At 39.0% G+C, this 576,716-nt stretch overlaps 6 protein-coding genes across 23 annotated transcripts; 2 read left to right on the plus strand and 4 right to left on the minus strand.

Moving 5' to 3' along the window:
* Positions 1–299: 299 nt before the first annotated feature.
* apmapl (adipocyte plasma membrane associated protein LIKE) lies at positions 300–15,437 on the minus strand. Of its 3 annotated transcripts, none has more exons than XM_031898918.1 (10): positions 15,369–15,437; positions 15,102–15,278; positions 8,191–8,280; positions 6,528–6,649; positions 5,620–5,718; positions 4,801–4,950; positions 3,824–3,936; positions 2,763–2,923; positions 1,994–2,189; positions 300–716 (listed from the first exon to the last, which is right to left on the minus strand). In XM_031898918.1, the coding sequence occupies exons 1-10, from the start codon at positions 15,398–15,400 to the stop codon at positions 510–512; spliced, it is 1,347 nt and encodes a 448-aa protein (XP_031754778.1). In that variant the 5' UTR covers positions 15,401–15,437; the 3' UTR covers positions 300–509. The 3 variants fall into 3 exon arrangements, with proteins under 3 accessions (XP_031754778.1, XP_031754777.1, XP_031754779.1); XM_031898917.1 differs by having other exon boundaries at positions 15,102–15,290; XM_031898919.1 differs by lacking the exon at positions 8,191–8,280 and having other exon boundaries at positions 15,102–15,290.
* Positions 15,438–20,893: 5,456 nt separating this feature from the next.
* On the minus strand, positions 20,894–126,211 carry rassf3 (Ras association (RalGDS/AF-6) domain family member 3). Of its 3 annotated transcripts, none has more exons than XM_012958805.3 (6): positions 125,847–126,211; positions 79,802–79,926; positions 31,780–31,887; positions 28,095–28,359; positions 23,947–24,062; positions 20,894–23,814 (listed from the first exon to the last, which is right to left on the minus strand). In XM_012958805.3, exons 1-6 carry the CDS (start codon positions 126,124–126,126, stop codon positions 23,665–23,667), a joined length of 1,044 nt encoding a protein of 347 aa, XP_012814259.2. In that variant the 5' UTR covers positions 126,127–126,211; the 3' UTR covers positions 20,894–23,664. The 3 variants fall into 3 exon arrangements, with proteins under 3 accessions (XP_012814259.2, XP_012814260.1, NP_001005644.1); XM_012958806.2 differs by lacking the exon at positions 125,847–126,211 and adding an exon at positions 105,319–105,601; NM_001005644.1 differs by lacking the exons at positions 79,802–79,926; positions 125,847–126,211 and adding an exon at positions 54,936–55,348 and having other exon boundaries at positions 20,896–23,814.
* Positions 126,212–130,739: 4,528 nt separating this feature from the next.
* On the minus strand, positions 130,740–168,897 carry tbk1 (TANK binding kinase 1). Of its 5 annotated transcripts, none has more exon segments than NM_001142180.1 (22): positions 130,740–133,613; positions 135,385–135,456; positions 135,623–135,729; positions 137,010–137,106; positions 137,187–137,288; positions 138,873–138,912; positions 142,165–142,241; positions 142,318–142,439; positions 143,163–143,229; positions 146,227–146,328; positions 146,766–146,857; positions 148,568–148,626; positions 148,765–148,961; positions 150,690–150,869; positions 152,506–152,616; positions 153,337–153,497; positions 154,461–154,642; positions 157,118–157,247; positions 163,114–163,254; positions 164,718–164,833; positions 167,013–167,194; positions 168,794–168,843. In NM_001142180.1, coding segments are annotated over 20 exon segments (2,178 nt in total). In that variant the 5' UTR covers positions 164,805–164,833; positions 167,013–167,194; positions 168,794–168,843; the 3' UTR covers positions 130,740–133,561.
* A 2,174-nt stretch (positions 168,898–171,071) lies between these two features.
* helb (helicase (DNA) B) lies at positions 171,072–192,064 on the plus strand. 2 transcript variants are annotated; one of them, XM_002937539.5, is made up of 14 exons: positions 171,072–171,361; positions 172,597–172,923; positions 175,402–175,601; positions 176,808–177,668; positions 179,750–179,921; positions 180,215–180,356; positions 181,064–181,188; positions 182,495–182,579; positions 182,912–182,971; positions 186,590–186,673; positions 188,876–189,050; positions 189,292–189,426; positions 189,778–190,302; positions 191,047–192,064. In XM_002937539.5, exons 1-14 carry the CDS (start codon positions 171,130–171,132, stop codon positions 191,128–191,130), a joined length of 3,207 nt encoding a protein of 1,068 aa, XP_002937585.3. In that variant the 5' UTR covers positions 171,072–171,129; the 3' UTR covers positions 191,131–192,064. The 2 variants fall into 2 exon arrangements, with proteins under 2 accessions (XP_002937585.3, XP_012815358.2); XM_012959904.3 differs by lacking the exon at positions 172,597–172,923.
* Positions 192,065–193,074: 1,010 nt separating this feature from the next.
* Positions 193,075–478,693, minus strand: grip1 (glutamate receptor interacting protein 1). 9 transcript variants are annotated; one of them, XM_031898920.1, is made up of 25 exons: positions 388,503–388,956; positions 303,748–303,828; positions 289,492–289,627; positions 285,787–285,932; positions 273,108–273,191; positions 266,627–266,702; positions 265,302–265,447; positions 240,085–240,232; positions 238,844–239,013; positions 234,347–234,508; positions 231,437–231,589; positions 217,579–217,765; positions 213,275–213,420; positions 213,085–213,165; positions 211,192–211,261; positions 209,511–209,656; positions 208,173–208,317; positions 207,471–207,610; positions 206,112–206,291; positions 202,643–202,799; positions 200,039–200,150; positions 199,940–199,957; positions 197,692–197,925; positions 195,454–195,600; positions 193,075–194,101 (listed from the first exon to the last, which is right to left on the minus strand). In XM_031898920.1, exons 1-25 carry the CDS (start codon positions 388,633–388,635, stop codon positions 193,868–193,870), a joined length of 3,432 nt encoding a protein of 1,143 aa, XP_031754780.1. In that variant the 5' UTR covers positions 388,636–388,956; the 3' UTR covers positions 193,075–193,867. The 9 variants fall into 9 exon arrangements, with proteins under 9 accessions (XP_031754780.1, XP_017947739.1, XP_012815363.1 ...); XM_031898921.1 differs by lacking the exon at positions 388,503–388,956 and adding an exon at positions 478,368–478,693 and having other exon boundaries at positions 193,551–194,101; XM_031898922.1 differs by lacking the exon at positions 388,503–388,956 and adding an exon at positions 324,852–325,212 and having other exon boundaries at positions 193,551–194,101.
* Positions 478,694–521,797: 43,104 nt separating this feature from the next.
* Positions 521,798–544,305, plus strand: cand1 (cullin-associated and neddylation-dissociated 1). Its single transcript, NM_001195773.1, is given in 15 exon segments — positions 521,798–522,178; positions 527,891–528,034; positions 529,686–529,840; positions 530,665–530,788; positions 530,991–531,247; positions 531,331–531,436; positions 531,890–532,035; positions 533,928–534,220; positions 535,430–535,571; positions 535,666–537,159; positions 538,332–538,427; positions 540,069–540,238; positions 540,317–540,481; positions 540,865–540,972; positions 542,612–544,305. Coding segments are annotated over 15 exon segments (3,693 nt in total). The 5' UTR covers positions 521,798–522,110; the 3' UTR covers positions 542,837–544,305.
* Positions 544,306–576,716: the final 32,411 nt, after the last annotated feature.

Raw genomic sequence — 576,716 nt, forward strand, 5'->3', positions numbered from 1 at the left:
ACCCAGGAAGTAGAATTTCAACTGAAATGTTTCCTTTTCTAAAGAAGTTGCAACGTCTGGTTCGTGCAGTCATTTTGTAGCACTGGTCATTAAGTGCACAGGAGATAATTGTTTAACTTGTCATTTAATTGTTTAGTGTCAATTTCAAGGGAAAAAGTAGAAAAATTTGTAAAATACTTACACCTAAGGTGTATTTCCCATTATTTGCACTGGAGTTAATTCTCTGCACCTCAACAATGTATCTTCTTTGTTAAGGTTACTCATGTATATTAGTCAACAGAACATTGCAAAGCCCCAAGCAAGGGTTACAGTATCAATTTATTTTTAAAAAAGTTCAATTTTCTGCCCTTCACACAAGGTTGTAACAGAGAAACACAAGAAATATGTAAACAGGTAATAGGTAAACAACAGAATGTGCCTTTCAGCACTGCTTCAGCAAAACACATTAAACCTGAAACATTAAAGATTTGAAATAAGGAGAGTATATAGTACCGTACCACACACATGTGTTATTCCAGCTGAGGTAAAACCACTAAGAAGGGCAGGTCAGTATTGCCTATATAGAGGTTCTCTTTGTGTTCAAAAACATCACTGATCGCCCAGGTCACACTACCATCAGGGTCATGGTAACTTGCTAGAACCTCGCCATCTTCACCCACTTCCAAAAACAAGCCATGCTTCCTCAGGAGAATGCTGTACAGCGACAGCGGGGTAACCTGTAAAAGCAGCAGATTACAATGTAGTTTAATTAGAAGGCACACATCTTAAATAGCAGAAGTGCAACAAGAAGAGTTGCCATGGATCTCCCAGCTTGTACCTATAACACTCCTGCTCCCAGCCATCATCTGCTTCTCAAGCCCAGCCCTATACCAACTCATATCCTTTATTCCCTGCTTTCATTGGTCCCTATGGCGAATGATCTATTATTTGTACCCAACATCCAGCTCATTTTTTTATTGTATGTAAAAGTATGTAAACAAAAGTATGTAAGCACCTTTTAAGGCAAGTGCATCAAAGACATGCTTATCAATGTCTGGCTCTTAAAGGAACAGTAACACCAAAAAATGAAAGTGTATGAAAGTAATAACAATATAATGTACTGTTGCCCTGCATTGCTACAACTGGTGTGTTTGCCTCAGAAAGACTTCTATAGTTTATATAAGTAAGCTGCTGTGTAGTCATGGGGGCAGCCATTCAAAGGAGAAAAGGCACAGGTTACTTAGCAGATAACATTATATGGGGCTTATCTACTAGTTATCTGCTATGTAACCTGTGCCTTTTTTCCAGCTTGAATGGCTGCCCCCATGGCTACACAGCAGCTTATTTATATCGTAGCTTTTCTGTAGCAAAAACACCATTTTTTTTGCAGAGCAACAGCACATAATATTTTAATTACTTTAAAACGCTTTAATTTGTTGATGTTACTGTTCCTTTAAAGGAGAAGTAAAGGTAAACGCTAAGTAAGCTTTATCAGAAAGGTCTATGTAAATACAGTCGTAAGCACTCAAAGAAACACTGCACTGTGTCCTCTATCAAAAGATGTAAACGTGTTCTTCGGTATCAGACTTCCTCTCCTTTTGGGCTCCTTCAGGTTTGGGGCACAATCCTGCGCAGATATCTCCTCTCCCCCCTCCCACAAGAATTCATAAGAATTCACACCCCTTCCCATAATGTGTGATCTGAGCTACCAAGGGCTAGAGCTACAGCAGGAAGCTACAAAGACCAAGCTAAAATGGCAGCTGCTATCTTAAACAAATGGAGGAGGCTTCTAAGGCTGTTTACTCAGGTATGGCAGAGCTATCTGCAGAATAAATATAGCGTTCTAGGTGACACTAATGTGGCTATCTATTGGCAGTAAAATGCCAAGATGCCTTTCTTTCTCCTTTAAATTACTGCTTAATTACAATTCTATGCATATCTTGCAACAATGTTATTGGAAAACAATAAGAATTAAGTTTCTGGTACCATGATCAGTGAGGGGCCCATTAATTACCTTTACAATTAGTCTTTTCAACACAGGATAAGGCGCAATGGCATCTAGAAATGGGGTAAAGTGCCCAGGGAACCGTGTAGTAGACATGCCAACTCTGTAAGTGCCCACAGATGAAAGCCTGATGTTATCTGGATAGCCCGGCAAATTGTCCACAAACACTTCTTTCATACCTGCCTTAGTGCCAGTTAACCAGTACCTGTGTGAGAAGGGCAACATTAACTGAAAGCATAAAGTTACTATAAAATGTTACAACTGTCCCAGTTTTGACTAGGCATCATTGTGTGTGCTGCTTTCACTCTTTACTTATGCTCTGTTAAGACAGCCACACAGGATCCAATCCTGAATTTCTACTGTCCTGGTTGTTTGTGCAAAATTATATTATAATATAAGATACATATATAATATAGCTATATTATATTAAAATAGTTTATATTATAATTAAAATATAAGCTATACATAGCTAAATAAGCTAGACTGTGATATCAAAACATCCCTCTGTGGCTCTGTAAAACAATTTAAGAACAAGAAAAGGAAAGGGCTATTGGAGGGTTGTTTCAGGGACGCCATGCTATAGATGATTACTGCAAAATCATATAAAATGTATATATCTAGAATTCAATAAACCACAGTGCATCTGTGCTTTACTGTGCCAAAACTAATTCCATTGCAGTCATAATTATTAGCAAGCCATTAGAAGCCTTTTAAAATTTCTATTAAGAAAAAAATCAACTTGATCAAATGATAGTTCATGATAAAGGTTTCCATGTACCGTACAATTCTGCAGATGCTGGTCTCAGCTACTAAGATAAAATCCTCCTCTGGAGAAAGTGCTATCCCATTAGCCATGTAGAGTTTGTCCAGGAGACTCTTTGCTTTCTGTGTCACAGGATCATATTGTAGGAGTCGGCCCAGGTGATTGGTTTCTAATACCTGATAAAACAGACTGTCAATAAGGGAACTATAATACTATTTCTATAATGAAACAAATCATTGGAAACAGTAATGCTCAAATGCTTAGCAAATTACACCCAGGCAGCTGCTTTATAAAAATGTATAAGGTACCCTGTAGTGTAAATTAGGTATTTTTAATTGTGTTCCCTAGTAGTAGTATATGCCGGTATTTTCTGCCAAAGGAAATACTTAAGGCAGCTCCATGTTTTGCTGCATAAGGGACCCCTGCCTATGTATGGATGGGTGGAAGCTGGTCAGTCAACCCCCCACTGGAGGAAGATTAAACCTGGTTGAAACAAGACTAGAGGAGGTTCCTCCTAATGATTGAGGCCTAGCAAGTGTTAACTGGAAGTAGGTACAATAGACAGCTGTAGCTCCATCAAATTCTGGTAGTGGAGTTTTTAAAAGTATATATATGCCCAACAATGCAGACTATTGTATTGCATGACAAGGAAGTATGCCTACTGTAATATTAATTTGCAGGGGGCCACAGTAGAAAAATAATGAAAGCAGCAGGTTTGGCCTCACTAAACACTGATGGTTTTTAATATATGCAAAATGTCTGTGCCCAGGAGTATACACATTTCAGAAATGCACATTACTTCTTTTCATTAGCTGTGAAATCGGCTATTTATTTAGTACCAGGTCCCTCGCATTAATGTTACTACTTATCATATCTCTAAAAGCTGGAATGTATGTTGTGCTCCACACAAACCTCTATCCTGCCATTTTTTTCAGGTGAACAACAAGTATTGCTGAACAGATGCATAACCTCATTAATGCATTGCAAGGCCTTATTTATGCAGGCTATTCTGTCAGCATCTCTGTAGTTAGCTGTATTTTCCAGCTAAAACACCCTTCCGAAAACTGTTTTATTACCTCATATCTATGATGGCGTCTACCCCATTTACTGCTTGAGTCTGTGAAATAGATGGTGCCATTCTTGGAGACTTCTAGTCCATTCAAAAATCTAAAAGGAATCTGATCAAGTCCTGTTTGGAAATAATCATGAATCAATCTTAATTGTCTCGGCCTGGCCCAAAATGTTTTCAGCATTAGAATAAAGTAAAGCTGCATGATAACATAAAAGTGATGTGGTCTGGCCTATAAACACAGGACTTTGTACTGGTTTAATGGAAATTAGCATGAGAGAACCATAATTGTGTGAGATTTGTTTATAAAGAAGCAGTTCTGGGATGCATTATTGGTAAAACACTTCTGTTAGGCCATTACAGAAAAGTACCATGTGCAAAGAAGCATAGTAGAAATTTGGAACAGAGGACATGCTATTCATCTAGATAGCTAATGGCTATTTTACAGCCAGAAGTTTCTACCAAAGACTTGAAAAAAAGATATTTAATATTCAAAATAGTTACACAGTATACAGAGTAATAACACACGCTAGAAGTATGCAAATAGAACTCAGCTGCACCACAAAAACGTGGATCCAATAGTCCACTTACTATGAGGCGCATATATGAAAAGTCTACTTTGTAAGTAGAATACTGTAAGCTGCTCTGTGCTGGTTTTGATTTTACTACACTATTGTGTGTTTTTTCCATTTTAGTTATAGAGTGTTGCTGTGGCGTGGAGGAGTTGTCTACAATAAGCGCACCTGAGGGGAACTTTTATAACACAGAGAAACACAGTTGATATAAATCAACTTTCTGATGTCTGTAAAGCTTGCATGTTATCTGAAAAACATGGCTTTGTCACCAAATCAATTTCTAGTTTTTTGGTGGTGGGTGACACACACAGAAATTCCCCGATTCATTTAAGATGGCAATTGCTTGGACATGAATCGAAAAAATATTTCTCCATTTACAGGGTGCGATGCCAAGAATTTTGTATTTTACCTGCTTCGTTTGAAATCAGAAGGCTTTTCTCTCCAGTATGTGGTTGTACTCTATACAACCCAAAATAGGAATCTGCCACAATTAGGTAACCGTCAGGAGCCATTCTAATCCCATGAGGCCGCCCACAGATAGGTTCATATTCTGGGGTGCCTGTAAAACAAAATGCAAGATAAGCGTCACCTGTGAAATGTACTCTCTAACTGCTCCTCAAGTGCAATGTCATTATGGTACAGCTCTCAGGACAAAACATGATGTTTTCTTTAAAGCAACAACACCATTTTCTTAGGCTTTTTTCCTAGTATAATAAGAAACATGGGTGATCAGCTGAAGCCGAGTATTAAAAATACTGTGCTGCTGTACTGGTAACCAGATCACAAACAAAATGGCAATTCCCACTAAGACATATAAAAGGCAATAGTTAATGAAAAGAAAACTACTGTAGTGCTGTAGTCATAGTTACTCCTTTTTATTCAGTTTGGTTTCTTATGATGATTTGGGTTGGGGGTCGTTTTAGTATTTATCCTGTTCTGTAATCCTGGGACAAAATAAGAACTTAATGCTTTTGCTGACTGTGCTGACAAAGGTGGGAAGAATTTTTTTAGGTTGGGTACATGGATGAACCCGACACCGAACCCAGAAATACCCTTAGGGCAGTGGCACACGGGGAGATTTCATCTTTTCAGCATTTAATATATACCTTTATTGGAATAGTTGAGCTATAAGATTGCTGCCCATCTCAAGTGACTCATATATTTTTTTTGTAGAATGTAAAAAATGTATCAAAAAGGCACATTTTCCCAGTAGCTGAGCAGCACCTACCACACTCCGGCACATTCTGGCCCATCTGTGTTATGAAAAATAGCTGTTCTCCTCGGATCACCCACAGCTTTCCATCCACAGTACCAGTGTAAAGGTTTCCTAGGGAAAAATCATTGCATATAATATATGGTACACTTTTAATCTGCTCCACCTAAAGACATAATGGGGGAGGGGACTGTTATGTAAGTTAGGATTTGAGAACCCTTTAAACAACAATAGTACTTTAATAAATATCTGTCATAGCATCCATAAAGCCATGTGAAAATGTACAGTCCGGTTTAGTTTCTCAACTGGTGTCATTCATTTTAAAACACACAACTTGGGAAGAAATTAAGAATTTATAAACAGCATAAAGCACAAGGGATACAAGATGACTGGCAATGCATGCAGCATGGTTTCAGCTGTCAGGGAAAGTAGAAGCCAGTTTGGACATTCCATCTATACTGGCACCTCACGAGAGCAACAGCTGCCAGACAATCTCTGTTGCACTGATGAAAGATAATAAGCGCTGGTTTATAAAACAATTCTGTCTGTAAGTCTTGTGTACATCCCTTGACAATACACCCTTCTGTGTAAACTGCGTCAGAAGCAAATATTACAACAAACAAAACAACAGTGTGCTCACTTTTAAAGGAAAACTATACAGCCAAAAAATAAAAATATAAAAAATATAAAAATATACTGCATAAACAAGCTCATATGTAAAACCATTTAGTAAAAAGCTTTATTGGACAAAGTCATGTAATTAACCTCAGTGATTAAATAAAAGCATCTATGTAGGGCAGATAACTCCCACCACCTGCTCAGTGCTCCATATTTATCAAGATAAATATTTAAAGGATTAGCATTAAAGTGCCTTTTATTAACCTTAGTTATTATAACAGTAGCCACTAAACGTGAGGCGGTACCTTCAGTGTCCGTGGTAAATGATTCTGGGCCCTTCAGCTGCCCATAAAATATCCTTCTTCCTTGTTGAAGTTTTCTGTTTATTGCCAGGGACCCCACTAGTGTAGGAGGTGGTTTGTCAAACCTGTACAAATGAAATATCTATAAAATTTCCTTCCCTCAGACACTTGTATCACCTGTTTGTTATCATAATCAACATAAAAGTAGTTAACAGGACAATGTTCTGCATCTCTAGGTTGTTTCTAAAGTTACATACTGAAAATTGTAAGGAAGTGGCACAACCCTGCTAGAACACCACCATTTGCTACAGTACAAGGGGAGGGATGTAACAGCGTAAGCAGTACTGCATATTTACCCACACATCCATTAAAGCAAAAGTAACACCAAGAAATGAAAATGTATCAGAGTAATTAAAATACAGTATAATATATTGTTTCCCTGCACTTGTAAAAGTTCTGTGTTTGTATATAGTTTATATAAATAAGCTGATGTGAAAAAAATTGAAAATAACAGATAAACACCATTGTATGATACAGGACTTATCTGATATCTGCTATGAAACCTGTGCACTGAACTTACTGCGCCAGTCTTAGGGCTCTGGCACACGGGGAGACTAATCTCCCCGAAATGCCATCCCACTGGCGAGAATGAAAATCTTTATTGTTAGGAGTGTCAGTAACACTGTACATACTCTGTGTGCTCAATACAGCTATCTAATCTAAGCTTAGTGCTGATTATCAAATTCTGACACTAACTGCACTGGCGACAAAGCTGCCATAAATAAAAATCTTGATTATGAATTAATCAGCTTTGTATTTTGACTTTACATATGCCGTATATAGTGAATAGGTCCCTAAAATCAAGTGCTAAAACATCCCTAAATAAATTGAGGTTCCTAAACTCAGGTAAGTGATAGCAGCACAGAGCAGAATCAGCAGAAAAGAAGACGGGGAACTACTGGAACATACGGGTATGGGATCCATTATCCGGAAACCCATTATCCAGAAAGCTCAGAATTACGAAAAACCTGTCTCCCATAGACTCCATTTGAATTAAATAATTCAGATTTTTAAAATTGATTTCCTTTTTCTCTGTATTAATAAAACAGTACCTTGTAACTGATCCCAACTAAGATATAATTAATCCTTATTGGAGGCAAAACAATCCTATTGGGTTAAATTAATGGTTTATTGATTTTTTAGTAGACTTAAGTTATGGAGAGCCATATTACGGAAAGACCCCTTATCTGGAATACCCTTGGTCCCAAGCATTCTGGATAACAGGTCCTATACCTGTATTTAGAGGCACAGATCTTTACAGCTAAAGGGCTCTGGTTGACTTTAGCTGAACCAAAAAACATAATGTGCATCATTTGTATGTTATTTCTTTTCTAAAAGTTCTCTTTTAAATGTAAGTGCCACCCTAAGTATTCTAATACTGGTTGGCTGGCAGAATACATTCTATTAATGGATGTGCCCTCCTAGCAAGTCCTACACCTCAGGGGGCAGTGCATTCAGTGCACTTATTTCAAGACTACAATCATTTCCAATTGTCAGTGTAACAATGGGGCTACTATTAGCAGTACTACCATTGCCTAGTGCCTTCCTTTCTGCAGTTTGTATAAAGGCACAAAATCAATATGCTCCAGGGACAACAGACACTCACGTGAAAGGCTCTGGATCAATAGGGGATGGCAACAAATAAACGCCCACAGCGACTGCAAGCAGAGCAATGTAAAATCCACATTTAAGATACCTGAAATTGACAAGTCTTACATTATGGAGAGAAAATCAGATATTACAGGCAGATAATTGTCAGCAGTAGCCAGAGATGTATGTTAAGCTAATAACCAACGTGCAAATAATGGAATATTTTCATTTAACTGTGTCTTTTGGCAAGAACAATTACATCTCCCCCCCTATTTTAAGCTCTGGTTTTGTGAAAGAGTCAATAGAAAGAACAGTTATATTTGTCTAAACACTTGGTGTCATTGTAACCACAGTTATTAAAGCTTCTTCTGTGCCTTATAATGAATATATACATTATACATTGCCTCTGTGCCGCACTGTGGAATATACTGCTTTTTTTAATACAATGATAATAAAGCAAATTGTAATAAGGCTAAACAGAAATAGCATTCATCCATCAGGATGAATATATCAGTGTTTTTTTTTAATCATCCTGGTGCATTAGTACAGAAAAGGTCTAGGCCTATAGCACATTTCAGGTGTTTTGCCCGCTGAATGGTCAGTGCATAGAAACTTCCCCAACTACCCCAGTGCTATCATCCATAGAGTTAAAATGACATTTTTTTTTTTTTTTTTTTTTTTAAAGTGCTGGCAATGTCATATTCTGGCAATTGCCCTTTAAAAAGCCCCTTGGTGTAACAGAAAGTAGGCATTGCTTCACTGAACTCCAAGGATGAGGTTGATTTTCTAATGCTTCCATAGTAACATAGTAAGTTAGGTTAAGAAAAGACGCACGTCCATCTGTCTCAAACTTTTATGCCTATATATAACCTGCCTACCTTCTAGTTGATCCAGAGGAAGGCAAAAAAAAAACATCTGAAGCCAGAGGGTGGAAAAATTCCTTCCTGACTCCAAGATGGCAATCGGACCAGTCCCTGGATCAACTTGTACTAAGAGCTATCTCCCATAACCCTGTATTCCCTCACCTGCTAAAAACCATCTAGCCCCTTCTTAAAGCTATATAATGTATCAGCCAGTACGACTGGTTCAGGGAGGGAATTCCAAAGCGTTGCAGCTTTCACAATAAAAAACCCTTTCCGAATAATTAGATGGAACCTCCTTTGTTTTAATCAGAATGGGTGACTTTGTGTCCATTAAAAGGACCTACTGGTAAAGAAAACACGAGAGATTATTATATGATCCCCTCATATATTTTAACAGTTATCAAATCACCCCTTAAGAGCCTTTTTCTCCAGAATAACAAACCCAACTTGGCCAGTCTTTCTTCATAACTGAGACTTTCCATACCCTTTATCAGCTTAGTTGCCTTTCTCCGGACCCTCTCTAACTTACCAGCGCTCTGTAAAGTGGAAGAATAACCCCTCCTCCCGCAAATCTATGCCTTTTTAAATACAGCACAAATCCTTGTTTGGGGGTCATGGCAGGGGGTCCCTTTGGGGGTGTGGGGCCCCTGGGGCAGCAGACCCAGTGGGCCCTGCAGCCCCCCAGTCCCACCCTGAGCTTGTGAATGGATGAGTGCCGAGTTTTTACTGTTGCCAGATATCGGCTGAGTGAGCCTGCAACCAGGCGGATTCAATTCTTACAAGTTGCAGGTGCAACTAGAAGATTTTTCAAGCATATAGGTGGATTATCAGCCTGCGCGAAGGCTGACAATCCACACTGAGCTACTAGTAGCAACTACTTTTTCACAGCTACTAAACACCAGAAAATACCCTGCCATAAACCATACTGAGAACCTCTGCTAAAACACATGTAAAGACAATTACAGGTATGGGACCTGTTATCCAGAATGCTCGGGACCTGGGGTTTTCCGGGTAGAGGATCTTTCCGTAATTTGGATCTCCATAACTTAAGTCTGCTAAAAATCATTTAAATATTGAATAAACCAAATAGGCTTGTTTTGCCTCCAATAAGGACTAATTATGTCTTAGTTTGAAACAAGTACAAGGTGCTATTTTATAATTACAGAGAAAATAATTTTCCGTAATTTGGAACTTTCTGGATAACTGGTTTCTGGATAAGGGATCCCATACCTGTATCAGTAAATGATCAGCATTGTCTGTTTTAGTAGCCACGACAAGTAACTGCTACTAGTAGCTCTGTGTGTCTTAGCCCTTAGGGCAGTGGCACACGGGGAGGTTAGTCGCCCGCAATAGCGAAGATTTATCGTGGGCCACTAATCACCCCATGTGTCATTGCCCTTTGAGTCATCTCCAGTTAATCTGGTTAGCACCCAGAGATTAGAGAGAGAGAGGTTGCTAAGTACCGCCCACCCTGATTAAACCTTCTGATGATTTACTGGGATGGGTGGAACAGAGATGAAATTATACTTGGGATTTGGCAGTTTTGTTGTTTTAGAAATTATGCAGTCCATTTTTGTGGATCGCTGTGGAACTAAATGTAATAGAAAGATAGACACTGTTTCTGTTATGCCTTTAACACTTAGGAAGGATAAAAGAAGTGATCTAATATAGTAGGGATTTTTAAAGGTCCAGGCAGACAACAACAAGATTGGGCAGTACTGACCATTCTGGCAAGTGTGGGACCCTAGTGAGTTGACAGACTGTATTATGATTCTGACCTGCCTCCCATCAGTACATGTATAAGGCACTGACTATGGCACACCAGAAGGGTCAGTGGCTGTATATCTCTGCCTTTCATTCATTTAGACCAGTGCTGTCCAACTGGCGGCCCGCGGGCCGGCCCCCCACCTGTCTGGCTGCTTTGATGGCTTACCTTTGAGTAAGCATTAAATGGTATCAATACTGAGATTAACTGGCCCCCTGCATGGTTCTCACCTCAGATTCAGGCTGTAATCCCTCTGTATTGTTTAAAAATGTAATCCCCTGTGTTTTTCACACCTTTTAATACCTGCATTGTTCACCCCTGCAGTGTTCACACCTCAGGCTCAGACTGTAATCACTCCCATTGTTCACTTCTTCACACCTCAGACATAGGTACTGAAGGCAGAGTATGGCACATACAGCCAGCATAGGGCAGGGAGGGTATGGCACACACAGGCAGCATACGTCAGGGAGGGTATGGCACACACAGGAAGGGTAGGGCAGGCAGAGTATGGCACACACAGTCAGGGTAGGGCAGGCAGAGTATGGCACACACAGGCAGGGTAGGACAGGCAGAGTATGGCACACACAGTCAGGGTAGGACAGGCAGAGTATGGCACACACAGACAGCATAGGACAGGCAGAGTGCTGCCTGTGTGTGCCATACTCTGCCTGCCCTATGCTGCTTGTGGGAGGTGAACCTGGCAGGGGTTTGTTGTGGGAGTTTGTTAGCAGTTGGAAATAGCCATTAAATGGTCCCAAAGGTGTGTAATTATGTACTGGGGGTTGCTCTGCTATCCACAGGGGAGGAGGAGGCATATGGAATTTAAGGGTATATCTTAATATGACATAATTCTTTCACATATGAATGATGGTTGATATCCCCACAGTAAGGACCAAGCATTTGGGATTTTGCTGTGCTACCACCATTGTGATAAAATAGGTGTGGTTTGAAGTGGGTGTGGTTTCAAAAAGGGGAGTGGTCAAAACTGGCTTCCATTAGCGGCCCTCCACCATGTATGCTAGAGAAATTCCGGCCCTCGGCACCGTAGAAGTTGGACAGCACTGATTTAGACCAATAGCCAGTTGAGAGGATCAGTACTGTTTGGCCAATTATGTGAATAAGCCAGTCTTTGGCCATGCATTGCTACTTTAATCTTTTTAGGGAATCTTGTAATACATTGACTTTCCTCTGATCATACAGAGCTTTGTGTCATGGCTGTCAATACTTAGCACAAACCTTAGTGTTATATTGTTTACTTTAGAAAAACAGAAGAAACACATGGTTTACATCTGTACATAGCCTGTGGATTTTTTTCCAGGAGAGAGAAAAACCTGAAGGGTAAGGGGATGTAACCCCTCACTACATCCACCAGAGCACTGACAACAGACACATTAGTGCCAAAAAGCTGCAGTTGTTCTCCTGTTGGAAGGCTGTTTTAAAACACAGTATAACATTGACAGGGTTTCAGAATTTAAAATGTAGTGTTTTGTATGAAAACAATAAGGAGCAGGTAGTCTGAGCCATTAGACAAGGTTCATGGTTTGCATAATATGGTATATATATGGTACATATACAGTATAAATGATATATCAAATTGGAGACAGAAGTCTAGTTTCCATGTACCATTATACACTACAGTTCTTTAAGTCCTATGTGTTTAAATTTACAGTTTATTCTACACAGTACATAACAAGTGAGAATTTAATCAGCAGAACTCAATTCTAAATCCTGCTGAAACTCATAGCACAATAAGTTTCCATTGCCTGAAGGGTTTTGGGCTCGGCAAACAGCTGAAGGCGTCTCCAAACTATTGTTTTTTGCCTGTACTTTGATCATTAGCACTGCCTATATTTATTGTATTTTATGGCATTCTATATAGTTGCTGTCTAATTTCCATGGAAATATTGTATAATTAAAACTGGCTATCTACACAGAAGTGATTTTGTGTTGCTCTGACCAGAAAAATATAGTTTAAAGAAAACTATAGAGATGATCATTATACATGGGCTGATATACAGGTAAGCTGCCAATTTGGCTCCTCCAGGCAGCATGTGTATAAGGGACTCCCAATGGAGGTCCATACTCAGTAGGTCTCTGTAGGCCCACAATATGATATGATCCACAAAATTTGTCCCAGTATTTGGGTGGCCATAATTTGCAGAGATCTGCATGGTTTGCAACCTTGCCAAACAAGCAGATTTAAAAATGTAAGGCAAATATCTGGTTATTCTGGCCCTGCTAACTGACCACAAGACAATATTTGTCTGTATAGCTATAAACCTGATTAAGGACTCATGCTTTCTTATGCTATGCTACTATAGTTACATATTCCATACTTATATTGCCCCCTGCTGGCTACCTGTTGTGAGAGGTGGAGTAGAAGATTGAGACCAGACAACTAGTACTTAATGATTCAGTAACTATTTCATAGATGCTAAAGCAAGAGGAAACTAATTATACAGTATATTCACCTGTTCCATTAGTCAAATGGAAAAACAAACACTGAGGGTATGACTGCCCCTTTTAAAGGGCTGTAGAGCTTTTCCCACAGCAGGCGCATTATGATCTAATGTAGAACATATGTCAGATACCCAATCTTTGCCACAGCTGCAAACATTTGCTGGCCAGATCTATGCACACTGGATGTGGCACTTAAACAAATACAAAGAGATGGTGGAAAACGTTGTTTTATTTAAAGGGAAACTCCACATTCATTTTTTTGTTTGTTTGTTTGTTTGTTTGCATAATTAAAGAAAAATGTAATTCTCAGCCACTTTTCAGAATACATTAAACCTGATCTAACACATACTGCAAGGAATGGCTACCAGTCATGTTACCCACAGCAACCATCATCATTGCTGGTAATTTACAGTCAGCTGTTTGAAAGCCATTGATATGTGTGACTAGACCTGTGCAAATGTTGCTCCTATTATTGTTACCATACTTATTATCCAATAATAAACATGGCCATAAACATGCAGATTTAAACTGTCCATTCAGCCCCTTCAGTCCATGTGGTTCTTGTCTGAAGGGTCACCAAAGCAGTTACCCATAGCAACCAATCAGTGATTAGCTTTTTTTTCAGCCAGCTGCAGATAAAATAATAAAAGCAAAGTTGCATTTGTTTGCCATGGGTTACTACCCAGGTGCAAACTTACCCAGTTTTAATAAACACCAATGTATATTGGAAATTATCTTAGAATTTCATTAATAACACATGTTCAAAGATTTTAACGTTATTGGTAAATATAGTTTCTACATATCTGTCTGTTTCGTGTTATTGTCTGCTATCACTGCTGGTTCTGACTATTACAACAATGAGCACAACAGAGGCTTATTCCGCACACCCTAGCTCTCCAAATCAGAACGCCCGGTGCACACTGCCAGAGGGATCGGCACCCTCCCAGAATCCAGTAGAACAGCAAAAAGCAAATGGCACTCAGGGCTTAGAGGGAAAATTCCTTTTTAAAAAAGATTTTATTTGCGAAACAATGCAATGTTTCGAGGCAAAAATAGCCCCTTTATCAAGCTTGATAAAGGGGCTATTTTTGCCTCGAAACGTTGCATTGTTTCGCAAATAAAATCTTTTTTAAAAAGGAATTTTCCCTCTAAGCCCTGAGTGCCATTTGCTTTTTGCTGTATTACAACAATGAGGCCAGAGCCAGCTCTCCTGTAGCCAAGACTCCATTTTCTGCAATGCTGTGCATGTTTCTTTACAAGTTTGTTGTCAGCTGATGTCTCCTATATTATTTAATAGGGAAAACCACCAGTACAAAAATAGCACTGATATAGCTTGAAAAAGAGCCATGTAGGCTTAAAATGTTGCTTTCTGTGCCCTAACTACTTATTAAAGGCACTTTTATTATCATATATATTGGAGTGCTGCCATCTGGATTTTTTGAAAGACTAAATGGACCAGACAGACATTGCTTTTAATAATATTACTTCAATTGACTTGACGTTTGTGCCCCGCCTTATGGGGGATCACGTGACTAGGCTGCAGGTGAGGGGAGGACACAATGTGCCTGTTCTGGCTGCCTCATTGCTATTAAGCTATGATGCATTATGTGAGTGTGCCGGTTACTGTAGCGTGTGTCCTCCCCTGCCCCGCCAGCGGCTCTCTGCACTAAAAACACAAAGCTCTGCACTACTATGGCTCTGTTACATTATAACGATCAGCACTAAGCACCTCTGCTAAACAGGAGACCGCCCCTGTCTAGGACTGTAGCTGCTGAACTACAAGTCTCATAGCTGTTCATGTTGTTTCCCCTGAGCCTAAAGCGCTGCGCCTCCTCTTACATGGATCCTGGGCGGTGGGAGGATTTCGGAACGGATAAGCTGGATTGGGTGCGATCACTCGGGATGGAGTCTGGATGTATTAGAAAAGATTGTGCTGGAAACGCCGTGCTGGGGCTACAGAGGAGGAGCGAGTGCGGCTGTACGGAGGGGTCACTCAGAGTGCATGGTTCCAGCTCCCTGTGGGCAAAGCTTAAATACACACAATAAGCACAAACACAATTTCCTTACTCCTCCTCAGGCAGTTCTCTCCCATTCATTCCCACACACCTGATTTTCTCCCAGAGTTCTACAGGCAACATAACACTCTAATATCGCCACTGCTTGATAACAGCAGCTGCTTACTGTGGGGCAGGGGCCTGTGCCTCTATATGAGCGTTTTAGGGTGGCTGCTGGGTACAAATCAAATACAAAAAAGAGAGAATTTTTTTGTGCTATGCCTTAAAACGTAACCTTTATTAGTATATTTCATAGATCTAAAAACAAAACCCAAATTCATTACACACCAATTTCATAAAATTAAACTAAAATCAATGAATTAATCCCGGTTATCTGATTTTCTTAATTAATCTCTTTCATAATTCATCATACAATAATTAATAGTTCCAAATTAAGCCAAAACCGGAATGTTAGGGTTAAGTAGGGGGGGGGCAAGTCATTCATATAATACACTATATACAGAATATACAGCAGAATAGTGTCCCCACACAAAAGGTACAAGTACTCCTGACCAAAGTGGGAATGACAAACAGTGACAATAAGGTGATCCTGCCGACTGTTTCACAGCCTGGTCTCTGCACGCCCATTAGCTGAACAACAGCCAGATGAGCCACTCACAGGCTGTGTATCATGGGTGGTAAATGGCGCATCACATATTATATAACCACACTGGTAACGTATCTTTAGTGGAACTGAAGTTTATAACAGACAACTGCAAAATACAATGAGCATTATTCACCCCCAAAGCCCATGTGTTTAGTCAAAGTAAAGATGGTTCGTATCAAAAACCACTACGCGAGTTCCACATAATAGCACCCTTATCCCCGTGTCCCAGGCTCCGACACTAATATAGCGAAGGCGCAGTAGCGGAGGGATACACCCATCGCTATACGTTGGAGCACTAGCGGCTATCAGAAGCCGCACTAATAAGCAGGTTCCGATGCAGACCTCACTAATCCCTCCTGACCATCACCCACCCGAACTCCAGCACCCCACCTCAACTCGCAGCTATCAGGAGCCGTGCCCAAAGTCTGGACAGATCAGTCCTGTCTACTAGTGTCCATGAGAGACCTCCCCCTGTGTCCCACATCCTACGAGTTTTGTCACACTACCCGTGACTTCTTCATTGGTTGGATTTCGAATACCTCTGTCTATAAATATCCTGCTACTGATGATGCCAACTGTTCAAGGTATTCCTGATTCAAATTCGCAGTGCCCCCTGCAGATAAAGGGATCATTTAGACGCCTAATTGATATTTAGTCAGTGCCACTCGGGTAATTGGAGATAAAGGTAAAAGAAAGAAAAAATATAATGTAATATAGATATGGATACTCAATAAAGATGATAATATATGCATACATGTTCACATGAATTATTACTCAACGGTGGAAAAATTATTAGTTGTAAAATGTCCTAGTTCCTAACTATAAATGGGATGAATGTGAATCCTTCATTCAAACCCCATGGAGATTTAGTCTTCAGTCTATATATCCACTGACATTCTTTTTTCAACAGTATATTTTCAATATCTCCTTTTCTGGTTCCAAGTTTTACTTTTTCAATCCCAAATAGAGATTGCTCTCACATCTGAATTGTGAAAATCACAAATATGTCTCGCTAGAGGAGTGTCTTTATTGTTAATGATGGTCCCAATGTGCTCTAAAACCCTTTTAAGTAGTTCTCTAAAGGTTTTGCCCACATATATCAATGGGCATTTACACATCCCAACATAAATCACCCCTGCCGTGCGGCAATTGATAAATTGTCTAATTTCAAATGTATACGAAGAACCAGATCTTTGAAAGTATTTCCTAGGTTCCATATACTGGCAGGCCTCACATCTGTGACATTTGTAAGAGCCAACGGTCGGGGTATGTGTTGGTGAATTGTGTTTCTCCTGAAAGTGGCTATGGACTAGCATATCTGCCAGACTTACAGATCTCCTGGCCACTATTGATAGTTTATTAGGTAGTACCTTTTGTAAATTCTGATCTCCTTTCAATACATTCCAATATTTGCCCATAATGGACTTAATACTCGACCATTGGTTGTTATAAATACCAGTGCATCTAATTTCAGTAGGAGGTTGATCACTACCCCCATCTTGGGAACCATACAGGAGTGTTTGCCGATCTGAGTTTAGTGCCCTTTGATAGGCCCTCTTTAGACAATGTCTCGGGTACTCCCGTTGTTAAAATCTATTGCGTAAGTCAAAGCTTTAATTTTAAAGTCATCTATATCCGAACAGTTTCTTCTAAGTCTCAAGTAGTGTCCCAGTGGTATACCCTTCTTCAGGGATGTCGATGAAAGCTTGTATAGTTCAAGAGGCTATTAGTAGCGGTGGGTTTCTGATAAATCCTTGTCACAATTGAACCAGTTGCAGCACTCTCTAACAACAGATCTAAGAATGGTAGTTTGCCCTCTCCAAATTCACTCGTAAAGTGTAAGCCTGCAGCATTATTATTAAGGTGAGAGATCATGCTATGAAACTCATCTTTACCCCCCTCGCCGCCATATTATCAGTATATCATCGATAGATATCTCTAAATTACTTTAGAAAGATAGGGATTTTTTGAAGAGCCTAAAGCAATTTCTTGTTCCCACCAACCCAGAAAAAGATTGGCATAACTGGGGGCACAGGAACTGCCCATGGCGGTTCCCTTGGTCTGATGGTAAATCTTACCACCAAATAGAAAGTAGCCCAATCAGGAAGGCAGCTTACTCATCACCATAATTCTTAGTGAGAAAAGTCTAGCGGCTTGAAGTCCCTTATTATGCGGAATGCTTGTGTATAGTTTACCTTCTTCCAAAAGAACCCTATCAGTTCTTATCAGTTAGGAGATCAAGTGCCATCCTTTTATAGTCTAACTTATTCATTAGAACCACATTGCTGCCCTTATCTGCTGGTTTTATTTCAATATAATCACAATTCCTTAATTCCTCTATCGACACTGTTTGATAACAGCACCTACGGCCTCCAATAGCTGCTCACTGTGGGGCTGGGGCCTGTGCCTCTATATGAGCATTTTAGTATGGCTGCTGGGTACAAATTGGTCTCATTTTTTGTTTTTCTTGTAGCTGTGTATTATTACCACTAAAGGTAGCCATACACGTAGCACTTTCAATCTTTTGTGCAACCAAATCGTTCCCACCCTCCACCGACGTTCAGGGCTGAATCGTCAGATATGGAGGTAGAAACAATAGAAATTTTACCTCCACCTGGCGATTCAGCTCTGAACGTAGATTTTGCTCGGACGCTCAAAATCTTTTAGCCTGGCCAATTGACGAGTCCACTGATATCCGCAGCCTTTTGCGATATCAGTCACTTCGTTGAGCCTCCATACACGCACTGAATATTGTACAAAACGAGGTTTCATGCGATATCATTGATGCGTGTATGGCCAGCTTTAGAGGGTGCATTCCTTGAATTGGCATCAATTCAGTCTAGTTTCCCCAGGGTCACAGTGGCATAACTGGAAATTACTGGTGGTTCTATTGTAGTATAAATGTCACTGATACTGTTTGTTTATTACTGTGTCTTTCTGTGCTCTGACTCTTCCAGCAACATAACAGGAATCAGGACTACTCCTGCAGGTGTACCGCCAGATGCTTCTGCTAAAACACAATTCTTAGTATCTAACCCCTTTCAGCCCACTACCATCTTGTTATATTGATGGTACAGCAGCAATTCAGCACAAGCCAAATGTCCAAAATCACCCAGATGAGCTCCTAAAGACACTAAAGGCACATTTCCTAACTGAAAACATTACACTATTTCAGGTGAGAAAAATTTTAAGTGCTTGAACAAACATTTTGGAGAATTCTGATTTCGCAACTGATGATATCCCCCAGTTGCGAATATCAGACTTCTCCAAAATGTTTGTTAGGGGCATTCGGGCACCACGTGTAGGATACCAAACAGTCGGCAACATATCACATATACCCTATAATTGTATGAGATTTGCAAATACCTGTCCCAAGTCTTAGCCTAACAAATATGTAGAAAGGAAGAACTGAACCAATCAGTTTTTTACTTTCATTTTCTAATGACTTTTTTTTTATAATAGACTGATAAAAAAAAACTAACTGCTGAATGGTTGCTATGGGCAGCTGCACTTAAGCAATTTAGCACCAATGTTCGTAAATGAGCCCTTGTGTGTATAGGGCACTAGGCAGAAACCTGTTCCAGGGGCACATGTGAGGAGGTGTGCCTGTCACCTGTGTGGCAGAAGGGACACTTCTCATTATAAACATTAGAATCGGAGGGACAAATTGGCATTTCAGCTGCTGCTGATTTCTGCCAGACTGTAAAATTGGTCCAAATGCCCTATGTGCCATTAGCATTAACAATATTTAAGATAATTTTTTAGTACTTGTCCCTTTCTTAGCCTTTATATTTTTTATTTTAATTGTCCTACTCTTTTGCCTATTTCCATCTTTTAAATTGGAGTCACTGACCCCAGAAGGAAAAAAAAAAAAATTTGTTGGTAGGTTTTATTTTTTTTTTTAAGTCCCTCTCCTACTCATCTTCTAGTCTCTTATTCAGACCACTGTCTAGTTGCTAGGGTAAACTGGATCCTAGCAACCATATAGCTGCTGAAATGCCAGATTGGAGAAATGCTGAACAAAAAACTAAATTCAAAAACCACAAAAGTTGAAAAAAAGACCAATTTCAAACCGTCTCCAAATATCACTATCTACATCATACTAAATGTTAATTTAAGGGTGAATTGCACTTTTAACATCATAGCCAGATGCATCCAAGTCATTTCAGAAAGTAAATTCTTTCAAGAGACTATCCAAAAGTTGTGCTTTAGAAGGTTATTGATTGATGCCTTGGTGGCCAATTGAGGAATGATGTTGACTCTGATGGGATGTTTTGTTTTTTTTTTTGAGCAAATCTTCAGGTAGAATTCTTGATTAAAATGTAACTTTATTGTAGTACTATAATCGCCTTACGCAAGGTTTATTCACAGACATTTAATCATCTCGCTATTATTCAAAGTGCCTGTAAAGACAAAACGCATAAGGCAATTATGGTACAGGTATAGTACCTATTATCCAGAATGCTTGGGACCTGGGGTTTTCTGGATAAAGGATCTTTCTGTAATTTGGATCTCCACAATTTAAGTCTGCTAAAAATCATTTAAATATTGAATAAACCCAATAGGTTTTATTATTACAGAGAAAAAGGAAATCATTTTTAAAAATGTGAATTATTTGATTAAAATAGAGTCTATGGGAGATGGCCTTTCTGTAATTCGGAACTTTCTGAATAATGGGTTTGCGGATAAAGGATCCCATACCTGTACTTCAATAAAGTTACTTTTTAATCAAGAAGTCTGCCTGAAGATTTGCTCAGTGAGTGCCCGCTCTTCAAAATAAACAGTGATATCTGCTAGCCTAGCTGAAGGTTCAGGGCGGTGTGGTCAGTTGTATGACATATTATATAATCTCTGATGTAATGTGAGCTAGACTGGAACCTGACCCTGATGAATGCTCAGAGTACTGAAAAGAATTTACCTCATTTCCAATGCACCTTAGAAAAAGATCATAAGAAAAAAATAAGACAGTATGCAGATTTCAGTCTTTATTTCATTGAACACATGACAGTTCTTTTGAGTGGAACCAGATGAAAGACAACTATTTCTGGAACAGAAATTATATTGATCATGAACATTACATTGTCAAAATATACGAACAGTACTGTCAACTGCAAATGTAATAATAACTGAGCCGAGACTTACTCTGGGAAATCAATTCCCTATAAAAAATAAAATTTTAAACTTCTTTAAAATTATAAATATTATAACTATTAAAACTGCGCTTTAAATGCACCCCAAAATCTTACTTCTCTTTCTTCTCCTGTACCATCAAATAGTATATATTAGAAATAATATTGCATCACAATTTTTATTTCAGTATTTAAGACCTTAATTGCAGCTGAGAATGCTGGCTAATTATTCCCAATGCCCGAATCCATTTGTGTTGCCAATATTACCAGTGTGTTCAATCTTATCGCTTGTGCAGAGTAAGTTAATTTCCAGTGCGAATTTCTGCTGCATAGATCATCTCACATAGTGAAGCACACTGGCATTGCAGAGGACCATGGGTAAGACATTCAGTTAATGTGGGGCACTATAAAAATGGCTTTGTCTCATTAAAGGTAAAACCAGGACTGTGTACATGAACAGGTCAATACAGTACTTTGCCCCTATCCGATGACATGTAGTGCATAGAATGAGCTTTATGATGAATTATCCAATATGCCATAGTCAACTTCAAGTAAAAAAAATAAAATAAAATTTCACAGTTGATATTTCTATAAAATATAGGTTGTAGCAACAGTCTGCTTAGCCTGCTTAAGAAATGAACTCCTGGATTAGGCATGCAAATAAACCATAATATCCTTCCCTCCCTGAGCCAATTTTTCTTTAGCAAAGCGATATTCTTTCACTGCCACGGCAGCTTCATGTGCAGAATAGTGAGCATAAACGATAAATGGTGGAGAGCTTTGTCTGTCATTCACATGGCCAAGCAGTGTATATTTAGCTAAAGGCAAGCAGCATATGATTATTGATCTTTTTCCAGAAGATAATAAAACCTGCTGGCACCCTGGGAAGCTGCTTAAGTAGAGTCTATCAAAGACCAGAGCTGTATCATAGATCTGTGTTTTAACTGCTTGGGCAAAGGCAGAGGAAGAGTTAGATTAGCAATAGGAAATGCAGTTCTTAGCCATGGCATAACCCAGTGGACTTGCTAGTTTTTGTAAATGCACACAAGCATGATAATGTGCCAAAACAGCTGTGCCCAGCATGCAGTCCTCCAGATTGTGCAGCATTCTTCAGCAGCTGTCAGCTGAGAGCTGTAGGTCAACAACAGCTGGAGAGTTGGCCGATCGAGTTTTAGAAAACAAAATAGTTATAAATAAAAACTAAAATGCATGAATGGACCCCTACAGTACATGAAGACTTTTTTTCTATAAAAATAAACACGCATAAACCTGCCCACTTCCCTGTAGCATTAATGCCAAATAATCTGTAATAAAATGTTTAGAGATGAAGGCACCACTGACCCTCTGCTTCAAAACAAAACAAAAAAAATAAAACAGCTTGGCCACCAGGGGTCAGACACAATACACAGTTCAACAGTAATTGTATATGCCTCAAATGTGCTGTAAAAAAGGTAAACTTTGAACTACCCCCTTTTACAGTGGAATTTTTCTAACAAACATGAAAAACATAAAAAATGTAATTTAGCAAAATAAATCATATGTTGATGGGGGAAAAAAACCCTTCATTGCGGATTCACATATGCTCATTCTTTGGTTTTGCTCCCAGCATGCATGTTTTCATGCAATAATTTCTAATGTTTGCTCAGTCCTTGAACTCATGCTGATATATATACGCCCAACTGATTCTGCCATCGCTTGCCCAATGACACAATGGTAGTAGTAATATAGCCCACTCCTCTCAAGAAACTTACCAAGTCTATCCACTTTAGCACTGCTACCCTACAACCACAGACTGTGGCTCCTTCCCTTTCAACAAACACAGTGCCTTCTCCTCACTACATGCTAAACCCAGAAACTCAATTACCCAGACAGGGACAGCATTTGTCCTTTTTGCACATTGTCCTTCTGTACTCAACTGCAAAAGGTCTGCAATACAGTGTTCCCTCCCTTACATCGTCCTGCATCTAACATTTAAGCATTCACTGCACTGTTGTCTTAGCAGTTGAACAGGCAGAAAATAACCTGTCATAGCATTTTGCCTACACTGCATAGATACATATCTGCACAGTCCTCTGTCTTAATCCATCTTAAAATGAGACTTCCCAGCACCAATCCAAAATATTTTACTATGCTTTCTGCCTCACATCTCAGCATATGAACATACCAGATACCACTGAACTATTCCCGCTTCATAACCTTCATGAATTCTTACGAATCTTCAGGTTCCTTGCTTACCTGACAGCATGACCAAATTCACGTAGGCAACATCACAAAAACATTCTCTTTAGAAACATGAATTTATATAAATACCAGTTTCTGACTTTGTAACAAAGTCTTAAGAAACCTTAGCAGACTTAAAGCTGTAATAATTTACATGAAAATTAAAAAATAAAAACATGTAAAAATGATTTCGGTTTTTAGATTGTCTATTGCACCACCTAAGTAGTGGTCATTTGCAGTGTCCTGATGAGTGTTGGTATACACCTTATAGATCCGCCTTCTCTAAAGGGACGAGTCCCCAGTAAGAGTCTGTTGAACAGAGCTGCACACCTTTGTCCCTGTTGCTGAATACTGTAACAGAAGACCACATTAGAAGCTCCATTGCCTAGGTTTTAGCCAGGATTGTGCACTCCACTCAAAGCCTCTTCTAACTTTGCCCTGTATGATGTGTAACGTCTTTTTAAACTCTGCAACTGCTCGTCTTCTTCTTTGTCTAATATGCGCAAGAAGTTCTGCAGCTCGGGTAGTGTGAAGGCTTCCCACTAAGGAAAGAAACCATTGGTGAAAAATGGATATAAAAGTAAAGGAAACATGACAAAAAAAGAAGAGCATTCTTATATACATACACACAGTTCTTAGACATTAATACATACATACACACTTTAAATACTAACCATAACATCTCCGGTTTCATGCTCACGCAAAACAAAGCTGAGAGCTTCGAGGCTGGGCCCAGCTACCAGTCTGAGATACAGAGGGTGTTCCCTGTCAGATAACTTACACATGTAAACTGCAAATGAAACAAAAAAAAAAAAAGTTTTCTTCAGTAATAAAATGCAGAACATTCCCTACGGTGAGGAGACTGGGTTCTCATTCAGGCAGGATCTATTTATATGCCCAATATTTAGGTTTAACTTGGAGTTTTCCATAGCCTGATGGAATATGGATCATTCATTTCCATTCACTTGAAAGAAAAATTATGACCCATCAGTACTGTTGAAATTACATTTTGTCTATCGTTTTAATGTTCACTGAACTCACCTTCCTTTATAAACAGGGCAGTTTGTTCAGAGCTCCCCCTATCTACCTTAGTTTTATTAGGTCCTTTTATATTTGATGGATCAAGGAACTGACAGGAATTACTAAAGTGAAACTAGCTCCATATTCAGTGCCAGAAAAAACAGGAACCATAGATTATTACTTAATTAAAACAATAGGCAAAATGTATGTAAGTCCTATTCACTGAGGTCATGCTGAAAAGGGGTGTTCACCATCTCCTTGAAACAGACAGTACTGTCACTGTCAGGCTATTGTTATTCAAGCAAATGGGTGTTTGCAGGGGCAGTTATGGATGCTACTCCACTGGTTGAAAAAAAAAAAAATGCCCAATGACTATACATCTGTTATTCAGTGCGGGGGTATACTTTATTACCATGCCAGTGAGCAGTAGATATAATCTATTTGGATTTTGCCAAAGCATTTGATACTGTTCCCCACAAACAACTGCTTTCCAAACTAAGGTCTTTTGGTCGTTTGCACATGGATAGAAAACTGGCTACAGGATCGGGTACAGAGGATGATTGTTAATGATACATTCTCTACTTGGAGTAAGGTTCTCAGTGGGGTCCCTCAGGGTTCTGTACTGGGTCCACTTTTGTTTAACTTGTTCATAAATGTGGGAGGGTATTATAAGTAATGTATCAGTGTTTGCAGATGACACAAAACTCTGCAGAACAGTCATTTCTATCCAGGATGTGGCATCCTTGCAACAGGATCTTGACCAACTGGCAATCTGGGCGGCTAAGTGGCAGATGAGATTTAATGTGGATAAATGTAAGGTCATGCACCTGGGATGTAAAAATACGCAAGCCACTTTTACCCTTAATGGGACTGCACTAGGCAAATCCATAATGGAGAAGGACCTTGGAGTCCTTGTAGATAATAAACTTGGCTGTAGCAAGCAATGCCAGGCAGCAGCAAAGAAGGTTTTGAGCTGTATTAAAAAGGGGTATAGATTCACAGTAGGAGGGGGGTTATTCTTCCCCTTTACAGAGCGCTGGTAATTCCCCATCTAGAATATGCTGTTCAGTTTTGGTCTCCAGTGCTCAAACGGGACATTATTGAGGGTCTAGAGAAGGGCAACTAAGCTGGTATGGGTATGAAAAGTCTGTTATGAAGAAAGACTGGCCAAGTTGGGTCTGTTTACACTGCAGAAGAGGTGCTTAAGAGGTGACATGATAACTATGTATAAATATATAAGGGGATTATACAATACCCTCTCTAATGCTTTATTTACCAGTAGGTCCTTCCAACGGACACGAGGGCACCCACTCCGTTTAGAAGAAGGGAGGTTCCGTTTAAATATTCTGAAAGGTTTTTTTCTTACAGTGAGAGCTGTGAAGTTCTGGAATTCCCTCCCCAAATCAGTCATACTGGCTGATACATTATATAGCTTTAAGAAGGGGCTGGATGGATTCTTAGCAAGTGAGGGAATACAGGGTTATGGGAGATAGGTCTTAGTACAAGTTGATCCAGGGACTGGTCTGATTGCCATCTTGGAGTCAGGAAGGAATTTTTCCCCTCTGAGGCTTCAGATGGGGTTTTTTTCCTTCCTAGAAGTTAGGCAGGTTATACTGTATATAGGCATTATGGTTGAACGTGATGGATGTACAACTTTTTTCAACCTAACTTACTATGTAATACTATGTAAGAACACCAAGGATACAGGTGGGGGGGCTGGGTGGGAGGTTAAAGTCACAAGTGAGAAATAAAAGTGCTAACCACAAAGTGGGTACGGAGAGGCAGGGAAGAAAAGTTAACAAGTGCACTGAGGAGAGTAATTACAACTTGGCACTTGGGCACTGTCAGTGAACACCTTTGCAATTTGTTTTTGTAAACACTGGTACAAAAAAATAGAAAGAAACAAATTGAATATATTGACTGAATGTACTGTTACTGAACAGCACTGTATAAAAAAACAGTGCTATAGAAATTATAATTTTTGGAAATATTTGTGTGTTTTATACTGCCAATACCAGGCTTTCACTATAACAGCCATCATTCAGGGCATTTTTCAGTAGCATTATTATTAATCAACTACTGCATCTCCAATAGACACAGCTTTGCGCACTGCTGTGTTCAATTTGAATTAAAGCTGCAATAGCTGAAGGAAGCAGTTGGCCCTCCAGGCTAGAACTTTGTGTCTCCCACACTATAAATGAGCTAATGTCAGCAATCTGACATGGACCCAATGGGCTTACTCATTTTGCTAAAAATAAATAAATAAAATAAATAAATAAATGCTTTCGTACCCTGTAAATAAGCCCAAGGCAGTGATGCAGAACATATGAGAAACAACTGCCATCCAATGCCTTTCAGCTGAGACAATTATTGGCTCAATGGTTTAATTTATAACTTCTGCACCAATAAAAGTCTCCTTCAGTTTTTCTTATTGTGTTTTGTAATACAGCTAAATTTAAAAGACAGACTATTTTAACCCAGACGCACAGTTCACACTGTTATAACACCTGGTGGAACATCTCATCAAATGACAACAGATCAGTAACATAATTGTGTATTAGAAGAGCATATCCCAGGGAGGATATCACTCTGTGATACACTGGGCGGGTAAATATTACAGCAATTTAAGAATAATGTTCCTCAATATAAAATTGCAAAGAATTGCGGAAATGTATCATTTACAGCAGTGATCCCCAACCAATGGCTCATGAGCAACATGTTGCTCCCCAACCCTTTGGATGTTGCTCCCAGTGGCCTCAAAGCAGGTGCTTATTTTTGAATTCCTGGTTAGGAGGCAAGTTTTGATTGCATAAAAACTCAGTGTAATTGGCAAACAGAGCCTTCTGTAGGCTGCCAGTCCACATGGGGGCTACCAAATAGCCAATTATAGCTCTCAGTGGCACCTCCAGGAAGTTTTTTCATGCTTGTGTTGCTCTCCAAAACTTTTTCTATTTGAATGTGTCTCATGGGTATAAAAGGTTGGGGGGATCCCTGATTTACAGTAAAAAATATAATTTAAGCATTCAGTGAATTTGCTGTACACAAGGGACAAGGATGAATGTCAATATTAATTGGCTGTGATCTTTGGGCCCTCAGATGGCGCTGCTCTAAGGCTAATGTCCCACAGAATGAGTAAGTCACCCACAATAGATCTCTGCTGCCGCGACTATCTGCTCTGAAGTGCCTTTCTACAGGCAACAACAGGAGTTGGCAGTGGAAAGGCCTACACATCGATTCAGCTTTCTAAAGTCGTGCACAGATACCACTGAAATCTACAGAGCTTATCGGTTATCTGCTATGTACCTTGTGCCTTTTCTCCTTTTTTCCAGCTTGAATGGCTACCCATGTGGCTTTGTTTATATAAACTACAGTAGGGTTCCTGAAGCAAAAACACAACTTTTACCAGTGCAGGGCAACAGTGCAAACTCTGTATTTTTTTTTTACGTTAATGCTCATTTAAGACTATATTCAAACATTCTTCCTTAGATCTGGTTATTTATATAAATACATTGTACACTGCTTTTAAATTGCACTGAATGCGGTCTATTTTTGTTTGTTGAAATACCTGATGTATATTGTTGATTTTCATAAGTTCTAAATATTGTATAATCTCACTGCATTTTTGTATATAGTTGAGATGACAAAACCTGACTTGTACTAGTACTATAGAGTTACTAGGAAGATTAACAAAACTGTTTTGAGGTTGTAAAATTCACATTACTGGCAAAGCAAATAGTAACTTTTCTCTCTAGAGATACATGAATAGAAGGCTGGATAGTATAAATAAAGCCAGCTTGTATACCTTGATCTTCCTTCTGACAACGTTTGTAAAGTGCAAATTTGGCAGGATTGTCAGCAATCAGGAACTTTTTTAGCAAGGCCTCGATGACTTCTCGCACAGTGTTTGTACTACTGATGTGCAGTATGTTTAGGCTGCCCTTGGGCAAGTAAAAGGCAGTTTCATTGCCATTGCTATGAGCATGGCTGTGTGCACGTCCCCGTACAGTGATTGGTCGCCGGAGCTCCATTTGCACTTTGATGAAGCCTGTGTAAATTCCACTGGAATTCTATACAAAAAAAAAAAAAATGCAATATTATTAAATTATGTAGAAATAAAAATGCAGCATTATTAAGTAACATGAAATTACTCCAGGAAGTTCCAAATTAAGGAAAGGTCTCCCATAGACTCCATTATAAGCAAAGAATTCTAATTTTTTTTTTTTTTTTAAATGATTTTTATTTGGTTTAATTTTTACAGAAATGGATATCAAAATAACACATATTTGTATTGAGTATCTTATATCCTGGAAAAAAAAAGGAGAGGAGAAGAAAGAAGAGAAAGAGGTGGTCCCGTCTTAACAAACGAGGGGGCCAAAAAGTGAGAAAAGAGAAGGCGGCATGATATGTTTAAAGTAACAAAACAATAAACAATAAATTTGACGGTTGACTTGATCCTTATATCTACTTGTCTTTACCTGTAGGTACCTTTAAGGTCCCTTATTATGAAAGTAGACAAAAACCCTTCAAAGTGGTTCACGACTATAAAAGTTTGTTTCAAAAAGTAATCTAAATAAACTTTCCTTAGTTTTTGTACTTCCTGCGTGTTGTTTCATTATTTGGTTCAGACTGTAAGTGAAAATAAATTATTTGAATTCGGAAATGAGTATCTATACCATGGTTCCCAGGTCTTTATGAACTTATCATGTTTATCTGCAAGAACACTAGTTAATCGTTCATTAACCATGACCCAATTCATTTTGCTTTTGAAATGGGAAATGGGAATTTGTTGGGGGGTTGTTTTCCAGAATTTAGCGATAGTTATCTTGGCTGTCAGGAAGATAAAAGTTATTAGTGATCTAGTATGGTCATTTATGTATTCTTACATTCAATAAAGCAGTTTGAAGGTCTTTCTTCAAATTTACTTGTGTTACCGAATATATGATATTGTATATTCTAGACCAAAATCTTCGAACAATTGGACAGTCCCACCAGATATGTATAATTGAATCTAATTTTTTTTTATTTCATTTTTCTCTATAATAATAATAATAAAACAGAACCTTGTACTTCATCCCAGCTAAAGATATAATTAATCCTTATTGGTGGCAAAACAAGGTTATTGGGTTTATTCAATATTTCAATTATTTTTAGTAGACTTATGCTAAATGGAGATCCAAATTACGGAAAGATCCCTTATCCGGAAAACCCTAGGTCCCGAGCATTCTGGATAACAGATCCCATACCTGTACTAAAAGTTACCTAAGATTTTAAAATACACATTAATCAACATTTCTTTATAAATCATGTGGTACTAGTAGCCATACATTGTATGTCCACCTATCTATTTTTCTACACTCTTAATCTGCTTCTTTACCAGCTTCCGTAAAGCATCAGCAGATTAACTTTTTAGGGCTCTGGCACACGGAGGAGATTAGTCGCCCGCGATAAAACTCCCTGTTCGCGGGCGACTAATCTCCCCGAGTTGCCTACCCCTGCCATCCCACCGGCGAACATGTAAGTCGCCGGCGGGATGGCAGACGCGGCGGGGCGATTTCCGGAAATCGCGAGTCTTTTTCGGCGATTTGCGCGAAATCGCGCCGCCGCGTCTGCCATCCCGCCGGCGACTTACATGTTCGCCGGTGGGATGGCAGGGGTAGGCAACTCGGGGAGATTAGTCGCCCGCGAACAGGGAGTTAATCGCGGGCGACTAATCTCCCCCGTGTGCCAGAGCCCTTAAACCTGTCAAATTGACAAACTGATCGCTATCCATGGTACATAAATATCAGTCAGGATTGTCCAGCCAGCATACAATAAACATTTCTTATAATTTTAAGAGTATGTGTATGGCCACATTAAAGTAAAGCTACAGTTCTCTAAATCTGCAGGTATTTACAACATTATTTTAGCTGTTGTATTGTAAGGGTTTTGTGCATTGCCTTACTGATTGTTCACTAAAGGAAAACTATACCCCCAAACAATGTAGGTCTCTATCAAAATATATTGCATAAACCAGCTCATTTGTAAAACCCTGCTTCATCTAAATAAACCATTTTCATACAAATATACTATTTTAGTAGAATATGCTATTGGGTACACCTAAATAGAAAATTGCCATTTTAAGAATTTAGGGCCGCCCCCTGGGATCACAGGGAGCACTTACATATAGATCTCAATAAAAATTTAAAAAAAAAAAAAAAAGAAACAAAGATGTTAATAACAGGAATATAATGGTTAAACATAATTCAATTTAAGAAACCCCTGACTACTACTTCATTAAGCAGATAAAAGGTAAGTAGGTCGAGTCCATCCAAATCTATAGCCATGGTTGCCATATTTTAAGGAATAATGGGTATTTATTTAGTGCAATACTTACAGCTTTTCATTTTATGAATATGCAATCAATTTTGGGCTTAAGTAGGTTGTAATTTATAGAAGGGGACTTCCAAGATCTTGCTAAAAATATCGGGTTAATTAATCTCCTTTGTATGTTTGTTATGCCTTGCGCTGGTGCTCCCATTAAAGGAGAAGGAAAGGCTAATAAAGAGTTAATCTCAAGCTGCAGGCATACCTTCAGTTCTCTCAATAGTGCCCTTAAGTCTCCCCATAATTCTCCAGTTCAGGTGATCAGAAGCCTCATAGGGAAAAAAAAAAACCGCTGAGCTCTTACATAGACCTTTCCGATAAAGCTTACTTAGTTTTTATCTTTCCTTCTCCTTTAATGCAACATATGGATCTCTATGTAAGTTAGCGTTTAAGACTGCAGTTATCAAGTTGTATACCCGTATCCAGTATGTGGTTGCTTGTGGACAAGTCCACCATATATGGGCCTTAACCCCCGATGTAGAACATCCCCTATCACATCTCTTGCTAGCATTTTGATAGATATGTGATAATCTGTTTGGTGTAAGATACCATTGAAAGAGTACTTTATAGCCTGCTTCAAGTAAGATGGTAATGTTTGAGCTTTTCCGTACATTTTCCCATAATTTCTTTCAGAGTCTGTGTTTTACCTAGTTCCTTATCCCAAGATTTAATATACTGGAGATCTAATAATTGTTTTGGGGAGTTAATGTGTTGGTATAGAATTGTGATCGCTTTCAGGGGAGTAATTCCATCTGTACACCATTTCTCAAAATAAGTCTGATTTGTAGATAGGGGTATATATTGCTTCCAGCATTGTGCTACAAAGTGAAGTAATTGGGAGTTGCTCTCCCCAAATATGTGCCTACAAAATGGCAGAGAATTGCACAACAAGAACCAACACTTGAAAGGGATCCTAATTGTGAGCAATGGAGATCAACATTACAGCATGATAATAATAAGGTAATGGGGTTAGAGTAATTTTTTTCCTTAATTTTTTGAGTAGAGTTTGGTGCAGTTTGTCCATTGCAATAAGTTGTGCACAACTGACACTCAAATGCGCTGAAAATCTTTGGTGCAGTCATCTTTGTGCAACCACAGTTAAAATAAGCCCTGAAGTCTCTTACCAAGGTCATCTTCAATTTGTCAGTAACCGCTGCATTGTAAAGCTGGATCTTGTCTTTGGTTTCTTCCTTACTGAGGTATGACAGGGAATCTTTTTCCTTTTCAATATCCTAAAGAAAAAAATAAGATGCGTTTTAGGTACTGGTGTGATAATACTGCACTCAAGTTAGTTTCAAGGATAACCTCTTAAGGTGCCCATACACCTTGGTGTATGGCAGAAGCCTTACGCATTTCATACCATAGGCAGCCTATGATTAAGTACCCTGTTTGGTACGAAACGCATAAGGCTTCTGTTTTATATATGGATTAAATAAACTTTATATACTTTTTTATTGAAAACATGACTGCTTTTTGATACACTTTTTCTGGGGAATCGGAGTGCCTGCCTACACTATTTATCCATGTGATTTATCTCCATTATGGCTCCCTAAGTTGAAGGTCTGGGGCATGAGCACCCAGACCCACCATTACCACCGGTACAATTCCTATACAATCTGCTAAGACTGTGATCACCTTCTTCTTGATGTTTTGGGTGGGTGCTATTAGGCTGATCAAATTATTTGGCCCAAGGGTTCACTTACATACGATTGTTGTCTACCAATTATTCTATGTTCAGAAAATCCTCCAATTTGTTATTTTTAAGACTTTATCATAAAATTTAAATCTGAATGTAAGTTTTAGATTATTGCATTTAAACATACAATTGATATCCAAACATTTGTCAGAAGTCTAAAATCTGAACATGTATGGCCAGCTTAAATCAGTACGGTAGATGGGGAAAATGAACAGTGCAGAGAAAAAAGTCCACACAGCCTCAGAGTGTGTGTGCTTCATCTGAGAGCTCGGAGGATCCTGTCCTGATTTGTGAAGTTAGAAATGTGTATACGGACTGGTGATGCACGAAACAAGGCTGCCATCAGAAATTACTGGGGCAGTAAACCCTCCCCAACTAAGGAGAATACAGCCCAAATTGAGGAAAAATGGCACCTCTTTAGCACACGACATGTTTAAACTTTGCCCTTTCCCAGGTCCCACTTTTAATCTGCAACACAAATCTGTGCCATTCCTTTTTGCCACCTGGCACTGAATCCATGATATTTGTTATATTTAAAAAAAAAAAAAAGTTTGCTAGTTTCATTATTTTTTTTCTATATATCTATGTACTAAAGCTGGCCAGAATGCCAAACTACACAACTTGATGGCACTATATAAATAATGATGTAGGTCCTGTTTAATAGTGCAAAGCTCAATTCCCACTGATCAGAAAGTAAGGGACCCAAAATGCCTGCCCAGGCAGGCAACCGAGTTTGTTACAAATGGAAACCACCATTATACTGTAACCAAATAAATGTACAAGCAGTCTGCGTATGTCAATTTAAACAATGAAATTAAAGAAAAGGCAAATCACACCTAGGTGTATTAAAAAAGGGCCAATAATTCTATACTTTTGATTCTGAATAAAAAAAAATTAATAGATTTGAAAAACATGTAGAAAAGACTTGCTTGCTGGCTTTTCTGCAGCCACTTTCATGCTTAGCTTCACAGTAAAATATAACAAACTCACTGCTGAGCTGGATGGCTTCCAAAGTAACGTTTGTTCTGACTGCAACAACTCAAGCAAACCAGTGTTATAAATATAACCAGCACAGAGCCACAAGTACCCAAGGCCCATATATAGTATTGCATATTGAGCTGTTCCCCCCCGCAGCTGTGAACTTGCTGGATTTCAGGCATGTTTGTGCAAGCAAGGCTATCCTGGTAGTTATAGGAGACTGGTAAAATACTAGCTGTTGGGAGGGAAGAGTGTCTGTTTCGACTTAACTCATTAAATACGTATTTCTCTTTATTCATCATGAGATTTACTTTTGGGGCAATAAAAGTGGTTAAAAATAGAACTAAACTCTAAAAAGGACTTTAGCTAGAAATGGCATAATTTAGATATTGAACTTATTGCACTAGCCTAAAGGTTTAGCACCTCTATAAAAGTAATGATCCAGGCCTTGAAAGTAGTCACAGGAGCTCCCCATCTTGGATTCTGTTAGAAGTTTCAGTGACACTCACATGCTCCGTGTGCAGCTCACTGGGCAGCTGTTGCGAAGCGAAGCTTAGGGTTTGTTGCAAATTATCAACAAATAATCTGATGGTACAAGGATGATTATTAAATTCTGATGCTAACTGCACTGGTTTATGTACAACATTTCTGCCCTACTTATTTAGGTAAACTTTAGTTCTCCTTTAATGGCACAGGGAGCTTTCAAACACTGGCTAATAAAAATGCTGACTTGGCCCCTGCAGACCGAGTTGATGAAGCTAGGTTAACATAAGACATACAGAAAGATTACTTAGAAATAGAGAAGCAGGATTAAGCTTGATTAAAAATACCACGTGAATGCAAAATCTAAATAAGGAGGGAGTGGTCAGCTGTATCAAATGCAGATGATAGGTCAAGGAGGATTAAGGTGGCCATACATGGTACAATTCGCTCATTTAGTGAGGTTGCCAAACATTGGACCCGAATCGCCAGATTTAAATTGGAGACGTGACCTTTGGCTTTTGCAACCTGAAGATCATTTGTAACTCACATGGCAGTTTTAGTACGAAGGACGAAAGCCAGACTGTCTCAGAGATTATGAGGGTTGGAAAGTTATTAATGGTATAACACAATACATTTCAGGATTTTAGAAGGGAGACAGGACATCTTTGCAAAAGGTTATGTTCAAACTTGCTAAAATGTGGCACTGAGATTTTCATATGTACGTAGAGTTAAGCTGGCTGACCGCAAATGATAAAATGTACAAAATGAAGTACTACAGATATCAGTAAGCTTATTTATTGAGCATGTTTGGAAGGTTGCAATCTGCTGAAGCACATCGGCCAGCAGTGCACGGTGCATTGGCCGAGGAAGTGGAGATGAGCTGCACTGTTGGCCCAAGCCAAAGGAACAGTTGAGATGTGGCAATACCAGCAGGTTGATCAGCTGGATACCGTAGATGTCCGACGTCCCTCTCTAAGGTCCCCTTTATTTTAAAGTTGTATCAGCCCAAGTTCCGGGACTATTGTGTTCACCCAAAATATCCCTCTAAAGCCAGTCGTACACAAATAGATCCACTTGTTTGGCAAAGTCAACAAACATATGGCTCTTTGCTCGATTGAACGAGCCTTCCTTCTGTATAGGAAGGAGTCAGGCTAGGCTTGATAAATCAATCGTCTCATAATGGATGCTACTCCTTCCTTTGCCGTATCGCCTTATTTAAAATGACCGGAAGCCAAGTTTTAGCAGGTATTTTCTAATAAAGCATTCAAAATACTAAATGGTTTGCAGGATAGGGCAATTATTTGAGCAGGGTAAAATAGATTTTTTTACTTAAAAAATTTTAGTGTTACTTTTCCTTTAAGTGGAACCTAGAGAGACCAATTAAAGAAGAGTGCATCAAAACACTGATGCGACCCTCATTCAACAGGATTCTCTAACTTACCTAATAGATATCTTACTACATATTGGTCGGACAGGCCATAGGGAGGCTGTAAGGCTGATGCCACACGAGGCGTAGGGCTGAAATTTTTGGCAAGCGGAAAAACGCTTGGCGAAAATTCAGCCCTACGCCTGCTACTTGTGCCTGCACCCGAATGAATGGAATACGCTCGGGTGCAGGCACATGTAGCCGATATACGTATGAAAATGCGAGAGAATGCAAAGTCTTAAGCCCTATGCCTCGTGTGGCATCAGCCTAACACATGCTATAATAAACTGCTGACATGGTTGAGAGAGGCCTAGTTGCCAGCTTTTATCATGTGTGTCCACCTTAAAAGGCCAGTAACACCTAAATTAACCCACCTTCACATATATTAAACATACCCAATTATCACCCATAAATGGTGCTACATATGGATTTACATCAGTATAGGGGTAAGAAGAAACTTTGCTGTCTTTTGTGAAACCCCCCATCATTGGAGTCATATTTACATGTCCAGTACCCCCTCTATCTCCAACATGCACCCTAATGTCCATCAGTTCCATTTTTTCTTTCTTACCAATGCATGAAGTATTCAGTTCAGCCTGCATTAAATCTTTAAGACACATCTTATTTCTGTTTTCAGAACTAAAGAAAACAGCAATAAAATGCAATTCATAGGCAGCGAGGGGCTTCACTCTGATCACAGTGCACAACTCTGCCAGCCATAAATTACTCAGCTGAAGACTTCCGGTTAAGGGATTCTGTCATGATTTTTGTATTGTATTTTTTATTTCAAAATTAAGCTGTTTACATTGCAAATAATTCACTCTACCATTAAAAATGTTATTCTTTAACCAATAAATATATTTTTTTAGTTACAATATTGGTGTGTAGGCAGCCATCTCAGTGCATTTTGCCCGAGTCTGAGATTTCAGAAAGAGCCAGCGCTACTTAAAACTGCTTTCAAGCAGTTATTCAAACAAGCTATTGTTTCTCCTGCTCACTGTAAAGGTGCCCATACACGGTGTCGCCAAGCGAGCGGATCTTCACCCGATATCCCCACCTACGGGTGGGCGATATTGGGTAGAAAGTAACTTAAAAAAAAATTATCCGATTGGATTACATTTGTGGTTATGGGGCAGTCGGTTCGGGGACCGCATCAACGAGCCGATGCGGTCCCCGATCCGACCAGGCCAGATATCGGTCGGCCAGGCCGCTCTGTTCTGCCCATACACAGGCCGATTAGCTGCCGAATTGGTCCAAGGGACCGATATCGGCAGCTATAGTCGGCCCGTGTATGGGGACCTTAACTGTCATTAACAGGACTTGGATTTCTTCCTATTGAGTGCTATTCTGATATCTACTGGGAGCTGCTATCTTGCTGCCTTCCCATTGTCCTGCTGATCGGCTGCTGGGAGGAGGGTCATATCACTCCAACTTGCAGTAGTAGTAAAGTGTGACTTAAGTTTATCAGAGCACATTTCACATGACTGTGGGCACCTGGGAAATGGAGAAAATGGCTAGCCCCATGTGAAAATTCAAGATTAAATATAAAAAAAAATCTGTTCACGCTTTTAAAAAAAGGATTTCAATGCAGGATTTGGCTGGAGAAGCTCTATTAACTGATATATTTTGAAAAAACAAAAACAAAACATGTTTTCCCATGATCGTATTCCTTTTAGGACATGAGTGTGCAGAGTTCTGCAGAAAGAATGTCGCCCTATTGCCTTTTTTTGTAATGCATTAAAGGAGAATGCAAGTCAAAATTTAAAAAGCATACTGCCCAATAGTCCTCCTATTGTTTAGTAAAAACGCCACACTTTTGGCTCACCTAATCAAATATTTACTCAGTCACACTTACTTCACATTTTCTAGAACAGGCAGCCATCTGTAAGGGCTCTGGCACACGGGGAGATTAGTCGCCCGTGACAAGGGAGATTTGTCGCGGCGGCGCGAATTCCCGAAATCGCCGAAAAAGCCTCGCGAGTCTTTTTCGGTGATTTCGAAAATCGCGCCGTCGCGTGTGCCATCCCGCCGGCGACTTACATGTTCGCTGGTGGGATGGCGGGTCATGACAACTCTGTGAGATTAGTTGCCCGCGAACATGGAGTTTTGTCGCGGGCGACTAATTTCCCCGTGTGCCAGAGCCCTAAAAAGGTACTCTCCCTTCCTTTCCCTCCTTGCTTCATACTGCACATGTGTTTCATTCCCTCCCCCCCCTCTCACCTCGGCCAGATCAGCTTCTGATTGGCTGGTGGGCACGTGTAGCTCAGAACAGCAGACAGGATCAAGCTACACACATGCTCAGAGAATAGGAAGGCTGCCGCTGGCAGCCTACAGGAAGGACAGAGAGATTTCAGTGATGTCACTGTAGTCTTCACACTGCTGTAGGCTGCCAGCACCATATCTCAGAGAAGCAAGCAGGGATCTGGGAATTTAGATATGCAGTAAGTACTTAAAAAGAATGCCTTTAGACTTACTTTTAATTTATATTAACCTTTCATTGTCCTTTAAAGAGCCACAAGACTCAGTTTCTGATGGTATTTTTGATGTAGCATTCCAAATAAAGTTAAGAACATGTTTTACAACAGAGAAAGAATAGTTATTTTTAAGGCTTATTTTTAAATAATTACAAGCTTAAATCTTACACAAAAAGCAGAAACTCCTACTTATATACATGGGCATTATGATTTGTCGGCTTGCCAGGACGAGTTGACCTGCCTAGCCTGTGGGGCTTTCACACACATTACAGAGTACTAGTTTCTGCTGTCTAGGACAATTAAATGCTTTAATATTTTTGTTCATGCTGAGTGTACCAGCTTGGTTTGTTTACTAGATTGTGTCACTGACCGGTTACAATTTACCCACCTTCATACCCTATTAGTACAGTGGGTTTGTTTTAGTTGTTCTATTATAGAACAGTAGAACTGTTCTTTTATATTATGTTCTGTTAATCCACCAAAAATATTAGAGGTTATCTGCTATGTAACCTGGGTCTTTTTTTTTTGCAGCTTGAATGGCTGCCACCATTTCTACAGAGCAGCTTATTTATATAAACTATGGTAGAGTTACTGTAGCAAACACACAACTTTTACCAGTGCAGGGCAACAGTACATTATATTTTAAATACTTTGAAAAAAACTTTCATTTTTTGGTGTTACTGTTCCTTTAATGCCTCCAAGTCCATAATGACTTCACCTTTTACAGTCCTTATTGCCAAGTGTACTGTACCCTTTAAGCTTAGATTTATTACTTGGGACTATGCCAATGCTAATACAGACAATTATTGTTACAAGAAGCAGCAGTAACTTAATCAAATGATAACACTTGGGGCTATGTCTCGAATGTTGGTAAATGAGGGAACATTACTGTTTCCATCTACCAGAAGCTTTAGAACACATTGATCTAAACAATGTAAATAGCATTTACAGTTTGATCAGACCTCCAAATGTTCTTAATTTAGTTACTGCATGCTCCTTCAAGTCCCAACTATTACAGTAAAAGTTTTTATAGGACAAGGAGCATAGGGTACCTCTATCTTCTGTAGGCATACACCTAATACAATATTTTTGTTTTGGTCAAATCTAGAATGTTTGACCTACAACTCTGCAGTAAATAATTGTCAAAACAGGACATTTTTAAAGGAACAGTAACACCAAAAAATGAAAGTGTATAAAAATAATTAATATATTATGTACTATTGCCCTGCACTGGTAAAAGTTGTGTGTTTGCTTCTTAAACACTACTACAGTTTTCATAAATACCCTGCTGTGTATCCATGGGGGCAGCCATTTAAATTGAAAAAAGGAGAAAAGGCACAGGTTACTAAGCAGATAACAGATAAGTAGCAGATTCCCATTGTATTCTACACAGTTATCTGTTATCTTCTTATGTAACCTGTGCCTTTTCTCCTTTTTTCAATTTAAATGGCTGCCCCCATGGCTACACAACAGCTATTTCTATTAACTACAGTAGTCTTTCTGAAGCAAACACACAACTTTTACCAGTGCAGGGCAACAGTACATTATATTTTAATTATTTTAAAACATTTTTATTTTTTAGTGTTACTGTTCCTTTAAACTGGACATTACCTAAAAGACAACTATGACCAGTTTACCTGTTGCACTGCAGAAATACACTATGAAAAGAAAACTTTGACCTTACCCTATGTTTACACTCTTATCTACAATAGAGATATGGCAAGCTGCAAGGACATGCTCTGACCGAGGTTTCAGGACATCTGTACTTTACACCTTGCCATGTTGCATTAATGTTTATGTTCAAATGGGTGTACAGTGTATATGTTCCAATAATTACCACACAATGATTTTCTTAGAAAAAGGATAATAATCCCAACATATTGGACTTTACATCCTTTATCAAGGGGAATTTTGGCATGGTATAAACGTACACCATCTTGGCATCTGTTGTAATTTCCTGTGGGGCAAAAAAATTGTGCCATTCAATGGTGTTATCTCACATCATTGAGATGTGGCATTACTGTAGCAGAGTTCAAAAGTCCCATTGTGCTGTTTTTTATGTGTATGTGCTATTACATGCCAATTCCCTACTTCAAAAGTAAACAAAGCACAAATCATCCAATACCTACATTCAGTAATATTTCATTCCAGCCATGAAATCACATATCGCATCGGCTAAAAATAAGTTTTATACTGTGCTCTTCTGTCCTCATACCTAGTAGAGAGCAATGTACAGGCTTTCCTCTATTTCTTAATATTCAATACTGCCCAAAATGCATTCCACTGTAGCACTGATATGAGAATTACTTATAGATCTCTGCAGATTGATCTTCCATCCTGCGTCCAGCATTATGGGTATTTTTATTTTTTACTTTACTTGGGAGCATCCCATTTTTTTCTGATATATATAGCATAACTATTTTCAGTCAAAATCCTCTTATTCTTCATGAGATGGAAATAAGAGGCCATTTGATCTATATAAAGTCTCAAGTGGAGTGATGATTAAACGATCAGCTGAACCGTGTTGTTCAGCTCCCCCGGAGAGATGACTCAATCCCCTGTGCTAAGATTCAGAGGCACAGAACAATACAATACAAAGCCCAAACATTCCTAAGGCTTTTCCCTTCCAATGAATATGTAGGAAGTCCTACTCCGCCTTTCCTTTATCCAGTTAAATTTCTTGAGGGAAGTGGGGTTCTTTGTGGCGCTGATCTTTGTTCTGAGGAAATAGGCGTACTTGCGTCTGTACACTAACCACTTCCTGGTACTAATCTTCACAAATACTACTTTTATAGAGCTCTGTGAGTATTACTGGACTCCATCAACAAGTCAACAGGATACATAGGTAAGAATGTATTCATGGAAATGGTGTTCCCCTGAATTCTGCATAGGTTTCTGCAGTCTCTACCCACAGTCCAAAAATAGAGAAGGCAGGTTAAGTGGCTCATGGTGAAACTGAATCTTGTGTGCTGTGTCAATGTAATAGAGACCCCAGCTTGTAAGCTGCACAGGGCAGACTGTTGTAACTGGTCAACAATCTCTGCAAAGTATTTTCTAAAAGTGTTGGTACTATATGGAAAAATTAAAAAAAGTTTCTTGGCAATAGAACATAACTAGAAATCAGTGCCAAAAATTAAAGCACTTAGTATCAACACCTTATTAAAACATAGCATGGCAGGAATAAGAAAATGTTTTCTTACTGTGCTATCAACATGCCAGAAATTAAGGAACTTAATCTTCAAAACAGATTATATATTGCTTCTGCAGGCTAAAACATGCAAAATTAATACAGAAAGCATTGCACAAAATTTACAGGCAGAAACAGCTACTTGAGATATAAATGTGGTGCAAAATCTATTCACCACTGTAAACCTAGTAAATAAAGTACGCATAACAGCATCAATGTAAAGTTGATCTCTTTAAATTAGGCCATGGGCACACAGAGTGTTTTACATGCACCCATGGCCTAAAGGTGGGGCATCTACAAGCAGATTTCAGCTGCCGATTCGGGGCCTTCACACCAATTCAGACCTAAAGTTGGCCAGATCTCAATTGGGCAGGTTTGATTTTTCTGTTGGATCAAGGAGCCCATATGCCCACCCTAAAGCCAAACGATTAAATTAGCCTAATATCGTCCAACAAACAAGCAGATCTTACTATGTATGGCCACCTTATGCCTCTGGCGATAAACCTATAAATACATTGCCTGTTTTAGCACTATAATGAAAAAGCCTGAAAAAACGTAAACAGCTTCAAGCTTTACAAGAATTAGAATATCTGGCAAGGATGAGTCAACACTACAAATAGAGTATAAAAAAATACAGTTATAGTATACACTTCTGATCTAGAATGTATATTTTTAGACAAATACACTTCAGTATTTCTCAAACCAACAATTATTGTTTTCTCTTCAGTTAAAACACAACTTAAGAGTGCAGTTAAGCTTCAAATTATATCCCTGCTTTAAGATTTCAAGTGGAAACCCTTCAGCAAACAAAGTCAGACTGTTCTCTGTGTTCCAAAATACAAAGAAAAGCCCACATTTAAACAAAACCTAAAAACAACCTTTTATCAGTGTGATATTTTACATGGAGCAGACCATTTTTTTGTCTATGTTCCACTGAGGAACAAAGTACAAATATAGGATCTATTATCCAAAATGCTTGGGACCCGTGGTCTATTAGATAAAGGGTATTTTTATAAAAATCATTAAAACAGGAATAGGGATTTTTTTTTTTATATATATGAATTATTTACTTAGATGGCCTTCCCATATTTTGGAGCTTTTTGAAAAACACGTTTCTGTATAAACGATCCCATACATCAATTTAAAATGATAATACAGGTATGGGACCTGGGGTTTTCCGGATAAGGGGTTCTTCCGTAATTTGGAACTCCATAGCTCAGATATTAGCCTCAAGTCACGAGAGGAATTACAGCCCACGCGACACCAAATGATCAAAATTTGCTGCTAAAATTAAACTTGGGTTTGCTTTAAGGCAGCATGGAAACGCCAGGCATTTTTTTTTTAAAGATTTTAATTCTACCAAGCAATGAGGCACTAGAAAAAAATATCACAAAACAAGTCATTTATAAAATATAACTAGTTAAATTCTACAGTAAGTCAGATATGTATATTCTTTTATTATGCCCTCTTAGAGGAATGTCCAATATGAATTATCAGCATCAATGAGTACTAAATATTGTCAAAATATTCATATCCACACTTTGCCACCATACACCTGAGATAAAATTATATCAAAGAAGTATGAAAAATGAGGGTAGGAAATATACATGAAAACATTATCCAGTCTTTGGAACTACAGGAGTAGGGGCAATAGTAAATGATACTGCACTGTTCCCAAACACCCTGCATTATTCACAAACTCTTCATTCCAACAAAAGAATTGATAATGCAGTTCTAGGCACATGAGTTTACCCATAGGAGAAGGGACTTAACAAAAGCATACTTCCTGATCCTTTAAGTTTTTTTTCCTATGTACATCAGTCAGTTTAGAGAAATGGCTATCGTAATATTCACACAGGAGAAAAGGCTGGGTGCAGACACAGAGAGCAGATTTATTTGTAAAAATGTACACAGGTGTTTTAGCTCCAAAATCTGCTGTGTGTCTTGCACCCAGACTGACGCGGTGACTCTGGTATAGACACAAGAGAGCAGATGCCCAAAAACTGGCTGATTCTAGGACTGTGTTTATATGTAGGTTGAGAATCAGCCATATGTCGCATTAGCCTAAATGTAATTTTTTCATACAAGAAGTTATTTGTTTTGCAAACTCCAGTTGGGAAGCCTAGGTGTGGCATATGGCAATCAGGCAGCTCAGACACAGGCCATATTATTTACCATGTACACAAATCATATTAGCCTCAAACACATAAGAAACAACTGGATTAAAGACCATGTGTATGGTAAATTTTTTACAAATGGAAGACAATTAATGGAAAAATCTTTAAGGAAACATGCTATAAATTGACCAAATTACAGCTATTTTTCTGTGGCAGAGTATTTATATTGGTGATTCTCTGCACATGTGGCACATCTTGTGCTACAGCGGCAGATGGCACTAAGATGCCTGTCAAATTTTCCTCTGGGCTGGGTGTTCAGTTACAAGACATAAGGTTTTCCTTTTCACAAACTGCCCTTTAATCTAGGAAACATGTTGGAATTACCTTGACAGCTGCAAAAGGGAAGAAAAAACATCAAGGCTAACATGCTATACATGGTTACAGAGTTGCTAGTATTTCCAAGGGAAAGGGAGCTGGCTCAACAGTAATGAAGGACATGCTTATATCTTCAAAAAAAAAAATGGGTAGGGTGAGCAAAATTTTGGTTGCTTACCATATGAAAAAGTCATAGGCTGGCTATTTATTTGTGCAATAAAATACACACCTTATGTTTACTTTTCTGTTTATTTTTTTTTTTTACTATATCATAGAATGTTCTGGCCTAAAGGTGGCCATACACGAGCAGATCCGCTCGCTTGGCGATGTCGCCAAGCGAGCGGATCTTCCCCCGATATCCCCACCTACGGGTGGGCGATATCGGGGACCATTTAGGTAAAAAAAATAATAATCCGATCGTTTGGCCCTGGGGCCAAACGATCGGATTATGTGGGCGGCAATGGGGCAGTCGGATCGGGGACCGCATCAACGAGCCGATGCGGTCCCCGATCCGACCAGATTTTCTAACCTGGCCGATCGAGATCTGGCCAATTTCAGGCCAGATTTCGGTCGGCCAGGCCGCTCTGCTCTCCCCATACACGGGCCGATTAGCTGCCGAATCGGTCCAACGGACCGATATCGGCAGCTATAGTCGGCCCGTGTATGGCCACCTTTAGATATCCTATTAAATTGTATTCTCTCTGCCCTGACATGAAGAATACAAATACAAATTCTGTAATTCTAGCTATATCATTCTGCAGTTGAAAGATCAAATCTGGGCCCACCACATACTGATGTCAAACTGGCTAATAACCCATTCCTATTGCGGTCAGGCAGAAATGGTGGATCTGCAACATATTGATCTATAAAAATGATTTAGTGATAACTTTATTGGCAATGAATGCCCAAAGCCTTTTTTAAGTAGTATATGTTGGAATGCTTGAGTACATTCCTTCTCCTACCATTACACGTCCTTTAAAACTTTGTTCAAATTAAAATATTTCTTTACTGACATAGTCTCAGGTGTTTACTTAATGGTGTTTTAGCTGCACAGTTCTGCCCAGGCAACATTTCAATAAGAGCAAATAAGGAGGGAGAGTGGGCTGAATTAATGTCTTTATTCTAAACTCTATTCTATGCAACTTTGGATAACATTCAAACATCAGGTCCCCTAAATCATGTACAAAACTATAGATTTTTATTGCTGTAAGAACCTTTCATATGCACTTCTATTATTAGCGTAGTAGAACTAGCACATTACCTAAAACTTCCGGAATACATACAAATGCCATTTAACAGACTCCTAGTTATACAAATAATTCTTATTTTATGACTATACAAGAGCACATTGGGTTAAAACAATTCTATTAGGGCTTGCATCACACAAGGCATTTTCACTGACAACGTAAATACGCCAGGGGAGAAAACACTTGTCAGCTTCTCTGCATCCTGACTTTAGTGAGCATTGACAGGCACGGCATCTGCTAGTCAGGGTGCACATAAGGCACACAGGCACTTTGTGCATTAACAGGTGAACGCTGTCAATACATACTAAGGGCAGTGGCAGACGGGGAGATTAGTCGTAACGCGACAAATCTTCGTTGCCGCGGGCAACTAATCTGCCCACAATGTCATCCCACCGACAAGAATGTAAAACACCGGTGGGATGGCATACACGTTGCTATGAATTCCCAAAGTTAACTTGAGAGGAAACTTCAGGAAATCATAGCCAAGCATACGCTGTCCCACCGGCGATTTACATTCTTGCCAGTAGGATGGCACTGCAGGGATTAGTTGCCCGCGCCAAAGATGATTTGTCGCGGGGAGACTCATCTCCCTGTCTGCCACTGCCCTTAGGGGTGTATTTATTAACACTGGAGACAAACATCACCGGTGATGTTGGCAATACCAACAACTTGTAGGCAACTGGTCAAATTTAATTGCTGATATTTTCCAATATTAAAAAATGTCAGACGGAGTTGATCAACAGTTTTTCTGCCAGTGTATTTTCACTGGTAGAGAAAACTGTGTGTGTGTGACAATAGCATCATTTTTATACTACTTACTGACATATTCCATATCTGTACAAGAAAATGACTAACAAAACTAGAATGTGAATTACATAAAATATCTTGTTGAGGCAAAGACACAACATTGCAGAGCATATTGAATGGCAAGCATTAGTAACAGCTGAATATGACTTTCAAATTAGCACTCTATTCTGCATCCTTTCACTTCCAGCAAAAAGATAATCCCCTCAACATTTAAATCATCTGCAGGTTGCAAACAATGTTTAATACTTGGGCTGACCCAACAATATTTTATTTTAAGGCTCTGTCAGCACATTCCACTTTCCAAAAAAGGCAACTGGGGAGGCTACAGAAGAAATAAAATCCTTGCAAAGTAACCTGAAGAACTCACATGCTTGATATATTTGGTTTATAAAATATTTTTCATTGCAAAACCAAATGGGAAGGAGGCACGCACTATTAGAGGTATCTAAGTTAATCACAGAGCACTTGTTGATATGTATGGAATTCTGAGGGCTCAGCTTTCTCAGAAAACCTTTTACTTTTTCTATTTTTTTTTAATCTAGAATGGTGTATTTATTTTAATGATCTATGTGAATACTGTAAAAATATGTCTATAAAAGGGTGTTTATAATTGTACATGTGCAGTTTACCACCCATTTGACAGTATGTATCATATATATACCACACATACAAAGTGTGAGCAGCTCTGTTGCAGATTTTAGTTTAGTCTGCACTGTAAACAGCCATTGTTGGGTGTCGCACTAAAGTATGTAAAGGCCATTTGTACCATTATATATTGAGACTGTGTTTCCCTTAACAGCAGCAATGAATCTACACCAGTACCAAAGGATAAACTGACAAAAACTTTTTAAAATGTGGCAGCAACTTGCATTCAACAATACTGCATTGTTAAATAATACTGCAAAGTGCTGTGTAACTTGCTGGTGCAACAGAAATTCATAAATGCTGACGATTTATATAATACAGACCAATTTCACCCTAAAATGGTGAAAGAAACTAAGTATATGTGAAACAAACACATGAAATAATGAAGTGTGGTGCAACTAGCTGTGAAAAGGCAAAATCTGTACTATCAGCAACACTGAGGCTGACAGAAACAGGAAACATCGGGAACAACACATAATGGCTGAGGTTCAATGCTTTAAAGAAGTGAAAGCAATGTGCAGGAAATACACAATTCTATCGCCTGCGAATGTGTGTTGCTTGACAAGTAAAATCTCTATGAATCCTACTCATCTTTCAGGGAGGAAGAGATAAGGCAGGCCATGCTTAGGAATGGGAATGATGTATATATGGGTTTCAGCTTTGAGAAATCCAGAAACATAATAGAGTTTTAAAGAGTAAGTTCACCTTAAAATAAACATTTAGTAACCTGACCTAAAATAAATAAAATAAATTAAGGTGGTTGATGCTCTCCTGATCATTAAAAAGACCTCTGTGCAGGCACAGTCAGAGCGGACCAGAGAGAATGCATTTTCACTACAATATCTGCTGCACACAGGCCAACACTGCTGTCAGAGGCTTCTCATTTTAGTGTATAATTCTGACAAGCAACAAAAAAAGTATAAGTGCTTTACCGTCTAATATTGCAGGGAAAATTAAATTATACTGCAAACACTTTCAATGCACAAAAAGAGGCTTTGAGAGGGTCTGATTTGGCTATCTATAGTGAAGAGTGCCGTTAAAAATCTTACAACAGTTATAGTATCTCACAATTATTATTTCAGTAACATTTGTAGTTACTTCGCCTATTCAGTGGGTAAAGAAAGAAAGTAACTAATGGAGGTCATGCCATGTCAACTTCATAGTAATGGACTAAATTGCTGCAGGCCATTTTGCAGCATTTTAGTACAGCTTACTTTATAACACATTAACCTCCTTGTCACACAACGTATGACGTATGAGCCGCTAGCACAGTCAGGGAAATACCACACGTGCCACAGGGGTTGTTTCACAGGGGTTTATTACAACCAAATGTAGATAAACAGGGAAAGGGCAATGCGCATGGAAGGTCCACAAGTCCCAATCACATCAAATACTCCTTCAGGAAGTCTTCAGGGCAACCCCCCTCTGCACAGTCTCCAGGGAACAAAGGCAGAGTCTCCTAGCCCAACCCCAAATACACAAAGGTTTCCCACCCAGACAGTCACAATTACCTGGGTAGCCTCCCCAGGCAGTTCCAATGGGAATAAACAAAGTTCCTTTTTGGGTAGTTCCACAGAAACACACTACCTTGGTTCAGGGGCAAACAGTCCTTCCGCAGGGGTTAGGGTAATCCAGTTGGAGGGAATCTTCCTGCCAGAGCTAGGGTGGATCACAAGGAATCGCAGGGGAGGGTGTCCTGCCGCAGCGAGGTTACACCCAGATGAACAAAAGCTCCTTCTCCACCCACAACCTCTGGTTTTTCTACCCTGCTTCTGGTACCTCCCCTCTTTTCCACACCCCCTAGGATTGATTGGTTAGGAGGCTGACCCTGCTTCTGCTTAACCCAACCCTAGCAGGTCCAATTGGCAGGGTCCCCTGCAGCATCATTAGGGGAGGGGTTTAACCTAGGAGGGACTTGCCCAGCTCCTCTGGAGGGGACTTCTGGGAGCTTCTTTGTTTAGGGCTCTGGCACACGGGGAGATAGTCGCCCGCGGCAAAACTCCCTGTTCGCGGGCGACTAATCTCCCCGAGTTGCCTACCCCTGCCATCCCACCGGCGAACATGTAAGTCGCCGGCGGGATGGCAGACGCGGCGGCGCAATTTTGCGCAAATCGCCTGAAATCCTGAAATCGCCCCGCCGCCCTTAAAACCCTTTCGGCGGGAAGACAGAACAACAATGGGCTGCCACCATCTTGGCTAGATCATGCACTGGCTAAACATGGGGCCAGTATAAGGGTTTTTGGTCACACTCCTAAATGGGAAAAGCACAAAAAAAAATGCTTTTAAAATCACATTTTCTGATTTAATATGGGATTAAGAGATGTGCACTGGTTCATGTGTTTATTACTGCAGAAAACAGAAAAATAAAAGATTATAAAATAATAAACATGTTACCCATTCAAAGAATTGGGTGTATGAAAAGCCGGTAAACTGGGCCATAAGGGAAAACTGGTGTTTACCCTGGGAGGTGGATTTCATCCTAAAACAGCATTCTGTGTTGTTTTGCAAACAAGGAGAAAAACTCCATTCCTGACTTTCATACTGTATCACTAGTGATGGACAAATTGTATAAGACAAAGTTCAAAAATAAAAAATGTGTCCATCATAATTATAACCATGTTATAACACGAAAAATGTTCCTTGTGTCACAAATAGTGGCTTTGATTCAAGGATGCCAACTTAAATATTTACAAAATATGTAAATGGTTTTACATTTACTTATAAATTAACTGAATTTGACAGCACCATTTGTATTTTGAAATATTTAATTACATATAATGATATTTACATTTAACGGTATAACCAGCTTCTGCAAAAAAAATGTTTAGCAACAGTTATGTGAAAGATTTTCAGCGTATAGGTAAAGAGAGAAAATAATTTTGTTTTGACCTGCCAGTTACAAAGCTTCGTATAGTTTTAGTGTCCCACAGAAAATAAGCAGATAGGTTTTACTGGCCTCTGTATTTTCTCTTAAGTACTAAAACTATTGTATTACAAACAGTTTATCTTTTATCTGCAATTTATCTGTACTTCTACTAAAACCTGTATGTCCGCCCCTTTAAACACAGAGTAGATAATAGGATTAGCCAACGTTTTTATTCACATAGTTTACTTGAGATGAGTTCAGGAAAGGGTGTGGGCTGATAAAGTAATAACTACAACAACAAATGATCTCATTCTGTACACACCTACAACTGCAACCTGTCAGGTATTCAGTGAGTGCAGGCCTGCAGAAACACAAATTATATATTATATATATGTACAATAGGGCCTTGGGGAGTTTATTATATATGTTTAGCATTTTAGTCTCTTTCTACAGGCAGTGCAGCATCAAGTTAATTGGAAAGCTTGCATTCTAATATAAAGCCTATTAGCCTGCTTACCCACCATAAGGTCAGTCTGAGGGATACAAATGTTTCAGACCCATGTGCTTTGGACACTGTGTCAACGATATACATAATAATTTACTCTATAGCTAGATTTTAATGGTGTAATATAAAATAAACCAACCATAGCAACCAAGCATTTGCTTTCAAACAAATGATGTGTAAATGCTACATGCTGACTGGATGATATGAGTTACAAGATAAACTGTTATTACATTACCTTACCCCTCTCACCATACAGCTTGAGCTCTGTACAGTCCTAATGTCCCCTAGCAACCAATAAGCAGACAGCATGTACTGGTCTAAAATGTTCAAGCAAACAGGAGAGTAGTAGTTATAGTAGTTATAGCTTCTTAGGCCCGAAGCAGCCTTTATACTGGTTATTAAATGGTAATTTACAGTGACCTCTCTGCTGAATGCAGTTTGATGAAATGTGAAAAAACGCCTTTTTTCTGCAACCAAAGGAGGAGTATGTCCCACTGAAGTCATAGCACAATTCAGCCCCGAGGAAGGCTATTAAAAGCTGCTGTCCACATGTGATTTGGGAAAGCAGTTAGCAGATGAAAGCCATGGGCGCTGGTTCAACTCAGCACTTCTATCTTACCAACAAAATTTGCCTTTGTATGGTAAATGGAAAATGCCTGCTAACAGCCTGCAAGCTTTCAATGCCTGGCACTCCAATCATAAGGTTAAAAAGCGCCCTAAGCAAGCATGTATTGTACACACAAAAAAAAGGAAATACTCTAGTATGACATAAAAGTGCAATTAGAAGGCTTTTATGTTCATCTTATGGCACCTTCAGTAACACACACTATCTGTAACAATATATACACCATATTTCAGAAAAAAATACACTTTTAATCTTGCCTTAGTCAGGGCAAGCGGCATAGCAGGTCTCACCCCTTTATGTATATGCAGACGAGTTTACTATATACACTGAAAACCATCAGGCGAATAGTATTCTACTAATATAAATCAGCCGCAGCAAAAACATTTACACCATGTTGGAACTTTAATATAAATCCAATTTACTAAATGCCTGTATAATAATCTGATTCGACAATATAGTGTTGCAGTTAGAAGATTATGTGCAAACACAACAATATACTTGCATACATGCAAACTACCATAGGAATAACAAAGAACTACAGGAAATTTCAGAACATAGTATACTATATTATCATATAAGCCATTCAAGTTTCCAGTGACAGATCAAAAGAGTTAAAGACAGGCTAGAAAAAAGTATTCATTCTTTCATTGGATTCTGCAATCATCCTGCAAAGCAAAGTCATTTTCCATGTCGATTAAATGCCAAGGAAGTGCATGGAGCGAGGTCAGCAGCTCACAGCAAGCATTTAAGTCAGTTACAGCACATGTATGTGTAACGTTGGCAGCAGCTAAATGATTCATGGGCCATATTAGCAGACTTGAGGATTTCTCACTTAATAAATGAGCCTTTTTGGAGTAGCAATAAAGAGAGCTCAGCTGGTGCTATTCAGGTCATTCTGCCACCTTTGAACAGCCTGGCCATGGCATGATTTCCCCACTGGGAGTTTTATTTTTGCAAAAGCAGAAAAGCTCTGCGTCAATATGAAGCAAAGCCAACGATGTTCATGAAGCTGTTCCATGGAAAAAGTTATAGAAAAGCCTCACAGTCCCAGTACATACTGTACACACAACAGGCTCAGATCATCAGATGTTTCCCATAGTTCTGATCAACTTTGTATGGGCCCCAGAATGACCTCACATAGAAGTCACTTAAGGTTTAAATTTCAAAATTTTCATTTTGTCTAAAATGACCAAATGTTATCGATTGTCTCCTCTTAGTAGACAGGAAAGAGATCTCTCACATACAAGACAAAGCAATGGGCTAAAACCTGTAGCTGTGTAACCAAATTACAATAAGTATGTCTGCCACACAGATCCTGGGAGGTGACAGCAGGTCCAATAAACATTCCTGCTCCAGGCATTACACATAATGCAACTGTATTTTATATATTTTTATTATGATTAACAACATTTAGAGCAGAGTGAAACAGACAATTCAGCACATTATGCTCCCCAACAAACCACAAGAAATCTCCTGTACATGCCGGCATGCTTGTATCATGTGGCTGAATAAAGACTAGTGACGGCCATTCAGAAACGATGATAAACACACAGCCCTCATTCGGGGGAAAGTATATAGCAGCACAAAAAAATCATACATGCAGCAATGTCTGCTTATGCATAGCTTCTACACTCTTTAATTTAGCTCTTTAATTAATTTCAGACCCTGACCTGCTTTGCGCTATCAGTTTTAAGTGGCACAAAAGGTCTTGCTTTATTTAAAATTAAAATTATTTTGTGCTTTTAGAAAGCAGCAATTATTTATAACATAGCTACTATACATTTATACAATGCTTCTCTATTGTCATACAAACTTTTAAAATATGCCATGTAAATATATAAGCCATCTAACATGTCAGTCCATCATTCTAAAGTACAAAGTCTTATATTTTTCCATAAGAAACAAAAAAACAATATCAATATTCCTGTTAGTGAAGTGTGGGTCTGTGCGTTCCTTGGGTTCCAAGAAAGGAATAGGAAGACTGGAGCATAGGAGGAGTGTACATCCCTAATCTGACATGCACCTAACCTAAACCTGTAATGATTGCCCACATTTCATTCAGCCCTAACCCACCTTGGCCTAAGGGTTTGGCCAGGGCAAACTCTGGATTACTAGTGATATTTCTTTCACTGTATACCCTTGGCACTGCTCTCAAGCCAGAGAGAAAACACAGAAAGTCAGTACTTCTTTACAGCTGGAAACCTGCATAAATATTAATTCCTATTCACACAGGCAAAAAGGAAATAGTGTGCAATGTGCATATTATATATATCTATATATCTATATATATATATATATCTATATATATATATATATATTAAGTTTGTACAAGATGGGCCTTTGAAGGAAAAACCTATACTGCCATTTAGGCAAGAAAGCACAGGAATACATTTCTTGAAATATGAAAAAGGGAAATCAATGTATATTACATATATACATTTTTACTAGCAACTGTTAAGCTGGACAAAAACAAACATATCCTTTCATGGCACACAGTTAAACTACTGCTTCACAATCCTTCACTTGGCATACTGCAGTCAGGCTTTCCTTGTATAGAGATTGGGCGGACTAAACTGTCAACATTATTACAGCAAAGTGATCAGAAAGTGTACAGAAGGATTATAAGAGGTACAGAAATAGAGTTTTAAAAAGGCATATTTCTTGGCCTTCCATGTCTATATATCACTAATGCTGTGGTACCATGGTCCATCCAAAGAAGCATATCAATACAAAAATAATGTGATTATAAAATGTGACTTGGCACATTTCCTCTGGGTATTCGGTTTCCTCCCATACTCCAAAAATATAGAGGCAGGTTAACTGGCTCCACATAAAATTGACCACTGCGTGTGCATGTTTGTACATTAGGGCACTTTAGATTGCATGCTTAGCTGGGGCAAGAATTGATACGAATGAAGAATAACCTCTTTAAACCACAGTGAAAAGTATCTGTACTATATAAACACTATGCAACAGGTACTGTAATCTTTAACACATAATCAGCTTTTGTGCAATATGAATGATGAAAACAAAGACTTACTGGTTACTGTGGGATACTAGACTGCCAAAACCTTGCCTATGGTTACTATATAGCACTGGCAAGCCTTCACCTGAAGTACAATACTCAAAAACACAAAAATACAAAATGTTAATGAGTCCAGCAAAGAGTTTTGAAACTGGCCATACAAGGGCCGATTAAGTTAATTAAGTCAATTTTTCATGTGTGAATAGTGAGCTAACTTCCCCATCAAAATCTGCTAAAGAAGTGCCAAGGGAGTTTCCTCTTCCAGAATCTAAAGGGATTTTTTTTGTTTTACAGGAAGTCAGGTGAAGTGGTAGAATCCTGTACATAAAAGAGCTATAGAGGCAGATACAATAAAATAGGAACTTGTAACCTTATGCTTACAATAAGATGAACGTTCTACTCACAATAGTAAACACTAATTTCCCAAGATGCATAACTGGTTTTAAACTAGAGACTGAAATCAACACACTGCACGGTCACAAATGATGTAATGGTATGTTGGCAAGGAAACACATTTAAATGGGTTGAATTTGCTTATTACTTAATATATGGGTGTGTTTTGGGATTTTTAAATGGCCCAGTATAAGTAGAGGAAAATCTGTAGAGCTTGCTCTGAGCCAGATGATTCACTAATCTATGTATTCTGGTGACCTGCAATTAACCTTTAAGGGTCCTCCAACCAATAAGCTGATTATACATATTGAAAGAAAATATAATTCTAAGCAACTTTCAAATATACATTCATTTCAAACGCACCAGTGGGTTAAAATGTACTCGCAAATGTAGTGGTTAATGAAAGGAGTATTTGTCTATTCCTTTCTATTCCCTCTTGTAATAGAAGTCAGTTGTCTTCAGGTCTGTTAATCAGCTGGCTTCTGCTGGAATTTTAGGAGTCAGAACCAGCACTGCAGAGAATATAAGCAGACAGTTGCTGCTTTTAACAGCAATTACATTTATAATAGCCTTAAAACAGTAAGCATTTGACATGAAGGTATATTGAAAAGTTGCTTAGAAATGCAATTTCTTTCAATATGGAAAAAAACAGTTTTTGGGTAGAGTTAGGACTATAAAGAATACTGGCACAGTACTGGCTTTAAAACAGACAGATGTACCTTGGGAAATACCCACTGAATGCAGAAAGGCTGTAATGAAACTGCAGAGGAGCCAACCTGTATGCCAATAAGTTTGTTCTGAAACAACTGGCCTGGGGCTGCCATTAATGCATTCTTTACTAATTCCACAGGCCTCATGAACCATCCCAAGAAAGATCAGGAACAGAACTGCTGCTGATAGAATATATGTATGTAATAAGTATAAACCACAAGGGCACAATTAGGTTTCCTTTCTGGCTGACAGATTACCATAAAGATACACCTGTAACTTTCTACCTATTTAAACAGTAAATAGAGTTGGCAGGTGAAACAGAATCCTAGCAGCACTAGTGTGTAGTCAAACAATCTATTGGAAGTGGTAACTGATCCCCTTTCCTACGGAGCCCACTATGAGGAGCAGTTATGGGGCCATGAAGTGCTGGGGTGAGATAAAAATTCACTTGCTGGGAGTTTCTCATGGCAAATGGGTACAAAGTGTTAAAGCTGGCAAAGTCCAGCCACTGCCCATCAAGCACGCCCTACTGGGAGTTGTAGTACAAGGGCACTATAAGGTCGCAGCTATGACATTCCAGCTGGCACAATAGGTGTATTGAGAAGGTATGTTGGGGATACACGGGGAAATCTGTTGCTGTTAGGCGCTAGCACACGGAGATATGACAGAAAGAGAACTTCAGCCAAGGGACGGAGCCCAGGCGCTACACGGGTAACTCACATGTTGCCCCCGGACTGCCCTCCCTGAGGGTTTCTTGAAGAAGGAGGTCCTGGCGGTAAAGTAAAACTCCTCCGAGTCCTCCTCCAGGCTGCTGTATCCGCTACTCATGTTGCTACTCCACGTCATCTGCCCAGTCCCTGGCGTTAGTAACGTACCCCGTACGGCTCACCGGTACATGCTCACCCACCCGGCCGGGCTGCTCCCAGCTCCAGACAAGCCCTCACATGGCACGCCGAGCCTATACAGCACGCCGGGCCTGAGCAATGAGAAGAGGGGCCAAGCTGGCGGCTGCGGCAGAGTGTGCGGTGTAAGCTTGTCCCGGCCGGGTGCGTACAGAGATCCGGGGATAAGGCGACTTACAGCGCAACTCTCTGCGAGACCAACCGTGTCTCCGTGAGAAGTGTATTTCCTGCTGTACAGCTTCACTGGCTGCGGCTCCTCCTGGTGTTGCCGGGATAGTACTGCTCCGGCCCGCCCCCTACCCTGGGAGCCAGGTGATTGCACTGCTCCAAATCCCTATAGGACATTAAAGCCCGCTCACTGCACACTCCCCTGCTCAACTGTGTAGTCGGACAGACGCCACAAACACCCTTACTGATAGGGGGGAAAAATATTGAACATTAATAAATCGACACATAAGCGTTGTGATTGTCAGTACAGGCACTACTAAGCGCTGCAAAATAACAGCAGGTCATGTGCGTGCCATGTCATTTTTCCATAATGCACTGTTTTGTTTTGCAAAACAATTCTGGTTACTACAAATTCAGGAATATTTTAGACTGAACGCAGTGCATGCAATGACTCCCAGAGCAAAATGGGCACGAATCAGGCAATACATCAACTGCTCACAGGAGTCACAGCTTTCGGGGGGCATGTATTTTACCTCAGGTGACTAGCAGGATTAGAGCAGAAAGCGCACTTGTTGCACCTCCGCAGGCAGCGCCTTGCACCCAACCTAGGAGCAGCTGTTTTTACTTTGCCGTTTTACAAACACACAAACGTCCCATATTTTTACACGTTGAATTAGCGTCTATATTAGTAAATGAGGCAAACACTCCTACACAAATATATGGTACATTTGGAGAAGCAGCGTGATTACATAAAGGAGCCAGTTCCAAACAAAAGGTTTTGGTTTGTTTTTTTTTACCGTGAATTAAAATTATATGAACTCTATGGGGCACATTTATCAATGTTGATTGAGTTCGAATAAATCTTTTGTAAGTTTTAGAACTGTGCATGTTTTCTGCAATTTTTTTCGTTAATTTGTGTAACTTTTTTGTACTTTGCGACAATTTGTGCGTCAAAATCTTATTTGTCGCAACGAGTACGAGAGTTTCAGAATTCATTCAAGCTTAGGTATCGTGACTTTCCTTAGGCCAGGTTGGAGCTGCAGAGTGCCATTGAGCCCTATGGGAGACTTTCCTTGGGCCGGGTTGGAGCTGCAGAGTGCCATTGAGCCCTATGGGAGACTTTCCTTGGGCCGGGTTGGAGCTGCAGAGTGCCATTGAGCCCTATGGGAGACTTTCCTTGGGCCAGGTTGGAGCTGCAGAGTGCCATTGAGCCCTATGGGAGACTTTCCTTGGGCCAGGTTGGAGCTGCAGAGTGCCATTGAGCCCTATGGGAGACTTTCCTTGGGCCAGGTTGGAGCTGCAGAGTGCCATTGAGTCCTATGGGAGGCTTCCAAAATCATGCACTGAATTTGGAAGCCTCCCAAAATCATGCACTCTAGAAAGGTTTTTGCGCCGTTTTCGATCGTTCGGATACAAAAATTTCGCACGTTTTGGATCGTACCACGATATTTTCGTATAAGCACAATGCAACTTTTCACAAACTTAACGCACATCAGAAATTATCGTATTTAGTGCGAATTGTCGCAAATCATACTCGTAATTCAAACTTTAATGAATCTGCCCCTAAGTGCAACTACCCACAATCTGTGCTAAGAACCACTCATTCCAATTATTATTATTATTATTATTTTCCAATATGAAAATAATACATTTGACCTGACATACTATTTCTCTCTATAGTGTTTATGTAAGAAATGTAGTAAGAAAGAAACCTAATTATTATTGCAGCGTGTTTGCTCTCAGGCTGCTGTGTTCAGCCATCTTTTTACCTGTTGTCTGAAAAAATTCCAACCCAGTTTGATGTGTGCACTGGAACCTTTACCAAGGTAAACTTATCACCATTCTGTGTGTATTCAGCTGGGTGATAGTCATTAAGCAGTATAAGGGCTCTGGCACACGGGGAGATTAGTCGCCCGCGACAAATCTCCCTTGTCACGGGCGACTAATCTCCCCGAACTACCATCCCACCGGCGAACATGTAAGTCGCAGGGGTAGGGAACCTATGGCTCGGGAGCCATATGTGGCTCTTTTGATGGCTGCATCTGGCTCGCTGCCAAATCTTTAATAAAAAAATAACGGGGGTGTGGCCTGCACACGGCATAAAGAAGACGTGTTCTAAGCCTTAGAACACGCAGGGGCGCTTCTGCCATTAGGCGAGTTGAGAAACTCGCCTCAGGCGGCAGAAGCGCCCCAGTTACCAGGGGCGGCAAAAAGCCGCTCCTGGTAACTTAAAGAGACAAATTTCCGGTTTTTAAACCAGAAATTCGGCTCTTCTAGTGCAGAGAGCGCAATTGCGCTCTCTGCACTAGCGATCTCACCGCCCTCGGACCCGCTCCTGCGCTCAGAAGGTAAGCGCAGGCCAGAATCGCCCCAGAGAATACGTCTTCTATCCGCCGAGCGCAGGCCATGCCCTCCTCTGCATCCGGCATCCTTGGCACCTACCCTACCTTGCCCTGCCGCATCCGTGGGCAAACATATAGTATGGCTCTCACGGAATTACATTTTAAAATATGTGGTGTTTATGGCTCTCTCAGCCAAAAAGGTTCCCGACCCCTGCTCTACTGGTTACTGTGTCTAATGTTGCTCTCTGCCAGAAAGAGCCAATTCTGTGCCTTGTGCAACACAGAACTTCAAAACACAACTAACTGTAAGATTTACAGCACTGCGTATCCTTGTAGCACTTTATAAATAAAGTTATACATACATATACATACATCATGCAAATAATTAGCTTATCTACGGCATTGTGACCTCACTGCTACAAACACGAAGAGACAGGATTAACTTGTTACAAGTCAGATCCACATTAAGAACTGTTGCCTAAACATGACATCATGGTGGGTTTGCTACCCTAAAGTATTATAGGCAAATGTACAATAAATACCTTCTTAAATATACATTGTTTAACAGCAGGGTTTATTATATATTTATTTTCCCTTAAATGGACTGTAAAGTGAGAAAACAACGCTTTTATTGGATAAAACATTCCTTCTCTGCTTTTTTGCAAAAAGCTATATAAAGGTCGCATTTACATGGAAAGTGCAATGTGCAAAATCTGCCATTTTTTTTTTACCCAAAAATTAAGTGTTATTTCAGAGCCTTCCTGAAAAGCATTACAGATAGCTAGCATTGGACAAGGTTATAAAACTAATATTGGAAAAAAAGATCATATAAAATTAAATTATCTTGAGGATGTCTTAGCTATGTTATGCATAAAACAATACAGATATACACTGCATATCACACCCATGGAATGGCAAAAGCAATATTCAGAATTCTGTCACCCTTAGTCATCTGTTACTTGTGCAACCATGCATACGTCTGAGGAGTTTTTAATGGTCTGAAACTAAACAAGACCTCCTACAGTTTCCCACCTGTCCTCCCAAACAAGGATGTCAACTCCCAACCCTCGAGCTGTTAGGGTGAAGACACACAGAGCTACTAGTAGCAACTACTTGTCATGGCTACAGAAATAGACAGTGCTGATCATTTACTGATAATTGTCTCTACATATGTTTTAGCAGAGGCATTTCTCAGTATTGTCTATTGTTGCTGGTTTAAAGCCATTTCGGAGCAGAGATCTATCATGGGCGATTGAACCGCTCCATAAGGCTTGGAGTCTAATATTCATGATACAAAAGTATTTTCTTGTATACACAAACAAGATACTGGGAGGAATTCCCCTTTTTCTCTGTTGCTTCTATCGGATAAACCTGTTGTTACATGTGGGCGAGTGTTAAACTAATTGTTGATGTGAGTGTTTGTAAGAAATTACCCCCCATGTAGGCAATAGTGTCACTGGTTTTCTCCACAATACCTACAGTGTAAGCCTCCCTTTTTTTTTTTTTTTTTTAAATATGACTATAGTATGACAGAGTGCCCAAAAATCTTTTTAATCCAGAACAATGGGATTCCATATATAGAAATAGATGTCACACTGGATAATTAATAGGGTAGTGATATACAATAATTCCTGAAAAGGTGGGAGGTGCTGAGCCACTGGCAGAGATGGGGACTAATAACCTAGAATATTCTGATCACAGTAGTTGGGGACATGTTCTTTTATACTGGTTAATGAGCAAGCTATTGGTAAAGTTATATATATATATATATATATATATATATATATATATATATATATATATATATATATATATATATATATATATATATATATATATATATATACATACAGTCTTGCTAAGGCCAAAACTACTCATTTTTCTTTTACAACAATTTTTATTGTTTAGCATTTATGCTTGTCATTATGAAAACCTTTGGGTGATATTCTAATTTTACAGTATTCCTTTCTATTGTACAGCATAAAACCAGTTGTAGGCATTCAGTGAACATGGTGATGGAATCCAGTCTGTATATACACAGCTGTCCAATTCCAGGAATCCAATCGACTGACTTGTTCTTTGTACATAACTTTCAAATTTAGCGTTTCTTAGGCGGCTGGGAATTCTAAAATAAATGGTGAGTGGAAAGGACCTGACAAGGATAGCAAACAAGTCAGAAATGGTGAGGAGGAAGGGACCAACTTGTGAAAGAGCAAATGGTATATTGATGTGTGATACCACTACCACAAAAAGGCAGACTTTATTCCCCAAATGCTTCCCTACTTGGAAGCAAGACACAAATGTAGATATTAGCTTTATAGGAAAATTTAAAAAAAACCCTACATTCTGAACATGCCTTTCATTTTGTTAATTCAATTTCATTCAGAGAATGATATGAAGTTGCTATGTGCCCACACCAGCTCTCTGCCATGCTCGGATTTTCTTACCCCTCTGTTTCCTGATAGCCTTAATAATTTACTCCCCTACCACCCTGGCAAATATGGCTGTTAGGATAATGGCTGCCACAGCAGTGTTGGAACAATGATAGTTTTGACAGTGGCTTTGGTATCTGGCTACCCTCTTACTATAACTATACAGTGCCCTCCATAAGTAGTACTTTATTGCATATCCCTTGAATGGAATGATTGCTTGAAGTCTGCAATTCATAGACATCACCAGGTGCTGAGTATCTTCTCTGGTGATGCTCTACCAAGCCTCTACTGCAGACACCTTCAACTCCTGCTTGTTCCAGGGGCTTGTCCCTTTAAGTTCCCTCTTCAATATATGGAAGGAATGCTCAGTTGGATTAAAATCGGGTAACTGGCTAGGTCATTCAATAATTTTCCATTTTTTAGCTTTGAGAAACTCCAGTGTTGCCTTGACTATGTTTAGGATCATTATCTTGCTGCAGGATGAAGCACCATCCAATGAGTTTGGAGGCATTTACTGGAACTATACACCTCAGAATTCATTGTGCAACTGCACTCAGCAGTTACATCATCAGTGAAGATAAATGTACCAGTACTTGTGGCAGCCATACATGCCGTATCTCTATAGAATTTAATAGGAGTTGTCCTAGCCAAATTTGAAAAATTCTAGGTTTCCAAGTTTTTATTTGAACAAGTTTTACTTATTAATAAATAAGCAAGCATTTTAGATGTGAGTTTATTCGATTTAGAAAAACAAATTTGAATTCACAAAACTGATTTAAACCTATATGTGTGTAGTGCAGCCCACAATGATTTAATAATTATCAACAAATCTTAATTGAAAATAAATAGAATACAATAAATATACACAAATATATAATTTGTTATACCATTTTTAAGTGGATGGCACACAAGGCACACAAATTCACCACCAGCATGTTTAGCCAGCTCTAAATGATGTTCTTCTAGAGAGGCATACTTCAAACCTTATAACGTGAATCCAAGTGTCTTCTGGTCAAAATCTATCTGTTGCAGCTAATGACATGCAGATTCCATTCAAGTGAATGACAGGTCGACAGCCATGTTTGGGCAATCCTCTGACAGCTGAAAACTGCTATCAGAGAAAAATATTTAGAATTTAATATAATAGTTTAAAGGTGGCCATACACTATAAGATCTGCTCATTTGGCAAGGTTGCCAAACAAGGGGATGTTTCTCCCAAAATGCCCACCTAGGGCTAAATGATCAAATTGGGTGAAATACATTCTTGCATTCAGGGGCGATTCTGGACATATCGCCGCTCCTGGATGCCGCCCCCCCCCCCCCCCCCGCTCCCCAGCGCTTACCTTCTGAGCGCAGGAGCGGGTCCGGGGTGGTGAGATCGCTAGCGCAGAGAGCGCAATTGTGCTCTCTGCACTAGAAGAGCCGAATTTCCGGTTTAAAAACCGGAAATTTGGCTCTTAAAGTTACCAGGAGCGGCTTTTAGCCGCCCCTGGTAACTGGGGCGCTTCTGCCACCTGAGGCGAGTTTCTCAACTCGCCTAATGGCAGAAGCGCCCCTGCTTGCATTGTGCCTTAATGCAACTATGTTAGCAGAAATTACCTTTTCATTTAACATCACTTTTGGTCCAGCTCTGCAAACTGTAAAATGCTGAGCTAGGGCTATGCACACTGTACTGAGAAGAAAATACAAGTTATTTATATATTTAAAATAGTATGTTGTATCCTTCACAGAACTAATGTAAAACAGTTCAAATATCTGATACATCAAATGGGCTTTTCAACAGGCTGACAGAATGTGTTTCTCTTGGCCTTATCTCTATCAACCATGCCTTTATTTTATATCATAGATGAAATATCTCAAGTTAAGGTGGCCATACACGGGCAGATTTAAGCTGCGATTGATATCTGGGTGAAAATCAGTCAGGTGTCGATCAAGCAGGTTTGATTTCCCATCGGATAGGGGACCACGTCGGGTTCAATCGCCCACAATAGATCTCTGCTGTCCTGCATGGGTCCTTACCCTTAAGTTTTGTATGTTCTTGTTAGGAGAAAACTGCAGGGGCTGGAGTGTATGCAACAAAGCAATCCTCTTCCTTTTCTGGAGTGAAAACTCTAACTTTAACAAAAAAGCCTACTTTTCGCTCAACTGTGTATGCGTGGGCCTGGGATCTTGTCAAAAGGAGAAGGGAGAGGATTGCTTGCCTGCATTAACCCCTGGCCAGTGCAGTTTTCTCCGAACAGGAGCCACCAGGGCGGGGTTTCAGGTAAGTGATTACAATCTGTACACTAGAAAATGGTAAAAGGTATTACATATATTAAGGTAAAAAGATGATACAGAAAATAATAATTCCCATTATATCAGTGGTTAAAGTGATACTTTTTTACACCTGCTGTTGTGTTTTAATTTGTATCAGGGTAATGATAGGGTATGGTACCTTCCTGGCTTGGTACGTATTGAAGTCCAGTTGTGCATGTCTCTACAAGACTGTGAATTTTTCTTTGATTCATCTGGCTTCCCCTTTTCAAACACAGATATTTTTGTATCATTACATTCTTCAGAAGTGACACATCTACATTCTTGTCATGCACAGTACCTTTTTGCTAAAGCCATACTTTTTCTCATGTTATCTCTTCAGAACAAACCATTGATATATCTGAAACAGTAGAATCACCTTTGTTCTACAATACACCTTTGTGTCAATGTTATATTTAGGACAAGTAAACAACACAGGAATCTGGAACATAAAAACACTGATTAAGTGAGGGAGTGTAACTTTTCAGCACAGTGGTTCAGTGGGTAGCACTTCCTTGCAGCGCATGGGTTATGGGGTTGATTCCAGCCTAGGCGATACCTGCGGAGAGTATGTATGTTCTCCCCATGCCTGTGTGTGTTTCCTCTAGGTCATATATGTCAAACACAAGGCCCGGGGGCCAAATCTGGCCCACGTGGCTGTTTTATGTGGCCCTTGGTGAGTGTGTCTGACCATCCAGACTGATCAGTTTCCATTTTCCTCAAATAGTAACTAAGACTAAGGGGTATATTTATCATGCTGTGTGGCGTGAAGCATTACCAGTAATGTTGCCCAAGGCATCCAATCAGTAATCAGATTTCAACAGTAGCAAAGCATCTATTGGCTGTTATGAGCAACATCACCGGTAATGTTTTACTCCACTTTTTACACATTGTGATAAATATACCCCTTACTAAGTATATTAATAAAAAATTTGGCCCGCAACTTAGCCTGTGTTTTAGATTTCAGCCCCCTTATGTGATTGAGTTTGACACCCCTGCTCTAGGTACTCAGGTTTCCTCCATACTCCAAAATATACTTGCATTTAATTGGCTCCTGAGAATATTGGCCCTGTGTAAATCTGATACAGATTTAGGGACTTGTGTGAATGTTGAACAGTCTCTGTAAAGCACTGGGTAAAATGTCTCAGCACTTAATAATCATAATAATGATTAATTATATTAAATAATAATATAATATTAAATAATTATTTAATATTATGACTTAAACAGCCTGCCTGCTTTCCATATGAAGCCTTGCTAACAGAGGCTGTTGCAGAGGCCACAGATTAATGTTGCAGAGGCCACAGATTAGTTATGCCTGTTTTAGAGGCTTTCTATGGATAACCCTGCTGTAAAGTTGTGTTTGGTTCCTTTGATGCACTGTATTGCAGCTGCCCCAGCCAATTGGGGCAGTGCTTAAGCTTGGCGTGCTGCCTACTACAAAGAAGTGCAACCAAATACTAATTCACAATTTCTGTAACATTGTTGTGACCAAAAATCTGGTACCATCTGCAAAAATGATGCATACTAACTGCCCACTGCAGAATACTGGATTGAAAAGTGCTGCTCCTTTATCTCCAACAAATATAACACGACATTAAAAAGTATAATAAATAAAAGTATGCCAGCTGTTATATTCCATCATCAATCACAAACAGAAACCAGTAAGGAGGATGAGAATGTTAGAGAATGTGCTAGCCTACAGTATCACAACAAAGAAAGGTGCAGGGTAATGATCACCTATGATGTATATAGACAGCCTCGCCTCGAAAGGTTTGTCTCAGCTATAATTATAACTGGCAGACAATGTACAGCTGTTATCACGGAAACAACTCTTTTGTTCTAGACTAGGTTCAAAGCCAACTTTAATTCTATGGCATTAACCTGCAAAAGGTAGCTCCTTTTTTAAAATGTCAGTGAGAAAAACTGTGCACGTAATCACATATTGCAAGGGCCGTTGTACATATACTTTGTAAACTGAAGGTTGGTGGCAAGACACTCCTTTCGGTCAAGTTGTCATAACAAAAGCATAATAACTTACCAACTCACCCACTGCAAAATACTAGCTTAATTAATAATCGTTTCAGGACATGATTCAATCCCCAGCCTTCTTAGTAATTTAGCATGACCGTCCAAATCACAGCACTTCAACTGTAAACCATCGCATTCACTCATCTGTAAAAATGTTCAAGGCAATTTGGCCATATTTATATATCATTTTATTAATTAGAAGATATAATGTTACCCTTTGGGAATGGTGGCCAGAATATGTAGGATACTGAGGTCACGCTACAGTTTTTAAATCAATATTACATATTATTATTTAGGCTCCTAAAACAGAGGTGGCCAATACTGTTGTATCACATTTAAAGCATTCAAGTTAGCTGGAACAGTAGAATCTTTCATCAGGTACAAGGAAGCAAATAAAGCAGCAAAAAAGCTATCAGGCAAGCTAAAATAGAGATGGAAAGGGATATTGCAGCTAAGAGTAAAATAATCCAAAATTAGTTTTGTAAATATATAAATAGTAAAAAAAATGAAGCAAGAAGGGGTGGGAACCATATTATCACAGGGGGGTCAGTTGGTTCATGTGAACAGGGAAAAAGCAGAAATTTTGAACTCTTATTTTTCATCTGTCTATACATCTGAGGAGCCAGCTAATGAAGGCTTCCCTTTTAATATACTCGCAAAAAAACAAAATTTCTGTGTTTGTGCCTTTTATTAAAAAGTTAAATTTTAATTGGTATAATTAAAAATATAGTTACATAACACCTACTTTATACTAAATAAATACTTAAAAAACCACATGGCAATCATCGGCCATAGTGGAACAATACATTGCACACCACTAGTGCGAAAGGAAAAAATCAGCAAAAGTATTTAAGCTCTTATAGTAATCACAAAAACAGAGCATATTCTTAAACGCTGAGATTTCCAGAGAGGAGGTGAAGAGATTGGGAAAAACGGGGGAAGGGAGAGAGACCGTGGTGGGGAGAGGAATTAGCCCAGGAGCATTTGTTAATTCCTGAAAAATCCCAAATACAGTTTCATTAGAGATTAATCGATTCTTATCAATCTGCTCCATATGCTAGTTGCTTCTATCACTACTGGGTTAATCTGCACTCAGAGCAAAATATAGTTACAAAGTATCAGGAACATGTTAATACTCGCACTCAGCTGTGGACATAGCAACATCAGCTACAAATTGTATCAGAGGCTCCGCTGCCGTCTGCTGAGGCTTTGAAAAACTGATACTATGCAGGGTCGCGCTCGTTACAAATCATGCGCTTGTCGGCCAGCTCCCAGTTAACATCAATCATAGCTTGAGGGTCCGTGCTGATACCCGCCCGCTCTGCAGAATGCCGTGTGCTGAGACTGAGCGTTCCCTTTGATTACGGGACATACGTTCTCTGCCTCGCACCCCCCACACCCAGACTGTTAAAAGAACAGACCTCCCCCAACCCTCACGGTGCGGCTAGCGCTCGCCGCAAAACCCCCCGGACAGATCAATCCTGTCCCTGAGGAGAAGCTCTCTCCGTGTCCCCCGCCTCCCAATCACCCACCAGTACCCGCCCAACGCGTTTCGTCACGTGACCCGTGACTTCTTCAGGGGCAATCAATGAATAACTGTCTCGCTATCAGTGGTATATATACATAGTGTACTAGCGCCATCTATTGGCCATAATATAGAATCTTTAATAGTTTTTTCCAGACCTGCTACTGACATCTAGGTGCACAGTAGCTCTCAAAAGGGGGGGGGGAGGGGGGGGGAAAGGAGGGGGGAACAGACTCATCTTTTCTGTATAAAGGGGGTAAACGTAAATCCCTCATTTAGACCCATCGGTGCTCTTGATTTAAGTCGGTAAATCCATTCGCATTCTTTTTTTAGCAACAGATTATTAATATCTCCCTTCCTTGGTCCTAGTTTAACTTTTTCAATCCCGAAGAAAGATATCGCAGTTACATCTGAACGATGAAAGTCTCTTATATGTCTAGCAATGGGAGTTTCCTTATTATTAATGATGGTACCTATATGCTCAAGGACTCTCTTACGGAGTTCCCTAAAGGTTTTTCCAACATATAACATGGGACAGCTGCACATACCTACATATATAACTCCTGTGGTGCGACAGTTGATAAATTGTCTAATTTGGAAGATGTGAGAGGAACCGGGTTGCTGAAAGCTTTTCATCGGTGCCATGTATTGGCAAGCCTCACATCTGTGACACTTGTAGGAGCCCACCGTAGGAGTGAGAAAATGTGCCGGTGATTCTTTGAATTCACTATAATGACTATGTACAAGTAGATCCCCTAAACTGGTGGATCTCCTTGCCACCAGATTTGGCCCTTGGGGCAGAATTGGGCCCAAATCTCGATCTCCTTTTAAGACACTCCAATGTCTCTGCAAAATGGATTTGATGCTAGGCCATTGATTATTGTACGTGCCTATGCATCTAATATCTGGTTTTGACTCTATATTGGAGTCCTTATTTGCAAACAAAAGAGTTTGCCGGTCCGAATCAAGTGCCCTCTTATATGCCCTTTTCAACCAACGTTTGGGATAGCCCCTTTGGATAAATCTATCCCTCAGGTCAGCGGCCTTGATCTTAAAGTCATCCAAATCCGTACAATTTCTACGTAATCTTAAATATTGTCCCACCGGTATCCCCCTCTTCAGGGGTGTGGGATGAAAACTTGAAAAATGTAGCAAACTGTTAGTGGAAGTTGGTTTACGATATATTGTAGTAGAGATTGTACCTTGTGGGGTAACTGCTAAACCAAGGTCCAAAAAGGGCAGATATTTACTTCCAAAATCACTGGTGAAAAATAAACCAAGCTCATTCTCATTGAGAACGGCAAGCATGTTTTCAAACTCCTCTTTATTACCCTGCCACACAATCATAATATCGTCCATATATCTTTTCCATAGCTTAATCCTATGGAGGAAGGGATTTCTGCCTGGGTGAAGTGCACAACTCTCTTCCCACCAGCCTAGGTATAAATTCGCATAGCTGGGGGCACAGGAACTCCCCATCGCGGTTCCCCTGGTCTGATGGTAAAACCTACCATCAAAAAGAAAGTAGTTATGCGTAAGTACAAACTGTAGAAGGTCACTTAGGAAGTTTATTTTCTCTTCATCGTACTTCTTCATAAGGAAATGTTTACTGGCAACAAGACCCAAATCATGTGGGATACTCGTATATAACGCCTCCACATCGATACTTACCAAATGGCAGGTGGGGTCTAATTTAACCCCTTGCAACTTCTGAATAATATCCTTCGTATCCCTCAAATATGAGGGTAAATCCAGAACAAACGGTGCCAGGTATGTATCTATGAACTTGCTCACATTCTCTGTAAGAGAACCATTTCCCGAAACAATAGGGCGGCCTTTTAATTTAGCCGTTTGTTTGTGCACTTTGGGTAGACAATAGAAGGTCGCGATGAGGGGATATTGATGAAACATAAAGACAAAGTCCTTATTAGAGATAAGTCCTACACTTTTGCCTTTTTCTAGTAAGGTCTTTAGGGTAACAAGATATGTGGCTGTGGGGTCACTACTCAGGACTTCATAGCTATTTTTATCTGTAAGCAAATCAAGGGCCATATTTTTATAATCTGATTTTTCCATCACTACCACATTTCCCCCTTTATCTGCAGGTTTGATCTCAATATGATCACATTTCTTTAGCTCCTCCAAAGCCACAATAAGGTCTGGGGAGAGATTACCTGTACCCCTTGTAATTCTCAATTTCTCGATTTCAGAGGTGACCAAGTTGACAAACGTGTCGATATGTGAATATAATGCAATGTTGGGCGTAAACTCGCTTTGCTTTTTATGATGACTTGATACCCCTCTCACCTCAACTTCGTTCTCATACTGTAGTGCTTCTAATACCCTTAAAGTCGGTAAATCATCACTGGTGAGGCCTAATTTCCGCATTTCCTTGTCGTCTTTATTCTTAAAATACTTAAATAATGCTAGTTTCCTAGCGAAAAGATTTATGTCCTTTATCCACTCAAATTTATTCATATCCTTATTAGGGACAAAGTTAAGGCCTCTCTGCAGAAGTTTAATATGATTAAGACTCAATTCAAAGGAAGAAAGATTCACTACTTGTGTCTGTTGAAAGGACTGTGTTTCAGGGGCAGGGTGATCGGATGGGGTGACAGTAATCACCTGCCCCTCCGACCCCTCGATCGACGATACCCCCAAGTATTTCTGTCTCGTAACTTGGGGGTGGGTTGTTCTCCTGGGGTCCCATCTATAGCCTCCCCTAAAAAAGAAACCTCTTTTCGTCTGGGTTTACCCCTATCTATTTTGAGGATGGGTCTTATGTTAACATCTTCACTGTCACTTGTTCTATACCTTTCATCATCTGATGAGGAATCGAGATCAGAGGCCGGGCCACGATATTTGTGGCTCATGTTTTTTACAGACCTCTTATACACGTTTCCCTTTTCATAATCGCCCCTGTCTCTCATGAATTTTTTGTGTTTCCGGTCTCGGATATACTTCCGAAAACTATCAATTGAGGATTTTAGTTTAAGCTCCAATGAATTGAAGCTAGGGTTATCCCTTAGTTCCTGTGCTTCTTTAATCGCACTATCAAGCTTCAAATTGGAGATCTCTAGATTTTCTGTTTCATGTTCTAGGAGTAACCCCATCAGATCGAGGGAGCACTTTGTAAGAATGCCCTCCCATCGTTCACGAAAGGATTCTGAGGTTATATGTGAGGCCGGGGCCACCTGTAACCTTAGGCCTCTTGGAATCATATCGTGTTCCAAGTACTTTTTGAGGCTTGTTACCTCCCACCATTTTCTGATTTGTTGCTTATAGATTTTTGTAAGTTTATAAAATAGCCCCTTTACATCTGCAGTATCATGGTCTGAAAAAGATGGATCGGCTTGAAAAGCCCCATCAGCCTCTTTTTGCCAATCTTCCAAGTTAATTGGCGTGGAGAGGAAACCAGCCATATTGAAAAGTCTAATTTGAAATTCACTATTTCTCAATAAAAGAGACTATAGGGTATGAATGACTATATTTTTATACAGTCAACACCGTATTCATACTCAATTCTACATACATTATCTTTCTATACCTATGATCTCACAAATGCACACCTTCTTGGAATTGAATCCATAATAATCATGTACCAAAAGCAAAAAGGAAAAATAGAAGACCTGTGTGCTTAATAGTTACCTAATATCCAACAATTCGGCTTCCACATGGTGTTTGCCACCTTAATTACTAGACTCGCAAAAAAACAAAATTTCTGTGTTTGTGCCTTTTATTAAAAAGTTAAATTTTAATTGGTATAATTAAAAATATAGTTACATAACACCTACTTTATACTAAATAAATACTTAATATGCTTAATATGCCCAGTTCTAGTTATATAACTACTGACGCATGGGTCTCAATTCAAAAGAGGGTAAACAAAGGTCCAGGACCAGATGGTATTCATCCCAGGGTATTCTGTGGTCCAGGGTAGCTCTGTGATTGCCAAATCTCTCTACTTAATTTTTCAGGATTCACTGAGGTCTGACATGGTGCAGAGAGACTGGCGAATTGCTAATGTGGTGCCGTTATTTAAAAAGGGATTCCGTTCTCAGCCTGAAAACTATAGGCCTGTTAGCTTTTGGAAGGGGTAATAAGGGACAGGGTACTTGAATACATTGTAAATTACAATACTTTATGTTTGTGCCAGCATGGTTTTATGCTTATGGTTTATGCATGGGTTTTATGATCTTGCCAGACTAATTTAGTTGCCTTTTATGAGGAAGTGAGCAAGAACCTTGATGCTGGAATGGCAATGGATGTCATCTACTTAGATTTTGCTAAAGTGTTTGATACAGTAACTCACAGTAAGTTAATGATAAAATTGAGGAATATTGTCCTGGAACATAATATTTGTACTTAGATGGAAAACTGGCTGAAGGATATATTACAAAGAGTGGTGATAAATGGATTATTTTCTAATTGGGTCAGTGTTGTTAGTGGAGTACCGCAGGGGTCAGTCCTTGGTCCTTTGCTTTTTAACTTGTTTATTAATGACCTGGAGGAGGGCATAGAAAGTACTGTTTCTATTTTTGCTGATGATACTAAATTGTGCAAAACTATAGATTCCATGCAGGATGCTGCCACTTTGCAGAGTGATTTGATAAAATTGGATAACTAGGCAGCAAAGTGCTGTCTTGTATAAAAAAAGGGCATTGACTCAAGGAATGAAAACATAATTTTTCTCTCTTTATAGGTGTCTAGTAAGGCCTCGCCATGAGTATGCAGTGCAGTTTTGGGCTCCAGTCCTTAAGAAGGATATTAATGAGCTGGAGAGAGTGCAGAGACATGTCACTAAACTGGTTAAGGGGATGGAAGATTTAAACTATGAGGTGAGACTGTCGAGGTTGGGCTTGTTTTTTTGGAAAAAAAGGCTCTTGCGAGGGGACATGATTACTCTGTACAAGTACATTAGAGGGGATTATAGGCAGATAGGGTATTTTTTTCCCATAAAAAGGATCAGCACACCAGAGGCCACCCCTTTAGATTAGAGGAACAAAACTTTAATTTGAAGCAGTGAGGTTGTGGAATGCACTTCCTAGTGATGTTGTGATGCAGGATTCTGTTATTGTCTTTAAGAGGGGCCTGGATGAGTTGTTGAACAAGCATAGTATCCAAGGCTATTGTGATACTAATATCTGCAGTTAGTATTGATGTATATATAGTTTATGTATGTGAGTGTATAGATAGGTCAGTATAGGTTTGTGTGTGCTGGGTTTACTTGGAAGGGTTGAACTTGATGGACTCTGGTCTTTTTTCAACCCTATGTAACTATGTAACTAACATTCAAAAATAAATTGAGGAGGGGAGAAATATGGCAGAATGGATGAGTCAAATAAATCGTAACACAAGTTGCGTTCTCCCAGGTGCAGGCACACAAAGCGGATTATGTAGTGTAAACTCTTGAGTATGCATTTTGCCACAGAATTCCGCTCCATATGTCTGCACCTGGGCCAGCACAGTCTCTCAGGGTGCAGGCACATCAGAAAGGAGTTAGGAGTATAAGGGTGAATTCTTGGCCTGCGGATAAACGCAGGCTGAGAATCTGCCTGGTGTGGCACTAGCCCTATATATTGCGCCTCATCATTCACCTATGGTAGAACGAAACACAAGTTTAGATTAGAATTTAACCTTGTCACTGTTTAAAGTTATAACCTTGAATTTAAAATCAAGGTTAAGGAGGGATACCAGTATATGGCAATTAACAACTAAAGGTGCCCATACACCTTAAGATTTTGCCAAGTGAGCGGATCTTCTGCCAATATCGGGAGAATCCAGGCTAATTCGATCGTTTGGGCCTGGGGCCAAACGATGGAATTATAATGGCGGGTATAGGCAAAGTCGGTCCGGGGACCACATCGGCTCGTTGATGCGGTCCCCGGACTGACTTTGCCTATACCTGCCATTATAATTCGACTAGATTTTCTAACCTGCCCGATCAAGATCTGGCCGATTTCAGGCCAGATATCGGTCGGGCAGGCCCGTCGGTAGTCCCCATACACAGGCCGATTAGCTGCCAAATCAGTCTAAGGGACCGATATCGGCAGCTACAATTGGCCCGTGTATGGGGACCTTAAAGCTGGCCATTCACGCACCGATAATATCGTACGAAACCTCGTCGGCGAGTCGACCAATATCGCAGGAAGCTGCGCCAATCGGAACAGTTAAAAGATTTTGATCGGGCACCATAGAAGGCCCCGGACCAAAATCTGCCTTCAGCACTGAATCGGCAGAAGGAGGTAGAAATCCTATTGTTTCTACCTACTTATCTGCCATTTCAGCCCTGAACGGTTTGTGGCTGATTGTATGATCGCAAATCGCCACGTGTGTGGCCACCTTAAGTGATACCATTCAGATTATACAGCACACAGACCAGTGATTACTTAATTACAAAGTGAAAACACTGCACATGCATATCTGCAAAGTGTTTGCATTTAGCCCACAGAAACATAATGGAAGGAAGGAAATTCTTAGAAGATCTAAAGTCTGGCATTGTTCTGGAAAAAAAAGAAACATGAATTCCAAATCCATTTGTGTGTTTGTGTTGTGTGTGCACACTTTGTGACTGGCTTTGAACAGTTGTTCCAGAAAAATATAATAAAGTGGCTCAGCATTTCACGACAGAATCTAGAAATTCATGACACAGTGGCTCCTGCATTTCAAGATACATAATCCAATGACCACAGCATTTTATTGCACAGTGGCCACAGCAATATATGATACCACAAATAAGGTCTGCACTGGGATCCAAAATAAGCCCTGGTATTTTAAGTACACAGAGGCCCAAACAGCCCCCCACCAGCCCACTAAATAGTGACTGTCTATGGCATCTTACAGCAGCTCCTCAGAATCCACAGATTGCCAGCCTGGACCTGCCATGAACCCAGCATTTTGAGACACAGTGGCTTCAGCAATTCATGACACAGTGGCCCATCAATATTTGATACAGAGACCTAAACCTTTTATGGCACAGTAGCCCCAGCATTTCATGATACAGCACCCATAGCATTTTCTGACACACTGGCTGCAGCGTTTCATGGCACAGTGACAGCAGCAGTGGCCCTAGAATTTTATCATACAGAGGCTCCTAGAGTGACCTCAGCTCTTGCTTCACCTGCCTTTAAGCACAAGCAGTGACCCAAGCTTTTTGCCACAGACACTCCAGCTGTGACTTTGACATACCTCTACTCCCTTATGTGCACCCTTGCACTCTTTAGTCCATCCAATGTGGGTGCACAGAGAGACATCAACATTGGTTAAGCTGTGGTGACATGATGCTAAAACCATATAAATGTTCATAAACATTGAATAAACCATCCCAAATACCTATACAGCAGTTGCCAATATATTCAGGGATCCCAGTCAGCCAATATTCTGATAAGTAATTGTGCTTACTCTGTGTTGGTTGGGGCAATATCAGCTTACACAGTTCCACACAAAGTGCACAAAAACGCTGATGCATGGGTCTACCATCCAAGGGGCAAGGAGGATTAAAGCAGCACAGATGGGTGAGGAAACCTCATTGTTTCTTTTTTTTCGATCAGTATTGTTTAACAGAATATGCAATACTTCCCAGCATGCTCACTGCATTTATTTGCTGTTGTTATTCCCTTTCCGTGACTTTTAAGATTACCCTTTTAAACAAACCTTGTGGCATTAAAGCTTGTTCTCTGTGTAGCTGACACTGAAAGAGTTCTGCTTAGTATTCTCACTGAACTTCTATTCCCAGCATGGAGGTTAAAATCAGACAGGGCATTCTGTGAGGTCTTGCAACAGATGGATAACAAAAGGTGGAAGATTACTGGTTACTGATACTAAACATGTATCCTTATTAGGATAACTAGGTTATTTGCCAGTGTATTTAACCCCTTTACCCTGAATTAATATGTTGTGCTAGTGATCACAAATTTACTTTATGAATATAAAAAAATAGATCTAATCATATTAAAGAATAATTCAGCTAGGCAGTAAGCTTAGTTGTAACATGTTTTACAGACTATTACTTGGTTTCAAACAATCCATACTTAATAGCCTTGCAGCAGATTCCATTTTCTAGCAACCTGGACAGATTACTACTGCCCAGAAATCTCATTACACGTCACTAATCCAATCTCCTGCACTCCTGGAGTTCAGACTGCTTGCTAATAAGATTAATAACCAATGTCACGTGTATTGTTAGATTTTTTTTATTCAGAAAATAGAGGAAACTTTCCATGACCTCAAAGGTTTCATGTAGGAGGCTTTTTTGACCTTTGAGGATAAAATATTTTTATTAAATTCTGCTGTATGATAAGGCGCTGACCAATCATTCCAGTTCTACATTTACTAATGCACTAAATGAGTAGTAGAAATGAAATGAATACACAGCTATGTATTCTGGCAGATCAGCTAGGGCCCTGCAAATGAGCCAACCGGTATCCTGCAGTACTTGCTGTAAAACGATTTACCTCAAAGGTATCATCACCTTCCTCTAAGTAATCCTTTTCTCTTAAAAAAAAGAATGATTATATTACAGGTTACAAAAAAAAAAATAGTGTTGCTGGAAAATTTACTGCTCCTAGAAAAATGGCTGTTTGATAAGGCTTACTGTTGTCAAAACAAAAAGAATTTACTTCTACCTGAAAACAAGTATTTCCGGATACTCCTGTTTCTACTTCTATTTATGGTTAAAAAAAAATAGCAGTCTTCCCTTTATGTCAGGCCCTTTCTACACACAGTACAATCAGAGCACTTGGAAGACAATGTACCTGACAGTATCACTTGGCCTTTAGCTCAAGCAACATGCATATATGCCACAGAACATTGTGACATTACAGCTCGATCACATCTTTATTTCACCTCACTCAAACCTACAGCTCACAAGTTGGACTCACAACTATAAGAGCAATGCATCATCACTGGTCATAAGCAGTTTGTAGTTAAGTAGGAGCTGCCATGTTGTATGCCCCATAAAAGTTAATTCTATTCTGTAAACAATATCAGCACCACAAACAAGTGTCATTAAAAGCTGTGGCTGTGGTTACTTTAGTTGTATGTGTGCACAAATGCAAATACAAAGGGAATAGATGGAAGATTAACCTTTATAATAAGACGACTATTTTCCTTTAAATATAAATGTTCTTGCAGAGCTCAATAAAAAAAAAGAAATGGAAAATGTGCTGATAATCTTGTTCAATCTGCTTACTGTGAACACCAAGGCTTTCCTCCAGTCTAATGAACTGGGCAACTGACAGACAAATAATTACTGGAAGTGCACAGGAAACCGAGGCCAAGCCCAGCAAACCAACCCCTGCTAAAGCTTTGCTTTTATTAACAAGGGCCAGCCAAAGTCCACAGGTGTATCCACATAGAGTAAAAGATGTTAAATGGCCTGGAAATGTACTGGTGCATGATATGCAAAGTACCTGGCACTGAAAAAGACATGGCAAATCTGGTGCCTTGAAAGAATTACTGGTTAGCAGAATGTACAGCAGCAGTTCAGCTCACACAATGACAGGTTAGTGTTGCTGTTGTCTAGCATACACTGTCTAGTTATCATTATTATTGGATATAATGATTTTAGTTTTTCCCACGAGTACATGTACACTATAATATGAGCCCGTTTTATGTGACATTCAGAATAAGTAAGCAGCCTTACCCCAGCCCAGCCTTGCCCAAGAATGAATGAAAGGGTTAAAGCTGGTTTAGTGCTTGCAGATACAGTGTGTGGGAGAAGTGCATGCCCTCCTTTTAAGTGCTCTCTGTAGATGGGCGTTAGGCCTATGAATGAATTCTTGTTTCAGGGTTTGGCCCCACTGTGGGAACATACATTATCATGTGAAGAGGGACATTTTGATGTACTAGACCTTATCTGGTTCATAAATCAATTGTCTCTAAATAATATAAAAGTAAAAGCATATGTAAAGCATCACATAGCAGTATTGTGTCGACCCCTTTGGGACCAATGTAAGGCTGGCAGGCAGGTTCAGCAGAAAGCTATCCAAAACACAACATACAGAGCTAACGTTCTTTTCAACATCTCGTTCTTGTTATTCTTAATTCTTACAATGCAGTTATATTTCTGGGAAACTAGAGGCCCCTGGATAATAGAAAGTGGTGTGTAGTATGCAGGCTTCCTTTATAGCAATTACCTGTTTATTTCTGTGGCTATTGATCCCTTTGAAGTAAGAATTGCTAATGACCAGTGATGATGCACTACTCCTATTTTCTGCTTGAATACTCTCAAGGTCTTTGGTACCACTGAAATCCTTCTGCACTGCTGACCCAGCATGAAACTGAGTTAATGCATTGTTTTATATTGCTCTTTCTTGTGGGGAATACAAATAAGAAGCAAAGTTCTTTCATTTCTGGAAACATATATAAATGTTTTACACTGTTTTATGCAGTTCAGCCATCTAGAGGTACAATAACTCAAGTTATAATGTTATGTTCTCATTTTTCTTCCATAATTAGAGTAAAACAATTGGAGTAAACTGCTATAAATAATAAAATTGTGTTTGTATTCTATAAATGGACAAAATAACAATTTTTACATGCATTTCTAAATGCATTTTATGAATATGAGTCCATACATAAAAAATTGATACATTAACGATTTGGCAGAGAATGCTGTGTGTAGCACTATTCTATTATGTGCCACATGTAAAACATATTTAGCCCTTAGTGCCAGGTAAAACAATAGAGGAATAAATGAGGGCCAACAAGTAGTTGTGAGTGAATCTGTCTCGTTTCGTTTCGCCATAAAATTCCCGAAACGGCAAGAAAATTTGCGAAACGGCAAAAACTTTGCGAAACAAATTTGTTGCACAATTTTTTTTTGTCGCCAACATCTATTTTTGTCGCACGTGAATTTTTGACATGACCACACCCAATTTGATGCAACCATGCCCTTTTTTGACATGACCACGCCCTTTTTGACGCAACCATGCCCTTTTTTGACATGACCACGGCCTTTTTGACGCGACTGCGCCCAATTTGACGTGCAACAAAAAAAAATTCCACGTGACGAATTTTTCCGCGGCAAATTTTAGCTGAAGTTTCACGAAACAATTCGCCAATTACAAAATGCGGAAATTCGTTGTGAATCCATGCCTGGCGAAAAAATTCACTCATCACTACCCACAAGGGGGTCACAGGTCACCAGCAATTTTTTGTGGGAGGTTACAACCCTGGGTACAATGCATGAAAATAATTTTACAGCTCTATAGTTGTACATGCTATTGTCAGATACCATATTTATTTGAGGGTGAGCCCCAAACTCATACTCTATATTATTGCAAATTTGTTCCTGAGGAGTAACTCACATCATATTGTTTTGACTGATTGTGTGTAAAAAGAATAATGAAAGCCAACAACTGATTTCTATTGTCGCTGAATTTGGGAAGATGTTTAAACCTTGTTAACATATGTAGGTTCCCTATTCTAATTACATTAATTAATGAAGTGAACAGGTGTTTATTTAATAAGTCTTGATTTTTCTGTTGGATCGAGGACCGCATCCGCTCATTAACGCAGTCCTCACACTGATTCATATTCCCTTCACTGTAATGCGATCGTTTGGTCCTAGGGCACGTTATCACCTACCCAATGTAAGCATATCAGGGGATACTGTGTATGGCCACTTTAAGCATTCTAGGGATAAATCTGGGACCTTTAAGAACAGTTTATTCTTAAGGAAAGCACCAGAAAGCATAGAAGAAAAGGCACTGGCTTGTTGGCCAAGGAACAGTTACATGTCTTGTAAACAAGAATATCCTGGGCCTATTTCCCCCCTTTACTCCATATTTGTATGTTTAAAGTTAGATGCAATGCATTAAAAGCCCACATTACTGTGCCTATGGCCCTTTTTGTGCTATATTTATTTAATCTCAGACCATGTTCACATAATTAAACTTTTGCCAGATGAATTTCATATTATATAGTATCTATGATAGGGGCATTCACACTGCTGTACAGCTGCCAGCATCCCAAAATAAACTAATGAGAACAAGGCCTTATTGTTATCTTTAGAAAAGACACTGCATGCTGCACTGGGGGAGCTTTTCAGACAAAGGATTACTATACAATGCCATGGAACTCTGCGTTAATCTATCTGATGAAGGGATGAAAAAAGAAATACAGGAATAAAGGCGAAGACACACGGGGTGATTAGTCGCCACAACTTTTAAGTAAGTCAGTAGCGGCAACTAATCATGGTGACTTTTCTGCCATACAGTAGAAGTTGCCACGACTAATCGCTCGCCAGTTTTCACTACGCAGATTAGTTGCCACGTCTTTTTAAAAAAACGTGGCAATTAATAGCCCCATGTGTCTTTGCCCTGCTCGATCGGGCAGGTTTGAAAATCAGTCGGATCGGAGACCGCATCGGCTTGTTGATGAGGCCCCTGAACCGATGGGCATCTATACCCGTCATTCTAATTTTGCCAAACTACCAAATTAGCCCGATATCAACAACCCGTAGGTGGGGATATCGGGAGAAGATACGCTTGCTTGGTGACCTCGCTAAGCGAGCGGATCTTAGCGTGTATGGCCACCTTTATTTGTGGCACCACTGCCAGGGCTGAACTGCATTGTAGCTGGCGGAGCTGCTATTTCATTTCCTGTGAACAAAAGTATTGCCATTGGCCAAAAGAATGGTACTGCAAGCCTCAAAGCCAACAAACTCACTTTTCAGCTGCACCATTTTTTAGTGAACTATCTGACAAAAATGACAGACCCCATTTTAATAAGCGCTACAACAGTTTGTGTTTAAAGGGTAGAAAAATAAGCTTGAGACAACCAGGTACAGTATGCAGGTCTCCAGCAGAACATTTTAAAATATATCCCTGAGAAGCAAAGGTACAGCACTGGGTATTCTGCAGCAATCAAGTAAGTTTTTTGTCTGGAGAGAATTATTTTGCACAGAAAAAAAAGTACATGTTGCGCAAATTAATCATTTAATACAATTTTACCATTTTTAAATGACTTGTAGTTCATTTCTTAATTTATACAACATCTAGAATTAAATAGGAACCGGCTATGTGATCCATACTTTCATCCATCATATAAAATGATTACATTTTCAAAAGTTGTGAGAGTTCTAGTGAAGTTTTGATACCTATCTTGGCTGTACTAAAAGTGCACTTGCTGAGCTTATTATTATCACTCTTTATGGTAATACTTCTCTCAGAATAGCTAAGTATAAATTTATGTCAGTGAATAAGACTCTTGCTGAATATTCTTTGCATATGCACACACATCACCGGCAGAGGGAAGGCATTTTGGTAGTTGCTCGCAGTAGCTAATATTTAGGGCAGTGGCACATGGGGAGATTAGTCGCCCACAATAAATCTTTGCTATTGCGGGTGATTAATCTCCCCAACATGCCATCCCACCAGCAAGAATGTAAATACCTTGCAAGGAAACTTCCGGCAACTTCGGAAAACCAAAGCGATGTGTATGCCATCCCACTGGCGATTTACTTTCTTGCCAGTGGGATGGCATGTCGGGGAGATTAGTCGCCCACAATAACAAAGGCTTATCCTGCCCAACTAATCTCCCATGTGCCACTGCCATTAACCATGGGCGACTAATCTTCCCATGGGCCATGGACCTTAGGGAGCTTAGAAAAAAAGCATTTTACCTACACACGTTTGACAGTGCAGCAGTAAAGAAAGACCATAGCTTGTTAGAGCACAACTCATAAGTTTAAAGGCACTTGGAAAAGTAAGAAAATCTGTTTGCTCTTTTGGAAAACATATTTCATTAAAGGATTTGACTTTCGGAGCTCTGTTAACTGCTGTATTTTGAAAAAAAAACAACAAAAACATTCTCTTATGACAGTATACCTTTAAAACAGAGATGAAGCTGTTTAAAAGCAATGTACTCTATTGAAAATTCAACATGCTACCTTCTCATTGTTGTTAGAGCGGTCCAGCGTTTCATTTGCAGGGATACATTCCATTAACTTCCCATTCGGTTCACAGCTCAGATGCACGCGGTCCTTGCAGTGGGAGTGACATGTGTATTTGCAGTCTGAAAGCAGGAAAAAAAACAAACAATAGATTACAATCAATATAGTTGTGTATATTTATAGCTTCTATTATCTATGGTTAAGAAAAGTCCTTCAAGTTCAACTTACATAAGTCTAGTTTTTGCACACAAAGGAGCAGAGACCTGAGGCTCCATTTGCTAATACAGCGCTGACTGCAATAGTCAGCGCTGTATTAGTGAGGGATGGGCGGGCAGGCATGGGGAGCCCGAGGTACCTGCAGCGAACTCTTCCTTCTTCCGTGTTCGCTCTGCCGGCAAAATCCCTGGGCCGGTGCATGCGCATTAGGGTGCGCAAGCACGAGTAAGGAAGAGGAAGCATTTGCTGCAAGTACCCCGGGCTGGTGTGGTTCTCTCCGAACAGGGGTACCAGCCCGGGGTACAAGGTAAGCGATTAAAGTCACTTGGGGGTGCCTAACATTTTGGCACCCCTTAAGTGACTTAGCCTTTTCTTCTCCTTTAAAGAAAAGAGACTACAGGAATAAAGAGGTTAAATGAGGAGTAAAACTTGTTTGGAGAGTGAGCAAAGGGTTGTCACCTTTTCTGTAAAAATATACAAGCTTTCTATATCTTTAGCTTTTTATCCCTATTAACACTGGCATCAATCATCATTTTTACCTGTCAGGCAGTTAAAATACTGGACAGGTGGCAAACATAAGTGGGCCCCTGGCATCCAGTCCAACACTGTTGGGAAGTATGTAAATGGATGGCATAGGCAACATTTGTGCTTAGGTACTTAGCTGAAATTGGTAATAAAAAAGGGTAGAAAATATGAAGAAGAAAGTTTATAAATGACACCTCACTACAAAAGTAAATACACATTAATGCCATAAGGGAAGGCATGTCCAATCTGCTGAAATATGTAGTTCAACAAGAGGCAATGAACAACAGGACATGTATAATATGTATGTGAAGAGCAGATATCTTTGTTTTGTAAGTTTATTTATGGCCCAAAAAGGCTTAGAGCAGCATCGCCCAGTGGCATGGTCAAGGCCAAAGCACTGAGCGCACAGTTCGTCCTTCTGCTGAAATAAAGGAACTCATCTTCCAGACAGCACTGTTATTTTTCTCATTTATTATTCATTTAATCCATGCCTTGTTGCATCCAACAACTGAGTAAGAGAATACAAAATGTGTAGATGGAAGACAGTGATGATTAAGCATATTCCTATCTCACATTGATATATGATCAATGATATATGATTTCTTCATTTGCACTGTGGCAAACCTGCAGACAACAAACCATTATTGTTCACTATGGTACAACATATTATACCAGCTGGTTGCATGGGTTACACTGGGAATGCCCACCATCCCAAATACAGGGGGTCACTACCAAGGCTGGTGCCTAAAATGTGAATGCAGTGCAGTAGGCTGTTGGAGTCTTTTTTGCCCAATAACCTTAACAATCTAGAAGAAGATTTCTAGCATAATACTGTGCAGCAAGCAAATGATAATGACCAATATAGAATTATGTTTCCAGCCAACTGCCTCTGGACACAGTTACTGCATTTTTCACATTGTAATAATATTTACAGCAGGAGACACATTGCCATTATAACATCCTGTATATAAAGAATGGTCCATAAGACTGCATTTAACCCCTGTATGATGTGAGCGTCCCATTCTAACTTATTAATCAGTACATGATTAATGTATAATATTTTTGAAGAGCATTCAGTTATCATGATGATTAACTGCTCAGGAAAAGTGGCAGGCATAATGAATCACATAGCTCTGGACTATGAAAAAAACATAATGCATACATGAATAAAGATCCATACCTGCAGTTTTGGTTTTCTTGACCTGAAATTTGATTTTGTTGGAGAGCTTATATATTGCTGTTCCCATCCCAGAGAAGGTGCTGAGCTGTACTGCAGAGAAGCGATTCTGCTCATGTAAGAGTGACACTGCTAGCTGAATGCACAGTCCGTCTGAGCAGGCAAACCACTCATACTTAAGGGCTCCAAAACTGTCTCACACTCCAGTCTGTCTCAGCCAAGACCATTGGAAAGTCATCTATCCCTGCCTATCCCTCCACCATTAAATGTCTCTCACAGACAGCTGCATTATGCAGACAGAGGCGGAAGCAGGATTGTTCCAGTGTAACGCTGACACGTTCTATCACAGACGTGTATATTTTATATATGAGGTTCTTCAGTAATAAAACACCGCAAGTCATGAAATAAGATACCATTACTTTATCCTGCCATAATGAGCAGCTACTGAACGGCCCTTTACTGAAAAGAGGAGCTGTGCACATTTTTAATGCCTACAACAAATGCAACCTAATCCTAGGAACTTATGGCACAAACTGAGCAGCTAATTGTCCTCCCTTGTGTCTGACCAGCAAACTGTAAGAACAACTCACTGGGTTCTCTCATATCTGGGGGGCATATTTACTAATGGGTCAAATTTGGTCAATTTTAACCAAAAATTAAAATTTCACACAACATCGTCAATGCACTAAAAGAGGAGTCAAGGATGTCAAGTTTAGGTGAATTCACTTTATACTGACATTTACATATTTTGAAAACTCTCCAGTGAATAGTCGCCAATTTACAAAGAGAACAAGAACAAGGTGTCATGTAATATGCAAACAATTACAGGCACAGCTTATATATGGTGATCTGTTACTTTGCTTTCAAAACCTTTTATACCAGGTCAGTAGGATCTAACACCCAGAATAAATGTAAGGAAGAATTTAGGTGGGCACTTGATTCATCTGTCAGCTGGCAGGCTTCTAGATATGTTTACAGATTGGAATGATCTTAAATAGAAAAAAATAGGGTTCCAAGACAAGAGATTTTTCAGCAATATACTATCAACAAAGTGTACTTACTCAGAAAATGATATGTTAGCAAGTTCCCCTTCCATTTCTGCCACATCAGCTACATTCACTTCTTTCTTGCTGTAGTGTTAATAGCTACTGTAAAAGATAAGCTTGTTCTACTTATGTTGATACAGGCACGACACCTGTTATCCAGAGTGCTTGGGACCAAAGGTTTTCAGAATGCATCAGTTAATAGAGCTTCTCCAGCAGAATCCTGCATGAAATCCGTTTTTCAAAAATACAGATTTTTTTTTATATTTAGTTTTAAAAATTTCACATGGGGCTAGCCATATTCTTCATTTCCCAGGGTGCTACAGCCATGTGACCTGTGCTCTAATAAACTTCAGTCACACTTTACGGCTGAGCGAAAAGTTAGAGTGATATCTCCCCCCTCACAGCTGATCAGCAGAACAATGGGAAGGGAGCACGATAGCAGCTCAAGTCTAACTAAAATAATTTAAACACTAATTAAACCCAACAGGATTGTTTTGCCTCCAATAAGGATTAATTATATCATTATTATTACAGAGAAAAATGAAAATGTTTTTAAAAGCTGGAATTATTTGATTAAAATGGAGTCTCTGGGAGATGGCCTTTCCGTAAGGAGCTTTCTGGATAACAGGTTTCTAGATAGGGGGTCAATTAATCCCTAAGGCAGATACACTACAAATATCATTATTTACACAATGTGGCCCTTTGCTAAATCTGGTACTATATATATATTTCATAAAAAGTTCACAAAAACAATTGTTTTACTGCAAATCACTGACAATAGAAAATGTGACTATCACATTTTGGGGTAAGTGAAGGAATGGCTTGAGTCTTTTAGAGCTCCACCCAACCCAGGGTCAAAGATTTGGTCTTGCCTACCTACCTGATCACAAGTTATGAAACATAATATTAAAACATATTTTTTAATCAGTCAGACTGCTAAAGGCCAGGAATAGAGTGACTACATCTAAACCTTAACTGCCCTTTGAGCTGGGCTTTCAGGAATGTTTAGGACAGGTAATAAACATTCACCCCAAATATCAATCTAAGTGCCTCCTACATGAGCATCCCCATTCACTCTAGATTCCATCCCCAAAAATTTAAATGCTATGCTTTAGGGGGTACTCAATAAGAGGGGCCCTTGCCTAAGGAAATTGCATGCCCACTGCAATAATGCCTTCAATAAAGCCCAGTTTTGTCTTCTGTGTATTTATTACCTATGCTCTTACCAATTTCTGTCTCTGCTATATCCCTGTCTATGACTGGGGATCCTGATTTGCTTACAAGTGAATGTCACTACATATCTCTTATAGACAGAAACAAGAGGTCTCTGCGCTCACCCAGTATAGATAGGACATTAAGATATTATGTGCATTAGGCTACCAAGAAATGCCCTCCCCTTTAAACAACACAGGGATTGTTTGTCCATATATTGCAAAATACTTCAAGCTGGCCAACTGTGTTAAAGTCCCCAGTCCTACACTCATGTCCATCTGATTCATTAAGAATTCTACTGCTTCATTACACATTTTACAAAGGAACCAGGTTTTACCTGCAGCATGCTTGCTTTTAAGGTTAAAACTCCCATATGGTTGCCTTATTGGCCTCTACTAGGATTACCAGACTGTAGCTGGGATGCCGGCGGGATGGCAGACGCGGCGGCGCGATTTCGCGCAAATCGCCGAAAAAGACTCGCGAGTCTTTTTCGGCGATTCCCTGAAATTGCCCCGCCGCGTCTGCCATCCCGCCGGCGACTTACATGTTCGCCGGTGGGATGGCAGGGGTAGGCAACTCGGGGAGATTAGTCGCCCGCGAACAGGGAGTTTTATCGCGGGCGACTAATCTCCCCCGTGTGCCAGAGCCCTAACTAAACAGTCAGGAAGAGGTGCAACCCGGTAATAACAATACTGTATCAAAAAAGAATCCTGCAAAAAGAGTCTATGCACACTCCAATCTATACACAATATACAACAACATACAATAAAAAAGATATTGTTTGGATAGCCTGGAGGGTGCATAGATGTTTCCCAGCCTGTTCAAGGCCACCAAAGATTTTTTTTTTTTTTTAATTATAACCTTGGCTATGAACATGTGGTACGCCTGATATCTGGCTCACTACACAAAAGAAGTTACACAACATCTAGCCTTTTCTAAATAAAAAAAATCGGGCTGAATCTCTTTAATAGTGGTTTACAGAGAGAGAGATTGAAGTGTTTGTTATTCTAAAAATGTATTTATGAATACTGCACCTGAAAATGCTGTTTCTGGATATTTTTAGACATCTCATTAATGTATTAATAAAATTGAACTCCATTGCCTTGCACTAGTAACTTACCTTCCAAAAACTGTAATCTCCTTCTGATGAAAAACCCAGTTTTGGGTTACCAACATTAAGGGCAATGGCATATGGGGTGCTCTGTGAAAATACCTTGCCTGAATATAAATGGCCACAGGTATGTCACTGTTAAGGCTAAGTTGTTCGTTGGTGAGGAATGAGTTAATAAACTTTGTTAATCAGCTTATCAATGATTGACACTGTTTTGTTTTTTTTTTTGTTTTTTTAAACCAAATTAAACACTCTACTTGCCAGTACAATTTGGTTTCAGAGTATAGTTGGCCATACAGAGCAATCTACGTCAGAGACTTCCCATTCCCAAGTACCATTGTTATTAAAGTACTGGAGTTACTTTGAATCAGCAAGCTGCTTTACTTGCACTGCTGAAACTCTAAGCCAGCACTGGAACAATGTTGCAAATATATTTTGTTGGCTTGGAATACAGTTTAATTGTAAACGTAGCACAGATATCTCTTTGGCTCTTCTAATATTGATATTCCTTTTGTTACAAAACGGAGCAAGTGACGCACAATCTTGCCTGTAACTAGAATATCCATTGTGGATGTTCATTATAATATAACCTTTTGCAAGAATACGGTAAGGCATCCCATAAGTTAATATTTAATTGATACTACTAGCTCTCTAGATGTTATGTCTGTTTCTGAGCTCAGTTGTTTATTACAAATATTTGCTGCTAGTAAGTATAGTTTAAATAATGGTAGAATTGCTGTGGCGATCTAGATAAATTATGGGCAAGCGAAGGCCCACTGAAGTTGTTGAAGTACTAATCCAAGGCCACATTTCTGAAAGCCATATGCGGCTTTCCAAAATGACAGATGCGTTCCATAAGGGTAAGGGCAAACTCTGATTTGGGCCTTACCAGTTAATAATAAAGGCACTTTATCACTGAGTGGCTGCTACTACTGTATTGTAGATTCAAGCTCACCTATGCTAAAGGCTCAAGGTATAAACTAAGGTCTGTTGGTCTTAGTGAAGTAGTTTGCACTTGGGTAGGAAACTGGTTACAGGATTGGGTACAGAGGGTGGTTGTTAATGGTACATTCTCTACTTGGAATAAGGTTCTCAATGGGGTCCCTCAGGGTTCTGTACTGGGTCCACTTTTGTTTAACTTGTTTGATAAATATTAGTGTTTGCAGATGACACAAAACTTTGCAGCCCAATTAATTCCATCCAGGATGTGGCATCCTTGTAACGGGATCTTGGCAAACTGGCAATCTGGGCGGCAGATGCAAATTTAATGTTGATATATGTAACGTCATGCACCTGGGATGTAAAAATATGCAAGGACTGCACTAGGCAAATCCATAATGGAGAAGGACCTTGGAGTCCTTGTAGATAATAAATTTGGCTGTAGCAAGCAATACCAGGCAGCAGCTGCAAGGGCAAACAAGGTTTTGAGCTGTATTAAAAGGGGTATAGATTCACGGGAGGAGGGGGTTATTCTTCCCCTTTACAGAGTGCTGGTAAGGCCCCATCTAGAATATGCCGTGCAGTTCTGGTCTCCAGTGTCCAAACGGGAAATTATTAAGTTAGAGAGGGTCCAGAGAACGGCAACTAAGCTGGTAAAGGGTATGGACCAAGGGTATGGCCAAGTTGGGATAACTGGGATTGTGATATGAAAACTATGTTTAAATATATAAGGGCTTTATATAATAATCTATTTAATGCTTTACTTACAATTCAGACACAAAAGCACCCATTCTGATTAGAAGAAAAGAGGTTCCATCTGAATAATCGGAAAGGGTTTTTTACAGTGAGAGCTGTGAGGTTGTGGAATTCAGTCGTGCTGGTTGATACATTATATAGCTTCAATAAGGGGCTGGATGGATTCTTAGCAAGTGAGGGAATACAGGGGTATGGGAGATAGCTCTCAGTACAAGTGAGGGAATACAGGGGTAGGGGAGATAGCTCTCAGTACAAGTGAGGGAATACAGGGGTAGGGGAGATAGCTCTCAGTACAAGTGAGGGAATACAGGGGTATGGGAGATAGCTCTCAGTACAAGTGAGGGAATACAGGGGTAGGGGAGATAGCTCTCAGTACAAGTGAGGGAATACAGGGGTAGGGGAGATAGCTCTCAGTACAAGTGAGGGAATACAGGGGTAGGGGAGATAGCTCTCAGTACAAGTGAGGGAATACAGGGGTAGGGGAGATAGCTCTCAGTACAAGTGAGGGAATACAGGGGTAGGGGAGATAGCTCTCAGTACAAGTGAGGGAATACAGGGGTATGGGAGATAGCTCTCAGTACAAGTGAGGGAATACAGGGGTAGGGGAGATAGCTCTCAGTACAAGTGAGGGAATACAGGGGTAGGGGAGATAGCTCTCAGTACAAGTGAGGGAATACAGGGGTAGGGGAGATAGCTCTCAGTACAAGTGAGGGAATACAGGGGTATGGGAGATAGCTCTCAGTACAAGTGAGGGAATACAGGGGTAGGGGAGATAGCTCTCAGTACAAGTGAGGGAATACAGGGGTAAGGGAGATAGCTCTCAGTACAAGTGAGGGAATACAGGGGTAGGGGAGATAGCTCTCAGTACAAGTGAGGGAATACAGGGGTAGGGGAGATAGCTCTCAGTACAAGTGAGGGAATACAGGGGTAGGGGAGATAGCTCTCAGTACAAGTGAGGGAATACAGGGGTATGGGAGATAGCTCTCAGTACAAGTGAGGGAATACAGGGTTATGGGAGATAGCTCTTAGTACAAGTTGATTAAGGGACTGGTCCGATTGCCATCTTGGTGTCAAGAAGCAATCTTTTTCTCCTCTGTGGCAAATTAGAGAGGCTTCAGATGGGTTTTTGGATTAACTAGCAGTTAGGCAGGTTATAGATATGCATAAAAGGTTGAACTTGATGGACATGTCTTTTTTTAACCTTACTTACTAAGTTACTATGTTACTATATACACCTGAGCCCTACCTTACCTATTATTTAGCCTCAAGTGTATATAGACACTAAAGGTCCTCTATTCATATTCCATTTTATTATTTAAACCACTGCCTTGTTGCTAGAATACATAAGATCCTAGCAACCAGATAGCAGTTGAAATACAAAAACTGGAGAACCGCTGAACAAAAAGCGAAATAACTGGAAAGCCATAAAAAATGAAGACCAGTTCCAAATTGTCAACATTATGCCTACATTATACTAAAAGTTAAAGGAATACTGTCATGAGAAAACATGTTTTTTTCAAAACACATCAGTTAATGGAGCTTCTCCAACAGAATCCTGTATTGAAATCCTTTTTAAAAGTGCAAACGGATTTTTCAATTTAATTTTGAAATTTCATGGGGCTAGTCCTATTTTTTATTTCCCAGGGTACCACAGTCATTTGACTTGTGTTCTAATAAACTTCAGTCACACTTTACTGCTTCACTGCAAGTTGGAGTGATATCACCCCCCTCCCAGCAGCCGAGCAGCAGAACAATGGGAAGGTAGCAAGATAGCAGCTCCCAGTAGATATCAGAATAGCACTCAATAGTAAGAAATCCAAGTCTGGCTTGGGACTCCTCCAGTTACATGGGAGTAGGAGAAACAATAGGTTACCCGAAAGCAGTTCTAATGTGTAGCGCTGGCTCCTTCTGAAAGCTCAGACTCCGGCACAATACACTGAGATGGCTGCCTACACACCAATATTACAACTAAAAAAAAATTTTTGGTTCAAGAATAAAATTTTAAATGGTAGAGTGAATTATTTGCAATGTAAACTGGGTAATTTAGAAATAAAAAGTATACCATAAAAATCATGACAGTATCCCTTGAACTTAAAGATGAACAACCCCTTTAATATACATTCAGCTATGAAGAAATATAGTTTTTTTTATCACTGCACTGCATTAAGATAAGCTGTGCAAATTAATAATCATAGTCTGTTGAAGGTATAAAGAAAAATAAACTGGAATACAGTGAATGTAAACCCTAATTACCAATATGGTACAGATTCCCCAAATATACAGACACTAATATTGATCAGAGCTGACACATACAGAATATTCAAAGATCAGCAAACTAACCTCTTCCATTGCACTAAAACTTAATCTAATATTAAATCAGTGCAATCTATATGTGATGTATTATTGTTATTATTAACCAATAAATTCAGATGTAGGCAAGTCTTGGGCAGTAGCAGGAAAGCAGCCGGGCTAATCAGCTGTTACTGAGCCACCACAGATTAAAGGACATTAACGATAATAGTAGACATTTAATGGCATTGAAGCAGGGTGTATTGTTGGGCCTTGTACACAACTTTACAAATGGTGTTTGTTCCACTGACCTCCGGTGGTAGCTACACTGTACTGCACACCAGCTCACCTGCAACTCATTTCCCAAGCAATATTATTAACCTTGTTATTCATTATATGTATTTATGAAATGACAACATATTATATTAAAATGTATGGTTGTATAATGAATCATTAATATATTTGATGTATTTTGTATATAATTTACATGCTCAGAATTTTTTTAAACAGTAATAACACCTCAAAATACCAAGCCCAAAAACCATGTTCACTTTGTTTAATAATTCTGCACCTGCTCTACAAAACAAAATATTTTTGTGGTTAGGCTTTTGGAGGCACATCATGAATACATATTATCTAATCAAACATAACAGGTCAGGCTGTGTTAAAAAATGGCTGAACACAGCAAAGCCGGTAGCAAAAAGCAGGCCTTCAATTTTAGGAGAAAATGTATGTTATAAAAACTGATCTGACGCTGATCCTTGTGTGCCAATTCCAGAAGCAGCTGAACTATAATGTCAGTAAAGGTTCATGTAATTGCACTAAGGGCACTAATGTTCATGACTTTATTAAAACTGCTTCTACACCTAACCTGTCTACATGAGTTTCAATAAATGGGAGCAACTGCCCCACGTTAGAGTTCATGTTTCAATTTACCTTTAATGGGCAGCTAGTCTGTGGATGAATATATCTCTGCATCAACTTGTGTGACGGGATTGAACTTGATAAACTTACTTTTCAATCTCTTATACAATGGAAGTATGTAACTTTACTATGTACTTTATTTCCTGCATTGTACAATGATGATCTATTGGTTCTGTTATTAGTTTAGAGTTAAAGTGACAGATTATACACTGTGATGCTTGGTAGGTTTTACAGTATAAGGTTTTCCTACAGTCCATATCTTGCCTAAAAATAAGCTCCCCTCAAGAATATAAGCAAAAGAAGGGAGGGTTTTTTTGGCCACTGGGGTCATGCTGCAACTGACCACTAGAGGGAGTCTAAGAACATGATTTCTTATTGCAAATAGTCCATATAGCAGTAGTCTGCAAAAAAAATGATATATATCTCCAAACCCTGTGTATATTGGGCAAATGATTCATTTGCCTTTACATATGAATATGTGCTCACCCAAAACCAATCCCCTCCTACATTCTGAAGATAATTGATTTTTTGAGGAAAAGAGAGGCTATTTGAAAAAAATATAGATTTGTACATAAAGATTTGAGTCTAAAACAAAATAAATCAGAAACAGGGCAAAATTTAAGTCATGCAAAGTAATTTTGAAAAGTCATATTCCCTTTTCCCATAGAAGTGTATGTCCAATAGTCATGAGCAGCTTGGACTCCAGGACTTAAATTCAGAGCATAGAGCACGGCAGGTTTACAGTAACCTGTTACACTTGAAGCTACCACTAGATGTCCCTGTAAGATCATTTATTTACATTACTACGCAATTGCAGACTGTGTACTGTAGTATGCGGGTTGAATTGTGAAGAACATTTAACAGTATGTAATAAAGTAGATTACTGATTATACAATTATAGGTTTTATTATTTCCCACAGTAGATCTCAGGGCAAAACATGTAAAAGCCCTAATGGCATACATTTGGCTACCTTCTAGTCATGTAGGGTTTCAGATGTCCTTCAAAGAGACATATACCATCCTATATAACATCATGTAAAATTATTTTTTATTCTTTATGTAAGGAACCCCAAAATTGGGCCCCTTAGGATGGGTTCCCCTAGAAAAGGTCCATAGGGTGGCACTGTAGTATTGGGAAACCTAAGGTGGTCTGACAGGTTATTAGTTAAAAGGGAGTTCCCCTGTAGTTCAGTCAGCAGCCACTAGGTGGTGCATTAGCATATAAAAGGGAATGTTGCCATGTGCTGTTAGGTTTTCAGCCTGGGACCTCCCTCTTGGAAAGAGGCTTACAACAGGCGTTTAGATAGTAAGCTGTGGTAATAGATCACTCTAGGAGTGATAGGTAGGGTAATTAGCCGGGCAGATATAGCCCCAGCAGGAGCAAGTGGGATTAAGATCCCCCAGCACTAAATCGCTGGAGTCAGGGGGTATAGTGGTCAGTATTAGGAGATTCCTAATCCAGTGGGTGCTCGGGCGTGAGTACCGGGTGAGGTCTCAAGGGGGTGTCCGCTTGGCGGGAGTACCGGGGAGAGCCCTAGAGAGAGTCTTCTGGCGAGAGTACCGGAAAGAACCCAAAGGAGGATCACCTGGCGGGAATACCGTGGGTAGCCCCAAGGAGAGAGGTTCTCCAATGAGAAGTGTGTACCCTGGCTGATAAGTGTGCTTCTGGAATACCCTGCCTGTCTGTCTGCAATAAATAAGTTCATCTGGTTCAACATCATACCAGTGTCCTGGTCTCTTACTGAAAGAGAGGATCCTCAGCTGCCTGGTAAGCAGCTACCCCAAAGAGAGGGGCAAGGTACCGGAAGTTGCAGGGAGTCCCCACCAGAGGGAGGACAGTACAGAGTTTCCCAGGGAGGGGAGTCACAGTTCAACCTGTCCCTGCCCTGGGCGGAGGCACGCCAAGTAACAGCAAAGTATACCTGTTCCCCCACATTAAGCGGGGACTCAGGGCTCCTGTTGCACCAACAGCATAAGCAGTAGCAGCACTGTCACAAAAGTGGGCTACATTTAGATACAGTGACATTAGTGGTTTTTACCCTGCTATGAATACATAACCAGAGTACTCCCTGCTGTTCTTTCTGGACAAGGACTGAGCAGAAAGGCAAAAGATTTAGTTAATGATGAGCTCATGATAATGCTCAGTTTTATCTCTCCTGTCACACTGCAGCAGAAGTGATTGTCTTATTCAGGATATTCCTTATTTCTGCTTAATCCTGCAATTTACCAACTAATGATGATTAGGCTGATGGCATATGTGAAGCTTTTCACTTGGCTTTATGCTGCTCTTCATTAATTTCAGTGCTTGAAACTTCCAAAAAGAAGCTTGGGACCACAAAAAAGTCAGTGTGTGTGGCACTGTTAAAGGAGAAGGAAAGTTAAAAACTAGGTAATGCTGTTCTAAGTCCCCTATCAAAAGAAAGACAGGATTTCTTGTCTCTTCTTTTGTAAACATGATGTTCCAGTGTCTGACTTTCTCTCTCAGAAACATCCTTAATTCCCATGGCCAGAGTCTGGGCAGTTCCCTTCTCTCTCCCCTCTCCCGCTCCCCCTGCCACCAGAATGCTAAAAATAGATAGATAGCCCCATATCAGCCCAAACTGGGCAGAACATTGCATTGCAACCAGAGCTCAATTTACAGAATAATCAGAGCAAAAATGAATTTCTACCTAAATTCTACTACAACATGTTGAGGTTAAATGTAAATGAATGATTGTATACCTAAAGAGGACATTAGCGTTTTTAACTGTAAATGTTTTCTGATGTTCCTGCTCACTGAGAATTTAGTTTTAATTTATGAAGGAGCAGCAATGTTTTCTCTCTCTTATTAAAGAATCAGAAAGAGAACAGAGAGGCCTATCCTATGCCCTTTCACTAGTGACAGATGCCACACTTACTTTGCTCCCATTTATTTGTACAGAGACAGACCACTTTTGGTGACAGATTAAGGATTTGGCCAATGTGTCCCGTAAGAATCACCCCTTAAACTCTTTGCACCCTGAATGCCTACTGGTCCCATATGCTTCCTGCTTTCACCCTTCTCCTTGCCTCATTTACTCTCAATCTTGCTTCACATCTGCTCTGCCTCCTCTGTACCCCTCAGCAGATTCTAGACTTGCCCATTCATATAATATAAATGCCAACTGATGTGTGGGTTTTATAGAAAGTGTAAATAAGAAGGTTAATCCTGCAGACATCTTGCATTTCTGAGAATCTATTAAAATCTCTCTAGAATGGCAGAGCAGCATGTTCCCACTAGTTCTACTGACTTCATAACTACAAATTGCTATTTGTACAGGTTCCACTGGCTGCTCATGCAGTAATGGCACTGATTATACCAACCCAACCTTATAAGATTGCTCCCTGCCTGCAGGGCATACAGTTTAACATATCAACAAACAACTCATAATTAATGTCACTAATATGAACCTTTACATTTCTCAAAGTCACTTAGGTGAACGGGGAGCTGTGTTTTAGCATTAAATTTTATATTGAATATTTTTAACAGGTGTCAGTAATGTATACACAACTGATACTTACCTAATATATATATATTTATGGGTTTAATAAACTTAAGTTGGTTTAAACTTTAATAGGGGAACTGTCCACTAAACTGTAGTGAATGCTTAACAAATTTTTCTCACATCATTCATATATTCTTATAGTTTTTCAGATATAAATAGTTTATTAGTTCCACAACCAACCATATTTTCCCAGCTGCAAACAACCCAACCATGCAGCAGTAGCAAACTAAAGGTCTACATGTCAGAATCAGCTAGCTAAGAAAATTAAATCTGTCAGTAGGTGGTCATTTATCAACAATGGGCAAATTGCTAATTGGTTGCTACAGGTTACTGCCCATGGTCAAATTTGTTTAGTGTTGATAATGAGCCCTAGTGATTCACATCACGTATGTTGGTTGCAAACTCACAATGAAATAGATAAAGAACTGTAAAATAATGGAAGGCAGTGAGTTATGTCACTCAAGTTACATCACTGAGCAACTATTATAACTAATGAATTTACTAAGCACTGTTTATATATATTACAGGTTATTTCATGGCTCTTGAGCATTATAAAAATATACAACTATACACCTTGCAGTGTCGGTACACTGTGTCCAAGGGTGAAAATGTTCAGTTCTAAGTACAGATTAATTTTACACGTAAGACAACTTTTTAAAATACAATAAATTTGGAATTAGGGGCAAACTTTACAGTAAGTCAAATGATACAGGGTCCCTGGCATGAACAAATGTTTCAGGGCTCTCCAACTGGAATTCTGTTAATCTCATGTTTCCCACCAATAATTTCTTTACAGACCTCATCCTGTGGTTAAATGCAGGCCTAAAATCAGCCTATACACTGGCATCAGGCTATCCCTGTGCCTGCTCCTGGAGCCATTGCACTGACCCAGGTGTAGGCAACAGAGCAAAATTCAGCCCCAAACCATGAGTTTGAATTTTGGAGCCTGCACCCAGGTCTGATGCCAGGATGGGGGCTGATTCTCTGGTTGCAGACACAGGGAAATATTCCTTGTCGCAGGCGACTAATCTCCCCGAAATGCCATCCCACCGGCTAGAATGTAAATCGCCAGTGGGATGGCATACGTGGCGCCGCGTTTTGCCGAAGTTGCCTTGAGCAGAAACTAAGTTTTGTAGATTTATCCTGAGTGTCCTTATTGTTTCAACAGGAGCCATCCAATTCAGGAGTCAAAGATAATCTTTTTGGAATGCACATGCCCAAAGCCAAAATGCTGGAGAGGCATTAGACAGTAAAAGATAAGAGATAAGAAAAGATATATATGCCCATCCTTTATACAGGATATTAGATTAATTTAGCAGGTTTGTGATTGTACTAGAAACTATATCATCAGATATCGGGACAACTATTTATTCTTCTCCATCTCCCCCAAAACACAAATTTATATTGTATTTAATCAGTTTCTTTTATAGGGTACATGACTGTATAGCTAAAGACTGGATTCTTTTAACTGTGAGTTAAGCTTTAGAGAACTATTTCTGAGAATTTTTTGCTTAAAATGGACTTTATGGGATATGGCTGTCCCATAATTCTGAGCTTTCTGGATAATGGATACAGTACAACATAAACATACGGTATAAGAAAGTTACACACAAGTTTGCTCACCCACAATCCAGATTAAAGGACAATTTCTACTGCAAAAGCTTGTCCTAAAGCAGGGATCCCCAACCTTTCTTATTCGTGAGCCACAGTGAAGTGTAAAAAGACTTGGAGAGCAACACAAGCATCATAAAGTTCATGGAGGAGCCAAATAAGGGCTAAGATTGGCTATTAGGCAGCCTCTATGCACACTATCAGTTTACAGGGGCTTTATTTGGTAGTAAATCTTGTTTTTATTCAACCAAAACTTGCCGCCAAGTGAGGAATTCAAAAATAACTCCCTGGTTTGGGGGCACGGAGAGCAACATCCAAGGGGTTGGTGAGCAACATGTTGCCCCCGAGCCAATGGTTGGGGATCACTGCCCTAAAGGCTCTGCACATAGCTTACTGCAAACACTGCATAGCAAAAACTATATGATATATAAAAAATATTGAGGTCTGTTTAATGTCAGCATAGAAAAAATAATACTAACCAATGCATCCTTTCACTGAGACAGCTTTATACCAAGAAATGACAGATGCTGAAAATAATAAGCATTTTCTATGGCTTTGCTTGCTGAGTACAACATGGACGTTCCCATTACTAAGGCGTTACAGCCTGATGAAGCCCAGCAGTCATGCTTCCTTTGAGGGTACAAATAATGTTTCATTTTACAAGCAGAAGACCAAAATATTCATTCAACATTTTTTTTTACCTAAATACAGATTAAAAAATAAAGTGAAACAATGACACTTCAGCTTTAAGTTTTTGTAATTCACTGTAAAGTTCTTTATTTCCTGTAAAAAGTAAATCATCAGTAAATCATAAGTCCAGTACTTTCCCTTCAGTTTAGAAAAACTGAACTGAGAACTGAAATACACTGTAAAATAAAGCGTATTAAGCAAGACGAGCACTTAGTGGGGATTTCCTGCCCTGTGGTCTTGCCCACACCGGAGTCCCCCCGCAGAAGTTCCCATGTCTCACATTGCTGCATTTGCTTCTTTCCCAGATAAATCAGCCTGCCCTTATTCTTTCACACTGCCCACCATACGCTACAAATGCACATCAATTATCTTAAAAAATAACACAAGCAATACATTTTAAAAAAAGTCCTAACAAGCAGGCGAGATTTTCTGCCACCAACTGTGAAAACCAAACACAGACAGTGGGAAGCCAGCATGTACTGTGAGTCCATCCTGTGTGAATGGCTGAAGGTGCTGCTCAGGTATCCCAGACAGACACCTGCTTAGATTCCTTACTGGCTGTCATGCAATTCCCTTATGACAACACACATACAAGGGTAATGAATTGGGATGCCTATGATAGGGATTCTTCCCTACAGCACCCCAATTGGATCCCAAGGTTGCATAAAAGTCTGTGTAAGACTGTTCCCTATATTAAAGGGTGTGTTACACAGAACAACAGGGGCAGATATTCTGATTTGGGTCTGATATTCAATTTGGGTTTCAAGGGAGGGTGCAATTAGTACTGGTCAGGTAGGTCCTGCTAAATACAAAAGGAGGCTGCAATGCTGACAGTGCAAGGAGCCTTACTGGGGGTACTTGATCACAATTTCAAATCCAATGGAATACAGCTGGGGAACTAGACTGTGTTTGCTCAGCCTGCACTTCCTGCCTCTCCCTTAGCATAGATTGCATGTCTAAGGCATGGGGGTATCCTTGTTTCACTTAACAAATAAAAAGACCTTAGGTTTTCTAAATTAGCAACATGCAGATATTTCAAGCAATAGATTTCCAGCATATAACGAGACTAAAGAAAATGTATTATAAGAACTATTCAATCTTGTGTATGAGTAGACTATATTTCAGTTTTAGTGCCTGTGGCTTATAGAAGCATTTTTCTAAATCATTTTGGTTAAAAGGAAATGTTCTGCGGTCATGTCTAAGCCCATTGCCATATATATATCACCAGACTGCCGCTTTATAATCATCTAACGATGAGATGTAACAACTGCAGGGGGATGCTCGATTATCTGTGCCTTGTCTCTTCAGAACTAGCTGACTCTGAAAATGGCTTCTGCTGCAATGCCTTAGAATAAAATAAGATTTAATACATTCTTACACTGTCACATGAAGACAAAAGAGGAGCAGATAAGTGTCAGGCGAGACCTGATACAAACATGGAGAGATACTGCAGCAATCAGTGTATCTGGAATTTATTGTTGTTGATTTTAAGTAACAAGAGTATTTATTTTGCTAATAAACTGCATGCCCCAGAGAAAAGAGTCGGCAAAATGGCCCATAATAAAACAACTCAGCAGAACGTGTTTCACCTACTGTTTGTGCTTCAGTACTTTCTAGCTACAGGCAGTAAGGAACACTAACAAAGCAAAATAACACCAAAAAAATACTTGAAAAAAAAATTAAAAATAAGCTGCTGTGTAGCCATGGGACCATCCATTCAAGCTGGAAAAAGGGAGAAAGGGCACAGGTTACATAGCAGATAACAAATCAGCTCTGTAAAATACAATGATGTTGTATGGAGCTTAGCTGCTTTTTGCTTAGCTGTGTATTTATTAACATTGGAGACAAACATCACTGGTGATGTTGCCCATAGCAACCAATCAGATCTTTGCTTTTGTTTTCTAACTTGTAGGTTCAAATCAAATTACTGATTGGTTGCTATGGGCAACATCGCCGGTGATGTTTTTCGCTAACATTGGAGACAAACATCCAATGTCATGTTTTTCCCTAGCATTGGAGACAAGCATCACTGGTGATGTTGCCCATAGCAACCAATCAGATCTTTGCTTTTGTTTTCTAACTTGTAGGTTCAAATCTAATTGCTGATTGGTTGCTATGGGCAACATCGCAGGTAATTTTTTTCCCTAACTCTAGTGCAGAAAAATGGACGTATCATAAAAACAAAAACTGGAGCACCAAATCACAAATTAAAAAGGGGTACAAAATTAACCACAAACACATCAAATAAGTCATAACTAGAGACATAAAATAAATAAACAAGGGCGTGTCAAATCTCTCTGACAGGATAGTACATGCAGTGAGTTTGTCTTACAGCTGTCACATATATTCTCAGTGTAGCTAAGGAGTGTGCAATCTGTTGCTGAACTACATTTCCCATCATCCTCTAATTCCACTAAAGGCATATGCAGTGCTAGAATTCATTTGCTGGACGTCATAAACCAAATACTTATTACTTAAATTATGCCGGAGCAATGTCCCGAGGAAATCACTGCTCAGACAAGGTTTCACATGTTTTTTTACACACAATACAGCATTTTTCCATTTTTTTCCCCAGTGTAATTGTGGGCACGACATAACTACAGTAAAATAAGGACAATTGCGTGTGCACTAGTTGCAAATCAAATGCGTTTCCAGGAAAAATCTACTGTGTTTAGATGCCACTAAGGTGCAGATTTACTAAAACTCATCATTTCAAATTTTTTTTCTTTTAAAATTAGAATAAACTCGGTTCTACTAATGTCTGGCAATTATTAAAAAATCTGAAATAACAAAGTCCATATGGGAAATACCGCTGAAAAATGTCCTGAAAATTCTGACTTTTTCAAATTGTTTCACAAAAATCCAACAAATCTCCCCTGTTGCGGGCGACTAAACTCCTCGATATGACATCCCACCGGCGAAAAGGTAAATCGCAGGTGGGATGGCATACGCGGCAGCGCAATTTGCGGAAATCGTCGAAGTTGCCTCGAGAGATTTACATTTTCGCCGGTGGGATGTCATATCGGGCCCGCAACAAGGGAGTTTTGTCGTGGGCAACTAATCTCCCCGTGTACCAGAGCCCTTAGCCATTTTGCCAAATAGTAAATCTCTGAAAAGTCACAACTTTTTTTATGCAACTTTTAGCGCTAAAAATCCAACAGTTGGGGGCCCATTCATTAAAGCACAATTGATATGATAATATCCACAATAATTTCGTTAAAATTTCATGATTTTTTGTGGTACGTTTGTTATTCCACAAAAAAAGTTGTGCTTTAATGAATGGTCCCCCTAGTATCAAAATATAATCTGTTCCCAATTCTTAAGGCACAAGTTTGCTGCTTCTATTGATGCAGGGCACTGTGGGAACCCTGTAGGGTCAGGAATTCCCCTGTGACAATAGGCATGCTGCGCGTGATTTACAAGAGCAGGCAAGGCAGAAGTAGTGGTGCCACTACAAGGAAGAGCAAGAAGTGACAAGTACCTTGAAAAAATGGATTTGATTTATACAACAAGTAAAGTTGTGTGACTGCAACTGCACTTGTAATGTCAAAAGTGGTGCACTAAGGGTACAAAATATATATGCCAGGTGCTATCATAAAGGTGATACAGTCTAAATAATAAATAAAACACTCTGGCTTTGTAAGATTTCATTTCAGCCAAAATGTTATTGAATGTTTCAGTCCCCCTAAAGGACCCATTGCAAGACATTATATATAAGAAATGCAACATATATATATATATATATATATATATATATAATTATGATAATATTACGATATGCAGTGTGTAATATTATCAGGGACATGTGCTGGACAAGTGGTCCACTCTAAAACTGGTGTGAATGGTTAATTCCCTCAATGCCCTAGATTAATACGCAATCTAGGCCACATAACGTATGCAGCTTCATGAGCTAGCACAGTTCATTTTAGCAAAGAGAGAGCAAGCTGAACTAGATTTCAGGACTGTTTATGCACACCATAGTTATATAGGCCAATATGATTACTGTCTGTAAGGGGATTCAGGAGAATAGCATCCAGAAAATGACATCCACTGAATCACACACATACAGATCCAAGAACAGATCAGGTCAGATAAAAAAAAATCCACAGAATGCTATGTCTAAAGTAAAGTTAGGTGACCTCTGGTGCAATTTTCCCCAGCATCCCTTGTTGGTCTACAATTGATGGAGTCTCACAGTCCTTACGCAGAATTCCATAGATCAGCAGGTAGGGGTTAGAAGGCCATTTTGGGAGTTAATCAGAGCTAATATCATTATGTAGGTCAGTAGTTATAGAAAGCCAACTGCCTTCCAGAGGTTGCTAAAGCTACTATTGCCTGCATGCCCCAGGAGACAAAGGCTCCAGTTGCAGGCTTTAGTTACCCATGCCTGATGTATATTTTACTTGGCAGATACAACTACATGGAAGCGGGAAAACATACTGAGGTGGCCTTTTAAAACACCTAGAGCTTAATTTAACAAAATGGTAAATCTGTTTGTTGTTAATGGTTACTAGTCCTGCCACAAATTTACTGACATTTACTACAATATCCCCTGACTGTAGAAAACAACTCAACACGACTTAATTATTGAGAGTAGGCTGGTTTTTACTTTGGGAATGCAAATAAAAGCCTTTATTCTCCTTCTGGAGTTTATTCACTTCACTCCTCTAATGGTGAAGTATCTCTGGGAACAAAGAGCAGTTAATTACAACTATTGTGGGCAAATTACAACGTGGCAAACTTTCTGAAGGGTGTTGTTTTCCCATCCAACAAGAGCATTCTCATTAACACAGCAGTCAGTGCAAGAGTTGCAATGCTTCTAAAGTGTGGGTGTCCAACCCATAGCCCTTCAGCTTTAGCTGAAATACGCCTTGCAGCAGTGGCATAACCGAGGTACTAGTTCTGAGAGCAGCATTTTTATAGCTACTGCCCTCCGCAAACACTGGGGAAAATCTATTTTTATATTGAATATTTAGAATCAGTTAAGACCTTTCTAGATCCCCCAGCAATCCTGGGTCTGTTTCCATTTTTATACACACTGCCTTTCAGCCCTACCAGACAGCCAGAGTTTCCATTACATCTGTGATGAAGCAAGAGGCTAATGAGGTATTTGGCCATAAACAGTAAGAAATTGTTATTTGAACCCAATGATTTGCTCTGTTCTTTAATGATCTGCCAGACATAGTAAACAGTCTAGTTCTACAGATTATTCCATCTGACCTGTTGATACCCTGTTGTGTGACAATGCTGTGCTTCTAGGTTTAATGGCAATGAGTATTATACATATTTTATTATTTTATATATAACATTTATATATAACATTTTCCAGAGAAAATCAGCAGTAATAAACCACTCTGGATGCCTAAAGCAAACACAACCTTCACCTGGAATGAGAAATTGACCAAGAATCCCTCAGACATATGTTTGTCTTAAAATTTACTACGCTAGTTTACAAAAGATAATGAAGTGATGATACTGTAAGAGGGAAGCCTTAGCAACACTGTCAGCTACAGTGGCCACCTGGCCTGTATATCAGTAGCATAGCTTGTAAAAGGCCAGAGCCATTACTACAAGTTCAAGTTTATAGGCACTTGCTGGTAAATCTGTAATCCCCTGTTGTTGCATCCCCTGCTCACTCCAATACCTTCTCCCCCTCTTCATTCTACACTTCCCATAAAATCCCTTCCCAATACACTCATTTATGTCGTTGTCCTGGCCTCCTCAGCAACGCTGACATCATTGACCCATTCCTCTTTACCACCAGGCTGAAATATTTTTTTAGTAAATTAGAATAAAGGGGTAGTTCTCCTTTAAGTTAACTTTTAATATTTTGTATGTTTCTAAACAACTTTTCAATTGGTCTTCATTTTTTAATTACTATAGTTTTTGAATTATTTGCCTTCTTCTTCTGCCTCCTTCCAGCTTTCAAATTGGGGGTCACAAAAAGCAATTGCTCTATAAAGCTACAATGTTATCATTATTTTTTATTACTTATATTTCTATTCAGCCCCTCAACTATTTGTATACCAGTCAATTTCTAAAACCACTCCCTGGTTACTAAGGTAAAGTGGACCCTAGGAAACAGATAACTGCAGAAATAGCTCATGCAAAAAACAATATGCTGGCCAAGTGTGCCAAATTGTGCTGCCGTTTTTCACACCGCATAAATAAATCTGCCCCTAAGTGGGTAATGTAATCAAAGGTGATAAGTTTGTTACTTGTCTGTTAACCCATTGCAACCAATTAGCAGGCAGCTAACATCATTTATTTCATTACCCTGTATGTTTGTTAGGGAGAACTAACCTATAGCAGATATAATTTATGGTCACCTGTTTGAAAGCAAAGATCTTATTGGTGGCTATGGGTTGTTGCTGCACCTGGAGAAACATAAGCCTTTTATCACATATAGAAAATGCTCTCTTTTTCTATCTATGCTAGACAACAGTGGTTTAACTAAAAGTCACCTTCAGGCCCAGACTGAGATGCCAGGGACTGAATGCCCTGGCATTTCTAGGACATAGCGGCCCAAACAGCCTCCTACCAGCCCACTAAATAGTGACTGTCTATGGCATCTTACAGCAGCCCCTCTGGCATTTGCCAGATTCCACAGATTGCCAGTCCAGGCCTGAGGACCTTTGAAACTGTTTATCAGCCAGTACCCCCACCCTGTGCCAGTTGCGGGGTCTGTTTAGTTATGCCCCTATTATACTGGTCTATATTTGATAATAAAAGACTGTATTTTTTCATATTGTCAAAGTAATGTTCTGTATAAAAGTATAACTATAAGAACTAAGCATACAAACCAAAGCAAAAAAACAGCTGTTACTGCAAAAGTTTACAGCAGCGCTGTCCAACAATACAACCCACAGCCACTCCTGTGTGGCCCCCCACCTGTCTGGCTGCCGTGACTGCTTACCTTTGTCCTGAGATTAACTGACCTATTCCCACCTGTAAGACCCTGTATAGTTCACATCTTTGAGACCCTGCATTGTTCACTTGCAGTATAAATGTTCAAAACCTGTATGGCAATAAACATAAATGAGTGTACTGGGAAGGGGTGTGATAGGAAGTGTAGGGTGAAGAGGGGGAGAAGGTATTGGAGTGGGCAGGGGTTGCAACAACAGGGGATTACGATTTACCAGCAAGTGCCTATAAACTTTTTGCCAGTTCTAAGTGTCCTCCCCTGCATCTTCACCCAAAATAGCAAATGTATGTGTGTTAACATTTACAACAGGCAAAATGTATTAAATTTTATTAAAAAAATAAACCAAAACAAATCTAATTACCATGAAACTCCTTTAGCCTATTATGGATGCATGCAGGGGGTCACCATTTTTAAAAGCCATACTACCTAAGTTTACTTTCCCCACATGAAGGGATTGTGGGAAATGTTAGTATGCCAGTTAAGTAAAAGCAGGAACTCTACATATTTTCTGTATGGACATTTAATTCATTAGGCAGGTGATCTCAGAAAAGAGAAATATTGAGCATAACATTATGAACATAATAAGCCAAATTATACTTTATTATTAATCATACCTTATAAAATAAAAAATTAAAGAGCCCAAAAAAGCTACTGAACTTATTAATTAATGGCTAATTATAATATGTGACATATTAGTATTCATTTAAAGCCCCTTTCTCCCCATATAAATTTGAATTACACTGCCGGTAACAGTGGATTCCTATCCACTAGCCAGCTCTGAAAATCTAATTAATAACATTTTGCTGAAAATAAATCTGCACAGTCTGTTGGAAATAACTGGAGCTTGATAATATACAGGTGTAGGACCCATTATCGAGAATGCTCGGGGCCAAGGTTATTCTGGATAAGGGGTCTTTCCGTAATTTGGATCTCCATACCTTACGTCTACTAATCAATAAAACTAAATAAACCCAATAGGATTGTTTTGCATCCAGTAAGGATTATTTATATCTAAGATGGGATCAATTTTCAGGTACTGTTTTATTACTACAGAGAAAAAGGAAATCAATTTTAAAATTCTGAATTAATTGATTAAAAGGGAGTCTATAGGGGACGGGCTTTCCGTAATTCGGAGCTTTCTGGATAACGGGTTTCCGGATAAGGGATCCCATACCAGTACAACACTCATGGTATAAAACTGCCACAGGGCCCTCTATCAAAGTTTATACAGATTACTCCCTGACAATGCTTTTTTATGGTTTTTAGCAGTGGAGTCATTGGTGTCCCCTTTTCAATTTATACGTAATTCCAGGCAAAGCAACTCTATATTTATTGTCATTATTATTATGTCAACATAAAAATACTTCTAATGTGAATAGGTTAAACATCTGATAATAGAGTATCCCACAGAGTATTTTAGTTACAGTGTCTTGATCTGGAGAGCTTGCAATCTGATTTATGGTGCAGTATTTGCAGGACAGCATAACAGCATGAACAAGGTCATGGGCTTCCTTCATCTCATTTCTCAGTGCCTAAGACCAATGCATAAGTTTTTCCAGTAACTAAAGCAAAGCACACGTTTGGCTCCCAACAGGCTACTGGATCTTCCTATTTCATGTATGAATTAGTGCAGGGGTTTGTACAGCTTGGAATTCATGACCTAGGGACATCAATAGAGCTCACCAGAGCAGATAATCAATAAGTGCAAGAGAAGCATGTCCGTATCCTTCCAGGCTTCCTTTTCTCCTGATGCCAAGTGCTGAATACTTATTTTTAGGGCAAATGCTACATTCTAACATAGAAAAATATTTTAGCAGTAATGTTCAGGTATTTTGTTTTATTCAATACCAAAATCCCTATTCCAAATAACATCATTTTCAGTATTTTGCTGCAGTGTATGTGACCAGCATGTACAATATGGAATAGATGGGAAAGAACTGATTTTAATTAAATACCACCAAAAAAAAAAACACACACACAAAAAAAAAAAATACAGCACCTTTCTATAGATCATCTTGTTCAATGCTGACATACATTGACAAATAGTAATAAATCCAAATAATAACTGTTTCACAGTGCAGGCTCAGCAGCGTTACACACAATGCCAAATATAATTAGCATTATGCATCAAGCCATAATAGTCACCTTGCATTTTGCAAATATGTCCTTATTAAACGTGTGAAATATTACATACCTAATGCAGACAAGCCATTTCCATGATTCACGAGCACAGCGCACTGCATTGCTGATCCATCTGCATCAATGGCATAAGTGACACAGAAAGCAGAACAGACAGTGCTTATTGCTGGCTGCTAGCAGTGCTGCAGTGCCCCAGCAGCAGCCTGAATGGAATATATTCCATCTAAACAGCAAGAAGCCTGTGCAGAAAGCTCACCTCCATTGTGTGCAAGACTATGTAATGCACTGCAGGCACACTGCTGCAACCACTGGCTTAGCCCCTTCCCTAACCATGCAGGAAAACATTGCTATTGCCCACAATGCAGCATGCACACCACGCATAGCAAAACGCAAATAGAATGTAGCAACCTGATGCATGCCAGGTTCTTACCAGTAGTCCTCCACAGTAGCTTCAGTTTCCTCCCCCTGGTGATGCTCAGCGTCTTTGGGAACCAGAAGAAGAGACGTGCAATTCTCCTTATTGTCTTCCCAAGCTCATGCCTCACTGCCATGGCTGGCTGTTGCTACGGGCACACTGAGCTGGTGTCAGAACTCACATGAATATGCAGGCAGCAGGAAGGCGCAGACCTCTGCTCATCAGTGTGTGACATGTTTGCTCTGAGCAGTGCCTCAACCAGCATGTCTCAAGACCACCTGTTGTCCGACATCCTCCTCCCCCTCTGCCAGTCAGCTGGTTCATCCCAGACCTCCCTTCTTTTGTAGCCAGCTAATGTATTAATAGAGTGCTCAAGAACTGCCGACATGCTATTGAAATACTAATCCTGGGACCCCTTCCCTCTTATGTCCCAGTGGCATTTGCTAGATATAGAATGAATACATAAATATGTACACAAGTCAGAAAGCATGAGTCTAAGCCTGGCTTCATTACCCAAGCCTTTAAACTACTAATATGGTTAGTCATTCTCATCGGCACCTGCTGCCCATAGGTCAATGGCTCAGACCATTCACAGCCAGTGTTATCGACCTTTTATTTTAAGTTATTTGGGCAATGTCCTTGTCTAACACCATGGAGTAAAAATATTTATTTAACCTTTGCACTTTTTTGAATTGAGAGCCACCAGAAACATAGAAATAGTAAATGTGTAGTAGTTTCTTACCAAAACAAAATTTCATATTATGCACATTTCCAAATTGTGTACATATAATACTTCATAGTCAAACTGTACCTAATATAAAATGCCCCTACTAACTACTGACACAGGGACATAAAAGCCCTTGGGTAGACTGGGGGGGCTTAAAAATCTACTGGGGTCCACATTTGGCAGGAAAACATCTAGGTAATTTCTACAACAACAAAAAAAAATAATTTCTTCTGTTAGCTTGTTTAATTTAATATTTTCGATAACTGCAGAGTTGTCTCAGGGCAGCTGCATACCCACAATGAGAATGAAGAGATCTGTCTCCTGTTACCTACTGGCTGAAATCAGGCCTCTGGAAGCAAACTGACAGTTTTAGCACATCATTCTCTAAGCTAAACAGAAAAGGGGACAAAATGTCATTTCATGTACAAATTAGATTTCTGCTCTCTTTCTCTCTCCTTCAGGTTACATCAGGTTTAGGTCAGCAAGATCTGTACAGCAGCTTAAACAAAAATACAGATGTCTCATGATTATAGAAGCTGTTTTGCAATTCCACACTATCTTTATACACTCCTTTGGAGATTTCATGCATTAAACCAGATTAGGTTTGAGGAGAAAAATGTACAATTTATCTTATATAAAGTAGTCTTCTTGGGAAATGTGCACATTTTTCTTACAAAACAAGATCTGACCCAATATTTATATAAAATAAATTACAGTGCTCCATCAGTGTTTAGCAGGCAGAACAAAGCTAATTTTGAGCAGATGACAAAGACAAGGGCCAGAAGTCGCAATAACGCAATATGCCATCCAAGGATGTGGGGAAGTTATTACAATTAACGTTAATTATAAATTTCATTTACGATCACAAGCAAAGTGCAAAGCACTATTTGGGAGGCACAGTTGAAGGACTTGTGGGTACAAATGAAACTTTTAGTGAGCACCGATGAGTCTCTTTATCCTGCTCTGATGAATTTAATATTTTCTGAAAGACAGCACTTTCAGTTGCAGGCTGGAAATATCCATAAAGGCATATAGCAAAGACCACATTTAAAATTGAGTAGTATAATATAGTAAATGTTAATATAAAGGTGACCAACTTCTTTAAAGAAAAGCAAAATGGCATAGTTTAAACAAATAAGACTGTGAGATAAAAAGTTGATGGATTACCTAGCCTTTTTATGGTCTTAGGGTCAGACTGGACAGTACTACAGTATATAGAATTATTGTGCAGGTGCAACTGGAGTATAATTCTGGCTCTGCAAGAGAAGAACAGGGTTGGTTTTACCTGGTACTTACTTATATGGGGACCAGCATAGGGCAGAATATTAGACAATAATAAACTTGTTACATGGCCCAGTTCCGGTGTTATTACAATTATAGTTATTAATGAGACTTATTAATATAGCTGAAAGTTTTTCTGCTGTACAGTGCTCATATACTGTACTGTATTTGTACTGATTAAATAAAAAAAAGCAAAAAATCAATCGTTATAACTAAAACTAAACTTAAATTGCATTTGAGACAACAATACTGCTGTAAGTGAAACCTTTGAAACAGTGCTATAGAGGTAACAGATACTTGGGGAACAGGGGGCCTGCAAGAAGGGGTAGCAGGTGATTTGTGATTTACACACAACCTGTGATGCATGCAAAGTTGTGGGTAACTAGAAATTTTGCATGAAGCATCGCTCCCCCCCCCCCCCTTCATGCCTTATCTCAGTTTAGCAATATTATAAGACAGAAGTTTTCTTGTATGTCTCTGTAAAGAAATGGGAGTGTGATACTGTTACCCTTTTAAACACCTGAAGGTTGCCCTACATAAAGACAATTTCCAATTACACAGCCACACTACCCTCTCCTTATAAGAGGAATTTTCAATGTTACATAGTTACATAGGGTTGAAAAAAGAGTCCATAAGTTCAACCCTTCCAAGTAAACCCAGCACCCACAAACCTATACTGACCTATCTATACACTCAACTATCACAACCTCACTGCCCTTACCATGAAAACCCACCTACGCTGCTTCAACTGTTTTGTTCCTCTAATCCATATGTGTCAAACTCAAGGCCCGCGTGTAATCAAGATCATTTTCTATATTATTGGTTGTGATTAGCACGCCAAGAAGAAGTGGTCTGAATAGGGATCCGTACAAGCAGGAAGCACTGCAGTAGTGACGCCGCCGAACAAACGGCGTGAGCTAGTGGCACGGAACCCGTGTTTCTTTCCACTTCTATTTCAAGTAAGTTCCCGACCGGGACTTTAGTTTCATATTGTGTAGCTCCCCTGAGGGCTCTATTCGCACGAGCAAAGTAGCGACAGAGAGCGTTTTGCACTATTGCACTTTGGAGGATCATCCCTTCTTTCTAGTAGTCTCCTCTCACCCAGACCCTATTAATATACTTGAGTCTAATATCATTAAGAGATCTATATAACTATGGGCAGTGGTGTATATATATATTACATATTATTGCATATTATTGCTGAAAAGCACAAAGTTTTAAAAGTTTAGTTTTAGTGTGTTCAATAAATGCTTACACCTAAAGTGTGTTTTGGATTTTGGCCCCCTGTGCAATTGAGTTTGACACCCCTGCTCTAATCTAAAGGGGGGGCCTCTGTTTTGCTGGTCATTTTATGGGAAAAAAGAAAATCCCCTATATGCCTATAATCCCCTCTAATGTACTTGTACAGAGTAATCATATTCCCTTGTAATTGCCTTTTTTCCCAGATAAAACAACCCCAACCATGACAGTCTAACCTTATAGTTTAAATCTTCCATCCCCTTTACCAGTTTAGTTGCACGTCTCTGCACTCTCTCCAGCTCATTAATATCCTTCTTAAGGACTGGAGCCCAAAACTGCACTGTATACTCAAGGTGAGGCCTTACCAGAGACCTAAAAAGAGGCAAAATTATGTTTTCATCCCTTGAGTCAATGCCCTTTTTTATACAAGACAGCACTTTATTTGCTTTAGTAGCCACAGAATGACATTGCCTGGAATTAGACAACTTGTTATCCACAAAAATCCCCAGATCCTTCTCAATCAAGGATACCCACAACACACTACCATTTAGTGTATAACTTGTGTTTATATTATTTCTACCAAAGTGCTTAACTTTGCACTTGTCAACACTGAATCTCATTTTGCTGCCCAGTTTTCCAATTTTGTCAAATCACTCTGCAAAGTGGCAGCATCCTGCATGGAACTTATAGCTTTGCACAAGTTAGTATCGTTGTAGTATTGTATCGTACTTTCTATGCCCACATCCAGGTCATTAATAAACAAGTTAAAAAGCAAAGGACCAAGGACTGACCCCTGCGGTACTCCACTAGCAACAGTGGGCCAATTAGAAAATGTTCCATTTATCACCACTTTTTGTAATCTATCCTTCAGCCAGTTTTCTATCCAAGTACAAATAATATGTTCTAGGCCAATATTCCTCAATTTTATCATTAACTTACTGTGAGTTATTGTATCATATACTTTATCTATCTACGTAGATTATATCCACTGCCATTCCAGCATCGAGCTTCCTGCTCATCTCCTTATAAAAGGCAATTAAATTAGTCTGGCAAGATCGGTTACACATAAAACCATGCTGGCACAAACTTATTGTTTTATTGTAATATTGTTAGTATTGTGATTTGCAATGTATTCAAGTATCCTATCCCTTATTACCTCTTCCAAAAGCTTTCCTACTACTGATGTAGTAATATGCTGCTTTACAGGGCACACCTTGGCTTACAATAGGTATAAACCTGTGTAACGTATGTAGCATGTAACTATGATATGAATATATTATATGGGGATCTTTGGATTTAGTTCATTTATCAAAAACAGCTTAAGTGAGGTAATGGTCAAATGATAGATTTAATATCATTAGACTTGTGCTATGAAAGCAAATTACATTGCCAGGAAATGCACTGCTTAACTGCATAATGAGCAATGCCTGCTAAGAGGTTAGCAGGGCCCTATGCCTAAGACCAGGAATGTGTGTTTGCCATTCTGCTTTTGGTGTTTATTCTGGATATAGACAACAGCAGGCAAAAAGTAGGTTCAGTACATGCCCTATTCATCACATTCTTGTTAAACAATGGGATATACTGACCCATTAAAATACATGTTTTATTATTAAGTAAATTATTAAGTATTTGGTGTTAAGTACAGGTATGGGACCCATTATTCAGAATGCTCAGGATCTTTCCGTAATTCGGATCTCCTTGCTTAAGTCTGCTAAAAATATTATTTAAACATTGAACAAACCCAATAGGATTGTTTTGACTCTGATAAGGATAAATTATGTCTTAGCTGGGATCAAGTACACGGTACTGTTTTATTATTACAAAGAAAAATAAAAACATTTTTTTAAAATGTGAATGGCCATTCCATAATTTGGAACTTTCTGGATGATGGGTTTCCGGATAAGGGGTCTGATACCTGTGCATTTTGTAGTTTTTACAAAAGTTAAATTAGGATACACAATTTAGTAAGTATGCTCTTCCTGGCCAAGCCCCCCTAAGGTCAAAATCTGACCAGGGCCCTGACAACCATCCACCCTTTACTATTGTGATGGCAGCCATGTGGAGCACTATTATTACATACTGACCGAGAGTCAAAAGGCTCATGTAATAAAGGATATAAAGGTTGCTGCGAGCTAGCAAACCATACAAGCCAATCATCCACTAGCTTTGAATGGTCTAGTACAGCTGGAGTGCTAAACATGAAAAATATCTGATTTGCGGCCCTGGGATAGTTTATGGACATATTTTGAACAGATATATTTTTTACTTAAGCAACTTGTGACAGAGGGCCCTTTAGCCTACACTTCTTACATTCATCTGTCAAAATGACAATCTGATTTTTGCCGTTTGTACCTCAGGCAAATGGGAATAAAGCCAGTTTACTGGCACTTAAGTGTCCTACCCAGAAATGCCTTTATTAATTGTCTTCCACTTCCTGGACATTGAATCCTTGTCTGTAATGCAGCTAAACAAGCATATCTTGCTAAGCACAGCATGGATCACTACTTGTTCTGCCTACTTTTTCATTTTAAAAGCTTTGGAAACACTTACCTATAATCTCAAGCATTATTTTACATGCCACAAGTAAATTAAAGAATTACACATAATACTGAAATTGAAAAGTCTTCTTAATAAATGTATGCCTTGATTCCAAAACTGAGTGGCATGCTATGGGTTACTGTACATGGGCAACTTACATCTATTGAAATACAAGGAATTGTTCTGTGCGCATAGCAACAATTTTCTGGAACCAGTTCTACCATTTCAAGGGCAAATGTAAAAATGTTACCTGCAACAAAATAACATTTATGTTTCACTGTTCAGGTTCACTTGTAACTGTGCTGCATAAACTCTTGTTTAAAAGCTTGTATGGTTTTGCTTGCACTCAGCTAATAAAACGTGTAGGGCTCTGTTTGGCAAACCAAGAGGAATTGTGCTCCTTTGTCCTTTTCATGCTGTAGTGACTTGGAGAGGATTTTGGGTGTGGTAAGCACTACTGCTTCATGGCAAATGTTACAGACTGCAAGAAAGTATTATACTGCGCTCAAACAGCCCTAGACAGATGCAGATAAAAAGCTGTGGGTCTCTAATTAGAAATTGAATATAGCCAATATTACAACTGCACATTTTATCTAAGGAGGTTTTCATTTCCCAGCAAAATGGGTTTCTGCAAAATTAAACAGCACTCTTCATTCCACACTGGGCAATCATTAACCCATAGGCATACCAGTGTGACAGGGGCAGGAATGATTTCCCTAAAGCAGTCCAGCAATGACAAATTTTGTTTTATGTTGGATTCTGTATGTTATATCATATATGCGGTATAACTGAACAGCTTTAATGCAACAGAATGAACTACCCATAAACATTATCCTGTCATTCATTTCCAGGGCACTGATATAGTGACATGTTAACAAAAATACATTAGAGACAATCCACTAATCTTAGCTAACATTGGCTGGCTCCATAAATCAGGATATGACACAAAAACATGACATCTGGAACTATGTTGAGCCTTATGAAATGGCATTCTGAACCAGTGGTATTAGTGAACTATAGATTGCTCACATTTTACCTTGCAGAGCTTTGCTCACTGCCACCAAAGTCCCCTAAGTCTATGTATATAGTACAATACCTGCAAAGAAAAAATTATTACTGTTTCTGCCAAAGAAAAGCTAGCTGTATTCAGTCTACTGTACTCAGAAAAACATCCCGTCAAAGTCTATCCCTCTTGTTCTGCCCTTACCTGTATAGACTTTAATGTTTAAAGAACAAGTTGAAATCAGAATTGACTTTTTTATTTTATTTGCTGAACCACTTCCCACAGTCAGAGACCCTATGCTACTTATGTGAGAGTTATTAGGCATTTACCCCAACATCATAAGGGGCAGAAAGTAGAAGAAAGTAACTAAAGCTTAAACTGCGGCCCTCAACCCAAACCGTGTACCAACTGACCCAGTCACCAGCACCCATGCCCAGATTTGCAACTGCTACCCACAACTAAAATATCTGCATTCTACCTGGGAGTAAAGATTCTAACGGAAGGGCAGTAAAGAGAGCAAAAGATGTGTCAAAAGGAGAAGGAAAAGTCTGTGGAAAAAAACAGGACTTTTACAGGGGGGATTCTACAGCTGCATTTCACCAGTGTTCATATTCTCAGAACACACATAATCTACAAATATGTCATCCACATACTAAGCTTTTTTTGCCCTGAGGAAGACTGTAAATCATAGTTTTGCAAGGAAGTGTAAGTGCAATGTGTTTCTTTACTTCTAGAAATACCAGTTTAACAACTTTATATTTATATTTTGAATATTTTACATTTCTGGTCTGGAGTTGGGACCCAAACACCTGCCACCCCTCCTTAGTTGCCTATGATAATAATGATAAGGACAGGGAGATGGTCATGACAGTATACTGAAGTTAACCAAATATTGAATAACAATAAACTACTGGCAGCCTTGGACTGATTTGGGATTATCTGGCTGATCTAACCACAGTCAAAACAGTTGGATACTGTCATGTTTGATAATACAAAAAATGGAATCAAAGGGAAAACAAGAGAGAGCATGAGATCAGCACATGATAGGTAAAACGACAGCATGTCAGTGTATTGCATCTCCAGACTAAGTAGTTACACTTCCATAATTATAATGGACTTATGAAATAAGCACATGCTGTAAGCAATGACACTGTTAAGCAGATGCATCAATGTTTTCATGTGTTTCACTTAACAGTGAAGAAACAAATGTTCTGTGTGCTGCATTAAAAGTTTTTTCTTAGTATAAAGAACCCCCTACCACTATTTATAGCTTGCATTACCGTAATGCTTTTACATAAAATGGCTTCTGATTATGATAGTTTAGAGAAAAGATTTTATTTATTCCTTTTACTATGGTAAACCTTTTTTTATATAAATTGAGAAGTACATACTTCTCAGACCTATTATAATTATTACAGTGTAGTTTATAGTTAGCCCATATCTGCTCTATGAGCACAATGAAGTCTATAGTTATTTCATGTATGCTCTATGGTTACAACACAGTCTGTGGATGGGTACAACCCAGTTTGTGGATGGGTACAATGAAACTGTCAGTTTGCCATGGCCGTTCTGTGGGAACAATAACGTTTCATTTAGTCCATATTTTCTATGTGCAACCCTCACACCATTGCTATGGGGAAAAACTCAAACAGGATTTGCCCAGACTCAGCAGCCAGGATGGAGCAATATGTCTGCATTCCTGATCAAAATGGTGTTGCTTCAGAAACTTTAAGACATCCCATTCCCCATCAAGTGCAGATGAGCAAGACCTCCCACCAGTGCCTACACTGGGTGATCTAATGAATGGGATTATAAACTGCCAGACCATCCTGACCTCCCCTTTAAAGGTAGAGAAACTCAAGGTAGAACTTTCTCTAATCTGGAAAACATCTGTGAAACATTACTGTGCTGAAGGAGAGGGATGGTGGCTAAGAGGACCAGCCTGCACCAATTCCAGCTGAGATAAAGCAGCTGAAACAATCCTTAAAAACTGTCACTGACCAGGTAGATGATTTAGAAAACTGAAGCAGACAGAGTATTGTACGGGTGGTAGGCCTACCAGAGCGCAGAATCATGGCTAAAAGAGATGTTGAGCATGCACATTTAAATACCTGGGTATTAAGATCCAGAAGTAACTAAATCCTTTCATCCCACAAAACCTAGACCCCACTCTTAAAGCCACTAAGGAGAATTTGATGATGTGGGCTAAACTTCCCTTATCCATTTGGGGAAGAATTAATTTACTAAAGAGGATATTTTTCTCCAAATTTCTCTATATCTTCCACAACTCGCCAATCATTATTCCACAGAAATTCTTTTTCTCTCTAGATAAAGCACAGGCTGCCTTCTTGTGGGCCAATAATTCTCCTAGATTTGCTAGAGCTAAGCTTAGAGCATCAGTTGCAGAGTGGGGCCTAGGTCTACCACACTGGCTATTTTATTCCCTAGCCGCACACGTCTACTATGTCCAATGGTGGTTCTGTCCCAATCCCACACTACAAGCAACCTTAGCTAGTTCAATGGAGTCACTGAAATACATCCTGTTACGTAAGCTATCGGACATTCTAACTGACAACCCAATCATTGGCATATGCATGTTGGGAAATGTGACCAACACTGGTGCCCTGTTATCTAGAGACGAGATCAGACACACAGAAACCAGATAGTTTCTCCCCTGGTTTTCATACCTACAATTCAACAGGTCTTCCAGCAGCTAATCCAAAGAACCATAGTGCCCTTTGTGCTTACCAACATTGAAACCCCTCCTCTAAAAAGATGATCACTATACTATACTACATACATCTCTCTACCATCCAGCCTCCTTCTTCTCTTTCTCTGTACACTCTTTGACAATTCTTGTGCTTTTTTCATTTTTGTTGTAATTCAATTTATTTGGAAAACTTTAAATACATTTTTTTTTAATTTTGATGAGAAAATCAATTTTCTCTTGAACACCTTTCCAAAGAAAAACTCTTGCTCAGCCTAATTCCCCAGGAATGAACTTGAATAAAACAAAAGGGAAACCTATCAAGCTCTCAGTATTACTGTTAAGTGACTCATGCTCATACTGCTCTGCACTGTAACACAAAGCACTGGCCACAAATCAAATAGGAACTAAATATAATTTAGGAAGGATAATTACATATTCAATATACTGATTTATTGGTTTGTTTGCTTTCTGTAACTCTACATTCTGAAAAGTAGTACAGGAAAATACATTATTCCACAAAAAACTGATTAAAAAATGTTTCCTGTAATCAAATCCCTTTTGCAAGTCTTAAATTAGCAGTTATTTGTGGCAAGACTCAGTAAAAAACAATATAAATCATTCTGATTTATTTGAATGCTAAAAGAGTCAAATTATTTAAATGAACAAATAACAGTCCAAATTACAGTCCAAAGCAGATGGTTTTACTAAGTCAAGTGTGCAGGCTAGACCTCAACTCTCCAGCTATTGTAATGCTAAATGCTCTCTTTCCTGTTAAAGATGGCAAGTTAAGGATGCTGGAAATTAGTAAGGCACATACGTATGACACGCTTTAGTTCAGGTAGTTTTCTAATTTAAGTGGTATCATGCCAAGTTTGATTTAAATGCCTGTTGGCCAGTGGTTATTCCTTCCATTACCTCAAAATAATAATTTTGTAACTCAAATACAGGAGCAGTGAGCATATTCATATAGGGAAATCATTTAACTGCCTGGGGACACATTTCACCATCAAACAATTACTAGCCAAATACTCACTATATTGCCCAATCTTTCTTAAGAAAATCTTTTGCTATGAAAGTTAGTGGCATGTTATCTATGTCATGATTTTGTTTTGCCTTTATATTAAGAAAGAGCCCTGGGTTGTTGTTTTATTTGCTCCTAGGGGTTTGAAGTTATAAAAGTTTAAACATTATGCTTTCGTTTTCTACTCCAGATCCAGTAGAATAAACCAGAACTTCCAGTATATTGTTTTGCTTTTGAAGTTGGATGATTACATCTACCAAACATACTGCCTGGACCGGTTTTATGTAAACATGCCTTCATCTAAGGCTACAAACAATAACTGCTAGGGTGCACAACTTCTGTCATCTGAAGTGTTAAACAGACCATAAATTATCATCCCATTGCACTTCTACCGGATATATCTATGTTTTGTCTCAAAAGTGCACACTTATGTTTTAATCTAATCATCTAGCAGTTGCTAAAATAAAAAATGTTACTTAAGGTGGCCATAAACTGGCCAATTGTAGCTGCCGCAGCTTATCGCCCCGTGTAGGGGAAACAACGACTGGCCCGCCTGACCGTTATCTGGCCTGAAATTAGGCAGATATCGAACGGCCAGGTTAAAAAATTCAGTCGGATCGGGGACCACATTGGCTCGTTGATGCAGTCCCCAAACCGACCGAATTAGCCTAAATTCTCTCTATATCACCCACCCATCAGTGGGGATTTCGGGAGAAGATCCGCTCACTTGGCGACCTCGCCAGGCGAGCAGACCTTTATGTGTATAGCCACCTTTACTTAAAGGGTTTGTTTACCTTTCAGTTAACTTTTAGTATGACTGGAGTTATAACAGCTATCTGGTTGTTAGGGTCCAAATTACCTTAGCAACCAGGTAGTGGCTTGAATGAGAGATACAGAGATATGAACAGATATATGAATAAGAGAGGGACTGAATAGAAAAAAAGTTATAAAAAGTAACAATAACAATAAAACTGTAGGCTCACACAGCAGTAGTTTTTTGCTGCTTCTGTCAGTGACCCCCATTTGAAAAATACAAAGATTTTGAAGAAAAGGGCAAATATTTCAAAAACTATAAGAAATAAATAATGAAGAGCAAATGAAAAGTTGCTTAGAATTGTGCATTCTATAACATATTAAAAGCTCAATTAAAGGTGAACCACCCCTTTAAGACATTAACCCAAATCACTTTTTTAATATTTTCACTATTTAAATACTCTTTACTGCTCTGTCAATTTAGAATACATACTTTAAACAGGAATTAAGACAAACTCATAATTACACTACAGGAACCACAACCCTTCTTCCACAGTTAATCTGCTGAACATTATGCCCATATTCATGTAAACTTCTATAGTGGTTATATAAAGGGTTGCCATCTTTTCTGGAAAAAAAACATACCTTTACATATTTTATCTTTCTTCTCTATTAATAACATTGGTATAAAGCATCATTTGTACCAGCCAGGTGGAAATCCTTGCCGTAAAGCATCACCCAAGAGGCAGTTTTGAAATTTGAGATTTGGAGATTAATGGTGGCATTAAACCTTTAGGAGACTATCAGTTCTATTCTACACTGTTCGGTGGGGGGCATAGTTAAACTAGAATTTGACTAAAAATGAATGTATATAACACAATTTTAAAAAATTTTGCTTATTTATTACTTTATTTCTACATACACTTTCCTGGTTGTACTGCAACAACTTCCCTTAGCTACTTTTGTATGGGATCTTCATGACAAACAGACCTTTGCACATAGATTTCCAGTGGCCTTACATGTAATAGATATGCAGGGACCTCACACATGTAAAATGAATTCCCCTGGCATCAGCTACATAAATAGCATATTTGATGATGGCAATGGTTCGGATAATTGTTTCTTCTTTTCCACTTGCCTGAATTATATTTACAATCATAGTTGCTGAGGCTGGAAGGGGCAGTGGTTATGAGATTCAATCAATTTTTCAAATAAATTCTGCCTATCTTTTACCCAATCAAGAAGGTCAAAAAACTTCTCTCAGGGGTACATTTTCAAGTTGCACAAAAAAGAGGAAAAAAAATCTTTCCTGACTTCAAAATGGCCAACACACAAGTGGTCTTGTATTTTCATATAAACACATTTTGTGTTTGTTCCAAGGTGAGAACTCCACAACTTCACAATTATCTCAGTACAATATATTCTATCTAGTCTCAGTGACTGGAGCAAGAAATCCCTTTTGAATGCTGACTTAAGATAAAGCAGTTTGCCTTTGGGAAGCAACTGATAGCAGGCTGCACATTTCTATCACATTTCTATTTGTGGTTAAGTATGTTCTCTGTTGCAAATGCTTGATTATCTGACCAAATGTTCATTAGCAAAATTATTTGGAATACCCTCTTGGAGGGTTGCATTTAGATTCTAGACCACCATAATTAATAAGACAGCATTCATCTGATTTCATGCTAATTCTGTTCTCTAATGCTTTTCAAAAATTTGAAGATATTAAGAAAATAAAAATTAGCTAAAGCTGATAACTAGAAACTGAAAAACCAAGGCAAGCTTTTCATTCTTCTTATATATTTCATCATTTTTAATTACACCTCATATAAATCTGGATGAGTTCCCAAACACAGTGCAACTATATACAATTACATAACTGAACTAAAGGAAGCATTTTAGGAAAAAGGAAGTACAGAAGCTATGCTTCAGCTAGAAGATGAATCAGGGGAAAACACAATAAGCTTTTTTTATGAAGGTGATTCCTCTAATACAGGAAAGGCCCTCACCACAATGTTTGGCCTGCTTACTTGATGCTATGGTTTCTAAATTGGATGGATATTTTAATTTTTATGCTAAAACGAAGAAATCACATAACAGCTGTGTAATATTGAATACAGCTATTTTGAATATGACATTTTATTTGACATTATAAAACTGTATTACAAATTTGTACATATATATATGTGAATATTAAGGACCCTTTACATAAGTTCATATTTTCTGTTTAGGCCCAATGAGAAGAAGAGAAAAGCAAAGAGTAAAGCTGGCCATACACGCACCGATAATATCATATGAAACCTCGTTTCGTACGATATTCGGTGCATGTATGACAAGTCGGCGAGACGACCGGTATCGCAGGAGGTTGCTGATAGAAGGTGCCTGAGCGAAATCTGCCGTCAGGGCTGAATCGGCAGAAGGAGGTAGAAATCCTATTGTTTCTACCTCCTTATCTGCCGTTTCAGCCCTGAAGGTTAGTGGCAGGTCTGAAGATCGCAGATCGCCACGTGTGTGGCCACCTTAACAGACTACAGAAACTTTAATTGTATTTAGGATCTGCCAGTCACTCTATATGGCAGTCTTTATAACATAATCTTTATAGAAATGAAGAAACATTTGTGTGATGTAAAAGTGAGAACTATCCAAATCCAGAGTGAATATTAGAGGGGTCTTGTACACAGGGCTGTGGAGTCGGAGTCGAGGAGTCGGAGGCAATTTTGGGTACCTGGAGTCAGAGTCGGCAAAAAATGAACCAACTCCGACTCCGAATCCTTCTAAATTTAAATGGGAATTAGAAAAAAAAATAAAGCAAGTTTAAATGTCCCAATTCACAAACAGTCATAATTAATTACTTCTCTGCTATAAGAATAAAGCCTAATGCATGCAGTGCATAAACGTTGAGTGACCATGAAGCATGCTTTTCATTGACTGTATGCTTCACTAAATACATTAGCATATTAAAAACAGAGGAGTCGGAGTCCTGGAGTCGGAGTCGGAAGTATCAGAAACTGAGGAGTCGGAGTCAGAGAATTTATCTACCGACTCCACAGCCCTGCTTGTACAAGTGTGCAATCTACTGCCATTAGCTCCAATGACTACATTTCCCCATTGGTTTTAAATCTGCATACCTGTACCTGTGTCGCACCAGGCCTGTACTGGGAATCTAAACAGGCCCTGGCATTTCATGCACACAGAGGCCCAAATAGCTCTCCACCAGCCCTATAAGTCATATAAAAATATCAGGCTTTCAATACTATAGTTAGAATCAGAAAATAAAACTAATCTCTTAAGAAAACAGGTACCAATATGTTTCTGGGTTTGACCAAACTGCCAAAGTCTGAGAAAGTACTAGAAAACTAAAGGCAAAGCTTTGAATGACAGGCATGGTTTGAACTGAGCCATTTTATATGCATTATACATTAGCAAGATAAACCGTAATTAAAATATGCCCTTCATATGCACTTCCTGTTGATAACATACATTGGCATGTCCTAGATGACTTTGGCAAGGTCTTAACACCAACCCTGAGTGACCTCTTTAAGCTGATTGAAGAGGACATTCCAAAGCCATTTAAGAGAGAACACCATAAAAGTGTGGGGGAGGAATATACAAATGTTAATGACTATGAAATCTAGCATTGTGGTATTTCAATGATCCATAAGCTAGGTATTTCCTTTTAGAAAAGTGTGTCATTTTTGTACATGTGGGGTGTTACATAATAATATAATAACACAATACATAATAATTTTATAGGAACATTTCCCGCATGTCCGTTTCATGATGCTTTTCTCTGGAAGTTGCAATAAAACACGCAATTAAACAGTACCTATGAAACATCCTTAAAAGATTTTGCACCTCATTTGCATCAACCCTAATTTGGAATAATGGGTGCTAGTCTTCATCCATCAGAACACCCAACAGAAAATATCTGCTACAAGCCATTGTTCCGTCAGTTGTAGTGCCTCAGCCATAATGACAGCTACTGGGCTTCAGACCCAAGGCACAATGCAGTAGGCCAGTGCTGTCCAACTTCTGTGGTACCGAGGGCCGATAATGGAAGCTAGTTTTGACCACTCCCCTTTTTAAAACCACACCCACTTGAAACCACACCCATGTTATTGCATGACCATAGCCTGCTGCCTGTGTGTGCCATACTCGGCCTGCCCTACCCTGCCAGTGTGTGCCATACTCTGCCTGCCCTATGCTGCCTGTGTGTGCCATACTCTGCCTTCCCTACCCTGCCTGTGTTTGCCATACTGTGCCTGCCCTACCCTGCCTGTGTTTGCCATACTCTGCCTGCCCTACCCTACTTGTGTGTGCCATACTCTGCCTGCCCTACCCTACCTGTGTGTGCCATACTCTGCCTGCCCTACCCTGCCTGTGTGTGCCATACTCTGCCTGCCCTACCCTACCTGTGTGTGCCATACTCTGCCTTCCCTACCCTACCTGTGTGTGCCATACTCTGCCTGCCCTACCCTACCTGTGTGTGCCATACTCTGCCTTCCCTACCCTGCCTGTGTGTGCCATACTCTGCCTTCCCTACCCTGCCAGTGTGTGCCATACTCTGCCTTCCCTACCCTGCCTGTGTGTGCCATACTCTGCCTGCCCTACCCTGCCTGTGTGTGCCATACTCTGCCTTCCCTACCCTGCCTGTGTGTGCCATACGCTGCTTTCCCTACCCTACCTGTGTGTGCCATACTCTGCCTTCCCTACCCTGCCTGTGTGCCATACTCTGCCTTCCCTACCCTGCCTGTGTGTGCCATACTCTGCCTTCCCTACCCTGCCTGTGTGTGCCATACTCTGCCTTCCCTACCCTGCCTGTGTGTGCCATACTCTGCCTGCCCTATGCTGCCTGTGTGTGCCATACTCTGCCTGCCCTACCCTGCCTGTGTGTGGCATACTCTGCCTGCCCTATGCTGCCTGTGTGTGCCATACTCTGCCTGCCCTATGCTGCCTGTGTGTGCCATACTCTGCCTGCCCTATGCTGCCTGTGTGTGCCATACTCTGCCTGCCCTACCCTGCCTGTGTGTGCCATACTCTGCCTTCCCTACCCTGCCTGTGTGTGCCATACTCTGCCTGTCCTATGCTGCCTGTGTGTATGGCACATACAGGCAGCATAGGGCAGGCAGAATGTGGCACATACAGGCAGCATAGGGCAGGCAGAATGTGGCACACACAGGCAGCCTACAGTGACACAATGCTGGCACTGCTCCTACAGTCTGCACAATAACTATATATTAAAACACTTTTTAATTGCAGTACCACCACAGTATATGTTCTTTTTAAAGTGTGTAGGGCTTATTTATGGGTTTCTACTGTTCCTACAGTCTGAGGTATGAACAGGTGAACAATGTGGGTGATTACAGCCTGAGCCTGAGGTGTGAACACTGCAGGGGGTGAACAATGCAGGGATTAAAAAGTGTGAACAACACAGGGGATTACATTTTTTAAACAATAGGGGGATTACAGTCTGAATCTGAGGTGTTAACCATGCAGGGGGCCAGTATGGACACATTTAGACATGCATTTCTTTATTCATGTACAGAAGGTGTACAGCTGGTAACAGTTCAAGGGCAGTCCATAGAGTAAACCTCAATGCAAACTTTAGCTGCTTCTAGGGGGGGAAGTGGTCCTTGTTTATACACTGCAGTTCAAAATGTGTTTACTGCCATAAAGCAACATGTGTCCTGTTCCTGACATGTTAAAGGAGACATATTGGATAAATAAAAAAACCCTAATTTTGTAGACAATTATGAATAATATACGGTGCTGGTTTCACTTCGAGCTAAAATTGAATACTGTCTGCAAAAATGGCCCCTTTATTGGAGCTCCCTATAGATCCTATCCCTTCTCCGACCATGTTTGAAATGAAGCGTGGGTGTGTCAAACGGTCTCTGCCAGAAGCACAGCAGGAGGGGGAGAGCCAATCACAGCCTTGCAGTCACACAAGCACAGACAGGCTTCAGTTCCCTATCAGGTCAGTCTAGCTGCTGATTGGTTCCTATCCTACAGAGCAGTGTGCTGGGTGCCGCCAGCCCCCCTGCACATCCTGGGAAAGGAGGCAGCAGGAAGTTGAACAGATGGGCAGGACTAGTGGGGTTTTTGGAGAAATTTTCAAAAAAACAGTCCACAACACAACTTTTTAAAGCACAATCCTTCTATGCTTAGAGGAGTTACATTCTTAATTTTTACATGATATCTCTCCTTTAAGACAAATTTATTTTGCAGCTCATACATGTAAAAACCTAGTCCAAGTAAACATTGCCTTAAAGGGGAACAATTAGGAAAATTAAAATTTAATACGAGCTTTGTCTAATGAAAATATTTCCTAAATATAATCAATTAAAATGTTTGCCCTTTTTTTAGTAATATTTAAGTTACTAATCACTATTCCCCTCCCAGTATTCTGTTTGAAGGACACCTATAGCACACTGCCCAGGTAAAGGGAGCACACCAATGTATGTATGTTGTCCATTACAATCTGACTTTTACTGCGGCATGCAGAGAGACATATTGCCAAGGAGGGGATAGTGAAGAGGAACTTAATTCTTTCAGTATTGCTAGTCATGCAGTACCACATGGCACTGACATTTAATATACTGATGTACAGAATGACTGTGGCTGATTTAACAGCGAGAGATAAGGAGGATTAAGAAGGCCAATCCTGTACAGAATCTGCCAATCTGACCTCAGGCCGAAATGACAGATACTGTAAGAGGGGCATACATGATATGGCTGTCAGCACGTAGTGCATAGAAAATAGTCAGGATACAATGTATGGTGTATGGCCAGCTTTAGCTGAGAAAAAGCAAACAGATGCAAAGGTACAAACCATAAAAATATATGAAATATGAACCTCTAATGGGGAAAAAAAAGAACACTAATAAAACTTGTGTAAAAACATTAATTATATAATTAATGAGGTTCATTATATGATGCCAGGGAACATTTCTGTTCCTCACACTGCTTCTGCTGCACAATCACACACTGTGCGTGTGTGTATATATAGTCAATTTTGTTTGCAGGGATTAGTCCACCCCCCCCCCCCTTAAGATCACAGAGTAATGCAACCCCATCTCCTTGTTCCATTGCAAAATTATAGACTTTGTGAAGTCTCTCTGCTTTCCTGAGAATCTGTGCACCCCCATTATGGAAAGCAGAGGGACTTTAAAAGGACAAGTTAACCCAAAATATAATATTTGGCCTAATAAAAGAAACCAAAATTCTAAGCAACTATGCAATGTACATTGATTACAAATTTGTAATGGTTTTTGAGTTATTTGTATATTTAATTGCTATTAAAAGCAGTGTTTGCCTGTTCTTTATTTTTATTCTCTGCCCTGATGGCTCAGACTGTTGAAACAATGTAACACAAGCTGACAGACCTGCCTTGCTGGAGGAGACTGACCTTTGCAACATTGTTTAAAAAGTAAGTCTTTACTTAATCAGGAGTTCAGCAAATTCGGCTTTCAATAGCAATTACATTTACAAATTACTTTTAAAGCACAAACATTGTTTAATGCTTTCATACTGAAAGTTGCTTAGAATTATGTTATATTATGTTTTCTTTTATTAGGCAAAACATTATTGTTAGGGTTGACGTGTCCTTCAAGTTCCAAAATACTCCACTACACAATAGAACAAGGTGAGGAAGGGTTGCTTTACACTGTGAGCCTAGGAGGTTGGGAAATGGTTCTTAAGAGTATCATTGTTTCTTTTCAATCTGTGGAATCAGGTATGTCTGTAAAAAATACATTTATTTTTGGAAGTCCATATAGTATTTATGCACTTTTTTCATATAAGCCCAACTGAATAAGAATTATACAAATGAACTCCAGTAACTCTAACTTCTGGGCTGAACTCACCAGAAACAACAGTAAGGGGTCCAGGTGCACATGCCTTAAACCTTTAGCATATAGGGCATTTTGAAAATATTATTTTATGGTGGAAACTGCTGGCAGGACAAGTTTGTGCCAGCTTTTACACCATGAAATATTTTAAAAATTTCCCAAATGAATAAGCGCATGTCAAGAATGGAAGGGGGTATCAATTCCCTTTAAGTATATCATTATAAAGGTCCAATGCAATCAATAAGGTCCTAATTGAACTGTATATTTACACATCACAATAATGTATGCTCCACAAGATGCTAGTAATACAAATACAACTGGTTTAGTTTAAATCATGCAGTCCATCATGCAGTCTGAATCTGAGGTATTTATATATTTAGCCATCATGCCTCCACCTCATATCTTTCCTTAAATCACTGCAGACAACAGCACACAGGGTGCATCTTGGCACACTTAAGAGGAGTTAATATACATGTGAGCTACATCTAACAAGAGCCTCTGACTAGCCAGTTCTTGGCCAACCAAGTTTTAACCCATTCATGTACATGTAATAAAAGATTGTATGTGTGATGACCTATACATAGTAACACACTAGTAAATATAAATCAGAGGAGACAATCTTATGTGCATAGTGGTGTTGAACCTTTGTTAGACCCCGTAATTGAAACAGAACCAGCCCCCCCACAACAACATCAATGGGTTTATGTAATGAAAGGCACTAAGTTTGCGCAGGTGCAGTAACCACTAGCAATCAATCAGCAGGTAGCATTTACTGGTCACCTGTTTATTGGCTGCCATGGGTTACTGCTCCTGGGCAAACTTAGTGCTTTTATTTCATATGGGGGTTAGTCTCTTTGGCCCCAAAAACTGCAAAGACTCTGTACTTTATAGTACTAAAGTTGACTGGGCCCTCTAGGGGTGCTCCACCTGTAGCCCTCTGATGGCTTCCCTAATTATTTCCTGTGCAGCAGGTTTGTTTGCCCTGAGCATCACTCAACATGACATTACATGTGCATCAGTGTAAATGGGATCAATGCTTGTTCCAAGGGCATCATGGTATATGGGGCTATCATTTATGCTATTGAAAGGATGGATTAGAATTTGCTCCACGAGCATTACTATGGATATAATCAGATCTATTTTAACCACCAAACTAATATGAACATGGTGGCACATCAATAGGATTAGTGTATAAGACACACCAGTCACTATGTGATCTACTCACAGTTCAGCATCAGAATGTGACATGTGCAGTACATACAGCATTTATATATAGGATTAACTCCCATGCCAGCGGAGTCTGCAGGATAAAACCAGGGGTATAGCATTTCGGCACTCTGACCCCACAGAAAGCAAAATGACCCAAGTGCCTACTTACAGGGGTTCTCCCTGGCACTTATCCCACCCATGTGCCCACTCACCCGAGCAACGCAGGGCCCCGGAGAAGATAAAGCGAACGCAAAAGTCACACCAGGCGTTCACAGCGGCCTCGGCCTGGAACTTGTGCGCAACCCACGGCTGCTGCTGCTGCTCCTGTTGCTGGAAGATGTAGCGGACATCAGGTGGCGGACGGTGCGACCGGACCCTACTGCGCCGGACTCCTGGAAGGTTCCCGGGCACACCGTAAGCATAGGGGGGCGGCTCTGCGCGATGGCCAAGCCGGGGGGGCATAGGCCGAGGAGTCCGGGCTAGGGCAGACATGGGCGCCGGTAATAGCGTAATACAGTAGCTAACAGCCCGATCTGACAGCAAAATGACAGCAATAAGACAGCCAAGTGGGACTGGGAAACAACCCCCTATAGCTCCTCCCTAATACCCTCCCACTAAAAGCAATTTCCCGCCCTCTACCTGCCCCTTTACAGCTTAATATTAGCAGTGAGTGCGCCGCAGCTTTCCTTATGCCCGCCCCTATCCGCCTTCCAGCTCCCCGTCACCTCCCACTAACAACTTCCAGCAGCACCCCCGTCCCACATACCTGCACCGCTCTGCGCCTTGGGAACCCTCCGAGTGCTGACAGGGAGGCAATACTGTACAGCCGATCCATGTGTTCACTTTCTATTAGCCTAGATGTCTTGTGTACATCATACAAGCGGGTTATAGATAGCAGAAACACACGCATAGCAATAACATATTAACGTTTTAAACAAGTTATCTTGCACATGCAATATTTGTTCAGTAAATATTATTTTTTAAAGACAGTGGAAGTGACCTTTTCCGTTTAAGACCCCTTTGGAGGTTCATCCTCCGCCTACAGCGGCGTAATGTTTGGGAGCTGGATCCCCCAGCTCTGCTGATTGCTAGTTACCCCACACCCAGCTAAAAGCTCACCTGCACAGTTTGGGACCCATCAACAGCTCCACTAGATCACCCTACTGGGCAGTTTCCATTCAGATTGATAAAATATTGCTTTAGTGATGTAGTTAATTTCTGAACACTTTATGATTTATTTTAGTGTAATAATGTCTGGGGAATTTGAACACTTGAGATATGTGATTTGGCTTGTTTTGGGAGCAGCACAAAAAGGACACTGAGAATGGCACACAAATTTTACCTAGCCCCATATCAGGAATGAAAATTTCAAGCTTTACAGAGCCAATTGTATCATTATATAAGCAACCAGACACACTCTTTTTATACTTCCATTTGGCACTAATTTGTATAGCAAATGGCATGATAATAACAGCAGTGTATTTTATCCATGCAGGGATATCTACACTGAAGAAGATCCCTGTGTGGATTGAAATATTGGTATCATGGTGATATTTTCTACATCGATAAGAGATAATATTGTGTGTCCTTTGGGAGCATGTTATAAAATAGGGATGGAGTCAGGTATGAAGTGTTTTTTCTGATCTGCTGGTCAATAAGCCACTTTTCCTTACACAAAAGTCTTCAGAGGTAGAGAGCAATTCCTCAGTTGCATAAATATTTTCACCACCAAGATTTTATACCATAACAAATATGGAGTCTAGTACACCTCCGGGCCATACAAATAAATAACATTCTTTACCTATCCTTATCCGAAAGCATACATTCCAAATCACATGCCTTGATCAGAAGTAAAATAGTGACACCTGGGAACAAACAGGTGTACAACAGAAATTCCTCAAACTTCTGCTATTCGTTCCAGCTTCCCAGATCTATAATGTGCTTGTAGTGCACCTGGAACTTATCACATCTTGAATTAATTTCTAGTGGTTGGCCACTGCTCCAGCATACCTCTGGTGGCTACATTATGTATGACTATAGTAATGATACAAAGAATCCTTAAGCACTTACTGCCCAGGAAAGCAAACTTTTTTTTGCTAGCAATTCAGTGGCTGAATCTCGTTGTAGGATTACTCTTTTCCAGATTTGAGGGAAAATACTATAGCAAGCTGTACAGCACTCATTGACTATAGTAGCAAAGACAGTACCTGGTTTAAGTCAGTGGAGCTCAAGGCAGGCCCTTGTGGTGCTTCAGAAAAATTGTATTTCATCTGTGATCACTCTACACAACATAGTCTGTACCATCACAGGCCCTTCAATTAATCTAGATCTCTTTTTGGCTACTGCTTTGGTTGTGCGCCACACCACTGGCCAAAAAAGGCCTTTCCATACCCCACAATGATCCAGTTTTGTGTGGGGCAGTACTGCATCATAGAGGAGTTTGGGGAGTGTCTGAGTGTAACTTGGCATTGTTGGGGGACAACAAGTAGTGGCCTAATATGTCTTTTCTTTTATTATTGAAATATTGGAAAGTTATGAATTTACCCTAATAACTTTTTTTTAAAAACCTGCCACTAAGAGCCCAGTCATTAATATGTCTGTAATAAAAGGTCCAGCCATGGAAGCGTTAGTAGGCAATGCATTTTTCTCACTGCAGGCAATAGAAGAGGGAATAGGAGAATCTGCGGCAGGTGATGGCAGCCACATCTTTGGCAGCCCGTCTACATCAGAAGGTAAGTGATTAGAACAATGCAGTAACAATACTGGGCAACTCAAAATGAGAAGCATCACTTTAGGAGATAACATCCCCATGCATTGTTACCACCCCCAGAACAAAGCACTAAATTGTAAGTTGTGTCCACTGCAACTTAAAAGAACAGTAACACCAAAAAATTAAAGTGTATAAAAGTAATACCAATATAATGTACTGTTGCCCTGCATTGCTACAACTGGTGTGTTTGCCTCAGAAAGACTACTATAGTTTATATAAGTAAGCTGCTGTGTAGCCATGGGGGCAGCCATTCAAAGGAGAAAAGGCACAGGTTACTTAGCAGATAACAGATAAACCCTCATTATATGGGGCTTATCTACTAGTTATCTGCTATGTAACCTGTGCCTTTTCTCCTTTTTTCCAGCTTGAATGGCTGCCCCCATGGCTACACAGCAGCTTATTTATATAGTAGCTTTTCTGTAGCAAAAACACCATTTTTTTGCAGAGCAACAGCACGTTATATTTTAATTACTTTAAAACACTTTAATTTTTTGATGTTACTGTTCCTTTAAGTACATGGAATTAACAAAACATGGACATTGCTAAATCTGCATTGATAAATGTTTGAATTTGTGAAATAATTTTCCAACAACCAGAAAAGTGTTTAGTGACTGTGTTAAAATTTGAACAGCTGTGAATCCTTCAGGATTTTCCAGTTCCAGTAAATGTGCCCCACAGTTCTTAATTTTTAATTCCCTTACAGAATTCTGTATACAAGGTGTTATGGACTAAGGATCCTCTGCACTTACCCATATTCATATATAAAGGCAATGTACAACATTTTGTGCATTAAGCTACTAAAATGCTCTCCCTTTTGAACAAAACATGTATTGCAATATGTAAAGCTGGCCAACTGTGAAAAATATATAATGAATTAACAGGCTTCTTTATGAGTTTTAAACATAATTATAAACAGGTGAAAGTCTGTGTAGGACTGGCCAGACCAGGGATAGCTTAAAGTATAGTACAATATATGGACAAACAATCCCTGCTTTGTATAAAGTGGAAGACATCACAAGCTCATTGCACCCCTACCTAATGGTTTGAAATTGCATAGAAGTGAACACAACGTTCCCTTTTATGCCAAAATTTATACATGATGTTACATAACTATTGCGATCAGAAAAATACATTCTTTGCTACACGTAAGACTAACTGGGTGCTTCATAACCTAGAAAACCAGACAATGTTCAAGCATTCTGCATACTGTAACCCATATCTGTAATAAAGATAATGGTGTGATGAAAATTCCCAGTAATTTCCTTCTGGGTCTTATGGTTCAGTAAAGCACGGAGAAATTAAATGGGCTCCTGAGCAACTAAAATTCCTGGATAAGTTTTACCATACTAGTTTATTCAAGACAACTGATTATCTGCCATAGAGAACTGTGAACTGGGAGAATCTATAGCGGATGCAACTGTTTCATACAGAGATCGTACTGGCTAGCACATTAGTGTATCAACAAAACATGTTAAGATCATAGTTCTTATAGCCTCCTTTTTGCCATGAAATCCTTAGAACTTATCTAAAAATAAAATGTGTTACCCTTCATAGTCTCATGGCAAATCTGCCTTCAGAGATCACACCATTAACACTTCTTTCTTTTTTTTGTATCATTTATGCATTTTTGTAACATATTAATATTTGTTGAAAAATATGTTATTTTTCCCACTGGCACAATGAACACATAATTGCTCTTAGGCACATAATACCTTAATATCAATTCACAAACGAAAACAAAATGTAAATTGCAGAAACTTTAGATCCATAACCACTTGTCAAGCAACCAATGTGATGAGCTGTTAGAAACACTGCAAGCACCTTGAAAGAGTAACATATTTCTGAAAAGATATCTAGAATATTAAGCAGAAAGGTACTAAATGCAAAGTCCTACTAATTTGTAATTTGCATATTAAGATTCCAAATAACTACCCACCTTTAGGATGATGGACAGAAAATAAAGGCTGAGTTGCCCACCTCTGTTTTCCACTGCAGTGCTGTTGAACTTTACATAAAGTATAGTGGGTTGAATATTTCTAAAGCCATCTCATGTGTGATGGCCAGGATATATTATAATAGAAAGAAGTCTTTGCAGTTTCTTGACCATAAGCCATAAAAATCAATTGGACAGCCACATCTGGCCTGCAGGTCTTGATTTAAAAACAGCCCTATTTCTGGGGGCCCTGAATAGTCTTTTTGAATGGAAATTGTCTGTCTGCAGTGAAGGGTGTATTTCTCATCACTATATTTCTCCTTGACTGTACCACAGCAATCAAACCATACTGTGTGTATCAGTTTAAGGTAGTGTTCCTTTAATAAAGTAGCCCCTATTATATTTACAATGCCATTCTTTATTTAATGTTTAGCATTTTTTTTTTTTTTAAATTTCCCGTCAATCAAAAAAAAAAAAAAATCACACTGGCATAACATGCTGGAGTTATGTACGATTCAGCCACACTAGTAATGTATTCAATTACAACCATTAGGAGAAATAGGCATTATTTTGTTTATAAACCCAGAGCTGCATACTCTCTGGTGGATAACACGCTCCCTTCTTAGCTTTTATTTCTTTTCAAATTTACACAGATGCAATTATCTTCAACCACCACACTGATCTGCACACACGACTAACAAAAGCTGTTCCCTGATAGATTACACAAAGTGCGCACACATCCATATTCAACCCTGCTGTATGCAAGATAAGCCCTGTGGAACTGCTTCGTAGTCACAGATTTAAATGTTTATAGAAAAAAACAAAACAAAGCAAAGCAAAAAAAAAAACACTTTGAAAAGGGTACTAACACAATAACATGGAATGGATTGGCTAATGCACAGAAATAAATTTACTAAGAACTGAGTTACAGAGAATTAAAGGAATACTGTCATGAAAACATTTTTTTTAAAGACTTTTAAAATGCATCCATTAATAGTGTTCTGCAGCAGCATCCTACACTGAAATCAGTTTTTCAAAAAAGCAAACAAATTAGTTATATTTGTGAGGATAGTCATTCTTTTACTTTACCTATCATCTGATTTGTGCTCTGATAAACTTCAATCACTCTTTAGGTTGATTAGAGTAAGATTTGTCGCTCATGGTTGAATCTGTGCTACTGTAGGCATCAAATTTCCTCAAAATGCTTTCCCACCAATAAATCACTGGTGGGAAAACTTATGCGGAGCACCTTTTTTTTTTGAAGATGGCCAAAGTTTTCCTTGCAAGGCAAACCATGAGTAACTTACCTCCCCATGTCCATTAGCCTAGCTACTGCAGTGCAAGTTGGAGCGAGCGAGTGGGGAAACAGGCAAAATGCCAATACTGCCTCCCATTACTTTAGGGTGATGACACACAGGGAAATTTGTTGCCCAGAGGATACTTGGGCTGCCCACAGGCAATAAATCTCCCAAAAATACCATTGGTGTCAGTGGAAATCTCCAACACTTAAAATATATTAATCACATAACCTCTGAAAACTGCCTTCTCCTGCTAGTTATTGAGGTTACCCGATTTATATTTCTTCCACCCGCAATTCACATAGATGCTAAACAAAAAAAAGTATCTTCAAGAGTTTTGTTGCCCGCAGTTAGTGCAGATTTCCCATGTGCGACAAATACCCCAGTTTGCCATGACCCATAATGGAGTTGTTCACATTTAACTTTTAGTATGATGTAGAGAGTGATATTCTGAGACAATTTGCAATTGGTCTTCATTTTGTATGAAGTTGTTTTTAATTATTTCACTTTTTGTTCAGCAGCTCTCCAGTTTGGAATTTCAGCAGCTGTCATGTTGCTAGGGTCCAAATTACCTTAGCAACCAGGGATTGGTATGAATGAGAGACAGGAATATGAATAGAAGAGGGCCTAATTAGTAAGATAAGTTATAAATAGTAACAAAAACAATAAAACTGTAGCAAAGCAGAGCTTAAGTTTTTTGACTGCTGGGATCACTGACCCTCATAAAAGTCAAAATATTCATAAACTATAAAAAAAAATAATGACAAATTAGCTTATGGAATAATGAAAAAGTTGCTTAGAATTGGCCATTCTATAACGTATTAAAAGTTAATTTGAAGGTGAACCACTCCTTTAAGAGTGATGGCAGACGAGAAGATTTGTTACCAGCGATAAATATGCGCTACTGTGAAGCAACAACCCTAGGAATACCTTCCCCTTGGCTAACATTTAGATGACCGCATGCAAAACATGTTACGTCTGGGAAGTTTAATCATGGGAAAATGTATTTTTCATATTTTCCTGCAATTCAGCCGGATTGCCACAAGTAATACATTAAATGCAGTGAGGAACATTTGTCCCAAATATAAGGGACAGTAAGGGGCAATGGTTCCGGGCACCCCAGGTGCCTCCACCCTTTTAAAAAGCAGGTTACCTAAAGGCTGGATAAGGTTTCTGTATTGTATAGATCAAAATGAACTCAGAAATGGTTTGCATTGATTAAAAAATGCTCCCAAGCCCCTCCTAGTGGTAAATATGAGAACACCACCCAAGCAGGAGAAATAGGATAAAAATACATGTCATGACTCCTCCAGATAACACATGGTTTAGGATGGCTGCCCACACACCAATATTACAATTAAAAAATACATTAATTGGCTTAGGAAAAAAATGTAAACAGCAGAATGAATTATATGCAATGTACACTGTAATTTGGCATTAAAACTACATCATAAAAATCATTACAGAATCCCTTTAAACAGGGCTGTCCAATTGGAGGTCCGTGGGTTGATGTGGGCCTTCAAAGTATTTTTATGGCCCACAGTCTGCTAGGTTTTCAAAGACTTCACTATATAACATAATTATTTTACTTTAATCCAAACCTTGAACATGCCATATGAGAAATATTTGGCCTACTACATATAATAAGTTGGACAGCAGTGCCTTTAAGAATTAACAACAGTATTACATTATAGGTTCAGTTTAACAGTTCTGATTGGAGAACTAATATTTATACTGGTTACCTAGAAGACTTGAGTTCAATAGTGACATAATAAAAATAAACACATCTTTTTATACATTCAGAGTATGGTACATATATACAAATATCTGGCACCAAAAGGTTATGGATGAAATGGACACAGGCAGTTACAAGGTCCTCAGATATTTATACTGGCCGCCGAATTCAGCATATTAGTGTCTATATTACTAAATGCAATCCACGTTCCTGAAGCCACCATCTATAGTCAGAGCCCCGAACCTAGAAAACCAAATACAATGTACATATGAACATTTAGTTTTATAGCATCTTAACTCTGAGCACAGGCTGACTATTTATCATCTAATGGCCATGAAGTATTTGCATACACATATAGCCTACCGTTGTCAGCTATGCTACAATTTTGACACATATCTGTATAAGACAGGGATATGTAATATCCCTTTCTCAGTTTGCAACATCAAATAAAGTAGAAAGCCATCATTTAGCAGGATCCAATTTGCCAACTGTGTATCAGACTACTGAGCAGCACTTATTGGAAGAAAGAGTCACATGAACAATGTTCTCTCAAATGTTTTAAAGGCTATGTGTGCAAAAATGTTATGCGTGCACTGTGAGTATAGAGTGGTGGGTATGTCCATGTAAGGAAAGAATTACATGTAGAGATACAAAATAGTTTGTGTGCCCCAAAATTTGTTGTAGGCTTCAACCTTATCCTACGTCTGTGCACACAGAGGACAACTTAGGAGGAATACTGGGTAGGGTAGGTCTGCTGGGTAATAATGGATTTTGTTTGTCAGTTTTAAAATATAAATAAATGCTCCAAGTTGTCCAACAACACTACCTCTGCTAGTAGCATCTTAAGCCTGTAAGTGCCAGGAAAATAATTAAGTGCATTAAGCAGCATAGGATATGCTTGGAGGGGCTGTAAACACAAACGTATATATTTCTACACTGTCTCTGCAATAATTGTCCTAAATTCCTGCAATAGTGTAACTTCTGCATAGCACAATAATTCAAACTGATAGTTGAATCCCAATACAGCTGGCATCCCAATTAAAATGATTGCCATGTGTATTACATGACAGCCACACAGACATGTCCAAAGCTGGAAAGATTTAATCAAGTACTGTACTGTATTTGTATCAAGTGAATACTCCACAACATACAGCCATCAACAATAACAGTGTTGTTCAGGTTATATCATATTGAGCACAATCAGTGAAAAAAACAGCATCATGATCATTTAGCTCTGATTTTTTGCTGAGAGAATTTGACAAATGTGAATGGAAAAGTGTCTAGTGTGATGATGGGCTACAAACTACCTTTTGTGGTTAGAATGTAGGGTAGGAAGTAGGTAATGTTCCTAGCAGGATGCATAAGAAATGCCAGTATAATGCAGCAGCGATAGAACATGGGTTGAGAGAAAGCTGGGACCTACCTAATCTCTATATGAGTCTACATGCATGTACTGTGTCAGATTTAACAGTTAACGTGGTTAAAATGTGTTTTCAGCATGAACAGACAATGTGACATTTTTCAGTCAGTAATGATGCATATACGCTGATTTATGTTTATATTTGTGTATTTGTATTTAATACACATTCACTTTACAAAACTAGTACCTATGCCAAAGTTATTAGGTATAGTATTTTGTTGCAATTTGTATAATGTAACTTTATTGAAATTTTTCACTTTACAAACTTTAAAGTGACTTCCTTTTGGGATGTCTTTTGAATATATACACTAGCTTGTTGGCTGTTCATGCTAAAATATACACGTTAACCACAACCCTGGTTATGCTAGTCCTCTAAACAGTATGTAATTTTCTTTACTGTGCACCTGAGGAAGTTTCTGAAGCAGTGTATTTCCACCATATTATATATATATATATATATATATATATATATATATATATATATATATATATATATATATATATATATATAACTATGTATATAACTATGAACTAGTTAGTTTGTTTTGCATAAAGTTTGGGATTTGCATAAAATGTTGAGGAAATTAAATATACCTTTCCAAAATGTGATTGTTTTCTTCTAATTCTTTAACAACTCCCTCCATGTCTTCTTTCAGTTTACGCATTCTGTCAAATTAAAAAAACACATTTACATGTTAATAGTGAACTGCAATTTGAGACACCACACATACGACTGTAACAATGCCCTGTGAGCCATAGGCCTTAAGATGAATCAAAGTGTATTTGTGTTTTTTTTTTTTTTCTTCAATTGCCATTTTTTTTTATTACCTACCCAAGTGTCATTTCCACTAAGGTGTTGGGGCTTGAATATATTGGATTCACTGCTGATTTTATGCCTCCGGGTGCAGCAAACATTTTTGGAGACATCTTCTCTTGATACTGCAGTTGCATAAATATAAAAACAGCTTAGCAGAACTATGCAACTATACAAAAAAGATAAAGAAATACACCAAAATGGCTAGACTCCCTAAGCACTGAATAGGAGATGACAGTAGTTCTCCGTTTACAGTTATACCAATTTCTTGCATGATGCAGGGCATTTTATGCATACATTTTAATGATTTTAATGATGCATACATTTTAAAATATCCATCTACTGCCTGTAATCTTCTATTAAAAGACTAACTTGTCTATAGACTTAACTAAGAAGAAATGTTGAAGCACTGGCCAAAGGACAAAGTTTTGTACAGGAGGAGGACATTTGCTCCACATTTGAGGCATTGGGAGACAGTAAGATTACTGTGATAGGGACTCAAAAAGTGCTCCTCTGGGAAAGAAAAGACAATGATGCCTGGATATGGATGTATGCACCCAAAACAACCACCACAAGATTTTAGCTGGTTCAAAATGAAAATCTTGTTGCCCAATAGCATCTTTAAGCGTACATGGGTAGTCATTAGGCTTCTCTACTTATAGATGCACCAGTTTCTCTTAGTAGCCTTCTAAATGCATCCTTTCCATGTAATATATGTTTTATGATATATTAAATGATTCCTTTCTCTGTTATTTAACCCAAAACCTGCCAAAGTTTAAAGGAGACATATCCTATAAAAATTATGAATGTACCAGGGAATTATACTCCTCTAGATATAGAAGGATTGTGCTTAAAAAAGTTGTGTTTCTGACTGATTTATTGAGAAATTCCCCCAAAACCCCACTAGCCCCGCCCATCTGTGCCACTTCCTGCTGGCTGAATTCTCTGGATGAGCTGGGGAGCCGGCGGCCCTCCGTACCCTGCCTGCACTGTAGGATAGGAACCAATCAGCAGCTAGGCTGGCCTGATAGGGAACTGAAGCCTGTCTGTGCTTGTAGGAGTGCAGGGCTGTGATTGGCTCTCCCCCTCCTACTGTGCTTCTGGCAGGGACCATTAGGACACGCCCACTCTCCATTTCAAACTCGGGCAGAGAAGTGATAGGATCTATAGGGAGCTCCAATAAAGGGGCCATTGTTACAGATAGGGTTAATGTTTAGCCCAAAGGGAAACCAGCACCGTATATTATTCATAATTGCCTACAGGGTTAGGGGTTTTCCCATTTATCCAATATTTCTCCTTTAACTTAAACTCAGTTACTAAAAGATTCATTTTTCTAGAATATCCACCTAAAGAAGCATTTGAATGTTACTGGATTTAGTTTTAGTTTAAGTTGTAAGATATGTACCTGGTTTATGTAATGCTGGCACTTTGAAACTTCTTCTTCAATTTCAAAACACTGGCTTTTTAATGAAAATAACTGTTTTCGTACATGAATCATCTTCCTATAAACAAAGAGTATGCCATATTATTGCACACTGCTAGTTACACGTTTCAAATAAACCACAATGCAGCACTCACTTACCTCATCCAGTCTAAAGCCTTGCTGCGGAAACCTTCATACTTGCCAACACATTCATCTTTGAAAAGGGAGTATGCTTTTGTTGAATGTATGCACATCTTCTGCCTGCAAACAAAGAAAAACACAAGTAAATACAATGTCACTAATGTCATATTCATGTAAAACCATACATTAACTATACTTTCTCTCATTATACTTGTCTCCATAACCTTTAGCTCTTTCTTCCCCCCATCTGTCACATTTATGTTACACTGTATAAATATCTGTAGAATATAAGGAGGCACTACTCTCACATATTGTATAAATGTATAAAAATGAAATAAATGGGCCCTAAAATATATGTAGTTCTAAACTTAATAACGTAATAACTCGGGCAACCCCTTGACTGAGAGAGCAGTGTAACACACTGTGCTGCCATAGATTTTCATTGGCATATGTTGCTTAGTGCCAGTGCCATGAATGCACCTTTTTCATTGTTGTGTGACTATGTAATTTACCCTGCCTGTTGTAGGGGATACATATTTATTTTGGATGACAGCCAAGAAGGTCCATGATGAAAAAAAGGGTCCGATGCCATCCTTTGACCCTTTATGCTGGGCATCCATGAAGAGATCCGTCCATATGGAAAGATATTTGCCCCTAGGCAAACAACTGGATAACAATAGGGGCATTTGCAAGCTTAAAAATCCTGTTGAGTGAGGACCATAGTGTGTGGCTAGTTTTTACAATGAACAATAGGGACAATATTGGGCTGTATTAAAATGCAATGCCAGTCTGGGATCTTGATGCTCAGGTAAATGACTGTTGCTAAAAATCCAAGTAGAACATGGTGCAACAACACAAAAGCTGAGTAACTGGACACAAAAAAAGGCAACTAGAACAGGATTCAGGACCTCAGGAATATTGACCCAATGCACCATGGGCCATGATAGCTCCATGTGCAGAAATACCTGTAACCACCAAGCAATCATTTTTTGTTACCTCTAGTCTATGTAAGTACCCAATGGCTACTTTAACATCTTTATATTGAGAAACAATTGTCATACAACCAGCAAAAGTGCTTTTTCAGAATTAAGTAGTCTGCAGTTTTCTAGAATTAGTTTCCTTATGACCATAGGGGAACTATCGCAAAAATTAGCATTTAATAAAAGCTTCATCCCACTGAAATACAAAACCTTCGAAATAAAATTGTTAAATTCTGTACTGTTTCTGAAATAATGAAGTTACCCTTCCCTATACCCCTCTCAGCAATCTGTCTCCCTTAGGCAGGAGTTGGAGTTGGATTTTGATTGACAGGACTAATACATCCTTTGGTTATGCACCCTTTTCCTAGAAGATGTATTATTCTTTTTTCAAAAAAAACAAAAATAGTCTCTTCATGATTTGTGCCAGATTCTGTTATTTTGTTAAAATTTGTTTGTGCTCAGTTATTTCAGTGAGTTCTAATACATCTGCTAGGAATGGGAGCCCCCCTAATAGATGTATTAGACCTACCTGAGAATCAAAATCTGACCCCAACTTCTACATGAAGAAAGAATGAAGAAAGACAGGAGAGGGGGGATAGTGAAATGGTACGACATTTTTACTGATTATATATAAACAGATTCCTATTTCTATGAGATAAAGTTTATATTAAATTTTTTGCAATAGTTCTCCTTTAACACACCTGAATAACATGAGAAGACTTACTTGTCAAACTTGTGTATTTGCTCCTCATTGTACAAAAGCCCTGTAATGGATGAGAATATAACTGTACCAATGATTGGAATTTAAAATTAAAAAGCTTTTTAATTTACAAAACTTTTTAGAATGTCTAGTTCATTGATCTTAACTGGGAAATATCATTGTATGATCAAGTACTGTACATTTACCCGTTTCCCCGCGGTAGTCAGTTCTGTGATATCAAGGGCTGAATAATGTAAACAGCGAGCCTGAATGCTTTTACAATGTTCTCACATTGCACTCACTCAGTGAAAACTAAAGCAATTCTTTTCATCCTTTTTTTACTAAAGCTACACAGACTAACCCAGACTGCCCTTCAAAAGTAGGACTGCAACTGCAAACAATTAACTGCAAGCAAAAAGCAATGCACTACTGTAAGTGCTACAGTGGCTTGCAAAAGTATTCGGCCCCCTTGAACTTTTCCACATTTTGTCACATTCAGCCACAAACATGAATCAATTTTATTGGAATTCCACGTGAAAGACCAATACAAAGTGGTGTACACGTGAGAAGTGGAACGAAAATCATACATGATTACAAACATTTTTTACAAATAAATAACTGCAAAGTGGGGTGTGCGTAATTATTCAGCCCCCTTTGGTCTGAGTGCAGTCAGTTGCCCATAGACATTGCCTGATGAGTGCTAATGACTAAATATAGTGCACCTGTGTGTAATCGTATGTCAGTACAAATACAGCTGCTCTGTGATGGCCTCAGAGGTTGTCTAAGAGAATATTGGGAGCAACAACACCATGAAGTCCAAAGAACATACCAGACAGGTCAGGGATAAAGTTAATGAGAAATTTAAAGCAGGCTTAGGCTACAAAAAGATTTCCAAAGCCTTGAACATCCCACGGAGCACTGTTCAAGCGATCATTCAGAAATGGAAGGAGTATGGCACAACTGTAAACCTACCAAGACAAGGCCGTCCACCTAAACTCACAGGCCGAACAAGGAGAGCGCTGATCAGAAATGCAGCCAAGAGGCCCATGGTGACTCTGGACGAGCTGCAGAGATCTACAGCTCAGGTGGGGGAATCTGTCCATAGGACAACTATTAGTCGTGCACTGCACAAAGTTGGCCTTTATGGAAGAGTGGCAAGAAGAAAGCCATTGTTAACAGAAAACCATAACAAGTCCCGTTTGCAGTTTGCCACAAGCCATGTGGGGGACACAGCAAACATGTGGAAGAAGGTGCTCTGGTCAGATGAGACCAAAATGGAACTTTTTGGCCAAAATGCAAAACGCTATGTGTGGCGGAAAACTAACACTGCACATCACTCTGAACACACCATCCCCACTGTCAAATATGGTGGTGGCAGCATCATGCTCTGTGGGTGCTTCTCTATAGCAGGGACAGGGAAGCTGGTCAGAGTTGATGGGAAGATGGATGGAGCCAAATACAGGGCAATCTTGGAAGAAAACCTCTTGGAGTCTGCAAAAGACTTGAGACTGGGGCGGAGGTTCACCTTCCAGCAGGACAACGACCCTAAACATAAAGCCAGGGCAACAATGGAATGGTTTAAAACAAAACATATCCATGTGTTAGAATGGCCCAGTCAAAGTCCAGATCTAAATCCAATGGAGAATCTGTGGCAAGATCTGAAAACTGCTGTTCACAAACGCTGTCCATCTAATCTGACTGAGCTGGAGCTGTTTTGCAAAGAAGAATGGGCAAGGATTTCAGTCTGTAGATGTGCAAAGCTGGTAGAGACATACCCTAAAAGACTGGCAGCTGTAATTGCAGCAAAAGGTGGTTCTACAAAGTACTGACTCGGGGGGTTGAATAATTACGCACACCCCACTTTGCAGTTATTTATTTGTAAAAAAATGTTTGGAATCGTGCATGATTTTCGTTCCACTTCTCACGTGTACACCACTTTGTATTGGTCTTTCACGTGGAATTCCAATAAAATTGATTCATGTTTGTGGCTGTAATGTGACAAAATGTGGAAAAGTTCAAGGGGGCCGAATACTTTTGCAAGCCACTGTACAGAGCATGGAAAGTTCCCTTCTCCTCTACAAACAAGGGACACTCAAACTTTAATGTTCTTAGTAGCACCTAAGGCACACTTATCCAAATAACCAAAAGATCCCATAACTAGAAAACCCCAGTTCCTAAGAATTCCAGCATTCAATACTAGCAACAAAGTCAACTAAAGATAGTCAAACCCAAGTTCTCTACAAGCGCCCCCACTCTTTCTTTTATGCTATAAAAATCAGATTTTCTGTGAAGCATTTTTATAGTTGTTTCCATATATTCCTATTATCTTTTTTATTGCTTTTAATACAAACATTAACACCAAAAACAGGAAAACAAATAGATAAACAAATAGATAAACAAAAGAAAACAATAGGTGGGTTTGCACATTTTATAGCTTACATGCTGTTATCAATAGAAAGAGAATAACACTGCAATAATACACAGCGATACAATATTGGTCTTAATGTGGGGTATCCAAATCTAAAGAGTCCAGCCAACATTGACAAACAAAATATTTCTTGGGTATACCCCTTTGGGTTTATACCAAGCGTGCCAAAGTGAGATGCTCCCGTAAGATTTTTCCACACACCAGTAGTGGGGGGGGGGGGGGGGGGGGGGGGGGGGGGGGGGGGGGATGGGTCACCTGAAAACCATTTAAGTGCAACACATTTACGAGCCAAGAATAGTGATTCTCGTACTGATGTTAGTATGTAATGAGATTTAGTAAGGTGTGTTACAACACCAAGCAAACATGTTTTTGGAAATACCTGGACCGGTATTGTAGTAGACACAGATAAAAATCTGCAGACATTACTCCAGAATTGAGCAACTGCGGGGCAGCTCCACATAAGGTGTAAGAAAGTTGCACCTGGTGATTGGCATTTAGGACAGTTATCCTTAGATCGCATGTTGGCTTTACACATTCCAAAAGGGTTAATATATGCCTGGTGTAGAATAAGTATTTGGGTATATCTACTCTTTGCATTAAATCATACAAGACTGGGGGCTCTTTGTTATTTATCTTACAGTTCCAAGCTGCTACCTGGTTGCTAGGCTCAGACCCTAGTAACCACATAGCCATGCAATATCAGACTTGATAGCTGCAAAACTAAGTGTTAAACAATTCAAAATCATAAAATTATAAAGGGTAACTGCAAATTGCTTTAGAATATCATTGTCTACAACATACTAAAAGTAAATTTAAGCGTACTACCACTTTAAAAAGTTTTTTCAAGCAGCTTAATAACAGACTAAGTTTTGTGACTGTTTTACTTACTGCGCTGTGCTTTATCCTTCTTGAATTGGCAGTATATTTCAGTTATTAGACTTAGCAACACTTGCAGTTTCTCCACACTAGAAAATAGAAATTGCAAATGTAGATGAAATTTGAATGCTTTTTCATTAATTTTATAACATTTTTATTATTTACTTTCTGTCAGCTGAGTGTGTGCCTTCAGCGTTGATCCAAGAGTCCATGAGAACTCCTCCAGGAGTCAGTTTGTTTTTTATTTCTTGTAATGAGGATTTAAGACTTTCCTGTGTGCTGGAAAGCTGCAAAGCAAATTCCATTTTTAGTATACTAAATAGCTTAAACTCAAATGTCTGCCTTTAAATAATGCATAGGTAGTCCCTTAAAACTAGTTGTTTGAAGAAAAAAAAAAAAAAGGGCGTTTATCACCTGTATTTTAATAATAATAATATTTTGAGACAATTTGCAACTCATCTTTATTTTCTACATGTAGTTTAATTATTTAACTTTTTGTTCAGCAGCAATCCAGTTAGCAGTATCTGGTTGCTAGGGTCCACATTACCTTAGGAACCAGGGAGTTGTTTGAATGTGGCACTGATGTATGAATAGGGGAGAGCCCGAATAGAAACACAAGTTATAAAAAGTAATAACAGTAACATTATAGCCTTACTGCTGGGTTTTAGTGCCCCCCTTTTGTATAGATGTAGAAGAGGAAGGCAAATAATTCAAAAACTATACAAAATAAACACCAATGGAAAAGCTGCTTAGAGTTTGACATTCTAAAACATACTTAAAGTTAACTAAAAGGTGAACCACCCCATCAGTCTCCTTTATTTCTAAGGGCTCTGGCACATGGGAAGATTAGTCGCCCATGACAAAACTCCCTGTTCGCGGGCGACTAATCCGCGTATGCCATCCCACCGGCGATTTACATTTTCGCCGGTGGGATGGCAATTCCGCGAGATTAGTCGCCCGAGACACATATACAAATAAAGACACAGAAATGGAAACCATTAATTGCTTACATTCAGTAGTTTGCCATGGATAACATAAACTTCTGGTTCTACACTGGTCTGTATCAGTTGTTCATATCTGAAAGTTTACACAAAACACTTTGATTAACATATTTCCAAGTCTTTCAGATACACAGTAGAAGAACCCCATAGCAAAACCATTCCCCTGAATACTATTAAATCAGCTATTTAGTGTCCAAACCAACATATGGATGTTTTAAGCACAGCAATTTAAGTACATTTTATTGCAGCAGAGATTCTGCACCATTACTACATTTTTCCATACAGAGTCTAAACTTCCTTGATTAATCCTAGGTTACAAACAGATTAGTCTAGTATTGCAGCAGCAACTTAATCCTTTATTAATATATATACTGTTTGATTTTGAAAAAGCCTGGCCTGTCACGTTCACAAAACCATTAATGTATCTGAAACATACTTTTTGCACAGATTCATACTGGTTTATATGTGCTATTGCTATCTAATGCTGCAAAACTTTGCCACCAGTAACAAGTAGTACTTAAACTGCATCCATTTTTGAACAATGCATCAAAAAGACATATCAAATCTCTTAAAGTGTTCCTATCACCCTATAGTTGTTTCCCCTACCAGAGGTGTGGGCTAATAAGGCCCGCATTCTGGTCAGTGATAAGTTTTTTTTAAAAAATACAACCCCCTGCCATTCCTAGGCTGCTCACACAGTGAGGGAACTCCCGGTGTGGGCAGCCACGTTGTTTGCAGCGCATGTGTATAAGTGTGTTTCCTTCCTTGCTCATTATACACGTGCTTGATATGAGAAGTGGATGCAATTTACCCTCCTACATCACCTGCATGCACATAATGAAAGTTGTGGAACAACAAGCTATTGTTTCCCCCAACTAGAGTGCAGGCTCTATTAGCCCGCACCTCTTTCAAAGGTGATAGGTGCCCTTTAATCAGCTGGCATACATTTCCAAGGGGCACTTTCATTGTTCACAGGTTACTTGCATATCCTATACAGTCTAATGTTTGCACAGCTAGAATTTAATGTAGTTGCCTGGTTGGACAGTAATGAGAATGTAAAATTCCATGTAACAATATATTGGAACAGGGGTAACTCCAGAGGAAACAGACTATGTGGTTGCTGGGTGGGGGAGTTCTTGGATGTAAAGGGCCCATTAAAGCCCTAATAAATAGTTTGAATATATCTTCATAGTCAACTTGACGTTTTGGGGCTCTAAACTGAATTTGCTGTGGGGCCCAGTACCATTTAGAAATGCCATGTAGAAAATTTCTAAATTTGATAAATTTATAAAATCTTACCATCTCTGAAATAATCAAGTTACTCTTCACTATTTCGCTCTCAACATGTCTCTCTTCATTCTCTCTTCATGCAGGAGTTGGAAGCCTGATTTTGACTGACAGATCTAATCAGTGCCCTCCATAATGTTTAAAACAAATACACAACTTTCTTTGATCAGTGTAAAATTTTAAAACAAACTATTCTTATGTGATTAAAGTGCAAATTCCAGACTTTAATTTAAAGTTATCTGCATACATTTTTAGTTTCACCATGTAGGAATTACAACACTTTTTATACATAGCCCCCCTCATTTCAGGGCACCATAATGTTTGGGACAAAGTATTTTAAAGCAGTCATGTTTAGTACATGCAGGAGTAGAAAGGTGCCTACTGTAGAGGCTTGGCAGAACATCACCAGAGAAGATACTTAGCACCTGGTGATGTCAATAAATCGCAGATTTCAAGTATCATTGCATGCAAGGGATATGCAACAATCTGGTCATTTTTGTGGCTAACTAGTGGTTTGCATCTTGCAGTGTACTCTGTTTTTCTGTTCATGAAGTCTTCTGTGGATAGTAGTCTCTGACAAAGACACCTGCCTCCTGAAGAGTGTTTTCAATCTGTTAGAGATAGCGTTTGAGGATTGTTCTTTACCATAGTGAGGATTTCTTCTGTCATCAGAAGTGGAGGTTTTTTCTTGGCCTACCACTCCCTTTGGGATTACAGAGCCCACCGGTGCATTCTTTTTCTTAAAGGAAAAGTCAACTATGCGGCGATCGATTGAGCCTAGCCCGACTCCTTACTATACAGAAGTCAGGCTAGGCTCGATTAATTGATCGCCGCATAGTTGATGCATCTCCTGATACTTTCTCCGGCATCGCCTTTGTTCAAATGACAGGAAGCCGAGTTTAACAGGTATTTTCTTCTAAAGCATTCAAAATAACAAATGGTTTTCAGGATAGGGCAATTATTGGGGAAGGGTAGAATAGATTTTTTAGTTAAAAAGTTTTAGTGTTACTTTTCCTTTAATGATATTCTTGTTTTTCAGCCTCATATAAGACTTCCTTGACTTTCACTGGCACAGCTTTTCTCTTCATGTTGAACAATGGCAACTACAGACTCCAAATGGTAGAAGCATGCCTAGGTATCTTATTAGGGGATGAAGTTATGCAACACAAACATCTGTGAAGCCAATTGTCCCAAACATTATTGTGCCCTGAAATGAGGGGGACTATGCATAAAGTGATTTCTGCATATCTTTTAGGGAGGGCTCCCTTTCCTAGCAGATGTAATAGAGCTAACTCAAATAACAGTTTCCAGCATAAATAAAATCTAATAAAATAACTAACTTTGGCATAAATCCTGCATGTACAGAGACCAATTTTCTAGTGATCTTGAAAGAATACATGTTTTAGGCAAAAGCACCTTCCCAAAGGCTGCACTAGACCTAAATGTCAATCAAAATCTGACTCCAGCATGAAGAGACACTGAAGAAATACAGATTGCAGTGAGGGAAATAGCAAAGATTTTCAAGCAACCAAATTTCAAAAATATCTTATTTCTGTATGATGAAACCTATATTTAATTTAAATGTTTGCGATAGTTCTCCTTTAACAAACAGACCCCAGTGCCCAAACCTTGGGTATCTCTTTTTGGAGGAAATGAAAATCACCATAAGTGCAGGCAACAATACTCATCAAAATTGAAAAAAAAAAATCAGGTAGGCTACAGAATAGGTAGTAAAATATGAAAGAGAAACGGGAGAAAGCTATTGTACCGTTTAAACTTTACATACGTTTTAAGGTCTTTTTCTATTGTTCTGTTACAGAAGCTAAGTTTAAGAGAGACTTCAGTATTCCTGTGAACATTCTCGTTATATTCCTCCTTCAATATTTCACTAGGAAAAAAACAATCAATCAGAAATAAAAACAATATGTTAAACAGCAGACGCGTGCAATTGTATAACAAGCAAAGATAAACAAACTGCAAAAAAACGCAGGATTACTGTAGGTAAATTACCCAAATCGCATACTTGCATTATAAGGTAATATCACGTGTTATTTGTACATTATTTGTCAGCGAAAATGTCCTTGTGAAATCCTATGTTTGTGCATAAAAATATGGACAAGTGAGGCATTAGGCATTGCTTCTTGTGCAGATTAACCACTGACTAAATTTTACTGAGCTGCAGACTGAAATACAGTTTTAAAACAGAAACTGATTTTTTCTGCAATCTGTTAATGTAATTTGTTATTTCAGACAGCAACTTCATGATTATGGATCATAACAAAAATGATCCAGACTGAAGTGAGAAACAAACAGTATGTTGCTTACCTAAGCCAGCGTATCCCTTTACGCATGAGCTCCAGTACAAGCAGCAAAGAAGCAGCAATTCGGCAGTAGTAGCAAGCAACACCTGTTACTGCCTGCAAAAAAACCAAACATAAATCCATTCATTTAATTGAATAACTAAAACATGGATTGATTTCATCATCTTCATAACAATTATTTCTGTTAAGCATATGTAAAAGTGGAAGCTTTCATTTTATCCAATGCATAAATAGCAATAACCCTTTTAAAAGAAGATTGCTTATTTAAAAGAACAACAACTTTAATTATTTTAGCGGACTTGGGCAAAGTTAAAGGAAAGACAAAAAAAATATGCTTTTAAGAATACAGAAAAAAAAATTCAATTCAATTCCATTCATTAAATGGCCACGTATCTAGGAATGCTCTTTGAACTTGTCTACAATTGTGCTTAATGCCATGTGTCCATTATGCCTCCTGTTCCAATTAGCAAGCAAGTGCTCCTATTAATGCAAGGGAACCCTGGAGCTACAGACACCTTCAAGCAGACTTATACTTAAAGAAACAAGCCCAGATGCAATTTTGACACTGAGCTCCAGAAATGGCACAAACCCAACTTTTCAGTGTACAATGCCCCAGTTGCAACCAAAACACTTGTGCAACTGTTTTTTTCTAGGGAATGGATCTGCATCATAACTAAGAAATACATTCTTGTCACAAATCTAAGATAATATCTGTAAAGTTATTGGTTGGCAGGGATGTGGCAGCAATACTATTAACAGTACATTGCTGCCATTTTCCTGATAAATTAAGATTTATGTTATTATCGTACATTTATATAGTTCTAGCTTCTTACAAGGGGATTTACAGTGATTATACTCAGATCACACATTAGTCCCTGGCCCTGCCCTGTGAAGTTTACAGTCTAATGGCCCCTTGGTAGTGCTACAAGGGGCAATTTTCAGCCTGCAGATATATGCAGGCTGAGAATCCGCCCCTACACTTGAAAAATGTGACAGTTGTGGCTGCACCCAAAGCAAATGTGTTGGCCCAGGTGCAGCACAAAACTGCAGATTTTTCAAATGTAGGGGCGGATTCTCAGCATGCGTTTAGCTACAGGCCAAGACTCCGTAGCCTGGGTTCCTTAGACAATATATGCAAATTAAAAATGTTTCTTTTACCCTTCTATAAATATGCTACTACATTTATGCATTTTCGGAAGTCATTGCTATTGGTATGTCTGCGCGTTATTTTGCTTATTTATAAAAGTAAGGCTGTACAGGTGCAAAGGGCAGATGATCATAAATTTCAGCATTCTATTTATAGAGGCAGAATTATAAAACATGTCCAGTGTTGGTCAATCAATTAAACACAACACTATAAAATACATTGTTCACAAAGGGGAATATTAATATACATAATGTACATTTGTCTAGCATTACCTTTATATGCAAGTTTTTCGTTTATACACGTGGAATCTAAGCAGTAGTATTTAGCAAACAGGAGGCCTTAAAAAATTAATGAATGAGTTACAGATAAAAGAGCAGGATTAGAAGGCAGGCTTGCAAGTTTTTACAAAGCAAGGTTGCATAGTTGTTAATTCATCCCTTAGTGCAATCGCCAGTGGGAAGGCATATGTGGTGCTTCGTTTTACAAAGTCACCCAAAGTTTCTTGCAGGATTAGTCGTCCATGGTAGCATAGTTTTAACTACAGTCTTTATTGGCTTTTGCCATTAACCACCAATCATGTGATCTGTACATGCAATGGATATGGCTGTACAGAAATATGATTTGCCAAAGTCAGAGCTTAGAAAAGGTTTAGCACCTACCTTTGCCATGTTAGCATCTACATCCAAGTCATAGTGAGAATGGAGCTTTGGGATCACAACTTAAAAAGAAGAGTAAAAAGTAAGTCTAAAGGAATCCTCTCCTATCATCTAATCATTTTCTTACTTCAGTGACGTTTTGGGAAGAATGTGAATGTTTACTACTGACAATTTTCTGCATTAGAAAATAAATTACATACTTTCGTCAAACCGCAGGCCAATAACAGAAACCATTTCTCTGGTTAAGACAAAGATTGGATTTTCTTCTGTGGTTATGGGGAAATGCTGTGCAAGTCTCCCTTGTTCCAACACTAGTCGCCTTCCTTCAAACAGCAGCTCTTGGTTTTGGGCAGGGATCTTTGTCTGTTTGTACACCAAGTCATGAAAATCTGGAACCCTGAAAGGCATGCATTTATTTTTAATGAGGGCTAGAAGCCCAATGCTGATTAACATTTGCAAGTCCACATTCCCCACCCATAACCAATGTAATTTACTCTTTCTTGTCATCACTATGGTAATCGCAATAGGGGGGGCAGTCATTACTCTGTAGTGTTTCCCATAGCTTCTGTTTTTTTGGTCTTCTTTATATATATATATATATATATATATATATATATATATATATATATATATATATATATATATAAGTAAACTGCTGTGAAGCTGTGGGGCAGCCATTCAAAATAAGAAAAGGATACATAACAAATAGTAGAACATCAATGTAGAATACAATGTTGTTCTACAGAGCTTATCTGTTATCCACTGTCCTTTAGCCTTATTTCAACTGCCTCCAATGCTACACAGCGGCTTGTTTATATAAAGAATAGCAGAGTTTCTAAAGGAAACATCAGTTTTACTTGTGTAAGACAACAGCAAATTATATTTTTTTAAAATTTAAACACTTTCATTTCTTTGGTGTTAATGCTCCTTTATAACTTCCATGCCCTTTAGGGCTTTGTGAATAAAACTACTGAGAAAGTCCAGAGTTCACAGAAATCAGTCACACATTAACGACTGTGGGATTCAGGTAGTTTCACTTTCTCTTTCCTGCGCACAAATATTAGTACTCAAGCACTATCTAGTACGGAAAAACACTAGGGCCATCAAAAAAAAAAAAAAAATTACCACTTTTAAACTGAAAAGTCATACTTTAAAAAGTCATAATTATATCTTTTAAACTCATAATTATGACTTTTAATCTCATAATTATGACTTTAAAAAGTCAAAATTATGAGTTTTAACAGCAGGTTTTGTAGAAACAGAAGAAAAAAAAATCTGACGCTTGAAAAAGTCATAATTATGACTTTTTAAAGTCATAATTATGAAATTAAAAGTCATAATTTCTACTTTTAAAGTCATAATTATGATATTAAAAGTCATAATTATGACTTTTAAAAGTTATAATTCATCAGAATGTTTTTTTTTGGCCCTAGTGCTCTTCCATAATCTAGCACTACCTTTAATCTTTGTTATCTCAATTCCAGTCTTACATGTCCTCTATACTCCTGTCTCTCATATTTACAAGACCAAAGGTTGCAATACACTTTGAAATACGCTCATTTGGTGATTTTGCCAGAGAGTGGTTCTTCTCCCAAAATGCCTACCTTAGGTAAGCAAAATCAGGCTAATTTGATCATCTGGCCCAAGGTCCAAACGACTGAATTACAACAGTGGGCAAAGGCGCTGTAAGACTGAGGACCTCATTAATGAACCAATGCAGTCCTCCATGCAAATCAAACCTGCCTGATCGACACCTGCCCAACTGTTGGCCAAATATTGATCAAGAAGGCCCATTGGGGGTCCCATACACAGACAGATAAGCTGCCGAATCGGTCTAAATTACTTGAATCGCCAGCTTAAATCTGCCCCTGTATAGCCACCTTAACTCATTTAACACCAAATCCAGGATTTTGGTCTTAAATTGGTGAAACCCCAGCACCTTTAGTAAGATAAAGAGTTCGGGCAACTTGGAAACCTAAAAGTCACAAACTAAAAAGTACTTAACAGCTGAAGGACAATTTTTCCCCAAACTGAATTATGTAAGTTAGGATTTGGAATCAGTACAGTATATAGACAAGCCATTTGTGGAGGATTTGGTAAGGGTCCAAAAATTATTACCACTTACTTGTCATATGTGTTGATATAGATCTTGTGAGGAGTCATTTGCTGAAGTGAAAAAACATGTATAACAATGCGATTGAATACATCATTTGTTACTGCAAAGAACTGCTCAAAACCCCAACACTTCTCCTGATCAGCTTCCAAGATATTTGCAAGGACAGGAGTGAACAAAGTCTGCAGACCCCTGCAATGAACCAAAAAGGAGAACAAAGATCTTTAGGAGGATTTATAAATATATTTCTGTAAAAAAATCCTCCCAGCTTTCCAACCACAAAGATACCAAAGTTGTAGTTCAGTTACTTGGCCTATTTATCACAATTTGAATTTGTGAGTTTTTTTCAATTAGGTTAAAAATACTCAAAAATTTACCAAACTCAAATGTGCGCTTACGAAATGAAAAAAACTGAGTTACTAAACACCTAAAAAAAACTCAAATGCAACTAAATCACATTCTAAAAAATTAAACCAGATTGAAAAAATTGCATAAATTTTGTCTAGGACAACTCCCACTCACTTATACATGGATTCCACAGCTTTAAGATGCCAAATTCTATACATTCAAAAGTTTTAAATCTTTTACACAAAAAAAATGTAGTTCATACGTTTTAGCACAAAAAAAAACAAAAAAACCCCCTCAAAATTGAAGTAAAAACTCCCTCGAATTTGAACCCTGATAAATGTGCTGCCTAAAGTTTTACAGGTTAAATTAGGCAGTAGGCCACTGGGTGCTTTTCTGAAGCAAACAACACTAGTTTTGCACTATGTATCCCCTCCTAAAAATTTACAAAGTAATGTGATTGATATACAAATTGTTACATTTACCTAAGTAGCATGAAAATAAGTTACAAGACAAGATAAGACAAATCACTGGATCTGGGAAAAACTAGAAAGTCAAACTTGTTTAAAATATCTGCTTCAGTACAATATACCAATGCAGTCTATGCAATCACACTAGGCAAGAGTGGTGTTTAAAAAAAGAAAGCATGTCAAAAAAGCATCTGGGGTTAATGTATATAATGGATATACACAAATAAAAGTGAAGAGATCTGTAGAACCTACACAAGTTTTTTGCAACAGGCACAAACCGTGCTCTATGGCAGATTATATATATTTTGTTATACAAAGAACTCAAATTTGAGTTTTCCTGCTAATTACCATCATTCAGATAAAAGGTCTATTTTCTTGCTCATATTAGAAATATCTTGCAACGGCTATATATACCGTATATACTCGAGGATAAGCCGAGGTACCTAATAATCAAAATAAATACCAGTAAATACCAGTAAAATCACATAAATTGAGGCATCAGTGGGGTATATGTTTTTAAATATTTATTTAAAAGAAAAACAATAAACTAGCTCTGTAAGTGGAGAAAAGGGTCAACAAAAACAATGAGTACTAACCAATGCTCATTGCGCATTGGCAAACTGGCAGCAGACCCAGTCCCGGAAGACACGTAAGGGGGAATAAGTATTGTGATTGGGAGTGGGCCAGGGTGCTGGAGGGTCTGGTTGCAGGTGGCCTAATTTGCACACAAAAGGACAGAGGGTGCTGAAGGGAGTCTGGAGGGACCCATGGCACCCGACTCGAGTATAAGCCGAGGGTGACTTTTTCAGCACATTTTGGGTGCTGAAAAACTAGGCTTATACTCGAGTATATACAGTAACTACTAAATTCATTGCATTAATAAGATGAATGTTACAACATCAAAGGGAGAGCTAAAGAGAGAATGACAAGAATGAGAAGAAAAAGAAATAGAAATATTAGTGGAAAAGCATCCACTAAGCAACCCCAGATGTTGCAGCAACTCGTGTACTTACATAGACAAATTACAGGTAACGGGTAATTCCCCGCTCCACTCAATTGGGCCATTTTCTGCACGCTGAACACCAGATATCGCCCCAGATGGTTTGCCAGCAATTATTTTATACCTGTAAAGGAATAAAAGACGTGGCCATATTCACTAAGTAGAAGGACTCTAAAATACTTGAAGAGGAACTATAATTACTAAGCAAGTTTATTTAAAAATATGTTTTCAACACAATAATATTGGATTTGTATGTGTGAAGGGAATTTCTCCTAAATTTAATGCATATAAGAACATGCATTGGGTACTGTCCATTTCCAATAAAAGCCAAAAGAACCTTGCCAGCCTTTAAATCTAAACCATGGGTTTTTGGAAACTATGAAAAATGTATTAGTTTATAGTGGCCTTTAGCTAGTTACAATCACAAAGAGGAAGGAATTATTGTCTGAGATAAATTATCTTCAAAGGCCTTTTGCAGTTTATGAGTTTACAGTGAGAACATAAAATCAATAAAATATTGCATTGGAAACAGTGAAACTAAAACACTTTTGTACCACCCTGTGTTCATCCAGTGTTCTGGACATCTGGCATCTAACACCAAGGTTTCATTACCTAAACACAGGTGGAATTATAAGTATTGGTGCAGTTCAGTGGTGCCTCTAAATAACTGATAAAGCTGTTCCAGATGGCTGCTACAGAAACCATATACTTTTTGGGTATTAAAATCTTGTGCATAATAGTTTTTTGTTTTTTTTTAAATAAAATAAACATTCAATAGAGTAATATAAACAGCACAATACTGAAGGGTGCCCTGCAACAATTCAAGCATATATGAAGGGCATACATGACTTCCTTGTTTCTTCGAGGTCCTTCAAAAGGTCTGAAAGGAAGACTGCCTGTGGCAGCATGATAGAATGTCACTCCGATACTCCACAGATCCACTGTTGCACCGTACTTCTTCTGATGTTCCTTTCGAAGCACTGCCCGCTCATACATGTCTGGGTGCTTTAGGTGCAGAAAAATGTATTATTTTTGTATGTAGGGCAACATATGTTTCAATAGGACGTAGATGCTATAATAGGAAAATTATATAGATTTTGTCAACAATGTTAACTAGTGATCTTTATTCTGTGCCTTAATACAGACAGCCAAAAATTAAACAAATGAAAATGTATTTGCAGCCTGGCGATGAACAGCCAGCTTAACTCTCTGTTGTTGTCCCAGAAGTAACTACTTCATCTTTTTATATTAGCCATTTGCCAAAAATTTGCAAGAAATTTGCAAACTTTTTTTTGCATAAGAAGAGAAAATGTAATTCGTATTCCAGTATAGGCTAATCAAAAATGTACATTAATTTCAAGTTATTTGTGCCTGTAATTGAAACTAAAACAGTTCTCCTAGTTCTGACCCTTTAAACAATCATGCAAAAGCCAGATAATTAACACACGTAGAGTAAAAATTACTTCTGCCACATTGTTTCAAAAGTCAGAACCAGGCAACAGAACAGGAAACAAATAATACTGCCATCTATATTTAACACAATCTATATTTTAGGGCTAAAGGTTCCTCTACAGTGAAAGTAATTTGCCTAGCAACATACTTTTCACCAAGTGTCCTTTAAGAGACAGCATATTTCCTTTTCAACTATAAGGGCTGAACATACTTTTTGGCTAGTATTTTAATCACAAAAAATCTTGTTTGTTATTTTTTGAGCTAAAGCAAACAGGGAAATTGAAGCTACTCCAACTTTAGTGCTTGCAAGGAAAATAATTTGATGACCAGAGCTCAGATAACGACCCCTGCATAATAAACTCCTGTTTATCTGTGAAAGGGTCATGTAATTTTCTGCTTTACAAGGACCAAACATGGAATAGCTTCAGGTTGCTTGTTTGCATCCCAAAATAACAAAAACCATAGCTTTTTGGTGTTTAAAACAGCAGGAAAAAGATTTTCAATATAGCCTCTTACCAAGTACTCTTCAGTGCCATAGAGAGAAACAAACTGCTCATCATCATCAAGTTCTCGGGCTGCACCAAAGTCTGTCAGCTTGTAAACAGATTGTCCATCCTCTCCAATCACTCTCATAATGTTTCCTGGCTTTATATCTCGATGAATAATTCCATTTTCCCTTAGGTGGTTCATGCCTGCGACTATAGAAAGAGTAGCCATTTGTACCTCTCTCTATGAACGTTTTACAGGTTCTAAAATACTTGGGGGGAATATAGCATGGCCTTAAATTTCCTACATCTCCAGTAACACCTAGCAACCAATCAGCATGTAACATTTACTGGTCAGCTGTTTAAACAAAAGCATCTGATTTCTTGCTAGGTTACTGGATGGAGGCAAACCTAAGATTTTTATTACATTACATTTAATTTTCTGAAATTCTAGTTATGCAGTATGTTGTAAAAAGACAGTTCAAATCATAAGTGTTGTATACTGCATCAACATCAAAATCTGGATTTATTATTATTCCTATAACATTTTCTTGCAAAACCAGCCTCATAGCAGGATAGTACACCTACACTCTGAACAAACAATCTGCCCCTATAGAATTATCAATTTCAGGAAATCACAAAAGAAATAGGAGAATTATGAATATAATAACGTTTAAATCTACCATTCAAATTGATTTGATTGCTAGGCCAAACCTATAACAGAGAGAGCATAAGCACATGAGACAGGGCCATAATTTAAAAGGGTATCCATTTACAAAATCAAAGTGTTCACAAAAGAAATGCCAGCTCCAAGAAGAACAGCAACAAAATGCAAATGCCTCTATCTGTAGTCCATACAACTATAAAAGGTATTTGTTAGACAAGCAAATCACTCACACCCATGGTGCATATATTCCAAATGAGTCACTTTTATCAGTGGTTTCACTTCTTTTAAACAAACCTGTTTCTGAGAATGTTTTCAGAGTTATTTTCAATTTCATATTTTATGCAGGCTAATATGTCTAAGTGCAGTGCTACATCTTTTTTCTTAGAAAACTGCCAGATCTGAATTACTTTGCCTTGAAAGTGACTCAAAAAGAATTTCATCAGTTACCTTTTTTGATGATGGCGGTAAAGAACAATGCCTTGGATCGGGTTGTGGCTGTTTTGTATTTATGTGTTTAACAGATCTAGTTTTTATTTCGTTTTGAATCCACTGTGGGCTACTTTAATAATGGTGCCCTTTCACTGAAAACCATTATGGGGAAACTTTAACGATAGTACCCTTTCATTCTACAACCATTCAAATTCTAAAGAGATGATGGGAGAAAAACCATGGGCAACAAATAGAACCAATGTCTTAGTTGAAATCTGCACTGTAGTAAATAAGAATCATAGTTATGGATGAATATGTACACCACTGATTTTTTTCAGACCAGAGATAAGGATGATAATTCTAACTACGTGGCTTTTTTGCCATAATCCAATAATTTAATCAATGTTTCTGCACCACTTGAGTGTAACAAGGAATGTTCATTAAAAAAAATACCACTGTATGTGCGACATTCTAAGCCAACTACAGTACAACAAATGGGACTGGCTTCTCATCTGCTTTGTCCTACCATTTGTATTTGTGAACATTACAATAATTATAGATTTTAGTCATATTTCTCCCTAGCTTCTGATATTGTCTGCCCTTTAGACTCATCCCATAAACAATATCAATTTGGTTTGTCATGAAACATCAGAAACATGTCTTAATGACTGAAGCTCCTGTCAAAAACCATCCCTCTCCTTGTTACTAGAGTTTCCTCCTCTAACTACAGTATCTGGTACTGGTTTGCTTACCCATGAATCTAAATGCCTGTCTAGTTTAATTACTGCACACCGTCAACAACTTTTAACCCATACTTTTACTTTTGTCTATTGGCATTAATGTCTTCAGAGTACTGGCAAACTCTGTTCAGTGTTGGCTTTAGCAGCTACTTTGCATTGTCTAATTCTTCTTAGCAAAGGTTTGCTTACATTTTATTCAATGGTGTTTTCTCAGTTCAGATGATCTTTATTTTATTATGTACCCCTCCTCCAGTGTACACAAGCTAATACATTGTACTGCCTCTTGAATATTCATACTGTGCTTTCACATAGCTGACTTCCACTGAGTAAACACCATATCTTTGTGCTAAGCCTGTACGGAAAAACTGAAGATGAAATACTTCCACTGGTTCTGGATTTATAAAATAAAAGTGTGGAAATAGTTAGTACTGGCTTAGTAAGATATTACCCTTTTGGGGGGGGGGTGAGCAACTCAGCAGTCTGTGGCAGCAATATAAACTGAAAGAGTTTGTAAACAAAGTATGCTCATAGCAATTAGTAAGCTGGAAAATACTAGTCAATTAAAAGAAGGACAGCAATAAACCTCACAAACCTGATAGTAAGTGCACACTTGGGCTGCAATATACTCTATACTGAACAGTTTCCATAGGGACCTATGTTCTGATAACTCCTTTGCTTATATTAAAGCTTCAGCCTGCTGTGTAACCTATGCAACAAAAGGTGATTTTTAAACTACTATTACAAATTTCAGTGTTTTGGAACAGATAGTTACATGTGCAGGTGATCGTGGAGATAAAAGTTGAGTATTTAATCATAGACTTGACATCTGAGCTTACAAGTAAAAATACATACCAACATCACGTGATACAATTAGGAATTCTGACTCGGGCAGACCATATGCGTTAGCTGGCTCTTCTAATACAGAGTATAGACTGGCACATGGGCAGAACTCCATAACAAGCACTTTATGGCGGCTGGACATCTGAAAACAACATACCAACAATCAAATATGTATTAAAGAATCAATAACACTAAAAAATTAAAGCTTTTTTTAATGTGCATTTACATATAATATACAGTTATGCTGCACTAATAAAAAAAATTGTGTTTGCTTTAGAAATACTGCTATTGGTTATAAAAATAAGTTTGGTGTGTAGCTATGGGGCAGCAATTCAAGCTAAATAGGTCAAAAACACACATGACCACAAAGCTAATAACAGATAAACTGTGTAGAATACAATAAGTTTAGTTCTTTCAAAAGAAAAAAAATGGGGTCAAATGCCATTTATGGCTATATACATGGCAACAGACTGCAAACCTCTGAAATAAAACTGTGCATTTGTTGTCAAGAAACTGCTTAATTGTAGGTGCTGGTTGACTAGATACAAACTTAAAAGAATAGTTCACTTCTAGTATATTATAAAATGGGCAATTCTGAGCATTTTTTCAATTGATTGCCATTTTGCATGTTATAGTTTTTGAGTTATTGTTCCTTTTTATCCATTAACGTTTGATTTAGGCCTCTCCTATTCATCTCCCTGCCTCCTTTTGCAAAAATATCACTCTCTATATCATACTAAAAGTTAAGTTTTAAGGTGAAAGATCCCTTTAAATGTAAACAACAATTTAACTTTTTAATGTTACTGGTTCTTTAACTATTTTACTGCCAACGACGTATGGGATACGTCGTGGCAGTAAAAGGGCTTAACTGCCAACAACGTGTCCCATACGTCGTTGGCATTTAAGCGCTGCAGAGAGCTTCTATCCATGACAGCCCCCCTGGGCAATGTGCCAGGGGGGCTGTCATGAGGGTCCTGCGAGCCGATCACTCGCAGGACCCTCCAGGAAGCAGCAGGCGCGATCGCATCGCGTCTGCTGCTTCCTGCTTCCTCCTTCCCCCCCAGCGCCGGCCCAACTGAAGAGAAGCGATCGGGTCTTCAGGACAGGTAAGGACTTTTTTTTTTTATTTTTGCATTTACATACATTTATACACACTTACATACATTTACACACACTTACAGCACACATTTTAGCTTTTTTTTTTTTGTTTTGTTTTTTTTTCATTTTTCACACTTTTATACACTTATTTACACTCATATACACACTTACACACATGTATACACAAACACTTTGTTTTTTTTGTTTTTTTTCATTTTACCACTTTGTTTTTAGTTTCTTTTACCTAAAAACTGTTTATTTTGACAGCGTGACTATTGGATCAGATATTCTGACCACTAATTACACTGTCATGTGACTTATTTTGTTGTTTCACTAATTTGCACAATTTTTGTGGTTTTATCACATTTTATCCCTGTATAAGTGTTCCTGATCTGTTTTTAGCGTAGCTTTGCCAGGTGTAACTTTGGTGTACAAAAATAACTTTACCTATTTTGAATTCATCAGAATGTGTACTTTCCAAAAATATATGGTTTTCTGGGGGTCTCGGTATAGTTAGGGGGGTTACTGCACATAATACGCTGTCAGGGGGCTCTGTGTGCAAAAGCTGAGTTGGCAGGCGAGAAATCCTTATGCGCTATTTTTGTTTTGGGTTCAGTACATACCGCAGACTTTGGTATATCTATGCATATTGGGCATCAAACTGTTCAGTAGACCTCTGGTGTTCCTATTTGGGGTGATTTGCCTTTGTACGCAAGAAACTGTGTGAGATAAATGCGGCAAATTGCAACATTTTTAGGCGATTTTCTGAAATGTCATAAAAACCAATAACTTTAGGAAAGCTCTGCAGATTGGTACTTTGGTGTAGAAAGGACTCTTTACCCTGGTTGGATTTGTCAGAATGTGTACTTTCCAAAAATATATGGATTTGTGGGGGTCACTGTATAGTTAGGGGAAGTTTTTGCACATAATACACTGACAGGGGGCTTTGTGTGCAAAAGCTGAGCTGGCAGGCGAGAAATCCTTATGCGCTATTTTAATTTTGGGTTCAGTACATACCGCAGACTTTGGTATATCTATGCATATTGGGCATCAAACTGTTCAGTAGACCATAGGTGTTCCTATTTGGGGTGATTTGTCTTATCTGATCTTTATCAAGAAATTGTGAGAGATAAATGCGGCAAATTATGCGATTTTCGAAATGTCATATAAATCTGCAAACTTAGGAAAGCTTTACAGCTTGGTACTTTGAAGCAAGAAGAAATGTTTACCCATCATAGATTCGGGGGGATATGTACTTTCCAAAAATATATGGCTTTCTGGGGTGAGCATACTTTTTTTGTAGCATTATCCCACATAAAGGATGTAAATGTGTTGATTTTGCAGGAGCTGAAATGATAGATCATATGGGGGTATGTTCCCATTGGGGCCCCTACATGCCACATACTTAGGTAAACCTATACATATTGGGCATCAAACTGTTCAGTGGGCCCCTGGCCAAATCAGTTGTATATTCGTGCATTTAGAAGCCTATATCTTGTTACAGAATTGGAATTACACAAAAATTCAAATCCCACATATAATGATGTAAATGTGTTGATTTTGCAGGAGCTGAAATGACAGAAATGACAGTACATATGGGGTATGTTCCCATTGGGGCCCCTACATGCCACATACTTAGGTAAACCTATACATATTGGGCATCAAACTGTTCAGTGGGCCCCTGGCCAAATCAGTTGTATATTCGTGCATTTAGAAGCCTATATCTTGTTACAGAATTAGAATTACACAAAAATTCAAATCCCACATATAATGATGTAAATGTGTTGATTTTGCAGGAGCTGAAATGACAGAAATGACAGTACATATGGGGTATGTTCCCATTGGGGCCCCTACATGCCACATACTTAGGTAAACCTATACATATTGGGCATCAAACTGTTCAGTGGGCCCCTGGGGTTCATATTTAGGGTGTTTTATCTTGGTAACTAATGCTATGTGGGAGATAAGATGCTGCAAAGTGGAAGCTTTGAGGGGATTTTTGGAAATGTCATCAAAATTGCTAACTTTAGAAAAGCTGTGTGGCTTGGTACTTTGGAGTAGAAAGACATGGGTACCCATTTTAGATTCGGGGGAATGTGTACTTTCCAAAAATATATGACTTTCTGGGGTGAGTGTACTTTTTACTAGCTTTATCCCACATATAATGATGTAAATGTGTTGATTTTGCAGGAGCTGAAATGATAGAAATGACAGTACATATGGGGTATGTTCACATTGGGGCCCCTACATGCCGCATACTTAGGGAAACCTATACATATTGGGCATCAAACTGTTCAGTGGACCCCTGGCATTCATATTTAGGGTGTTTTATTTGGTTACTTTATGACCTGTAGGAGATAAGATACTATAGACTGGAAGCTTTGAAGCGATTTTTAAAAAAAAAATCACAAATTTTGATAAAAACCAATAACTTTAGGAAAGCATTGCGACTTGATAGTTTGGAGTAGACAGACAGTTGTGCCTATTCTGTATTCCCCAGAATCTGCTTTGGAAATTTGGTAGTGTACTGCTGGGAGTTTTTGACCTATACAAGTGAGAAATCTCCATAAAACTATATATATTTGGTATTGGCACGTTCAGGAGACATGGGACTTTCCAAATCAGTTGTATATTCGTGCATAAAATAATTTTTGTTTCTAGTATGTGTGATTATATTATGGAAAATTTGTTTTTTTTTTGCATTTTTAGACATTTAGAAGCCTATATCTTGTTACAGAATTGGAATTACACAAAAATTCTACCATATTTTGAAAGCTTAGGTTGTTCTGAAAAAAACAATATATTGTTTTCCTGGGTAAACTAAAAGTCCCCCCGAGGAGAGGCCCCTAAACAGTGTAAAATGTTCAAAAACTGTCTGGCAATACAAGTTCCGCTTTGACCAAAACAGCTGGGTTAAGAAAATTAATAGTCTGCACACAACACTGTGATCACGAAATGCAGAGATTTCAATGTAAGTAGAAGTACTTGTAAGTAGAAGTAGTACAAAAACCCTTGGAAACAGAAAAAGAAATGGCCTTTGATTTTTCCCAGTATTCATAGGTAGACTAGGTTTGTTTCTAAGAGACAGCAAGCTACAGTACACCCTCTTGCACATAAAAGTTTTTAGTAAACCTGTAGTTGTGTTATATAAGAGTTGGTGTGAAATATTAGCTACAGTTTCAAATATTTATGCCTCTCAGTTAACACTATTATTCTTTATATTCCTTATGTAGGGTTCCCGACATACTGTTTTTTGGCTCAAAGGGGAGAAAGGGAAAGCATATCTACAGTAACAGATCACATGGTTTACAAATCTAAATTCAGTTATAGTTTACATTTTAGTTGCTAGTTCAGATATAGGACCTGTTATCCAGAATGCCTGGGACCAAGGGTATTCCGGATAAGGGGTCTTTCCGTAATTAGGATCTTCATACCTTAAATCTATTAATAAATCAATATATATCTATTAATTAAACTCAATAATTATTTTGCATCCAGTAAGGATTAATTATATCTTAGTTTGGATCAAATATAAAGCACTGTTTTATTTTTACAGAGAAAAAGGAAATCAATTTTTAAAATCTGAATTATTTGCTTATAATGGAGTCTATGGGAGACAGACTTTCCGTAATTCAGAGCTTTCTGGATATCGGGTCTCCGGATAAGGGATCCCATACCTGTATTGCAATATGTAAATACATAAATTACGGTTTCTTGAAATGCCTATATAAAATAACATTCTCGTGAATATTAACCTATTTACAGTGAAACATCTGTAATAGTGCTGAAAACTGCCTTCCCCTGCATTTTCCTATGCTTACACTGAATGCAATAAAAAATGTTTACCGCTGGTGATTTACACTGACTCCAAGGAAAAGATATCTTTGGACATTTTGTTGCCCATGTTGAGATTTATTACAGGCTACAAAATGTCCCTTGTGCCATTACCCTAAAAAAACAAGGATAGGGATAAAGATGTGGCTGTTGCTGTGCACATTGGAGTGATTTTGTCCTGAAAAAGTGTGCATTTTCTGACTAAAATCTGCCAGGAAAAGGGTACAGCAGCTTTGTTGATAATCCATAACACTAATTAAAACAGAAAGGGTAAATCGGGAATCGCAAGTACACATACTATATATAATGATTCATATATATGGCATATATTTGTCTTTAAGAGCTGGTATCTAATTATCCATTGCTGTATCACAAGTGAGCAAGCATATAATTTCACCTGACCTTCTCTACATTGTTCTAGCTGTGTTCAAGTACATATATCTTGTAATAGTAGCCAAAATCTCTAAGTTATAGTAAAGTTATTTTGCTTACCACATATTGTAATACAGTAAAAATTTGAACTGCTCGACTGCACTACTCATAAGCATTATGTATGCTCTGTTATGAAAGAAAATATGTGGTAGTGTTTGTTAGTGTTGTGTATTACTGAACGTGTCCTCATCAATTCTGCTTGCCCTTTTAACAAGCACCAAACAAACAGCTTCAATCTTCCAATTACAGCATTCAAGCAAACACCTGTTGTATTACAAAACCATGCTAAATCTAAGGGGCTGATTTACTAATCCACGAATCCGAATGGGAAAAATTCGGATTGGAAAATGAACATTTTGCAACTTTTTCGTAGCAGTTACGACTTTTGCGAAATCTCGCGACTTTTTCATAGCCATTACGACTTTCGCAAATTGTCGCGACTTTTTCATATTGAGCGCTTGAAAAAGTCGCAAAATACCGATCATTACGAAAAAAAACACATTCGGACGCTTTTCGGACGTTTGTGGATTAGTAAATGTGCCCCTAAGAGTACAGCACAAGCAGGTACAATGCCATTTGTGTCTCTGTGCATTTATAAATACATGTATTAATAGATAGGATATAAGTATTGATTTATCTTTTACCTCTTCCTCAATTGCAAAGAGTTTAACAATATTCTTATGGTTGAGTTTCTTTAACACTTCAAACTCCCTCATTTGTACATCGGCAGGACGTAGGAAACTTAAGTTGTTAAACACTTTGACGGCATATAAGTCCCCTGTTTTCTAAAAATAAAACAAATAAATTATAAATGAAAAATAAAAGAATACATTTTATTCATACAATTCATACTGGCAAATATGAAAAATCTAGGAGGCATTTTATTTAAGCAAGGCAAAAATTGCAATTTCTATTTTTATATATTTTTGTGCCAGCTGCGATTTTTCTGCTTGCTTGAAAATGCGATTGCGGCTTTCCAGCGATTTTTCCTGTAACATTATATGATTGTCATTGATCCATTAATGATTTTTTTTATATGTACATTGTTTAATAAATAGTAAACTGCAATAACAATCTACAATTTTGTTTTATTAAATGTGCTCCCTAGTAACATCAGAGTGTTGGGCTGCAAAATAATTCTCCTCCATGCTTGCAGTGCATGCTTGAAATTTGTAGTCTCTTTGCCACTCTACAGATAGAGTGGTACTATGGCTCTGGCAAATACACTGTTACCATCAAATAAGGAAATGGTTCCTAGTTTTAGACTGTTGTCATTTGTTGCTTTTTAATTTTTCTAAGGAAATCCTCTTTTGCTTCCGCTAGAGCACCTTAGTGTACTTGAGATATGCACAGAGCTTTTTGGTTACTATTGCCCGTGCCATTGTTTAAACCACCTGACACTCACCACTGGTTGCTTCACGCTGATATAAATGGTAGGGACTTCAGATTATTATTACTACAGATATTGCATTACGGTGGCCATACACCATACATTTCAGCTGCCGATATTGGTCCTTTAGACCAATTCAACGGCGTCTGTGCCCGCCGTTTCAATTCAATCTTTTTCCTGTAGGTGAGCATATCAGGAGAAGATCCGCTCACTTGGTGACCTTGCCAAAGGAGCGGATATTACAGTGTATGGCCACCTGTAAAATGTATACTAGCCAGCAATTCGCAATTTCAACTGGTGTTGTCCTGAAGAACTTGAAGAGAAACTGCACTTCCTTCTATCACCTCGATACCCATGATTACTAAATATTCACAGGCATTAATCAGTCATCATATCTTTTTGTTGATAATTAATGCTTATTTGCATGCAACTTCTAGTCACCTGGAGTACTGGCCTGTTTTCAGGCTCCCCTGCATGAAACTGGGGCTAACCCTGATGTTCCATGTGTTGTAAAGTCTGCCCCCTCAGTCTCTGGCCCAGACCGCTAAGGAAAAATTGACAAGGTTGATGCTTCCTTAAAGAGATTAAATGTAACAATATGACTAATTGACCATTACAGAAGGAGTCCCATAACCTAGGGTCAGTAACATTTATGTGTTAAACTCAAGCTGTATGGTGTCTCGCAGAATATGAGCTCTGTCTATGATTTCCTTTAAAGCTATCAAGGAACCATAAGAATCTATCCATCTATGCATAAACATAAAGGCATTCTTACATTAGAGCAAGAATATGCAAATATTAATTTTAAAAAAACCTCCTATTGAGTTAACCTGGTTTAGTTCAGAAATAAATTCTTACCTTATTGCGTCCACGATACACATTTGCAGTTGCTCCTTGTCCTAGAATATCTGATAGCAACCAAAGGTGATTTGCTGTGCTCTGCATTTTGCTTACTCAGAAAGATCAGGTACAGTCTGAAAATACACAAAAAAATAAAACAGTTCTGTCTGGCAAGTTGAGCATGTTGGCTCAGAAGACAGAAGAATGGAACTATACAATTGGCCATATAGATTACTGTATGTGTATCTATAAGACTCATTATTAAATGCAAGTACACGTACATAAGGCAAGTATTTTCCACACTCTTAAACACTATTAATAAATGTGTGCCTATTCTTACTGCTAGCATGTTGTGCCAAAGCCCCTGGTACATCCTGCTTTGGTAAACTGTTTACAATGGCAAAATACAGGGTGCATGGACACAAGGGAGTCCTGGAATTATCACCTGGGTCCCAGGGTCCCCAAGTGTGTTAAGATACACAATAAAATGACTTGCAGCAAGCAAATTTGTGCTACTGCTATCTTTGATGCTGTATGTAGGAAGTAACAAAAAATTTAAGAAGAGAAACTTGACTGCAGCTTGCTCATATTTTACTAAATGTAGACTTATTAGGGTCCATAATTGTAAACTGCACAAGTTGGACCTTGCACCATGAGTAAAAACATGGTGACGTGCATATAAATGTTACACTTTGCCCCAGTTTTTTAAGTTACTCTCTAAATTATTGTCAACTTATCCAAGCCAGAACTACATCAACTGCAACACAAACAACAGGACATTTAAAACAAAACAATCCAGGCACTCACAAACTGTATCAAAGCCTATTTATCCAGAAAATGCATCTGCATGATAAATGTGCTGCTACAACAAGTTGCATTAGTTTATTTCTCTAGCAGGTCAAGCATTTATCTGTTGCTACATATTTTAGTCAGTGTAGCCAGTTTCCAACCACTAGATTTTAACACTAACAAAACAGAAACAAAAGTACTTTTATTTAGGCTAATGGCACACAGGGCAGATTCTCAGCCTGCGGATAAGCGATTCAAAAATCTTCAGGTCAAGAATCCGCTCTGTGTGGTATTAGCCTTATAGGACAAGTGTGTTTTATATACAGGTGTTTTCCAATATATTTTGTATATATGTGTATTTATAATTATTCAGCTGCTGCTGAAAGTGAACAAGCAACCCCCCCCCCCCCCCCGTGAAGACACTGGTGAATAACAGGGGAGTGATGGGCAGGTTGGCCCATGGTTGGGTGGGTTCAGAGTAAAAATTCCAAGTGCAGGTTAGGGTGGAGCAAGCCAAATTTAAAGAACATCCAACTTATAGGACGCATTTTGTTGATCAAACACCATCCTACAAAATCTCTGGTATTGTCAGCCCTTATAAATATGCCCCTTAATATGCCACAGTTTTAAAACTTTTTTGGAAACAACTGGGCTTAAAGGAGACATATCATATAAAAGTTAATAATGTACCAGAGAATTATACTCCTCTAAATATAGAAGGATTGTGCTTAAAAAAAGTTGTGTTTCGGACTAATTTATTGAGAAATTCCCCCAAACCCCTACTTGTCCTGCCCATCTGTTCCACTTTCTGCTGGCTGAATTCTTTGGAGGGGCAGAGGGGCTGGCGGCACCAAGCACACTGCTCTGTAGGATAGGAACCAATCAGCAGCTAGGCTGACCTGATAGGGAACTGAAGCCTGTCTTTGTTTGTATGACTGCAGGGCTGTGATTGGCTATCCCACTCCTGCTGTGCTTCTGGCAGGGACAGTTATGACACACCCACCATTCATCTGAAACACAGACAGAGACCGGAGAGGCTCTATAGGTAACTCCAATAAAGGGCAATTTTTGGAGACAGTATTCGATTTTAGCCCAAAGTGAAACCAGCACCATATATTATTCATAATTGCCTACAAAATTAGGGTTTTTCCCATATCCAATATGTCTCCTTTAAGGGCAGTGACACACGGGGAGATTAGTCGCCCACAAATCTTTGTTGTCGTGGGCGACTAATCCCCCCGCAATGCCATCCCACACGCTAGAATGTAAATCGCTGGTGGGATGACATATGCGGCGCCGCGATTTGCTGAAGTCGCCAAAGTTGCCTTGAGAGGAAACTTCGGCGACTTTGGCGTCGCGACTAATCTCCCCGTGTGTCACGGCCCTAATAAAGGTGATAAACGGCACCAGTGTAGTTATCCATACCAACCAATAAGATCTTTATTAAGATGTTATTTGTAAATTAATTAATTTTAGGATAATCAAAGGACAGACAAAGCATCTATTTCTGAAACACATTAGTACCTTGCTCTCCAATCTGTTCTTCTGTTACTTCAGCAGCTCAGAATCCTCTCAAGTCTTTGAATTATTTTGTCTTTTAATGCTTTTTTCTGTAATCTCTGATCTAGACTTCAGGCATGCACACTGTTAGCATGCCAAATCCAGCAAATTCCCAAATCAAGCTGTAACAGTCTTCTGCCTGCAAGCTTCACATGATACATATATGAGTCATTACAGAACCTGGCAAAGAGCAAGCGCAGTGAATTAAGCTGGTCACTCGTCTAAAATTGCATGCATGAACAAGTACAGGAGGACTAAAATAAGCATTCTATATGAAGTATACACTTTTTAAGAAAATAAATCAGGTGGTTCGGGTGGGTGTATTTGTACTAGAAAAAAATGAGCAAGAGCTGGTTTCCTTGATATTTAAAACCAATTGCTGATGTTTGCTATAGGTAACTATACTGGTGCAAAGAGAGCGATCGCTTCATAAATCTATTATTGTTGACTGCACAGAGAAGAGAATTACCAACATTATAACTAAAAAGTACACTTCATCAAATCTGCATGCAGTAAAACTCAGCAGTTTCCAAACCATGGGGATGGCCCTTAGGAGTGGGGGCTTGGGGAAAATATGTAAATGCTGTTCTATATTTTCTTGAAACAAAATGACAGATATTTTCCTATAACTGTACTAATCTCATGAAGAAGGCCTTAGCATGTGAAAAGGATACGGAAAATAAAATCTTGTTTCTTAACATTTTTTAAAAAGTCCTGTGAGTGCAGTACCTACTGTTTATAATACAGGATGTTATCTGTCTGGAAATAAGTTTTAAAGGGACAGTGACACTTTTCCATTCTTTGCACCCTCTGTCTCCTTGCAAATCCCTGTAAAGGACTTGTCGGTCTTTGTTTTTCCTTAGTGTATCAGCAATTGATGCTGTGCTTCCCTATTAAGATGACAGTTCTCATATATTTAAGGAACATGCTACGGTCACTAGCATTTTAAATTAATTAAATGTATATAAAGATAATGAGGGAAGCATCTTAGGTGGTTCATTTTAGCATATAGAAAGTCATATGCCTTGTCATTATTTATTTTAATAGCAACTGCCTGGTTGCTAGGGTAAATAAGACCCTAGCAACAAGATAGCTGCCGAAATACCAAACTGGAGAGCTGCTGAACAAGGAGCTAAATAACTTCAAGACTGGAACTCATTGTTGTTGAACTTAATGCAGATTAAAAACTGATTTTAATCTTAAATTCTTAAACAAACCAAAAGCCACACACAAAAAAGCACACGAGTTTCAGGGGCCACCACTCCCCAGCACTCTGCCAATATGACTCAGTATCACGGGAAACTGCAGCCGATCACAACTGTTATACAACTGGTTGATACATACATTTCTACCGTCTCTATTTGTTTACTGCAATCAAAAACACTACTTCTTCTGGTTTGTTACCCATTTCCTCCTTTAGAAAGCATAGTGGGTAAGCGAACTGTAGTTTAGCATTTGAAAATACGCCACGAAAACAGGAAACAACCCAGGATAGTTAGCGTCAGTGAAAGTACACCCCACATTCAATATTGGTCAAAACACAAAATGGTCCAATAAACTAACGTGACACAACGAGTAGAATCGAAACCTGTGTGGTACAACGAACTCGCAGGCACCCCAGCTTCCGCCCTTCCTTCCCATGCCTAGCGCGCACTGCCAGCAGGGGGCTGACTAATACTTAAGTGTATACTGCCCAACACTCTCTATTTTTCTATCACAGCCCACGGTCTCAGATGGCTACTTACATCTCCCGCAGAGCTGTCAATTTTATCTTGCCTTCCGTCTTACAGGAAATCCCAACCCCCAAGTCTCATCACGCGAGACTCTGGTGTCACCAATTGCGTCACACAGGGCTTGCGTTACGTGTTTCCCCAGAAAGAAAGATATTTCCCAACACACTTCTATTTGCACAAAAACAATAAAAGAAGGAAATGGTAATCTGCAATACAGTAGCTATGTGCCTCCATTACAGGGCACTTTCAATCTGAACAAGGTGAAGCAGCTGTAATGGAATAAAATATTTACATTCATGGTCAATATTTTAGAATATTTTCTGCCAATTTTATGAAATTTGAATCTTAGCCATTGCTAATGTGTATGTCAGTGCTGTTGTAATGCTAAGTATGTATAAGCTTGTATCTCATAATGGTGCCAGTGTTCATATTTAAATGGCCACTTTATTGATAGGAAAACCTGCAGGGTGCTGCTTTATCAGGAATTTTAAAGCATAGCATCATTTAAACAGACATAAACCAGAACAGTGAGCTGGGTTTATTAGTTCAGATTGTTACACTGAGATGCATATGGCTATTGTCTTTGTGCATGTACATGTGCATGCCTGTGGGTTTGAGAAAGACCAACTTTTTGACATATGTTGCGTTATTTTACTGCATTGATCAGAATTCTGCTTCTCAGCTTGGAGATCCTATCTGACAGCATTTTTATTCTTATAGCTTGAGCCAAAGAGAATTTTCCCCAAGTTTGATTAATTGCTCTGCTGTCAGCATAACAGAAGCAGCTATGCTTGTAACGTGGTGTCCCGTGCCCTCTTGGGATACCTGGTTGAGTGACACACATCACCGTCACTTGTATCACACTGTAGCGTTAAATAAACTGGAGGTCCACACAGTGTTTTTATTGAACTCAGGAATGGGTTTATTGTCAACCACCAGCATGATTCACTGTTAATAAATGTCACACAAATTCTCTCACAACACACACTTGTTAGTTAAGGTTCCCCAGGGCACTTGGCCCCAGCCTCCTGCCTACTTCCCTGCCCCTTCTCTCCTTACAAAGACGCTGTACCTTTTACAAACTTTTAGCAGAGGGGTCAGCCTTGTGTTTGAGGCACAATAGGGCCTACGTGATGTAGTCCCTCGTCCTTTGGGTCCCTAACTGAGTGAGGTACTGCCGGGACACAGGTCTCTCTCATCTCGTTGGAGCCTCCAACAAATATAACCTACCACTATCTACCTAACTAGCTCTGCCAGTTACCTCTCTGAGATGGCCTAACTCAGGCTCCCTGGTATCACATATTATCCTCTTCTCATCAGGTAAAGAGAAAGTGTTATACTGGCTTTCCCCTTTTATAGCTTCCCCTGCCTGAGAGAGCCACCAGCCAGTGGGGGCACTGGAGGGGGTGTGCGGTGGGGGTAAAGGGCACAGAAATAGGGGTAAGTGAAAAAAGAGGGACCTGCCTGGTGCCCACCTACTGTTGCGCCCTAGGCAGGTGCCTAGTGAAAAAGTGCAATTGAGAGGCCTGTCCTTGCAAAAGCCCTTGTCCTAATACACTCATCCTGTGCTCCTCTTACAGCATGCTATAAGAATATTTCAATAGATACAATGGAGAGAGTCAGAAACGGAACTTTGCTCTGGTTTCCATTGTAAAGTATATGTCTTATATTAATTATTTGTGGAGGCACAAGGCAGCCCTGTCCTTAGCTATACCACTACAGGGATTCTTTGATCTCACTGGTACTCCCAAACTTGCACATCTGAATGACAGGGAATGGGATAAGTTCTGCCTATGTGCTTCCTTCCACTTGATCCTCATAATGGGAGTTGCAGTACAGAAGTGTCTGGAAGGTTACACAATTCTGATATTCCCGTATTATTAACCTTGTACTCCAAATACTGAACTCATATTGTGTTTATGAAATGCTTAGGCTACAATATGTCATAAAATGGGGAGGGGCCACCCTTTCTGGTTCTGAATTTCCAGCAATGTAAAATAGAATTTTTAATTACTAAATTTAGTATGTGTGTATGTGTGCGGTCAACAAGTTAGTGTAGTTAAAGGATCAGTAACACAAAAAAAAACATTTTTACGCATGCACGTAAGTACAGAAGAACCAATGTTCATTATAATGTGTCGCGATAGAGCCGGAGCCATTATTTTTATCCTGTTCTTCAGTTCAGAAATCAGCTTTAACACTTAGCATACATAGTTACAGTTAGGATGCTGCGAATTACCATTCAGAGCAAGCAGGGCAGAACTAGCCGGACCTGCTTCCCCTTACTTCCGCCCTTACAGTGATGTCATTTCTCGGGAAAATAAGGCGGATCTTTGTGAAACTCAAAAATGAGCGCAAAGCTTCACCCGTCCCGCTCGCTGAGTGCCCGGGGGCGCAGAGGGGATGGCTGCACGGTGCTACAGGGCCGTCTGCTGCCAGTGAAAGATGGGGAAGTGGCGCACAAACGGGAGGAGAGCGATCCCGATGACAGCGATGGGGATGATCCCCAGTTCATGGATGCCAGAGAGATAGAAGGAGGGGGCATGGTGGTACAATCTACCCCGCTGCGCAGAACTGTGGGTGGGTATATTTTACTGCTTGGGCTCACTGTTAAAGGAGACATAGCCTATAAAAATTATGAATGTACCAGTGACTTATACTCCTCTAGATATAGAAGGATTGTGCTTAAAAAAGTTGTATTTCACACTTCCTGCTGGCTGAATTCTCTGGATGTGCAGGGGAGCCTCTCAGCACACTGCACTGTACCATAGGAACCAATCAGCAGCTAGGCTGACCTGATAGGGAACTGAAGCCCGCTGTGCTTGTGACTGCAGGGCTGTGATTGGCTCTCCCTCTCCTGCTGTGCTTCTGGTAGGGATTTTAGGACACGCCCACCCTTTATTTCATACATTGTCAGAGAACTGATAGGATCTGTAGGGAGCTCCAATAAAGGAGTCATTTTTACAGATAGGATTAATTTGAGCACCATATATTATTCATAATTGCCTTCAAAATTTCACATTTATCCAATATGTCTCCTTAAAGATGACAACCTTCACTCCTGTCGCTAATAATGATGGCTGGGATCTGAGAACTAATACTGGGGCATAAAGCCCACAGTAATCATATCCCTTTGGCACCTGGCCAGTTAAAATGTTAAAAGTAACTAATAGCGTATGACGATAATAGGCTTTGGAATATTGATTCTGCTGTTACATTCGTTGAAGTGTGTAGTCAGAACCAAATTGCAAAGTTATAACCTAGACATGTAATGTCGTTTGGCATATTATGGTCTGGTTTAGCACAACTCACCTATGGCACTTTGTCACATGGTATCTCTGTTCCAGAATGTTTGGGATATGGGGATTTCTGGATAAGTGGCCTTTCCATCATTTTGATCTTTATGCTTCTACATAAGTCTGCTAAAAATTCATTTGAGTTAATGCCACTACAACGTCAAGCACTTATGTTTCAACATTTTGCTAAGTATTGATAAGTTATAGAACTGCACTTATTCAGATGGTTCTTGCTAAGCGTGTAAATGCTATGCCAAACTCGCCATGAGGCTCATTGCAGATTGAGTGTATTTTCTCTATATACAGTTTGCAGACCGTATATTGGTATCTATTCCTGTGCCACAGCATAGTTATATCAGCCTTATGAATAGTATGTGCAGGACTGCAGTCACTGGTCCCTATCAAGATGGCCTAGGGGAGTACAGTTGTGCCCGTACTTATGTGTTTACCTTGTGGAGCGTTCAGATTTTAATGCATGTTAGTTTTTTTGATTACGTATTTTTTTTTCTTTTTAAATAGTGATTATTAAAGATAAATATGGACCTGAATATCGAGTGAGTGGATTTTTTCCATTGGTAGATCCTTGGTGGTCTGTAAAACTAAAAGTGAAACGTGATGGGACGCAGTACTTTGCACAAGGATATCCTTCATACGCTCTTGAGAATGACATGAGCAAGGATATACTTTCTCTTTTCCTCCATGCCTGTAAAGTTCATGATGATACAAAACAAACATTTATCAACTGGTTACCAAGTGATGCAACATTGACTTTTGACAACCTGAAAAAACTCATAGAAGAATTTCAGATGAACAATTCAAGTAATAAAATAAATATTGAAAGTTCAGGTAAAAAAAAAAAAAATTATTTTCAGAATAATGTGACTGTTGCTGTTCTCCAGACTGTATTTTTGATGCTGTAGATAACATGTTATAAGGTCTGGGGTGGGGATGCAGAACAATGGTTCAATTGACAGAATTTGGAAGGATCTATCAATTGAACCATTGTAATCAGGAAAACAATATCTATATGTTGATTAAGTAATCCTGGAGTTTGGTCACTCTTTAGTACTTATACTATACTTAAACGTATTAATTGTATGTACAAGGAACACCAATTCTATATGTAACATGGGCAACTTTTAAAGGAAATTACTGTAATAGACTTCACAAAACATAGACATTATTTAACAGAATCAGTTACAATTTTAGGCTGCTGCCACACAGATGTTTTCTCTGCCTGCATATAAGCACAGGCCAAGAAACTGCACTTTTGCTCAAATCTGCCTTATGTTGCGTTTGCAACCAGAGGCACTGCTTCATTCTGGGGGAAGACACAGTAAATTTAAGTAAGAAAATGCACACTCAAGCATTTTGGTGCTGAAGTCTGCTCCGTGTGTCTGCACCCAGGTTGATGCATAAAGCAGATCAGAGCAGAAGGTGGTTTCATGTCCTGTGTTTATTTTTTGGGAACAGTTTCCTGTTGGCAAATGTTTGTGGATAAAATAGATTATTTTGTCCTTTACATATAGTATTACTGATGTGGGTATTTCATTATTATCTGTAAATTCCAATTGCTTCCAGACCTGAACAGTGATAAAGGGTCCCTCCCTTTTGGGCAGAAGAGGGAGTTAGAATTGTAAAAAGTCTCCATATCGTATCCATCCTGGTGTTATAACAAAACTGCCAATACAAGTATGGATAATTAGACAGCAACACAATGAGACATTAACATTGGTCAGAGAAAAGGTAGAGAACAGACTGAATGATGTTATCCAAATTCTTCTGTTTGGTATCTGCTGTTACTACTGCCTTTGTCTTAGACTTCAACCTATTCTGGCTAGTCCTGGCTAGTTTCATAGATTCTATTTACTGCCGCTGTCTTGCCAGACAGGATCAGATCATATGGAACAAAAAATTTGTTGGCTTGCCCACATTGGTGGCAGGAGTCATCTGTCTTACACCCCATTGTAAACAGTCTAATGGGGGTGATATAGACCTGGTTTAGGATTTTGTTCTGAATAAGCCTAGCCTTAGTGAAAATTAGGAAATTGTAACAGTTCTCTGTTGCTTCCTCCCAGTCCTCCAGATTCATAATCAGTATAGCCTGAAGCCATTTGGCCATCATAAGGGCAAACAGCTGGGGGACTGAATTTAGGAGAATCTGATATATCCATGATATTGGTTTGGAAGTTTTAGATGAGTGTAAAGTACCTTCTAGGGATGTGGTATGTAGTGTATGTTGAAGTGATGAGAATTGTGCCCTGAATGCTTGTCTGAGTTGTAAATATCTGTAGGACGGAAAGTGGTGCTGGAGGTATTTTTGAGAACGTTCCTGATGTGGGGGAATACTGAGTTTGTAATTATGTCTTCAAGGTATTTCATTCTCATACGGGACCAGAATATATACCCTTGGAGCTGTCTTAAATGGATTATGTGGTACTTGCCCCATAGAGGAGTAGTAATGGTTTAGCATTAAAGGCATTAACCTGGTTAACTTTTCTCTCAAGACAAAGCATTTCCTAATCAAGGTAGCAAGCAGGAGTCTTTTGTAAACTTTTTCGTGAGCCACAGTCAAATGTAAAAAGACTTGAAGAACAACACAAGCATCATAAAAGTTCATGGAGGTGCCAAATAAGGGCTAAGATTGGCTATTAGGTAGCCTCTATGCACACTATCAGCTTACAGGAGGCTTTATTTGGTAGTAACTCTTGTTTTTATTCAACCAAAACTTGCCACCAAGTCAGAAATTTAAAAATAACTACCTGCTTTGGGGGCACTGAGAGCAACATCCAAGGGGTTGTGAGCAACATGTTGGGGCTCACTGATGTACAAGAACAAAGGCACTAGCACAATGGGCAATTTTAAGTTATATGCCACTGGTGTAATTTCCAGCTCAGAGGGATGGTGAAAAGACACTCACAGTTGCCCCAACATAGACTTTTTCTTGGTAACTGCCTGAACCCTGCCTGTGCGCTTGCAGCTCAGACTATTGTCACTGCTGTGCAAATAAGACTACACTTGCTGCATAAGCTGTCCTCATTTAATGCTTTTGGGTAAAATAAGTGAAAGTAAAACCTATGTCTTAATTGCAATTCAGGCGTTGTGATTAAGGTGTTGATAGAATGGAAAATGGATTTCAATGGGGAAGTTTTCATGTTATAGTTTTGGCACTCCATGGAGTGGCCTTTCTTTAACTCTGGCACAGTGTCAGTAGTAGATATGTTGACCAAGCCCATCCTTACTTACTCACTTTTAAGGGGTTTTCTTGTCTCTGTGTAGGTAAAGCTCTAATTTATGTGTTAACATTTTCTTTTATTAACATAGGTCCTGGTCTCCTTGTTATGCAAGCCCTGGAATGCCCTCTTACTCTGAAATACTTACCAAAGCTGTTACCAAGGAAAGTGAAAGGAATTTTTTTCATTCAGACATCTGAAAGTTCTGAAGACCCTAAGCCCCAAATTGATTTGTTGAAAGAAATTGAAACCATATTAGCCAGTGAGCCTTGGAAGTTTGGATTTCAATGTGTAAGTAATATTTTATAAAATGTCATAAGAATTTCTTCCTTGTAATTTGGTTTGTCTGTCAACAGAAAGTTAAAATTCAAACTTGTAAATAATGCAGCAGTGCCATCCCACATACCCTAAAATCTTGAGGATGTTATTTAGTTTTTCTTCTAAAGAATTGTATTTTCAGAGTTAGTACAGCCCTTAAAATTTATACTAATTCCTTTTAAGGAGCTCTGGAAGTAAGGTTGTTGCTTGTTATTTAATTTGTGGGCACACAAACCTGTATTTATTATTGGACGTCTCTAGGTAAGTGGATATCAGGTCATGTGGATGGCACTGCTGCATTGCTGACACATGTTTTTTTTTCTTGTATCTTTCACTGCAATAGTCTTCGAAACAAATGAGGTTTAATAGAACAATTAGGGAACTGGAAATCACTTGTAATGTCAGAATTTTATTGTGCTTACAATTTACAATCTGTTAAAAACCAGGAACCGTACTGATTTTATATGGTTTTTGTATGTACCAAATAATACATTAGCTCTTTAGAAATGAAAAAAATACTAACCCTAATACCTCTACTAAGGTTACATCTTGTTCCCTCTGTCAGCACCAACTCTGTCAGCACCAACTCTGTCAGCACCAACTCTGTCAGCACCAACTCTGTCAGCACCAACTCTGTCAGCACCAACTCTGTCAGCACCAACTCTGTCAGCACCAACTCTGTCAGCACCAACTCTGTCAGCACCAACTCTGTCAGCACCAACTCTGTCAGCACCAACTCTGTCAGCACTAACTCTAGGAGTGGGACCAATTTATGATTTCCCCTTTAGTTTCTGTGCTTCCTCTTATATGTGGCCAGATGCCCCCCTTGTCTTTTGTCGTAGGAGCAGATGGCTAGTTAAAGTTAGGGCACTCCATAAGCGGTCAGGCACATATTTAGCACCAGGTTTTTCTCTCTTTCCATAAGCATGCTCCCCTTCAGTGTGCATGCTCCATGCTCTTTAGCCCTCTTAAATGCAGTGGACCTTTTATTTGCTGGTTGGGCACATAGATGGCACAGTGGGATGCTTCTCTTCATCTCCACAAGTGACCTTTGGCAATGACATAATGGTGTTGGCACCATGTAGTAGGTGTTGTTTCCAACCCCCCCATAGGGATTATCTAAGTAGAGCTTGCACCCATAACTGTTTGGAGCATAAATATTTTCCTTTTTTTCTACAGATAATCTATAGGGCGTTAAAGCTTTGCCGTTGTGAAGCAACTTGGGGCTGCTTTCTCCAGTGTAAGAAGCTACTGGCAAAAATGACAGAATTACAGAAAAATGCACTTCTTATTTATAATGAACTGAAGGATAGATGCAGGGAGATTGGAGATACCTACGCTGAACAAGAAGTACTTACTAAGCTTGTTAGTGGCCAAATGCCTGCTGAAGATGCATGGGAGGCAATTAAGTTCCTAAAGGATAACTGTATTGTGGTGCTAGAAGGACAGCGGGTTTTTCTACAGAATCTGTACTTGTATGAAAAAGATATTGCAAGATATATTAGTGCACTTGTAAACGGAACCTCTTGGAAACTGGACTTTGATGCTAAGGAAATACTTGCTAGCACCAAATGTTTTGCTGGAGAAGAAAATAGTAAATTGGAATTTACAGCAGATAATCCAGGAAACCTTTACAAAGATGATGGTCCTCCCAGTCAATACATTAATACTTTACAAATAACTGATGGCCCAGCATCTACAGATGACAGTTCAGCAGAACTAGACATTGACCAGCTGAATGCTGTTTCAATGATTTGTTCCAATCCTATTACAGTCATAAGTGGGAAAGGTGGATGTGGAAAGACCACTGTTGTTAGTCTTGTATTCAAACACATGATAAAGAAAGAGAATATGGAGATAGAAGAGGCCTGCAAAGCCCTTGAGGGTGACCTGGATGCTTCAGAGGAATGGAACAGGGATCAAATGGCTTGCAAAGAGGAATGCATTGAACCTGTACATATTTTACTTACTGCACCTACAGGGAAAGCTGCTTCCCTTTTGAAGAAAAAAACAGGCCTTCCTGCTGCTACTTTGCATCAGGTACCAACCCCATCTCCTCTTGTTATTGGACACCTGTGTTTACATTGTATGATTGGTGGATCATGGATACATGGACTAGCCAGGTTTTAAGGGATGATCTGTTTAAGGTTTTTTTAGCTTCTCTGGAGCAAAGGCTTACAATTTAACCCGCTCTCCAGACACTGAAGGGAATACAAGTATTTTTAAAATACAAGTATGGGATCTGTTTTTTGGAAAACATGTTATCCAAAAAAAGTCCAAAATTCAGGTATGCCATTTAACATAGCGTCCTATTTACACAAACCTCATTTTTGCAATGATGTTTTTTAATAATGGCATAAGTACATGGTATTATTTGAACTAAGCTGGCATACATTCATGTTTTAGTAGCCTTAATGATGATTCAAATTATGGAAATACCCATTATCTGGAAAACCCGAAGTCCTAAGCATACTGAATATAAGATCCTTGTATAGCTTTGTATTCGCTACATGGTCATAGAGAGATGAACTAATCAAATCTTTGGCAGGGGTGATATTTTAACAAATCATTATACAGTACATATTCAGTTGATAATTGTTCTTGCAATAAGTATAGCATCACACAGTGCTTGTTCACCTTGTTATTTCTGGTATGTATTGGTTAACTAGTATCTACTTGTCATAGAAAAACAGTGGTATTGCTAATGTGTTTATGAAATATCTGAAGTTATTGATTTTCACTCTAGAATAAGAATTGAACCCACATACAGTATCAGAAGTTTTTAGGGAATGTCGCATGATTATGTTTGTGTGCTGTTGCTAACCACTGACTCAAAATTTGCTCTTATACAAAATTTTCTTATACAGGTATGGAATTTATTATTAGTCCTGATAATTGTCTATTATCAAACCTATTTTTCAGAAAGCTTCTAAATTAAGGGAAGCATCTTTTGCATGATGGCAAAGCATACGGGGCTTTTTAATTATTAAATGTTTTTAATAGCCTTAAAGAATTTTGCCCTTAAAGGAGAAGGCTAGTAAAGAATTAATCTCAGGCTGCAGGCATACCTTCAGTTCTCTCAATAGTGCCCTTAAGTCTCCAGTTCAGAAGATCAGAAGCCAAACATGAAGAAAAAAACGCTGAGCTGTGTAAAGAAAGTTCCCATAATGCCTCACTCCTGCACAGACACCCAGACCAAGTGAACATGCTCAGTTAGTAAGACTATGAGTCAGCTTCCTGCTGATTGGCTCAGATCCACATTCCTAAGGGGGGGGAGTGAGTTCTTATCATTCTTGAGGGAGGGGGGAGCAGGAGAGAGCAGGAAGCTGAAAGCAGTCACGCAGTCTGTGGCACAGGAATTACAGACACAACTAATCTTTTTTCAGAGAAGTCAGTGCAGCGTTTCTGTGAGTGCTTATGGCTGTACAGGTATGGGATCCCTTATCCGGAAACCCGATATCCAGAAAGCTCCGAATTACGGAAAGCCTGTCTCCCATAGACTCCATTATAAGCAAATAATTCAGATTTTAAAAATGTATTTCCTTTTTCTCTGTAAAAATAAAACAGTGCTTTGTATTTGATCCAAACTAAGATATAAATAATCCTTACTGGATGCAAAATAATCCTATTGGGTTTAATTAATGTTTTATTGATTTTTTAATAGACTTAAGGTATGAAGATCCAAATTACGGAAAGACCCCTTATCCGGAATACCCTTGGTCCCGGGCATTCTGCATAATGGGTCCTATACCTGTATTTACATAGACCTTTCTGATAAAGCTTACTTAGTTTTTACCTTTCTTTCTCCTTTAATTACAAAAAGATCCCTTCTCTGGGAAATCTCACATCCCAAGTTTTTCATATAAGATTCTATGCTGTGCCCAATATTGTTCTTTCGTAGGGTCGGCCTAAAACAAGCAGCTCAGGCAGTTTTAGGATGACCAATTTCCCCCAGATCGCCTGGCTGCTTCCACAACCTCTCCAAACCCACTTGTTTATATTTTTGTGCTCCCCCCACACTAGATCTTTGCTCTTAAGAAAATACTGGATTTAAAGCAGTCTGCACCCAGGAAGGTCATTTAAAAAAAAGTATTAATTTTTGCTCATCTGTTGTTTGTCAGGTGACCTGCAGCTATTCTGCTTGGAGAAAGCAAAACTCAGACAAACCTTGGAAATTCTCTAAAGTAAAAGCACTGGTTGTTGATGAAGGAAGTCTGGTTTCTGTTAATATTTTTAGCACTGCTTTAAAGTTTCTGTGTAATAATTCGGATCTGGCCAAGCTGATCATTCTCGGTAAGTTTGCTACACTCCAAAGCACGCAACAAACTGATGCTACTCCTGTATATTTGCATATATTCACGTATCACTTATATAAAGGTAGTTCATGAAGAAAAGCACTGTATAAAACATTAGGAGAGGTGAGGGAAGTGTATCAAATGAAAAACAGTTTCACTGGAAAAGGCTACAAAGGAGATACTTTTTTTTTTTTTTTTTTTCTCCCTGTAAAAATTGTGAGGCATCAAGTGTTTTTCTTCCAAATAAACAGCATTCTCATGCATTTCTCAACATCTTTGTCTGTTTTGCAGGGGATGTCCGACAGTTACCAAGCATTGAACCTGGTAACCTGCTAGCTGATATATTCACCAGTCTTGGTAACAAGAAGTGGGTTATTGAGCTGAGAACAAATCACAGGGCTGAATCACAGCTCATTGTAGACAATGCAACACGGTATGAAATACAATACATGAGGTTTAGTATATATTTGCACTTGAAGTCCGTATAATGCACTTCACACACACAATTCAATATTATTTGCCTCCAGATCTATTAAAAGAGAAGGAAAGGTAAAATCATTTGGTGGTGCCAAAACTTAGGCACCTCAGTGATTTTATTTACTTACCTATTACCCCAGGCCTGTGCTCCTGTTAGCAAAAAAATGTCCTGGCTCAAGGTTCTTCTCAGTGAGCACTACAGAGCAATCCCCTTTTCTACATTGTCTTTCTTTGCTACTCTGGGGCTGACACATGCGCAGTAAAGTGAAAAGGACGACTTTTTGTTAAAGTATGTTTTTTACTCTACTGTGAAAGAAGGAGCAGGAAGAAGATCAGTCCGTGGTGCTTGCTAAGAAGAACCCTAGGCTGGGGCAGTTGTTTGCTAACAGGAGCACTGGCCTGTGGTATCAGGTAACGTAAAATAATCACTAGAAGGAAGGGGGGTGGTAGCCCCCAGTAATTTTAACCTTTTTCTTCTCCTTTTATGAATTTCATGGTATAGGCTCTGTTGCATTGATCTCACAAGAAATAATTACCTTATAAGCTAAATAGAGAAACAACCTATTTATTAGAAATGTTATATTTTTTACATGAAACCAAACTGCCTTTATGTTGCAGATAAGGAAATTAAATTATTGTGACCATTTATTCTTTTTACCCAAGAATATCTCAGCAAAAGTATCCTGAGTTTGATGCGGTCATAAACATTGTAAGTGGCCAAGCCATTGAGATGCCTGATGCAGAGAAGAAATTCATTTTGGTCTCTTTATCTAGTGGAAATGATCAGGGTAAGAACATAACCCAACAAAATTTGCTAACCCCCCAAAAATATGCAAAATCTCATTTAATACAGTTCCTGGATTTCAGCTGTAACTTAATGTGATTGTCAAAGCAACACAGCTGCTACTGTCTGACCATATGCTGGTCAGTCTTTTGTGGATTTGGATGGTAAAATTGTAGAATATACAAATGAGTATAAAATATTTTGTAAACTTTGGCTTGGATTTCACATACAGCCCTAGTCTCCTAGACCTCCTGCATGCTCAGAGAATATGCCGTATTTATAAGCAGAGTTTAATATGACAATTTTTCTACAAATACTAAAGTGCCTTTCACCTTAATTTTTTATACATTTTTCCACATGGATTTGTCTAATAAAAATGTATAAAGAATATAAGTATTAAATATATTTAAAGTATATTTACCTTCATTTTGCTTAATTTTTTTCAGTCTTCTATAAATGTGTTGCTGGCTCATATTCCAATTCCACCTTTGCCTAACCAGCCAGTGTTTCCATAGCAGGCTGACCACAAGCTCCTTTACTCCTTCCTTCAACAGACCTCATATTCTGTGTATAACCCCATTATAAGAAGCCAGAGGTGGAGTGTGACCTAGTTATTCATGGAACCATTTTGGGTGTACTTATTTAAAAAAGGCTGTAAATGGCACTCTCTGTAACTGAGAAAATTTGGTTACCACAAAGCATATAGTGCCTTGCCATTGCCAGAACAGGTTTTCCCATGTAGTAAATACAATTCTGCAGTACAATTTGAATGTATAGTGTTCTTTCAGCTACAGCATAAAATATAGGATATCGTTCATGTTTAAATGCCACACATTAACATAACAGCAGCTTATTAGTTCTGCTGCTGCTGCAAGTTGAACACTGTATTAGGAATAGTGACATGAGCCTGTGACTGTGAAAAAGACACACAGTTCCTAGGCAGCTTATAGTTGTTATTCTGGTGAATAAAGAAAGAAGAACAAAAGCTTTTCAAATTTTGCAGCATCAGGGGAATATAATCCCTTCTCACCGCAAACTGCCAGTCACTGGATCCAACTTTCACTTCATGAATTACTACTAGTAGACTTTTTTCTCATGTATTTTCTCATGCGCTTTTTTGTATTTGTACGTTTGTCACTTCGCCATACCCTAGTGTAGCTGTTTGATGTGATGTTCTGTAAAGTCGACGAGCAGTGTCTCTTTCTTTCCAGTTTGCCCTAGATGGGCATTCTTTATTATCTATGATTTTGTGGATAGAGAATTGTGAATCTGATGCTCTAAGACCTTTTCTTTCTTTTTGACTAAGTTAGATTTGGACACTGCAATAAAGGCACTACTTGATAAGGGACCAGGATTAGAAGATGACAAGCACTCTCAGTTTATTGCATTTAGAAGGTAATGGGGTATAACTTGTGTAATATTAAAGGGAGAATACACTGAATACCTGAAACAATAGAGCAGGCTGTGCTTCACTAAAGCAGGTTTCTCTACTTTATCAGGTGCCGCCCAAAATAAGTTACAGCTAACCTGCAGGGTTCTAATTAACAATGAAAAAAGGTTTATACCTTTTAAAACAAGGCCTGTTTATTTGTTGGAAAATAGACTTTTCTGCCATGTTTAAAGATGATATGCATATACCGCTTCTGTTCCTCCCTGGAACATTTTAGCAGGGACACCATGTATGCACCTTGCTTGTTTTCACAGTAATATTTTTTTTTATTGTTTAGAAGGGACTGCATGATGATAAATGAGCTGTGTTCCAGGCACTATTCAGAACATTCAATCAAGTAAGTCTTGATAGAAAGCCATGTTCATTTCCACTATATCTGTATATCACTGTGTGTATGTGTAACCCCAATTCAGTATGTAATGGATTCATTTATTAGTGTTTCTCAGCATGTTTGGGCAAATGCTTTTACAGCCACTAACAGAGCGAAGCAGGGGGATATCTTATCTGATGTGTCAAACAGATTCAAGATGCACATAGATTGCTTAAAGGATATATAAACCCTACATTTCCTACGATGTATATAATTTGGGCACATCGCACCCACCAAAACAGCATAGTTTGTACTGCATAAATTCCCACCATTTGCCAGCACCGTCACATTTTCGTAAAACAAGTAGCAGCTTTCACCAGGCGGCCATTTTCCCTCTCCCTCGGGAGGTGGCCAGGTGGCTTAGAGGAGGAGGAGAAATCCCAAGTGATTAAAGAGCACCTTTAACACTAAAATTACATTCTCCACCAGAGGTGCAGCCTAATGGAGCCTGCAGTTGGTGGAAACAACACACTAGGGGGGAGCTCCCGGTTGAAGTAGCCATGTTGTGGCACTCGCATGCGCATAAGGTGCAAGTGCCCTATCGCTCATTATGCACATGTGTGTGATGTAGGCAGGTGAGTCCCATCCACCATGGCTTGTTCATAATGTGTATGTGCACTTAATAACATGGCCGCCTGCACCGGGAGCTACCTCCCAGTGTGGGTGGCCCTGCACCAGTAGGGGCTCCCCCCCTCCCCAACCTTATTGTGGGCTCTATTAGCACACGCTGATTGTGGGGGGAGCAATTATGTTGTGATAGGTGTCCTTTAGGGGGATGCTGCAGCCTTACTTATTAGCCTTTGAGCAACAAGGAGGTTGTTCACAGATTACATTTTTTGTGGGGGGGTTTACATGTCCTGTAATTTTTCTTTTTTTATACTGCTGGCAGTTTTTCAGGATTGAAAATGTAGTCTGCTATTAATGTTGTCATCTAATAGCAAAGATCTAGGTTTTAGTACTCCCCCATATATACTTTAAAATCTTATTTCATATATGCTCATATGTGGCTCTCTTAGGCCATTGCCATACCAAGAGATTGGTCAGTTGAAAGTAGTCACACCTTCCATATAGAAGACTAGTGGGCATAAAATGCCTGTAGTTGTGTTAGGGCAGGGGTACACGGGAGATTAGTCGCCTGCAACAAATCTTCGTTGTCACGGGCGACTACTCTCCCCGCTATGCCATCTCACCGGCTAGAATGTAAATAGCATATGCATTGCTGTGATGTCCCAAAGTCGCCTGCATATGCCGCAAGATTCGTCACAGGACCCTTACAGTTGTGTCTCATTGTGGGCAAATATGTGCGCAGAATATGGTTGAGTGTGTAGCTGCTCGGGCCTGGGGATTTCTAGATAAGAGATCTTTACTTCTTGGATAAGAGATTCATTACTTGGATCACCATACCTAAGCCTACTAAAAGTCACTTAAAGGAGAAGGAAAGTCTAAAAACAACATGAGCTCAATAACTTAGCCTTAACACAGTCATAAACATATTTCCTAAACTCACCCTTCTGTTGCTTAATCTGGCTCTGACATGGAAAAGTCTTGTCAGTAAATGCAGTACCTGCTCCTAGCCTCTGCAGCTCCCTGTCTCACTGAACACAGATTGTCCAGGACACAGACATGCTCAGTGCAGAGCAGAGAGCTCCGTTTTTTTTTCTTTCCTTTCAAGATCTGCAGTCTCTGAAGAAATGTTTGACCCGTTAGCCCCGCCCACTTCACTCTACTGTCCAATCGGAATGCTCCTGTGTTTTTTCTAGTCCTGCACAGTGCCTCTGGCTGCATTTGCTGTGCTGAAATCAAGTTGGATAGAGCAGAAAGACTTTCCTGTGCCAACTTCAAACTGCATTACAGACTAAGTAAGTAAAATGCCATCCCACAGCCACAGTCCCTCATCCCCAGCCATCCCACAGCCACAGTCCCTCATCCCCAGCCATCCCACAGCCACAGTCCCACATCCGCAGCCATCCCACAGCCACAGTCCCACATCCCCAGCCATCCCACAGCCACAGTCCCTCATCCCCAGCCATCCCACAGCCACAGTCCCTCATCCCCAGCCATCCCACAGCCACAGTCCCACATCCGCAGCCATCCCACAGCCACAGTCCCACATCCGCAGCCATCCCACAGCCACAGTCCCACATCCCCAGCCATCCCACAGCCACAGTCCCACATCCCCAGCCATCCCACAGCCACAGTCCCTCATCCCCAGCCATCCCACAGCCACAGTCCCTCATCCCCAGCCATCCCACAGCCACAGTCCCACATCCGCAGCCATCCCACAGCCACAGTCCCACATCCCCAGCCATCCCACAGCCACAGTCCCTCATCCCCAGCCATCCCACAGCCACAGTCCCTCATCCCCAGCCATCCCACAGCCACAGTCCCACATCCGCAGCCATCCCACAGCCACAGTCCCACATCCGCAGCCATCCCACAGCCACAGTCCCACATCCGCAGCCATCCCACAGCCACAGTCCCACATCCGCAGCCATCCCACAGCCACAGTCCCACATCCCCAGCCATCCCACAGCCACAGTCCCTCATCCCCAGCCATCCCACAGTCCCACATCCGCAGCCATCCCACAGCCACAGTCCCTCATCCCCAGCCATCCCACAGTCCCACATCCGCAGCCATCCCACAGCCACAGTCCCACATCCGCAGCCATCCCACAGCCACAGTCCCACATCCCCAGCCATCCCACAGCCACAGTCCCTCATCCCCAGCCATCCCACAGTCCCACATCCGCAGCCATCCCACAGTCCCACAGCCACAGTCCCACACCCACCAGCCATCCCACAGTCTCACTATCCCACAGCCACAGTCCCACATCCCCAGCCATCCCACAGCCACAGTTCCACTATCCCACATCCACAGAAAATTATTTATTAAAAATTCTTAAAAATACCAGGGAGAAAGTAAAGATCAGGGCGCTTTAAACCCTTCTGCCCCAAAACTCACTCTGCGCAAATAAGGCTGCTTGACAGACGAGCGCGCCAGTCAGTACTCAGTCAGTACGTCACAGGGTTCACGAAGCGGCGCATGCGCATTAGAAGCGCCCGAAGGGGGAAGTGACGTAATGCATTTTGAAAATGTCGGCGCCAAAGATTGAACAAGGGAGAATCTTCTCAGGCATGGTGCGCCGATCCACAAGCAGCGGCTAACTTCTTAATGTAGCGGTTCAAGAGAGGGGCTGATGCCCTAATCAAAAATAGGTATATAGTTTTTTTGCTTTCCTTCTCCTTTAAAGATTAAATAAACCGATAGGTACAACCCAACAATGTACTTTTTTATTTTGCAGAGAAAAAGGAAATCATATTTAAAAATTAGATTTATTCACTTAAAGTACACTATGGGAGGTGGCTTTCTGGTTTCCAGATAACAGATCCTATACTTGTAATAAATTAATGTTTTGCATGATGTCTCATTAAAAGATGGTAGCAATGACTTACACAGGGTCTTAATAAGATGAGCAGTGTCTCAAAATAGTCACAAGTATTATTTGCTGACCTATGTTATTGTTAATTGAATGGCATTGTTTCAAAAACACAAAATCAAGATTTTTAATTTAATTTTTGTTACAGGAATCACAAGAATAAATTCGATTTTCAGGTTAAAGACAAGGTTTGTTGTACAAAGAATGCCTATGTAAAAGACCTTAAAACCAAGTAAGTTGGATTTGCAGACTTTGATATAAGACTGGAGCACTTTTTCTCTCGCAACTACAAACTACAAGCTAAAACTTTACAAGCTGCATCTGCACTATATTGGGTGGGCAGGCAGGACATGGGGATATAACATGCCCTCCAATTACACATGGGTTTTAAAAGAATAAAGAGTTGACATGGGGCAGCGCACAACTATACTTATCACCTAGAATATGGCAAGTGTAATATATGGCTGCAACAACCCCAACCGCAACAGTCATAGCTTAAAGGGGTTGATCACCTTCAGGTTAACTTTTAGTATGTTCTAGAATGGCATATTCTTAGCAACTTTTCTATTTTTTTTTTTATACTTTTTGAATTATTTGCCTTCTGATTTTTTCCAGCTTTCCAATGGGGGTCACTGACCCCAGCAGCCAAAAAACGATTGATCTGAATAAAATGTTTTATTGTCATAGTTGCTTTTTATTACTTATCTTTCTATGTAGGCCTCCTTTATTGATATTCCAGTTTCTTTTTCAAATCACTGCCTGGCTGCTAGATTACATTGGACCCTAGCAACCAGATAGCTGTTGAAATTCCAAACTGGAGAGCTGCTAAATAAAAAGCGAAATAATGAAGACCAATTGCAAATTGACTCAGAATACCACTCCCTACTTTATACTAAAAGTTTATTTAAAAGGGAACAACATCTTTAAATCTTCCATCCCCTTTACCAGTTTAGTTGCACGTCTCTGCACTCTCTCCAGCTCATTAATATCCTTCTTAAGGACTGGAGCCCAAAACTGCACTGCATACTCAAGGTGAGGCCTTACCAGGGACCTATAAAGGGGCAAAATTATGTTTTCATCCCTTGAGTCAATGCCCTTTTTTATACAAGACAGCACTTTATTTGCTTTAGTAGCCACAGAATGACACTGCCTGGAATTAGACAACTTGTTATCAACAAAAACCCCTAGATCCTTCTCAATTAAGGATCCCCCCCACTACCATTTAGTATTATTTCTATCAAAATGCATAACTTTGCACTTATTAACCAATTCTTTAAAATCGCTCTGCAAAGCGGCAGCATCCTGCATGGAACTTATAGTTTTGCACAATTTTGTGTCATCAGCAAAAATAGATACAGTACTGTCTATGCCCACCTCCAGGTCATTAATAAACAAGGTAAAAAGCAAAGGGCCAAGGACTGACCCTTGTCAAGATCTGTTAGGCATAAATCCAAGTTGGCACAAACCCATAGTATTGTGAACTGCAATGTATTCAAGTACCCTATCCCTTATTACCCCTTCCAAAAGCTTTCCTACCTGTGATGTCAGACTAACATGCCTATAGTTTTCAGGCTGAGAACGGGATCCCTTTTTGAATAACGGCACCACATTAGCAATTCGCCAGTCTCTCGGCACCATGCGAGATCTTTCTAATACCTCTGTCTCTCCTAGGGTGTAACCAGTTAAATTCACAGCCCAGTGAACTTCAGGAAGAATTGGTATGCCGAATACCTATGAAGGCACACACTAACAAAAGTACTTAGACACATTGGCCCGCTGTGCACATTGGTGTAGGAACAGCTGGCACCACCCTATGTGTTAGTATAGAGCTATGTGAAAACTTGGTCAGGACTGCCTTTACCCACTGTATTTATCAGCATGGGGAACAGCCCGTACCCCCCTCCATGTGGCAGTACAATGATGTGGAAACTCTGACCTGCTCTATTAGTATTTGCAAGCACTCAACAACATTGTGCTCCTGTCTAGACCTTAGTCCCCTTTCATAAGCACTCTGCACTTTAACAGTATTGTGTACGTCTGACACGGGTGTGTCCCCAAAACTTTACATTTAATTATACATGCAGAGATTATCCCCACTTGCATCCAGTCCTGTGTGCTGGTCATTTGTGTTCCTTGTATGCCTAGAGGGTGCCAATCGCGCATACTATGCACCAGACACATATACACACACGAGAGGCCAGGGTGTTCTGGTGGGTTATTTCTGTGGTGCTTCTCTATAGACTCTGCCGCACAAGGAAAACTCAGTTTAGAGTTTATCCCTCTATTTGCAACAGGCATATATGCCATCATATGTCACACCTAAAGAAATATTTGAGAGTTTTGTATTTATGTACATCTGGATTATTTGTTAAATGGTGCTGTTTGTGGATATTCAATGAATTGTATAGTTGCAGATAAACATATTTGTTCCCAGGAATACTGAAAGGCTGGATTTGACGCAATCACCAGGAAATAGACACACTATAAACTGTGAGGAAGCAATACCCAGCACAGCAGCATGGGCCAGGAATAGGTCCCAGGCACAGTCTGACAGTTTGGCAAACGAAGATGAGAGATTATGCAACGGAGAAATTTTTTTTATAACTGATGTAAATATAAATATTTTTACATTCCTTTAAAGGACAAATAAATCCAACAAGCATCTTAGTGCAGTGCACAGTAATGTAGTGTTGAGCAGGGAGCAGCTAAGATGCTTATATTAAAAAACAGGAGCCAGTCAGGGATTCTTGACAAAGTGGCACCTTGAAAAGTTATTGGCTTTCCTTGTCCTTTAAAGCTACATGTGAGAATCATGGTCTTTGCTTTTTGCTTTTTTTTTTTCCATTTCAGGATGTGGAAAGGGATAAAATACGTGAATTAACACTCAGGGATTCAGAAGATAGAGAATACACCTTAAATTATAAAGCACTTAGAAGGTGCTGTGGTTTGACACATGCTTGGGCCAGAACTATTCACACTTTCCAGGTAAGTTCTTCTGTCTCTTTACTGGATTGTTTTACCCCGATAACCACTACACTAATTATGTGAGGTCTGTTTTGATTATGCAGTGTGCAAGTTAATGGGATAATATCATACAGAAAATTGCAGTTGCATGTGCAATACATTTGCAATGTTTTATTAATTGCATTAAGGTTGAAAATATTTAAAAAAAATAATTATTAATGTCAAAGACACAGTACATTTTCTCAGTGAAGGTAGTGTACCACCACCACCAGGGCTCTGGCTAGGGACCTGCCATATGGCACCAGGCCTTACCGGCGGGCAAGGCAGATCTGGCCCCAATGGTGCAACCATCTTATTTCTGTTTGCTTGCAGGGATCAGAAGAGGAGACAGTGGTGTATGTCCTGGGAAGTGCAGGCAGACAGAACTGGAAACATGTATATACAGCAGTAACTCGGGGTCGCAAACGTGTGTATATAGTAGCCAAATTAGACCAGCTGGGTGGAGCCATAGCAAATAAAGCACGTGACAGGAAAACTCGGTTGCAGCAGCGCTTGAAAGAGACTCTCACGCAAAACAGAGATGATCCTGGATCAGGAAAGCCTATCGGTGGAACCCAGGTTCAATGTGTCTCCAATGCAGATCATGAGGATTGTAATAGAGAACAGAAATTTAAGATACTATCCCATCACTCTCCAACATCTCCTGGCTGCTCTGTGCCTTCAACTGCTCCACCTAACTGTGAAGTTCCCAGTACAAGCACTAACCATACAGAGGGGAACCTGGCAAGTGAAGATTTTATTCACTCCCTACAGCAGTCTCCTTCTCAAAAAAGGCCAGCAAATATCTCTGAAGGCCCAGGAACTCCTGCCAAGCTGTCAAGGGTTGCAGCCTCTAAGGTAAACGATGTAGAGAATTCATGATATTCCAGAGAATTCATGATATGAGCTCTTTGTGGCATTTATGTATCAGTGGTGATAAAAAGTGGCATTTGAGTCTGCTTTTTGCCACATTATCAGTGACGCAGCAACATTGATGACCACAAATGTAGAATCTGCTTGCACTGAGGTCCTTTGCTGGTTAATACTACCTGGAGCTTCAGGTGATGAACCAATGGACCTACACATGCTTCATATTAATTTCAGCACTAATTACTAATATATACAGTATGCTGGAGTCACCGGTGGTCATTGCTTGCTTAAATAATGTGCTGAGTCGCCCAGTTTTGATTGTAGAATATGGTGAAGTTGCCAAAGTCATTAAATCACCTTGTGTAATGAGCAGAGTTTAACCATTTTAATCATTGAAGGCCTGAGAACTAAAAAATATTGAATGCTGGGTATAGTATCATTTGGTACAAAAAACTGTACTAATATACAGTATATAGTAGAAGTAAGTCTAAAGCAACTGACTTTGTGTTCAACTGAAAAAGCCACTTGGATAAAACCTTTTTTTTTGGAAAAGAAGTCCAGTTACCTTAGATTTAATTCTACCAGATACTGTATATCATGACGTGGAAATATGAAAGTCTTCACAGACAACTGTACTAATAATTAGTTAAGTTCTAGGCTGTTGCTTTAATATACTTTATCAAGTGTTTTTTTCTGTTATGGTTTCTAACTGGGTCTCATTTTGTTCTACAGGAAAACATGTCCCCACTAGGCTGTTCCAGACTGCAGAACCTGTCTCTTGGCTGCTCTTCTCCCAAGCAGCTTTTCAAACCATAAGCATTCCAGTACAGGGGCAGGTGGGCAATCATAATTAAGTACTTATTGCATTTTTATACAGAAACTGATGTTCACAATGTTCAACACAAAAGTGTTCTTGTGCTTCATACCCTGGCTTCTTTATTTACATAAACTGATTTATGTAATTGGAAATATCTGCAAGCTGCCCCAGGACATTGCCAATAGTACCTAAACATTTTCTATTGATATGTGTAAACCTGCGTGTCATAGCTTTGCTACTTAGCACTCGATGTGACATTTCTGGAATGATACCAGGTGCCTTTCCCCCAGTTTAATATGCTTTGGTTTTGTTCTGTTCACTGGATTAGCAGTGCTCTCAATACAATTATCATAAACTATAAAAGCAATGCTCTTTAACAAGCTTCTCGTTTGGTAGCCTCTAAAATCACAGACTTTTGTATTTAGTGCCCAATCCCAGGAACTGTTGCTGCCCAAATAAAGCAGCAGGGAGGGTCACCTGCAACACAGATGGAAAACCTCAATATAATGTTCCCTCTATATTAAAAGACATCTCACAATGCTCAAACTACCCCAATATTGCATAGCTGCTTCCTATGGGATTCCAAACACGGTGCAAGTTTTTGAAAAGCAATTATGATGTTTTGTACTTTTTAAATAAGTAAAAAAGAGAAATACTAGGTTTACCTGTTTTATAAGCATTTTAGTAGCCGTGACCCTTCCTGACAATAAAAGAACATGTTTCTGGTCTATCGATGTGGCTAAGCTATACTGATTAAAATTGCCCTTAAATAACTCCCAGGGAAGTTACTTGCCCTTGAGGATAAAAATCTGACTGCATTTGCCCAATGCCTCTGCCTATGTTTTCTCCTTTTAGGTTAATGCCACACCATGCGTGGTGGCAAGCCGAAAAACACTCGCCGAGAATATGTGCCATACGCTCCTACCTGTGTCTGCACCTGAATGAATGGAGTACGCTCGGGTGCAGGCACATGTAGCCGATATCCGCATAAAAACGTGAGAATTTGCACTCTTGTGTTTTTATGCGGATTTCGACTACATATGCCTGCACCCGAGCGTATTCCATTCATTCGGGTGCAGGCACAGGTAGGAGCAAATGATGTGTATTTTCAGCAAGCGTTTTTGCGGAAAATATACGCCATACGCATGGTGTGGCATTAGCCTTAGTTTAGGAATGGGTAGATTATATTTGCCCCAACAGCTGTCAGTGTACTAATGGGAGTTGAAAGTGTGGATGGCCACATATTACCCATGGATGCTTAGTTAAACCCCATGAATCATATTTATACAGAAGACTTTCACCATCATGGTCAATTGAGATTTAAATAACAAAAGGCCCCAAAATTCTGTTTGTGCAGATAAACTGGCCTCCTGGTCACCCCGAAACAGAAGTTCTAAATGCAGTTTAGACATTTCTCAGCTGACGCATGAATGATGAACATTTAATGTTATTTATACCATGTATCATGATCTAATGTTTTCCCAGAGATGCCTGATGATCACCAGTTGTGAGCATTTCTGCACCCTTGTTCTTGAAATCATTGTTTATTCCATTTTTTCCAGTATGATTGTTCCATACAAATATTAACATGTTCCCAGAAACAAAAAGACAATAAATGTCATGCTATTAAAGTATTAAATTTGTACAAAAATACTTTGCAGTTTAATACTTGTTTTTTGTTTTTTTTTGTTTACAAACAAAAATACATATTTAAATGAATCATGATAAATGTTTTCACCCTTCCACACACACATATATATATATATTTATCTGGCCTGGCACAAGAATTTGGGGTATCGCCATTAAAGAGAAGCAACAAGCTTGTAGCTGGAAGTTACACAGACACAAACTATGGATGCTTGGAGGCTGGTCTGCTGCTCCTCTGATAGATCCTCTCCTACTCAGCCGGTGCCAGTGGGAGATATCAGAAACAAAGCTGCTGGTGATTGTCCAATTAAAATAGGAATCTCTTTATTGCTTTGAGGGATAAACACTTGGCAAAGCTCTTAACACATGTACACTTGGAAAACAACAATTATACATGGCTCAGAAGACGTTTTGTTGCTAAAGCTCTTATTTATACTGTACAAACTCCAGGGCTTGTGTTCAATATCCAACCAAAATCCGTTGCACCTAAAGCCTAAGTGCAAACTCTGTGCTTTCTTTTTCACTGTAAATGCCACACTTGTCAATAACATGAATACACACTTATGGATTTATTACTGAATATGCCAGTAAAAGGTACCTTAGAATTAAAATGCTCACAGTACAGGGAAAGTCTGTACTGCCATCCAGCCAGCTCTATGCAGGACGAGATTACCTTGTATCCATCTTAGCATTCTTTAGTAAATATGCTTTCCAGTATAAGGTCAGTGAACAGAATGTGTTAAAAATAGAAAAGAATTCTGCTAAAAATGTCAGCAGCTTTAAACCATATATATATATATATATGTGACTGAAGCTTTTCTCTGGGCTGTAGACAAGGCCTGGAAAAGAAGCCACTTTGCTTCCAGTAGTTTCATCACATGACTGAAGGCCCATATATGCTCAGTAGTAAACTTGGAATGGCACTAATATTTAGAGTATTCATCATAAAAACACTTGCTACTCCCATGGAAAGGTTTAACAGTATAGCCACATAGTGCCATCTGTGTCTCAAATGTCACAGTTCAGATGTACAACAGGGTATTAGCACCAGGTTTATGCTACTAGGTCAATAGCTAGATTTTAGTTTTGCTATAAAGTATTTATTGAGTCTCTCATGTCCATTGATGCAAGGCGGCTACTTGTAGACTGGGAGAACGTGTTGTGATCAGTCCATTCTTGCACTGACAAATTCTGTCCATCCAAAGGATCCTTCTGAGAGGCTACTGGGTTCCTGCTAATAACCAGCTCTAGTTTGTTGCCAGATTCTGCTATTAGAGGGACAACAAGGCAGCAATCAAAGTCTCTGGTACGGACATGATTCACCTACAGAAATACAAAGTGAGAAGAATGGTTTGCAGTGAGTTGCTAGCATGCATCATTCTTCCTGTAATATAAAAGGGTGGTTCACCTTTAAGTTAACTATGTTATAGAATGTCCTATTTGTAGCAGCTTTTAAGCTTGTCTACATGTTTTATAGGTTTGTTTGTTTTTTTTTATTTACCTCTTCTGACTCTTTTCAGTTTTCAAATGGGGGGCACTGACCCTTCAGCCAAACAAAACTATTGCTCTGTGAGGCTACAATTTTATTATTACTTTTAATTCTATTCAGGCCTCTCCTATTTATACTCCAGTCTCTCATTCAAACCACTGCCTAGTCCCTAGTTTAATGTGGACCCTAGAAAAGCATTTTTTATTTATTTTTATTTAATTTGTGTTTGTTGAATTATTATTTTCTTAGAATATTGCTCTCTACATCATACTAAATTTTAAATTAAAGGTGAACAACTCCATTAATGTACAAAATACCACTTCTTAAAAATCACTGTCTTCCACCATTCCTATGTCCCTAGAATTCTATCCCACCTACTTCAATGCTTGATATTTGGATTGGATTTTCTTGTACTAATGTGAGAGAGTCTGTGTAGTATATGGAAATTTTAGCTCAAAACTGTATGAAGTTATGTAAACGCCCCTTCATTTCTTTTTAAAGGAGAAGGAAAGGCTAAACCATTGGGGGGTTCCAAACGTTGGGCACCCCCAGTGATTGTAATCACTTACCTTATACCCCGGCCCGGGTTGGTGCCCCTGTTAGGAGAAACCACACCAGCCCAGGGGTAGCTGCAAGCGAGTGTTTCCTCTTCCTTCTGAATCTCGGGGCTGGCACATGTGCAGTAGAGTGTAGAAGATGGCTTTTTTTTGTTAATATTCACCTTTTCACTCTACTGTGCAAGTGCGCAAAGACAGAAGAAGGAAGAGGAGACACTCACTCACAGGTACCCCAGGCTGGTGCTGGTTTCTTCTCACAGGGGCACCAGCCCAGGGTAAAAGGTAAGTTATTAAATTCACTGGGGGGTGCCTAAAATTTTGGCACCCCCCAGTGACTTTGCCTTTCCTTCTCCTTTGAGGGCTCTTACACACAGGCCTTGTGTTTATGTGTTTGACACATAGGTTTGAGCGCACCTAAGTGATTCCATTATATTTTGCCTGGTTGCACTCCTGAGGGTTCAGAGTTGCATTTTATGGCTTTCATTGTGTGTGATTTTTTTTTAGATGACACATGCTGCATGTGTAGGAGCCCTTAAAGAGCATTGGGTCCAATGAAGAATATGTATCCAAGTCATTGTGCCAGCTAATTAGTAGTACCAGAGAGAAACGTATCCGTACATATGGCTCACCTGCAAGAGACGATCATATGGCTTTAGCCCCGCAATATCCCCTGGCCCATTAGGACGTATATTTTTCACATAGACTCCTTTCTCCAGTAAGCCATCGGCAACACTAAAACCAAAGTCTTCCCTATCCGAATCCTTAAATAAAGAGACCTGCAATAAATACAGATTAGGTTTGTAACTAAAGAGTGTGCATTACAGTTGTGTAAATAAATGTACATGATATGATGCCTCTAATATAAGGGGAGGGGGTAATTATTAATTAATGAAACCCAACAGCACTATTCTTACAACTATCTGGTTACTTTTCCTTTCTTATATATATATATATATACCCAGTGGGCACCTTGGGGAATAGGTGACTCTAGAAAAACATTGTCCCTTTAACAATTCTGGGCTCTGCTTTACAAGTCTCTCTGTTTAGTTTCTGTATCTGCATGATTCTCCTTCTCTTGGCTTAAACAAACTAACTGAAGTTATGTCCCATGTGCCCCCCCCCTTAAGTCACTGATTGATACTGACTGCTAACAGCAGTAAAGGAGGAAGTAGTGTTCTGGCCATTATGTTAGACACCTGCTCACTCCAGCCTTTATAGATTACAGTTTTGCCTAACTAACTCTATTGAAAACAATTTTAATTTGGCGCAGTCTATCTATTTTACTCAGTTTCATTTTTACACTGAACTATTCATTTAACCCATCTCTGCTGCCAGAAACTAAAATGCGCTGGCTACATACATTCTATTTCTACTTATTTCTAGGATTTTGCCCTCTCTTTCTGCTTTCCTATACCTTTGCCTCCAGGATCTAGCTCTCCATGCATTTTACATCCCTACTTCCAGGGTGCAGCTCTCTGGTTACCCCAATCGTTACCCCCAACCCCAGGATCTAGGTCTTTCAGCTCACTCCATCTTTGCCCACAGGATCTAGAACTTTCTTTACCAGCAGGGTCTAGCTCTCTTGGGCCATAATTTTAACTACATAAATTAGTGTTTTTGCTTTTGTTATAATTGTTGTTTTGTTATATTGTTAAGTTGTTTCCTTTTACAGATTTTGCAGCTACAGGACTGCTCAACTGCACGACACAAAAAACACAAATACAAAACATAATTATTTAATTTGTGGTTTTAGAGGTTTCAATGTTCATTTCCGTTTGGTCCACCACGTTTCATGGAAAAACATAAAAACCACAACAAATTTGTTGTTTTTGTGTTCTTTTCATTCTGCATTTTAATTCAATCATGCTCTTTCAATTTGGATATGACTAGACATTCAAAAACCTCTAAAACCAAAATCAGAATGTTAATAAAATCTTCCCCATTAGGTTGGTCTAACTCAGTGATGCTAAACAAGTGGCTTGTGCAGGTGCTCATTTTTGAATTCTGGGCTTGGAGACATATTTTGGAGGCATAAAGACACAAGTACACTGCCAAAATCAGGCCCCAGTAGCCTAGCAGTTTATATGTGACTACTAAATAGCCAATCACTGCCCCTAGAAAATGTTTTTTTGCTTGTGTGACTCTCCAACACTTTTTACATTTGAATGTGACTCGCTGGTCCAACTAATCACAATAAGTGATATATAGATGATTTGTTTTTAGCAAAAGATAGAGAGTTTTGGATTTCATTGTTTGCTACGTTGCTGCTATTTCCACAATTTCCAATGACTTGATGGGTACAAACTTGGGCTGAAATAGCAAAGATTAATTGTGTGTGCTTGTTGCAATTTGCAGCCATTGGCATACATGTACATCACTTGTATTTGTGAGTAAATCAAATCTGTAGGGGAAACCAATAGTGTGTTTTACCAGGGCACCACCACATGTTAAAATATTTCAGTTTGAGAATGGCTTCCCAGGTCATTTGTTAGGTTCTTATATCATACAACAATTGTAAGTTTGATCGTAAGTACAATTGTAAATGTAAATTGGGCCATCGTCTGTTTTGAGCTCTAAATAATTATGAAAATGTCCTTTCAGCCAATCCTGGCAATTCAATTGTATGAGGTTATTGGCCTTCTTGGGTCTCGATGGCAATCTGGTTTTTGACCAATACTAAAAAAACAGGTAAATGCATAAAAGGCACACGTGTGGCCAAACTGGACATCGCCCTACTTGGTTAGATATCAGTTCATGCTGCAAACTGTGTGCATGTGGCCAAGTGGCACAATGATGAGGAATTCTATTTCAAATGAACTATATACATAAATCCAGTATCTGCTTATAAAAAAACTTTTTGTACTTGCCTTGTGTAACTCCACAGGAGTTGGTGACATGATGTCTTTTATTTCTTGTTTAATTTTTCTCATGGAAACCGATTTCCTTCCTACATCAGATGGCAGTGTGTTGCTGCGTATGGATTGGCTGTAATGCGGCCTGCCGGAGCTTTTTTCTTGGAAACTTGCTTGTCGCCCTAGCTGCCCACGAGGCTGGGAGTTCTCATGATTCAAGCTCAGTGTGCTTCCTGACATGATTGTCGCCTGCAGCAAAATAAGGTCCTGATTAAGCCCTCGCTTTATCAACTGACAGCTAGAAAATTTGTAAATGACAATGCAAGGAAAGCAGACTTGTTTGCACTTCCATTAATGAAACCACAACTTTGTGTAGTATAATATACAGCTAGGAGGCTCTGTGTAGACTCCACCGCTTGACTTTACTATTCATGGTCTGATGGACACGGCAGCAATCCCTTAGGGAACCAATAACATGGGCAGCATGCTGCTTATAAGCTACAAATGTCAGCCAGTCAGTGTAATCTCCTTGTTCCACAGTATTGAAAGCTAAAAGGATAATCTGAGGAATATGGTGGAAACAAATATGCAACAATTTCCTCTAACAAACACAACTACAAGGTATCCTATAAGTTTTTGTTTTTTTGAAAATCAAAATGAGGTGAAAAAGAAGAAAACATTGATCAAGCAATCAATTTAGATAGAAGCAAATATGAAAACAGCCAAAATACACACAAATAAATGGGTTAAGGTTGCAAGCTTCTTAAAAATACAATTTAGGGTTGATATTTGAACATTTCATATTGTTACCTACTGCACTAATGTCCAGCCTACCATGCAGTGGGACACATATTCAAAATATTTATGGTTGTTACCTGGAATATAAATAATATGATGTCACAGAGGTTTAAGTAGCTACGGGCTGGCGGTGGCCATAAAATCCTGCGTTACCCTGCTGTACTGCCACCAGTAAATCAATGGGCACCTCACTGATCATGTAAGCATCATGTAATGCAAGTTGCATGCCGACTAAACACAGGTTATTATTGTACCACTGCCATAGCCCAAATACAAATATTTCTTCTTTGGCACAATGATCCATATCAAACATGTTGCTTATAAAGCTGATTTAGGCTCTGCATATCCTTATAATATTTGCTTTAAATCAAATAAGGCTTATATTGTATCTACCAATAAATCAAAAAACAAACACTAAGCATTATTTACTCTTATTGTGCTGGTAAACTCACACAACCCTAGTCATTCTGGCACAGTACAGGTTATGTGTTGTTCTTGAAGCAGATCTGCCATCAATAGAGAAGATGCTGCAGTCAGGTGGCCCTGAGATGGCAAAGTGCAATTAAGTGTTACAAAGTGGTGGAGCTTGAGGGACTGGGTAGGATTTTGACATAATTGGCAAATGGATAAGGGGACCAGGATATTTTTTTCATTGGGGCCCCATTTTTGTTGTTGCAGAGCAAACATACCAGTAGGCCCTGGAGACTAGTGAATTAATAATTAAGGCCCCCTGGGGCTGGGCCATGCGATGCTAGCCATGCCTTGGAAGAGTACCATTTACAGCCTTATCCAGCTTGCCACTCGCCCAAAGACACTGCTATACTGCTGAGCAAGGCCATGGCACATTTTTGTTACAATGGTACAATGGTTTTACCTAGGGAGGTAAAAAGGAAGCTTGTGGTCAGCCCCTATAGAGACAACTGCTGCGTAGGCAAGCTGAGCCTTATAGAAGTTTGAGGGGCCTTAAAAAATCAGTGATGATCTAGCAAAGTTACGTTAAATATTAATATAATCAAGTATAGGCCATTTTTGCCTTTGAGTCCTGAGGAGCACAATATAGCTAAGCATGTTGGCAATGAATATACAATTTCAAAATGCAAATGAATCAATATGTGTGTGAATGGATTTTACGGCTTATAAAGGGCAAACCCCTAGCTGTGGTAACATGCCTGGTCCATACCTGCCAACAGTCCACTTTTCCCTAGACTGTTTCAAAATTTGCTGAGAAAAAGAAATGCTTATTAGCTGCTTGGTAAGGGATTATGGGTAAAGCAGGGCATTTCACCAATCAGTTCATTTGGAATGTTGGCAGGTATGCTGATCTAAGGAGCAGTGGTGGTCTTGCTGCTGAATTTGTATGTAAAAATACACTGTTGCATTATAGCCAGCCCCATGCAAACTTCGTATTCTACAAGCACAAATATTCAAAAATATATACCAAAGTATACGTGTTCCTGGAAATTACCTGACTGCCAGCCTTCTCCTGCAAAAACAACACATCTGCATTAAATGAAAATAGCTGCTAAATAAATATGTTTCTATTATTGTCAGTATTATCCATTACCTCAAGTTCTCTAAGAATTCCAGACTGCCCACAAGTTTCCAAATCCTCCAGTGCTTGAGACCAGAAGTTTTCCTCTTGCTCCCCATCTGGTCCCTCTGGGCCTCCGGTATAACTTGCAAATAAACAGAAAGAAAAACTGAATGGTCTGTGATACAGCACCAAGACAGTGAAGCTTGCTAGCTTGGCCTTTTATGCTGATCTCCTGTAGCTAGGGGTCACTTGCAATAAAGTTTAAAGAAGACTAGGGGCTGACTTGATTAGAAAGACTAAAGGCAGGTACTGTAGAAAGGGAAATAATTCAGCAATGCTACATTGGTTCAGGAGCCGTCAAAGAGGGACTGAGTATGATGGCCATTACCCCGAAGATTTTCCTTTTGTGGAGGGGCGCGGCCCTTCCTAGTTACCCCACTGGGTAGTATACCTATGACTTTTAGACACATTCTATGGATAGTTTTATAAGGAGCCAAATAACCTGCCTGTATGTATTTGAAGGGTAGGTAGCAATACAAGAAATGAAAGAAAACCAATCAGATCAATAAGACACATTAAATCTTACAGAGAGCAACCATAACATCAAACTGAACTCTTGCATTCTGTCCTAAAACCAATGAAAAATGATAACTAAATATATTAGCTGCACATTGTCTTTGCTGTTATAACCAGCAACATCTAATAAACTGATCGCTGTGCTACATGACCCTCAGAACTATGAACCCTATAAATTGGGTCAAAACTCAGTAAATTGGGTCATAACCCTGGATGTCCCAGTTATGTGTGCAGTGCCTTACAGCAACCACCTGAACTGTAGTATATTTTGTGACTTACTTGCTAGCGAGCTAACCCTTTCCCTTTCACTAGAAACACTGGGGCCCATTTATCAAAGAATGATTGATTGGGTACGATTACAAAAAAATAGTATTTTTTTCTAAGTTTTAGAACTGTGCATATTTTCTACGATATTTTTCGTCAATTTGCCCAACTTTTTCGTACTTTGCGTGACAATTTATGCAACAAAATCGTATTTGTCGCAACGAGTTTTGGAATTCATTTCAGCTTCAGTATCGTGACTTTCTTTCTGCCAGTTTGGAGCTGCAGAGTGCCATTGAGTCCTTTGGAAAGCTTCCCACATCATGCATTGACGTGTTAAGCCAGAAAGGGACAAGAACATTTTCGGATCACCACACGCAAATGATCGTTTCAATACGAAAATTTCGGAACTCTTAGATCGTAAGTATGAAAATTTCGTATTCAAACTAAAAGAATTTTCGTGACATTTGCGATCATCAGAAATGATCGGATTTTGTGATTCGGATTCTTACATTAGTGAATCAGCCCCACTGTGTTCCCCTTAATGCTTTTATTTTTTCTTTATATAATCAGTCAGAATTGAAATAAAATGCTACTGGCAAGACAGCCGCTTTAACAGAAGAGTTTACAGTCAGACTAGGGCCTAAACTGCATCAATATCCTGTGGGGACAGGAACAGGAATATGTGTCAGCTGATGAACCTGTTTGTATTTCTGGCTGCAAGCAGTGCCCCAGTAATATTGATCGATGGCTGGAAAATGCTCAGTCTGTTTAGTTGGACACAGGCCAGCACAACAGTTCATCAGACATGCTTATGGCACGAAGCCAAGGCTCATTGCTTCAAACCTACCTGGATGTCTGCTGTGATGTCCCTGGGGCTTGCCAGCCCCACCATCCACTGCCTGCCTATATCCCACCCCTACACAGAATCTGCTTGCTCTTTACAGGAACTTCATTATTATCTGCTGTGATTATGGCTCAGAGTGCTGCTAAATTTTATCATTATTAAAGAACGGAAAATTATAGGGCCATGTCTGTTGTTTTACCTTGTTTTATGTCTATGGGATGTCTATGTATGGGAAAAAGTATTCCATATAACCCAGTAAAGTCCAGTAACCCACAGAAATCTAATCATTTAACTGGATGATATTACAATAGTTACTGGAAAAAGACCAACTGTTCTGCATGAACACTCTATGTGATATAGATGTGGTTATCATTACAGAACATTGAGAGGCATATTTATTATAGTGTCTGAGCCAACATCACCAGTTATATTGCCACATAGCAACCAATTAACTTGACTTGTATGTGACCATTCAAATCTACAGTAATTGGTACAGGTATAGGACCCATTATCCAGAATGCTCGGGACCAAGGGTATTCTGGATAAGGGGTCTTTCCATAATTTGGATCTCCATACCTATAGTCTACTACAAAATCAATAAAACATTATTTAAACCCAATAGTATTATTTTGCATCCAATAAGGATTATTTATATCTTAGTTGGGATCAAGTACTGTTTTATTATTACAGAGAAAAAGGAAATCAGTTTTAAAATTCTCAATTATTATAATGGAGTCTATGGGAGAAAGCCTTTCCATAATTTGGAGCTTTCTGGATAACGGGTTTCCGGATAAGGGATCCCATACCTGTAATTGGTTGCTATGGGCAAAATCACCAATGATATTGGCTTACACACTATAATAAATATGTCCCTTAGCCAGCTTAGCCATAGCTAGAAATGAAAGTTATTTTTAACTAGGATAAATTAAACCTTATAATATGGTACTTACCCACTAGTTGTAGGTCTATCCCACTCATCATCACTAAGCCCTGTGTCATGGAAGTGGTTATTTCTTGGCCTATTAAGAGGTGATAAACTGCCCTTTTGCTTGGGGTTTCTCCATTCATAGGCATTAAAACTGAATCCGGATGCTTGAAAGTTGGGGCCTATAAAATGGTGGCAGAAAAGGAGACATATATATATAGACATATAGAATACTAAATTTGCAGTTTAGAGAGTATAGTAGCCAGCATGGGAAGAATTACTAGTAGGTGGTTGTGTTCAGCAGCAAAAAAATACAGTGAAACTTTCATTTTACATCCCCTGATGTTTTCCTGCATTTTACACCATTGTTTTATGGTCCCACTAATATATAACATAATAAACCTGATTTTACATTTTCCCGGATTTTGCACCATTTTTTTCTGGTCCCCTGAAAACACTAAGTGGGAAAGGAAATAATAGCAATGATAAATACTATAAGGGCTACATTGTCAGTATCTTGCTTTTTTATTCTTTACCTACAAATATAGGAAAAGTCAAACATTAGGTGTCACTCAAAACACAGATGAAAGATGACAGCCATTCGTTGTTCATGCTTGCTACAGAGAGAGGCCGTGCCTGGTTAGGCATAAGCAGTTCCCACGCATGCCTTATGTACTCAACACTAACAGAGTGGGGAATGTTAGGATAATCCAGCTGCAAGCAGGGCCAACCTTCCTCTTTCATTGGAGTGCTGCTGCCATTACCTCCCCTACGTCTCTCTCTTTATCCTTCCCTGGTCACATCCTCCTACTCTAAACATTGCTTTTACTTTATGGCATCTCAGTTATGAACTACACGCTCTTTCCACTTCTACATTTTGCAATTTTCTTTCATAAAGGTCTTTATCACCACTGACACCCCCCTTCTTCACATTTTCCCTTCATTTCTGCTTGTCTTCCCTGTTTGCCAGAAACCATCCTACTTCTCTCTTCTTTATTCACTATTTTCCTCCTTGTCCTTCTTACTAAGATTTAGGTTAAAAACTATGTGGTAACATTAGGAGTCTTGGTATTGTAGGAAAACCATTTTTTACATTTTTCCACAAATTAGAATATTAAAATCTTTTGAGGAAGATACAGTATTCCAAAATTATAGTTATTGATTATCATTAGTAGGAAATCCTCTGGATCAAATGATTGTTCCATGTTATTCACTCCAAATAAGAGGCATCTATGCACCACTATAAATGTATTATTACTGGCCTTGTAGTGAGAAATTTGCATGGGGGAGTTTAAAGCCTGTGTCTAGCTCGGATTAAAAAACAATCAAACATCAGCACAACCAAACTCCTGCAGTGCCTGGGAATGTCATTATTACAATATTAATCAGTATCAAATGAACAGGGTAAATCCACTTAGAACGTCAAAGTTTTACAGGTGAAGCAATTAAATGAAGCAATGCAAATAATATACATGCTGTTCTATGGCATATACACACATTTATATATGCACAGTGGTGTGTTATATTTTATAGTCTGATAAACTGGAAATAAGAAATATTATCATTATCTTACAACAATGCATGTTCCCTATTAACTAAACATACTTCACTGTATTGCTTTAGGAGAAATTTACATTAAGATACATCACTGATATATAGGTATGGGACCTGTTATCCAGAATGCTCGGGACCAGGGGTTTTCCTGATAAGGGGTCTTTCCGTAATTTGGATCTTCATACCTTAAGTCTACTAGAGAATCATTCAAACATGAATTAAACCCAAAAGGATTGTTTTGCTTCCAATAAGAATTAATGATATCTTAGCTGGGATCAAGTACAAGGAACTGCTTTATTATTACAGAGAAGAAGGAAATCATTTTTAAGAATTTTAATTATTTGTTTAAAAAGGATTCTATGGGAGATGGGCTTCCAATAATTTGACCCAGGCTTAGAGATAACAGTTCCCATACCTGTACTTTTAATTTTACTCAACCTTCTTAGGCTGAGACCTGTATGGACCAATAAGGTTAATTACATGACATTTTAGTAGTGATTACTGGTTGGATTACTCCTCAGACCTTAGGCACGCACAGGTAAAACCATTTTTATTTTGCTTCTCTGCATGAAGCGAGAATGGCTATGTGTACCTATTTTTCAGCTGCTAAATGGGTAAACAGCAGTTGCTGTGCTTTAGTTGTGTCTGGAAAATAAACAGCAGAAGGTGTAGTTAAGATTGAACAAGATAATTCCTGGCACGCTCACAAGCAAATCAAGAAGCTGCAGGTATCATTCTATGGAGTGGTAAGAGAATTGGCAAGTTTAGATCTAAAGATAACCATCAATAATTATAATTAGATTATAATTAGAATTGCCTTGAGAGGAAACTTCGGCGATTCCGGGGAAATTGCGGTGCCGTGTATGCCATCCCACCGGCGTTTTACATTCTCGTCAGTGGGATGGCATTTTGGGGAGATTAGTCGCCTGCGTCAAGGGAGATTTGTCACGGGCGACTAGTCTCCCCGTGTACCAGAGCCCTAAGGAAAGATTCAAAAAGTCATTTATTAGGACAGGAAAGGCAGACTAACGCGTTTTGCCTTGTGGGGCACTTACTCATAGGCTAAGGGGCACTGCCTGTTACACACTATTTAAGCAGGAAATGCCCAATCAGAATAAGTTATACAGAAACCAATCAGAATAATACATACAAAAAAACGGAAAAGTGCAAGTAAAAAAAAAGAAACCAATATATAAACACTGTGGATCCACCAAATGAGTGAAAATTTCAGAAAAATAATCACAATACAGTATACACCTATATACAAGTTTTGTGTATACAATGCAAAAGATTATATTATAATCTATTATAAACGTCGGTTGTACATGCAATTATAATACACAAGAGATTTTTTGAAACACAAAGACCCTTGGTGCTGGCTGTTTTATTTTGATATTTATATGATATTCCGTGCACAGGATTTGGAGTATGGTGCTGTCGTGTGGACTGTTTTATATATATATATATATATATATATATATATAAAACAGTCCTTATAGTGTCTGCACTCCAAAGCTTGTAACCAATCAAAATCGTCATAAGTTTATTTTAGACATATTGTTTTAAAAAAATCCAACGTTTCGGTCCTCAATACTTGAGAAAGGTCCTATTGAGGACCGAAACGTTGGATTCTTTTAAAACAATATGTCTAAAATAAACTTATGATGATTTTAAAGGGTGTGCCGGTCACAGAATATTTATTGCTATATATATATATATATATATATTTATAAAAGGTCCCAATAGGGACCGAAACGTCGGTTGTACATGCAATTATAATACACTAATCTTTGTTTGAACCACAGGACCCTTGGTGCTGGTTGTGTTTGATTTGGTATATATATATATATATATATACACACCTTTGAACATTGGGTGAAGGACACTTGAGCTTTATGGAAAAGGCAGGAAATAGACAAATAGAAAATAGGCAAGTTTACCTTGACTTCCATAGGCAGTGTCAGCAGCAGAACCATCCCAGGATTCAACAGCGCTATCCACACTAGGGACAGCGGTGGAGTAAATGTCAGAGAGATTACTAGACTTCTGCGTGACCGGAGTCTCATCCTCTGCATCACACAGTTCACTGATCCTGCCAGATGACAACTTGGGACTTGTTGCTAAACACAAAATGTAAGATGGTAAGACAAGGAAACTTTTCAGCTGTTAAACACAAACTGACAACAAGCTGAACTCTTCCTCATCATATATACAACTAGCATTCTGAACAAATCATAATAAGTGATGAGCGAATCTGTCCCGTTTCGCTGTAAAATTTGCGCCCATTTTGATGTAACCGCGCCATTTTTACACAACCGTGCCCATTTTTACACAACTGTGCCAAATTTGACGCATCCACAACTTTTTTTGACACGCCACAAATTTTTCTGCTGCGAATTTTCAGGGAACTTTCGAGAAACAATTTACCAATAGCAAAATGCAGAAATTCGCTACGAATCCATGCTGCTGAAAAAAATCACTCATCACTAATCATAATACCTTTTGCCCCTTGCTGCACAGAAAATATCAACAAGGATCATTGAGAATTTGGTATACTCTACGGAAAACCAGTTTTGGTGTGCACTCGCATCAGCAACGGAATTTAAACAGCTTTATTCATATCTCATGACGCATTTTATGTGAACACACATGCAATCACAGGCAATTTTGATTATGTGTGGTATATTGGTGCTATCCTCTCCATGCTGTGGGTTCGGGGTGCAGCACCTGGATCACCAAATTGGAGTGGTGAGTGACCTGCTTGTCCATTAATTCCGGAAACTGTTTTAAGTCTGCCTGTTCTCCAGACTGCAGAAACTGTTTTGAGCGAAAGGTTCAAACCTAAACGATGATTTGGTAAGATTTCACTTCAAGTGTTTTTTGGAACTGATATGAATATTGTCCGGATTGATACTGTGATAAGTTAAACTTAAATTAGAACAAATGTTTGTTAGGGGTTTTATTTAAAATAAAATAAAAACAGGTAGCTGTGGGGGACCACCAATGAGATCTTTGCACCGGGCCAATGGGTAACTTAAAGCGGCTCTGGTTCCATCTCACCATAGGGTCATGAACATCCTTTTAGCTGCCTTTCTCTCTAGTGCCACTTCACTTACTATAACATGACAGGAAACTGAACCAAAACAGAAATTGCCAGATATAAATCATCATAAATCCACTACAAATTTTCAATAACCAATTCATGTCTACTACAACTAAAGCAACGTCTGTTCATATGGTCAGTGCATAACATTATATACAATTAACTGTCACAAATGATAACTACCCATCTGGCTTACCATCCGTTTGCTTTTTGATTTTTAAAGTGACTGTCTCTCCTGCCATCTGTAATAAATGGATGGCTTCACTTAAGGGCTTCCCTTTCAAGCTGTTGCTATTGATGGCAAGGATTCTGTCTCCTATGTGGATTGCCCCCGTCCTACAGGAAGAAGAGTTTATATATAATACGGTACATTAGCAAGAGGAACAGCAGAACTAGTCACATAGCTATAAGTGCTTTATTAGCTATCATGTTTAATGTTTCTGTAGCCTTTGTACACAACAGCACTATTCTGTTATTGTTAAACATTTTCATTTTTTTTTAAATGGAAACTGAATTGCAAAAATATTTTTACACATATATATATATATATTTATATATACCCACCAATGAGACTATTGTTATATACAGTTGGGAGGGCATTGATTCCAAATACAATTCTAGGTTTATTGTCACTTATCGGCATAAATTAAAATCATTAAACATTTCTCCATGAAGGAAAAAAAATCTTGTAGCTTTAAAAGAATAAATTAGAATATATTACATGAAATACAGTGACAACCTCTAGTACTCAAACTGTTGTGAACCTACGACTCCCAGTATCTCTTGATACAGTTCTATAGGGAGTTGTAGTTTTACATCTGCTACATCCCAGGTATTACCTGTCCCTGTGCTAGTAAGGATGTACTGATCTGATACAGAACTCATTAACAAAATGTACCTCTCGGCCAATCCGCCTTTAGTAAGACTTGAGATGATAATTGGATCAAAAGGTTCTTCGGTACCAGAAATCGTAATTCCCAGAGGCCCTCCATACCGTTTAAGTTCAACAGTATAAATAATAGCTCCACTACTCTCCTGTTCATCTACAAGGAATGACAAAATGGATATTACTGGTGTTGCATCTCAATCTCACTGCTGAGATAAATTGGAATCAATTACAAACTCTTAGGAGGTTAACAGCCTTGCATCTTTATTAGTCAACATGCCATCATTGTACTGGCTGCCAGAAACACAGATCTGCCTGGGAGATTCTGATTTTCCACTTGAGAGCCTCCGGTATACATTGAGCAGCCCTGAAGGTCTTAAAGATACATGATTATCTATAATACAATATAAGTGAACCTGTTTCCCACTTCACAAGGTTTTTTACAGTATCACATCAATTATTTGTGCCAGGCACTCCACCCTTGCTTTACAATTTAAATATATATATATATACAGCAAGCACAGCTCTATACGTTAATGAACCTTAAAAGGACACTGCCATGATTTTTATGATGTACTTTTTATTTCTAAATTACACTGTTTACATTGCAATTAATTCCCTCTACTATTTAAAATGTTATTCTTGAACTAACAAATGTATTTTTTTTAGTTGGAATATTGGTGTGTAGGCAGCCATCTCAGTGGAGTGAGTCTGAGCTTTCAGAAGAAGCCAGCGCTACACATTAGAACTGCTTCCAGGTAACCTATTGTTTCTCCTACTCCCATGTAACTGGAGGAGTCCCAAGCCGGACTTGGATTTCTTACTATTGAGTGCTATGAGTTCTGCTGAGGGGGGTGATATCACTCCAACTTGCAGCCCAGCAGTAAAGTGTGACTGAAGTTTATCAGAGCACAAGTCACATGGCTGTGACACCCTAGGAAATGAAGAATATGGCTAGCCCCATGTGAAATTTCCAAATTAAATTTTAAAAATCTGTTTGGGCTTTTAAAAAACTAATTTCAAAGCAGGATTCTGCTGGAGAAACTCTATTAACTAATGCGTTTTGAAAAAAACATGCTTTCCCATGAAGGTATTCGTTTAAGGACTTGACATCTATTGCATATCTAAGCCTTAAAGTGAATAGCAATTGCAATAATTTACTGGACTTTGTACTCAACTATAACTTAATGCCTTATTTTCGGTTTTACAAAAAAAAGCATTTAAATGGTTTGCTATTACATACATGTCTTAGAAAGCCATTGTTCTCTGTCCCACAACTCCTCCAGTTAAGGGGGATCAGCACAAGAACATCTGTGAGGGGAATTTGCCTTAAAAAACATATTTTCTTACCAGAATTATCTTCATCCTTACGGATTTTTAGCTTTACAAGTTCTTCACACTGTTGTAATATTTGAACAGCATCTTCCATGGAGCAGTTGTCAAGCCGGATGTTGTCTATGGCGAGCAGCTTGTCTCCGAGCTCTAGGGTTCCAGTGCTGTAAATACAAAGCCGTGCCATAATGTGACGCTTCTTTACAGTTTTGTAATATGTAAGGTGGGTGCAGTTTAGAAGCTGGCAAATAAGTAGGGCTTGGCCATTCCAGGAATATTACTGGTAGATGATGTTGGAGGCAACTGAAGGCCTCCACTAATGGAAAGTATGCAGTTTCAGGAAACCCCTATATGTGAAACAGACCATACTTAAGATTTGAGGGGCCCTGCAAAGATTTTTTTTTTGCAGGGCCCATTAACTTGGCACAGCAGTGAATTAATACTTTGGGTGACCTGGTTGTTTATACTGGATGAATGACATGCAATATGAACAGAGAAAAGGATTCCAAATTTGTATTGAATGAATCTTTGGCTGCCAGGCAAAGCCTTTGGATCTCTAGGGAGGCATGTATGACCTATCACTTATGGGTTAATTAATATCCTCTCACCACACAGATTCATTCAGGCCTACCTGACTGGCTGTGATCCAATGAGATCCAAGCTTCTGTCAAATATTTTGCCTGATAACTAGTGATGGGCGAAATAATTCGGCAGGCATGAAATTTCTGCGTTTCACCATTGGCGGATTATTTTGCAAAACGTGCGACAAAATTCGCCACCGAAAAATTATCCACCCTGATGTTCACTGTACAGTGAATGGAGTAATTTGTTGCTTCTATTGTGATATATGCAAGGTATATGTTTAAGAATCAACTACATATTGTATAAATACGAAAAATGTTACCATGTGCAAACATCAATATTCTGTATAATGTAGGCTATATGTACTATGATATATGTATAGTTAAGGATTTGTAAAAGGACTAAGAAAGCACTAACCCATGTTAACCTGTCTCGGGAGGGCTGTCATACATTCCTTACTTCACCAATACCAACAAAACTTGATGGTCATTGGGTTTCCACTCAGCTTCGGACTGGGCCACCAGGGTACTGGAAAAGAAACCCGGTGGGCCCCTGCAGCCCAGATCCGATCCCCCCCAGGGCGCTCCTGCGATCCACTGTCTCCCTCCCCATATGCACCGCAGGTAAGTTTCTTTTAGGAGCGCTCTGGGGAGGGGATCGGAGGTTGTTGGGGGGCCTCTGCAGGGGGACCCTGTTTCCACTTGTCAAAATAGCTTGTCCAAAGTTCAATTTCCGGGTTTTTTTACCCATAATGCAGCATTTTCCCATAATTACAGTGTCATTGCACTTCCATATAGTTGGCCGTGCTGCCTTCCTCCTCCCTCCTTTTGAGCACATTTGGGCTTGCTGATGCTGGCTGTTGTGTGAGCCCAGGAGCTACCACCTCTGAATCCGAAATGTTTGTTCCCATAATTCCAGGGTCACTGCAGTTGACAGGGGGAGCTGCACCTGATGCATTCATGTCCAATTTGAAGTGCAAGCTTTGCACACTCTAGTGTGGTAAGTAAATGACCCCATCAAATCAAACCAAAGAAGTCTAACCTGTTCCGGTCAATAGGGTTAGATGTTTTTGGAGTTTACAGTTGGAATTTACCAGATACCATTACAAGACACTTACCGGTGCGCAACGCTCCCTTTCTTAATATCAGAAATAACCAAAGGATCACCGGTCTTCCGAGTGGAAGGAGCTGAAAAGCACAAACACAGTTTTTCCCCCATCATTGTGTAACTAAAATCTAAATGATCAATCATACAGACTTCATTCATATTTTTAACCTTAAAGGACAATGTAAACCCCACACACAAAAATGTAATCAGTGAACAGCCTCTTTGAAATCTTTCAATACCTGCCACTCTGGTTGTTCAGAGGTTAATAGTAAGCCTGCAACATCTCCTTAATCACTTAGATTTCCTTCTCCTCCTGTTACCCACTCGCCCCCCCCTCAGGAATATGCTTTGATTTCTGGCTTGTGGGCATGCTCAGTTGCTCTATGTTTAGATTACTAGACACGCCCCCAGTCTAGCAGCCAGTGAAGAGATGGCATTGCTGGTTCCCATAGAAACTCAGCTCTAGCTGTCTGCTTCAATTTTTTTCTCCTAACCTCCTCTCCTGGGCTCAGTTCAAACAAAGCAAAACTTTTATCAGACAGTTCTGCCTGTATGAGCCTGTATTCTTGATGAAATGTATGCTGAATAAGGGTCTGTGTATGTGTATGCTGTTTGCAGATTTAAACATATCTGATTATGTATAAGAGCAAGTAAAAGCTGCTATTTGCTTTAGGAAAATGTGATGGTGCTGGCAAGTGGAGGGGATATATGCAGTACAAATAATGCCATTTGGGTGGGGGAGACATGCCCAACTGATATACATTGTAGGCAAATGTAGGCTTTACGTGTCCTTTAAAATAAGTGAGGTAATGCCAGACAACCAGGGATGCACTAAAAAAACAAAATAAATCAAATCCATACTGTAGAATGGACAAAATGATTTTGCTTCACTGAAAAATTCACGAAACAGCAACCATTCACGAAATGCATTGAAGTCAATGGGTGTTTTCCACTGCAACGTTTTCCATACTGCTCAAAATGTTTTTGCAGCCTTTTAGGCCTCTGCTCCAACTAAAGTGCGTCATGCAGCTGTTGAGGTGTGCTGGGAATTCAAGATGAACAGCAGCAGGAAACTAAAAATTGAATATCTGATGTAAAAAATTAGTGATGAGTGAAATACACCCATAGACTCCAATGGGTGCAAAAAAAGTTGCTCAGTATGTAAAAAGGCACAGTAGAAAATACCTATTGAATTCAATGTGTTTTGTGAATTTTTGCTGTTTCGCAAATTTTGCAGTGAAGCGAAAGAATCGCTCATCACTAATAAAAACCTACTACTAGGTAGTAGGTAGTAACAAACTTGTAGGAAAATTCAATAAATACTATAAATACCGTAAGTAAATCATCTTATACTACTGATGCTGAAAAATGCCATGCTTTTGCACAAGGGGTTAATTAGCCCATTCTGTGTCTGACATTGGGAACATCTGCTCTGTGGCAGAAAAATAATCCTCCTTCACAGCTCTCTGATCTATATCTATTTCCAGAAGCTGACCAAGTCAGTATTACTAAATTATTAATTGGACAGGTATATTAGGTTCAGAGAAGATTTATTCTGGCTTTTTTTGACCTTTTCGTAAGAAACCAGTCGAGGCATCTTTCACTCTTTTAAGGTCATCGTAGCAACAAAGACAAGAAACCATGATTGTCAGGTGAGCTACAGCTTGCATGCACCCAATGATTTTTCACAGAATCAAAAAGAATAAAAAAAAAATAGGTTAATTCCTTACTGATGTATATATGGTAATTTGCTCATGGATGACCAGATATTTGTTTTGTGCAGCCCTCTCTATTCTTTTAATTGCGCCATTTGCTACATACTGTTTGGCCTTTATTTTACCATCTTTATTGTGTAGTGTGTCCCGCCTTCCCAATTTCCCCTGTACCTAACACTAATACGTACAACTTATTGTGATGCCAAGTTCCACGTTGTGTTTCTTTGGTAGTTTCACATGGAATGTCCCACTGCTGGGTATCACAGACTCTGCAAAGGAATAGAGGCCATTAAGAACACGAGCTTACACTAGGAGATCTAACAGCCTCAACTGGAAAACAGTAAAAGTAAATTGTTACGCCAGATGCTGAAAACTTACCTGCAACATCAAACTCTATTTCCAGTGTAACTTTCCCCGCAATTGTTGAATCTCTTAAAAGCTGATTGGCTTCTTCAAATGTGCTGTCCTCTGTCTGCACCCCATTTATTGCAATCACCCTGTCTCCTACTTGGAGTATTCCACACCTGGAAAAGTTCAACAGGAACTCAAACTTGAAAATTTAAACATAAATGAACTGCAGACTGAAGGTCAAAGGGAACGATTAACTGGTACCTGTATACTGTATGTGCAATACATTTCACCACAGTATTTATCTGTGATGGTACGTACCCACTAACATGGAGACATATACTAAACACAATGCTCATGACTTGTTTTTTATGTGCTTAGTTTTCATTTCTTCAATCCTGTCCACAGAACCACAGAAGATGAACAGAACCAATTACTCATAGCAATGCTGTGTGGTAAAAGTCACATTAATTAAAGCATGTGGGCAGAAAATGAAGAATATATGAGAATCCTATAGAGAAGTGTGGGCACTGAAGGCTGCATTTGCCCCCTACCTTCTCTGCACAGCCAAGCAATATGATTATATTATCTGTTTTTTTTTTTATCAAATATATAGGAACAGAGTACTGACATATAATAAAAATGTAATATAATGATATTTGTCACTGGATATGATTGAATGTTTTCTCTTTATGAGAAGAAAAGCAACCAAAACTATTTATTTGGTTATTACTGATTTCTGGGAAGCCGTAATATGTGCTTGATAAATACTCTGTTGTGACTGGGCACAATAGCATGGTTATAGGCTAAGTTGTTCCAGTCAGTTAGAGCCCGCCATCAGGGCTGCTTGCTCATGAAAAGTTGGAACTGGACAACAGGGAGGGGAAAGAGCAGTTTTAAAGAAAAATATCAAGTACAGGTATGGGACCCGTTATCCAGAATGCTTGGGACCTGGGGTTTTCCGGATAAGGGGTCTTTACGTAATTCGGATCTCCTACCTTAAGTCTGCTAATAAAATGATTTAAACAGTAATTAAACCCAATAGGATTGTTTTGACTCCAATAAGGATATATCTTAGTTGTAATCAAGTACAAGGTACTGTTTTATTATTAGAGAGAAAAAGGAAATCATTTTTAAAAATGTGAATTGTTTTATTAAAATGGAGTCTAAGGGAGATGGGCTTTCCATAATTCGGAACTTTCTGGATGAGTTTCCCGTTAAGGGGTCCGATACCTGTACATATATAATTTTTTAAGGCTGGGTATAAGCAAATGCAGGTCTTTCCATGAAAGCTTTCAGTATTACTAAAGCAAAGCATTCCATGAGAGCCATTTCTATCTCTGTCATTTTCAGTCCTCTAGTGTTGAGAGAACCTTGCTCGTGTTCTGGGCTGGTTAGATATTTCAACTCCTGTTCTTCTGGGTACCCCTGATTATACATGGTATTTCTTCCTGATACTGCTAACAAGTATGCCATTAGAGGGATACTCAACTCAGAAGCCTTGTGCCCGATGCCAGGCACCAAGGTGACCAATAGTCTAATAATTGGGGCCCCTGAGGGAAAGAGCCTGGCTACCTTAGTAGTATGGGGACCCATGGTTATGGATAACAGCCCTAACTGGTAACATAATTTATACTGTTTTAACATTTGCGGTTATGAGAATGAGAATGTTGGAACATAAACACATGCATGATACATGTTATCATTTGTACAGTAACCCTCAGAAACCAAACAGCAGTCTGCTATAGGTAGTGCAATTTAGTTAAAATAATGAACACAAATATTATATGGGATGTTACCAAACTATAGGCCAACACAATATAAACAATATAAATAATATGTTAGATAGATGGGAAAGGAATCATACAGTTGATTTTCCCTAATAATTTGGAAGAAGCAGCAAGCAGATGATATATATACATTTATGTGTGCGTGTATGGAAACAAACATTTCGCATGTCGAGTTCTTTTCTCACACTGCAGGGCCAAGCACAGTGTGCCTCAGTAATGCACTGGTAAGTAACAGTATTGTATATTTATCTGTGTGGGATGCATTCAAATGTAAAACTGGTAGCCTGCAGGTTTTGTATCTCCTTCCTCAAACACCTATTTATTATTTCCTTTTTTAAATATCATTTTGTGTAACACTGCTGTGCAGCATTGTTACAATCAGTTCCTGCAGCAGGGCACCCTCGGTCTGATTACAAAAACATGCCGCAATTACAAAAGGCCCGAGAAATGTCCCAAAGAATTGATTAATAATTCAAAACTACCGTTTGGTCAGGATATGATGGGAGCACACAGAGTGCTGACTGATGAAGCTTTCCCTGTGGCGCAGGAGAAAATGCTAAAGTTCTCCATGTGCCAGTCCTTTTCAATGCCTGCTCTCTACTGTAATTAATATAGCCTCCGGGCTCCCCAACAGAAAGCCAGCATGATAAAGCCACTAGAGCTTGTTAATCTTCTCATGCCAGATTAAGAACATGATATTTTATTGTCAGGGCAAAAATTTCATTACATGCTGCATGCAGAGCAAAGGATCCTGCATAATTTATTAATACCAAAAAAGGCACACCTTTAAAAACAAATCTCATACTCAGGGATGAGTTTAGTCAGTGAGAGAGAGTTTACTTTAATAGACTACAGATATGGAGAACAATATGAAACACATGTATATCCTAACAATAATCAGCCTGGCAATTTTAGACCCAAAGGCACAGAGACTGCTCATTTCAGTTACGTATTTATCAGCAGGTGGGAAAGCTGGGTACACTGAGCTGCATTGTGGAACCTGCATATGATGTGAATTTTAGATAGTACTTCTTTATATGGACTATGCAGAAAAAATCTAAATATTCATTCTATGTATGGTAAAATACACACAATCAATTAACCAGAAAGATTTTTTTTGGATAAGGTCTGCATAATATAGAACATAATACAGAACATATATATACGGTTAGTGCAATTTATATACGGAAGGCAGTGTGCAAAGTGCAAAAAAAAATCTTTTTGCAATGCGTCCCTGTACTTATCCATTAAGGCTGCACAGCATGCTGTATGTTTCAGCTGGCACGAGGTGGAGAGGGCCTCAGGAAGAAGTGTTCTTTGAATGAGCACTAAGGGACACGTTCATATTATACAGAAACATTCAAATTCATCAAAAATAAAATTGTTGTTATTATTTTTAAAATAGGACACTATGGGAAATGGCATTTCTTTATTCCAGGGCTTTGGGTAGCTCCCAGTGGTTCTAATTTAAATTGGACAGTCTTGCTTTGCAGACTTCAAAATGTTCCAGTGCTTGTCAGTGGACGGGATTTTGGGGTGGATCCGGGCTTGTCTGTATATAACTGGCTGGTGGTGGGGATTGATAAGGGTGTATTGTAAATAATTCCACAATTACATTTTCAAATGTTGGAATGTATGGCTTTTTGTCTGCATAGGGAATTTTAGATAATAAATTTCCTCAAACTTTGTGGTTGCTGCATCCAGTGCTTATGTGTGTATGAAGATCTAAACCAGTGCTTACAATTCAAATCCAAATATCTACTCTGTGTGCCCACACACAAGCCCTTAATCTCAGACTGTTTAAGCATACATGTACCCACAATGGCTGCCATCGACTGATGCTTTATATTGGGCCTGTGTGGGGCTGATTGGTATTTGGGTACGTAAAATTCAACCTGTTGTATTGATTTCACTCTGTTGGTCATATTTTGAAAGGCAAGAAAATACAGAATGAATATAATGTATTTATGTTATCAATGATATGCTATACATTAATTGCAAGAAAGATCAGACCTCCTGGTGGGCCTAGTTTTCAGCAGGGCCTCTGACATAACCAGTGAGTTGACATAAATTCCCAACCAGCACCAAGGCTCCCTTACACTGTACCTCCTGTCCATGGCCACTATCAAAAATCTAATTAGCACTCTAGGACCTCATACGAGTAGGGCATTAGGGGGCCCACATCATCACGGAATGGACAGTTATAACTAATGTGTTATGGCCAAAGATATTATGAAATCGTTTGTGGTTCTATCCCCAGTCACACTGCTATTGATGTTCTGCCCTTAAAGGTTGCTAGGCAAGCAAAATGGGAGAAACTGAACAGTAAAAATAAAAATAGGGGTCAAAAGGTGGGAAAAGGGAAAGGGAGAGAAAATACAAGATGATAGATGAGGGGAGTAGGTATGTGGAACCCTAGCTTTCACCTATGAAAATACATTATTTTAGTCCATAGTGTTAAAAATGCACAACCTATGCTGATCTATTTATAGCAATCAGGTGTTACACAGAAGTCAGAAATAAAAGAGATCAAATTGCACTCACCTTTCAGCTGGGCTGTCGGCATCAATATAGGAGATCAGTGGAGGAGAAGACAATGTCTCGGTGGCAAACACACTGCCCTGGAGCTGTATCCCAAACCCAAGAACAGGATCTGCAGTCAGCACAACTTCTGTGCTCTCTGTGTGTACAACTTGACCTGCCAAGCCAACGGTACTGGATGCCAAAGACACTACAAGGACAAGTAAGAAGAAATACTAGGAATAATATAATCAGACCAAAAGTGATTAGGCATGTGTAAGATAAGTAACAAAGAAAAGGAAGAAATTGATCATCTCTGGCACTATAAACAAGATTAATTTGTTATCAGAAACTTTTAAAGGACATGTCAACCCAAAAAATAAAGATAAATAAATAAAGATAACATAATTCTAAGCAACTTTCCAATATGAATTTATTACAAAGTTTTATTGCTTTAAATGCAGCATTTGCTCAACTCCTGGTTATTACTTTTTAAACAATGTTGCAAAGGTCAGTCTCCTCCAGCAATTCAGGTCTGTTAATCAGCTGGCTTGTGTTACATTGTCTCAAGAGTAAGAACCACTAGGGCAGAGAATAAAAAAGGACAAACAAACAGTGGTTTTAATAGAAATTATATATACAAAAAACTTTTTTTGCAAAGATGTAATGAATTTATATTGCAAAGTTGCTTGAATTTGCTTTCTTTTATTAGGCAACCTTCTGAAGCATATATTGAGACTGGTTTGGTATTCTAACCCTAACCCAAACCTGCATCAGAAAATCCTAACTGCAACCTGTAGAATACCCCTACTTTGGCTCCGTGCTTTTACACAGGTCTGATTATCATGTAACAGTAAATCTTGCCTTTGTGTGTAGACAGGAAAGTAGATTTACATAGCTAACAACATACATGGCTAAACTCATCATTTTTCTTCCAACATACTGGTATAGGGATGAGTTCACACTCATTAATCTATTTCTAAACAGTGATAAGAATGAACATATGTAAAAAGGTTCCACAACCCTTCCAAACTGACACAGAATAGAGAGGAAAAAAAAATCAACAACTCTAAAGAAGCAACATAAAGGACATAAGAGGACTTCTCATCATTAGTGACTCAGATATAAGCACAAAGAGGTAAAGGCAACAAGGATCCATAGGTAGAGAGGGACAGCATGAAACCATTTATGTTCCTACAGGCCTCTCAGAATTGAACTTTAGTTCATTCGTTCATCCATCCTAAACTCAAACACTGCTATAAAGCCGTAATGCTCTGCGTACAGATATAAAACTTTCAATAGACTGCATCTCTACTGGGAATTCACTGCGAATGACCCTGTGGTGTGGAAGCTGAATGAGACTGGGGTAATATTTCTTTTTCCCATCTTCAACACAAAGTAAATCTAATTTAGTATGAAAAGAAAAAAAGAAGGGTTTACAGATAAGCCACATAAGTATATTCTCATGTTTATCAAGGTAAACTATACACGACAATATGGGGCTGATTTATCAGAATTTGGATTTGTGTGATTTTACAGGTTTTTTCTACCTCGAAAAATATAATAAAAAAAGCATGCACGAATAAAAATGCATAAAGAATAAAAAAAAACTCAAAATACTCATTTTCGCAAGAATTTTCATGCTATTACAGTAAAAAAAAAAAAACCTCTAAAAACTGAAATCAAATAAAGATTGTACAATTAATTTTTACCTTCAACACGACCTCGCCAGCTTTTAGATGACAAAGTTTTGTATACAACTTTTTCGTGGCATTTACACTTACTATTCCCTAATGTATGAGGCTAGTGAAGTCCTTCTTACATAATGCTAATATATTAGTGGTAATGGAAGCAAAAACTAATACTAAAAATGGACTTTTCCATTAAGATAAGGTTGATAACGCTTATCGCATGTTTTTTTTGCGTTAAAAATCATGCAATAAATAAGTACCAATTCATCAAAGTAATTTTGCATGCGTTAAGACACATATCGCATGCACAATAAAACGCAAAGCATTATTTCTATCGCATTGCGTTAATTATCGAATAGAAATAGTATTAACGCATGATTCACAAACACATATGAAGCGTTAAACGCGCAAAATATAGTTTTAATCTGTGCAAATATTAACACCTACTTGGGGTAGGCGGTACTTAAAGAACATTGCGGTTTGTGAGCTTTTGGCAACACAACATGGAGTTTTCAGTCGGATTTTTTAAAGTATGTGTTGGCCCTAGAGTGATGCATCCTCCAGTTTTCACAGAAATGGTCATTTTCTGAACAGTAGTTTTCAGAAAGTAATGGTTACGTGCGTAGTATTGTGTGCTAATATCGCACGCGGCGGAAAATAATGCAAGAAAATAGCTTATCACAAGATACATAATGCAAAGAACATCGCTTCTTAATTATTACACGTGTCCTTTTAGTGAATCGAGCGTTAAGTCGCAAAAAATAAGAAGAGATAACATTTTCAATGTATGCTATAAATAGCGCTCGTTTTATCGACCTTTAGTGAATCGGCCCCCTTGTGTGTTAAACATAATTCTGAAACATAATCACTGAAGTAAAGCACAGAGTTTTGTGCTAACACATAAAAGTCTATTTATTGGTTTGCATATGCACAGACCTATTAAACTGGATAGCAGCAATGGTTCAGATGGGCTTGATGTACTCGCCTTGCTATTTACCAAAAATACTTTGCAGTGCAAGTCTGTAGGAGGGATATTGAGGGTCACAGAGAACAATGTAGGTTAGGGGACAATGGATTGGAAGTGTTTAAATAAATTAAAGAATAATTAAAGAATGTTAATTTGGTATTTAGGGAATGCAGGATACAAGACCTAACCTAACAACCAACTCTTTAGTCTCTTTATGTGGCCACTTATGTCTATTAACTCCATCCCACTCACCCCACCCCCATTTAATTTAGTGTGAATGACAATGGACATCCTATAGAGGTATGGCATTTATAATTCATAATGTTTTTGGGGTCATTCCATAATGTAGAGCCCTGTGCTTTAAGTCGATTACAAAAACATTTAAACATAAAAAAACAATATTTTGATATGGATTTATACTAATTTAGTTCAAGGTACTGTTTTGATACTAATCAGTTAAAATAAATCTGTTTAACAAGGACACTAAGGAAAAAGGCATTGCTTCATTTTGAGCTTTTCTGGATAATGGGCTTCTGGAAATTTCATTCCATAACTGTCCATAACTGTATTAGCAAGAGTAAAGATTTTGAGGGTCACAGGCTGTGCACCTCAAAGCCTTGCAAATTAGCCCCTTGAAAAATCAGGAAAAGAAAAAAATGGCAATGACTAGCAAAGAGGTAAAATAATCTAGTATTTCTTTGTTTTTCTTTTTATCTATGTCAGCCTTTCCAAAATGTAATGTATCTTTAAAAAGATGTGCAGTCTCCTCACTGCCCCTGCTGTAGCATGAAGTCTATACACTATATAGAATATATAATATTATCTGTACATATCTCACTAATAACTAAATGTGTGAATAGCTGGCTGCACCCTGCACCTTTTCTACAAACACAACGGCAGTGTGCAAAGTACAGAGAACTGCAACTTCCTAGGAACACAGCACTTAGGGTGGGCAGGCAGTGGCACATAGGCAGAGGTAGTAAGCCCAGAATTTAACATAAACACAAAGTCTAAAGGAATGGCTTCCAGTGTGTCTTCAATTTGACAACATGTAGATCTTTACGACATATCACATAAATAATGTAGCTCTAGCACAGACTATTAAAGTCACTATAAAATATTAAGACTTGCGCCACACTGTTTTTTGAGTTATGTTATAAAGACTTACGTGCTACTCAATTAGATATAAAATATTATGATTTGATCTACATTTTTCTTGTGTGTTAAGTTATAAAGACCGACACTGCTCAAATGGCTAAAATATATGATAATGAGATCTGCAGTGTTCTTTATATGCTCCATGTGAAATAGACCTACAGGCTGCTCAAGAGGCTATAAAATATTATTGAGCTCATTTTATTTTGCATCCATTTATTTTGAAGTGTAGAGTGTATTCTTTGCTTCATTTAGCATTGCATGCCATCTACACTTGGCACAAACATGAGCATGGGTCATTAAATAAATGTCTTTGTACATGTGCAGTATACATTTGTACCATGCTGTTAAGAACATTTGAAAAAACAAATATATCTTTGTAACAGAGAGCAAACCTAATTTCCTTTATAGTCTTTTCAAACCTGGTGTCACATATTTTTAAATAAGCAGCTTTACTCATTTCTATGGACAGCACACTTATGTTGTAGTTTATTTAACCCCAAATGCTCCCAAAACAGACATGATGCATGGGCTCCTTCTCCACCATCATGTCACATCCATGCCCTGATCACACCCATGATGCCCCTGTAGCTTAGGGAAGCAGCTGATTCACAATCCTGCTCTGCATTTTCCATTGGCAAATATACCTTGGGGCCAAATGACTAACACAAGATCAATAACCAACCAAAACCATTTGCTATTATAATTTTAATTGTACCAGACTGATGAAATGTAATCATTGTATAGCTGCTAGTTGCAAATGTGCTAGTACAAATGAATCAAATGAGAAAACAACCAATACATCAGTTTTTAAGCATTTATCTGTTGTTGACTATAGCACCACATTGTCACGGTCGGCACCCAATACCAGAGCTAGTGCCAAGCACCCTGGTCTCAGCTCGTGCTTCACCAGTAGCGTGACCGCCTTTGGCTTCGGGAGGAGCCCTCAGCTACTCGGATGCCACCTGGACTTATACGAGAGGTGCAAAGCAGGAGTTCTGGCTAGCAATGGGGCACGACTGTAGAAAGTCAGTTAGGCCGAAGATCACGGTACAAATAGGGTTAAACAAGGTCGTCGTCAGGCAGGCAAGGTCGGGGCGGGCAGCAATCAAGGATAGTCAGACAGGCAAGGGTCAAACCGGGTAATCAATACAGCAGGATGAGACGAAATCGTAGTCAAAGTACAAGCCGAGGTCAGATATGGATAATCAGAATAGTCAGGAGCAAGCCGGGTCAAAACAAGTAAACACAACAGGAACAAGGCTCAGGAAGGCACCAGAATAAAATTCTATCACGGGCAATGAATCTAATACAAATGGCCCTTTAAATATTTTGAATTTCGCGCCTTTGCGCGCTGACGTCATGACGTCAGCGCGCATGCGCCTTTAAGATGCGGAAGTGCGCGCGCGCGCGCACCTAGGAGAGAGCCGGCACAGGGAGCAGACGGCGCGGCGGGCGTCCCCGCCGATGGCAGCGCGGCGGGCGTCCCCGCCGTGCCGGTAAGGCACTTTTCCTTACATTACCCCCCTCTCTAGGGGGGGCCACTGGACCCCCAGGCTTCTCAGGAAACCTTAAATGGAATTGCTTCCTAAGGCGGTCAGCCTTGATGTCATCAACTGAGACCCAGGAGTTCTCCTCAGGGCCAAAGCCTTTCCACCTGGTAAGATATTGTAACTTACCTCTCACCAGGCGGGAGTCAAGGAACTCCTGGATCTCATATTCAGGCTGACCTTCAATCAGCACCGGGGGAGGAACGGACAAATGACGAGTGTTAGCAGCAGGTTTAAGGAGAGAAACATGAAAAGTATTAGCAATCTTGAAATTAGGAGGTAACTGCAGACGGACAGAAGATGGGTTAACTATTGCAATGATGAGATATGGACCAATAAACCTGGGCCCCAGTTTGGGAGAGGGAACCTTTAACTTAATATTCTTGGTTGATAACCACACTAAATCCCCCACCTTGTACTGGGGAGCATCCCTACGGGATTTGTCAGCAGCTTTTTTCTGGGCTAGGGAAGCTGCAGATAGTGACTCATGAACTAGCGACCAGATTTCGGAAAACCTTAAGACAGAGGAATTGGCAGAAGGTACGGGGGAATTAGAGCCAGAAAAAGAAAATGCTTTGGGGTGTAACCCATAAACGACAAAGAAAGGAGACCTCCCTGAGGAGGAATGGGTAGCATTATTGTATGCAAATTCTGCCCAGGGAAGTAGTTCAGACCATGTGGACTGGTTATCGGACACATAGCACCTGAGATACTGCTCAAGGGACTGGTTCACCCTTTCGGTTTGACCGTTAGTTTGGGGGTGGTAGGCAGAGGAAAAGGATAATTCCGTCCCAACTAAAGAACAGAAAGCACGCCAAAATCTTGACACAAACAGAACTCCCCTGTCAGAAACAATATTCACTGGAAACCCATGAAACTTAAAAATATGAGTAATGAATAAATCAGCCAGGGTTTTAGCAGAAGGGAGGTGTGGGAGAGGAATAAAATGAGCCATTTTACTAAATCTATCGACCACCACCCAAATTACTGTTTTACCCTGAGAAGGGGGTAACTCCACAATAAAATCCATAGAGATGTGGGACCAAGGCTTCATTGGAATGGGTAAGGGATTTAACAGACCCTGGGGCTGCTGATGAGATGATTTAGACCTCTGACAAATTGGACAGGAATTGACGAAAGTTTTAGCATCCTGCTTGAAGGATGGCCACCAAATATGGCGGGACAACAAAGAAATGGTTTTTGCAACTCCTGGATGACCTGCCATTTTAGAATCATGAACCTCTCTTAATACTTGTTCCCTAAACTCCTCAGGGACAAACCATTTACCAGATGGGGTTTCAATAGGAGCAGAAGATTGTAACGGGGACAATAAGAAAGAGAGGTCAGATTCCAAAGTTGCAATAATTAGCTCCCTGGGAATGATGGGAGTACACTCACTAGAGTCGGAGGAAACAGAATTGAAACTCCTAGAGAGTGCATCTGCCTTAGTATTCTTTGACCCGGGCTTAAAAGTTAAAGAAAAATTGAACCTTGAAAAGAATAAAGCCCACCTGGCTTGCCTTGGGTTCAGGCGCTTAGCGGATTCAATATAAAGTAAATTTTTATGGTCGGTATAGACCGTAACTAGATGTTTAGCCCCCTCTGGGAGATGACGCCATTCCTCGAAGGCCAATTTCACGGCCAACAGTTCCCTGTTCCCTATGTCGTAATTGACCTCTGCAGGTGAAAACTTTCTAGAGAAAAAGGCACAGGGATGCATCTTATTTGTTATCGGGTGTCTTTGGGAAAGGACTGCCCCAGCTCCTACCTCAGAGGCATCTACCTCTACAAAGAAAGGGAGAGCGGAATCGGGAGATCTAAGGATAGGGGCAGAACTAAACTCTTTTTTGAGGGTTTCAAATGCTTGTACAGCCTCAGGAGGCCATATACTGGGATCAGCGCCCTTCTTGGTTAGATTCGTGATGGGAGCTACAATTAGAGAAAAATTCTTAATGAATTGACGATAATAATTGGCAAAACCAAGAAAACTTTGTATTGCGCGTAACGAAAAGGGTTGGGCCCAATCTAGGACAGCTCTCACTTTGCCTGGATCCATCTCTAGACCCTTGCCGGAAATAATAAAACCCAAAAACTGGACAGTAGAGACTTCAAAGGTACATTTCTCTAGTTTTGCATACAGGTTGTTCTCCCTTAGTCTTTTTAAGACCTCACACACATGTTTACGATGTTCATTTAGATTAGAAGAGAAAATAAGAATATCGTCAAGGTAGACCACTACGAATACCCCCAGCAGGTCACGAAAGATGTCGTTGACAAATTCTTGAAAAACTGCGGGGGCGTTACAGAGCCCAAAGGGCATTACTAAATACTCGTAGTGGCCGTCCCTGGTGTTAAAAGCAGTTTTCCACTCATCCCCCTCTCTAATACGGATGAGATTGTATGCGCCTCTAAGATCAAGCTTGGTATAGATCTTGGCAGCTTTAACCTGATCAAATAACTCAGAAATTAGAGGAAGAGGGTAGCGATTTTTAATAGTGACTTTGTTTAAACCCCTGTAATCTATACAAGGACGGAGACCTCCATCCTTCTTACCCACAAAGAAAAACCCAGCCCCTGCAGGAGAATTAGAAGGCCGGATAAAACCTCTTTCGAGGTTTTCCTGGATATATTCCTTCATGGACTGGGACTCAGGTAGGGAAAGAGGGTATGTACGACCACGAGGGGGAGAGGAACCTGGAACCAGATCAATGGGACAGTCATACTGTCTGTGTGGGGGTAAGGTTTCGGCCGCCTTTTTGGAAAAGACATCGGCATAAGCCGAATAGGCTGCAGGTAACCCCTCAAGTGAGGTGGCTGCTATAGTTGAGGGAATACAAATACCCCTACAACAAGAACCCCATTGAGACACCTCCCCAGTAACCCAATTAATCTGGGGGTTATGAACCTGGAGCCAGGGTAAACCCAAAATGAGTGGGGAAGAGGCACCTTCAATAAGAAAAAGGACTATCTCTTCAACATGGAAATTGTTCACACATAAGGATAAAGATACAGTTTTCTTATCTACTACACCAGACCCTAAAGGTCTTTTGTCCACCGTAAATAACCTCATGGGAACACTTAGAGGGACCACAGGAATGCCATGTTTAGCAGCAAATGTGGCCTCAATAAAGTTACCCTCTGCCCCAGAGTCCACGAAAGCAGACAAGTTAACAGAGTCCGTAGGCCAGGACAGTTTGACCGGTAGCTGAACCTTGGAGGCAAATTGGGGAGAGGAAACGCCTGCACCCAAATGAAGCTCCCCTTCTTTATTTAGGCTTGGGCGTTTCCCGGCCTCTTGGTGCATTGTTTGAGAAAATGACCCTTGTCCCCACAATATATACATAACCCAAGGGTCCGCCTGCGTGTCTTTTCCTCAGGAGAGAGATGGAATAGGCCTAGTTGCATAGGCTCCTCCTGAGGTGGAGACACCGGGGAAGCCGAAGACTTAACATTGGTCACTAAGTCAGGTTTCCCATAAGTAGCCCCAGAGAAAGCAGTATGACCCCTTTCACTCCTTCTCTCCCTTTGTCTCCTATCGATCTGGATGGCTAGGGACATGAGATCATCCAGACTGGACGACAAGGGGCAATTAACCAGGCTATCTTTAATAGAGTCGGATAGCCCGATACGGAACTGACTGCGCAGGGCCGCATCGTTCCACTCGGTCTCTCCTGCCCACCGGCGGAACTCTGTGCAATACACCTCTGCATCCCGTCTCCCTTGGCGCAGTTTACGAATCGCCGAATCGGCTGATGATGCACGATCCGGGTCATCGTCATCGTAAGTGCCATAGTATCAAAGAATACCTCAAGGGAAGAACGAGCAGGATCGGAAGGAGGCAGTCTAAGGGCCCAAACCTGGGGATCCCCCACTAGAAGGGTCATAACAAATTTTACTTTTTCCACACCAGAAGGGAAAGAATGAGGGAAAAAGCTAAGATATAGTTTACATGCCTCTTTGAAGACGAAAAATTTGGACCTGTCCCCAGAGAATTTCTCAGGAAATGCAATTTTAGGCTCCTGGGGCCTATAGGTGTTACCTCCCATAGCAGATGCCCCCACAGAAGGGGAAAAACTAGGAACAGGCTGCTGCTGCGGAGATTGCGAAGTCTCCAGCTGGCGGGTTAGGTTGTGAAAACCCTGCAGGAGATAATTCTGCTTTTGCTCCTGATCCTCCAAACGCTGTAGCAGGGCAGTAAGAAGCGCTTCAGTAGTAGCAGATGGAGTGGGAGGAGCAGCAGCGGACTCAACGTGATCTTGGTCCTCCATGGCCCGTGATAATGTCACGGTCGGCACCCAATACCAGAGCTAGTGCCAAGCACCCTGGTCTCAGCTCGTGCTTCACCAGTAGCGTGACCGCCTTTGGCTTCGGGAGGAGCCCTCAGCTACTCGGATGCCACCTGGACTTATACGAGAGGTGCAAAGCAGGAGTTCTGGCTAGCAATGGGGCACGACTGTAGAAAGTCAGTTAGGCCGAAGATCACGGTACAAATAGGGTTAAACAAGGTCATCGTCAGGCAGGCAAGGTCGGGGCGGGCAGCAATCAAGGATAGTCAGACAGGCAAGGGTCAAACCGGGTAATCAATACAGCAGGATGAGACGAAATCGTAGTCAAAGTACAAGCCGAGGTCAGATATGGATAATCAGAATAGTCAGGAGCAAGCCGGGTCAAAACAAGTAAACACAACAGGAACAAGGCTCAGGAAGGCACCAGAATAAAATTCTATCACGGGCAATGAATCTAATACAAATGGCCCTTTAAATATTTTGAATTTCGCGCCTTTGCGCGCTGACGTCATGACGTCAGCGCGCATGCGCCTTTAAGATGCGGAAGTGCGCGCGCGCACCTAGGAGAGAGCCGGCACAGGGAGCAGACGGCGCGGCGGGCGTCCCCGCCGTGCCGGTAAGGCACTTTTCCTTACACACATGAGGGGAATCAGTCTGTATACAGGTCACAGTAGCACAAAGATGGGTTGGTGAACATAAGGGTCAGTTTTCTATATTTAGTTTAAAAGAGAGCAATAATACTGTCTAGCCAGTTGAAAAACATAGTTCACACAGCACAGCAGAGACTGCACCCTAAACTAGTTCTTCTGAATGGGGAGCTCTGTTAAATACAACCAACCCCTACTAAATATTAACTAACTGAATCTGTAAAAGGTATTTCCATAGTCAAATAACTGCTAAACATTTCCAAGAACAATATTTTTATTCAAAATACATATTTCTTTAAACAAAGAGAAACCCAACAAGACTAAACTGAACTAATATAGTCTTTGTACCAGCAACATAATTCACTGGCTCCTCACTAGTATTATTTCAGGAAAGCAATCTATAATTGTACATTAGCTGTGTGAATCTGAGGGCTGAACTGTGTCTGTATGGGGTAGGTCATCCATCCCCAAATTATTTCTCTTTCTTTGACTTCATAGGATGTTCTACCTATGTTGCTCCATTCTTTCCTGTAGTTATTACTCAGACTGATCCTCAGTATAGCATGCTTCTGATAATAAAATGCCATGTTATCAGTCTTTACAAACATAACAATAACTTGTTTATTACTAAAGATGGCTGCTTTTCACTCCTTGTCTTATAATATAACCTTTTTCATGTCTTCTAAGTTTTAACCTTCACTATTAAAAGGAAAACAACATGAAGGCTTCATTAGGAACATTCAGATTATATTCATAAATCTGAGGCAAGTGCTGCCTTTACTGACTGTGACCTTTCATAGATGAACAGTTTGGTGTTTTTTTCTTGCAATGAACAAGCATTATTCATCCTTAAATAAAATAAGCCGACACGTGGTATTTAAATCAAAGCCATGAAATCTGCAGAAGAGATACAGTCATGGCCAAAATTGTTGGCACCCCAGCAATTTTTCCAGAAAATCAAGTATTTCTCACAGAAAAGTATTGCAGTAACACATGTTTTGCTATACACATGTCTATTCCCTTTGTGTGTATTAGAACAGAACAAAAAAGGGAGGAAAAAAAGCAAATTGGACATAATGTCACACAGAACTCCAAAAATGGGCTGGACAAAATTATTGGCACCTTTAAGTAAATATTTGGTTGCACACCCTTTGGAAAAAATAACTGAAATCAGTCGCTTCCTATAACCATCAATAAGCTTCTTACACCTCTCACTGGGAATTTTGGACCACTCTTCCTTTACAAACTGTTCCAGGTCTCTCTTATTGGAAAGGCCTTTTCCCAACAGCAATTTTAAGATCTCTCCACAGATGTTCAGTGGGATTTAGATCTGGACTCATTGCTGGCCACTTCAGAACTCCCTGCGCTTTGTTGCCATCCATTTCTGGGTGCTTTTTGACGTATGTTTGGGGTCATTGTCCTGCTGGAAGACCCAAGATCTCAGGCGCAAACCCAGGTTTCTGACTCTGGGCTCTACAGTGCAACCCAAAATCCTTTGGTAATCCTCAGATTTCATGATGCCTTGCACACATTCATGGCACCCAGTGCCAGAGGCAGCAAAACAACCCCAAAACATAATTGAACCTCCACCATTTTTCACTGTAGGTACTGTGTTCTTTTCTTTGTAGGCCTCATTCCGTTTTCAGTAAACAGTAAAATGATGTGCTTTACCAAAAAGCTCTATCTTGGTCTCATCTGTCCACAAGACGTTTTCCCAGAAGGATTGTGGCTTACTCAAGTACATTTTGGCAAACTGTAGTCTTGCTTTTTTATGTCTCTGTGTCAGCAGTGGGGTCCTCCTGGGTCTCCTACATAGTTACATAGGGTTGAAAAAAGACCAGTGTCCATCAAGTTCAACCCATCCAAGTAAACCCAGCACACCTAACCCACACCTACCAATCTATACACTCACATACATAAACTATAAATACTGCCATAGCGTTTCATTTCATTTAAAGGAGACATATCCTATAAAAATTATGAATGTGCCAGTGAATTATACTCCTCTAGATACTGAAGGATTGTGCTTAAAAATGTTGTGTTTCGAACTGATTTTTTGAGAAATTCCACCAAAACCTCACTAGCCCTGCCCATCTGTTCCACTTCCTGCTGGCTGAATTCTCTGGATGAGCTGGGGAGCCAGCGGCCCTCCATAGACTGCACTGTAGGATAGGAACCAATCAGCAGCTAGGCTGACCTGATAGGGATCTGAAGCCTGTCTGTGCTTGTGTGACTGCAGGGCTGTGATTGGCTCTCCCCCTCCTACTGTGCTTCTGGCAGGGACCGTTAGGACACGCCCACTCTTCATTTCACACACCAACAGAGAAGTGATATGATCTATAGGGAGCTCCAATAAAGGGGCCATTGTTACAGATAAGAATAATGTTTAGCCCAAAGGGAAACCAGCACCGTATATTATTCATAATTGCCTACAAAATTAGGGTTTTCCCCATTTATCTAATATGTCTCCTTTAAATGTCGACGGATAGTTGGCGCTGACACTGATGCTCCCTGAGCCTGCAGGACAGCTTGAATTTCTTTGGAACTTGTTTGGGGCTGCTTATCCACCATCCGGACTATACTGCGTTGCAACCTTTCATCAATTTTTCTCTTCCGTTCGAGCCCAGGAAGATTAGCTACAGTGCCATGGGTTAAAAACGTCTTGATAATGTTGCGCACTGTGGACAAAGGCAAATCTAGATCTCTGGAGATAAACTTGTAACCTTGAGATTGTTGATATTTTTCCACAATTTTGGTTCTCAAGTCCTCAGACAGTTCTCTTCTCCTCTTTCTGTTGTCCATGCTTAGTGTGGCACACACAGACACACAATGCAAAGACTAAGTGAACTTCTCTCCTTTTTATCTGCTTTCAGGTGTGATTTTTATATTGCCCACACCTGTTACTTGCCCCAGGTGAGTTTAAAGGAGCATCACATGTTTGAAACAATGTTATTTATCCACAATTTTGAAAGGGGGCCAATAATTTTGTCCAGCCCATTTTTGGAGTTTTGTGTGACATTATGTCCAATTTGCTTTTTTTCCTCCCTTTTTTGTTCTGTTCTAATACACACAAAGGGAATAGATATGTGTATAGCAAAACATGTGTTACTGCAATACTTTTCTGTGAGAAATACTTGATTTTTTGGAAAAATTTCTGGGGTGCCAACAATTTTGGCCATGACTGTAGCTAAATACTCTTATATATACTTATATATTTACTTCTACCATTCAACATGCAATTATTAAGCTCTGTTAGGGTGACAGATTTGTTCAGTCTCAGTAACATGGAATTTTAATGATGGAGAATACACATATGTGGGTTATTGGTACTATGGCTTTAGTCACTCATGGCAAGCAAAGGCTTTTTGGACTGTATTGTACAATGTACTTCTCTTCGACAGTGATTTTGGCACTAACTTGCCATTGACCATTGCTTCTCCCAAAACAATATTCTTTCTAATTACTGTTAGTGCAGTGATATTCAAAATGGTTTAAAAAAAGTCATTAAAAAGTTTATTGCATCACTGGGAAACACTGTTCTAAGCTCATGCTATTCAAAGGAAAGTTAAATAGTGCATGGACTTACATGAACTTTTGAAGTCCTTCTTTTTCATTCTGCGCCTCATTAGTGTCCCACGAGGGCTGGTTGGATACAGGCTACGGGGCAATGTCCCCGTGTTGAGAGAACTCAAGCTGTAAGCACTCATGGAGGTAGGAGAGAAGGATGAAGATACCAATGCTGCTGCGAAAAAGGAGACATATATTACATAATACTGTAATGCAATGTTCCTCTTACATGATATCATTAGCCACTACCAAGAGACAAAAATATAAAGCAAGGATTCTAAGTGATGGTGCATATATTGTCAAGTGTATATTGTTAGCATCCAGAGTGATCTTAATTCTAAAGAGTATCAGTATTTATATATATATATATATATATATATATATATATATATATATATATATATATACACATATACACATATATATACATATATATATACATATACATATCCTTGATAAAGCACCAAATGTGGACTGAAATACTGGACACAGGCGATATGTGAAATAAAGACATTTTGTTGTTTTAAGTCTAATGCAAGAGAGTGCTGGTCCTTACAAATATATATATATATATAATACTGATACTCTTTAGAATTAAGGTCACTCTGGATGCTAACATCACAGTATATTAGTTTAATAGGTACATATCCTCTGACCTGTCTAACTCGAGTTTCACATAGGTAGAATGGGCCTCAACTAGAATAGCATATTTATGTAGGGATCCCCAAAATCTGGGTCCCCTAGGGTGGTTGCCCCCAGGATAGGCCCCAGGGAGGGTAACACTTTAGTAGTGGGACACCTTGGGTGGTTGGCACTATAAGGGTTAACAGGGAGTTAGCTTCCCTGCAGTTCAATAGTTAGGCCACAGGGTGCACACAGTATATAAAGCTGTGCAGCCATGTGCCTGCAGGTCTTATGCCTGGGACCCCTCTGGCTAGAGGATAGTGACAGGCTGGGTCTAGTGAGTTAGATGTGTGTTATAGACCATTCTAGGAGTGGTAGACAGGATTATTTAGCTGGGCAGCTTGGCCCCACCAGGAGACAGATGAGATTAAGATCTCCCAGCACTGATAGCTGGAGTCAGGGATACAAGAGCTAGGAATAGGAGTGTGCCTAATCTGGGGGATAGCTGGTCGACATTTCCGGGGTGAGGTCTCCAGGGGGTGTCTGCTCGGCGTGAGTACCGGGGGTAGCCCTAGAGTAGGGTATCTCGGCGTGAGTACCGGAGGGAACCTCAGAGGGAGGGTCATTTGGCTGGAGTGTGGCCGGTATCCCAAGAGAGGGGGACATCCAAAGCTTAGAGAAAGTATCCTGACATAATCTGTATTCTGGGTGCCAAAGCTGTCTACCACTCTGCCAATAAACACAACACTTGTTCAGCATTACATCAGTGTGTGTGTGTATCACTCCTGGAGGATTCGCCTGCCTGGTAAGCAACTACCCCAGGAAGGGGGCAAGGTACCAGGGGTGCTGGGATCCCCTTAAACAGGAGCATAACATCAAAGTCCCGGGAGGGGAGCTATAGTTCACACTATCCCTATCCTGGGTGGAGGCACGCCAACGAACAAAGTAATAGCTGTTCCCCCATAGTAAGCGGGGCTCAGGACTCCTGGAAGCGCCAAATAGAGAAACACCAGCAGGTAGTGCCACATCTATTTATAAAGTGGGCTACATTTAGAACAGCATTTAATAAAAACCTACAGACCAGCTGTCAAGAGCAGTGAGCTAAGGCCACATACAAGTGGCACTCTGCTGATACTGTAACTTACATGCATCCAAGCCAGGATCCCAGAGCAGTGGCGGTAAGCATCACCCTGGGACAGCATGACAGCTTGGAATACTGAGTCAATGTCTCCAGGAATTATGAGATATACAGTTGCAAACAACTGGGGAGTTGTGAATGTAATTTACCTACTGAGCTTATATATATATTTAATCTCACATATGAATTTCAGTAAGCACTTTTCAGACAGAAATTGTATGGAATCTGTTTAAATGTTAATCTCAGGAATCCACCAAAAGATGTCACAATTACTTAAATGAGTAAGATATGCATAGATAATCCATATGGGCCAAAATGGGTAACTACATGCTAATCACTACTCTCACACAAATTAAAGTTTAAAAATACTGATCCAGTACAATTTAAATGTTGCTTTTGCTTAAAAAGATCATTTTTTAATGAATCAGAATTACTACAAAACACATCTATCTTTAGTTTCTCTGGAACCCACAGGCAATGAAATGTATTTAACTGCTCACTCATCCAGTCATACTTTCACAAGAAAAAAAAGCACAGAACGTGCTAACACCAGAAAACATAACATTCTATATATTTCTTGTTAGCTGGGAAAGCTGATAAAATAAAGCAAAGCTTTTAATGTCTGGAATGGGAAAGCATGGAAAAAAGAGAAGGGGCAGATTAAAGGGATACCAGAAGCTATAAATGAAAAGTGGTCACAAATGAAATGTATAAGAAATGTAGATATTTAGTGGTAGTTAATAAAATGGCAACCCAACTGCAAGTGTAAATTCACCGCAGCAGGCATAGCAGGGGCAAGAGGGCAGTAACATTTCATATTGTTGTTACCAACCCTGAGAGCCTTGAGCTGTTGTTCAGGTACAACTCCCACCCTCTGCCAATGGCTGATGGGTCATAACATGGGGCTGTGTTAGTTGGGACACTGCCTCATAAGCCCTGCTGACAGAATGCTGCTACAGACACTAGCTAAACTAGCTATTGTTGCATTTTACAACAATAGGAATATATGAATCAGGAATAGGATTTATCCCAATTTCACCCTTCGTCTATCTGTTTCATTTAAAATTTGAGCCTAGGATGAGTATGATATCTGACCAATTTTCATGTTTTGCTCTTAGTGACCCTTTAAAGGAAAAGCCAGGATTAAAAAAAGGGGTGGCATATTACGAAGGAGTTTTTGAGGAGGTGGTTTCTGGCATTTCATGGCTGGCGTCCTGCAATGGTCAGGGTGGTGGTAGGTGTTATAATGTTGGCAGGTGGGCAGGCGACTGTGGCTGTTGGCAGAGAAGTTCCTGGGAGGTTGCCTGTCGTTGCTCCTTTGAACCTTTACTGCCCGCATGAAAGAATGGCAGGAAATAAGAAAAAAGAACCAGAGAAGAGGGAAAGGTAACTGAATTTTAATGAGTAAAATTAGCAGTGGAAATGAAAGCAATCAGCAAGGAATAAAGCATCAAAACTATGCCACCAACACCCAAGAATGACACTACAGAAAAGTAAGTCAGGAATACCTCTGCACATTGTATTTATAAATACATGGCACTAGGCTAGTTAAAATACATTAGGGCATTAGTAAAAAGCACTGTATAACTCACAAACACTCAGTACTAGTACACCTGGCTCTGGAGAAATATTTAGCAGCTAACTGGTATGGTGGCAATTCTAAATCATCATATGCACATTGTCCACTGACAATACAGGTATGGTAAAAATAAAAAATGATTGGTGAACTTTGTATAAAATACTTGCGAAAAAAAGCTTTAGTTCCTAGTTGCTGCTCTGTGCTGCAGCCAAATACGATTGTAGAAATCCAAAAAATAGGAAAAAAGCTTCAGCAGGTTTACGGCAAAACATTTATTGTGGGCAGTGGTAACACAACATGTTTCGGGTCAATAGTGATAGTGATAGTGCAGCAATTAAGCATAGGTAATGCTACAATGTTAAGCAAAGTAATGCTTCATCATACATTAACATTAAAGTGATAGAGCAGCGATTAAGCATAGATAATGCCACAATGTGCATAGCTTTGTTGAAACAATAATATATAAGATGATCAAACACAAGTGCAAAGTGAATAAAGCATACAGTCCAAATAATAAATCCATAAGTGTTGATCCAATGTCCTTAGAAATCCATTAAAAACAGTTCCGTAAAAGAAAATGGAGGTCCAGTTGAACCGAATCCACAAAAAAACACTCTTGGGGGCCACTGCACGTTTACACGTGTCTAACCACACCAATGAGAGGAAACTGCCCATACAGGGCCTATCCAGGGTAATGTAATCCTTTATGTATTGAAATTGCCTTAACATGTTTAGATGCAAAATGTATAAGTAATTTCCATATAAATGAAATTGTTACAAATGGATAAAATAAGCTGCAATATATGCAACAGTTACTGATGAAATATTACCTTTAGTGGCCAGCCTTATTATATATCTCTATCTCCTGTAATAGGTGACTCACCCATATAAATGTTTTGCAGTAAACCTGCTGAAGCTTTTTTTCCTATTTTTTGGATTTCTACAATACAGGTATGGGATCCATTTTCTGGAAACCTGTTATGCAGAATTATGAGAAAGCCCTTCCCAGAGACTCTGTTTTCATCAAATATTTCAAAGTTTGAAACATTTGAATTTTAAGAAAAATATCTCCTTTTTATCTGTAATAACAAAGCAGTATCTTGTACCTAATCACAGCTGAGATATAATTCATCTTTATTGATAGTAAAACAATTCTGTTGGGTTTAATTAATGTTTAAAGGAATACTTTAATTCCTCCCAAATATAGCGCTAGGTAAGGCTGATGCCACACGTGGCGTTTTTCCGCTGCGTTTTTTCTCAGCCTAAAAACGCCACACAAGCCACACAGCCCGAGACTATGGCGTTTTTCAGCCTAGTACTGGTGACGTAAGCAAATCCCGTTTCCATGGTGCTAATAGTGCAAAATAGCAAAAAACGCTGCGTATTTCCGCTAGGTCTGGCAGCTGCCTTTGTGTATACATAGGAATAGCTTGCTTTGCAAATACTGGCGTATTTCGGCCAACGCTTGAAAAATCCGTGCTAAGGCGTTTTCTAGCGTATTTCCGCATTGTGTGGTTTGCTTTGCGTCTTTTCAAGTTATTTCTATGGATGATGATATCGGGCGTTTTTCAGCCGCCGAGAGAATTAGAAAATATGCAGCGGAAAAACGCCACGTGTGGCATCAGCCTAAGGCGTACTTCCCCTTGGATTTTTTTTTTTTTTTTAAATCTTCAGCTTGAATTTTACTTGCAATGTGCGCCATAAGAGAAAGGTGGAAAGGCAACGGTAGATGAAATTCCTCTGTGCACTTAACTGGAAGTCCCTTCACACTGATAACCTAAAGCATATAAGCTTTTTTTCAGTATCTGCAGCCTATTCCTTCAGACAGCTTTGGGGGGAGGAATTCAAGTTGCCGTCATCTTTTTGCCCTTCTCCTATGGGGCACTTTGCGAGTCAAATTCAAACTGAAGATTTGAAAAAAAAAAAAATAAAAATAAAACCAAGGGGAAATAAGCCTTACCTATCATTACAGCAGTTTTGGGGGGGTAATTAAGTATTACTAAAAATTGGTGTTTAAGTTTTTTGTTTTTTTTTAGACTTTAAAGGGGTTATGTAATAAAAGGCACTAAGTTTGCACAGGTGCAATAACCCATAGCAACCAATCAGATGGTAGAATTTACTAGTCATCTGTCTAAACACAAACATCTTATTGGTTACTATGGGTTACTGCTACTGGGCAAACTTAGTCCCTTTAATTACATATGGGGGTTAGTATGGAGATCCATAATATCCACTAACAATATTAGCAATCTATAGTAAACCAATATGCCTTTCCCTCTGTGTAACTATTCTTATCTTTCCATCCCTCTTGTGCCATGCATATCTCATGCTGTTCTATGTCTCTTTAGTCTCTTCTAGTTTTCTTGACTTATTTCATGAACTTTAGTCTGCTATTTCAATGTCTTTGTTTGCTTCTGCCTGGTGTACTTGATCAAGTTCTCCATTTTGTATTTCCCAATCTCCTTTTTCATTGTGTCATTCCCTACCTACCCTCTCTTCTCCACTGTACGACTTTACTTTCTCTTTCTCAATTCACCTCTATTCTAATTAAATACCAGGGTGATTCACATATGCTGTCATTTTGCAGAGATGAAGTGGATAAATATTTTCATTATATAATAAATCTCAAGACAGAGGAATTACAAACAAAAATTGATAGGAGATTCAGTATATCAGAAATATGCCCCCAAGGTTACAGTGCAAAGTATGCTACTTATGTTTAATTCTGCATTATATATATGTAAGAGCAGGCAACGACTGTGCTTTTGCCATTATAGTACTTTGTATAGTATTCAATAAGCTTTTTTGTACTAAAGAAGAACCGTGCTAGCAAAAGCCTTATATCTGTATATGATTTGCTAATTAACTGAACAATATTGCAAATGGTTAACTTTATAGCTGTTGTATAACTGTAGTCATTAGTTTTTCAATGTATGCTGCATGTTGAAGTTCCCATTATTACAGAAAGACAATTATCTACATTCAAATTGTATTCTAAATAATTTTCTTAATGACTTTAAATGTTGTATCCTTAGTTTTGGTAGTGTTCGTATTTTTTTTTCCAAATACTTGTTTCAAGATCAGTTCAAGCAGGGTTTTCATTTTAAATGTTTTTTCCCCCTTGGTCATAATACGCTCTGTTAAAAGTAAGAATGATAACATATACTTTGCTTCAGCTGTTTCTGTAATTAACTTTTCAGATCTTTTTCAGTAACTGTATATTTGTAATTTATATGTGACCAAGAGGAATAACCGTTACTCAGTAAGGAGTGCAAATCAACTTTAGTAGAAACAAAGCTCTAAAACGTGTTCCATTGAGAGAAAGGACAAGATAAGCTTCAGTAGAGTTCATTTTGGATGATAAAATAATTGATTTTCCAATGTACAGACATTACATGTAGCAAAAGCATTTTGCTGCTCAGCTTGAAGGTTATGAATCCCAGCAGGCAGGGAAATAAAAGAAAAAAAAAAAAAGATTTTCACAGTTTGATGCTCAAAGTACTAGCAAATCCATAATATGGGAGCCTCTGGTTAGATTCTTATTGGTGAAGCCACAGATGGTGTCCAGCTAAGTTATTTCCTTTTGCTCTGGCCCTTGCATATCAACATTTCTATTGGCAACGACTGGCAAATCAATTATGTCAATGGAGATGCTAAGAGCTGATTTTGGGGAAGCTCTGGTTCTAAGCTCTGCTTCTAACACTCTGTATTGGTAACCCCCAGATTGTCAACTTTCCTAGTCTCAGTTTGCCTTCTGTTCAAACCGGTCTAGTAAAACCAATCCTGCCTGGTGACAATGAATGCAACATTTTCATGCTCTGGTCCTTGGATTCTAAATTTTTTTGTTGAAAGCCCAGCTTCCCATCAGCTTTACATATCCATTAACTGTAAGGATATCGAGCCTCTAATGGTTTAACTTACAATTGTATGCCATTTACAACTATTGTCTTATTATTTTCTTCTCAATAAAAAATAATATTTTCTAGGAGTTTAAGCAAATCTGAAAATATTTCTCCAAGAAACATATGTCAGCAACCATTTAGGACACATGGAAATGAGGAAAGGAAATGACAGGTTTATCTTACCGTGATCTGGCCCCTTCAACGCCAAGCGTGTTTGGTGGTATGGAAGGATCTCTAGTTTTACATGTTCAGATGTACTAGCTAAGAGTTGGGTGGCTTCTGCTAATGTGCAATATTCCATACTTGTACCATCCACTGACAAAATATGATCCCCAATGTGTAAAGCACCACACCTAAACAGAAAGGATGTAAGACAACGTACTTGCATTTTAAAAAAGAAACTCAATTTACCTTAAAATACCATCAGAAAATTTCAAAAAGCCAGACTAAATAAGTGTATAGCGTGTGCAGCCTCCTAAGCCTATATCCGGATGATGGGCATTTTAGTGCAACAATAACTAAGGAACCCTGATTATGAAACCCATGTTTAAGGCTGTTGGTATTCATGCACAAAGGTAACCACATACTGTATTCTTCTAATGATTAAGGGGTTCACTGTATGGGACAGGTAAGTTTCTCTGTGGTATTTCACAGTAATGCTTCTCTATAAGGCCTTCTATTTTATGTTAAGAATCAGTAGGGGGAGTAGAAAAAATGGCTTAATTAAAAGCACATGTACATATTTCCTCTCCACTTGTGCATAGTTAATATATGCTTTGCAAAAACATAGCAAAATCTTCTGTTTGTGCCACTGTGAAGTGTTTGTAATAAAATGTCTGAAAAAGCAGTTATTTTGTGCCAAAACTTACAAAAATTACACTTCTTACAAGCAGGTCTTGCAGGTCCATTTGGAACTCACAGATAAGGACTAGGATCCACATCTTTCTTGTCCCATTATCTAAGACTAATAGCTATGCAACTTGTTTAAATGTATCGGTTACCAGCCTTCCGAAGCATTCATATTGATTTTCTTAACTGCTGGAAGTGTTTGTACATTTAAAAGCTCAATGGTGAAGGCAAAGCACTCTGGGCTGGATTTTCCACTGAACAATATTAAATACAGAGAAACCACTGCCTAAGAGCATGGGTCAGGATACATTGACACCTAACAACACTGCTTGAAACTAGTCCTTTAATAGCCACGATTTGGAGCAGGACATTGACCTGGGGCATTTCATACATACTAATGCATACTTATACACAGTTATGAAACTTTGTAAGAGGAAAACTGTTGACACTGCTACCAACATGTGTACAATTTTTAATAATAGTAAGGGCATTGCCATAGGCAGTTCAAGTAAGGGGTAAAGAAATAAGCACAACACAAGCATGAGAAAGTGGCGCAGAAATAGAAGCTATCTTACCTGTCAGCAATACTTGCAGATTTAATCTTGTCGATAACAATGACCTGTTTGTTGTAGTACATGGAGGTAGTTAGTGCTACACCAAGGTTGGAACCAGGAGTTTTGGCAACTTCAACTAACAGTGGCCCTGAGGCACTGGACACAGTATCTGGAGAAAAAAAAACCTTTTTGAAAAAAATGTAAAAAATTTCAAAGAAAAAAAATCAATAGCTAAAACATGGCGAGCTTCAGTAGAAGTCAACGGGAGGTGTATTTAACATTCAAGCTATTTTATATTTCAAGCTGTTTTCAAACATTCAAATTTGTTTAAATTAAATTAATTAAACAATAGGGCTCACTTTATGTCCACAGACGCGCTGGGCAACTTGTGCTTTTCCCTACAGTAAGTTGCACCTAGAAACACTTTTATTAAGGGAACTTGGGTCCTAAATGTGCTTTTCACATTTAGTTGTGCTCAGGGCTGTTCAGTCCTGCCTCCCATTCCCAATTAGGCACTGTGCCTATTGATGCAAGGGAACCCTGGAGCTACCGCTACCTCCTCACCAGGTGTTAGCTCCAGGGTTTCCATGAGCACCCTGTGTCAATTGCTGCAGTGATGAATCTAAAGAATTGGATCCAGACATTATTGAAATATCGAACACCAGAAATGAAGACAGGCAGACTTCTAAAATATGTGCTCAGAGCCCTGATTTTTTGTTGTAATTGTGGAAGTGTTTCATAGCTTGAACAAACAAGATTTCCGAGGATCCCTAAAATACAGGTAGCAAACAAAAGGAATTCTGGGAATGAATTCCAAACTCTTAAAAAAATCCCATTTACATGGGTTTATCCTATAGGCTACAGCTCACCCACTGGGTTGTAAAGCAGAAGCCAGGACAATAGCTGATCAGATTCCCAACTACAGACCGGTTTCACCCTTTCTGGGGCTCATCAGTGTAGTGCAGGGTTTTCTGATCAGCTTAGGTAGAGTCACCATGTGGTTCTGCAAACAAATAAATAAGGTTGAGGAGACTGCCTCATACAGACAATAGCAAACAAAAGGAATTCTGGGAATGAATTCCAAACTCTTAAAAAAATCCCATTTACATGGGTTTATCCTATAGGCTACAGCTCACCCACTGGGTTTGAAGCTGAACCCAGGACAATAGCTGATCAGATTCCCAACTACAGACTGGTTTCGCCCTTTCTGGGGCTCATCAGTGTAGTGCAGGGTTTTCTGATCAGCTTAGGTAGAGTCACCAAATACAGGTATTAATGCTTACCAAGCTGGTAATACAAAACTATTTCTATAGAGTTTGGACTGCATCAGTCCTCTGCCAGGCTGTTCATGTACATAGGGAGGCAACTCAACAAAAGTGTTACCCTCCCCACGAAGATTATACCAACGGCAAGGTGTGTAACACTTCAGGGAATTTCAAAGAACCCAGTGTTAACATCTAAAAAACGAAAGGCCTCTCTTATATTGTCAAGAGGACACCATCATGAGAAAAGTGAACAACAATAATGCGTGTTGCAGGCTTGCCTCTACTATTCAAAAAGAACATTGCTGTCTGTCTACTGTGATCAGTAGTCAGGTGGTTATTGTTCTGTGGACGTATGAGGGCCAAATTGAAATTTTTAGCTTACATGATAATTGTTATGTTTGGTGAAAGACAAACACTGCATTCCAGCATAAGAACCTTATACCATGGTAATGGTAGCATTGGGCCTGCTGTGCTACTTCTGGACCAGGATGGCTTAACATTATTGCTGAAACTATGAATTCTGAATGCATGAAAATGTCAGGGTATCCATCCATGAACCAGAGTCATGCACCAAGGCAACAACCCTGAACACACGCCGATCTACCACTGCCCAACCTCCCCCAAGTGTGTGCACTTTACTCTTACTTTAGGCGCATCGGGAGAGAGAGATCTGTGGGCCGGCATGACCCAGGGTTTTTTTCCCAGTGCCCTGCTGGCCCAGTCTGACCCTGGTTGAGGTTGTTCTATGAGGTGGAATGGGCTAAAATCCTTCCAAACTGATGTGCATGAGGAGTTAGCAAAAATGTTTAGCTGCAGTTATTGTTGACCAAGGGGCACACCAGTTACTGAAACCAACTGTTCACTTACGTTTGCTACTTGGAAATAATAACTTTGCATCAGTTTCCTTAATAAATAAACAAACAAGACTAATTTATTTAACTAGGTTCTCATGATGTTTTAGGACAGATCAGGTATATTCATTTTAAATCCATTCAAGAACCTTGAAAGTTCCAGAGGGTTCACAACATTTCAAGCACCTCTACAAAAAAACCCCATATGAGGAAAAAAAAAGAAAAAAGTTCTAAACACAAGGGCAAAGTACCACTAGCATATCTCCCAACATTTGAAAAAACGTAAAGAGGGACAAAAAGAAATGCCTGAGAGAAATTTTTGACCATGCCCATTTTTGCGACCACCCCCCCCCAAATACCACTCGCATTTTTCAAAATTTGGCAGGTTATTTACAGTTTGAACAAATTTTGGGGGGTTTTGGGGTCTTGTTTTATGTATTATAACAGTTTTGCTAAAAAAAAAGGTGAAATTGCCCTTTAAGCTGCAAGTTCCCTCAAGAGGCCTGTTTAGCTTATTAGTTACAATTGTATCTAAGTGCAGGTGTTGCCTGTTAAGTTTTCTGGACTCTCTGCCAAAACCTACTTATTTAATTAGGTTTGTGAAACATTGTATCTTTTGTAGCATTCAGTGCAGGAGATCAGAGAGAAGTGAGGGACTTTTCAGTAAGAATCTGGGACTGTGAGCTGAGCTGTTAAAATCGGGACTATCCCGCCAAAAATCGGGACAGTTGAGCGTTATGTACTAGAACTATACAATGGTTTGATCGAGAATCTGATCTCCATTCAATTCAGATTCTGTTTCCCTATCTGAAAAATGAGGTGTACAAGCAATTGAGGAATGGGCAATAATCATTCTCTAATATAATAAAAGCCAGTACATACTATCTCCGAAAGAAAGACTGGTGGCTTTACAAAAAAGTCTGGCTCCATGCTTTTAACAGTACCCCATGCTTGTGGCACTTTTTTTTTTTTAAAGGAGGAGGTCCAGCCCAGGGTATCAAGTAAGACTGGCAACACTGAGGGTGCTTAAGAAATTGCCTCCCCCCACCCCAGTGATTTACTTATTCAAACAGCATATTTATTTACTTCTGATAAAGTATTTATCTTCTGATAAAGTAAACCATTGTCACATAACCAATTTTGAAATTCTGTGTAAAAATAGCTTAGAACAAAAGCATTTGTTATTCAATAAATTGTGAGAATTGGTCAAGGGTCTGAATAATTTTGCAATGTGCAGTATTTTAGCTCTCTTGAATATCCTCTTTAATAAATTATGCTAGTGCTGGAGGGCACTCAAGGTGTCACTATAAAATAAGCCACCATGCACTTATAAATGTAGATGATCTCTATGCTAAGTTGCACCAATAAAAGTATTTTCTATCTTTACCCACATATGATAAACAATTAAATAGTTTTGTATATTCTATGTGTTACTGCCACTAAGTATACCATATAAATAAGACCAGTATAATTAAATTGTATCATAAACCCACATCATGTTTACAACCCACATTATCTTGTCAACTAGAAAATATGCTTTGATTACAGCACAGAGGATTACTGGCTGGAGTCAGGCATATTTTGGCTGGCATTTTGCACAACAATATATGGCATCATCTAGGCTGAATAACCATTTCTGCTCGTTAACAGCAGCAACATGTCTCAGCCCAATTAAAATGCAGGAACAGCATTCCTATTCTTAGAAATGGGAAACCATTCCAAAATCACACACTGCAAAACAATCATGTTTTCATGTCAAATATTTCAGTGCTTGCTCCTTACATCATTCTGAGCACAACTCAGTAAAAAAATTGCTTGCTTTAGGTTTTTGTATTCCCACTAGATATATGAGGAAAAACCCTTTAGCCATTGTAAGTCACAATTGATATGGCATTGAAGTTGGGCACTCTCTAGTGACTGAACCTGAGAAGGTGGTGGATAGGCTCATCTTCCTGGTTAGGGGAGGAAAAAAGAAGTTGCCTCTAAAAGGCGATAATACATTTTGGTATTAAACACTGGGACTGGGTTATTAAATCTGACCCTAAATTGCACAAGAGAAGTTGTTCATATCGACCAATCAGATTATTGCTTTCATTTTCTAACAGGTAGTAGACTGTCAGCAATCTATGATTTGTGGCCCATAAAAACACACAATTTCCCTTTAAATTCAATTCACCTTCTTTTCATAATTACCAGCTATGCCTTAATTATAATCTGCATTTATTTAACAAAAAGCTGCCTATTATTGTTCATCGTAGCCTTATTATAGAGTAAAAACATAATAAACAAGGAAATGGTACACTGTTCAGGGGATTTTTGTTTCAGATAAAAATTTAGAACAGAGTTTAGCGGAAGACATTACATTATTTGGGGCATTCCATCTATCAATAATGAATATATAAAAGCATGAACTAAATCCCATCTGTTATGAAAGAGCCTTTTAAATGAAGAACCTACATTGAGTTGTTATATTAATATGGACATAAGACATTACATTATTTGGGGCATTCCATCTATCAATAATGAATATATAAAAGCATAAACTAAATCCCATCTGTTATGAAAGAGCCTTTACATTGACTTGTTATATTAATATGGCCCCACTAGACCTTTCTACATCTTGCCCTGGGCATGCAGCATCCTAGAATATCCCACAATGCTTTCTGTAATGAGAGGAGGAAGGAAGCATTGCTTGTAATGTCTAAAGACAGGTGCAGAGTTAAAAAACAGAACATGTGCAGATTAATATGGACAGGGATGTACCAACAGACACAGCAGGCCGAGAGGCTAATGAGGGGGTATAAGAATCGCAGTGGCTTCCTGAATGATAAACAAATGCAGATTTGCTTCTATAAGGTGTCTGTGCCCATTAACCTCTTATTATGCTTATGGCTGTTTTATGCAAGTAGGCTTATATTTGTTAGTTTCTTCTTGTTACTATACCAAAGGAAATTATTCTAGTACATGGGATTCGTTATCTAGAAAGTTCCGATTTACAGGAAGGCCAACTCCAGTAGACTCCATTATAAGCAAATAATTCAAATTTTTCTAAATGATTTACCTTTTTCTCTGTAATAAGAAAACAGTACCTTCTACTGGATGCTAACTAAGATACAATTAATCCTTACTGGAGGTAAAACAATCCTATTGAATGTTTATTTAATATGATTTTTTAGTAAACTTAAGGTATGGAGATCCACATTACGGAAAGATCCCTTATCCAGAAAACCCCAGGTCCCCAGCATTCTTGATAATGAGTCCCATACCTGTATAATTAAATACAAACTATATTTAATCATTTAATATCTGTGAAATGTGCCATTTTCCTATAATTTAAATGGATTAAAGCCAGTTAAAGTGACAGTAGTGGATAGAATACTTTAGACCAGGGATCCCCAACCTTTCTTACTCGTGAGCCACAGTCAAATGTAAAAAGACTTGGGGAGCAACACAAGCACCAAAAAAGTTCATGGAGGAGCCAAATAAGGGCTGTGATTGGCTATTAGACAGCCTCTATGCACCCTATCAGCTTACAGGGGCTTTATTTGGTAGGAAATCTTGTTTTTATTCAACCAAAACTTGCCCCCAAGTCAGGAATTCAAAAATAACTCCCTGGTTTGGGGGCACTGGGAGCAACATCCAAGGGGTTGGGGAGCAACATGTTGCCCCTGAGCCACTGGTTGGGGATCACTGCTTTAGACAAATTTCCCCCAGGTCCAGTGTCCCATAGCAATCGACAGTTCTTACTTAAGTTACCATAAACAGCAACATTTAATTGGTTGTTCTGTCTTTTGCACTGGGGCATATTTTTTTTAACGTATTACCTTACTCCATTGTATTAACCACCAGAAAGAACGGCCCCAGCAAGGCTAGGCATGAATATATGTGTGCTATAAACCATGAAGAGTCCATTGTCAGTAGCACTGAACTGCATGGTAAATTTTTCTGATCTTAAATAAGAAAATCTTACAATCCAGAAATCTTACATTTCTGCAGCAACCATGACCAGGAATAAAATATAAAATGTAATCTTTTAAACCTAGCAATCCCTTCTGAAGTGGTGTAGACCCGTTATGGAACAAGCATACATAGACTGAAAGGAATATTTATAAAAAACCTTTCATGACAAAATTATAATATGAAAGCAAGAGACCTAATTTCTGTGTTCCAAGCTTAGGACTATATATTTAAATCCTGAATTCCTAGTGCACAGAGAGCTTATTACTCAGGTTGAATGATTAAAATGTCATACCTGCAATAACCTGACAAAAAGGAACTCCTTTGTGGCAAAATTACAACTTCTACAATTACACTAACTAGCTCAGCCTATTGCTGGGAGATGTAGACCTGACATATCTGGAGTAATGATTGCTGCCAATCTCAATTAGGAGATCAAAGATGAGGAAGTCATTTATTCCATGAGCGCATCCTGAGCAGCAGGAGAATGCGGAATTACAGTGAGCTGCACTCTAATGCATAAGAGTAGACAGAGTAATGACAGCAGCACACCAATGCATTATTTTGTAAGACAGATATTATTTTGTAAGATTTTCTGAAAGACAGATGAGATTGGCAGCTACTGTATATCTATTAGGGACTGTAAAGGTGACATCTGGGGGACAGGAAGCTACTTCTGAGAGGGGAAGGAAATATTTACATACAGTAGGAGGTAGAAGTGCTATAGGCGAACAGCAATATTCGTGCATCAAAATTCATGTTTTCAAAAGATTATGTTTTTTTAGCAGAATTGCTATCTAGTTTCAATCACATCCTAGAAAGCAGGTACAGCTGGAGAATGAATGGGGTATTCATTATGGGGAGGGGACTTGCCCAGAGTAAAATGGGGTAGGGGATGCTAAAGACTTGCGTTGAGTAAAAGCTAAAAATCATTCAGGGAGTCACAAATGGTCTAATTTTTTAAACTGTTAGCACTATATGTAAAGGTATCTGTATTTTTGTATGTAATCTGTATATACACCCTGGGCAGTATTTAGGTGCAGTGTCACCCTAGGCACCGGACTTAAATATGCCCCCGTCCAGAGTGCAGAAGTGACATCATGCACAGTGTGCTAATGACTTCACTTCCACAACCTCCCCATTGCCGTCTCTGGTAATTTCTTTAGCATATGGCTTTAAATCTGGCTTTACATAAAGACAAACCCTTCCACCCTTCTTTATCCCTCTGTCCCTCGTAAAAAGGATGTAACCATTTAAATTCACAGCCCAGTCGCATGTTTCACCCCACCAGGTCTCAGTGATACCAATTAGAACATAGAGAGAATCCAACTCTTCTAATTTCCATGCATTAGCCAGCATGCACCAGAGATTACTATTTTCCCTCTGATATTTACATTATGCAATGGAGAGTTAGATCAAAGGTTACTATTAGGCTGTTTTCCATTAACAGAGGAATCTCCTTAAGGTAAACTGTTCGCCCCCTCCTTACTCCTCCCCCATGACTCCTTGCTAATCACGGTGCCCTGTCTACACTAGGGGGAGATTTACTAATCCACAAACGGTCCGAAGCTGTCCGAATGCATTTTTTCGTAATGATCTGTGTTTTTGCGTCTTTTTCGTTGGCGTCACGACTTTTTTGTATGTTGTGATTTTTTCGTCGCCGTCGCAACTTTTTCGTATATTTTCCGCGACTTTTTCGTCGCTGGCGCAAAAAAATCGGATTGGTTTTTCCTCCGTTTACTATCGCGCAATACGAAAAAATCGCGACGGCACAGAAAAAGTTGCAAAATTTTCATTTCCAATACGATTTTTTCCCTTTCGGGATTCGGATTCGTGGATTAGTAAATCTTCCCCTACGTTTCCCATAAACTCTAGCTCAACCCCACCCTTGCCTAGTTTAAACACTCCTCCAGTGTTTTAGCCATTCTTTCCCCCAGCACAGCGGACATTAAGGTGCAATCTGTCAAGGCTATATAGATTGTACCCCAAAGAAAAGTCAGCCCAGTGCTCTATGAACTCAAACCCTTCCTTCCTACACCAAGAGTTTAGTCACACATTTAGCACCTTAGAGCTAAATGCTCTTAGAGCCTAGATCTGTGAACTCACTCTTTAAGGTCCCCCACCTACCATTAATGTTGTCATTAGTAGCAGTATGTACCAAGGCAGTTGGGTCATGCCCCATCCTGGCACCAGTAAGATAGAAAACTCTTTGGTTGTAGTGATTTGGTCAACAGATTACCCTGTCCACTTTACTAATAATTGAATCCCCTATAACCACAGCCTGTTTAGGCCTATCTCTGCTCTCCTCCCCACCACTACTAGAGAAGCTGGTTTCCTGGCTGTTAGAGAGCTCAGCCCCATCTAGAACTGCCAGTCCAGAGTTCACACACACACATCTTCTTCACACAATCTGGCAAATTTCTGTTCAGGACCTTTCCAATTCCTCTTAGTCCATCAGGCTAACTGCTGGTTGCCAAAGGAAATGGAGAATGTAACAATTCAAAAGAAAACTGTCTAAAAAAACAAAGATATACATCTGAACTAAGTTGGATCCTCATTTGCAAAATAAAGTATGATACAGAAGGAAGAATTAGTCAGTTGTTATTATTCACAGGCCTGGGTTATGTGGTGTCTACACTAGCACAAGCTGATGAGCAAGTGTTGTCAGGGCGGGTGTGAATGAAAAAATATCCCAGTGAGATATGTACTTTCCCAGCGAACACCAGGACAAAACACAGACACACAAAAATGAATCAGATATCAATTATTCATGGGCAAGGACATGTTAGTCACTGGGATATATACACCGTGACTGAGGGGCTTACAAGCCACACTGATTTATTGAACTCTTAATTGCTTGTGAAACATTAATCCCTTTTTATATTAACATGTTAATTACTAAACCCAACCATGCTGGATTCCAGCTACAGTAATAGAATTATTTTCCACCCAGTGTTAACAGACATATCTGCTTGTTGGCTCACTTACAAGATGCAATTCTGGGAATACCCCACTTTTTCCTCTGTTAGGGCAGTAATCTGTGATAAAGAAAAGGCAATCTATTATAAGCAACCTAGCAGCAGCTGCTTTACAACTACAAGTACCAGCATCATAAGTGTTTAACCAGTCTGATATTTTTTGTGTTGTGATATCAGCATTAAAAATAGTTATCATTGTTAAGCTTTTCCTTTTATTGGGTACATGTTCTGTCTTTAAATACATTACTTAAGAAGTTATTCAGATCACCGTATTGTCACTTACATCAAACTATATTTGCTCCTGAAGTTTACAGCCCAGGGGTAGAATGCATGGGGCAATATTTATACATTCTAAAATGTAAAATACAAATTCTGTACACTTAAACTTCATGCACTGTATTTTTGTTGGTAACAGTATTTTTGTCTTTACAAAATTAATTGTGTCCATACAAAATTAATTCTCAGAACATATAAATCATGGTATACTGTGTTGTTACCATAAATTAATTTAATGTACAAAAAAATAATTTTACAACCTCTAAACAAAACTTGTCAGGACAAAAATTCTGCAAACAAAAAATGAAATCTGTCTGCACAAAATGTTGCAATCATAGAAAGTCTACTCACAAAATAATGTTTGCCACAAATTTACGAATATATTTACAGAACACATCTTGTTTTTTTTTGGTCAAATGAAAATATTTTGTAATCCTGGAAGTCATTTTAAGATCAACATGTTAGGGCTTATTTACAGGTGCAATCAATGCCACCACCAAAAAAACTATTAAGTTGCCAGTTATGATAGACTAATTGTGCACCATGTGACAGAACTTGTGTACGAGCTAAGGAACTGTTTGTTGGAGTTTTTCAAGCGTACGGTTGTCTTTAACCCTTCCTTAACCCAGACGTGTCAACACAAAACAAACTCTGCTGACCAAAAATCAAATTTGTGTGCACAAAATATTGCAAACACAGAAAGTATACTCACAAAATTATTTTTGCCACTTAATTAACTAATGTATTTACAGAAGACATCTTTGTGACAACATTTTTTTGGTCAAATGAATATTTTGTAATCTTGGAAGTCATTTTTTTAAAATAATAGATGTGGTGCATTCCTAATAGGTAGCTGTTTCTAGGGATTATGCATGTTCTATGCTACTGACATGCACTAGGTTACTATATGCTTGACCTGGTTTATGTGTTTCCTTCTCCTGCAGCAGGAACATACAATTTTAGTTCCCAACACAGATGAGTATTTAGAACTCATAACAGCTGCTCAGTATCCAATACCAGCAATTAAATAGAAAGTACTAATAAAATATAGGCTTTCTTAATGATGATATTAAAATTGAATTTGCTGTTTCTTTCAGCAAACTGTGCTCCTAGGGAAACACATTTACTATGGATTATTATTATTTCCTTTTAAACAGCTGATCCTTTACTCCCTTTTCAAGGCTGTTGTAAAGCCCAGTGGGATATTTCACGGAGAGTCCATGAAGTTATTTGTGCACAAAAGCGTATTCCTACAGCGCATGCATCTCAAATAGCTAATGTTCTGTAAATGGATGACAACTTTTAAACAAATATTCACAACAGAAGCACTCTTTTGGCAGATGTACATCAGCAACAGTAATGTTGTACCAAATTCCAGTCCATGCAGTATAAAGCCTTAAATTAATTACAACAATATCATTTACACTATTTTTGGCTAGCTAATGTTATTATTAGCAAGTCATATTTCTAAAACACCAACATAGTCAGCAACGCAATACAATAGAAGTGTGTATACATGAAAACATAAAGATAACAGAAAAAATACAACTGATAACCAATACAAGAGATAAAGAGGTCTCTGCTCATTATAGCTTACAGTCTAAAATTTCTGTAATGTTATGTTTTACACAAGTAAGAAACAGGGCTCTTTACTAATGCAAGCTGCAGTACAAAAGAAAAACTATACTCATCCATATGTTATTCACACATTCACAAGCTTCAATAATACACTATTCTGAAAAAAGTAGTAAGTACAGGTAAGGGATCCGTTATCCAGAAAGGTCATAATTACAGAAAGGACATCTCCCACAGCCTCTATTACAAGCAAATAATTCCAATTTTGAAAACGAAATTCCATTTTCTCTGTAATAATAAAACAGTACCTTGTACTTGATCCCAGACATGATAAAATTAACCCTTATTAAAAGCAAAACAATCCTATTGGGTTTATTTAATGATTCAATTATTTTGTAGTATCCATAAGGTATGGAGCTTCGAAATTTCTTTATTGCATTAGCCGTCTCTTACCTTTAGACTGTATGTATATATATATATATATATACCGTATATATATATATATATATATATATATATATATATATATATATATATATATATATATATATACACAGTGGCTTGCAAAAGTATTCGGCCCCCTTGAACTTTTCCACATTTTGTCACATTACAGCCACAAACATGAATCAATTTTATTGGAATTCCACGTGAAAGACCAATACAAAGTGGTGTACACGTGAGAAGTGGAACGAAAATCATACATGATTCCAAACATTTTTTACAAATAAATAACTGCAAAGTGGGGTGTGCGTAATTATTCAGCCCCCTTTGGTCTGAGTGCAGTCAGTTGCCTATAGACATTGCCTGATGAGTGCTAATGACTAAATAGAGTGCACCTGTGTGTAATCTAATGTCAGTACAAATACAGCTGCTCTGTGACGGCCTCAGAGGTTGTCTAAGAGAATATTGGGAGCAACAACACCATGATGTCCAAAGAACACACCAAACAGGTCAGGGATAAAAGTTATTGAGAAATTTAAAGCAGGCTTAGGCTACAAAAAGATTTCCAAAGCCTTGAACATCCCACGGAGCACTGTTCAAGCGATCATTCAGAAATGGAAGGAGTATGGCACAACTGTAAACCTACCAAGACAAGGCCGTCCCCCTAAACTCACAGGCCGAACAAGGAGAGCGCTGATCAGAAATGCAGCCAAGAGGCCCATGGTGACTCTGGACGAGCTGCAGAGATCTACAGCTCAGGTGGGGGAATCTGTCCATAGGACAACTATTAGTCGTGCACTGCACAAAGTTGGTCTTTATGGAAGAGTGGCAAGAAGAAAGCCATTGTTAACAGAAAACCATAAGAAGTCCCGTTTGCAGTTTGCCACAAGCCATGTGGGGGACACAGCAAACATGTGGAAGAAGGTGCTCTGGTCAGATGAGACCAAAATGGAACTTTTTGGCTAAAATGCAAAAGGCTATGTGTGGCAGAAAACTAATACTGCACATCACTCTGAACACACCATCCCCACTGTCAAATATGGTGGTGGCAGCATCATGCTCTGGGGGGGCTTCTCTTCAGCAGGGACAGGGAAGCTGCTCAGAGTTGGTGGGAAGATGGATGGAGCCAAATACAGGGCAATCTTGGAAGAAAACCTCTTGGAGTCTGCAAAAGACTTGAGACTGGGGCAGAGGTTCACCTTCCAGCAGGACAACGACCCTAAACATAAAGCCAGGGCAAAAATGGAATGGTTTAAAACAAAACATATCCATGTGTTAGAATGGCCCAGTCAAAGTCCAGATCTAAATCCAATGGAGAATCTGTGGCAAGATCTGAAAACTGCTGTTCACAAACGCTGTCCATCTAATCTGACTGAGCTGGAGCTGTTTTGCAAAGAAGAATGGGCAAGGATTTGCAAAGCTGGTAGAGACATACCCTAAAAGACTGGCAGCTGGAATTGCAGCAAAAGCTGGTTCTACAAAGTATTGACTCAGGGGGCTGAATAATTACGCACACCCCACTTGGCAGTTATTTATTTGTAAAAAATGTTTGGAATCATGTATGATTTTCGTTCCACTTCTCACGTGTACACCACTTTGTATTGGTCTTTCATGTGGAATTCCAATAAAATTGATTCATGTTTGTGGCTGTAATGTGACAAAATGTGGAAAAGTTCAAGGGGGCCGAATACTTTTGCAAGCCACTATATATATATATATATATATATATATATATATATATATATATATATACAGCCTACAGGAAAGAGACGGCTAATGCATTGAAAAGATCCTCTCTGCACTGAATTCTACCAAAAACCTGACTGAATGCAGTTTATCACAAGAAAACTCTATAATGCACTTCAGCATCCTGTTCCATCCAAAACCTACTTCATGCAGAAGAGCTGCCCCCAGAGAAGGTAATAATAGATAATAATGAAATAAATGCTACTTTTCATCTCCTGCTATCTGCTTTGAACAAGAAATTGCCTCTGCTTCCTTGCAAATGAGCTATATGCACAAAACACACAGATGTATGTTTCTGCTTAATGGTGTGTCCTTTAATTGCTTAGTTAAGATATGTTTGCAATTGCTCTAGGTTTATATGGCAGTGAACTTATTTTTCTCCTCCTAAGTTTAAAGGAACAGTAACACTAAAAAATAAAAATGTTTTAAAATAATTAAAATATAATGTACTGTTGCCCTGCACTGGTAAAAGTTGCGTGTTTGCTTCAGAAACACTACTATAGTTAATAGAAATAGCTGCTGTGTAGCCATGGGGGCAGCCATTTAAATTGAAAAAGGGAGAAAAGGCACAGGTTACATAAGAAGATACCAGATAAACTGTGTAGAATACAATGGGAATCTGCTACTTATCTGTTATCTGCTTAGTAACCTGTGCCTTTTCTCCTTTTTTCAATTTAAATGGCTGCCCCCATGGCTACACAGCAGGGTATTTATATAAACTGCAGTAGTGTTTATGAAGAAAACACACAACTTTTACCAGTGCAGGGCAATAGTATATAATATATTAATTATTTTTATACACTTTCATTTTTTGGTGTTACTGTTCCTTTAACGTATAGACATAAAATGATAGGTGACCTTGTGTGAGAATAATGCTAGCCTTGATCAAGTGAACTTTTCACAACTACAGAAATGCTGCACTGTCCACTCAAATAAACAAACAATCCCAAGTGACCTGGAAACTATATGACTCTACTTAACAGTATTTCATGCGGTAAGGTGCTTGTGTAACAGTTTTTCAATCCTCCTTCCTTTCCCTAGTTTACATGTATCATCCAATATAAACTGAATTATTGAAATATATTATGTTATTTATAATAACTATTTTATTAAGCATGAACCGTGCTTGCATGAAAAATGTAGAAATGACAAACAGTTATTGTTAAATTTACATGACTTGTGCATTTGCACAGTAATATGTATACATCATTGGAAATTGTATTAAAAAACTGCAACATCTTCCCTTATGCTAAGAAAACAGTGTAGAGAAGAGTTAAATATCACTTTTACTATGCCTGTAAGGACGGTTGGCTATTTTACAGACAATTTAATATAATAAAGGGGGTAAAACATTAGGATTTTCTTTCTCCCCATGTCTCTTAATGGTGAATTTACAATACCAACTAGATTATATGAGAAATGTCTGAATGGCTCCCAGAAAATGGCTTTGGCCACTTACCATAGTATATGACCTGGGAGATGAGTGTTTACAAAGTGAATGTTTTAAAAAAAAATTAAATTAACGATATTTATACATAATATCAACATTTCATAATCTTCCCTCTCTGTCTTAAATTATCCTTCTTTGCTCTCTCCTGTTTTAGCTATGACTTTATTTTGTCTAACATCTGCCTACAGTATGTGTGGTGCCAAAATAATCCTTAAAACCATCCAAAAAAAATAAATCTGCTTGGAACAAATATGCTGTCTGCCAGAAAAACATTAGGGACCCCTAACTGGTCCAGGAGCCAGGCATTTTAGTTGGACAATTATGATTTTTCAATGCAATTTCAAATAGGAATGCCACTCGTTACATTTTCTAGCACATTGACACTTATTAAGCCACAGACTAGAGCAGATAAATCAATATTTTGGGGGGCACAACCCATCCTTCGTTTCTATTTTCAATTACATTACAGATCTGGTCATTCCACCACAGGGTGAAAGACCAAATCCCGGCACACACCCACAGCTATCTAATAATCCTAGCCCACAGGAACATGATGTCTGTAATTATATCTCCCCACATGATAAGTGTTTTTTTTTCTTTTTTTTTAAATCCAGTTGTGCTGAAGAGGGATTTTTTTCTCTCATGAACATACAGTTTTTAGACAGACACAAAGAAAGGTTATAGCAACACAATGAAGGGAGTCATCCAATTTGCAGAAATGAATGCATTATTAATCATCCTCTTCCAATACTAATCAGCCTGTAAACATGATATGGACAGTTGTTTCCTCCGATGTTATTTGAAGCAGTGTGCAGCTCAGATTTATTTCCGCATACTCATTAAAAGCAGAGGGTCATGACATTAAGCAGGACATACTGAAAAGCGGTGAGCACAGACAATCTATTTTAAACATTTTGCATGCATTTTGCTTATAATGAGGTCTCCTTCACTTTTCACATTTAGATCACATGTATATATCTATCATAAAACAAACACTTGCTTCTATTCTATTAATGAAATGAAGGCATCCTTTACCTGTCATCCTTGCCATACAGAATGGACAATATAAGCCATGCGAGGAGTTATGTGAAGTTTATATGCAGAGTTGCAAACGCGTTTTGTTTCAGAATAGCAAATTATTGTATAATTATCTATAGGCACTTTGCTTTGACCTAAAACCTTTACAGTTGGAAAATAATCCCTTCTTTGCACCATTCCCAGTTTACTTTTGTTATGCTCAATATGCCTGAAATGTCAAGGTCACCTCAATACAAGATTTGTTTTTCTATGCCAGTTAACACATCATGAACATTATGACACATGCTGGCTCATATTGCTTCATATGTACCCTATGGTCAACTAAAATTCTGATGGCTGAAATTGTTTTGACAGTCATAAGCAATAGAGGAGCTATTAACTGCCAGCTGTCATAGCTAACATCAGATACTGGGCTACTAACTGGGCATTAGCAAGGGGGGTGCTCAAAAGGTAGATTGTGATCTACCATTAGATCTTGAGTCAATGACCAGTATATTACAGCAGCCCAGCAATGGTCTTGAATATTTTTTTTAGATTACCCTTTTGGGTACTTCCCATTTTTCAGGTAAGTTTAAATGGCTTGCAGCAAAGCTATGTTTTCCATGCCAGTGTAGCTCAAAGTGGTGGACACTTGCCACTCCTGTACATGGAACTTTGCAAATATACAGTATATTAGTTGCATTAATTTTTCAAAAAGCTCCAAAATAAACAAGAATTTCTTAAGCTTTTTAAGTGTAGATTATTCCATCCAGGTCATGATATATTATATCTAGTAGTGATAAGTCCAAAGCAATTGGACTGTCTGAGTAATCTTGCAACCTTTCACCACTCATGAAGGGATTGTAAAGATTAAAAATGAATGGTACATACATATAGTATAAATATAAAAAACTGTCCCCTACTGGAGAGAAATATGTTCTATTATAGTTAAAATTTAACCCAGGATCACTAAGTATTGCCAAATAAAGCACTCAAGTCTGGACAGACAAAAACAAATAAGATCCAATAATACGGCAAAGACACACACAGGGTGATTAGTAGCCGCGATTTTTAAAAAAGTTGCGGCAACTAGCTGGCGCCCTGCAAACGACTTGCAATTAGTCGCTGCAACTCGTATATTTAACTATAGCAGCTAAATTGCTGCAGTTAGCGGCAACTAATCGTAGTGTGTCTTTTCGCTCTTACTAAATCTAGTTATTCTGTGATTAATGCTTTTTGAAAGGTTAAATGCATTAAATGATGCACTTAACACATACATTTAAGTGGCTTAATCTGTATGTAACAAACAAAACACTTACTGCTAAGGAATGGAGAGAACCTATCCACTTAACAAGGTTGCAATTTAACTCCCAGTCCACATATATACACACACACTCTGACCAACCTATCTAAACACTCAAATACATAAGCAATATATGCAAATATCTATACTAACTGCAGATTTTAGTATAACAATAGCCTTGGATACTATGCTTTTTCAAGAACTCATCCGAGCCCCTCTTATAGGCATTAACTGAATCTGCCATTACAACATCACTAGGAAGGGCATTCCACAACCTCACTGCCCTCACCGGGAAAAACACAACGATGCTGCTTCAAATGGAAGCTCTGTTCCTCTAATCTAAAGGGGTGGCCTCTGGTGTGTTGATTGTTTTAATGGAAAAATATCACCCCTATCTGTCTAAAATCCCCTCTAATGTACTTGTAAAGCGTAAACATGCCCCCTTGCAAACTTCTTTTTTTTCCCCAGAGAAAACAACCCCTAACCTCATATCTAATATAAATAAATCTAAAGCAACTGGACTTGTTAAGTAATCATTGAAGACGTTTCACTACTCATCCGAGTAGCTTCTTCAGTTCAACTGACTGGTATGGGAAGTCCTCAGCATATGTACTCTTCCACTAATCCAATCACAATGGCACTTTGTAACTCTTCAGAGAGGTGACATCTGAAACTCACAGAGGTGTGAATGCTGTGGAGTTACTTTGAAAGAATTACCAAAGTATCATTGGTGTTGTGTATAAAACCATAATATTGTGATTATTTTTCCTATGTGATAAAGGTAAAGGGGGGGAAATGGCCACCCCAACATTAACTTTCAGTAAGATGTAGGCAAGGAAATCCTAACACAATGTTTCATAAGTGTTTGCTGTTTTGAGCTTTTTGTTGTGCAGCCTATAGTTTGGCATTTACACAGTTACTTGGCTTAAAAATATCCCTGGCTACAGACACAAGGGAGTGGTTTTAATGATAAACTGTAAGATTAGTATTAGAAGGTAAATAGTGAAGCAATTAAAGTAAAACAATAGCAAATATAGGTATTTGCTACCAATACAGACTCTAGAAACCAGACAGCACAGCAGTTTTGAATACAGGTATACTAAAAAAGCAAGTAATTTAAAAACAACACAAAATGTTATTAATGAGTGAAATGAAAAATGGTGCCTGAGAACTAAATGGCTGGTCAGGAACAAAGCTGATATATTCAGTGGTATGCATTAAAAAAAGAGAATCTGAGCATATCAGCTATGAAAAAAAGCTAATATGATACTATAAATACACACACATAAATAGAAAGGTATATTAATATTGTTAACATGCCAAATAATATACCCCATGCCTAAAGATTGAAGGCTATCAAGTCACCTTGAGTTATCTGATCTGAAAGACACTTGCCTTATTCTCTTTTTTAAATGGCCATGTATGTCTTTACTTAAATTAACCATCCTTCTAAATTACAGTTATCTCTCTCATGACGAATGTGCACACTCAATAAACACAAAGCAGTTCTCCTAGGGGACTACTGACTGACAAGTATGTTCATTTATAGTAATTACTTTCAAAAATATATTTTTCCAAAGGTTGAGATCATCAATAGAAGCTCACTCATCATGAATTTTAAGCAAAGATTATGTTCTGTATTCAAATATTGAATAACAATATGCATTATGGTGAAAAGCTAAGCCAGCAATCAACTGAGACACATGCTGCCTAAGAGACTAGAAACATTAAAGTGGGATTCTTAGCCATACAAGTTAAGCTGAAAAGCTGCAAATCCTGTGCCTTTTAATTTTCATTATTATTCATTTCTACTTATCTTTCTGCTATTGGCCAAAGCATGTGTGCGGATGCATGGATAGGAGGGATCGAAGGCTGAAGGGGATAAAAGATAATGATATTATTTTAAAATAGAATATTTATTATAACAACCATTTTCAGGCCTATGCAAATTCCAGTTTTGGTTTCCCTACAGTGACTCTAGAAAACAGATAAATTAAATTCTAAACTGTAGACAAAAAGTTTACTAGTTCAAAAACTACAAAAGATCCACATTGTCTAACGACAATACATTCCTAGATTTTAATTATCAGTTGAAGAGCCCCTTTATCAGAAAATGATATGGAACAGGCTTAAAATAGTAAAGAGAAACTAACTAGCACAAGTTGCAAGTCATCAGTTCAGCAAAATCAAAACAAAACCTGAGAAAAAGCAATTTTCATATTTGGGAGTCACATAGTTTAACATCTGCATGGAAATAAGTCTTTGAAATTTGCACATAAATTTTAAGTTGGAGATTAGACTGCACAAATCCCATGGGCCTTAACACCTGTTATTTTTAATAAAATAACAGGGATTTAATAGGGTATATCTTCACTAGCAAATACAGGTATGGAATCCCTTATCCAGAAACATCCCAGAGGGTCAATTTAAGTAAATAATTATCTTTTTAAAAAAAATAAATTATTTCCTTTCCCCCTCTATTAATAAAACAATACATTGTACTTTTTCCTAACCAAGTTGCATGAATCCATATTGGAGGCAAAACAATCCCATTGGGTTAATTTAATGTTTAAAAATATTTTTAGTAGGCTTAAAAGGATTCTATCATGATTTTTATGGTGTACTTTTTCTTTCTAAATTAAATTGTTTACATAGCAAATAATTCACTCTACCATTTAACCCTTTCACAGCCAGCCATTTTGGTCAAAGTGGAACTTCTACTGCCAGACAGTTTTTGAACATTTTGCACTGTTTCACTTTAGGGGCCTTTCCTTGGGTGTACTTTTGGTTTACCCAGAAAAACAATATATTGTTTTTTTCAGGACAACCTAAGCTTTCAAAATATGGTAGTAATTTTTGGTGTAATTCCAATTCTGTAACAAGATATAGGCTTCTAAATGTCTAAAAAAAAAATTAAAAAAATCAAATTTTCCATAATATAAACACACATACCAGAAACAAAAATTATTTTATGCACAAAAATACAACTCATTTGGAAAGTCCCATGTCTCCTGAATGTGCCAATACCAAATATATATAGTTTTATGGAGATTTCTCACTTGTATAGGTCAAAAACTCCCAGCAGTACACTACCAAATTTCCAAAGCACTGCTTCACAAAGCTGCATACTTTAGATTTCAAGGCCAAAAAATCCACTAACAGAAAGTTTATCCCAGAAAATTACACATTTCTGGAAAGAACAGATTCTGGGGAATCAAGAATAGGCACAACTGTCTGTCTGCTCCAAACTATCAAGTCACAATGCTTTCCTAAAGTTATTGGTTTTTATCAAAATTTGTGGAATTTTTAAAAAAAATCACTTCAAAGCTTCCAGTCTATAGTATCTTATCACCTATAGGTCATAAAGTAACCAAATAAAACACCCTAAATATGAATGCCAGGGGTACACTGAACAGTTTGATGCCCAATATGTATAGGTTTACCTAAGTATGTGGCATGTAGGGGCCCCAAAGTGAACCTAACCCCATATGATCTATCATTTCTGTCATTTCAGCTCCAGCAAAATCAACACATTTACATTATTATATGTTTGATAAAGCTAATAAAAAGTATGCTCACCCCAGAAAGTCATATATTTTTGGAAAGTACACATTCCCCCGAATCTAAAATGGGTACCCATGTCTTTCTATTCCAAAGTACCAAGCCGCAAAGCTTTTCTAAATGTAGCAATTTTGATGACATTTCCAAAAATCCCCTCAAAGCTTCCACTTTGCAGCATCTTATCTCCCACATAGCATTAGGTACCAAGATAAAACACCCTAAATTTGAACACCAGGGGTCCACTGAACAGTTTGATGCCCAATATGTATAGGTTTACCCAAATATGTGGCATGTAGGGGCCCCAATGGGAACATACCCCCATATGATCTGTCATTTCAGCTCCTGCATTTACATACTTGATGTGGGATATTGGTACAAAAAAAGTACACTCACCCAAGAAAGCCATATATTTTTGGAAAGTACACATTCCCCTGAATGTATAATGGTTACACATTTCTTTTTACTCCAAAGTACCAAGCCATAAAGCTTTCCTGTTTGCAGAGTTTTATGACATTTCAGAAAATTACCTAAAAATGTTGCAATTTGCCGCATTTATCTCACACAATTTCTTGCATACAGAGGCAAATCACCCCAAATAGGAACACCTATGGTCTACTAAACAGTTTGATGCCCAATATGCATAGTCTGTGGTATGTACTGACCCCAAAATGAAAATAGCGCATAAGGATTTCTTGCCTGCCAACTAAGCTTTTGCATACAGAGCCCCCTGACAGCGTATTATGTGCCATAACACCCCCTAACTATACAGAAAAACCCAGGAAACCATATAGTTTTGGAAAGTACACATTCTGACAAATCCAACATCGGTAAAGAATCCTTTCTACACCGAAGTACCAATCTGCAAAGCTTTCCTAAAGCTATGCTAAAAACAGATCAGGAATACTAATACAGGGATAAAAATGCAATCAAACCACAAAAATTGTGCGAATTGGTGAAACAACAAAATAAGTCACACGACAGTGTAATTAGTGGTCAGAATATCTGATCCAATAGTCACGCTGTCAAAATATACAGTTTTTAGGGAAAAGAAACTAAAAACAAAGTGGTAAAAAAAACAAAAAATTTTTTTTAAAGTATTTGTGTATACATGTGTGTACATGTGTAAAAGTTGTGGGACAGTGTGTAAGTGTGTATATAAGTGTATATAAGTGTGCAAAATGAAAAAAAAAACAAAAAACTGCTACATTTTCTGCTGTAAGTGTGTGTAAATGTATGTAAGTGTGTGTTAGTGCAAATAAAACCGACCTTACCTGTCCTGAAGCAGGGATCGCAGTCCTGGTCGCTTCGCAGGGCTGACATGTGTGTAGGCAGCCATCTCAGTGCATTGTGCCTGGGTCTGACCTTTCAGAGCCAGCGCTACACATTAGAACTGCTTTCAGGTAACCTATTGTTTCTCCTACTCCCATGTAACTGAAGGAGTCCCAAGCCAGACTTGAATTTCTTACTATTGAGTGCTATTCTGATATCTACTGGGAGCTGCTATCTTGCTCCCTTCCCATTGTTCTGCTGTTCGGTTGCTGGGAGGGGGGCAATATCACTTCAACTTGCAGCGCATCAGTAAAGTGTGACTGAAGTTTATTAGAGCACAAGTCACGTGGCTGTAGCACCCTGGGAAATGAAGAATATGTCTAGACCCATTACAGATCTATTACAGTATTCATTAGGTATCTTCATTTAAATTACATAAAGGGCAATTGTCCAGAAAAACCCAGATCCCACAGAATTTGATATTTATGTAATACCTAATGCTCACACTTTTACCCACTGACTAGTTTCCCAAATAACTGTGATGTGTATATTTGTCAGGTAGGGAATTTAACACAACCCAACAAAAAATACTGATCACCAGATTTCTTTCAAAAATTAATTCGAGCTCAGATGTTACAGTTCTTCTTTTAAAACTCTGGTTGCAAAATTTTCAGGTATTTCCTTATCCAAACAATCTTGATGAAAAATGTGCCACATTAAATATCATTTTTTACCAGTAAAGGCCATGTAAAACACTTCTTTTTCTATCAATGACTGCCTTCTTGAATATAATTTACAATTGCAATTCTATGAAAATGCATGGCAATATAAAAGCTAAGGTGGCCTTTTCTAATTGGTTTTATTGGTGCCCTGCAAGGGTATAGCTGAATATATTGCTATTCTGGACAGTTATTAAAGAAAATCATAACAGTGCAGAAGTTACCTTGGCATTACATAACAAAACCAGTGTGTCTCACTAAATAATTTCTTAAACAAGTTACGTTCTTCACAAAACATGTAACAAATACTTCACGGATTCTACTTGCTTAATTTAGACCTCTCAGTGTCCTACTCTTCCAGTGTCCCAGCACCCTCTGCCCTTGTGAGTGGAAAGAATTTTTATACCACACATTTGTTTATAACTGGCCTGGGGACTGGAGTAAGCGACTGCAATCAATGAAGAGTCTTTAACAACCTGGCAGCCCAAAGAGCCTACCTTTCCTTGTCCTTTAAAGGAGAATACTACAGTAGCAAACTACTTACTACTGCTTCTGTTTTTAAAATTTAAAATATTTGATTAAAATGGAGTTTATGGAATATGGCCTTCCCATAATTCGAAGCCTTTTGGATAACGGGTTGTTGGATAAGGGATCCCATGTGTTAATATCAGCACTGCAACTCTAGGGAAGTAGACATGATCAGCAAGTATCACAAACACATACAAATCACAATATTTGTTGTTGTCGTGCATTTCCATAAACCCAAATAATTGTTACAATGTACAAACACTATAGAATTGTGCATGCTGTGTTTAGAAAAATACTTAAAACACTACTGATTGTAAATGCTTTAAAAACTAGTGAGTATTACTCAATGTACATATTACTATTGTTTTTTAAGGTGATGCAACAAATCTACAATTTGGTTCGGGATTCGACCAAGATTTAGCTTTTTTTCAGCAGGATTCAGCTGAATGCATGCCTCTGGCACATGATCCCATAATCATGTCACATAATTATAAAAAGTTGACATTTTTTCACTGCATGCCTATTCGTACAAATATTTTGCAAACAATTCAGGGATTTTGGAGCAAAAAAAATTGCTATTTTTTTTCTCAGTCTGCTCATGAGTTCTTTGGACATATTTGTATAACAGAGTCATTTTAATATAAATTTCCCATCAAACATGTTACTTAAAAATAGCTGTCCCATTCCATGCAAACAGAAGCACAATGCTGGTTTAAAGACATACCCTAGCCTCTGGGCATATAGGGTCTGATTTACAAACATAGATGCTAAATTGCACCAGTGCAGTTATCTATTGCAACCAATAAGATTTTTGCTTCAGTTTACAATGAACTGTTCAAACTTGCCTGGTTGCTAGTGGCAACTGCATCTGTGTTATTTAGCTAGCTGCTAGCTCCTACGCTAGTAAATATAAGCGCTAGAATCTGTTCCTTTGTGAAAATAACAAAACCAAAGCAACTAAAAACAGAAGGGAGTAATCAAAGAAATTTTAGGCTAACTAGTTGCTTATAACTAGTAGTATCTCCAGTACTAGCTACAATGAAACCAAGACAATGTTTTAAGTTAATATCTCCATTTTGAGGTACACTATATAGAAAAACACTGCATATTTTTTCTTCTTGCTAGTGAAACGGAGATCTATTATCAACAGTAAACTCATTATCAAAGCATGTAAGTTGTAAGTTACATAAAATATAGGGGTACTTCTTTAGATGGTATGTAATTATGTTACACTTTTTGCTTGCAGTTTTTTCAATTTTTTTTGTCCTTGAAACTGATAATTAGAATCAGTTAATATGTGCTTACACAGTGAAAATAGCTTCTTGTAGCCCCAGGTGCACGTTGTACCCACTGCCCGGGCAAATACGTACAAAAATGATGAAAACAGCAGCACAGTGGTTGCTTTGAAAAAATGTGAAACTTTACTCAAGTGCCTTTGGTAAAGTTTCACATTTTTTTCAAATCAACTGGTGTGCTGCTGTTTTCATCATTTTTTAAAGTGTTAATTAGGGACAACAGTTCAAGAACACAAGGGATTGCTGTGTTTTTATAATGGTTTAATGGTTTATTTTTTAACAATTTATTTGTATAAAACCTAATTAGGTGATATTGAATAACATGCTATATGTTTATTTTGGAAAACAGATATAACACAACTGATATTTTTTACCTTAAAAGGAGAAGGAAAATCATTTTGGCATTTTACTGCCAATCGATTAGCCACATTAGTGCCACATAGAACAATATATTTATTCTGCAGAAACCATTACCATACCTGAGTAAACAGCTTTAGAAGCTTTCTCTGTTTGCTTAAGACAGCAGCTGCCATTTTAAGTAGCTTTCTTCCTGCAGTCTCTAGCCGTTATAGTTCAGATCACACATTCCTAAGGGAGGGGGGGGAGGGAGTTCTTAGCGTTCTGGTTGGAGGGGGAGCAGGAGAGGGGAGAGTGGAGAGAACTGCCCAGACTCTGGCCACAGGAATTAAGAATGTTTCTGAGAGAGGAAGTCGAACACTGGAACATCATGTTAACAAGAGAGACAAGAAATCCTTTGTTTCTTTTGATAGAGGACAGCATTACTGTAAGTGCTTATGGCTGTAAACTCAAAACTACTTTAAAAAAGGATTTTAAAATTAGTGCACCATGAAAACCTATTCTTGCTTCTACAGAAAGTGTAAAATAATTTGTTGAGCTGTTTGATTACCCATAGAAATGACAGAGATAAGGTGTGGAGGTCACAATAAATTGTGTGCAAGCATCCCAAGTAAGTACCATTAAAACCCCAAGTCATCAGTCTAGCTTACCCATTACAGACACATCATATTCTATTAGCAGTGTTGCCTCTTGTCCGCACTGCTTTAGAATACTCATGGCTTCTGCGTGTGTGGTTCCATGCAGCCGAATCCCATCAACGCTCAGGAGCCTGTCCCCTGGCTTGATTGTGCCCTCTCTGAAAAGGGATGGAGGAAACAATCTTTATTAATTTAGTGTAATGTGGTTTGGAGATAATAGCCACTTACACAAAATGATTCACTTGCATGGCTCTTGACATCAATCCCACTTGTCTTTATTCTTAACATTTCCCTTGACAGTTAGTGAGCACGAGGTCACAGAGGAAAAGAAATTACTTCAATCTGCAAATCAGTGATGGGAGAATAAGTGCCTGAGCATCAGATGTTTAACAGAGAATAACTGGTTCTATGGCTCTGTAAAGAAGCAGGGCTGTATGTTCTGGCTGAAAATGAGAGGTTTTGTGAAGGTGAAGCATCCCTTTGATGTAGGAGCCCTGACCCATGTTAATTATAACATTTAAAAGCTCTTGCACAGAGCCATGCCTTTCTGTTAATGGAAACAAAATAACTAAATCAGGAATACTAACACACAGGTAGTTATTGCATGGTGTTCAGGCTGAGACTGCTTGTTACAATAACAATCAAGGGCAGTTGGAGAAAGCTGGGAATTAGAGCTGAGAAACAGCTAGACAAATACAAGTTAGATTTAGCCTAAGGAGGATTTTACTGTTTTATGGTTCAATACTCAAGTGGATGCTATTAAAGTCCATGTTTTTATGTGTAGTATAATTACTTACAGGGTAGAAACACAGAAATTTATATTTATAAATTGCAATAATATGTAATATTACTAAAAAAAACCTGAGATTAAGATTCTCATTAATGTACATCCTAGACAGAATACTAAACATGTTGCAGAACATTTACATGATCCCCATGGGGAAAAAAGAACCTTGCAGCTCTACGTGGGAAAGCACTTGTCAGAAATTGGCCTTTTTAAAATTTTTTATTTCATTAGGCTGGTTAGCTCAGCACTGTCTTTGTGGCTTTGAATAATGTTAACAATCGTTGTCATATGTCTTCTCTAATGCATTATGTCTGGCAATACATTGGTATTGTTTAAAGCAATATTAATAGCTAGTAACGAAGGCATGGGAGATGGCAGACCACATCCAGCAATAAGCATTTTCTGAAGATGATCTTGGCAGAGCTGCCGTTACATACAGAGAACCTTTACATTCATTATATCTGCTTAGAAGATTTGATGCATAGCTTATCTGCCCGTGTGCCAGAATATCCCAGATCCATCTGTATTGCTGCGGAAAGATGTATTGTACCTGTCAGCTGGTCCTCCGGGTCTAACGCAAGTTATTACAATGGGTCGGGATTTATTTCTGTCCTCATGTGCTCCTCCTGCAAACATTGACACAAAATCAGTGTATGGCTCCAAGCACAAACATTCCCCTCAGAGCTCTATAAGCGGACATAGCTGCTCTACACAAATCTTCCATGGACTCTTCTCTAGCCAGTAAACCTTCAACTGCCACCTTACAATCAAAGATTATGAATGATTATTACAATCACTACGATCCTGTAAAGGTTAAAACAAGCATAGAACATCACATGGCATGTAACAAATGTTTAACCCATGCAAGATTTACTTAGGAAGATATAAAAACTACTGTCAAATTAATTCTCCACAGGTTTTTAGTAAAACAAGAATTCTAATGTCCTGTTGGATTTGACCAATAAGAAGCATTAAATAAAAATTAAGCATATTTAGAGAAAAGGCATTAAGGTTCCATGAACACAAGAGACATGGGCCTGACAACAAGCACCAAGAGAAGCTATTGGAGGGTACAATAGAGAGTGAGCAAAGTTTTCATAAATCTGCAGTCTTGGTATAAGTGCGGTCCTGACCAGTGGTAAAAACCAGCACCCTGCTTCCCACAATATAAATTTACTATTTAACATCTATAACTGATGCAGAAGTGGAGAGAAGGCCTAATGATAAGCATAGAACATGCTTATGGGGTGGCATTTCTTTGGGGGACCGCACAGCCCTCTATGTGCTCGCCAGAAGTAGCCTGACTGCCATTAGGTACCGAGATGAGATCCTCAGACTCCTGTGGGACCATATGCTGGTGCGGTTGGCCCTGGGTTCCTCCTAATGCAAGACAATGCTAGACCTCATGTGGCTGGAGTGTGTCAGCAGTTCCTGCAAGACGAAAGGCATTGATGCTATGGACTGGCCTGCCCGTTCCCCAGACCTGAATCCAATTGAGCACATCTGAGACATCATGTCTCGTTCCATCCACCAACGCCACGTTGCACCACAGACTGTCCAGGAGTTGGTGGATGCTTTAGTCCAGGTCTGGGAGGAGATCCCTCAGGAGACCATCTGCCACCTCATCAGGAGCATGCCCAGGCATTGTAGAGAGGTCATACAGGCACGTGGCCACACACACTACTGAGCCTCATTTTGACTTGTTTTAAGGACATTACATCAAAGTTGGTTCAGCCTGTAGTGTTTTTTTCCACTTTAATTTTGAGTGTGACTTCAAATCCAGACCTCCATGGGTTGATAAATTTGATTTCCATTGATAATTTTTGTGTGATTTTGTTGTGAGCACATTCAACTATGTAAAGAACAAAGTATTTAATAAGAATATTTAATTCATTCAGATCTAGGATGTCTTATTTTTGAGTTCCCTTTATTTTTTTGAGCAGTGTAAATTAAAAGACACTAGATGGCTTGAGGAGGAATGTCGGAGGTGATGTAGCATTCTGATTTTGTGACACATCAAAATTGTGTTTTACCAGCATTAACCCACCCAACCAACAGCAGCTGCTGGCTTCAGAGTCAGTGCAGACAATATAAACAGCCAGAAAGATACTGCTTTCAACAGCAATTACATTTACAAATAATTTTAAAACCATCATACATTTTTTAATTTCAATATATAATGGAAAGTGACTTTGAATTATATATATTTTTATTATGCAAAAACAGCTTTTGGGTGGAGATTCCTTTTATTGGCAGACTTTACCATATTCACATACATATAATGCTTAAGGTATCAACATTTTTAACTAAGGAAAATATAAATTATATCACTAAACGATGCAAACATAGTGACACCAAAATGAAGTGAGCTTAAAGTGAGCTTGAATCTTTTATCACATAAATAAAAATCATAGGGAACAGAAAATTAAATACTGTTAAAAAGAAGATTCATGCATTATAAAGAAGAATATTTGGGTACATAAAAATGACACAATAAAAAAAGCACATGAATGAATGCTAAAAGCTAACATTTGGGTTGGCCCAACAGCTAGCAGCAAATTGTTTTGAAGTGACCACGCCTATTATGACGTGATCGTGCCTATTGTGACTCGACCGTGTCCAATTTGATGTGATCGCACCTATTTTGATGTGCAACAATTTTCTTTGCAGCAAAATTTCTTTGAAGTTTTGCTAAACAATTCGCCCGTGGCAAAATGTGGAAATTTGCTGCGAATCCATGCCTGCTGAAAAGATTATTTTATCACTATCTAATAGTAGATAGTCCCTGTAATCAGACCTCAGCATCTGAAATATATCACAGGCTGCTTTAATATCACTTACTATATATTTCTAGTAAAAAGAAGCTGTATGGGAACCTGACAGGCCAAGTTGTAGCTCTAGAGCAGTTTTTTTTTTTTGGACTTTTTTCCCTTTAAATCTCATAACTAGGTTATGGATATATAAATATATTGCTGTATCAACCATATCACCAAGTGAACTTTCACCCTCTGTCCTCACTATAAATGTCCTTCAGGTGTTTCTAGGTGATCAAATAGGTATTATGCCCAGACCTCACCCTAACCAGGCTAGGAGCACCCTGTCAAGGAATCAGTCCCATAGCTTGGAGACCACAGCTCTAGAGGCAAGAGGATTACCAGATGGACAAAAAGGAATTCTGGGAGGGAATTCCAAACAAACTCATAAAAAAATCCCATTTACATGGGCAGTCTCTTCAACCTTAATGATTTGTTTGGGAAACCACACAGATTAAATGGCAAACTGTATTCATGCTGATCAAATTATGTGTTTTCCAAGTGCTCCTAAAAGCCTTTGTACAGGACTTAATAAAGACAATAAACTCTGCCATTGAACATATGTATCTGTCAGGTGGGCCTACAAAACAAATAATCAATGCATTACATGATAAAATGGCTCTGCTTTGTTGCTTTGCTGTACTGAGTGTCACATTTTTAACTAATTTTGAACTGAAAAGTTAGTGCCCTTATAGTGAGTAACACAGGCAGTGTCTGTGAATTTTGTTTTTCAATGTTTTATATTCCAGCTACCTTGAAATAATTATTTGTTGAATCCGAAGGGATTAAATCCTCATAAATTCTTTTCCTAAATTCCCCAGAGAATAGAAACTGAACTATAGTGTACCAGGAGCATTTTTCTAGTTACATAACATTTTGCTTGTAGGACTTTAAAATGTTAGGCCTGTGGGGCTACAATTATATGTTAAGTTTTATTTCACCATAATTACATACTAAAAAAAAAGAACTTGTCACTAAAAACGTTAGTCACTGGCATTATTAACAAATGAAAGCACAATTCAACTCTTTCCCTGTAGTGGGCCAGTTATAGCTTCTAACCACAATTAGAGGCTAAAGTAATGTGGCTGGCTGAGGGCTATAAGAATGACTGAGGATCAGACTTGGCCTCAGAGACACCAACAGAACGCACAGCTTTGCTGTAGTTTGAGGACAGGTTTCATCCAATTACTGGATATGGATACTTTACAGATAATGCATCTATAATATGGCACACCATATCTACAATCTGGTATAGATATTTAAACATAAAAGATTAAACTGCTGAGACATAAACATGGTTTTATGCTTATTATATGATAATCAAGCAGAAGGCATGGTTTTGACAACAGACAGAAAATTAAGTGGTCAATAATAGAAAAGTGTTTCAATTGCACATGGAAATGGGAAATGGTGTCTGTTTTCTGAGCTTTAATAGTATTGTGTTTCTGTATTCCACACCTTACTTCCATTGGCTTTGCTACCTGCACATTTCAGTGCAATGTATCTGCATTTTGCAGACTTGGCAGATACATGTACAACTTACAAGGGATCGGGCAAGTTTAGATTTCTAAACATAAAAATCTGAAAATTTACACATAGAACCAAGTCACCTCCAAGCAAGTTTCTCTGCTTCTCAGCCAAAGTAATGCATACGTATGGGGGGGCTGTCTCAATTGGGGGCACTGTGTATCGGGGGGTTGTCTCTATTGGGGGCACTGTGTATGGGGGGGCTGTCTCTATTGGGGGCACTGTGTATGGGGGGGCTGTCTCTATTGGGGCACTGTGTATGGGGGGACTGTCTCAATTGGGGACACTGTTTTTGGGGGGGACTGTCTCAATTGGGGGCACTGTTTTTGGGGGGGACTGTCTCAATTGGGGGCACTGTGTATGGGGGGGTTGTCTCTATTGGGGCACTGTGTATGGGGGGGCTGTCTCTATTGGGGGCACTGTGTATGGGGGGGCTGTCTCTATTGGGGGCACTGTGTATGGGGGGGGCTGTCTCTATTGGGGGCACTGTGTATCGGGGGGTTGTCTCTATTGGGGGCACTGTGTATGGGGGGGCTGTCTCTATTGGGGGCACTGTGTATGGGGGGGGCTGTCTCTATTGGGGCACTGTGTATGGGGGGGACTGTCTCAATTGGGGACACTGTTTTTGGGGGGGACTGTCTCAATTGGGGGCACTGTTTTTGGGGGGGACTGTCTCAATTGGGGGCACTGTTTTTGGGGGGGACTGTCTCAATTGGGGGCACTGTTTTTGGGGGGACTGTTTTTGGGGGGACTGTCTCAATTGGGGGCACTGTGTATGGGGGGGACTGTCTCAATTGGGGGCACTGTTTTTGGGGGGACTGTCTCAATTGGGGGCACTGTTTTTGGGGGGGACTGTCTCAATTGGGGGCACTGTTTTTGGGGGGGACTGTCTCAATTGGGGGCACTGTGTATGGGGTGGGACTGTCACAATTGGGGACACTGTTTTTGGGGGGGACTGTCTCAATTGGGGACACTGTTTTTGGGGGGGACTGTCTCAATTGGGGGCACTGTTTTTGGGGGGGACCGTCTCAATTGGGGGCACTGTTTTTGGGGGGGACTGTCTCAATTGGGGGCACTGTTTTTGGGGGGGACTGTCTCAATTGGGGGCACTGTGTATGGGGTGGGACTGTCTCAATTGGGGGCACTGTGTATGGGGGCAATTGGGGGCACTTTCTATGGGGGGCATTGTGTATGGGGGCACTGTGTATGGGGGTACTGTCTTTTAGGCTATTGGGGGTACTGTGTATGGGGGGCAAACTGGTACATAGTTATAACTCACTTATAACTGACTGCCTTCTCTCTATATTTGTATTTTATATGTAGGAGTTGCTATATTGTTTTCCTTAGGTAGTACAGTATGAGGGTATAGCACATTTGCGTCTGATCCCGCCATTTCTACTATATAAAAGGAGAATTAAAAAAAATGGATGGGGTGTGGTAATTGGGGCGTGGCCACAGAAGTGGGCGTGGTCAAAAAATGGCCACGCTGCGCGCACCAAATCTTTTTGTCCCTCTTTTCATTTTTCAAATGTTGGGAGGTATGGTAATGTCAGTTTTATCCAATGCAGTATAGCTATCAGTTAGTCTATTAGTAACCATTTAGCAGATTTTCTGGTTTCCAAGAGCATAGCTAAAGGTCAGAAATAATTCCAGTCCTTGACAAAGCTCCTCGTGAAGGGGCGAAACGCGCGTCGGGCTGGAAGGGGGGTGGAGCGGGTGTTGATGCGGGGCTCTGGGTTTGGAAGGGTGGGCTGATTTGTCTGCACGACTGATGTGCATTTTAGTAAGTAGGGGTGCCTCAATTTTAAAAAAACGGGAGGTTAAGCTGCAATTTTGAGCTACCTGCACTCATTTCATGGTGGGGTGGGGGGCACAGAAAACAGCCGAATTTGCAGCCTGCAGCTGAAAGAGTTCTGTACTTTAACACAGCTACCACGAGGTCTGAATCCCCTACCCTGTTCCAGCAGTTAACATAGCTCATAAGGAAACGGGACTCGAGCTCTCCTTATTTGGCAACAATTTTGCAACAATTGTTGCAGGTGTTTTTGCAATCTCTCCTTGGCTGCCTCTACGGGGCTTTTGAATTGTGGAGAGTGTTTGATACAATAGTTATTTTTTAAGCTGATACATTTAGTGAATTGAATGAGGCAGGTTAACTCTGAGCAGCCTTATAATACCTCATAGTTTGTACTTTAATTGAATATCACCCCAGGCGATTTTTAATGGGGATTATTGCTAGATATACTTTACTTTTTTAATTTTTACCAATAAAGGTTAAGTTTTAATGTCCCACGACACTTGATCAAGTGAATTGCCTATTATAATTTTCACCTTTTTTCTCTTTCTTTTTTGGGGTTAACGGTGCAGCAATTCTGAAGTCTAGACAGGGACCACCTGTTTGGGTGTCTCCTTGTATTTCTTCCCCTTTTTTTTTGTACAATTTTACTTCAGTTGCACGTTACCTCAGTGTTCTTACTCCATTTCATACAATCTCAAGATAGGAGTGTAGACAGCTACAAGTTGAAAGTGCATAGTTAGTGAGGACGGTGCTAGCTTTTTCCATTTCTATATTATCAGAAATAATTCTTCATGGAAATTAAACCTGATTGGTCTCTCTCTTTTTCCCTGGTTTGCCATACAATACACTGCCTATTATGGTTTTGTAAAGAATGTTATTGACAGGTAACTTACCTCGGATTACAAATCCAAATGTGTTTCCCTCTTTATGCAGGGTCACTTCCACAGTTTTAAAGATCACCCCCGTTCCTTGTATCGCTAAAGACAAAAACACATAGGTGGAAAGCATAAATATATTACTAATAGAATGAATGGACGCTTAATCACTCATAATAAAGAGTTGGATATTGTTAATAGCACACAGTTACTTTGGAGAGCTGCCACACTGTAATGGATGGCAGTTGAGGAACTTCAGTGGCACAGTTTTCAAAGAGAGAGTTCCCTACAAATGTAAAATACTGAGGTATTTGAGCATTTTCTGTTTTCCTGTGTAAAAGAGAGAAAATTAAAGATACAGGCACATACAGTACCTGCTAAACCAATGAATATACTAAGTTAGATATATTTTTTTAGAATGCTAAAAACACAAGAGACAAGCCCTGCACTTAAAACCTACTTAGCCCTTCTTGACATTGTACTCTGTGACGGCCCTACCCTAGAGCTAGGCAATGCTTATAGCACAATCATGGTGGAATAATAACCCCACAGGGGCACACTTGCATCCGGCTCTAGTACATGGGCCCTACAGTATTTTTGGACCTTAACCATCTATGAAAAGGGTGTAATTTTCACATTTGTGCTGTAATAAAGCAGAAATAAAATATCATTACACCATTACACAGCTTAGGAAGCATTAAGCATACTATACTGAGCGATAAGGACACCTATCCTGTCTTTCCTATCCATTATTTATACAGGACCGACATTTTTTTTGCAGTGCTTTACAGAGATTATTCAACATTTGGATCAGACAGATTTAAGTGGGTGGCCACATCAGGCAAAAACCTCTGATCCTTTCAAGCATTTCAAGCTTAAAGAACCAGAAAGAAAAAAAATAAATAAATAACGGGATTTTTTTTTGTTGCCAAGATACAGTTTATTTGTAAGGAGCAACAAATACTAACCAATTGTTGACAGTACCACATTATAACCAAGGTTTGGATACATTCCGTTTAACTGTATCAGAACCTTTTTTCTCAAGTGACTTAATTTGCTGGAGAACTTTACACAAAACACAACTGAATACAGATGGCATAATTATGGAAACAGAAGTTGAAATTAAGAAACATGTTGAAGCATAAGGCCTCAAATGAAATTTGGCACCTTTGTCTAAGGGTCTCTATTTATGCCACTAATAATATGTAGGTGGTATAAAAAATGGAAATACCAATATCAGAGGAATTAAATTATGTTTAATTACAACATAAAAACAACCTTTTTGTTTGTTTTTGGCTACACTGTGCTATATAGAGCCAGAATCTATATATTTATATAAAGTATGTATGAATAATGTAAGAAATATCTTCTTGTCAATTGTATCTGGGAACTGGAAAAACACCCTAGCAGATATTGAAAAAGTGTGTATCAATGGACAGAACTGATAAAAAGATTCCCCATATATTCACACATATATCTGGAAGCTGTCTTGCAAAAAGTTGCGATTTTTTTCGTAGCGTTAAAACTTGCGCGAAACGTCGCACCTTTTAAGTTTTAACGCTACGAAAAAAGTGCAACTTTTCGCGCAAGTTTTAACGCTACGAAAAAATCGCCAGATTTTGCGCAACTTTCGGAATGGCTACGAAAAACTCGCGTTTTTTCGAGCAAATCGTATTGGTAATGAAAAAGTCGCGACAATTTCCGAAAAGTCGTAAAGACGCCGAAAAAATCGCAAAAAATACGAAAAAGTCTTAAATTGTTCGTTTTCAAATCAGAATTTTTCCAATTCGGTTCAGATTCGTGTCTTAGTAAATGTGCCCCTAAGTCTATAGGTATAGTTTCTGTAATCGGTCACAATGCTAAAGAAATAAAAATAAAATTATTTTAATTAAAATCAGCCTTATAATGTGTAGATAAATGTACCTTAAAGAGAGTAATTGAATAATCTCTTGCTAAGAACAAAACATTGATTTTCAATGATAGCCGCCAACTGGGTATAATGACACCAGGCAAAGTAGGAAGAACTCATAATACTAAACTTAAATGCTATTATTGGACGTTCGTTAACCATTATGTGTGCTAATGAGAATCAACCTCATTTTATAGCAGATTTTAAGCTGAATTGACTTTACTCACTGCAGAGGACGAAACATTACCCATTTAAGTAAAGTACTGTACTACAGGAGCTATAGATTGTAAGGCCCTCTTTACCTCTTCTATATGTTATAGGTTGCTTTGTAGGTAATTCTGTATGACCAGTGTATAAACCCATTTATTGTACAGCACTGCGGAATACGTTGGCGCTTTATAAATACATGTTTATTATTAATAATAATAATAATAATAATAACTATAGTACAGGAATGTGCAATACAGTAGCTTAAATCTCTTTCCTCCATATCCTGCTCCACAGCACACCATATAGGGCATTAAGTGGTAAAATAAATGTCATTTCTATGTCGGCTGCCCCATCTGCACCCAAGCATGCTGAATCACCAAGTGCACTTCAATGGAAATATGTAAGAACTTTAAGGCAAATAAACACTATTTTGCATTATGCAAGGGATTAATAATGACAGTTATGCAAGAGATTGGGGCTGCAGACCTAACAGTTCTTATAACCCACCACAGTATGGTTATTGTAACATCACTGCAATATTTTATTGCACATGGGAAGTTAATAAAGCGTTAGGGATGCAAAATCCTGGCCCTATTTGCAATGTTTAGATCTGGCCTAATCCTTAGAAATCAGCCAAACAAAATCCACATACAGTTCCTCAATATCACACACATTAGAGTGCTCAGCAAAGGAAGGCAATACCTTTTTTCCCATATTATACAGTTTTTATTGATTGTATTTAAATTCAAATTTCAAAATGAAACAATTAAAATCAAATTTTGATTGAATGAAATTTAAAAGTTTAAATGGAGTTCAGTATTATGATTCAGCATTTGGTCAGTCACAAATATGATTCATTTCATTACATCTTTATTAATATGAGGATACCGTATACTCAAAACTTGTTGCTCCTATTCCTCATTGCCATGTTATTATTGCTCAATATCACCATCTCATTTATATATCTTCTATATTTAGTTTCCAACTACTCTGTAATTTCTTGTTCCCATTTGATTTTATCCAGTATTCCATTTTGTCTATATATTTCTAATTCACCCAACTGCTCATCCCCTTTCTCTTATGTTTTCTTCCTTTACCCTAACCTCTCTCTTTTGCAGAAACCAAGCGTATTTCATTTTCAAAATAATGTTTTCTCTGTTGCATCCTTCTCCTTATAAATAGCAAACACAATTGAATGGAAAATGGAAACAATAATACTGAAAAAGTTGCTATTAAATAATTGGTGTGGTTTATAGTTATGTTTTTCATAAACAAACTGGGCAGATGCCTTCATGGCAGGTCATTCGGATGTTTGCAAAGCTCTAGTAGGAGCGTTGTTTTTTTTTGTTTTATTTTTAATGGTGCATCACAAATCAAAGCATGGGCTTGACCAGTGAAATGGGTTATGGCTGGAAAGAAAAGGGTACTCAAGCTTAAAGCTGAAAACAAAGTTATAAAGGTGATTGGCTTAAGGTGGCCATACAGAGGCAGATTTCAGATGCCTGATTTGAGTCCTTCAGACTGATTTGACAGCTTATCTGCCTATGTAAGAGGACCCCCTGGGGCCTATCTGATCGATACCTATCTGAAAATTGTGCAGGTGTTGATCAGACAGGTTTGATTTTCCGCATGAGCTCCTATTACTGTTCCCCGCAGGCCAAAGGTTTGGATTATTCTGATACCGCCCACCTAAGGTGGGCATATAAGGAGAAAGATCTGCTCAGATTGGACCTCACCAAACGAGCGAATCTTACCATCTATGGTCCACTTAAATCATGGAAACATTAGGCTTGGTGGCTTGCTGTCCAACTTCTGCGGTGCCGAGGGCCGGAATTTCTCGCACATACATGGTGGAGGGCCACTAATGGAAGCCACTCCCCCCTTTTAAACCACACCCACTTCAAACCATACCCATTTTATCACAATGGTGGTAGTGCAGCAAAAAACCAAATGCTTGGTCCTCACTGCAGGGATATCAACCATCATTCATATGTGAAAGAATTATATTATGTCATATTAAGACACACCCTAAAATCCATATGACTTCTCCTCCCCTGTGGATAGCACAGCAACCCCCAGTACATAATTACACACCTTAGGGACCATTTAATGGTTATTTCCAACTGCTAACAATCTCCCAGAACAAACCCCTGCCAGGTTCACCTCCCTCAGGCAGCATAGGGCAGGCAGAGTATGGCACACACAGGCAGCACTCTGCCTGCCCTACGCTACCTGTGTGTGCCATACTCTGCCTGCCCTATGACGCCTGTGTCTGCCATATGCTGCCTGTGTGTGCCATACTCTACCCTACCCTGCCTGTGTGCCATACTCTGCCTGCCATATGCTGCCTATGTGTGCCATACTCTGCCCTACCCTGCCTGTGTGTGCCATACTCTACCTGCCATATGCTGCCTGTGTGTGCAATACTCTGCCCTACCCTGCCTGTGTGTGCCATACTCTGCCCTACCCTGCCTGTGTGTGCCATACTCTTCCCTACCCTGCCTGTGTGTGCCATACTCTGCCCTACCCTGCCTGTGTGTTCAATACCCTCCCTGTCCTATGCTGCCTGTGTGTGCCATACCCTCCCTGCCCTATGCTGCCTATGTGCCATACTCTGCCTGCCCTACCCTGCCTGTGTGTGCCATACCCTCCCTGCCCTATGTTGCCTATGTGCCATACTCTGCCTACCCTATGATGCCTACACACAGGCAGCATAGTTCAGGTAGTACATACAATGTCTGAAGTGTGAACAGACGAACAATATGGGTGATTACAGCCTGAGCCTGAGGTGTGAACACTGCAGGGGGTAAACAATGCAGAGATTAAAAGGTGTGAACAACACAGGGGATTACATGTTTAAACAATACAGAGGGATTACAGCCTGAATCTGAGGTGAGAACCATGCAGGGGTGGGCAGTTAATCTCAGTACTGATAAAATTTAAAGCTTACACAAGGGTAAACCATCAAAGCAGCCAGACAGGTGGGGGGCCACACAGAGGGGGGGTTGCGGGCCGCATGCTATCGCAGACAGGATGGAGCTATTATGATGCAATTGCAAGTGATTATATATATATATACATACACAAGCCCATTCCAGCCTTGTGCAGGTCTACAATTTTGTCTCTGACATCCTTGGACAGCTCTTTGGTCTTTCCCATGTTGGAGAGTTTGGAGTCTGCTTGATTGATTGATTCTGTGGACAGGTGTCTTTTATACAGGTGACTAGTTAAGACAGGTGTCCTTAATGAGGTTGACTAATTGAGTAGAAGTGTCTAACCACTCTGTGGGAGCCAGAACTCTTAATGGTTGGTAGGGGTTCAAAAACTTATTTCACTCAATGAAATGCAAATCAGTTGCTATCTTTTATTTAAAGTTATTTTTTCGATTTTCCTTTTGATGTGCTATCTGCCACTGTTAAAATAAACCTACCATTGAAATGATACTGTTCTGAGACTTTTCATTTCTTTGTCATTGGACAAACTTACAAAATCAGTGAGGGGTCAAATAATTATTTCCTCCACTATATATATATATATATATATATATATATATATATATATATATATATATATAAAAGTCTTTTTAGAAGCCGGCACTCACGTTTAAAGGTCACTGGATGCCCGGGTGCAGTATTCAACAGATCAAGATGTGTACCAATTAAACGATACCGCACTCACAGGACTTACTTGAGAAAATTAGTGATTTATTATTCACAACATAGCACTGACGTTTCGGCTGTATCCGCAGCCTCACTTTGAAAAAGGCTGCGGATACAGCCGAACGTCAGTGCTATGTTATGTTGTGAATAATAAATCACTAATTTTCTCAAGTAAGTCCTGTGAGTGCGGTATCGTTTACTTGGTATATATATATATATATATAAAAAGTTATATATCATCCTATTTAAAAATACCACCCTCTTTAGGAGACCATAAGGCGATATAAAGGAGGATCACTGTAGTTGCATAACAATAACAGTAGTTTATGATTACATCTTCAAAGATTAATTGGCCTAAATTTAAGTTCACAGCTGCAATGTCACACAAATGTGCAGTGTCAAATGGCTCTGAAGCGATACACAAAGTCGTGGTACACTGTTGGAGAAACAAGTCACCTGCCTGACCCAGTTTTATAGGGTGAAGTGCACTGTGACACTGACTCTTAATAAGCTCCTCTTGGGGTTGATGCATACAAGTGCTAATTTTGCATTAAACAAATAACAATATATATTACATATATACAATACATATGTATTTACTTATAAATTTAACATGTGCACTAAGAACAGCCTATGATTCTTTGAACTGACCAGGTTTTTGCACAATATTTAGACAAACAATTTATAGTAAGGCTTGTGTCCTTGCAATAAATGCATCTGATACATAAATGTATCTGATACATTAAATACAGTATATTTCCTGAAGAGTTTTCTACACTTCTAAACTGATAATAGTCATGGATGTTTGCACAGAACTGCTCCCTGTTATTGCTGAAGAATAAACTTCAGTATCTGCTGTTGCAGAATGCTCGGTGGTCGCCCTCTTGTGGTGTAAAACTAGTTGCACCCAGAACAATATTAGACCTGTTTCAACCAAAATGGTAAATGAAATCACGTAGTGTGAACCCAAAGTGATGCGACTGCCTTACTGGAAAGCCCCCACCCTTACTTCCTGCAGCCTATACCCTGATTTCTAATTAGTGCTTCATTTTGCTATTAACCTCTCTCTTTTATTTCTTAATCTCTCTAAGAATCTCTATCTTCTTTCCTACATTGTAAAATATATTGGCACTTTATAAATACACATTGATAGTAATAACTGTACTGCATACATTCCCTGCCATCATTTACGTCATGTTTCTTTCCCCTCACACTACTTTTTTTTATCTACTCCCTCATCCTTCACCTATTATTTACTTTCCTGACCTACTCTCCTTTCTGGCAGTAGCCAGTCTCTTGTTTACATCTTTATTCTTAATGACCATTACTCTTAATGAAAGAACCTTCAACACAAGAAGCTGGAGACCCTCTTGAATCAATTTGAATATGGACAGATTAAGTATTTCACATTCAGCCCTTCTAATAAGGAAACAAATCAAATGAATTTCAAACACAAGTGCACTGTGCCTATATCACACCTGAAGTCATTTCACTTTGCTCAGGATGCTTTGTTAAGCTGCAAGAAAATCAACTGAACTGTGTATTCTATGCATGAAATTTGCATAGGCACCAGAACAATAACTGGAGTGATATACAATGACTAAGCCAAGCAGAATGAGCCATCATAATAAAGAAAAATACATATTCTATGTTTAAATATATGGTCAGTCATAGAAATATTACAAGTTAAACATAAGTGGTTAAGGCAATGTCTACTTCTTTCATGTAATGCTTTTCAACAAGGCTGAGTTACAAAATGGCTTCACAGGCTAACATAAAAGGTAATGATGTAAGGGAGTGGCATTTCCTTACTGTTAGTATGAAGATCAGTTTGGACATCAATGTATGGACATTACCGCAACATCAGATGTGTTGGTCAAAACAGCATTCTTCCTTGCATATCAGCATTGCCCACTAATTCTCACTCTTGTTTGTATTTATACTATGGTACATTTAGCTGTTTCAAAAATTGGCCTTGCCATCAAATTCTGCATCTCACTTAACGCTACCCGTGTCCTTGCACTTTATTATTCCTTCTTTATACTTCCAGCACTGATTGCTTTATCGGAGCTTGGTGTTTCCCAGCAATACTTCATTCTTTGTGCTGTATGTGGGCTTTTTGCACTGAATGGCAAGTCACTCAAAGATGTTCTGCCTTATAGTCAGGTTTTAAGTATTCTTTCCTATTTGAAGCTGATGAGTAATCATTTTTTCCTTTATACAGCTCTTTAGCCTCAGGATAATTTTTTCTCTCTTGACCTAGAAAGCTGAATTTCATCCTCACAGCTCTGACACTTTAGAACATAATTACAGTTTAGATATGTATCTTCTACCCTCTTTGCAATATCCAAGATATTTTTTCTTCCACTAAATCAAATTTTCTCATTTATTTTTCTCTTCAACATCTATACATCGGTTACTTTTTTCACAAGGCTATTACTTTTAGTATTACATAATTCTATTTCAGCCTGGATATTTTTAAAGCCAACAATTGATGTTTGCTATGTTATCAATGGTGCTTGAAACGCACCAGTAGGCAAATTCTAGTAAAAGCACCTTTGCTATCACTTAACATACCACAGAGCTACACATTAAGTAGGCCCTAAAACATACATAGGAATAATTTAATTAGCTGTCTGAACCAGCAGCCATCTGTAATAGCTATAAGCCGAACCATGAATATCTAACATTTCTCTAATTGCCCTATGTTCCCTTTTAAAGAAAACATTTTCTGAAAAAACAATATATTACTGCAAACCTTAAAAATTTCCAGTTCAAAGAATTCTATTTGGCATTTCATATTTGGCTTTAGAACATGAATATATCAAAGGTCTGTAACTTACTTAAAATAAAGTGGAAAATGAAATAGTAAAAAATGCATTTACTTTATTTGTTAGCTAGTAATTATTAAAATAAATTCTCTGCAGTACATTCTTGGCAATTAGCGCATATTGCAAATATGCAAAAGATCAAGTAAAGGGGAAAAGCACTTAGCAAATATAGTACCTGTACAGGTATGGGATCTGTTATCCTAAAAACCCATAATTCAGAAAGTTCTGAATTATGGGAAGGCCATGTCCCATAGACTCCAGTATAAGCAATTTATTCTAATTTTAAAATGATTTCCATTTAATCTGTACTAATAAAACTGAACTATGTAACTGATCCCATATAAGATAATTAATACTTGTTGGGAGTCAAAACAATCCTATTGGGCTTATTTAATGTTTCACTGATTTCTTAGTAGATTTAAGGTATCGAGGTCCAAATGATAGAAAGACCGCTTATCCAGAAACCCCCAGTTCCCAAACATACTGGATAACAGGTCCTACACCTGTAGTTAGAGATGTCATGAATTACTGTAAAAGTACATCTCCCAGTATCCTAAAACTGCAGCTTAGGGAAGATTATGTGTGTTGTAGTGTGTTATAGTTCAAAAATGGATGGTATGCCACATGTCTGTTAATATTACATTATAAAGGCCCAACCAGCCCTACCATAACTTCCTTTAGTTTATATCTTTTCAGTACAAGGGTAATTCCTTTACTTATTTGCGAACACTGGTGAATCTTAGGCTGGCCATACATTTAAAGCCTGATTGTTTGGCGAAGTCACCAGACAAACAAATCTTGTGCCGATATGTGTACCTTGATGTAGGTGGTATCAACTACAAGTACAGAAAATGCAGCCTGTCGGCAATAAGCCAATACAGCCCTCTCCTCGATGGGATCTTTAAACCTGCCCAATCAACAGAATCAGCAGCTTTTATTGGCCCATGTGTGGCCACCTTTACTTAAAATATATTACTACATTCCTTACTGGGGGCTTACTGTACATGGCATTTTTACTGCTGCTACAATTGCGGGGGAAAACAGGGACCGCCCAAAAAACTTGCAAGCCTTACCCTTTAATAATTTCTGTAGTTATGAGCTGGCATTGTAATGTTGAATTTTTAGTCTTTCTGAACAAGTCAATGTGTACAAATAGAATGCAGCAAGGCATATACCTGAATATAGTTAGTACAATAACCACAGTACATACTCAGGATGTTCTGCAAAAAACTACATTAGCTAAAATGTGCTTGGAGCTGGCTTTAACCTACGTTACTAAACTCCACAATTTCATTATTCTGCAGTGACATAGAACCTTTTACTTTTTCATGATCATGCACTGCGTTTAATACTCATATTAATATAAGATATGTTAATAAGATGACTCTCTGTTGGTCACCAGTAGCTCTAAGGATATTAATTAGCTGAAAGAGTCAAGCAAAGGGCACTATAGCAGAATGACTAAAGTCAAGAATTAAATTAAACACCAAGAAATCTTTAAGTATGACTAAAAATTACTACAGGTATGGAATTCTAGATTTTCTGAATAACGGGTCTTTCTATAATTTTGAGAATTATATCTTAAAGCCACTAAAATATTTAAACAACATAAAAAATTCAGTGTTTGCCATCAGCATGTTTTATTAGCTTAGTTAATAAAGCACTATCTTAGGCTAATGTTGCACAGGTAAGTTTCTGCGCTGGGGTAAACACCAGTAAAAAAAAAATGCCAGTTCACTGCCTTCTGCTACCTCAATGTGTGTGCATGCTGACAGAGACAGGTTCAGCCTATAAGAGTACACAAAAAGTGCATTTCAGTGCAAAACTGTACCAAAATTCACTGTGTGTTTGTACCAATAGGCTAATCCCATGCCTGACAGCGTGCACACATTCAGGTAGCCAAAGGCCTTTTCTCTGCTGATAAATAAACATGAGAATAGATACCAACCCATGTACCATTAGCCTAATTATTACAAACTGAAAGAATTTGTCAAGAAAAGAAAATTATTTAATTAAGATATTACGGGCAAAATTTACTAAGCACTGTAATTTTGCTACTGAGGAGCAACAATGCTTCCCCCACATAGCTCTAGCACAACATACAACTAAATGCATTTTTTATGATCTGAAACACTTATCTGATGTACCTGAGAGGAGTTAATAGTGTGTTAACAATGTGATAAAATTTGTACCGCCGAAATTTGACAAGGGATGAAGTTCATGATGGGAGTTGCAGTTGGGGCATCTGTTCTGAAGCATCTTAATAAGATGTTATATTTACTACTGTAATATATGCAGAGAGAGCCATTTAGCCAAAGACCAGCCCTGATCTTATACCAATGAAATATTTATGGGATAGTTTACAGTGATGCTGTAGTGCAACACAGATTAATTTAGATATGCAAAATGTCTAGTTAACTTTAAATAAAATTACTGAATTCTCTGTGAAAACAGAAAATAACGCAGGTCACTGCAGGAATACAGTATTTTACTAGATAAAATATTAAGCATCTATTGCCAAATAACAGCTCGTATCAGCTCATCAAAACCATGTCTTAATGGGATGGTTTTGATGAGTTGAAAGCAGAGCAGGTAAGGAATATAGGCATTATGTATATGCAGGAAATAAAAGCACAAAGCATTTACATTTGTATGCTTCATTTACAAGCAGATCCAAGCTCTACTTCCTGTAGCTGGTAAAATGAAAACATCAAATGGCAGTGAAGCCAGAACGTATTACACCCTGCTCCTTGAATAATTAAAGAGAACAGGCTCTGGAACAGAGGGGGATCAGGAGAATGAGGCAGAGGTCACTTGGTCTCCATAAACAGCACAGCAGACAAGAAAAGCTTGCCTGTGAAAAACTCATCTCTCTGGCTCTGATGAAGAATTACACTTTACTCAAGTAAATGGCACTTAAATCTGTAATCCAATTGTTCTGTAAAACATATGATTTCTCTTTCTCAGTTTCTTCAGTTGCATGAAAACTGTAAGAAAGATCTCAGTTACTTCTGTCCCTTACATCATCAGATCTTGGTCTGAAGAAAAGCCATCAGTATTGCCTTTGTGTGCTGTTATTTTAAGGGAATAAGGGCAACATATGACAGTGTCACAACCGCCACTTTGTACTTCTGAGTTGCTGGTGTTTACAGATTTAGAAAATCATAAACCATGTCAACTATATGTTAAAAATGCCAAAAAAACCAAAACCCTGACATATTGATGTATTTGGGCACTTTCTTCACCTCTGCCCATATCTGATGTGTTCAACTTGCCTCAAATACACAGTAGAAGGCTGAATGATAATAAACGTTTATTATAATACATGCACACAAGTTACTAGAGCGTTGGCTGGAGCTAACTTACAAACAATGAAGTTCTTCTGGTTGTAATGGCAAATAAGCTAATTTATATACACTATACCAAAACCAAGGTTTAAGAAAAATAGATTATGCACACCCTTTGTTGCAACAGGCAGATCTACAGTTTTGTTTCATAATAAAGAAAGCCCCACTCGCTGGCAATTTTAATATTAATGCTGCAGTTGCATTTATCCTAAGATTACTGGCATATTTGTGCCTGAAGGCTTAACACTCAGCACTGGCCATGAATAAAAATGAGAGAAATAAGATGCTAAGGATTTCAATAAGTGACTTTCTTGCATTGTCTATGTGGAGATCATATATAGCAATAATACAGAAAGGAAATCTATGTATATAGGGAGCATAGCTTGATTAAATAGGATGCTCTTGGGACTATAAAATTCACAAGTATCCACTTTAAGAGGCTCCTTAATATAATAGGGATAAATGTTAAAATAAACAAATTACGTGTTTTTTTGCACTATAGGGTTGTACCTGTGAAGGGTCACCAAGAAATTTCCATTCATATACTCAATTGAGTCTCAATATACTCAAAAAACTGAAGACCACATATCTGTGAACAAAACTCAAATGCCAAATTCCTGGTTGTCAGTAGAAATATTCTCTCTATGGAATGCAGGGTTCCTTCATTTGATGAGAAACAGGGCTATTATATTGTAAATTTCAGCACATCTAAATCTATACATATTACTGGGTAATACTCACATACTGGAGGCAGTTCATACTCTACTTCCAAAACCACTCGTTCCCCAACATTCTTTAGCAGACTGATGATCTCATCGTGACGGAATTTTGTGAGGTTGATGCCATTCACAGCTTTGATATAGTCTCCTACATTCAGTTGGTCACTTCTGTAATGGACAGCAGTTTGTCAAGGTCCAGAAAAGGTTAGCTGACATATCCATATATATATGCAAAATGGTCTAATCACTATTACTAACATATAATTACTTCTCAAAATATATAAAGTGGCTCATTTATGGAAGGGGACCATGTAAAAAGTGCAAAAACATGCACAAAGCGCTGAATTTGCCCAGTTAACCTTGATGCCCAGTAATTTTGCACAATGCGGTCAGATGTAAGTGGGTGTAAATTGAATCTGCTACATAATGGGTGACACGTGGCCAACCCATTTCTCTAGTGCTAGAATGAGGAGTGCAAGATGCAAAGCAATTTTAAAGCAATGTTGCAGGAATCATCTTTCCTCAAGCCAAGACTATGCTTCTTCATTGGTCTATAAAGGGGCTGGCTTCTGCTACATTGTTCCAAAAATTAGAACCTATTTTTCCCCATTTTTTTGTATTGACAACCCCTTTATCAACCAGCCGTGTAAAAGGATTTTATACATTTTCGTTTTCAATTATTAAAGAGTTGCCAGATTATCCCTTTAAAACAAAATGTCCTGTACCTGCTCACCTCTGTGCCATGGTCCCTTCTTCACTATTTTGGATGATTTCAGAGGACTTTTGGGCTGGAAAGTCAGGTTTTGGAGGAAATTACTGACAGAAGGAGACAGACCTGTTACTGCAAAAGACTGGGGGAAGTGGCTTACATCTAGGAAACTACCAACAAAAGTTTGGGAGTTTGACAGGTCTGTAAGCTTTATTTTACCACTTCTACTAACTTGAACACCTGGCTCTTAACACTTAAAATTCACCTAAGACATATAAGATCTCATTTTCCAAAGCATTACTCTGCAAAAAGTGCAAGTGTAAAAGTCAGATACAAATTAGCTTTAATATGATAAATATGATTTTATATATATATATATATATATATATATATATATATATATATATATATATATATATATATCCTTTCTATTTTTGCATTTACATTTTGCTCACAATTCTTTAGATCCTAGAAGTGCTGTCCTTGTTCAGCATTTTATTTGTACTAGCACCCAGGTTTTGTTGCTGCACTGCAAATGGTGTGGACCCTATGTATATATATATATATATGTATATATGTATATATATATATATATATATATATATATATATATATATATATATATATATATATATATATATATATAGTCCAAAGTAGATGCCGCACTCACAGGCAACGGTCGGCTTGGTACTCGTGATAGATTTTACTCTTTACACAATATTCTTAATTTCTGTATGTAGATAAGTTTACATGTTTTTATTTTAACATTTGCACTGGCGATTGGTGATTGGTCAGACACTCAATGACGTCATGAACTACAGTTTGGCGCCAAACTTGGTTTAAGAGTGGGTTTGTAAATGTTTTTGTTCACTTTGAGAAAGGCTGTGGATACGGCCGAAACGTTAGTTTGACGTGTTTTCCATCAATAAATATTTTCAATTTTTGCACTAAGTCCTGTGAGTGCGGCATCTACTTTGGACTGTACTATTTCTCTACTATACTGCACCCAGGCATACTCGGACTTGGATAAATGTGAGTGCCTACTTGCATGCATTTTCTATATATACAGTGGAGGAAATAATTATTTGACCCCTCACTGATTTTGTAAGTTTGTCCAATGACAAAGAAATGAAAAGTCTCAGAACAGTATCATTTCGATGGTAGGTTTATTTTAACAGTGGCAGATAGCACATCAAAAGGAAAATCGAAAAAATAACTTTAAATAAAAGATAGCAACTGATTTGCATTTCATTGAGTGAAATAAGTTTTTGAACCCCTACCAACCATTAAGAGTTCTGGCTCCCACAGAGTGGTTAGACACTTCTACTCAATTAGTCAACCTCATTAAGGACACCTGTCTTAACTAGTCACCTGTATAAAAGACACCTGTCCACAGAATCAATCAATCAAGCAGACTCCAAACTCTCCAACATGGGAAAGACCAAAGAGCTGTCCAAGGATGTCAGAGACAAAATTGTAGACCTGCACAAGGCTGGAATGGGCTACAAAACCATTAGCAAGAAGCTGGGAGAGAAGGTGACAACTGTTGGTGCGATTGTTCGAAAATGGAAGGAGCACAAAATGACCATCAATCGACCTCGCTCTGGGGCTCCACGCAAGATCTCACCTCGTGGGGTGTCAATGATTCTGAGAAAGGTGAAAAAGCATCCTAGAACTACACGGGAGGAGTTAGTTAATGACCTCAAATTAGCAGGGACCACAGTCACCAAGAAAACCATTGGAAACACATTACACCGCAATGGATTAAAATCCTGCAGGGCTCGCAAGGTCCCCCTGCTCAAGAAGGCACATGTGCAGGCCCTTCTGAAGTTTGCCAATGAACACCTGAATGATTCTGTGAGTGACTGGGAGAAGGTGCTGTGGTCTGATGAGACCAAAATAGAGCTCTTTGGCATTAACTCAACTCGCTGTGTTTGGAGGAAGAAAAATGCTGCCTATGACCCCCAAAACACCGTCCCCACCGTCAAGCATGGGGGTGGAAACATTTTGCTTTGGGGGTGTTTTTCTGCTAAGGGCACAGGACAACTTATTCGCATTAACGGGAAAATGGACGGAGCCATGTATCGTGAAATCCTGAACGACAACCTCCTTCCCTCTGCCAGGAAACTGAAAATGGGTCGTGGATGGGTGTTCCAGCACGACAATGACCCAAAACATACAGAAAAGGCAACAAAGGAGTGGCTCAAGAAGAAGCACATTAAGGTCATGGAGTGGCCTAGTCAGTCTCCGGACCTTAATCCAATAGAAAACCTATGGAGGGAGCTCAAGCTCAGAGTTGCACAGAGACAGCCTCGAAACCTTAGGGATTTAGAGATGATCTGCAAAGAGGAGTGGACCAACATTCCTCCTAAAATGTGCGCAAACTTGGTCATCAATTACAAGAAACGTTTGACCTCTGTGCTTGCAAACAAGGGTTTTTCCACTAAGTCTTTTTTTGTTAGAGGGTTCAAAAACTTATTTCACTCAATGAAATGCAAATCAGTTGCTATCTTTTATTTTAAGTTATTTTTTCGATTTTCCTTTTGATGTGCTATCTGCCACTGTTAAAATAAACCTACCATTGAAATGATACTGTTCTGAGACTTTTCATTTCTTTGTCATTGGACAAACTTACAAAATCAGTGAGGGGTCAAATAATTATTTCCTCCACTGTATATATATATATATATATATATATATATATATATATATATATATATATATATATACACATACATTCCAAAGTAGGTAGGTGCACACCGGGATCCTTTTTAACAAAATACCTTTATTGTTCCATAAAAACTTAGAGTATTAGGTTGACGTTTCGGTCTCCTCCTAAGACCTATGATGTCAGTAAGCCAGTAACAAATATTGGTGTAGAAGACATTTAATTCTTACAGACATAACTTGTTCCTACAGCTAGTTCCAGAACAAATAATGAAATTTTCAACATGATGGCCCAGGGCTATCATGTCTATTTTAGGGCTTTGTTTTTAAACAGAACGTAGATGTGATTACCTAGCAGCGATTCCTCCTTGACGTAGATTAGATACTCTTGGCTTCCCATCCTTGTCAATTCCACCTGACACTGTGAGCCCTAGAGTGGTGCCTTCTTTCTTCATTAATTCAACTATTGTTGAGCCCTTGAACTCTTCTGTTAAAGAAAAATTATGGATGGCATAAAACAAAAATCTCCAAAACGTCTCTGCTCGGCTTGATTCACATTTTTAGAAGTAAGGAAAGCTTCCACACAAAGCACTTTTTATTAGCAGAGAGTAATAAACCATAGAGTATTGTATTTCATTTCTGCTAAAGCATAGGTCATGAGATTAGAGAATTTATATTATATCAAAATCTAGCAACACAAGAACATAATTCAACAATGGCATCATAATACTAAGGCTGCGTTGAGCAAAGAATGCCTTGCTCTCTACTTCATACTAAAAATCAACCTTAATGGCAAAAAAGGATGAACAGTTCCCATGTATTCAGCCACCATTTACTGCTAGTTCCTTTCCAAAACAGGTCATCAATGTCAAATAACCTTTGTAATATTATATCTATATATTAGCTATCACATTGTTATCATATAAAAAACAAGTTTATTCCTTGACCCATTGCAATAAAAAGAGTGTGCCCCAGCTGCTGAGTCAAAGAACATTTATTCTTTAAATAATCTTATTGGTATAGTTTTATTTGTCGGAGTTTTTATCTATTTTATGCAAATTTCCAGATGCTTAAAATCTTATCTTTTTCTATAAATAGGATTAATTGAAATTGGTTTTCTGCATTTAGCACTTCCTATACAAAATAATCCTTTGCACAATGAAAAAACACTACTAGAAATGTAGCCCGCTTGGATTCAGCCGACAACAATCAATGCTGAATCAAGTAGGAATTTATGTAAGCTGGATTTTTGTTTTGTCACACTATCTGTTGGGCTTTTAGATAGATGGGTGTTATGGAATACAATGAGAAATCATTTATGCAATGATAAAGAGTGGATTATTTCACAATGAATTAGCTACAAATCTTTGGCTCTTTACACTGCAGGTACTGAAAGGATTAAACAAACTGACAGGAGATCATTACACATATTTAGAAAGTTAAAGACTTTATTGTTCCACACATCTAATAATCTTTTTAGTCAACTACCACATTAAAGATGCCTAAAACTGACTAAAATATTCTGTCAATATTCAAAGTTGTGCAGATAAAGACCTGTAGTACAGAGGAGAAATGTAACCTGTAAATGTCTTTTTTAATGATATATTCTCAAGTCAAGTCATGCCAGGCTGGGAAACACATCTCTACAAATTCCGAATTTTTAATACAATGTAACAAGTAACAGTCTCTTGGGTAATTTCCAGCTTTCCCAATGGCCAACAAAATGCTCCGGATCACTCCAGATTTATTACGGTGGCAATTAGGAAATGATTCCAAGCATTTGTGGTGTAGAAATCACGCACCTGACAAAATACTAAGAACTGCCTCATGGACCATTGCTAAAGACAATGGAGTTCCAAGTATATTCTCTCTTCACAATTTCAAATAAAAAGTTAAATGTTAAGAATATATTAATTATAGAAAACACCAAGAATATCACTTTTGCCTCACTGAACACCTTAAACAAGTTTATCACAACCCATTTGTCCTTTTTAATGCAACATGTAGCAAGCCCTAGTTTGCACCATTTCAGTTGCAAGGGATGATATCAATGTTGCAGATCTAAAGTACTTGGAACAACATATAGAAACAAACTCATGTCTAAACCTGAGGTCAAGAAAGATTTTTAAACACTGGTCAGATGATTGTTTATGAAAAAGAAATGAATGTTGAACTAATTCGCCTAGCAGTAAAAGAGTAATAGTGATGGTTTGATTAAGGTTTACACAGAACATATTACATTTCTTCAAGGCTACTGCCTGGGGCCTCTTTAATTGCTCTGCATTCTACAAATGTAGATGGCGCAGATTTTATCAGTCTTACTTGATAATGACAATATTTACACAGGGTTGCTAGTTTTCTTCAACCAAGTCTTGGTTCAATGGCCCATGATTTTTTAAGGACTTCTGCAGATATTCCCACACACGCACAACAACCCACCCACAACCTTCTGAAAGGAGCGTATCAGAAAGCAGTGTATTACCTTTACAGAAGAGGAATCATATTTAGTAAGGCCATTACTGCCAAATAAATTTCACAAAAAACAAAGAACTTAGCTAAAAAGTGTGTTATATGCCAACGCACATAAAACTGTGCCCTTAAAAATGCCAATAACATAATACAGTTGTATCCATGCACAAAAGGACCAACTGAACTTTGTACTTTGTCGAAAGTAGACCTACCTAAATGCTCAAGCACTACTTTATTTCAAATACATACCACATTCATCTGGTTCTTTTTTTGAGGAAACAACTACTATTCCTCCTAAACAGTGTGCTTGGAAGAGGTGTAAAAGGTAAGGGGCATTTTTGGGACAACCCATCTTATAAAGTAATGGTTTACCCAATAATAAGTCAGCAGTAAATCAGTTTAAAAAATCCATGTAATTCTTCCTAATGTTTACCTGAGAATGTGGATGGCAATCAGACACATTTTGCATTCTAACTGCTATTGTTCCTAACACTGTAGGACTGAAAGGCAGCTATGCGTTTTAATATTCTGTACACATATGGTTGCCATTTGGTTGCCATTGAAAACCTTCCTACAGAAGGGAATAACCTTACATTAAATATACCCAGAAGCTTATCTTCTCTGGCAAATTGACTATAAAGGATAATATTAAAAACTTTTCCAACAATGAATAATAAAATGCATGAGAAAACAATGAAGTCATCTCTACATGATTATTGTGACTGTAATGCAAAAGTGGAATACAGCATGTATACAGATTCCTTTCTGCTGCCAGTTGGAGATTTATGATGCATTAAGTCTTTAACAGCTGGACTAGTTAAACTTCTCCGTTGATCTTATAAGCTCAACGATGTATATGGTCGAAGCGCATAAGTGGAAAAACAAAAAAATATATGCAATAGTGTAAAAACGTTTATTGCATATATTTTTTTTGTTTTTCCACTTATGCGCTTCGACCATATACATCGTTGAGCTTGTTTTGGGACCCAGTCAAAGGGGTTGATCTAAGGCGGAGCTGCAGAAATTACATTTACACACTATTCATTATTTGGACTGCACAAGATTGAATCTTTCATCACATTTGAGCGCTGAGGACTTTTAGTATTGTATGTACCTTACCACAAACTGCTCCGTTGATCTTATACCCTTCCAACTGCCAATGTAAATATGAACCCATTGATTAAATAATAATTTACTACAATTGCAGATGTTAACTTTCCAATGAGACAGACATTCCAGTAACTATTTCAAAAGAAATACATTGTCTGACAAGATCATTAGCACTGAAATTGAAAGTTTTCTGCAAGCATTACATCCCTTTAACATTATGTAGCAAGTAACTATGTGCCTGTCTCCCCAAATCATCCAACAATGTTCTCTAAGGGGACATCTGCCATTTAAAACAAACATTCTTCTACTTGGGTGATTAAAGATGAAGAAGCAGATCATTATCAGCTGAAGAAATGGCTGCTGAGAGTAATATTTTTAATTAACTAAACAAAATAGTCAAACAGCACTAATTTAGCATCTTGTATTTGTAGAATTTATGCATGATATTAACAAAATTATTATTATTATTTCTGCCTTAAGAATCTCTAAACCATGTTACAATGTATGTATGTATGTATGTATATATGTATGTATATCTTATGTACGCAGCGCTGTACAGTAGAATACATTAATACAAATGGGATTATTAAGATAATAATAGATAAATACAAAGTACAACAATAAATACAGATAGATACAGTACAAGATAAATACAGTTGCAATAAGTTAAGAGTCAAAGACACAAGAGGATGGAGGTCCCTGCCCCGTAGAGCTTACAATCTATATGGGAGGGTAACTTACAGACACAAATAGGCAAATGCAGTATAAGTGCTGTAGGTCACAGTGGTTGATATTACAATTTAAGTGCTAGTTCCCAGATCAGGTGCTGGGCGAGTGCTCCAAAAGGTAGTCTTTAAGTTTAGTTTTAAAAAGACTGGGGGAGGATTCTCTTCGGAGGAAATCAGGTAGGGCATTCCAAATGTAGGGGCAGCAAGGCAGAAAGGTTAAGGTGGAAACAGCAGTAGTAGTGGGGGGCGCAGCCAAACGATTGCTCTGCGAGGAACAAAGGAGTCGGCCAGGAACATACGGAGACACAAGAGAAGAGATGTAGTGAGGAGCAGAAGAATGGAGGGCTTTGAAGGTTAAGAGAAGGAGTTTGTAAGATATTCTTTGTTTAATAGGAAGCCACGATAAGGACTTTAGCAGGGGAAGGGCCTGAACTCTCCTCGATGAGAGGAGGAGAATTCTGGCAGCAGTATTTAATATAGACTGTAGGGGGGAGAGATTGGAGTTAGGGAGGCCGGTTAGTAGCAGGTTACAGTAGTCAAGTCGGGATAGGATGAGAGCATGCATGAGCAGCCTAGCTGTTGCAGTAGAAAGAAAGGGACAGATTTTTGCACAAGAAAAAGTGACAGGTTTTGACAGTGGTGTTAATGTGGTCAGAGAAGGAGAGACTGGAGTCAAAGATCACCCCCAAACAACGCACCGAATCGACGGGGTTGATGAGGGTGCCATCAATAGAGATAGAAAAGGGGGGGGGGGGGTAGGACCAGGCTTAGGCAGAAAGATCATTAGTTCAGTTTTTGTTAGGTTCAATTTGAGGTGGCGTTGGTTCATCCAATTAGAGATAGCCAGGAGGCAGTTAGAGATTTGACTCTCAGTTTCAACTGTTAACGAAGGGGTCGACAAATACATTTGGATATCATCAGCATACAGATGGTATTTAAAGCTGAATGAACAGATAAGATCTCCCAAAGACAGCGTGTAGAGGGAGAACAACAACGGCCCAAGTACAGAGCCTTGGGGTACCCCCACATTAAGAGGAACTGGAGATGAGGTTTTGTTAGCATAGGAGACAGTGAATGAACGGTTAGAGAGGTAAGAAGAGATCCAGGATGCAGCCTGACTACAGAGACCAATCGAATGCAGAATTTGCATCAGGAGGGAGTGGTCAACTGTATCAAATGCAGCCGAAAGATCTAGGAGGATTAGTATAGAAAAGTGACCTTTGGCAACCTGAAGATCGTTTGTAACTTTGCACAACGCCATCTCAGTAGAGTGCGCAGGCCGAAAGCCAGTGGGTCTAAAAAATTATGGGCGTCAAGAAAGTTAGTAATACAGGAGAAGACAATACGCTCTATTTTAGAGGCAAGCGGTAGAAGCGAGATAGGACGGTAGTTAGAGAGACAGGACTGGTCTAGCAGGGCCTTTTTTAGGATAGGCTTGACACAGGCCTGTTTGAAGGAAGAGGGGAAACTTCCACAGGCCAGAGAAGAGTTGAAGATGTGAGTGAGAGCTGGAGTAAGTTCAGGAGCACAGTGTTTGAGCAGAGAAGAAGGCATAGGGTCAAGAGAGCAAGTGGTGAGCGGAGCCGACAAAAGAAGCCAGGAGACTTCGGAGACAGTTACGGGACCAAAAGAGTTAAGACATGCAGAAGAGGGCTGAGGAAGGAGGAGCTGGTTTGTATTAGTACAAAGGGGGGGAATCTGATTGCGGATGGACTCCACTTTGTTCATGAAGAAATCAGCAAAGTCCTGGGGAGAGTGTATAAAGTGAGGTAATGGAGTCTGTGAGGGACGCAGAAGGGTATTGAATATAGAAAACAGGCGTTTTGGGTTGGATTTATTGTTGTTTATAAGGGTGTTGTAGTATTCCTGTTTAGCCTTCGACAGGGCAGAATTGAGGCAGGCCAATAGGAATTTATAATGGATAAAGTCTGCTTGCGTATGGGATTTCCTATGGGATTTCCTAAACATACGTTACGCAGACCTCGCACAGGAGCGTAAGAATTTGGTTTGCACATTCAGCCAGGGGCGTGGGTTTTGCACCAGAGTACGCTTAGGCTGAAGGAGTGCAAATGAGTCAATGGTGGAAGCTAGTATACTGTTGTACTCGCTAACCAGGGTTTCAGGGTTAGACATCTCGTTAAAGGAGGAGAGACTGGACCTGAAAGAGCGAGCTAAGGCCGGGAGATCTATGTCACGTGTATTTCTAATTAATACAGCGGAGGAAGGAGCAGGTTGGGAAGGAGAGTGAGAGACAGAAAATATAACCAGGTTATGGTCAGAGAAGGGGAAAGGGACACTGTTAAAATCAGAAAGGGACAGATTTTTTAGTAAAGACTAAATCCAGAAAGTGCCCATCCTTATGAGTCAGAGCATTTGTCCACTGCTGGAGTTCAAAGGAGGAGGTTAGGCGGAGAAAATGTGAGGGCCAGGGTTGCGAGGGATCATCAATGTGGGAGTTGAAATCCCCAAGGATGATTGCAGGGCCGTCAGTACAGAGGAAAAAAGAGAGCCAGGTTTCAAAATCAGAGAGGAAGGTAGCAGGGGAGGAGGCTGACGGGGGCCTGTAAACTACAGCCACCCGTACAGAGAGAGGATGGAAGATTTGATGGGCAATGACAATGACTCTACAAAACGCAAGTGACCAAAAACCTCTGTTAGAAACAATAGCATTACCTTTTATCTGTTACTGGGAATGATATCCTACAGTAAGTGTTATTTAGTCTTTCTTTGTGTACGGCCTTGAATATATTCTGCTTGAATGTATGATGTATGCAGTTGGCAACAAAAAATGCTGCACTGCTTCTGCTCTGCACCAAACAGCAAATGCAGCCTTAGACAAATCATCTGACACCCCGGAACATTCTGTTATTGCACATAGGTCACTAGCATAGTTGTTTTACACAGTAGACCTGGCTCCTGACTAGATATAAGACTACAATCACAGCTTCATACCAACTGGTATGAAAATTGCAATATCAATATTGGTGAGGGTGATGCAGAATGGTGGTAAGTGACAGAGGCAATTGTATTTTGCATAGTCATTTTAAAGGAGAATGCAAGTCAAAATGTAAAAAGCATACTGCCCAATAGTCCTCCTATTGTTTAGTAAAAACACCACACTTTTGGCTCACCTAATCAAATATTTACTCAGTCACACTTACTTCACATTTTCTAGAACAGGCAGCCATCTCTAAAAAGGTATTCTCCCTTCCTTTCCCTCCTTGCTTCATACTGCACATGTGTTTCGTTCCCTCCCCCCCCCCTCTGCCAGATCCGCTTCTGATTGGCTGGTGGGCATGTGTAGCTCAGAACAGCAGACAGGATCAAGTAACACACATGCTCAGAGAATAGGAAGGCTGCCGCCTACAGGAAGGACAGAGAGATTTCAGTGATGTCACTGTAGTCTTCACACTGCTGTAGGCTGCCAGCACCATATCTCAGAGAAGCAAGCAGGGATCTGGGAATTTAGATATGCAGTAAGTACTTAAAAAGAATGCCTTTAGACGTACTTTTAATTTATATTAACCTTTCATTGTCCTTTAAGCACTTGCACTGAATGGAATTTGCCAGGCAAACAAGATTTTCCCAGTTTACATAGCTTATGTAATATATGTCCCTATTTTGGCAAGAGTGTCCAAATTTAGGGACTCAGAAGGCCCTTTTTAATGCCAATAGTGCAGCCACGAGTAAAAACTTGAGTAGAAACAGCCACTTTTACACCCATGGTTTTCTGTAACAGCGGCCCAATTGCTTTCAGCGGACTTTGGCCAGTTCAGAGTGGGCTCAAGCTCAAAAAGAAAAGTTGTTTATGCGCACTTTTATAAATTGGCATGATGAAGCTTAAACATACAGAATTCTCAAAATTAATTTGCATGCAGTATAGAAACTGCAGCTTTAGAAATACACAATCAACTTTTGTGCTGAATTTTTGTTCATAAATAGGTCCATTAAGTACAAGATTACCTAATAGAATACACACAATATAAATTTCCTTGACATTTACATTTTCATTTGATATTATTGTGATAAAAGCTGTTTTAAGCAAAATGCCCAAACGAAAAATGATTGCTTTGAACCAGCCAAGTTTGTACAGGACACAATCTTGCGTGTAGCATTTATTCCCTTTCAGAATCTTAATGAGAGAATAAAACTAATGGGTATGAATTGCAGAACCCATTATGTTTGGTGAGGAAACCCTATACAGTTTGCTGACAGTTTACTGCTTGTACAGCATAAACTGTAAATAAATAAACAAATAAATACTAACACTGTTTTGTGGAATTTACATGAAAAACAAAGAAAATACTACAAGCAATGCTTGTTTTGATTTTGCTTACTTTAATGTAATTTGGCTTTCCATTTCAATTGTAATCTAATTATCTATGTTATTATGTCTTTGAATTCTATATTTCACATTCCCTTTATTAAAGGGTCAATGTACACCTATAACTGCACTGTTTTCACTGACCTGTTCTTTGCTGTTCCTTTTTACTGAATAAAATTAGGAAATTAAATTAAATTAATTAAATCTTAATTTAGAATTATTATCTTATGGATTTACCTATGAATTATTTTCCCATGGATATACCTTATGAAAATATTGAAAGCTAAATGTATATTTATTCTTTTTTCATCCCAAGCTATTAAGGTGTTGCTGACTTAGCTAGCAGTTTCAGGCTTGTTTATACAGCCATTTTCTTAATAGCAGGCTGACCACAAGCTCCTGTCCTGACACATTACATCCTACTGGGTTCATATTCTATTTATTGCACCATCACACACTTAGCTTTAACCTGCTATCTATATACCCCATCACAGCCAGTCTATCCATCTGACCAATGACATTGTGTCGTTCCATAATATCACTGAACTACTCAGCAGCTTATTGTAGCAAAGGAGAAACCATATATCTAGGGGTTTAAAGGAAGCAGTCAGGGCCGCCGCTCCCTATAAGCAGAGTACTCAGTCTGCATAGGGCACCAACTCCCAGGGGGACACCATCCCAGCTGCTCCAAAAAAAAAAACATTTTTATATATTATAACATACCCCCCAACACTGTCCTGCCGGTTTTTATAGCGCATCCCACTGTCCCGGATAGTTTAATCAATCTATGGGGGCACTTACTATTGGGGCATTGTCTATGGGGGCAATTGGGGACACTGTGTGTGGGGCCCCTATAGTAGGTGTTTTTTTTTATTATTTTATTTTTACTTCTGTAATATTTGGGGGAGGGGGCACAAAAGTAAATTTCTGCTTAGGGCACCCATTTGGCCAGCAGCGGCCCTGGAAGCAGTACTTGGGTGTGTGGTCCATTTTCCTGGCAATGCTGGGTACAGACCTGCCTACCTATTTGAGATTGTGACACTCTAGATAGAACACTGGAGAACAGCAAAGGTTAGACAAACACAAAACATGTACCACAGCTTTACTGTGTATAGAATAACAGAGCATTCAATATATATAGAATTATAGAGAGTTTAAAAGTACATCCTTGCCTCCTTATGGTCATTAATGCAAAATGAGACACACACGGGTAAAAATGACACCTAGAAATATGCCTTATACTGCCCCAAAAAGAAAAATAGATCTTTCTCAAACAGATATGATTGCTTGTGTTTGCTCAATACACTCAACTATTGTACTGAAGGGAGATTTGCAAATCTGGTGTTTCTTCCATACCAACCCACAGACTATTTCACTAATCAATCTCCTTTCTTACTCCCTAGAGGAGAATGCATGCATAATGAACTAAAAGCAAAGCAAAGAGAAGATGGATGCATTCATTTGCATGAGCTAACTTATTATTTAACCTAGCCAACTGTATTACGTACACAATAAAAACATTGTGTGTGTGTACAGTATGTTTGCATACTGTGTGTCATACATATACAAACAGAGGTATGGAATTCTTAATACAGAACTGTTTTTTTCAAAAAAGTGGTCACTAATTCGGATCATAACACAAAATTACTAAAAAACATATAAACAACAAAAAATCACAGTAGGATTGATGCTTTATTTTGTTACCATCTGTGTTAAAGAAAAAGCAACATAATAAAATATAAAGAATTAAATCATAGATAGGAGACTAGGGGGGTCATTTACCAAAGGAGGGAAGAAATTCAAGTACAAGTGGATACAAGATTGCATTTCTTGGTGCTCATTCAGGATGCACTTCCTCTGATATCGCTGCAGTCTGCACCTCACACCAGATAAAAAAATTAGTGTCAAGTGCAGACCACAGTGTCAGGTGTCATACAGGTGGTAAGGACAGAGCCCTCTTGCGGCCCGAGGCCTATTCCATCTTAATAATGATCAAGTTAGGATGCCTACGTGCCATCCCCTGCCCAACCTTCATGAATACAATATAATATATATATATATAATGTATACTGTAGCATCAAGCACTAGAGAGAGAGAGATATGAATGCAGGATAATTAGCTCTGGAGACCAGAGTTGTGATCCTAAATATATACATTGTTGGCAAAAAGCAAAACAGGATACTGCATTTTTCCAGAAAGAACACAGAGACAGACCAATGTCCATATACAAGACGTGAAATAAATCATTCACCTTAGAAGAGGTGCTCGTTTTTTCATAATAGAAAGCTGCCAAAAAGAGCTTTAAATCGATTTGTACTATGGCGAGCTAACAAATTTCACCTGTTTTCTTTAGGCTTTTGTTACATATGACACATTCTTACCATGCTATTGCTCACATTTCATGCTTTCTGTTCTGCTTCCTGTGATCATTATAAACCATGAAGTAGCAATTTATGACTCACTTTCTTGTGATGAGCTAACTATTGGCTAAGTGTTAAGAAATGGATAACACTATGTAAGAAATCTGTGCCTCATGCAGCTATGTGGTTAAATGTAATTGTAAGTATTCTGCCTAAATATGGCAGACAGTAATAATCACTTAAATGCTAGGTACAGTAATATTCCTTGCATCTACAGTATCTTTTCTGGAAAACTGTGGTTGGAACATTGCTTCTATTAACAATAATAAAAAAAATTGTGTTCTGCTCCTTTTAATAAAAAAATCAAAACATTCTGTAGGCATGCCATAAGGGAACATGATATGTTACAATCTTATATTGTTCACCGTGTAAAATTAAATGATACTGAAATAGGTCAGACTTCACAGATGCCCTACATGTGCATGTGCAAAACATAGTTCCTCAAAGCAACTGGCTGCAAACACACAGAACTCGATCTGTCACTCTATATATTGTCTTACAACATTGATGGGAGGTTGCCACATCTGCTTGCTGGCAGCCATCCACAGCTTCATGCAGTGCTATGTGCCACAGTGAGCCCCCACTACCCTGACATATGCAACAAACCCTGAGGGATTCCCAGAGTTCCACTTACTCTACTGTTGTTTTCATCACAAGCCAACTGAATATTATCATCAGCCAGATTCACCAGAGGGTTTAAAGCAACGACAAGTAACAAATTCTTATCCTTTTCTTGAATGTTTACATTTTTCTCTATGGTTTCTGTTGATCGGGATCCTAAAATTATAAATACATATGTTGCTCATTTTAGTACGGTTCCCTGTTTCTTTTTGTTGTGTATGATGTAGTGTATATCATAGTAGGAGGCGACTGTTACAATGTATAAACACCTGTGTAGGACATCAACCATGTAGCTGCAGTGAGAATTGCAAGGGACTACTGTGTAATATAGCAAGTTGTGACATTTTGGGAGTTTCCCAACCCAAACCCATCTTTTCCCAGCACACATTAAACCTGGCCTGACCATTCTTTGGGTTTTTATATCCCACCCCTTCAAATTCAGTCTAACGGTTACATGGGCCCAATGTTTCCTCTAATTTTGGCATTCTTTCTGGCACAAAAATGTATTTAAAGTGCATTTTTTAAAATCATGTGCACACAAGAAGTGGGTGGGTCAGAATAGGAGCCCAGCTGACTGATAAGTTTCATTGATCACCACTACGCTCAAAGCTTATATGAACAAGCTAGTCATAGGATTTCCAATAAGGCTAGCGGAGGCTAAGCTTGCAGCTAAGAGTGCAGCTTTCTTGACAGACAGTGAAACTGACCAATCAAACCACAGATGTAGGCAGGACTGGAGAGAGGAAGACACTGCAGAATGGAAGATTGATATGAAGGTTCTATAGGCTGTAGACTTTACCTAAGAACCTCACTAGCTCTGTACATTTGCTGCAGATTTCATCCCACTCCCACAGGTACTATACTGATCACTAGCTGAAATGAAATTATTTTTTGTAACCTGGCTTTTGTAATATTCCCTTTCTCTAGTCCTAAATTAACTCTTCTCCCCTCAAACAGCTAATTGTTCATTTATATTTCATTTTTTTTTTGTTTATGCACTTTTTTTTTGTCACTGTTTTGTTCAGTTCATTTTTATTTAGTTATAGTGGCAACCTTATGAGTGCATGGCTAGGAAACAAACCAATGTTGTGTTTCAGTGCCATTGTTATAGCGTGAGGACATGCCTGAATATCTGGTATATGTATATAATGTGCTGGTTTTGTAAATAAAGACTGCATCTCACTGTATATAATGTGCCTGGGATGTCAGTACCCACCGCCTCTCTCTCTATAAAACTAACAAACACATTTAAGCTAACTGATCACAAACACTAATGGTTGGAGAACACCTCAGAGAAGTGTGTGTATAAATTCTTTTACATCTTAAGGGTGAAGAAAGCACTCCCGCTTTTTCACAGTTTCCCTGGACGTCAGTGGGAATGACAAGAGGTAGTTGAGGGGTTAATTTTTTTACACCAGCAGTGAATCCACTAAGTTTTACATTAGCTTTAGGTCAGTCTATGTATGGCCCATCTTTAGCCTCCCGAAACAAAAATTTACCCTCCGCCTTTGAAGCAAGTGATGATATACTGTGCACTGAGAAATAAAAATCTGCCTACATAATAGAGATGCAGCCGAAAAGGTCAGTATTAGCACAACAGTTGCAGTCACCAAACTACTTAAAATGAAAAACAAACAGCAGGATTCAATTGAAACACATATACTACAAAAATATGAACAAACCAAAAACACATCTGTCACATTCTCTAAAATTATAGAAATGTTAGCATTATCTGGCAGGCCACTGTTCTGCCGTTCTGGGAAACAGACTTGTGTTTGCTGCTCTACAGTATGAATTAATTGTTGTCTTGTTTGCTCACAAAACTGAAAGGCCTAAGAAACCTTTCCCATGGGCACATAGACCAGACTGCCAGCTTTCTCTGCCTGTGTTTGCATCCTGTTTTCTCTTTGCAGGATCCACTTTCATGCTAGCTCTATTGACAGGAATGGCATTGGCCTGTGTGGAATGGCATGAAAATGCATAGTTTCTCTTTTCCACTCGGATATCTGCTCCATGTAACCGCACACAGGCCAATGCTGTGCCTGTCAATAGAGCTACTGGAGGGGGCGCCTGACAGCGGATCCACTTTCCTTTGCCTGGGTAAAAAACACACAGGTGGAGGAGAGCATATGATCTGCTCCATGTGCCCCTGGCCTTAGCTATAGGTAGCAGGGGTCAAACTGTGAACAGTGGCAACAAGTCCCATCTTTGTTTGATTTGAACATCAAATACCATTCATTAAATACAGGGCTACTGCAGAACAATATAGTACATACAGAATACTTTTCAAACGAGTATTTACAATTTTACAAAGAACAGAAGTAAAAAGGATTTCACATACCACATTCTCTTAATACTAATAAGATGTTCTCACCACAGGTAAAAAGTCTCAATGACAATCCAAGGCAAGTTCAGCTAACAAAAAGTTGACATGCTTGTGTATCCCTCCATAACACCTATGGCACGTAATAAATGGCAATGTTTAATTTTTCAACATACCCACCCAGGAGCCTTACTCTGGGAATACAGGGGAGGTCAGACTGCATGCTTTGTCCAGAACAAAGCATCACATCCTGCACCATATGGTAGAAATGTTCCGTTTCTGCTATAAGATTTTGCAGAGTGCCTTTAGAGGCCAGCTCACAGCAGCAGTAAACTCAATTAAATGTTGAGACTATCACAAATTGCTGCTTTAATCTTCATCCACTTTTTCACACTCATTAGAGCAGACAGATTTAAACCCAGAACAGTTATTTCTTTAAACATGTCTGGCAGATGATCAAAATTAAGCTGTTAGGAGGGAGAGAGAGAGAGTGTCGCTGTCGCTTACCACACTTGTTTGTTATGACATGCAAGTGCACATCTGATACAAAATCCTACATGGCAAAGCATTGGCATGTTTCAGAACAAGAGTGTAATTTTGCCAAGTCCTCACCTGTGATGCTCTGCCTCCTGACTGCCAGTGCGCCATCTGGGGCTTTGCTTGGGGTTGCAGACTTTGTGTAGGGACCCTCATCTGGAAAAGAAAATCAAAGCATGTAAAAAATGCAATTTTAGCGTACTAAGCTCTGTTGCATTTAAAAACAAGTATCATTTATATTCTACTTTCTATTTTACATGGGTGTTGCCAGTGCTGGGCTTTGGGATCATTTCACCAAAGGCTGGACCCACTGGTCACACCCCCACAAATACACTAGTAGTTGCAGTGACAAGTGGGCCAGGGGCAGAGCAAGATGGAGCGGTTATGATCCAAACTAGCTGGTAAGGATCTGCAGAAGGGCCAGAACTCAGGGTAGGCAGGCAGAAGAGGTATGCACAGCATGCCCTCCCACTGTAGTGCCTAGGTATGTGCCTCTTCTGCCTACTGAAAAACAGCACACAACTTCAACAAAATATTCTTTTAACTTGTGCAAGTTAGTGATCATCTGTCACAGCATTCACCAAACCTGTAATGAACAGGACCAAAAATAATGTTTCATTATTTGAATGACAAAAAGCCTTTATTTCATCATGGCCAAATTCTGGATTGTACAAGCAACATTTCAGGCCCAACCGCCCTTTTTTCAAGCTCTTAAAAAAAGGCTGGTTGGGGCCTAAAATGCTTCTCTTCTGCCTACCCCTGGTTCTTGCCCTGGGTATTGGAACCCTTATGCTATTACTTTCTTGTGTCACAACCAGCTGCAAAGATCATTATATGCATTACATTAAAATCTCAATTTAAAAAACAAAAATAGCTTCTAGAATAGGAAAGAAGAGTATCATATGTTTAATCCAATATGAATAGCAAACACAATATTCCCTAAAGGGACCTAGTGTCAAGAACAAGTATTTCCCATTGCATTAAAGACCTCTAAAAAAAGAATGTGTCTTTCAAAGTTGCCTTTACTTTTGTTTTAATAGAAATCCCAAAAACCTTTCTAGCAGGCTGTGTAGTGGAGCCAACAGCATTCAGCACATTCCACAGGAAAATCTCCATATAGTGTGTGGGCAGCCATGTACTAGGTGGACCTAACAAGGACTGGTTTACCTTCCACTGAGTGAGGGCAGAGCTGTTATTGGCTACTAACAGGTTACTGTTCTGTTAATAAAAGACCATTAGGCCATGCCACCACTTGTTTTTTTTATAACCACTTAAAGGAACAGTAACACCAAAAAATGAAAGTGTATAAAAGTAACTAAAATATAATGTGCTGCTCCCCTGCACTGGTAAAAGTTGTGTGTTTACTTCAGAAAGTCTACTATAATTTATATAAATAAGCTGCTATGTAGCCATGGAGGCAGCCATTTAAAGGATAAAAGGCACAGGCACATAGCAGATAACAGATAAAACACTATTGTACTCTACAGAACTTATCTGTTATCTGCAATGTAACCTGTGCCTTTTCTCCTTTTTTCCAGCTTAAATGTCTGCCCCCGTGGCTACACAGCAGCTTATTATATAAATTATAGTAGTGTTACTGTAGCAAACACAACAGTTTTACCAGTGCAGGGCAACAGTGCATTATATTTTTATTACTTTAAAGCTCTTTCATTTTTTGGAGTTACTGTTCCTTTAAGATTACACAGAAACAGTTCAAACAAATAGTTTTGGGGGTTTTCTCAATCCACACGTCTGCTTTTTCTGTTTTATTACATTTTGTCCAACTGGTGGTATGTATATTATGCGTTGTAACTGTATTTACTGTTTTGTAAATATTTACCATTTAAAGAGCATTATATAAAACTTATCATTTGCTGGTTAATAGGTGTGCATTGAGTAATTGATTAATTTACACAGAAACAGGCCAGGAAAAATCTATGTGGAGCTCAAATAAATGTGTAAATATCAAGTAATGATTCTTTTTGGCCCAAATTGTTTAAAAGCATGTATAATCATAACATATTTTTAAATGCATACAGATCAGGTTATGTAGGTAACGTCTACTTTCTGTATAGGTTCCTTACTGTATGACCAGACTTTTTAACAAATAGGTGAGAGATGCCATATTCATTGGCAGAGGCAGGGTCAACAGAATAACTAATGCTATAAAATGATTGCATCTATTTTTGCTTTTGGAGGCCAGTGCCTCAGATGAAGCCAGCAATATGGTATGGGACATTCTACTCATAAAATAGAAATAACAAGTGTTCTGTACACAGAATAAGCTGTATTCTTGTGTATTATTCTGTTGCCAGTGATTATAACTTATAATAGTCATTCCCAGTTTGATATAGACTGTGGGAAATGCAACAGCTTTTTTATATTGGAGAAAGTAAACAGTTTTGATCAAATGATGTAGGGAGAATCAGAAGATACATTTCACTTCCTCACATAAGTGTATTTTGACTTTAGAGATTCCTTATAGAAGAGTATGATTACTTGTTTGGCAGATCTCTGCAAAGCAGTACAAAGCTAAATTACATATAATGGAGTACTCTATTGTCTTCAAAAATTCTTTGTGTAAAAGCAATGAGATTTATATTCAGAGAAGGCTGTGAAACCATTTTGTATAAATTCATGGGGGATGCTATGATAAGATCAAAGTATTTACATACTTCGCATTGCACTGTTTAATGAACATCATTTTATGTGTATTATCTATACTGGGTTATCAGACAATCCAATCTGTTTAATGTACAACTTTCTCCAGTTATTTTGCATTACGGCATATGTTGCCACTACTTGTAATTATAATGTATTATGTCCTTGTAATTATAAAACGGAGATGCTACTGTAGGTCCAACTTAACACTTTTAAATCCTGAGTGGAAAATCAGGGTTTAGAATTACTTTAGAGATAAATGAATAACTGTATTAGTCTTAGAATTCTGCCTTCGTACCAGTAATATCAATTATTGCTAGTAAGTTATAAGCCATCATTTTTAAACTGCTACAGGGGTTAAAGCGAACCTACAAAGGGTGTCACCCTTTCTACCCTATCATTCTAATCCCCCATATTGTTTAGGAGTAGTGGCTTCCTTCCTTCCTCGTGGATCAGTGACCCTGCCTCTGTTCTCTGCAACATTTGAGGCTCCAGATACAGATTAAAGAACTGTTATATTACAAAGGAAAGGATACAAATCCATTCAGTTTGTTCCATAGGTTCCAATAAATCTAAGAACCTCTTTTCTGTAGAGATCTCTATGAGAGAACATGGGAGAGGGGAAGGGGATGGGAGGGGCAGGATAGTTGAACATCGGGCCTTGCACAACAACAAAACTTGGCCTGTCAGAAATATATACTCAAGTACCACTTATATGAAACAGTAATGCAATATCATGCTAAAGTAACTCTTGCCTTACACTGTAATACAAATTTCTATAACCTGCTCTAACAGCAGTCAAGCATACAATCCTTGCTCATTGTGGAGGGGGCTGCATGTTTCTGGCTAATGGAGAAAGCTAGATGGAGAATGTTGGTAGGAAGTTACACCTAATGCTTTCTCAAGTGGCTCTCTCAGCCTTGAGACAATTTGGGGCTATTTGTCATAAAGCAAGCTTTCTCAGTGATTAATCTCTATGGCATATGATAGGATCCTTTCAAATATCCCATAAAATTAATTAATTGCCTAATTAGCGTACAGTTCTTGTACTGAGAATCTGTGCTAGCTGCGCTGTTACTAGATGCTCAAGGTGAATTACTGGAAGTCAGTGGTTTATGATGGCTCATGTATAACTTTGATGAAAGTATGGTGGTGCCATACTTTGATTCTACAATGATTGGACTCCTTTTGTCACTTTCCCTTGCATATGTTTGGGTAGTGCACCCTGGGAAGTCTCAGGATTGCCTACTGTTTCATTTATTCCTGTTCTATCCAAGTTTGGAGTAGGTGAAAAGGGGTTTAAAACCATGACCTTCCCAGTTTCACTGAAAGCAACCAAGACCAAAAGCAACTAAGCAACCAAGAGTTTTGCATTACACTAAAAAAAAAAGAAAAACAGGACACTGTAGTTCTGATATTCAATGTGTATTCTATGTATAAGAATTGGGAGATTTTTGCAAATGAACTTCAGTCCAACCAGGCCATGTTTAATCCACCCATCCACATCCCAGATCCAACAGAAACTTGGATTTCGTATTATGTCAACCATTTTGCAAACGTAAGACTTTAAACTGGTTTCGGGGTTAATGACAAAAAACATAAGTCAACAGAGTAATGTAAAGGACATGTGACAAAATCAGGCAACTGGTGTCCCATTAATCAGGCCTACTTTTCAATACTATTAAACTCTTTAAATTGTTTAAGCCCAAGAATTTCTATCTGCAACTAACTAGATAATTAAATATGACATTTCTCTATTTATACTTCTTATGTTTACATTAAGCCTATGCTAACAAGAGACCACACACAACATGTGATTCTCTGTTTATAGTATCATATTCTTGTCACCTGTTTTGTACATATTTCTATACACGGCTCCTTTTATGTAGGCTCAGTGACACTTTTCTTTGCAAAGAATAACACATAAATACATTCCTTTATAGGAAATTACATAGACCTACAGAAATACAGACTACCCAATATTGATACAATGCTACTTGTACAAAGGAACCTTACAGCAATTTTTTTTAAGAATAAATAAGTGTGACCAGGCAAAATAAGGTTTCTGAATTTTAATTAAGCATATTTCACTTTGTCTTGGACAGCCTAAATTTAAAGTGCAACATGAATCTGCTAGTTAAGGAAAACACAATCTGAGGAAATCAATTGAATCAGTGGTTTAACATGACATATCTCTCTAGGATTAACACTATCGGAGTATCAGAGGGTTAGGAGACTAGAAATCAGTTACACATGGGCTGTATAAAGTGACATAATGGACTTACCAATCCCCTTCTGAAAATTGTGGTTAAGGCCGCAGAGCAAGGCCATCACTGCGCCAAGTGCAAAATAGATCTGCAGACCCGGTAATACAAAGTTCCAAAGTCTCTACAACAGCACCTGACTTGTTCAATAAAAATAAGATCTAAAAGTCTGTTTGTGCCTCTTCTCCATTCCTCATCGGCAAGTGCACAGCTTAGGAAAGTCCATAATGACTTCTTGAATGAAGATGTGTCAAGTTAAATTATAGTGGCATGCTGACTGTCCCTTTAGAAATCAGTAAAGCGCCAGTATGCTTTATGTCTTGCTGTAACCCTGTTCAGCCTGGGCTGGAGAAAGCAGTTTAATTTAGCTTCTGGTCTCAGCATGCAGATACTTGGCAGCTGTAACACAGATCCATTGCTGCATTCATATTTCTCCTCCCCCTCCCAGCATACAGCAGATTAATACAGGCCAGTAGACTTAAATGAATGAGCGCATATGATTGTAGTAGGCTAGCTTCTGTTTATTTCATTGCCATTTACTTATTAAGTAATCCTAGAAGTAGCCTGAATGTTGTGTGTATAATTAAACATAATTAATAACAAAGTCTGGGGTGCTTATTTAAAATCTCTGACCCAATAAAGTGCCTTGTAATTGCATCCAAGTAACAGCTGCTTTTATTGCACTATATTTTTTACAAGAGATGAGACTTAATGCTTTCATTTTGATATGGTAACAGAAAGGGCTGCATAACAGCTTTTCAGGGAGCCATAAAACACGGGCATTAGCTTCAGCGACAGGCAGTCACTGAATGCAACAAATCTCAGCCATTGCTGTAATATTAGTGTCACTTTTATGGTAACGTTAGGTTTACCTTCTGCAGTGCGTCTTCCTGAAACAAAATTTGGCTCAAATATTTGGTCCTATTTACAGTATTCCAGAGGAGTTCATGAGTGGCAACAATGGAGTTCAATAAGAATCTAGTCCAACTTTGTGACATTAAAGAGACAGGAGGGTTATGGGATTCAACAAAACCCTCTTCATTTGTTGAGTTTATATTTGCTTTACATTTAAAATATGAAGGACTGTATATAGGTAAGTGGCTAAAATGACGTTTGTTCCATTAGGTTATACTTTATTTTTTGGGTTACATTTGCTTTGAATTTAAAGTTTGACCTAATGGGAGACAATTTAATTTTAGCCACTTATAGTACCTATATACAGTCCTTCATATTTTAGCAATTTTTAAGTACAGGACCCATTATCCAGAATGCTTGGGACCAAGGGTATTCCGGATAAGGGGTCTTTCTGTATTTTGGATCTCCATACCTTAAGTCTACTAAAAATCAGTAAAACCTTAATAAACCCAATTGGATATTCAATATCCAATAAGGATAAATTATACCTTAGTTGGGATCAAGTACAAGGTACTATTTTATTATGACAGAAAAAGGAAATTGATTTAAAAAATCTGAATAATTTGATTAAAATGGAGTCTATGGGAGACAGGCTTTCCATAATTCGGAACTTTCTGGATAACGGGTTTCCGGATATATTGAAAATTTGCCTAGAAATACAATTTCTTTTATAAGATAACTGCTAAAAGATTCTAACCCTAATCAGATTTCAGTCAGAAATAACCCTTTGAGTATGATGGTGAGTTGTTGAGTAAATATTAACACACATGGATGATTGGAGAACATTTGAATATGATTTTGACAAGTATCCAAAATAGAAAGCTTTTCTAGCAACACAGGAGTGGCTGGACAGCTTATTAGTGCATTTGTCTTACCTAATGATACGCGACACTGTTGCAGAGCTCCTGGAATGTGGGAAATGCAATTTCACTGTGTAAGCAGCGCAAGTATGACACAGATACATCACACAGACCCACACCCTCCTGCACACTTCCAGGCTTCTTACACCATGCATTTGAGATTTCTATTCAATCATTTAGATTTTGTATGTTATTTTGTACATTTTATATGCTATTGTGCACATTTTTGAACTTAAAAGTGAAAAGTTAAAGAGATACTGACACCTGAAATTAAACTTACTCAAAATATATCATTACACTGACTATGCATAAACTTTATAATTTTGCTATAAAAGTATTTGCCCAATGCTTGAACATTACCTATCCTGATCCCCATTGTTCCTCTATGAGGGGGCTGCCATATTTGAGTCTGTTAGCATTAGAAGCTGTAACTGACAGGCTGAGATGGGACAGTCAGGTTGGAAAAGCAGTCAGTTTAGAAACTTCAAGAAACGATAACTTACAAAAGCAGCCCTATCAGTGAAAAAAGATCAACATGACCTATAGGTAACTTTTTATTTACATTCATATTTTGAAAAGTAGTTTTTTCGTGTCAGTATCCCTTTAATGGACACTGACAATATCACAGAGATGAAATAAGATATGAGAAAGTAATTACAGAGAAGTCTGTACTGTGCTCACATGTAATGGTGTGATACAATATGTCTATTCTGTCACACAGTGATTAGCTACAAGGCCAGTTATTCAGTATGTAATAAGAAAATCATTCATAATGTGTACTGTTGAAAGAATTGACACTATTTTGTTAGGGTTAGTAATCCTAATGCTTCACTTACACAGCTTGCAACAACCAGTCTGAGAACTCTCCTATACTGCATGTATGAATGCTGTCATTAGAGGGTAATTTATACTCCCTTTCCCATTGTATTAGGGACTCTGAACCAAAACATCATAGGTAGATAATTCTAGGCATTGAAGACACGCAACAATTAGTCGCCCCTTTTTTTTTAAAAAGTCACAGCAACCAATCTGCCCAGCAAAACCCTGCGATTAGTCGCATATACTGTATTTTCGCATGGCTGGAAAGCCACTAATTGCCCCATGTGTCTTTGCCCTAATAGAATACCATCAGGCAGAGTATAGCTTCCCACAGGTACCATTTACTGGTCATGGTCAGCTATTTAAAGTGTACAAAACATATTAGAGCTAACTAATGCTGATATAAGATTTATCTAGGCACAACAGAAATGTTCTAAAGGGCAACCACTTACACCTTCCGGGCAGGACATGCACTAATTTTGTTTGTTTCTAAGTAAAATTCTTAAAAAAAAAAAAAATCAATGAAATGCATGGCTTCCTATTGCACTGAAGATTCATGTTTAACCATGCCTGAGGGTATCCTTCTTTGGCAAGGACACAAATCTGCCATTGTCCCCTGCACCAGCTTGCTTAATGCTGGAACAGCGTAGCAGAATATAGAAAATAGCAAAACCTCTAAATCTGCATAACAATCTTTTCTTATGTCTGACAATTTTCTCTTATGCACACAACTTTTTTTCTCACTTAAAATGCATTAAAGTCAATGAGCATTTTTTCTCTGTGAATTTTTTAGTTGCAGCAAATGTGAAATTTTGCTGTGAATCCATGCCTGGCCAAAAAAATTTGTTCATCATTGTGTCCCTCATTACATGGCTACAAAAAAAAAACAGCACTACCAATGTTCATAAGTATAGTCTGATGTTCTATCCTTGCCTAGGTAGAATGTCTTGGTAATTCCCACTCACACATATAAGGAGAAAGGCACGTGATGTTTTATTTATGAAAGAAGCAACTGTATACTTGGGATGAACATATGGCAGGTTTAAGAATAAGGAAATACTTGTCAAAGCACAAATGAAATAACAGATTGAACTGGTAAACTGCCAAGCTACCATGGAATTCTAACAGTTTGTATTCTACATTATGCTTATGGCTCATTTTCTAAATAAAATAAAGTACTGCCTTACTGTATCACAGTTATGGTTTAATAAGGTTGTTCTTGACAAAAAAAAAAATCACTTTTAAAAATAAAATGTATAGTGTATGTCATATTTACCATTTGCTGCCTACTTAAGAGTATAAATATTTATACATTGCCGGTTCAGCACTTGGAAGGTGCCAATAATTCTGCTCATACCTCCCTTTCTGGGTGTTTCATGAGCAGAGTTACTAAGAGCAGGGTTACTAAAAGCAGAGCATACTGGGTGGCCAAACTCCTTATGCCAGCATGGAGATACTATTAATGCAGACTAATCTGTCACAATGACTAGAAGCAACTTGATGGAAAGCTGCAACATGTATATTTACAAATTCAGTTATAGTAAATCCTGCTAAATTAGCATACACAAATCACATTACTGATCTTCCAGTGATTACTTAGGAAGGGTTCTCACATCAGCTTAGAAGATGATCTTGATATCACACTTCATTCCCGTCAGCACACCAGTTTTTCCATCCTACTTTCAAATGCAGTATAAAGTCATGGCAGGGGCATGAATATAGCAATATGTTGTTGCTATGGATGTGATGCATCTTAAACACAGTCTAGAATTATCATCTGTATTCATGTTCTGCTCAGCTTAGGCAATGTATTGAGAAGCTGTTTTTAGGTTGGTGCCAACAGAGGACAAGGACTAAAGGTTGCCACCTCCCCTGCCCGGGAACTCCGTGTGACATCACGGGGGCGGGGCTATGACATGGTGATTGGCGATTGGTCAATTGCCATGTCAATCCTAGAAAATCCTGTCCAGTACTACCTACCGGGTAGGTAGTTTTGACCCAGACAGCCCTACCGAAAACCACGCTGCTCTGACTTTTCCTATCCCCTTCATTGCAACGCGGTTGCATTAGCACCATATCGCCCACCCAAGGCGGCGACCTCGCCAAATGAGCAAATCTTACTGTGTATGGCCACCATAACACTTCTGCAACTGGGAAGTGTATGTCAATGGCAGCTGAAGGGCTGCTGGTTTCATTAGCAACTTAACTTAGGGTTGCCACTTGTCCGGTTTTAACAAGACAGCCCAGTTTCTCACAGAGATTGTTGCATCGTCATAGCCACGCCCAGTGACATCACTGTCCCCGCCTCTCCCCCCCATGACTTCCCCGCCTCTCCACCCCCCACTTAACTTCCAATTAAAAAAAGCTGGACACGTCACACAGAACTTCAAGGCTCACAAACTGTGTCTGGTGGAATAAGGGTCATATTAGACTAACCTCCTATTAAACTTCCCACAAACTGGTAGTTTTCTGGGAGTGTAAACATGCCAATATGGCCTAATGCTCAGGCATTAGCACTAGCAACCTTAAGCATCAATGAGTTACACATGATGGAAAAGGGCAGGCCCAATAAGTCCATTTAGGGAATTATAGGGATCATAATTGTTACTACAAAGGGCTGATATTCAAGAGAATTAAATTGTTTGGGTTTCAGTTGTCCAATAATTGTGCTGTTTTATTTTATGCTAATAAATAGATCTGATTAAATTGGTTTACAAACTGTACTGGCATACTCTTTCATCAGCTTCATCCCTGATTAAGTCTGAGCAGCTTTAACCTGACCCACTCATTCTGACAAAAAAAAAAAAAACAGGGAATGCTTTGATATAAAACAAGTCTGGCAAAAAAACACAGACATTATAGAAAATCCTAATTTGATCTTTGATAAATCTTCCCTTAATGTTTTTGATAAAATGGCAGCTCTTGACACAGCAGCATAACACAACCAGATTTTTAGGCCTAGCCACATATCTCCCATTTATGTTACATTGTCTTGTTTTTTTAAGAATCTATCCTTTACTAGCAATTAGTGTTTTCTATGTTCTCTTCTACACTGACATCTGGGTTGTTGCTTGGCAACCTCTGTGTTACACTATAAATAGAGGTTAACAAAAACATCTCGCCCCCTTCTATGTGTTCTCCTTGTCGTTGTCTAACTATAGGAGCAAGATCACCTCAGCTCAAGATGAATCCATCAGTAAATATTTTCAATTTCTACACATTTTTAAATAGGGCATATATTACACCCTATAGACTGGCTAAACTTTAGCCTGATGAGTTCTAACCCAGAACAGAGGCAGACATCTTCTTTCATGTCTTTTGGAGTTGCATGGAAATACTGTAAGGTCCTAGCTGTGCAACAGGCTGTGTTGGGCAGCACTGCTGTAAGCCCAGTGATTGATAACATGATTTTGTGGATACACACGTAATTAGACATTAGGCAGGATTTACCTGGACAAAAGTTTGATGGAGATGTCGTTTTCAATCACAACTACTATGTAGTGAGAACACCTGGGGAAATTCAAATTTTTTATTTTTTTGTAAACATGATGGATTTTGTAAAAAATTGAAAACGGAAACAGTAAATGTGCTTAAATATCATAGTGTTGTCTAAAATGGTGGATATTAGGTGGCAGCCATTCCTACCAGGGAATGGTTGCCAACACTTATGCACATGTCAGTAAAGGTCAAGCTATCTTTGGAGAATGTATTGTCTAAGTAAGGAAATTTCTTCATGCCAAACCCCGCAAAGAGATTGACGAGTGAAAGTTCCACACAACAGGATAATGGCATAAGCAATGGCTAGGTTATGTAATCACACATTGACAGTCCCTGTAACAGTACAAACACTGGGAAAAAAGAAGCATAGACATTAGTTTTGAGTATAATGACTGTAAGACGTTAGTAACAAAAGAACATAATACTGAAACAATTCCTTGAACTTTTCATGAGTTCATAAGAGAAAAACTTCCACACAACTGCCACACACTACTGCATTACAATTACTATTCCGGTTGGAGCTGTATATCTCCTTGCTATCACCCGTTAAATACTTTACAACACTATAAAGTGGTCTAATGATTACTCTATCTTCTAGCTCTCGCCATGTTTGATAGTTATAGTTAAAGAAAAAAGCTTGTGTAGCAATACCGAATCCTTATTAATGTGATTACACCTCCCTTCAGATTAAAATCACACTCTATCTAGGGTAAGCCGCGTGAAACACAGTATTTTACATTTAATACATATATTCTAAATTTTGAGCCCTGAGAATTTTCACATTCATTTCACATTCACAGCCTGTTTATTAGAACAATATAAAAATGAAGCTTAAGATCTGCTCTGCGGTAAATTGAACAAAAGCCTAATGGCAAAGCCTTGAGAAAGGTCCAGAGGGGGACCAAACATCACTTTGGCTATTCATGCTACTATAAACATTTATTAGCAACTTTTCACTTTAATTTGGTCTTCTGGTCCATTCTGCAATACATGGATTTTTTCACTGTGCACCGAATCTATGACATTGGAATGGTTGCCACCAGTAAGAGACTAAAGAAGCCTGTTGGAGTCGCAATATTTGTGGAATTGAGTTTATCCTGCTCATACACAACATATACTCTAACAGAAAACATAATAGAAATGAAAATATATTGCTAAGTTCAAATGTCAAAACGGCTGAAAAAATGTTATATTAATTAAATACTCTTAAAATAATGTATGACTTGGTTCTATTTTGTATTAATGGAAACTGTGCACTGTTCCTTTTCAATGATAAAGTGGAAAGGATTGCTGTGGATTCTGTAGCATGATTGATGTTGATGAATAATTATTAATGAGACTAACAAAGTATATAATATGCTATCTGGAAAAAGTAGAGGTGGATTATTGGAGACTAATCAAAGGACTAGTTGCTATCCTGATATACACACAGAGTAATACCAGGATGTTTAAAAACTGCCACTTCCAATTATGTTTCATGAAAACTCCTAGTCCAGTCTATCCCCAAATGCCCAGCAGTGCCGGCTAGATATGAATTTTTCAGTTCAACATTGTGCAGTCATTAGGAATTCATATGCTGTGTTCATCAAAAAGCACAGTGTTATTTGTGGTAAAATTCTGACTGTATACAAACTGAAGACCTTTTTAAAGGGCATAACAAATAGGTTACTGTAGGGATCCATAGGGTTAATATGTCCCATATGGCCCTACTATTCATTATATCTTCCTGTTACTTGGCGAAGATCCATGTATCTAGTTTAATATTTGCATTCTGTGCCTTATTGCTTTATAGGTTGACCACTCCCTTTGCACTCTAATATAGTGCTTAGCAAAGGGGTGGATCTTCCTCTTTCCCTGCATCTGTTGACCCAGGTGGAAGTTCCACTGAGCCTGGGATCAATAGAGCCCCAGTAAGCCATCTACCCTAGAGTCTTCACCTAACTCTAGTGAAGTCGGGGAACAGGGATCCCGTGAACGAGAATTGGCAAGAACAGTATAACATCTTTTAGTTAATGAACAGTTTCTGGAGAGATTAGCTGGGAGTACTCTTCCCTACAGGCACTGTTGCCTTAGTGTAGGACCACAGTTAAGATGCAGGATTCAGGTCAGTACCTATCCCTGATCCACAGTCGGCTGTTTGGGATCCTTAATTGCTAAGGTACACACCCTAAGGACCTATGATACTTGTCCAGACTGTTCTCCACAGTGGTGCCATGCTGTTTGGCTGTCTTTACCCTGCCCACACTCTATAGAGGTAGGAAAAACCGGTGGACATCCTCTGTGCCTTTGTCTGCTAACTCCTCTGAGTTAGCATTGCAATAACCCTGTGGATCATTTGTCTTGGACAATAAACAAGTTAAGTTCTGTTTTACCGCACAAGAACCTGCTGGTGTCCATTCTTTTAATTTCTTTGCACACAGCCTGGGTGAGTGCTGTGTCAATAAAGGCACATCACTAGAGGCATGGGTTCTGCAGTTGGAACACTGTACTGGGCTTGGAATCACTGCTCTGTTCCTTCAAAGAGAAATGCAATGACTTTACCCGGAAGGGAACAGAGTAAGAACCTGGTGCACTGGTAAAGTAAAAGGGGCAGCTGGTAAAAGCTGGGCAAATCTATGTCAGGCAGCAGAATAACCTCCCTGATTCTACAGCCTGGGTAGCCAAATGCCCATAATACTTTTTGTTTGTTTTTGTTTTTGAGTCTTTACAGCTGAGAGTCATTAAAACATGTGAAGGAAATGATAAAATTAGCCCTTTAATAGATTTCAACTGTGAGAACAGGGCTACTGCTCCCACAAAAACCACATCAGAAATGATCTTTCTATTTAATAGGTTTGGATATCTTTTCTATTTTATTTGATTTAGATTTTACAGCTTTCTTTCCCTCTGATGGCAAACCTGGTGCTGTTAGCCATCTATATTCTAGAAAGACATCCATCATTATCAAAGATCATTGAAACTTGTTCTCATCAAGAACGTTTATTTGCCATCAAGCTGTCAGACAAAGGTTCAGAGACGTGATTTAGAAGATTAGCACCTGCATATTCTGTTCTGATGGTATACAGAAATATATCTGCTTTTCTACCATATGGTTTTCTACCTTCACTTAACCAGCAATTATCGATATGTAAAGGTCAACTGGTGCATTAAAAGACAGCGTGCTAGTGCTGCAAAGTGCTTCCTCAATTATAGAATCTCTATGCAAATAAATTTCTGCCTCATGTGTGTATGAATATAAAGGCAACACGTTTTGCCCTCCCTGTGCCAATATAAAAAAAGGTCCCAAAGACACTCAGAGGTCCCATTCACCTTACCCAAGCATGTGTCGGATTAAAGGTGTATGCGTATGTAGGCGTATCCATGTACTATGTGTTTAACAGCATTGTGGAAAATATATGACAGGTAACAGTTGCTGATATAATATATGCACATTTTCCCTATAAAAGAAGAATGACAAAAGATATTTTTGCACCAAATCAGATTTAATATAAGCCCTGGCATTTCAAAAAAATGTAGGCCCAGGCAGCCCACAACATGCTCAAATCATTGCCATAAATCACCGATCTATAGCAGCTTATCTGCTATTCTGGCATTTGCCATAATAATTAGATTGCCAATTTAAGCTTGAGTCTGGGGGATGTATAAAATATAGCCAGATCTTGCTTGTGATTCAGCCTATACATACTGGTGTGACCCAACATTCTTCAAAAGCGGTACTATAGAGACAAAGACATTAAGACCAAATATTGATTTCATATAAATAATGAAAAAATAGCAAAAAAATAAAAAATTAAATTAACAACATTGATTTACAAATTTGATTTGTGATTTGATTTTCATTCAGTTCTTCAAATCGAGTTCTCAGTAACCTTAGAGATAAGTTGATCTTTTCTTTAGAGATGACATAAAGCGTATTTACTCAGTACATACTACTATCGTTGGCAGATATGTCAAGTTACTGCTTTGCTGATAGCCTGGAAGAATGCCTGCTGGGAAGATGTGAATTTATACAGATCACATATTAAAGAACACAGTGTTAAGACAGAATATGATCTATTTCTCCCAGTATAAAATAGTGGAACTGACAATGCAATCTTTGAGAACAATCAGATTTTTTATTTAGAGTAAGATACATACAGTAACTTGGACTCAAATTATTAGAAAGAGGTCTTGCATCTGCTAATGCAAATTCTCCCTTCTCCTTTTCATGTACAAATGCAATCTCTTCTGCATGTACATGTACACATATATACACACACACATGTACTACCTGACCTGAATTTGTAAATAAACATTTGATGAAAATATGAAAGGGCAAAGCTCTGACGTTAGCAGAAAGGTAATCAGTTAGTGTATTTGCAGTACTAGAATATGGGAATGGGGATGGCATCAAAACATCTGTAAGATGTAAAATCAGAGGAAAAAACACAGCATCTGCCTAGGACGACAAAATTCACCAATTCTGGGATATGTGTCGCTTCGGCTTTCTGAAGTCACCCGAAGTTGCCCTGTGAAGAAACGTCGGGCGATTTTGGAAAGCCTAAGTAACACATGTGTTTTCCTACAGGTAAAAACTAAGTAAGCTTTATCAGAAAAGCCTATGTAAATATAGCCATTAGCACTCACAGAAACGCTGTACTGAGTCCTCTATCAAAAGAAACACAGCTAGAGATGCAGCAGAAAGCTAAAAAGGCCAAGCTAAAATGGCAGCAAACAGAGGGAGTTCTAGGGTTGCTTACTCAGGTATGGTAATGCTTTCTGCAGAATGAATATTGCATTCTAGGTGGTGCTAATGTGGCTAATCTATTAGCAGTAACATTTCCTTGTCCTATAAGACTGCAATTAGTGTCAGTCTTCTCCTTTTGCTGCGATCCCCAGGCCCATGCATGTGCAGTAGAGTATGAAAGAACAACTTTTTTTTGTTAAAATGTGGCATTTCCCTGTTTTTGCTAACAGAAGCACCAGCCGGCATATCAGGTAAGTGAATACAATGACTGGGGAAGGAATGCATCAGCTAGCATCACGAGAGACCTGTTCACAGGGCCTTTTTAATGAATGGGTAAAAGGAGCATTTGCTCATGGCCCACCAGGATAGAGGGCCCACTAGCCTTACATTGTATCTTGGATAACTTCTGGCAGAAGCATTCTGCAGAAAGGCAGGCCCCTCATTTCAATAAACTGGAAGAGCTCTGCAGTATGGTTATTTTAATTTCTTTGACACAATGGTGATGCCATAGGAAAATGGCAGTTTCCTGCTCCCAGGGCTGTTGGTCCAGGGCAGCACACCTGGGGATCATGTCTACTTTAGAAAGTGCAGACCATTTCTTTACTGCCTTCTTATATATATTAAACATCACATGCTTGAGGGTTATTCTATCACAAAATGTTTTGAGGCAGTGGGGGCCCACTGTCCAGAGCACACTGTTACAGTGCCAACTGGTGCCTTATAGCAGCCCTGCCCGTTCATGGCAAGTAGGGAACAGGAATTTACTTAGTTAGAATTTACTACCTTGAGACCTATGACCTATCATGGGGGTTAAGATTGCTTCCACTCCATTATGTTTTAGCTTAGCCATGGGTTATATCACTATTACTCTTCTCTTGTCTTGTCTTTACCATGAGTGCAAGGGCACAACCTGTGAGAGGCCTCAGCTGAGAGACAACAAGAATGTCCAAATTAAATCTTTAAACTTCACACTCTAAAGACAGTGCCGTGTTCAGCTGTGTTGGTGCCTGGGTTTAGTTGTTCTTGTTGGAGAAAGCTTCATAGATTGGTAAATACAAAGAGCCAAAAGACACGCAATGTGAATGCTTTGCAGACTCATATACTCTCATACTCATGCACTCTTTCTTGTGCAACCCCCCTTTTCATTTCACCACACCTTTGCAAAGATGCACTGCTTTCCTGGTTAATTAATATAGTTCAGAAAGCAAACACAGAACATGGGCTGGGTTTACAAGCAACAAATTTAGACAACTGACTCCAAAGCCCCAGGAATCTATGCAAATCAAATTCTTATTGACAATGCAGGGAAGAGCTTATGAGATCTATTTTCCACATGCTTAGGGAGAGTTCACAATTGGCTACATATAGATAGGAGATTTTTACTGTTACTTACAATAAAATATTTATGACTGCAAATGCCCATTTCTCCTCATATACATTAAAATATACAGTGGACATAAAAAAAAATCAATATTAAAATGAGGTTTGATTGAACTAGAACAACTGTGTAATTAAATCTTCTGCATGTTATATGTGGTTATTAAAAACAAAGGGGTTTCATGTACTGTAACTTAAGAATATGACTGAAACGAGGAGTCAACGTCAGGCTTTAAGAAGAAAACAATCATTTCTATCAGGTTTTTATAGACCAAGGTTTAGACAAAGAACTCAATTAATAGGTCTATTAACAATTAATGGTTTTGGAAATCTGGTCTATAACAATTCAGTTATATAGAGTCTAGGCCAGAAAAGAAATGTAGGACAAATATAATATCCCAAAATATGTGTAGGGCTGTCATGTTGTTTTTCTTAGGCAATGCATAGGGTTACCACCTGGCTGGTATTTCACAGGCCTGGGCAGTAAAAATGATGGTTGATACCAACTGTCATAAATAGGAAAAAAAACATTAAAACATAGGCAGGCAGGTATTTTTTTCCCAGAAAAGGTGGCAACTCTAACAATGTATTACCTATTAACTTCAGTATCACATATTAGTCTATTATGTCTATTTGATGGTGGTATTCAGTTTAAGCTTTTGGTAGTTAGCTTAGCTTAGCTGCACCCACCCTTAGAAAGAATGTTCTCTACCCACATTAAATTTGTGCCTCATAGTGCATATCAAAATGAAAGTACACAGAAGATAAAAAATATAACCTTATGAAGTTGTTTTAGAATAAGTGTTGCTGAATCTTTTGTCCTTGCAGAAGTCAAGTTACAAAAGAAATGAATGCAAATGGTAAAATAAACACTTTCAGTTGCTTGGCAGCTTACTTAGCAGAAAAAGCTCATTCGCTACACATGAATATTTTTATGGGCTGCATTTAACCTGGATTAGAAGGCAGACAGAAAAAACACACTCAATGTATGAGAGCACAAGGTTAGACCCAAACAAACATCATATACTGCAGGATTTGTCCTGCAAGCACAGCTTTACTGCAATATCAGATTACAGACTGTATATACCTCAGCCAATCATAATGGTTAGCAGGGCCGGAACTAGGGGTAGGCAGAAGAGGCAGCTGCCTAGGGCGCAACGATTGGGGGGCGCCAGGCAGGAGCCTCTCTTCCCTACCCCTAGTCTGTGCTGTGCTCTGGTTTCATTGCCCCCGAGGCTTGTCATTACGCGGCGGGGGTAATGAACTATCGGTATGCATCTCACCCCAATAATGCAGGGACTTGGTGGCCGACCGGGTTGCCTAGGGCGCCCGGTCGGCTCGGCCCGCCCCTGATGGTTAGTTATATTTCTGGTATTAGTCAGTGAATCTTATCGCTGCTTAGTGCATTTCCCCATTTAAAGCTATGGAGTTATAACATGCAACAGCAACTGCACAAGGTGTGAAGTCTACTTAGCACTACAATTTTTACATAACAAGCAATATGAATATAATTATGTTTGACAATATTTTTTCTCTGTAAAAAAAATGACTTGTGGTTATTTTTATCTGTGCAACTTACAGAACAGCACCTGGTTTCCAAGAAGAGAAAACCATCCCAAGAGGAATAAGCCAAGCAATAATTAAAGACAAGGAGCTGCCAAACAAGCCATTTCATGTGAAATTGTAAACAGATTCCTGACCCAGTGATGATAGCAGTACTTGTAAGAAATCCTTCCTTTTGCATTTCCCAGGGCCACAGAGAATCATGGGGGCTGTAACAATGAAGCGTGATCCATTTTAACCACTGTTTTTTGTCTCTGTGCACATCAGAAAGTCCAAAAAGGTGCAAAGAAAATAAGTGGTTTGAAGATGGATCCCAGAATAGAAGGTGTTATTTGCACTCCCACAAAGAGGTTTAGCTCAGTAATGTAACATAATGTAGACAGAGATGTTAGAAACAGCGCTGTGGAGGAACACACAAAAGCAAGGGTCCCTAAGTGTAATTCACCAACAACTGGGAATAGGTCTGGAATTCAAAAGTGGCACTGGCATGTAACGTACACAGAAGCCCAAACTTTTCGGCCACCAGCCAGTGACTGTCTAGGGCATCTTGCAGCAGCCCCTCTGGCATTTGCCAGAATTCACATATTGCTAGTTCAGGCCTGCCTGGGAAGCCTGTTGCTGCCGGTCTTTGGAGGCTATTACCAGTTAATAAACATAGGGATACAGAGAAGAATTTACCCTGGACTCCCAGAATCACAGCAGGTACTTGGTCTGTAAAACTTCCTTGCAAAGGCATATACCTCCCAGTTTAACAAACGTAGGCCATTTTATATCACACCATTGATTTTACACCCAGCCAGCACTCTAACCAGATATGGGCAGAGTTTATCACTTTTCAGGTTCACAGGGAGTGCTGGAGAGCTACAGGCTGGACAACTCTGGTTTCTTTTTTTCTAAAGTTGACTGTGCTTTAAAAAAAAAAAATCTCAAACCAATCTCCTGTGAATATTGAGCTTTTAGCTCAAAACAGAACAAAACACAGAGGGAATACATTTCTGCAGTCTACTTTATTGGCATGTCCAAGATTTGTTTAACAGTTCAGCAGACTAGTAAACCTCTATCTCTAACTGCTCTTTACAAGGTAATGCTGGGAAACAAATATAAATCACAGTGTGCTCATTTCGCTCAATCAATATCTCCATACCGTATGAACAAGGCACGCCGAAGAAACTAAACACTCAATAGCACAAAATGATCAGAAGCCATTTCCATCCATGGGAAATATTTCAGTCTCACCAAGACGTGCACAGTGAGCCCTAGCAGAGCGTTGAGGATTCTCAGCTGGCTGCATAGTGAGACGCAGCTCTCTAACCGTTTTATTGAAATATTATTATCAGGTCGCTGCAGAGAGCCACGAATTATAGCAGCCACTGCCAGAGGCACGAGTAAAAACAACAAATGCAAACATAAGAATTAAATAGCAGGGATTTAAGCATTTAAATGGAATACAAAGGCTGTTGGAGTGTTTTTCTCCTGATGGATGCAGCTTGCTTGGCTTCCTTCTCATCTTAACCTTGTCACTGCCAGAAGGAGCGTACAGAGCTCATCACTGGGGACTGGAGTGCTCTACCGTGTGCCTTAATGGACGTGCAGTGCTTTTTAAATTACTCTTGCACAACATATTACATTATGTGGATGCCTGTGTGCCTTCAGTGGACTGTAATTCATCTTATTTATGATGTGTTGGCTGAACAAAGTTTTATAGCTTCCCTATAAATCACTTACTGCATTAATAGGAGCATTGCTGTTAAAGCATGGGATTAGGGTTTAGCAAAGCTAATAAAAATGATAAAATTAGTTTTTCCCAGGATGTTTATAGGATAACACTTAAAAAAAGCATTGCTGTAGGTTTGTTCTGCCTCATTAACATAACCCCCTTCTGCAGTCATTTACAATAAGGGATGTGTTTGTTAACAGGTTCTTTAACAATCCTCATTAGTTTAAATAAATAAATATTTATATACACACAGTAAACCCTCATGACACAAATATATTCCATGGTTACAAAAATATTATCTGATGTTTTAATAAATATGACTGTAGAAAATGTGAAGTATGATGTTTATTCATGTATAATCGCTCATATAAAAGAGTTGACATTTTTCAAAAAATAAAACTTCTAAGCATGGTAATAGGGACAAAGCAATTATAATACACAAATCGTGCATCATTCCAAGGCAATATCATATGTTTGAGGCAAGGAGAGCGAGGGGCTTCTGTACTAGCTAAGATCAGGTATGCAGTATGCAGGACTAGGGTACCAGTATCTAGACAGTTAAAGGCAAGACTCCAATATGGACCAGACTGTGAAGTACATCAGCAGGGAAAATATGGCATAGCTTTGAATGGGTTATAACTAGACCCCAGCAACCAGCAATGACTGAGATATTAGCTGCTTGCCTATAAATTGTGAAGACTGGCACATTTAGAAGTCAAAGCCAGCAGGCAGTGCATTGAAAAGCTAAGCTAGGAGAGTGGCCGTAATGGCCCCCTTACCTTTAACCAGCCTCCGCAGGATCTGACAGCGGCATTTGAAAGAGACAGCTATCATTCTTGTGCGCTGCTTATTGCCGGCAATGCTGCTGCTGCTGCTGCACAGCCCTGCTGCTCGGAGAGAAGGAGCAGCAGCACAAGCATACGAATTCCTGGCGCGTAGAGGAGAGAGAAGGAAGTCCCAGAGGAGGGTGACACCACGGTTTGATTCCTTGTGGCTGCTGATGCAGAGATCAGCTCTCTATCATATAATGACAGTGTATCAGTCACACGGCTCGGCGCTAGCACTTCAGCAAGTAACCTGCAGCACAGGATCAATTGCCTCACGGCAGCCACACAGAAAGCAGCTGCATCTCCCCCTCTCCTCTTCCTCCCGTTCCTTCTCCTCTTCATGCTCACATTACCACACGAATATCAGCCTGCGAGCAGAAGGGTCGTGCATTCACTCCAGCTCTATTCTCTATCCTCTCAATGGGATGCTACTTTTCTAGGCAAATTAACACTGGAGGAGGACTGCTTTTACCTACCAATTCCATAAAGAGCAACACAGACTTCCCATAAAAAAACTGTAACTATTATGGTTCCAGGTGTATTAATCAATTGGTAAACTCTAACTTAAACCCATTGATAAATATGCCTCTAAAAATCCAATAAGAATGAATTGAGATTGGGGGAATTTTACTGTGGTAAGCTCTAAATTCACATTTTGACAAGTCTGCCCTACAGTATGCAATGAACTTAAGCTGATGGAATACATACAAAAGTATGGCAGCTGTGTTACTCCGCCATTGCCATAACCCACCACCCAATGTAGTCAATAAAGTTATTTCCATTATTCAAAAGCCACTCTCTTCAGAGGGAGGGTAACTGTTGGATTTTGTCCACAGGTTTTGAGCAAAGTAAAAAACAACAACAGTGTTGAAATGCCAAATAGCATTGTGCAAACTATAAATAAACCAGTGAGTTGATCAATCAAATCAATGTGTGCACAGGGGATCTCCTGCAGGTAACAAAGAAATTGCTCCATCAAATGGCCAACAAATGGATACACTGTTGGTAAAAAATCCTGCATTATAGTGTGATTACATGATTCAGATATTTTATTTGCAGCTATTTCCATTCTTGCCAATAGCAAGGTATTTTGAATTGATTTGCACCTCAGGGAGAAACTATTTGCCATGGATAACAAAATTCCCTGTGCCATCACCCTTAGATTTATGTTGGCTAATGGTTGCTCCTAGGGCAGCAGCACACGGGGAGATTAGTTACCTGCTGTTAAATCTACTGTGGAAGACTAATGTCCTCGAAATGCCTTCCCAACGGCAATAAAGTGAATCACCAGTGGGAAGGCACAGGTGCTGCTTCCTTTTCCAAAGTTGAGCAAAGTATCTTCCTGCACAGTGACATGTGTGCCTTCCCACCGGCAAATCACTTTATTGCCAGTGGGCAGGGGCGGGCCAAGCCAACCGGCCGTCCATCGTTGGACAGGAGTGTCTGGGGCCTACCCCACCCACTCCTGCACACAGCCATTCTGACCGCAGCTCACCCCCACCCCATGTGCACTGTACCTGCTTCCTTTTAAATTGGGGATGGCAGAGCCATCATACTAAATGTTAATTTAAAGGTAAATTATCCCTTTAAGAGCATCTCATTTTAGTGGTGAAATAGTCTGCCAATGCAGGGGTTGCTAAAGTGGGCTTTGTGCAACAGATATTCAAGTGGCAGTAATAATATTTCATTTGAATTGTGAAAGCAAGCAGTGGCTAGCCACAGAAACTTACGCTGCTGCTTCATAATAAAGAGGTTTAAAATTGGAGATTATACTGTCATTCTGATCTATGGATGTATTTTTTATTTTATTATGCTAGCTCTTAAACAGGAACATATGGGAGAGGAGTTTATTATTGTAGAAGTTTCTTTCACAGTCCAGTCTAGCAAAGAGTACAGAGAAGGAAGATATTAAAGGTCATTTTGGAAGTCCATTTAAACCTTCAAAGGAGAGAAGTGTAAGTTTCTTTTAAATGACCTGCAGCCTCAGATTTCTGCCAGTTGCGGTGCCATAACTCCCAGTATTTTACACGAGACAGTGGTTGCAACTGCAGCAATAGCTGATGAATCAAGTGATGACTACATCTGCCTCTAGCTATTCTACACCATTCTGCTGAGGATTTTGAACTAGAGCAAGAATAGGATGGATATGATTCAGAGCAATTATTCTATCCCATATGAATTTTAGCGTGTTATATCTCAAACAGATACTAGTTCTTGGACACAGATTGGCATCTTTTTTCAAAGACTATTTAGTGCAACTTCCTAAGTGCCAAGTGGTTGCAATTTGTATCAGAAAAGTAACTGGCGGGGTTAATACTGATAAAGGGTATTTTCACGTACATGCTTCTACATGAAGTATATGGCTATGATTTGGTTAATGCAGCCTTCAAGGTGTTGTTGACTACATCACCTAACATTCGTGCAACAGCTTTGGGTAGTCTGTGGATATTACCCCGTGTAAGGGACAAACAATTATGTTAATTAATTATGTTATGCACCAAATCCACTATTTTCGGATTCAACCAAACACCCGAATCCTTCATAAAATATTCGTCCAAATACCTCACCAAATTTGAATCCTAATTTGTATACGTAAATTAGGATATGGAAGGGTTATAATGTGCCGTGCGCGTAGCGTGCGTCAAAGAGTTTGCAACTTCCCTGTTCACATAATTTTAAAGATTCTGATTTGGTTCGGCCATGAATGTGCATTCGGTGCATACCTATTAATCAACCATATAAATGACACATACAGTGGCTTGCAAAAGTATTCGGCCCCCTTGAACTTTTCCACATTTTGTCACATTACAGCCACAAACATGGATCAATTTTACTGGAATTCCACGTGAAAGACCAATACAAAGTGGTGTACACGTGAGAAGTGGAACGAAAAGCATACATGATTCCAAACATTTTTTACAAATAAATAACTGCAAAGTGGGGTGTGCGTAATTATTCAGCCCCCTGAGTCAATACTTTGTAGAACCACCTTTTGCTGCAATTACAGCTGCCAGTCTTTTAGGGTATGTCTCAGCCAGCTTTGCACATCTAGAGACTGAAATCCTTGCCCATTCTTCTTTGCAAAACAGCTCCAGCTCAGTCAGATTAGATGGACAGTGTTTGTGAACAGCAGTTTTCAGATCTTGCCACAGATTCTCCATTGGATTTAGATCTGGACTTTGACTGGGCCATTCTAACACATGGATATGTTTTGTTTTAAACCATTCCATTGTTGCCCCGGCTTTATGTTTAGGGTTGTTGTCCTGCTGGAAGGTGAACCTCCGCCCCAGTCTCAAGTCTTTTGCAGACTCCAAGAGGTTTTCTTCCAAGATTGCCCTGTATTTGGCTCCATCCATCTTCCCATCAACTCTGACCAGCTTCCCTGTCCCTGCTGAAGAGAAGCACCCCCAGAGCATGATGCTGCCACCACCATATGTGACAGTGGGGATGGTGTGTTCAGAGTGGTGTGCAGTGTTAGTTTTCCGCCACACATAGCGTTTTGCATTTTGGCCAAAAACTTCCATTTTGGTCTCATCTGACCAGAGCACCTTCTTCCACATGTTTGCTGTGTCCCCCACATGGCTTGTGGCAAACTGCAAAAGGGACTTCTTATGGTTTTCTGTTAACAATGGCTTTCTTCTTGCCACTCTTCCATAAAGGCCAACTTTGTGCAGTGCACGACTAATAGTTGTCCTATGGACAGACTCCCCCACCTGAGCTGTAGATCTCTGCAGCTCGTCCAGAGTCACCATGGGCCTCTTGGCTGCATTTCTGATCAGCGCTCTCCCTGTTCGGCCTGTGAGTTTAGGTGGATGGCCTTGTCTTGGTAGGTTTACAGTTGTGCCATACTCCTTCCATTTCTGAATGATCGCTTGAACAGTGCTCCGTGGGATGTTCAAGGCTTTGGAAATCTTTTTGTAGCCTAAGCCTGCTTTAAATTTCTCAATAACTTTATCCCTGACCTGTCTGGTGTGTTTTTTGGACTTCATGGTGTTGTTGCTCCCAATATTCTCTTAGACAACCTCTGAGGCCGTCACAGAGCAGCTGTATTTGTACTGACATTAGATTACACACAGGTGCACTCTATTTAGTCATTAGCACTCATCAGGCAATGTCTATGGGCAACTGACTGCACTCAGACCAAAGGGGGCTGAATAATTACGCACACCCCACTTTGCAGTTATTTATTTGTAAAAAATGTTTGGAATCATGTATGATTTTTGTTCCACTTCTCACGTGTACACCACTTTGTATTGGTCTTTCACGTGGAATTCCAATAAAAATTGATTCATGTTTGTGGCTGTAATGTGACAAAATGTGGAAAAGTTCAAGGGGGCCGAATACTTTTGCAAGCCACTGTATATCCGACACCATATAACAATAAAAAGGGTCATCTGCTTTTAAAGGTTATTGCTATAAGGCTTTACATCACAGACAGAGCAAGTTTGAATCAGGTAATAATTTTGTACTACCAAATATGCTTCACACGCTGAACAGCACAGAAAGCTTTATGTATTAAAAACCTGGAAAGTTTGCACAACTCATAGTAAGAGAGAATACAAGCAACAGTTGCAGGTGTAAAGTCTCTTAGAAACCAATCAACAGTTAGGATGTACTGGGTTATGAATGTTATACAAATCTTTAATCAGAAAAAAAAATACTATTTTGATGCAAAAACGTGCAAAACATGTAGCTAGCACACAGGGTATGCAAAAAAAAAAATGCACCGCCTTCAAGCCATTCACAATGAACAATATTAAATTGCAAACTGAGAACCGTATTTGTTTATTAATGCAAATTATTCTTCAGTTTATAACTTGTATAACTTGCCCATTAGAATACAGAAAGCAAACATCTGATTTGTTGCTTCGGGCTACAAAACCAGGAGAAAACATTCCATCACTTACTACATTTTTCCAGAGCTTCATGTTTGTGCCCCAAATATGATACCTTAGGCAGGCCTTAAAAAATGCACTATGCACAATAAAAATCTGCAACGTTATAAATGTCAAATGAAGAACAGAACTTTACAAAATGCAAATGTTTGTTCTTATTTATGCTATTTTTATTCTAGTTCTGACTGTAAACCCCACATACAAAAATGTAATCAGTGAACAGCCTCCATGAAATCTTTCAATACCTGCCACTCTGGTTGTCCAGAGGTTAATAGTAAGGCTGCAACATCTGCTTAAAGGAACAGGAATAAGTTAACCTTTTTTTTTCTATTAATAAAATAACTCTAAACAGCTTCCCAGATTGCCTGCCTTTGTCCCTCTGTTCTTTCTTACCTGGTTGCTGAGTTACATTCTGCTCTATTCTACTCCTTCCTTGTTCAGAGTGAAGCTCCGCCCCCACTTCCTGTTCAGGTCTCTCACTACACCGACAACTTGTCGGGAGGGGAGAGTCCCTTCTGCGCATGCCTGGAGGCAGCAGGAGCCAGCCTGTGTATGAGCAGGCTTTTTTTTTTTCCAGGAGGGTGGGGGCTTCTGCTCCTGAAGACTTTCAAACATGGCACATGTGACTGCAAAGCACCAGGGGGAAGTGCTGGACACGGTGGATTAACGTAGTCTTATTTTAAAAATTAAGGTAGTGTAAAGTGTAGAGAATAGTAGTCTAAGGCTAAATATATGATTTGTTTTTTTAACATTTACATCTCCTTTAATCACTTAGATTTCCTTCTCTCCTGTAACCCACTCGCCCCCCCCCCTCCGGAATTTGCTTTGATTTTTGGTTTGTAGGCATGCTCAGTTGTTCTAAGCTCAGATTACTAAACACGCCCTCCAGTCTAGCAGCCAATGAAGAGATGACATTGCTGGTTCCCATAGAAACTCAGCTTTAGCTGTCTGCTTCAATTTTTTTCTCCTGAGCTCAGCTTTACCTACAGTGCTCAAACAAAGCAGAACTTTTATCAAAGACAGTTGTGCCTGTGTGAGCCTGTATTCTTGATGAAATGTATGCTGAATAAGGGTCTGTGTGTATGCTGTTTGCAGATTTAAATGTATCCAATTATGTATCAGAGGAAAAATACCCACCGGGTGAAAGCTGCTATTTGCTTTAGGAAAATGTGATGGTGCTGGCAAGCGGAGGGGATATATGCAGTACAAATGATGCCATTTGGGTGGGGAAGACATGCCCAACTGATATACATCATAGGCAAATGTAGGCTTTACATGTTCTTTAAGAGATCATTATAATTCTGTGAAAATTGGCGACAAGTTATAATAGCGGGGACAACTATTTTAAAAGATAAAAAAATATAGGATTACAAAACGTTTCGTACCGAACGTTTGTAAACAGCGGCAAAACCACTCCAATTTATTTGCGCTAAAAATACGGAAAAGTCGCAAAACCGCCGAAAAAGCCACGCAAGGTACGAAAAAGTCATGGAAAATACGATTGGACCGATCGAACGAACGCTCGGAGCGTTCGTGGATAAGTAAATGTGCCCCTTAGCGTACGCAAGAGTTCGCGTAAAAATTGTTCATTGTGATCTTATAATCTATTTGTTTATATCTTGCCATACAGCACTTCCCTGCATAACGACATCTGCTTCCTTTTAGAGATAGGAACATCAAAATGATTGCAGAAAGAGGTGTGACTTAAAGCTTGGAAAACACAGGATTCAGCCATGCAAGAGCTGTGCAACATTCCCATTTATACCCCACAAAAGGATTTTTACTTTTCCCTCCTCTTCTCTTTTACGGATGAATGAGCCACAAGAAAATGAGGGGGAAGCATCTTGTGCTATTATTGGATTGGTGTGTAGTCCAGAAATACAGTATGTATACCATATATACAGTAGTTGCCATAAAAAGTAGTTACATATCTAGTAGTTGAGTCAAGCTGACACTTTAAGAATGTTGGACAAAGCTAAGGCTAATGCCACACAGCCTATGCCATACAGCCTATGGTGCATATTTTTTGGCAAGTCGAAAAAACACAGAGAATATGCACCATATGCTTGAAACTCCCGAGACTTTGAATTTTCTCATGTTTTTATGCGTATATCGGCTACATGTGCATGCACCTGAGGGTATTCAATTAATTCAGGTGCAGACACAGGTAGGAGCGTATAACGCGTATTTTCAGCAAGTGCTTTTCGGCTTGCCGAAAATATACGCCATATGCTATGTGTGGCATTAGCCTAAAGCTCTTGCAGGTGTAGCTGTTAAGAACTATAGGGAGTGGGCAGAGTTATATAAAAGGTGGGCTTACTGTTGTGCAGTGTTTGCATAAAATGGGTAATCTTTCATGAAGGCTGGATCAAGGGTAGGCCCTAAACAGATTCTGCTGCAGAGGCCATAAAGGAATAATTATACAGCTATGGATATTTGTCTGTATAAATGGGTGTCGTAGACAAAACCAAACCACATAAGAAGCTAATACACTTAAAACCAGCTATTGCTTAACTAATGATCTGTACCAGTATGCTGGGTATTGTAGTTCACTGGCAGCTGTACAGCAAAAAGTGCACTAAACACATTTGCTCTCTAGCACATAAACCAGCACACTCTTAACAAGGGAAACTAGCCTTAATGAGGCATTTTCTAAATTCAAAGAGAATGTTTCCTGAATTAATGTTACTCTTGTAATGTTCTGTGCAGCGCCTTGGCTTGAGCAAATAACGGGGAGGAAGTTCTTGAGATCACTTTTAGCCTGAGCTCAGCAGATGTTCCCACTGTTGGCAACATTACAATTTCATCCCACAGGCCACTACAAAATGAAACGGCTTCTTTCACAGTAAAGTATGCAAATTGCTTTACTTCTCCCATCAACAAGCTCAGCCAGCCTAGCCCTAAGCACTGTGCAAAGAAGCACTAATCTGCAGTACAGCGAGTCTTATGTTCTGCAGGAATAAACTGCCTAGCACCCACAGAAGCAGCAGCCTCTGAATTCTCTTTATTGGTGGCTAACTAGAAAAACATTCACACAAATATAGCTGCTTCTTAGCCAGAATGTAATATATAAGTGATATTAAATAGGTAAGTTACTAACACTACCCCCAATATGCCTGTTAAAAGAGACAGTATACACCCCTTTACACCATAAGCTCAATGAATAGGGCTTATACTGAACATACTTTCTGCTAAAAAAGAATATGAAGCCTGTTCCATTTAAGTTCTCCCTGATCCCACAGAACTGCCAATGAGCTAATAAAACTAATTGCCAGTCCATTAAGAAGCCTGTGATAATTAGATGCTCAAAGGCTGCTGCTTAGATAAGGGAGAGGTTGGTTTGCTCAAAGGTAAAAAGGGTGCTTTGAAAAATTGCCCTGTTTATAAGGGCTCTGGCACACGGTGAGATTAGTCGCCCGCGACAAATCTCCCTGTTCGCGGGCGACTAATCTCCCCGAGTTGCCATCCCACCGGTGTGCCAGAGCCCTAAAGAAACAGGGAGTTCAGACAACATTGCTTAACATTCCTGCTTTATAATGGCAAAACATAGAAGAATATGAATTATTGTAATTAAAACAATAGGTAGAATGTAATTTCAACATATTTCTTATTGATTTTGCTGTAAATTCTATAGAATATATGTGAATCGCTGCTATAAGAAACGCAGCATGAGGATTATATATGTATATATATATATATATATATATATATATATTGTAAGAGATGCAATGGAAAAATCATTATTATTATACAAGTAGCACCAGGTAAAATACCTGGTTTTGCAGCAGGTAAGGCTGTGTTTTATGTTACTGGCTTAGGAAAAGCCAAATGAATAGGTCCCTGGAGTAAATGGAGGGGTAATTGGGTAGGTCCTCCATTCCAAACTCCCTTTAAGGCTGATGCCACACGTGGCGTTCTCAGCCTAAAAACGCCGCACAAGCCACACAGCCCCTGACTATGGCGTTTTTCAGCCTAGTACTGGTGACGTAGCAAATCCCGTTTCCATGGTGCTAATAGTGCGAAATAGTAAAAAACACCGTGTATTTCCGCTAGGTCTGGCAGCTGCCTTTGTGTATACATAGGAATAGCTTGCTGTGCAAATACTGGCGTATTTCGGCAAACGCTTGAAAAATCCGTGGTAAGGCGTTTTCTAGTTATTTCTATGGATGATGATATTGTGCGTTTTTCAGCCGCCGAGAGAATTAGAAAATACGCAGCGTAAAAACGCCACGTGTGGCATCAGCTTAATGTTTTCAGTTGGCCAGCTGTAGGGAGCTGCCTGATTAGGCTGCAGGTGAGCAGCAAATAAAAGGGCTGTGTGATTACACAGTGTTACAGAGGGAGTTGGGAGATTGATGCTTGACTCAGAAGGTGACTCTCAGAGCAGGAGGGCTGCCTGCGTCAGGAAGTCCCAGAGGAGCTGGGGGTGCCTCCTGCCACTGGGAAGGAGCAGAGGGAGTCGCGACCAGATGGATGAGTCAATATTTTGATCCCAATAATATATTGACTGCGACAATCAAAAAGACATGTTTGCTATTGCCTTTATAATGCCATGGCTAGCTTTAGGGGCTTATTTAGACAAGACTATAATTAATAAATAAATAATTTATAGCACTGGACTTTCGAAAGCTCCTAACTAGAAACCATCAGTTGGCCTAGAACTCCAAAATTTCCAGTGATTATCGCACACATTCTGTAAAATACAAATAATAAGGAAATGCAAAATACAACTTTATTTTCCAAGATCAAGCAGCCTTGCAGAACTAGGTCCTGAGTTAGTTTGTAACTTGTACACTATCGGCAGTAAGTTTTTGTTTTTTTTGTTTTTGTCTCCTAATAAAACTGACCATCCATTTGTGTGTGTATAATGGGGACTTTAGATTGTAAGCTCCACTGGGGCAGGGACTGATGTGAATGGTGAACACACATGATGAATACATAAGAGTTGTCTCTGTTCCTGTGGTCTAGCAGACAAGAGAAAAGAAAAAAAGCCAAAGAATGAGTGGGAGCCATTTGTCAGAAAGGTCACACCGAGGATTTTGTGTCCTCTGTTGTAATCCAGCACTCGATGAGCTGCGCAGGATCAGAGGAATCTCAAAAAAAAAATAACCCAAAAAAAGTTCACTATACTGGAAGCGTAAGGAGAAGAACAAAAGTACATGTTACTAGCCAAAGGGGAGAAATTAAAAAAAAAAAAATAGAAGTTACAGGAAATGTCTTCCTTTTATTGAAAGGGAATTTTACAGAATACCTGTTCTTTTCACTTCATTAAGTAAAATCCAGTGTTCAAAATTTACTGTAAAAGAAATCATTTGGCTGTATAACTGTTACAATACAATAATTCATTTAATGTGGACTAAAGGAGCAGTTTGAATTTAAATGATTTTTTTCCTTTTACTAGCAAAGACCACCTTCTAGTTGCTTTAAACATTTTAGTGGCTATTTTTCAAAAACTCTACTAAGAGGTATTTTACCACAATGCTGTATATAACAATGACACTTTGTTATTTCTTTTGACTTTTATAATTAAGTTTTACAATCTGCTTGTCAAATGTATCCATTCTCCTCGCTTTCAGCCACGTCACCTTAAAGGAACAGTAACACCAAAAAAATGAAAGAGCCTTAAAGTAATAAAAATATAATGCACTGTTGCCCTGCACTGGCAAAACTGGTGTGTTTGCTACAGTAACACTACTATAATTTATATAATAAGCTGCTGTGTAGCCACGGTGGCAGCCATTCAAGCTGGAAAAAAGGAGAAAAGGCACAGGTTACATAGCAGATAACAGATAAGCTCTGTAGAATACAATAGTGTTTTATCCGTTATCTGCTAAGTGCCTGTGCCTTTTCCCCTTTGAATGGCTGCCTCCATGGCTACATAGCAGCTTATTTATATAAATTATAGTAGACTTTCTGAAGTAAACACACAACTTTTACAGTTGTGTGTTTACAGTTTACAGTGCAGGGCAGCAGCACATTATATTTTAGTTACTTTTATACACTTTCATTTTTTGGTGTTACTGTTCCTTTAAAGGAAAACTATACCCACAAAATGAATACTCAACCAACAAATAGTTTATACTATGTTAAAGAATAAGTAAACCTTTTTTTTTCTATCAGTAAAATTACTTTAAACAGCCTCCAGAATTACCAGTTAGAAGTTGATTGTTTCCTTTGCTTCCTTGTGCAGAGTGAAGGTTCGCCCCCACTTCCTGTTCAGTTCTCTCTTCAATTTGACTACTCTAGTCTACCTGGAGAGCCTTCTGGACATGCCTGGAGGCAGCAGCAGCCAGTCTGTGCATTAGCAGGGTTTTTTTTTTTATGAGAGACGTGAACAGGAAGTGGGGGCGGGGCTTAACTCTGCACAAGGAAGCAAAGGAAAGGATCAACTTCTAACTGAGGAACCAGGTCAGACAGAATGCTGGGACAAAGGTAGGTAATTCTGGAGGCTGTTTAGAGCAATTTTACTGATAGAAAATAAAGGTTTACTAATTCTTTAAGTGACCTATTGTGTCAAGAAGAATCTTGCCAAGCTGAAATATATATATATCTATAAATACAGACCTTTTCTCTTGAGCCACCATTTAGTGATGGGCTGGGTGCTCCCCTAGAGATCACATGACCAGAAATAATGCAGCTCTAACTGTAACAAAAAGAAGTGTGGAAGCGAAAGACAGAACCCTGTCCATTATTTGGCTGATGTGGCCTAGCATGTATGTGTGCCTTGGCTTGTTGTGTGCGCTGTGAATCCTATGATCCCAGGAGGCAGCCCTTAATTTTAAAAATGGCAATTTTCTGTTAAGGTTTACCCAAGGGCACACACTACAGGTATATGACCTGGGTACGGGTCTGGATAAGGGGTCTTTCCATAATTTGGATCTCCACACCTTAAGTCTACTAAAAAATCAATAAAATATTAATGAAACCCAATAGGATTGTTTCTCATCCAATAAGGATTAATTATCTCTTAGTTGGTATCAGTTACAAGGCACTGTTTTATTATTACAGGGGGAAAGGAAATCAATTTAAAACAATCTGAATGATTTGATTAAAAATGAAAAAATTATAATAAATAATAATAAAAATTAGTCTATGGGAGACAGGCTTTCTGTAATTTGGAGCTTTCTGGATAACGGGTTTCTAGATAATCGATCCCATACCTGTACTAAAATGTATATTTATATGAAAATGATTTATTTAGATGAAGCAGGGTTTTACATATGAGCTGGTTTATGCGATATATTGTGTTTATAGAGATCTACATTGCTTGGGGGTATAGATCAGAAACAGGCCTATCTTAAACAATGACTGCTCCCACTCATACACAATTTTTTTGCTTCAAAAAGGTAGTTCTCTCAGTAAAACTACTTACTTTGCTGAAAATTTCTTCTCAAATATGCCCAGATTTATGCACTTTGTAAATTTCAATTGCAAGAATGAAACCACTGGGGAATGCAGCACTGGGGTTCTTTGTTCAATTCCAGCCAGACCACTATTTGCAAGAAATGTGTATGTTCTCTCCATGTCTGTGTGGGCTTCATCCCAGTATTCTGGATCCCTACTAATTTGGTTTATGCTGTCCAGTGTAGTGAAGGGTGCTATATTGGGGAGATATAATAACAGCTCAGTAAGAGAATGGCCTAACATTAGAGGGATAACTCCTCAGGACAACATTCAGCAGTCTATCTACAGGAAAAGGGACACTCCTTTAAGGACAGCAAAGGTCATATTTTGTACCAAGAAGAGAGATGGTTTAAAAGAGCAAGAGGCCATTTACTGACATCCTTACCCCGGCGGTTCACACTTTCATACCTCTGTAAGTTCAGCTAACATCTAATGGAACCATGGTGACTGGATGTCTGTGACTGCATTAGAGGCTTGGATGTTGCTTGGATTAGTGGTGAAGACTTTTCAAGTAAACTCAGAAAACCAAGTTACTTTAGACTCATTTTTACTAGATACTGTATATCCTGACCTGGATGAATGAGAATCTTCATAGACATAAAGGATAATAACAATAATAATGATTTTTATTTTAATGGATGGAACATTCAGCCATGCAGCTCTAAATTCCTTTTATTTTGCCTTTATGCTATGATATACAATTATGTGCCCGCACACAGCACTGTTTTGCCACAGCCCACCACTATGCCTGAGGCACAGATCCAGCATTTTCTGTTTCTACTGTATTTCCATATTGTTTGTGTGTTTGTGCAACAGAACAAATCTATTCTACACACTATGCCTTCTGACAAGCTTGGACAGACATAAATATACACTATAATTAATTTATATAAAAAAAAACCAGATGCACTCTACTGCCCTCTACTGAAAATAAGAAATAGTCAAGCAATGACTGCCACCCATTTTCATTTACTAGTCCCTGCACACAATTAATCAACCCCTGGCTGAGAATATTAGGAAATACATCTGAAGGACTTATAGTTTGCCGTATATGTTTTGACATGGTATGGAAATGAATAATGTATTCAGCTTGAACTACTAGTTTTAATGATTTCTTTTCCTCCCAGTTATAAAAGCCTTTTCATTCCCATGACTAAGAGGAGACTTCTTGGAAAAATATGGTTTGTAGAGAGCAGTCACTGCATTAACCCTGGTATTTTGATAATATGTTAGAAAAGACTACAGGAACTTGAAACCACTTAAAAACTCAGGAAATTGACTGATGCACAAAGTAGGGCTGTCAGAGCCTTTGTGAGCACTATTAGAGCTGCACTCATATAGTTACATTAAAATGCACCAATTATCCATTAGACAATTTTTGTATTGTTGGATTTTTTTTCTTTTGTAAACAGTTTGCTAAGTATTTAAGTAATCTACCAGGTCTTTACAAGAAGTTTTTCAAAACTGAAACCACCCTGACTAGGGCCAAGAGCCAGGGAAAAAGATCAGTCACCTTGAATCTTTAGCTGATCCAAAAGAAATCCCAAAAAAGGTGCCAAGAGCATCTGCAAACTAGGTGTACAGTGACTGAATATATTTAGTGTGTATAAAAAATGAAAAAGTTTAAAAAAAGAACAAATGCTTCTGTTTAAATAACTCAAGGATCCTCTGTGTTGCAAATTATCTAACTCCAGTCAACTTCCCAAATCACACTTTACAGTTTTCAGTATCCTGGGGTCCGCTAGTTTCAAGCCTTAGTCTAATTGTGAGATACTGACAAGAAGTACAAGGTTCATTTGTTGCCCCAGTGCCTCTCTTTTTAGTCTAGGCTGATCTCCCAATATTTGACTCCCTGTTCCAGAAATGGTGCAAAGCATGGTGGGTTATGCAGTTCCTTCAAGCTGTCTGTAAGCTGTGAAGAGTTGTTACAACTTGTAACATCAATGTTTTAGTCCCTCCTCCCCCTGCCAGTTTTTCAAATGATGCAGAAGGAGAGAACTGTTTTGCTGCTGGATTTCAGCATATATAAATGGCATTTATTCATACTTTTTAGGAGTATATTAGGGGTTTCTGTTTAGTGTGGGGCTCTTTAACAAATTTTAGTTTGGAAGCTGGAGTTTTAATTAAACAACAACGATTTGTACAATAACAGTGATGGTTATGCTTTTAAACTAAAATTTGAAATAATGATATCCTTCTGACACATACCATGCACCCACTATATGCCAATAATGGGTGCAGTGCACTCGTGTAAGTCAGTTGATGGATATGACACAGTTTGATTGATGCACCAGCTGTGGGTGTACAGGCACCAAGTCACATTCAGAGGCTTAGTGGAACATGGAAATATTAATAGACTTTGCATAATTTATTTGTGAAACAGAGGATGGAATATTTCAACTAAAGGGATTTCTCAAGTCCTGTTCTGTGGCTGACGCATGTGGATGATGAGAGAGCACAATTCCAGTGGATTTCCAAGCAAATCACTAGGGCTAACTAACCAATATTTATTTTTAATTCAGCATAATGGTATCCCTTTGAATAGATGTGAACAGTGTTGCTCAGTCGTTCCTTGCCCAAATGTTGCTTTTCAAAGACATACTGGGAACTGTAGTGCAGGAACATTACAGCTGTATTGGTAAAGTAATAGGGCGCAGTAGAAGACTTCTAAGCTCTGGAGGCCCTGTAGTCCACTAAATTCAGTCTTGAGTTTGCCTGCTCTGCACACACCAGGACATCTGATCTTTAATTACATGATTGGTGCAAAAGCCATAAGTCGAAAAACGCTTGCTGAAAATAGCGCCATACGCTCCTACCTGTGCCTGCACCCAAATGAATGGAATACACTCAGGTGCAGGCACATGTAGCCGATATCCACCAAAATTTGAAGTCTCGCGTTTTTTGACGGATAATGGCTACATGTGCCTGCACCCGAGCATATTCCAATCATTCGGGTGTAGGCACAATGTAGGCTAAATTTACAGAAGTGGGGTGTATTAGCGGGGCATTAGCCTAAAGCCCATATTTTGTAGCACTAAACATCTACAAAGTACTACACCTTCCCTTCTGATCTTTAATTACATTTTAAAAACAGCAAGACAAGACTGCACTCCACTCTCCCCTATGTTATGTATGTGATGCAGCACTGGTAGTTTGGATTTATAGTGAAGCATTATGTCTGCATTTAAAATAAAATTTTTCCTTAATTTGGAAACTTTGTAGGTATGCATCCCCTTCAGTTATACAAAAGCTAAAAGGCAGTTTGATTTATATGAAAGAGCCTATTATATTATTTATAAAACTACATTTTTAGAACTTGTCAAAACTGACAATATTTTGGCTAGTCTTTTCTATAGAAGAAGCAATATAAAATACTTTTGTTTCATGATATTGGCCATTTATAGTATATAATTAGATGGAGTATAAAATGTGCAGTCTGAAGCACTATGATTCATTACCCAGCTGGAGGGTGCCAGTGCAGTAGAATTAGGAAAAAAAACAGCTTCCTGCACATCACATTAGCCTTCTGCAGCAAGGAAAATGATAACAGCTATCACATTCAGTGATATCCACCTAAGTGGCCAAGACAGCTGGTTCAGAAGAGAATGACAGAAAAAATTATATCTGGCCATCAACTGCAGGTTTTAATTCAAAGCAAGCTGTAGTGCCTCCAGTTTCAGAGTGTGCATGCAATCACAGCAGCATTCTGTATGTTATTTCCCTTTCCCTTTTTTTTTTTGCATCTGAGTAAACCCATACTTCACATAGCCTCCACAGCAGCGAGAGTTCAGGATGAAATGAAATCTATAAACTGTTTTCTGATTGCTTTTATCTGTGCGGCTCTAGTGAAAGCTAGAGCGAGTATCCCACTACCAGTGGGGATGACAGAAAGATGGAATATGTTGCGGGGAATCTCCGTAAACCATAGTGCAAAGGCTTTTGCTTACCAGCACCATGTGATTTACTCTGGGGGAACAAATCAATTTCCATTTGCAAGATTAAAAATTAAGCATCACGGTCAACAGGCAGCCAATTTTCCTTCTTTATTTTTAATAAGTATACTCCAAAGGTTAATGCACAGAGGAAAAGAACTATTCATACAATGACAACACGTCACAGTTTAGTAAACAGGACTTTCCACTGAAATCTGCTGCTGAGTAATATCCGTCCTTTGCAAAATCAACACAATGTGTACAACAGGCAACACAAAATATACACTTTTCAAAGCCATGGTTTAACAAATAACACATATTTTTCTTTCAACAGAAAAAAGACAACATGAAGAATGTATGTGTTAAAAAGTGGACCCTTAACAAACCCAGTATTTGACATGCTGTTCCAGAAACATTGGTTGCAATGTATGTTTCAGTTTGCCACATAGCCAACTTAAGTTTGTCAATGCTCCCATGATTTCAGAACTCTTTCCTCACTAGGTAAGGTGATTCTAATGAAAACACACATGCTATTGGAATTGTCACTGTTATCAACGTGCAACAATCTGTAGTAGATTTCTGATCAATCCTTTAACAAAACAGATTTTTTTAGTCATGAGCAAATAATATGTGTTTGGTTGAGAAGCTCACAAATAAATAAATAAATGTAAACATTAATTAAGACTATATCTGAAACACAACCACTATCCAAAGTAATTGTATCCGTCTGGCACATACCATGCACCCACTATATCCATACAATGGGCTCCATGCTTATGAATATCATTATGATGCTTATGATGAGCCAGGGGACTAAACACAACATTTGAAGGTCATGTGCACAACTATGTTCCCTGGTGTCTGTACAGGTATGGGATCCCTAATCTGGAAACCCATTATCCAGAAAGCTCCAAATTACGGAAAGCCCATCTCCCATAGACTCCATTTTAATCAAATAATTTGGAACTTTAAAACCCTGTTTCCTCTTATTTCCTCTGAAATAATAAAACAGTACCTTGTAATTGATCCCAACTAAGATATAAATAATCTTATTGGATGCAAAACAATGCTATTGGGTTTAATTAATGTTTTATTGATTGTTTAGTAGACTTAAGGTATGGAGATTCAAATTATGGAAAGACCCCTTATCACCTTATCAGGAATACCCTTGGTCCCGAGAATTCTGGATAACGGGTCCTATACCTGTACCAGGAACTAACTTTGTAGTAATAAAAAATGTGTGTGCATACAAAACTTCCTGTGGACACTGGCCAAATAATAATTTTCATCATATTAATGCTGATATGTACAATAATTTTACCATGAGGTTGACATTATGCTTATCCTCAAACCTTATCAGTGTTTACAATACCATAAAAATAAAGATGAGTGATTATTGATTACAGCAGAGCTGTTAAACTCAAGGTCCATGGGTAGCTATCCAATGTTGTAGCTCTTCAGCTGTTATTAACCTCCACCACCTCTACCCCAACAACAAATAAAGGCTCTTTTCTTTAGGTGTTAGTTTGTAGAGATGCCAAGCCCTATTGTATCATATTAATCATGGCCCCAACTTGATTAATTGTAAAGATCAGAAGGAGCATAAAAAGATAGGTATGGCAACAGTGTTAGATCAGCTGAGTACAAGAAAATCAGATATTCTGGGCATACCCAGCAAACAAGTTTAGGAAAAGTCTTACAGTTCCATTTGCCAGCCCTGCCTTTAGCACACCCCACTCTACACACCCATACAAATTATCATAAGAAGAAAATAAAAGAACTATAAAAGCATGCTGACTGCAAGTCTGTATTTGTAGGCTGCTGCTCTATTTATTTACCTTGTGCATCAAAAGAAATGTATCCATTTCAGAAACAAAAGCAAAATTACACAATATGATAATTCAAAATATAAAACATTCAGTCTACACTTCACTAAGCAATGGAATGTGTTTTAATCACTTTGGAAATAAAGCTGAACTACAAAATTTGATCATATAATTCATATCCATATTACCATGAGATAGAATGTAAAATATGTTAAAGACAGCTACGCCATCTAGTGGGCAGATTCTGACATTCTCTCATACCATTACTTTTATACACGGACTTATAAATAACCGGCATATAACTCACAATAAATAAGTGTACAGTGTAAAAAAAGACCCCACCTCAGGGTTTAAATCCCAGAGATGTTACCTGTTTCTTTGGGCCATTTACTTATTCTCCCCTTTCCAGTTAAACAATTACTGACAAAGTGATAGTAAAGAAAAGCTGTTAGCAGAAAATATATTTGCACAGCCAATATCTTTCAATCTGCACCTTTCAGTGTTTATGTAAAGTGGGTTTTGCAAAAACACAAATACCTACAAATTTTTAGTTTGTGATTATGGGCAAAGTATATAATAAAAATGAGGGAAAAGTTGTCATTTTGATTTTAAAAAAAGAAACCAATTTATAGCAGGTCTTTAAAAAATGCAGTTTGCACAATTAGAATGAGTCAACAATGTTACCTTGTATAAAATGTGTTCCATTTCCTAATTTTGAGAATATTTATTCCACTTATGGCTTTTATTACATCCCACTATTAGGCTGTAAACTCAATAGGTCACTGTGACAGTGCACAGTGCTGTGTATACTGCATATAGTTAAAAGTTCTATGAGTTCTCATGTATACTACTGACAAACAAAATTATGTTAAATCTATAATTGGAGTCAAAACATAAGAGGCTCATTTACCAAGCAAGTACACTTACAGAAGCATGTACTGGAGACCTAAGAGACCCCAACTGCACCTGTTATATCACTTGCAACTGTGGGATTAGAGGTGAAAGTGGCAATGTTCTGGAATTAAATTTGCCTCTAGGTGCAGATCATAGTTCTGTCAAGCACATGCTGGCCCTGAATTTTAAAAGGACAAGGAAAGCTTCACTCACAGAGAGATGTCAATGTGTTAGCCAATTTGCTAGTGTCTTTAATAGCTAATCTCTGTAACTCTTTATAATCAGGCAAAGTCCAGCTAGATGCTTTAGAGCAATGATCCCCAACCAGTGGCTCGTGAGCAACATGTTGCTCCCCAACCCCTTGGATGTTACTTCCCGTGGCCTCAAAGCAGATGCTTATTTTTGAATTCCTAGCTTTTGAACAAGTTTTGGTTGCATAAAACCAAGTATAATGCAAAACAGAACATTCTGTAGCCAGTCAACATATGGGCTATTAAGTAGCCAATTATAGCTCTTATTGGCACCCCCAGGAACCTTTTCCACGCTTGTGTTGCTTTCCAAAGCTTTTTCAATTTAAATGTGGCTCATAGGTATAAAAGGTTGGGGATCCCTGGTTTAGAGCATGGGGTACACTGAACTCCTTTTCCAGAGAATGAGCCTTCACTATGTGGAAGAGTATGTGTGTGTCTCTCCTGGTTGGAGCACAAAGAGCTACTCTTACTAACAATGACTCACTATCCTAGAAAGTGCTATTACAGAATTAAAGTGCTCTTACTATTCCTCATTCATGGGCTGCCCGACGTCACTAGAGAGAATTAACAACTCTTAAGCTTGAAGTTTCTGGGCCGTGTTGATCCCAGGCTCACTGGAACACATCCACCTGGGTCAAGAGAGTAAGGCCAAAGAGAAAGTATCACCCGTAGCCAAACAATATATAAATGTGTGGCAGGAAGTGGTCATAAGCTTTATGTGCCAATGCATTATATGCTAATAGCAAAATAGATATATGGGCATCTGCCCAGTAACAGTGAAATAAGAAAGTGTAGGGAGTAAAGCCATAAGGGATGTTAATGCCTGCATAGGAAGGTGATAAATACAGAGCTCCCGAGATCCTGCAGACCCTGGCACTTACTACATTGTAAGTGTGAATGAACCACAAGCTGCAGCCTGTTTATGGGGATGTCCACTTCCAGCACTTCTGGATGCAGTGCTGCTGAAAGTAAGAAGTGCAGCATTTATAGTAAAGCAACCAGTCTAGGAGCTGAGTGCTGATTCTCAGGTTGCTTCTTGTACTGTTTGTACTTTGCCCTATTTTTTATAAATGAATGAGACTGTTTTCCTTTTCTGAGACTGGTTTGAATATATACATCACTAAATATAGAGCAGTTGGTGTGCTCAATTTTACTACAGGCCACCCTTGCATAACAGTAAGAGGCAGGCTGCCTAAAGTCAGAGATGGAGGCTAGGGATATTTACTAACACAGTAAGGCCAGGGTGACATTTTTACTTGTTTAAAACCCCCTACTCCAGCAGGAAGGGTTTATAAAGCAGGGGTATGAACTAGGGATCACTTTGAATGCAGAATACTGAAGGGCAGTAGCTGTCAAATCAAGTAGCTGACATAACATAAAAGGAAGGTTTAGAAGCAGCAATGAGGATTTCTTCAGTGCTAAACATGGGAACACATTAATATTTGAATTACACAGTTTTCCAAAGATTACAAGTTCTATAACCAAGGACAGATTAAACTATGATGTGGCCCTGAGTGGTGCTCCAGCCTGAAACTGGCTATACTGTGCCTGTGTATGGCACCATGGTCTCTCTTAAAGGAACAGTAACACTAAAAAATTAAAGAGCTTTAAACTTTTTTTTAAAAAAAATTTTTTTTAATAAAAATTTAATGCACTATTGCCCTGCACTGGTAAAACTGGTGTGTTTGCTACAGTAACACTACTATAATTTATATAATAAGCTGCTGTGTAGCCCCGGGGGCAGCCATTCAAGCTGGAAAAAATGAGAAAAGGCACAGGTTACATAGCAGATAACAGATAAGCTCTGTAGAATACAATAGTGTTTTATCTGTTATCTGCTATGTGCCTGTGCCTTTTCTCCTTTGAATGGCTGCCTCCATGGCTACATAGCAGCTTATTTATATAAATTATAGTAGACTTTCTGAAGTAAACACACAACTTTTACCAGTGCAGGGCAGCAGCACATTATATTTTAGTTACTTTCATACACTTTAATTTTTTGGTGTTACTGTTCCTTTAAAGCACTAAAAAAAAGTCATTTTTTGCAAAATCACTCTTACCATGTAAACACAAACTCCTGTGCAGCCCCCACTGCTGCCACACACCTCCTAAACCAGTCAATTTAACCCTCCTTGCTAGATGAGCCCTAGCCATGTGCCTATCCTACTTACCCTTATGGTAGCGAACCTTCTCCCGATATGCCCACTTACATTGGGCAATATTGGGCTAATTCGACTGAAATTACAAAGACAGGTATAGGTGCCATCAGACCATATGAATGAGCTGCTACAGTCCCCGAACCACCGGGAAAATCAAACCTGCCCAATTGACACCTGGCCAATTTTCAGCCAGATATTGATTGAGGAGGCCCCATACACTGCCAGTCTAAAGGACTTGAATCGGCAGCTTAAATCAGCCTATGGCGGCCTTTAGCTCCAGCCCTATGCAAGATGGTTATTACAAATCAGTATTTTTTCCTTTCTGCTCCCTAATAGTTGCACAAACACCCACACATTCAGTCTTACTGCCATTGTTTTAGCTGAGCTTAAAGCAGAAGGAAAGGTAAAATCACTGAGGGGTGCCAAAAGGTTAAGCACCCACAAGTGATTGTAATTGCTTACCTTATACCCTGGGTTGTTGCTCTGGTAAGGAGAAAACCGCACCAGTCCCGACAGCTACGAACGAGCAATCCACTACCTCCTGTCTTTTTTCTTTGTGATCCTGCGGCCCGCCCATGTTCAGTAGAATGTGAAAGCTGTTTTTTTTTGTTTGTTAAAGTTTGCCTTTTCACTCTACTGAACATGTGCAAGCCGCGTGAAGACAGAAGAATGAAGAGGAGACACTCGCTCACAGGTACCCTGGGCTGGTATGGGTTTCTCCTAACAGGAGCACCAGGGTATAAGGTAAGTGATTACAATCACTGGGGGGTGGCCTAACATTTGGCACCCCCCAGTGATTGTACCTTCCTTCTCCTTTAAGGCTGGTGCAATACTTTGAACATTTTCATGCTAAAATGTGCCAGCACTGGCTACGTAATGCATTTCCCAGAGGCAGTGTTAGGTACATCTCAAATTCACTGGTAGAGATATGCTCAGTGTGCCAAAACATTTGTATGCTAGTGGTCTGCAACAAAATTCAATTTTATGCAAATGCAAAAGTAGAGGAGCACAACAATAATATAAATATGGATAAAATTCATCCAGGAGCAAAGCACCCTTGGGTGGAACTGGAAAAGTATAGGGCTGCTACATAGGAAGTAATACATCAGCCAGACAAAAGTGTTTGGGCCATTTGCTGAGAATCCAAGCATTTATAGTTAAGCGAAACATAACTGCCTGCATTCTTTTGCTTCTTTCCTCAGCATTGCTTCAGCAGCTTTGTGTTAGCAAACACATTCCTGCCCAAATTCTTCTGAAATTCCTCAACTGTACTGTTACTTCTAGTTGCACTTGTAGCATGTACAAAAGGTTACACTGGTCTGAAAACACTTCTAATACTGAATCAGAGCTGGCAGCCATGGGAATGAAAAAAAAAAATAACTGCACTGGATGAGATGACTATGATTGGCTCCGCACTGCCATGTGCTGCCATGATTTGCCTTTCATTAGGGGACATTTATTAAAAACTCTTCATAAAAAACGTTGAGACCAGAACCACTCAGCTGTGTGTAAAACCACATTTAGTAAAGGTACTTGCGGCATAAGGTTGTGTTTTATAGTTGCATTTGGTGCCTTCTGTTCTGAATTCGAGCACTGCTGCACCTGCTGACGCAGGGTAATCATGGAGCTACCACCACCTCCTAACCAGGTGGTGCCCATTGTGCCCAGAGTCAATAAACACAGCACACTTGCACCATAAGAATTGTACACAGATGTCACTTATGTGATGATGCCAGCCGGATGCAATTGCACCAATCGCATTGCCCCCTTGCGAACACAATGACAATGGAAATTTGTGGGAAAAAATGCTGCATTGTGAGAAAAAAAAACCATGGCATTGGGATCATATCACTTCCGGTGCAGTGTTAAAACTGCATTAGCACAAATGGTGCAAGTCTGCTGTGCCTATTGGTACAACGGCCATATTCCAGGTATCGTTAGCTCAGGGTTCCACAGTTTTACTAGGCGGATTTGTGCGCAGAAGAGGTAAAACACATGTAATGGCACTTAGTGCCACTATATGCGAGTCCAGGAAGATTGTTTGGATGCAAGTACCTTTAATAAATGGCATCATATCTCTTTTAGTCAGGCCCAGCCTGTGTATTTACACTATGGCAAACCACTGAAACTGTAGTACCAGAAAGCATTTTCTACATTTACTGGCTTCTTACTGCAACTTCCTTTTAAAAAAAAACAAAAAAAACAGTGGAGATTGAAGGTGAGAAAGAATTTACCAAAGAACTGCATTATTGGTTTCAATAATAACAAGCTAATGACAGGGGCAGCTTGTTCAATACACTGCTTAATTATGTGTATGGCACTTTTCTGGGCTTTGCAAGGAAGCAGACTTGATGAATGTAATTTTTCAGCTTCAGATTAATGATGCCCTGAAATCCGTTCTGCAAGTGGCCTTTATGCAAACCACTGGGTATTTTTTTCATTATTAAACAGAGAGCAAATATAAATAATTCAGGATCTGTAAAACAGTACTTTAAATTCCTCCTGAAATATTTATGCCATGCTTTAAAAAGATAAAACCCTTTCTGCAATTTACTTGAAACCCATAAACATGAAAAGAAATTTGTTCATGAGTGGGCCTGCACTTGGGCACATAAGAAGAATGGGTTTGATGTCAGTCTCTCCCTCATTTTTCTTAAGTGAACTGGTGCTAGCAGAGACCAAGAAATATGGACAATTGAATTAATAAACAAAACTCTGGCTTTTGGAAGATAAGTATAGCTTCCAATATCCCACCAACAGCCAAAGTTTGCCAAGGTTGGTGGGGCTGTAGTTCAACAATATATACACAATACTATTAAAACGGAAGATATAGTAATAATGACAGCAGGGTCGGACTGGGCCTTTGGGTGCTCCCCCTGCCCGACCGTTCCTTCCCTGATGCGTTAAATTTACATGGGGTCAGGGGAGGACATCGGGTGGGGGACCCTGTGGGGGGTTAGGGGGGCCCCTGGGGCAGGAGCCCCAGCGGGCCCTGCACCCCCCAGTTCGCCTCTGAATGACAGTACTCCTTATATAGTGCAGTTCCTGTTTCTGCACTACTGTTGATTATAAACAGCATTGTTCTATATGCAACGTAATCTATACTGTACATAGGCCAAGCACTCTTGCTTATTAGAGCAGACAGAAACAGAATACTTCCACACAAAACTAGGGCCTCTTACACAGAATGGTGCTCAGCCTGAAGGCCAAGGTTCTGTAAATAGTCTAGAGGCCATTTTACAGGATAAGTACTGCCGCATTAGCACTGTTCTTTTTTTCCAATGTAATTGCTAAATGCCAGCTGATTATGGTCTTACTATAATAGAGAGACAGGCTGTTAGAAGAAATTGCACAGCACACGGCTATAAGAATGAATCAGCTACAGTAATACTGGGTTTCCTTCTGCAAATAAAGCTCTAACAGGAGAGAAATGTCAAACTCCACCTCCCACTAAATAGGGTTCTTTTTCTATGTATAGAATATATCTCTGCCTAGTCAAAAGTGTGGTAGGGAATCTAGGCAATAAGCCGGGGTTCACTTAATGTGTAGTAAACAATTCAATAGTAAGAGGGCTAAGACCTAGGCATTACAATTGTGTTACTGCAACTTTTTGCATTCATTAAAGGTACTTGCATCCAAAGCTGCTCCCTGTACTTCCCTAAAGCTGTGATCTGTGCTGCTGCCTTTGTCTCTACTCCACAGTTCCCACAGCAGCCTGTGTCAATAGATGCAGAGCACCACTTCGAATTACCTTAAGGAGGTAATGAAATGAAAACCTGGGTCAGAAGAAAGGATTCAGGTAATAACAGTATGGGTGGCTAGAAGAAGAGGCACCCAATACACAGAAAGGTCAGAGAGAAATGATTCGAGCAATGCTAGGGAGCAGAAAGTGACTTGAGGGATATGCACAGTACACTATGGGGTATATTTATCATGCTGTGTAAAAAGCAGTGTACAGCATTACCAGTGCAATTAGCAATTAGATTTCAACAGTTAGAAAACCAAAGCAAAACATCTGCTTGGCTGCACCACTTCAGTATGTTCACATTGAGGCAAATACACCCTTTGGGGACAATGGTACACATAACAGTTTGTTGCCAGTGGTATATTGTGTTTCTCGTGGGAGACAAATTGTCTGAAAACACTATTTAAAGGAGAAGGAAATGTAAAAACTAAGTAAGCAAACAAAATATATACAATATATAACAAAATATACAAGAAGTACAATGGATAGAAGCTCTTGACTGAGACCAATGTCCATCCAGGCCAGGAGACACTTTTTACATGAAATGCAACCATGCATTGAGGTGCCAATTTACGAATAATAAAACCGGAAGTAGCTTAACATGGTACAATGCCTTGCCAATTTTATGACCATAAGTTTGTAACTAAAAACAAATGTTTTTAAAAATAAATGCATTTGTACAGATACGAAATTACTAATAAAACAGGTACCAGGGAATGTGCATTGATCATTGTCCTCTTTTTGTACATAGGCTAATACAGTGTAGAGACCATAAGTGTTTGCCGGTAGTTTTCCTAATAAGTAATCTATACAATACTTACAGTGGGGACTATATTAGGCAGTGTGACTGTGGTAACAATTGTCTATTTCTGCATTTAATTAATAAAACATTTTAGAAAGTCTTTCAGCTTAAAAAGCATAAAGTGCCTCAAGTCTCACTTTTTTCTATTAGACCTCATTCCACCTTTAGTCTATAACAGTCATTCATATAAAAGATAATTACTGCTTCTAAAACCAGACAAGAACAGTGACCTACTGTAGCTAAGAATGTAAACGCTGCCCAGGAGTTCTATCACACTACAAATGGCAGGTTTGGCAAGAATACTAATGTAAATATTTGCTTGATATATTGGCTTATTAAAATAACATTTACAACTAAGCTAGCTCACTCTTGCCCTACGTTGATGCTCACATGGGGACATTTGCCCTTGCTATACAAATTCACAGCATTCTGACAAACATATTCATGCATTTAATTATTCTACTTCTTGCTTTCATAAAAATGAATCTGTCATTCCCAAGACAACTGTTGGTTCTGCTTATATGTACTGTGATATCTGAGGGGATACATTAATGGTGCAAACACTAGATCACATGACACTGGGCACGATAACATGACATTATAGCTGGAAGAAGCTTTAAAAGCTTTATATTTTTTGAAAATTCCTCCTCTGCAACTTTTCTTATACAGTGCAGAAGAATTATAAATGGATTTGTTAGAAGGACTTAACAAAGAAGGACAGGGAGCAATAATTGCCCTAGGGCCTCACCACTGATTATGAGCTTCATACAGACAAATACTGTGCTAGTGGGAAAGAAGTGATGCCAAAAGGACTTTCCCATCATTGGGGTATCATTAATTCCATCTCTGATCTGCAGCTAAGTGATTTATTATTACCTACTTGTAATAGTCTTAATCAAGTTAAAAGGAACAAACCCATCAAAAAAACAATAAACATAGTACGGTTTGTTTTATTTGTGAAAAGCTGATATCACCCACTGTGCACGTATATTTGGCAGATAACTACAACAATCACTTCCTCCTGGTCTAAGGTTTCAAATAACTTGGAACTTCCTTATCATTTCCACTGTGCTATTCATTCATCAGTGTCTAGGTAATCTGATTCTTCTGCACAAGCACTGTGTCTGCATTTTTCCCTAAACCTCTACTTGTCCTCTATTAAGTCCTTGTTTTTAAAGGGTTATCTGCTGATTTGCATAGCGCAGTCCTGCTAAACCAAAAAGGCCTTGAAAGAAAGCAACGCTTATAATAAAAACTGTACTTTTATGAAAGAAAGGGATAGGGTTATGGCAGATACACTTAAAACAACACTATCTGGTTAGCCACATAATGTATATTATTATTATTTATGAATTACCGCTATACAGAATTGTGCTACATGGAATACATTTAAGAACAATCATAGCAACAAACTCTGAAATAAAACAAGACAAACACACAAAGCTGTCCAATCCCTTGTTGATGGTAAAATTGAAAGCAATTGGGGAGTAGAACATTACAGGTCACAGGTGAAACAAAGGTAGAAACCATTGGCCCACATATGTTGTCACTGGAAATGGTCAGAAGAGATATCATTTAGTGATACTTGTATTCAACCAAATGGATCAGTTTTCCGCTGTTAAATTCTCCTGCCATATGTGACTGTAAGAGATATAGGGCCCGATTCACTAAAGTGCGATAAGATTTATCGCACGCTTTTTTGCATTAAATAAGTCGCGATAATTAGCGCGCGATTCCCCATAGTATTATCGCGTGTGATAAGTCGCCATTTTCGCATGCGGTATTTCTCGCGCTAGTTTTACCGCATGCGTTAATTTCCGCGCTGAAAAGAATACGATCGCATGATTCACTATAACTTAGGCGCGCTAAATATCGCATTAGGCTATGCGAAAATTAACACCTACTACAGGCAGGCGATAATTATAGAAAAGTACAGTAAATGAGCTTTTGGCAATAAAATATGGACTTTGCAGTGTTATTTATTCAAGTCTGTGTTTCCCCTAGAGTGACGCAGCCGCCAGTTTGCAGGGAAATGTTAATTTTTAATACAGTAATTTTCCGCAAGTATTGGCGTGTATGGCTAACATGGCGTGCATTCATTTGCACGAGTATTTATATTCGGCTACAAGTGATGAAATGTTTCGGCAGGCATGGATTCGCAGCGAATTTTTGGACGTGCGTTGAATTTTTACGCGGCGGATTTTTTCATGCGTTTCGCAAAACAAAAATTCACCGCACATCCAAAAATTTATACAAGCGTCAAAAAATAATAGTCACGGGCAACAATTTCTTTGCTCACACAACATTTTTGCCATTTCGTGGATCTTTCGAAAGATTTGCTAATTTTTCACTAAAGCTAACCAGAACACATTTGCTCATCAATAGTGGCTACTATTTATAAGCATCTACTATTTATATGATACCATTTATATGCTACCATTTATATGTGGCTAATATTTATATACACCATTTATATGCGGCGACAATTTTTATACACTATTTCTAAGCTACTATTCATATACGGCAACTATTCGCGTGCGTTATTTAGCGCATGTACCGGCAAATACCGCATTGAAATAGTCTTTGCGAGTTAAATAACGCATGCAAGATCGCACGTAAAATAGCGCGAGAATGCTTATAGTGAATCGTGCGAAAAGTCGCGAAAATTAAGACGCGATACAATTTTTACCGCACGCTATAAATAGCGCACGTTTTATCACACTTTAGTGAATCAGGCCCATAGTTGTTTGTCCATGGAAGACGGTCACATCTCCCTTTGTGCATCCAGAATATGAGGATGCTTGGTCTAACTAATGAAGCTAGTCAGGGATGGCCTCCGGAAGCCTCAGTGTAAAAGAGAGAAGGGAAATGTTATATAAGAGACACAATTAGTATATAATACAAATCAGCAAATAACAGAAGTCTGAGGGATTTTTTTTTTCATCAGAACTTGATTTTACAATATAAAATTGGGAAAATAAACAGTAATAAAAACAAGCATTCCTTTACATAAGGTGGCGATAAAGTGGAACAGACCTTCATGGGCATGTGTATTAGAGCAAAGAAGTTCAGTTATGGATGAATTAATTAAAACAAAAAATACAAAAAAGGTTTTAAAAAGCAGTATATGGATTGACTGGTAATTACAAATTATTTTTACTAGAACACACTTGCTTTAGATACATCTATGCAGGCTGAAACACAATGGTACATTATTAAAGGGACAGCATACACCTAAAAACACCTTTGCTAAAAACTGACACAATTAATAGGCCTATTTTTTTTATTTAAAAAAGAAAATTCATATTTTTAAATTTACATTTTAAAGTTGGACAATTTTCACTGCCCTTTCCCTCCCCCTTTCTTTATAAACAGGTCAGTTTGTTCAGAGCTCCCTATGTACCTTTGAACAAACTAAGCAGCTACTAAGCCACGGCCTCTGAGCAGCTCAATATTAGGGGCTCCTCCGTGGACTGGTAATTAGTTTGCACATCTCATTTTAAGTTCTGGGGGCTCAGGAATGACGGAAAGTGCTAAAGTAAAACTGGCTTCATGTTCTTGTTTAGTGCCAGGTAGAACAGAAACCATACACATTGATAGAGCCAATGAGATCTTGGCTTTCATGCTGTAGATTGTTGTTGGCTGATCAAACACATGGCTATTGGTAATTGACTGGTGTAATTATTTAGCACCCACATTGTAATACAGACCCGTGAAGAAAACATAAAAGAAATAAATTGAAGCCTGCATACAATGCAACAACTGTCAGCAAAGCCTGGAAAAAAACCTGTTTGACTTGCATGAAAGGGCATATTATAGAATGTATACTGCTGGATCTTGTACTTTAAAACTAGTAAGAAATATCAAACAGGCCTTTGTTTTCTCCCTGTCATGGAGCTCTACAATCAAAATAATGTTACCATCCACTTCTGGCATAGCAGGGCACTTGCTCCTGCTGAATTCAGTGAATTAGCATACTGAAAATAAAGGGTACACAGTCTTTTTGATCTTGCTGTTCAACTGTGACTTATAACAACTTACAAAAGTTTTCTCTTGTAAAACCTCTGTTAATGAGTCACTCTCACATGATTAAAAATTAACCAAACTGCCTATTAAAACACTGAGACTCACAAACCTTTTAGACATTACTGTACCTCTCATATATAGATCAATATTTTAGTTTTTCCCCAGTTTTAGTAGTAAAAATATGTACAGTATAGCTGGAGTGATGAGATGGAAAAGATGAACTGCTATATAAATTCTATATTCAATCATGGATAACTTCTTGGCATCATGTATTGTGCTTGTATATTATTACTTATTAGTGCGCGTGCGACATGTATACTCATCATTGCACAGTTGCCCATGATTCATTCAAATTGTTAAACTAAAAGTGCATTAATAAAACTAAAAATAGATATATGTTAGAAATAAAAGGCACATTCTGTGACTTGTTACTCTAATTTGCCTTCTAAAGAGAATAGGGCTCATGTACATCTGCAAGTGCAATGAGCAAATGCCATGTTTTTTCCCACAATGCAATTCTTCCCAGAATTCCAGTGCCACTGCACTGAGACCTGGTGGGATGATAAATGCGACTGGGCTGCGAATTTAAATGGTTATACACTTTTTAGGAGGGACAGAGAGATTAAAAAGGGTGGAGGGGTTTGTCTTTACGTAAAGTCAGACTTAAAGCCATGTAATAAAGACATTACCAATGAAAACGTTGAATCTCTTTGGGTAGAAATTTCAGTAGGGCTGAAGGTCACAAAGAAAATGATCATTGGTGTATGCTATAAACCACCCCGTATAGATGAGGGGGATGAGGCCCAGCTATTGTTGCAAATGGAGGAGGCTTCAAAACTGGGTCAAGTTGTTGTTATGGGGGACTTTAATTATCCGAACATTGACTGGAGTAATGGGGTGGCTAAGTCAGAAAAAGCTAGTAGGTTTGTAAATATGCTAAATGACAACTTTTTATTTCAGGCGGTTCAAGAACCCACTAGGAATGACGCTATTTTGGACCTGGTGATTTCTAATAATAATGAACTCATCTCTAACATTTGTGTGGGTGAGCATTTGGGGAACAGTGATCACAACATGGTCTCCTTTGAGATAATGCTGCAGAGACAGCGCTATAAGGGAGTAACTAATACGCTTAATTTTAGATGTGCAGACTTTGCCAGTATAAGGGCATCTCTGCAATGTGTCAACTGGGAAAGGCTTTTCATAGGGTTAGACACAGAAGGAAAATGGAACATCTTTAAAACATTGCTTTGTAGGTATACACAACAGTATATCCCCCTTGTAAGCAAGGAGAGGCATCGCAAAGCAAAACCTTTATGGCTGAATAAAAGTGTTATTGTAGAGGTTGGTAAGAAAAAACGTGCTTTTAGGGCATTCAAGTTAGCTGGGACAGCAGAAACTTTCATCAGGTACAAGGAAGCAAATAAAGCATGCAAAAAAGCTATCAAGCAAGCTAAAATAGAAATGGAAAGGGATATTGCTGCTAGGAGTAAAAAGAATCCTAAATTATTTTTTAATTATGTGAATAGTAAAAAAATGAAGCAAGAAGGGGTGGGAACTTTATTATCACGGGGGGGTAAGTTGGTTGATGAGAACGGGGAAAAAGCAGAAATTTTGAACTCTTATTTTTCATCTGTCTATACATCTGAGGAGCCAGATAATGAAGGCTTCCCTTGTAATATGCCCAATTCTAGTAATTTAGCTACTGGCGCATGGGTCACTCGGGAGGAAATTCAAAAGAGACTTGAACATGTAAAGGTAAACAAAGGTCCAGGGCCAGATGGCATTCATCCCAGGGTATTATATGAGCTGAGCGCTGTGATTGCCAAACCTCTTCACTTAATTTTTCAGGATTCATTGAGGTCTGGCATGGTGCCAAGAGACTGGCGGATTGCTAATGTGGTGCCGTTATTTAAAAAGGGATCCCGTTCTCAGCCTGAAAACTATAGGCCTGTTTGTCTGACATCAGTAGTAGGAAAACGTTTGGAAGGGGTAATAAGGGATAGGGTACTTGAATACATTGCAGTTCACAATACTATTAGTTTGTGCCAGCATGGTTTTATGCGTAACAGATCTTGCCAAACTAATTTAGTCGCCTTTTATGAGGAGGTGAGCAGGAACCTTGATGCTGGAATGGCAGTTGATGTCATCTACTTGGACTTTGCTAAAGCGTTTGATACAGTACCTCACAGAAGGTTAATGATCAAATTAAGGAATATTGGCCTAGAATATAATATTTGTAATTGGATAGAGAACTGGCTGAAGGATAGAGTACAAAGAGTGGTTGTAAATGGAACATTTTCTAATTGGACCAGTGTGGTTAGTGGAGTACCGCAGGGGTCAGTCCTTGGGCCTTTGCTTTTTAACTTGTTTATTAATGACCTGGAGGTGGGCATAGACAGTACTGTTTCTATTTTTGCTGATGACACTAAATTGTGCAAAACTATAAGTTCCATGCAGGATGCTGCTGCTTTGCAGAGCGATTTGACAAAATTAGATAACTGGGCAGCAAACTGGAAAATGAGGTTCAATGTTGATAAGTGCAAAGTTATGCACTTTGGTAGAAATAATATAAACGCAAACTATCTACTGAATGGTAGTGTGTTGGGGGTTTCCTTAATGGAGAAGGATCTAGGGGTTTTTGTTGATAACAAGTTGTCTAATGCCAGGCAGTGTCATTCTGTGGCTACTAAAGCAAATAAAGTGCTGTCTTGTATAAAAAAGGGCATTGACTCAAGGGATGAGAACATAATTTTGCCCCTTTATAGGTCCCTGGTAAGGCCTCACCTTGAGTATGCAGTGCAGTTTTGGGCTCCAGTCCTTAAGAAGGATATTAATGAGCTGGAGAAAGTGCAAAGACGTGCAACTAAACTGGTTAAGGGGATGGAAGATTTAAGCTATGAGGTGAGACTGTCGAGGTTGGGGTTGTTTTCTCTGGAAAAGAGGCGCTTGCGAGGGGACATGATTACTCTGTACAAGTACATTAGAGGGGATTATAGGCAGTTGGGGGATGTTCTTTTTTCCCATAAAAACAATCAACGCACCAGAGGTCACCCCTTTAGATTAGAGGAAAGGAGCTTCCATTTGAAGCAGCGCAGGTGGTTTTTCACGGTGAGGGCAGTGAGGTTATGGAATGCCCTTCCTAGTGATGTGGTAATGGCAGATTCTGTTAATGCCTTTAAGAGGGGCCTGGATGAGTTCTTGATCAATCAGAATATCCAAGGCTATTGTGATACTAATATCTACAGTTAGTACTAGTGGTTGTATTTATAGTTTATGTATGTGAGTGTATAGATTGGTAGGTGTGGGTTGGGTGTGCTGGGTTTACTTGGATGGGTTGAACTTGATGGACACTGGTCTTTTTTCAACCCTATGTAACTATGTAACTATGTAACTGCAGGCAAGGAGGCAACAAAAAAGCCATCTGACACCATTTCTAGTGTGTGGCATACAAAATGATGTCTACTCCCAATTCCTTAGGCACAAGTGCGCTGCACCTATTTAATGCTCCAGGGTTTCCCTGTGTCAATAGGAGCAGAAGGACTGAGAATGCCAAGAGCAACTATACGGAAGTGCAAGAAGTACATCTGAAGTACCTGTAATGAAAGTGGTTTTATGTGCAACTGACTGCAGAGAAATTGCTGGGACCATAACTGCACTTACGGATGTAAATAAACCCCAATAAGATTTCTGCAGTAAATGCCATGCTGGCAGAATTAGCTTTTCCTAATATGTTAGGAAAAAATGTTGGTAGCCAAGTTCCATCTACTATGAGAAAAGCAAATAACAATAGTACTGCAATGATGCAAACAGCACTGGCTCATTAATAATAAATTATAGTATAACAGTATAGGCAGAATGAAGAATAAATACAAACTGATAATTAAAGCCACACAAGGAGAGCCATTTAACTTTGGAAAGCACAGTTAACCTTGGCTTTGATCCCTGCATAGTTCTCTAAAATAAACCATTCAAGTCCAACATTTCTGACTCCAAGCTCCTAATGGATTGTAATGGTGATCGTGCATGTCATAAGTTACATAGGGTTGAAAAAAGAGTCCATCAAGTTCAACCCATCCAAGTAAAGCCAGCACACACAACCCACACCTACCAATCTATACACTCACATACATAAACTATATACAACATGTCATCACTGCTTTAAGACATCCTTCACTTACCTTTAAAACAACTGAATAAAAGTAATGTAATCTCATTGCTAAGAGACTGAGCAGCTAATAATAATATGCAGATGTTATCTACTGTATTATATAGGGAGTACAATGCTTATGTATGGATGTACTTCTTTACCTAGAATATATATAAACTAGTTATCTCCAAAATGATCTGTTAGAGGGTCTGATTAATGATGCTACAAGATATTACATTTTTAGTAACTACATTTTAACCTTTCATGGAGTATAGAAAAGCAGCAGTATCCTAGATAGGAGTAAATAGATACCTGGAAGTTAATAAGGTCCCTTTAAGAAATAGTGTGGGGCTCAAGATGCTATAGTCTGTACAAAGTCTGTGACAGCCTTTACTCAGTAGGGTCTGTTCCTTGGGCACAGACTTAAGTAAATTATTTGCATATGCCATTCTAAGGATAAAACGTTAAGAAATCATGTTTCTAAACATTTTGGGTAACAGGAATACACAGGGTATTGGTCTCCAGATTTTGCTATATAAATCTAAAATGAATATTCCGTGCGGGGCATTTGCTTCCTTTTTCTGGTAGTAATATGGGTACGGTTAGCCTAAAACCATTTGGAAAAGGTACTGTGCCTAGTACGGGTGTAGGGGTTTACCAAAAACGGACCCTTAGGACAGGAACCCCTAGGACAGGCCACAGGGTGGTGCTGGGAAACAGGGACACTGGGATGACTGGGTTGTCAATAGTTAATGGGGTGTACACCTGCAGTTCGGGATATGGCCACAGGGTGGTGCATAGGCCCATATAAGGGATAGCAGCCATGTGCTGTCAGGCAGACATCTTGGGCACTGCTCCAGGCAGGAGTACCCCAGGTACAGCTTAGTTAGAAGTTCTGGTAATAGATTGCTCTAGGAGTAATATGTAGTACAACCTAGGTTAGAATGGGCAGACATGACCCCTCCAGGAGTGGTAGTGAGGTTATGACCTCCCAGCGTTACATCTGCTGGAGTGCAGGGCCACAAGTGGCTAGGGAAGGTGTACCAAGGCACCACTAGTCCAGGATCTCGGATTTGAGGATGCTTCATGTGAGTACCGGTGTGGGTCCTTGTGGAAATGCTTCTAGCGTGAGTACCGGGGAGGGCTCCAAGAGGGGGTGCCTCTGCCGAGAGTACCGGGAAGGTTTCCTAGATGGGAGCATGTGGCGGGAGTACCGTGAAGTAGTCCAACAGAAAATGAGTATCAATGAGTAGTAAGGAGATATGCCCTGCACTGTGTACCACTACTATGTTTGCCACTCCTGGAGAGGACCCGGCCTAATAAACCGTGCATCTAGTTCAACTACAACGATTGTGTCTGTGTATCTGAGCATCTGCCAAGCCCAGAGGACCACTACCACGTTGGTAAGAAACAACCCCAGGGAGGGGTACATCTGCCAGGGGTACGTGGGTCCCAAGAGGGGCAAGGAAAGCTATTAAGTTCCCAGGGGGTGGATAAAGTTCCACAACATCATCCCTGGGTGGAGGCACGCCATTGCTGGGAAACGCCTGTCCCCCAAAGTAAGCGGGGGCTCAGGGCTCCTGTAGCGCCAAGTAAGCAAGTAGTACCACAGTGTCTGCACAGGTGGGCTACATTTGGAGGCACTGCTGAGATGAGAGCAGGAACCGTTTAGCAGACAAGGCCCTAAAGGAACTGAGGCCTAGTGTGTCTGTGAAACCCTGTTCCCGACCGGGCTAGATTTGGGCCACCCTGATCCGCATCCCCAGGGGGGATTTGGCGCCAAATAGGAGCAAGGAAGCTCCTGCCAATAGGATTGCAGGCAAGTGGGCGCCAAAGAGAGAGCCGGGGAAGACACGTGAAATAGGGGCGTGCCAGAGGGTGACGCGCCTTTGATTTGCCTATTGACCGCCCCGTGAGGCCGGCCGGCCAATAAGAAGCCTTAGAAAGGGCGCCAGTGAGCCAGGGCGTGACGATGCGACCTGACGTCACGGGGGCCATTTTGGATCAGTTCCAAGTACTACACAGCGTGAGCAGGGTGTGCGACTGGCTGCTGTATGATACCATGGAGACACCTGTGCCAAAAGTGTGCGGTAGCGCGGGCCTTGAGTCCCTACCAGTGCAGCTTACTTACCAGCTAGCTTATGATGGCGGCGTTCGCTATGTATGGCTCGGGTCCTTTGCTGAACAGACCACTACAAGGGGGGAGCCCCAGATGGTCCCTCTATGTGGTGAGTGCGGAGAGGAGGCATCCATCAACCCCATGCGGGGAGTTTTCAGTTGAAGGGAGCAGCACCCACTGTTGGGGTGTACTCTCAAGGAGAGACTCACTTTCCCAAGGAAGGAACTGTTGGGGGTGGAAAGGAAACCCACACCGCAGCCAGCCGGATGGCCTGGAGTGAGGACTGCTCCAGTTGATTCCCATAGGGGAGCTGTGAAAGTTAGCCCAGGAGGGCTCCAGTTTGCAAGTTACCACAATCAGTGGGTATGCAGGCCCAAGGTGGGAGCACCTTGGGATTTTGGACTCCCTCAAGGAGGAGGGGAGGGCCAGGAAAAGAAAGTCTTTCTATTATTTTCTTTGCTGAAAAATAAAGAAATTGTTTTGATTTTTTTGGGCAATAAGTTGTCCTTTCTCTCTTGTTTCAGTGTGAAATGTCCAAAGGGACTTTGGAGGGTGGGAATGTTGTTATATCTCACTTTTCCTTTTCAGTCATCCATTGTACCCTGGCAGTCTCCTGGAGGAGCTGTGAAGCGTGATGTGAAAACAACATGGTAAATGTATTGTATTTAGTAGAATGTGTGTCAGCCAGGAGGTGACAATTTTCTTGTAGGGGGAGAATGTAGGGGTTTACCAAAAACGGACCCTTAGGACAGGAACCCCTAGGACAGGCCACAGGGTGGTGCTGGGAAACAGGGACACTGGGATGACTGGGTTGTCAATAGTTAATAGGGTGTAAACCTGCAGTTCGGGATATGGCCACAGGGTGGTGCATAGGCCCATATAAGGGATAGCAGCCATGTGCTGTCAGGCAGACATCTTGGGCACTGCTCCAGGCAGGAGTACCCCAGGTACAGCTTAGTTAGAAGTTCTGGTAATAGATTGCTCTAGGAGTAATATGTAGTACAACCTAGGTTAGAATGGGCAGACATGACCCCTCCAGGAGTGGTAGTGAGGTTATGACCTCCCAGCGTTACATCTGCTGGAGTGCAGGGCCACAAGTGGCTAGGGAAGGTGTACCAAGGCACCACTAGTCCAGGATCTCGGATTTGAGGATGCTTCATGTGAGTACCGGTGTGGGTCCTTGTGGAAATGCTTCTAGCGTGAGTACCGGGGAGGGCTCCAAGAGGGGGTGCCTCTGCCGAGAGTACCGGGAAGGTTTCCTAGATGGGAGCATGTGGCGGGAGTACCGTGAAGTAGTCCAACAGAAAATGAGTATCAATGAGTAGTAAGGAGATATGCCCTGCACTGTGTACCACTACTATGTTTGCCACTCCTGGAGAGGACCCTGCCTAATAAACCGTGCATCTAGTTCAACTACAACGATTGTGTCTGTGTATCTGAGCATCTGCCAAGCCCAGAGGACCACTACCACGTTGGTAAGAAACAACCTCAGGGAGGGGTACATCTGCCAGGGGTACGTGGGTCCCAAGAGGGGCAAGGAAAGCTATTAAGTTCCCAGGGGGTGGATAAAGTTCCACAACATCATCCCTGGGTGGAGGCACGCCATTGCTGGGAAACGCCTGTCCCCCAAAGTAAGCGGGGGCTCAGGGCTCCTGTAGCGCCAAGTAAGCAAGTAGTACCACAGTGTCTGCACAGGTGGGCTACACGGGTTTGGGATCTCTTATCCTAAAACTTATTATCCAGTGCCTTATACAATTCTCTTGGGTTTATTTAATGTTTAAATGATTTTAATAGACCTAAGTTATGAAGATTCAAATGAAGGAAAGATCATGAAAACCCCAGGCCCCAATCATTCCTGATAACAGATCCTATATCTTCCAAAGGGGCCTTTGTGAAACAACTGCTACACAGGGATGATGACCCCTTTATGCCATTCCACTGTGCCTTTTTTAGAACAACAATTCAACATTTCAGAGAGCAATTGAAATATTAAAGAGTATGCTCCCAATGCACAAATAGTTCATTTGTTTCATTCTCGGATAAGCTTATGACCACAAATCATCCTTCTTGACTTCAAAAACAACTGCATTTTGTTACCTAGACAACATTTCTTTTCTGTTCCTTGGCACTACAATTTTTTTAAGGCATTTCAAATTTTTCAGACTTTATAAAATATTTGGCACGTGTTGGTCTATCTCTCTATCTATCTACTTATTTACATTCCATCCTCTCTACTGGCCCAGATTTTTTTAAGATAAATAGTGACTTCAATTATTCATAGTGCTATTGTCTGTTTCCTAGCAAATATCATGGCAGGCAGTATACGTATTTTCCAACACTGTGTATTCTGCTATTTGAGATATCTCAATTGGATTCAAACACACATACACACAAAGCTTTTCATAATGAAACAAGAGTTCTTACTTTCTATAGCCTCAAATCACTTAAGTAATAATAACCCTGTAAATAACTTGGCAGAACTGTGTCTGAGAATGTTATTTTGACATCATACATGAAAGAAAGCAATAATTAGTGCAAAACAAAATATGATTTCCTTACAGTCAGGGCTATGATGCTAGAGGGCTGTGGGCCAAATATGGCCCTTCGAGGGAATGTTCCAACCTCCTGCTTGCCCCTTAGTTCAACACTGTGGGGCTCATTTATTTAGTTTGCGCAGTGCAGAAATATTCCCACAGTGAACATATTCGCCCTGCCTGTGTTTAAACTGGACAAGAAGGGTGCAAACATAATTAGAGTGGGTGAGCTTTAGCCTATAGGATAAACCCATGTAAATGGGATTTTTTTTAGGAGCCTTAAGGAATTTGTTCCCAGAATCCCTTTGGTCTACTTCCATACGTAGGAGGCGGTCTCCTCAACCCTTTTGACTTGTTCATGAATCCCAACTCCTGGCTCTACCTAAGCTGATAAGAAAACCCTGCACTACATTGATGAGCCCCAAGAAGGACAAAATAGGTCTGAAATTGGGAATCTGATCAGCTATTATCCTGGCTTTTGCTTCAAAAACCCAGTGGGTGACCTTTAGCCTATAGGATAAACCACCCATGTAAATGGGATTTTTTGAGGAGCCTTAAGGAATTTGTTCCCAGAATCCCTTTGGTCTATTAAAATATGGCATAATTGCAAATATTTATGTGCCCGAATTATGCCACAACTTTGGTGACCTAAAAAATATTCGCTAAATAAATTTCACAAATTGCAAATGTATATTTACAGACTGAAAATTGTCCCTATATTCGCGCACAAAGACAGTGGACATGTTCCCGCAAACTTCAATGTAATTTGCAAGCCATTTTCAAATTTTATTTGCAATATGCATTTTACAGTGAGTCGCAAAAAAGGAAAGACAGGCACAGCAGTTGTAAGACTCACCCACTCCAGTCAGCCGGTCTCTCTGGTTTCCATATTTCATAAAGACAAATCTTTCCAATATTTACACACACATACTGTATCTGGAGCTTACATTGAAAAATGTGCCAATATGGTGAAGGGAAAAAAAAACTTGCCTCTAGTACATTTCCTGCGCTTGAACCTGTAGTATATCATATAAATGGCCCACTAAACAGAAAAAGTTGAACTGAAAAGTTGAAATATTTAAAAATTCATTCATTAGTAAAAATTCATTCAAAATTATGCAGTTTGCAAATTGTGTGTACAAGTGCACAAATGTTATAAACTAACTACTGCTACAGCATGTATTTGAGTTACTTTTCTTGCAGTGCACAAACAATATTTATTACAAAAGCAGTGCCCACAGTTAGGGTAGCCATCAGGCAATACCACCAATACAACTATAAAAGACTCAATGGCTACTGGGACCCTAAAAAAAACCAACAAATATTTAAATTTAATACTGTACTACATAGCATAAGGCCCCTAAATGCTACGCTTGTAGGGGTCCAAAAAAGTTTTTCTTATTGGGCTCCTGCCCGCAGGAAAAGGAACTTTTTTGGTCAGGTACACACCGTGTTCAGTGTAAAAGTGGAACCAATTCAGCAGCCATCGTAGAAGAAGTAATTACAATGCAGCAAAATGTGGATACTCAGCAGGGAGCAGAGATCCATGGGATCAATTTCCTTTTTTTTAACTTTTTCTATTATGCTCAATCCGTGGAACAAATGGTAACATAATACCAAAGAACGACAACTCTATTATTACTACTTAAGGAAAGACACAAAATACAAATTAATGTCAGAAGAGAAAATGATTGGGTACACAAAGAGGAATTTCTTATCTCTTACAAAGAGCATAAATACTACCTAAAACTGGCTAATAATTGCACACAAATCACAAATGACAATGCCATCTGCTGAGCGGGTTCTGCTTCTCACAACATGAAAAGTCTCTGCTGCATTCTTCTTTCTCCGAATGTATTCATTTTACTGTCTGCCATTTTATTGTGGTGACAGAAATTACAATATAGTGTATGGTGCATTCCCGATCATTTTCAAGCAGCTGAGGTGGGAGAGTACGCCCCTTCAGCCAATTATTCTCCTCTAGTTGCAGCACAGATGTGTTTGGTGTTAACTTACCCTCTTATCTGGCAGATATACTGCCAACGCACTACAGCGTCATTCATGTGACTGGGGTACCAGCAACCACCAACAATATAATTAAAAGATCATGAAGTAACTAGAGCAAGTGGCTATATCTTGATGAGTCCCTGGGTAAAATAATATAAAGTTTGATTCATTTAATGCATGACTGTATACAGTCAGTGCATACTTTATGTAAATATCTGGGACACATTGTTTAGCAGATCCAAACATGGCAACATTCCAACAAATTATGTATTTGTTAACCATGTAACTGTCTACTTTATGCATAAAATGTGCAAACCAGCGTTTTATTTTCTTGAGTTAAAGTCGCTGCTGACTGGACTTTACTTTAAAGGGTACTTGTCACCCTAAGGAATAATTCCAAGTACTTTTCAATAATGTAAGTCAAGCAAAATCAACTTTACTTACACTATACAAATTATTTCAGTCTTGGAAGTCACAATCACAGCAAGCAGGCAGGCGACATTTTGTGGACACTGTTAATGAGGAAACTTTTGTATAACCCCAAAATCTTGTATATGTGCTATCTAAGCAACATCTAGGAAGTGTTGAATGGATGTTAAAATAATTGTAATTAATAATCTGATCTGTTAATCATATATTGCCTGCTCTGCCTCTATGGCTGAGGCACAAGCAATATATGATTGACAGGTCAGATTTTAAAATACATTTATTACAAGTACAGATGATAAAAAAGAGAATTTGGGTTTCATATTTAATTTGAAAAGGACTTTTATTATACACCTTTTAATGTCTGGGTGACAGGTCCCCTTTAAGTTAATTCTACATTTTCTTACTACTAAGAACCTGAGGGAAAATAAAAAGCTAGTGGGTCAGAGTTGGGGGACTTCACCTGCTTGCAAATTCTGCTTGTTCAAGAATCAACCTTGCTTATAATCTATACGTTTTTTTATCACAGGGCCACTAATTTTGCTTATGAACTATTTCATTAAGGTATCTATAGAGAGGGCCCAAAAACAATCTTTTGCAGGGGGCTAGGGCCCCCTAACTTATGCCCAAAATTTGCTAATTTCCAAATGAAAAAACATGGCACATGCTAGCACCTAGCTAGCATCCATCAGGCAGATGAACCACATAGGGGCACATTCATGCGTATTTTCTGCAATTTTTTCGTTAATTTGCGCAACTTTTTCGTACTTTGCGACAATCTGCGCAACAATTTGTGTGCAAAAAAATCCTATTTGTCGCGCCGAGTACGAAAGTTTCGGATTCATTCAAGACTTTCCTTGGGCCAGGTTGGAGCTGCAGAGTGCCATTGAGTCTTATGGGAGGCTTCCAAAATCATGCACTGAAAGTTCAAAGTCAGAAAGGTTTTCCCGCCGTTTACAATCGCTCAACATCAAAATTTTGTGACTATTAATCCGGATCGCCATTTGCAAACGATTGTTTCAATACGAAGTATGAAATTTTCATGACATTTGCGATCATCAGAAATGATTGGATTTCGTGATTAGGATTCGTACCTTAGTGAATTGCCCTATAGAGTGCCACATGCCATGGCCCCCACACCTGTTCTGTTTGCCTAAGATCCTATTTTTGATCTTAAATATAGAAGTGACCCAGTAAGCCAAAAAAGTAAAAGAAAATCCATTTCGCAGAACTAAGCACAAAAAAGAGACTGTATGAGTGACCAGCAACCTGAACAATTCTCACTAATAATAACTGTAACTAATTCTCCCCAAAATATATTTATAACCAGAATATGTTGCAAACTGGGTCATAAGCATTTTTAAATCCGATCATTCTTGAAAGACAGTAATATTTTTTCACAGTAGTTAATATTTGCATGACTGGGCAGGTACTGAATGGAATTAACAGAAAAGTTCTGAGTAACTAAAGAAAAAGCATGCCAAGGGTCTAATTGAAATGCATTAGTACTAAAGACAGACAGCGGGAGCTTGAAAGTTAGCAAGATTACCAATTAACAGGATGAAGGGAAGGAGTTCACTGTACAATTATAGCAAAGAAAAATACAGTGCATCAGTTTCAAAGCTACAGTAACAGTATGCACAGCATGTTCACTTGTGCAAAGTTCCCTCCCTCCTAAACCGCTAGTTTAGCTACACACATACCAAAAAACACCTGTGACTAACCTTTAGAACAAAAAATAAATCACAGACCAGGCTCTCTTCATTTAAAAATGAATATGGTCAATCATGGGTAGGCACATTCAATCTACAATCATATAATTAATCATCCATTTCTGGCATTTATTAAAGGGGACCTGTCAACCTAAACAAAAATCCCAAATCCTTTTCTATCATGTTAATTGAGCAAAAACAGCTTTACTTACACTATATAAATTATTTACAATTTGTTTCCTTTAGTCTTGGGATCCACCATTTTAGCAAGCAGGGAGGCCCATTTTGTGGGCACTATCAATAAGTCAAGTTTTGTATCACCCCAAGATCTTGTTTTATGGGAAGGCCTAATCCCCATGCCCATGCCCAGGCTATACAATTATAGGCTGTGAGGAAGAAGGGGGAATTTAAAGAGGGTGGTGACATCAAGGGAGTACTGAATGGAAAGTGAAAGAAATTGCCTCATCTAGAATATGCTGTTCAGTTTTGGTCTCCAGTGCTCAAACGGGACATGATTGAGTTAGAGAGGGTCCAGAGAAGGGCAACTAAGTTGGTAAAGAGTATGGAAAGTCTCAGTTATGAAGAAAGACTGGCCAAGTTGGGTCTGTTTACACTGGAGAAGAGGCACTTAAGAGGTGACATGATAACTATGTATAAATATATAAGGGGATCATATAATAACCTCTCTAATACTTTATTTACCAGTAGGTCCTTCCAACGGACACGAGGGCACCCACTCCGTTTAGAGGTAGGGAGGTTCCAAATATTTGGAAATAATTTTTTATTGTGAGAGCTGTGAAGTTGTGTCGTGCTGGCTGATACATTATATAGCTTTAAGAAGGGGCAGGTTGGCTTTTTAGAAAGGAATACAGGGTTATGGGAGATAGCTCTTAGTACAAGTTGATCCAGGGACTGGTCCGATTGCCATCTTGGAGTCAGGAAGGATTTTTTTCACCTCTGCAGCAAATTAAAGAGGCTTCAGATGGGTTTTTTTGCCTTCCTCTAGATCAACTAGAAGGTAGGCATTATGGTTGAACGTGATGGTTGTACATCTTTTTTCAACCTTACTTACTATGTTTCTATGTTACTATGCCTGCCCCGCCTCTATGCCTGAAGCTTAGAATGGGGCAGGCAATATATGACTGACAGCACAGATTTTTAAATACTTTAACAGGTATGGGTGTTTAGCAGAGAGGAAACAAAGGAGACAAAAAAAAAGAATTTGGGTTTCATGTTTAATTTGCAAATGGTTTTTATTATACAGCTTCTTCTGTTTAAAAGGGAAATACATTTCTGCTCAGTTCTACTGCTCAATTTTCAATTAGTAACTTAAGCTCTTGATGTGTGATGTGTTTTACATTTTTTTTTTTTTGTTTAACGTTATTGCTTGGAAGGCCCAAAGAACTATGTAACTATTTTAATGGAATATGCCAACAGACATCCTCAATAGAGAAACCATAGCTGTCCCCACTTTTATGGTTAATAAAGATTTACCTGGCCATAGCGAGAGCATTAAGTCATTTTGTAGCCAACAGCAGTGTAATGACCAAATACAACGCAAAGCAATGTTTCAAAAACCAACAGCCTACACACTTAAACAGATTTATTATTTAACACACAAATACACAGGTATGAAAACAGCTGTAAAATGTCCAATTATCTCTGCCACAAAAACATGAAGGATGACCAACTTTTTATGCTGTGATAGATGACCTTCTATGGCTTTGATACAAATCAGAAAACATTGATAGTGGGCCACCAGAAGCTATTCAAAACAGGATGCTTAAGGGCTCTGGCACACGGGGAGATTAGTCGCCCGCGACAAAACTCCCTGTTCGCGGGCGACTAATCTCCCCGGATTGCCACCCCACCGGCGATTTACATTTTCGCCGGTGGGATGGCATTTTGGGGAGATTAGTCGCCCGAGACACAGGAGATTTGTCGCGGGCGACTAATCTCCCCGTGTGCCAGAGCCCTAAAAAGCCTCAGCAAAACTCAATCATATCTATGACAGAGCAGTATGCATCTTCCTACCAGTACCAGTATGCATATGTTAGATTCATATAATATTGGGTAGAGACCTGTACGGATTTGGCAGATTTATTCATCAAACGATTTAACATAATTGGGAATAAGAAAGACCACAAGTATGGCAAAACAATTTTTTTATTTCCCCAACATTCTTGAAGTGTTGTAGCAGCACAGCAGTGCCCCAAAACGTTGGGCAATGTGCCTTTGCTAATGCTAAAAACAAGAGGTCGAACAAATATGTTGTGTTTTATTGTTTTGTGAATTAAAACGCAATTGAAAGTAGTAGTAATTTATCATGCCTTTCTATTCTCTGTTTGAGATATAGGATGTAGGATACGCTTAGGTCATTATGCATAATTTATTAGTTAATATCTTTATTTATGGTATAATATAGCATACCTCCCAACTGTCCCGTCCCGATTTCTCCACCCTGTCCCGCAGTCCCAGATTTTTCTTAAATGTCCCGCTTTATTTCCCCTCTCTTTGTTCTTCTCCTTGTGACGTAACACTCACGTCTCTCGGGAGCGCCACCGCTGTGTTCTGTTCATTATAACATCGTGACGTCACGGGGAGAAGAGCCAGAGGAAGCAGGTGGACACAGCAGGCAGGTGGTGGGGAGAGCAGGGGGAGCTGCAAGAAGGGGGACGCTGGGGAGGACGTTGCGTGGGAGCTGAAGGATGCTAGGGGGGAGCAGGAGGATACTAGTGGGGAGCTGGAGCAAGTTAAGGGGGAGCTGGGGGATGCTTGGGAGGACGCTGGGAGGGAGCTGGAGGATGTTGGGGAGGATGCTGGGGGGAGCTGGAGGACGCTGGTGTGGTTTTGTAAAATGGGCCTGTTTTGAGGGGCGTGGCCATAAAATGGACGTGGCTTGAAAAATGTTGCCACGCTACGTACGCCAGATATTCTTGTCCCTCCTTCTGCTTTTCCTTGGGTTTACTTTTTTCTCCTAAACACCTTAATATTGATTGTACAGCTTCCTAAAAGAAAGAAAAAGTGGCATCCACGGGATGACATACCAAAGATTTAAAAAAAAAAAAAAAAAATTCAGCCCAAATTTGAGTTTTTGCAATGAAGTGTGCTCTATGTTTCTGCACACAGGCTGGTGCATGCCTATTAAAGCAGAAAGAGTGGACAAGCAGTTTCTCCGCTGCACGCAGGCGGAGAGATGGCCCATTGTGGCATTAGCCTTTCTTTAAAAAATCTATGGTCAGCAGAATGTCTCTTTAATTGCCATGAAAGAGCTGGGTTTTGTCAAGTACACACCACCCCCACATGTACAACAAATTCACTTTTATTCAACTGGCAAAAATGAAAGCAAATGGCTAAACACAGGATAAGACATCATTCTTTCTGCACTCCTGCATACTCAATAAAAGCAAAAATGCTGAAGGATCTTCTGCTAAATTTATGTATATTTCCAATGCAAAAATGCTAGAAATGCTAGAAAAAAATGGGAAGCATAATACCATGTTATCTAGTAAATGGCACTCCGGAAATCCCATTTTGCAGTGTGCAGAGAAGAATGATGCAAGTTAAAATGGAATCTGAGAACAACCGAACACATTCCTGGAGAGTAATGACTCTTCTACCATAAAGGATTGCTGTTTTGGTTATCTCCAGTCTGGAATGTGCTGTAGGAGTTTACTGGTTGTTACATTCAACATGCAATCTCAGCAGTCCAAACAAGCTGAAACATGAACCTGAAATCTAAAAGCTTCAAAGGGGCTTTTTCTCTTCATAATAAAACTCCAACCACTGCACACAATAATATGCAACATACCTGTTTTATGTAAAATACTACATTTGTCTATTTTCATTTTATAGGCCAATAATCATAACACCCAATCTATATCTAAAATACAGATCTGTCATTACCCTTCTCCCTGTTTGTAAACATGGCCATATATGATTAGATCCTGGAAGGGTTGGCACCTAAGTTGGGCGGTACTGGGCTGATCAGATCACAATGACGGTCCTTGATCTAACAGGAAAATCAAACCCACATGATTACCATCTGCCCAATTTTCACCTACATTTCGGTTAGGTAGACCCACTGGCGGGCCCCACTGAACTATAGACTTGGTCATTGGTGCAGGGTTGGCCTCTGAACCAAAATATTGGATTTACATAGTTAGACTCACCTTTAATCTTTCTTTATAAATAGGAACTGCTCTTTCCTAAAGAAATCAAGGTAAAAAAGATTTACTTTTTTTCCTATCTGTATACTCTCAGAATTGTCATAATTAAATACCAGACAGTACCTGCAGAGTAAATGCCATCCGGATAGATCTGGTTAAGGCTGAAAGTAGAGACTGTGTGAATGCTGCCATTTAAGCCTAAATCATGACATTTATATCAAGGAGACACACAATTTAATTCTGCAGTCACAGAGACCAAACAAAACTCAATACATGAATTTCTGCAAAAATATGTAACACCACAAGCTATTTTTCCAACTGTGTGTGAAAATAAGATGTCTAATTTAAGAATAAGTGTGTCTTAATATGACTTACTTAGGAAAATTATGTAAATATTTTCATTTTACAGCTGTACAGTTCAACATTAAGTTTTCACAAACTAAAGTTTTTATAAAACAATCGATATTCATTTGGTTGTTTTAGTTAAAACACCAACCATAGATGCTTGTGTGATTATTGGTTTTGTGTGCAAGAGCATCCTGCATCTGCAGAACACAAAACTCACCAATCAAGAAGGACCTGCATATCTTGCTCCGGAGGAATATATGCTTTAATACTTATTTATCTGCTGCAACTTACCGGTAAGCTTAACTTTAAGGTTAAAAATTATGGGTAAAGGGTACCATGAAGTGGCTGAAAAAGGGCCTACCTGATAAATACAAGAATACATATAAAAAAGGATCCAGTGAGAACTATAAATCTCTGCATCTTTACCAACTAAACATCTGAGCATCTTCATTCAGAAAACATTCAGTTGAGGAGGCTGCTTTTCTAACAGCTAGATAGCCACCTGTAAAGTCTCAGATCCTGTAAAGACAGGGATTGTCAATTATGGGTGAGCAACATGGAGTTATTGTGGTTTTTAATAATCCCCCCTTGTATGTCTGGATGTCCGTAACAATATCAAATTTTTCACTAAAGCAGGTCAGCTTTGTATTTTCACATGTTTCTGAGACTTAGGCATCTGGCCTTTCTATTCCCAGTCCTGTTTTGCAATAAGCACACTTTCTACGAAGAACAGAGATGGTGGTACCAGTTTGCTTTATATAATTCATCCTAGAAAAGTGTTATTGTGGTTCTGTGTCAGCAGTTAGACATTAGGTGAAAGCGATATTATGCACTTCAAATGCCGAACAAAATAATATACACTGACAAGGAATATGGGGACAAGCAAACAAGTTTGAAGTATCAATAGAGACTGTGGCTCCAATTAGCATGCATGCAGCACACGTAGGAATGATAAGGTAACACTGCACATTAATGACATGCCACACACTTCTGAAATGTTAAATGCAAAGATCTATGTATTGCCAAAGTAAGTAAAGCTCCTTACGATTTGATTAGTAAAAGCATTAGTCAAATGCAAATTATTACCAGGGGTACAAAAATTCTGATCATGACAGCACTGTATTCAAATGAAGACATCTTTATTTAAAACAAGGGAATAGAGGAGCTAACATGTTAGTAACACAAAATAAATATGGGTCAGCTTAAGCTCTTACTACCATGACACACATTTTTTTGCTGTCGGTAAAACACTCAAACCCCTTTCTAGCGCAATAATGCCTTCCTACATAGTTTACACCCAAACTCTCCACACTTCTTCGCTGCTTCCTTTCAGTGGCCCGGGTGCCATGCTGCATGCTCTCCAGGGTCCAGTGCATTGTGTCATATTTTCTGGGCTGAATAGTGTAGTTAGAATAAAACTTTGGCACCATGTCATGTTCTGTGTGATGAAATGCATGAAAAACAGACATGCTATATGTACTAAAGGGAAACTATTGGATGTAAAAGCACAGCAGGGACCCTTAAAGGGGTAGTTTACTTAATTAACTTTTAATATGCTGTAGACATTGATATTCTGAGACATTTAGCAACTGGTCTTCATGCATTGTTTTTTATGGTTTTTCAGTTATTTTGCATTTTCATTCAGCAGCACTCCTTTTGGTATTTTAGCAGCTATCTTTTTTTTACCATAGAAACTGGGCAGAGGTTTAAACAAGATTTGGGAATATGGATAGTAGAGGGTCTGCACAGAAAGAAAAGTAATATATATTAACAATAATAATAAAAATGTAGCCTTACAGAGCAATATTTTTTGGCTGCCAGGGTCAGTGATCCCCCATTGAATGCTGGGGGATGCAGATAACTCACGCACGCTTAACTCTGAATGGACTGGGGGGGTATATATTGCTGATTATGGATTGTGTGAGTTGCCTGCATTTTTCATTTTTGCTGCATGTTCCCTTGACGAAGGCCCCTGAGGGCCAAAACGCGCTTGGTTGTATCAAAAATTTGGATTTTTTTTTTTGAAGGTGTACTCTATTGAGTGCCTTTTTTGTTGAGTTGTTTGGGAACATTCAGGTGGTCTCCTATAGTGAGCACCCTCTCGTTTTTTTGTTTTTTTTCTTTTATTTCATTTTGAATTGTCACAGAATTGTCTATGGAAGGATGTTTTTTGGTGTTTAGTAGCCATGACAAGTAGCTGCTACTAAGTAACTCAGTGTGTCTTTGCCCTAAACATTTTTTTTTTACCTCTAATTTTACTTCTTCTTTACATTTTCTAAGGGTAAAGGCACATGGAGCTACTGAGTAGCAGCTAATTGTCACGGCTACTAAATGCCAGAATATACCCTGCCATAGACAATACTGGGAATTGCCTCTGCTAAAACACATTTAGAGACAAATATCAGTAAATGATCAGCATTGTCTATTTTAGTAGCCACAACAAGTAGCTGCTACATGTGTCTTCACCCTAATAGCTCACCAGAAATAACTTTTTTCAGTTCTTTTCTACTTTTTTTTAAATTAAGTTTTTCTAATATTTATGTTTAGAATTTTGCCTTCTGACATTTTCCTGGACCAGCAAGGGGAGAGGGTGTCACCAACTGTGTAACCTGTTCTAATTTGATATATTACTGTAGTTCAGTCATCCCCAACCAGTGGCTCATGACCAACGTTGATACATTTCTTATCTTTGTTTCTGCTGAGCATAAACCCTCAGTATTATTAACGGTAGCCGTTATAAGCGATACAATCATTGCTACAATAGTTACTAATATTTATAATATTTCACAAAGAAATATATCTACTAATTTAGAAAACTATTAACAATTCAGAGGCTACACCTGGATTACTGAAGCGCCAGAATGGAACGCCAGAGAGAGGAAGAGTAAAGTTTAAATTTCAACTCCAGAAAAAATGGGCAAACGCAAAAGATAGAAAGACATCAAAAAGTCTATTTCTTAATAAAGGGTTAATAATATTGGATTCTTATTCATTTTTAGCATCTTGAATAAGAATGCATATCTGTGCAAATTCTTATTCCTTAACTTTGTTGAATGTTTTATTTATACATAAAGCTGGGTGGATAAGGTTTTAGGGGTGCTTTTTATGTAATTTTTGTTCTTTGCAGTGGGAATTAAATACATCATCTACCATTTCTGTTTAACAACCCGTGCCATTAAATTATTTCTTACAAGTGACTCTTAATCAAAGTTACATGTCCTTATCTTTCATTCCAATGTTATCAGCTAGTGCTCAGAAAGTTTATTTTTCTGTGTTCTTTGCTAGGTTTATGGAGAGGGCATCTGATCTGAACAGCGATATTTAGTCAAATTCTACATATGTGTGGTTTAGGTTCAGCCTTACTAAATGAAAATGAATCCTCTAATGAGAATTCTGCCAGTTTATTTGTATACTTGGCTTTCTGTTCTTTGTTCATGCCACAAATGCTAGTGGTATAAAATGCAATTTTTCTATTTCCCAAAATCTATAAAGCACTACGTACACTCTTGTTTGATTACAGTGTAATATCTGCAAATCAAACTAAACAGAACTTTATCTATAATGGAAAGAAGGCAGGATTGCCAATGACAAATCACCTTATATCTGTAATTATAGACATGGTATACTCAGAGATTCAGGGTGTTTTGTTGACTGGGAGCTGAGCCACTTGCAGGCAACAAAACAGTAGGAATAGCTTTCCATTAATTTAAAAGGCAAATCACATGGATCCATGAGTGTGCCGAGATGGCTTTACATTTCTAAATAACAATCACTTGACCTGCAAGACCTTTGAGTAGGTCCAGGCAACTGCCAATAAGAGAAAAGGAAAACAATGCTGAGCATTTTGTAACCTACTATTTGTGAATGGCATAATGCCCAATGAGTGCTTACCTACTAATAATATTGTGTACAATTTTGTCTCCTTCAGAGGCAGTCAGCAGTTTGCTGCCTGTCATTTTTTTTTTTTTTTTTAAATAAAAATTATTTTTAGCCAAAAACAGTAATTCTGCAACAAGTTGTTCAAGGAATGGGAAAAATGTTTGGGCTTAAAAAGCACCTGAATATGCTGCTGATGAAAGAGATTGCCAACAGTCCTCAAAGCTTATTTTTATGCAATGTCTCTAGAGATAAAAAAAAAACAAACAAATGTATTCAACATTACAACTACAGCTTGAATGAAAAACACAGTTGTGAATAATCACACCATAGTCTATGGGTACCACATAGCTTATCTATCCCTGGGGTCACTTTATAGCTCTAGAGAGCTCAGATGATGAAAACAGGCAGCAGACATGTTTATTAGCAAGAAATAGGATGTATTATAAAGATGCAGCAGCCTGCAGTAATCACTTCTCTCTGTAGAAGTGATATATAGACAAACTATTTTAATGGACTACAGAGGTCACACACAAACTGGCAAAATTTTCAAAGATATTTACTGCTAGTAATCACTGCAGTTGTTCAGTCAGAACACAAATTTATTTTTACTCTCACAAATCAGATTCACTCTCACTCTTCAGTATGTTTTTTTTTACATTTGCAGGAACAGGTATAACTGAACAATCATTTAATGTGCCCAGCATGATAAACAGAACTGATTTAGATTTTGTGCTACTATATGCTCACACTCTGGGATCTTACTTTCAATATAACTATTGAAATAAGCCTTATCCAAAGAGCAAAGTTTAACATTAAGACAGTCTTGTTAAGGGGTATATTTATTATGCTGTGTAAAAAGTTGAGTGAAGCATTATCAGAGCCAGTTATTTGGACATAAATGCTGTAGAACTAGGTATTTAGATGATGTGCCCAGAATTGGCCCTTACAAATAAGAGAGAATCTTAGTGGTGAGTAATTGGTAATTGGGCAAGTCTGGCACTAACTGCACACAGCAGCTGTAAACATAACTTTTAAGTCTTTTTTTTTTTTTTCTTCAATAGATTAATATTTGTCACAACTAGTCATAATCGGTGCATTAAGTGAGCATTAGTAAGCTTTCTATTTGCACAAAATAATGGGTAGAAATGCTGCATTTTATATACTAAATTATATACTAAAATACCACCCAGAGGGTTCTGCTGCCCTATTACAGCTATAATCTATGGATGCCTCTAAAGAAGCATCGTTGGCAAGATTTTCCTCTGGAAACTGAACTGGGACTCTGACTTTATATACTGATATTTGACTTCACAGAGAACCCTTGTGATGGTGACCAGGAATAAATAGGGATAAAAAAGGAAATAAAAAAAAGAACCATTTCACAGCAATTATAAAAATATATGAATATATAACACATGTATCTATTATAAAGAATGCCTGGTACCAGTATCAGGAAAATCAGATATCCAAAAAGCTCTCAAATATGGTAAGGTCATACAGTACCAAGGTACTGCTTTATTATGACAGAGAAAATACAAATAGGTCTGAAGTTTTGAGGTTAAGGGGGGTTTCCAGATAACAGATTTCATACCTGTATGATACAGCTAAGTAACACAGCCTATATAATCTAGAACTAAGCAATCAGACTTTGCTTTCCATTCCAATGGGCATAAATGAAGATGACATTAATGACCTTATTTACAAGGCAGTTTTATTATTACAGAGAAAAATAAAATCATTTTTAAAAATTACAATTATTACGGCCATCGCCACTACTCAACCTCATTTATCAAGACACATTGTAACCCATGTCACCGATACTGTTATTAATCAACATGTAAAAATAAAATTGATAAAGAGATTTAAAAAAAAAAAAAAAAAAATTACAATTATTTGCTTAAAATGTATTTATCTATTGTATCTATTGGAGATGGCCTTCCTGCAGTTTAGGGTTTTGTTCACAGGTTTCTAGAAATTAATCCCATACCTCTATAATCAATATATTTTTGCTTAACAGTTAGCATGCACTTGTAACAAAGTGAACAGCTGTATACAGCATACTAATATGATATATTTTATGCAAAGATTAGAACCTTTATGTAAAACAAGCAACAAGAACACATAAAACTTGTCACCTGTGGTAATTTTTGAAGTGTTATGTAAATTTGATTTAACCACCACGGACTGGGGGAATTTGTATTGAAAATTTTGCATATATTATATATATACATATACTGTATATAGGCACCTGAGGGCTGCCCCTGGACATGGGTCTTTGGGTGCCTATGTAAATACAGCCCTGTGTAGGTTATACATTTCTGTTTTTATTTTTGAACAAAGCAGAGTGTTTTCTGTTAACACCCAGTGTGGCAAGAATCCAAAGAATTCCAAAACCCATCTTTTCTAAAATATGCAATATATTTCAGTACTTCACAAATAAAATATGCTCTGCCTATTCTTTTTATTTGGAAAAAAACATTTTTATTATACATTACTACAATATGTTTCTTTGTTGAAATACCACTTCTGAATTCAGAATTTCGGATCTTCTAGTGCACAGCGTGCAATAGCACTTCCTGAACTTGTGATGCAGCCCCTTCTTGCGCCCCTCCAACACAAAAAGTTAAGCTCAGGGGAGATAAGGGGGCATTGAAATGTTTGCCTTGGGGAGGCACACACTCCCAGATTGCCCTTGCTGGAAAGGGTAAGTAGATCACCTGCTTTCTGCTCCTCCCACAATTGCTATGAAAAAGCATGGTGGTGGAACCCAAAGCGTCACTGAGTGCTTTCAATGTTGCTGTTCTGAAATAAAAATCTGCAATTAAAAAATAGGCAGAATGGATATCAACACAAGCCCTTTTTATCGGATTTTATGCAGCAGGTGTACATTGCAGAGATGTCACCTTGGGGGTTCTGTGATGAGTGCACACATGTTGCCAAAAACATGGGTGGGGCATGTTAAGATTTCCAGGTGCTGTCACTACGCATGGGCACAAGGCCCTTCTAGTGTCACTGAATGCTCGCTGTGCATGCACACAGGCCTTTCTATGTAACTATATGTTCACTGTGGATGCACACGATAAACTGTGACGGGGAGTGGCCTAGAGTGATGGGAGTCCAGGGGAGGTGGTCCAAATCTGGGTAACAGAGAAATCTGGGAGATAAGACAGGTATGACCATTGCCCTTTTAAAAATAAGCAGGACTGGCTATATGTGTGACAGTTAAAAGCAGCAGAAGGAATTTTGGAAAGAAAGCATTAGAGGCAAGACATATATTTAACCTGTTAAGACACATACATACAAAAACCTTAAAAAGAACATAAAATGTAGAGCAGCAGTTCTCAACCTGTGGGTCGGGACCCCTTTGGGGGTAGAACGACCCTTTCACATGGGTCGCCATATTTCCGATGGTCTTAGGAATAATTTTATGGTTGGGGATCACCACAACATAAGGAAATGTATTACAGGATCGCGGCATTAGGAAGGTTGAGAACCACTGATGAAGAGGCAGAGTGAAAAATACTAAGCACTGTTGCAATGAGGCTTGAGTTTATCAAGCCCTGGTAATTGCCAATGTCTCTTAGTGTTGCCTTAAACTTATTAAGCTTTTTAGGAAATACACTGACTGTAGGAACATCTCCAAAATGCTCTGCCAGTAACTACTAGAGAACGTGAGTTGCACTGGACTGTATTGTTTTGTGTCTAGAATATTTCACTTCCTCGGTCAGCATATATTGATGCATGGACACTGTCATGTCCAAAGGTGCATTAGTGATCAGTACGTCAGCTCTTCTGTCTGTAAGGCCCCTACAGTTGCCCTTAAAGGTGACCTGTCACCCTAAAAATAATTCCAAATTGTTTTCTATTATGTTTGTCAAGCATTGGCTCGTTGATGTGGTCCCCAAACCAAGTGTTTTAACAAGGTTTAACTCGATCAGATTAGCCCGGTAATGCACATTCGTAGGTGGGCATATCGGGAGAATATCCGCTTGCTTGGTTTGGCTACCTTTAGAATATCATCTGTCGTTTACATCGCACATCAAAGCCCTTGCAAAATTTTGTTGTATTCATCTGCACAACATTGCCCTTACCTCAGTTCAGATACAACTAAAACACTTATTCAGTCTATTATTTACTATTTGAACTACTGCAACTTTCTACTTGCAGGCATTCCAAGACATCACCTTTCACAGCTCCTGTTCTAATCTGTTGTAAACACTGCTGCTAGACTCATTCATTTATGTCTTTGCTCCATGCCAGTCTCTCCCCTATGCATATCCCTTCACTGGCTTCCAATCTTCCCTAGAATCAAATTTAAATTACTAACACTCACACTGAAGGACCTTAACACAAAAGTCCCCCCGTATATTTCAGCTCTGATTTTAAAATACACTCCGTGCAACCTGCTTCTTACCTTTGCCTCTCTTCTCCTCTCATTACTTGATCCTATTCCTGAATGAAAGACTTCTTTTGGACTACTGTCTGTCTCTGTAACTCGAGCGATCAGGCTCTCTAACTTTTAAAATGCTCCCTAAAGACTAAAGGTGGCCATCACCACCACCACCAAGGGGCACCAGTGACGGGCCTCCCTGACCGACATCTGGCCTAAAATTGGCCAGATCTTGATCGGGTAGGTTTTATTTTTTCACCGGATCAGGGTGATGTGGTTCCCAAATCAATGGTGCCACTGCCCACCATTTCTGGCTCGTTGATGTGGTTCCCAAACCAATGGTGCCACTGCCCACCATTTTCATTAGATCAAAGTAGCCTGATATCGCTCACCCGTAGGTGAGCATATCGGGGGAAGATCCGCTTGCTTGGCCACCTTAACCTGTTTAGTGAAGTTTATTTAATGTATTTTGACATTAACCAATAGTTTTCATATTCTTTATGTTTCAAATGTACCCTAACCCTTTAGAGTGTAAGCTCTGGCAAGTAAGGCCCTCCAATCCTATTCTAAAGGTGGCCACACACGAGGCAATTTGCGATCTTTCGTGTGACCATCGGTTGCACGAAAGATCGTCAAATCTGCCACTAACCTTCAGGGCTGAAACAGCAGATAAGGAGGTAAAAACAATAGGATTTCTACCTCCTTTTGCCGATTCAGCCCTGAAGGCAGATTTTGATCAGGCGCCTTCTATGGCGCCGATCAAAATCTTTTAACCTGGCCGATCGGCGAGTCGACCGATATCAGCAGCCTCCTGCAATATCGGTCGACTCGCCGACTTGCCATACACGCACCGAATATCGGATGAAACGGGTTTCCGTACGATATTATCGGTGCGTGTATGGTCAGCTTTACTCTGTAAATCCTTGTTTGTTTAAGTATTGTAAGATCCCTGTTCATAGTGCTGTTCATACTGCATAGTGGCACTGTATAAATAAGGCTAATTCCAGATGAGGTGTAGGGTGTATTTTTTCGGCAAGCGGAAAAACGCTTCCCGAAAATCCCACCCTACGCCTCCTACTTGTGCCTGCACCCGAATGAATAGAATACGCTCGGGTGCAGGCACATGTAGTGGAAATACGCATAAAAACGCGAGAGTTTGAAAGTCTCACGTTTTTATGCGTATTTCAGCTACACGTGCCTGCACTGAGCATATTCTATTCATTCGGGTGCAGGCACAAGTAGGAGGCGTAGGGCAGGATTTTCGGCAAGCGGAAAAATGCTTGCCGAAAATCCCGCCCTACGCCTTGTCTGGCATTAGCCTAAAGGATCATAATTGATGATGATGATGATGATAATAAGGTTAGCAGCTGCAATTTCAGTGGCATAACTATAGAGGAAGCAGACCCCATGGAAGCGGGAGTGACTAGGGCACAGAGGGACCCAAAACGTGGGGTCAGCTACATCTATAAAGGTTTAGAAGCAGACTTTTGGGACAGCGAGTGCGTTGAGGGCTGGGTAGGAGATTTGCCATGTGCCAGGTCCCAAGATTTTTTGCAGAGGGGGGCACAACTCTGAGTTGTTACACCACTGCTTAATTTCCATCATATATTTCTCACCTCTCAATATTCTTTTTTAAATACATTCTAATTCTAAAAAAGTCAAACTAACGTCTGTGCTAAAGGAAAACACATTTCCGAGGTAATTTCAAGCCAACAAGGTATGCAAAATAGAACAAGACTGAGTTCTTTGAAGCTAGATTTATTTTGTGGCATGCAAAATTCACTTTGAAAAGTGACTTGACAACTACAGGGTCACGATTCAAATGCCTATCACACCTTCCCAAATAGAACAGAGCACCAAAGCATGAGATGCATTCAGAAGCACCATTGTGTAAGATGTCACGGCTTGATAAATGTCTTTGTAATCAAATGATTGATGCAAAGCTGTATGCCAGAAGGCCAGGTCCCTCTGTTATAAGTTTTGTATATTAAGCAGCCCTTTGAAGTTCTAGAATCATCTGTGTACTTGATATTACTGGATGACACGGTATAGGGTGTTAAGATATTTATGAATAGCTTAAAAAATATACAAGCAAAAAGTAAGGCTTTACTTCCCACTTTGTTTTGTTAAAGGTCATGCGAGGATTGCATGAAGGTGAATGGCAATTACCACTTATATCTCAAATTTAAAACATAATTTCCATGTTTTGAGAACAAGCAAAATTACCTCCAGAAAGGCAAGCTAATCAATGTTTAACAGCATCGCATTAACTCAAGGCCATTATTTCAAATCCTTATCTATTCCAGTAGCCATGAGTGTGAGGTAGAAATATATGCTACAAATTCTTTTCACATATATACACTGCATTCACTGGTAGTTTCACCATAAAAATAATAATAAGGCTGTCATATCTCACAACCCTAATCTAAATAGAGTATTTGTTACTTGTGCTGTATAGGAAACTAAATGTGTGCTTACATTCTACCATCGCAGAAATACACAAATATGTGGGCTCTATAGAGGTAGCTGAATGGGACTTGGGGCACCTCTGCTTGTCTAGCATGCATACAGCATATACCTTATAGTTAGTCCAATAATGCAAGGAATAAAAATAAGAAGCTGCTGATGTAGACAGAGATCACATTGAATATTTAGTAAGCAAGATTCTTCCTCTGGTCTACTTGTTGGTATGTTTAACGACTTATGACAATACTTTTAAAGAAGTCAGTATTTATTTAAAGCTTTGCTTTAGGATTTATCCTTTTTGCAGAGTCTAGGTAAGCAACCTTATGTGTTATATGAAACAGAACATAGGAATAGCACACAAAAAGGCCAAATAAACATAAATATACAGATGATGGCACAAAACATGAACATATGGTAATTTCACCTTCCAGTTGACTCCAATTAATTTTGATGAAATTGTCCGTGGTTTTACAAACTTATGACATGAATTGGACTATGTTGGTACTATATAAAGAAAAATAATACTTTTACTACATTATCCCTTTCTATCTGAGTTAGCTAGAACCCCTTACCCAGCAGGGGAACTAACAGGCACACTTGGCTGGCTATTCCCTAGGTGATTAATCTATGTTTGTTCCGCCTATTTGACACTAGTATAATTTAAGCACATATAAACATCCAGAATAAGATACTGACATATTTGCATGTTATAGTTTCATCTCTGAATGCACTACAACATAACATATTTATATACATTAAAGAGGCCTTTTACCTAACACTTTTTTAATGTTTTATTTTTTATGGAATGTCATTCAGAGAGGAGTTTATTTTAAATACTTCCATCAATTCATTATTGGTAACTGCTTTTTTCTGTTTAAATTATCAAAGTACACCAAGGAGAGAGGTTTGTACATTATTGTTGCTGTACAAACTGCTGTGATTGAGAATGTCTGCACTGAAAATTTGATTAAGTGCTACAATATGTTCAGAGCACTTCGCAAAAATTAAACAAACAGTGATGAGGCAGTCATGGCTTGGAGGCAAAACTCTGCACAATCAGACTGAAGGCAGATGCACTGCAAGTGCTTAGAGCTTAGTTTGTTTTCTGCCCCTAGCTCCATGTTATTTATTGGTATGGTGGGGGAAGCAGAAGGATGCAGGCTGCCATGCCAGTGCAGCAAGCAATATTCTTTGAACAGTACCTACTATGCAGCTCAACATTACTATAATAATAATAATAATAATAATATTATTATTACTATTAATATACATAATAATGCATATTTATTAAGTGTCAGCATTCTGCAGTGCTATAAAATTAATGAATGTATACACTGAATATAGAGATTACATACAAAAATACACTGATAATCAATACAAAAGGTAAAGAGGGCTACACCACACTATCTCTTTGGTTGATCTGGCATAACCTTACTCTTATAAATAGTATGCTTTCCAATGCAATTCCTTTACAACAGTGGTCCTGACCAAGTGGCTCACGAGCAGGTGCTTTAAGGCCATGGTTTAAAGGTACACTTTGGATGCTAAAAGATACTAGTTTACTCTAATCAGAGCCTCCTGTAGGCTGGCAGTACACTAGTGTGGCTCGCCCAACACTTTTGTTACATTTGAGTGAGATAAAAACAAAAAGATTGTCAATCCCTGTTGAAGCACCACATAAAGACCAAAGGAAATCTAATATATCCCTAATCTACATGAATACCGCAAATATTTCTTTTGTTAATTATTGCTTCTATACCCTTTTCCAACAAAGATGCATCTACATGCAGGACTGACCACATTTCCCCATAGGTCCCTTTTCTGAAGTTTTGCCCCCTCTAGCAATGCCTACCAATCGAGCTAAGGAGAATGTACAAGCAAATGTCAAAGCTACAAAAGAATATTCAGGTGTAACAGTTATTAAAGGAACAATAAAGCTAATTGAGCCCTATTTTATAAGGCATGTCAGGACATTCACTGTCATGCCTGAATGCAAGTAGTTGTCCCGACCACTTACAAACGTAGATTTCTAAAACTGTCTGAGCTCCTGCTAAAAGAAGGAAAATGTTTAAAATGTTAAATAGGCACAACCCATTTAAAAAAAGAGCAAGTAGTTCCATTTGTAAGTAAGCAAACACTGTAGAAACTCACATGCAATGACGCATGATGTCTGTCACTGCCAAAACAATTCTTTGCCCCAAACAATGAGATTTTGTGCTAATAATACTTTGTGAATACAAACAGGGAACCCCTGAAATATATGTGCAATTTGGCACATTTTTCTATAGCAGAACTTTTCAAGAAAGGATTCACGTTAGCTCCTGGACTATAACAACTAGCATACATCAACTCTATGTTGTATATTGAAGATGTATGGTAGTTGCGGCCCTACAAGACCTATGGGCAAAAGAAAAAACAGTTTTACATAATGAAACTCAATTTTTAATATGATATAACATGTTCCTACTTCATGTATGGCATATGTCAGTAAATTTGAAACTTAGCCTTTATAATTAGAAAAGTAATCTTTTAATGAGAGTGAAAAAATTACACTAAAGGTGAATGCAGTGCCAAAAAAAGAATGATATAGTGAAATCCAGTAATAGGTTTGCAACCTGTTTCGTTTTAACCCCAATAGTTTCCTAAAGTTGGCCATACAAGCACAAAAATTCATACAGAAATCGGTGTGTGTATGATGGACCAATATCAGTAAAAGCCTTGGATATCAGTTGTCTCGTTGACTGGGCAGGACTGAAAATTTTGCCGGTGCCGGAACATCGTCACGTTAATGATGAATGGTCAGATAGGGGTAAAGACTTTATTTGTTTTTACCTGCATATGTAACAGTAAGCTCTTAAGTGGAGAAACGATCTTTCCTACGACCAATATCCATGGGAAAGATTGTAACTGTAGCATGTATGGCCACCTTTAGGGCTGTTTGGGTGACAACTGTGTATTTTGGCTTCAGCCTTGTAAAAACCAAACAATAATCTGGTTAATAACCAGTTTCGATGCCACAGCCCTTCCTCCACAAGACACAGCCACTCCCCCATTCCAATATGTCACTGCTCTGCCCTCGGATGTCATCCTCTTGCTCTCTTGTGTGGTTTTTGTTGAGGTCAAAAGTGGTAACCCATTAGATATTGTATGCCTATGCAATGTCCCTGACTAAAAAATAACAAAAACTTTAAAAAGAAAAAAAAAAAAAGTGAGTGAGGGAGAACTTGGTTTAAAACCACCAGTACAAGTTTACAACCCTGAGTGAGAACAAGTTTATGCCTTTTGTACAACAACGTGGAACAGCTGTTCTACACTTTCTGCTAAACTCTAAAAGGTAGTAGTAAAGAATTCCAACACTTTTGTTGTTTCCTGACCTAATACCTAATCACTGTCTCCGTCAGAAGGTTACTCATGTTACAGGTTTTTACTGTAACAATGTGTTCAGTATATTTCTGACATGCCAACAGGGACTTCCATAATCAGGCACCAGTATTATTATTTTTTATTTTTTTTTAAACCATACATTGTGCAAAGCTAAGATTATTCCCATCAGAGTCCACATAATGCAAAGTGACAATGCAAGCTCAGTGAATACTGCATCAGTTCTAGTTTTCCTGTCACTGTTTCCCCAGGCAGATCTGGGCATTTGCAAACCAATTGGACAAGCCTGAAACTGGAGGAGAGAATGGAACTGACAATTAAATGAAATATTCCAGGCCTATAAGTCTTTTTCTTCCTCTACAAAGTGACTGCAGATTTCTGTCCTATATATGAATAATAGTGTATAATATGTATGTTACTGCAATACTTAATTATACACCATTTGCATCAGTAGTGGTCTGAGTGGAGCTCAGAAATCTGAGGTCCCTATCATATGCATAAATACTAATGTTAGATTCACCAGACGCCAGTTAACTTGCATATGTACCTGAAGAAAATCCACACAAGCGCTGAGAGAAAATACAAACTCTTTTTACATAGTGACCTGGGTAGAATGAAACCCATGATACCACTGCTGCAAGATTATCTCCATTAGAAACAATTCCATTTCATTAAGAGTTATTTATAAAATGACAGCATATTCTGCATAGCAGAATGGCATATACAACATACAGATAACATATAAATACCGTTACTGCACAGATAATATATGTGTGTGTGTGCGTGTGAATTAAAATTGCCTTTTTTTTGTATCAAACTTCTGAATCCATACTGCAGACTGTCACATCAGTTAGTAAATAGCATGGATGTTCAACTTGTAGTTCTCTAGTTGAGACAGTTCCCAGAATCCTTTTATATGAGACTGTCCACAGATTAAATTTTCTTTATACATGAAAAACCATAGTTTATATATATATATATATATATATATATATATATATATATATATATATATATATATATATATATATATATATATATATAGTATGTTGCAAGAAGACAGTCTTTGAGAAAGGCTGTGGATGCAGCCGAAACGTTAGATGTTGATTTGAATAAAACTTCTATATTTTCTTAAGACCTGTGAGTGCGGACTCTCTCTACAGCTACTCTATATATATATATATATATCTAATATCCATCAGGAAGTTATTATATATATTATTTCCATCAGGAAGTTATTATCCATTAACTCAGTACTTCTGTAAGGATATCAAGGCACTTTTCAATTATAAACTCCGACAAGCAGGGCAAATCTTCAACTCCTGTGCCAGCTTGATAAACACTTTGGGGTAGATTTATCAAAATGTGAGTGTAGCGCTTAATACATAAAAACTGATTCTATTCATTCCTATGGGATTTTTTAGATTTTATATTTTTAGAAGCATATTTATCAAACTGAGCTTTTATGTATTAAGCTCTAAACTAAATCTGTCCCTTACCAAAAAAACCCTTCTCATAACATCAGTCATCACACAAGGTCAAAACAAAGGTAACCATTCTGGGGCCCTCCAGCTAAAATGGAACCAGAGAATTGACTGTCAATGTCTCTGTGAAACAGCTGGATAGCAACACTTACAAAATTATTAATTATTTTGCTGTTTTAATTTTCATTATAAACTTATTCTGACAGAAAATATTTTGTGAATTAAACTGTTTTGAACCAAAACTTTACACATCACTGTTGCTAGTTATTGTAAGCAAGCATGCACCTCACTGAGCCAATAAGTGCCTGATGCACTTTGATCTCAGATACATTATGAGTCTATATGCAAGTTCATAAACTGGCACAGTCAACAAATATAAGATTACATTACAGCTACTCAAGCCAACCTGTGGCTGTACAGCTGTTGGTGTACTACGACTCCCAGCAACCCTTCATTTGGTGTTCAATGTAGAGATGCTAGCAGCAGCATAACAAGAGCTGGGAGTTGGAGGCAGACACAGGAAACCAGACACCTGACAAACTACAATGGAACGATGTGAAGCCACCTGGATCCCCAAGCAGCCGAGGCAGAGCAGGAGACTTACTTCGGAAATGCTCAGAGGCGTAGTAGTACACATCTTCATAGCCCTCATGGTAATCCTCCTCAGGTCGGTACTTTTTTCCTTTTCTCCTCCTGGATCGCCTGATCTGCCTGACAAAACCAAGGAACCTGTCCATGCCTGGCTCTGGAGCTTCCCAGGTGCTTAGTGCAGAAAAGGCTGCTTGGGTGCAAAGCAGTGGTGCTTCTAAGCATCCGCCGGGGAGCCACTGCCGCTGTGTGTGTATGTGTGTGCGCTCAGTGCCAAGCGTGTCCCCTGTGTGTACCTGGCTGCCCTACAGCTGCCTTCATTCACACCCTCCTCACCGTTTCCTTGCCAGAAATGCAGGCACAAGCACAAAGCCACAGCGCCTTTCAGTGCAGCAGAGTGGAGTAAAGTTGCCTGATACTGCAAGTGTGTCTGTGTGAGAGGTAGCCCTGCATTGACATGTTTGGCCCCCCTCCCTCTGTTGCCGGGTCTCCATCATTGGAGAGGGGCTGAGGGGAGGGAGCGTGTGGAGGGAGACGCCTTACAGCCAGGGTTGAACCATTGTGCTGCAGAGAAGATATATAAGAGCGGAGGTTGGATTGCCACCGCCTTCTGTTTGTTGGCAACTAGCTAGAAAAACATAATCAAGATTAGACCTCCCCCCTTTCCTCAGCCAAGGCAATAGGTGGTGTAACCCACACAACAGAAGAGTACTACTACTGCATCTTGCAGCCGGGGATCTGCCTCAGACTTAACCATAGCAACACCAAAGACTAGCAGTAGTGAGCTCTCTGTGTCACTACCAAATATCGAGGGGAAAAAGAAAAAAAAATCCCATAATACGAGAATACAAATCCATGCCCTGCAGTCTTAGCATAGCAGTTTCTTGCCATTCCTTCTGCTGCCAGGTAAACTGCTCACATTTTTTTTCAAGTGGTTTTAAAGTTTCTAGTGGTTTTTACTTCTTCTATAAATCATGTATTATAATAAATATAATACCCCTTAATATTAAGGCTATTATGTATGAGGATATTATAAGTTACCTCATTATCAAACATTGAATAATGTCAATACTCAAAGTCAAAAAGCTCAAGTGGTATTCACTTCTTTGTGTGTATTTGCATATATAATATACAACAACCATATATATTCAGTAAATTATATCCTTATAAACAGAGGTTAGTGATGTCATCCTGTTATAATTAGTGATGTAATAGTTATGTAATTTCTGTCACATGACTCACTGAAATGTGTGTACTAAAATAAATCATGTACTCTATGTTGTAACATATGAGGATTTAAAAGTCACTCAGTCTTCAGCCTAGTGCTTTTATATAATCATGTAACTCATTGGTAACTTACTAGCCTTATACTTTACAATAGAGGCTGCATTATTCACTACATATTACACACACTTACAGAAGTAAAAAGTGTTAAGAAACAGCATTTTAGCCACATGCGGAGACCTTTAGTAAGAACCTAGAAACCCCTACATGTTTAATGACATGCATAAACTGGAACGCGTTACATTTTACAACAGAAGAAATATTATTCCCTACATATTCTCTATATTAGAACTCTCTTCACTTTATTTAGCCCGATCCATTGCATTATGTGTCAGTATTGAGAAAGGCTCAGACATTTATCTCAACATCAAATAAAAAGCATACCAGATCAAATATATTAATTAAAATAAACAAAACTTTTAGAATAACAAAAATACAAAACATAACAAGTATTTTGTTGTAACTGTACATTACACAGAATGTTCAAACTGGTCTTTACAAAATTTAACAGTAATAGAGATTGATAAAGTACATTTAGGCCCCAAAGGTGGCAATATAGTCATATATTTTTGAGAAAAGACGGATAAGTAGATATACAATATAGAATCCAGACAGCTGCATGGTGTGAATTTTGAATATGTCTTGTTTTTTTTAATAATATCTCATTTACATTATTTAGGGATATAATGTACAGAAACATGTATTACATTGCTTTAGTATTATAAAGATTTTTGTACCAAAAAAGGGGGTGGCCACGGAGCGCCCTACTCTTAAACCCGGCCCTGCTAAAAGATGTTGAAAACAAAGATTTTGAGGTTATTGTATTCTTCACATTTTTTTTTGTTTGTGCTTTTTACATTAAAAAAAAAATGATTTATATAATAATCTGTGAGTTTTTTTTGTGGAAGGAAAATTCCTTCAAATTTGAATTTTGATAAATGGCCTCTCAGTGTATGGCTAACAGTTGGGAGTTCCAGTGATATCCTAAGAGAAAGAACAAGTGAAAAGATAACTCATTGAAATTGAGAAATACAGCTTGTATCCTAAATATTTTTAACTTAAAAAATGATAATGATGTGTTCCAATACTTCACAAGAATACTTAAAGGGCAAGAAATATATATAAACTGCCTTAAATTTTTCAGGAAATAGGCTCTGCAATCTTTTAAGGGACAAGTTAAATTCATTGGGGGTGCACCATACTGGAGTACTATCCCTTACGCACAAAGCTGCCACCTTTGCTGTTGTCTCTGCAATCTCTGCTGTTGTTGGACAACGCGCACACAGGCAGTAGAGTAAAAATCAGAACTTTAAAGTTAAATTTAGACTTTTACTCTACTGTACATATGTGCTATTTAGGAGAGCACAGATAATCACAGGGACATCTTGTGGCATGGTAATCAAGGAACGGTCTCCCGGTCCAGTGTACTTTTCAGAAAACAGTAGCACTGTCCAAGGGTCTATGGTACGTTATTACTGTATATTAACTGGGGGGTGGGGGTGCCTAACACATTGGCAAACCCCAGTGACTTTTCCTTTAATGTTTTAGCAAGGCATGTGTATATTAACCCTATACTTCCAATGTTTTCTTCACTCTGGTACCTTTTACCTCCAAGCTCCTTGAGTAGCTAGTGTCGAACCGATTAACCTGCTTACTATCTAGGTGCACTTGACTCCCTACAATATGATTTCTGCCCATTCTAACTGCTCTGATACAACCCACAAATAATATAATTTGACACCACTGATCACTCTTTCCTTCACCTAACTGCTCATTACATTCTTGTAACAAGCAACTACTCAATAACTGTCTGACATCTTTGCATAAGGGCTTTCAAGATTTTGCTAGAGCTGCACCCTTTCTCTAGATTCCCATTGCATGTTCTATCAGACTTTAAAAAATCTTTTAAAACACATTCTTTTAGAAAAGATGAACTTAGATCTGAATCAGGATTTTTCCCAAGCCCACACTTTGTATTTTTCTTCTCATTTTAGCTTGTAAGGTCTGTAAAATTGTCCCTTCCACTTAAGCAATCCTATGCATCTTAAGCTACTTTATGTTCTGTAATCTCATTGGATATTTTCATTCTGGCCCTCCTTCTCCTGGGAAAATGTGCAATGCACATGGAGAACAAGAGTTAATTCTGTCATAAAATAACTCATAAAATATCTCATATTGCATATGTCTTCTCTTCATGGGAAGTAGTAAAGGAGACATAAGCATTGTAGAAATTAACTAAAATCTTCATACAGGGTACTTAAGTTGCCCCTTTAGCTCTCATCCAGATGCCATCTCACTGCTTCAACTGAATGAAAAAAACTGGCAAAAAACATTATTGCTGTTACAGTATATACAGTGTATATAGTACATAGTATATACATAGGGGCTGATTTACTAATCCACGAATCCGAATGAGAAAAATTCGTATTGGAAAACGAACATTTTGCGACTTTTGCGTATTTTTTGTGATTTTTTCGTCGCCGTTACGACTTTTCCGTATATTGTCGCGACTTTTTCGTAACCGGTACAACTTGCGCGAATTGTCGCAACTTTTTCATAGCCAGTACAAATTTCGTGAATTGTCGCGACTTTTTCATTGCCATTACGACTTTTGAGAATTGTTACGACTTTTTCATTGCCATTATAACTTTCGTGAATTGTCGCAACTTTTTCATTGCCATTATGACTTTTGAGAATTGTCGCGACTTTTTTATTGCCATTATAACTTTCGTGAATTGTCGCGACTTTTTCATTGCCATTATAACTTTCGTGAATTGTCGCGACTTTTTCATAGCCATTACGACTTTCGCGAATTGTCGCAACTTTCGTATTGAGAGCTCGAAAAAGTCGCGACAATTTACGAAAAAATCGCAAAATACCGATCATTACGAAAAAAACGCATTTGGACGCTTTTCGGACGTTCGTGGATTAGTAAATGTGCCCCATAGTGTATACAGTACACTTCATCTAAGCAATACCCTAAATACATGGCTACTAAATAGACAAATATAAACTATTCAAAATATAGTACAGTATTACTTAATTCATAACTGAAGACTGTTGAAAGCTACATTATTTCTTATAAAGAAACAGTGATCATCTTATGCATAGACAATCATACCTATACAATTACAGCTTAATTGTAATTTGTGACATTAAGATTCTTGCTATCTAGTAAAAATTGTAATCTTGCTTGTTTCTGAATTGCAGCTGAGCAGAATCTTTCCATGGAATATTGGTAGAAGCTGATAATAATTGTCCAGAAAGAAATTTTAAATTCTCATAAGACAGGGGTTCTCAGCCTATGGGCTGGGATCCAAAAATAACCTTTAAAGGGGCAGTTCACCTTTAAATGAACGTTGATGAATCCCATACCTGTACCACCCATCTATATCACTTCCTGCTCGCAGGAGAGTCAGTGGCACATTGCACTGTAGGATAGCAGTGAATCAGCAGATATACAGACCTTACAAGGAACTACAGCCTATTTGCTTGTGTGAAGGCTGGCTTGTGGCTGGCTACCCACTTTGTACTTTGCTTCTTGGCAAGGACCGTTAGAACATGCTCACCACTTATCTAAGGCACAGGGATCAGAGAGGATCTATGGGGAACGCCAATAAAAGGTCATATAATTTGTTATTGATAACTTTTAGCATGGATTAAAATCAGGTATTATATAGTATTCAGCATCGCCTACAATAATGGTCATAATGACCAGGTTTCAGATTCAAGTTCACAAACCAAAAGTGCACCTAAAAGTTTATGTGACACATACAATTTGTAAGCAGCTGCATAGCTTGGGTCCCACTAACATTAGCTCATAAAATCAGTTAAGAATATTAAAGTTAATTTCCAAACTGGCTGACATGCTAGCCTAAAAAATGTTGAAATTTGAACAGGTTTATCAGCAGTTTGGAGCAGCAATACTTCAACAGAGATGTAGTGGCAAAATGATTAGGAAAAAATTATGCAGAAATGCACACTTAATGCAAATCCAGAGCACCAATGTGTTGTTAAGGGATTGAATACAGTGGCTACTTTTCTGGAAATGAGTTGCATCTATACACCTTAACCATATCTTCTATTGTGACAAGGTCCATAGGTCTCCAAGAAAGGTCCATGTCAGTTGTTCTGCTTATAGCAGAACTAATGATTATCGACGTGTGTACCATAAACAATTATCATTACTGATTTTACAGAACAATTGACAAAATGTCACATGTGCCATTACTCCAGAACCCAAACCTAGAATTGTTTCTGGGTATTGTTGGTAATCTGTGCTGCAGAGATTGGTTAAACAACTGTAGTAACACACTGTGAGTAACCCACTAGAGTCAAAAAATATAGCAGAAAATTGTGTAGTTGCAAAGCTTCCAGAGATAAAATAGTTTTGCCTAAGGACACATGAGCTGAAACTAGCGATGCAGTATGCCACATTAAAGGTCAATTCTGACTGAATGGGGAGGAATCTTTAACCCTTTACACCACTTACGAACAGATACAGAAAAATTCCATGGGCTACTAACAGCAAGCTATAACAATGTATGGCGTCAGCTTTGTTAAACTGCATTTCTTGTGTATATTTATTCTTACAATACAGTAGTTTTACTTTTAATTTCTGACTATTTCTTAAATAGTAATACTGTATTTGTAAACATATATTAATTTCACCTTTAGGGCTAACAAATGCTTCTCGAGAGTTTTATAGTGTGGTATAGGTGACAGCAGGTAAGAAGCAACATCCTTGCCACTGTTCTCCCTGAGAGGAATGCTGCAATCAAAACACCCAAGATTATGTTTACTTTGGGCATGTCCATATCCAGCGGCGTACCTAAAACGCACCCGGCCCCCCTGCAAAAAAAATCTTCAGCAGGTCCCAGCGCGCCCAGGTACCTAGCTGTCGCCCCCTTCCCCATGGATGTGCCCATTGCTGAACATTTGCAGCGGGTGCACATGATGAGTGGCTACTGAAGAAGCAGACGCCATGGTCTAGTGCTGGGCGGTATGACCAAAAATTTATATCACGGTATTTTTCAAAATTATATCGGTATCACGGTATTTGACGGTATTTTTTTTTCCCCATGCATGATTAGGTGACCACCCCAAACACCCGCCACCCGCACCCCCCCCGCCACCCCAAACACCCCCCCATCCGCACGCAGCCCCCCACCCCCCCATCCGCACGCACCCCCCCCACCCCCCCATCCGCACGCACCCCCCACCCCACCCCAAACACCCCCCATCCGCACGCACCCCCCCCACCCCCCCATCCGCACGCACCCCCCCATCCGCACACACCCCCCCACCCCACACACCCCCCCACCCCACACACCCCCCATCCGCACACACACCCCCCCACCCCAAACACCCCCCATCCGCACACACCCCCCCCCCACCCCAAACACCCCCCCATCCCCTTCACATAAATATAACCCCCCACCCCATCCCATCCCACCCCCCCAAACACAACCCCATCCCCTTCACATAAGTATAACCCACCCACCCCCCCATCCCCTTCACATAAATAACACCCCCCCATCCCCTTCACATAAAATATAATTACTGGCCAGGCACCCCCCGACAGCTCACATTGGTATCCGACTCTGAATGCGTCCTAGCGATGGCGCTTTTGTAGAGTGTGCGCGCTGACGTCACGTGCGCGCTGACGTCACGCGCGCACCCGGAAGTATTCACGCACACCGGTATGGGGGTATGTAGAAAATTCATATCGGTTTCAAAAAAAAAAAACGGTGATCGGTTTTTACCGGTATACCGCCCAGCACTACCATGGTCCGGGCCCCTATGTGCCATGGGCCCCCCTGCAAGGTCTGCTTCTTCTAAAGTTACACTACCGTCTATATCCAAGTCTCAGATTCAAGCTTATGTACAAGTTAGAGACAGCACTAACAAACACAGGTATGTAAAGAAAAATGTAACATATCTATGGTAGAGATAAAGCATGAAATGCTATAGACATGATTTTGCTCTCTTGTGTGCTCTCATATTCATTATTCTCTTTCTAGCAGCTATAGAGCTAGATCTTTTCTTGGCATTATGACTCAGCCAGGGAGACCATTTGGCAACAGCAGGAGAGTGACGTGAAAAAGCTTCCTTCCTCAACTAACTTATTTCTCTTGGATATTTTTGTACTCTGATACATCAAGAATGGTAGCATTAGCAGATCATTTTATTTCATTATTTAGTCATATGCCTTATGGGGAGAAAACATTAAAATTAAAACATTAAAATAGTCTCTTTCCTACCTCTTGTAGGTAAATAAAGCATACTGATTTAGATCAACCATGACCAAAAATATTGGCACCTATGAACTTTTACCCTTTTTAAAATAGGACAACAGTTTGCCAGAAGAAAAGAACTATGTGATACAGGTATCGGACCCCTTATCCGGAAACCCGTTATCCAGAAAGCTCCGAATTACGGAATGCCCGTCTCCCATAGACTCCATTTTAATCAAATAATTCAGAATTTTAAAACTGATTTCCTTTTTCTATTTAGAAATAAAACAGAACCTTGTAATTGATTCCAACTAAGATATAATTAATCCTTATTGGATGCAAAACAATCCTATTGGGTTAAATTAATGTTTTATTGATTTTTTAGTAGACTTAAGGTATTGAGATCCAAATTACGGAAAGACCCCTTATCCGGAATACCCTTGGTCCCGAGCATTCTGGATAATGGGTCCTATACCTGTATTTACATACTGTATGCATTTATTTACTGTTTAAGTGGAACACAGAAGTGCTGAAAAAAGTAAATAGTTAAAACAGATCTTATTCTCCACATGGGTCCAAAGTTGATTTAACAAAATTAATCTCTCTTAGTTAGTAAACTCACCTGTGATGAGTTGCAGTGCAGTTGCATCCCATTTGCTCAATGGATATCCAACAAGGCAGTGGTAAAACCAATGAGCGCCCATCAGTGCAAACATAATCACGTCATCGGAAGTGGGCCTTAAAGGTCTTGATAACATTGCATGTGCTGGGCACAGAATGATTAAGATTTAAGAAAATTGGATCTCAAGTCGACATCCGTGTGATGTCATGGTGCACTGTACTATTCCATCTTATCATTTTTACCACATAAAGTTCAGGATCCTTAGGAATTTAGAACACTACATTGTCTTCAGGTGTAAACAGTGAATTTCAAGGCGACGATATATGCGACTTTGTCCACAATATATATTATGGGGAGTTTGAACACTTTTAAGCATATGATACAAGGAAAAATCAGTCTAGAGATAACACTTCAGAGTACCACAAACTGCTAGTCCTTGTACTGTGATAAAGAATCCGGTTTTGCACCAGACTGCAAGATGCAAATTTAAGAGACATGGTGGTTGCATCAATAATAAAGGTCAATAAAGGACATTATCATCCCATAATTATTCCATTGCTTATAATTTCACTGCAGCCGTCAGGATTAAAAAAATACCTTGTTACAAACAAAATGTTAAATTAATTATATACGGCACTGCTTAAAAATTTGTAAACACCTCATGCAAGACAGGATTCCTTTTATGTTTTTTTCAGTATTAATATTTTTTAATTGAGATTTATACATCAAATACTTGACTTGTTAAAGAATTACATAGCACTTACAATGTTTATCCCACACTAGGGGGCACATTTACTAATCCACAAATCCGAATCACGAATGGGAAAAAATCGTATTGGAAACGAAAATTTCGGAATATCGCAAATATCATGTAAATGCTTATGAAAAAATCGTATTAGTCACGATATTATTGTATTGGCGATCCGAAAGTCACGAAATTTTCGTACCGAACAATTGTAAACATCGGTAAAACCTTTCCGATTTTTTCGTGCAAATGTCCGAAAAAGTCGTGCGCCATACAAAAAAGTCGTGCGGACACCCGAAAAAATCGGCGTAAATACGCTCGGAGCATTCGTATGAACGCTCGAGCGTTCGTGCTTTTGTAAATGTGCCCCTAAGGATAACAACTGAACATGCCAAGGAGATTTGTAAATCATTAACATATTTCAAAAAGAAATACAAAAGGGAGCAACTGAAAGAAAGAAAAAGTTTAACAAGATAGCAACATACAAGATAACAGTAGGCTATGGGTGGCACCAAACTTCTATAATATAGTGAGATAATATAGTATAGTGTCAGTGGTGAGCTATAGTATCTAGTAACTATCTATGGTTTCCATATTGTCCAGATTGCTATATGTCACTCAATTAGATGCTGGTCTGAAGGATAAAGATTTAACTTAAGGCTAAAATAGCTTATTATTTCTTTTTTTATGAAGTTGTTGCGGTTTCATGTTTGCCTAAGTTTCCACTGACAATTAGTCTTTCAAGCTACAATCACCTCTTCCTTGACCCTAATTAATGTAATAATACCCTAATGAGTCAGATGATTTTAACTCCTAGTGGGGGTTGTTCATTGTAGGTGAACAACCCCTTTAAAGGAGAAGGAAATGTAAAAACTACGTAAGCTTTATCAGAAAGGTCAATGTAAATACAGCCATAAGCACTCAAAGAAAAGCTGCACTGAGTCCTCTATCAAAAGAAACACAGGATTTATTGTCTCATTTTTTGTAAACATGTTCTTTGGTATCACACTTCCTCTCTCAAAAAAATCCTTCATTCCCAGGGCCAGAGTCTGTGAAGCTCTCTCTCTCCTCCTGCTCTCGTCTCCCTTAAGAATTCATAAAAACTCACCCCCCTCTCCCTTAGGAATGTGTAATCTGAGCTACCAACCTCTAGAGCTGCAGCAGGAAGCTATGAAGCAGCTGCAATCTTAAACAACTGGAGGAAGCGTCTAGGGCTATTTATTCAGGTATGGTAAAGCTTTCTGCAAAATAAATATAGCATTCTAGGTGGCACAAATGTGGCCAAAATTACTTAATCTGTTTATTTTTAAAAAAGGTCTTCTGTGTAGGCATCTTAAACATGTTGTTTGCATAATCATAAGTTATTCAAATGCTATGCCCTATGCCTTCATGAATTACTGCACAGGAGAGGAGTCTATTCACTGAAGGTGCACGTGTCCTCTAAAGAGGCAGCGCATAAAGAGGTTATCAAAGGTGGTCTTTCCTGCTGAATATCATGACGTCACACATTTAGATGCTGGCTACTTTTCCCTGAAACTATCTGCAATAGGGCTCAGTGCCAGTAGGTAGGATAAATTCTGCAGAACAGTTAAAAGAGAATTGGGGGCCGTTTTCACAGAAACCGGTACACCCTATTGAGAAAAACTTGTTTCAATACAAATTAGTTTCTGGTGATTTTTTTGTCCTAACCCGGAGTTCTCCTTTAAGAAAAGTTTTAGGAACCTCAGCTGAAGTGTGGTACCACTGAATATTATTTGTTGGTGTGAAGAGAAATTTTCCTGAGGTTGTTCTATATGCTTTACTAAGCCCTTACTAAGCCCTCTGAGATTTCATATTGGTGAACTGTTGAGGTAAATGTTTTTTCCGAACCTACACTTATAAAACCCTGAAATTACAGTTATGTAAATTAAATCTACCCCCCAATTATATTGTATCCTGTACAGGGCCACCATCAGAAACTTTGTGGATCCTAAAAGTTGTTTATATGAACATAAGCATACAGTGCAATATAAACAGTTTATATTACTCTATACTACACATAAGCAGCTCATATAAAGTAAATTCCATTAATTAACGCACTAATAAAATAGTCAGTTAATTGGGGGTCAGTGGAGTTTGCCCTAAGTTTAAGCCCTACAATCTTTCCTGTCCCTGTTCTGGCTGTCTGCTTAATATGGAAGTCACATAATTAACATAAGTTTTAGTTAAATAACTAGTCATTCCACTGCTGAAAAGTTCATGTAGTAATTTAGTTACTCTATAATGAGAAGTTCATATAGTTAAATGAATAATAATTGTGCTAATAAGTCAGTCAGTTCATTGGGGGCAATGTAATTTACCTTAAGTTTTTTTATGCATTTGTGGTCAGTGGAGTTTGCCCCTGCCTGCTCTATCAAGCTTCTCTGCATTGTCATTTGCTTATATGCAAGTTACGTACGCTTCTACTCAAGTTTCTAGGCAGCTTTTGAGGAAGTTACATAAATTGCGTAGTTTTGTCAAAATGTCATATATAACTTACGCAATTTGCGCAATTTTTACTACATGGCCAGGCCACCACTCTGAAGAAAATTTCATGGGGCTCGATACAATATTACCCCCTCTCCTCCCTGTTGGAGGCCCTCATACTGTAAAACTTTCTAATATGCAATATTGTTGTCTTTGTTTTTCACAGAATTCTGCCACCCTCTCTGGCCCTGTAAACTGGATGTCACCTTAAGAAATAATTCCACATTGTTTTCTGTTGCGTTTGATAGCAAAATAAATTTCACTTACACTATATAAATCTTGCTTACTTCCATCTTGGAATTACACAATTAGAGCAAGCAGACAGGTGCCATTTTGTGGGCACTGTAATTAAGACTAGTTTGACAACCACAAAATCCTGTTTATGTGCCAGAATAAGGGAACCTGATGCCTATTCCCATGCACTGTCTACACATTTAGATGGTGAAGAGAAAGCGGGAAAGTGAGTGCCTTCGACCAACCGTTAGAGGCAGGTAAGGCAATATATGTGTAACGCTTTTCTGACCCAATTTGGAATAAACCCAGGCTAGTAGTAAATAGGGAGCATGGGTTACATTTGCGACACTTAATACAAAGGGGTGAGCCTCCGCTATATGGGAGAATCAGGATGGAGCGAGGGTGTAGTGGAACTACAACTAGCTGAGGTGTGGTGTGCAAGTGGTAAAAGATGGACGCCAGAGGATTCTTGCTGATCAACTATAGTACAAGTTTATTCAAGGCACAACCAAATAGTGCAGCAGGGTTATACTCACAGACACAGCAGTGTATGATGTCACAGATAATACAGCAGATATGACACTTTAGGCACAGAATAACCCCTTTGGAGAATGCACAGAGGATTAGCTGAATTCAGGAATGGATGCCCTTTATCTGGAATGGATCCCTCCGGCCGACTATTGATCAGGGTGAGAAACTGCCTGAATACTATGTCTTAACCGCGGTCCTGCAGAAATGGCATACAAAGCCTGGGTAGACTAAACCCTTTAGTTACAACTCCTGGTTGGGGCTATTTACTGCCCTTACTAAATAGACTGACTACGATCACCACTCCTAGAGGGTGCTATTAACAAAACTGACTGTGCTGGCTTTACCTCGTTCACGGGGCCCTGTCCCCGACTTATCACTAGGGTAGGTGGTCCCCTAGGGTACAAATGGCTTCTGGGCCTATGTTCTGGTCCAGGCTCAGTTGGGATCTGTCCAGAACACAGCATGCAGCCAAAAGAGGAAGCCACTTCCTTGTGCAAGACATTATATAGTCTGCCAAGGGGAGTGGTCAACCTGGGCTAAACCTATAGAGGGCAGCCTAATAACAGTAACCTGATATCAGAGGGCTCTGCCCTATAACAATACAGATTAGATAAAGATAAGGGATAACACCATAGGGAGCTTAACCCTATGGGTCCCTACATTCACCCGGGGGAAAAATCCATTCCGACCCGGCAATGGCAAATAACATTAATTACACATTTCAAGCAATAACTGTAGTGCAAAAATACAGTATCCATACATCCGTTTCTGATACCCTCTCCTGAGGAGTATCCGGTACATTGGATATCTGCAAAAAAATGAAAATTTTAAGGCACAGAAAATTTTAACTGTTTCGTTACTAGTTACGTTTCTGTAAACCATATACAATTCATGAGTGTCACTATGGATCACTCAGGCACTTACTTATAAAGATCCTTGAGATACCTTCTGGCTCTGCAACAGAGGTAAAACAGGCACAATACTTAGAAATCTTGAGTCACGTTCCTGCCCTTAAACAGTGGTGCTCAGGTACACACTTAGGTATCCTTGATATACCACCTGTAACCTGCAACAGGGATATAACAGATACACTTACACATGAGGACGATCCTGCCTTCATTCAGGGGTCCCCAGGCACATGCTTGGCTGTAAAGAAATTGTTATTGGGCACAACTTAAACTGTAATACATCCCCACCCATCAACTTTATTAAGTCCAGGCCTTCCACCCAAACCCAGTGTTCATGGATGTCTCGACATGCACTTCGTGGTGTGGATCAGGCAATGGGTTCCTACTCTTAGATGAGGTAGATAAACATAGAAGTTGTAGTGGGATGGGGCGCAGCAGTCTTTGTTTGTTCACCCAACTATTAACAAACTTTACAGTCTCTCCTGAAGGAATGTGGAGAGTCCCAAACTTTAAAGAACATAAATCCACCACTGTGGATAAAACTGGAGAAGATGAAGGGTCACCTCTATGGCGGCAAAACTGGCAGTCTCTTTAGAAGTGCCCAAAATATGGTGGGTAAGCCCTTTAACAGCTAGGGAACGCTACCCACCTCCCACCCGGGGGAAAATCCCATCTGGTGAAGGGTATCCAAGCCGGCATGGGGTTTTCAGTGCATGTTCCTGTCAAACTTTGCCTTTGTCACCTCGTAGGAGACATAATATGCAGGATGAGGCTTATCTATCTTGCCTCCACTGGGGAGGTCCGAGAGCAGTGCAAAGTTCTTATCCTTCTCATACTTCCCACAGGATCTCACTCTGTGTTTTAGTATTGTACGACCAAACCACCACTACCGGGCGATATTAGCCAGATAGTCAACATCCTGATGTCGTTTCTCTGGGGTCTTGGCAAGCAGCCCCCCAAATCCAATCTTCTCACGTCTGGAGATCTCACCATACAGCCACTCATCTAAGTGCTTCTCCACCTCATCATAAACCCACTCTGGGGCGTAAGGCATGTAGAACTGCCAAAGTTCATACACTTTATTATTGATCAGTCTCTGGACCCGTGACACAACCCTATAGCTCTCAGGATCTGCACGGCCTGGAGCCACCCAGCATGTTTCTTCTTTGCTGAAGGTGTAGTGAGGTGGTGGAGTATTAGGCAAAACAATGGCACCTTCAGGCCTACTCTGTGGTGGCCTTAGAGGTGCAGGTCTCTCCTCTCTCTGTGGGACAGTCTCAGCAGTGCCCCCAAATACCATATTAGACCAATCTGGCTTAGCATGGCGGCGATGTCCAGGGTATTCAGCTGGTATCCTGGACCCTGAGGATGAGGCAGCACTAGCCCGCTCTGGGGTTAAAGATCGTGCCCTCCCTCTGCCGGTGTAAAAACTTAAGCGTTCCGTTTTCTGGGATAGCTCAGTGTCCCTTGTGGCCCTATTGTAAGGCCAAATGGCTTCTGATTTGGCCACTGAAGGGGGTGCTCCTTGCTCATCGTCACTGCTGGTAGGTGACAACAGGGCATCCCCGGAAGATTCCGCTATTGGTGGGGTGGCAGGTCTAACCGGGCCTGCACTGGGGGTTGGTGTAGTAGGTGGAGGTGGCAGGCTTTCAACTGGTGAGGCGCCCTCCTTACATGGTGATGGGGACTCTATCCTCACTGTAGGCCCAATCCAGCAAGTGTTATTGCAGCCAGGGCATCTAGCCTGCACATCTCCCAGGGCCTGCTCGAATTCCTCATTACAGCAGCCACTGTATGGTACTAACCAGGTCTCCCCTTCTTCCCCACTCTTTTGGCCGAAAGTACCCAGCCATACATATCTATGCTGGGAACTAGGACATGGCATTGAGATTGCGCTGTCTGTGGCCTCTTGTTTTATTTTTACTGATTCAGGGATATCAGCCATTTCAATATTATGAAGGGAGTAAATCACCCCGCAGCCGCAGCAGTGAATATCTGCTTCCTTCTTTAGCTGGTCCCAAACCGCTATGGCGGCACTTAGGCGACCTTTAGGATCAATGTCCAGTATAATAACGGGCAAATTGTACAAGTGACGGAGTATCCCGCAGCCGCGGTTTAGTACTCACTGTAAATGCTTCCCGCTCCGGTCAGTATCCCCAGGTCGCAGCCGCGAGTCCTGGTTCTCCCGGGGGAACTTCCGCTGCCAATTCACCCTCCGGTGCAGCCGCTTTGGGAGGTAGGCAACGCGGGTATAATATGGCTGTGTTATCCGGCCTCGGTTCCAGAACGCAGCCGCAGATCTGGTGAAGCACGGACCTTTCCCTATGCGCAGATATTACTGGCAGCAGTAGGGTACAGCAGCCAAGATATAAATGTGCTGGTTTAACAGTGGAAGCAGCCGCTATCCAAAGTGTCAGCAAGAGCTCTCTCTCCACGCGTCAGTATGGCTCAAGTGAGAGGCGTAAGATGGCCGCCGTGACGTCAGAGTCTCGGAAAATGGCCGACCAATTCTCACAAACAACTCTGCCTATCGCGTGATCTTGTAGAAAGAGCGCCAAAAATACAAGGGCGGTGACTGACAGTTCCGCCGGCCAATGGGATTACACGGGGGGAATCCTCAAGCCCGAACCCACGGCCAATTAGTACTGTGCTTTTACGAACAGGACTGCAGGCGCCTTTGCCTATCGCGTCCGGCAGTGCCTGTCAGCAAGTTTTAAAGCAACACACACACTTTTACTCAGCCCCTCAGGTAATGGCTCCGAAAATTTCAAAATAAATTTAACCCTTCGGGCCCCACGTTGGGCGCCATAGATGTAACGCTTTTCTGACCCAATTTGGAATAAACCCAGGCTAGTAGTAAATAGGGAGCATGGGTTACATTTGCGACACTTAATACAAAGGGGTGAGCCTCCGCTATATGGGAGAATCAGGATGGAGCGAGGGTGTAGTGGAACTACAACTAGCTGAGGTGTGGTGTGCAAGTGGTAAAAGATGGACGCCAGAGGATTCTTGCTGATCAACTATAGTAAAAGTTTATTCAAGGCACAACCAAATAGTGCAGCAGGGTTATACTCACAGACACAGCAGTGTATGATGTCACAGATAATACAGCAGATGTGACACTTTAGGCACAGAATAACCCCTTTGGAGAATGCACAGAGGATTAGCTGAATTCAGGAATGGATGCCCTTTATCTGGAATGGATCCCTCCGGCCGACTATTGATCAGGGTGAGAAACTGCCTGAATACTATGTCTTAACCGCGGTCCTGCAGAAATGGCATACAAAGCCTGGGTAGACTAAACCCTTTAGTTACAACTCCTGGTTGGGGCTATTTACTGCCCTTACTAAATAGACTGACTACGATCACCACTCCTAGAGGGTGCTATTAACAAAACTGACTGTGCTGGCTTTACCTCGTTCACGGGGCCCTGTCCCCGACTTATCACTAGGGTAGGTGGTCCCCTAGGGTACAAATGGCTTCTGGGCCTATGTTCTGGTCCAGGCTCAGTTGGGATCTGTCCAGAACACAGCATGCAGCCAAAAGAGGAAGCCACTTCCTTGTGCAAGACATTATATAGTCTGCCAAGGGGAGTGGTCAACCTGGGCTAAACCTATAGAGGGCAGCCTAATAACAGTAACCTGATATCAGAGGGCTCTGCCCTATAACAATACAGATTAGATAAAGATAAGGGATAACACCATAGGGAGCTTAACCCTATGGGTCCCTACATATGATTGACTGCTAGGATTTTTAAATGTCTTTATAATGGGTATGGATGTGTTAATAAAAAATGGAATTTGGGTTTCATGTTTCATTTGAAAAATACTTTTATTATACAGTTTTTTTATGTCTGGGTGACAAGTCCCCTTAATAGTCTATCAACAAAAGAAATTTGAGAAATTAATGGAAATGCAACTGCTGCAGATTCTGGGGCTTACTAGGGAAGTATTAAATGCTATGGGAAGCTAGAAATTGAAAGTGGTTTAATTTTTTTTGTTTAGCGCAAGAAACAAACAAAAAAAAAAGGTATAGCTAGACACTGCTTCAAGATGTTGTAATTGGATATTGCAATGATTAATGGTTTGGTGGGTAAATACAGTGAAAATATAACCTTCATAGATTATATGCCTTGCTGATTTTGTTATGTTATTGATAAAGCTTGTCATGTAAAATAGTTCTAAAGTTACATCATAGCCTGTAAAAGGACCTGTCTGTGTGGTGGGGTCCATAGTAAGTAACCAAGTACCACAACCAGTTGACATGCCTCAAAGAAGCATCTTGATTGAAGCTGAAACCAGCTGCCAGAGCTTAATCTGGGTGGGTATTTTTGCACCATCACTAGTGCAGTTTTAGTTATTAAAAAGTGCAGTGACATAATGTTATACAATGACACTTTTACAATGAAACTTTTTGCTTGGTCTGCTATGTTTTTGTCCAACTACCCTTCTATACTTTGAGAATTGTAAACTGTCAGTCTGACCAGGCTACTGAGCTGTATGCACACCAGATCCTGTACCCAAGGGCACAATCACTGGGCTTTGCGGAACGTCAGTAAAAAGTGTTGCATTTGAGCTCTAGTTTTAGTGAGATTTACTTCAACAAGGCACACATTTATCTCCACAAGAAATCCTCTTTGGCAGACTCATGGCAACCAATTTTAATTATTACTATCCTTGCAGAACTTTGGACCTGCAATGATGATGTAGTTCTTTACTACATGCAGCTTTTAAGAAGCTTGTCTGTTATTAATCCTTGGGTGAAGGCCATTTATCTGACAAATCGATTTGGCAATACATTCCCTGCAGCACAGTGATTGGGTACTCTATAAGCACCACACACAAAAGCTCACTGTAACTGCGTTGGAAGGGTCCATTTCAAGTGCTGCTAATTTTAGCAGCATCTGGTAAATTGCAAGTAAAATGCAGTTTTCATGCTGCAATCAACTCCCTGAGCATCTGCCTCTCAAGCCATTGTTTGACAGAAAGGTAAGATATATTCACCTAGTTCCTGTGTGGTGGACCAAGATTAATTTAAAGGAATACTGTTGTTGGTTGAAGAATACAATTTTAAATGGTATTGAGTGAATAATTTGTAAACAGTGTAATTTAGAAATAAAAATTATACCATAAAAATCATGCCAGTATCCCTTTAAAGACAACAATACATCTGCTGATACACAATAAACTGGCAGATATGATGAATCTGCAGATAAAATCTCCTAGTATATCTATAAACATACAGAAAATCTTAATTTGCATCTAGTTAAAGCCAAAGGAAGGTCTGTAATGGTTAAAATCTCATTGCTGTAAATGCTGCTAAGACAGACATATTATTAGGCAAATTCTAGCTAGGAGTATATTTATCATGCTGTCTAAAAAGTGGAGAAAAACATCACTGGTGTTTCCCTGGGCAACATCACTGGTAATGCTTCACTCCACTTTTTACACAGCATGATAAACATACCCAATAAAAACCAAGTACATAAACTAAGAAAGTTGAACTTTTCTATGTATTAGACATACAAGTATAGCACCATAAGGGAGAGAAAGCTGGTGTGTCAGGAATTCAAATTATACTTTCATGCCTAGAAGTGCTATACCGTCAGCAAATATATATTCACTGGTTCCAAATATTTCTTTTGCAGTCAAGAGGCTGCACAAAGTATTTCTACCTATTAAGGAACATTGATTGGATGGTGTAGTTGGGAGTAGGTGATTCGGTTCAGCAGCTGTATAATACAGGTATGGGATACGTTATCCAGAAAGTTCTGAATTAAAAGAAGGCCATCTTCCATAGACTCAATTATAACCAAATAATTCTAATTTTTAAACATTATTTCCCTTTTCCCTGTAATCCCAACTAACTATAATGAATCCTTGTTAAGGGCAAAACATCCCTATTGGGTTTAATTAATGTTTGAATCATCTGTTAGTAGACTGAAGGTATGGAGATCCAAATTACAGAAAGATCCCTGTTGTAACCATAACAGGCCCCCATGATATTTGGATCTATATAATGCAGATCTACTTTCTACAGAGTTGACTTCATACCAAATACAAGTACTGTATAGGATTTTAAATTTAAAAAGCTTGTACATTGTAAGATAATTACATATAATTCAGTAATAATTCAATAATTCAGATAATTACAGATAATTCAGTAACTCTGAAAATGTATAAAAGTACTGTTCATGGGCAGATTTTAATTAAGGCTAAGCCTTCCCAAATCTGTTTGTGTAAAAAAAAAAAAAAACAAAGTCCCCTCAAAAAAAAAAAGTTTACTAACGCTTCTTTTTCAGGAGGTGCTGCAGTCAAATTTTCACTACCCGTCAGCTCAAATATTGATTTCCAGGCTGTGATGCTGTCACCACAAGATTTTTAATGCAAAAGACCTTAAGAGGCACGCTAAGCACCAAGCACTACACACGTTAGGCAGTAGGTGTGAATGAGCTCTATTCTGCTCTCAGGCCGGCTTGTTTGTGCTGGTTGTATGTTACAGACACGGCCACTACTAATCCATCTTCCACCTGCCTAGCTGGTATGTCTGGCTTGTTTGATATCTAAATATCATTCCAATGATGCCATGTAAAGTACAGTAAATTACATCTTAAATTACAACTCCTCCTGGATAGGTGACTTTGGGGTGAAAGTTTTTGGCACAAAAAATAAATAAATAAATACCAAGGGGCCCTAAATAAATACCAAGGGGCCCTGGCAGCAGACATTGTGCCTGGGGAGTTCCTGTATGAGGCAGTGTGTATTTGGGGTCTTATTCATTGTAGCAGCAAAAAGAAATGTGTCTAGGTGCACTGTTAGTTGAACCTAGTATAAAGTATACAGGCATGTTTGCATTACGGTAGTTGCGCAAGTCTGCTGTCTGCAAAAAAGGTACATTTCTTATAGTAAAAATCATATTTTGCACCAAAAAAAACTACTATAGCTCATATAACTAGTTTTATGCGTAGCCATAAGGTTAGCCATTCAGATCTAAAAAGGAGAAAAAAGACACATTACATAGCAGACAAACTTAGTAGAATTCACAGGAATCTAGCCCCACTGTATTCTAGAGAGCTTATTTGTTATCTGCTATGTAACCTGTGCCCTTTCTCATTTTTTTCTAGCTTAAATGGCTGACCCCATAGAAACTCTAGTAGTCTTTCTAAAGCAAACAAGCAACTTTTTCCAGTGTACAGAAATAGTATATAACATTAAAAGTACTTTGATACACATTCTTTTTTTGCTACTGTTCCTTTAAAGGTAAATTTGCATTATGTGCATAAATATTTGCATAAGAATGAAATATTACATGTCAAGATTAAACATTTGTAATTCTTAATTTTGCACTTTTTTATTCTCCACTTTTATTAAAATCCTACACTATAGAAGCTCTGGCCAAGGATCTGAGGTTAGCAATTATAATTACTGGGGTGGTGCCTAACATATTGGCTAGTTGTACATGAAGCCAGTTCCAGTTCTTCCCACAGTTCCAGTTCTTCCCACAGAAGTTCAGTTGGGTTGATGTCAGGGTTCTGTGCAGCCAGGTTCTTCCCATCTCAGCAAGCCCAGACCTGGCTCTGTGCATGGTGGCATTATTGTGCTGAAACAGCAAATAGATAGATATGGACAGATATACTGTAGAATCACAGTTGTTCCAGTTGCTCTTTCTAAACAAAAAATGCAGCCAATGTTTTTTGAAAGGAGACCAAAATACATCTGAACTGTCCTTTCTATATGTAAGATCCTATCTATAAGTATATTGGTTGTGTATTATGTGAAAGTAGACCAATAAACAAGGTTTGATGTTAACCCAAGCATTAGTCCTGGCTTCCAGTAATGTTAATGAACTTAACTTTTTTCTATGATTTTAATAATAACAAGAGAGTGCTATACAGATGTGTGTGTGCTTAGTGACAGGTGAATTACAGCTTTTGGCAATGCCACATTATATGGGAGTACATCAGCTGTTTCGCAGCCAGTGGAAAAGTAACTGTCCATTTGACATTAACCTTAGTCTTCCCAAACAAAAAAAATCACCCTCTGCCTATGGCACGGTCATTTTGCCCCAGTTTCTTTCTATGCAAGAAGTATGCCCAAGACCTTAAGCATCCACTCCATGTTTTAAACCACAAATATATTACTTATTTACGGCCTCTGTCTGATGTAGCATTCCTTTTGCATGCTCTGATAAGAGAGGAATTTCTTAAACTGAAAACTTACTTTACTTTTCACAGAACAAAACACTTTTGCTCTGGCATTATAGGGAGACTGCCAAAATGCTGTATGCTATCTGTATAGATGTACTGTGACCAGCTTGTGGCAGACAGTCCGTAAGGCTAAAAAACTGAATAGGGATAAACATTATGAGGAGGGTAGAGTTTACATGAGGAGTCGCTTTGACCTGAAAAAATATGTATAATATATACGATTCAAAGGAACAGAGATCAATATTAAATCGATCACGGTCATTTAAACATGTGAGGTGTTCTAGCACTGATGATGACTCTTATGTCGCAGACAATAGTGCCTCTTTCTGCTCCTCTTTGACCTCTGCTTCTCCTCAGCGTGATCGTGAGTCTAGAGCGGCAGAATTATTTATAGGAGAAGGAAAGGCTAATAAAGAGTTAATCTCAAACTGCAGGCATACCTTCAGTTCTCTCAATAGTGCCCTTAAGTCTTTCTACTGTTCAGAGGATCAGAAGCCAAACAGGAAGAAAAAATGCTGCACTAAGTAAAGAAAGTTCCAAAAATGCCTCGCTCCTGCACCGAGACCCAGACCAGTATACATGCTTAGTTAGTTAGACTATGAGGAAGCTTCCTGCTGATTGGCTGAGATCCACATTCCTAAGGGGGGGTGAGTTCTTTGCATTCTTGAGGGAGGGGGGAGCAGGAGAGAGGAGAGAGCTGCATATATCTAGCAGAGGGAAACAGACACAACAAATCTTTTGACAGAGAAGTCAATGCAGTGTTTCTGTGAGTGCTTATGGCTGTATTTACATTACAGGTCCTCTTTATTCGCATTATTTATTTGTGGTTTCATTTATTGGTTTATTTATTTTATTTACAGATGTGTATATTAGTGCTGAATGTTATTTGTTTACAAATAATAAGTTTTGTCATTTGATGTATTGCATTATGCTACAAGGAAAAGAGAAAAAATAATTGTGATGTCACTAGTTGCAATCGAAACTAGTTAGGCTTTGATCTTTTAAATGAGCGAATAAAATTGGATTTTAATTGACTCCTGTGGATGGTCCTGGTGTACAAGCACAGCTTTTTTTTCATGTATGGCAGACAGTCCGAAACCTGTGTAGTTCATTCTCTCCTTCTCACTACAATCTCACAACTCCCATACTAATGATAAAAAGGTCAAGGTGATGCATCGTCAAACATCACAGTTAAGTTTGCCTTTCTTTGGAAACCAAAGGAAAAACTATTTTATTGGAGCAATGGACAGATAAGGGGGGAAATGTAATATATAAATTCAAGTAGTAATGCCCAAAGATCAACATATGCATTACAGTTTAACGTTGCATTAACACCTGCTGCCTTTTGACTTTGTTTAATTTCAGGTCATTCAAACATTTAACAGAACAGAAATTTACATTTTCTAAGGAACGTATAACTTCTTTATAAACAGCATTAGCAATGCATTTGTCCTTATAGTATACAATACTGAGAAGCCAACCTTTCCTTCTTTGTGGGTTTAAATTTTCAACCATAACTATAAGTCACCAGGTCCAGACAGGCAATCTGAATATTCTGTAATGCTGTAAACTGTAATGCTGTATTCTTTATAACGGGTATTTTCAGGGCTTTATAGGCCTTTGTGAAACTGAAATCCCATAGTGTATTTCATGTTCCAGAACATAATGCTTTAGTGTTTATGAGAATTGGTGGTCCGGCACCACCACTGTCTGCCATAGGCAGAATATTTTCCATACTTTTCTGCTGGAAGTGGGGACAGGTGATTAAGGGCTTTTTGCCCAGGATTGTTCTTAAGAATTGCACCGCTTCATATGCCATAGTCATAAGGGGAGACATGATCATTATGAAAAAGTACGGTCGACAGAAAATAACTGTTGCTTGCTCACCAGAAGATCTTTTATAGGGGCCTTCCTTGAGATTTTAAGAAAGAAGATTTCACCTCAAGCTTTTTAATATTAAATGTACAAATACATACAAACATTTATCTGGTAGAAGTAAAATAAGAAATTTACCTACTATAGGGCTTTCCTGCCTGAAGCAGGGGGCGGAGGCTAAATCTTTGGGGCAACAGGGTGAGATTTGTATTGTTATGTTATCTACTATCTATTCCTGAAAGCACAGTCCAAGGCGAATTATTGTGAGAGAATTTGTTTTGAACACTTAATTGCTGTCCAAGAGAAAAAAAAACTGTACATGGCATTACATAAAGCTGCAAATGTAGCCACAAAGTAATCACTTTGTTCTATTGCAATTACATAGATTTATTTTTATATATTATTTTCTACTGAAAAAGTGACATGATATGGATAATCACAGTCATGGCATCTGGGAATAAGAAGCACTGCTACTGGCAATGACAACACCCAGCAGCAAGTTACTATATTTTTTGACTGCAAACGATGCATCAAGATTTTACAGGAAAAAAATAGAGAAAAAGAAAGAAAAATGCAACATACAGAATATGATACTTTTTTTACTATCCAATCCACTCTTTCTGTTCTCCTCTTTGCCTCCCCTTCTTGAAGATTCCCTTTGCCCCACCCCCCTTTATTTATCAGCCCTTGGGGCAATGGCACATGACATTTTATCAACCACATCAAACTGCCTGATAATTACCCACCATAGCAGAACATTTGAATTTCTCAAGCATAACTCAAACAAAAGAAATTCTGGGAATGAATTCCAAACTCTTAAAAAAATCCCATTTACATGGGTTTATCCTAGAGGCTACAGCTCACCCACTGGGTTTAAACTGAAGCCAGGACAATAGCTGATCAGATTCCCAACTACAGACCAGTTTCGCCTTTCTTGAGGCTCATCAGTGTAGTGCAGGGTTTTCTGATCAGCTTAGGTAGAGTCACCATGTGGTTCTACAAACAAATAAATAAGGTTGAGGAGACTGCCTCATACAGACAAAAGCAAACAAAAGGAATTCTGGGAATGAATTCCAAACTCTTTTCAAGCATAACTAAAATTGCACAGTCACACAAAAAAGCAAAATTAGCCTGATTAGGTGGTTTTACCTACAAGCTTTATTTTACAAGCTTGCGGCAAATAAGTATTCCAAAACAAGACAAAACACTCAGATTTTTACTTTTAATATTAGTTCAGAGGTTTTGAAAAATTAAAAGGCAGATGAAGGGAAGATTTGTGGCTGCTCTGTGACAAAATGAGAAAGCATTGGCAGTGTGCTACATACACACCTATAGATTTATGTGCTAAATCACATCACGAGAAACAAAGAAATCAGGCAGCAAAATGATGGGCATTTTTAAATTAAAGCAAATGGCTATAGAATGTGAACTCTTCTACAAGATGGGAAAACTCCCCTGCCTTAAAAATGGTCTACTAAAACAAGCCATTCTCTATAACTACTGTCTCTTCATCCATGTCTCCGCTTTCACATACTGTCTATGTGACTGACACAACAGACATATACAGATATGTGGCTGATTCTAAAGAGTTCCCAGAGCTAAAAATCAGAATAAAAACAACCACCACAACCAAATATCATCAAAAAAGCAAAGTGTATGCTAAAAGCAGTATTGGGGTAATATAATAAAAAAAGTTTGCCTACATCTAGTAACCCACAGCAACCAATCCAAAGTTTATTTTCAGACAGCTGACCAGTTTATGCTACCTGCTGATTAGTTTATTAAAATACCCCATAAGTCTTGTCTTGTATGTGACGTATCATTTTACCGGTAAAAAACTTCTCATGTTACATTTTTTTTACATTGTTATTTTGCAATTTTAAATTTAACATTGAGGAAAGAAAGGGCAGAGAAATTAAAGAAAAGGAAGACAAAAAGAAAGATCAGATACCAATGGAGCCAGTTAAAAAAAAAGAAAAAAGATTAGCAGTGTCTATGTCAGAATCGGCGGAGGTGTCTGCAATGCAAGCCAAGGTCCCCAGACCATCTCAAATTTCTTTGGCCATCCACAGGCCAAGTACGCCAGCTTTTGTCTCACCTTCCATATTTAAGAACATATACAGTACATTAAACCTAGCATAAGCAGGTAACATGTAGTTTATTATATACTGTAAATCATAGAGCTATACAGCTGGAGGCCTGCAGGACTGATCTTGCTTTCTAATGTATTTTTACTGACCAACCCAGCTGATGGGCTCTGCAGACTGCTGAAAGGTGTGTTCAGCCCTGTTCATTGAAGGGGGAATACTGCACCTTAAATTACCTTGGTTTGGAATGAGAAGGCAGGTATCTGGATACATTGGCCTTACAGTGTACCTAGTAAAGGGAATACTAATTATTTAATACAGCTTAATTAAAAAAATGCCAGAGGTGGGGCAATGGTTTTCTTTTTTTAAAGTGCCCAGCCTTTGAGTCCATCAAAATGCCTGAAGGAGGTGTACATCAGAAATGTACGTCAAAAACCAGTATCTTTTTTCCTGTCAGGCTAGATTTAATAAGCATTGTCATCTGCTGCTTGGAGTTAGAAAATACTCTAGTGATGGTTATACTTTGTCTTCCTCAGGGTACTTTACAACCTAATTAACTCTCTCCTACTGCTCTTGAACCAAATGATTTTACAAACACTTTAACAATTATAATATTTACGCAGCACATTTTGTAAGCATGCTTACAATTCACAAAGTTTACATCATTTGTGAGAACAGTATGCAGTAAAAGACTAACTAAAATACTTAACTGCATGCATTTGACCTATCCATGCAATGTGTTGAAGCATAGATGGAAGGGCAACCTGGAAACCTGCCAGCATGATGGTACTTTATGCCAGGGCTGTAGATTCCACTTTTGCCAGCACATAGGGTTAAATGTGCACATCTAGAGCCTAAAGCTGGCTGTACACTTTGAGATGATTTGGCCGCCTATCAAAGAGATATTCCTTTAAAAGGAAAACCAAGAAGTGATCTGATGTTGCTCTGCTTAGAAAAGAGATCAGAAGCCTCAGATGCCCTTTACAATCTTCTTCCTGAGCAAAGCAACATTAGGGGGCTTATTTACCAACAATCAATATCAAAGATTTTTCTGGGATTCAAATTTTTGTTGCACTAAAGCTCCCAAGTTTGAATTAGGGTTTCTAATTGATATTTAATAGGCACAAAAATGTTAAGAAGAACCTCAAATGTAAAACTTCAGTATATAAAAGCTTGCAAGTTCTTGTAGAAGTTAAAGGCAGTTGCCCTAGCAAAAATTTAGTTGTTTTAATTTCAGTTATGTAAACTGTTTTTCATGTGGTGACCCCATTTTTCTGGATTAAAAGGTATTTTTCGGCAACAAAGTGCTATTTATAGAATTTTCTTTAGACTGAAGTAGCTATCAAAAAATTTCCAATGAGTATGTTGCATATACTGGTTACTGTTGGTAATAAACTTTAAGCAAAAGCTACACCTGAATACCCTTTAAATTTCAGTAAAACAGACCTCATTGGCACATAGAAAAACAAGCTTGTGGCCATAGATTTTTAAATTAAAAGCAACAATTTTCTTTTTCAGCCTGTTCTTTTCAGTTTTTGGTCATATGTTGCACTTCATATTTGTTATAACAAAGTCAATACTACTAGGCATGTAGGAATTTTAGAAATATAAGTGATATTTAACAGGATGGTAATTCCCTCTTTATGTTGTGCTAATACATTTACATTTAATGCTTTTATAGAGATTTTACATAATTCACAACAGTCTCTGCCCCAGTGGAGCTTGCAATTTAAGATCCTAACTATTTACACCAGGGATCCTCAAACTACGGCCCCCACTGCGTCCTCACCCCTGGCAACGGAGAGAGAGGACTCAGTGGGGAGCAGGTTGGGGTAGCTGGGAGAGGGAGGATGGATGGAGCGGGGGAGCTGGAAGAGGGAGGACTCAGCGGGCAGCAGGAGGAACTGGGAGAGGGACGACGGAGTAGGGGCAGCTGGAAGAGGGAGGACTCAGTGGGCAGGAGGGAGGAAGGACAGATGGAGCGGGAGCACACAGGGGGGAAGTTGTTGCTGGAAGAGAGAGGAGAGTGGGGAGCTGGGAGAAGGCAGGAGGACGGGGCGGAGTGGGTGAGGGGGTGGACAATATGGGGGGAGCTGGAAGAGAGAGGATGCAGGAGTGGGCCGTAGTTTGGCCCCTTGCTTAAAAAGTTTGAGGACCCCTTCTTTAAACACTAGGGGCAATTTTATCAGGAGCTAACAATCTTTTTTTTGGAAAACAGCATGCAGATATTGCCCAAGCCAGAATAAAACTTAGGACCACAATGCTGCCACAAGGAAGTTCTACCTTAAAAGCACAGTGCTAAACATTTAATGGTCATATTATGCTACTGAAGCATATGGCACATCACAACACTGTTCAGCTGCCGGCCACCTCCCACTGATATGAATAGGAAGTGGTCCCACAATTCCAGAAAGATCTCCCACTGCTGCCTCCCACTGAGGGAAATGCATGACAGCATCATAACCTTTTTAGTTTGGGCTGTGCTTGGCTAACTGCTTTGGTGTTTGTTTATATTTTTCTCAAGAAACTTGTTTTCAAAGCCCCCATATCTATATTACTTTGAAAGCATGATGTGAGCTTTGAATTTTAAAACTGTGCAATCAACCAAAATATTATTGTTAGATCCATGTAGTACGTAGGGTGAAAATGGTCGACTGATATTTTATTTTCCAAGAAATCTAAACAACCATAATAAATTAAGAAGCACAGTCAAAGCACACTGTTAAATTTCATTTCACGCTCAGTGAGCAAACATTACCAAACTCTAAGCACTGTCACCTCCTATCTTTTTAGCTAGAAATCTTGTAGCCAGCCACATCATGACCTTGAAATATTTCTTAGCTGGATGTATTACCTTGTTTTGTTAGTTCTCTGCTTTAGAATCTAAAGACTAGGAAAGGAATATTTAACATTGCTGAAAAAGCGAGAGGTTGTATACATAATACACAATTTTGATATTACCCAAAGCCTTTGAATTCTCTTAGAGAAGAGGTGCTAACCAACATAATTTACTAAACGTGGGCTCATGATTGGATGGACAGTTCAGTCTTTATTTGACATAAGTGTACCAGTTATTGCCAATCTGGGGCTCACAATAAAATCAACCCCTGACTGACATTACTGCAATTAAGATATCCAAATGTGAGGTCAAATTGCATAAGTTGTTCATTTTGTGCGCAGACTGAAAAACTGAACTTGTACCCGGTTAGTGACCAGCTTAATCTACACAAATGAAGACAATATTTACATAATATGTGCAGTTTTCTTAAAGGAATACTGCTATGGGAAAACATGTTTTGTTTTTTTTTTTGTTTGTTTTTTAAACATAGTCTTGATTTCCCAGGGTGCCACAGCCATGTGACTTGTGCTCTGATAAACTTCAGTCACACTTTAATGTTATGATGCAAGTTGGAGTGATATCACCCTCCCACCCCCCGAGAAGTCGATAAGCAGAACAATGGGAGGGCAGCAAGTTAGCAGCTCCTAGTAGATATCAGAATAGCACTCAATAGTAAGGGCTCTGCCACACGGGGAGATTAGTCGTCCGCGACAAAACTCCCTGTTTGCGGGCGACTAATCTCCCCGAGTTGCCATCACCTGCCATCCCACAGGCGAAAATGTAAGTCGCCGGTGGGATGGCACACGCGGCGGTGCAATTTCGGCAAATAGCCGAAGTTGCCTCGCGAGGCTTTTTCGGCGATTTGCCAAAATCACGCCGCTGCGTGTGCCATCCCACCGGCGACTTACATTTTCGCCGGTGGGATGGCAGGTAATGGCAACTCAGGGAGATTAGTCGCCCGCGAACAGGGAGTTTTGTCGCGGGCGACTAATCTCCCCGTGTGCCAGAGCCCTAAGAAATCCTTGTTCGACTTGGGACTCCTCCAGTTACATGGGAGTAGGAGAAACAATAGGTTACAAAAAAAAAGTCTAGTGTTGTGGTGGCATCAACCCCTGAGGCAGGGCTGAGTGTAACCACGGGGGGCCCGGTATACCTCCCCCTCCAGCAAAACAAAATTTCTAGGCCCAGTCTGCACAGAATGGCAGATATAGCATTAAGATTTACGACTTAAAATTAGGGATGCACTAAATTCACACTTTGGGATTCGCCCGAACCCTGAATCCATCATGAAAGATTTGGCTGAATACCGTCACTCGATTTTAAGGATTCCGATTTGGTTCGGCCAGGCACATGGATTTAGCCGAATCCTGCCAAAAAAGGCCAAATACTGAACCAAACCCTGGATTTGATGCATCCCTACTTAAAGCAGTTTATTACAATTTGTCATGAATATCTGTGATGCAATGGCTGGCACGCATGTAAAACTGCTGGCAAATGAAGGGGGCATATAGATATTGTGACACTAAATTTTGCAGACTGAAACTCCAAATAGTATTTTTCCTGCTCAGAAGTCAGCAGTACAGCTGCAAAGATATATGGCAGGCCTGCCACTTTCAAGAAAATATACTTAACGCCGAGAGGAGGATATCTTTTATGTGTTCTGGAAAGAAATACACTAGAAATGGGTTAAAAATACAAATTCAGCACACATTTAATTTATGACTATTTGTCATGTTTTGAAAATTGGAATGTACAAATACCCATAGTATACATGCATGCCTCATAAGAAAAAAAATAGTCATGAAACTATTAAGATTGGAACAGTGTACTTATTTATGGCTTAATTATGGCTGATGCACATAATGCGACATAAAAACAAGAGCGTTTTCAGCTTGAGCTTTAAAGTTGGGTCTATTTTCCCCAGTATACTCCTACTACAAGCTCTTACATTACTGATGCCCAACTCTTCTGTGTACTGTCCAGTTACAGGAGTTAACATACTGAAGGGTTGGTTATATATTTAAATGAATTATATGGATGGACTGTGGGCGATAACGACCTATTGAAGGACCTGCCTTTAGCTATAATCAGTCACATGACACACTGATAATTTTTTATTGTGTAAAAATAATGTAAGTTAATAGGATAGTAGAAGTCTCTCGTGCCCTTATATTATCATGGAACTCCTCAGTGACTTCTAATATATTTATATTTTAAATAGGAGTACATATTTCCCTATATATCATACATAACACAGCTAAAGCTATCAGGTCAAACATTCAACCTAAAACAAAAATGTGTTACTGAAACAGACCAGTGAAAAGAACTTTAGGAAAAATGTTTGTTACGAAAACACTGAGCTGCTGGCAGCATAACTTAGAACAGGTCACTATCTCGGGCTCCCATGAGGATGTTATGCAGTTGTACAGAACACATTTAAGAGTCTTTTGCAAGCTTTTAAAGCTTCACAGTGCTCTTAATTCAGTAGGGGGTGGAATGAATAAAAGATTTAATACCTGCTCTTATTGGTTGTTTTGTTGCTCGCTGATGCTCTGATCTCTGCCCACACCAACAAGAATTATGTGCCATAATGCAACTTGATACGTAGCAAGAGAAATCAGGCAGAAATGCTGAACATAGGCAACTTTCACTGCTGAGGCTGAAATTTAATTCCTGCTTCTTTCCTACGATAGAAAGCCAAAATTTCCATTCATAAGCAGAAAGCATGAATTACACTGAGCATTAACTCTCATGTCTATAAACCTTCACTACTCTGCATCCATTTTCATATTAGCAAGTCAGCTTAGGTATTTATCAAAATTGCCATGGAGAAATTCTGAATAATGTATATAATAAACTAAATGCAGTCTTAATGTACCATGAAAATAACATCTAGACATAACACAAGATCACACAGTTTTATGTGCATTGATTCACATTTCTTAAGTCAAAATTTTTTTCCATATAATTCATATAGGGTGGTAGCACCTATTAATAAAGTCCATCCCCTATATGTAATAAAAGTCAATAAGTTTGCCCAGGAGCTGTAACCCAGAGTAACCAATACAATTTTTGCTTTTAAACAAGTAAGCTATAGTGCTCCTGGGCAAACTTAGGGCCTTTTATTACATTAGCCCACAATTGTATGCAGGAAAATCCCACAAGTAAGAGGTGCAATAAATATTAAATAAAAATTTTAAATTGTGCTTGATCGAGTTCAAATTTTAAACATGCAAGATCCACAACAGACAATTCTTCATTTTAAAGCAGTTTTTTGATAAACAGGCGTGACCATTTTGGCATACAAAACAAATCCTAATACAGGTATAGGATCTGTTATCCAGAAACCTGTTATCAATTTCCAAATGACGGCAAGGTTATTTCCCATAGACTCCAATTTAATCAAATAATTTAAGGTTTTAAACCATATTTGATTTTTCTCTGTAATATTAAAACAGCACATTGTACTTGATCACAGCTAAGATATAATTAATCTTTTTTGAAGGCAAAACAATCCTATTAGGTTTATTTAATGTTTAAGTGATTTTTAAGTAGACAAAATAGGAAGATCCAAATTATGGAACAACGCCTTATCTGGAAAGACCCAGGTCCCAAGCATTCTGGATAATAGGTCCCATATCTGTAATAAATCCTGCCCTCTGGGTGCTAACTTTACACATATGAAGAGTTTCCTACTGAGCCTCTCGTAGCTACCAGTGAAAACACACATTTGTTACTTGTCACTTGGGGATTTACTTAGCCTCTTGTCTTTAATTTCCAGATTCTTTGGTCTCTGAAACAGTCTGCTCCATGCAGTTGTAGACTGCATCCCCAACCCCAATGGGGGATCCATTAGACAGGTCCATAGACAGGTAGCCTTACTGCTCTGTGATCCCTTACTTACTTTTTCACCCCCACAAAAGAGCCATCTCTCTTCACACACAAGGCAGAGCACATAGGTATAGAAATACATCCCATTTACTTGCAGTAGCAGCTCTGCCACCTAATTATCTGCCTCAGAGGGAAAAATAACCCCTTTTCCACTAAGCAGCCCTCTGCACCATATATAATGGCACAAAATAGTTTTTTTTTTCTTTCTTAAATCTCTGGCATGAATTTGGTATGCATACCCAAATCATCTTTATATCTTGTACTCTTAAATTTCCAAAAAGACCTTAATAATTGTCACATTCTATCCCAGAAACAGTTTGAGTCTTATGATCAACAAACACCTGCCACCAAAATTCATTCTACATTTCCAGATAACACACTGTTAATTACTTCCGAACTGGAATTGAGTATCACATCTGTGTAGCTCAGGCAGCTTTCTTATCCTTTATGGTTCTCACTGGGGAAGAGGTATCAGTATGACAATTAGAAACATCATGAACGTCAGTGATTTACGGTTCCATCTGTTGGTGACTCAGAACAAGTGAAAGCAAGTTTTTATAAAATTGCTGCATTTGAGGAATTTGGATAAGCAGCAGCCAAACTAGGTCAGTACAATTAAGGTAGTATAGCACAAAAATATTATACACAGAGTTGTGAGAAATCTGGCATCATGACACAAAGAGAAAAAGTACACATGGGGAGTATGTGATGATTTGTTGCAGTGGTCTGAAAGGGTTTATCTAAGCAGCAACATAACAATAACGTGCTGGGCTCCCACACAAGAAACTTTTCAAAAGGGGCCCAGCGTGCACATGTACTAAGTTTGTATAGTATGAGAGGAATTTTTTTTTAGCTGTTAAGGTCTTGGATGTAGATTATAGTAATAGCAGCTTTAAGAGGGTTCAGGTCTTGTTTGACGGTAGTTAAGATGGTATACGATTCAAAGTTGTGCATACTTTATATCAGGAAACATTCAAGCATAGTATGCATATTTAATTAAAAGGATTTAGACAAATGTTTTCTCAATTGTCTACCCACTTTGTTTACTTTGAAAATAAGTCCCCCAAAAAATGCATATTCTTGCTGGCCAGTACTGAAAATAACCAAAGTGGCTCCTAACTTTATATTCTGCTCACTCCAGGCAGCCACCAGAGACTGCTTTGTAATATACTTGTCTGTGCTCATGAAATATTGACACAGAATGCAAGCAAAATTTGCACAATGACTGTGCCTTGTAAAATCATTTGTCTATAGATTTTACATAGCTATTGTTATGTAATTTTTAATGCCCAAAATTCCAGTTGTATTCAATTCCTATACAACCCCTACACCAGTGCTGTCCAACTGGCGGCCTGCGGGCACCTGTCTGGGTGCTTTGATGGCTTACCTTTGTGTAAACTTTAAATGGTATCAGTACTGAGATTAACTGGCCCCCTGCATGGTTCTCACCTCAGATTTAGGCTGTAATCCCCCAGTATTGTTTAAACATGTAATCCCCTGTGCTGTTCACACCTTTTAGTTTCTGCATTGTTCACCCCCTGCAGTGTTCACACCTCAGGCTGTAATCATCCACATTGTTCACCTGTTCACACCTCAGATTTAGTATTTAGTATTTAGTGCCTGGACTATGCTGCCTGTGTATATGGCACACACAGACAGCATAGGGTAGGCAAAGTATGGCACATAGGCAGTATAGGGCAGGGAGGGTATGGAACACACAGGCAGCATAGGGTAGGCATATTATGGCACATAGGCAGTATAGATCAGGGAGGGTATGGAACACACAGACAGCATAGGGCAGGCATAGTATGGTACATATGCAGCATAGGGTAGGCAGAGTATGGCACACACAGACAGCTAAGGGCAGGCAGAGTATGGCACACAAAGGAGAAAAGGCACATAGCAGATAACAGATAAAACACTATTGTATTCTACAGAGCTTTTCTGTTATCTGCTATGTAACCTGTGCCTTTTCTCCTTTGAATGGCTGCCCACATGGCTACACAGCAGCTTATTTATATAAATTATAGTATACTTTCTGAAGTAAACACACAACTTTTACCAGTGCAGGGCAGCAGCACATTATATTTTAGTTACTTTTATACACTTTCATTTTTTGGTGTTACTGTTCCTGTTATAAGGAAAGTAATTTTGGCATTTTACTGCCAATAGATTCCCCACATTAGTGCCACATAGAACACTATTTATTCTGCAGAAAACATTACCATACCTTAGTAAAGAGCCCTAGAAGCTTTCTCTGTTTGCTTAAGCTGCCATTTTAAGTACCTTCCTGTTCCACTGTTCCTTTAAGGGGAAACTAGCATCTTTCATGTGTCACTTTACAGCTGTTAGAAAAAACTACAACTCTCTCCATACCCTGGCTGAGGAAGGTTGAAGAACCTGTTGCAGTAGTAGCTCAGATCACACATTCCTAAGGGAGTGGGGAGTTAGTTTTATGAATTCTTATGGGAGGGGGGAGCAGGAGAGGGGAGAACCGCGCAGACCCTGGCTCCTGCAATGAAGGATACCCGAAGATACCCGAAGAACAAAAAAAAGAGACAAGAACAAAAAAAGGAGACAAGGAATTCTGTGTTTCTTTTGATAGAGAACTCAGTGCAGCTTTTCTGTGACTGCTTATGGCTGTATTTACTTAGACCTCTCTGCCTTTAAGCATTAAAACAAAATGCTGCGGGTATGAGTACTAATATACAGCCAGCTGCAATATTTGTTACTAAAAGGAGCCAAGAAAGACATCATGGACAAATTTCGCTTATAGTTACAGAAAGAAAAAAAACTAAATTACAACCCCTTGAAAGACTAGAATTACAGAGTAACAAATACATTTGCAGAAAAGCTTCTAGAAGGAACATTTCCTTATGTGCTGACTGATGGTTTTTACACCTTCATTAAACCTGAAAATCTTGGACAATTGTGGTGTCTAGATCCTCTAACACACTTTTTGCTTTTTGAGCCCTATAAAATTTATAAGCACAGTGCCTTTAGTTTATCACTGTGCTACCATCTCCTCCTCCCCAAATGCCTCTCGGCTGCAAATCTCTACAAACAGAACAAGACATACACACCAAACAAGTGGAGCGGAGAATGCTTTAGCTAACTGGCCTTGATGATGCTGTTAAAAGCACTTCCATTTGCTGGTCTCAAAACCCACCTCAATATTCACTTGCAGCATGAGAGTCTCTAAAGAGGATAACTTATATTCACTGAATGTTAGATGAAAGCATATGCTGTGTTTCAGTTGATTTAAAGACAGCACACATAAAACATCCTACTTGAGAGCAGTAGCTTGTAAATCCTTATAGACTAGATTTATATATTCTGCAACAAATTTGTAACACTATAAAAACAATAGATCCAATCATGCAGGCATAGAACTAGAACACATCTGAAAAATAATTCAGTGTGCTTCATATATAAAAAAATATTTATAAGAAATTTACTCATCATACAGAATTAAAAAATTTTGTAAACGTTGAATGCAAATTAGAACTGTTGCTCAAATAGTAGCAATACTGCTTAGATCAGTAGTATATTCCTTTATATCCCTGAAGAAAGACTTGCTATTTTAATTACTTTTTTACCCTAGACTTAAATGGGTTGTTTACCTCTCAATTAGAGTTTAGTATGGTGCTTTTTGTTTAGCAGCTGTCCAGTTTGGTATTTGAGCAGCTATCTGGTTGCTAGGGTCTCATTTACCCTAGCAACTAGACAGCAGTTTGAATGAGAGACAGAAATATGAATAGGAAAGGACTGCATAGGAAGATCAGCAATACAAAAATAACAATAACTATAAATTTGCAGCCTCACAGAGAAATAGATTTTTGGCTGCTGGGTCTTTTATCTGAAAAAACCGCCAACTCAATTTTTGATAAATAACCCCCTTATTGCAGACAATTTGCATGTCTGCCAACCAATAAGATTGTTTTTATTTCCATTTTCAGAGCAGATACTTTTTAGTCTTGTATGTATGTATATGTATGTATATCTTTATTTATAAAGCGCTACTTATATACGCAGCGCTGTACAGCAGAATACATTAATACCAACAGGGGGTTATTAAGATAATAGATAAATACAAAGTATAACAATATATACAGATAAATACAGTTGCAATAAGTTAAGAGTCAAAGACAGAAGAGGATGGAGGTCCCTGCCCCGTAGAGCTTTACAATCTATATGTATTCATTGCTTTGTCTCATTTAGCATGTAAATTTATATGCTTAAAGGAAAAGGAAAGGCTAGTAAAGAGTTAATCTGAAGCTGCAAACATACCTTCAGTTGTCTCAATAGTGCCCTTAAGTCTCCCCATATTTCACCTGTTAAGAAGATCTGAAGCCAAACAGGAAGAAAAAATGCTGAGCTGTGTAAAGAAAGTTCCCATAATGCCTCACTCCTGCACAGACACCCAGACCAAGTGAACATGCTCAGTTAGTAAGACTATGGGGCTGATTTACTAATCCACGAATCCGAATGGGAAAAATTTGGATTGGAAAACGAACATTTTGCGACTTTTCCGTATTTTTTGCGACTTTTTCGTAGCCGTTACGACTTGTGCGAACTGTCGTGACTTTTTCATAGCCATTACAAATTTCGTGAATTGTCGCGACTTTTTCATAGCCATTATAACTTTCGTGAATTGTCGCAACTTTTTCATAGCCATTACGACTTTCGCAAAATTGAGCGAAATGAGTCAGCTTCCTGCTGATTGGCTCAGATCCACATTCCTAAGGGGGGGGAGTGAGTTCTTAGCATTCTTGAGGAAGGGGGGAGCAGGAATTACAGACACAATTAATCTTTTTTTCAGAGAAGTCAGTGCAGCATTTCTGTGAGTGCTTATGGCTGTATTTACATTTACCTTTCTGATAAAGCTTACTGAGTTTTTACCTTTCTTTCTCCTTTAAAAGGTAGTTGGTTCATAGGTTTTTAAAATCAACTATATACAATAACAGTTGAAACATACAGCTTGCACCAGTTGTATTGGAGGCCTTCCAGATTGTCATTGTAGGTAAGTTGCCCATAGTCTATTCGTTCGGTGACTCCTGGGGAGTGTGTGTTCTCGTTGTCCATTTTCTTGAATTAGGTGTTGTAGGTATTAAAGGACAATGAAGGGTTAATATAAATTAAAAGGAAGTCTAAAGGCATTCTTTTTAAGTACTTACTGCATATCTAAATTCCCAGATCCCTGCTTGCTTCTCTGAGATATGGTGCTGGCAGCCTACAGCAGTGTGAAGCCTACAGTGACATCACTGAAATCTCTCTCCCCTTCCTGTAGGTGCCAGCGGCAGCCTTCCTATTCTCTGAGCACGTGTGTAACTTGATCCTGTCTCCTGTTCTGAGCTACGCATGCCCACCAGCCAATCAGAAGTGGATCTGCCAGAGGGGAGGGGGGGGAATGAAACACATGTGCAGTATGAAGCAAGGAGGGAAAGGAAGGGAGAATACCTTTTTAGAGATGGCTGCCTGTTCTAGAAAATGTGAAGTAAGTGTGACTGAGTAAATATTTCATTAGGTGAGCCAAAAGTGTGGTGTTTTTACTAAACAATAGGAGGACTATTGGGCAGTATGCTTTTTAAATTTTGACTTGCATTCTCCTTTAAGATGCTTCCAGGAAAAGTGGGTTTTCTTTCAAGATTTTCGTGGAGTTGTCAGGGGTTAACCCTATGGTGTAATAGTATAGTCTTCCAGGTTGCCGCTGCCAGTCTCCCAACCAATTGCTTTTCAGGTTTTGTTAATTGAGTGTAGGAGGCAGTATTACTGAATAATGCCCAATCTACTTGGAAAGCAGCAAAGCAAAAGAACCATGTTGGTAAGGGAGAGTGGGGCTAAAAGGCACCCAAGAGCTCTTCTTAAATGCCATAAGTGAAGGACAAAGCCTTTCATTTTTAGCTTTAAGGTAGTGTTATGTGTGTAGCATGAGGATGTTAATACCTGCTGTTTTAAAAAGGCTCTCCAGGCTTGCTATGGCCTAGACTATCCTGCAAAATGCTGGAGAGTTGAAATATATGCTGATTCTGCACCCAAAGGCATCTCCTTGCAAACACATGAGAAGTTCCTGGGCCTACTCCCTGTGGAACACAGCTAAACAAGATGATTGTCTGGGTCACTAACATGAAGGTATTTCAGCTCCCATATAGAGTTACTCATTAATAAATATTTATGCACACACTTAAAAACAAATTGTGTAAATATCCTAAACATTAAAAATGTATGCAGTTATGTGAAAGTCAATTAACAGCTTACATAAAAAAATAATCTTTTCATTAAAAATTAATCCTTATTATCTACATGATCAAATACAATATGATTTTTCAAAGCATAGCTTGACATGGTACAAACAAACCAGTTTAAGCTCTATAATCTATATATTGTACAAATATTCTTTATTAATGGAACCATTAAACGGTACCGTAAACGTAAATTTACATAATGTGATTATTGCAATAAGAAAATATTTTTATTGCAAGATAAAAAGTCATTGTGCAATTCTAAATAGGTATGATACTTTTTGTTTAATCAAAAGATCACACAGCATGTGGCTTTCACTATATGTGAATTATTAACAGAATGAAAGCCTGGCCAACTGTATATATAATTCAGAGCCTTTGAAATCTACAAAGAAACAGTTTGCGTATTAAATGTTCGATATTAACAACACTACCACCAACCAATTACTCGAAGGGTAATAAAGACTCTAATGTGCCTGGTCAAGCTACTGTACTTGTTCATAAAAAAACTGCAATAATTCCAAGTGTGAGTGGATCTTTAGCTTATGCCCATATTCCCAGGAGTACAGCATGGTACTGCTTTACAGATGTAAAAGCTTTGACTGGATGCGCTGTCTTGGCACTAGAAATACAAAGAGATTCCTTAATGCCCTCCTATGATACCTTTATCCTCTCTCAAGACTGTAATGATGTTGAATGCATTTCAGATGTACTACTGTGCACAGGGGCCACATAAATAAGGACAGAAGCTCCAATAATACTTCACAAACATAATGCTCTCTAGGCTTTGGATGTTTGTCCATCAGACTGAATGGTGAAATTAGAAAAAGTGCTGACTTGCCCCTATAACCTGCCACATACACTGATGGAGGACCTTGTCCAACAGCACTTTGAAATTGGACATCAATTCAGATGTAATATTTAATGCTCAAATCCATCATATTAAAGACCAGACACAAAATGATAGATGGGTGATTTGGTTAAACTCTGATCTGCAGAACTACTTTTTTTAATTTAGAAGCAATGAACAATGAGAAAGAGGTCTTCACTGTCTATTACACCAGTTTTACTTTAATACATTGTGCTATTCTCAAAAAAAGCCTATACAGGTATAGGGCCCGTTATCCAGAATGCTCGGGACCAAGGGTATTCCAGATAAGGGGTCTTTCCATAATTTGGATTTCCATACTTTAAGTCTACTAAAAAGTCATTAAACCATTAATTAAACTCAATAGGATTGTTTTGCATCCAATAAAGATTATTTATATCTTAGTTGGGATCAATTACAAGGCACTGTTATATTACTACAGAGAAAAAGAAAATCAGTTTTAAAATTTTATATTATTTGATTAAAATGGAGTTCATGGCTTTCTGGATAATGGGTTTCCGGATAAGGGATCCCATACCTATATATAACAACATCAACACTAATTGCACAATTTAGTATCACAATAGCCTTGGATATTATGCTTGTTCAAGAACTCATCCAGGCCCCTCTTATAGGCATTAACAGAATCTGCCATTACAACATCTCTAGGAAGGGCATTTCCCAACCTCACTGCCCTCACTGTAAAAAACCAAGATGGCTATTAGTCAAAAGTTGATTGTTATATTCAAATTGCTTAAATTCTGATATCTGTTTGATGGGTAGATTGCCTTCTTTGTTAACACACGTTTTTTTTCTGAGCCCTGCTTCTGTTCAGTTGTTAAAATGGCCAGCATTTTAACAAAAAAAACAAGGCATGCAACACAACCTGTCTGTGTGACAGAACAAATCAAGAAATAGATCAGTCACCAGAATATTCAGTATTAATGATGATCATACAACCGCCACTTAATGCCAACGCCTTTTACCTTGGGTTAAACGTGAAAGCAAAGCTTTATTTATAAAGGGACACTAACATAAAAAGTAACCTCCAAAAATATTTAATTGTAGTACACTCTTCTTAGGATTGCCACCTGTCCGGTGTGGCTGTCTGGTTTAAAACTTCCCACCAAGCTTTTGCAGGTTGAAAAAACTGGGCAAAATCTTCCCATAGGTGTGTTAATCATACCTCCCAACATCATGGTCATCATGGTCTGCTAAACATCACCAGCCTGCCTATGAATGTCACTGAACTACATCTAATGTCAGAAGCCTGATACATTTGTTCAGATTTTGATTAGGAGAAAGGCGACAACCCTAACTCATCTAGATAATTATAAAACTGCAACTAAGTAGCTCCATATGTCAGGGCAAAGACACATGGAGCTACTTAGTAGCAGCTACTCATCATGGCTACTACAGGCCAGAATATCCTCCCATAGACAATACTGAGAATTGCCTCTGCTAAAATACATTTAGAGACAATTACCAGTAAATGATCAGCATTGTCTGTTTCTGTAGCCTTGACAAATAGTTGCTACTAGTAAGCTCTTCACCCTTCATGTGCAGATAAAATCATAGTTGGTGTTTATTTATTTTATTATTAGCATGGCAAAAGAATCTCTCTCTATATATAAACTACCTGCTGCTAGAACAGCTCTGATCGGCACATTCAAATGATTTTTGTCTTGTAAACCTTTATTATTTAGCCAGCATGTAAAAGTCCCACTGTTTTCCTTAAAGATTCATAGTTAAAAATTGGATACAGAAGAATTAACCTTGTTAAGGTTAAAGTTTTTCTACTGTGTAGTCTATATTATACCTAGTACACAGCAAAACCACTTAGTTAAGCATTGTAGTGTGTTTATCTTGACCTGACAAATACATTGAAAGTGTTCTCCATAAAAAAAATCCATTTTCATAATGAAAGGAAATGTAATTCTAAGCAACTTTCCAATATACAATAATTAAAAATGTTTAGTGGCTTTAAAGTTACTCCTAAATGCAATACATATTGAAAGCATTTGGCTGGCTTTTTACATTCTTTGCTCTGCTGAAACAATGTAGCAGAAGCCATCTAATTAAAAGAGGGTAACTGACTTCTGCTAAATTGCCTAAAATAGTAGCACTTGAGAACAGAAAGTAATAACAAATGCTGCTTTCAATAACAATTACATTTGCAAACAATTTTTGATTTTTTAAAATTAATGTTTAAAAAGTCTACATCCTCTACCCAGTTATGTGTGCTAATAAAAAATATATGCATCTTGTAAATACTTTGCGTAGCTTCTTTTTCTAAAGTTGCCTGCAAGAGAAAACTTTGCACAACTTCAGATAACTAAAGCGATGTGAAGGGCTTTCCAACGGCGACTCCTATTGCTGCCAGTGGAAAGCCTTTTCAGAGCGGTTAGTCGCCCGAGATAGCAGAGATCTATCGCGGGCAACTAAACCGCTCCTAAACTATTGGGGGCGACTGAACTTCTCGCGATAGTAGACATCTATCGCGGGCAACTAAGCCGCTTGCGATCTATTGTGGGCGACTGAACCACTCGCAGGCAACTCAACTACTCCGTGGGACATCAGCCTTACCTAGATTTAAAGATCCAATATGAAGCTAAAGGCCGTGCCCGCCATGCAAAATTTTTCTTAGGCCGCACCCTCACTAGGTCACAGGCGCATATCTCTATCTATATATATCTCCCACAGAGGCTGCAATAATATGCAGGTTTATGTATATTACACTACATAAAAACCAGTACAACTAAGCAATTCATTGTATTTTTTAAGGTAGAAACACCCAAATATATGTAATTTTTGTGCAGTCTTTGGTTACAAACTAAACAGATAGCCATACAAATGCTATTCCAGCTTCTTGTTTAATGTCTCCAGAATAAAAGAAGTGCCACCTTCATGTTAAGTGACCCACAACACACACAGCAGCAGAATAAATAAATAATGCATTCCCATGAATGGTCACTGTTTATATAAAAGCACTTAAATTAATTTAACCCAATTCATTCCAACCAAGAACAATAAATTATAAAACTGGACACCAGTTAAAAGAAGGGAATTAGAATGTTAATGCTAATAATCTGGTAAATATACCCTACATATATCGAATAAAATAAAAATGTATCAGCACCCTAGTAATCAGTTGATATTAGTTAAAAATGTATGGTATTAAAATATAGTTTACAGCCAAGATTTCATATTAAAATTATAAATTAACGAATGAATGAAACAATAAATAAATCAATTAAATGATCAATGAGCAATGGCAGATAGTATAAATGCAGAGAAAGGCGAGTAAAATAATGTAATGCTATGTAAAAAATACTAGGTAGAGGTTATTGCATCCATCAGCACCAATGTAGATGGGGTACTTGGGAAAACCCTGTGCAGCAGCAATAGTATAAGCCCAAGTACACTCAGAAGTCACTGTGGACAGTGGATAAAAACAGATCAAAAGGGCTTCTCCCCACTACATATGTAAGCATACCTCCCAACATCAGAAAAATGTAAAGTGGGACAAAATTTGGCAGGTTACCTAAAGTTTGAACACATTTTGGGGGGGTTTGGGGTCACTTACCTGTGCCTGCACCGGAATGAATGAGATACGCTCCGGTGCAAGCACATGTAGCCGATATACGCATAAAAATGGAAAAGAATAGAGAATGCATATTTCGGCTACATGTGCCTGCACCGGAGCGTACTCATTCATTCTGGTGCAGGCACAGGTAGGTGGCGGTTTTCCACTTGCCGAAATTATACACCAGACGCCTCGTCTGACATTAGCCTTACTTGCAACAGCCGTGATTTGGAAAAGAAAACCATCTTTTAGATTACAGGGGTTTCCCAGGGCCTTATTTGCAAGAAGGGGGCTGCCCTCAGGGACAAACTGGCATGTGGATCTGAATGGGTTGGTCCCTGGTGCTCAGGGACAGGTAGTAACCTTAATCCAGTTAAACTAAAAACATTTTATTCATATTTATAAGTTTTATTGATTTGTTCTGCTTCAGGTCTGCCAATACCACATACATACATTTATGGGGGTTTTTAATATCCCAGACAAAGTAGAAAAACCTGGGTATAGCTACCTAAGCCATTAAATGCTTCTTATCTTCTGTTTCGCCTTTTGCATACAAACAATATAAAGTATTTATATTTCTTTAAACTATTCCTTGGGTTTTTATTAGGAGTTCCTCTTTTTATGGATGCCACTCCACATACTGTATAGAGAAGGGATCTGCTGCAGCTGAATCAGTGAATCACTTAACTAATGTGTCAGTTAATATACTTCATCAGGTTCATCCCTACATTTCGCTGACACAGAACTGTGTATATATTTGGTATATATAATAAATATATAACATTAAAGAAAAATTATTTTTCGAGGCTCATCAAAACTTATTGTTTTATTTTTTCACTTTGAGAAAAGTTGTAACAAATTTGGATTTTTAGCCGTTTAGACTCATAGTAGAAATGTTGCAAAAAAAAAAAAAATCTGAATCGAGTTTTAAATAAAAAATCAATGGTTAGTAAATGAGCCCCTAGAATTCCCTTATGAATTAAACTCTTTTCTGTGAGCAGTGAAACAGTTAAGGCCAGCCATAAAGCTCGAGACATGTCTGTAATATTCAAGGAAACAAAAAACAATCAATAGCCAAACCGCAAATCTGAATTACAGTAGAAAAATGCATTAACACAATCAAAACAAAATCCATAAACATGTATCAGATGATAGTGGCTCAGGCAGACCCTGTTCTGCATATGTTCAGTACTTACCAGACTGTTAGAACACCCTGCCCTCTTTTGCATATGGTCACCGATTTATATACTTAAGTATTCATAAATGGGCTGCTACTGGATTCTTAAAATCAAATTATTTAGATTTTACCTAGCAAGCACATTAGTAAGCAAAAAAAGAAAAAAATATGAACAATAAAGAGACCCAATGCTTGTTAAAATAACATCTCAAAAAATATAGAAATACATAGAAAAAACCTAACACATACCAATTACCAACTCATGACTACAACTTATTGCCCTTTGTGCAGCACTGCATACAAACAAGCTTCAGTTTAATCATTTCTTACAACTAGGCGGCTAAATCTTCCTGCTGACACCTTTTTAAAAAGCAATCCCCCCCCCACCCCGCCAAGAAAAAGGTGCTTTAAAACAGTATTACTAAAGACATTCAAGTTGGTTTGTCGGCTGGGCTACACCATTCCTTCACCAGCAAGTGCTGTAATATCACATAACAAAAGTCTCCTGAATTAGTGAAGACAAGGTTAATTAAGGATTTGCAAAACATAAAAAAGGCACATAAGTATTTTACTTTACAAAATCTATTTCATTCTATTTAGATGGTCTAAATATATTGCCCTACCTTACAGCTTTTGAAACATAGGTAATAAGTAATGAATAAATCGCTTTTGCACAATTTGGCACTTTAATAAATGTAACATCCAAACATGTGGCACAGTGGTGATGATGCTTAGCACACTGGGATTCTACTAGGGGGCACTGTCCCCTAACACATGTGTCTATTGCAGTGTTTCCTAACCAGTGGCTCATGAGCAACATGTTGCTCCCCAACCACTTGGATGTTGCTCTCAGTGCCCCCAAACCAGGTAGTTATTTTTGAATTCCTGACTTGGTGGCAAGTTTTGGTTAAAAAAAAGAACAAGATTTACTACCAAATAAGCTGATAGTGTGCATAGAGGCTACATAATAGCTAATCTTAGCCCTTATTTGGCACCTCCATGAACTTTTATGATGCTTGTGTTGCTCTCCAAGTCTTTCTACATTTGACTGTGGCTCACAAGTAAGAAAGGTTGAGGATCCTTGGTCTAATGTGAGTTATGTATCACCTCATATACTTATCAAGAGTACTTAGTGCATGCACACGCACACTGTAAAGATGGCTAATTCGTTACTGTCAGCCTTTCTGCAAAAGAAAAGAAGGGCATGCATTTCTCATTAGACATAAGAGAATAGAGGAAGATGCATGTTCACCTACATCAACATGAACTGGCAAATCTAAACTTCCTCTACCAAGTTGGTTAACTGTCAAATTTCAAGCCTGGAAGTTGCAGAACAAAAAAGAAGTAAGGAAAGGCTAAGTCACTTGGGGGTGCCAAAATGTTAAGCACCCCCAAGTGACTTAGATCGCTTACCTTGTACCCTGGGCTGGTGCCCCTGTTAGGAGAAAAAAGCACCAGCCCAGGGTACCTGAAGGAAGCGCTTCCTCCTTCCTCTCTCTTCTCCCGGTGAAGTCCGTCGACCGGCGCATGCGCAGTAGAGTAAAAAGCCGACTTTGTTTTTTAAGTTCGGCTTTTCACTCTACTGCGCATGCGGCGCTACAGGAAGGAGGAAGCGCTCACTGCTACCCCGGGCTGGTGCTGTTCTCTCCGTACAGGGGCACCAGCCCGGGGTATGAGGTGAGCGATCTAAGTCACTTGGGGGTGCCTAACATTTTGTTATCATACTGCTTTCCACACCGTGTGAAAAGTTAATTTTAAGGTGTGCAACCCCCTTAAAGAGTCCCCCTGATTTGGGACTAATTGGGGAAGATGCACAAAAATAAATTAAAGTGGATTAAAGACTAAAGTGGTCAAACTGTAATGAGTGCAATCCAGGTTGCATGATTTATTCACTAGTGGGTATTTTTTGGTGCTAGTGTGGCTCTCTAGGCTGCATGTACCATAGATCATGAAATGGGTACAAAACTAGAAAGATACTGACACCTTATATAGTTTGAGAGATTTCTTACACCCAAAAGAGTTAGTGAAATTTGATTTATTTACTGCCCTAGTTTGAAGACCATGAAAAATGTCTGTTTGAAAACCTCCAAACATGACAACTGGGGAGGAGTTGTCACTACTGATTTTGACACGCAGTAGATAGAATTATTCCCCTGAATATTTTATGACAGCTTTGTCAAAATAAATTTATTGTTCACATCAATATTTCTGGTTCATTGGTGGAAATTATTTGTATCCGAGAGCACATTTTGCTCTGACAAATCTAAGTCGAACGTTGGAATGGTGAAAAAAATGCACAAGACATAACACAAAATATTATCTTGGGTCTCTTTAATGTCATAGACACAGATCATGATATATCAATAGCTTTGGAACACATTTTTGAAGAGCCTATAACCAAAAGCATTATTTCATACTGTCAAAAATCACAGTGGGAGGCAAAATGAACATAAAATTAAAGGAGAAGGAAAATTACAATCACTGGGGGTGCCAAATATTAGGCACCCCCAAGTGATTGTAATTACTTACCTGATACCCTGGCCCGCTGCTCCTGTTTGGAGAAAACTGCACCAGCATCTTCGTTCTTACGAATCCCAGGCGCCTGATATTTTGGCACCCCTCAGTAATTGCAAATTTTCTTCTCCATTAAATATGCTCATTGCCTCTTTGTCAAAATCCAGAAAAAGCGACTTTTAGGGGCTCATTCATTAAAGTACGAATTTCGGATTGGTATAAGTACGATTGGAGAAAATTTGCCCAAAAATTTGGGTTGTGGTCGTACAAAAATATTGTGGTGGTGTCTGAAAGTTTTCAAAAAGACCAAAAATTTTTTCGTATCCGAACGATCGTAAATGGCATGAAAACCTTTCTGACTTTGAAACCTCAGTGCATGATTTTGGAAGCCTCCCATAGGACTCAATGGCACTCTGCAGCTCTAACCTGGCCAAAAAATAGTCACGATACCGAAGCTTGAATGAATAAAGTTTCATAGTCATTTCGAAAAGTATGATTTTTTTTTTTGTGGAATAATGAACAAATCACGAACAACAATATTATCATTAACAGTATGAAAAGTTCTAAACTTTAGAAAAATAATATTTTTTTCTAATTGTGGTCATCGTGCTTTAATGAATGGGCCTCTGAACACTTTTACAGAGATGCTTGAACTTTTTTAACATCTTAATTTTTAACAATCCCCCATTTTTAGGTCAGTACCACAGTTGGTCCTGGGTAAATCTGGGTTTGCATTGCCCCCTCCTACATGGAGGATCCTCCCACCCTTATAGAAGATCCACCCACCTCTACATGGAAGACCCACCCTCAGTTCACGACACGCAATTTTACCCTGTCACATGAGGAACAGGACAGGTTTTAAGTATGGTTGCTAATAACTCTGACGTCTGCTGCCTTGACTGCCCTGAGTGTAGCCTGTTGCTTGTGTATGTTAAAGATACAGCACAGTGCAAGCTGGCATATGTTTAGACTTTTAACGCAATCACTTGATTACAATGCATCATGATAAGGCTCATTCTGGTTATGAAGTATTTATCTGTCTTGTCACTTATGAAGATGCACAGTCTAGTGGAAGGTAGTGTTGTCTTGAACATATGTTTATACACCAATTAAAAACAAGTTTGAGTGTGAGAGGTAGTAAGTTATAATGCATGCCATTTCCTCATGGTTACATAGTTAATTTAGGTTGACAAAATGACAAAAGTCCATCAAGTTCAACCCCTTCAAATGAACCCCAGTGAACATCTATACACTCAAATATATAAACTGAGTAAGATAGAGATAGATAGATTTACTTTAACCAGGATGCGCACTCTCACAATACAATACTCTCAATATAATTGTATCAGCTTGCCTGGGTTCAGATGAAGCAAAATGTACAGGAACAAAGCACCGCACTCAATAGGAACTGTCAAAATTGATTTATTTTAAGCAGGAACTGTCAAAATTGATTTATTTCAAACAAAATGTTCCAATGTCTCAATCGCAAACTGAGGAAGATCACAGTTCATGATCGAAACATAGTACATTTTTGTTCAAAATAAATCACTTTTGACAGCTCCTTTGCAGTGCCTATATAAGTATACTGATACGTATATTAAACTAACTGTAGAGAGAATCTGTCATCACAACATCACCCGGCAAGGCTTTCCACCTTTGCTGCTTCAAATGAAAGTGCAGTTCCTTAAGTCTTAAACAGTAGTCTCGGTTCACTGAGGTATGTTTCTAATGTACTTTAGAATAAAGTAGAGTAATCATGTCCCTCCCAAGAAAACAACCTCAACCTTGACAATCTTGACAATCTTTCCTTTCCTATTTTATTCCTTTCAGTCCTTGTACCAGTTTAGTTGCACATCTCTGCACTCTCTCCAGAAGAGACAAAAAGAGACATTACTTACAATGCCCAACTTAAGGTCATTAAAAAACAAATTAAAATGCAAAGGGCCAAGGACAGACCCCCGAGGTACGCCAATAACAATACTGGTCCAATTAGAAAATGTTCCATTTGTCACCATTCTTTAAATCTATCCTTCAGCTAGTTCTCTATCCTAGTACAAATATTAATGTTTCAGGCCAATATTCCTGGAATGAATACCATTTGGCCCTTAACCCCTGTTTACCTCTAAAAACAGGGGTTAAGGTAAAACATTATAATAACTGTGATTTCGAAGGGGAATTTGAGTTTATATTTACAGGGGTGACCAAAGTCTCTGCTACTGTAAACTTTTTTTTAACGGTTATATGCTTTCATTGGTATAATGAGAACCTAATACTTTTAGGCTATACCACCAGAACAGCACACTGTTGTGACAAAGAGTTCAATCATTAATATTTCATCACATAAAACAAGTAATAGTGCAAACCCAGGGAGATTCTGGCTTCTGTGTTATCTCATGCATACACATGTTACATGTTTTTAATTTTCACACATTGAGAGGTATGGAGATACATTCCATTGCATCAGCTATTACTGCTACAGTAAAACAAAAGATTATCTTTTTGCAGACTTACAGTCTGAACTATGAAGTGTCAAGCAGCATTTCATTGTTGGTAACATTATCTCTCAGAATATTTTATGTCACATTTGTCAAGATACATTTACAGCCAAGTCAGATTTCTGGCTCTTTGGTGCAAATTATGCACGCCTGGGATGATGTTCCTTTCAGTCACACCATGTTGTATTGCAGAAAATTTACAGCATTTTCTCTTAAGTGTAATAAAATGTGACAGTTACAGGTTCACTATCTGACCATTTAGACAATTTAAATATGACCATTTGGAAAATTCTCTAGCTTTTATCACTTTACTCTTTATAATATCTAAACGTATCCCAAACAACACCAAAATTTAGATGAAAAATCACATTCTTTATTCAAAAAGTCATATTAAAAACATGCTGCTGCTTACACATTCATACCCTACCGGTACGTAGTCATAGGCAGTTGTGACCCCATGGGTTCCAAAGCACATATTTAAGCACAAAGTAACCCCAAACATCATTAAAACCATTGTTACTTAAAGGACATGTAAAGCCTACATTTGCCTACAATGTATATCAGTTGGGCACGTCTCCCTCACCCAAATGGCATCATTTGTACTGCATATATCCCCTCCGCTTGCCAGCACCATCACATTTTCCTAAAGCAAATGGCAGCTTTCACCCGATGGCCATTTTCCCTCTGATACATAATCAGATACATTTAAATCTGCAAACAGCATACACACACAGACCCTTATTCAACATACATTTTATCAAGAATACAGGCTCACACAGGCACAACTGTCTGATAAAAGTTCTGCTTTGTTTGAGCACTGTAATGGTAAAGCTGAGCGCAGGAGAAAAAAATTGAAGCAGACAGCTAGAGCTGAGTTTCTATGGGAACCAGCAATGCCATCACTTCACTGGCTGCTAGACTGGGGGCGCGTTTAGTAATCTGAGTTTAGAACAACTGAGCATGTCTGGCAAGCCAGGAATCAAAGCAAATTCCATAGGGGGGAGGGGCTGGGTGGGTGACAGGAGGAGAAGGAAATCTAAGTGACACCAAAAACTTAAAATGTATTAGGGCTCTGGCACACAAGGAGAGTTGTGTGTTTGCTTTAGAAACACTACTAGAGTTTATATAAAAACCTGTTTAGCCATGGGGTCAGCCATTCGGTCAGCCATTCAAAAGGAGAAAAGGCAGAGATTACATACAGTAGCAGCTAACAGATAAATCCTGTAGAATACAATGGTGTCTTATCTGTTATCTGCTATATAACTTGTGCCTTTTCTCCTTTTTTCCAGTTTGAATGGCTGCCCCCATGGCTACACAGCTGCTTATTTATATAAACTATAGTAGTGTTCCTGAAGCACGGCAACAGTAAATTATATTTTAATTACTTTAAACCACTTTAATTTTTTGGTGTTACTGTTCCTTTAAGCAGATGTTGCAGCCTTACTATTAACCTTTGGACAACCAGTGTGGCAGGTATTGAAAGATTTCAGAGTCTGTTCACTGATTAAACTTTTGTGTGTGGGGTTTACATGTCCTTTAAAGAGTGACACCACTCTCTATATCTCAAAAATATTTACAAATATTCAGGTGCCCTTGCTAGTCCCCACGTTAGTGACTGTGATTCTTGTGTATATATTTACTTTTATAAACAATCCTGATTGTAGAGTTTATTGGCTCACTGCATGGCAAAAGTTCAACAGCACTGCTCTTATTATGATATATTTTAGCCTTCTGATGTCAGAGTATCAAATACAAAAACAAGGGCTATATTGGAGGCCAAAAAAATTATTCTGAAATTATGTTCTATATAATTTGCAGGTTGTGTGTGAATACACTTAAGCTTATTTTAAAATACTTCATGGACATTGTTAATAATTTTTTAACGTGGTCATGTATTCTATATGTGCAATTTCTTTTGTGCACTGGCATGACAATTTACATTCACAGCTTAGAATTTCATCTGGCATGAAATGAGAAATAGTCCATTAGTAACAATCCCTGTAAGCTGTGCACCTGCTATAGAAGCTTACACTACAAATTGTGGAGGACACAAACTTTATTTGGATGCCTATATATAATACAGTATTCGTTTTGACCTATCCTCAACCCGCACACTCCCAACCTGAACCCTACCTGGCTTCCTCCCTCTATTTATAGACCCGCGCCCACCCCACAATGACGTTACAAGAGGGGGCAGGGCATGCCGGGCACACGCCTATAAACTAGAGAGCCAGAAGAGGAAGCCGGCAGTGTAAGGTTGTTGGCTGGGAGGGTGAGTGGAAGCGCTCAACCTGAACGCACCTGTGACCCGTGGGTATCGGGCCGGCCCGCACATTGTTAGTCGGTGCCCTGTGCAGAAGGATCTTGTTTCTCTAGACATACACAAGGTGTGAATTCATCACATTCAGAGAGCTTCAGAAACATCTGTGCACATGTGCAGTGACCGTCATCACTGCTGATTGTGAATTCACCAATCCTGGAGATTGACAATTTTGGAATAGCAATCTGAGGCTAATCAGTCCCCAGTTGGTCAGTCTGTAGCTCTATATTTAGCCACAGTTTGGGAAAGATTAATATAGGGTAACTGAGTTGATGGCAATTGTCTCCAAGGGCCAACTGCTAGAATAGCTGTTACTAGCTGTTTAAGCCTTTTTCCACCAGCCACACAGGTCCTACGTGTTTGCCAGGGAAAGCGCTACACAGTAATACATTTTGTTCACAAACTGCACTTTTTTTAAAAAAAAACCCCAAAAACCCCAAAAACTAGTCATTCATCCGCACCAGAAATTTAGCAGGAGTAATTCAATATAATGCATTTAGTTCTGAAAAAAACGAATGTGAAAACACCAGTGCCATCTAGGGGACAAATTGGTGACCTACATGTAACATGCTTACATTTATTAGGCTGCTGAAAGAACAAACATTTAGACTATCTAGCTACTGCACCTTATTAGCTTTACAGACATATTGCAGAAAATGTTAATTGCTGTAGACCATTGAAGTGAGAATAATTACTAATCCACTTGGACTTTTCATATTATGAATTTAAATAGCTTGGTGTTTTGTCTGTGGATAACAAATAAAGACTGAAAAAAAACCAACAACACACAGAGCAGGCTGGCAGTGGTCCTATCATCATGCTAATAATCTCACAATGTGGGAACAGGGTGTCTCAAAGTCCAGTTTAAAGGGGTTGTTCACCTTTTAATTAACTTTTAGTATGATGTAGGGAATAAATGATTTGGAAACGGTCTTCATTTTTTATTAATTGTGTTTGTTTTGCATTATTTCAATAATTGTTCAGCAACTCTCCAGTTTAGAGTTATAACAGCTATCTGGTTGCTGGGGTCTAAATTACCTTAGCAACTAGGGAGTGGTTTGAATGAGAGACTGTTTTATGAATAGAGCAGGGCCTGAATAGAAAAAAAAAACATCATAAAAAATAACAATAAAACTGTAGACTATAAAATAGTTTGAAGAAGAAGGCAAATAATTAAAAAACTATAAAAAAATAAATAATAAAGACCGTTGAAAAGTTGCATAGAACTGTTCATTCTCTAACACACTAAAGCAGGGGTCAGGAACCTTTTTGGCTGAGAGGGCCATAAGCACCACATATTTTAAAATGTAATTCCGTGAGAGCCATACAATATGTTTGGCCGCGGATGCCGCGGGGCAAGGTAGGGTGGGACCCAAGGATACCGGATGCGATGCAGAGGAGGCCGTGGCCTGCGCTCGGCAGATAGAAGACGTGTTCTAAGGCTTAGAACACGTCTTCTATGCGCCGAGCGCAGGGGCATGGTAGGGTGGGTCCCAAAGATGCCGGATGCAATGCGAAGGAGAGCTTGGCCTGGGCTTGGTGGATAAAAGACGTATTCTAAGGCTTAGAACACATCTTCTATCCGCCGAGTGCAGAAGCAAGGTAGGGTGGGTCACAAGGACGCCGGATGCAATGCGGAGGAGAGCGTGGCCTGCGCTTGGCGGATAGAAGACGTGTTCTAAGGCTTAGAATGTGTCTTCTATCCGCCGAGGGCAGGCCATGTCCCCCGTTATTTTTTTTATTAAAGATTTGTCAGTGAGCCAGATGCAGCCATCAAAAGAGCCACATCTGGCTCCCGAGCCATAGGTTCCCTACCCCTGCACTAAAGAGTTAAATTAAAGGTGATTTAACATGCTAGTATCTCTTTGCCACAAAAAAATCATAGCTAGTACAATCAGCAATCTTGTCTGCTTTAAACACGTTACCTTTTATTTAAATGAGAGCACATATGCTTAAATTTAGATATAAACTTTCTCTGTATTCATTGAACAAAACAACTGTGCAGATGGCTTGCACATTAATCATTCACTTCAGTGTAAAGAAAGCAATGATAGTAACAACCAAGAAGGATATCCCTGTGTTTAATTACTAAGACAGTAGGAGCAACACAATATAAGTGTGTAGTACAGCATTTTAGCACCAATTAGAGATACAAAATTCAGAGCTTAAATTTGCTTCCATTATACATTCATTACAAATGTTCAATGATACATAATTTGATAATATAACTGCTACTAAGGTAGTATCTGTTTATTAATATTCTCTGCCCTTGTGGTTTGACCTTTGAAACAATGCATCAGAAGCCAGTGGATTACCAGACCAGTAAATAAATATGCAAGGCTGATTTTCTGTCACCTTGTTTTAACAGAAACAGTACTGCAGAAAGAGACAGAAAAACTACTTTCAGCTGGAAAATTCTAATTAATATATCTATGGAAAATTGTTTTGAATTAAATATTTTATTAGGCAACAAGTACTTAATCGATATTAACATAATTATTATTATTATTTTTTTTTAAATAGGCTGCTAGACCCACAAAAATGTTTGTAGACCAAAAACTCTTTGCAGCAGTAGCAACAATCTTTTGGGGAGAGTGCATGGCAGCTTTGCACACTCTTTCTCTGCACAGAATTTCTCTATTATTATTGACATTTATTTATAAAGCGCCAACATATTCCGCAGCACTGTACAATAAGTAGGTTTATGATTCTCTACTGAGATCAAGGGAAAGAAGACCCTGCATTTTTGGCACGCAAACATTCATTTTTCTAACAAAAATAACAATGCACTGCAAAAATACCTGCAAACGTTGGTTTAAAATTTTTTATGAATATGCAAACTGACAAAATGGTACGGCTTAAGGGCAGTCTGTTTCAAGGCCTAGAAAACACTGGGAAATTCTTGTTTGAAAATGTTAACAAAAAAATACAAATACTGGGAGAGAATACATTATTATTTAAAATATATTAAGGCTTAAAACGTAGATGTTGGTGAACCAGATAACTAAATATGCACATTTTAAATTCAAAGTTTTGTTGCTGTATGTTAATATTTACCAAAGTTTGCTTTATAAGTGAACAGAACACAGGGTTTAGTTGGAAAATATTCCAAGATGAATATGAGAGCCTTGACATCAACCAAACTGGACTCAAATATGTTAACAAATTGGGATTTTTATTTGGTTGTATATTTTGCAATTCTCCAAAACCAAAAGTTATTTTTAAGGCACAAACATTTGCACAATAAGATCTTTTTTAATTGAAGCAAAAAGAAAAGCAAGAGGATATAGCAAAGGATATGCACAACAGAACATTCATGGGCATACATGCATTTATTCAAATTAATAAATAGTGCCATGCAGGTTATATTTAGAGGCCCATTTATCACTAAGGGGTATATTTATTATGCTGTGTAAAGTGGAGTGAAGCCCAGGGCAACCAATCAGCAAATAGATTCCAACAGTTAGAAAACCACCAGTAATATTTTACTCCACTTATCAAAAGATCCGAATTGAAAAAGCATAAACTAAAAATGACACAGAAGAAACAAAAAACCACAACTTTTTCATATTGTTGTTCAAAGCAAGCATAAAAAAAAATGATAACCCCTAAAACCACAAAGCAAAGAAAAATCTTCCAATTGTAAAAAGGACATCAGCCATTGACTTCTACATGACCTCAACAGCTTTTATATTGTTTTAGGCCTATTCTTTTCCTTTTGTCGCATAGTAAATCATGAAAAAATCACGTTTTTCCACAATAAAACTGTATTTTGGTGCAATAAAAAACATAAATTGTGGAAAAAAGTATATCAAACGTTAGTAAATGCCCCCTGTAGCATAGGCATTCTCAATACACCAAACCACCAACTTTTGTTTGTGACAAGTAGAGTGAGCTACTGCAAACATTATATTACTGAAAGGTAAACCACATGAGAGCTCCTACTCATAACAGCAGCTAGAACTCAAAATGTGTTTTATTTTGATTCTGTTTCACAGTGGTGGGAGGGAGCTAAAAATTAGTTCTAAATGTTCTTCAAGATTGTTGCATGGGTTAAAAAGTACTAGTCCTTAGGAGGAGTGGAGAGTAGAAAATTGGCCAGCCTCCCATGGCAACAGATGCCAAAATTGTGGAAAAGAAGGTGGTCTTGGTATTTTAAGAAAAATATGTGCTTCTACTATTAGTTTAGTCCTTTATGTGCAGATATGAGAAATTCAATGCATACATATCTGATTCCTCATATTAAAAGACAACCACAATAACTCTGATTTTTAAAAACCAAATCACAACCCCACTTAGGCTTACATAATGATGCAACATCTCCCTCACCTTGCAGGGCTGTGGAGTCGGTACATAAACCTTTTGACTCAGACTCCTCAGTTTATGGGACCTTAGATCTGGCTCCAACTCCAGGTACCCAATATTGTTTTTGACTCCAACTCCACAAATCTGTCTCCACTGCCCTGGCAGGGCCATGGAGTTCGTACCTAAATCCTACGACTCCAACTATGACTCCGGGTACCCAACTCCACAGCCATGTCACCTTGTTGTTTTGTAAAGTGATGTATTCTTAGGGTGAAGACACACAGGGCTACTAGTAGCAGCTACTTGTTGTGGCTACTAAAAAAAGACAAGGCTGATTATTTACTAGCAATTGTCTCTACGTGTGTTTTGGCAGAGGCAATTCTCAGTACTGTCTATGGCAAGGTATTTTCTGGAGTTTAGTAGCCTTGAAAAAGTAGCTGCTACTAGTAGCCCAGTGTGTCTTCACCCTTAGAGTTGAAGTCCTTGTGCTTTCCATAGTGGGTGGCGCAGAGACTCTTTGGAAAGCAGAGGTACATCAAGCACTTCGCAGCAGTGCTGCGCAGTTAAACCCATCTGAATCCTATATCTTACGCAGGAAGAAAGGATTCAGACAATTAATTTTCTGCTTTGAAACAATTCAATCAATTTTAACCTTTTTCATTTCCTTTCTTTTTTCCTTTTCTTCTTTATCTGCCCTATGCTGCTAAACTAATCAAACTATATTTTATTATATATACAGCAGACCTCCCAACAGTCCCAATTTTGATAGCTCAGTCATCAGTCCTGGATTCTTTCTCAAAAGTTTGTAATAACTGTAATAACACATAAAACAAGACCCTCAGAAATGTGTTCAAACCTTACATAACCAGCCAATTTTTGTAAAATGGGAGTGGTATTATGGGGGTGTTCTCAAAATAATTTTCCATAGAATTTTTTTTACTCCTTCTTTGCAATTTTTCAAATGTTGGGAGGTATGATGTTAGTGTCAGCACTGCATTATCTATTTTGAACACCCTCTTCTGTGGGAAAAACATGTTATTAATAATAATTTATGTCATATAGTAGTGAATTGAGGATGAGTCAATACAACTTGCAGAATAGGGGTTAATAAAGGTTTTTTATTGCAGATGTGGGTGGGTTTGGAAAAAATTAACAGCAAAAATGAATTTTAAAAACCATATAAATGCGACATTAAAAAGATATTAAATCTGCATTTACAAGCTGTCAGCATCTAAAATGAGCACATTAAGCAAATGAAGCATTATGGGGGCAATGTGGCCAATAGACAGGAACAACAAATTATCAGCTTATCAGTGGAGAAATTGTTTAAAGTCTTAATATGGAAAACAAAATAAATGAAAAACCTCTTTTTTCAAGAAAATCCTATACTTGTTTGGTTTTGTTTAGGGATTAGAATAATAACATGTATACTTTAAATGCCTGATAATAACAATACACAGAAAGGACAATCTCTGTAGATGTGAACAAAAACAAGTAATAGAAAGATTTTATGCAGACTGTCACTTGATTTATGATCAAACAGAAGATATCATTAAAACAATTTCAAACCAGTTCATTATTTTAAGCACAATAAGTAAGGAAAAGAAGGTCTTCAATTTCATGTAAGCTTTGAAGTTCAGAGAGAATGTTTGGTTGGCTGCATGCATAGCAAGGCTTGGTTGTCAGCAGCAATCATGTACGGTGCAAGGACTACGTCATCAGCGGGGATTTAAGAGCTGACAACAGTCGTGAGCATATCTGCCTACTGAGTGAGCCGAGCTGCCGTGGGCTTAATCTGAAATTATGCTCTTAACATATTTTAAAAGGTCCAAACGCAAGACTTTTCATGAGAACAAATCAAAAACATATGTGATAAGCTAAGCACTAAGAATTAAACTGTGCCTTGTACAGCTGTCAAGCCAAAAATGGTTTGGTGTTCTAAAGGCTTTACAGTTTGCTAATATTGTCCCATTTTAATACAAGATATAAGAAGAAAGTCTTAGAGAAGGGCTATCAAATGTGAAGCTCTCCAGCTACAAGATGCAGCTCTCAGTATCCTCTGTCTGCCAACTGAAATACAAGATTATAAGGCTTATTCACTACATGCAGGACAGGGTGCAAAGTGCAAAAAATGTTTTGCACTTTGCACCCTGCCCTAAATGAAGACACATATCTGCATTCCGTTTGCCCCATGAACACAACATTGCTTACATTCGATTCGTCAACCCTGTATTCATGAGGGTCAGGTTGGGCAAGTTGGTGTCATTTCAACATGCAATATTGGGAGCACTACCAGATGCAAGTTCTGCACTTACTACCTCCCTTACAACTCTTGCACTTATTTCTCCGGTAAATGACTCCTAATATTTCATTCAAAGCTAATATAAACTGAGAAATCTAGTGGCCAAATGTTATATTAACAGAATTAAACAGGGCTGGAACAAGAAGCACTTGCCTAGGGTGCTATGCTGGGTGGCGTTAGGCATGTACCTCTTCTACTCCCCTACTTCCTGTCCTCTGTGATCACTACTGGTCATCACATGCCATGCTTGTCCCCACACATCGCCCCCCCCCCCCCACACACTGTCAGTAGGCATGCATGTGTGCTGACAATGCAATGGGGAATGCACAATGGGAGAGGGCAGTGTGGTGTGCGGTGGGTGAGGTGGCCAGCGGGGTTGCCTAGAGCGCATGGCCAGCTAGGCCTGGCACTGGAATTAAAATGTTTTACTGTATTGATTAAAAAAGTATAATGTGGTCTTATACTAATTTTATTAATTCAAACATACATCTCAAGGCCTGTATCCTTCCCAGTAGCATCAAATTCTTCATTATTTGCCCAGTCAGATCAATATGCATTTACACCTTTCATCATCGATAAAACTGATGTCTAAGTATAAATATATAAAAGAACTTGCTTGAATAGAAAGATGTTGTAAAAAAAATAGTACAACCAATAATAATGGCTCTACACTAGAACAACATTCCATAATCCAATATCTTATTTTTTTTTTTTTTTCAATCAGACTCCCTACTCACTCCCTTACAAAAGGATTTAAAGTATTAGCTGGTATTTTTGCAGCCAAACACAAAGTTACATTACATGAAACTTTTGTCATTTCCCTTCACAAATGAAATATGCTGGCTGCACAATTCTCACAGCTTTTCACTGAATCAAAGTAAATGGTAACAGTTTCCCGCAGCCACTGGATTTATGATTTTAAGTCAAATAGTATAATATAGTATTCTTGGATAAATTTTAGGATTATCTTGTAAAATATGCCAAGATAAAACCTTGAATAGGTTTAGGTCATTGCTGGTTTGATTGTTGTTTTATCTGATAGCTTTGGGTACCATCACATACTTTTTAAGCTAGGGTTGCATCCTTAATGCAAATAGGTGTGTGTGTACCTAAAATATAGAGCAAGTTCAAAGTTTATGGAAAGACCAACCAGCCAATTTTCTATAGGAATGCAATTTGATTCTCCATCATTCCACTCGCAATAGCTTTTTGAACCCAACCATGCACATAAGTATATCACTGAGTATGCCACTGAGATTATTTTACATGCTTGCTGTATCATCAAAGTGCTCCAATGCATTATAATGTGTCCTAAACTGCAGCAACTAGTTAGGGGGCAGCAGCAGTGCTGTGCTTTTCAAGAGTGAACATTACATTAAGGTATATAGTCATCAAGTATTTCTCACAGAAAAGTATTTCTGTAACACATGTTTTGCTATACACATATGTTTATTCCCTTTGTGTGTATTGAAACAGAACAAAAAAGGGAGGAAAAAATGCAAATTGGACATTATGTCACACAAAACTCCAAAAATGGGCTGGACAAAATTATTGGCACCCTTAACATAATATTTGGTTGCACACCCTTTGGAAAAAATAACTGAAATCAGTTGCTTCCTATAACCATCAATAAGCTTCTTATACCTCTCACCGGGAATTTTGGACCACTCTTCCTTTGCAAACTGTTCCAGGTCTCTCTTATTGGAAGGGCCTTTTTGCAACAGCAATTTAAAAATCTCTCCACAGATGTTCAATGGGATTTAGATCTGGACTCATTGCTGGCCACTTCAGAACTCTCCAGCGCTTTGTTGCATTCCATTTCTGGGTGCTTTTTGACATATGTTTGGGGTCATTGTCCTGCTGGAACACCCAAGATCTCGGACGCAAACCCAGCTTTCTGACACTGGGCTCTACAGTGCAACCCAAAATCCTTTGGTAATCCTCAGATTTCATGATGCCTTGCACACATTCATGGCACCCAGTGCCAGAGGCAGCAAAACAACCCCAAAACATCACTGAACCTCCACCATATTCACTGTAGGTACTGTGTTCTTTTCTTTGTAGGCCTCATTCCGTTTTCGGTAAACAGTAGAATGATGTGCTTTACCAAAAAGCTCTATCTTGGTCTCATCTGTCTACAAGACGTTTTCCCAGAAGGATTGTGGCTTACTCAAGTACATTTTGGCAAACTGTAGTCTTGTAGTGGGGTCCTCCTGGGTCTCCTGCCATAGTATTTCATTTAAATGTCGACGGATAGTTGGCACTGACACTGATGCTCCCTGAGCCTGCAGGACAGCTTGAATTTCTTTGGAACTTGTTTGGGGCTGCTTATACACCATCCGGACTATCCTGCATTGCAACCTTTCATCAATTTTTCTCTTCCGTCCATGCCCAGGAAGATTAGCTACAGTGCCATGGGTTGCAAACTTCTTGATAATGCTGCGCACTGTGGACAAAGGCAAATCTAGATCTCTGGAGATGGACTTGTAACCTTGAGATTGTTGATATTTTTTGGTTCTCAAGTCCTCAGACAGTTCTCTTCTCCTCTTTCTGTTGTCCATGCTTAGTGTGGCACACACAGACACACAATGCAAAGACTAAGTGAACTTCTCTCCTTTTTATCTGCTTTCAGGTATGATTTTTATATTGCCCACACCTGTTACTTGCACCAGGTGAGTTTAAAGGAGCATCACATGTTTGAAACATTGTTATTTATCCACAATTTTGAAAGGGTGCCAATCATTTTGTCCAGCCCATTTTTGGAGTTTTGTGTGACATTATGTCCAATTTGCTTTTTTTCCTCCCTTTTTTTTTTTGCTCTGTTCCAAAAAACACAAAGGGAATAAACATGTGTATAGCAAAACATGTGTTACTGCAATACTTTTCTGTGAGCAATACTTGATTTTTTGGAAAAAATCTCTGGGGTGCCAACAATTTGGGCCATGACTATATGAGGAGAAATACTTTAGCCCAAAACAGGGTTGAAGACTAAACTGCAAGAAATTGTTGAAAAGAACACTGTCAATGAATGAGTGCTTTGTTTGTTATATACCAAACTCAAGGCATATGCCCAAAGTCAGCATGGACATCTACAGCTGTTACTGCCGCCATGAATGAGGATGTTGTTTAGATAATTGTAAAAAATTATCAATAGTTTACTACCCTTAAGGATCAAGAGATAGTGCTTATATTGTTTGGGTATGTCCCCAGCCTTATGTCTCCTAGCTTTTAAAGTGTCATTACATACTGTAGCAGAACCTTCATGGGAGTCAAATAAAGATTAGCCATTGCAGAGCTACAAGGGGATCTGGATATCCAAGTAAAGGTTGCATTAGGAATAATGTACAAAGGCTAATCAACCACCTACAGTATGAGAAAGGTGTTTAATTCAGAGCTTTGGTAAGTGTAACAAACATTATAAATCTGGGGCAGACAGGAGAGAAGAGAATGTAAGTGTCAGGACAAAAAGAAGCGTGGGGAATAGGAGAAGATAGGGAGGCACAGCAAAAATTGCCACTGTGCCATCCTGCTTTGAGTTCTGGGGGTATTATACATGGAATTGCCACAGTGCCATCCTGCTTTGAGTTCTGGGGGTATTATACATGAAATTGCCATTGTGCCATCCTGCTAATAGTTCTGGAGCTATTATACATAGAATTGCAAAGTGCGTGTGGCCTAAAATTTTGCTGCGGTGCACTTTGCACGCCACAACTGCTCCCCCTTTCCAAGTGTTATAGCAAAAAAAACCAATGTCAAATATGAGGAGATGGGGGTGTCATCAATCAGGAGTGCCTAGGGCGTTAAAAATTATAATATAGCTGCGTTAATGAGGATTCTGACAGACTGTCTGAATCTCTCATCATGTTATACTATATTACATATACATAGACACAAACTACCTCTTGGACTACAAAACAACCCTTTAATTTTGTCTATATGGCAAATATGGCATATTCTGCAACCCAAACACAATTTTAATTCATATTACACACTCCAACCAACCTTTTTTGGGATGGGCAAAGGCAGGCCTCTCAGCAATAAAGCACGTACTCAATACATGACTACGCAAACCTCTGGCATTTCAAGAAATAAGGGAAAAACTTCCCACAATTATAACACAAAATGTAAAGTACGAAAAAATTGTGCAAATTAACGAAAATATTGTAGAAAATACGCAAAACTTCAAAATTTTAGAAAAACACAAATTTTTAGAAATCGGAGCTGTTGTACTTTAATGAATGTGCCCCTATGTGTTACATTTGTAATGAATGTATATTGCAAAGTTGCTTAGAATTTTTTTATTTGGCAAAAAATTATATTTTGGGTTCCCCTTAAAGGAGAAGGAAAGGCTAATAAAGAGTTAATCTCAAGCTGCAGGCATACCTTCAGTTGTCTCAATAGTGCCCTTAAGTCTCCCCATATTTCACCTGCCCCCCCCCCCTTCGTGTACAAAACAAATAAAGGATGCAGGATTTTAATCCGAGCCTCTTGCTATAAAAGTGATAAATTCACACTGAAACAAGTATGTAGTTTCTAGTATGCGTATCTCTGTAAATCTTTCATTAGGCAAGCCATGAATATAGCGTTTTTACACAGCAATAGTAGTACTATTTAATAGTGTGCTTAATAGATTTTGACTTTCCTTGTCCTTTAAGTGATCCACCTATGATGTCTAAGATGTGAGACCAGTTGTATAACCAGCTTGGAAACCTTTGTGTTCTGCAATTTTATGTGAAACATTCTTTTCTGTAAGAAAATTATCTATTTTTCTATCTATCTATTTTCTACTCATAGATGACATAGTATACTTTTATGTTTTCAACTGAATCCTGTGTATATTTCAATTCTTTTCTTATTTTGTCTTTTAAACAAGACCTGTGTTTGTATATAATGTATATGCCTGCATACAAAATAAAAAAAGAAATGTTAAAAAAAACCCAGATAAAATTAATAACAGCTTTTTCTAAATGATCCACTCACTAAATTATGCATTAGAACATCTTAATTTTCAAGGATATTTATCATTAGATGCAGCAATGTAAACTTACTCCATTGCTTTATCTATACATACACATTCACGTGGAAAAGGAATCCTTCTGATGCTCAGTGCACCTTTTTGTGTAACTAAAGAGGTTAGCATAGCAATGAATATGGAAAGCAGGTTAATGTAGCCTGTTTACTCAGCAGTGCATGAATGCTTCTGTATATATTGATGCTATAATCATTTAGGTACAGTGCAGGTGCATACTCATCTGCATATGAAAACGATTACAGGAAATTTTAAAATGAACTAACTAGTAGTAAACACAGGCAAAATCAGACTGTTTTCCTATTATTCTAACCTCACCAGTCAATGTTATTGCTACAATATATTCTATCAAACAGTTACAGTCAAACATTTTAAATGGAATATTTTATTATAAACTGTATAGTCAACAGTTAAGTAACAAGACAGATCTTTACACAATATATCAAAGAGAAACATGCAATTCTATCTGATATTTTAATTTTATGCCATACAAACTGGGTAAATACTGACAAACAGAACCCCATATTAAGTGAAGAGTCCAGTCAGGACACAATATATTGGAATATCAAGAATACTTAATGAGGGGTCATGCCAACCCTGCAACTTTTCACTAAAGGACATTTTTAGTCTCATAGATTTCTTTCAGATAATGAAACTTCCAGAGGAAATTAAAAATCTCAGCAGGTTTCTTTCATTGTCTCATTGAACTATGCAGAACAGTGAAAAGGAAAAAGAAAGGTTAGATATTAGACATAGACATGGATTTATTACTTTTGTCTTATACACTATAAAGATTTCTATTCTGACATTTGACTCCTCATTTGTTCAGAAGTAATATAGCTGCAAACTAAGAAATATTTGGAGGTACAGTAGGAAACATAAATGTCTCTATGCTTTGCCTTACTTTATAATAATGTAGTACTGCCAACCTAGCTTTAAATGAAACTAGCATGAAAAGGCATTACAACAGAGACTAACCCAGAAGTTGCTGGACTGTCCAGGAGTATAGTGGGTCCCGTGGGGGCCATGTCATTTCTGTTTATGTGCCTGAAAGAGACCGGTTTTCCAGGACAAATATTATCTGCCAACACATTTCACAGGCTACATATTTGCAATGTAGTTTACAGGAAAGCTTTTCATGCTTTGGTGAGCTGTACAATTGCAGAGAAAGCCCATAACTACACCTTTAACAATAGCACAAATGGTCAGACAAAAGCAAATAATTAAAAATTTAAAAAGTGCCTTTGATATTAATGTTTTTAACTCAAAGGGCCTTGTCAATACTACAAGTAATAAATATAGGACCCTGCACTCAATGAAAATCAAAATCAAACTAAAATTCTCTCATGCCAGGTTTGATCATATAGAGTTGCCCTATGAGTCACTACACTTCAAAAATTTTATATATATCCTTCATTATTATCTATGCAGAATACAACTGTTTTGTACTTTATTGTCTAAGTTTAAGGGGAATAAAGAACTTCTAAGTATCACATAGTTTGCAGCTATAAAAAGAGGTTTAAGATCTCTAAGTGGACTCAACATTAATCTTCAAAATTACAGACATCTAAAAAAAAACCTTCATAAATCTAAACTGGTCAATTAAAATATAGTACAGGTATGGGACCTGTTATCCAGAATGCTCAAGACCTGGGGTTTTCCGGATAAGGGACCTTTCCGTAATTTGGATCTCCATGACTAAAGCCAGCTAAAAACCATTTAAATATAGAATAAACCCAATAGGCTTGTTTTGGCTACAATAAGGATTAATTATATCTTAGCTGGGAACAAGTACAAGGTACTGTTTTATTATTACAGAGAAAAGGAAATCAATTTTAAAAATTAGAATTATTTGTTTATAATGGAGTCTATGGGAGATGGCTTTTCCGTAATTCAGAACTTTCTGGATAATGGGTTTCCGGATCCCATACCTGTATTTGTACCATGTGTACAAACACTATATATTTATTAACCAGATGGTTTTAAATAACTGCTACATGCAAATATGATCCATATCAAGTAAAAATTAGATAACATTCAAATAACTATTCTAATCCCTGACCAGTGTTTCTGGTCAGTGATTAGAATTGTACACAATCATGATTACAGGGCAGCATTTATTCTGTACTATTTTGAAGTGTCTTTTTCTGGGAACCGCCTGTCACATAATCAATACCCCAATAAATAGCGAATTAAATACATCAGCTACAATTGGAAAAGCACAATGGTATTGACCAAGTAAGCCCTGCAAAGTTTATATATATAAGTTAATGGCTTCACGCATTCAATTAAAAGGTTTTTCTGAGTTGTGGGCACAGTTTGCAGACATTTGAAGCCACTTACAATTAACAATTTTCATGATTACGGCTATGTGAAAGGCTGGAAACTGTTGCACTAAGTACCTTCACTGGGATCGCAGGGAGCTTAACGTAAGTATGTAAATGCATTAATAAATGGTTTTGTAGGACAGAAAAAGAGTCCTGACTCTAGCTTTAGATTTGTTGAAAACCTTCAATAGGTTCTTGTGTTCTCTTACAAGCAAGCAGATTACCTGAGTTTAAGCTATCTGAGGTCAGATATCTTTAGCGGTTCCTAGGCCTGTTACTTAAAAATCCAATTCAATGGACCTAGTGTGTGTCTTTTCCTGATGCAGGAGTGGTACATTGTAAACTTTGTCAGGGCATGGGACTATACACTTTTCCTTGTTGTATGACAACTTACTCTGTTCCATATATAAGTGAAATGTAAAAACTACCAGTTACAAAAAGTAGAAAAGTAGCTAAAAAGCAGTGTCTACATGAATTTTAAAACAAAATTGTTTTTAATTAGAATATCATAGTGTCATACCTTCCAACTGTCCCAATCGTCACAGGACAGTCCTGATTTTAACAGCTCAACCCACAGTCCCAAACAGTACCCCCTACGTGGTGGTGTTTAGGGGTTGATGTCACAAAAATGGTGCTGTGCGCTGCATTTCTTTTTGTCCCTCTTTGCATTTTTCAAATGTTGGGAGGTATGTAATGTAAATCCCTAGAATTACTAAATTGTAGCATCTGTGCAGAAAATCTCTTCTTGATTCAAAACAAGAGTATTGTGCCACCTTTGGAAATGTATTTACTTATTTAGTTCTGTCAGATGTATGATAATCTAATACCACTCCCTCACTGCTTTGCGCCTGCGTTTATAGTCATAGGATGGAAGCAGAACTGATAATTGGGTAGATCACAATGGAATATTACTTTGAATTTATTTCACTGTTTTATCATTTAACATGTAAATAAGCTGTACACAAATGGCTAAAAGAAAAAACACGGGAGCTTCAGTGCTTGTCATAAAATATATGACACACATAAAAAAAAAACTTTATATTTTCTATAATGTGATGTAAATTATCTATCACAGTTAATACAGTGAACAATCAACAATGTACTAGAATACGGATACAAAACCACACCAAATCCAACCTATTATGTAAGCTCATAATACTAGACTAAATAGCTATGCGCAGGACTTCATTAAAATTCATATGGCATTATCATCTCCTAAGCCGCAGGCAGGTGTGGATTTTGAGGAACCATTTTGCTCTTTATATAAAATGCCTGCAAGGCTTTTTAATGCACGTGAGGCCAATACGAACCAGTCAGGATTCTAGAAACAACAATATGACTACTAATGTGACAGTACAAATTTTTCAGCACTAATACACTAAACAACTACTTCTCAGCTCAGAGGAATCAAAATGATTTACAAAAAAGGGGTATATGAAAAGGGATTAAAATAAGTAACCATAATTAACTTAACATTGTTCTTTGATGACAACTGCACAAAAAAAAAAATATAATGATCTGTGGTATTACACAAAGTTACAATAGTATATAAGACATATGTCTGTCAAGTTCAAATTTAAAGGTAAAAAACCCATCTGAAACCATCTCTAACTTGCTTAAGAGGGGAAGCGCTGCACATCTATCCCCAATATAGCTTTGCAGAAAAGGTATATACATATTTTTTTTTTTTTTTTTTACAAACAGGGATGAAGCTTGTTATTAACATTTCGGCCGTACAAGGAAAAGCACTTCAGCATTAAAAATTGTCAGAAGCATGTCTGACAGTCTGCTCTTTACTGAAAATCACTTTGTAAAAATATAACCACTATATTCATATACAACAAACAAGTCTACTGAGACTTCATAATAGGCCCTGGCATTTCAGGTACGCAAAAGCCCAAACAGCCCCTCACTGGCCCACTAAATAGGGACTGTCTATGGCATCTTACAGCATTTTCCAGAGTCCACAGATTGCTAGTCTGGGCCTGACTACAAGAATCTTCGGTCACATCTTCAGTGTGTTACTAAGAATTACATTTCTAAAGGTACAAAAAATACGGGTATATATGATATTTACAGACAAGCAAACACAGAGAAGGAACACATTTGTAATGCAAGCCCTTACAGGGGGCACTGTGAACTCCCAGGCACTCCCAATATCTCACACACATGCTGACACAGGACAAGCCTATGACAGGAGAAGCCCTGCTTTTAGCTGAACTGTCCTTTTTGAAGGTCAAAGTGTCAGTGACCATAATAGAGTAATTTGATAAAACAGTACAAAATTTGCTAATTGTCTATTAACCCATTGCAACCATTCAGCAGGTTTCTGATACTGATCTGCTGCTTGAAATAACACTTCTAATTAGTTACTATGAGTTAATAGACAAGTAGGTAAGTTTAGACTTTTTATAACTATGCACTTGATCAGCATTCTAAAATGCACATATACCAGATACCAGTAAAAACATAATATCTGTCATTTGCAAAAGTGCCTAAAGAGGCACATTTAAAGGAGAAGGAAAGGCTAAGTCACTTGGGGTGCCAAAATGTTAGGCACCCCCAAGTGAATTTAATCGCTTTCCTTTTACCCCGGGCTGGTGCCCCTGTTATGAGAAAACAGCACCAGCCGGGATAGCTGTGAGCGTCTCCTCTTCCTTCTTCCCACGCTTGCGCATGCGCAGTAGAGTGAAGAGCTGAACTTTAACAAAAGAGTTGGCTTTTCACTCTAATGTGCATGCGCCGGCCCAGGGATTTTGAAAAATGAAGGAAGCAGGAAGCGCTACGCTCCAGGTACCCCGGCTGGTGATTTTCTCCTAACAGGGGCACCAGCCCAGGGTAAGAGGTAAGCCATTAAATTCACTTGGGGGTGCCTAAGATTTTGAAACCCCAAGTGACTTAGCCTTGCCTTCTCCTTTAAGGGGGATTTACCAAAACTGTTTTTTTTTTTCCAGATTTTCATTTGTTTGAAACCATGAAAAAAATAATTTCCATGAATGTCAGTCATTTATTAAAAGATCTGAACCGACAAAGCAGAAACAAAAAAAAGTTGCAGAAAAGTCACAGAAACTGCAACCACAAGTCACAAACTGTTCCTTTGTAAAGTAACAATTTTATTTCTATTGTTACCTTTATTTACTTATCTTTCTATGCAGGCCCTATCCTATTCATTATATAGTAGCTGCTGAAATTACAAAAATGGGTATCTGAAAAAAGCTAAATAATTTATTATGGGATTCTCCAATGACTACATATCTGTTCCATGAAATTGATACATATAGGCTATTTTATATATACCCCTGAACCTGCAATGTTCAGGGGTATAGTATCTCTTTAATTTTCTTAGGAGTATTTTAAGATACCCAGTAACATTCAGTTCTATATTGCCTGATGAAATTACAAACATGCTCCTTTGAAAGAGCCAAATCACCATAAAGGCTCATGAGGCAATGTAAAAAGAAAACTGATCTGAATGCAATAATGCAGGTTATTCCAAGTCTAATCAGCGGAAGCTGTTTACAAAGTGCAAAATCCGTTTCTCCTGATTTTGTAATCAGTAGAGTTATTAGCACAGAGAACTTCTCTTCAGGCCATGCTATCTTTACCAAAGCTGATGCATTCAGTTACATCTTGAAAAGCATTTCAATAAATTTATTTCCTAGTTAGGTGAGCAATATTGTGGCTCTAGGGATGCCTCTGTGTTCAAGAAAAACTAACCACCATGGTACAATGTTAGTATTCTCTGTATATAGTAATAGTGGAAACAGGGAGTTACTTAAACAACATGTAAACCTCTTTGAAATCTTTCAATACCTGCCACTCTGGTTGTCCAGAGGTTAATAGTAAGGCTGCAGCATCCCCTTAATCACTTAAGATTTCCTTCTCCTCCTGTAACCCACTCGGCCTCTCCCTTAGGAATTTGCTTTGATTTCTGGCTTGTGGGCATGCTCAGTTGTTCTAAGCTTAGATTACTAAACACGCCCTCCATTCTAGCAGCCAGTGAAGAGATGGCATTGCTGGTTCCCATAGAAACTCAGCTCTAGCTGTCTGCTTCAATTTTTTTTCCTAACTTCCTCTCCTAAACTCAGCTCAAACAAAGCAGAATTTTTATCAGAGACAGTTCTGCCTGTGTGCGCCTGTATTCTTGATGAAATGTATGCTGAATAAGGGTCTGTGTGTGTGTATGCTGTTTGCAGATCTAAATATATCTGATTATGTATCAGAGGAAAAATGGCCACCAGGTGAAAGCTGCTATTTGCTTTAGGAAAATTTGATGGTGTTGTCAAGCGGAGGGGATTTATGCAGTACAAATGATGCCATTTGGGTGGGGGAGACATGCTCAACTGATATACATTGTAGGCAAATGTAGGCTTTACATGTCCTTTAAGTTCTGCAAAAGTAATACCAAAGTCACTTCCCACATGTATGGAGTAGTGTATCAACTGATCTTGGAGTGTATGTGGTAGGTTTGGCCCTTAAAGAGGAAAAAAGCATAACCCACAGAAAACAGACACAGATATGAATGCCCATAATTTCTGTTATTTATGCATCTGCAGCTTGAGATCCAGGACAGCAAAAGTCTCTTAAAGAAAAAAAACCCTTTTCTTCAGCAGTAATAGTTCAACAACATCACAATTGCGGTAGTAATACCAACCTATGGACAGGCTACATAGAGACCTACAGTAGCTCTATATCTCTGAGAATATATCTATATATCAGAGAATCTCATTAAATTTAGTAGTCCTTATACTCTGCTACAGAATGCTGTGGCTCATATCCCTACTAGTGACTCTTTATTAGCACAGGACTGAGCCAAGTAAAATAAGAAGAAACAGAGGAACCTAAAATACAGCAGTTGCTGTAATTTAATAAAAAAATGATTAGATTTCACAAAATTAAATAGTATAACTAATTTCAGGGTATACACAACTACCAAATGTACTTATTACCTTGGGTCACTGCAGAATTTCTAGAACAGATAAAATATGTGTTTAGATTTTTTGGTGTTTCCTGAAACATTATCTAGGTATTGATAATTCTGGTCTGGTCTTGGCAGATTTGGGTAGATTGGGGGAAAATGATCAGGTATGGCATATAATGCGATAGTAGCACAACAAAAATAGCCGTGCCCTACTCACTCTAAGCTGCCATCTTAGATATTTTTTTTCAGTAGTCATCAGAATTATCCAAACTGACAGGCAGACACAAGTGTAACACACATTTATTATTATTATTATGTTGGGTTGAAAAACCCAACATACTGTTCTTCGACTTCAGCCTATTCTTCCACTTTTTCTTCTTCTTCTTATTGCCCCCCATTTTCTAAATGCTACTCCTCCTACAGTTTTAGGGGTACAACACCCAAACTCTCCACACTTCTTCACCCTATAGTGGAGCAGGTTGCTTGTGCTTTTCTAAGAGATACTGCCCCCCGTCTTTTTGTGACGAACACCGAATACCCCAATTTCACCCATTGACTTTTATGGGGAAATTGACACTGCTGCCAATCTTACAGCTTTGAGGCCACACTCCCAAAACTTGAATCACATAGTCAGGGGGTCAGCCTGAATGAAAATATGATGATTATTGGATGCCCAAAAGTGGGCGGAGCTGTGAACAGCCAATGAGATTTTACCTATTGACTTGGTGGAAATCCAACCTGCTGCCATTCTCACAGTAATAACATCAGGGTCCCCAAACTTTGCAGCAATAGGCACCAGGTAACTGTGGTTGAAGGTAAGAAAAAGTGGGCGGAGCCAACAACAGCCAATTTTACCTATTGACTTTCAATGGGGAAATTCAACCTGCTGCCATTCTTTATGCTTTATTGGCTTGTAATTTTTATGTGTCTTAAGCAATGCCAGACAGTTCTGGGTTTGCTGCATTACTGCCCAGAACTATGATATTGTTTTGGCACCCAAGGGATTGTAAGCTTTGTTAACAACCATGTAGCAGAACCTGATACCTTTAACAGCATACCCAGTAAGTGATGGTTGGTATTATTGGGATGTAACAGCTGTCTTTGCTTATTTACATAGACATGACTAGTTCACAGGGGATCATGCTGAGTGTCCTTTTATTATTTATTTGATTATTTAAACTTAGCAGTAGCTGCTGCATTTCCCACCCTAGGCTTATACTCAATAAGTCAATAAGTTTTTCCAGTTTTCTTAGATAAAATTAGGTACCTCAGCTTATATTCGGATCGGCTTATACTCGTGTATATACGGTAAGTATTATAAATAATGCAGGCTCAGCCCTCTAGTGACCAAAAGAGGGGAAAAAATTGTGTCTCATGTTAATCTAGCACTTCATCATAGGCCTATGATGAAGTGTTAGATTAGCATGAAATGTGTTAGGCTGCATACATGGGGTATGATTTTTTTATGGATTATAATAAAGATTTGTATTTTTGACTTTTTTGCAGACTTAATTCTTCAATATTGCAATATTTAAACTGATGCCATTATTTAAATATTAATTCCAGAGTTAATCACTGGGTATTTGCCTTCAAAGTTGGAAAAAAGTGGGCAGAGCCACCAACAGCCAATCACATTTCAGCTATTTACTTTCAATGGTGAAGTGTAAAATGCTGTCAGTTTCACAATTTTTATGCCTGAGTCCCCAAACTTTGCAAAGTTGGTCACTGCAGTTCAAAAATATGAAAAGTGGGTTGGGCCACTAACAGCCAGTCAGATTTCATCCATTGAATTTTATTGGCTTAAATTTAAAATCCTGTCATTCTCGCACTATTTATGCCAGGATGCCCACTGTCAACTCGAGGTTAGAAAAAGTAGACACACCCACCAAACACCAATCACAAATTACCTACTGACTTTTACTGGTTTAAATTTAAACTGCTGCCGTTCTTTGACTATTAATCCTAGGGTCACTAAACTTTTCAGAGTTAGTCACTGGGTAACTGCAGTTCCAGGTTAGAAAAAGGGGGCGGAGTCACAAACAGCCAATCAGATGTCACTCGTTGACTTTCAGTGGGGAAATTTAAACTGCTGCCATTCAGACACTATTAAAACCAGGGTCCCCAAACTTTGCACAGTGGTTTTTACTATATAACTCTGGTCCAAGGTTAGAAAAAGTGGGAAGAGCCCATTCAGTGACTTCCCGTTTTGTTTTCAAACTTCCCTTTCTAGTTATTATTATTAACCATCAAATAAGTACTCCCTACAAAAAAGCATTTCAGCAATTTATTTACTTTAGATTTATTCAACCCAGAGAACACAAAACATTTCCTGTCTCCAGTGCCAATATGAACAAAGTCAAAAACACAGAAGCCAAATAATGTTGATTTGAGGCCAAAAAGCATGGCCATCCATGTGACAAAGGGATTAGAAGTTGGACAAAGATACAATTATGTCACTAACCACGTAGCCTCATGTTCTGCTAATTACTAAAACAAGGAAAGGTAGCAATCCAAACAGAGTAACTATATGATGTATTAATAATTATGCCATATTGTTGGCTAAGCACTGCGGGTGGAACAAAAACACTGGAGAAGTAGTATAGGAAATAAAATGTTGTTGTTATTAGACATACATAACAATGGGTGCATCTACCGTATCCTAGAGTAACCTTTGATCTCTTTCCCTACTAATAATAGGGTCAAGAAAGAATTGAATTACACTAGGTTTAAGAATGCAGCTCCTTCCCTTGTGATGATAAAGCTTGAGGGTCTTTTTAATCTCTGAACAGAAAAGTGAAAAAGTCAGTATGAGCAAGCTGCTTGAACACATTTATGAAAGCACTGTTTGATTTAGTTTGACTTGTATATATATTTCTGCACAAAAAACTACCTTTCAGCAGTATTTTAAACACTATCTAGCATTTTGAGTTTCAGAAAAAAAACAAATTCTTTTTTATATCAAAGCACTGACCAAATACAAATCATCTATGGGAAATGGTCTCAGTCTCACAAATTTTTGGATTCTGGGTTTCAGCAAGGGATCCCATAACAGCACAATAAGATTTGCTATTTAGAACCTCAATTCAAAACCAATAATAATATTATAATTAGTAGTTGGCTTAGGCTGGAAAATGAAATCCTTCAGTAGATGGAATGCAGAATGAATGGAGGCTACCTTTATAAAGAACTATAACTACTGTACAGCACTGTGTATATAAGTAGTGCTTTATAAATAAAGATATACATACATACAAGGGTGAAGACACACAGAGCTACTAGTAGCAGCTACAGAAATAGAGAATGCTGATCACTTACCAATAATTGTCTCTATGTGTGTTTTTCCCAGAGACAATTCTCAGTACTGTGTGTCTTCACCCTTAAGAACTATATAAAATATAAAGAACTATATAAAATGCTAAACTGAAGAATAAAAATGAATAAATGTAGACTGGATAATTGTGATCATCCTAAAATGTTGTGATCTTTATTATGTTAAAGAATGTTGATCCAGAGGAAGGCAAAAAACCCCATCTGAAGCCTCTCTAATTTGCCACAGAGGGGAAAAAATTCCTTCCTGACTCCAAGATGGCAATCGGACCAGTCCCTGGATCAACTAGTACTAAGAGCTATCTCCCATAACCCTGTATTCCCTCACTTGCTAAGAATCCATCCAGCCCCTTCTTAAAGTTATATAATGTATCAGCCAGCACGACTGATTCGGGGAGGGAATTCCACAACTTCACAGCTCTCACTGTAAAAAATCCTTTCCGAATGTTTAAATGGAACCTCCCTTCTTCTAAACGGAGTGGGTGCCCTCGTGTCCGTTGGAAGGACCTACTGGTAAATAAAACATTAGAAAGGTTATTATATGATCCCTTTATATATTTATACATAGTTATCATGTCACCTCTTAAGCGCCTCTTCTCCAGTGTAAACAGACCCAACTTGGCCAGTCTTTCTTCATAACTGAGACTTTCCATACCCTTTACCAGCTTAGCTGCCCTTCTCTGGACCCTCTCTAACTCAGTAATGTCCCGTTTGAGCACTGGAGACCAAAACTGAACAGCATATTCTAGATGGGGCCTTACCAGTGCTCTGTAAAGGGGAAGAATAACCCCCTCCTCCCGTGAATCTATACCCCTTTTAATACAGCTCAAAACCTTGTTTGCCCTTGCAGCTGCTGCCTGGCATTGCTTGCTACAGCCAAGTTTATTATCTACAAGGACTCCAAGGTCCTTCTCCATTATGGATTTGCCTAGTGCAGTCCCATTAAGGGTATACGGGGCTTGCATATTTTTACATCCCAGGTGCATGACCTTACATTTATCCACATTAAATCTCATCTGCCACTTAGCTGCCCAGATTGCCAGTTGGTCAAGATCCTGCTGCAGGGATGTCACATCCTGGATAGAATTGACTGGTCTGCAGAGTTTTGTGTCATCTGCAAACACTGATACATTACTCATAATACCCTCCCCTAAGTCATTTATGAACAAATTAAACAAAAGTGGACCCAGTACAGAACCCTGAGGGACCCCACTGAGGACCTTATTCCAAGTAGAACTTAAAGAACTGCTGCTCCCAATTAAAGTTCAGTTCCTCAAGTCTAAAGAAGTTGCCTCTGGTTCATTGCGTTTCTATGGGAAAAAAAAGACCCCCTGCTACCTGTCTATTATCTATCATCTATTAGTAGATCTATATATATTATCTATTAGTAGATTACCTATCTACTAATATCTACTAAATTGTCTCAGAATATTACTCTCTACATCATACTAAAAGTTAACTTAAAGGTGAACAACCCCCTTAAATAAACAATTTAAAAAGCTCAGGTCCAAGGACTGACCCCTGCGGTAATTCACTAACAACACCGTACTGAGTCATACTGCTGGTACTGTAGCAAATGCGGTAGCAAAGTCTAAGTATTGTGATTTATGTATTCAAGTATCTTACCCTTTATCACCCCTTCTAAAATCTTTCCTTTCACTGATGTCAAACAGGCCTATCATTTTCAGGCTGAGAACAGAACCATTTTTTAATAGTGGCATCACACCACTCTCTCAGCACCATGGCAGAACTCAAGAAATCGTGAAAAATTAAGTAAAAGGTTTTAAATCACAGAGCTAATCTCTTTTAGTACCCTGGAGGAATACCATCAGGTCCTGGACCTTTGTTATGATCTCTTATGAATTTCCTTTGGAGTCACCCATCCATCCATAATTATTAGAACTAGATCTATTAAAAATAATTGCAACTGGTTTTTGGTATGAATGAAAAGTTACATTTCCAGATAATTAATGTCATAATTAATAAATATGTAAGTTTACTTAGAGAAGCTAGAGGGTACTGGTTATGCATATGGCTTAACAGACTAACAACTAAAAATGACTATTAATCCCTTGGACAGCCACACATACTCTTAGCATTTTCTCTCCAGTAAAAGTTGTTCACAGCTATTTTTTCTTTCACATTACAATAATGTAATACCTTTGTACAATGTATTTTAAGAGAGAGTTCAGATTCTGACTGTTCTTTTTAAACTAAATATCTGAAGCTCCAGTACGGTTACGCACTGTTAGCGGTCTCTTCAGATATGCGCATGGCTGCCTTCCAAATTACATTTTTACAAGCAATCAGCACTTGAAATTGCATATTTTCATTGGATGCATCCTTTCAGATGTGTATTTTAAAATCTTATTTTATATTTCATTTGTTGCCAAGTAAAAGGTAAAAAGGGTAAGCAACTTTGGAATAAAGTATTTCTGGAGTTGGTACTAAAGCCACAAATTTATATAAAAAAAAAAACCTTGCTGAAAGTGTATAACATTAGAAACTATAGTTTGATGGCATAATGATTTATCACTGTTTAGCAGCACTGGGGTTCTGGGTTAATTTCTTAACAAACATTGGGCTATAAATGGAAGCTTCAACCTAAAATGCATAAAAACTATTGCTCTAGTTGTCTTCTAGCAGGCCTGCATTTGTGGCAAGGCAACAAAGACCCAGGCCTAAGGCAGCAGGACTTTTGGGGGCGGCATGCTGCCCAGCCGCAACTAAATTAGGCCCGAAGCAGTGGGGGAAGTGCTGTCCTCCATGCATGGATCCCCTTCGTACTGGGAGACAGGGCCTAGGGGCGCCAGATATGTAAATCCGGACCGGAGTATAAGAATAAACAAAACCATCTACATGGGACCCTAACAACCTCTTTATAAAAAAACAAGTTTTACTTTTACAACAAGATTTTAATGGCCTTTCGTGGCGTAGATTCTCCTTAATTAAGATACAAGCATCTTGCATATTTTAAATACCAAATGCCCGTCCTTGCATTTCATTTTTTTTTTACTTTTAAATGTCTTTGTAAACAAAGATTCCAGATCACTGGTAGGAAATCACAAACATCTCACAAATATTACCAAAGTAAACTGATCACCAATAAAAACAGAAAGAAGAAAAAAAGAAGAAAGAGTGAAACCTGTCACCCAGTATCAGATGTAAGAACACATAGAAAGTAACATTCAATATTCAGCTCACCATCTGCCATGTGGTGTCATGCATTTTACCTAATATTCTCCAGTGCCTCCATTAGAGAAATTATGGGATAATCAGTTACCCTCTTCTTCCATATCTCTTTAGATTTTTTGTATTTAATTCCCTACTGAATTGAGCACCCAATATGTGCTGTTTTATAAACAATTTAGAATGAGAAAACTATTAAGAACAGTCTTTAGGGGTAAAGTCTCTTATTAAAGTACATTGTCAAGGATTCTGAACACATTTTGTTCTTCATCACATAAAGCAGTAAACTGGTTTAGCATGCCCAATTACATTACCCAATTCAGAGACTTCAGTTCATTAACTTATATAAAAACAAATAAAATTATTCCATTTTATTACCTGAAATGCAGACACCAAGGATGACAAACCAGAAGTTTATCAGTTTATAGTCTTAGTAGCAGTGAACGAATCCGCTACATAAAGGCAGAAATCGGCTGTTAACTCAGCCACTTAAAGGGAAAAGAAAGTCAAAGTCACTTGGGGGTGCCAAAATGTTAGGCACCCCCAAGTGACTTTGACCACCTACCTTTTACCCCGGGCTGGTGCCCCTGTGAGGAGGGAACAGCACCAGCCCGGGGTAGCTGCAGGCGCTTCCTTCCTCTTGTTTCGCTGCGCGCGCATGCGCAGTAGAGAGAAAAGCCGAACTTAAACATTAAAGTCGGCTTTTCACTCTACTGCGCATGCGCCCACCGCTGGCATTCAGGAAGAGGAAGCCAGAACACGGAAGCGCTGCGCTCCAGGTGCCCCGGGCTGGTGCTGTTTTCTCCCAACAGGGGCACCAGCCCGGGGTACGAGGTAAGCGGTTAAAGTCACTTGGGGGTGCCTAACATTTTGGCACCCCCAAGTGACTTTACCTTTCGTTTCCCTTTAAAGAGAGAGATTTTGCAGCCTACTGAATTAGTCTTCTTTTACTGCTGTACAGTTTTGTTACGATTTGGTATTTCAGAAGCAGATGTTTTTGTCAAAGAACCTATTTAATTTTAAATTTAATAGGGTGCACAAACCATTGAAACACGACCATGGTAAAATATTACACGTGATCCACAGCGGCAAGTCGAACACATTTTGATTATGGTTCCCCAAAAATAGAATATCTAAGGGGGGGCACAAGGGAGGAAATTAGCAAAGCACTTTAACTTCAAGACAAAAAACAACAGCATATGAAGTTATAATTCAAAGATAAAAATCTTGAAATAAACACTTCGTATGTTACATGTTTCTAACTGAAAACCAGTACGTCTGAGCCAAAACTGGGACATTCTGCTTACTGACAGAAAACTCTTGAGATGCTAGGATGCAGCATTAAAAAGGGGGGCAATATGTTCCCTGCCATTGGTTATAAAAGAGAAAACAAAGTCTCAGTATTTTCTCACAAGAATGGTGTACTGTATATATACTTTATCAGTGGATTCTAATCACTGTACTGACAGCATTTTTTACATAAGAAACCTGTACGATGAGAGAGAAAATCCAGAGAGATATAACAAAAATGCTATTTATAGTTATGAAATTAGAAGTGAATTTTACTGTTGTCAATCAATTGACCAGTGATTCAGTGAGGAATATCTTGAAAATGTCTACTCTTTCGAGTAGACAGGGACTCTCTCATTATTATAAGATTTGGATTGAATGTTTTTTCTTGGATTTGACAATAGCATTTAGGATGTGCAACTTAAGCTGCAATGTTTAAACCACTGTTTTTATGGCTGTTTAGTCTTGCATTTGGTCAGAACATTATCTAACAAAACTAGAATCACAGATGCAAATGTAAGAGAATATATTTGCCCACCAGTTTCACCCTGGCTTTCAAACTGTGCCCCTCCATATACTACAGCAAGACCCCTTGAAACCAGACCCACAGTGCGGTAACCCTTATACTAGGTGAATCCAACTATAACTTATTATATGTTTGTTTGACACAACAGAATATGCTTAGATACATCACTTATTTCCTACATTGCTAAAGAGCAAAGAAACAAAATATATAATCTGGTCCTTAGAAATCACAGCCAAAAATCCAAGGCTACAACTGTTAAAGAAAATTACAAAAATACTTGAGTCTTTATGAAGCACAGTTATCAGCAATATTACAGAAAGCAAGACATCTTGCAATTGAGGAAAATAACAGCAGTGGAGACACTGTTAAGTACACAAGAAGCCGGAGGATTCTTTAGACCTTTAAGTCACGCACTGCCTTAATCAAACTGACATCTGGTTTGATTTCTTTTTGATTCAGTGAATATCAATTTAGATCTCTCCCACTGCAGCATGATTCTCATTTGCAATTTATTTGTCTTCATTTCTTATACAGGCATCATCATGAATACATGGGAAAGCAAAGTGTGGAGATGTCATTCTCAAACAGGGCTGCCATGTTAAAAATAATGATCAGAGAACAGACTTCATAAATAATCCACAAGAGCAACGCGTTTGTGCAAGTGACACTATAACATTGTACCAATTAAAAGTATTGTAATGAAACAGAAATGTAAGCAAGCATGAATCTAAAAATCTTTCATAAAATGTAAGATCTTATGGGTAAGGCTATCATATGTTTAGCATGCATAGTATAGGTGCATTAGTTAACATGCAGCCCTCAGCGTATTGTTAAAGGAACAGTAACACCAAAAAATGAAAGTGTATAAAAGTAACTAAAATATAATGAGCTGCTGCCCTGCACTGGTAAAAGTTGTGTGTTTACTTCAGAAAGTCTACTATAATTTATATAAATAAGCTGCTATGTAGCCATGGAGGAAGCCATTCAAAGGAGAAAAGGCACAGGCACGTAGCAGATAACAGATAAAACACTATTGTATTCTACAGAACTTATCTGTTATCTGCTATGTAACCTGTGCCTTTTCTCCTTTTTTCCAGCTTGAATGGCTGCCCCTGTGGCTACACAGCAGCTTATTATATAAATTATAGTAGTGTTACTGTAGCAAACACACCAGTTTTACGAGTGCAGGGCAACAGTGCATTATATTTTTATTGCTTTAAAGCTCTTTCATTTTTTGGTGTTACTGTTCCTTTAATCTACAACAGTGCTCCCTCTTTGAAGAGAAGCAATGTGTGGCTCAACCCTGGTTTATAACTTTAACTATTTTCTTGTGAATAAAATTGATGGGGTTTTTTTGTCCATGTCCCTTCATATTATTAAGAGATCTATAAAAAAAAAAGTACAATCCTGATTCTTAGACCCCAAAAAGGTCAAGGTTTACCCAAAAGGTGTGTGGAATCTAAGGGGGTCATGTTATAAAAAAGTCAAGTTGGCTACAGGTCTAATCATCCAGCAGTCAATAGTGTTTACAAGTCACCCTAATAAATGTAAACAATGCTATGGATTACTGCACCTTGAAAAACTTTTATTACATATGGGGGTAAGTGGAATAGTAGAGAGGATGGATGCAATGATATTAGACTTAGGCATGGCCTAAAATGCTCCCATTTTCCAATCAGAATTAATAGAAATACATTAGAAAAGGTAAAATTAGGATGGGTAACAAAATACAGCACTTAGCTGGAAACACATTAACCAGAAAGTCCCTAATTATGGGAAGGTCATCTCCTATAGACTTAATTTTAATCAGATAATTTAAATTTTTAAAAACAATTTCCTTTTTTCTTTAATAATAAAACAATACCATCTGACACAAAAGTTTCAAGCTGTCCCTTTTTTACACTACTGCTCAGATAATGGGGGTAAATAATAAGCATATTAAGGCGACTTAAATGCTGACAACTCAGCCCCTTTAAGAGTTGGCAGCTTATTGCCCTTTTTTCAATTTACCTCCATTACTCAGGCTGCACATGAACCACATTATTTAGAACTGCAAGGAGATCACTGTATCCTTTTATGAGAGAAATGCAGAGTTGTGCTGCTCTTCTGATGGCCAACATATTGGGTCATGCCCTGTTCTGTGATCAGAAAGCAGGAACATGCCTACTGTAAACTGGCACAAAGTCCATTGCCAGTGCACAACTAGGTATACAATTATGGAAATCAAAGCAGGGAACTAAAGTAATATGGTTCAACAATATGGCAGCCAACAAAGCAGCACAACACTGATAGTAAGCTCCTGCAGTTCTCAACAGAGTGCTTCAGAAGATGGCCAGTGTAATGGTAATAATACTCTTACTGATATGAACAGTCTTGTCTCTACATGTAAAAAAAGTACAATAACCTGACTGCCTTGAGAAGTTGCTCAGATCAAACATATTGAAAAATAGTGTTATGATAAATTCTGAACCCTTTATTAAAATTATTTTTTGTGATCTTAACTTTCCTTCTTCCAGTTTCAGAAATGTAAACTGAAGATTAAATAAAAAAGTAAGGCCAAAGCACCAAAACCTTCTAAGTAAATATAAGTAAAATTACTAAATGTATTAAACCTCATGTACGTAATACCTGTACAAGAAAAGAAACATATATAACTTTCAGTGCTACTCATCTCAGCCTTGCATGCTGTTTATGCATATATATGTATATATTTTCAACAGCCAAATCTCAACAGGTATTATGCGGAAATCATCTTAAAAAATACTGAGAACTTAAAAGAGAACAGAACATTTATAAATGGCCTTTTATAAAACGTTTTTGGATTCAAAATATGATGTATTTTACATCCATGATTTGCAAACAGCATTCAGTTTGTCTTGTTTAGTTGCAGTGCAAATAACTTTTCCATCACATAAATTATATCAAACCTCCTAATAATTCCATATAAGTTCATGAAACAGAAAATATGAGAAAAATATACACTGATTTCATTGAAAAGAAGCAAAGCTGGCATATCTTTAACCTGTCAGAATCTTTATTGCTTCACTTAACATAATAAACCCTCTTCATAATCATTTATACTGTACTTGATCTAATTCATTCACTGCCTGCAACTGCCGGCAACTGCAACTACAAAATATGATTGTTAACTATGATTGTTTTGGGATTCATCCCCCCTTATTTGCCCAGTATTTTGTCATAGGTTATTCTCATACTTTTCTGCTTACAGTGAAACCTCATTTTTACATCCACTAATTTTAGGTTTTTCTGCATTTTACACCATTGTTTTGTGGTCCCACTAATATATAACATAATAAACTTCCCTGATTTTACATTTTCCCAGATTTTGCACCATTTTTTTCTGGTCCCCTAAAAAACTTAAAATGAGGGTTCTACTATATTTTTTAAAAATATTCTTCTCCTATTAAAAAGGTAATGAATTGTAACATCAGCAAAATCAAATATAATAAGCAGTGTTTCTAAGTAGACAGCGCCTACGTATGGGGCCCCTCAGACTGACTTAGGCCTATGGCAAGCAGAGTTCTCTCTGTCCGCTTGTGTTTGCATTTTCTGACCAGTGCAGTGACAGGCGGATGTCATTAATTCCTATCACTTCAGATACAGGACAGATGCATGAGAAATCTTCCCTTTCTCTGCTGGCAATTTTTAAACGTGTGGATAAAACATGTCATGTGTGCCATAGGTGTTAAAGTTGTTTTTTTTTTGTTTTTTTTAAATACAGTTTCTATTACAGTCACTATTCCAAGAAAATGGAATTTGGAAAAATAGAGAACTCAGCCATTTTTACTCCAACACCAGATAAATTAACAAAACCAAGCACTTGCAACTCAAGCAGTAGCAGAACAAATTAGCATGTGTATACTACAGTTCCAAAAGAGTATTCCACCCGGTGATTCATCAAATATGGCCAGACATGTACATTTTCAATATATCAAAAAGCAATATTGTGTACTGCATCAGCCTTTTTAAATTATTGTTATAGGCTTATCACCTTAAAAGTTAATAGAACACATTTTCTGGTAGAGGAGGCAAAAAAAAAAATATTTGTGATTAGGAACTTGCCAACCATGACATTTAAGAAACTGTAACATAAAATAAGTTAGTTTTTCAGCAGCAACTAATGCCAAGTTTGAAGGTTATTTATTGGTTACTCTTATGATTTAAAGTGAAAAACAGCACAACTTTCATATGCTCTTAAAATAATCAGTGCGTTGGGGTTGTTATTAAAGGTGCATAATGGCTATATCCCAAAATAAGCACCATCATGGCATAACTTAAAAAGTAATGTTTGCAATGAAAGCTGGTACCAACAATAAGCATACAAAAATCATGTGACAAATAGACGCTGTGGCCTTTTCCCATGTAGAAGACTGTAAGACATTAACACTAAGGGGCCCATTTACTTACTCACGAACGGGCCGAATGCGTCCGATTGCGTTTTTTTCGTAATGATCGGTATTTTTTCGGAAAATTATCGCGACTTTTTCGTTACCAATACGATTTTTGCGGAAAAACCCGAGTTTTTCGTAGCCATTCCGAAAGTTGCGTTAAAACTTGCGCAAAAAGTTGCGATTTTTTCATAGTGTTAAAACTTGCGCAAAACGTTGCGCCTTTTAAGTTTTAACGCTACGAAAAAAGCGCAACTTTTCGCGCAAGTTTTAACGCTACGAAAAAATCGCAACTTTCGGAATGGCTACGAAAAACTCGCGTTTTTTTGCGCATATCGTATTGGTAACGAAAAAGTCGCGATAATTTCCGAAAAGTCGTAAAGGCGCCGAAAAAAATCGCAAAAAATACGAAAAAGTCACAAAATGTTCGGATTCGAATTCGTGGGTTAGTAAATCAGCCCCTAAGAAATGACTCAATCCCTTTTATCTGTTCACAGTATGTAAACTGTTAGCAGTTACAGGCAGCATAGGGAAGGCAGAGTATGGCACACACAGGCAGGATAGGGCAGGCAGAGTATGGCACACACAGGCAGCATAGGGAAGGCAGAGTATGGCACACACAGGCAGGATAGGGCAGGCAGAGTATGGCACACACAGGCAGGATAGGGCAGGCAGAGTATGGCACACACGGGCAGCATAGGGCAAAGTACAGCCTGTGTGTTCCATACTCTGTATGCCTTACCCTGCCTGTGTGTCATACTCTGCCTGCCCTATGCATTTGGAAGTCATTATATGGTCCCTAAGGTATGTAATAATATGCTGGGGGTTGTTGTGCTATCCACAGTGGAGGAAGAGGAGGCAAATGGATTTAGGGGTGTGTCTTAATATGACATAATATAATTCTTTCACATATGAATGAAGGGTGATATACAGTGAGCACCAACCATTTGGGTTTTTGCTGTGCTACCACCATTAATGTGGGTTTGGTCTTAAAAGTTTTTGTGATAACATGGGTATGGTTTGAAGTGGGTGCAGTTTATAAAATGGGAGTGGTGAAAACTAGCTTCCATTATCGGCCCTCCACCATGTAGGCCAGAATCATTCGGCCCTCGGTAACACAGATGTTGGACAGCACTGACATGGGGTTAAGTTTGCCCCATAGAAACCAATAAATTGTTTCCTCTTAAAAAGGTAATCAGTAAATGCTACATGGTGATTGGTTGTTATAGTTGATTAGACCTGAAGCAAATCTGCACCTTTTATTACTTTTGCCCATTAGTGTGAATTATTTTAATTCATCAAACCTCAACGAACATTAAAGAGGAACTAAAACTTTACTAAAGAAATAGAGCAGAAATGCTACATATTATGTTTTCAGATTCTGTAACAGACCAAGGACACCACAGCCTAGGGCTGGGCGATATACCATTTAATACCGAATACCGGTGTTTTTTTTTTTTTTTTTAAAACTATATTCATTTTTCAGATACCGCAATACCGGGGTGTCAGGGTACTCACTCCTGCGGGCCGGTCTCGCGCGCGTCCCGTTGTCCGCGGGACGTTGCGCACGCATGTCCAGGTGCGCGTGCGTCAAAGCGCACGTACATGTCAAAGCGTGCACGTCCGTGACACGCTGACGGCGCCAGTTCTGCGCATGCGTGGGGGGGTATTTAAAGCTATCAAACGCCTCCTCCTGTGCTATGTTGTCTGCGGCCTTGCCTGGGAAACTAAGCCTGCCTGATTTACCTTACGACTTTCTGTTGCCGATCCTTCGCTTGCCTGATTTTCAATACTGCAGTAATTATTCTCTAATTTATTAGGAAATGGGGTTAACACCTAATCATGCATGGAAAAAAAAAAATACCGTCAAATACCGTGACACCGATATAACTTTGAAAAATACCGTGATATAAATTTTTGGTCATACCGCCCAGCTCTACCACAGCCCTTAAGCAGGGAAGGTCTGTGCCCCTAAAGATGCCCCAAGAAGCTCCCCATCTTCTTTTCTGCTGATTCACTGCACATGCTCTGTGCCGGTATCAGTTACCTAAGCTTAGGGAGCGACTGACTATATACTGCATTTACATATTGCAATTTGAATCAGAATTTAGCAATCTGCCCTGTAGAATCAGCTTCTATGACACCCTTATTTTCTGCTTGGTGATTTGAGATGACCCCTAAGCTTAACGTCTCAACAGCTGCCCAGAGCACACTGAGCATGCGAGTGCCACTGACACTTCTTACAACATCCAAGATGGGGAGCTCCTGTGACAAATTTAAAGGCCTGGATCATTTCTATTATAGAGGTGCTGAACCTTTAGGCTAGTACAACACGTTTAGTATATAAAATATGGCATTTAAAGCAATATTTAATTCTAGAGTTTAGTTCTCCATTAATCTGATAGCTCCAATAAATCACATTGGCTTGTGTATATTAACCATAGGCATGTAATTAACAGGTTCACCTACAGTACTTGACACTTCTATTTGGGCCACTGATAAACAATTAGATCAGGGCATGCCTATAAAAAAGGTATGGGATTTGTTATTCAGAAACCTGTTATCTGAAAAGCTCTGAATTATGGAAAGCCCATTTCCCATAGACTCCATTTTTATGAAATAATTTAAAGTTTTACAAATGAATTTCTTTTTCTCTGTAAACAGTTCTTTGTACTTGATCCCAGCTAAGATATAATTGATCCTTATTGAGGCAAAACAATCCTACTGGGTTCAACTAATGTTTTTTTTTTAGGTATGGAGATCCAAAGTATTGAAAGACCCCTTATCTGGGAAACTCCAGGTCCTGCAGATACTGGAGAATAGGTCCTACACCTGTACTACACAATTTTACTAACCATTTGCATAGTAAATATTGCAAATTATGCTCCAACTTTTCCATCAAATAGGCACATCTTTGCATGTAAAGATTTAAACGTAGAAAAATAACACTTTTGGAAGATTTCCGTTCACGCAAATAACATCTTATGGTATATAAACTCTTTTAAATAATCTTTTAGTTTAAAGATAGTTGAAAAATAGTCAGACAACACAGAAATCCTAATTATCATTAAAGGAGAAGGAAAGGCTAATAAAGAGTTAATCTCAAGCTGCAGGCATACCTTCAGTTGTCTCAATAGTGCCCTTAAGTCTCCCCAAATTTCACCTGTTCATATGATCAGAATCCAAACAGGAAGAAAAAACGCTGAGCTGTGTAAAGAAAGTTCCCATAATGTCTCGCTCCTGCACACACACCCAGATCAAGTGAACATGCTCAGTTAGTAAGACTATGGGGCACATTTACTAATCCACGAATCTGAATCCCAAATGGGAAAAAATCGGATTGGAAACGAAAATGTTGCTACTTTTTTCGTCGCCATCGCGTTTTTTTCGTATTTTGCGCAATTTTTTCGGCGGCGTCACAACTTTATCGTATTTTGCACAACTTTTTCGTCGGCATCACAATTTTTTCGTATTGAGCAATTGTAAACGGCGGAAAAACCAATGCGATTTTTTCGCGACGGCGACGAAAAAGTCGCAGAAAATATACGATAAAGTCGTAACGGCGATGAAAAAAACGCGGAACATACGAAAAAGTCACGACGGCGACGAAAAAGCCGCAAAAATACCGATCATTACGAAAAACCTCATTCGGACGCTTTTGGTCCATTTGTGCATTAGTAAATGTGCCCCTATGAGTCAGCTTCCTGCTGATTGGCTCAGATCCACATTCCAAAGGGGGGGGGAGTGAGTTCTTAGCATTCTTGAGGGAGGGGGAGCAGGAGAGCTGTGTGTCTCTGGCACATGAATTACAGACACAAGATATCTTTTCATAGAGAAGTCAGTGCAGCATTTCTGTGAGTGCTTATGGCTGTATTTACATAGACCTTTCTGATAAAGCTTACTTAGTTTTTACCTTTCTTTCTCCTTTAAAGGATAAATATCAAATACATTCTTTGAACCTTAATGGCACTTCCACTCAGTATATAAAAAGCACTTGTTAATCACTTAGAGCCTCCCTTTAAAGGGACTCCCCAATAACTCACAAAGAAAACTTAATGACCAATTCCACTACACCCCTTATGTACTAATCTACCCCCAGATATATAACACAAGGACTGCTTTAATATATAAAGACTGCATGCATATATTGCACCTAGAACACACATATCATACTAGTAATGGGGCAACAAAATTATAGTTTAATATCTGATCATTGCAGTTACTCTTTAAACAGCATAGAGAAATAACAGACTTCTTTTCTAAATCTAAATTTACAGCACTTTTAGAAATCATAGAATCTTTAAAAGCATAAGTGTACCAGTTGACACAATTTCCAGATTATTAGCCCAATCTGTATCCAAACATAAGGTGGCATAAAAATGCTGATGCTTTCTCCTGCATGCAGGGTGAATAAAAAGCATAAGGGAACATAACGCCTTTCTTTTCTAAAGGCTCAAACGGAGGGCAATAAAATGAACTTTTAAAATGAACAGTTAAAGATGCCTTGCCAATTGAGTATTGTAAACATTTTTTAAATGTAGCCCAGCTTTTAAAGGCAAAGTTTAAGTAATGGGTGAGAGTAGAACACTATTTAAAAACTCTGAATTCAGGGACAGCTGTAGTATGTGTCTGCCTACAAGCATGTTGAATCTGAGCTATACAGGAGAGAGGTTCATCACCATTGATACTCTTACACTGTTTTGGCTTGATATAGACCAACCAGTGGCTCGTGAGCAACATGCTGCTCATCAACCCCTTGGATGTTGCTCCCAGTGGCCTCAAAGCAGGTATTTATTTTTAAATTCCTGAACTGGAGGCAAGTTTTGGGTGCACAAAACCCATGTGTACTGCCAAACAGAGACTCCTGAAAGCTGCCAGTCCACATAGGGGCTACTAAATAGTCCTTATTTGACACCCCAGGAATGTATTTCATGCTTGTGTTGCTCCCCAATTATTGTTACATTTGAATGTGGCTCACAGGTGAAAAAGGTTGGGGACCCCTGATGTTGACAATACCAACTTATAACCAGTGTACCGATGAATCTCTGTGCACCACAGACCACCACTTATCTGGGCTATGTGCTATCATGTGTGACTTGATAGGTGTATAGGTGGCACTTGAAATTACTCAAAAATAAAATGACCTTCATTTACATAAAAAAAACAACCCTTTATGAACTGTAACATCCTTTTAAATCTCTTTTTTCACTCAATTTTCCAAAAGTTATAGTAAAATTATCACTCTGGTGATGTTGCATTATGAATTTATATACACATTTTTACATATTGTTATAATGCATTAGGACATTAAAGAGTAAATTACACAAGAAAATTAAAAATGCAATTGCGCAGACCAGGAACTTTAAAATATTTTAAGTGTCCACTAAATATGTATTTAATTCAAGAATAATACAGAAAGTAAATTTTTTAGCCAGTTTTTTTTTTTTTTTTTTTTTTTTACAGTACAAGGTCATACAGTTCTTGTAAGAACAAAAAACAGTTTCTGTAACACAAGCACAAGAATAAAGCAAATGTTTGGGTGATCAGTATGTTGAAGGTAAACAAGTATTAAAAAAAACATTAGTTTAGAAGGAAGAAAAAACACACACCAATTATTTTTTGCAGCCTAGAAAATCCTTCATCCTTGTTGTCAGGGATGAACTTCACCTCAGAGACAACAGTCTAGGTCTCATTGGTACTTAATAGTTGCCATCACACTGCACAGTGCAATAACTTAGCAAAGCCCAGGCAAAGCACATCAAATCCAACACGACAGCAACAATACACATGTATATGGCAAAGTCCCTTGCCACATAAATCATTTACTTAGAGGGGTAAGGCACACACGCACAATATAAGGGCTTTGCTAAAAGGAGCTGAATAAATGAAACATGCTCGATGGGCTGGGCTAAGATGGACTACCTATCAAAAAACGTTTAGCACAGAATAACTAGCATGCTTTTTGAGCGGAGCTTTAAAGGAGAGAGATCTTTTATCCTGTGAGCTATGGATATTTGTGACCACATTTATTTTATTATTAACACTCTGATCTACAGTGGTTGCATTACAACGCCCAGTAATGGGGGTGTAGTTTAACAGTATTGACAGGTTTAAATTGTGCACCTAGTAACATAAAACAATGCAGATCCAAGAGATGCTTACTATATACTGAACACCTGGCCTGTCAATATAACCTGTCTTTGTTCTTTAAAAATCACGAATATATAAACATAGTCCTACTTTTAGTGCAACTGCACGATCTAATAATTGCAAGCTTTTATTACTAAGGCCTTCTTTGCCTCTTATATCAGAATCTGTATGGAATGTGTATGTTTGCTGTATACACTCTTAAATTGTAAAGCACTGCCAAATATGTTTCCACTTGATAAATGCTTGCTAATAATGTTAATAATGAAAGTCCTCTATGAGTAGTCGACTGTGTGCTGAACAATTTAGCTCTGGAAAGAACATCTGAAGAGTTATGCAGGACTAATGAGCATCTCTTTAGCACTCCATGCAAACTGATGAGAAGGATGCTAGTGGCAGCACCTGCCTCTTACACAGTTTTGCTGAGACAGGCACCTTGCCAAGTACCATCAAAGCCCATTAGGCACTAACACATGTACATATTATGGAGCAGTAAAGGAGCACCCTTGAGCTCATTTTATTTGGGAACATTGTGGTGACCAGAGCACACTGACATATAGCATATAGCATATAGCATATAGCATATAGCATGGCTGCATCTTTTCATGTACCAAAAATTTCTATCACCCCCCCCCCATACGCCTTCTGTGTAAGAACAACTTTCTAGATGTATCTGACTAGAGAAAAATTCTTGCAAAAGAAATGTCAGCCAGAAGAGACTTTTGAGTCCAGAAAGCTTTCCTTGTAACAGTTCTATATAGCTAGAATTTATGCCACTCTTTTTTTTCCACCTGAATGCAAAAACACAAGTTCTCCCCTCACACATAATGAAAGAAGACACGGTTTGAGGCCGCCCCAGGGAATTCTGGGTAGCGGTATGCCTAGTGCTTGCACTTGCAAGTGTCCCATGCTTTGCGCTGCCCTCCCCCTGCGTGCCCCCTCACCTCGCTCCTGCTCCGCTTGCAGGCAGATGGGAATGTTTTTCTTCCAGCCCGGCATGTTCCCAGATTTGCGCTTCTCTCCTTCAGGGGTTACTGCACCTTTGGCACATAGCAGGTTGGAGTCCCAGGGGAAGCGCTACAAAGCCGGCTCTACCTAGCTCCTTTCTTGTCTGTGCTTCTGGGTGATGGCTTGATGGGGGGAATGACGGGTGGCTCCGGGCAGCGGCAGGAGGGGCGGCAGCACACGGAAGGCACTGGAGTAGGAGGAACAAGTGCAGAGAGCGAGAGAAGCACAGGACTAAAAGGGGGAGGGAGGCAGGAGCAGGAGGCGGGGGCTCCAACTTCACTCACCGGAGAGGGTGGGGCTCAGTGCTGATACCCGTGTAGCTTCCCTGTGCCTGCCGGGCATGCTTTTCAGTTTGGTTCTCTTTTCTGCCGTGTACCGCCCCCTTCCAGCTGACTGACCAGGGTGAGAAAAATCGATGATGCTTGTGCCAAGGAAAGAGGTGACACACGGGAGCCTTTGCCGGTTTTTCTTACCTTCGCTGGCAGCCACGGACAGCTCATTCATGCCTAGAAAGCAGCAGTCACTCCTCTGTAGTGCCAGCGCCTCGCCTTCTCCTCAGTTAACCCCTTCCCCAGGCACCGTGCCAATGCGGTACCCACACCTGCCTGCCTGCCTGCATGTATACCACACACACACTCACGGGCATAGTGGACTTTTGTAATATGTAACTTTTTCAGTTTAGTTTTGCAAATGAGTGCGGCATAATAAGCCGGTCCACTTTTAGAAAAATGTGTTCCTGTGATTTGGAATTCTAAAACATTCGCCAAACTCCTAGATCTGCCCAGTGAGCCTGGCGGCTAAATAACGGGGATCTCCAGCCAAAAACGTCTTTTTGTATAATGAAGTATGGTTCTAATTAGCTTTCCAAAATGTTGATGTTCAATGGATATACATTTTTTTATCTTTTCTGGTTCTTGAAACAATGTAGTAGAAGTCCTATTTAATCAAATCCCTGAACACATAAATGGTTTTGTACATTTTTTTTGTCTGCAAAAGTTCCACTAAAGGTGGCCACACGTGGCGATTTCCGATCTACAAATGGCACTAACCGTTCAGGGCTGAAACGGCAGATAAGGAGGTAGAAACAATAGGATTTCTACCTCCTTCTGCCGATTCAGCCCTGACAGCAGATTTTGATCAGGCGTCTTCTATGGCGCCCGATCAAAATCTTTTAACCTGGTCGATCGGTGAGTCGACATCAGCAGCCTCCTGCGATATCGGTCGACTCGCCGACTTGCCATACACGCACCGAATATCGTACGAAACGGGGTTTCGTATGATATTATCCGTGCATGTATGGCCAGCTTAAGGGGTTCTCTCACTGATATTGAATAAAAACATCAACGCTTGTAACCAGCTTTACAGCTGCAGTTTATTTTTATATACATTTTTACTGTAATACAGAAATTTCTTTGTTTCCTCTAGGTTGTTTTCTCTCGATACTGCCTATGACATCATTCCTGTTTTCTTCTTGTTTCCAAGCGAATGGCCTGGTAGTGCAGTGCCACAGGTTGGGCCAGGCTCTCTGGTGATTTATAAAGAAAGGAAGAGGAACTACTGTGATGAATGAAATGGGGTTTTAGTGTGTACACACTTCAACTCAAAGCCCATCCCTTCACAGGGTCGGACTGGGCCACCGGGACACCGGGAAAAATCCCGGTGGGCCCCGGCCCTAGTGGGCCCCAGCGGCCCAGTCCGACCTTTGCCGGCGCTCCCTCTACTGACTGTTCCTCCCCGACGCGTTCAATTTATACACGCTCGGGGAGGACTTCAGGTGGGGGCCCTGCGGGGGGGTTAGGGGGGCCCCTGGGGGGGGTTAGGGGACACGGCTGGGGCATCTGCAGGGCCCCTGGGGCGGGAGCCCCGGTGGGCCCTGCACCCCTCAGTCCGACCCTGTCCCTTCATGCACCAAATGATGCTGATATCACTATTTTTCGTCAGTGAGTGCAAAACTTTTTTTTGGTATATTTTTATATGTTTCTGCCATGCAATGATTTGCTTGCAAAATTGAAGTATATTTTCAATTCCAGTAGTCCAATATTTGCACACATTTCTGGTAAGATTTTAAAGAAAATGTTCATAATGGATCTTCAACTGCAGCTGTTATAGAAGGAACATTTGTGGTGTGGATATGGGAAAAGGGATTGAAAAGCATGGTGATTGGAAAACTGCACTGTTTACATACATACCACTTACATCAAGGAACATGTATGCAGAGGGGCCAAATATAGGATAGAGTGGAATGAGCATGCTCATACTCGTTCATACTCACCCACAGTCTCTGGCAAACTGTACATCTCTGAACTTACTACATTATTGCATGCTTTGCCCTGAAGCATCTTTATTTCCTTCCACTGACTGGAATGATCATGTGATAGGCTGTGATTTCTTCCCCCTCAATGAACCGAAAGCAGAAAAGCTTTGGAAAAGCACAGAAGAGATGGGTCTTTCTGGTGTTAATTTTTGCTTCATCCTCAACAAAGTAGCAACAAACATTACACTCGTCTCCCTGCTCATGCTGTGTAAAGCTTTGCAATCAGAATGCTGCATAAGCCAGTGGTATTCTCTTGGTATCAGAGAAAAAAAACAGATTTTGCAGTAATGTCCACTATTGAATGGTCAATATCAATAAAATACCTGCCCACTTGACACTTTGCAATTTTAGGTTTATTTCTTTTTTGTTGATGTTCAAAAAATAATGGGAAGTAGTTATCATGCACAGCTTCAGTTTATAGCACAAAGCCTGCCAAATGTTGGATGGCAAACCCAGGATGTCTGAAAACCTCTGGAATAAGATTTGGGTTGAACCACTGTCACATCTGAAGTCCCCTAAATGAAGTGAGAACAGGGGAGTGGGTCCACATCCAACTGATTCATTTGGAGTCCCACTTGAAATTAAAGTGGAAAAAAAAACTACAGGCTGATCCAACTTTGATGTAATGTCCTTAAAACAAGTCAAAATGAGGCTCAGTAGTGTGTGTGGCCTCCACGTGCCTGTATGACCTCCCTACAATGCCTTGGCATGCTGATGAGGTGGCGGATGGTCTCCTGAGGGATCTCCTCCCAGACCTGGACTAAAGCATCTGCCAACTCCTGGACAGTCTGTGGTGCAACGTGTAGTGAGGAGCGAATCTGTCCCGTTTTGCTTCAGTGAAAAATTTGCAAATCTTTCAAAAGATTTGCGAAACGATGAAAATGTCGCATGTAAAAAAAATTTGTCGCCCGTGACTATTCTTTTGACGCGTGACTATTTATTTTGACGCCGCGACTATTCTTTTGACGCTCGTGACTATTATTTGGCGTGCGACTATTTATTTTGATGCGCGGCTATTCTTTTGACGCCTGCGACTATTTATTTTGACGCGCGTCAACTTTTGGATGCGCAGCAAATTTTCCAGCGGCAAATCTTTTCATCCGTTTTGCAAAATAATCCGCCAATGGCAAAATGTGGAAATTTGCCGCAAATCCATGCCTGGCAAAACATTTCGCCCATCGCTAGCAATGTGGCGTTGGTGGATGGAGTGAGACATGATGTCCCAGATGTGCTCAATTGGATTCAGGTCTGGGGAATGGGCAGGCCAGTCCATAGCATCAATGCCTTCATCTTGCAGGAACTGCTGACACACTCCAGCCACATGAGGTCTAGCATTGTCTTGCATTAGGAGGAACCCAGGGCCAACCGCACCAGCATATGGTCTCACAAGGGGTCTGAGGATCTCATCTCAGTACCTTATGGCAGTCAGGCTACCTCTGGCAAGCACATGGAGGGCTGTGCGGCCCCCCAAAGAAATGCCACCCCACACCATTACTGACCCACTGCCAAACTGGTCATGCTGGAGGATGTTGCAGGCAGCAGAACATTCTCCATGGAGTCTCCAGACTCTGTCACGTCTGTCACATGTGCTCAGTGTGAACCTGCTTTCATCTGTGAAGAGCACAGGGCGCCAGTGGCGAATTTGCCAATCTTGGTGTTCTCTGGCAAATGCCAAACGTCCTGCACGGTGTTGAGCTGTAAGCACAACCCCCACCTGTGGACGTTGGGCCCTCATACCACCGTCATGAAGTCTGTTTCTGACCATTTGAGCAGACACATTCACATGTGTGGCCCGCTGGAGGTCATTTTGCAGGGCTCTGGCAGTGCTCCTCATGTTCCTCCTTGCACAAAGGCGGAGGTAGCGGTCCTGCTGCTGGGTTGTTGCCCTCCTACGGCCTCCTCCACATCTCCTTATATACTGGCCTGTCTCCTGGTAGCGCCTCCATGCTCTGGACACTACGCTGACAGACACAGCAAACTTTCTTGCCACAGCTCTCATTGATGTGCCATCCTGGATGAGCTGCACTACCTGAGCTATTTGTGTTGGTTGTAGACTCCATCTCATGCTACCACTAGAGTGAAAGCACCGGCAGCATTCAAAAGTGACCAAAACATCAGCCAGAAAGCATAGGAACTGAGAAGTGGTCTGTGGTCACCACCTGCAGAACCACTTCTTTATTGGGGATGTCTTGCTAATTGCCTATAATTTCCACCTGTTGTTTATTCCATTTGCACAACAGCATGTGGAATTGATTGTCAATCATTGTTGCTACCTAAGTGGACAGTTTGATTTCACAGAAGTGTGATTGACTTGGAGTTACATTGTGTTGTTTAAGTGTTCCCTTTATTTTTTTGAGCAGTGTATAAAGTTTAAGACTAATGGTGAAAAAAGTGATATAATATGGCAGTCTTCTAGTCTGTTAATTAGGTTTGCAGACCTTGTTGCTCAATACTTCAACTCTTCATCATTCCCCTGAATATCCACCTGTTTGGAGCAGAAGCAGTATTAATGTAAAGGATGCAAGCTATGAATAAAATGTGTGCATTCCCTTTGGTGTTAGCAAGGTCTGAACTTATAAATAATTCTCAGAGAGCTTGAAAAAAACTTTTGCACTCAGAAAAGATGGCATGGTAGGATCAGTCTGAGCCTAAAAAATTGATTCCAGCAGATCCAATGATAGAAATACTGTTAATCATTATATGACAGTAAATTTGTCTTTTATCTTTTAGGTCTTTTTTTAAGAGACATAAGAGCTTTGAACCCTTTGCAGCCATTTAAGCTGTAAATTATCAAGCTGTAAGAACCGCCTTCACCCAGTCACAAGTACTTTTACCATGCTGTATAACAACTGTAATTTAGACAAATACACTTTGAATGGATGGGAAAAATAAGGGCATCAGGGCTTGAAGGAACACAGAGGCACATAAAGATATTATATGAAGAGAGATATTATATGTATGAGAAAGGGGCTTAGTCATTGTTGGCTGAGTACTTTTCTCAGTGCTGCAGTGAGTGAGCCAGCTGCAAATCTGAATATCTGACTTATAATGTTGCAGGTCAGTATACTGTAGATTTAAATGCCCATACAAAACTGAAAGGCAACGGTCCAATGACCTGATTTGAAAAAAAATATTGAAGTACAATTTTATTGGGCACTATAGACACATTTTTATTTAATAAGAATATTTTTGTTTGTCAGCTCTACTGGGACATTCTTTGTAAGTTTCTTGACTCAAAAAAGCTAAACTATGACTTCCATATTCCTCATCTTACCTACTACATTTTTTTGAATAACAGTGCAACACTCTTCGTTCCACAGACCTATTAACCATAAAAAGTTTGGTGGAGGTGGGAAAACCTCAAAGCAATCATGGCCCATGGCTTAGTCTGTAAGGCAGGAATCGAGCAAGAACAGTTTAGGCCTTACCTGGAACATTCTAATTCCAGGGATTTCTGGAGGCAACTTTCAGATCTGCTGTATTTGTTTTTTTTTTAATTTTGTTGTAATGTACACTTTATATTATGGATTTTAATTGTAATAAAATTTCCAGTCTAACTGAAATGCTTTTTCTTTTTGTTCTTTTGACATTTCTTTTTAATATTATCATAATATATGAAATCAGTTCAATGAATGCCAGTGTCTTTACAACTATTATCTCTACTATAACAGGATGAGTCTGTGTTAACAAAACCTTTACCATAAAAAAGTGTGGACTGTTAAAATTTGGTCAGTGAGAGGCTCTACATATCACATGATTATAGTTCTTTCACATTGTACAGAAGTCAGTGTAATTTTTGCCAAATACATACCATTGGCAGCCTGTATCACTGCAGTTGTCACAGAACCACAGAAAAACCTCCCAGCAAATAACCTTACTTGCAAGTGTTATCATCTTTGCGTTGTCTTTTTTGTTTAATTTGTGTTGTTGCCTCAGTTTTAAGGGAGGTTATATCTCCTATATTTTGTTTCTTTGACAAAAAGTGGTTTTCCTTTTAATATGATTCTTCAATTAATCTGTAAAGGTATTATTGGCACAGCATGCAATTTAAGCCTTTCCTAAACAGCTTGTTTCTCTGGGTGACAACACTTCTTACACTGTAATCCAATTAAAAGAAGCCAAAAAGTGTGTTTAGTGTGTTTAGTCTAGCAGTCCAGTGGAGCCTTGACATCACTGGCACGAAAAGGGATCAATGTCTATAACAGGGGCAGATCATAAGCTGTAGAGAAAGGTACTATAAATCTATGAAAGCCTCATGTTTATTTGCGCCAAAATATCACACTCTTTATCCAAGCTCTTTTATGTTGCTACATATGAGGATTCCTGAGTAAGCCCAGATATGGATCGCCTGCCAATTGTTTTCCAGTTCCAAATGTGCCTGCACAAATTCTTTGTAAGTCTGCACCAGTTGCATAGGTTCCTATTACTATCTAACCTATTTCCCTGCTAAGCCTTTTACTCTTCTTCAAATAACATTTTCCTACTGTCATGTGTCTTTTTGCTGACCATGCACATTAAGTTATCATTATTGTTATTACTAAACACATTTATAAAGCTCCAACATATACCACAGTGCTACACACTAGACATACAGATCACATATAAAATACAGCTAATAACCAATAGAAGAAAAAAGGCTCTGTTTAATGTAGGTTAGTATTGAGACAATTGATGTGACAAATAACACACACATAGAACTGTTCTAAAGCAATATACAGTACATGTATAGTATTAACAGTTCATATGACAGAAGGAGATTGGTTTGGTACTATTAACAAGAGCAGCATTTATGGGTCATAATGATCCTTTGTTCTACATACAGCATTTTTGCCATAGTATGTGAAGATCACCATGTTCAGTGTATATTATTTATACCAAATACAATTACAATAAATATATCTATATATTTAAAATTAAACTCATAATCAAATTACTCTTTATATATCTGCTAATTGTCTTGTCACTTAATTAAATATGTGACTTAAGGTGCCCATACACCTTCAGATCCGCTCGCTTGGCGATGTGGGCGATATCGGGAGAATTCAGGCTAGGCCCTGGGGCCAAATGATCGAATTATAACGACGGGTATAGGCAAAGTCGGTCCGGGGACCGCATCAACGAGCCGATGCAGTCCCCGATCCACTAGATTTTTTAACCTGCCCGATCAATATCTGGCCGATTTCAGGCCAGATATCGGTCGTGCAGGCCCGTCGGTAGTGCCCATACACGGGCCGATTAGCTGCCGAATCGGTCTAAGGGAGCGATATAGGCAGCTAGAATCGGCCCGTGTATGAGGACCTTTATGTTCTTTTTCTTATCAGTCAAATGCTGTCCTTTTCTACCTGGCCTGCCAAACAAGCATTTTGTCTCTGAATTTTGCCTGTATAGCAAGTTATTTCAAGAAAATGCCCCTGTGTGCCATTACACTAAGGGCTTCCCTGTAAATTGGTCTCCAGGATTTCACAGCTTACAATGTTTCAGAAAGACTCTGTTAAGTGAATTACTAGAAGCCAACTGTTCATCTTGCTGCTCAAATGGGCAGTTTGAGATAGCAGTAAATATGCAGAAGACTGTAGACAATGTCACTAATATGCATCTGCCAAGGTGGCAAGTAGTTTTTATACAGGAATAATAAATACGTTTTGTCAGTATAGAAAATAGATGTCCAGCCCTCAAGTTGTTTTACCAACAGCACCAAACATCCAATCCTGGTGCTAGAACTCAATTAAGACAAGTAAAATATCCCCAGAAGCATACAATAATGTAAATTTGCTGATTTTTCACGGTTGCAATAACTGCATTGACATTGTAATTGTCTGGTCCAGAAATACAGGATGGAATAATAGATATATGTAAATAATAAACAGTGTATTTTCTGCATTTATCTTTAGAGTCTTAAGGTTGTTAGGGAAGATAAAAAAAACTATTACCAGCCACTGACTTGCGTAGAATAAGTAATGATCCTTAATTGGTGTAATTACAATACCAAGAATAAAATGCAAATACTTCATCAGTTTGCAAGGTGTAGCTTGAATACAAATCATGATAATAAAGGAAATAATAGTAACATAATTTTAAAACTCCTTTTCCTTTTAGTCTAAATAATTCCATGCTAGAGGACAAGTGGATAGACAGTACAGGTTCAACTGAATTACTAAACCTTCCCTAGTTTATGATGTGAAAGTCTGCTTTATTAAGTAACCTGCTAGTGGTTTTCTCCAGTGAGCCATTAACCTCTATTGACTGTATTGGGGCCATTTACTAACAGTTTCTAACCGCCTGACTTTTCTGATGCAGATTTTTACCATTAAAAGTTGCAGAAAAAAGTCACAACTTTTCTGAGATTTACTATACGTCAAAACTGCTAAAAATCTGAATTTTGTCAATTTATCAGATAAAACTTGCTGAGATCATTTAGACGTCAATGGCAGAAAGCATGGTAGTGTTGGTTGCCATCATATCTGGCTGCATCATATTCTTTCAGTCCTTCCTCTGCTATGATCGCCAGACAGAAACTGCAAGGACCACAGCAATGGCAGCTTTGAAAAGATGAGATACTAGACTTGACAGCTGCCAATCCTGCTGCAAAACTGCACATAATGGGCTCAGATACAGGGGAAAAGGAGCATCTTACAAGCATATTCTTTTGTTGTTTTTTTTTGCTTTTAAAGGAAAGGAAGTGTGGGGGCAAAAGGCAGAACTCTGTCCATTAATTGGCTGATGTGACCTAGCATGTATGTGTGCCTTGGCTTGTTTGTGTGCACTGTGAGTCCTATGATTCCAAGAGGCAGAATTTAGGAATTAGGAGTACCCAATAGCACATACTACTAAAGTATATTTTTATGAAAATGGTTTATTTAGATGAAGCAGGGTTTTACATATGAGCTTGTTTATTTTGTAAAGACCTACATTGTTTGGGGGTATAGTTTTCCTTTAATGTTAATTAGTATGACTCCAGTGAAAGATGTTGATGTAAATATTAGGCATAGTTCTTCTGGCTGGATCTTGTCTATGTAGTAAAGGAATTCAGGCTATGTGAATACATACAGTTATTGTTGCATTTTTATTTTTATGAGCAGTGTAGATATGATTGGCATGTAAGTATGTATTTTTATGGTACCTTTTGAAACAGTAATGAGTTATTTCACTATATACAGTTATATATACTTGTCACTGCTATTCATGTACAGTACTAATCTAAGGACTGTTTTATTAATTTTTTTTACTGTTGTACAGCTTTACTTATTCAGGCATCTCTTTACACACAATTGTTCAGACAAAGTAAAAAACTTTCCCCATGAAACTAATTGTCTTAATATTTTGTTGCCTGAGGAAAAGAGAGCTTATGTAATTTGGCTTTGGCCACTGAAACCTGACAGAGGTACATAGCAGGCTTCCTTGATTTGCAGAATATGCAGTTCATTTATATTTGGTTGTGATTAATAAACTGTTTTTGACATATCTATGGAGGATTGCTGGGCAGAGATCTGACAGTCCATCACATTCCTGTATAAACTTGTCTGACAGTCACTGAATATACGACCCAGATTTATACCTTGAAGCACATTGTACAGCAGCATTTTAAACAGACAATGTACAAACTGAAGGTTCAGTTAATGTATAGACATTGAATAGAGAGATAATTTGTATGTGTCGTACACATATTTCTAAAGAAAACTAAGACAAACAATACCAGGGGATGTACAGGAACAACATAAAATAAAACATCATCATTTAATTTTTTATAGGCAGAGAATTACAGAAGTTTTATAATAACTTAATGAAAATAATAATAAATAAAAATCAAGCTACTGTAATCTGTACCTCTGGCACACACAGGACACATGGTTCAATTTGTATTGCAGTATAAAATGATTTAACTGCGTTTGTCACATGCACATTTTGTGGTGGCTTCATCTCCAGATTGCTAATTCCACCACTGCAACCTATATTAACACAGTATTTTCTTCCTAACAATTTACAGCCAGTCAAAAGTTAAATTCTTAAGGTTAGTCCACTGGTGGAAACTATACATGTGCAACAGAATTTACCCCGTATAAAATAATTCCCACAACTGCAAAAGTTATCATTAAAGGGATTCTGCTGTTATTTTTATTTCTAAATTACACTGTTTACATAGCAAATAATTTACTCTGCCATTTAATATTTTATTCTTGAACCAACAATGTATTTTTTAGCTATAATTCTGGTGGCCAGTGCTTTCAGAAAGAGCCAGCACTACACAATCAAGCTGCTTTTAGATAAGCTATTGTTTCTTCTACTAAGTGTGCTGTCTATAGCATGATAGCACAGGGTTTCTCCTTCTTGGGTGCTATTCTTATGTCTACCACTAGGTGGGTATGTGAGCATGTTTAGCAATACAAGCAAACTCCCTCTGAACTGTAAAATACTAAACTCTTCTCCAGCCTTCAGGAAAACTGTGTTTTTGAAGGGTAAGGAATGTCAGAAATCATTGCCTCTCGTAATTTGGGGCTACATTTCCCACTGCTTCTCACTGTATTTAATGTATTTTGGCTACCACTACCCTCTGCCTCTCACTGTATTTAATGTGTTTTGGGTGACACTACTTCTCCCCCTCAGTGTCAACCTCCCCTATTTGTTTGGGAGTTACCAGATTTTGGTGGCTCTTCTCCGGTCTCCAGTCCCCCAACAGCATTTTCCTGCTTCTTCCGAAATCACCTTTAGAAGTCCTTTAGCGAACTCTAGGTGCACGTTTGATGACGCCATTTGATGTGTTTGCTCATGCATGGGTAGAATTTCTCAGCTTCAACAGTGATTTTGCACATGCAGGTTATGTCACTTCAGGAAGTATGCAGCACGTATGCTGATCAGCTGCTGGGGGGCAGGGAGAGGGGTGATATCACTCCAATTTGCAACGCAGCAATAAAGAGAGACTGAAGTTTACCGAGGCCAAATCACATGGCTGTGAGCACCTGGGGAAGTAAGGAAATGGCTATCACCTGTCAAATTTCAAAATGAATATAAAAAAACAATTTCTATGCAAAATTATGCTGAAGCAGCACTATTAATTGATGCATTTTGAAAAATACCATGTTTTCCCATTACAATATTCTTTAAGCTAAGGTAATGTCACATAGATATTTGATCACTGTTACATGTAGTAAAGATCACTACAAATTGGGACACGTAGCCTAGGAAATGATGTCGCTTAAAAATGATTACGTAATCGATCATATCTATGGAATTGCAGTGTTACTGTCTTTATAGACTTTTACTGTAGTGGCAAAACACACAATTCAGTAACAGTGGTTTTTATTTGTACCACAAATTCTGTTTTAGCACAAGCATTGCAGCATTATCCCTAGGTATGAAATCAGTGCTATACAAAGCTTGTCTTGCTGAGCACAGATGTAGAAGCCAAGATAATAGTATGAGAAATAGAATGGCTGCAAGGCATCGTATTTGGTACATCAGCATAGTTTGACCTGAAAAAGAAAAGTCTAGAATGTTTGTTTTCAAATACAAAGTTTTAGGCTGCAAAAAAATATAAAGTCAGAAAATGACAGGTTTTCCATATGGGTTTCTTTAAGTTGTGATTAGCACTGACTAGAATATGTATGTTATATATACAAAAAAATAAAATAGATATATAGATGATAGATAGATAGATAGATAGATAGATAGATAGATAGATAGATAGATAGATAAAAAAAAAAAAAGAAGCAACACCTTGGAAATTTTATTTTCAAAGTATATTTAAAGTTGCATGTGAAACCAAAGAGATGATAGATAGATAGATGACAGGTAGATAGATAGATATTAAATTTTTCAGTGTTTGCGTGCTTTTAACAAATGCTTAGAGCAGTCAGTTAGTGGTAATGATTACTCTCAGTCAGAAAAACAAGATGGTAAAAGAGGTACTGGTACATTAGAGCTATTGTAATCCTACTGTAATGTTATTAAAATATGCCAAAAGGAAATAAAAAAGATAATAACATAGCCAAATCTTAATGGTTTGAGGAGGTCTTGAAAAGAATGTATGTTTTAACTCTTTAATACTGTAGCACAGAATAGAGTGACCAAAATAAATGCATGTTGCAGGGCTGCCCTGATTGTATTTACATTTAATTGCAATCAATGCAGCCTCTATAGCTGGATTTTCTAGATGTGCCTTTGAATTTTTAGGTAATCTGGTCAACCTAGAATAGGAACAAGAGCATAATAATGGATCTGCATAATCTTCTTTGCTGTTACTTCACCCTGATATGTATTTACCCATTTACAACCAGATAACAAAACACATCTACAATGCAGCAAAGAGTAGCAATGCAGGCTGCCTGGTACTTTTTACCCGGGTTCAGTCATCGCCGGATTTCAAATCCAGGCGCCCTGAGGCCGCCCCCCAATCGCCCCAACCCCCCCGGCGCGCATGCGAACATCTCCCCCACCCCCGTGCCGAATCTGGGCCTGGGTTTAGTGATATAAAAGTTAAGCAGCCTGATAATGATGTACCATGTCACTAATTTTCATTACAGGTATCGGACCCCTTATCCGGAAACCCATTATACAGAAAGTTCCAAATTACGGAAAGGCCGTCTCCCATAGACTCTGTTTTAATCAAATACAGTGGCTTGCAAAAGTATTCGGCCCCCTTGAACTTTTCCACATTTTGTCACATTACAGCCACAAACATGAATCAATTTTATTGGAATTCCACGTGAAAGACCAATACAAATTGGTGTACACGTGAGAAGTGGAATGAAAATCATACATGATTCCAAACATTTTTTACAAATAAATAACTGCAAAGTGGGGTGTGTGTAATTATTCAGCCCCCTTTGGTCTGAGTGTAGTCAGTTGCCCATAGACATTGCCTGAGTGCTAATGACTAAATAGAGTGCACCTGTGTGTAATCTAATGTCAGTACAAATACAGCTGCTCTGTGACGGCCTCAGAGGTTGTCTAAGAGAATATTGGGAGCAACAACACCATGAAGTCCAAAGAACACACCAGACAGGTCAGGGATAAAGTTAATGAGAAATTTAAAGCAGGCTTAGGCTACAAAAAGATTTCCAAAGCCTTGAACATCCCATGGAGCACTGTTCAAGCGATCATTCAGAAATGGAAGGAGTATGGCACAACTGTAAACCTACCAAGACAAGGCCGTCCACCTAAACTCACAGGCCGAACAAGGAGAGCGCTGATCAGAAATGCAGCCAAGAGGCCCACGGTGACTCTGGACGAGCTGCAGAGATCTACAGCTCAGGTGGGGGAATCTGTCCATAGGACAACTATTAGTCGTGCACTGCACAAAGTTGGCCTTTATGGAAGAGTGGCAAGAAGAAAGCCATTGTTAACAGAAAACCATAAGAAGTCCCGTTTGCAGTTTGCCACAAGCCATGTGGGGGACACAGCAAACATGTGGAAGAAGGTGCTCTGGTCAGATGAGACCAAAATGGAACTTTTTGGCCAAAATGCAAAACGCTATGTGTGGCGGAAAACTAACACTGCACACCACTCTGAACACACCATCCCCACTGTCAAATATGGTGGTGGCAGCATCATGCTCTGGGGGGGCTTCTCTTCAGCAGGGACAGGGAAGCTGGTCAGAGTTGATGGGAAGATGGATGGAGCCAAATACAGGGCAATCTTGGAAGAAAACCTCTTGGAGTCTGCAAAAGACTTGAGACTGGGGCGGAGGTTCACCTTCCAGCAGGACAACGACCATAAACATAAAGCCAGGGAAACAATGGAATGGTTTAAAACAAAACATATCCATGTGTTAGAATGGCCCAGTCAAAGTCCAGATCTAAATCCAATGGAGAATCTGTGGCAAGATCTGAAAAGTGCTGTTCACAAACGCTGTCCATCTAATCTGACTGAGCTGGAGCTGTTTTGCAAAGAAGAATGGGCAATGATTTCAGTCTCTAGATGTGCAAAGCTGGTAGAGACATACCCTAAAAGACTGGCAGCTGTAATTGCAGCAAAAGGTGGTTCTACAAAGTATTGACTCAGGGGGCTGAATAATTACGCACACCCCACTTTGCAGTTATTTATTTGTAAAAAATGTTTGGAATCATGTATGATTTTCATTCCACTTCTCACGTGTACACCACTTTGTATTGGTCTTTCACGTGGAATTCCAATAAAATTGATTCATGTTTGTGGCTGTAATGTGACAAAATGTGGAAAAGTTCAAGGGGGCCGAATACTTTTGCAAGCCACTGTAATTTACATTTTTTTACTTAGGGGAACACACCAGGGGTGCCCCCTTTCCCCACTGTTATTCGCTATGGCAATAGAACCACTGGCAATAGCCATCAGACACTCTACTAATATAAATGGACTGAGGTTCCAAAACATACCGTTACTCATAAATTTCACCTCTACAACTGCCACTTGGCAAAACCTCCCTCTCACACTATGGGGAAGAATACATTTATTTAAAATGGTATTTCTCCCTAAATTTTTATACGTCTTTCGAAACTCACCCACTGCAATCCCCAAATCGTATTTTACTAAAGTAATTATCTCTTTCTTCCTTTGTGCAGTCAAACAACTGAGGTTCAACTGGAAATATCTTACCGTGCCTCTTGAAACTTCCTGATTTATATTTATATTATATCACCGCCCAACTATTCTACCTACACTCCTGGTTCCTCCCAGATGCAGAAAACCCCAATATGCCATTACTGGCCTCTATTCTAGACCAGTTCAGGTATATGCAACTAAAACATGCGTTCAAAGCCCAATTTGGAACATACCAAATTACATACAGAATTATTCCATTGGGGGAGATTTATCAATCCACGAACGCTCTGAGCGCTTTTTCAAACGGAGCGTTCGTATTTTCCGCAACCTTTTCGTACTTGCGTTAAAAATTACGCGACAAAAACGTATTGTCGCAACGAGTACGAAAGTTTCGGATTCTTTCAAGCTTCGTTATCGTGACTTTCCTTGGGCCAGGTTGGAGCTGCAGAGTGCCATTGATTCCTATGGGAGGCTTCCAAAATCATGCACTGCAGGATCAAAGTCGGAAAGGTTTTCTTGCATTTTACATTCGTTCGGTACGAAAAACTAGTCTCCAAACTACAGAGTGTGCTGCAAGGCACTATCAAATTCCCCTTTGGTAGAACACTTGCTAAATGGCATCAATCCCCACTATCACCGAGGAACAGTGGGATGAGGCCACAGAATCTGCATATAAATTTTTAATATCTACCAGGGATAGACTGATAAACTTTAAAATACTACATCAATTCTATTATACCCCAGCCAGATTGAACAGAATCTACCCTGATAGAACCTCAGCATGCCTCAGATGCCAGGCTACTCAAGCTGACTTCTAACATATTATGTGGTCCTGCCCCCAAATCCAAAATTACTGGAAAGGGATCATGAAGTGCCTAAACGACAACCTAGCTATACCTCACATCACAGCGGTTGAATTCTGTCTCTTTGGAGTCATGGATCAAATAATACTACTCAATAAGTCTCATATACTGTGCAGATCGTTACAATTCTATGCCAAAAAAAGCTATAATTATGTGTAGCCCACTTTTGTGACAGTGCTGCTACTGCTGATACTTTTGGCGCTACAGGAGCCCTGAGTCCCCGCTTACTCTGGGGGAACAGGTATACCTTGCTGTTACTTGGCGTGCCTCCGCCCAGGGCAGGGACAAGTTGAACTGTAACTCCCCTCCCTGGGAAACTCTGTAATGTCCTCCCTCTGGTGGGGACTCCCTGCAACTCCCACTTTCTTACAAGTTTTTGCCTTTCTTTCTCCTTTATGCAAAACCAGCAACTACAACTAACACATGGTTAAGATAGGTAGGCTCTCAAAAAATAACTGACTACATTTTTTTTTCACAAATCTTTATTTTTATGCTTTTTATTCTGTAATTGTTAATTTTTCATTCTTGATTTATAGACTGTATAGGCATTTTCTGTATATTGACGATTCCAATTGCTGAGCAATCTCGGTCTCTGTCTGTTATTAAATGTTTGTTTAATAAAATAAATAAATACTTAAAAAAATAAAACATGTAACATGCTGAATAGAGCCCCCCCTTTAGATTAGCCAACGGAACTTTCATTTGAAGCAGCATAGGTGTTTTTTCAAGGTGAGGGTAGTTGTGGTTGTGGAATGCATTTCTGAAACATGTTGTGATTTGGAACTATTCAGATGCCTCCAAGCACATATACAGTTGTGTATTCCTGTGCATAAAGTCTACTTCTCGTGTGAAAAGCAAGAGATAGGTTTTCCCAACACACTACTGTTTATTGCATACTTCACATTTATAAAATTTTGACCAAAGTTTTTTTTTTTGCACTTATCAACAATGAACTTTATTTTCTAGTTTATTGCCCAGTTTTCTAATTTTGCAAAGTGGCAAAATCTGGCATGCAACTGGCATGCAGAAATGAAGACAGTGCTTTCAGTTCCCACCTCCAGGTCATTAATAAAAAAGTCGAAAATCAAAAGACCAAGGACTGACCCCCGCGGTACTCCACTAACAACACTGGTCCAATTAGAAAATGTTCCATTTAACACCACTCTTTGTGATATGTCCTTCCGCCAGTTCAATATCCAAGTACAAATATGGTCCATGCCAATATTCCTTAGTTAAACCATTAACATTCTGTGTGGCACTGTATCAAATGATTTAGCAAAGTCTAGGTAGATCCACTGTATTCACTGATTCAAAGTTCCTGCTCACTTCAAACTGGCCAGACTAGGGATGACTTTGACATAGTTGGCCAGCTTGTATACAGTATATAGCAATATATGGACAATCCAAAAATTAAGAAAATGAGTGGTTCTATTTTCTTGTACAAGATATTTCTTAATTAAAACAATAGGCAAAAAGTAGGTTCAGCATGAGCCCTTTTCAATTAGCTTGTCCTAAAAAAGGGTATATTGGTTCTTTAAAGTTCTAATTTAAATTAATATTTACAATAACCAGAGAAATTGTGTTAAATGATTGTTACCTGTCTGTGAAACTGTAACTGACAGCACAGAAGTCACCCAGGCCATTCCTATATATTGCTTTTTATTCATGTTTATTTTTTTTCAAACGAGATCACAAGCTGCAAGAATAAAAGATTAATTACTCTTGGTGGACAATTAATCACTTTTATTGGCTACATTTATAGCTACCTTGAGCCTGATATAGCAGAAAAGTAAAATATTGGCCCTAAAACTCCCTGCCTCAGTTGTCTTTGTGCATCACAATGGACTTTTACATAGATGAAAACAGTAGTGTAAAGGAATGATTGCAGCATCAATCTAGAATGTAAGCAGGTTCTCTGTTTTATCACTCTCAGATGAATGCTATATATTGTGCCATTTATTATAACATGTGAATAGGCTAATATCACTATAATTCTTTTGTGTTGTAGAATATCCATTAGACACGCTAAAATGTGGCTATTTTTATATAGCGTTACTGGCCCTGAGCCATATGGTATATCATTTTTTGTTTTCTGTTGATAAAAGTAATTGCCTTTCCTCTTATTAAAAGATATATTTTAATGCTAAACAATTTTTGCCAGGGAGAAGTTGTAGAGCCCATTCAGGATTTGTATTGATTGTTAGTTGCAATACCACGTCTCATCATATTTGGCTTACAGACAATTTTTCAGCTGTGGTTCCAGAAAAACAGAGAGCCTTTGTAATATTTGCAATGTTCATGCATCTCAGAGCAGATTAATTGGAACTACAAGAGCAATGTAAGTTTTCTTTGTGGTGCAGCTTTCATTAACATTACTTTCCTGTGGACAGATTTCTATGTAGAAGCAGCGGGAGTGTTTTCCTTCCATTAGACCTATGTATTTCTTACTTCTTTATTGTTAAGAGAATAACATTCCAGTGTCCATGCTGGAAGTGACCTGTGAGTTCTATGAAGCAGCTTCAAGCTGGGGCAGTAATATTATTTTTCTCTGTAGGGTACATGTCTGATTATTGTCTAATTCATTATTATGGGTGCCACGTGCACTCTGTGATCACATCCCTAAATACCACACACATTTAACCAAAACATATCTCAGATGTACCAGTATAATTACTACAGAAAATAGATAATGAGCACATTAACCCCAGGTGAACCAGTATAATTGTTACAGAAAGTGTCCATCAACATATTAATCTGAGATGTGCCAGTATATTTGCTACAGAAAATGGATAATCAGCATATTAACCCAAGATGTGCTAGTATAATTACTAGAGACAATGGATAATCTGCATATTAACCCCAGATGTGCCTGTATAATTACTATGGAAAATGGATAATCTGAAAATTAACCAAAAATATGCCGATATAATTACTACAGAAAATGGATAATCAGCCTATTAACCCCAGACAGGCCAGTATAATTACAACAGGAAATGGATGATTAGCATATAAACTCCACTAACCACATACAAGCCAGTACTGAAAAATGGTCAGTGAGCACTCCATTAAATTCAGACAGATTGAAAAGCATTCCCTCCAGACACTTACTTCCCTCCAGTCACCTACACTTGCACAAGCAGAATACCAACACCAAAGTTCCTCTTTCCCGCTGCTCTCACGCTGCTCGTGACTCACTCTCCCTGCCTTCCTCTACCTGGCTCCTGTAAAAAATCCAAGATGGCTGTGTGTTCCACAGAGGACCAGCAAGACAACATGGGACATTTAAAAAGTGATCTGGGACAGCGGCTGTGAGTTATGAAAAATTTCAGATGAGGGGGCAGGTGCTCCCTATTGCCCCTCTTTTTTAAGATGACACTGTTCATTTTGATATCAACCCTACATATTTATTTAAATGTATATATTATATTTATGTTTACTAAAAGAGGTGCTCTTAAAAAGATTACAGACATAAATGGGACCCATCAACCTGAGAAATAATTCCAAATTTTATTTTATCATATAAGCTGAAATCAAAATTTATACTTTATAAATTATTTAAATCTTGTTTTATTCTTCCTTTGGAAAGTTATCAAGACAAGCTTAGAGATTTTCTAAAATCTATGTGCCAAAAGCAGGATCTAATGCATGTGCCTATGCACATGCTACACAGGTGAGTAGACAGTGAGTAGAGAGGGGGAATGTGAAGATGGCAGTGACATCTAGAAAGTGCAGAATGGAAAGTGAAAGTGATTGCTGTGCCTCAGACATAAAGCAAGGGAAGTCTGGGTGACAGTCCCCCTTTAAAAAGCTCCTGCATCTATGTCATATTTCATTCAGTGGTTAAATGTTTCTGGTATTGCATTTAAATGCACACTAAATGCACAATAAATACAACTACCTATTTTTTTTAATTAAAAAAGCACCAATTTGAAATTAAGTACTTTTCACTGATTGTCCTCCCTGCTCTCCCATTATTAACAGAGCAATTTGTTTAGAGCTCCTCATCTGCACAAGCAGATTTTATTTTAATTGATTTATTTTTATATATTAATACCCCAGCTCCCTCCTTTAGCCAGTCTACCACTTTCATCAAAAGGGTCACGTGTACTTACATTTAGCAAAATATCACTAACAGCAAAATATATGTATGATATTATTTGTTCACTCTAATAATAAAAAAAATAAAGGCATCTTCTTCTCTTTTAGAGAGAACACAATTACCAGATACAAAATGGTCTCCCCCTGAAAAGTTTCAATCCTTAACTTACCATAGTTCCATAGTTTACCTTTAAATTAACTTTTAGTATGAGCATGATGGAGACAAAGATATGTTGCTTCCTTTTTTTTTTTATTCTTTTTTTTTTATTTAAGTTTTGGTTCAGCAGCTCTATAATTCTCAACAGCTTTTGAGGGCTTATTGACAAGTGCAAGTACAAAGTGTATTTGCACTGTTGTACTGAATAACCTTTTATTGTAAAAACTGTAAGCAAGTGTATCCTATTGGCGAACCCTGGAGCTACCCCCACATTGAACATGCCAGTAAGTCCTGGGATCCCACAGCAGGCTGCATGAATACAATTACAGCACTGCACTGTTGCTGAAATTGTGGGGATTCTAATGCCTGCTTCTAAAACCGTATAGTTTCATGGCACAGTCTGCTCCTGAGTTACCAATTGGCATGGATAGCAGGTTGGAGAAGTTACTGCCAAGAAGCAGTTATTATACAGTTATTATACAGTATGTCATTGTAGACACAGAAATGCAGTGTGCCTGAGTATTTACTGAAAGTGATGCTTTGTTTAGGGGTAACTGTTATGAGCACTAGCTGACTACTCCTCTGAAGCAAAACTGGCAGATCATCTAGTAAGCATTTTTCTCAAGACCCTTCAGAAATAGACACATTGATGTTGTTTTAAGACAAGTATTTATTGACAAGACGTATGCGGATAAATGTAGAATAACCACTTCTGATTTAACACTTGAGTCTTTATAGCCTTTCCACTGTTACTCAAAGAATTCTGTCTCTTACAAGACCCAACAGCATCAACTGCTTCCCACTACATAATAAACCAGTATCTGGATAGTCTGGAAAATGACAAATGGGCTATAGTAAGTTTTGTGCTTTATTTTGGGCTTGTGAAGTGCTGCCTGGGTCTTAAAAAATGTGGGTCTTGCCATCATACACTAGCTCTCGGTCTGTCTGTCAGTTCTATCAGAACATTGCTTGCCCTATACGTGTGATTGTAACCCCTTTTAGAAAATGCCATAAAAGTGGATCAGTTTATAATTTCTAGCTCTCATGTGTGGGCACCTTTAAACCTTCTGCCTATGTTTGATGGTCTTTTGAGAAACAATCTAAAGTTCCCAAACTGTAAGGCTGGTGGCTTTGATTTAGGGTGAGTGCTAATCTGGTAATCATTGGAACTATAATAAGATCAGTGATATTCCCAATCTTTTCAAAAATCTGTAACTGTTATAATGTAAGGGGCCCTGGCCAAATGCTGGCCCACAAAAGGCGCTTAAGATAAAAAAAAAGTATAGGTTCAAAATTTTAGAAATCACACCAACAGTATATATTGGACTGCATCTGAATTTGCCTAAAATGTTGAGGTAGTGCTTATTTATTTAATGTCCATGATGTGTTTGGATGTGTAACGGGATGACTAATATCACAGTGTGTTCATTTATGTGCAAACTTATTAAGATGTGAGGTTTGCCCTGACCAAATGTACCACAAAGAAACAAAAAGGCTAGAACATCACTCACATTCTGCTTGATAAATCACAGTTTTACCTTTGTTAGGAGCCCATACTTGTTTTTTTCTATACACAAGTCTTTTACAATTTCTTTTTTTGTTTCCTGGATATTTGTCCACATATAGAATCACTCAAGTTTCTTTGTTTCCATTCTACGCCAACTGTGATCACTTCTTTTGTTTAAAAAAAGCACAACTCACTTAAATTGTGCAACATACTTTCAGGCTGTCATTTCATAAAATGATTTGCAAAGTACCTGTACTAATTTAGCTGGAAGAAAACACGTTCAATTGCCTTTTCTTTTTCAGGCAGGCAGCTGATACATTCTAATTGGCAAGCCTTAGTTATTTAGTATTTTCAGCTTACTCAGTAGGAAGAACATCCAATGTACTGTATAATTCAATGGGCCAAACACACAGATGGTTCATTTCTTTGTGGACAAATATAGACATATACATTTTATTCTGTCACAGAATGAAATATATTTTCAGTGACAGTGGTTAGCTATTCTCTGTACAACTATTTTTGAAAGAATTAAAAAACCACTTTATTTTGTTATTCTTAACAAAAAATCATAATGTTTATGTTGAAATAAAGAAATTAGTAGAAAAACAAAATATTTCTAACAAAAACAAACACAAGTGAATGGACCGAAATATTAATGTACAGTATGTGCATTAATGCACAATATATGTTGTACAAGCGTTTATTCCAGTCCTACGTAACATGGCAGCACAAGAGGCAACTGGCAATATGTTTTGTAATGGCATTCTTACTATAGTGGCATTTAGTAGTGAGAAACTACAGTAAGAGTGGAGACAGTAATACTTGCTTTGATCAGAAATCTACAATATGAATAAAATAGGAAAAAAGTATTGTTGTCAATGCCATTATGATGTGGAGCTATAAAAGCAAATGGATCTGGGGTATTAATTGCTCTTGAAAAAGTAGTGTATGTGGTAAAACTACATTGAGCTTTCTGCCTGCTTTGGGTGACCCCCTGCATGATAACTGACCCTCACTACTAGCTTCTTAATGGATTAAGCTGGACCTTTAAGGTGGACCTTTTACTTTGAATGATGAATAAGCTGTGTGTCACACAAACTTATCACACTATTCTGATGAGTGTAAAAGACACATGGTTCACATAATTTATTTGACAGACTAGTAGGCTTTAATACACAGAACTTTAATTCTTTATTTGAATAAGTGACATGCATACTGGAAGATCACTTGGTGGAATGATATATCATTGTATTGACTGCCTACATTTATACAGCGAATAATGTACCCATTATCTTAAATCTTATCTTTACTACATATAAGTTGTGGTTTTATACAGGTCATGGAATGCCCAGGTAACTTTTAATATCCTGATAATTTACAACAGGGTGTACAGTGTTTGTTATAAAGGGAAATTATACCACTGAGCACCAATTATGACTGATTAAATTCATGGCTCTTTTATATTATATAATGAATAATGTATCCACTATTGTAAAATATATAAAATATAAGGATATTATAAGACCATATAAATGCACAAGGTCGAAAGTCTAGTGCTATTATACAAATCATGAAACTCTGTGGTGACTTCTAATATCCTCATATTTTTCAAGAGGGGGTACAATATTTATTATATAACACACGTTTAGTGAGTCACTAGGAGCTTTAGTGTATGTGCAAGTTATGCTTTATTTGACTGTAGTTCTACTATATTTTCTATAATACTTTAGGGTTACTGCTATATCTCATTTATGTAGGTGTTCAGTAAAGACAGAGGTTTCTGATCTCATATGTGTATCCCTATTCACTGTACGTTTTGTGGTTCTAGTTTTGTGTTTAAATGAAATCTATTTTGATAATCAGTGTGTTTTGTTGGCATGTTTTTCATTTATAATTTTAAAATACTAGTGCCTATACGGTTATAAAGATTCAGCAATAACAGCCACTCAGAGCAAAAACTTGTTTTCCCTGTTTAAAACTATATAGGAACAAAAACCCTAGATTAGCATAACATGATACAATTAAAAGTTAATGAAAACAATACATGCTATGAATCACATTTACTAATAGGAAGAGTCTTCTTATGCTGCATCATAGAATATACCTTACTAGCTCAGTACCTGCTAGCTAAATGAACGCATTTGAATCCAATAGCTCCCAAGGTAATAGTGTTGCTAAGGGAGGATAAACCCCAAAGAGTTGCAAACATGACATAATGCAAAGTTGAATCAGTGTGCCCTGTGTCCCAGTGGAATAATAGCAGAAGCTTTCTCCAATTACTCTAGTATGTATAACCTGAATTGAGCCATACACTGCTGCAAATTAAAAAGTGCTATAGAGCCTGCTTAAAAGGCATTTTATGCAGAAAAAGTACTGCCTAAAGGAGGTTGATAGAAGTCTAAAATTAGGAACAAGCCTCATTAATTTACTCTTTTCCACTTGTACTAAAGGGGGCATTATTATTATTAATATTTATTAATTTGCATAACACAAAACCTTCAATTCTAAGCCACTTTTCAAAATAGATTAATTACCATTTTAATATGGTTTTAAAGATATTTGTATATGTAATTGATATTTAAAGCAGTAACTTTCTGGCTGTTTACATACTCTGTACTCCTGGCTCTGTCTCCTGTAACAATGTTGCGAGTCAGCTGATTAAAAGACCCACGTAACAGAAAAGGATAAATGCTTTTAGCTGCAAACACATTTACAAACTACCTGAGAACCATTGAAAATGTTTTAATTTATGCATAATAGAAAGTTGCGTAGAAATATATTTTCTTTCATTATAAAACAGTGTTTAGGCGGACTACCACTTTAAGGTAAGTATATCCATTCTTACCCCTCTGTCATAGAAGAACTTCTGGAGCCTTGCCATTTCCCTGATTTGAAGGGCCATCAGGCACATGAGACTGGCTGGGATTTCCTTACACTTTCTCTGTATGCTATAGACTGTGTGCTGGGGTCTGGGACAGCTAGAGGGCTAGGCATATGTTGCCACCACGGATAGGAGTGTGCCGTGCATTACCTGACCTTTATTACTATTTATAAGAAATTATTTATTATTATTAAATTATTCATTATTATGTATTTTTGTATTGTTTTTTAAAATGTACTTACATCTAAATGTTTGTGCTAGTTGTGCGCCAGGCTGATCAGCCTCTCTCAGCTCCACTCTGAGGAAGATCCTCATACATAATGTAATCTCATCTTGACACACTACTGTGGAATAGGATCGCTCTCACTTATACCTGGTGTATTACCATTTGGCAAACCGGCAGCCCCAGCCTCTTCACTTGTGGAAGATACTGGGAAACTTAGATTTACAAAGAAATATACCTCAGGTGAATTCCACTAGGGAAATAAACACAGGGGTTATGTTATAATAACCACTAAGTTTGCCCAGGAGCAGTAAGCCATAGCTATTCACTCAGCAGGTAGAATTTAGTGGTCACCTGTTTAAGATATTTATCTTACTGGTTGCTATGGGTTATTGCTCCTGGGCTAATTTAGTGCCTCTCGTTAAATATGAAAGATTTGATGCAACACAAACTTTATAAAAAAAAGAGACAGGTGGTGACCCATGGTGACCTATTTGTAAGTGTAAGTATACCATTATGATGATAACAGTGAGCCTTATCAGGCTCTGATTATTAAGGGTCTAAAAGGAGAAGGAAAGGTAAAAACAAAGTAAGCTTTGTAAGTCCTCTATCTAAAGAAACACAGTATTTCTCTATCTAAAGAAACACAGTATTTCTTGTCTCCTTTTTTGTAAATATGTTCTTAGGGTATCTGACTTCCTCTCTCAGAAAAATCATTCATTCCCGGGGCCAGAGCCTGTGCAGTTCTCTCCTCTCCTGCCCCCCTCTTCCATAGGAATTCATAATACTCCCCCCCTTACCCTTATGAATGTGTGATCTGAGCTAAAGGCTAAGCTGCAAGCAGGTAGCTATAAACACCAAGCTAAAATGGCTGCTGCAATCTAACACAGAAAAGCTTCTAGGGCTGTTTACTCAGGTATGATAAAGCTTTCTGCTGAATAAATATAGCATTCTAGGTGGCACTAATGTGGCAAATCTATTGGCAGTAAAACACCAAAATTACTTTCCTTCTCTTTTAAAGGAGAAGGGAAGGTAAAAACTAAGTAAGCTTTATAAGAAAGGTCTACATACAGCCATAACCAGTCACAGAAATGCTGCACTGAGTCCTGTTCAAAAGAAACAGAAATTCTTGTCTCCTTGTCTCTGTAATTCCTGTGCCAGAGTCTGCACAGCTCTCTCCTCTCTCCTGCTCCCCCCTCCCTTAAGAATGCTTAGAACCCCTCCCCCCCAGGAATGTGTGATCTGAGCCAATCAGCAGGAAGCTTCCTCATAGTCTTACAAACTGCGTTATGTACAGGGGTCTTGGTGCAGGAGTGTGGCATTATGGGAATTTTCTTTACAGAGATCAGCGTTTTTTATCCCTATGAGGCCTCTGATCATCTGAGCAGGAGAAATATGGGGAGACTTAAGATCACTATTGAGAGAACTGAAGGTATGCCTGCATCTTGAGGTTAACATTTTATTAGCCTTTTCCTTCATGGGCCTTAAATGGGGGAATTTAAGTCGTAAACTAAAAAAAGCGCATAAATAAGAATAAAAATTCACAATGTAATATTATTTATTAGACTGTTATTGCATTGCGAATTTGAATTGTGCATTGTGAACTTTTTAAGACATGCTCAAAGGTAGCGTAATGTTTTAGGGCAAACTTAACTTTTTCATTAAGAAGTTTTCTTCCACTGTTCGAAGCATTCGCTAAACAGTTTCCATGTTTCCACGCCCATATTGAATTTGTGCAATGGCAAATTTGGTTGCACAGAGGCGTTCATTTTTACATTGCGAATGATTTTTCTGTTACCGACTTTTATTACATTCCCCCATAAGGCTTCTTTATCCTATGTTTCTGTCCTTTTACATTGATGTCTGTTTCTTTGAGTGCCTACCTTTTTATGTCTGGGCACGAGCACCCTAACCCCATGTTAGTTTCAGTGTGGTATTACTGTGGTGTTAACTGGCAAAAACTTTCTTTCTATTTTGGAACTTGATATGTTTTTTGGCATTTTTCAGTCTGTACAGCCAAATAATAATATTATTATTAAAGATAATGGGTTATTTTAATCATGATACAAACTATGCTATATGTTCAGAAATGCAGTTATGTAATTCTTAGGGTTGTGTTAAAATAGAACTGGCTAAATATATTCTGGGTGATGTACTGTGAACATTTGTGTTCTATTTTGACTGGCCTGGAAATAAAAAAGGAGGGAAACTGCCTGATGGATCGAATGTAAATGAAAATAGATTATTTTTATAACCGCCAATCTTCAAGCTTTCAATTCTGCTTGTGAGATTTTCCATATTGCTGCAGTTCTAAAAGTATCCAAGTAAATTACCAGTCAGAAACAAAAGGAACCAGAAGTAGAAAATGAGTTTTATTTTCTAGAGGTTAACACATCCTATTCCAATGAAATTTTGTTAACAGTTAGTATGCAGAGCGTTTTTAGGTGGATTCCTACTAATTTATCTTCTTTTAATCATGGTTTTACAGTATATAAGAGCTCTGATAGATGTTAAGCATTTTTACAGATAAAGGAAATGGCTCCAAAATAGTAGTCTGACATTTTCAGAGGTCATTCAGTTCAAGCTAAGATGCTATTTGTTCCTGCATTAAAATGGATTTTTGTAGTTTTTCTTGTATTTACTCTAAACAACTTTTTCTTCCCAAAATAGCCAAAACTGTTTCCCCCCATCTCAGATAAATTTGCCGTATAACCATAAATAGTAGATTCAAACAAAATTAAATTTTATACAAATAACCTTTCCATTATTTACAGACTACTTTTGCTACTATTCAAGAGAAAAGTCAAAAGGAATATGACTAACGTTTTCCCAGAATTCCACCATGGTTGCTGTCGCAAAGGGGAAATTCTCTTGATGCAACTGCACCTGCATTCTGATACAAAGTTGATGCAATTATACATTATTTCCAGTGTCTGCGTGCAAGTGACATATGCACCGACACTTTTGGTGCAGTATGCTGCACCTATTAACGCTTGGTGCCATGAGAACCCTGGAGTCAATGTATGATCAGGAGCTGGTAAAAGCTCCAGGGTTCCCCTGTGTCAACAGACACAGCAGTATCAATATGCACACCACGACAGAGGCACTGAAGTCATCACAAGGATTGGCATGCCAGTATTGGCATTGGTATTGGAGTAGGACTGTTACCTCATTTGATGATATTTAAAGTTCCAACTGATACCAATTTGGTGCAAAAGCTTCAGGGTTCCCCTACATCAATAGGCACAGCAGCACCCAATTAGGAACAGAAGGCAGGAAGGACTGAGCAGTGCTGAGCTCAAATATACGGTATTGCAAGGAGTGCATTTTGAAACTTGTTTCATGTGCAACACTGCGGGGAACACATCTGGACTTATGGATGTAAATGAGCCCTAATGTCTGTTCTAAATAGCCACAGGTAAACCTTGCATAATGGTGGCACTGTGCTACTACTTCACATATCCCATTTCACCGCCAACAATACAAGGGTTCCAAAGGCCCCTAAGTAGCAAGTAGCAAAGGCCCCTAAGTAGCACTTTATTTACAGTTTACAAGCATATAAATGAACCTTTTATTACTCTTTAGGAACATATGAATATCGTATTAGAGCAATTTAATTACAAAAAAAATGAACAAAGTTTTGAATGCAAAGAATGACCTAACTCCTTATTATGTAAAATAATTGTTTTTCTTGAATAGAATACATGGTTTCCATTAAATGTTCTATTTTTATGGAAGCCTTTGGGCTATGACACACATTTTACAATATGCAGATATATTGTATGAAGCTGTACCCGCACCACATGGTAGTAAGAGATTGAACTCTCAGCATGGGGCCTTTTTTACCCACATATTTGTATTAATTTTGCATATAAATCATATTACTATTACTCTGACTATGGGATCACTTTTTCAAAGGCAGCAATCAGCTTACACCTGAATAGAAATGCAAAAATTTTTCTCATACATCACTAAAAAAATAATTCCTGCTTTCTTCAAAAAAGACAGATTAGAGATGGTTATTTAGGCAATCAAGTCAATCCAAAAGATTCACTTTGCTGTAGCTGTTCGTTCAAGTTAGTCCTTCCGACTGGCACTGGTCCATAATTTGTTGGCATAAATTTTAAAGGAGAAGGAAAGGCATTTTACCATTTTATTTCCACAATAGTGCAAGCAAGAACACTATATTTATTCTGTAGAAAGCTTTACCATACCTGAGTTAACAGCCCTAGAATCTTCCTGTGTTTGTTTAACATAGCAGCTGCCATTTTAGATTGGTCTCAGTAATGTACATGCTGCAGCTGTCAGCGGAGAGGAGAGGGAGAGAGGGTGAGAGAAGCAAGCTGCGCATACTTGTGTTGTGCGCTGAAGGATTTTGCTAAGGAAGTCTGATACCAAAGAACATTTGTACACAAAAGGAAAGAAATCCTTTTTGATAGAGGACTCAATACAGCAGTTCTATGAGTATTTATTTACATAGGTAAGTGTTTTGATTACTTAGGGGCACATTTACAAAAGCACGAATGCTTGAGCGTTCATGTGAACGCTCCGAGCGTATTTTCGCCGATTTTTTCGGGTGTCCGCACGACTTTTTCGTACGCCGCACGACTTTTTCGGACGTTTGCGCGAAAAAATCAGAAAGGTTACCGTTGTTTACAATTGTTCGGTACGAAAATTTTGTGACTTTCGGATCGCCAATACGATATTATCGTGACTAATACGATTTTTTCATAAGCATTTTTGTGATATTTGCGATCTTCAGAAATTTTTGTTTCCAATCCGATTTTTTCCCATTTGTGATTCGGATTCGTGGATTAGTAAATGTGCCCCTTAGTCTTAACCTTTTCTCTCCTTTACTATGGGTGCTGTAAATTTATAATACAAGCACTGCTTGAATAATGGTTAATTGGTTATATCCTGTCCCTGTAATTTTAGTTCTGGTGTCATCAGTAACTACTTGTAAAGTTCATTAATGAGGTATGGAAGGCTTGACACACACTGAACTCCACTTAATCCCCTCAGGTCCTTCCAGACCTAGTCTCTCCCTACCAGAAATTACTTTTTTCCTAACAATAACACTGCCAGACTGGCCAGTCCACCTAGTTTTCCTATTCTTTTTATTAATGCACATTTCTCTGTTGGTCGACTTTATAAGTTGCTGCCACCTACTGGCCAGACCTGCACATTGTCAACTATAAATATTACCAAAATAATGCTTTTGTTTTACCCCTTTACATACTTTTGGACTCAACTGGTGCATGGAGATGTTTTTTTAGTTCCATAAGTAGTTTTACCACAGTACAGCAGCCATCTTTCAATGCCTCAATGTTCCATGTTATTTTAAACATGATGTTTTGTAAATGTGCTCCTGTAACTGTGTATTACATTTTGAATAGTCCTTTTATCAATACAATATCTGCCCTTAGTTTAGTGTGCTGGGCCAGTGTAGTATGATTTTACACAGTAACTTGATATAATTTTATCCAAAATTTCTCTTGCCAGTTTACAAATTCTGGTTGGTGGCTTTCTCTCTGCTTATATCTAAATCTAGAATAGAGAAAAACTTTGTAATGATTTATCTTCTAGACATCAGGTAAGGTTGTAAAAGTCCTAAATGTGGTACCCCAACCTTACCTTTAACAAATCCTACTGGGGGCACAGCTTTAGCTTTAGAGTGAACATGCTCCAATAATGATCCAAAAGTGATCCCTAGCTACAGTGAAAGGAAACATGTCAAAGTAGTAAGAAATTGAAATAGTTATTGAAAGGAAATTTGAATAGTAAAATGTTACTCAAATACCATTACCAACACTGCCCTGATTTTGATAACATTGCCATTTTTGTTAAAAAATCTTTTGGCATACTTTGGTAATTGGATGAAATTGGAGGAAACCACTGATGTTATTATTATTAACACAGATTTATAATTCCACAGGACTTTACAACAGAAGTGTTTATAGTACAGTGCTGTGTAAATATGTAGTGCTTTATAAATAAATATATACATACATATCAAACATACAAATGACAACAAAATTAAAAATAAATGCTATTTTTATTTTAAATAGTGTTCCTACTTTTGATTCTGTACATGGGAAAAAAACACCCATTCACTCTCAACACTACCTATAACCATTAACTGTGTCATCATATGAAAAGTGTGACACATTATTTGCTTTTTATTGGAATCCTTGTATGGTACAATATAGTGTTTAAAATCTTGCCAATTATGACATATGGTCAGTGATCAACAGCACAACCAATCTGCAAAAAAGTGCATAGAAAAAGGTATGATTTTAACTTTTGCATATGCATTAAACTCAGCACCTTAGTAATGTGTTGTAATAACTTAGTATAACAATTAAGAGATTACACATTATTATTATACATAATTATTTTATAAGAATCAAGAGAACATTGTGTTTCAGCCACTCCCATCGCTTTTCAACATTGCTAACAAATGCTCCATTTAATGATGCAATCCCATCACATTTGTACAGCAAATTGTTGATATTTTTTTATTATTATTCAAAATAACATAATCTGACCATTTAACTTTTATAGCACTGATGTATTAATGAAGCCAATAATCTCTCTAAATATATCTCTTGGTTGCAATATTTTCCCAAGGGTCTAATTATCTATTTTAACACTGCAATCAATGAGCCATTTTTCTCTGTAAATACTGTGCTTTATCAGATTCTTAGAAAAGAAAAGCATGTTCCAATGCCAAAAAGAACTGCTGCCTCATATTATTGGAGATTGTGATTTATAAATGAGAATGTATTTCTGGCTGCACATCAGCAGTTGGAATAGACTGATAGTATTGCATTTAATTTGGTTCATTCACTAGCTGCTGTTCCTGCCATGCATAATTAAGCCCTGTTTAGTTAAAGCCCCTGAGCTATGAATGCAGGGGAAATGGTGACTTGTATTAAGTTTTCTGTTCATGAAGTGACACTGATTTCTATGCCTTCCTTAGGCAACATTATATATTTGTAAACAGGGCAACATTTTGTGATTGCAAAACACCCTTTATTGGTAGAGTGCTGGAAGTTGCAGGACCTGTAAATAATGGGCTGTGATATAAAGGAATATATTTAACAAAAATGGACAGGTAATTTTTCTACAAAGGTCTCAGAGACACCCCAAAAGCCTATACAAGTGAACTTAGTGTTAGTACGTATAGTTTTACAGTGAATGTTGTGAGGAACATTTTTTTTTCATAACAGGAGGTTTGCCTCTCATAGTGTACAGACCCTGGGACTGGTTTAAAAATTATAAAAATGTTCAACAAAATATGTTCAGAATGTACAGAAAGAATTTTGTTTTATTCAGAAGGATAAAGAACATTTATATCACACAGGAAGATTAATAGCTGGTATTTGCTGCTGGCTGAAAAAACAGGTTTCAAAGGAACCAATGAAATCTACTTTAACTATATGGGATGGATCTTTGCTTATGTTTCTTATGTAGGTGTCTATTTATAAGTGGTGGGGATGCTCTGTTGACATTTTGTTTATTGCAGTGACTGTGTGTGATGGGGCTGAATGCTGTGCATAGTAAGCTAATGATTTGAATTTGAATGATATGAATTAAATATAGCAAATTTGTCAGCCATTGACTGGGTTTATTCAGGCCACTGATTAAAAGGAATGTATTAGTTTAGTAACAAAAGGGCCTATTTATAAGCTTGGGTATCTGTAGAAAAATATCCAGGGGGGGCATAGTAAGCAAGCAAAAGCAACCAGTTTTTCTAGACTAAGCCTGTATACAACAACTAAGTGCCAAGTTTGTATAAAATGTATCTAAATTAATTCCAACTAAAACAAAGTAATCTTAATTGGAGGCAAAAGTAGTGGTTTGTAGTATAGTGATTCAAATTACAGAAAGACCATTTTTCTGGAAATCCCCAGGTCCTGATCATTCTGGAAAACAGATCCCGTACCTGTAATAAATTATAATGTAAATATTATGCTACAAGCCTAATATAATGTCTTATAACACTCAATGAACCAGAGAAATCAACAGCTTCACAAAGTCCATGTATGGCCGTTCCTGAAGGATTTATGAAAGTATCTTCTAAACCAGTGCTGTCCAACTTCTGTTGTACCGAGGGCCGCAATTTTTCCGACCTACGTGGTGGAGGGCCGATAATGGAAGCCAGTTTTGACCACTCCCCTTTTTGAAACCACACCCATTTGAAACCACACCCATGTTATCACATGACCATACCCATATTAATGGTTGTAGTACAGCAAAAAACTGCCATACTCTGCCTGCCCTACCCTGCCTGTGTGTGCCATACTCTGCCTTCCCTGCCCTGCCTGTGTGTGCCATACTCTGCCTTCCCTGCCCTGCCTGTGTGTGCCATACTCTGCCTTCCCTGCCCTGCCTGTGTGTGCCATACTCTGCCTTCCCTACCCTGCCTGTGTGCCATACTTTCACTGTGTTTGACATTCTTGGCTGGTTTGTGCCATACTTGGCCTGTGTGTGCCATACTTGGCCTGTGTGTGCCATACTCTGCCTGTGTGTGCCATACTCTGCCTGTGTGTGCCATACTCTGCCTGTGTGTGCCATACTCTGCCTGTGTGTGCCATATTCTGCCTGTGTGTGCCATACTCTGCCTGTGTGTGCCATACTCTGCCTTCCCTACCCTGCCTGTGTGTGCCATACTCTGCTTGCCCTATGATGCCTGTGTGTATAGCACACAGGCAGCCTACAGTGACACAATGCTGGCACTGCTCCTACAGTCTGCACAATAACTGTATATGAAAAAACTTTTTAATTGAAGTACCACCACAGTATGTCTATGTCAGTATATGTTCTTTTTGTAGTGTGCAGGGATTAGTTGTGGGTTTCTACTGCTCCTGAGGTGTGAACAGGGGAACAATGGGGGTGATTACAGCCTGAGCCTGAGGTGTGAACACTGCAGGGGGTGAACAATGCAGAGATTAAAAGGTGTGAACAACACAGGGGATTACATATTTAAACAATACAGAGGGATTACAGCCTGAATCTGAGGTGAGAACCAAGCAGGGGGCCAGTTAATCACAGTACTGATACCATTTATAGTTTACACAAGAGTAAACCATCAAAGCAGCCAGACAGGTGGGGGGCCACACAGAGGGGGGTCGCGGGCCGCATGTTGGACAGCACTGTTCTAAACTGTTTAGTTCTGTATGATATTTATTTGTCACAAAGGAGATAGGGGCCATGCTTTTAGCTACATAAAATTAATAGACAGAGAATATGGACAAAGTTTTTTTTACTGCTCTATGACAAGGAATATTTTTGAGGACATCATAGACTTGTATTCTAAAATTAATACACTGATGCAAGAGGAAATATAAGGAGGCTAATAGCAATCTGAGCAGAACAGACAAGATGGTTTTAGAGAGCTTTATAGCATTGGCAGTGAAGCTTAGCTGCACTACAAAACTTAAAGTGGGGAAAACTTTAGAGCAAGGCAGGGTAAAGGGGATTGATAAAAAGAGTAAGGAAGCATTCTGGGCAAGATTGGAAAATAAGGTATGCTGGAAGTAGGGTTGCCACCTTTCTAAAATATTTTTACTGCCTGGAGAGTGGAAAACACAAAAGTGAGTGGGTGGTGACATAATAGTGGTGGAACAATGACGTAATAGGGGCAGGGTGATGACATGTGGGCTGACCAAGAATGAGTTTAAAGAGGATCGGAGAATAAAAAGGTAAAATTGAGGTGGATCGAGAGCAGGCCAGGTTAAATGCAAAGTCCAAGTCCAGGCCTAGTCCTGTGTAGGATCTTGTGCTCATGGACAGAACTAGGTGTAGCCAGAAGAGGCACCTGCCTAGGGAGCAATAGTTTGGGGGGGCACTAGGGAGATACCTCTTCTGCCTACCCCTAGTCCGGGATCGCTTATCACTGGCGTTGCAATGACATCGCCCTCCCCTATATTCGTGGCATACTGTGCATACGAGTGCCCATGCACATGAAGGGGGGCGGGGTTCCGCGCATGCTAGCTCGGGCCGATTGGTGGTGGACTGCTGTCTGGAATCTGTCACAAATAATATGAACTTATTTGAAAAATCAAATGCAGACAAGGAATCAAACAGCACCAGGCAGTGTTTCAAAACTGCAGTGCAATTTTTATTAGCATTGTCAGCACACGGTATTCTGCGCGCGTTATTTAGCGCACACGTTATTTAGTGCGACTAAAATATCGCATGCCGTATCGCGCGTAAAATAGCGCAGGTATGCTTATAGTGAATTGTGCGAAAAGTCGCGAAAATTAAGACGCAATAAAAGTTTTAACGTACGCTATAAATAGCGCACGTTAAAACGCACTTTAGTGAATTGGGCCCTATATGTTTTGGGCATAGCCCTTTCTCAAGTCACTTGAGAAAGGGCTCTGCCCGAAACTTGTAGTGTGCTGACACTGCTAATAAAAATTGCACTGCAGTTTTAAAACGCTGCTTGGAATTGTTTGATTCCTTTCCTGCATTTGATTTTTGGATACACTGTTGGGGTGGTTTACAGACACCTGGAATCCACAGCCATATACTCCTGATTATTTGCGCTGAAGCATAATCCAAAAATCTCTTTTTTGTATGAACTTATTTGCATATCCATATGTGTTTTCTGTGTAGTGTACAGTACTCAGTAATATTATTTATATATAAATATATAGACCTATATATGTGTACAGTATTTGTTCAGTATTTATTTAGTGAGTATTTGTATTTTGGCTGGTTTATTATTAGTATAAAGTGTAATATGTAAGTACATATGGATAAGGAGGCTGCCTACACCCAGAGCAAACTCCAGTGTCTGAACTTTTCTACTTTGTTTAGAATTTCTCCTTGTAGATTGTAAGCTCTTTTGGGCAGGGCTCTCTTCACCTCTTGTATCGGTTATTGATTGCTTTATATGTTACTCTGTATGTCCAATGTATGAAACCAACTTATTGTACAGCGTTGCGGAATATGTTGGCGCTTTATAAATAAATGTTAATAATAATAATAATAATTTAGAGTTATAGTTACACTGCCAAGCAAAATGTGATTGCGTTCCAAACTCACACTTCTAAGACTGGCTAGAATAATGAGACCTATGGGGCAACTTACTTGCAAGGTCTATTAGACAGGCAAATAGAGGATATCATTTTATTTTCTTTTAGCATTGATGTAGACAATTACCTCTGTGAATGCCATGTGAGGAAAGCATGTGGCAGGCAATCCCAATCCATTCTTGCCCCACAATTTTAACATCAGACTAGACTAACATCAGACAGCCCCAAACACACAACCACCCCAAATAACTATTCGCTGCCACCATCTATCATTAACAGGTAATAGAAACCTAATACACATATGCATAACACACTCTCTCACTGTAGTTAGAGTCAGGGCCTGATTTCTCTATAGGGCTCCCCGAGGCCGCCCCCTTTTGCTGCCCACCTCAGCACCCAAGCTTCACACATGCGCACCAACATCACCCCCCGCGCGCGCCACTTCATTCATTCGGAGCCGTGGGGAGAGGATGTGCTAAAGTTTCGGTGCTTCCTCTACCCATTACTCCATGTGGGCAAATTATTCTGCTGTGGCAGGGCGGCATGCCGCCCCTAAATTTCTGCCGCCCTAGGCCCGGGCCTTTGTGGCCTCACCACAAATCCAGGCCTGGTTAGGGTTAGCTTCCACTAATTCAACAAGCACTCTTGCAGCCAAAGGGTTAAATTATAGTCAAACCCACTCTCCTGCTAGCAGTCAACTAGTTAATTAGCATTTACACAGACAACTCCCCCCCCCACACACACATACAGACAAGCAGTTAATACATTCTAGGCCCAAACATTTATACAAGGTATGTGGGATCTTTATAGAGCCAAAGGACATAACTTTTAAAAATTTTATATTTAATATTACAAGAGTCAACAGTGCATTTATAAAGATATTACAAAAAGAGACATACATATACAAAACAGTAAATAAAATAAACGGGCATTAAACACAGAGAAACCCTATGTACGTTACCAAGTTATCTTTGTGTCCTCCAGAGGTAGGAGTTTGAAAACCTGAGCACACGCTCCAACAGAATTGGAACCTCAAGTATGAGCTGTCAGTAACTGGTTCCTGACATTACCGTATGCATTACCGTATGCATGAGGGGGGAGTGTCCAGGAACTTGTCCCTTGTGACCTCCTGTAGAGGACTGCAATTCTCAGGCCAGTTTCTTGTCATATAATATTGGCACTTGCCAGTATCTAATATTATTATGAAAATATGGGCTTGCTTTAGCCCATATGTGGGCGATCAGAATGATACCAAACATGAAGAGTGTCTCATGTTCAAGTCCCCCAGAAACTACCCCTCCTAACTGGTGGGTATAGACTGTCCCTGTTTGGTATCATTGGGAAGCATGGGACCTCCTCATAACCAATATGTGATTTATGAGGATGTGAACCCTAAAGCAAAGGAGATATGGATCCCTTTCTGTAATCCATATTTTCTCATAGCTGTTCCCTCCTTCTGTTCTTTGGTTCACAATTGCCTTTCTTTGATCAACAGATGAAAGAAACCAATTGCCCCAGCTTTCCAGCCCCAAATGGTCTGGCTTCGAATTGTCTACTAACCCAGATAAGTTTGTCGCCTTCCACAGTCCCTTGTTGCATATTTAATTAATTAAGGATCTCTTGTGGACACAAAGCCAAATGATGCCATGTTTAACTCTGGACATGCCAGGGAAATACTATGCTGGCATGACACTCACTTCACCACCAACTGTCCATTTAAGCAGGGAAACTATAACACCTATGTGAGTTAGGGAAACTCAACTGTGCGGTTCCTATACAATTCCTGCTATCTGCAGATGATTTCTTTATTTGCTAACTAGACAGTGCAGTAGGTAAAATGCAAAGTAATCAGTAAGTGGCTTAATATTAGGGAATGTAAGGTACATGCATTAATATAGTGCAGTTTGTTTGATGCAGTTCATGGAATGCGATTAAGCAGAAACGCTTCCCAAGCAATGAAACATTTTTTATATACATATCAATAGAATTAGTCCATATAGTAGCTGATAAATAGTTTTATATATACAGGGGACCCCTTACTAGTAGCCAAATGTTCAACTGGTTCCACACTATAAAACAGATATTGTATTGCGCTCAAGGACCAGCACAGCTTTAGGCAGTCAATTATTTTCCTGTGGTCAGAGCACAGCCCATGTCTTCTCATATTCTTGGGTTCTGCCACTCGCTAGTGCCAGTACTTTATGTATCTTCTGTCAAGATTTTTATGGTGTACTTATTTCTAAGTTACACTGTTTACATATAATTCACTTTACCATTTAAAATTTGGTTCTTGAACCAATAAATTTATTTTTTTTAGCTGTAATATTGGCATGTAGGCAGCCATCTCAGTGCATATTGTGCCTGAGTCTGAGCTTCCAGAAGGAGCCAGCGCTACACATTAGAACTGCTTTCAGATAACCTATTGTTTCTCCTACTCCCATGTAACTGGAGGAGTCCCAAGCTGGACTCGGATTTCTTACTATTGAGTGCTATTCTTATATCTACTAGGAGCTGCTATCTTGCTCCCTTGCCATTGTTCTTCTGATTGGCTGTGGTGGGAAAGGGAGGGGGGTAATGTCACACCAACTTCCAGCCCAGCAGTAAAGTGTGACTGAAGTTTTTCAGAGCACAAGTCATACATATGGCTGTAGCACCCTGGGAAATGAAGAATATGGCTCACCCCATGTGAAGTTTCAAAATTAAATATAAAAAAATTGGTTTGTAGTTTTGAAAAATGAATTTCAGTGCAGGACTCTGCTAAAGAAGCTCTATTACCTGATGCATTTAAAAAAAAAAACAAAACTTGTTTTCCCATGACAGTAATCCTTTAAGGCACATAAGGGCTGATTCACTAAAGTGCGTTAAAACAAGCGCTATTTATAGCATGCGTTAAAAATTTTATCGCGTCTAATTTTTTGCGACTTAACGCACGATTCGCTAAAAGGACACTTGTGTTAATTTACACGCGATGCTGCTTGCGTTATTTAAGTCGCTAAGACTATTTTTGTGCGGTATTTGACCGAACGTGCGCTAATGAACACATTGCGCACACATAGTCGCCGCGTGTGAAAAAACGCATGCCATATTAGCCATACACGGCATTACTTTCGTAAAACTACTTTTATGAAAATGACCATTTCCCTGCAAACTGGAGGATGCATCACTCTAGGGCCAACACAGACTTGAATAAATCCCACTGCAAAGTCCATATTGTGTTGCCAAAAGCTCATTAACTGTACTTTTCTATAATTACCACCTACCTCAAGTAAGTGTTATTTTTCGCACAGACTAATGCGATATTTAGTGCGTCTAAGTGTTTGTGAATCATGCGTTAGTATTATTTCTGCGCGCAAATTAACGCAAATCATTAAAATTAACGCATGCGGTAGCACGAAATTTAAGGCATGTGATATGCGACTTAACGCACACAATAATACTGAATGAAACCCACTTATTGTACAGCACTGCGGAATATGTTGGCTCTTTATAAATAAATGTTAATAATAATAATAGATAATGTTAAGATCAAGTAGTCAAATGACAGGTTCTATACAGAAAATTACTTTTCCCTATTCTTTATTAGAAACATATGCATATATTATATGGTTGCAAAGGTACATGACATTATCCTTAGTTCAGTTAATAAAGGGATACTGTCATGATTTTTATGTTATACTTTTTATTTCTAAATTACTGTTTACATAGCAAATAATTCACTCCACTGAAATGTATTTTTTTTAGTTGTAATATTGGTGTGTAGGCAGCCATCTCATTTGGAGACCTCGCCAAAAGAGCAACTCCCTTCTGATGCAAATCCTGTATTTGCTTGGAATCCATCAGGTTGCATCCTGGCTCTCTTTTTAGCTTTCTGACCAATCCTTCACTGTCTCTTATGCAAAAAAAACCTCATCTCCAGTTCCACTTAATGTCTGGTGTCTAGAGCAGCACCGGCCTAAATACACCCCTGTTTTGACCCCTTCATTAACTGTTGAATCTGAACCTAACAAAAACTGAACTGATCATCTTTCTGCCTAAAGGTGGCCATACACGCACCGATAATATCGTACGAAACCTCGTTTCGTAAGATATTCGGTGCGTGTATGGTATGTCGGCGAGTCGACCGATATCACAGGAAGCTGCTGATATCGGCCGACTCACTGATCGGACCAGTTTGAAAATTTTGATTGGGCGCCATAGAAGGCGCCTGACCAAAATCTCCCTTCAGCGCTGAATCGGCAGAAGGAGGTAGAAATCCTATTGTTTCTACCTCCTTACCTACCGATTCAGCCCTGAATGGTGTGTGGCGGATCTGACGATGTTTCGTGCGACCGATGGTCGCACGAAACATCGTCAGATCTCTACGTGTATGGCCAGCTTTAGCCTGCTCCTACCGCCTCCTTTACTATATCTATTGATGGCATGCTCATTAATCCAGTCAACTCAGGATGTTGTTTGTCAGTGATCTTTGATGCCTCTCTTGTCTTCTCTGACCATATTGACACCATTGTCAAACCTATCACTTTTTCTTATGTAATATTGTCAAAATCTGTCCTTTTCTTTCAACTGTAACAGCTACGATGCTCATGGATGCTCTCAGCCTATCCCTACTAGATTACTGTAACCTTCTAATAACTGGCCTCCGTAACTCCCATCTCATCTCCCTACAGTCTGTCTTAAATACTGCTGCCAGAATTCTCCTCTTTTCATCACGGGATTTGCTAAAAATCGGGAGAAAGTTATTAGGTGAAGGGAGCCCGGGGAAAGCCACCAAAATCTGGTAACTACCAGGCTTCCCATTAAAACAAGAATAACTCAAAAACTACCTCTTGGAGCACTCGCACAGCACCTGGTCTGGGAACTAGCACTTATACTGCAGTGTCCCCGCTGTAACCTGCAGCACTATTATCCTCCTCTCTGTGTCAATAAGTTACCCCCCATTTAGATTGCAAGCTCTAAGGGGCAGGGACCTCAATCCACTTGTCTCTTTGAATCTTAACTTATTGCAACAGTACCTTGTTTTTGTTATCATACTTTGTATGTCTTTATAATTGTAATAACCCTGTTTGTAGTATTAATTGTACTTCTGTACAGCTCTGTGTACATAAGCAGAGCTTTATAAATAAAGATATACATACATAAATACGGCTTACTTTTATTTTTTTTTTATATTTTCTGTTTTTGCCCTGAAAACAGTATTTACTTGTTTCTGAATTTTTTTTCCGCTAGGCGGAAGTGATGTCTTTAGGGCTGTGCTTTCGAAAAGAAGCTGCACTGAAGCCGAGAAGTTCTTCCTGCACCTGCGCAAGTCAATCAGATGACGGCTGGGAGAATGACGATTGGGAGAATGTTATTGGCCGAAGGTAGCCCAGAGCCCAGGGGAAATTACCAAAATCTCCCATGGAGTTTAGCCCCAAGGCAGAGTGCTGTTTGCAAGAGCTGAAGTGCCAGCCAAGAAACTTTGTATGCAACATTTTCATTTTGGGATCTCAAATTCCACATACATTTATAACTGCTATACATAGGGGCTGATTTACTAACCCACGAATCCGACCCGAATTGGAAAAGTTCCGACTTGAAAAAGAATATTTTGCGACTTTTTCGTATGTTTTGCGATTTTTTCGGATTCTGTACGAATTTTTCGGATCCAATACGATTTTTGCGTAAAAACGCGAGTTTTTCGTATCCATTACGAAAGTTGCATAAAAAGTTGCGCATTTTGCGTAGCGTTAAAACTTACGCGAAAAGTTGCGCATTTTTCGTAGCGTTAAAACTTAACGCTACGAAAAATGCGCAACTTTTCGCGTAAGTTTTAACGCTACGCAAAATGCGCAACTTTTTACGCAACTTTCGTAATGGATAGGAAAACTCGCGTTTTTACGCAAAAATCGTATTGGATCCGAAAAATTCGTAAAGAATCCGAAAAAATCGCAAAACATACGAAAAAATCGCAAAGTACCGATCATTATGAAAAAAACGCAATCGGACTCCATTCGACCCGTTCGTGGGTAAGTAAATCAGCCCCATAGCATTGCTGATCTGTTCAGTAGACCCCTGCCATTCATGATATCTAATCCCAGTAATTTAAGTACTTTAATAAAAAAGATAAGATGTAAAAGCTTGTTTTATACTAATACCTGTAGTATTAACAATCCCTACAGCTTTAAACCCTACATTCCTTATTTCCCTGTTACATGGCAGATGCCCATGTATCTAGTTTTCTATTAACACATAGGGGCACATTTACTAATCCACGAATCCGAATGGGAAAAATTCGTATTGGGAAACGAACATTTTGCGACTTTTATCGTATTTTTTGCGATTTTTTCGTCGCTGTTACGACGACTTTTCGTAAATTGACGCGACTTTTTCGTAGCCGTTACGATTTCCTCGTATATTGTCGCGACTTTTTCGTATTGAGCGTTCGTAAACGGCGGGCAAACCTTTCAGACTTTGCATGATTTTGGAAGCTTCCCATAGGACTCAATGGCACTCTGCAGCTCCAACCTGGCCCAAGGCCCATGAGCACTTTTTGCACTCTTTAATATAGTGTTTAATGGGAAGGGGGGGGGGTTCTTTCTCTTTGGCCTGCATCTGTTGAATCCAGGTGGAGTTCAGTCCCAGAGAGACAGTTATCTCTGGAGAAGTCGGGGAGCAGGGACCCCATGAATAAGGATTAAAGAGTGCAGGATTTATTTTGTTATAACACTTTCTAGGAAAGTGAGATAGTCTAATTGAATAGAAAGAGCAGATTCTTCGCTTCATCCAGGGGAGATAAGCTGGGAGTATTATCCTTTATTGCTGCCTTAGTGAAGGGACTGCAGTAGTGACAAGGGTATCAGGCTCAGCTTTGTTCTTCCTGATCCAGGTCTGCTGTATGGGATCTGGACCACTAGAAGTAGAAACGCTAAGGACTTTTTCTGCCCATGCTACTCTCCACAGCGGTGCATCACTGCTCTGCCTTTACCATTAATTAAACCTGCCAGTTCGATGTGCCCCAAGTTCTAACCCATTTTAGCTGGACTTATCTGCAGGCCCGGATTTGTGGCCTTGGTTAGCATAAATTCATAATCTTCAGCCCGTCCTCTCCCCTGTGCTCTGTATGTGAGTGAAAAGGGGATGTTCTTGAGCAGGTGTGTGACTAGAAGGGGGGTATCTCCATTTTGGGAACCTTAGATTGTATACTGAGCTGGGGCAGGGATAGATGTGAACTATTGATAATCTCCCACACCTTGTGTCTCAACCCTTTCTCCTTGTAGATTGTAAGCTCTTTTGGGTAGGGCCCTCTTCACCTCTTGTATCGGTTATTGATTGCTTTATATGTAACTCTGTATGTCCAATGTATGAAACCCACTTATTGTACAGCGCTGCGGAATATGTTGGCGCTTTATAAATAAATGTTAATAATAATAATCTCCACAAAGTGCCTCAGCACTAGATAAATAAATGATTATAATTAATGATAGCGTGTTCAAGTAAATGGGGCAAATTAATTTAACCAGTCCTCCTTTAACAAAATAAAATGCAATTTACAATATTGGAAACAAGCTCAAGGAGCTAATCTGACAGTCTGAGAAGCAATAGCCACAAACTCAACATAAAAGTCTCTCAACGTGTCAGGCCTTTGAAACAGACCACTGACGGCACAGAACGTATCTATTGTAAAGTTGATTGGCTGTTGCTCACGCCAATCACCGGCATCAGCGGCGATTCAGTCATCTCAGGACTTCCATGACACTGTGGAACGAGTAAATGACATATCGCTTATCCAATCGGAACAACAGGAACGGCCCCACGCCGCCTGCTTTCGAGTATACGCCGTAAACTTTGACTTGTTGGGCTCTCGGGAGGCTGGCTGCCATCCTGCCTGTAGTGCTGTGCTCCGCCCCACAGACGGGGCTGTATGTGAGACAGGCTGGTTAGCGCGGCCTCCAAATCGGCTCCGTAACGAGTGCGCGCACCGTAGGCCTCCCGAGCGCCTGAAAGGAGACGGGTGCGAGCCGGACTGCTGGAAGTCGTGGCCCCAAAGCAAAGGCTCTTTTTTTCCACCCGAGGCTACGGAAAGTGCCGCAGCCATCATGGCGAGCGCCTCGTACCACATCTCCAATTTGCTGGAGAAGATGACATCCAGTGACAAGGACTTCAGGTGAGCAGCAGGGCCCCTTAGTGCCGTAGCTTGGGGAAGGCCATGGCTGAGTGGCGCTGAGAAATGTGCAGGCTGCCTCAGGGTGCGGCCTAGCTGTCAGGGTGTATGTGCCGGGCAGTCTGCACGCTTAGGCCTTCGCTGCAGGTATTGCTCTATAGTGGTGCCAGGGCCACAGCTGCGCAGCGTTGCATCAAACAGCTCGGCCTTTCCTTCCCTCCTGTGTTAGTGCACATGTCAGGCTCAGGTATAAAGGCTGCAGCACATGCAACTTCCACCATTCCAGGATTTGGCTGCTGCTGCTGCTGCTTTCTGTAGACTCCGCTGCCTGGGCTTTCTGGGTGTCTTGTTGTTCAAAATGAAGTGTTGCTTTCCTCAGTTACTAAGGGACAATAACATGTATCTGTAATAATAAGTCAACTGGACTTGCTGTGTTTTTCTTGAAGATTTTCACCAGTCATCCAACTGGCTTTCTTAGTTCAGAATGGACTTTCAGTGTGCTTTCATGTTGTTATTGGAGGCTGCTTATTTTTTCTAATACCGTAGTATCAGTTTTGTGTTTGCGCCCATACACAGTGATGCACTTGGCTGGCCTGAATCGCATAGTATCGGGCTCCAGTACTGCAGGGTGATATTTGGCATGCATTCAATGCATTATATGCATTAAGCACATAGTAACTCTCTGAACTGTGTAAGGAGCAGATTTGCAGCTTGAACTGCCCACAGAACACCCTACTGATGTTCAGGGTTATAATTAAGGTCAAGACCAGAGATGCAGATGGGTACCTGTTATCATACATGGTCCATTGGGTGGCCAGGCTTGCGATTTCGGCGCCGCATATGCCATCCCACATTCTAGCCGGTGGGATGGCATATCAGGGAGATTAGTCGCCCGTGACAAGGGAGACCCTTAGGGTGAAGCCGCACAGAGCTACTAGTAGCAACTGCTTGTCGTGGCTACTAAAATAGACAAAGCTGATCATTTACTGATAATTGTCTTTATGTGTGTTTTCACAGAGGCGATTCTCAGTATTGTCTATGGCAGGGTATTTTCTGGCGTTTAGTAGCAGTGACAAGTAGCTGCTAATAGCTAGCTCTGTGTCTTCACCCTTACAGAATATGGAAATTAAGGGCTCTGGCCTCACGAGGCAACTTCGGCGATCTGCCGAAATCACCTGCGCAGCGTGTGCCATCCCACCCGGCGACTTACATGTTCGCCAGTGGGATGGTAGTTCGGGGAGATAAGTCGCCTGTGACAAGGGAGATTTGTCGTGGGCGACTAATCTCCCCGTGTGCCAGAGCCCTAAGAGGCCCTAAAAATATTTAGTTGTACATACTGTTAACCAATGTGGACAACATAGTGTTTAAGTCTGGAATCACGCGGCTTACACATAGCAATATAAAGTAGTGCACCCCAACTAACTGGCAAGGTGTTCTGGGAAATTTGTTCAGTTTTAGGGGGGAAATATTATACAAGTACATGGGTGACATGTAAAGGTAACAATCTAAGTTTGCTACCATACTGTGGACTATATCAGTGCTATATAAAATAAAGATTATTAAATAGCAGCAAGTTGCTCAAGGACACAAGTAGTAATAGCAGGAATGCATTCAGTTCATCTGTAGGCACAAACAGTGTAATGTCTGCTGTAGTCTCCTGTCTTTTAATGTATTGCTGAATTTCCCACCTTTTCTTGACCTGAAATGTTTGTATTCATAACATTTGTAGTATTGTCATCCCACATTGGTATTCTATATGTAAGTTGCATTGATTGTGCAGTATTATCAATAATTCTACATAGGGTTGTTTTTTTGTTTTTTTTTTAAATATTCCTTTACAATAGTGTTAAATGATTAGAAAGCAAGCTCTTTTAGGCAGGGCCCTCTTTACCTCTTGTATCAGTTGTTTTTTTATGTAAATCTGTGTTTTGTGTATACACCCATTTATTGTACTGCTCTACTGAATATGTTGGTGCTTTCTAAATAATTCTTATTAATAATAATCATAGAAAGCAACAAATGTTCTTGCTTAAAATGCCTGCAATGCAAAGTTCTTGTGTCTCTACAAGACACAACATCTGGTTACTGATGTCAGCAACACCTGAGTACTCAGATCAACAATTGGACATGTGCAGATCATACCCCAGTGACTACAGTGTTGACTGATTAGGTTGAGCTGTACTCATAAAAAAAGGACCAGTGTAATTTGTTTGGCGGTACTGTCATTGTGGATTCTTGTTGTCCTGTTATTCCCTATTATCCTGGTACAGAAGAACAGGAACAGCACCTCTTGTCTTTGTAGATTAAAATGCCTTTATTGCAAAGTTTTTTGGGGCAAACAACAACAGCAGCAAAGTTTCAGGTCACATAAGACCTTTTATCAAGTCCTGTTATTCCCTATTATCCTGCCTGTAGTGCCAACCTAGTGGGCAAAGTTTTTTACAAAAGAATTTCATCATTTGTATCCATCCCTACCATAGCTGAGCTTACAGCTCCCTTAACCATTCCCCTCAGTCAGGTCAGTTTCACCTGTATTTGGTAGGAAATTAGGTAAGCTGCAGGAAATCCACACAAAGAATGGCCAGAATGGTTATTTACATTAATTTAAGTTAATCCTTTTTCCTGGTTGCATGGGTAATTTACCTTTACACTGTCAGTAATGTCACTGTGTTAGTTTTACTTCATTTAGTGGGTCTGCACAACATGTTTTTGACGTTTCTGTTCCTTTAACATGCTTTGGCACCATATTTTTGGCCTGCTGTGTGACATTACCCTTGCACTTTTCAGAAGATTTCATATTAGATTTTAATAGGTTCAAATATATTCTCTGGCTTACAAAGCCTCTTCAGAAAAAGCTTCTAACATGTATCTAATATGAAATCTTCTGCAAAGTGCAAGAGTAATGTCACACAGCAGCCCAAAAATATGGTGCCAAAGCACCTTAAAGGAACAGAAACTTCAAAAATGATAATCTATCAAAGTAATTAGAACATGATTTACTATTGCTCTACACTGGTAAATATGATGTGTTTGCTTTAGAAACACTACTATATTTATATAAACAAAGCTGATGTATAACCATGGGGGTTCAAATTAAAATAGGGCTTAATGGCACAGGTTACAAAACAGATGAGCTCTGTAAAACCTTATTGTATTCTACAGAGCTTATCTGTTATTTATTGTGTAACCTGTGCCCTTTCTCCTGTTTCTTATTTATATAAACTAAAGTAGAACCCTGATTTTATGCCTCTGAGGGTACAGCATCAAAAAGCCATAAATTTCAGGACAACATAAAATCTGGAAAAAAAAGATGCCACTTGCCTGTATAAGACCACAAAAATGGTGTCAATTCTGGGGAAATGTTACGTTTGGGCACTTAAAAGTCGAGGTTCTACTGTATGGTAATTAAACACACAGCTCTTACTACTGCAGGCAGCAGTTCATTATATTTTAAAGGGATTCTGTCATGATTTTTGTGGCATACTTTTTATTACACTGTTTACATAGCAAATAATTCACTCTACCATTTACATTTTTATTCTTGAACCAACAAATGTATTTTTAGTTGTAATATTGGTGTGTAGGTGCCATCTCAGTGCATTGTGCCTGAGTCTGAGCTTTCACGAGGAGCCAGCGCTACACATTAGAACTGCTTTCAGATAACCTATTGTTTCTCCTACTCCCATGTAACTGGAGGAGTCCCAATCTGGACTTGGATTTCTTACTAATGAGTGCTATTCTGATATCTACTGGGAGTTGCTATCTTGCTACCTTCCTATTGTTCTGCTGATTGGCTGCTGGGAGGGGGGTGATATCATTCCAACTTGCAGCTCAGTAGTAAAGTGTGACTGAAGTTTATCAGCACAGGTCACATAGTTGTGTCACCCTGGGATATTAAGAACATGGCTTAAAAAACACCTTCAGTTATTGTTTAAGGTCCTTTTCTTGCAACTACAATGTAAGTAAAGGTAGGTGATATTTAATGCCTTGATGCTATGTTTTTGAGCTGCCAAAACCTTTATTTAATTTTTTTTTAAGATGGTTTATCTGTAATCCTCCAGTACAGAGAAACTTTACTGAAACCATGATAATTAATTAAGGCAGATTCCTTAATATCTTACAGTTGTAAGTAGAATTAGGGAAAGGTACATACATCCTATATATATATATATATATATATAATTTTTTTTTTTTTTTTAAATATACAGTTTTAGAATTTTGTTTGATGCCAATTGCTTGTAATGAAGTCATGTTGCATTGAAAACATAAAATAGTTCTAGGCGCTTGTCTTTTAGAAAAATATTTTTTATAACAAACTCTGGATGTAAAACAGCTCACAGTGAGCTGTTCTATGATAACAGCAGTACATCATGGGCCGTTCTTATCTGTTTTCCTAAAGTTTGTTATACACTAAAAGATCTGCTTGTTTGGCGAGCCTGCTTGAGGTAGGTGATATCTGCTTGACCATGTTGGTGCTTGGGCCAAACAATTGGAGCACATTGACAGGATGCAGCTGATGATGCAAGCTGATGCGCTGCTCGCCCTGGAAGGATTTTTAAACTTGCCTAATGGACAGGTTTTTCCATCATTTGAATCACCGCACCTTAAAGTGATACTGACACCAGAAATTAAACCTTTTTTTTTATAACATTGTCATAACATTGCCTTTGCATGCTATTTATAATTTTGCCATAAAAGTATTTGTCCAAGCTTTTACATTCCCTATCTGATCCCCCATGTTCCTCTATGAGGGGGCGGACATATTTGTCCAGCAGGGGGCCGTTACCATTAGAAGCTGTAACTGACAGGCTGAGAAGGGACAGTCAGGCTGGCAAAACAGTCAGGTTTTGGGATTTCAAGTAACAATTACTTACAAAAGCAAACCTATCAGCAAAAAATGATCAACATGACCTATAGGCAACTTTTAATGTACATTCATATTTTAAAAAGTTGTTTTTTCGTGTCAGTATCACTTTAATGGTGCCCATACATGGACATATTTCAGCTGCAAATTTGGCTCCTTCAGTCCGAGTCGGCAACTTATATGCCTATATATGGTGTACTCTGATGGGTCTGTCCATTAGACAGGTTTAAAAATCTCATCAGAACGATTACCGCATTGTCCTGTTGATGCTGTCCTCACCCTGAAGGACTTTATACCTGTCATTGTGATCTGATTGTTTGGCCCATTGCCCACCACAAGGTAAGCATGTCAGGGAAAGCTCTGCTTGTTTGGCAACCTCTGCAAACGAGTGGATCTTTTAATGTATGACCATATTAAGTCTACTTATAACAGTACAACATTATATAAACCCAATAGAATTGTTTTGCCACCAATATGGATTTATATAGCCTTGTTACCATAAATTACAAGATGCTATTTCGGTATTACGGACAATAAGGAAATTAAAAAAAAAAAAAAAAGTTTATTAAACCTGACTCTTTAGAGAATTCTTGTAATTTAGAGGCTTCTGGATAAGAGCCTCCATTCCTATGCGCATATGTACAACCAAAGAAATTAAGATCCCTTAATTAACCTGTCTGCCACCTACCTGCTAGAGGCCTGATGTCATGGATATCAAATGGCATAAGAGTAGCAAAGCTTGTATTACATACCCTTCTTTATATACATGGTATACTGCATACATTTTTTGTTTATGTACTTCACATAACAGTTTTTTACTTGAGTAATACATTTTAAGACTCTTCTTGTAGATTCATGGCAACTAATGACTTGATGACAGAGCTTCAAAAGGACTCCATAAAGCTAGATGATGACAGTGAAAGGAAAGTAGTGAAAATGATATTGAAGCTGTTAGAAGATAAGAATGGGGAAGTTCAAAATCTAGCTGTGAAATGGTGAGTTACTTATATAAATTGTTTATTTCTTGTAGAATATAATATATATTATTGCCGATAACATATATTGTTTTACTTATTGCCATAAATACTGTTCAAATATTTTGTGTTTCTTAAGATGTATAGGAAAGCTGTGAAATAAGGCAAAACATTTCTTTTTCATAGCACACCAGTTATTTTTAAAGGAGACATATTGGATAAATGGAATAAAACCCTAATTTTGTAGGCAGTTATTAATAATACACGGTGCTGGTCTAAAATTGAATACTGTCTGCAAAAATGGCCCCTTTATTGGAACTCCCTATAGATCCTCTTAGGACAAGCCCACCCTTCATTTGAAACACTGATAGAGACCTAACAGTCTCTGCCTGAAGTACAGCAGGAGGGGGGATATACTCGAGTATATACGGTAACTGTATCCGCGCACGCACCGGGGGGGGGGGGCCAAGGCAGCATTTATTCCATACGGTAATGTACTTTGAAATAAGTTTCCAATCCCAGCCAACGTTATTCGGATACCTGAAATTTCCTCGAGCGCACGCACGGGGCGAGCTGCAGCTACCGGAGCGCTCACTCAGTGCCCCGGAAGAGACTGCAGCGCTGTTTATTGAGGTGGCCTGGGGGGTTGGAGAGAGCCATGGTTGCTGTCAGGCCTTGATGCAGATCGCCGCCTGGACTGATGTGTATACCGGTATGTTTATATATGTCAGTTGGTTTCTTTTATTTGGCAAGAATAACCCCCCTGAACGTTCATAATTGCATACCTATGGTGTGCAATGGGGTCCCCTCTCTTGCTGCAAGGTCCAGACAGGAAATCCAAAAATAACCCCACTTACCAAAATAAATAGTGATTGTCTGTTCATCATACAGCAGCCCCTCTGGCATTTGCTGTAATCTACAGATTGGTGGTTGCCAAGGCTCTGCCCTAAATGTATGCTTCTTTGCATGCCTGCTACCCAGTGCTGCTACAGAATGTGTCGGGTGTTCTAGGCTGTTGTGCAGGGTGTATGGAAAAGGTTTCCCTTTTGTTTGCTGGGCTGTCGTGCATAGTAGGCCCCCGGCAGTTGTGCTGGGAGACATGCTGCATTGCGATGGGAGCACACACGGCAGGATGGCAAGTACTTGATACTTAGTATGGCAGCTTCCTTAGCCTTCCCAAACTTGCCTGACAGTTAAAAAAAAAAAAAAAGAAAAAAAAAAACTTAGCAGTAGCTGCTGCATTTCCAACCCTAGGCTTATACTCGAGTCAATAAGTTTTTCCAGTTTTCTTCGGTAAAATTAGGTACCTTGGCTTATATTCGGATCAGCTTATACTCGAGTATATACGGTAAGTCTTTTATTTAGAAATTCCTTGAAAAGAACCCCCAGAATAGCATACCTTCTTCCCAGCATACTCTCATGTCATTTCTTCATCACAAGCAGCTCAGGTGCAGCTCTTTCAGTTACTTCTTAGTCTAGCAGGTATGCTATTCTGGGGACGCTTGAGAGTAATTTTGAAGATTGGGAAAAAAAATGTAATTGTTTTCTAGGTGGGCTAATGTATATATGTTATGTTTCTGGCCTTTTTATGTTAAAGCGTTAGTCCTTAAAAAAAAAACCAAAAAAAACCAAAAAACCCTGATATTTTAACTTTTCATTTATTTGTTTTTAGCCTTGGTCCACTGGTAAGCAAAGTTAAAGAATATCAAGTGGAGACAATTGTAGACACCCTTTGTACCAACATGCTTTCGGACAAGGAACAGCTACGTGATATATCAAGCATTGGGCTTAAGACAGTAATTGGAGAACTTCCACCAGCTTCTAGTGGTAAGAACCAATCATGGCAATCATTACTTTAACTGACCTTCAAGCTGCAAATAGACATTCTCCCCAAATCTTATCCTACCTGGCAGTTGAGCTGGACTCCTTCAAGCCCTCCTAGGGGAGCCAGCTCCCCTGTTTAGAAACCACTGCACTAAGGTCTGTGACAATTGGATCTTTGTTTTATAATATACTAGCATACACTGTAAGTTTATCAGTACTACCTTACTACTTTGCCACCAAGAGAGAGATGTGAGAGATGCCTCATTCCTCTGGTAACCGTAACTCACTTTGGTTCCTGTAGCACACAAAACATTTTGTTATCAAAATGATAAACAAATTTTGAGACAAAATGCGACAGAAACAAGCCTCTCCTGGAGACTTTACCCGCCGCAGAAAATCCCATTACAGGTATGGGATCTGTTCTCTGTAAACCCATTGAGAAAGTTCCAAATTACTGGAAGGCCATCTTCCATAGACTCCCATTGAAATAAAATAATTCCAAATTTTTAAAAATGATTTCCTTCTTTCTCTGTAGTAATAAAACAGTACATTGTAACTAATCCCTATTGGAGGCAAAACAGTCGTATTCGGTTTGCTGTTTAAATTATTTTTTAGTAAACTTAAGCTATGGGCACCTAAATTATGGAAAGACCCCTTATCCAGAAAACCCCCTGAGAATACTGGATAACAGGCCCCATAACTGTAATTGAATTCATTTTTCCCTGTTAATGTTTGAAATTGCCCCAGCAGTAAGGTCAACTTTATTTTGCGAAAAGGGCTCTAAGCTTTTTTTTTTTTTTTTAAATTTCTTTTTCTTTTTAATAAAGGATCTGCTCTAGCTGCAAATGTTTGCAAAAAAATTACAGGCCGACTTACAAGCGCTATTGCAAAGCAGGAAGATGTGTCTGTCCAGTTAGAAGCTTTGGACATTATGGCTGATATGCTTAGCAGGTAAATATTTGGTAGACAAGTACTGTATATGTATATGTATATAACACAAACCTACTAAACTTGTACATTATAGTTCTCAAAAGAGGAAACATAGAAGCTGCTTAATATCAATCATAATAACATGTAGTACCTAAAGCTCTTTTGGGTAAAATGATAAAATGTTGTCTAATACTGTAATTTTTTAAATTGTTTCTCTTTACAGACAGGGTGGATTGCTGGTGAATTTCCATCCTTCAATTCTGAGCTGTTTACTTCCACAGTTAACAAGTCCAAGACTTGCTGTACGAAAAAGAACCATCATTGCCCTTGGCCATCTTGTAATGAGTTGTGGCAACATAGTGTTTATTGATCTCATTGAACATCTTTTGACAGAGCTATCTAAAAATGATTCCATGTCTACCACTAGGACATATATACAGTGCATTGCTGCTATTAGTAGGCAAGCTGGCCACAGAATAGGTAAGATGAATTATTTTACTTTTTTGGATTAATATTACTTCAATATAAATATTATAAGCTACATGTTTAAACATCTATTCTAGGGGAATATTTGGAGAAGATCATTCCACTTGTAGTGAAATTTTGTAATATAGATGATGATGAGCTGAGAGAGTACTGCATTCAAGCATTTGAATCGTTTGTCAGAAGGTATGTTTACACTTACCCCCGTATGTAATTAAAGGCACAAAGATTGCCCAGGAGCAGTATCCCATAGAGACCAATAAAATTGTGTTTAAACAGATGACCAGGAAATACTACCTGCTGATTGGTTTGCTACAGGTGGTAAGAAGTGTAGCAAACTTTGCACTTTATATTATATAACCCCCTAAGTGTTTAAATATGAAGCTAAACCAATTTTATAGTGTTTTTCATTTTTTAACAGTTTAACTGTAGGTCAGGCACCAATGCATTCTAGTTTATGTGCACAAATGTTTGTGTTTATTCTATAAGCAGTGTTGGTTTCACGTGAATACGTTTTTACATCTTAGTTCCATTATATAAAAGTGTTAAGGTTGTGACATGCAGGTAAACCTAACCACTACAATAACAAGATTAATTGTATTTTTTATATACTAAAGTTGAGTAATCTTTGTGTGGCAGGTGCCCTAAAGAAGTTTATCCACATGTATCTACTATTATAAACATCTGTCTAAAGTACTTAACGTATGATCCCAATTACAATTATGATGATGAAGATGAAGATGAAAATGCTATGGACGCTGACGGTGCAGATGATGATGATCAAGGTATTCTGTCTGTTTCTGAAAGACATAAACTAAGCATAAAATCTAAGCATTATTCAGCACAGTGTTTGAAATCTGTGCACAATGCAGTTTTTTGAATCTCCAGTCAGTGGTGGATCTATCAGAATTATCTTTAAACTTATTGACCTTGACCTTTTGTTTCTTCAGATCTTTAATTATAAAGTACATAATACCTGCATTCTCTCTGTCCTAAGAAAAGCATTTTATTACACTGTACACTGAATTTGTTTGTGACAGTGTGTCACATGTGTGGAGGCTTTGTTGCACAGCATTATTTCCTAATAGTAGGAAATAGTTTTCCCTAGACTTTGTAAGCAAAGAACTGAAGTCATGCTTCTGCACTTTTTTTCTCTCTACACGAAAGTACATTCTTTGAGCATAATTACCAGTAATTAATGCCAGACAGCTGGTTAAAGGAGGAATTTATAACTCTTGAATCAAACAAGATTTATTAGTACGAATTTAGGATAATGGCACATAGGGCATTCTCACCTGCACATGTTTCCTGTGGGCAGGTTGCAATCTACAAATAACTGCAGGTAACATCTACTACCCCTCCATAGGCCAAACTTGAAATTGATCAAACCTCAGCAGAGTTATTGCGGTATTGTTTTTAAAATGCAGCAATGAGTGAACAAAAAAATGCATGCTGATTTTCAAAATAGGGCTTTATATATGCACAGAAAAGCATGGGTGATGGCATGTGGGATGTTTAGCTGCCTCTCTAATCTCCCCCAGTATGATCAGTGTCTGAAGATCTATTTTCATTGGTGTTGGTGTGAATTGGTAGCATGTAACTTGAGTAGGCACTGGAAATTGCCAGGTTAGATGATTTCTGGTGCTTACTTGATACAAATGTTTTGCCGCCAGCAGTTCACACTGCCACCAGATATTACGTTTAGATATTTTGTTGGCTGTACTGGAGGCACTGTATGAAAAAGTTGTTCCATGTGCCATTAGTCTTAGATAAATGTGATTCAGCTAGTTGCATGTAAGATAAGTTTTGTAGAGTGAGTAAAGCTGTTTCTACCTATGAGCAGTACTGAACGCTTAATATCAGTCCATGTCATATTATTGTACACTCCTCTTTTATGGAAAACGTGTATTGCCATTCAGTAGTTGGGTAGCTTTCTGACTTTATTCAGGGTCTGGCTACAGTTTGTAAATAATACAATTCTATTGTTTAGAGCTAGGGTCCCCAACCTTTTTCTTTACCTTTTTTTTATGCAACCAAAATTTAACTCCAAGCCAGAAATTCAAAAATAAACACCTGCTTTGAGGCCACTGGGAGCAACATCCAAGGGGTTGGTGAGCAACATGTTGCCCCTGAGCCACTGGTTGGGGATCACTGCTTTAGAGCATGGGATCGCTAAGCAAATCCTGTCTGCGTTTTGCCTTGGCAGAATAAAGTGAATCCACTGTCATTTGCTCTTTTGTGTAGACTGTTGCCAGACAAGGTGTTGGCCTGGGTAGAGTTACACTGAGTACATATGGGCGTGAAATGCAAAATTTAGCATTTTTGTGCCGAAATCTGCTCAGTGTAGCTGTAGCTCCACACAGGCCAACACTGTGCCTGTAATGCATAGTATAAAGAGTCTCATTGTTGCCTTTTTCATTTTTCACTAACATCATTAAAGATGAAGTCTTTATGTGCTACCTTTTAACCTGTTGCAATCATATAATGAAATTGTTACTGTTTTATAAACATATAAAAACATACTTTAAAAAAAACCCCCAAAAAACTCTGCACACCAAGGATTTATCTCTTTATCATCTGTAGAAAAGGGCATTGATAAATGCCAGTTAGTTATGATCCACTGTCCTGTTTCACATATTACTAAAGTTAATACAGGTTTGCATTTTAATTTTTTTAGGCAGTGATGATGAGTATAGCGACGATGATGATATGAGCTGGAAAGTGAGACGTGCTGCTGCCAAATGCTTGGATGCTGTTGTCAGCACGCGCCATGAAATGCTTGCAGAGTTCTACAAGACAGTATCTCCTGCGCTAATTTCTAGGTTCAAAGAGCGTGAAGAGAATGTAAAAGCAGATGTTTTTCATGCATACCTATCGCTTCTGAAACAGACGCGCCCTGTGCAAAGTTGGCTTTGTGATCCTGATGCAATGGAACAGGGGGAAACTCCTTTGACAATGTTACAGAGCCAGGTTAGTGTGCTGTGTCCTAACAACCTTTTAAGGGCAATGACACAAATGTGTTTCTTAATTAAAACAATAGTATAATCTGCAAAAGCCCTATTCATTGAGATCATGTTATGATCAGCACAAGGCCTATTCATTGTGATCATGTTGAAAAAAAAAAAGGGTGCTTGCCCATCCTATTTGCTAATTGTAAAACAGCTCATTTTTATCATTTCCTTTGACTAAACTATTTTAACATGTGTTTCCTGACAGTTTGTTCTAGAGAGAATAGTCATTTAATGGGAAAACATCTCCTGTCACATTTCAATAAGACTGATGTTTCCCTCTGTTAAATTGAGCTGACACACACAGGGCCTCTTCTCTGACAATTTCTTTTTTCATTTCTGCAAATTTATGTATGTATTCTCCTTAAAGTAGAAGGAAAGGTAAAAACTAAGTAAGCTTTATCAGAAAGCTCTATGTAAATACAGCCATAAGCACTTACAGACCTGCTGTTCTGAGTCCTCAGCGAAGAGACACCACATATTTTCTTTTATTCTATATACATCTTCTGTGTCAGACTTCCTGCTCTCAGAAAAATCCTACAGGGCATTTCTCCCCCTCCCTGTTCCTCTCAACTCTCTCCACCTCCCAAATGTATATCGCTGGTGGGATGGCAAGTTGCCTTGAGAGGAAACTTCTGCAATTTCGGGGAAATCGTGGTGCCTCGTATGCCATCCCACCGGCGATTTACATTCTCGCTGGTTTACTGCGACACAGAAGATTTATTGCGGGCGACAAGACAGACTAGCAGCTACCCACCCTCAAACAGTTAATCGGGATCCCACAGTACAGCAGCTGCACTTCTTACATGGTTCTCTGTAGGAAGATAGTGGTAAAAATGCAGTGTTCTTGTAATTTTATAGAAATTAATATAATGTACAGCCCCTGCATGTTAGGTGGTTAAACACAGCAGTTGGTCACCATTTAGTAGGGCTTATTTACTTACACTGTACAAATTTGTACCTGACCAACAACAATGATTTAAGTTTGTTTAGCCAGCTGCAAATGTGTGTGTGTGTGTCGATAAGAGACAAAGTACAGCTGCATGGGGGCGCTCTGTGGCCCATGTTATGTTTTTGGAAAACAGTGCAGGACTGTGATTGAAGCTTTATGCTAATTGCTTGTTTTGCTTTGTGTACGAGTTCTTATTTTTGCTGCACCCTTATTTCTTAGGTTCCAAATATTGTGAAGGCACTACATAAACAAATGAAGGAAAAGAGTGTAAAGACTCGCCAGTGTTGTTTTAATATGCTTACAGAACTGGTAAATGTTTTGCCTGGAGCTCTGACACAACACATTCCTGTTTTAGTGCCAGGTAAGTGGGCCTTATAGAACACAGGATACCAATAAATTCTATACCAAGCTAAGTATATTCCCTATATGACTTATCTTCTCCCTTTTTTTTCTAGGTATCATTTTTTCATTAAATGACAAGTCTAGCTCTTCTAACCTGAAGATAGATGCTCTGTCCTGTCTTTATGTCATCCTTTGCAACCATTCTCCACAAGTCTTCCACCCACATGTGCAGGCATTGGTTTCACCAGTGGTCATCTGCGTTGGTGATCCTTTTTATAAAATTACATCGGAAGCCCTGTTAGTAACACAGCAGCTTGTAAAAGTCATTCGACCATTGGACCAGCCATCTTCCTTTGATGCTGCCCCATACATAAAGGATCTATTTACATGTACAATTAAGAGACTAAAAGCAGCCGACATTGATCAAGAAGTAAAAGAGCGTGCAATTTCTTGCATGGGCCAAATAATTTGTAGTCTTGGTGATAATTTAGGGAGTGATCTGCCTAGTACCCTTCAGATTTTCCTGGAAAGGCTAAAAAATGAGATCACACGGTTGACCACTGTGAAAGCTCTAACTCTTATTGCTGGATCTCCACTGAAAATAGATCTAAGGCCAATACTGGGAGAAGGGGTACCTATTCTGGCTTCTTTTCTGAGGAAGAACCAGAGAGCTTTAAAACTGGGAACACTGTCTGCATTAGATATCTTAATAAAGAACTATAGTGACAGCCTGACTGCCGCAATGATTGATGCAGTGCTAGATGAGCTTCCACCACTTATTAGTGAAAGTGATATGCATGTCTCCCAGATGGCTATTAGCTTTCTTACAACTTTAGCTAAAGTGTACCCATCCTCTCTGTCAAAGATTAGTGGATCTATTCTGAATGAACTTAATGGGCTAGTGAGGTCACCTTTATTACAAGGAGGAGCACTTAGTGCAATGCTAGAGTTCTTCCAAGCTCTGGTGGTAACTGGAACAGTATCTTTAGGTTACATGGACCTGCTTCGTATGTTAACAGGCCCCGTTTATGCACAGAGCTCAGCACTTACACACAAGCAGTCCTATTACTCCATTGCCAAATGTGTAGCTGCACTTACTCGAGCATGTCCAAAAGAGGGACCAGCTGTTGTTGGACAGTTCATTCAGGATGTAAAAAACTCAAGGTCAACGGATTCTATTCGTCTCCTAGCTTTGCTTTCTCTTGGTGAAGTTGGCCATCACATTGATCTAAGTGGACAGCTTGAACTTAAGTCTGTGATTTTGGAAGCCTTTTCCTCTCCTAGTGAAGAAGTGAAATCAGCAGCTTCCTATGCACTTGGTAGCATCAGTGTAGGCAACCTACCTGAGTATTTGCCATTTGTCCTACAAGAGATAACAAGCCAGCCCAAAAGACAATATCTTCTGCTTCATTCTCTCAAGGAAATAATAAGCTCAGCCTCAGTAGTAGGCCTGAAACCTTATGTTGAGAACATTTGGTCTTTACTTTTGAAACACTCTGAATGCGCAGAAGAAGGAACCCGGAATGTTGTTGCTGAATGCTTGGGGAAGCTTACGCTGATAGACCCGGAGACCCTACTGCCACGACTAAAAGGATATTTAGCTGCAGGTACAACATAATGTCTTGTGATGAATTTTTAAAGGGAATCTATATTCAGAAAATAAATTTATGTAAAGTTAGAATGCTCCTGACTTAATCGGAGAGGACATGTGATTTGCATAACTATCTCTCTACATGCAGCGTTGTTTAGTTTCTGTCAGTCCCATACAATTTTAAATGTACTAGTCTAGATAAAAGGAGCACACGAGTGATGTATTTGAGACCGATTACCTGAAGGGGGTAGTAAAGATTAATTTGATTTTCAAAAACGGTACAGAATTCTTAAACCAATTATTTTTAGAAAGTTTAGTATTTCCATGGCATTAAGTTTATAGAAATGTTTTATTTTTGATACATCCCTTTAGACTTGGGGAGCAACACAAGCATAAAACATGTTCCTGGGGGTTCCAAATATGGACTGTTATTGGCTATTTGGTAGCCCCTATATGGACTGGCAGCCTACAGGAGACTCTGTTTGGCAGTATACCGATCTGCAGCAGTTAAACTGGCCATACATGCAGAGATAGATTGCACGCCAGCCTGCCTATCCCCACTAATTTTGTCATTGTGCTAGGGATATCGAATGGTTCAGGAATCGAATATGCTGAAAATTTTTACCATATCAGTTAGTGAATTGTACATTGGCAGATGAAGTGAAAAGAGCCTAAGCTCCTCAACTTTCTGCTGTTCTGCCTGTCTGCCCGAAGAATAGCAAAGTAATCATACTGTGGAATCAACTAGGGACTAAAAATTTTCATTAATAACAATGATGGGCACGACCAGTAGGATTGGCATGCCCATGAGCCTTAATCTTATCTGCTGCCCAGAACAATGTGGAGCAGCATATTGATGATAGTGGGATAGTTATTGGCATTGCTTCTGAAGTAAATACACAATTTTCATCAGCAGAATAAAATACTTAGTTTGAGTGACTGAAGCCTTTCATTTTTTCTCCCTATTGTCCTAAACTTTCCTTGGTTCAATAACTACTATTGGTGTTAGGGTTTTTACAATGAATTTCACTATTGCCTTTAGGTAAAGGACTGGTTTGCAAGAGTGGGAAAGCATAATATAAGGAACACCTTGTTTTAGGTTCAGTAATATCCTGTAACCCTTCTTTTGCTTTAAGAATACTGCTTCTAAATGAATTTCCATTCACTTTGCCCATTTTATTTTTCAAGGTTCATCTTATGCTCGAAGTTCTGTAGTAACTGCTGTCAAGTTTACGATTTCTGATCATCCACAGCCTATTGATCCACTGCTCAAGAACTGTATTGGTAAGAAGATTTGTGAGGAATTTTCATTGTTTTCATATTTTTTTTTTTTAACGTTCTTATTTTGCTGGGTTTGTGTTTATCATCATTATTTAGAAAACTATACCTTCACAGCAGGTGTCCATGGATTTTATTTGATTGTGATCAACTTAAAGAGATAGTATAGCAAGCTGTATTTTCCTATTTTTTTCTATTAAAAAGCCTCAATTTGGAAGTTGGGCTATTTCCACTGCACTTACCTTACTTTCCTTGCAATCCCATACCTTCTCAAACAGCGGCCTTTAAACATTAGCTCATTATCAGGAACTTCACTGGACTGGTAAATAGATTTATCAGCTCTTTAGGATCAGAAAGTGACAGGAAGTACTAGAGTTAGTGCCAGCAATAATAGAAACCATAGATATTTCTTAAAAAACAATACTCAAAAAGAACAACATTGAGCTCATGTTGAAGAGGGGTTTATAATGTTAGTTTAAGCTTTATTTGCCAGATTTGAAAATCTGACCAAATGTCAGTTGTATTGAATGCTGTAAGCCATCATCGACGTGCCTTTAGTTAGTGTTAGGCAGAATTTGCATTGTCACTCTAAGGAGGAGGAACATAAGTGTGTGTGCGCCTCTTAGCAGAACTTAGGGAAAATATAACCTACACTATCTTACCACAAATTCAGATTTCATACTAATATAGTAGATTAACATATAATGTCAGATAACTTTCTGAAGGGGTTTGTTTATTGCCCCTCCTATTCAGGTTCTCTCCTATTCAAGTACCATCCTCTCATTCAAACTGCTCCATGGTCACTAAGGTAATTTGGACCCTAGCAACCAGATAGCTGCTGAATGAGAAGTACCTAAGAAACTGCAAATAATTAATATTCTGGGACAATTTGCAATTGGTCTTCATTTTTTCTTTCTACATCATACTAAAAGTTAACTCAAAGGTGAACAGCCTCTTTAAAGGACGAGGAAAGGCTAAGTCACTTGGGGGTCCCCGGACAATCGCATGCACAGTAGAGTGAAAAGCCGACTTTATAGTTTAAGTTCGGCTTTTTTACTCTACTGCGCATGCGCGTGCGAGCGAAGCTGGAAGGAGGAAGCGCTGCAGGTACCCCGGGCTGGTGCTGTTCTCTTCTAACAGGGGCACCAGCCCGGGGTAAAAGGTAGGCGATTTAAGTAACTTGGGGGTGCCTAACATTTTCGCACCCCCAAGTGACTTAGCCTTTCCTTCTCCTTTAAAGAAGAGCTTCCAATTTCAAGTTATTTGTGACCATGAGTGGTTAAATTAATTAGCATGCTTTTAATGATTGTTTAACGATTCTGTGTTTTTACACAACTCTGTTTGTTGTTTGCACTATCCTCTGTTTTTACTGCTTTTTGCAGTGTTTTCTAAGTTCCCCAGAACAGCTCTAGTTGCTCACCTTTTCTCACTGTGCAGATAACCTTCTCTGAGACCTCACCTTTGCAATACAGGTGGGGCTACCCAGACCTCACACACGAGCAGATACTCATTTTCATAGCCCTCAGTGCTGGTTTATATGGTATTCTGGGAGGGATTTACCTTCATTGTATGACTTTCCCAGTAAAAATGCTACAGTATGTTAACTACTGTTTATTATAGTCTTTTTGTCATAAACTTTTTAAACAGGTGATTTTCTCAAGACCTTAGAAGACCCTGATTTAAATGTTCGACGGGTAGCGCTTGTGACATTCAATTCTGCAGCTCACAACAAACCATCATTAATCAGGGATCTGCTTGATTCTGTGCTTCCCCATTTGTATAATGAGACTAAAGTCCGAAAAGAACTTATAAGAGAGGTTAGTAACGTTTACTAACTATTCTTCTTCTTCTGTGTTTTACTGAAAGTGACGTTGATATGAATTGTTTAATTTCAGGTTGAAATGGGTCCTTTTAAACACACTGTTGATGATGGCCTTGATATCCGAAAAGCAGCCTTTGAGTGCATGTATACTCTTCTTGACAGTTGTCTGGACAGGCTGGATATCTTCGAATTTTTAAATCATGTTGAAGATGGCTTGAAAGATCACTATGACATTAAGGTGACCTGATATTGCTCCATTTTTCCATGTGTAGTGAGTTGTACATGCTTTTTTTTTTATTCATCAGCTTTATTTTACAATTCTTGCTTAGTGTCAGAATAAGAATGAAACATGTTTAATGCCTGGACAGCCCTGGGTAGCTTAATGTTCTGATTTTTTAAAAAAAAATCTATGGTAATTACAAATTTCAACAATTTTACAGTTATTTTGTTTGTAAATGTAATTGCTGTTGTAGCCAGTGTTTGTTTGTTGCTATTCTTTACACTGCTGGTTCTAACTATTGAAACAATGTAGCACAAGCCATGTGGTTTACAGACCAGTGAAGAATCATGTACGGGGATGGAATAAACATGTATTTATTATTTTTTTTTAATTACATACAGATGCTAACATTTTTGATGTTGGTGAGGCTCTCTACTTTGTGTCCTAGCGCAGTTCTACAGAGGTTGGACAGACTGGTAGAACCCTTACGTGCCACATGCACAACAAAGGTATTATCTTGTTAAAATGCATGTATTTTATTGTGTTTTTCAATCCATAGTAGTTTTTATTAAAGCCAGATTATGTTTAAATAGTGAGCTATTCCTATTATTGCTGTTGGTGAGTTATATAACCTCTCATCATAGCCTGTGTATGGCTTCATCCCCTGAGAAGGGACCTAAATATGTTTTGGCAGAAATAGAGAATTTTTTCTGCAAAAAAAAAAATTTAATTCATAACCGCTACATACTTAAAAGCTATACAAAGGGTTACTTTGTTTGAGTTTCTAGTTGATGGAGAATTATATTTCTGTGATGTCAATTTGGTTTAACTTAAAGGAATACCATTGTGGTAACACGTTTTTTTTACATCAGTTAATAATGCTACTCTATCAGAATTTTAAACTGAAATCTGTTTTTTAAAAGGAGAAACAGATTTTTTGGATATTTAATTTTGAAATTTGACATTGGGCTAGCCATTGCTTTACTATCCCAGGTGCCCCCAGCCATGTAACTTACTCTGATAAACTTCAGTCACTGTTTACTGCTGTGCTGCAAGTTGAAGTGATATCACCCCCCCTTGCTTCCCCCCAGCCGCCGATTTACAGAACAATGATAACAGCTCCCTGACACCTTTGCTAAGGGCTGTGACACAGGGAGATTAGTTGGCGTGCAATGAATCTCCCTTGTCGCAGGCGTAATCTCCCCGAAATGCCATCCCACCAGCTAGAATGTAAATCGCCAGTAGGATGGCATACGCGGTGCCGCAATTTACCCAAGTCGCAGAAGTTTCCTCTTAAGCCTTCAAGGATTCTTCAATGATTCAGCTGCCTGAACTGATCTGTGCTTTCATGGGCTCATAGCACTGCTGGTACTGTCCTGAGGTTTAGCAAGTGGATAAGCAGGCAAAACTGCCTATACTGCCTCCCAGTAATTTAGGGTGGCTTCAGGCATTTCTCTGCCAGAAAAACATACACTGTTCTGTAACTGCCCAATGTGCCATTAGCCTTAATTACCTTGTACAATAAAGAAGATAGCCAGGCTTTCCGGCTTCTTGATTATCCAGCTGAGTCTAATCAGGCCGGCGCTGCTCTATATTCTGTGAACTATGCATAATACTTGGGTAATTTATAATTGTTATTTACATGGTGCACACATACAGAAACCGTTTTTCTGGCACTTCTTCTACATTAGTCCAATCCAGAGCAACTGTTGCAGTTCATACAATAGCGCTGGCATTTCTCTGGCACCACTAAGAAATGTATTAGCTAATGTATCAACTTTCAACCATTTAGGGCTCTGGCACACGGGGAGATTAGTTGCCCGCGAACAGGGAGACTTGTCGCGGGCAACTAATCTCCCCGAAATGCCATCCCATCGGCGAAAATTAAATTGCCGGTGGGATGGCATTCGTGGAAGTTTCCTCTCAAGGCAACTTCTCGTGGCGCCGCGTATGCCATCCCACCGGCGATTTACATTTTCGCTGGTGGGACGGGATTTCGGGGAGATTAGTCGCCCACAAACAGGGAGATTTGACGCGGGTGACTAATCTGTGTGCCAGAGCCCTTAGATAGTCTGTATATATCAGGTATAGCTTTAACTATCAAGTTGCAGTGCCTTTTAACTATAACATGATTACTTTCCTTTCCAGGTAAAGGCAAACTCTGTGAAACAAGAGTTTGAGAAGCAGGATGAACTGAAGCGTTCTGCTATGAGAGCGGTGGCAGCACTTCTAACCATTCCGGAAGCAGAGAAAAGCCCCCTTATGAGTGAATTCCAATCACAGATCAGTTCAAATCCTGAACTTGCAGCCATCTTTGAAAGTATTCAGAAAGATACTTCCTCCGCTAGCCTAGAATCAATGGACACTACATAAATAACTTTAAGAGGGGACCATAATGTTGAACCATATAATGCACTGAACTTGACAGGTTATATGTAAGGCAAAAGAGAATGAAATATCTAAATTTCCAGCTTCACAGTGTTCCACTTTACATTTTAAGGAGAAGATTTGGCTTAATTCCATTGTTATTTTGTAGCCTTAATTCCAGGAATACATAATTCCATACAATACAGTGGTTATGGGCTTAGACATTTTATAGATCAGTTTAGTTTAGAAAGCATGATGTATGGAAAAACATTCCAGCATCCATTTGCCAGTGTAATGCTTAGGATTACAGCTGTTAAAAACTGACCATGTTTTGTTTTGTTTTTTTTTAATACCGTTTTTTTTCTTCCGCAATTCAAGCATATGAAGACTTGGCTTTTTGTACAACTGTTCTTCTGTTCTTTTCATTCAGCTACATAAATGGCTTCTGGCTTGCAGAGTCTTTGTAATGTTTCTTACACCAGAACTACTGGGCCAGCCGAACTGTGGTGTTGGAAAATATATTTCTAATATGCATGACTGGGTTCAAAATGTGTCTGTAAATTAGCATGCATTTTCACAACGCTTACATAATTTCTCGGTTTAGTTTACACCTTAAAGAAATGGTAAAGCCTATATGTGTTCCAGTATATAGAATGAGTGCATCAGCTTAATCACTCCGTTTCCCATTTTTCTGTTCTGGGCTCTTCTACTTTACTTTCATGACCTTAGAAAAACTAGCTTCACATTTTGCCAGTCCTTAAATCGTATTATCTCAGACATGGGTTATACTATGGAAGTGGAGGTGGCTATTTGTATATCTGTTGCCTAAAATTTGAACCTTTGTAACAAGAAATGTAATAATAAAATGAAAAAAAAAATGCCTTCTTGGCAAGGTGCATGTTTGCAGAAAGATTGCAAGCAAAACCATAATGCTCTTTGAATAGGCTGAACCTGGATTTACATTGCTCCTACGCCCTGCATCCTATCGTGTTTTTTTTAGTCTGCAAAGGATTCACCCGCTAGATGATAGGTGTCACTGTGCCTGTGTACTTTTATGGCAATAATTCCTTTTCTTTTATTTTGTAAAATAGATTTTTTTTAAGACACATGACATAAATATTTGTATATTAGATTACAACATGAAAACACACTAGGCACACCTCCAAATCATAAAAAATCAGAAAAGAATATATATACGGTTAGCTAACCAGACTTGCACACAATAAAGACCCTACAGTTTTGTAGTATAGAATGTTAATATTTTAAGGGAACATCAAATTATTGCGCCCCCCCCCCATCCTTCTCAGACTCTTTTTTTTTTTTTGTCACTGAATGAAAACCTTCTGGTACCCTAAGGTTTTCCTGCCTCATTCATCAGAGAACTGCTTGCTTTATCCTAACTGCTGATCAGACCTTGAACTGTAACAGATCTGTCAGACTTGTAATAGTTCTCCACAATTAAAGTGATACCTGAATTTTGTGTACATTGTTTTTTTAGAACAGATAATATACCTTGTGCATATGTAATAGAGATTTTTATTTAGCAATATCCTGTCAACAAAAAAACACTAGGACAGGTCTTGATTATTTTTTAGGGTTCATCAGTGGATTTGCCCCACTAGTTTCAATTTAGGAGAGATAAAAAAAAAAACATTGGGAAACATTCTTTGAAAACCATTAACACAAAGTGAGGAGCCTGGGCACTCACCAAACAGTAACATGGACTGCTACTTGGTTAATATTTAGTTTAGAGATTATTACATTAGTATGCTGGAAGTTTAATCATGCATCAGTGGCTTGTTGAGGTTTTTACTATTTTTGAGTATTTGTTTTCCCCATTTCCCAAAACATATTCAGTTATCTTCTGCCCTGTCCTACTCTATGCAGCAAGAAATAACATCTGGCCTTAAATTGAAAAGTTCCTTTTGCACTATGCTGAGATTTTGCTGGTGGAACATAATTATATAACCTCAAAAAGAAAACCTTTTTTTTTTTTTTTTTTTTTTTATCTTTTTTGTAGGGCACTCCGTAACTCACTCACTCACTCACTCCAGTGGCAAGTATAGGAGATCTTAACTTTTTCAGCTCTGCTTTTTGGAATTGCATTGGGTATTAGGGTCCCACTATTTAGCTGAGGAACCGGGCAGTGTTTGATTGGCAGAATAAATAAAAGAATGGAAAAGAGTAAAGTAGAAATGTAGGAAGTAACAATAATGATATAACTGCAGTCACGGCAACAGTTCATTGAATACAGGGGGCAGTTACCTGTATCGGCTAGATATTTTTAATTGGATGCTGGAAAGAGTCAGAACTAAAAAGAAAATAAAGTATATTAAACAGCAACTATTTCAGTTTGCTAAGGAGACGTCCTTCTATAAAATACTAACTTACAGGGTGAACTACCCCTTTAATTCCAATTTCTCTGCCTATTTTTGTAATCACAAATGAAAAAAAATCACAAACATAATAGAAACCGAGAATCCTAAAATATATTTTATTGCTTCATTTATTACTTGCTGTTTGAAGCTTCTGTGGTGCTGGCTGTTGCTGGAGACCGGATATGCGTCCTCTTACAATATAGCTGATTGCGGATGAGTAGCAGTACCATGAGCGGTGCATTACTAGCTAAGCTGAAGTATTACTGACAAGAGGTTTATTGTTGCATGAGAATTAGAAATTCTAAAAACAAATTGAGTTGGGTTTTCAACAATGTGTAATTAGACAGAAGAGAAATGTAACCAGCACATTTAGGGTGAAGACACCCTAGTAGCAGCTACTTGTCACAGCTACTAAACACAAGAAAATACCCTGCCATATACAATACTGAGAATTGCCTCTGCTAAAACAATTGTAGAGACAATTTCAGTAAATGATCAACATTGTTTATTTTAATAGCCGTGACATATAGCTGCTACTAGTAGCTCTGTGTGTCTTCACCCTTAGTACTTACATAGAATTTATTATTAGCGAGCTATTCTTACTTGTACTAGCTGTTATTGGAAAATATAGTGTTAAAGGTAAGCTCCATTTAAGATCTAACTTAAGGCTAATTCTATCCACAGTACCTTGTATTCAATGCTCCCTTGGATAAAAGATTCCACACTGCTCTCGCGGCTTAGGTTTTCATTTTTCCAGCTCATGAGTTACTATAGTTCTGCTGTCTGGATTTAAGCTCTGAATTACATGGTGTTTGTGGATTTTAGTGTTGTATTGATCTATGCAAGCCAGTAAAAGCAATGTGAAGCAACTTGATGGAGTGTTGGACCAAATCGAGAAACTGTTCAGTCAAACAAGTTTTTAGTTATGTTCCTAGTTTGAAGTTATCAATGCAGCTGGTAACTCGTGCCAGCTTTATCTTTTTGCTAACACAGGTTAAAAGCTGAGGGGGTTAAACCTTTAGGCTAATGTCCCACAGAGTGATTTAGTCACCCTTGATAGATCTCTACTATCAGGGGTGACTGATTTCTCCAAATGCCTTTCCACCAGCAACAAAAAGGCAATGGCAATTGCCATAGAAAGGGCCTACACATAACTTTGTTTTTTTGGAGTTGCGCAAAATTTCCTTAGGCAACTACACGTGACTTTGGAAAACCCAAGCAATATGAAGGCCTTTCCACTGGGGATTACATTTGTTGCTGGTGGAAAGGCATTTTGGAGAGATTATTCACCACTGGTATCAAAAATCTATCGTAGGCGACTAAATAGCTCTGTTGGACATTAGCTTTAAAGTGACCATATATACACCTTTTCAACATCAGCTAATTAAAGAAGGAAAGGCTAAGTCACTTGGGGGTGCCAAAATGTTAGGCACCTCCAAGTGACTTAGATCGCTTACCTTTTACCCCGGGCTGGTGCCCCTGTTAGGAGAGAACAGCACCAGCCCGGGGTAGCAGCGAGCGCTTCCTATTCGCTGCGCGCACATGCGCAGTAGAGTGAAAAGCCAAACTTAAAATACAAAGTCGGCTTTTTATTTACTGCGCGTGCGCCGGCCGACGGATTTCGCCGGGAGAAGAAAGAGGAAGGAGGAAGCGCATCACTACAGGTACCCCGGGCTGGTGCTTTTTTCTCCTAACAGGGGCACCAGCCCAGGGTACAAGGTAAGCGATCTAAGTTACTTGGGGGTGCCTAACATTTTGGCACCCCCAAGTGACTTAGCCTTTCCTTCTCCTTTAAATATCCTTGTGCTGCAAATACTTTTTGCCTATTATTTCAGTTATGTCACTTTAGCACTTCTTGTTAATTCCTGGCCTGCAGAGTAATGGAGGATATAATAATGTTCACTGAGAAGTCCTCTGCTAATGAGCTGCTCAGAGGCTGAACAAACTGGGCAGTGATCTACTTGTGATCCAGGCATCTGTGATCTGCCTCCCTCAGTTTCTTTTAGTGCCCTCTCCCAAGGAGGGTCAGGGTAGTTCCGTTTGACTTAGTTCATTTTATTACTTTTATTTTAGGTTCCCACAAATCATTGCATGTGGTGGGTTTGTAAATTTGGCTCCCCATACCTTCCCCAAAACACTTTTGTGGAAGGGACCTTCATGCTATCAGATGCATCTTCCCCATACAGACAACATGACAGGGAAAACAATGAAGAGATGTCTCTCGGAGGGTCTCCGTGAAAAGGCAAACCGTGCTGGCAGCATCATTTGGACTGTGGACTCAGCCTGGTTTTTCTGTGTGAGAAAAAACTTGTTCTCTGGCATTATTCCCATTCCTTCTCCTATCACTGGGTATTTCAGGTATTATAGCAGTAGAGGAGCAATTAGGACATAAACCAGGCACCTGTGACTTAAGCTATGTGGTGCTTAGCCTCCTGCCTGTAACAAGCAAGTATTGGACTGTGAATTTATGGGCAAATTGATTTATCAGAGAGGTGAACTGCTATATGGAAGATGGAGCTCTGAATGCAGCAAGATTGGCATTCATTATGGCTGCCAGAAATACCCTGTGGCTGTGCATTTGGTCAGTGGATTTTGCAGTCAAGAGATACAGGTATATCATTCTGGCTTAGTCCCAAAGTAGAAAATATTATCAAGCATGTCACTGAAGGATAGAAAATTCTGCTACCTCACAACAAGCCAAAGTGTTTGGTTGAAAGTAGAAGGGGTAAATACTCCAGATCTAATGCATTTCTTTCCTTTCACAAACACACTTCATCTTCCAAGTCTTTCTTTCAAGGCAAAGCCAAAATCCAAGGGTCCCCAAGAAGGCAAATAAGGCAGCAGCTTTTCACTCAGTGTTAGACAACCCTTGTGCATCAGAACAGAAAGTTTGAAATCCATAGTTCAGGCACTGGCCTGCTGTGCCACAAGATATAATTTGTTTTCCACAGAAATATTGTTATATCTAAAGATAAAAGATTTAAGGATAAGCCTTTTATTTTAAAATCCCCTAAAATGACTCTAAACAGCCCCCCAGAATAACATTCCTTTCTCCCTCCATGCAGAATTATTTTGTTTCTCTATTACAAGTAGAGATGTAGCGAACTGTTCGCCGGCGAACAAATTCGCGAACGCGTATGTTCGCAGTTTGGGTTCGTGCCGCGTTTTTTATTGTCGCAAAAGTATTGTACAATACGCCGCACAAGTCACACATGCCGTTTTTCCGCAAAACCCGTTTTCATGGTGTTTAGCGCGACATAGCAAAAAAGCCTCGTATTTTCGCTAGAATAGCTTGCGTTTTTTGCGCAATGCTGTGCCAACAAAGTATTTTTCAGAGAAGTTTTTGCCCTTGATCCCCCTCCTGCATGCCACTGTCCAGGTCGTGGCACCCTTTAAACAACTTTAAAATCAGTTTTCTGGCCAGAAATGGCTTTTCTAGGTTTTAAAGTTTGCCTTCCCATTGAAGTCTATGGGGTTCACAAAGTTCGCGAATATTCGCGGGTTTTGGCGTAAGTTCGCGAACATGTTTGCGAACTTTTTTTTTTTTAGGTTCGCTACATCCCTAATTACAAGCAACAGAACAGCAGTCCTTTTAGTTATATTCTTGTTTAGCATAAAGTTTACTTATTTTCTATAAAACCAATAAAGGTTTAGAAGGTTGAATTGCTTTTGCAATCAGATTCTTTTTCAATAGCAGCCCATAAACCATATACAATAAAGTATATTTATATACATACAGTACATAAAGAGTGCACCATTCACAAAGATCTAAAATTATATGAGTAACAGGATATTTTCTCTGTCTTCACTCGGTTATGAGAGAACATTTTTCTGGCAAAACCTCCCCTTATCAGTCCCTAGGAAAGGCAACCTCCTAAAAACCTTCCTTTTGAAAATCTTATTTGTATTTCCTAATGTGCCGATGAAACTCCTTGGACCTTTCTTAGCCTAGATTTGCGCTGAAGAAATAACAACTTTGAGAGGCCTCTGGCTAATCAGTTGGTTTATGAGCACTGGTGGTTAACCCAATTGCTAGACAATTAGGTGCTTTTACTGGAAGCCACTATTGTGGGTTCCCTAGAGGCACACTCTAAGTTACCATACAGGAGTATCTCCCTGTTCTATAGGATGACGCCTCCCATTAGAACAGTGGTGACTCCATTTGGCAGCACTTACAGTTGTTCAAAATAAACAGCCAGTCTGGCCCAAATGGGTCCCTATATTGGGCAATAAATATCTTCTGCAGTGACATGACATTGGTAGATGTGCAGCTGAGAGAGTGAAAATATTAGGAGACATTACAGTCATCGGGTAGTATAACAAAATTATGTTATCAAATCTGAATTTCCACTTCCAACTAACATATTGTTCAGATACCTGCAGCTGAAACATGCCTACAGGTCGCAATTCCCTTTTAGACCATTAGTGGTTACCGAAACTACCCTGGAGCTATGCCTAGGCCACCTCACGTTTTGTGCCTGCTGGGGCATTTATTCTTAGGCATAGGCCTGTGAATAAGTGTCCCAGCAGGCACTAAATGCATTAGGCTTAATCCATGTTCTAATAAAAAAAAATTAATTTTACTTATTTTGATTCTTTACTTTAAAGGAACAGTAACACCAAAAAATGTATATATTTCAAAGAAATTAAACTATAATGTACTGCTGCCCTGCACTGGTAAAAGTTTTGTGTTTGCTTCAGAAACATTACTAGAGTTTATATAAACCCTGGTGTGTAGCCATGGGGGCAGCCATTCAAAAGAAGAAAAGGCACAGGTTATATAGCAGCTAACAGATAAACCCTGTACAATACAATGGTGTCTTATCTGTTATTTGCTATGTAACCTGTGCCTTTTCTCCTTTTTTTTTGAATGGCTGTCCCCATGGCTACACAGCAGCTTATTTATATAACTACAGTGGTGTGAAAAACTATTTGCCCCCTTCCTGATTTCTTATTCTTTTGGATGTTTGTCACACAAAATGTTTCTGATCATCAAACACATTTAACTATTAGTCAAAGATAACACAAGTAAACACAAAATGCAGTTTTTAAATGAGGGTTTTTATTATTTAGGGAGAAAAAAAATCCAAACCTACATGGCCCTGTGTGAAAAAGTAATTGCCCCCTGAACCTAATAACTGGTTGGGCCACCCTTAGCAGCAATAACTGCAATCAAGCGTTTGCGATAACTTGCAACGAGTCTTTTACAGCGCTCTGGAGGAATTTTGGCCCACTCATCTTTGCAGAATTGTTGTAATTGAGGGTTTTCTAGCATGAACCGCCTTTTTAAGGTCATGCCACAACATCTCAATAGGATTCAGGTCAGGACTTTGACTAGACCACTCCAAAGTCTTCATTTTGTTTTTCTTCAGCCATTCAGAGGTGGATTTGCTGGTGTGTTTTGGGTCATTGTCCTGCTGCAGCACCCAAGATCGCTTCAGCTTGAGTTGACGAACAGATGGCCGGACATTCTCCTTCAGGATTTTTTGGTAGACAGTAGAATTCATGGTTCCATCTATCACAGCAAGCCTTCCAGGTCCTGAAGCAGCAAAACAGCCCCAGACCATCACACTACCACCACCATATTTTACTGTTGGTATGATGTTCTTTTTCTGAAATGCTGTGTTACTTTTACGCCAGATGTAACGGGACACGCACCTTCCAAAAAGTTCAACTTTTGTCTCGTCGGTCCACAAGGTATTTTCCCAAAAGTCTTGGCAATCATTGAGATGTTTTTTAGCAAAATTGAGACGAGCCTTAATGTTCTTTTTGCTTAAAAGTGGTTTGCGCCTTGGAAATCTGCCATGCAGGCCGTTTTTGCCCAGTCTCTTTCTTAGGGCTCTGGCACATGAGGAGATTTGTCGCCTGCGTTTTTTCCCCCTAGCGCTTTGGCGACAAGTCGCCACGACAATACCCACGAAGAGATTTCATGCGAGTTGAGCTCCAGGCGATCTGCTACCCATGGTACCACTCAACAGTTAACCCCCCCTCATGTTTACTCAAGTCGCTCAGAAAAGGGACTGTGTGCGATTTGAAACAGCAGGCGATTTGAAGTAGCCTCGTATGTTTAGACGCTGGCGATTTCCATTGATTTAGCATTGGCGTCTTGTCGCTCGTATTGTCGCCAAATCGCTCTTTTAAAAATCGCCGGTGACAAATCTCCTCGTGTGCCAGAGCCCTTATGGTGGAGTCGTGAACACTGACCTTAATTGAGGCAAGTGAGGCCTGCAGTTCTTTAGATGTTGTCCTGGGGTCTTTTGTGGCCTCTCGGATGAGTTGTCTCTGCGCTCTTGGGGTAATTTTGGTCGGCCGGCCACTCCTGGGAAGGTTCACCACTGTTCCATGTTTTTGCCATTTGTGGATAATGGCTCTCACTGTGGTTCGCTGGAGTCCCAAAGCTTTAGAAATGGCTTTATAACCTTTACCAGACTGATAGATCTCAATTACTTTTGTTCTCATTTGTTCCTCAGGTAGCTCCTATTTAAGTGATTTCTTGATTGAAACAGGTGTGGCAGTAATCAGGCCTGGGGGTGACTACAGAAATTGAACTCAGGTGTGATAAACCACAGTTAGGCTGATGCCACACCAGGCGTAGGGCTGATTTTTTCGGCAAGCGGAAAAACGCTTGCAGAAAATTCAGCCCTACGCCTGCTACTTGTGCCTGCACCCGAATGAATGGGATACTCTCGGGTGCAGGCACATGTAGCCGATATACGCATGAAAACGCGAGACTTTGCATTCTCTCGCGTTTTCATGCGTATATCGGCTACATGTGCCTGCACCCGAGCGTATCCCATTCATTCGGGTGCAGGCACAAGTAGCAGGCGTAGGGCTGAATTTTCGGCAAGCGTTTTTCCGCTTGCCGAAAAAATCAGCCCTACGCCTGGTGTGGCATCAGCCTTAAGTTATTTTTTAACAAGAGGGGCAATCACTTTTTCACACAGGGCCATGTAGATTTGGAGTTTTTTTTCTCCCTTAATAACGTAAACCTTCATTTAAAAACTGCATTTTGTGTTCAATTATGTTATCTTTGACTAATAGTTAACGGTTTTTGATGAGCAGAAACATTTAAGTGTGACAAACATGCAAAAGAATAAGAAATCAGGAAGGGGGCAAATAGTTTTTCACAACACTGTATAGTAGTGTTCCTGAAGCAAACACCCCAGTTTTACCAGTGCAGGGCCACAGTACATTATAGTTCAATTACTTTAAAACACTTTCATTTTGTGGTGTTACTGTTCCTTTAAGGGGAACCCACACATATATTTTTCTACAAAACCCAACAGGTGGCAACCCTACCTGACACACACAGCAGCTCCTAACTGCCCCCCCACCTGCTTGTTTGCTTGTGCAAGGTAGGAGAAATAATAAAAAAAACACAATTACAAGAGTATTGTAGAAATTATACCTATATTGGCTAACAATAAAAATACATTGCAAACTTTCAGAGCTCTTTGCCTGACAAAGGGACCTTAGAGCTCCAAAAGCTTGCAATGTATTTTTATTGTTAGCCAATATAGGTATAATTTCTACAATACTCTTGTATTTGTGGTTTTTTAAAATTATTTTTGACACTGGCTTACACGGTACTACCGCGTGATTAACAAGGTAGGAGAGCAACTGGGAAGGGGGTTTTACATGAAGCAGACTGCACGGTCCTGGGCCCACAGCAGTCTGCCCCCAAACCACCCACATGTGGCTGCACGGTCTGCTTCCTGTATAGTTAGACTAGTGTTAGTTACTTTAGTAACCAATTGTTCATGTAACATTTATAAAAAGCAGATAGCTTAGACAGTTGATATTTGGCAGGAAGTTTTTCACCCACAAGGCAACATGTATAAAATATTCTGATCAATAGGTCCATTCTTCACCCAAGATTGAGGCTCAAAAACATCCCACTACCCAGGGAAATGGCTATGTTCGGAGCAAGGTAGAGGCAAAGACTTGAATTAATGGGCTTCCTTGCCCTTTATATACTAGTACTTTGGTTTTGAAAAGTGGTTTTATATAAGCAGTATTGGGAATTATGTACCTAAATTGTAAAATTGGGGCATTAGAAGTTGGCAGGGACTATGAGGCCAATTCATATGTTATACCGTGGGGGTTATATTTTTGCTAACCCAAGTGCATGAGATAAATAATTTGGTCACAGAGGTAATAATTGAACTTTGAGAGTGAGAGAAGATTTGTCCACCAGATGGCAATCTAATACCTTCTGGGAAAAAAAAGTGAATGACTGCGAGTATGCTCCAAAACACATTGTAAACCAAGTGATTTATCAACTAATTGTTAAGTATTATTTAATTGTTTGCTATTGCAGCTTGCAATCAAAATGAAAAACAATGTGCACACAATCAAATACTAGAGTCAGTTTTATTAGCAGTGAACGTTATGAGATCCTTTACATTATAAGCTCCATTGGGGCAGTGCCAGACTCAAGGCAACTTCATCAATTTCGGCACCGCATATGCCATCCCACCGGGAATTTACATTCTGGCTGGTGGGATGGCATATCGGGGAGCTTAGTCGCCCACAACGAGGGAGATTTGTCGCGCGGCGACTAGTCTCCCTGTTTGCCATGGCCCTTAACATAAAACACAAGAAAGGAGCTGATAAGAACAGGATGAATGTAATCAGATGGACTGGGTCAGAACCAGATAAACTGGTTAAAGTGTTTATCTGACTGAATCATGGGGTAATACTGTCCAATACTGTGAACAGGAACAGGGCAGGCAGGACACCCAGGTTCAAGCAGACCTGACCTACAGTGTAAGGCTGACGCCACACGAGGCGTAGGGCTGAGACTTTGCATTCTCGCGCGTTTTCATGCGTATATCGGCTACATGTGCCTGCACCCGAGCGTATTCCATTCATTCGGGTGCAGGCACAAGTAGCAGGCGTAGGGCTGAATTTTCTCCAACCGTTTTTCCGCTTGCCAAAAATATCAGCCCTACGCCTCGTGTGGCATCAGCCTAACAGGCAGTGAATGAGTTTAGAGCTGGGGATTACTGATAAGAAATTCAGAGCAGCTGTGGCCAAATTAACACAGCTTAAACAGACTAGCTGTTTGTTATATACAGAGCAGACTGGTTCAAATTTAGGCAGGATATCATACCCTCTATGAGCCACATCCACAGTAGTCCATTAATAATAGTTTAACAGTTAGGTAAGGCAGCAAATAAACACTCAACCCTCCCCCCCCCCCCCCCCACTCTCACCCTAGCTAGGATGTGCCCCCTAAGCTCATAAGGTTACAGATATAGAGGAACACACGTGTGACAGTGAGTGCTATAGTTACAGGTAGGGTTCCCACCTGGCCTGTATTTCACCATTCCTCTGCCCCCAGCCTGCATCTGATCTGCCCGAACCTTCCCTCACAGCTCCCACTGGCACCAGCTACTCACCATATCACTGCCCTGTCCCTCCTCGTCCAGCCCGTGCTGCAAAAAAAAAACGTGAAAAGGGGCAACCCTAGTTACAGGGGTAACCATAATGCTGGTTGGATCACCTGCCAGGCTGCTTTTGACTGGGGCCCATACAGCAGTATCCCCGCTGTAACCCCCTGATGGATGCCCTGACTGACAGATGCTGGTAAGCATTCCTGGCCAATCCCCACCTGATAATGTCAATGTCAGAGCTTTTACCATTTACCTGCAAAAGGAAGGGTTTACTGCCCTTGTTTTCACAAGAGAACTGTGGCCCAAGGATCTTTAAGAATGAGTCTGACTTCTGTTTGTCAATCCCATTCTTCTTACAAAACTTAACAAATATGCCCCTTAACCTGCAAGTAATAAGTCGCTGCTGTCTTTAAAGCTAAACCATGGAAAAGAGGTATTATGTGTAACTCGACTGGTAGTTCTCTATGTAATACTGTATGTTCTACAAGTACCATTAACAAAAGTGTTCCTGTCTGTCTTTGACATTGTATTGTAGTTATTTAATACACTTGTTTGTCATGTAACACTTTACATAACAAATTCTTTTTCTGGGAAAGTGAGCAACATATGGTAGATGAACATTGATTCACAGTATCTCTTAACATGCTAGAAAGTAATCAGGCAAATGATTACTGATTACTTTCTACAGTCTGTAAGTAGTTTTATTTTTAGCAGAAATTTTATATTAAATGATTTTACACTATTTGGCGTTTTTTCCTCTTTCCGTTTGAACTGGGGATTTGCCTACATCTAACCTGGTCTCCCACTGTTGAGCTTGACTTCATCGCCCTCCGGTGAGCCTTTTGAGTCACTATACACAGTGGTGGATATAGTAATTTGTTTCACACACAATAAGGTGATTGGTTTAGTTATTTGAACAAAGTTTCAAAACGTTATCACACTATCAGTTGTTTTGTTTCACTTTATACATGCGCTCCCTTCACACTTTTCTGGACACGCTTGAGACCCGGTCAAAGGGGTTATATTCGTAAGAGGAGCAGCAGTATCACAGCCATTACAGCACTTCACTGGAACTTTATCTAAAGCGCTGAGGACCGTGGTATGTTTCATACCTTTGTGCATCTGTCTCTTAACATGCTAGTTTGTGGCAATAAATGTTGAAGAGATGCAGGCAAATTACTTGTAGTGCATTGTATTCAATTTACTGAAAAAAATCACTTCAGTTTTTGTTGTATATATATATATATATAGAGAGAGAGAGAGAGAGAGAGAGAGAGAGAGAGATACATACACAAGGCAGCAGGCTTAGTGCTTTTTTACAGGTCATGTAACTATGAGAAGATAGGTGCCCTTTTAGCTGTTTTATGCCACAATAAATCAGAATGTTGCCGTGCTGTTAACCTTGTGTACTGGCAATTTACCTTTGTCAGTGTGAGGTTACAGCTAGCACCTAATGCTACAATAAGCTAGTGCACTGCTGTGTATCACTTTTCCTGTGGTTGGTCATACAGAATACCAGAATACACCAATAGGTTGCTCAACTACAAATAAATACTAGGACACCCAGATCACTTTTTCATATTGATTTGGTGCCTGTATAATTATTTTGGCAGGTTCTAAATATTTCACCGTTTGTCTTAGTCTGTAGTTGCCATGGTAATATCCAGGCAATATCAAAGTCTATTAAACATTCTACATGTTCTTTAATCATCTTTTTATTTATTGCTTAACTAGAATGTAATATTTTTCATACAGGAAACTGTGAAATCAGAATAAATTGAATTGTGATGACAATTTGGTTTATCGGACAATTACGGTTTATTAGCAAGAGAGCAAAGTAGAAAGGAAGATGAGTAAAAGACACAGAGGAGATTGACAAAAAGGGAAAATGTTGAGCAAACACTTTGGAGAACACGAAAATGTTGTTCTCCCAAAAAAGTAACTAAGGGACCAGTACTGGGTCACAGCTGTATAAGCCTACTCTTAGCAGCAACACTTCAACGTAATTCTTTGGCATACTCACAAATATAGTACCTTCAAAGCTCTTCAGTATCTATAATAATTTCAGTCCCTCCAATGGTTAGTGGAATTCTTAATTGCCTCTGCCAAATGAAAAATTCATACCACACACCTTCGGGTACTGAGAGAGCTAGGGTCAGAATTACAGTGGCCCTTGTTTCTGATATTCTCAGACTCGCTTTCATCAGGTATGGTACCTAGGGATTGGAAGAAGGCGAATGTCATTCCCATATTTAAAAAGGGAGTAAGATCTCAGCCTGGCAATTATAGGCCTGTAAGTTTGACATCCGTGGTGGGCAAGTTATTTGAAAGCTTGTTAAGGGATCACATACAAAATTATGTAGTGGAGAATGGCATTATGAGCAGTAATCAGCATGGCTTTATGAAGGACAGGTCATGTCAGACCAATTTAATTGCTTTTTATGATGAGGTAAGTAAGAAGCTGGACAGTGGGGATGCAGTAGATATAATCTATTTGGATTTTGCCAAAGCATTTGATACCGTTCCCCACAAACGACTGCTTTCTAAACTAAGGTCTATTGGTCTTAGTGAAGTCATTTGCACATGGATAGAAAACTGGCTACAGGATCGGGTACAGAGGGTGGTTGTTAATGGTACATTCTCTACATGGAATAAGGTTCTCAGTGGGGTCCCTCAGGGTTCTGTACTGGGTCCACTTTTGTTTAATTTGTTCATAAATGACTTGTGGGAGGGTATTATGAGTAATGTATCAGTGTTTGCAGATGACACAAAACTCTGCAGACCAGTCAATTCTATCCAGGATGTGGCATCCTTGCAGCAGGATCTTGACCAACTGGCAATCTGGGCGGCTAAATGGCAGATGAGATTTAATGTGGATAAATGTAAGGTCATGCACCTGGGATGTAAAAATATGCAAGCCCCGTATACCCTTAATGGGACTGCACTAGGCAAATCCATAATGGAGAAGGACCTTTGAGTCCTTGTAGATAATAAACTTGGCTGTAGCAAGCAATGCCAGGCAGCAGCTGCAAGGGCAAACAGGGTTTTGAGCTGTATTAAAAGGGGTATAGATTCACAGGAGGAGGGGGTTATTCTTCCCCTTTACAGAGCGCTGGTAAGGCCCCATCTAGAATATGCTGTTCAGTTTTGGTCTGCAGTGCTCAAACGGGACATTATTGAGTTAGAGAGGGTCTAGAGAAGGGCAACTAAGCTGGTAAAGGGTATGGAAAGTCTCAGTTATGAAGAAAGACTGGCCATGTTGGGTCTGTTTACACTGGAGAAGAGGCGCTTAAGAGGTGACATGATAACTATGTATAAATATATAAAGGGATCATATAATAACCTTTCTAATGTTTTATTTACCAGTTGGTCCTTCCAACGGACACGAGGGCACCCACTCCGTTTAGAAGAAGGGAGGTTCCATTTAAATATTCGGAAAGGATTTTTTACAGTGAGAGCTGTGAAGTTCTGGAATTCCCTCCCCGAATCAGTCGTGCTGGCTGATACATTATATAGCTTTAAGAAGGGGCTGGATGGATTCTTAGCAAGTGAGGGAATACAGGGGTAGGGGAGATAGCTCTCAGTACAAGTAAGGGAATACAGGGTTATGGGAGATAGCTCTCAGTACAAGTGAGGGAATACAGGGTTATGGGAGATAGCTCTCAGTACAAGTGAGGGAATACAGGGTTATGGGAGATAGCTCTTAGTACAAGTTGATCCAGGGACTGGTCCGATTGCCATCTTGGAGTCGGGAAGGAATTTTTTCCCCTCTGCAGCAAATTAGAGAGGCTTCAGATGGGGTTTTTTGCCTTCCTCTGGATCAACTAGTAATTAGGCAGGTTATATATAGGCATTATGGTTGAACGTGATGGACGTATGTCTTTTTTCAACCCAACTTACTATGTTACTATGTTACTATGTGTGGTCATATACATAGGGATCTTCAACAGTGCCATGTTCAAGGCATGATTATATGCCTGCAAAACTCATTCGTTTTTAAAGCAATGCCTGAAATATATTAACTGCCTTTCTGACCAATACACTGAAGGGTTCCATAGTATTGGAGATATTTATCAGTGCAACCGTACTCCCTATCAGAAAATATAAGGATATTAGAAGCCACCAAGAAATTCTAGATCCATATAAAAACACAAGACTGAAGGGTGAGTGCTTTTATACAGGTCATGGAACTTTGATATGACTCCTAATATGTTCATATTTGACAACAAGGGGTACATTATTTATTATAATATACAAATTTCAGTGTCATGTGTCACAAACAAAATCATTAAGATACAAAATATATAAATCACTAAAATACAAATATGCAGTACTTTGCAAGACTGTCCAGTATTCTGGTATGTAGGAACTTCATTATACTGGACTTACCATGCTGCGTGATGACAGGCTGCAGTACAATTATTACTTAGCTGAATATAATCTTCAGCAATGCTCTCTTGCAGCTATAAATACTTGACTTTCACCTTCTTGTTCCCAAACTTCCTTTTAAAAATGATCCTAAATCACTAGTAGTATTTAAAAATCTGCAATTTTCAAATCAATCTTTATCTCACTACTAGATGTACCATTGCCAAAGATTTCCTTTCATTGCACCTCTGTATACTTTTTGCACTGAAACTTTAAATATTACTATTTTATTTTTTCTCATTACTTAAAATTAGTCTGTCTATCCCCCCTCTCTTTTTCACTCTCTCTTTCTCTACTCTATTTTCTCTCTATCATCTCTCTATCACTCCCTTTCTCACTCTCCCTCTGTCTTTTGCTATCTCTCTCTCTATCTAGCTACCTTTTATCTATCTATCTATCTATCTATCTATCTATTTATCATGTGTCTATCTATCTATGTAGGGCTGTCTTAAGGTACCAGAAGGCCTAGGGCAAAGATGCTGGAAGTCACACGTAGCCACCTGAATATATTTATAATAGTACTACCCTCAAGCAGATAAACTTGAATATAATAAGGCATGCAACAAGGATATTGTCTGCGCTAACTAAAGTAGATGTGATCTGGTAACCATGGGAGAGGATAAACAGTAATAACAAAAGGGGGAAACCACGAGAAAAAACATCTCCACCAAAGATACTGGTTATCCTTATAGAGTAACATTTATTTGAAAGATTTAACTCAATGGCATAAATTTTTTTTTAAAGCATTTAGTATTTGAACTGAAACAGTAGTGTAACTACAGAGGAAGCAGACCCATGGGTCTTTTGTAAGAAATGTCTGGCAGTGTAAAAAATGAATGGTTTGTACGTCTCTGCCAGAAATGATTTTTCTCAGTTCAGATTTGGATGGCCATAGATACTTTTGGGTTACACTACTTCACTACAAGACAATATAGTTGTACTTGACAAGCATTTGTTTGCCCAGAGAAAAAAACACAAGAATGCCAGCTGGCATGCAAGTATTCCCTTTTATAATTGAAAGGATACTATTTAACCCTTTTGCTGCCAATGATGTATATTCTATGTCGTTAGCTAGGAAGGTGGCAAACTGTAGAGCATGTAGAATCTGTTTTTCCAGGTGTAAGGTTACACAAGCGGAACATTTTGTTACCTAGCAATGCACTATTCTTGTAGTGCTCCTAAACTCGGGGAAACATTTGCAAGGAAAAGGTTAAATGTTTGAATTAATATAGTCCTGTATAATGGAGTATATTGTCTGCTTCATGCTATCATTTACATTTGTTTGTTTATTGTTTCCAGTTGCATAAACTGCTCAGCTGTATCCATTCACTTAGTGAGTGCCTGAATCTACCCAGGCAACAACTAAATAAAGTAATGAAACAAACAAACAAACAACTGGCGCGTAACAGAAAAGTAACAGAAAATCTAATACGGGACCTATTATCCAGAATGCTCAGAACCTGGAGTTTATACCTGTATAGCAATGGATGGCATGAAGGTTCAAAGGAAAGGAAGTTCAAATAGCCAATTTTTACCCACAATGCATTGCTTTTAACCATATTAACGTGATTCAAATGAAGCAAATACGAGCACCTACTGGCATGACATACAAAGGGATTATCGGCTCCATAAGGCAGGTGTAAAATACTGGACACCCTTGTGCTTGGAAGGTGCAATGGATATATAGATGAGTACAAGTAGGCACAAGTACTTTGTCAAATGATGTTTTGCCACAATTCTGCACCAATCTTGGCATCTAGAAATGTGCCTTGTTATACCACACAAGTTTAATATTTGTCATATTTGTACGTAACAACTACCATAGGCATGTACTTACCACCTTCCCTAGGCTCTGCTGAACCCTGTACTTGTACCTTACTAAGCATGATAAGACCTGTTAAGACGTCTTGAGAGCTGAGTTATAACACAAGCAACAAATCTTTAATCCGTGCATTACCACTGCCTACATGCAGTAACAACAGTACCCTCTACAGGGTTATCATTCCCCACTGCTCACATGATGTATATGATAAATATGACACTAAATTGCTGAATCAAAGGAAGCTAAATCATTGGTAACTAGAGCTATGCCCTGTCACAGCACTTACAATGACAGTTCTAACCTCATATGACCTTGAAGATTTCTAGGCACAAGTTAGGACCCTGAGTAATTCTAATGGCCATAAAGACAGTACAGCTGGGAATGACAGTCTGTGAAAAAGAGTTATAGCATCAGGTGTGCTAATGAATATAGCAATATGTTATCATATTTAGAAATCTATGGAACAATTGGGCAGGCTGGAGGGGGCAAAAAAAACCTGAATGCTAAATTGCTCAGGGTGCTTTTCTAAGCACTTTTGCAATTTACATTTATTATTTAGTTTTTCAGTTTCAGTGCCATTTAAATGGATTCTGTCATATTTTTTATAGTATAATTTATACTACTATATTACACTGTTCACATTGAAAATAATTGATTCTACAATTCAAAATTTTATTTTTAAACAAATAAATGTTTTTTTTTTTAGTTGTAATATTGGTGTGCAGGCAGCCATCTCAGTGCACTGTGCCTCTGAGCTTTCAGAAGGAGCCAGCGCTACACATTAGAACTTCTTTCAGATAACTGAGTGTTTCTCCTACTCCAATGTAACTGGAGGAGTCACAAGCTGGTCTTTTTTACTATTGAGTGCTATTCTGGTATATACCATTAGGTGGGGCATGAGAGCATTTTTAGCAATACAGATGATAGATAGCTGCTAACTTGCTACCTACCAATTGTTCTGCTGATTGGCTGTGGGGGGGGGAATGGAGGGGGTGATATCACTCCAACTTGCAGTGAAGCAGTAAAGTGTGACTGAAGTTTATCAGAGCACAATCACATGGCTGTAGGCACCTGGGAAAGTAAGAATATGTCTAGTGCCACATACATTTCAAAACAAAATATACAAATAATCTGTTTGCTCTTTCATAAAATGGATTTCATTGCGGAATTCTGTTGGAGAAGCTCTATGTACTGATGCATTTTTAAAAAAACATGTTTTCCCATGACAGAATCCCAATCAAATGGTCATAACATACAGGGGTTGATTTATTTACTATAGTTAACAATTTATGAGCAGTCCTGATGCATACATCTAATAAAAGAGTTAATGATTATTGTCTGAATCATTAATTCCCACATGTGATTTGAATCTGAGTGTTCCTGCTAGGCATGCTGTGTCAGTACCTATCGGTAACGAATGATGTTCATTGCTCAAAGCAAACACATGCAGTCAGATTGGCACGACTTTTAGCTTTGATAAATATCAATTTCGTTAACACTTTCCTGACAATCACGAAAATTTTGCTAAATGGTAAAATAGATTGACCCCAGAATTTTACATGGAACTGCTGTGCATGAATTTACAATAGTTTTTATAGCTTTACCTTTTATAAGATGAAGTGAGAAAGTATTGGCAATGCTATGGGTTTTACTGTATTTTTAAGACGGTTTAATTACACATGGATAATGCAGTTCAGGCATCTTCAGCAGTTTATTTTGTGCATGCTGACATGCGTGAAGATGGAAATCCCTCATATGTCAAACTTGACTGTTTTATGACCTTACTATTTCCTTCACATCTATACAGGGAATATGCCGGTCGTGCTTTCTGAGAACTTGAACCTGGGATTGCATTTAGCCTTAAGGAAGCATTGGCAGCCGAGCCCATGAGTGCAAGCCAAATTTGCTGATTCAGTCACTTATGGGCATTTGATACCACAGAAGGGAAATACGACATGTAACAGGTTTAATGGTAAAACTTTGGCCGGCTAACTAAACCTGATGCCAACTGCTAAACTTGGGTCTCTGGAATTAAATCTGTTTCAATTCCATTTCTACTTTAGTTAAATGAATAGGAACAAGGAAAATGGCTTTTGGTATTTTATTATATTTTATTCATGTACCAGCATTTTATCAGAATACTGTTAATTCCATAACACGACAGACAGGGAAATGTTAAGTGGTAGTGGGGTCCAAGGCAAACTTATTTATATGCTAAATTAAAAATATCATTTGACTAAACATATTTCCCACTGACTAAGCTCCTTCCAGAGAATACTATTAATGGTCAACAAGTAGATCTATGGTGCACAATGGAGTCTTAGCCCACTCCCTATATCAGCTGCTCTGCCAGAGAAGCACTGGTGAACCCATCAGACTTACCCATCTTCAGAAAAAGTGGTAAACATCAAAGATTGAATAGAGAAATATTTTAGCCAAAGAAAATAATATTCCTTATTGATTAGGGGTATATTTATCATGCTGTGTAAAAAGTGGAGTGAAGCATTACTGGTGATGTTGCCCAGGGCAACCAATCAGCAATTAGATTAGAACAGTTAGAAAATCAAAGCAAAGCATCTGATTGGCTGCTATGACCAACATCACTATCACTGTTTTACTCCACTTTTTACACAGCATGATACATATACCCCCTAAGGGCTCTGGTACACGGGGAGATTAGTCGCCCGCGACAAATCTACCTTGTTGCGGGTGACTAATCTCCCCGATATGACATCCCACCGGCGAAAATGTAAATCGCCGGTGGGATGGCATACGCGGCTCAGTGATTTCCGCAAATCGCCCCGCCGCTAATGCCATTCCACCGGTGATTTACATTTTTGCCGGTGGGATGTCATATCGGGGAGTTTAGTCGCCCGCAACAAGGGAGATTTGTCGTGGGCGACTAAACTCCCTCATGTGCCAGAGCCCCAAGTATGATTTTTTAAGATTGTTAAACTTTAATTATTAAATGTTTTTACAATCTGAGACAGGGCTGTTAAACTGAAGGCCCGGTGGGCCAACCTTCCCAAAAGCTTCACAGATTGTAAAGATGGGCAAAAGCAGTAGCAATGACTGACACTGTTACTGTGATAACAGGAGAAGACATAAGCATATGGCAAAACATTTAGCTGTGTCTAGCTTAGATAGATAACTCTCTGATAGAGTCTCTGTTAAAGTGAATCTGACACCAGCCTGGGTTTCCCCTGGATACAACAATATCCTACCACACTCCAAAAACAAAGACACAGGCCTGTATTTCTGGTGAGGCCACAAAGGCCCGGGCCTAGAGCGGCATAAATTTAGGAAAATTTTGCTGACGTATGGAGGAATGGGGACTTCTTCCCACTGCTCCGTATGTGAGTTTACATGGAAGCGATAATGCGCTTATGTGCGGGGGGCCCGTATGCACATGCACGGGGGGGTGCAAATGGGGGCGGCCTTGGGGCACCCCAACAACAAATCCGGCAATGAAAAGACAGGTTAATTGGCTTCTAATAACATTGACCATAGCGTGTGTGTGAATGTGATAGGGAACTTAGATTGTAAGCTCCAGTGGGGCAGGGATTTATGTGAGTGATGTAAAAATCTCTTGTCACACAATCATTTGCAAGGTGCCTTTATGTTTGTCCTGAATCTACATGCTCCTTGGTTAAGGGATGGGCTGTGAGAGCAATAATATGGTGAATAAAAGGTTATTGTTTTCCTCCACATATCTATACTGATATTTATTTCCAAAAAATATTATTTTTTGCCTTTCCCGGGAGTCACTTTAAGTACAGATTGCAGTTACTGACCAAAGTCAACAACCGTATAAAAATATTTCTAGGAAATTAAAGATATTGCAATCAAAACTACTCTTTTAGGAAGGAGAAATCAGTGTTCTTTGGGAATTGCCCCTTTGCACTTTACACTCCCTTCTAGCAAAATTTTGTACAACAAAGTGGGAAATTTCTCAGCAATATCGTACATTTATCACTCGCAAGAATGTCCCGCATACTTTCCGTATGAGTACACTGCATGGAACTAAAGAGCATCAGAGCACAGTGGTAATCACATTTTCCATCTCTGTACCTTTGTATATAGAATATTTTAGCTACATAGTCACTTTTAAGGATCTGCGACCATTAATATAATTTAATCAAATGAACTCATGAATCTTCATAATAATACTGGCATTGATTTGTTTAACAGGAAATCATTTTATGTACGTATATTACTTTATTGTGAATATTTTGGTATTTAATTGCAGGTACTTGATGTATGAAAAATGTATGAGTGAATGAAGCATTTATTAATTTATATTTTCTATGGCAGAGTCCTGCACAAAACCAGTTTTTGAAACCCTGACCCTCGACTCATGACCCAGACCTGCAACCTGCATTTTAACCTGTTTTTAGACCCACTACCCGACCTGACCTGACCCACAAATGCCTATAAGAAATACAGATCAGACCTGCACACCTTCCAACCCGCATCTGAAAATTCTACCCACAACCCAGGGTTCTATCCTATGGGTCCAAATCTAATATCCCGTGAACATACCTTGAGAAAATGCATTCTTGAATAACTGTGTTTCATAACAGTGCTCTACACCACATATCATTATGAAGATCATAGGCTGCCTAGGTTCTCTTTTTTTATGCTGTCTGCACATAAGCAATTATTATTATTATTGTAATTATCCTTTATATATTGGCAACATATTATGCAGTACTCTACAGAGATTACACATCAGTCCCTGCCCCAGAGAAGCTTACATTCTTATATTCCTTTTACTAGGGTCAATTTTATCAGGAGCAAACAAAACTTCTTGTATTTTTGGCATGTAGGAGGGAACCAGGAGTCCTTTAGGAAACCAATGCGAGCAATTCAGGCAAGTGTAAAAAAATACATATACTTGCAGATAGTGCACTGACTTGAATCTAATCTAGGAACCCAACACAGTGAGAAAGCCAAGCTAGGCATTGTGGCACCATATAACAAATTCATTAGCTGTATTGGCTGCATGCAGCTTAACTTGCCCTGTAATATAACAATTCTCAAAAAATCCTCAAAACAATTTAAATATTAGTTATTCTAAATGCACTATGTAGAAGCTTATGTGTATGTTTGTATAGGCCTTAAGTTACACTTTTTTCATATTAAACCTTTTGTGGTCTATCCAAAATTTGCTAAGAAAATCTATCCTGTCCATATGCTTTTACTAATACCATAAAATCATAAAAGTACTTATTTCAAAGATGTTTTCCTAATAAATATGTGCCACTGAAATATGAAGCATTGTGAAAATCAAAATGTTCTTTTTCATGATAGTCCGTTTTTCATTTTGGAAGACAGAAGCACTAGTCCATAGGCTATTTGTTCAAAATCAATTGCATATTACAGAAAGAGCCTATTACTGTACATGCTGTACAAGGTGGGAGGAAGGGTGTTATGCTGCTGCATCTTAGTGAAGGGAATACCAATGGGACCATGGGGGTTACCTGCTTAAATGAAGGATCCAATAAGAAAAGTATCCAGAGGGGATTGTGTACAAATCCCATGAGTTTGTACTGTATATTCTCTTTATTACTAGTATGTATATGAAATATTAAAATACACTATTGTATCTTCTGTAACCTACAATAAAAGTAGGAAAGCATAACTACAGGTAAAATAAATAAACAATTAAATGTTTTTTTTATTTTGGTATGTATATCTATATATGTTTAATGTACTGTATACCCTCATTTATTGCACAGTGCTGTGGAATATGTTGGTGCTTTATAAATACATGTTATTAGTAATAGTAACAATAAGGAATTGTTGAAACACTGCTAGTACAGCAAAACAAGCTGCAGATGTCTGTAAGGCAAGAATGTATACAATGTAAACAATACTGGAAGCACAGAAATTGGCTATAGCTGATAGAGTTACACCCTGCATGGACTGTCACTAATTAAGCACTATGTGCACAATGTAATATAATTAAAAGTAATTATGATGTCAAGAAAAACTACATATCACTTCTAGTTATTCTTAGACTCCAAGCAGCCACATGCACAACATTCATTACAGAGGAAGCAATCATCATTTAATGTATGGTGCCTAGAGGTAAAAAAAAATGCTCTAGTGATCTAATGTCTGTTAATACTGTGATTGCAGATGGGAAGAGAAATTAAAGGGTCTATTATTATTAGCCTTTATCTATAATAACACCTCAGGAAAATATACTTCGGATCAAAATTGACTCCCATTCCTAAGCTACTGCTTTCTCCACTGTTCATGTGCTTTCTTGGACTATTTTTCTTTGATACAAGGGTTTAACTTACCGCTTTTTTGCCCCGTGAATCCATGTGCAAGCGGCATTATAGTAGGTGGGACAGAAGCAATAGGGGCCATTTACCAATACACCCAAAAAATGGAGAGTGCACACTGATGCAATTAATTAATGTACTTGTTTCCAAACACACTTCTGCACTTGTATATTGTTACTAATGCATCCATCTTCTTCTTCTGATGAATGGTGACTGCACTTATTGATGTTGGAGAAGCGTAAAGCTCTGCCATTCTGGAACTGGTAGTAACTCCAGGGGCCCCACAGCAGGGTGCGTCAATTAGCACACCTAATTTGCTATTGCATTTGAACCCCTGATCAAATACCAGCATTAGTAAATCGGAAGCACAAAAATGAACATAGAAACAGCAAAAAAATATTTACTAAATATGCTTTTGTGCATTAGGAGTTTATAGATCCAGCTACTTTTATCTATACTGGTAACTACTAGTGCTAAACAAACCACTTTTCAAAATAATAATGTGCTGACATCCACAGGCTGGATCTTTAAACCACAGTGATTAAACGGATACATTTTATCCAAATGTGCCTAAACTACTGTATGTTCCCAGGAGCATAGAAGGGTATATTAGTGATTTCAGAGTCATCAAGAAAATGGAATGCTGCATCCTAAACCAGAATCAGCCAGAAAATCAATAACTGTCCTTTGAAACTATTACCAAACTGTGAACTCATTAATTGATCTGTTCAACAAAAATCTCTTACAGCGATTGTAGCTTCCTAGTGTGGCTTAAACCCTCCCCCCCACCCCCCCGCAAAATGCCATAAATCATTCTGATTACTGATTGCTGTCATATTCCACTCTACTTCTGTGGTGATATATGGAAGTCTCCAATAGAGTAAATCAGATATTCTGTATTTTTTTTTAATTAGTCTGCGTCCAGGTCCAGACTGGAATTCAAAATAGACCTTGACATTTCAAGTACACAAAGGCCCAAACAGCCCCCACTGGCTCAATAAATAGTGATTGTCTATGGCACCTTACAGCAGCACCTCTGGCATTTGCCAGAATCCACAGATTGCCAGTCTGGGCCTGCCTGTGTCTCAAAATATTCAGACTTATAGGGCCTGATTCACTAAAGTGCGATAAAAATTATCGCACGCTTTTTTGCGGTAAAAAAGACGCAATAATTAGCGCGCAATTCACCATAGTATTATCGCGTGCGATAAGTCGCCATTTTCGCATGCAGTATTTCTCGCGCTAGTTTTACCGCATGCGTTCATTTCCGCGCTGAAAAGAAAATGATCGCATGATTCACTATAACTTTGGCGCACTAAATATCGCATTCGGCTATGCGAAAATTAACACCTACTACAGGCAGGCGAAAAATTATAGAAAAGTACAGTAAATGAGTTTTTGGCAATATTCAATATTTATTCAAGTATTTGTGTTTTTACTCAATTTTACTAAAGTCTTGGCATGTATGGAATTTCGCTACTAATATACAGTACTATAGCGGTGAATATGTTGTCGCCAAAATATACAGTACTATAGCGGTGAATATTTTGTCGCGATAATGTACTGTACTGTAGCGGTGAATATTTTGTCACGCAAAATACATTACTATGTATATTTTGGCGGGTTTTTTTATCGCGATTTTGTAATCTCGCGACTTGCGGACATTTTGTGGCGATTTTGTAATCTCGTGACATGTGCAACTTGGGGCCATTTTGTGTCATTGAGCCTGCAGCCACCAAACTGAGAGGACATGCCTGGGGTTTCTGACTTGCTACCAGGGGAGAGGCGCTATATCATCAGCGTGCTCCAAAAGGAAGAGAGCCATCCTGCGCGACCTCCAAGCCGGGTTGAGTGGGGGCTTCCAAATTGATGTGGACCCCCGCCAGCTCCAGCGGCTGTGGTCTGACCTGAAGCGCAGGAGCCCAGAACTGGTTGCTGAAATTGCGGAAGGTAATTATTGTACTTTATTATGCTTTTACAGTATACGTTCAGTAAAAGATTTAGCAAGTAATTTGAACTAAAGGTACAAATGTAAGAAATGTCAGGGATGATGAAAGTAACATAGTAACATAGTAAGTTGGGTTGAAAAAAGACATACGTCCATCACATTCAACCATAATGCCAGTGAGGAACTGAAATTTTGGTCACAATAAACCTCTGAATATTATTTCACATCTTTGTGACTCCTTGTCAAAATCCTGTGTGTGCTGTCACCCCATGCCTGTCTAGATTTTGTTTTGCCACAGGCACCCAGGTGTTATTGTTCCTTATGGTGTGCAGCTTCCCAGCACTTCCCATTGTATATATATATATATATATATACACATCTATTTTCAAATACATATGCATAAATAAGTTTAAAGCAGGGGGAAAGCAGCAGGGAGCGGCCCATAGTATGAGTCATTTGGGGAAGGGCCACGAATGTTTTAGGGGGCCCTGGCTAACAATGTCTGTGTGTCCTTTGTATTGATGTGAGGGTTCACAGGGGGAGGGGCCATTGGGGGCGTGGGAGGAGGGGGGGGGCACTTTAGCAAACGGACCCCTAAGTATTTGGCTAAATATTTATTATCTCTAACACTTCTTTTTTTTTCTTACTTATATTTTTATTGTTTTTTTGGGGGTTTTTTTGCAAATAAACTTTTATACAGCACCTCTCTAGCACTCTGTGCTCTCCCAGGGCAAAATGTCGCCATTTTTATGCTGCCGATTGTCGCGTGCGTAATGTCGCGACAATTAGCGCATGCGATAAATAGCGTGCATGCAGAAAATACCGCGCACGCTATTTATCGCGACAAGAATATCGCATGAAATACCGCGCGTAAAATAGCGCAAGTGTACTAATAGTGAATCGTGCGAAAAGTAGCCAAAACTAAGAAGCGGTAAAATTTTTAGCGCACGCTAAAAATAGAGCACGTTATTTCGCACTTTAGTGAATCAGGCCCATAGTATCTTATGCATGAATATAGTACAAGTATGCCCAAGTACAATAATCTATAGCAACCAATCAGATATCAGCTTTTAATTTTTTAAATTGCTCTAGGCAGATTTGCACCCCCCTTAGTGCCAGTGCAGAGCGCAGTGTTGGTGTCCCTACAGCTTCTGCTTCCTTTTTTTGTGTGAGGAAATACAAAGCAAACAACACACACAATTCCTCTCAAGGCAACTTCCGCTATTTCGGGAAATCGCGGCGACGCATATGCCATCCCACCGGCGATTTACAAGCTGGCCATACACGTACTGATAAGTTTCGTATGGTTTTCAGACTGTGTGTTGGCTCTGAATTATCGTCCCGTTAATTTTCATACCATGGCAATGTGTCGTTTAGTTGATCGGCCAGGTTAGAAAATTTTGGACTGCTAACAATAAAATCTGCGCATGTATTGTGTATTGGACAATATCCTTGGGGGACCTACAATGAAAGTCACTTTCATATGATTGGTGTCTGCCAACTATGTTCAGAACATCCTCCGATTTGTATTTTAAGGGCTTTATCCTACAATTTCAGTCTGAGTGTTAATTTAAGACCTTTGCATTTAAACGTTCATTGGAAGAAAACTAAAATCTTAACTAAAACATGTATGGCCACCTTTACACAGGCATTTCTGCCCTCATTCCCTTGTGGTGGACCTTTCATGTGTACTCACCACAGGGAATGCAGGAAGAAATGCAGCCCCTTCTTTTAAAGAATTTTCTATTTTTTGCAATTTTTTCGTTAATTTCCGCTACTTTTTCATGCTTTGCGACAATTTGTGCGACCAAATCATATTTGTTGCAACAAGTACGAAAGTTTCCGAATTCATTCAAGCTTCGGTGTCGTGACTTTCCTTGGGCCAGGTTGGAGCTGCAGAGTGCCATTGAGCCCTATGGGAGAGTTTCTTTGGGCCGGGTTGGAGCTGCAGAGTGCCATTGAGCCCTATGGGAGAGTTTCTTTGGGCCGGGTTGGAGCTGCAGAGTGCCATTGAGTCCTATGGGAGACTTTCCTTGGGCCAGGTTGGAGCTGCAGAGTGCCATTGAGTCCTATGGGAGACTTTCCTTGGGCCGGGTTGGAGCTGCAGAGTGCCATTGAGCCCTATGGGAGACTTTCCTTGGGCCAGCTTGGGCATGCTGAGTGCCATTGAGTCCTATGGGAGGCTTCCAAAATCATGCACTGAAGGTTCACAATCGTTCGGAAATTTCAGAACTTTCGGATCATACCACGATATTTTCATATGACCACGATGCAAATTTTTGCGCAATTAACGCACATCAGAAATTTTTGTATTTAATACGAATTTTTGCCAATTGTACTATTAAAAGTCCGAAATTTGGACTTTGATAAATCAGCCCCTTAATGTATGGAGATCCAAATTACATAAAACCTTTTCCAGAAAACACCAGCAGTCTGGATAAAGGATCCTATACCTGTACTGCCATCATTTACACATCTCACCATGGTCTGGCTGCATCTTTCAATACTAGTAGAAATCACTGATACCATATCCACTACCTTTAAAAACCTACTGCTGCCATGAAACTAAATACGAAAATAAAAGCTTGAAAGTAACACCCACAATTTGTTAGAATAAGAAATAGAGAGATCAAAATTATTTAACTATAAAAAACTGGAACTTAATACAAAAAGGCCAAATAATATATGAGTTTAAATGTTGGTGGCAACTAGATGCTTCTCTGATAAAGAAAATATATCTACATAAAATATTTTTAGCCATGCTGAATACCCACAGTGTCAAATACAGCTTAACACATAAGATATTACTACTTTTTTTCTGGCAGGCCAGCTGCACTGAATTATAACATATACGTAAGTGAAGCAGAATGTTATGCCGTGGATAACAGATGATTTTGAATCCACCATCCTGAAAGGTATGAAAAAACAATATAAAGCTAAGTGACTGACTGTTTAATGGCTAAGAATATACAGGATGATTGACATATTTAGTACATTCTGTGCAAAACACATGAATATATGAAGGTTATAGATGCATTGTTTATTTACTGGGGAAAGGTCTTTAAAATATGGTTAAATATTCTGAAAAGAGGAACAGATTTAACCAACAACAAAGGTAAAGACTCCTGGGGCCCTGTTGGATGCCTTTAAATTAACCAGTGGCTGCCCACTCTCAACCCTAATATCTGCTCAGTTGGTTGAGCCCAAAAAAATACAATGAAGTAGAGACATTGCAATGGTTCTGACATGAGATACAGAGATTCATCAGTCACAGCAGTCCCTGCTTCGATAGAGCTTACAGTCTAAGGCCCCTTTCACACAACACAATAAGGTCAATTTGATCAGGAGCTTGTTAACTGAGCTGTATATTTGGGAAGAAAAATTCATAGAGCTGAAATCAAACTCAGGATCATAGCTCTGAAAGGCACCAGTGCTAACCACTGAGCCATTATGAGTGCCACTGGTTGACACCAAATGTTAACATCCCCAAGCAAATTATTCAGCAACATAAAGCTAACTTTCAGTTTGACTGAAAAGACTCATGTATTGACTGCCAAGGTATCAGGCTAAAGAGAGGCTCATCTGTAAATGGATCCAGTCTAATCTAATTTTTACTGTTAACATTTGTCAAAACACTAGAATTAGACCCTTCATAAATGGGTAAAACATATTAATTTATGGTATGGTCAAATAATTGTAACCAATATTAATTTGCTCCATTTGTTTCATTTAGCTGCAAGTGATATGCATGTGTAGGCATAACATGGAAAGGGAGGCCTGTAACTAACACCTCCTTAAGGTAGCTGTTAATGCCAGGGCTCCATTGTGTCCTTATCTTGCACCATATTCAGCTAAGCACACACAAATGTCAGTTTGGTGCAGAGCACATATATAGAGAAAGAGCACTATGTGTTGGGTGCAAGATGTGGTAAAGCAAGAAAAAAAAACACTTTGGGCCCTTTTTTATACTTTACATACAATAAGTGAGGCCCATTAGAAGCTTGTTAAAGATGACTTTCCATTAAGGGTAACTACAATGTTTTCAGAATGCTAAACATTATAAAGCTACAGGCAGATCTGAGACTAACAGGACCCTCTTACCATTTTGTTTCAGTTTGTGTCCATATATGATCTGTATGTTTTGATGTACATACCATACACCTACAGTGAAGTGCTTGGAAACTTGCTGATGTTGCTTTTTTATTATACTATGTCCTAAGCCAGGGGTTATGAAACTAATGGGCTTGGCTCATCCTAGGGGCCCAAAAGAGTGACTGATGGTATCCAGTCTAAATGTCAGTTAGGGTGAAATCTGTAGTTTAATGAATATGCACTATTTTGGATACATTTGAACTATAACATATAATACAATAATGTTTATCATGTATCCACAACATTATCATGAGCTAAAGAGAACCTAGGAAAGTGATGGGCCACAAATAGGGATCCTAAACCCCTCAAAACCTCTGCCTTAATGTCACACTGACTTGACTTGCCACTTAAAACCAGAGTGCCATTTAAAGTCTAATTATGTGATTAGTCAGTTTTATTTACTGCCTAATGATCTGCACACACTGCTTATCAACTTCTTTGCATATTATAATACAAAAAATAACAGTAACAACCTCATGATCTATTAATAGTATAGTGCTGTGGTACACAACTTTTGCTGACCAGAAATAGATTAGCTCATCACATATTTTTAAATGTGGCATACGTAAGGTGATCTTCGTGGGCAAATCATTAATAGAGCTAGCACCTCACTTAAGTTACTGTTACCTAGATCCCATAGTATTCTCATAGTACCATCTCATACGATTGTTAGCATAACAATTATTATATTGGCTGGTGATATGATTAATACTATACAGACAGAGCCGCCATCAGAAATCACGGGGTCCCTCACACAAATACAAAGGACATGAGACATTGGTAGCCAGCAGGGCCCCCCCTAGTACATTGGTAGCCAGCAGGCCCCCCCCTAGTACATTGGTAGCCAGCAGGGCCCCCCTAGTACATTGGTAGCCAGCAGTGCCCCCCCAGTACATTGGTAGCCAGCAGGGCCACCCTAGTACATTGGTAGCCAGCAGTGCCCCCCCAGTACATTGGTAGCCAGCAGTGACCCCCCAGTACATTGGTAGCCAGCAGGGCCCCCCTAGTACATTGGTAGCCAGCAGTGCCCCCCCCAGTACATTGGTAGCCAGTAGGCCCCCCCCAGTACATTGGTAGCCAGCAGGGCCCCCCGTAGTACATTGGTAACCAGCAGGGCCCCCCCCAGTACATTGGTAGCCAGCAGGGCCCCCCCTAGTACATTGGTAGCCAGCAGGGCCCCCCCTTGTACATTGGTAGCCAGCAGGGCCCCCCTAGTACATTGGTAGCCAGCACAGCCCCCCTTGTCTTGTGTGGCTCCTGTGGCGGCTCCTCCGGCGGAGGTTCTTCGTTCCCGACAGCACTGCACTTCTAAGTGCCGAAAGACGCCAGGCCCTTTATAAGGTTGCGCCCCGTGCGTACTGACGTGCTTGTACGCACGGGGTGCGACCAATAGGATTATCACTGACCACCAATGACAGGGTCCCCGAAGGTAATCACTGTCTTTTAGAAAGGCAACTTTAAAAATTGAGCTTTGTGCTTATTGTGGCAGTAGGGATAGCATATGGTACACTTTTAAAAAGGCCAATCACCCCTTTAACTAGCTATCTTCAGATCAAAAGGACCTGTGGAATAATGAAGTATTTATCATCTCTGAATTCATGCAGTATCACATGTTATGTGAGTTATTTTTGAGGTATTAGGGGTAATTTCCAAAGACTGTGGACAGTAGTGCAAGAGCAATAAGGGGTACAAGAGTGTACCCCCATAGTGCTCATGCAGAGAGCACGTCTGTCCAAGGTCTGGGGCTGTGATCTGCACCTTAATACTTAACATGCCCTGAATTCCCTGATTCATCACATTAAAATTTGTAAAATAATGAAAATGAGGATTCTTAATTGTGTTTTACTTAACTATCTTAAGTTGGCAAAAATCATTTTTTGACATATATATACATTGTATTAAATACACTTTCTGTTTTTTAAAAAAGCCAGTTTCAGTTTGTTTCAGGTTTTCAAACAATTGTTAATGGGGATTTTTATACCTATTGTTAATCAAGGGCTGGACAGAAACTGGGGCTTGTACACTGACATTTGCCTTCTTATTGCCATTAATATGTTAATAAAACACCTCTACCAAAAGACAGATATATTACATTAACATCTGTAAGACCAAGCAAGTCAGTAATCCTGATACTGGACATAATACATTGTATCCTTTTTGACAATGATACAAACTATAAGTAATGTATCCACGTGTCATCACAGTATAATGCTTAAGCGAGAGGCGCAAGAGCATAGTGATTTGGGTGATACTTAAAGAAAATGAGTCAAAGCATGTTTGTACTTAAAGGGATACTGTCATGATTTTTATGGTAAACTTTTTATTTCTAAATTACACTGTTTACATAGCAAATAATTCACTCTACCATTTAAAATTTTATTCTTGAACCAACAAATGCATTTTTAGTTGTAATATTGGTGTGTAGGCAGCCATCTCAGTGCATTGTGCCTGAGTCTGAGCTTTCAGAAGGAGCCAGTGCTACACATTAGAACTGCTTTCAGATAACCTATTGTTTCTCCTACTCCCATGTAACTGGAGGAGTCACAAGTCGGACTTGGATTTCTTTCTGTTGAGTGCTATTCTGATATCTACTGGGAACTGCTATCTTGCTGCCTTCCCATTGTTCTGCTGATCAGCTGCTGGGAGGGGGGTGATATCACTCCAGCTCGCAGCTCAGAAGTAAAGTGTGACTGAAGTTTATCAGAGCACAAGTCACATGGCACCCTGGAAAATAAAGAATATGGCTAGCCCCATGTGAAACTAATGTGTTTTGAAAAAAACATGTTTCTCCCATGACAGTATTCCTTTAATCTACCTTTAATAAATATATCCTTTAGTGCAGTGTAGTTGGTTTCAGTTCAAGCCCCTGTAGGATCAAAAATTAAGAACCTTCCTGGCTCAAAAAAAGGTTGCAGATAAACTGTAGAGCAATGCTTTAGTAAAAATTCATCTAAAGTTTCCAGAATATCTACATGAAATATGTAAATTCTCACCCTAATTTACATTGCCTTAGGTGAGATTGGAAAAACCAAAGTGATATGTAGGCCTTTCCATCAGCCATTCCCTTTATTGCTGGTGGAAGGCTTTTTGGGGAGATTAGTCGCCCGCAGTTGATGCCTCAATGGTGAACCAAAACGAAGCATAGGATTTTCCACTGGTTGCCTTTCCACTGGAAACCGAAGTGACGGCAATTCCGCTACTTAGTAGCAGCTACTTGTCATAGTTACAAAACACCAGAAAATACCTTTCCATAGACAATACTGAGAATTGCCTCTGCTAAAACACACGTAGAGACAATTATCAGTCTATTTTTGTAGCCATGACAAGTAGCTGTTACAAGTAGCTCAGTATGCTTTTGCCCTTATGTGACCTTCAAGCTTAGCCTCCCCATACCGCTGCTCAAGTCTCCCAGTTTTGGAGTCACTGCCTTAGTATATGATTTGAATAAGGCATTCCGGTATCAG

This window comes from Xenopus tropicalis, chromosome 3 (genome assembly GCF_000004195.4).
Source record: "Xenopus tropicalis strain Nigerian chromosome 3, UCB_Xtro_10.0, whole genome shotgun sequence".
NCBI classification, from domain to species: Eukaryota; Metazoa; Chordata; class Amphibia; order Anura; family Pipidae; genus Xenopus; species Xenopus tropicalis.

Bases quoted from the DNA above. Each gene is read 5' to 3' on its own strand.
- apmapl (XM_031898917.1), bottom strand. From the start codon at position 15,400: ATGTTGCCTGTAGAACTCTGGGAGAAAATCAG. The intron at 6,650-8,190 runs GTGAGTGTCTGT...TCATTTGTACAG, and splicing joins ATTGATCCAGAGCCTTTCAC to GTTTGACAAACCACCTCCTA. The intron at 3,937-4,800 runs GTAAAATACAAA...ATTTCCAAACAG, and splicing joins TCTGATTTCAAACGAAGCAG to GACTTGATCAGATTCCTTTT.
- rassf3 (XM_012958805.3), bottom strand. From the start codon at position 126,126: ATGTCTGCCCTAGCCCGGACTCCTCGGCCTATGCCCCCCCGGCTTGGC. The intron at 79,927-125,846 runs GTGAGTGGGCAC...TCCTGCTTTCAG, and splicing joins CGGGGCCCTGCGTTGCTCGG to ACTGCAAATACACATGTCAC. The intron at 28,360-31,779 runs GTAAGAGACTTC...TTTTTTGTATAG, and splicing joins ACAAATTGAAGATGACCTTG to AATTCCAGTGGAATTTACAC.
- tbk1 (XM_031897720.1), bottom strand. From the start codon at position 164,804: ATGCAGAGCACAGCAAATCACCTTTGGTTGCTATCAGATATTCTAGGA. The intron at 148,627-148,764 runs GTATGTAATTTA...CTTCTTTTTAAG, and splicing joins TGGCCTGCGGTTTGACGAAA to TTGTGATCCCAAAGCTCCAT. The intron at 133,614-135,384 runs GTATATTTAATT...TTGGTTTTCTAG, and splicing joins AACAATCACATTTTGGAAAG to GTTCGGGGCTCTGACTATAG.
- helb (XM_002937539.5), top strand. From the start codon at position 171,130: ATGAGCGCAAAGCTTCACCCGTCCCGCTCGCTGAGTGCCCGGGGGCGC. The intron at 181,189-182,494 runs GTAAGAACATAA...TGACTAAGTTAG, and splicing joins ATCTAGTGGAAATGATCAGG to ATTTGGACACTGCAATAAAG. The intron at 189,051-189,291 runs GTAAATATAAAT...TTTCCATTTCAG, and splicing joins AAATTTTTTTTATAACTGAT to GATGTGGAAAGGGATAAAAT.
- grip1 (XM_031898920.1), bottom strand. From the start codon at position 388,635: ATGGACAGGTTCCTTGGTTTTGTCAGGCAGATCAGGCGATCCAGGAGG. The intron at 265,448-266,626 runs GTACAATACATC...ATCCCTTTTCAG, and splicing joins CCCGGAGGACCAGCTGACAG to AGAGGGCACAATCAAGCCAG. The intron at 206,292-207,470 runs GTAAGCCAGATG...TTTTGTGTTTAG, and splicing joins AATCAAAAAGCAAACGGATG to CAACAAGTCCCAAGTTGTCA.